General features: G+C 42.0%; 8 protein-coding genes and 1 long non-coding RNA gene across 18 annotated transcripts; 5 read left to right on the top strand and 4 right to left on the bottom strand.

Annotated features, from left to right (window-relative positions):
- Positions 1–18,437: 18,437 nt before the first annotated feature.
- On the bottom strand, positions 18,438–48,812 carry GABRA6 (gamma-aminobutyric acid type A receptor subunit alpha6). The gene is made up of 10 exons (XM_083482404.1): positions 48,638–48,812; positions 48,294–48,433; positions 47,685–47,752; positions 43,883–44,103; positions 43,694–43,776; positions 38,293–38,436; positions 37,391–37,543; positions 36,433–36,692; positions 23,755–24,018; positions 18,438–19,922 (listed from the first exon to the last, which is right to left on the bottom strand). Exons 1-10 carry the CDS (start codon positions 48,673–48,675, stop codon positions 19,872–19,874), a joined length of 1,422 nt encoding a protein of 473 aa, XP_083338530.1. The 5' UTR covers positions 48,676–48,812; the 3' UTR covers positions 18,438–19,871.
- A 60,256-nt stretch (positions 48,813–109,068) lies between these two features.
- On the top strand, positions 109,069–211,742 carry GABRB2 (gamma-aminobutyric acid type A receptor subunit beta2). 7 transcript variants are annotated; one of them, XM_083482343.1, is made up of 12 exons: positions 109,069–109,576; positions 110,568–110,781; positions 110,915–111,006; positions 112,037–112,104; positions 145,292–145,512; positions 159,615–159,697; positions 188,327–188,464; positions 190,113–190,265; positions 193,036–193,280; positions 198,946–199,056; positions 204,926–204,976; positions 208,597–211,742. In XM_083482343.1, exons 2-12 carry the CDS (start codon positions 110,705–110,707, stop codon positions 208,942–208,944), a joined length of 1,587 nt encoding a protein of 528 aa, XP_083338469.1. In that variant the 5' UTR covers positions 109,069–109,576; positions 110,568–110,704; the 3' UTR covers positions 208,945–211,742. The 7 variants fall into 7 exon arrangements, with proteins under 7 accessions (XP_083338469.1, XP_083338467.1, XP_083338471.1 ...); XM_083482341.1 differs by having other exon boundaries at positions 110,548–110,781; XM_083482342.1 differs by having other exon boundaries at positions 109,565–109,666; positions 110,548–110,781.
- Positions 203,634–521,498, top strand: SLU7 (SLU7 homolog, splicing factor). Of its 2 annotated transcripts, none has more exons than XM_083482332.1 (16): positions 203,634–203,645; positions 509,950–510,123; positions 511,470–511,623; positions 511,981–512,061; positions 512,240–512,404; positions 513,028–513,096; positions 513,943–513,990; positions 514,668–514,799; positions 515,117–515,214; positions 516,465–516,532; positions 517,471–517,610; positions 518,268–518,429; positions 519,282–519,386; positions 519,498–519,569; positions 520,354–520,464; positions 520,814–521,498. In XM_083482332.1, the coding sequence occupies exons 2-16, from the start codon at positions 509,960–509,962 to the stop codon at positions 520,991–520,993; spliced, it is 1,749 nt and encodes a 582-aa protein (XP_083338458.1). In that variant the 5' UTR covers positions 203,634–203,645; positions 509,950–509,959; the 3' UTR covers positions 520,994–521,498. The 2 variants fall into 2 exon arrangements, with proteins under 2 accessions (XP_083338458.1, XP_083338457.1); XM_083482331.1 differs by lacking the exon at positions 203,634–203,645 and adding an exon at positions 507,846–508,157.
- On the bottom strand, positions 344,768–376,098 carry LOC310696959. 2 transcript variants are annotated; one of them, XR_014520807.1, is made up of 3 exons: positions 371,393–376,098; positions 368,546–368,665; positions 344,768–345,072 (listed from the first exon to the last, which is right to left on the bottom strand). It is a non-coding gene; the product is annotated as an uncharacterized lncRNA (long non-coding RNA). The 2 variants fall into 2 exon arrangements; XR_014520808.1 differs by lacking the exon at positions 344,768–345,072 and adding an exon at positions 367,384–367,777.
- On the top strand, positions 403,424–462,513 carry ATP10B (ATPase phospholipid transporting 10B (putative)). Its single transcript, XM_083481760.1, has 21 exons — positions 403,424–404,050; positions 415,538–415,742; positions 417,391–417,476; positions 418,147–418,253; positions 431,082–431,213; positions 433,493–433,620; positions 436,951–437,203; positions 438,420–438,640; positions 440,194–440,373; positions 441,836–442,439; positions 444,602–444,708; positions 445,792–445,918; positions 449,443–449,627; positions 451,385–451,700; positions 452,593–452,669; positions 453,383–453,508; positions 455,623–455,823; positions 456,527–456,607; positions 456,695–456,799; positions 457,326–457,513; positions 461,429–462,513. Exons 1-21 carry the CDS (start codon positions 403,584–403,586, stop codon positions 461,874–461,876), a joined length of 4,344 nt encoding a protein of 1,447 aa, XP_083337886.1. The 5' UTR covers positions 403,424–403,583; the 3' UTR covers positions 461,877–462,513.
- Positions 502,854–515,150, bottom strand: PTTG1 (PTTG1 regulator of sister chromatid separation, securin). Its single transcript, XM_083483070.1, has 7 exons — positions 515,076–515,150; positions 506,682–506,715; positions 505,900–506,011; positions 505,079–505,248; positions 504,298–504,388; positions 503,292–503,441; positions 502,854–503,014 (listed from the first exon to the last, which is right to left on the bottom strand). The coding sequence occupies exons 3-7, from the start codon at positions 505,988–505,990 to the stop codon at positions 502,941–502,943; spliced, it is 576 nt and encodes a 191-aa protein (XP_083339196.1). The 5' UTR covers positions 505,991–506,011; positions 506,682–506,715; positions 515,076–515,150; the 3' UTR covers positions 502,854–502,940.
- A 3,812-nt stretch (positions 521,499–525,310) lies between the features above and the next one.
- C1QTNF2 (C1q and TNF related 2) lies at positions 525,311–537,506 on the top strand. 2 transcript variants are annotated; one of them, XM_083481239.1, is made up of 3 exons: positions 525,311–525,688; positions 533,539–533,790; positions 535,215–537,506. In XM_083481239.1, the coding sequence occupies exons 2-3, from the start codon at positions 533,547–533,549 to the stop codon at positions 535,826–535,828; spliced, it is 858 nt and encodes a 285-aa protein (XP_083337365.1). In that variant the 5' UTR covers positions 525,311–525,688; positions 533,539–533,546; the 3' UTR covers positions 535,829–537,506. The 2 variants fall into 2 exon arrangements, with proteins under 2 accessions (XP_083337365.1, XP_083337366.1); XM_083481240.1 differs by lacking the exon at positions 525,311–525,688 and adding an exon at positions 530,496–530,617.
- Positions 537,507–538,524: 1,018 nt separating this feature from the next.
- Positions 538,525–559,926, top strand: CCNJL (cyclin J like). Its single transcript, XM_083481225.1, is given in 8 exon segments — positions 538,525–538,730; positions 539,703–539,815; positions 544,780–544,791; positions 544,793–544,888; positions 551,503–551,713; positions 554,892–555,191; positions 556,215–556,374; positions 557,128–559,926. Coding segments are annotated over 8 exon segments (1,362 nt in total). The 5' UTR covers positions 538,525–538,708; the 3' UTR covers positions 557,576–559,926.
- A 3,079-nt stretch (positions 559,927–563,005) lies between these two features.
- FABP6 (fatty acid binding protein 6) lies at positions 563,006–564,982 on the bottom strand. Its single transcript, XM_083483111.1, has 4 exons — positions 564,639–564,982; positions 563,917–564,092; positions 563,680–563,769; positions 563,006–563,138 (listed from the first exon to the last, which is right to left on the bottom strand). The coding sequence occupies exons 1-4, from the start codon at positions 564,703–564,705 to the stop codon at positions 563,085–563,087; spliced, it is 387 nt and encodes a 128-aa protein (XP_083339237.1). The 5' UTR covers positions 564,706–564,982; the 3' UTR covers positions 563,006–563,084.
- Between the last annotated feature and the right edge of the window lie 11,734 nt (positions 564,983–576,716).

Genomic DNA, 576,716 nt, shown 5'->3' with positions numbered 1-576,716 from the left:
GAGGGCCGAATTAGGCCCCCAAAATGGACTTTGGACATGCCTGCTGTGGCCCAATGGGGATGGAATTATTAAGAAGAACCCAACTTATTGCAAAGGAGTTTTGATGTTGGGCTGATAATGATGCATGTAGCCCTCTGTTTCAAGGCATTCGTCCTCTGCCTCCTTCTGGCAGTCCACATCTTGCCAAATTGACTCTCTGTGACTGGCCTTGCATGATGAAGTGTCAGATGGTTGCAAGGTTTCCTTGGCATGTGCCCAGCATTCCTGATCAATTCACTTTCTTGCAATACTGCCTTGCATGGTGGCAGTAAAGTGCCAGTATCCGTTTCCAATTACATGCCTTTAGACGGCTGCAGAGACTAGTTTTTGTTCGTTGTTTACAAGGTTGTAGTAATTATTCTCAGCACAGTGGTGGCAGGTAACTTCATCTCTGTGGCTCAAAAAACTGTCTCCCACATGCACTATTTCATGAGTTATCACAGTTCCATATTTGCATGCCCATCATATTGGGAAACAGTAGCTGCAGGATTAAGCCATGCCCCTCCCGCCCCCAAGGCAGTTTTCAGCTACGCAGGAATATATGCAAACATTGGCCATGTCTGGACATCTACATTTAATGAGGACTTGCTGTAGATCCTGACTTTCAATGGGGACCTATTGTGACATGCTCTCTCACCTAAACTGCTTGAATTAGTCTGCAGTGGGGTTTTTGACCTAATATCTTACATGTGTCTACATCATGGATTCTCCCCCTACCAGACCAAATTTGGCCCACCAGATTTCCCCATTTGGCCCATGAAGCTATTTCCCCTCAAAATATGCCCAACAGCCCCACACCTGTCATGTAAAGTATGTGGCAGATACAGGCATGCCTAGAAATCAGGATTGAGCTCCCCACATATCAGCAAATGAGGCAGGAGTTCAATCCTCCTTGGAAATACCCTTAAAACATCTTTAAACCAATTGCAGATGAAGATTTGGAAAGACCTGGGAAACTAGATGTACTGTAGATCCATTTGGGGGTGGAGCTTGTTTAAAAAAATTTGAAGCACATTTTGTCTGATGTATCCCCTCAGACAGTCCCATTATTTGTTAAAAGTATAATTTTTGGGGGGCGGCGAGTTTTGAGTCTTAGATAATTTCTACTGATGCTGTGTTGTGCCACTTCCACACTGGTAAACATGACTAAATATGAAAAAAATGAATGTCCTGCGATCACATTACATACAACATAATAGATTATTTGTTTAGCCCTTAGTCAAACAAAAACAAAACAAAACTGTCTCTGGACTATACCACTTCATCCCTCAAGCAGGGGGTGCATGCAATCAAATACTGATCCATTAAAAAAACAATTCTGCTTGCAGACGCTAGTATATTAGGGTGGCGGCTAGGTTTGTACCCTTCCTGATATCTAATGTCCTGTGTGAAGGGATTTTTGTGGGCAGAGGAGCGTTCAGTCATGTGAACTCCCTGACCTCCCAGGCACAGAATTGACACCTCAGTGAGAACCGAACCCCAGTCGGTGTCATTATGCCATCATTATTTCACTAATTATGTGGACTCTTCTATTGACCTAATCATTTGCAATGACTCTAATGAGTTTTAAATCAATGCATTCAGAGTACTTAATGGTATGCACTGACACAACAGACTAACAAAAACTATGCAAATCACCAACTACTAAACTACCGTAATCATTTTCAGTGTAATATTTAAAAATATGTGGGAAGAAAGTACCACAGAAGAAATCATTATGAGAAGTACCTTAGTTTGTTTGGGGAGATTTGTGAGGGGTTTTTTTAATCACAGCTTTGCTTAAGCATTTTAAAATATGAGTTGTTATAATAAGGTTTTTACCACTTTGCCTTGTTAATGTGAGAGTTGTGCTGTGCGTAGACACAACACAGTGACTAATCTGGGAACTCTGAAGTAATTTGTATTTTTAAGTTTAAAACTGACTTTTAACACTGCCCTTAGATGCCCTTCATTATGTCATCTGTCTACTATGTCATACATCTAAAATACATTTTTCAGGGTTTGGAGTCCAGCCAGTCTGAGAAGTCAATCTTTGTCTGACTGACAGCTCGCTCAGCCTGAAGAATCAGGCCAGAACCAGTAGCTCTTTTATATGGCTAGCAAGGCCGGTCCTACCATTGCTGTGGGGCAGAGGTGGCTGTTCCTCCTAAGCTCCCTGACCATACTCTGCTGTTGAAGAGCAGACCTGGTTGTGCCACATGGCCTGTTTTGCACCCCTATAACATTCCAGTCGCCTCAGATACAATAGAGGTTTCCCATTGCCAGTACTAAAATAATATTCAACTGCCAGTCTAGACACATAACAACAACATCAACAACAATAATTTTATTATTTATACCCTGCCCATTTGGGAAGCTCATGGAATGGGCTGTGTGCCATCATAGAAGAACATAAGGTTATATTCAGTGTAGCGCTAACTCTAAGGTTCCATCAGCACAAGGATTTCTCTTGCACAACAAAATGTTCTACCCCTTTCCTCTCCCTGTGAGCCCACTAAATCTGTTCTGCGTTTCCTTACAACCCTCAGGAGCAGATTTGGAGATGGGGCACATGGAGAATAAGAGAGGACAAAGTCTCATCACACTTGTGGTAACGCCGTAAACTTTCAGCAGGAAACAGAGAGTACGATGGTGTTGATTTTCCTGGACAGCTCCTCTGCATTCAAAGTCATCAGCTATAAAGGCAAAAAGGTAAAGGTAAAGGACCCCTGGAAGGTTAAGTTCAATCAAAGATGACTATGGGGTTGCAGTGCTCATCTCACTTTCAGGCCGAGGGAGCTGGCATTTGTTCACAGACAGCTTTCCGGGTCATGTGGCCAGCATGATGAAACCGTTTCTGGCACCACGGAACACCAGAGCACACGGAAGCAACGTTTACCTTCTGACCACAGCGGTATCTATTTATCTACTTGCACTAGAATGCTTTCAAACTGCTAGGTTGGCAGGAGCTGGGGCAGAGCAATGAGAGCTCACTCCATCACGGCGATTTGAACCGCCAACCTTCTGATCGGCAAGCCCAAGAGGCTCGGTGGTTTAGACCACAGCACCACCCACATCATCAGCTATAGCATCCTTCTAGACCATGTACAAATTGGAGACTGGAAGTGCTGGTTTGTGCAGGTTCTGTTATTATCTGTGCCAAAAGACCATAGAAAGTGATGTTGGCGGGTGGATGGCTCCTCAACTCAGTGGGTTAGCATTCTTCGATGATGCTGAAAATTGCTGACCCAGTTCTGAGTTGAGCTAAGGCAATTTCCGCATCACATTTACCCAGGCTTATTATTTCTAATTGGGAGAGTAGTAAGAGTGTCAGAAGCCTTTGCTGTGCTTGTGCTTTATGTCAGGTGGGTAGGACTTCTTCCTTTTAGCTATATTGTCAGATGATTGTTTTAGTTTGTGTTTATTGCTGTTTTATTTTATTTTAATGACTTGGTTATTTTATTTTTACTGTGTAAGCCACCTTTAAGGCACTTGATTACAAAAATTACACCTAATAATAATAGTACTCTTAAGGGCTAAAATAAAAAGCTGAGAGGTACTGATATATTTTTATTTTTACATAGATTTGCCCTATGCACTGCTAAAGCCAGTTAAGAGAGATGAGAAGCAGCTGCCAGCTGATTGAATGAGGAACAGTAAATATAATTCTGGAGCAGAAGGCTAGTCAATACTTTTTATGTTGAAAAATATGCATTTTATTTTTATGGACTACAAATTTCCATCCATCCGTTCTCTATTGTAACTGAATATATGCATCAATTGTATGTTGCATTTGATGTGTATATCATTTCAGGGCTGGTTTATTTTTTCTGATTATTGGAAACTGCTTCTGCAATCAATTTCAGTTTTTATATCTTCTGCTGGGGGAAAAAAATATTCCAATATAATTTTTCTTTAACAAGGTTCTACCCAGCATGACTTCCAGCACTACTAGAAGTTTCACTCTGTTCTGACATAAAATTATTTGTTTTAATGGTCTTATCCTAGGAAGAGCTGTGCTGGGACAGCAGCCATATAAGGTTGAGTTTCAGGGTGTCTGTATTGAACTACACCACAGTGAGAATTTTAATATTATTTCTCTGCCTTTTTAAAACCTCTTTTGTTTCAGTTCCAGTCCATGAGTTCTTACTTTTCAGTTGTCCTTTCTGTTCATACTCAACAGTAACTTTTTCTGCATCTGCTCTCTTATCTTATACACATTTTAACTGCCCGTATTTTTTATACCCATCTTCCCCTAACTAGCTCCACCCTATCACTAAAGGTGGGCAAATCATTCAATTTTGATTTCTCATTTTACAGAACTTAAATTCAGTTCTCCACATTTCTGAATCAGTTTGCAGTTTTTAAAAAAGTCATCATGAAAATTCATCATTTCCCCCTAATACACAGGTGTTTGCGTGCAATTTTGCCTAAAATACACATTTTTTTCAAAGCAACGTTGCCTTAGAAAACACATTTTCACTTGTTATTTTTGCTAATATATGCATTATTATGCACACTTTACCCAAGTATGTGCATTTTGTACACATCAACTGGCTTGAGAACTGCATTGTGAAATCTGAATCATTGCAAATTTCAATGAATGGCTACGTTTTGGTTCACCTGTTGCTTCAGAAAGTGTAAGTCAAGTAAGTTCATCTTCAAATGCAAACTGAATCACATTTCTCCCCTACCCATCAAACACTCTCTTCCCAAATCTTTTCAAAATATAGTTTCCATATGTTAATAAATCTCTAAATTAACCTTCAATGTATGTATGTATGTTGTTGTTGTTTTTAATAAAGTTGTGTGTGGCAAATTCAGATAACGAGCATAAATTCCCAACCTATTTCTTTGCAAATTAAGGGAAGCAAGATAAACTCTACAAGAGATCAGTCTTGGTATATCACAGTCTTAAGAAGTGGGAAAACGATCTGTATACACAAAGCAAGTGTAATCATTACCACATGTGACCAGCTAAACCAAGTTTTGAATCTGTTCTGACAGCTAAATGGTTCTATGTAGGGCATAGAACTTTCCATCTTTGTTTGTGTTTAGTACATGACAATGAATGAAAAGTCATTGGGTACAATTCTCAACAAGCCTGATTTAGGGCTAGTTGATATTACCGTTCACTAATGACCATATTGCCGGATGCAATCATTGGATGCAATGTTGGATGCAGTCATTCAGTGGGGTCCTGCTGTTCTTTATTCCATCTCTGACTCTCCCTCCTGGACAATTGGCAGAACTGACTGGAGAATACACCAAACTAATCTCCTCTTTGCCTTCTTTGATACTGAGTCAAGTCAGTCACTTTATTTGTTTACCACTCTTCTGAATACATAAACCACGTTTGAGAAGTTTGCGCACAACAGAGCATATTCCTGCCATTGTTATATCCTCTTTCAGCAGAACCATCTCGTCACAGAAGGAAACCATTATGAACCCTTATGTACTTATCCCCCATGGACCTGGTCCAGGATGCCTAGAGAGAGTCTGAAACAAGGAATCTAAGGGATCTGTCAGAATGCTTTAATCTTATTCTTTCTCATATTTAAACGCTGGCATGGAGGTGGCATTTTTTGTCTTTGAGGGTGCCAATACTCAGTTTGGCAGAAGTATCTGGATCTAAGCCAACGGACAACCTGTCTGTAGAGAATCAGTTTAAGTGTTTGAAACTGGATATTCTGGCTTAATTGGTTTGGAGATCATATCCAAAACAGGACTGTAAAGTTGTCTGAATAACAGAGAATTTATCTTGAGTTAAAGCACTTGGAATTGATGAACAGTCTTTTCTAAGACCCCCAACTGCTGCCCTTTGGCTCCTATCATAGGGAACATGCCAGATTCAACAAGCAATCATTTACTGTGGTCCTGCTGCTCTTTATTCGATCTCTGACTTTTACAGCCTTGATGTCAAGAATTACAGCCGGAACGGAGTCACAGTCACCAGTGAGAGGAAGATGGCTGTCTTCAAGCCCATCTCCTCCTCCATCTTGTTAAAAATGGAGGAAATGTGGTGAGGTTGGTGCACACACAAGTGTATGTGACGAAAGAAAACTTGGAGCTGTTAGCAGAATTATTAAGTTAGACAATGTGTCACAGTCACACATATTTACACATGCTTCTAACAACGCAGGATTTTAGGAAGGTGTTCATTAAGGAAGTGGCAAGTCTTTTCTGGAGAGAAGAAATGTAGCAAAATAAATGCAGGGGGAGTGAACAAATCACAAGTTTAAAAATAAATGCAGGGTGTGGAGATCATGAGACTTAGTACTAGAACTGCAGTGCTAGAATTAGAATGTGAAACTTTATTTTTGCTTCTGTGATTTTTATTGATGTGGAATGAATCCTATTTACCAGCTTGTCTCAATTTCTTTGAGAAGCAGAATTGCTCTGAATGGAGCTACTAAGGAGTGCAGCGAGACCAGTTTCTTATATTTCTTTCTGCACACAAAACAGAAGGAAATTAATAATTAATCATGTGTAGTTTTCTTTAAGATGGCCCTGCTTCGGTGTTCAGTTTCTGTTTCCCTAAAGAGTTTTTTGTATGTGTTTTTTGGCCAGCATATAGGCCTTATTTTTATGCGAAAGCTGCTGCATTTGTTGTAATAGCAGGCATTTTGTCTCCCTCCCCCTCCTTCCCAAGAGGTGGAAAGCTCAAAACAGCCTTTATGAGGCCATTTTACTTTGGGGAAGAGAGGAATGAAAACTTCTGTTATAGAATTTGTTTATATCAGAATATAGAGCTGTGGTATATATTAGAGGAGTGCTTCCACACTGAACATTAACCATGGAATAGCTATGCTCTGTTCACTCATGTTCAGGGCCAGCTCTATCATTTGGCAAAATGAGGCAACTCTTCGCAGGTGGTGGACATGGGGAGGAGTCATTTTTTAAGTGCCAACCCTCCCGCCAGCCCATGCTCACTTTCCTCAACAGCCCATGTTGCTTTCCCCACACCACCCAGATTGTATATGAACCACTTGCTGTTATAAATGATGTTTGAAATAATTTCTTGTCACATTGGCAAACTCAGTACCACAGGAAATCTCCGGGATGACCTTGCCCAGAATGATTTTGACCTTCCTCAGAGTGAGAGGGAATGAGGGGATGGAGGCCAAGGCACACCCAGTGCTGCCACCATGCTTGTAGCAGTAAGGCAATTAGCAAGTAAGCAGAAAGAAAGAAAGAAAGAAAGAAAGAAAGAAAGAAAGAAAGAAAGAAAGAAAGAAAGAAAGAAGCAGTAGTGCCTGCCTCAGGTAACAGAATGTATTTTGCTGGCACTGCTCACTTTTTACATGGCACAAGTATAACATCATGACCCAAAATATTCCTGTCTCTTGCTTTCCCTAAAGTGCTTGCTTTCTTTTTCCCAGAGGTCAGAAAATCCAGCTATTTGTAACTCAATGGAATAGCGTATAATCTCCTTAGATGTAGATGGCTTATCACACTGCTTTTCTAGCCTGTATAGATTGCTCTTGCTGCTGCCATGAGTGCTGGAAGGAAGACCACTCCCTGCTGCAAGGCCCATTTCCACCTGGGTTAGGAGGCGGGACCCAGACTCACCTTGAACAGCTAAAAGAGGCTCCTGGGAGGCTGGAGGGACATTGCTGGAACAACTATTGGGTTGGGGCAACTGGCTAAAATGTTTTAAACAGTTCTAATTTTGGTTCCTCTGTTTCGTTTTTGTCAGGTTAATAAAGGTAAAGGGACCCCTGACCATTAGGTCCAGTCATAACCGACTCTGAGGTTGCGGCGCTCATCTCACTTTACTGGCCGAGGGAGCCAGCGTACAGCTTCCGGGTCATGTGGCCAGCATGACTAAGTCACTTCTGGCGAACCAGAGCAGCACATGGAAATGCCGTTTACCTTCCCTCCGGAGTGGTACCTATTTATCTACTTGCACTTTGATGTGCTTTCGAACTGTTAAGTTGGCAGGAGCAGGGACCGAGCAATGGGATCTCACCCCGTCGTAGGGATTCAAACCACCGACCTTCTGATCGGCAAGTCCTAGGCTCTGTGGTTTAACCTACAGCACCATCCGTGTCCCTTGGTGCTGGTTAAATGCTTAGTTTGGGTTGGCGGTTATTTTAATTTGAGTATAACTGTAAACTTTGTTATTGTTATTATTATTGTTGTTGGTTTCTATTGATTTATTGGTTTGTTTGTTGCTTGTATAGGATAATTTTTTTAAAGTTTGATGTTTTGTTGTGTTTTTATATATATTGTAAGCCGCCCAGAGTAGCTGGGGAAACCATTATATCAGATGAGATATAAATTTAAAAATTGTTGTTGTTGCTTTGTTGTTGTTGTCGTCGTCATCTCAGATTGCTCTTGCTATTTATTTCTCTATGGCTCTCATTTCTAGGAATGAAGTCCGTCTTTCCAAGCAACATTGCCCTTATATCTGTTTCCCCTATGCTCCCTTTAATTAAAATATGGACAATCATTATGAGGATTGTAGCTGAGGTAAGGGAAGGACTGACCCAGTTGGCTATAGGGTGTCTTGAAGCAGTGTTGATATTCCACTTACAGCTTGAAGCAAAATAGGTGCTGCTAAATCATCCACATCTGGAAGAACCTAACCACAAAAGCCACACTGGTAACCTAAAATCTTAAACCAACAGCCCAGCCAAATTCCCAATTGGCTTTCTTCTTCGGCTTTTTTTATATGCTGTACTTGGAAAAAGATGGTTTCCTACCCTCAGTGAAGTAAGTGGGTGTTGATCCCATTCTACGTTTAAAAACCACTCATCTTTCTCCATTATACGCATTATACATTGTTTCCAATCACCAATAGGTTATTGGGAGCGGAGGTAGGGGCGAGACTATGAAAGGGAGATTTTCACAACAGGTTACATAACCTTATATTGATATGGGCAGGTTTATAACTGATCACCCTTTGAAAGAGTTCACAAACAAAATTATGTTATACATTTGTGAGATATCCCAGGTGTATCACTCCCTCTAATAGCAAATTTACTGTGTCAGCAAACTAGGTTGAAGACTTGGCTGATGCCTTCCTAGACCTAGAGCAGATTACCAAACATTTAAAAAGGAGAGATATAGTAGTAATGGGAGACTTCAACTACCCCAATATATGCTGGAAGTCAAACTTTTGAAGCAGAGATTGGATGGCCATTTGTCATGGGTGCTTTAGTGGAGATCCCTGCATTACAGAGGGTTGGACCAAGGCAAGATTATTCTCGGGGTTTCTTCCAACTCTGACATTCTATGATTCTTTGATTCTATGCCAGCAGTGTGCCTGGCCCTATACAAACATAAGGTTTTAAACCAGAATTGTTTCTGAAAGGCAAATGGCAGGTTGGGGAAAAGGATGAGCCAAGGGTAATGTGCATTTACATAACTGCAAGGAAAGCCACATTTAAAATTGTAATTGCGAGGAATGCTCTTGACTTATTAGGAGTGAAAAGATCTCTCCAAAAAATTAAACAGAAGGGGTTTAAAATTGAATGCTGAAAGCAGAAACAGAAGAGACACTGCAGACATTTCAAAAGTAAGGGGCAGCAATAAAGAGAAGGATAATTTAAACATTTGTAAATTATAAGGAGCAGGAGTGGAAAGGAAAGGGACTCTAAGCAAAGTTTACAACTGCAGCCATAACAAGAAATTATCAGAGGTGTGCATTAAGGGTTCTGCAAATAAGGACAGAAAGATGAAGAAAACTGAGAAAAGGAGTAAGAAACTATTGAAAGAAAATAGGAGTACAAGCATTTGATTATAAGAGCTAGCAGAAGTAATAAATTTGGTGAAAGAAATGCATGGCTCAAGATGGCAGAAAGGGAGGCAATTGAAAAGGCAGTTGTGGTAAGAGAGGCAGGAAAGAGCTAAAGGAAGGGCCAAGGTCTCAGCCGTGGGGAAACCTAGAAAGGCAGAGATTTCAGCAATGCTCTGAAGGAAGATGTATCAGCAGGTTTGGGTTGCTGAATCAATTTGAGTAGTAAAGTAGAAAGAGCAAGGGTTTTTTACATGTTGAGTTTAAGCCTGCAGGAAGAAATCCATGCTGATAAATCTGAAAGGCAGTTCGCATTGTAGGACTAAATAACAGAGGCCAGGGCAGGAGTAGTCAGGCAAGAGCTGAGTATTTTCAGCATCCTAATGACACCTTGAGCCACAGGATGCAGTAACTGCCCAAAGAAATGTTAGCCGAGCAGGGGGTAGGCAGACAAATGGAGACTGATACAATTTAAAGACAGGAATGGAAACAGATTAAGCATCACTCACACACACACACACACACACACACACACACACACACCCAAAAAAGATTGTGCAACCAACATATTATTGTACTGTTAACATCTGTACTTAACCTAAATCAAAATGTAGCCTTTTAAAGATGTAACAACAACAACAAATTATTATTATTATTATTATTATTATTATTATTATTATTATTATTAATAATACCCCGCCCATCTGGCTGGGCTTCCCCAGCCACTCTGGGCAGCTTTCAACAAAATATTAAAATACGGCAGTCTGTCAATCATTAAAAGCTTCCCTAAACAGGGCTGCCTTCAGATGTCTTCTAAAAGTCTGGTAGTTGTTGTTCTCTTTGACATCTGGCGGGAGGAATGTAACCCCATTTTAGATACAGGAAGACTGCTTTGCCTTATTATTATTATTATTATTATTATTATTATTATTAACCCATATGTAAAACCTCTTTGGCATTGTACAAGATGTGAATATAAGATAAGACTACCAAAATGTGAAAAATAAAAATTCTTGTACCTGGGCAGGGGCAGGGGCTTGATCAAGAAGATTAATAAGTAGGTGTTCTGCAAGTCCTGGGTACAGCCTACTGGCAAGTACAGAACCCAAAAGCAAAGAGAGAGAGAATCCACAGAAAACATTCTGCTCACCTTAACTACAACCGCCATCATTGGCTGGCCATGTTGGCTGGGGTTGGTGGGATATGAAGACCAGCAGCACCTGGAAGACCACGGATGCTGCATTCCTGATGTAAAATCTACAGCTACTTCATTTATATTCTGGTTTACATCTAAGAAGCTCAAGATTTCTCCCACACATTTAATCCTCACAAGCCTTTGATGGACACTGGGCTGAGAGATGGTGACTGGCCAAAGGCAGCACAGATAAATATGGATTGTAGCCTGGCTTTCTGTAGCCCCTAGGCCAATTGTCTAAACTACTGTAGGGATAGCCAGAAGTTTTGGACTACAGCTCACATCAGCCCCTACTAGTATGGCCAATGATCAGGGATGCTGGGAGTTGTAGTCCATAATATCTGGGGTGTGCCATGTTGGCTACAGTGACCTAAGCATTGCACCACATTGCCACACAGAGCCAGTGTGGTGTAGTGGTTAAGAGCAGTAGATTCGTAATCTGGGGAACCGGGTTCGCTCTCCGCTCCTCCACATGCAGCTGCTGGGTGACCTTGGGCTAGTCACACTTCTCTGAAGTCTCTCAGCCCCACTCACCTCACAGAATTTTTGTTGTGGGGGGGGGAAGGGAAAGGAGAATGTTAGCCGCTTTGAGACTCCTTTGGGTAGTGATAAAGCGGGATATCAAATCCAAACTCTTCTTCTTCTTCTTATCATTCCCCTTCCACTAAGTAATACCACCCAAACATGATTTCAGGACACCATTGAACAACTTAACACAGCCCAGACTAGCATGTCACAATGTAAGACCTAAAAGTGCATATTGAACAGAACGGTCAAAACTTGCCATACTCCACACATCAGATGTGCAATGTACATAAATGCAACACTTGTTTCGGCTTGTGGGTTTATCATTATTAATGTTTATTATTGTTGTTGTTATTCATGTTGCAATGTTGTTGGGCGCTGCTTTTTTAACTTGGGATTTAGCATCGGCATTGAACCCTTATTAGCTAAGCCCCCATCCGATTACCCTCGTTGTCATGATCTCGATTAAAAGACACACTCAGGTGCCTGAGCAGAAGTGGAGTAATTACTCGGCTAGAATGCCTAGTCTCCATGACAACCTGGTAGAGAGAGAATAGAAACCTCTGAGAACAGAATCCCAAAACCTAGAGGCAGATGGGTTTGTAAAGGAAGAGGATAGCCCCCTGTGTTAAAAAGCTGCTAGGAGGTCAAGCCCAATAAGCAGAAGGTAGAGGCCTGTCCATTTAAGCAAACAGGAAGACATTGTTATAAGCAAGAGCTTCCTCACCCTCTGCACCTGGTAATAAGCAAATCCTAAATGAAGAAGAAGAAGAAGAAGAAGAAGAAGAAGAAGAAGAAGAAGAAGAAGAAGAAGAAGAAGAAGAAGAATTTATTATTTATACCCCACCCATCTGGCTGGGTTTCCCCAGCCACTCTGGGTGGCTCCCAACAGAATATTAAAAGCACAATAAAACATCAAACATTAAAAACTTCCCTAAACAGGGCTGCCTTCGGATGTCTTCTAAAAGTTATGTAGTTGTTTATCTCCTTGACATCTGATGGGAGGGCATGCCACAGGGCGGGTGCCACTAACACTAGTTGGAAAACTAGTTGAGGTAGGAGCGATTCCAGAAGTTACATCTGTTCCTTGTGTTATTCGCATGCAGCCTGCAGAGATTTTGCTACAACTGAGGTCAGTCAAGTGTAGCGGTTGTATATTACAGCTGTTGACAATAGGATATGTGGGGGTCTGCAAGGAGAGGAGTTTGTAAACAAAACAAGAAGTCCTCCTGCTAAACAGAGAATTTGGTGCACTCCTTTGACTCAAAGATGACTGCTGGGATGTATATGGGAAGTAAATACGATTATGCAAGGAAAAGGTAGCATGAAAGAGAAACCACAGGGCGCACTGGTAATAATAAAAACAGATTGTGCTTTCATGCACTAATGCTCCGCTTGTAGAAATGATCCAGCAACAAAAGGCCAATTCTCCTGATCCAATTGATGTGGTATGGCACAGTGTGCATTGTATGGAACTAGGTGGGAACTGGCTTTTGATAAAGCAGCCATGTGACTGCTTCAACATATGCTCAGCTGCAGATAGTTGATGGGCTACTGTGTTCTTTCAAGTTCCGCTGCTCACCTTGCCCTTCCCCCCCACAATTCCTGGGTAGAACTAAGCAAGTTTCTCTGGGTTGCCTAATCTCAATGTGGTAATTACAGACAGGAACGCTCACTTCCTTCATGCTGCTCAAATTGTTGTTGTTGATATCATTTACATTAGTCGCTTTCCTTACAAAAGTGACTCAAAGCAACTTTCAAAAACTACATAAATGAAAGATGCCTCAAATGATGGGACATTTCTTACATATCTGTCTTACCCAGGTGATACTTGATAAATTGGCCACTGCTGACCCTAACCCTCAGGATTAATAGCCTTAGCAAGAGGAAATGAGACGGAAACATGGAAGGTGCCTAAAGAAGCCAGGGTGGCTATCTAAAGAACTTTTAACTGAGTTAAGGTTAAAAAAGGATGTGTACAAAAAATGGAAAAGGGGGGAAACCACCAAAGAGGAATTCAAACAAATAGCCAGCACATGTAGACACAAAGTCAGAAAAGCTAAAGCACAGAATGAACTCAGGCTTGCTAAAGAGGTTAAAAGCAACAAAAAAGGCTTTTATGGGTATGTCCGTAGCAAAAGGAAGAACAAAGAAACAGTGGGGTCACTCAGAGGAGAAGATGGTGAAATGCAAACAGGGGACACAGAAAGGGCTGAACTCCTCTATGCCTTCTTTGCCTCAGTCTTCTCCGATAAAGAAAACAATGCCCGACCTGAAGAATTTGGAGCAAATGATTCAGCAAAGGAAACACAGCCCAGAATAACTAAGGAGATAGTACAAGAATACTTGGCTAGTTTAGATGTATTCAAGTCTCCAGGGCCAGACAAACTGCATCCAAGAGTATTAAAAGAACTGGCAGATGTGATCTCAGAACCACTGGCAGTCATCTTTGAGAATTCCTGGAGAACAGGCGAAGTCCCGGCAGACTGGAGGAGGGCAAATGTTGTCCCTATTTTCAAAAAGGGGAAAAGAGAGGACCCAAATAATTATCGCCCAGTCAGTCTGACATCAATACCAGGGAAGATTCTGGAGCAGATCATTAAGCAAACAGTCTGTGAGCACCTAGAAAGGAATGCTGTGATCACCAATAGTCAGCATGGATTTCTGAAAAATAAGTCATGTCAGACTAACCTGATCTCGTTTTTTGACAGAATTACAAGCCTGGTAGATGAAGGGAATGCAGTGGATGTAGCCTACCTTGATTTCAGCAAGGCATTCGGCAAGGTGCCCCATGATATTCTTGTAAAGAAGCTGGTAAAATGCGGTCTTGACTATGCTACCACTCAGTGGATTTGTAACTGGCTGACTGACCAAACCCAAAGGGTGCTCATCAATGGTTCCTCTTCATCCTGGAGAAGAGTGACTAGTGGGGTGCCACAGGGTTCTGTCTTGGGCCCCGTCTTATTCAACATCTTTATCAACGATTTGGATGATGGACTCAAGGGCATCCTGATCAAATTTGCAGATGACACCAAACTGGGAGGGGTGGCTAACACCCCAGAGGACAGGATCACACTTCAAAACGACCTTGACAGATTAGAGAACTGGGCCAAAACAAACAAGATGAACTTTAACAGGGAGAAATGTAAAGTATTGCACTTGGGCAAAAAAAATGAGAGGCACAAATACAAGATGGGTGACACCTGGCTTGAGAGCAAAAAAATAAGTAGGCAAAATGACATCTACTATAAGACCCACCTCTGCTGGGTGTTGCAAGTTTTGCTAGCACAAACTTGCACACATGCATTAACTGAAACCAATCCAATTAAAATATAGCACCTTTGTTTTGCTACACTTTGCCTCTCAGCAGAACTGAACAGATTCATGTGGTTGTAAAATAGTCCATTTTTATAGACAATTTTCACAGTTTAAGACAGAATTGGCATGGCTGTCTTTAAAACAAAAATAACAACCTCTCTCTGCATCCAATCTGTCTTTTGAAGTCAAGCCATTCTTTTGTAAGGGTATTCTCCTTGAGCATGGTCAGCTTAGGCCTTCCTCACACGCCAGGATGCATGTGAAACAGAGCCTGACATTTTTATTTTTATTCTTAAAGTTCCCTCTCTATTGTGTTTTATTATTAGAATCACTTATATGCCACCTTTCAGGGCACAAATCCTTTCAATGCATAAAACAATACGAAATACACTTAAAACGATATTGGCTCTTCCAGCATAAAAATATGACAGAATAAAAAAAAAAAAATTAAACCAGCAGAAATAAAATGCTCAGTGAAAAGAAAGTCCTTGGTGCCTATAGGCACCAGCTCCGAGGGACTGAGGCACTTTGAGGGCCCCAATGTTGTTTTCTTTTTGAGGGGGGCGGCCCCCTCCAGTTGCGCCAGAAGTTTGACAGTTCCCTAGGTGAGAAACCAGAGCAGGTTTATCTAGTCACTGTTGGGCCATTATTGATGGCTGCTTGTGAAGGTCATTCCGGTGTCTTGGTGGGAAGGAACATCATTAACCTGTTCAGAGAAGTTTTTAATGTTTGATGTTTTATTATGTCTTTAATACAGTGGTACCTCGAGTTACATAGGCTTCAGGTTACATACGCTTCAGGTTACATACGCTTCAGGTTACAGACTCCGCTAACCCAGAAATAGTGCTTCAGGTTAAGAACTTTGCTTCAGGATGAGAACAGAAATTGTGCTCCGGCGGCCCGGCAGCAGCAGGAGGCCTCATTAGCTAAAGTGGTGCTTCAGGTTAAGAACAGTTTCAGGTTAAGTACGGACCTCCGGAACGAATTAAGTACTTAACCTGAGGTACCACTGTAATCTGTTGGGAGCCACCCAGAGTGGCTGGAGGAACCCAGTCGGATGGGCGGCATATGAACAATACAATTATTATTATTATTATTATTATTATTATTATTATTATTATTATTATTATTATTATATTAGCTGTGCTCAGCAAACAGCTTTGAGAGGCACAAGTTGTGCAGGCCTGTTCTAGACAGAGCCTTACAGTGCAATCTTCTACATATGTATAGAGTTCAATGGGGCTTCCTCTCAGATTGCAATCTTCATCATTTTCACTCGGTGTGGAGTTCCTTGTAGCCCTTAGTCTGACATCACTATGCAGTCAATGGTGGAGTCCATAGAATCAAGGTCAACTGAAGAGGCTGAGCATGTGGTCAGATCTAAAGGTATCATACTTATGACAAGCCATTGATCTAAATATATCGCTGTCTGGTGGAGAAATGAATTGATTGTCTTCTCTTGCTGAAGATGCCAACATGTTTCATATCATATTATTCAGTGATGACAGCATTGTGTAATTAGCTTCACTCCCACACTCCCATTTCTCTCTCATTTCAGAATTATGCAGAGATTGGATTTCTCTTTCAGCCTCTGTTTAACATCATATGATGATGATACCCAAGACAGATTCTGGATTGATTGCATCAGGTGCAAACTGCCAGTAACATCTTCTGTGTAAGTTCACTGGGGAAAACTTGATTCGTGTATGAGTTTTGCAGCAGGACTCAGGAAAAATGCAACCATGCTATTTGAGTACTTTTCATATGGACTATGCATCTTCTAATCCAGGAGTGGAGAACATGTGGTTCTCTGGAAGCTGTTGGAGTCCCATCAGCCCCAGCCAGCATGGTCAGTGGTCAAGAATGATGGGACCTGTAATTCAGCAATGTCTGGAAGGCCGCAGCTTCCACATCCTTGATCTAACAAACAGAATTAACTATGTAGCCCTTCACAGATGGCTGAAATGCCTAGGGAACTGAGCTCTTGTAAGGAGGTTGCATCCACTATCCTGCCCGTAACTTCTCAGACATTGGAAGTTCTGTTGCAAACCAAACCTTTTTGTGTACAAGTTGTGTAGGCTATTTAAGATGCATCAGAGACCCTCTATTTTGGAGATTCTCCAATTATACAAATGAAACCTACACATATATTATTATAATATATAATAAATTATTATTATGACTGGTACCATAAAGTGTGCCGTGTATAATGTTTCAATTATGCTTTCCATTGGTAAAACTATAGGGCTGTCATGCAGGTTTTGTACATAAAAGTAGGGAATTCATGTGTTATCTATAATTGGGTACATTAAAAATGCTCACGATTTTTATTTAGTCTTTTGTACTGCTGTCAGAGCTTTATTTTCTTCTATTTTTAATTATTATGACAAAATACAGAAATAAATACATTCATTCTCATTCACCTCCCCCCCAAATGTAATATATCCTTAGTTATATTTTATTGTAAGAAGCTATATCACACTATTTTAAAACTGTGATTGAATATTTACAGATGTACATATAATATATATACATTACAGTTGTTAAATTAGATTCATTTTCCAAAGTGACTTTTTACTAACAATAGTAAAATAAAATAAGAGACGATTCCTTTTAAAATTCTTCTACTGTAATGTACAATAGTGCAGCATGTGGTTTCCCTTGGGGGTTGGGATATGAGAGCCCTCCCTCACTTTGCATGTAGCAGCAGAACTGTAAAAGGAAGAGGTGAGAATCACTTGCAGTTTCTCTTCCGTCATTTCCTGTACTGTACTAAAGAGCCTTTAGCCACACAGTGCTTTGAACAGAATATAGAGTACATAGAGTACATTGTGCCATTTGTCACGCTACGGACTCCCAAACTAGCATTCACTGGAAGGAAAACGAGCTGAAACAATTTGGTTAGCAAAGTTTTCTCCCATTACATTCAGGATCATAAAATCTCAGAAGCATGTCCCAAAAATGTGTGTTATAAAAGTGTTACAACAGACTGGAATACCTCCAGATAAAATAAAAGGGAGCCACTAAACTTGTTGGCAATACTTTGTATGTTATATAAAAGCACACGAAAAATACAGATGCAACTGAACAGAGAATGCCAACAATGAATGGTTCAGTTTCTTTCAAGCAATTTACACAATCATAATTGTAGATCTTTCTTCTTAAAAAAATTAATCGTTGGGGGGATGCATACAGTAGGATGAAAATGCATAGCAGAATGAAATGTGCAGCATTCATCTTTAAAATATATATATTAATCTTTTGCTAGTTCTAAGCCAAATTCTCACCTGGTGTTTATCAACAATTTCATTAATCTCAGTAGAATTATAACTTTCCCATTAGCAATAGCATGCATCTTAATCTACAGCTCACTTGAGGTGAAGCATGGGAACTTCACTGTGTTTATTTCTCCAGACTAGATGGCTCTAGACATTACAGATGGCAGGACTAAACATTACAAGGGATCTCCTTGTGTGTTACTGATCTGCAAAGGCTGTGCTTTATCCATCTTGAGGCAGACATATTCATGATTGCATCAAGAATCTTTTTCTGTGTTTTTTTGTCAAATGCACATTATGTAAAAAAACACCAACCTTTATGTGACGGCATGTGTTGGTGTATCAAGATCCTTTTTTTAAAATGTAGTCTTTTACTAATGTGCAGGAGCACATGTGCACTTCAATGCAACATTGCCCCCAAAGATGTGGGTGTCGCGTAAGGGGGAAAAGGTTCAAGTGAGCTGGAAGAACCAAAAACAATCAGCATGCTCCAGTTCTGGCTTGAGTTCTAGAAAGCTTCCTGCTTACACTGGAGTTGAAGAGGAGTAAAATCTGAAAAGGGAGAAGCAACCCACCCCTTTCAGCCCAGCACATTTGCCTGCCTGAAGCAGAGCCCCATTGGCAGTGTTGCCTCTTTGTTAAGGTCAACGCTTTAAAAAAGTCTTTTCAAATTGTTCAGATATGGATTCCTCCCCCTGATCTCTCCTACCCAGAACCTCACTTTGCAGCCTATCTTGCCCTGCTACTAGAAGGAACTGAAAGACCAGCATAAGCACCAGAAAAACCCAGCCTCCTGCTTCATAACATTAATGTGAGGTTTGATGGCACATTTTTATGGAAGAGAGCAGAAAGGGTGTTTCATCCTTATCCTGCCCAGATTCTCCCAGGAAAATGTTCCCGGTGGTTAATATTTTTTTATCCCACCTGCATTCTAAAACTTGGAGAGTGCAGGGGTTGCAAGAAGGAAAGTCTTTGTTCACTGGCTTCCACCAGCACATCAGCTTAGTTGCATCTGGCCCCAAGTTGTGCATGAACGGAAGCTTGCAGATCCTGCTCTTGTATGAATTTCATTTATTCATTTATCAAAAGTTATACATCACCTTAAAAAAATCTAAAAGACCTTGACTTAAGCAGGGTACATAAAGGATGTTAAGGTGTTACTCTGAGTCTGGTTTGCTTTGTTATAAAATGCTACCGTCCCTGGAATATTTAAACACAGCATTAGCTCATGTTTTCCCATTTAACTTGGTGGGACAAAGGCTGCAGTCCTATGCACATTTACCAGTCCTATGCACATTTACCAGGGAGTAAGCCTCACTAAATTCTGCAGGACTTACTCATGAGTAAGTGCTCATAGAATCAGGTTATAGGTCAGCTTAATTACAAGTGGGCTGGTCTGAAGTTTTTGGTTAAGTGGCAGCCTCTCACCCTGATGTTTGTGCCAGTATTATTCCACCACCATGCTATGCAATTTGATACATGGCCTAGAACAGCACCTTGTAGGGAGCAACAATTTGAGCATAAATGAATAATTAAGCCCAAGCTTCAGCCCTGAGCTATTTAGCGAACAAGCTAAAACACAAGGAATCAATAGAAGGACTTGTTCCAGTGATGCCCCTCCATGGGGTACATACTTTACATGGATTGTGCCGTCTGTGTGCCAAGAGTTCATAGTGATGTCTTCAAACACTGAAGTATTTTACATTCAGTGACCAGAGCCCCACAATTGTCTTTAGAAGCAGTCACTTAGCCCGGTGAGTCTTTTGGTCCTTTGTCACACCTGAGTTTGCAGCCATCAGTTGGTTTGATGGTCATTTCGAAGATGCATTGCAGTAGGTTCAAAAAACTGAAAGAAAAGAGTCAAAGGAAAATTCAGTAAAATACTCCCTACAGGGCAGTCAATCAGCAACACAGGTGCTATTGATTTTCATTTGTCTCAGAAGACCTAAATCAGCAACTTATTGTATGGAAGAATCGTAGCTGACGTGACTCAATAAGGCCCAATACGAAGTGTGCATGGCAATGACTCTCTAGCTATTTCTTTTCTACACATTCCCCTCCACCTGCCTAGTAACTGAAATGTAGCTCAATAAAGGCTTACATGTGAATAATTCTGAAGTTCATGCTTAAAAGTTTTAAGAACTGTGCCATTGTCCACATGCCTTGTTTTCAAAGCACATGGGGGAAATGGGTCACCTGACGTCACTGTGATGTCAGGTGAGCAACCCCACCAACCTGTCAAACATGGCCCATTATGAGTGGGGGAGACAAGAATCCAGCCCATCAGTCAGATCCAGTTCTCCACCTTGTTTATAACACACAACTTTTAATTTTATTTTTCATCTTTTTGAAACAAAGAGCAAACAAGTACGGTGGTACCTCGGGTTACAAACACCTCAGGTTACAAACACTTCGGATTACAGACTCCGCTAACCTGGAAGTAGTACCTCGGGTTAAGAATTTTACCTCAGGATGAGAACAGAAATCATGTGGTGGCGGCGGGGTGGCGGCGGGAGGCCCCATTAGCTAAAGTGGTACCTCAGGTTAAGAACAGTTTCAGGTTAAGAACGGACCTCCAGAACAAATTAAGTTCGTAACCAGAGGTACCAATGTATATGTTCCATTGTCATTGTGCTGGCATCCGTCTGCCTTGGAAGAAAATGGAGGAGCGCGCCTTTGGGGGTGAAGTCAAGCTGTTGGGAGGTTGCAGAGCCTGCTGTGGCTGTAGCGACCGATGTGGGAGAGACATGTTTTGTTGCAGCTGGGGCAGATGAAGATGTCCAGTTGTGCTGCTGCAGATGCACCATGTAGTTTCTTCTCTCTGCGTTCCTCCCAGCGGCTATTTCATTATCATTGCAAATTAGACAATATACCATAGGTATACTTATACTTTATACTTAATAATGCTCTTTGGCTGGTTGTTTCAAATAACAGTGTAAAACCCAGCTTCCTACTATTCCTGTGTCATTGGATTTCCTGGTCAACAGGGTCCATGACCCCCCCCCCCTCCCCAGCTTAATTTCCTTTTCTTTTCATCACATTAAATAATATATTCTTCCTCCTCACTGTAAGGCTTTCCCTCTCCCCCCACTTTTCCTTGTACTCATAACTTCCTGTTCTCTCAAACCATCCTTTATCTAGCCTGTTTACTCTTTTACCCATCCTATCTTTCATTTTTCCTTTTCTGAACCTTCTGTCTGCTCTTGAATTCCTCTTTCCACTCAGCCCCCAGATTGCAGCTCTGGGGCTGCAATCTCCCTGGACTCCTCTCTCTCCCGCCCAACAAAGCATACAGTTACAGTGTGACGTTTATCTTCAGCAAAAAAAAATCTTATGCTTTTCTCTCAGAAACTGTGCTGTTGATAAACATTCTGATAGTGAAATTCCCTGGCATCCTGAAAGCTCAGCTAAAGACCTGGATGAGTGGTGGCTTGAAGACTAAAATATTCATTTGTCTATTTTAAAAAATGTTTGTTTATAAACTTTTTTATTTTAGGTCCACATTTTTTTGTAGCAAATCTTCTTGGAGTGAGAGAATCTATTTGTGGCATTTCCAAAAATTAATGTTCTTTTGTCCCTAATTCTACATTCACACAGGCAGCTTCTTTAATGGAATGGAAAGGAAAATCCGTACTCCATCAATCTCTGTATTTGGCTTGTGACTGTCTGTGCTAGTTTGCAGAGTGGTAAATCCCACTGTGATTACCAGAAGTGTGTGTTTGCATTAGATAAACTATGAAATATATGGCATTCGTCCAAAGTCATGTGCGTATGATAGAGAAGCTGTGTACTGCAACATTCCATCTAAATTAATTGCAAATTGATCTTGCGTAGAAGGGGATGTCTGTCCTCTTAAAACAATGATATTAATACTTTGATTCTGCAAATTATAAACATCACCAGGCATGCTTCTGCAATTAAACATCTGTCAGGATTTCAGTGGTAAACCCATATTTCCCCATGGCAGCAAAACCTGACTTTCACAAAGTGCTGTAGTCTAAATACCTCCACTTATAATTTTACCTTGGAGATTGTGTTTTGAATTTGTCACTTTGCCCCAGATAAATTACACTTGAAGAAACACTATGTGGGATTTTTAAACCACACAACCAACCAATTACTCCTCAAATGGAATTCTTTTACTGTGCCTGAAGATCTAGGCTACCACCATACAGTTAGGAAGCAACTTATTTCCCCAGGAGTCATTATTCCTGTTTGTGGGGAAACATGATTTAGCTTCATAGATAATTTCACTGTAAGTAGATTTTCAGTTTTAAAATGACCACCCCATATCAACCAAATATATTATAATATTACATTGCCAGGTATTATTATTATTTATTCCTTGTGAACAGGGGTGTGGAGCTTGTAGGCTGTTTTCAAATATAACTGGATGCTTCCTAATGCTTTTATTATCACATATGAAGAGTCAAGTGACATCAGCAAGTTCATAGGTGATGGTAATCATATGAGGGTTCAAGGCAGCAGACTGTTCTATCCATCCTAGGGGCAGCCAGTATGATGCACTGTAGATGTTGCTGTGCTACAGCCCCCATCAATATTGACCCCTGGCCATCTTGCCTGGATGGAAGTTTGGAGACCCAACAACCTCTGAAGGGCTCTACATTGATTACCCTGATTCACCCCGTCTCCTGGTCAGATTAGCTGGTGACTCCCAAAGCAAACCACCAGGTGTTCATCTGGCTTTAACTTCTGAACAACCATTGCATTTGTATTGCCATCATTAGCCACTTTTAAGTACTGTTTGGTGGAAAGGCAAGATACAAATTTAACAAACAAATACAAAATAAACATATTGGCTTTGATCCTAAAGAAAAGTTAACTTGAGGAAGTTTACAGAAGGAAAGTTCTGTATCCCATCCCTGGCCTACAACCCCACCCCATGCCCCATTGTTCAGGAGAGGCCCCAGACCCTATAGAGAGGCTGGCAGGGGTGTTGCAGGAGAGAAGGAATGTAAAACTTTCTTATCTTAGGAGTCAAGCTATATTCTCTAGCACTCTCTGTCTGTCTGTCTGTCTCTCTTTCTCTCTCACTGTGTATACACTGCGCTGTGCAGAAGGAACTCCTGCAGGAGCCAGCTTGCCCAGTCACTTTAATATAAAAAGAAAATCCATGCTTGCACCTTCCCTTTTCATGAATTGATTTTTTCCTCTGTCAAAATGAAAAGTAAATCCCTTTTGGTCATGGCCTTGACCATGACTTTAAGATACCAACTACAGTAAGCCTGCAAGACAAAGTTCTCCACTTCCCATTTATTTACCGGTAATTCCATCCACCCAGCAGGTTTTCCTTGCTTACCAGGCTTTGGGAAGGAGGTGTGAGGGCTCTGGAAGTGTCCCAGAGGCTGGTAACGAAGGCACCTCCTCACTTACTGGGGTCTTGGAAGGTCGAGGGAGGGCTCTGGGAAGCTCTCAGGGGCCTCCCGTGACCTTCTCAGAACACAGTAAGCAGCAGTCCACTTTGTGGAGGCAGTTCCAGGGGTTCCTGACTTTGTGCAATTTGGCCTTTGGGCATGGACCCCTGGAACCAAACTCTTACAGTACTTGTATGTGGTGGGCCCATGGTATATCTATTCATTCAAAAACTTCTCCTTTAGTGTTAAATTCAGCTCAGTACAGATTTAGGTTTCATATTGCTGGAGAATACTGCTACTCACTTCCATAGTGTCCTTTGAAAGGTAAACCACCCAGTATACCAGGTTGAATCCTGCAAATGCCACTGGAAAGAGGATCCTGGAGTACTGATCTATTTTACTCGTGCCTCCAATTAGTGGTGGTGGCGGTGGTGGTGGTGGCGTAGTAACAGATGTCTGTTGACTTTGAGATGCACTATTGGACAACATGCTTGTTTCAAGGGACTGATCTGTTTGAGATGTCATAGAGTTGACTCGTTTCTTCAAGTTGCAGTTGGAGTCGGAGTGCTACAAGGAGAAATATGGTTACGACACAGTTTGCAAGAAACTCAGCTCTGTGGTTTTATTCACCATACTTAATATTTAAGAATATTAAATTCTTGTTTTCTCCTCTTCCATTTTTTAATCATTCTCCCACCCCCTAGCTCCCACTGCCTGCTCTAAAATCAACATGAAACAAACAAGCACAGAAACACTGGAAGTCATTGTTGTCACCCTTGAAGTCTATGTATCTGCATCTTATCCCTCTGATCTCCATTCTTTGTTGCAGGTTATATTTGGTGGAATGCTCTGACATGAAATGAGAAAACATCCTTATAGAAGAATCCAGAGACGACATATTTTGTTGTCTGTATGTTTTAAAAAAGGAAGCTTGGAAGAAAGCCAACAACTGTTTTATTTCTGTAGCGAACTGCACTTTCCTCTAATAAACTGTAATTTTCCAAGGACAAATTCAAACATCAAATTTTGCATTCACTTAAAAACTGAACCAAAATGGTCTCCATATGCTGTCCCCCTCTCCTATAATTTGCTAGCAACTTCTCCTTTCTGGACATGAAGAATACTCTCAATTTCCACCTCTACTGAATGCAAATTATTATATGGCTTGAGTCTTTGCTTTGTTTTCCACATCTCGCTATGGCCTGCAGCATTTACAACAGCAGTTTGGGGCTAATATGTTTAAGAGTCATTTCATGTTGTGTGTCACCCAGCAAGGATACATAATTGTGCGTGAGTGTCTGCAAGGGAGGCTTGAGGACAAACACATTTAAGAGTGGAAGAAACCAAACGGAGCCTCAACGCTCACTACTGAGGGGATACAGTCACGGATGCAAGCAGGAGAGTGAAGCTTTCGGTTCAAAGCAATGGGAGCCCCGACACTGGTTCTGGGCTAAGTGCTTTCACCTGGTTTTGCTCTGCATTGCCAAGTGTTCTTCATAAACCAGAAATGTTTTGGAAATTTTGCCAGTCTAAATTTCTCTCAAGATTCTGGATTATATGATCTTATTTCTGAAGTGAAGCCAATGCAGTCCGGCTTCTCCTTTGTCCCACTGTTGCTTTTTCAAAATTTGCAAACTGCACAGTTTGCCACAGATTTCAGTTCCTTTGGGACGTCCCCCTCTCCCTTTCTCTGTATTGATGATGTGCACATGGGCTTTACAAAACACTATTAAAAAACAGCTGTCAGCAGTTTAAGGATTACATCAAGATTTGCTTTGTTCTATGTTTTACTGATGTAGAAAGGATAGTTGTATGCTTCAATGGTCAATACAATCTGGATATGAGTGTATAGTTATTTCCATTAATATATTATCATCATCATCATTATCATCATTTCTATACTGCTTTATATTTTTAAGAAAAAAGTTCAAAGGCGTTTACAAACTACATTAAAACATGAAACAAAACAATCCAGAATAAAACATTACTGGAGAAAGTCTAATATAAAGTTAATATTCCAAGCAATATAATTAACAAGAAACAAAAATATTATCTTACCAATTTAAAAATAAAGCATTACAAAGGAAATCAACTACAAAATGCACACTTAATGCAGCAAAGTTAACTATATATATATATTGAACTTTTCATAAGAAAAACCCTCTCCCACCATGCAGCAATCAGCACTGTGTAAAGTGAGGAACAGTGGAGGAGACAGGCTGAGGGTGGAATTGAGGCACATAGGCTTTTCCTCTGCAAAACCTCCCACTTCACTAACAAACATATCTCAGAACCAGAATAATCTTCCTAGGCCTTCGCTGGCTGTGGTGCAGACTCATGGTGGCAAACTCATTACCAAACAGAGATGCAAACTTTCCCACAGGGAAAAAGAATTAACGCAACATGTTAATTGCATTAAATGTAAGCACACTTTTCAATTATTTAAATGTATGCAGATTTTTAAATTGAGACTGAAAAAGGAAAACAAAAGACCTAATGCAGCTGTCTCAGTAGCAAAAAAAAAATGGGTCTGTTCTTAGACAGGTCTCTTGCTTTCCTTAGTAACTGCCCACATCTCTACAGGGAAGACCTCTTTGTCATACGCAGGCCATGGTCATTGATAGAGAAAGCTGGCACATGATGGGATTATTACCAAGTGATCTGTTTACCTGAATTGGCCCTGGGAGAATATTGCAAAGCTTATGAAGCTCATCTCCACTGTGGTTCCCTGCCAGTGATCTGATAGTGTGATACAGTGATAGCACCAAGCGTTTCCATTGCAAAAGCAAAAGATTCATTCCGTGCTACACAGCAAATGCCACTGACAACTTAAGATGGTGTCCCTTTACCTAGTCCACTCCAACTCCATTCATCCCTGCCTGTGGAACATACTAGCAGGGGCTGATAGCACACCAAAGCACTTGCCAGGTTAGAGAAGGCTGGCTTAAGTGCTGTGCTTAAGCACTGGCTCCACAGTTACAAATTAGCCATCCAGGAGGCAACCCTGTTCTAAAATATCCACTGTATTATTGCATCTTTGGTTAGAATATTCACATAAAGAGGTACAGTGGTACCTCAGGTTAAGAACTTAATTCGTTCTGGAGGTCCGTTCTTAACCTGAAACTGTTCTTAACCTGAGGTACCACTTTAGCTAATGGGGCCTCCCACTGCCGCCGTGCGATTTCTGTTCTCATCCTGAGGCAAAGTTCTTAACCCGAGGTACTATTTCTGGGTTAGCAGAGTCTGTAACCTGAAGCGTCTGTAACCTGAAGCGTCTGTAACCTGAAGCGTCTGTAACCCAAGGTACCACTGTATATAGAACATGAGAGTCTGTCTCTCCCTCTCTATCCATACATGAAGCCTTCACACTTTTGAAAGTAGAGATGGAGCTTCTGCTACAATCTTCTTTCTCACTGCACATATATTCACTCATGCACTACAGACTGCCATAATAAAAGGAGGTACAGAGAACACAAGGATATCTTCATATCCCAGCAATCCTGAGACAAACTCCCAAAAAGCTAAGCTAAGGGGGGAGAGGGATTGGAGAGAGTTCCCATTTCAATAGCAACTGGCAGCACCTCCTAATAGAGGCCTCTTTCAGAAATGGAATGGAAATACAACATTTGGATATATGCACAGGATCCCCAGTGATGGGGATAATTGGGTGTTCTCCCATCGTATTTGATTTTCAGAAAGAGAAGATCTTCTAGTGACCTACTTTTCTGTAGACCAAACAAACTCAGTCACTCCTGCTCCCCCCCCCACCTCCCCATTCTAAAATGTCCATTTCTTGAATCATCATTCCTTCGCCACTCACATTAACCCGAATAACTGGCAGGGAAAATGCTTTGCAGAAGGTTCTAAAGTCTACATGTACATATATACGATGGGGCTCTGCCTATCAGGAACACAGATGTCTGATTTTCTATTTTCCCTCCTACACAGCAAGCCGAAGACAGATTTAAAGGGGAGATCATCCACAGATGTGTGTCACAGAAGCAGAAAGAGGGTTATCCATGTCCACTTGCACTAATCATCATAATAATCCTGCTCTATAAATGGAGTCTTTGAGCCTCTGCTTTCAGTCACAGTCACTTTCAGATTTGGCTTGAGGTGCCTTTGCTTTACCAAAGGAATGAAAGCGCTGCGGCCTGCCTGATTAGAATCCTTGTCCCTTCTGCCCGTGAACAGAGTTACACTGCATGCTAATCGCAGCACCATGTCATACACAGGTAGGCCCAGAATTCTGGGGCCTTCTTCCAGTTCTGTTTATGATGGAGGGGGGAGGGAGGAGGGTCAACAATGTCAGGATAAGCAGTAAAGCTTTGGACCAAACCCAGTCTTTCACGTTCCAGCAAAAATTCAGAATGGATATCCACTTCCATTGCAAACACTGCTCATGCCATAACAGCAACTACAGATGGTTTCTTAGTGGGAATTATTTCTAATGGATGAAAGGAAATCTCATGGACCCTGGGTCAATTCATATATTATATAAATAGTGACCCTTACTTTCATCCATGGCAGTTAAGCTGGGGTGTTAGTGTTAGTTTTAGCTGTTAAGTGTTCTCAACTTGAATTTCTATGAGATTATATATTTCTTCTTAGTATGCTAATACTTTCTCCAAGAGGGCAATAAATTTGAGCACATTTCTTAGATATGTCTGAGTGCAGATGGGGGCTTGAGGTCTTAAAATGCAGCTACTATACTTTATTGCATTGCATTCTGCTAACACTTGTACTAACTTATTTTGAGGGTATTATTTATTCACCCTGTACTTTAAAGAGGCAATTTATACCTACCATTCTATATTTCTGTGGAATACTTTCAAGGGGTATTCATATTAAAATATCACCAAATTGTGTCCGCTTTGTGCTATGGATATTTGATTCCTGCTATCAGTGCAACTTGTAGTCAGGCAGTCACATAAAATGAATACTTCTCTATGTTCCTAGATGCCATAAAAAGTTTACACCAAGACATCAATATAGTTATTATTTCTACTTTCCATATATCTGTGAATTATGTACCTTAGTGGCATCTCCAGTAAAGTTAAAAGAAATCAATTACAATAACATCAAATTGGCAGTCAGGAAATGGACCTCTCTTATTTCCTCTGTAATGTATTAGATTCAGGATATAGGTGTTTGATGTTGTAATGCTATTGTGGGGAAAAATCAGATTATTACCTTTGCTCAATATGCATGCTTCACATTTAACAAGCAGATATATCACTAGAAGAGCCTTTTGGCATAATTGCCATAGATTGCCAATAGATTTCCCATTCTTGCAGTTCTTCTTAAAAGAATAATGTACAAAAAATACAATTCCCACCTCCTAATCCATTTAACTAGCTTACGGCAAGAACAGCTTCCTGTTCCAATTGCGATGCCAGACCTCAGTTTGGGATCAAAATATATCTGCAATTTATCTCCAGTGTCTACAGGCTACCAGTTCACACTCAGCTACTCCTACTGTCCAAGATAACTCAGTAAGTAGAGCATGAGACTCTTAATCTCAGGGTTCTGGGTTCAAGCCTCATGTTGGGTAAAAGATTCCTGCATTGCAGGGGGTTGGACTACATGACCCTCATTCTCCCTTCCAATTCTATGATACTAAGAAGCTTCCTATATTTCACAAAATCTTTCTTCGTAACAGCAAATCCTCTCCTTTGGTTCATGTGACTGATCAGATCAGCTTCACAGTTTTAAAAATGGAATTCCTAGTGTGATGGCATAATATGAAATGGAGCTTCCAGCTCTTAGGCCTTGAAGTCTATCTCCATTCTCCCACCTTTAGTGGTTGGTTGGGAGGGCAGTGAGTTGTTTTCTGGCCTTTTTAGTGTTCATCTTTTAGTCAGGTGAATAGGATTTGCTTTTTTAATATCATTTAGGTATTGTGTTTTACTCCTGTTTTATACATTTTTAACGCATTTTATGCTGTTTGTGAAAAGTGACAAACAAATTTAATAAATAGAAACAGAAAATAAGGGACTGGCTAGCCTGGGTAACTATGCATTTTGGCCAATATGGAGGCTGCCATTTGCTGCACCGCCTCAGGCAGTATAATGTCACAAGACGGCACTGACATTGGACAATGCGCAATGATAGCCCTGGGATTTCCAGGGCGATAGGACCACAGGTCCTTGTGCTTCAGCAATTGTTACAACTGCAAGTACATGGATAGCTAAAGCTGATATTACCCATATTCAGTTAAACGGAAATTGCTGCAAGTGACAAATATTCCCATTAAACAGCATGAGTTCTGTGAAATTGATATCATTACAAGAACACAATCTAATCAAGCAGTCTGGAAGTTCACAAACAATGGGTGGTGGGTAATATCCTTCTTGGTCTCCAGTATTTAGTAATCAGAGGTATACAGGAATCCTATTTTTAAGGTGGTGTAGCTAATAATCATTGATAGATTATTCCTCCACAATGGTCTCAGGTCTCATACTATTAGGGGCAATCACAGTATCTTAGAAGAACGGAGTTTATATCTTGAATTATGTTGAAGATATAACTTAATTGCGTGTTGCATGAAAAAGTGTGGCCTCCTTGTGTGCACTCAGTCTGTTGGCAAACAGTTGCATTGAATGGCCTGAGCACCAGCTCTTAGAGAGGGTTAAAAGGAGAGAATCTCCCTTTACCAAATATCTGAGCAGCACTTCCCACATTGTGACAGCCACACTTGGAGATTACAACTGGTGAAAGAGAAAGCCTCTCAATAGGTAGGTCCTATCACATGGAAAGTCTCTCCATCAAGAGTGACCCCAACAATAAACCATGCCGGCAATAAAAGACTGACTAATAATATGAGAGACAATCACTTAAACGATATTATTGTTATTATTGCAACATTAATATCCCACCACACTGCTAATTTATAAAACACGTGTTGATCTTTTTCTTCTTTTATCCAGGCCTGTTCCAGAATTCTATTCAAATCTCCAGTCTAAATTAATTAAAGGACAGCCTACATTCATTTTTCTCTCTCCCTCTTATCCATTATCTGCTTCTATATTTGGGAAAGAAACTTCTGCAATTTGGTCTCTTGATGCTATTAATGTCAGTAACACTAGCAGCAGGAGATATATACAATCTTGGCAGGTAAAAAGCTTTTCCATGCGCCATTTAAAGATGCATTATCTCTTGATGTCACTGCAGTCTCATGGAAGCAACAGATCAAGATTTGCACAGACACTAGTCAACCTGATGCATCACTTGCTGGGTTTAGGGTTCCTTGTTTTAGTTGTTTTTAATGAGTTGTTATGTGTATATATACAGAGAATGTAAATACAGAATGTAAATATAGGACAAATCCAGCAATTTAAATGTAGTATACTGTCTGCTACCAGTATAACTGTAAAATGTGTGCAGCAATGCTAAGAGGAATTGAGATATTCCTTCAATGTTCTTTACTTTCACAGTTGTCCTATTTTAATATAGTCTCCTACAACTATAACACATAGCTCAGATCGAAATCGGATTGTAAGCAGAAATATCTATTGTGCAAGAATGAAATAGAAAACATTTGTTTGTTTGTTTTTGTTTTAAAAAAAATCCCTGCAAACAGGGATATATATCTCTATCTCTCTCTCTATATATAGATATAGATATAGATATAGATATAGATATAGATATAGATATAGATATAGATATAGATATAGATATAGATATAGATATAGATATAGATATAGATATAGATATAGATAGATATATATAGTTCCACCTCTCCTTTTGTAATTCACTGCTCTTGATGCCAAAACGTTTAGTCCATAGAAAGTGAATATATTCTGAATTCCCAAACGTTCTCTTGTTGGGGTTGTGACAGTGGTGCTTCTGGATAACGGGAGAGCCACCATGAAAGCTACCTGAGCTTCAAAAGTGGGATACAAAATTAAAATAACCCCCATAAATAGACCTTGCTGTACTTGACTTACAGCATTATGCATCAAAGGAGTTGATATTACTTGATACCCTTTTAGAAGATTTGGCTGGGGGCCCAAGCAAATATTTTGCCAATCACCACCATCACACATGGAGGCTCCAATACCCTTCTGCATGCATGTTGGTCATTGTTTTTCTACATAAAACTACATAATACCACATAAAAATGTTCCAATTTGAAATGTTCCTGCTTATGTGTTCTAGCCAGCCAGCCATTCCCTTATCCAGGATACTCCATTCAACTCTCCATTTCATGCAGAGCTTCGGTTCTGAAAAGTGGCACACAAATGATGCTAGTACTGTTAAGTTGCACTCCATTTGTGTGCCTACAAATTCAGAAACAGAGTCCAGCACGTCTCACTCCCAGATAAATGTGTGCAGGATCCAGCCCTAGTCATTAAAAGGGCCATCCACTCCTGTTGTCTGACATTGGTTCATGCTGCCTTTGGAAACCTTATTTTGCTCTTACGCTGTGTACCTAATAGCCAATATGATACCGACAAATCAAATGATATTTCAGTCATTTCTACCGAGCCCTTCTCAAATGTCATGACATTTTTTTAAAGCTATATAGCATTTTCTGAACGTTGGCAAGCCTATTATGTGCGCTTATTCTTACAAGTGTCTATAAGGCATTGCAATGAAAAATGCAAACATTAAGGTGCTGCCTTAGGCATACAGGCCCTGTGAACTGGGCCCTGTCAACTACAGGCACTGCCAGCTATCGTCAGCTGGCAACAGAGCTGACACCAGCTTCAGCAGGGTGGCAGGCAGGCTTTATCCCTGCTTCTTGAGCTGATCTTGAACTTGGGTAGAGGGGTTACGTTGTCACCAAAAGGCAATCTTTCCAACCACACTAATTTAAAGTGTGTGTGTGTGTGTGTGTGTGTGTGCGTGTGTTTAAAATACATAGGCATATTTATAAGCAAAATGCCAGCTCTCCCTTTTCTTTGAGCATTCCCAATGGCAATAATGGCCCTTCAAGAAACTATGGCATCCTGCTATCTCCCTAGATTCTCCAGCCAGTTGTTACTACAGTGGTACCTCGGAAGTCGAACGGAATCTGTTCTGGAAGTCCGTTTGACTTCCAAAACATTCGGAAACCAAGGCCCAGCTTCTGATTGGCTGCAGGAAGGGATGGGGGAGAGATTTGATTCAGTTTGCATTTAAAGGAGAATCTAGAAAGTTCACAAACCAAAACACAGCCATCTTTCAAAATCTGTACTTTAGCAATGCAGTTCTTCAGACAAGTAATATGTACAAAAAAGCACATGCTAGGGTCCATAACAGTGAAAAAAACATACAAGCATGTGTTATATTCCCCACCTTGCAACCAATTCCATAGGAAAACAGCATGCGAGGGAGCAATATTTAGCCTACGTTTTGTACTATCATGCTATTTTTCCAAATGCAGGTGAGGGAGATTTTGGTGGGGAAGCATTCAAACATGCAGGAAAGTCACAGTCCAGGGGAAAGCCTTATTACTGGAATGTGCTGATTGCAGAAATCAATGGAAAAACCTGGCCCCTGAGTGTGGTGCACTGACCAGAGTTCGGCTTCCTTTGCTTTTTGTGTTCTTTAAAATTGCCATTTAATAAGCAGAGACTTTCTTCCCACCTCAACATTGTGATGCAGTGAGTGGTGGAAGAAATGTCCCCTGCTACTAGTTTTCTGCATCCGTAAAGACACGGAATGTTTTGTCCCTAAAAGAGATGAACACAAGGTGCAATCTAAACCCACCTCCCTTCTCCACCGCAAGCAGATATGACTAAACAATAATATCAGTGTTAGTAAAACCTACACAGCTTGATCATCAAACACATGGCTGACCTCCTACACTTCAGCAGCCTATACAATGAATAACTGGCATGCAGGACTACCAGCAGGAGTAGAAATGAAGAGGGAAAGCAACTGGGGTAGGGAGTAGGATATATATCCTCAGCACTATCCCATTCCAAGTATCATGACTCCTCTTGGACAGAATTCATTTCTGTAGTCACGCTCCAACCCACTAGCAGTAGCTCTTAAAACACCAAAGCCTGTGTTATCCAAAGAGCAGCACCTTATTTTGGGGTGTTCTAATATCTGAAGGAGTGGAGGGTTTCCCCCTTCCTTCACTTCTCCCCCTCTGCTCAGCGCCCCTTCAGCGAAGCGGCAGGAGAAACGGAGCCCCTTCCATTTCTCCTCCTGCTTCGCTGAAAGGGTGCTGTGCAGAGGGGGGAAACTGTGCAGCACCTCTCCAGCGAAGTGAAGCCTGTGCACCGACCCCTCTCACTCTCCAGGCTTCAGGAGGCTATCTGCAAGCCTTCAGAGCTGCATTCCAGGGGCTTCAAGCGGCTTCAGCGAAAGCAACGCGAAGCCTCCGGAGTGCGGGGGGAGCTCTCCCTCTGTGCTTAGGAGGCTTCGCATTGCTATCGCTGAAGCCAAGGAGCCTGCACTCGCTCCATAGGATGCACACACATTTCCCCTTAATTTTTGAAGGGGGAAAAGTGCGTCTTATAGAGCGAAAAATACGGTAATTGAATTATGCTGTCAGCTCCATAATGTGGTCAAAGCATTGAAACTTTTTTTTCTTTCAGGGTTCCTGTACTTTGAACAGCTGTACAACTAGTAAATGTTGAACAACAGAACCTTTAATGACAGGGAAAACTTCAGCTCCTCAGTTGCTTGCCTGTCATGCAGGCGTTAATGGAACAGGAGGTACAAGTTTATTAAAGAGCATTTCTCCCTTTACTGGTAGAGCTCCTGTACCTTAGGCACCTGCATAAAATTCAACAGATGTTTTTCAGGACATGGAACAGTAGTGGTGTGGAAAAGTGTATCCATTAAGCATCTGTCCATCCAACATAAAATTGTTTAAAGGTCTGGAAATGCTTCCAGGAAAAATATACCAATCATATCATAGAATAGAATCATAAACCGATATGGAGTTCAGTATGTGGTAAAACAGCCCTTATGTTTACTTTACCACAGCAACCCACTTTAAAGGAAGTTACCCAAGGAAATAAATAAGGGGGGAACCCGTAACAGGTTATGTATGCCATCTTCCAGCTTCCTGGGGCCTGATCTAGTATGAACACAGAAAGCAGCCATCCTAAGCCAGGCCACTGACACAAGTGACAACTGAAGCCACAATCAAGTGGAGGTGCCGCAGTAAGGCATGGAAACGTGCCGTGACTCAGAAAGCACTTGCATCAGCAGGAATGATTGACAGGCAGTGGCATAGCAAGGTCAGGTGGTGCCAGGTGTGGAAAATTTCTTGTCACGCCCAACCCCACATTGAAATCTAGTTGGACTCCCAAGAGACTGCAATCTACTCACAGTATAAAAAGACTAGCTGTGATCTACCCATTGTCATTGCCAGGAGTTGTTCAGCTTTTTTTAGGGGAGGGTTGGCCAAAGTTGTTGATAGTTGTTGAGCTTTTTTGGGGGGGGTTACAGGGTTTGGGTCCTGAGTTGAGGGAGCTTCTGCTTCTCTCCTTCCCTCCACCCGCTGCTTGTTTGCCTGCCTGCCTGCCTCCTGCATGCCTCCTCTGATGACACCTGGGGCAGTCCGCCCTCACCACCCTCACCTTGTTCCTCCCCTGTTTACAGGTAACGTCAGATGGTGTCACCTCAGTGACAGGTGGGTTTGGCTTGCAAGAAATGACCTCATGGGCCATTTGGAAGGACTACCTGCACTCAGTGTTGTGAAGAGTGGTAAACAAATGGAATAAATAAGAAATGAATGAATGAATGAGCTGTTCCCATTTCCCTGATCTAGCTCATTGTTGTCTGTAGGACTATCCCAGCCCTATTGGAAGATGCCAAAGATTAAACAAAGGACTTTCTGCATAGCTAGCATATATTTTACCATTGCGCTATCGTCCTTTCCATCTATGTGGCAAGAATTTCTCAGGCCACCACTGTAGGGCTGGGAACCTGTGGCCCTCCAGGTATTTTCCCACTCAGGGTCCCATCAGTTCTAGGCTAAGTTCACCATCCCTACACTGCGGGCTCCCTGTTCAGTAAAGTTGACTGCTGACTTCCTCACTCTTCTTCCTGTACCAGATCCATGTGGAGGAAACAGGCCATAGGAGATGGCTCTGTCCCTGTGATTCTGCATAGAGGTTCAGGAGCTAAATTTTCCTTGACATGGAAAGAAGTGATGGGAAAAGCTTCACCTGCTTAATTTCTCTGTGCTGAGTTGCCAATGCAGATGAGCAGGGCTGGGTAAAAAAAAAGGTAGGAATCCCAGTGAGGAGACAGGGAAGAAAGTTAAGAAGTATCTTGGGGCCATCTAGGGAATCTCTGAACCATGAGGGCATTGAGGAATCAAAGAGGGGAGTGGGACTTTGCCCAGAAGGGTCTCTCTCACTGCTTCATCTGCCAAGCACTTCTTAAATTGCATTTCTATCATGATGGAAACACAAGATGTTTGAAATTACCAGAGCAGCAGCTTTTCCTTCTATGAAGTAAAGCCCTTTAATATCTCATGTGAGTTGGGCACTGCGAGATTCCAGCCATTCCATAACTTTTGCTGGGCTGCATCCAAGACAGCCAAGCATATGGGAAGATGCCAAGCTTCTGTAAAGTCTAATTCCTCCCCCTTTCTCTCCCCCCCCCCCGCAATGACCCACTTAAAGAATGCCAGTTACAAACTGATCCAAGAATATATGGCGTGTGCACATCCCCTTGAAGGGTATACTGCGTTGCTTTCCATGCCAGTGACACAGAAAGCGCTGGAGAAATTTGCCTGGCAATATTTCCTGCCGTGCAAACTGGATAGGCTGAAAATTAATATTCTGATAAAATGGATATGGAATACAGTCATATATATAAATACACACACACAAAATAATCCCTGCGCTTTCACTTTTAAAAGTTTGGGGAAACAACTTACTCAGCTCCTGCATTGATGATGCGATTTGATTATGCAACCTCTCCCAGACTAAGATCACTTTAATATTGTTCAATTGTTTGGCATTCACTACTTTGGCTGTCTCTTCCTATACGATGCTTATTATCAGAAATGTGAGCAATTACCGAGACTATCTCGTCCTCCGCCGGTACGGTAGCTGCTGAGAGCGCGGCTGCTAGTGCGGCTGCCCTGGCTGCCTTCTTCATTGCTCTCTGAGTCTGAAGATTGGTAAAGTAGTTGACAGCTGCAAACTCGATAAGTGCAGAGAAGACAAAGGCAAAGCACACAGCAATGAACCAATCCATGGCAGTAGCATAAGACACCTTGGGCAAAGAGTGGCGGGCGCTGATGCTCAGCGTAGTCATTGTGAGGACAGTGGTGATCCCTGCAAAATAAGGGTGACAAGGAAGCTGTTAGGCCTCTGTATGTATCCTTTTTCAGGCTTCCAAGCTCTGCACACACCAACTTCTCTTTGCGTAACTGCCATGTACCCAATAAACAGATTTAAAGCCTGAGCTAGAAGCCACAGCAAGTACTATTCATTTCCACTGGCAGGAGCAGAGAAGCGTTCCGTGGCACTCAATTCCTAAAGCTGCAGAGCTACAGGCTTGCAATGAGATCCTATGGAAGTTCATTAGAAACCATCTCCCCGGCAAGAGTTCAGTTAGATCCATGACTACACAGAAGATTCAGTGGCACTTACCCCCAGGTAAATCCTCAACACATAGTTTTCCTCTGCCACATTCTTTAATTAAAAACAATGCTAATCTCTATCGCAGTACAATACCCTGAACGAACGAAGCAACGAGCAAATGAAGGTCATGAGAAGAAAGCATGAATACCAGCCACAGTTCTTGCTGGGACAGCTTCTTTGTTGATCCAAAACACAACTTGGGACAGGATTACAGTCATAATGCAGGGGATGTATGTCTGAATGAGATAGTAGCCTATTTTCCTTTGCAGATGAAAATAGAGTACCTGAAGTGAATACTCGCCTATGAGAAACACACAAAGCAATGAAAAATGGTGGATAAATGGAATGATGCAGAGTGGTTTCGGGCAGAGATGATAGTACCAGCATACCAAAAACTGTCCTAGCTGGAACAGACTCCTTATTAATCCAGAAAGACACCTGAGAGAGGATGACTGTCATGATGCAGGGAGTATATATCTGAATCATGAAGTAGCCCATCTTCCTTTGTAAGTGGAAATAAACAGTCATTATTACGTATTCACCTGTTAGGAAACAAGTATATCAGCATTATCTTTGTCCATGTATTAGAGAATCTTGGAATGTCTTAAATAAACACATAGGGAGGGCTGTGTGTACTCATCATTAAAAAATAACAATTCTGTTATCAGGAAAAGCTGCGTTTGCAACATATTCTACCCTTTTGCATTTCCCCCGTATTTTTCAATTAATTCTGGTTTTACTTTATATTAGGGAGGCCTTGTCCACATCCCTTTGAAATGCTAGGCTTCTCAGATTTCAACAGACATTGTCCACAAACTTCCAGGCATAACTTCACAACCATATGGACTAAACAATTTTTTTCGGGGAGGCATAATGAAAGAGAGCACAGGAAGCTGAATTTTACACCCAAGACAACATTCTGTATTTCCCACGTGTTCCTGCTGTATATAAACCTTGTGAATAAAATGGTATAAAATGCTTTTGCCTAGGAAGCTTTGAGGCAAAGTGTGGATTCAGAGTCCCATAACACACCCGCTTCCTTGCCTTTGCACCTCAGCCTATAACTGCCTTCTGCATGGCAGCAAAGAGAGCTGGCCTGGAACTGGGAGGAGCCATCAGAACTCCCAGCAATAGATTCATTATCATTTATTCTCCAAAGGACTAGCACTTGGAGCAAGTGTGCCATTGCACACATAGTCAAGTCACACTGTGAGCGTGTAAAATGTATCATGTTGAAAATCTCAGTGGTCATTTTCTAATGTTGGCACTCTGCATGCAGATGTGATCTTACCTGTATTGGATTTTATCGTTTCACTAGAGACTGTTTGCCCTATAAGATCATACTGGAGGAGACTGGAAGATTCTTGTGGAATTTCCACCGAATACAATGGTCCTTTTTTCCAGGTGTAAATAATCTCACTTTTAGGATAGGCGTCTGAGTCAGGCAGGGAGAGAGAAAGAGAGAGAGGAGGGGGGTTGTCATGCGCTAATTATACTTAACTCCTAGTGCCAAAATAAGCAGCAAATCTCTTCTTTGGTAGACGCTGCTGCTGAAGCACACAGTGTGGTGTGATCTATGTTCTATGCACTGTTCCCGTTGCTGTTAGTGAACCATCACATGCTCTAGTTCAGAATGGCCAGAGAATACTGTACTTTGGCTTCTGCAGACTCTCTGTTTGTGCTAGAGGGTCTGAGTATTGAAAATGCAAGAAGTATTTCAAACTCTTCTGGTTAAAGAGACTCAGGGATTTGCTCCAGGCTTATCTCACAGTCTAGATGTATGGGGAAAATGGACACCCCCATATTCCATTTGCTGAAAGAAAAGCCAACGAGGCAAACGTTTTCTTCTTCTCCAGCACGACTCTTTAGTTTCCGTGCAACTTTCACACTTGTGGACAGGAGGTCCTAATAGCTGTGAAACGCAAGGGGTACAATGCAGGCCCGGGCACAATGCAGCCACTGGCGGAGGAAGAGGAGTGCAGGGGGAGTGCATCGTCCCTGGCAGCACGATCCCCAGGGTGCCATCGCGGCTGCTCCCCCGCCCGCGCTGGGCGTCCCATCCCCACAGGCGGCGTGTCACACCCCTGGGACGTGCGCCAGCCCCACCCCCGCTTGCTCTCCGCCCCCGGTGCCGAAGCATGAAGCTCCGCCACTGAATGCAGCTCTCCAAGCCTCTCTGCCTGGCTTCTGGAACTCTGCCCAGGCCACACCCCTCACTGACCCTGTTTTGCACCCTGAGTGTTTTTGCCAGGCTGAAATCTGCCCATGAACTCAGTTACTGCCTCTTGTTTGCCTGGATGGGGGATGCTTGAGGGTGAGTGGGTGTAGAAACTAGCCTATTCTACAAAGGTAAAATTTACATTAATTGTTCTGCCCACTTCTGCCGCTGGTCTCACTACCGCTGGCAGCTTGCCCAGAATGCAGTACGCAGTCCTCAGGCTGAAAAAGGTTCCCCTTCCTGGCACAGCATAAAATTTAAACGCACACCAGATTAGCACAGCAGCCAGTCACAACAGCATTATTATTCCCCCATCACGGTTTTATTTATTTATAATATTTCTCTTACCCGCTCTTCATTACCAGAGCAATCCCATTACCATCACATTGACATTAAAATCACGTACACGTTTAAACAACAACAGGCAGGAAAATATCCAAATTAGCACGCAACCAGCAATGTAAAATAGCAATGCAAAAAAGGCATTCAGCTGATGCCAAAAACTCAGCAGAATCAGCACCAACCACTTCTGGGAAGGGAGGGAAGTCTAGAAATAGTTTGGTGAGTTTCCTCCATAGATCTTAATTCATAGGCAGGTCAATAGAATGAAGACTCTGTCTTCAGTCAGTGCAAGCAGCTTGAACTTTGCTCAGCAGCATGTGAAAAACATCCACAGAGCTCTTTCAAGACTGGTGCAATATGTTCATGGTGGCAATCCTAGCCATGGCTGTTCCAAAGTAACTTCAAAGGCAACCTGACATTTTACATTAATCCAGTCTTGAGGTTACCAGCACATGGATCATTCTGGCCAGACTATCCAGGAAAAGCCACAGTTGCCTTAACAGCCAATGCCAGCGAAATGTATTTCTCTCCATAGAGACCACTTGTGCCTCCAATGACAGTGATGGATCTCAGAGCATCCCCCGGAATATGTGTCTGTTCCTTCAGAGGAAGTGCAGCTCTGTGGAAAACAGGTAACTTGCCCAGTTTCTGGGCCTGGGAACCAGCCACCAACCAAGTCTCCATTTTATTGGGAACCTGTCTCAGTGTTGGTGTCCATTTCAATTTTATTCTCAAGGTACCTCAGAAACTTGTCACAGCAGCTTTCTAAGTGTTCTAAAATCATATTAACAGGAATCAATCTTTAAAAATTCCCCTATGGTGGAGTATTTTAATTTCAATGTCATCTGGCAGGGTTTTTTGTATTATTATTATTATTGTTATTATTATTATTATTATTATTATTATTATTATTTCTTTTGTTACAACTGCAAATACAAAATTGAAAGAAAGAAAAATTCCCATACCACTCAGAACAACTCTGACACATAGCTATCTGAGGATGCAACAGAGATCCTTCTTTGCCACCTTCACCACCATGTGGTAGGAACAATTGTGTCCTCTAGCAAACATTATGTCATCTTCCTGCTCAGATTTGCTCTACTTGCATTCCAGCCATTGTCCAAATTGCTTCATTTTCCTAAGCCGCCTTGAAAATAAGGGAGAAGACGGGGCTCCGTGCCACTGTGATCACGTTGAATACCTGCTTCACCACACCATTCCACAGCAACAATAGGGCTCAATAAGATCACCGCCTCTGTCACAAAATCCCTTGGAGTATTCAGGAATCCATCAGATTCCATTAGTCTCTGGGTGTGGACCATCTTTATGTGTCCCCAATCCCTGCAGTGGAAACTGATGCCATCAGACCAAACCTCACCAAGGAATGGTCTGACCATGACAGTGGATTAACTTTCCTGTACACCATTTAGACATGACTGTTGTTAAGTGGAAAACAGATACAGTGGAACCTTGGTTCTTGAACTTTATCTGTTCCGGGACTCCATTCGACTCCTGAAACTGTTCGAAAACCAAGGTGCGGCTTCTGATTGGCTGCAGGAGCTTCCTGCACTCAAGCAGAAGCCACGTCAGATGTTCAGGTTCTGAAAAACATTCAAAAACCGGAACACTTACTTCCAGATTTTCAGCATTCGGGAGCTAAAATGTATGAGTACCAAGGTGTTTGACAACCAAAGTAAGACTGCAAAGAAAAAGAAACTACAAGCCCCCTGCTCCAGACTATCCTCTTTAAGTTCTGGCGCAAATACCAAATCAACGGCATGCACTGCAGCATGCTCCTTGGCGGCTGTGGTAGCCGTGAAGTCCTGAGTTGGGGTGGGTGAGGCACCAGCAGCACCCCTATTTTGCCTCCCGGGCCCACACTAGATGCAATCCCTTGAATTCTACACAGGAGTGGAACGGTCTGATGAGTAAGACAGAATCCTTATGGACCACAGTGACATCCTCCTTGCCCTGCTGTTTACCAAAGTACTCAGGTAGATAAAACTGCACCAGGTCAATTCCACCCAACTAGTCCACCCAGGTCTTGGTAATACACACCAGCTTAGCTCCCTCATCTATGACCAAATTGTGAGTGACAGATATTTTCTTAAAGACCAACTTGGCGTTAAGTAACCATACCAGAGTGGCTGAAAGGACAATCTAGGTCTTGGTGGATGGAGAAAAGACTCAAAAAGGGCACAGCTATCAACCATCTCACTCCCCCTGCTCCTCACTTTTGTTGTATATGGTCACTGTGCTTATCTTCCATATATTTATTCTTTACACAGAACTGTCGCCATTTGTACCTCTTGCATTTCATGGCCACCTGGCCCCAGTGGGTTAGTTCTGAATGAAATTGGTTGAACAGAGATCCCAATGAAATCAATCCAACAAGTTAGTCATGACTTAAGTCCCACTGATTTCAATGGGACCAACTTAGCAACTAACTAAGCACTGATCCAAGTCTATGTTTTATATATTTTTCTCCATAGGGTGGGTGGTGGATGAATGGACAGCTGTCTGCCAATTGAGACCAACATTTTAAGCATTTGATAAGATGAGTTCTAGTCCAAAATAGCTTACTCCATAATAAATCTATTAGTCTATAAAGTGCCAAAAGACACTGTCGTTTTTGTTGCAGCAGGCTAATGCCATCCCTGTGTTCTAATTTTCAAAGTAGATGAAACTTCAGGAAGTATTATACTGCAATTCCAACAAGACACATCCACCTCCCTCAGTAAATCATTAATTGTAACTATTCCTATCATGCATGATAACTAAGCAATAGTGATGATATCCAGGTTTATGCAGAAACCACTGAAGCATCTCTCCAACCCAAAAATGTTGCCCGTACGTTTTAACCTGTGGCTGAAAGAAAGGAAGCCATGGCATCCTTCACAGAGCATCTTGAAGCCTCATTCATCATGTCTTTAGGTACTCTCCCTCCTTCCACACCAGCAGGTGAGAACTTCCATATTCCTACTAGACTAGGCGACAAATATCACTTCCCTTGCCAAAGAACTGGAGAGGGAGATGTGAAACTAAGAATTAAATTCAGGAAAGATCCTTTATTTTTCCATCAACTTGAGCAAAGCACCCTGAAGCGAGACTCAAGGCAAACTTGTTTTCACATCCTAAATAAAATTCCATGAGACAGCTTTTCTAAACTTGAGATCTGAAGCATGGCATCTTTCATCCCCAGCTTCCAATTACAAGGCTTCACACAAGCTTTGATAGGTAAGTTCAGTGCACAATGGCCAAGTTTCTCTTCCACTGTTAACTCGTCCTTGTGCAGCAGACTCCTAGGCAAATAGTTTGGCTGGGAAAGAATAAAGGGTTGAGTGTGTGCCCATTTTCTCCCTTGGCACCGATTTAGCACACGGTATGAAATCTTTGACTCCCCAGATGCTGCTGGACTACAACTCCATTTTCCCTTACCATTGGCCATGCTGGCTGGGGCTGATGGGAGTTGAACAACAACATAGGTTCTACGCCTATGAGTCCTTATCTTAAAGCCTACTGACCCAAGCAGGTATCATTCTTGAGGATAGCCAAGCTTTACCAAGTGATTTTCTCTAAAAGGTTTACAGCAATGACTAAAATTGCACTCCTGGTTGTAACTTAAGATTGGAATAAGCATTTCATTCTCCTCAGCCCCTTAAATATAAAATGCTTCTTAAAGGAATAAATAAGGAAAGTGGCTGTGGGGATCAGTGTCAATTCTGATGCACCCCAGACTTACAACCACAGACACTGAAAACTTATGACTATTACTTCTTCTTCTTCTTCTTCTTCTTCTTCTTCTTCTTATTATTATTATTATTATTATTATTATTATCACTGCACCAATCATTACAAGTTACTACCAAGGCCATGTTCAGCTGAGGTAGCAAAGCACAGTCCAGGAACTCTGTAAGAAAGCATTGCTTTGAGCAGCCGACCTGGTTGCCTAGCCTAGAAGATCCTACTGCAGCAAATTATTTCATTAAGGGCCCATTTTTAAGAAACATACTAGCATTATAAGAGATTGCGCTAAAGACCCTATTTCAAGAAACAGTATATCAAGAGGCAGTATATTATGTTGCCTAAGACTTTGCTTCTACTGAAAGATAGGAACTATTTGCATACTTACAGCTCCCAAACTTCAGGGGACAAGCATGTCCATCCATAGGGAAGTTTACCAGACGCATAGGACAGTCCGCATTAATGGTAAGTCTACAAAGGAGAGCAGAATTGAGCTGAGTTAAATCACCAGCAGATTGGGGGGGGGGTGGAAATACATGTCAGAACAAAAGTACATGCCATTAGAGTGCCTACTTACCTCATGGTATAGAGGATGGTGCCGTTCTGCATTATCCTGAAAAGTTTGTTTGGAGTTGTCATATTATGAGCAATTGACTTCTTCCCGTTTCTAAAAAAGGTGTCTGGTGTCCATATTTTACTGACCATTAAATTGTTCAATCTCAGAATTTCAGTGGGCCCACCAAATTTCAACCTCTCATCAATCCACATTTGCCGAAAGAAAACATCCATGGTATATTCCTATTGAGAAAACAAGTGAGCTGAAGATCAGGACCCAGCCTCTCTAGTAACAATATATGGTTACTTAGTGGGAAGGCTTACATGCACATGTTAACCACACTCCATTCACTACTTAATCACTTTAATCCTATTATCCTTAAGCAATTCCTTAAAAAGGAGCCAGCCTATGAAAGGAAAACATATCCTATTTCATGATAAATTGCCCCCAATTAATCAGTGAATAATGGATAATTTGCTATCACAAAAACAGATATCTTGATATGTATTCATAAAACAGAATGTAATTCCTGAAACTAATGCCTTATAACAGATATGTGGTATTGATTTAGGATGACATTTCTTTTTATTTTTTAGCAGAGGTTTGGATTTAACTGGGTTGTGGTTGGGTAAAAGCTTTCCTGGAGTGAGAGCCAAGGGAGTGGGTGGGAAGAGATTTAGTGGATTTGTATAGATTTGTTTTTGAACTAATGTATAAGAAGAGGAAGAGATTCAGGAGGTTTGAAGTATAAGCAAGACAGTCAACACTGTCTGGCCCAAGGCATTTGCTACAAATGGTGCCCCTCTGCTTGCTGTGCTATTCAAACATCAGTTCCTGCCTTCTTCTATCCCCTCTCTTCACACTGATAGTACTTCCTGAACCAGGTCTCTTCCCCCTGCAGGCAGTTGTAGGATCAAGAGTGCCATGTTCACTGTAGATGAGTAGTGGGAAATCTCTAACAAGGGGGTCTAACCCAGCCCACCAAGCTTCCCCATCCAACCCCCAACCCAAACACAGCAGACACCTATAGAAATCCAATATAATGAAGAACTTGGAAGGGAGATTGGAGCCTTCAGGACAGAACACTGTGTTTTATTATTCTGGTAACGGTGCAACTTATAACCTAACTTTTGTCCTCTTGGAAACACCAGGGCTGTTGGATCATAAAGATTTTGCCTTCAAAACCCCAGTTCACATAAATAAGAATCCTAGTTTTTGGCTGCTTCTCATTCAAATTCAGGAATGCCAGAGCAAGTTGCCAGCAGGCACTGACGTACTCACTAGCTGATTTCAGACACAACACTCAAGTATGATTTAACCTAACGTGAACAAGCCTTGGGCTCATCAACTCCATTCTCCTCTGGTACAGGCACAGTTTAGTCTAACGTCCAAACCTGGGCAAACTCTGTTTAGTCTTAACTATGGTTTACTGAAAGCCAACTTTAAACCATGGTTTCTGATCCTGGTTTATTTCTTTAAACTATAATTAACAGTAACCACAGTTTGAAGTTTGGAAATTATGCTAAATTGCCATTAACTGGAAGCAAAAGTGATAGCTCCAGATATCCTCTTCAAAGCCACACCAGAAGAGGTGAGAGGAGCAGCCAAGCCCAAAGGTTGTTCGCATGACGCTTAACCAAGTTTAGCATTAGGTCTGAATACACCACTCCATGTTCCCTGTGAACATCAGACTGCACTTCTAAGTAAATAAACTGGTTATAGAAAGCTTCACTTCTGTTTTTCCCCTATAACATATCCCTGCTCATCAAAAGCCTCACCAACTTTTATGGCATTATACGGTATATTGTTTTTATTTTTTAACAATCATTTATGCCACCCATATTTGTGAGATTGTACCTCGTATTTCACTTCTCTTCTCAGCGCATTGCAATGCATTTTGTAAGAACTTTTTAAAATCCTTGGTAGGTAGAATGGACAGACAAAACCCAGGATTGAGGTTGGAAGCACCTTATTTTACCAACCAGCCTTTCGCCTATACAGTGGTACCTCAGGTTACATACGCTTCAGGTTACATACGCTTCAGGTTACAGACTCCACTAACCCAGAAATAGTGCTTCAGGTTAAGAACTTTGCTTCAGGATGAGAACAGAAATCGTGCTCTGGCGGCACGGCGGCAGCAGGAGGCCCCATTAGCTAAAGTGGTGCTTCAGGTTAAGAACAGTTTCAGGTTAAGAACGGACCTCCAGAACGAATTAAGTACTTAACCCGAGGTACCACTGTATACTCAACAATAAGTCTCAATGATGCCAGGGGGAACCACAAGCATGATTGCAGCCTTTGGATCATTGATTGTTCAGACATAATAAAAACATTCTAAGAAGATTCTAGATGCATACACACTACTGAGTTTGTAGCACAAAAATGTAGCTCCCCCCCCCCCCCCAATTTGGAATAGTTCTTGCTTGTCTTGAACATGCTGCTTTCAATTTAGAGCCTAGATCCTGCCATCTAAGGGTGGGTGTGGTTACTTAATACATGTTTGAAAATCATTGATTAAGTTGTCCATGTATTTTCCTCCCTGCACATGCCCCGGGTGAATGAAGAAGGAAGTAGGGATTGCAATCTTGGTATACACGCACCCACAATGCCATTGGGAAGGTGTGTATGTGAGGTTCCATTGCCAGGAACCACCTATATCTGTTTTCAAATGGATACACTGTTAGTAATGCAGAATCGCTCTGCAACGAGCTTCCATTTTTGGAACAAATAATGCTTCTCAGGGGCAAAAAAAAATATGCAGCAGATCTAGACTGTGTGTGGACTACAGTGGTATCTCGGTTTACAAACTTAATCCGTTCCGGAAGTCTGTTTTTAAACCGACACCATTCTTAAACCGAGGCGCGCTTTCCCTAATGAGGCCTCCTGCCACCGGTGCCCTTCCACCATTTGGATTCCGTTCTTAGACCGAGGTAAAGTTCACAAATGGGGACACTACTTTCGGTTTTGTGGAGTTCATAATCCGAATCGTTCATTAACAGGGCTGTTCTTAAACTGAGGTACCACTGTACATGCAAAAAGCAAGCACAAGGTCTCCATTGATTCTAGAATAAAATGTCATGTGTGCATAGCCAGACTCCAGAATGTCAGGGATCCTAATAATACTAGGAGGAAGTTTACAGCATCTATCAAGGGCAAGCACACAACATACTGATGAGCCCACCCCAGGTTTCATAAATGAGTGCCTGTTGCCATCTGCTCTTTCACCGAGCAAAAGGAGCACTCCCTGCCTGACGTGCATTTGGCGAAGTTTACTTCCCCTGCTCCGAGCTCTGCTGTGTATAATTCTCCGCATTGTGGTGCAAGCGGCCGCAATCTTCTTATAGCTCTGATGCCCTCTTAACCAACAAACCCTGCTTTCCACCCAGGAAGGCCAGAGAGCAGTGGGGGGAGTGAACCCAGACATTTGCATTATGATCTAAACATTTGATTTGCAAGTGTGCTTGAACACACGCACACACAGCTCTCCTCCCCTCGGAAAAAAAGATGCATGCTAAAACTGCCCCGCCTGGCCCATCGCAGTCGTGCAAAACCCTTTTCTCTGTGCAGCCCCAACGGGAAATGCACGGCCGGGTCCCTGCAAGGCAGAGATTGTCAAGAAGATTAAAGCGAGTAATCTGCTCTAATGACAGTCCACTCAGATGCCACCGTAATGAATCCTAGAAAACAGGGGCAGAGCAAACCCCCTTGCAGCCGAAGGGCTTGAGAGGCAGAGAGGCAGAAGGGGGGGGGGGCGATCTCCTTTGACACTAAGGCTCCTCTCACAGCTGGGGGGGGGTTGAGTTGCTGGTGGGGGGTGTCTTACCATTTCTACATCTGACACAGGACCGAAGCTGGTCACGTAGATGTCTGTCTTGACTTCCGTCACGGCTCCTGGGAAGCGGTTCCAGGGGGCGAAAGTTTGCGTGCGCACCGTCGAGGGGAGGAAGGAGAGAGTTCAGTGAGATGGGTGGCATTTATTCTTAGGGTGCTTCCCCCTCCCCCTCCACCAAGGGAGGAAACAACTTGTTTGCACGTAGTTAGCAAAAAGTAGGGTTTGTTTGGCTTCCCCAGATGCCCAAACAGGACTTTCTTAGAAGGGGTGTCTTGGCGATGCGATCCTGGGAGGGAGGTGGACGGGGTTGGTCTTGCCTCAGTGAAATCTCCCCCCAAGACACCCCCACCCTACAACGGCCCCAAGGTAAGGAGCAAGCCGGGTTTTTCCCCCGATTGCAGCGCGACCCCAGCGGCGCATACTGTACTCGGAAATCCGAGCCCCACAACCCAAACGCCGCGGTGTCCGATGGGGCTCCCTTGAAGGGACGTGTAGGATAGCAGCCCGCCTTGCAGGCAACTGTGGCTCGCAGGTTGCGGCTCAACGGGAGAGGTCAAACGCCGTGGGGAAAGAGGGAAGGTGTACAAGACAAGTAAGGACCTGGGCTGCCCCTGCCGCCGAACCCGGGTCGCAGCCGGTTGTCGTAGCCGTCCAGGAGCTTGTCCAGGATCCGGGAGATGTTCTCCGAGTAGAGGTCGCCCTCGTCGGCGGCGGGGTCGTCCGCCAGCACCTTGTGGAGGCTACGGAGGCAAGCACAGAGTCCCGCCGTCACCCACAGGCTTCCTTCTTGCCCCAAACCAACTCCCACCACCACCCCTATGCTCCCCCAAAAAGTTGCTTCACTTTGGATCAACAGCAAAGCAGCCCTCCCGGCCATTTGCTGTCCCGAGGTGTAGAAGAGCAAGGCTGGCCCCAACTTCTGCGCCCAAGTTTGCTTTACTTACCACGCAGTGAAGCAAATCCAAGGAAACCACCAAGCCATGCCTGCGCTCTGCCCAGCACCTGGATGCCAACCTGGTCAACTGTAGCAAATCTGAGTAGGACCCATCTTCCTTCTTCAGTTTTGTCCTCCCACTCGGCGTTTTCCTTACTACCAGTAGTATACCCGTAGACCTAATGCTCTAGAGGAGTGTGGATGGGCAGATGGACTTGGGCTGGTTCCCCCCCCCCTCTCCCTGCCAGCCCCGCCTTCCAGGGGCTCCTCTTCGCCCTGTGTGTGTGTGTGTGAGTGAGTGAGTGAGTGTGTGTGTGGTCGGTCCCTGATATTCCCCCACTGTCGTTCAGGCTCATCTGAGTGCTTCAGTTGTGGAATTACAGTATGAAGGGACGGTGCCCGGTCGGAGAGCAGTGACAATAATCGAATAAGGCATTAGGGGAGATTAAAAGAAGGAAATCCACTGCTAGTTTTGGCATGGAATTAGCAGGGACCTGTTAGGAAATCTGGAAAAGCACTGGCATCTTGCTGATAGAGATTATGTTGGAAATGGCCTCAGCTTTTATTATTTTTACGGTTCACAGAGATATTATTATGCAGCCTGCGCATCATTAGAACCCTCCCGCCCCACCTTTCTTTTTTTTTGGGGGGGGGGTGTTCCTGTAAAATTCATTTGACCAGTTTGCTCTTTTCTGCCCTTTATGACCAGGCCTTGAACGCCTCAACTAAATTTGTTAACATTTCCCTCAATAGTGCAGGCATGCCCTCAAACACATATGCATCGATTTTTGAAAGGAAGAAAGAAAAATCTCATCTCTTCTGCCTGACCCCCACCTGGGCCTAACATCATGTCATCCTGCTCTCTGTTGCCAATGCTGCTTTGTCGTGACTTGCAATTTGGTGTGTTAAAAGGTAAGAATCACTGCCAGCCCAATCCATAGCCCAGTGAAACTGAAGTGAGGTGATTTTTAAGCTGAAGGGAGCAAATCGTTTGGAATCCAAGCACTTCAATTAAACCGGACTGTGAAAAAAAGGTTTTTGTCCATTATATTTCTGGAAAGAACCAGTTGGTTAACTGGTGGCAACAAAGGTTGCAAATTAACTACTACTTGGACGTTGATATTACGCTCACTTGGGATATTGCCAAGTTGGAAAAGGTTCAGAAAAGGGCAACTAAAGTGATCAAGGGGGTTGAGAAAAGGTTGCAGTGTTCAGGATTTTTTAGTTTAGAGGAAAAGCAAGTAAGAGGTGACACGATAAGAGTTTATAAAATTATGCATGGAATGGTACCAAATAAACACAATTGCTTTAAATAAATAAATACTTTTTACAAACACCAAGCACTTAATTCCCTATGAACATCTAAGATCCCAATGTCTTCCATACTTTAGCACCTTAATGTACCTGGTTGTGCATCCAACCAAGTGTGGAGTAGTGATCAAACTATGGGACTGGAACTGAGGAGCTCCAGGTTCAAATCCTAACTCAGCCATAAAGCTCACTGGATGATGTTGGGCCAGTCATTGTCTCCCAAGCTCATCTACTTCTCAACGCTGTTGTGAAGGAGCGAAACCATGTACCCTATGTTGAGCTTCTTATGAAAGGCACAATATGAGTTTTTTAAAAACAACAGGGACCTAGTACCCCATGAGAAGGTGATGGAAGAGTTTAAGACTGCCATCACCACACAAAGCCTAGTTATTTTTGGACCCACCATCATCAACAACAGATGGTGATGCTTTCAGCTTGGGATGCCTCTCCCATACATATCCCTGTATATGCGGGCCAGTACAACTTGGGACACCAAGCACTGAACCCAGGAACTGACTCCATCTCCACATGTGCCAGCTGCTTAAGACTAGAAAAACAGGAAGTTGGACAAGTGCCTGACACTCCACAGACCTGGACTCCACAGCCTCTCACAGTCATTCTGTTTACACAATGACCACTCCCCACATCAAATGGGGGGCACCTTTTGCATGGTCGTGCACAGCCCCCCAGATCCCAGTGCAACTCCTGGTAGTTCAGGCTGGGTTCATCCTCCCCCAGGCTGGATACCTGGTCTCTGCCTACCTCAGCCAATCGCCCAATCCCACCTGGGGAGGCGTTGCCAGGGGATCGGCAGGTAAGGGGAGGAACCCCCCCTCCCCACACAACAGAAGGTGAATCTTACCTGCGAAGCGACAGTTGGCTCAATAGCTTCTCCCACCCTGCCCTCCCACAGTTAAGTCTTCTTTTACAGGTTAACTTCTTTCCCACAGGTACACAGGTGCTGCTATGTCAGGGTCGCTGTTGAAAGGCCGGAAAGGAATTTTCCTGCATTGGCAGGTTTTGCCTTTCCCATAGCAAAACATCACAACTTTGGTGGTTCCAGGCCTTGGGCAGAATCCTTTAGTCTATCTTCCTAAATTGGGGGCATGAAGCAGTGACCCACGCCCCCCTTGCAGCGGTGATCCCAGGGTTCCCCGTTAAAGGGGTCTTGAGGGGAGGCATTGGCCATACACTGAGAGGTTGTCATTGCTCTCCCCTCCAACGGCGAAATGGGGGGCGGGCTCTCTGCTTGAACATATGTTATCCAGAGCCAGTCCACACACTCTGGCTAACCCTGATGTCTCCCAGATCCCTGGCTGGGGACTGGGAAGGATAAATGCCCAGTGCCTGAGCCAAGGTCTCCCATCTGAAATTTAATAAAGTTGTGGCCAATTTTAATCCTATAGCACATTGTCTTGAGTCATTATTCCACTCAGGGGTTGCCTGGGTTTGGGGGGACTCTGCCTGTCCACGCAATAGAACCTCAGCAAAGCATCCAACCAAAGGAAACCCCTTTCCACAACCACAAATCAATATAGATGCTAGATTAGAAAACAAACAAAAAGAGATTCAAAATATTGAAATGCATGTAGCTCCAAAAAGTGCTCTTATACTCACACAGAAGTGGGGAAATGTTTTTTAAAAAACACAGAGATGGATACATACAGAGAGTTTAGTTGCACCCAAGAATGGTTTGTTATCTTGCAACTTATATGTTGTTTTGAAATGTTTAAATTCTGTTGCAAATTATATTTCTTTCTGAACTGACTGGGTTTTAGTTCAGTGCACTGTATTATACTATTTTGTACAATTCAGCCTATGACCGCTTCATTGCTGTCATTGTCGTCCAAAGTTTTTTGTGTGACAGTTAGCTTTGACTGTTGTTCCTTCAGGGACACAACAGTTTCCCTTCCTTTCTTTAATGTAACACTACTGTTATTCACCCTGAGCCATAGGGATAGAGCAAACTATATAAATCTACTAGTTTTGAAGGGATGGAACTTCAGGATTCCTCTTTCAACAATATTGCAAGCTCTTGCTAAAGCCAATTAAAAAGGCAGAGCATGTGCCTTTTGGGCCCACTGTCAGCCAGACAATTGGATCTGTGTGTATGTTTACAGCAATATTCCAAAACGTCAAAGCAATCTCATTTTTCATTATCTTTCTAAGGCTTTGAATCTGCTTCTATCCTCAAGTCCGTAAGCAAATATGCTGATGGAACTATTGACAGATGGCAATCCATGTTTGTGTCTGTGAAGATTCATTTGTTACTAAGAGCATGCTCATAGCTCAAATTTGGACTTGCTGGGATTCTTCTTCACATGTCTTCATGCTAAAAAAAACAACTCCAAATCCACAGAAACTAAACAGCTGGAGATAGGGAAGGTGAGCAGAAGAGGGGCATGTTTTTCTTCCCTCCTGAATGGAGGTAATGCCATTAGTGTGTCTTGGCAATTTTAAGAGAGAACAATATCCATGCAGTCTTGGAACTGGGATGGAAAGAGAGGTAGAGACCTGACTTGTTGTCAACAGAGACTTGTTGTCTCTGTGAGACACCAACACTATGGTGATGAGACACTTCTTGGAAATCTGATGGAATGCAGTGAGCATTCTCTCTTCTTCTCAGCCTGTATATATGTGTATCACAGAATGCCACCAGTCTCTAGTAATCTTCAGTCCAAAGAAGCCAAACCCAAGATATCAGACTATAGTTTGTAATTGTGGAGCTGTTGCACTTGCATACATATATTTTCCTGGGGAACAGGTAACACACCTCTGCATGCACAGCTTGCTTCCCAAGAAACCATTAATACACACAATTGACTGCACCTTGATCAGTATTATTTGACTTAATAGTTCAAGCTCCATAATTGTTGTTTACACAGCTCTGCAGCTTGATGTGCACTCAGGCAACTACAATGTTGGTAGAATTTGGTTTCTACAGTATGGGAGCAAAGTACTTGAATCTTGAAGCAAAGCAAGTGAAATGGGGAGCCTAGGCTACTTTTCTCAGACACCAAGGATGAAACAGGCCTCACTGTCCAGGCACTTAACAGATCAGAATGTATTGGCTGTCAATTTAATTTGGTCACAACTTTATTGAAAAACCCTCACCAGTATCTTTTGTGATTGTGTTAGGTTGAGACAGCTAGTTTTAGGCGACGAGGCTTCCCAGACCGTCTACCTTTATATGTTTTATTATAAATCTGAGCATCTTTGACATATCCCTGAGAAAAAACAAGGAGTCAGCTCTGTGGACAGAAAAAGGATGCTGTTCAAACACAAAGAACCATGCAACTGGCGGATGAGACTCCTTGTGGAGTTTGCCCCCTCGCTAAGAGTGCAGAAGCAGGGCTTTTACACCTCAGGTGCCAAAATGCCTCAAGCTACCCCTACCTCTTGTTGTCCTGCATCCTGTAAAGGTAAAGGGACCCCTGACCATTAGGTCGAGTCATGACTGACTCTGGGGCTTTGTCGCTCATCTCGCTTTATTGGCCGAGGGAGCCAGTGTACAGCTTCCGGGTCATGTGGCCAGCATGACTAAGCCGCTTCTGGCAAACCAGAGCAGCGCACAGAAACGCTGTTTACCTTCCCGCCGGAGCGGTACCTATTTATCTACTTGCACTTTGACGTGCTTTCAAACTGCTAGGTTGGCAGGAGCAGGGACCGAGCAACGGGAGCTCACCTCGTCGCGGGGATTCGAATCGCCAACTTCTGATCGGCAAGTGCTAGGCTCTGTGGTTTAACCCACAGCACCACCCGCGTCCCTTCCTGCATCCTGTAGGTACCCCCATTTGTTCAACAGTAGAACACATGCCATTTTGTTTCCTTTATCAAAGACCACATAGCTGATTATAGCATAATAGATCCAACATGGCAACCAAGTAATGGGCCTTGCTGTATTTTTTTTTTTTTTTATAAAATTTTTATTGGTTTTACAACGTTTTAAAAAGACAAACAAACAATAAAAATGACAAACAAACACGCATAGTTTCGTACATATTTTCTTATAAACCTCTTTTCTTGGACTTCCCCATACCCCCCCTCTCTGCATCCCAATGTCCATACTTCGACTAGCAACTCCCAATTATTGCTTTCAAGTCTCTGTCAACTTAGTTCTTTTCTATCTTCTAACCATATATCCCTGTACCCCCTTGTTTCTGAAAACCACGACATTTTTAACATTCATTAAGTTTATAATAGTCCTTCAGATAACTTTTAAATTTTCTCCAGTCTTCTTCCACCGTCTCTTTTCGTTGGTCACGGATTCTGCCTGTCATCTCGGCCAATGTCATATAGTCCATCACTTTCATCTGCCATTCTTCCAGAGTGGGTAAATCTTGTGTCTTCCAATACTTTGCGATGAGTATTCTTGCCGCTGTTGTAGCATACATAAATGGGCCTTGCTGTATTGTTGCTCTTCCCGTGATAACTAATTCTGCCCTCCAGCCATAACTATTGGACTTGTAATGCACTTTCTTTGTTCTAGGCCTAGCAGGCATTTTCCAGCCAATGAGTTTACAGTGCAATCCTATGTATTTTGACTTGGGGTGTTTATGAGGGGTGGAGGAGACATTTAGTTCTATTTGCACTTAAACATGAGCTTAATTCACACTTCTTGAAACAAGATGCAAAGCGAAACATAGCTAGCCTTTGACATTTACATTTCTTCAAATTCTGCAGTGCAGTTTCCAACCAAGTAATGTATACAAAAATGTAACTTGGGCAAAATGAGCATAGAAAGACCTGCATTTGTGAAGGAAACATACAAAAATCCACTGTATTAGAAGAAATTGATTGACAAAATATGTACATTAGGCAAAATTGCATTAAAATTCACCCAAAGATGTTGATTTTCATGAGGACTTTTAAGGGGGGAAATGCAAACTGATGTGAAAATGTGGAGAACTGATCTTCAGATTGAAAAAAGTAAAAAACTGAGAGAAACTGAAATTGACAGATTCATCCATTCCTGGTTGTGACATATTGAAAAATGTATAGCTTTTTAGGTGTAAATTGTTTGTACTTGTATTTATTTGTTTGAATCCCAGGGCCTAAGCCTCAGCATTTGTTTCTGTCTTATAAGAGAAATAAAATCTTTCTAATCTGGATTTGAATATGCTGCAGAAATACAGTTCAGAGTAGCCTATTTAAAATTTATTTTATTTAAACAATTAAGCTTAATTCCTCCCTCCCTGTGGATCAGGATGTGTTAATTGCATGTTGTTATGATACATTTCTTTCCTGAATAAATCAATACAGTAGTAGCCAGACGGTGTTTGATTTCAGGAATTAAAAGTAATGGTTTCATGAATTATGAATATATTTACACATAATAGTAAATTATGTTCAAATTTACTGCACATTTGAATTTTAGGAAGTGACTAACTTGTTTAATTAGCATGCTGTTGAGGGATTTTAGCATTAAAATGCAAATGTGAGAAGTCTTGAGAATGTGGGGCAGTGGTCCTCCAGAAATTGGTCTACAGCTCCCATCATCCTGAGCACAAAAGCACTCTCCCCTCTTGACTCCTGCCTCCTGCTATGGAGGTAGAACACAGCCACTGATAACCTCTACCTAAATTTATCCTTTACTTTTGAAACCTCCCTCAACTCAGGACCAGTCCAGACTTCTGGGGGCTCTTGCACACAAAGGATAATTGGCCACTTCTTCCCTCCCTGTGCTGGTCCTGGGAGCCAACCGAGAGGCGAGGTCTGAGTCCAGTCCAAGGGCAATGGTGTGGTATGGAGGCTGTCTGTCAAAGCTGTAGCTGGGTCCAAGGCCGGGAGTCGGGTGGGGTCAGGAACTCTGGCAGAAGAGCAGGACAGGATGTAGGCAGGAACAGGCTAGCAACAACGTTGCTCCTGCAACCTGGGACTGGGGCTGACTGGCTTTTATCTGCCCCGAGGCATAGGGTGGCCCCGGTCCACTGGTGACTCGCCTCTCCTGGCCTGGAGGCGAGCACTTCTCCTGCAGGAACTTAGTTCCCTCCGCCTCTCTGCCCTGAGACTCTGTAGCTCAGGAGAGGCTGGAGGGTTACTGGATCCAGAAGCAACCTCCTCTTCCCCTGACAGGGCTGAGAGTAGAGCACCTGCAAGCAATGGGTCCTCCATCATCTCAGGAGCCAGAGCAGACTCAGCTTGTGCCTGCACCTGAGGATCCAGCACAGGTGAGGACCCTTCAGGCTCAGGCCCCAGCCCCAGATCAGCTGGTTCTGGAGGCGGGGACTCCTGTGCAGGCTGGGATTCCTCAGGTTCAACCTCTGAGTCCGAATCCCAGGCCATCACACTCCCTTTCTTCCTGAAATCACATCCTCCCTTTTGGTCCAACCCTTTTAAACTAAAAGCAAGATTGGCCAATTGACCTCTATTGTCAAATAAAAACAGTACAAGCGATTTCACTAGTTGCCTTTTAATTCTTTTGTGTGAACAGGATGACTAAGAAATATAACGTAACATGCAGTCCTGTACACACAAACCCAGTGTGTACTCCTTACTCCACACTTACAAGTGTGATGTAGTGATTAGAGTGCTACAGTAGGACTTGGGTTCGAGTCCCATAACAGCCATGAAGCTGACTGAGTGATCTTGGGCCCGTCACTGTCTCGCAGCCTAATCTACCTCATAGAGTTGTTGTGACGATAACATTGGACGGAAGGAAGAACCATGCATGCTGCCTTAAGCTCCTTGGAGGAAAAGTGGGATATAATGTGATAATAAATGAACAGATAAAATCTGAGATGTATAACTAAAAGTTGTAACTTAATCCTCAACCCTGTAGAAACTTACCAGTAAGTAAGTCCCTTTGAACACATTGGGGACTGCTTCGGAGTAGGCACATATGTAGGAATAGACTGTGAGATGAACAATTAATGTGTCTGTTCAGCCTTTGGTGTTTTCATGAAGGGGTTTCAGACCAGAGACTAGAATCTCTGTGCTGGAAGAATGGAAAGCATGTGAGTCCAGCGCCATACAGACTGGCTGCTGACAAATCACTGGCGAAAACACCTTAAGAGAAACCTGTTCTACCACATTTGCCCTCCCTACAGGGGCAACTGTGGAAAGACCAGAAAATGCAAGATCATTCCTTCTAGAATCATCAGCACCCTCAGCAAGAAGGGCCAGAGAGTGTGGGGGTGCATAACAACCAACTAATCATTTGTTATTTGCATGTGACAAATTTCAATAACTCCAGTGGAAGAGTGTAACACACTTACGGTGATAAAAAGCTCATGCAGAAAAGACACCATCTGCAGCACACACCTAGAAATCTGCAGCATGCACCTTCATTCATACATTTTTAAAACCCTTGAAACAATTTTTCCCCTCAAGAGGACAGCAAAAAAAACTTTGCAAAACGACTTTTTTTTTTTTTGCTACCGTTTTCACAAAAAGTAACAGAATCTGGGAGAGTAAATTAAAGGTTATGATAAACAGCTTAAACATTTGCTTTGACAGCCACATGAAAGGAAATCTACCACATGTCCTGGTTGACAAGGAAGCCAGTTTATAGTTTTAGAATTATTATTTTTGCTTTGTATCATACTGCTAGCAAAGCATCTCATATTAATGCTTATATTTTATGTCACTTCCAATAAAAAAAAATCTGTACCATTACAATCTATATTTTTAGCTGACCGTTTAGTGGAAAATATATATTTCTTAGTTGAGAATATTTGGCCCGATGTAAATTATTATTATTAATATATATGTATGTAGTTATAGTTATAGTAATTGCTTTGTCAGTATTTATAGATTTCAGTGGGAAGATGGAGCTGGCAAGAGCTGCAAGAAGTGTGGAGAGGCAGAAGCAAACAATTATTTTCTCCCAAAAAATAAAATCACCAGATGCTATTAGACAAATCCTTATGTAAAAAAACATGGTGACATAATCCAGAGGAACTGCTCTGCTGCTACCCAACTGAAGTGAGTGCAAAGAAGAGCATTGTATGCTATCATAGCAATAATAAGTAAGTGGATTTCAACACAGCACCAAGTTGGGTATGTGTACTTAGAACAAGGTCCATTCACAGTGTGGGACATTTGCTCCCTCTCTGCCCCCACACTTCCACCACTTGCTCCGTAAACAAGTTCAAGAGTTCCCTCAACCCTCCTGAGCATGTGAGGAAAGAAGAGGAAGGAGAAAGTGTCATTGTGTGAGTGGACCTCATCTGTCAGGAATGAGCCAGCTCCCTCTGAAGGTTTGCAGCCAGCTCTCAGTGGTATCTTACAGCCAACTGCAGGAAGCAACCAGGAACAGAGAGGGTTAACTTTCATGGAGGATGAGCAGCAGAGAGAGCTAACTCCCCCACCCCTTGGAATGCAGGATGATAAGGGGAGGACTGGAGCAGGCTGGAACCCAGCCAAAGTTCTCAGGAAGTTCAATTAGGCCAAAGTTCTCAGGAAGTTCAATTAGGTGGGAACAGAGAAGGAAGTAGCCTGTCAGACCGGGAAGAAGTTTGGATCGGCTCAGGGGCAGGCTGTTAGACCAGAAACAAAACAAAAGATGTCAGAAGCAAAAGTACAGTTGCTTCTGGTCACACCGGAAGTGGACCTCAGAAGGGTCATCGTGACTGATGATGCCCGAGGCGGTCGGAGTGATCTTTTCGTTTCGCAATAAACCTCTTTTTAATTATCGACGCTTGCTGTGTTATCAAGCCAGGAACTTGGACGCATGACATCATCCCTTGGATACAACAGCATAGTTGAATTCTGCCCTTAAGTTATTATTTGTATAGTTTTGCAAGAAGATGGATCCCTGCCCTGAATTGAGTTACACCCTGAGGTCCAGAGCTTAATTTAATGCAACCTTTGAGTTCAGTCCTCAGGATTCTCTGCAGCATTTTGTTTTGCCAGCAGCTCCTCCATGGGGTATCTGTTACCACTTCTCATGCCACCAGCAGCTTCGGGCATGTCCTTCACACTTACTGTACTCCTCATGTGTCCCAGTCTCTTGTCTTGATTCCATTGATTTCACTTCCTACCCCTCTGACCAGCTACGTTCCCAGCTAACCACAAAAAGGGGTTTATCTGTGGAAAGAAGACTTCACTAATTAATTGCTGGTTGTTGCTACAGACATTTGGAAATATTTTGTCAAACATTTTGCTCATTTTGAAATGAGTCAAAAGAGGTTCTGTAAAGAACAGGGCGGTGGGACTGGGTACAACCAGTACTTAATTACTTACTCCTTGATACCATTCATCTTGTCTCCTTAGATTTATAGCAGTGATAAAAAATGCAGTCCCTAGGCTTTCTTGGGGGGGAAATAATTCCATGTAATTCAGCCTGCCTATTATAAACACCATTAACATGTCTGTGGCAGCTTTGTTCCTTAGCTTTTAGATGCTGAGGTTTTCCATTAAACCCTTTTCTCACTCTATTAGTAAACCGGAAAGCTGGCTAAGCAAGTTTTCATATTTGTATGTTGCTTTCTCAAAGCATAGGGAAGCAATCCACGTATTCTTGTTCATGTTTCATTTAGGCAAAAGTCTTGCTGAACATGAAAACTACAAGTGGCCCTGGTTTTATTTAGATGACTTGTCCTACCTGCTGAGAGATGCTGAAGTATTTTATCATACACTCACCACAATCTGTTCTATAGGTCAATTATGTAGCCTTTTTTAAAGGTAGCGCTATATAACATTCATAAAATGCTACTCTTCACTTTTCTGTCCCTGTTTTTTGGCTGCTCAGGTTAGACCTGCTGAGGTTGTGGAGTCTCCTTCCTTGGAGGTTTTTAAGAAAGGGTTGGATTATTATTATTAATTATTCAATTTATACACTGCCCTATACCAGGAGGTATCAGGGCGGTTCACAAGACCACAACATATAAAATCAAACCAAAAGCAGTAACCCAATAACCTCCCCCCCCCCAAAAAAAGCCACATTCTAAAAGGGTGTCGGATGTCAATAAGATCCACCAAATGGATGGACGTCTGTCATGGATGCTTTTGTTGAGATTGCTGCATTGCTGGAAAGAAGAACGTGTCCCAGCTAAAGAAGATTGGCAAGTTAAATTAATGGAATATGCTGAAATGGCAAAATTGACAATGGAATTAAGAGGAAGAGACGACAACAAATTTAAGGAAGAATGGAAGGACTTTACTGCATATATACAGAAGCAATGTACACAGGTTAATACATTGGCAGGGTTTTAAGATTACTTGTAATTTTATTATGAATGGAAAATAAGTAATTCAAATGGTTAAAACTTTATAATGGACATGTAATACATTGATATACTATGGAACCAAGGAAGGGAATAGGAGGGAGTCAATCTGTTTTGTTTTTGCTTTTGCTTTTATTGTTGTTTGTTTTGTTTTTGTTATTGTTGAAAATTAATAAAATGTTATTTAAAAAAGAGATTCCTGCATTGCAGGGGGTTGGACTAGATGACCCTTGGGATCCCTTCCAACTCTACAATTCTATGATTTCGTGATTAAATCAATTGACCAAAGTTAGTCATGTACTGTATATTCATTTCAGTGGGTTTGTGTATGATTAATATTGGATACAATTCTTTGTCTCCAAATTTTGGTAACATGCAGCACTAATTTGCTAGATGTATCTTAACATAAAGTTTGTTGCAATAACAGCAAATGCACAGTTCTAACAATGGCTGGCCATGAGGGAGTGGGGGAACAGGATTTTACTATTAAAGAGTTTTGCTTGAGAAACAGTACCAGTAAACTAGTGAAATTCAACACTGGAATCAGTCTCATATGCACAGCAAAAAATGTAAATCAAAGCAATGCCCCTGTTTGTGTGAAAACAGGGATTTTAAAGCAGGTTATTGTTAGTAACAGTCATTTTCTTTAAATACTATTCATTCATTTATTCATACTGCAGCAACATAGTGCATAGACCATAAGAGAAAGGCAAATCAGTTCTCCAAACAGGTCACATTCTGAGGAACCAGTTTATAATAGGAGATTTGAGATGCTTCTGGGAGCAATATGATTTACTGATTAATCTGAAGTAAAAATAATAATGTATTTTTAAATAAATCTTCACTATTTAAATCAACACTATTACAATATTTTTTATCACCCTTCTTGTGTCAACAGAACGGTCAGATGAAGAAACAGTTGAAAAAAATCTTGTGAATTTCAGGATGGTAGGAATAAGTCGTCTCTTGTTCCCACTTCCTGAAAGGTTATGCCTTCCTCTTTCTGTCCCACGGCTACCCCCAGCTTGGCAAAGCAGCTACATTGCAAATGATAGCGAGGAATAGAACAAGTTTCTATTTTCCATTTTTCCCGGAGCAGAGGTATAGCACAGGGTATTGCTTGGTATTACAAGCCAAGTCCCATGTTTGTAATGAACTGTACTTGATGTAGAAGTTATAGTTTATGTTTTCAGAATATCATTCAACCAGAGCTACCTGTTACATATAGTTTATGGATTTATGGTTCTGAAAAAATATACAGCTAGGCATAAAGAAGGGATGGCTCAAATTGTTTGGTCTGAAGTGGTATATTTTGATGCACATATATTTTGTCTATATTGTCAAATATCTCTGAGCTTTTATGAAGTATGGCCATAAGCTTTTTCCTTTGGTCAGGAGCCAGGAACAACACCATAAAACAAGACTTGATGATGAAGAAGAAGATGGCTATATTAGGCTTTTATTCTCTCCTGTTATATTTTATGTCAAAATTTATATCAAAAACTGATGGATCAAGACAGATGCCATAAAACCATGATAAGAGCCATTTTTCTTATCTTGCCGTGCTTGAAGCGAGAGTTATGTTAAAAGTTTGTTCTAGTCAAAATTAGGTGCAAATTTTCGTTTTTCAGCAATATCACTTAAAAAATTTCCCATCACAAATTAATCAGTTTCTTTTTTAAGCCACTTGATCTATGCAAGTGCACATTCTTTACAAGACTGTGTTTCCCACCCTAACTTTGTCAACTATTTTCACTCATCATAAAATCACAATAGAATGCACTGTGTTGCAATGTTTTTTTGACCAACTTGCATCAAAGAACTTATTAATCATACCGTGTTCCTTTTTCAGTTTTCCCTGCATCTGAAACCCTTAACAAACAAGTAAAAAGCCTTGAAAATTCAAGTCTTGGAAGCAGAATACATTATATAAAATAAGATAAAGAAACAAACTGTTCTGAGCACAGAGCTGGGCTTACTCACACCAGAACTGTTTTTTTTCTTTTTTTTAAGTATATGACCCACAGCTCCTAAGGAAGGACTGAGTTTGTCCAACTATGGAAATATTACAAAACATTCCTCTTTAGTAAGGTCTGCGCTGACTCATTGCAAATTGTATTTGAATTGATCCGGAGTGCAGATGATAAACTGGAACTGAAGTCTAACATTGATACTTTTATCCCATTTTATTGGGCACCTCCAGATGGGTGTTTTATTGTGGGTGTATTGTGCAATGTGTTCTTAACACAATAATAGTGCATCATTGGTAGATTTATTATGCTTTCATTTTGTTCTGTGATACTTCCCCTGTACTCCCACATAATTGCTGTTTGGAAGGACTATAGTGCAACAAAAGTGGGACAAAAATAAACCAGGAACATTGGTGGTATAAAATTTTTGCTGGATTTCTGCCAGAACTTACAGATTTGTACTGATTGGAAGTGGCACAGTGTGACCAACCCAATTTTTTGTAGGCACAAATAGTTTTGAAAGTGAGGTCACATGTGACCTCTCCAATCGCATCAAGAGAACAAAGGGGTGTCTGGAGAGAACCCATTTCTGTTATTAGGGGAGATTTAAATATTTTATTTTTATTTTATTAATAAACTGTCCTCCTACCCTTTAGAAAACTATATCACCAGTGTCAAAGCAATGATTTTTCAACATCAACTTCGTTGGACTGGTCATGTTGTGTGGATGCCTGATTATCGTCTTCCAAAGCAACTACTCTATTCCGAACTTTAAAATGGAAAGCATAATGGCTAGTGGTCAACAAAAGAGGTTTAAAGACTGTCTCAAGGCAAATTTTTAAAAATGAAGTATAAACACCAACAATTGGGAAACACTTGCCTGTGAGCTCTCCAATTGGAGAACAGCCTTTACCAAAGGTGTCACAAATTTCAAATAAAAAATATATCAAAAATACAAAAATGCATTAAGGGAAAAAATGAAATAGTAGAGTACAAACAGATCAAATTAAGAATGAACCCTTTCTTTCTTTCTTTCTTTCTTTCTTTCTTTCTTTCTTTCTTTCTTTCTCTCTCTCTAAACCTGTGAAACTAAGACAGCCTTTGTCTAAGTGGTGAAAAGATGGCCATGTAGTTTCTAGGCAAGCTGCCTTTAGTAGCACATTCTACAGCTTGGGTGCCACCACCAACAGCTGAAATTAACAGGAGCTGTGCAAGGGTTCATGTTCAATTCTCATTCATTTCAATGGAGTGTGCACAAGACATTTTCTTGGTGGATTTTGGTGCCCATATTCATGGCATGCTCCCTCGGTGACTGAAGATGTTTTAAAAAAGACTTGTTGGTACAAAATGTGAGTGATCTGAACCTTCTTCTCCTCTCTGTGAAGTGTATTTAAGAAGATGACTTTGGCAGTTCTATGTATAGACACTGCTGTGGAAAGCTCCATTAAACACACTCCAGAACCAGCGAGATGTAAAAATGCATTGAAGGAAAACTAAGTAATGACAGAACCAAAATTGGGTCTGAAAGTCAAAGAGCTGGAAAGAACTCCCTGGCATGCTCTTGCCCAGTTCATATAGCTGGCAGGGTTCTGGCACAGAGAAGCAGTGGGCATTGAGGAGGGGGGAGTTATGTACATATACTCAACCAACAGATGGAAATTGCTCGTGCATGCTGTGAAACAGGATTTGCAACACTTTGTGTTAGGAGACGATGCTGCCAAACACACAGCGTGCAAATACACACAGAGAAAGAAAGAAACTACCAAGAACAGCGTTCTGTGTGTCTTAAGCATCTGAATATACTTACATTCAACCGTACTTTTGAAAAGAAGTACATCTATATTTGTTGGTATCAGTGTGTGTAACACACACACACACACAGAGAGAGAGAGAGAGAGAGAGAGAGAGAGAGAGAGAGAGAATGTTTATTTATTATGCTAAAATCTGAATATCTGTCAGGATCAAGCCAGCAATAATCACACAAAGTAAGTGACGCTAACTCTTGATTAGAAGAAACAAGGTCTGCCCAGCAGTGCCAGACCTAATGAGCACAGCTACTCTTCTTGGTAGGTCTTGTCCCTACGAGGAAGCTATGGAGACTAAAGGTCCCCACCTTCCCACAGCTGCCTAAGTCTCCTCCTCTCCAAGGTCCTTCCCAAGCAATCTGCAGCTACGCTGACACACCTGTCTCTGCTCTTCCAGCTTCATACCTCACCTGGTCCTGGGAAACAAGTGGGGAAGGGAGCTTGTCACCGTAGGAGCAGGAGACACCAGGGCTTCTTTACAAGCCTAACTCATCTCTGCCTCTTGGCCTCCTTCCTCCCCTGCTTCCACTTCTGATTCTAGACTTCTCTCTGCCACAGACTCTCCCTGCTCATTAAGACCTGTTATCTCTTCAGGTTCGTATACCTCCTGCTCCAAATCTTCCCCCTCTGACCACTCATCATTATCCCACCACCAATCTCCTAGTTCTGAGCGTTCTTCCCTTTGGGGTTCCCCAGCTGTTGCTTCCCAGCATTCCTCGGCATTCAGCCAGTCCATGACAATATACAAATTGTACCCCATTGGAATAACCAAGACTGGGCTTGCTATTTTCTTGAAAACTATACTTTTGGCAAGCAGGTTGACATATGTTTTAAAGGTCATAGGTGACTGAAACAAGAAAATGGAACTTGATATATGTGGTTACCGCTGGGACATCTTGGGTCTAAAATTGAGAATAATGAGGGTGGCGTTTTGTCGGAAGGTAAGGAGAGACAAGCACTTTTATATGCATGGATGATTGTTACATAGGAAAAGTCAAAGCTTCAAGTGAAATTATGCAAATCTATGTCCAGCTCCAAAGTTCAGGTGAACCTAGCCTGATAATGCAAAATGTCAAGGGATGGAAATTCAATTTGGGGGTTTCTGGTAGTTTCCACAGAAAAAGCAGAGTACCAACACTCCGTTTTAGTAAAGGTCAGTACCTGGTTTAACTCAGATTGTGGGAAGAAAGACTAGCATAAATTCAAGAGTCTGAGTGGGACCGACTATTCCTGCACAGCTCACATCACTCCTCCTGCTGCTGCTTCTGGTGTTAAGATAGCTTGTGCTAAGAATGTATAAGTAAAATTTTTGCAGTTCTAATCTTGTTGTTCTGCATCAGACCTATCATATAGAGATAAAGCTGGCAGTTTGGAGAATCTCACCATTGTGGATCAATAGTTCTTTGGAGTAAATGAGTGCAAGATCTAAAATCACTCCTGTAAATGTTGGTTGAAGGGTGCATTCATAGGAAATCGGTAGCCATTCCAGCCGACCAGGCAAAATCAGAGGCATCCTTTGGAGGTCAATCCATAAATTATAGTCAAAGCCAAATTAATATTCCTTCAATACGTTAGATTTGAAAGATGACCCCAGTATTCAGCTGCTGGATGTTCAAACATGATTTCAAATATTATTTAATGTTAGTCTGTTGGTTCAGAATTGAGAGTCTCCTCTGGTGTCCTAAAGCGTGATGGCGCCGACTGCCCACGAAACCAAGCACAGTCCATGGAGCTGTACTAGGAGCTTGACAATCATTTTGCAGAAGGTGTTCATGCCAACATAGAAGTCAACTAAATGGACTTGGGCTGCAATCCTATGACCTCTTCCAGTGCATCTCAAGGGGCATAGCATACATCCTATCTCCCTCTTAACGATTGGCGAGACAGAGGCACAATGTTGGAAAGGGATATTTAGATATTGGATCCCCAGCACAGAGGAAATAACCACATATCTGGTCCTCCTAGTACCCTAGCTTTGACATCAGTAGGGCCAAAAAGGGTGGTGGATGACACTGTGTTTTCTAGGCATACTGGGGAAAAGCATGAATCCAAAAGATCCATAGCTTTCTCAATACCCTGACATGTCCCTGAACTTGGTGTAAATCTATCCTGTCAATTTCCTTCAAAACCGTTTAAAAGCAGGTAAGAGGATGGGAAAGCACCAGAGACTTTCCTTAACCTCACTGCCATCCACAGATAACAGGATATAAAATATCCCACTCAATGTATTTTTTAGGTTATTAGGACAATACAGCTTATAATAGATTTAAAACTATTTATGAATCTCTTGGTAGCAGCAACGGCAATTGTGTTCTACTGGAAGAAATACTACAATGACTGACTGGTTTTATAGGATTTGAAATATAGCCATCACAACTGTGCTTAGAAATACTATTTAATGGAACAATGGTTGCTATTTGAAATGTTTTGGAACAAAAACTTTCAAGAACAAATTAGGCTGCAAGCAGTCTTCTTTGCCATTTTTTTTAAAAGATTCGTTTTAAAACCATGTGTTTGTTTTGCTGATTCAGAAAGTCAAGCATACAATATGAACAGTAAAACTGAAATATTCATTTCATTTTGAACATTTGTGAGTATTTCCATTCAGCTTTAAGGGTGACAGTTGTGTGCCTCCTGCTGTTTCCTCTTGGCTCCCATATTGGAAAAGTTAGTTGGGCATGTTTTAACCCAGAAGTGGGCAACCCCAGGTCTAGGTGCTGAACATCTGGCTCTTGGGACTCTTCCTAGCCCCCTCACCAGCCCTGCTCTACATCCTCTTTCAGTGTTTTGGCTGGAATGTGTCCCAGAACTGTGATAAAGTCTCTTGCTTACCACACTCAAGGATGAGATGTTGTCTAGGTGCTTGTGGGTGGAGGTATAGAAACTTCTGACTTTTGTATGGATGCAGTGTAGCCTACTGTATAATTATGAGAATCACAACCATTGCTCCACACGTCTTTGCCTCTGGCTCTTCCCATCAACTGGCACCCGGCCCCTGGAAAGTTGCCCATCTTGGAACATGGCCCTTGGAACGCAGCTTTAATTTTTCAGTGACACGGCATTTTATTTATTTAGGCCGTTTCCACACCATACATTTAAAGTGCATGAGTTCCCACACCCCACAAACAAACAAACAAACAAACCCAGAACTTTGGCTTACTCCTCACAGAACTGCAATTCCCAGCCGCTTTAGCAAAATGCAGGTCCTAGGTTTCTTTGGAGGTGGTAATGTCCTTTAAGGGCAGGATTCAACTAAGTAGTTGCATGCATGGAATGAGGGCCACTCACAAAACAAGGTTCATGGGGAGAGGAGAGACTCATTCCATGCAGAGACCCTGTTCTGTGCACACATACCCCACTTAGCACTATGTTGAATTCCACCCTAAATGTCTGGCATGTGCGCAGCCTTATATGTAAATTTAAGATCCGCTTTTTCAGATGATGGAGCTCACATATAGCAACTTGCAATTAAAATGCAATAGAATAAAACCATATAAATATAGCAAAACAACGACACTAAAATAATCAACAGTGTTTAGCAAGACAGCGCAAGATCAAGAACCAGAATTTTAAGAAGCAGCAGGAAGAAGCAGTAACAAAGTAGCAAGTCAATGGTGGGGTAGACAACTTCTCACTCCCAGAATAGAACAGCCTTCATCAGACATCAGAATGTGGGAGAAGGCAGCTCCTGAAGTCCCAGTTGGAAGTGTGACAACCAGCACTTTGCATGGGGCTTGGAACACACAGCAGGAGCTAAGGAAGATCAGATAATGATCAGAGCAACGTCCTCCACAAAACAGAACCCATTTGACGCTTTAACTGAAGCATTCTGCACCAGCTGAAGCCTGCAAACATTTTTCAAAGGCAGCCTCAGGAAGAGTGTGTTGCAATATCTTTAACCTAGATGTGACCCAAGCATGGGTGGTGTGGCCAGCAAAGGGTCATCAAGGGTCTTCCACCCATTTGGTGTGCACCTGCTCAAAATGGGCAATGATGCCTTGACTTGGCAACCTATGCTCCAGCCTCTTTGTTTGGCTGCAGCAGTAGTTGGGCTGGGTGGGGTTCAGGCTGCTTTGCATCCTTCTCTTGTGAGAAAAAATGGCATTGGGGGCTCCTGTAAGGAGCCTGGGGGGGAGGCAGCCTTGCCTAAATTCTTCCCACAATTGCTAAGTTGGATCCTGGATGCTTGGCCTGCATCACATTGGGTCCAACACTGGTCAACTTCAAAGGGTACATTGGGAGGTGGAATACGGTTCCAACAGGATGGGCTGTTTGGGATGATGGCATGAACCTCACTCTGCTGCCATGACAACCCCACTTACCTGCTGTATAATCAATGAAGTTGTGGGCTCTTTTTGACCAAAACCGTCATCTAATGTGTATCCTTCCCGCTACACCCACAGGCCACAATTCTGAGACTGCCAAACAAAAGGGAATCCTCCACTGATGACACCCAGTTTGGCCTTACAGTGCTGTTGTAATTATGTATTATAACTAGATAATACATGTGACACATTTTGAACACTTGAAGGTGCTGTTCAAATCATAAGCATTATCATTGTTATCATCTCTTCTTACTCATCAAGCTTGTTTTTCATATATTTCCCACTTCCTAGGAGCACATAAAAGCTGTTATTCCATGCGGACCTACTCATTATTTCTTCTTCCCAAACCCACTTGCCTACTGTCCAAATGTGCCTGTAATTATTTTGGTGTAGCTGGATTTTGAAAGCTAGAAACTGTTATTGTTGGGGGGTTTTCCTTACGTAGGGCAACTTATTATGATAAATCTCGAGAATCTCTGTTTTAGCTGAATTATTGTTTCCAAAGATCTGTCAGAACATTATTGTGTCCTGATGCATGCTGTCATCCTTTCAGGCAGTAGGTTTTCCCTCTTGCCTAAAATAATTCTGTTCTGGGCATCAACCCAACAGTTAGATTTTTTGGATCAAATGCAATTATTTCTTCAATGACCTTCACACTTGATTCCAAAATGAGTTTTGGCCCACAACACATTTGCTAATGGATATGTTGCACCCTCTCTAAAATTTTAGCGTGTTAAGTGAGTGTGCAAAGTACACATCTTTGGGGCAGAATTCAACTAACTAATCCCATCAGAGAAAACTCACACACTCAGTAGGCTTACCCCATAACTGGAGCACCCCGACCTGTATTTAGGGGGTGGATTGGTAAAGCACATGCCTTGCATGCAAAAGATCAGAGGACCATTCCCAAGGTCTCCTGCCTGAAACCTTGGAGAGCTGTTAGACATTCCTGCACTAGATGAGTTTATGGTCTGGCTTGGGATACAGCCATTTCCTACATTAACAGCTGAGCTGTCAGGATGCTATCAGCAGCTCCCAGCTGGTTGCCCAGGAAAGTAGAAAGACAAGAAAAAGTTTCTTACTGTCCTTTTTTATTTCAATCTTTACAGAGAGAGCCCATAGAGCCCAGACTCTTGGATAATGGTGTTGTCCTGAATGAGTCTCCACACACACACACACACACACACACACACACACACACCGTCTCTCCCAATTCCTCATTTGTCATTTTCATCATCTCCTCTACGGGTACTGCTACATGCCCTCTGTCTTTGAGCTCTTTGTTCTCCTACTTTTAAGGCTAGCCGGGTTCTGGGAGATGGAGGATCTGGGGTGTTTTCTAATAACAACGTGGCAGCTGTGTGTTGTTGTTCTGGCTCTCCCATGATTTCCCAGCTTTTCCCCTCATCTGCCTATGAGCTGCTACCTCCCTCAAACCCCTGTTGTAAATCTGTAGTGTCTTCTTCCTCCTCCTCCCTGCAAGGGTCAGGGTGGGGAGGCAGTCTTCACCATTCCTCCTTTGCCCAGTCCCTGACATGAGCTTTCCAAGAAGAAAAATATTCACGTGAAAGCAAAAATTAAGAGCATCACTTATCTTTTTTTTCTTGTTCCAAGTTATCAGGATTGAAGAATGTTGCAAACCATACAAGTTAGCAGCCTCGAGCAATGTCGACAGCCAATACAACAACCACAGTTTACCCAACACAACAGCTCCTATTAAGAGTAACTCCCCAAGCACAACACTGAAAACCCAGTCCAAAAACATTCGCTTTTCTCATGAGTACTTCATCAGAGACTTTAATAAGCTACTGCAGTTCTCAAGGCACATTGTTGGCACCAGTGCTATTTATTACAAAGGACAGACTGCATATTTTGGAATAGACAATTGCCATTGCGTGTGCCAAAAAGAATTATGCAAGAAGATCAAATGGCCAGAAAAACCACGCAGAGACACAAGTATTACAGACATTGTTATGGACGCAATATCTCAGGTTGTCAGGAATGCTGGACACCATTAACAACTGATTGTTCAACATTTGAACTAGCTTTTTAAAAAAGAGAAATTGTGGAATCACATTACTTGATGGTGGTTTCAAATGGTTGGAAAGGCATCACTCATGGCTGTAGGGTGCAGCTTCTTCCAATTCTTCCAATAGTTTTATAGAGTAGGGCTTTATGTGTGGTATTATTTGTCTTTATACATGGGTGGGGGACTTGTCAAGTTTTTCTCTAGAGCCTAAACCAGGGGTGCCCAAACTTTTTTTCAAAGAGGGCGGCCAGATTTGATGAAGTGGTGAACATGCGTGAGCGCCAACCAAAGTTGTTGAGCTTTTTTTAGGATTGTTAACTGTTGAGCTTTGTTTTGGATGCAGTTGTTGACCTTTTTTAAAGATTTGACCCCAGGTAAGTAAACTGCCACAGTGGCAGGATAAAACTGACGGGGGGGGCAGATTTGGCCCCAGAAACCCAAAACGGACTTTGGACATGCCTGGTCTAGACCATTTCTAGTGTGAGGGGCTGGAAGTGGTCTGAAGTTGTGTGTGTTAGTGGAAATGGATTTCATGTCCCTGGAGTACAAGTCCAATCCTTTGTGGAACTGTGTCCTTACTGGATGGAAGTGGGGAATGCTGAGTTTTTATCCCAGGTGAGAGCTGGAGTATGAGTCACATCCAATATCGTTTCTTTGTGTGTGTCCTACTTGTTGTCCCCTGACAGTATCCTCTACTGTATGTATTCAGTTTACTAGAGGTGGGTCAGGGAAGTTGTGTGTCTTGGCTGGGACCAAGGCAGGGGATGGGAGTGGGACTGCCATCCCTATGATGGTTGGTAGGGGGAGATATAGAGGTGGTCACAGGAGTGAGGAGGAGAGCTAATTACATCAGAGGCTGTGTCCACTCTGTTTCTCCTGCCATATTTCAGAATTTGGGGGATGCCTGGTGGGTGTTGAAATCATCCACAATTTGATCATAATAAATTAAAATCATGATCTTTTTTCTTTTTAAGTCTTGCTAATCTTGTGTGGAAGATAACCACTTAACTAAAGACCAGCCTATATTTTCACCTACAGCATGGAAATTACCTTTGTCAGCAACAGAGCATATATATGAAGTCCTGCTTGGTACTGAATGGGGGGGTTGTGGAGGGACATGGAAAGAAGGGCCATTCATATTTGCACTGGGAATGAGCAATTCACTGTGCCCTTTGCCTGTGCTCCAATTCATGCAGGAATGGGCAGAACTCATTTTGTTGGCCTTTCCATCTCAGTTCAAAATATGGCCTTGGTTAAGAATTATCTGCTGCCCAGAGCATTAAAGGGAACAACAGTAGATCTCCCAAAACCACCTGAAGAATAAGAACAACACTGGATGTCTTTATTTCCTAATTGTAAAGTGGGGAGGGAAGCACAAAGATGGAGATCTGGAGGCAGCAAGCCATATAGAGAAAGAGTTCGGCCCAAACAGCAGCATAATTGCTTGCCAGCTACCAATGTATTGGTCCTCTCCCCAGACAGCTGCTGATATTTGAGTGTGAGAATGCCGGAGCAGATCCTGAATATTAACAGAGCCTGTTTACCTCAGGGGCTTAAATACCAGCTGCACACTATTCAGTTTTTTTTGCATTTGGTATATACAGAAAGCAAGGTAGTGCATCTTTAAGTTTAGTGCATCTTTAAGTGTATCTTATTATTTACCTATAGCACTTACTCCTAGAAGCTCTCAGCATGCAACAGCGGCCACACCCCAGGAATGGCTTTGACTGTCCAGCTAAACCAGGTGATGATAGCCGATGGATCTCAAACCCTTGGTAAGTTAGGGAGTTCATCTGCATGCAAAGGCAGGCTCTGGCAGATTGAGCAGCCGAGGCCAATAGTGGGTCCAACGGTCAAAAAGGTGGTTACTGCACATACTGTAGAGGGAAGTCAGGGGTAGATGGGGCTCATCAAGCTGGGAAGTTGGCCCATATAGAAGGAAAACTCTGATCCTAAGCATCTGCTGCCTTGTGGGATATCTTCAGGAGAAGAACCAGAGTGGAGTCCCTAAGATGGTTGAATGGCCTCCTTCTGTCAGCTCCAGCAGCCAAGCTGGTGCCAAACATATTGCTTTGCTTTCCTTTGGACCACATCAGCGATGTCAAGAGTGGGGTCTTGTCAACAGGGCCTCCATATACACTGGCAAGGTTTGCACACCAGGGAAGTCACTTTGGTGCTGCCAACACAGCAGTTTGACTTCACCCACGGAGACACACTCCATTGTCCCTCAAGATGGATGGATGCCAGCAACAACTCACACTTGCAAAGAAAAGAGAGAAGTCATTTCCCATATGTCAATATCCAGTTTCATTGCTGGCTGTGTTAAGTGGGAGAAGGTGACCAAATGCAAAAACAAAAAGGCTCCTGAATGAGGAACACCAATCCCACAATGAACACCTGTCTGGAAACACCTCAAGGCTAATCTAGAGATTACATGGGAGATTTGTGACAGCAGAATGATTTTCTTATCCAAAGGCAACCATGGGGGCCCCAATCTGTATTGGACCCACAGCAGTGGGGATAACAATTGCAACCTGCACTGTAGTCCTGATCCAAAGTGGGAGTTTTGCGGTTGCTTTAAGAGAACCAGATGACTTTAGGAGTTCCAGGTTTTGCATCTAGTTAAGAGCTCAAATACATGATCAAATAGGATGTTGCAGCATGGGCTGTACCCCAATGAAACACCTCCTCAAATCTATAACAATAAGTAGCTGGTATAACGTAACAGGTTTTATTTAACAGGATTTCTACTAGATCCCTGGCAGGCAGGGCCAAGCTGGCAGAAGCCCGCAAGGCTGGGTGCCCCGTGTTTCTGCCAGCAATGGAGAAGCAGCACTGGTATTGCTGATTTCATGTGAGATCTTACCCAAAATTGGCTGGTGCCAGCAACAGATGTGGCAGGGTGGGTGGTGCAAGTGATGGCATCATTAGCAAGTATGGTGATGCTGGCAGCAAGAGGGCAGGGTGGCAGGGTTCCTGCAGCAAAACTTCCAAAAATAGAAAACTGTGGGTGGGCCCTGGCCTGTACCCAAGAGGACAGCGCCCAAATAAAACACAGTCAGTTGTGGAGGGGGTTCAAATTAACAATGTGGTTCATTTAGAAATCCAGATGAAACACAACTGTTGGCCTTTTGTCATCTTGTGAAAGAGAAACAGCATTTGAAAGCCTGGGTCCTGATGAATGAGTGTTTCAGCTTTCAAGAATGTGGCTCAGAGGGAATATAGAAATTAAGTGTGACGTTTAGTCAGTTGGTGACCTGTTAAAAGTGTCTGTGTGTATTACAGTCTGCTGACACAACACATTTAGCTGGAGCTGTAACCAAAGCAGTGGTAGTGCTACAAATGACTGAATATCCAAACTCTATTTTTAAAAAAGCACTCCAGACCACAGTTCAAGCTTAGTAGCAATGTACTGCTGTTAAACTAGTGGTAACCACCCCAGTCCTAAATACATATGTGATGGGCCTGCAATTTACTGATACCATTGTGTGCTCTGACATTTCCCTGTAAATGCATTTATGTCAATTACTTATTTAATTTGTTCCTGGTCTACAGAGGCACAGAATGGCCTGTACCACTTCAAACTGTCAGCGCATGATCCCATCTTTGGTTATTGTCCATTTCCTGCGTTAAAACTGTCTGCAAATAGAAACATAGAATAGCGAGTCAAAGACTGGAATATAATATTTTCCCCAGATATACTAGTTTCTATTGCAGCCCCACCTTTTGCTAACTTGGAGGGGAATTAAAAACTGGAATCTCCCTCCAAAGTGGTATAGTCTTTTCTACTGTCATGTAGGCATCAGTCAACCAAATATCGATTTGTTATTGATTTACATCAGAGGTGGGAAAACAGTATCTCTCTATTGGGCTACATCTTCAGTTTATATATTCCTAAAATTAGAAGCTGTGGGTGAAAATCAACATAGCACTATGTGGAACATGCATGTGTGGAATGAGGTTCACTCATAAAATGGGATTTCCCCCTCCTCTCCCATGCACCCCCTAAATCTGTTCTATGGGTTCCCCCAACCTTCCGGAACAGATTTAGCAAGCATGGATTTAAACAGCCCACCATTTCTCTAAGCCAGTCTGTCAGGTGTCTCCTGCTAAACCAGGCATGGCCAAACTTGGCCCTCCAGCTGTTTTGGGACTACAACTCCCATCATCCCTAGCTAACAGGACTAGTGGTCAGGGATGATGGGAATTGTAGTCCCAAAACAGCTAGAGGGCCAAGTTTGGCCATGCCTGTGCTAAACTTATGTGCAAAAAGGGTACTTAAAGGGCCTGAGGAACAGAGACAGCTGACCAATTAACTCTGAAGCTTATCGGTCAGGAAGAGTCAGTGGTCACCCCTCCTATAAGAGGGGAGAAAACTTTATCAAGCTTAGTTGCCCCTGCAGCCTCATTCACCTCCCATTAGCAGGGGATCCTGTTGTTCTCTTTCCAACACCAGGATTCCAACTTGGACTGTCTGTAAAGTTGTCCATTGATGCTGCTTATTGGTGAGTAAACCTGAACAGCTAGTGTAGTGTGTAGTTTAGGATTAGTTCACTTGTAGAGCTCTGGTTTCTTTTGTATTCTGTTTTGACCTTCTGCCTGCTTCCCATACACACCTGATCCCTAACAAAGTTTCTTGATTTGACTGCTGGAGTGTGTGTGGTTGCCAACCTCGGGGTTTTAGAATCCCCACATGCCCAAATGCTTGGCATTCAGGCTACTGGAGGTTTAGGACCAGAGTTGTAAGTGACCAGCACACTCTTCTGAGGCCTGGGAGAGACTCAAAGAGAGCGTTGGGCTGCCTTAACACTCCATGTAACTCACAAGGGAAGCTTGAAAATTAATTGCTTACCATTTGGGTTGCAGAAATAAATAGGAGGGTGGTAGATGCAACTACTTGAGAGTAAGACCCACTGGAGCATTGCAGGGCTGTTATGTAGCAGCTGGGCAATGAAGGGGGTAGAAGCAACTCGCTTGGGCACCTCCCCCTTTGTCGCACTGGGGGGAAAGGGTGGGGAAAGTCCTTATTATTTTTGCCGGTGCAACCCTTCCACTGCATTTTTTATTTTCTGAAGACTCATGATTAAAAAACAAATATCCAGATCTTTTGACAAATGCACAGGTATCCAGTATTAACTTAGCCCCAGAAAACAATGAGCAGGCTGCATATTATTCTTCTGTACATAACGTTCAGCCTTGTCTTGATACAGAAGTAAGCAGAAGTAGAAAATAGGAGAATCATGCAAAAATTTACATTGGTTGCTACCAGAAACCAAACAAAACCCCATGATAGAACACCGTGCTGCCTATGTAACAAGATCACATTCCTGAAACACCTGCTGTGGCAATATGCAGAATCCATTTCTCAGAGCTGCTGACCTGCCTTAGCAGGCAGATATATCGGTATAACAGATACTTAATAAGAATGCATTGAAATCAATGACACTTTGTAGTTTGAAGGTAGCCCTCCCGATGTCTTTGGACCTCAGCTGCCATCAGTTCCAACTAGCTTGACCAATGGTCAGGGATAATGGGAATTCAGCAACATGTGGCAGGGAAGGCTCCACACTGGCTACGCCTGGCATGGTTTATCTTGCTTTCTTCAGGGTACAAATGAGGCTTGATTGGTAGAGCCGGTTCTTGCGAATATGGGCCAGATTCAACTAATGAGTCCCATCAGCAGCAGCCCAAACAAGGACTTCCACTACTGCAATGGGTCCTCCCTGAACTCCCTGCCCCCCATGTGCCTCCCATTGGCATGTTTGGGGAGGAGAGGAAAGCAGAAACACTTTGCGCTGACAGAAAGGTCTCCTTAGAGCTAGATTGAATTCCTCCCTCTCTTTTGCTCTGTTTTGCTTACCGAGTTGTTACTGCCAGAGGAGAAGAGGTTATACCTCCAACATTTTGTGTGACAGACTATACTGTTATTCAAGCCCAACACCAGGACCCACCATCCTTAGTCAGCTGCAGAGCCCCCCCCCCAATCCATGCAGCTGAGGCCTAGCCTGCCCCCTCCACCTTAAACTATTCTTTCTAGGCTATAGTTCCAGCATTTCATATTATAATAATAATTTATTATTTATACCCCACCCATCTGGCTGGGTTTCCAGCAGAATATTAAAACACAATGCTTCATCAAATATTAAAAGCTTCTCTAAACAGGGCTGCCTTCAGGTGTCTTCTAAAAGTCCAATAGTTGTTTATTTCTTTCGCATCTGATGGGAGGGCATTCCACAGGGCGGGCACCGCTACCAAGAAGGCCCTCTGCCTGGTTCCCTGTAACGTTGCTTCTCGCAGTGAGGGAACCACCAGAAGGCCCTCAGTGTCCGAGCAGAACAATGGGGGTGGAGACACATTTATTTCCCCCCAATGCTCCCAACATAGCTTTGCTCTAGGGCATTATGGGAAATTAAAATGGGCATCTCTGTTGAAGCACAGCACTGTTGCCACCTGCTGTTGTTACCTCCAGGAAAACCCTCTGGTGAGGGTGGAGGGGGAATACACTGAAGTAGGAGAGGGCTCCGTCAGTGGGCATTTTGTCCAATTCAGCCTCAGACCTGGAGCTGTCCCTTGGTTCTATGGTACAGATTGCTTTACAAATATGAAGTCTCACATTCAGTGTATCTGTTGAAACACCCCATGTACCAGGGGCTCAAAAGGACCCAGAAAAGATACCAGTCAGAGCTGTAAACACAGTATAGGGCAAGATGGACTATCAGTATAAGGCAGCTGCTTTGACTACAAACCTTTTATTTTCTGCTCTGTCATGCTGACAGGCATGACGGGGCTAAACCTAATTGTTTGTGACAAGGTGTCAATAGCTTATCCAGCTACAATCCAGGCATCTACTGAGGAGCAACAGCACTGGGATGAATATTTTATTCCCACAGTACAGTGGCAGGCAAAGTTTAAGGTTACCATACTGAATTCCTTAGATCTGCTCCGTAGTTTTTGACCTTAATGCTGTATCAGTGCTCAGAATATGGAAGGGTTTTCATGAACTCCACAAGTCCCACCCCTTGTCTTCCATTTTGGTCAACCATGGCTGTCACATTGCCTTCTAAAGACAGTAGCTAAGGATGCCAACTCAAATGGTAAGTGGCTCACTCTGAGCTCCTCTGCAATTTGAGTATTGTTCCTTCTCATGCTGGGTCTTGCTTTAATTACTTTAATTGGCTGCCTGTCATAATTTCTGCCTGTGTTCCTGGAAGTTTGCTACAAGTTCGCTTCTCTGAAGTCGTTACATGTGAATCCCACCAGGAGTCAATCGCAGGGACATTTGTCTGGTAATAAGAAATACAATGGGGCTTACATTTGAATAGAATTGCATTGCCCCACCTCCTGATTGACAGAACATGAAGCTGACAATGGATGGGGGAATAATTCTGGCTTTCAAGACCATGGATGCATTGATGGCATTAAAGGCTTCAGCAACCTTTCATTAATCTAACGAAGGAGCACTGTTGGTGTTTATTGACCACAATAGGACTAACAAGTAGTAGTTTTGCAAAGAAGAAAAGAAAAAGAGGAATATGGCATTGCATTTCTATAAAGTAACATGATGCAAAGTGGTCCTCTCCTAAGTCTCAGTGTGCTCTATTGGAGGAGGAAATGAGTCAGCAGAGAGAAGGCAGAAGGCCTTCTCGGTAGTAGCACCCTCTCTGTGGAACACTCTTCCTTCAGATGTCAAGGAGATAAAGAACTACATAACTTTTAGAAGACATCTGAAAGCAGCCCTGTATAAGGAGGTTTTTAATGTTTGGTATTTTAGTATGTTTTATATATGCTGTAAGCTGCCCAGAGTGGCTGGGGAAACCCAGCCAGATGGGCAGGGTATAAATAATAATAATAATAATAATAATAATAATAATAATAATAATAATAGATTAATAAAAATAATTATACCTTCCTGCCTGTGGAAAGACTAAAAATTGGCATGGCTTTTGGTCCATAATTGGGCCAATAGGAGAAAACAGTTCTATTTTTTTATACTGGTTGGAAGAAAAGTTACTGGAAGTTAAAGGGTGCTTTCTGTTGAATTTGTACTGTTGTTATTTTTTTGTAGTTTGCATTGCCTGACTAGTCCAGCTTGTTCACTACCTACTCAACCTTTATGGTTGTAACCAGTACAGAACAAAACAAAACACCTAAAGTCTCATTTCCAAAAGCTGCTATAGAGCTTTGTCAGGGAAAGTAGGAAATAGGAAACAAAACAAATATTCTTATTTTGAATCATGCCTTGTAATATTCTGCTCCTATTATTGGGAATATATCCTACCCATCAAGCTACTCTTTCTTAAAATCTCTGCTTGAAAACCACTTTTGCAATGCTGTTGAATGGCTCAGCCCAGACATTTTCAAATTGTTTTCTTCTGTTTTCTCTTATATCATCCTGAAGAATCTTGTCTTTCTCCTTAATCTTTGCCCCACCAATCTCCTCTATTTATATTGTACTTGTGGCAGTGGTGCATCTGCCACCAATTGGCTGAGTTACTGTGATGGCATTTTGCACATATATGTTTAAAAGATTTCCATCTTGCGTTATGACTGACTGAGCCGATATTTGTGCTGGCATTCACCTTCTTTATTCTGCAGTATCTAAGATCCGTCACATAAAGTATTGTTAGTTTGGGCCTCTGGCATACCCCATATTATTTTTATTTTTATGTAATGTGCTTTTATTGCCAATTGTGTGCAAAACAGAACAGAGATTGTAAGTACCTGCTACGACTTACATGTAAATTATGCTTGCTGTAGTCATACCGTTGCACTGGCTGGCAAATCCATGTTTAATCTGGTGTGCTATAGGAATATTCACCAACTAAATCAAAGACCAAAATCTTACCATGTACCCAATCTAATCTGTCAGTTGACAGAGCTACCAGTATTTGCACACTGAGGCAAGATCATCAAGGCTGCTTGAGTGCTGCAAATGGAGATAGAACTACGGTATTTGCTGAATGTTGGCAGTCCCACAACTGCAAATTAATGCAAATTAATAGTGAGTGCTGGGAAAGCCAACTTATGTGATCACTTGCCTGGTGTTTTACCACTAGTGACTGGCCTCTACAATGCAGTCACTTCAAATTGTCCATGTAGTAGGGTCTAACTTTAAATGACTGTGTTATATTGGTGCCATAGAAAGGTAAATTCCTTATTATTGCTGGATAGCACAGCCATCTTTTCTAATCCCCCCTGAGCCTGCTTGCCTGGATCAGGTTTGATTTCTGACCTAAATGGAAAGCTGAATGGAAAAGGCCACCTGTCAGATCCTGAGCATAATGGCTGGATGCCATTTGGAGTTATGTGGACCACAGCAAAAGTTCTCATTAAAAAGCAGCAGCTTTAGAGCAAGACTTGGAAGAGTACAAATGCTAACTGGCTTCTGAAATGTTCCATCAGAGAGAGCAGCAGCCTTAATTAAGGAACTAAGCAACTCACAGCACATGACAAGACTTGGAATCATGTTTGAGCCTCAGCCTGCGAGGTGCAGAAAATGAAGGGAGGGGATCAGACAGCAAGCACAAGGTTAAGAGTTATAATGAAAACCTGAGCAGCAACTGGGAAACTTTTCTGGAGATACCATAGGAAGATAGGAATCAGCCTTGTACCATTGGTCCTTCTAGCTAAGTATTGTCTACAGTGACTGACAGGCTCTTCAGGATTTCCAACAGTGTGCCCCCCCCAACCTGGAAATGCCAGGGATTGAACCTGTGACCTTTCAAACAAGATGCTCTACCTCTAAGCTATGGCCCTTACCCAAGGCTCCATTTGATACAATTGTTTGTGATTCTAATGATACTAGATATGAACCGGATAGGGCTGGGCAGTTGAGTTGGGACAAGAGCCACTTAGGGCTGAATTGCATGTGTGCAGTATGTTAGAAGTGGTGGTATAGGCAACAGTGGTGCTTTAGAGAACTGTCCGTGTGGCTTGGCTCTTGTGCCCAGCCAGTGTGGTGTAGTGGTTAGAGTGCTGGACCTTGGGAGACCAGGGTTCAAGTCCCCACTTAGCCATAGAGCTCACTGGATGACCTTGAGCCAATCACTGCCTCTCAGCGTAACCTACCTCACAGGGTTGTTGTGGGGGTTAAATGATGGGGGAGAGAACTGTGTACCTCTTTGGTGAGCAAGGTGGGATATAACAAGCTCAAGGATTAGGAGCCAAGACCAGAGGCAGCAAGGCCCCTTCCTTCTAATTCTTTTAATTCTGACTCTTCCCTATTGGTGCTGTCCACAGCCCTAGTGCTGAAATAGCCATACATATGCATTTGAGGCAGCCAGCATTCTAAAGTAATAAATATTAGTTATATATACACACAGCAATTGGGTGCAAAGGTCTGAGCTGGTAAACTTGTGGGGTGGGCTCTGTTGCTTCAGATTTCAGGTAACAAAGTGCTCCTCCATATAATAAATTAATCCCTTCACACAGAAAACTGGCGTGTCAGGGAGAACCCTTCCCCTTGACATTTAGTTTTTTGCTGGAAGGTGCCAGTGTACTCAAGCCAGGAAATTGGCTGCAAGGTCCAGATGCCTTTCTCTCTCCCCCCTCACCCCTACCAGGAGGGTGGCCAGAGTCTTGATGCACCACAGTACCCCCTACAGTGGTAGGAAGAGAAGCTGCAGCCAGTCAGCCCCAAAGGTATCAGATGAACTATGGAACTAAAATAGGCCACAGCTGGAGAGCCTGACTTCCATCCCATCTGACCACATTATCCATCTCTAGCCCTTTAGAGCCCTGTCTGCCACTCTGGAACCTGGCCCCTGGCCAGTTTGGACCATGCCATTTGTACCTGAGCCCAGATAGTAGAAATTGGTCACCTTACTCAGTGTTATCTACAATGGCTGGCAGCAGCTCTCTGTGATTTCAGATAGGGGTCTCTTCCAACCCTCTCTGGAGAGACCAAGGGATTGAACCTGGGACCTTCTGCATGCAAAGCAGGTGCTCTTCTACTAACCTACACCCCAATAGGGCTTTTTAAAAAGGGGGTCGTGCAGCAATAAAACTGCTTGCACATTTACAAAGCAAAGCAGGGTCTGGTATGGTTTCAAATTGGATGGGGAACCACCTGTTGAGATTGCTACATTGCACATGACCTTTGGGTCCCTTCCAACTCTACAATTCTATGATTCTATAAGAACATTCAATGACATCCACCTCCAGCCTAAAGTGGTACAAATCTGTCCAGCTCACAACATTGTGTACATTATGTTGCATGTGGCATTCTTACCCCAACCCTGTTCATGCTTGCCAGCATGTTAAGTTTTCTTATGGCCTAGACCATGTCCACCACTCCTCCTAGTGATAGGTTAGGGAAATAGGTTTCTTTGGGGAGTATTGAAAATGATGGTTAAGAAAGCCCAGTGCTGAAAACTGGGACCATTTTGGTAAACTTCCATACAGTTGAGCCAGAGCAGGTGTATCAGATTAGCTTTGGCCCTACTCTGTATACTATTTAAAGCAGGCCTGACTACAAGAAATTCAAAAGGAGAACCTTGGAATCAGGATGGATGGGATATGCCCGTATGGACAAATGGAGGGTGGCTGGCTTTATTATGTTGTGAGATGGATGGGTTCTGGATGCATGTGGAGCCCATGCCTCTCTCCACAGTGGAGATGGGCTGGGGATGTGCAGCTTGCTGCTCAGCACATTACACAAGAAGCATGAGTCACTTGCAGTTCCTCTGTCAGTGCCTATTATAAGCAATGTCTAAAAGCACACAGAACCTGTGCTCTTGTTTTAACACTTGCCTTTGCAGCTATCTCACCTCCAGACAGAAAAGGCAGTGTCTTTTGGACCCCACCCCCACCCACCCCCCTTAGATGCTCAGACCTACAGGTCTAAAGAAGAAAATTGACTGTGCTGGTTATCACTCTGTTAACCCCAATGATTAATTACTTAGAAGACTGGTCTAAAAATAGACCACTTGTTTTGCCTGCTCTGCGCAGGTAAAAATTAAATAGAGAAGACTTGGAATTTCTACTAGTACTCACAGGCATTTTTAATTTTATGAGGATGTTGTTCTACGTCACGTGTATTTATAAATGATCTTTACTTCCTTGAGGAAAAGGTTTACCTTGAATTAACCTAGGCATATGTTCCAGAATATATATACAGGATCTGACATCTTCACAAAGCTCATGCTGATTGCATGCATGCAATGTGCTTCATTCTAGCTAATATAATCTATTTTAGTAACTTACATTTGGGTCAATCTGTTCTCATACAAATTCTTTATAAATACGTCTCTTCCCCTCCACTACTCCCCCCTGCAGTCTGAACGGCTGACCTAAGTATTGCAAAAATAAGAGATTCGAGAACAAGTAGCTTTTAAAGAGATTCTTCTGTCCAAAATACTGTTTTATTTTTTTAAAAAAAATTAAAACATTTTATTTAAAGTATACAATTTCTAGGAAATAGTTTTTTGGCAACACTACATCTAATCAACAATCTCAAGACAGACACTTGAATTTAAACCAATTTTCTGTCTCTAAATTAATTGGGCATATATTGAATTAAAAACCCAACTCTGCTGTTTCTGATGCTTACTTGCTTTGTCTCTGTGATAGACTAAAATTATGGTCTCCCTACAAAGCTGTATAAACAGATAGCTCATTCTTCTGTCACATAATCTAGGGTAAATTACTAGAATCAAAACTGAATTCATAGTTTCCTTACAGCAAAATCCTGTGTATGTCTACTCAGAAGTAAGTCCTACTGAGTTTCAATTAGACTTAGCTCCTCGGCTAAGTGGCTATAGGACCGCAGCCTTGGTACCCAAGTCTCTTTTTATTTAGATATTTACCTGTTACATAAATAACTAAAACCCCAAGTGTGAGAAGGAGCTATGGACATTGCCAAAACTATTGCTACACAATCTTTTACTCTCCTTTCAGAGCCCCAACTGATGCCATCAGGTCATTTTCTCTGCTTTGATGCAACAGTGTGGTGTAGTGGTTAAGAGCGGTAGTCTCGTAATCCGGGGAACCGGGTTCGCGTCTCCGCTCCTCCGCATGCAGCTGCTGGGTGACCTTGGGCCAGTCACACTTCTTTGAAGTCTCTCAGCCCCACTCACCTCACAGAGTGTTTGTTGTGGGGGAGGAAGGGAAAGGAGAATGTTAGCCGCTTTGAGACTCCTTAAAGGGAGCGAAAGGCGGGATATCAAATCCAAACAGTGTGGAGCTGCTTGCACATTACTTTGTTTTTCTGGTCTCAGGACAACAAGGCCTTTTAAAACACCAGAAGGCCTGATGCATGTTCAGGAGTTGCAGCCTCTGTGACTGTCATTGGATCAGCAGTCAGAGGGGGCCCTGCAACTTTGAGGCAGAACGATGAGGGCCATGGAGCCAGTGTGAAATGTTTAGGTTTTGAATTCCAAGGCCCACCAATGTAGCATCCAGCAAAGGTGCTCTGCAGCCAGAAGGAGCAAGTCTCCTAGCTGCAGTGATCAAAAATGGCCAAGGGAGTTTCACAGACATTTTTGTGCTTTTAAATCTTGGAGTAAGAACTCATTGGCTAATGTCTCTATAGTTTCTTCTCCTCAGTAGCAAGAGATATGCAGGCTGAATTATGGAAAATTGGCCTGATGGGGGATTAAGACTGAAGTTAGCTTGTGGGGTGCTGCAGCTGCCACCATGAAGTGGGGGACTTCCTCCTGGTGAGATCTTGAGGAAAGGTGCAACAGCAACCCCTTTAAAAGGGTTTGTTACCTGTAGAAGCAGCTTCTTTCTCACATTCATGGCCTTTCCTATCCCTCCTTCCCTTGCTTTTAGAGTCTTTCACTGAGGCTTCAAGTGACCACTAATTCTAGAGGTGGAAATAAATTTTTACACTCAATCATGATTGGCCTTCAGATAAGAGGGTTGTGTTTTTGTTTTTGTTTTTGTTTTCCTTTTCCTATGTGGATAGCAGATGATTGCTGGGGATATTCTACTTCACTGTCTCAACCTGGTGGAAATGGCACTGGGTATGATGAGGAGAACCCTCATAGGGGGTCTCGAGGAGGCATTCCAGCTTCTGGTTGATCTCAGGGTGGGCCAGGCCTGTCACCCATCATCTCAGGTTACCAGTGGAATGACAGACACTGTCTCCTTTTGGCATTCCCCAGAGGGCATTCTGGGGTGGTGTATCAGGCTCCAGCTTGGGAGTCATAAGGGTTATCCAATCCTGACCCAATACCATGCCAACCCCACTTACCTTGCTGTAGTCAATAAAAAGTTATGGTCAGTTTTCTCCCACACCTGGTCATCAGTCTGCCATGCAAACAAGAACTCTAAAGCAACATAGTGCTCTAGTACATAGAAAGCTCCCTTTGGTCTGCTTAGCTCAGTATTACCTGTGTTGACCAGCAGTGGTTCTCCAGGATTTGAGAAAGCAGCATTTCGCAGCCTTACCTGGGGATGCCTTGAACTAAACCTGAAACCTTTTGCATATAAAGTGTGTGCTGTACCAATGGTCTCCAAACCTTCACCTAAGAGGAGTAAGCAGTGTGTCTAAGAACCAAACCAGATATGCGTATATATGTGTGTATATACATTTAAAAATCAGGGAATTGGAGGAGGGTGTTAGCGCTCTATACTAAAAGGAGGGCACTGGAGAGGGGAGTAAAGCTCACCCTCCTTCCCTGCCTTATCTTGCTCTGCTACTATAAACTGTTCTTCCTCAGCCCACCTCTCATAACAGAAGTGAACAGGCATGGAGGAATGGAATCAGTTCCAGTTTAGTGGTGCTCATTGAGGCCATCACTGCTTCCAGGCACTAGTCTACCAAGTGCACCACCTTTCCTGATTCAGATGGAAGAGAGAGGGGGAGGGAAGGAGGGAAATGAATGTCACCCACATATTGATGGTACTGTGCTCCAAATCCCCATATGACAGCTCCCAGCAGTTTCTTATTGGTGCCAACAAGATGGAAACTTGCAGGGCCCCATAGCACAAGTGCAGAAGTTCCCCAATGCTACTGTCTGGAAGTGACTCTGTAGACAGGAGTAGAACCACAATTGTCCCCTCCTCCAAATCCACAGAGTCACTCCAATGGTGTCTAACTCTGCAGAGACATTGACGAGAATCAACACAGTAGGACTTCCCCATCTCTCCCCAAGTAAATGTTATTAGTTATGGTGACCAAGGTGCCAAATTTTGGTGCCAAAATTAGGCCTGAAGCCATCCTGAAAAGATCCAGATAATCTCCTTCATCCAGACATGTGTGTATAAATAGAAAGAACACAAACCCTTTGAAGGAGCGCAATTTGACACATACACAACAAAACAAACATACACATACAAAACAAAACAGTGACCAGTGAGCAAGGTCCTTAATTTTTCATTAATTCCTATATACAGCTCTCACTGTTTCTGGGTCCTGCAGTCAAGGGGGGCACACTGTCAAAATGTAAAAAGGAAGTCCCATCTCCACACAATTGAATTCTCAGTCTAGTCCTTTTCTTGAAGTCTGTCAACTGAATTTCTACCTGACATCCCTCATATCATCAGTTCAAGACCCATTGTAGCCTCACATCCTGACACTGGGCAACTTTGAGCTAAATTAAACAGCACTGGAGAGTATTGAAAACATGGGTTTACAAGTGACACATTCAAAATGCAGATCAGTTGAATGGCCTTACAGGCTTCCAAGAAAACATATAAGTAAAGAAAGAATCAGTTGATCCAACTTGTTCCTACAATTTGTAGGCTCTAAATAGAAAAATGCTATGTTCTAAAAATACATTAGAGAACTGCATTTTATTAATTTTACAATCAAATTACCCACTTTCATAGCCTTACTATGTAGCTTGGAGTAAACACAAAGAGGGCTAGTATTAAATATTCAGGAATCAAATAATATTATATTTTAAATATTTAGGTGCAGGGATTTTCTGAACCCAATATGCTGCATATGCATTGGAATCTCTGTCCAACTTGGAAAACAGGCCACAGTTGGTGCTTTGTATCTCGTGCAAATATATGTTATCTCTTGCAGGTGGAATGGAGGGCCCCAAAATAAATCAATGGCTACACACATAATAGCATGCCTAACAAATGGACTGTGTACAGGTGAAGCTTTCCCATAATTGTATTTCCATACTAGAAAAGGCTTGACCTGTTGAATTTGTTCCTGCCACATGGTTGATAAAGGCAGAAGAACCCTGATCCCCATGTCAACCCTAAACGAAAACCTAGGCTGAAATCCTGTACTAGTGTACTGTAAGTTAACTATACAGTGAAGTCTTCATGTGTGTCTGGTCCTTAGCTCCTGTACAGCAGAAGACACGCCTAGGTCTCTTGGCAAAGTGTTTGCCTTTTGTGGGGGTGAGTGGGGGAATCACTAAACATCCACCCGTGCTTATTGTGCGGTATATTTGCAGAAAGTTACTACTAGGGAGTGCCTGAACTCAGACGTGCCCACCAGAGGAAAAATGCATCCTGGTTTCTAGGAAAAAAGGAAGGGCAAACAGCAGAGATTCAAAGGACACAAAAAGGAGGCAGATGCAGGAAAAGGGCACTGAAGAGAAGGAGGAAACAGCGGCTCTTTATGGATTCCTAGTGCCTGGTGTCCAAAAATCTTGCTAGTCACAGCTCTCACTTCACTCATTGGTTAAAAACGCTTAAAGGCAAGAGCGATCACACTACCTCATCTCATATAAATTGTCCTGAAGAGGATCTGAATATTTTGTGCCATAACTTTATTTCTAGGAGGGCCAGAGACTTTCTTTTAAGAAATAAATGAATGCTTGCAGCCTGCCCCCTCCAACCCCTGCTGGCTGTGGGCTTGGTGCATCAGAAAAAAGATAAGTAGAGAATCTAGGAAAACAGAGCCACAGAGTCTCTGACCGAGGGCATTTTCGTTCAAGTTGGGGAGAAGTAAAATCACCCTGATTTGCTTTGTTATTCAGGTGCGGCATAGATTGGTTGCATACCCCTTGTGTGTGTGCTAGGTGCCATGGAGACATGCTTGTTGATTTATATCACCAGTATAAATTGAATCGATTTAAAGCAAACCAACCTGCGTGGTACTTGGCTCTTTGCCGACAAGTGATTGAGAATGTTGAATTTCTCAAAGTGCTTGCATGTTACGAAAACTATTTAACATCTGAACTGAACCATTTGGGTATTGAAAAACATTGCATCCATGGGGTTGTGTGCTTTCAGAATAACAACACCAGGAAGATATATGTGTATGGAGTAAAATAAGAATAGGTGCCCCCTTTTGTCCTTGTGGGTAGCTTAATGGACCTTCTTTCAGTGTACCAGTGACATTTAAATTGTGGCGCTAATATAAGTCTACAATGCCATTCTCTAAAATTGCATGGAAACATAAATAATCCACTCCAGAGCTATTAGTTAACCACTCGAATAACAAAAGCTAATTTGTCAGGAGGCTTTGAAGGAACAGGAAGATGTAGCTGTTCCTTTCGCTGACATAACTTAGAGGGTAAATATGTCCTCTCTGGGGTTTTTTCTTTTTCTTTTGCTATTAGTGGCTCATAAGTGAAACCAGGCACAATAAAATAGTAAGTAGGGGGCAATAAATATTGGGCACATTTAGAAACCCAATTGTGGGCACCACCCATCCCACATAGCAATCACACACACACACACACATTACTGTGCAACGACACAGTTAAACATGTCATTCAATTCTGTATTTATTTTTATCAATACCTTTTAACCTTTTCAAAACATACTGTGTGTGTAGATCAATAGATAGATAGATAAACTGATAGACAGATGTTATATATATTTCATTTCTTTCACCATGTGCAATCTATGTCAGTATCTTTACCGGTTACCTAGGAAACTACTGGTAGCTGGAATTTGATTGGTTGTATTCCCAGGTTGATGATTAAAGTCGTGGGTAGTCTTGAGTGGCAAACATTTCATAGGTTGCACAAAGTAAGTTGCTCTAAACGATCCACATTTTAAAATTCTGCTATTTTGAAATAAATTACATGGTAGAATAGATCCATCGTGTGTGTGTGTGTGTGTGTGTGTGTGTGTGTGTGTGTAATATCAGAAACAGAATGACGATATATTTCTTTTGTGCTGTTCTCTGTGTTTCCTCTATACATTTTTAACTCCTTAGGCTGGGCAGTCATACTCTCATATCCTGTCTGGTTTCCTGCAGGCAGAATATAGAAATCTTTACACCTCCTAAATATTCTTTATTTGAATATGAGGCAGCAGATGGATGGAAGGATGCTTCCAAAATTCTCTACATTCAGATTTTGCTGCAGATCTAGACATTCCAAAGTCCCTTTTCTGAACCGGAGTTGATGCATTGCAAATCTTTTATTTTTGTATTTCTGGATATTCTACAGAGTATTGAAGCGTGCAGTTTGTTGCAGTCTTCAGTTCCTTTAGTCATATCGCCCTTCCTCCTTGCCAATGTGCATGCATACATTGATCAACATTGCAAGAAATCCCTCTTGATGTGATTGGGTATAACTGCATCAGGATTCTGTTTGTGCCGTGTTTTACTGATGTGCTCATGCACACATTGATAATATGCCACAAGAAAATAAATGTTAATGCAATTGAATCAAATCAGATCACGACTGCTTTTTTGTGGTGTTTCATCAGTGTGCACATGCACACATGCACATCAGTAAAGCACCACACGAAATAAATCTTAATGCAACCATACTTGCCATCACATCAAGGATGAAGGAGCAATTTCCATGTGTGTGTTGCTAAGTCAGAGGAAAGGAAAAATGCAAACGGAGGAACTGGAAACAGTGGCAAACTGGATGCTCAAATTTCAAGATTCGTTTTAGGAATTATTCTGAGCCCTGTTCAGATGTTAACCAACTACACAATTAGTATTGTTCAAGGAGAAGGCAGCATTGTGTTTGCTGGCTCTGCCTCTTCCTGTGTAATCCTGTTGCTCAGATCCTCTGCCCTCCATGCACTTGGTAACTTCAGCAGCAGAGAGCCTTTTCTATTCATGAAGCCTCCCTGTGGAATTTATTGCCTTGATTGTGAATGGTTCTCAATCGTGTCATAAGCCTCCATATTACTGGGCATTCAATTCATTGTTTCTGTTGTTTGGAATGGATCAGGTTTCCTATTCTTTCAATAACTCATTTCCCTGACTATACATTGCTACATGCCACTCTAATGGCCAGGAGTTCCAGCACTTACCCAGGGTTCAGTTTCCTTGAAATGAAGGTCAGCAGAGTCTCTGGTGTCTTTAGGATATGTTTTTATTTGCCTGGACAGGCAGAGTCCCCCCAACCCCAGGTGACCCCCGAGCGGAAAAATGTGCTATGTGCTATGGGATTAAAATTGGCCACAACTTTATTAGGTTTCAGGTGTAGGGAGACCTTGGCTCAGGCACTGGGAGTTTATCCTTCCCAGTCCCCAGCTGGGGATCTGGGAGACTTCAGGGTTATCCAGAACGTGTGGGGATTGGGCTGCTCTGGAGCACACCTGTTCAAGCAGAGCCCCCCCCCCCCCCGTTTCACCGCTGTTGGAGGGGAGAGCAATGGCAACCTCTTGGCATATGGCCAATGCCTCCCCTCAAGACCCCTTTAATGGGGAACCCTGGGATCACCACTGCAAGGGGGCATGGGTCACCACTTCACGCCCCCCCCCCCATTTAGGAAGATAGACTAAAGGATTCTGCCCAAGGCCTGAAACTGCCAAAGTTGTGACGTTTTGCTATGGGAAAGGCAAAACCTGCCAATGCAGGAAAATTCCTTTCTGGCCCTTCAACAGTGACCCTGACATAGCAGTGCCTGCGTACCTGTGGGGAAAAGGTTAACCTGCAAAAGAAGACTTCACTAAGGGAGGGCAAGGTGGGAGAAGCTCTGGAGCCAACTGACGCTTCACAGGTAAGATTTACCTTCTGTTGTGTGGGAAGGGTGGTCCCTCCCCTTACCCGGCTGTTCCCCTGGCAACACCTCCCCAGGTGGGATTGGGTGATTGGCTGAGGCAGGCGGAGACCTCCAGGTATCCAGCCTGGGGAGGATGAAGCCAGCCCGAACTACCAGGAACCGCACTGGGATCTGGGGGGCTGCGCAAGATCACACAAAAGGCGACCCCATTTGATGTGGGGAGCAGGCATTAGAACCTGAGCCTATGCTGGTGGGGCTCATAGCATTAGCACTCCAAAAGCCCACCACAAGCAAATATGTCTGTCTCCCCAGCTCTCTGACAGACAACTGTAGCAGTTAGTGAGGTGTGGGAGGAAAGACCCACTGATTTGTTCTGTGGCACAGAGCAACTTCTTTGGTTTTGCTAATTGTGGTGCTTAACTATTGAGCCAAGGTCATTGCCTTAATAAAGGAACTGGTTTGGCAAGCTTGCTCTTATATATTCTAAGAATTGGAAGGGTCTCAGGGTCTCATCCAGACAGACTCCCCCTCCCGACATGTGTGTGTCCTTGTTAGCAGGGATGTGATTTTGACAGGAGTATGGCAGTTTCCATACATCCAGCCAAAAATATACTTCCACCCTGCGTTAGTTCATTTCTTTTGTCAGATAACTACGCTTCCTACAAGCCTTTTAATCTGAGGAACAGAAGCTGATGCAACAGCAAGAAACAATTGGTGGATGATATGAGAAAGTCACCCAGAAAATGAGAAACACAGAAACTGAATACTGAGAGCTAAGCCAAATGAAGGAGAAAGTGAAATGATAGCAAATATCCAGAAAGCTCATTTTATTTCCACATGTTGCTGGCCTACAACTTCCATCAATCCCAGCCAGCATGGTCAATGGTCAGGGATGATGGGAGTTCTACTCCTACAACTAGAGGGGAAGGGAGACCAGATGACTGGCAGCAGCTCTCCACATTTCAGATAAGGACTTTCCCCATCCTACCTTGAGAAGCCAGGTCATCATTTCTTTTCTTCCCTTCCTTGCAATATTTGTTTCTGGCACTGACACTACTTTCCACTTCAGAGAGCAACACACACACACACACACACACACACACACACACACACACAATCAGTGATCAGAAGGACATTTCTAAAGGATGTATCTGCAGGTGGCATAAAGCTGCTACTGTAACCATGAGAAAAACATCAGCCCACTAAAACTATTAGAAACACTACATTAGATTAGAAAGCTTGTCTGCTCCACATCATGTAGCAGGCAGCCTGTCACTGGACTTAAATTTTGGATGGTATGTATAAAATTCTGGCTGCAGCTAGCAGTTCATCAAATATTCAAATACAGACTTTCCAAAGCACACATTTATATAAGGATTCAGTTAACCACTAAAATCATACACACAGAGACAGATACACACATATATTTAACAAAACAAAGTAATTTTTGTGTTGCAAAGCCTTTCTCATCAACCAGGTTTGTTTGTTTGTTTGTTTTAAATGCAATATCTGAATTCATGTATGTGTATATACATATGGAAGACAGAAGTGCCTGGCGTGCTCTGGTCCATGGGGTCACAAAGAGTCGGACACGACTAAACAACTAAACAACAACATATACATATGACAGGAAGTAAAGAGTCAAAGGTTCAGAAAATGGCCTTTTTGGAGCTCCACTAACAGTGCTTATGGGGAAATGATCTGAAGTTTTCTAGAACAAAGAAATCCTCTTATTTTTCAGAAGTCTTTGTTGAAGCAGGACAGAAGGGTCTGTCTCAAGAGTTATGCAAAAAAAAAAAATTAAAAAAAATTCAAAGTGAATGAAGTTCTTTGATGACGCGATTGAGGTTCTTTGACTGCAATCAGGTACACAATGGTGATGCCACAAGATAACTGAAGCTGCTGATTCAAGCACTGGTCTCCTCTTCATTGCAGAATAACTTCCTTCATCACATTATCAGCAAAAAAGGCACAGTGATTACATTCTTTGGTCCGGTTCTCCAAACTGATTTCCCAATTAAGTTTGCAGGGGTGGTGATTGTGAGAGACAAGGCCTCAGTACAGATAGAGATGATAGATAGATAGATGATAGATAGACAGACAGATAGATAGACAGAGCACAAATAAAGCATAGTAACATGTTAACAGAGAAAATGTATTAATATACATTAAAATCTTAGGAAAATAAAAAGACCTTTGCTTGGCAACAGAAGGATAAGAATAGTGGCACCAAGTAGGCTTCTTGCGAGTAGAGCATTTGACAAATGGGTTGCTACCACTGAGAAGGCTCTTTTTCTGTGATCATCACCTCCCCTACCTCTGGTGAGGGGACATCTGGAGGAAAACCTTTGAAGATGAACTCAGTATGTGAGCAGTGATTGCTACAGGTACATGGGCTTTAATTTGTATAGGGCTTGAAAGCAGGATTGGGTGACCTGGAACTGGACTACAACTCCCATCAGCCCCAACCATTGTCCATGCTGGCTGAGGCTGATGGAAATTAGTGTCCAGCTTCTGGAGAACTATAGGTTTCTTGCCTCTGAAGTTGAGCATCAACACTTTGCTCAGAAAATGGATCAGTAGCCAGAAATGTCCTTTCACTGTTCCCCCAGACCAATTCCTGAACAGCCTGGAGAAAGTATATTGAAATAAATGACATTTCTGAGCAGTTTTCAAAAACAGCCCCACATATAACATATTACAGTAGACAATCCTTTATGTTAACAGAGCATTTAGCTATGCTATTAGAAACTAAGAAATGTGAAATGTCCAGTGTGTTTCACCTTCCGCAGAGACAAGGGAATATACAGTAACTTCTTCAGATTTTTCAGATGTTATACTTATTTGCCCCTGAACAAAGGGTTGTTGTGGCCCCCTTTTTTCTGCTAGTTTAACTTGTGCCCTGTTTCAGTATGCTAAATCCCACTTTGAGTATATATTTGCATAAAAGAAGTCTATACAGTGGTACCTCAGGTTACAGACTCCGCTAACCCAGAAATAGTACCTCGGGTTAAGAACTTTGCTTCAGAATGAGAACAGAAGTTGTGCTCCAGTGGCGCGGCGGCAGCGGGAGGCTCCTTTAGCTGAAGTGGTACCTCAGGTTAAGAACAGTTTCAGGTTAAGAACGGACCTCCAGAACGAATTAGGTTCTTAACCCGAGGTACCATTGTAAATGGTAGGAAGAAACATTTGACACTATTATTTGAAGCATTGCAAGTACATCTGTAATATATTGGAATGCATCTTAAAATCACATGATGCTTGGGTTATTCGTGCTCCCTGCTGTTGGGACAGACATATCACCTTTTTTTTGAAAGTAGAGAACCTCACTAAGCTATATACCAAAAATATAGATTATACTTCCCTATTCCATGACTCAACGCAAATATTTCTCTACTCTTCCAGGTCTCCTGGGGTGGGATCAATTTCAGAGTGTCTACTTATCAACCCCAAAGTGTAATGTAATAAAAATAAATAAATAAACGAAATGGTCGTGCAAGATGTAGTCATAGAAAATCATTAGCACCAATGTGGAAATTTCTGCTGTGCTACATGACATAGCAGAAGCAGTCATATTTTCACTTTCTGCCAGGACATGCTCTGGAAATCATAGTTTGTGCAGGTAGAAAGTTGTGCCAGGAAAGTTCTCCAGGGGTTTAGATATGAACTTTGAGAGCTCACAGTACCCTTCATATGAGAGGTAAGCTTTTAAAACCCTAGACTTTTTCTACATGTTGGATTTAAAAAAATAAAATAAAAAATGAGCCAAAGAAGAATTCCCAGCTTGCCCCCATCAGCTCTTGCCTCTTCCCACAAACTCTCCCCAAAAGCTCCTTGGCAAGCAGTGGTGTTTGGAGCAGCAGCAGGTACAAGGAAAAAGGAAATAAAGGAGGCTTGCCCTTTGCCTCCCTTCTTCCATATCTTTCTGACATAGGTTAAGTCCAGTCAAAAATGACTATGGGGTGCAGCACTCATCTTACTTTTTAGGCCAAGGGAGCCAGCGTTTGTCCACAGACAGCTTTCCAGGTCATGTGGCCAGCAGGACTAAACTGCTACTGGCACATGGAAGACCATGACAGAAGCCAGAGCGCACTCTATCAGCAAGCCCAAGAGCTCAGTGGTTTAGACCACAGTGCCACCCATATCCCTCTCTTCCTGACATGCTGAGGCCTGAAAGAGGTAATAATAATAATAATAATAATAATAATAATAATAATAATAATAAATTTTATTTATATCCCGCCCTCCCCAGCCGAAGCCAGGCTCAGGGCGGCTAACAACACTAAAATAGTGCACCATTATAAAACATCATAAGAATTAATTAAAATCAAAATTGATGGCAACCATAAACTAAAGTATTGTAAAGATTGCCAAAGGAGGGAGTCAGGCTGTGCCCTAACCAAAGGCCTGGTGGAACAGCTCTGTCTTGCAGGCCCTGCGGAAAGATGTCAAGTCCTGCAGGGCCCTTGTCTCTTGTGACAGAGCGTTCCACCAGGTTGGAGCCGCAGCCGAAAAAGCCCTGGCTCTAGTTGAGGCCAGCCTAACCTCTCTGTGGCCTGGGACCTTCAAGATGTTTTTATTTGAGGACCGTAAGTTCCTCTGTGGGGCATACCAGGAGAGGCGGTCCCGTAGATACGAGGGTCCTAGGCCGTGTAGGGCTTTGAAGGTTAAAACCAGCACCTTAAACCTGATCCTGTACTCCACCGGGAGCCAGTGCAGCTGGTATAGCACCGGATGAATGTGATCCCGCAGCGAAGACCCCGTAAGGAGTCTCGCTGCGGCATTCTGCACCCGCTGGAGTTTCTGGGTCAGTCTCAAGGGCAGCCCCACGTAGAGCGAGTTACAATAATCCAGTCTGGAGGTGACCGTCGCGTGGATCACAGTGGCTAGGTCAGGGCGAGAGAGGTAAGGAGCCAACTGCTTAGCTTGGCGGAGATGAAAAAATGCCGCCTTTGTTATAGCTGCAATCTGCGCCTCCATGGAGAGGGAGGTATCGAAGATTAGTATCAAAGCCCTCCTAAGGGCTGCAGCAGATATAATTATATACAACCTCTCTCTCCACCCAGCATATGTTATTTTATTCAATTTATCTTGCAGATCCTAGTTATATGATCACTTATCTATCCACTCTTGGGCAAAAAACACCAAGGGTATATATACTTGTATATATTTTGTTCATCCTCCAAAACTTTCCTTTGGTTTCTCAGCTGTTTCAGCTGCTCCTTCTGTTCAACAATTTCATTAATGAGGTCCACAAGCTGAAAGAGGAAGTTGGATGGATCTGACCTTTGCTTAAATGGGGGCTTCTTAATGACTGTCTGAGGCAATGCCATATAAAGGCTTGGATCCTGAGATAAGTTAACTTCAGGAGGTTCATGCAATGACATTCTTCCCATCCCTTCTTTACGCTAGGAACTCCCTGCACCACAGCCCACAGTTTCCATGAGTACCCTCCTCCCCAGTGACTTCAGAAGGCTTCCAAGGGATGTAAGTGGTTGCAGCGGAAAGGAGAAGCCAAGGAATTTTTATTCTGTGAATGTGCTTAGGTTAACTTATCTTAGGATCCAGATCTATATAAGCAATTGCCTAGGATAGTCAAGGTTCTCTTCTCTTGGAAATTATATCTGTATTATTTATTGGCTGCCCCATAACAGAACAAAATTTTTTAAAAGGGTCTCTGGGTGGCTGTCAAAAGAATGCAACAAATCAAAAGTATACAACAGATTGCAACACCCCAGTATCATACATGTTCAGCACCTGTTGGGTTTACTGAGGCTTTATTAAAACTGCTGACGTGTCTGCACCAGAGCAGACATGTCAGCAGGCCATGTTGTGGGGTTTTGGATTATAAACAACGAAGCCAATGACACAGAGAAGTAAATTTAGAACGCATATGGTCTGAAAAGTAGGGAGCATTGCACAGTGGACAATGGCTTCCTATTTGCTTGCAGCTCTCAGCCGCCAGGAGGACACACATCTAGGAGGATGACTCAAAATGCTTGACTGATGGATGCATTTACTGATTATCATTTCCACACTTCTTGTCCCACTTACAATAAAATTGCTTCCACTGCAACTCTGTACCCACTTATTTGTACACTAGCCCCATTTAGCTCAAAGTAGATTTACTTCTGAAATATAAAACCACCCTGTAAAATGAGTCATTCAGAATCACATGCTCATGTTGAATTTTTTTGTGTGTATTCAGATTTATTCTTCTTTTTAAGTTCCAAGCTACTGTTTGTTTATCTTTTAACCTATTTGGGCAAGATTTCCTGTCATAAATGGGGCATTTTGGGCAATATGTCTAACTGTGCAGCCACAGTTTGTTTCCTTGCTGCTTTTATTTGCCTTTGCTGTTTACTATTTTAAGCATTTTCAATACTTGGGTATTAGGTCTGTGCAACTTGGTTAGGACAGCTCCAGCACATGCTGTGCATCCATAAGATCACAGATTCAATCACTAGCATCTTCTGTAAAGATTCTTAAACAGATGGGAGAGCCCTTGGTCCTGAGACTCAAATGGGCCTTACATGGTTCTTAACTAAAACTTTGGATTCTTATTCTGTACTACTGGATAGCTCAGGTGGTTAGAGGACAGTGCTGTTAATGCCAAGGCTGCAGGTTCAATCCCCATATGAGACAGCTGCATATTTCTGCATTGCAGACGGTTGGACAGGGTGATCCTCAGGGTCCAGTTACAGATAGGTAGCCGTGTTGGTCTGCCATAGTCAAAATAAAAAAAATCCTTCCAGTAGCACCTAGATACAGTAGTGTGTATCTGAAGAAGTGTGCATGCACACGAAAGCTCATACCAAGAACTAACTTAGTTGGTCTTTAAGGTGCTACTGGAAGGAATTTTTTTATTTTGACCTCAGGGTCCAATTCTACAATTCTATGATTTTACAGACAGGGTCTTTCTCAACAAAAAAATAAATCAACTTAAAAAAAAGCCCCTCACACTATTAAAGTTTAGTGTCACTATGCTACCTCTAAGTATGATTGCACAGAAGATGTCAAATTGAATTATATTTTGCCCAGTCTATTGTGGCTCAACCACTCTTCCTTTCTGAATCAATTCCTGTATGTTACTCTGGGCAAAGTCAAGAGTAGCCTTTCCTCTTCTGTGCTTCAGAATGAACAGTTCCAAGGAGCTTTTGTTTACTGTACTCAGAATTGTCTCTCCAAATTATGTCCCTATTTGACATCAGCTAGTCTATATTTGGTACATTGCCATACCAACAAATATTATTGTCTCTTTTCACTGGTGGTGAACAAATTGTTTAGCAGACCACTAATTTAGTTATTTATGTGCATATGTGTGTGCACACACACACGCACACACACACACACACTCTCATTTCAATTTAAATTGCAGATTTCTCAAAATACAGCTGAAGCACACCTGAACTTAAGAATGTCAGGGGAAAAGAAAAGCCCTGATGGGTCAGACCAAAGGCCCAACTGGCTCAGTATTCTGTTCCCACCATGGCCAACTAGGTAACTGCAGGAAGCCCACAAGGAAGACACAAGTTGAACAGCACTTTCCCAATTTTGTTGCCCAGAAGCGAATTGCCTCTGCTGATGGAGGTAATCCAAATTGATATCAGTATGTCACCTGCATGACATAGTAGAGGAGGCACATGAGCTGATAATGGAGATTTTGATTAAAAATCACAAAGTATTCATGAAAGTCTTCTTCTACAGTGCCCCATCTTTGGACATAAACCTCCCCTGCCTTCAGTGGATTGAGAAAAGTAACATCTGCCAAATGTATAAGCCAGTTAAGTGCATGTCACACCATTCTGATTTGTCCAAACAGGCCAGCCTTGCCATTAGGCAGAGTGAGGAAGGTGCTTCAGGCAGCTGGCTTTGGATGTCACGAAACAATAGGAATTGGTAGTTGCTTACTACTGCTCTATTTTTATTTTATTTTTTCTGGTATTTTTTTTATCTCAGGTGCCAAATTAACTTGGCCATCCTGGAGGTGGAAACACACCAGTAGGCATGCCAGACTGTCCGCACCAGTGCCTTTGCATCCACATAGGGTGATCACTCTACCTCCCTTGTTTGCATCATAACTTTCAGTGACATCCACTTACTCCCTACAATCCACCTAGAGGTGAACATTCAGAGCTCTTCTGATGAGGATATCAGAAAATGTGGTTTATTAGTTCTGAGAGAGTATTAACTCTGGACTAAGAAGATCTGGACTGAAATTCCTGCCCAGCCATAAAGCTCTATGCCCCAACCTAACATACTTAATACGATTGCTGAGAATAAAGTGAGATCACCCATACTGGCAACTCCAATATTTTTAGGATGAAAGGCATACTGCAAAAAAAATGTCACTCTTAGTCACTCTAAGAGTCCTCTTCCAGAGTTGTTCTTTCTACCTGTGATCTTCTGTGATGTAGTACAGGGGGGACTGAAGCTGTGGGACCAAATACAGACCAGAGGAATGACAACATTTTATGGACTACTAGACTAACACATGAACTCTCCTTGCTCTGGTTAGTGAATGATGTGATATATGGCCTTGATCTTCCCAGTTCCAAGCTCTGTTCTAAGTGCTATTTAAATGATAGTTCCTATTATTATTATTATTATTATTATTATTATTATTATTTAAAAAGGAGTTCCTTGTTTGTTTTCCAAGAGCTGGAATATCTGTTATGTCAAGGACTTGGTTTATTTACTTAAATATTTATAGCATCTAGCTTTTAAAAAAGAAACATACTGTAAACAGTAGCATAATATTGGGAATCAATTAACTACTACCAAACCCATACATTGGGGAAGGGGAACATGTGGCATTCCAGATGTCACTGGACTACAGCTCCCATCATGCCTGGCTATTGGCCATGCAGATTGAGGCCGATGGGAGCTAGAGTCCAAGAACACTTGGAGGTCACACATTCCTCACCTCTGCTCTACATTATACAGACCCAATTAAATACTAGCTTAAAGACATATATGTTTACTGAGTCTGCTGAATTGAACTAAAACTGTTCTCAATAGTTAACTGGATCCCTAAAAGTTGAAGCCACCTTAGAGAAGGTCCTGTACCAAATGCCTACCAGATTTTCCTCCTTTTGTGATGGAATTTTGAGCAAGGCCTCGCCCTTAGATATCATCAAGTGACTAGTGTCATATAGAGAGACAAGCTCTGTCTATTCCATACAGGATGCTAAAAAGTGTAGCCCTTCCTAAATAATTTAATTCATCCATTGTTTCAATAAAAGCCAGTCTTACTTCAGTGACAAGATAGAGAGATATAAAGCATGCAAATATATTGCTACTTAGGGGTTTGCTTTGTGGGATTTCTTTTCAGTGTCTCATGACTCAAAACCAGACCTACACACTCTTGAGTACAGTATTTCATCTCTGCTGTGACCAAGAATAAGTAAATTGCATTCTGCTTGAGGACAAATATGTCCTTTAAACAAAAGTGAAACAAAAGTGAAAAGGTCATTGTAGATTGTGCTCTTCTTTAACACAATGATAGATAGATATATGATAGAGATAGATAGATGATAGATAGAGATGATAGATGATAGATCTATAATTTAGTATTAATTTTAAAATGCCAGAAGAAAGAAGAGATGAATGAAAAAGTAAATAGTGTTGCCTCTGGAAACAAACTTTTGCTGCAATTGTTTGATAATGCAGGTGTTTACTGCCCAGTGGCTTAATTTCCACAATGCTGTTTGCTATAAAGGTTGGTGCACATGGCTGAACTGCTCCTTCATTTAAAAAACAAACATTCTTCAAAGTTACTGCCTTTTCGTTTTTTTCCCCTGAGCCCTTCATATCCAAAATAATATTCCCTTCTTGTTTTCACAGCACCAAAATCCTGTCACCAAAAACAGTTCTGATGAAAATCCAATTAAACACCTACATTTTAAATCAGTGATTACTGAATTAAGCTACTAATCAAACCCATTAATTGATTAAGGCTTTCAGGTTTACTGACTGTAGTCCCTGTTTGTCGAGCACTTTATTAACACTCCTGGCTCCACTTGAGTGATATCCATCCCACCTCTTGAGAAGATTATGCATTGGTTCAGATATTAACACATCGTAATCTCTTCTTCATGCAGTTGGATTCCAATCTTGCGATTTTGTGAGAGTTTACCAATGCACATAGGAAACCACATGTCAGGTATATACGTAAGAAGCCCAGGAAGCAGGCATGCCATGTAAGGAGGCAACAGAATACTAATGTACTTAAAATCCTATATGAAGGGAGGGGGTTGCAAGGAAAATAAAATAAAAGTGACAATTGGAGCTGACAGATTAACATTGCTTGTTTATTCCTCTGAAAAAATGAGGGATGAGGCACCATTTGAGAGATTTCAGTGAAATTCTCTGAATTATGGGGATAGACAGGTACTTTCATTTGGGATCCTGCTCGACATTTTAAACCATATCCATCTTTGCTATTATGCATCACCCAGCATCTGGGTTGCCATTTGTATCAACCAATGCATCTTCTGCCAGATTCCCATAATCCTCCCACCTCCAAAACACGGTGAAGTAAGAAAAGAAATTGACAAGATCAACCCATGGTCTGTTTAAATATGTGGCTATGCTCCTACCAAGCAAATGGAAACAAGGGTGCTGGACAAAATATGGAGGGAGGAGAGGGCTAGCAAGCTGAATGGAAAGAGGCCAAAGGAAATAGGAGAACAAGTGACAAAAGCCTAAGAAGCGAAGGATGGCTGAAGGGGGGGGTGTAGGAACAGTAAGCAATAGACAGAGAAATGCAGAACTGAATAAAGAAAACATTTCTTGATTTATAAGAACATCTAAAAAAGAATAATCAGAGCTAAGTGCTAGATTGTGAGTGTGACTCAGACTCTTATGCTGAATGTCAGGGACCAGAAAAAACTCTCTAGGGAATTAAAGTACCAGAAGTTCACTATAAGACAAGATGGAAATACAGGTCAGTCTCTTTCCTTAAAGGTGGGCGTGGGAACAACAATGTTCTTTAGTTTTTAATGAGCTGTTGTTACAATTGTGTAACAAGCACAGCAAGCATTCGGGTGTGTTCATAAACACCCTGCTGAGAGGTTTAGGATATTTCAACTGGATTTATAGCACACACTTGTCTATGAGTATGCGTTAACCCTTAATCTTATGCCCCATGTCAATCTTATGCTCATGCCATGATCTACAGAGATCTACAGATTCGCATACTCCTGTTCAAACCATAGAACAGCAACAGAAATATTGCCCATTAACCCATCATAATCACAAGCAGGGGCAGAGGAAGGGGATGCAGTGGATGCGGTCCACCCTAGGGGTCACCACTGGCGGGGGCGACAAAATGCCGGGCGGCACTCATCATGGGGCCTGCAGCATGTCCGAGCCACGTGTCTCTCCTGGGAGAGATGCAGTGGCTTCAGCTTGCACAGGCTCCACACTGCCCAAATGTTCTGCCCACTGCCTCCCCCCCCCCCAGCTGTAGGGCGGCTGAGTGGGAGGAGGCAGGCAGACTCCTGAGGCCCGGCGGTGCACCCCAGCTCTGGGCGCGCTGCCCCAGGTGCCCAAGTAACTTCCTCCGCCGCTGATCGCAAGCAATATATTTCTTTATCAAATACAGAAATTGTGTGCATTCATTGTACATACTCATACGAGCAGTCTTCAAAGTGCATTGAATTTATAACACATGCTTTGAATGGACTTTTGTGCCTTGCTGTCTTATTAAGGTATATGCTATTTAGCTCTGACAGGTCAATGGATGGGTTCTCACTACAACTGGAAAGTTTGTGACATGTGTTACATATGCAGCAAGTTTGTTAACTTACCAACAACACAACAGAATAGCATATTTGATCAAAATTGCCAAACAAGCTTTTTAAAAAACAAAAACCCATCACACAGTCTTTTAAAATGCACTACTAATACTGTATAAATCTGTGTATTAAGCTAAACTATTGTTCTAAATCTCTGGACACAAAAGGTTATGCCATAACAAACGTGTGAGCCACTAAGGTGCTACAAGTCAGCTGTTTTTACCTTTAGACAGTTAATGAAAACTTGGATCCAATACGAAACTGGATATATATTTGAAATGCCCCCCCCCCCAAAAAAAACATGGGACATAATGCAGCCCATTAGGCATGTTCTTACCTATCTACTCTTGTAGCCAATCAAGTTGTTCATAGAAACAACAAAAAATTATCTATTACTTCAAAGTAATATGAAGTTGCAATTCTATAGTCAGCCAAATATTGCCATCCTTCCCCCCTTATTATTTCACTAAAGCACCTTTATCTAATTTTGATACTTCTCCATATCTGTGCAGCACTCACATCCACCTGAATTGGCATTAATTTGCAATCATGCTCACTGAAGGCTCTGTGCACCTCACCAGCACATCAAATGTCAATAAAATCCATTAGCTTATTCTCAAGTAACACACGAGTGCAGCAACTGAGACTAGTTTTAGAAGGGTTCAGGTCACAATTTGAATTTATTCTGTAAGAACCAAAGTAGACATGACAGCACCAGACCCTTTTGTTTAATTCCAGGTCTCTCTGTATAAAAACATGTCATCCTGGGATACGTGAGGGACACAACGGTATACAATTACAAAAAAAAAAAAAGTAGAGATGCTCTAGCATTTAGCTACATAAATTCCTTACTCTCACTAAAACCAATGAAACAATATTATTATTGATACATTTCGCTGAAGTATCGGGATGTGTTCAGGCAGGCTTTGGAAGCAGTTAAAAAAACAAAAGGGGGGGGAAGATACAAATTACAAGATACAAAAGGAGGGAAGATACAAAGATACAAATTAGTTTCAGTTTAGGACAGTTTACTTGGCTTGTAGAGTAAGGATTGTATATGTGTGGTGCAACCCTATGCATTTTTACTTAGAAGTAATATTTAAGGGAAGTTGCTTGCTATGCCATGGGGGGGGGCATTTTATAGTGAAACTGTTATGCCAAGACTTCACAGCCAAATGGACAACTTTCCTGTCTTTGACAGAATCTCAACTTATAAACATCGTGATAGCTTTTGAAAAACTGTTGGCATGCTCAATAATAAGTACCACCACACTAACTGAGCCACATGATGTCAGAGGACCCACGGCCCCATGTGCAGTACAGTCTAGATATGATCAGAAGACCTTCTCATCTTGCCTCCCTTTCTTCTTCTCCCTGCTTATGGAGCTAAGATGGTAATGATTTATTGAACAGATAATTCTAGTTATCAATAAATACTTGCTCATGAGGTTACTAGCAAAGCAAGGTTAAAAATATAATACATAATAATTGAAACCAACAAATAGAAGACAACAAAAAACTTTCATGGCAATAAAGCAGTGCCCTTTCCCCCCTCCCAATATAGGCCACATGAAAATTGCTGAGGATCATTACAGACCATGTAATGATTTTTCTGCCTGCTGTGCTAGCTACTGTATGATTTTTAACTGGATATGCTGAGTGATGCTTGCTAACCACTGGTGGTCTACACCAAGCCCATGGACCTTTCAGGAAAGCCTCCCTGGGAAAACTATTTCATGGCTGGGGTGCTACTGCCAACCCTGTGCCTTCAACCCCACTGCAGTCATCTCCCTGGCAGCCACATGCCACACTTCACTTGCAAGGGGACCAAGAGCAGGGCCTCCAAAGAGGATCTTAAGTTTTGGGTACACATATATGGGAAATGGCCTTTCAGGTAATCTGGCCCCAAGTCCAATGCCAGGTCAAAGCCTGCAAGCACTCATACACTTTTAAGAATTGCAGAAGGAAAACACTGAAACAGATGGGTTTTTCCTTTTCTACTAGCCTTCCCAAGCCTGGTACCCTCCAGATGTTTTGAACTACAGCTCCCATCAGCACCAGTCAGCATAGGAATTGTGGTAAAATATACCTATAATGCACAAGTTCCCCCAATAGTTGGGGAAGACTATTCTGCACAATACTTCAAGGAACAGGGTACCAGGAGTCTGGACATGGCAATGTGCAGAAGGAGAATAGAAGGGGAAGCTAGAGACACATGGGGAAATTGTCATGCAGTGGTTTTCTGGCTCTTCCCTTGGCTAGCCAGATGCAGCAGAAGAGAGGAAGGGGGTGTTGCTAGGCAACAGCCTCATGTCTGTAGAGTCCTCCTCTCCTGTAGGTGGAGAAAGAAGGTAAGAAAGGACATGAGGCAAGTGTGACCTAGGACAACAAATGTTTTCCCTCAACCAGCTAACCTCATACCTATAGTCACATGCTAACAGCAAGTAAATCAGAGAAACATATCATTGACTGTCACCATGTCAGCTGGACCTTAATAATCAACACTCATTAATTTTTATTTTTATTTTGCCAACCAGACATTTTAGTAATAATCCAATCCATCATAAAACCCCAGCATAACCACTTAATATGTTCTGCTGTGCTTTATGATATTAGTAAGTTTTCACAGGCACTTGAAACAAAAACTTCATTTTATTATTAGTATATCCCATCACCTAGAATTCGAAACCTAAAAGAAAAGACTGTGTTTCCAAATCAGGCTAAAAAAGGAAGATTCTTTTATCTCATAAGTGCATAAAGAGAAAAGGAAACATGCATGCTCTAGTTACCCACTTTTAGAAGTCCTATAGAAGCCATTTCACTGCCCAAGAAGGCTTCCATTGCATGGGCTGTTGGCCAACCATGTGCTCCATTGGGCAGAAAAGAGAGAAAGCAGGAAAAGAACCAGAGAGAGAGAAGCTATTGCATCCATCCTTTGATAGGGAAAAGCATTCAGGATTGTGCAAAACAGAATCAACACATACCTTTGAAACGACCAATAGCTTACAAAGCCATGAGTGCAGTGGCCATAAAAAGTCAGAGAGAAGTGAAGAAGGCACAGGTTACACCAAGAACCCAAGTAAGTGAAACATACTTTTGATTGGTGACAAACTTACTAGCAGTTGAACCAGAAATTCAATGAAGGGTAGAATTTCTATCTGACAATTCTCTTGCTCAACCAGACCCTCCAGCTACTGCTGAGGTGACATATATAGGAAACCACATTCCCTTAGGATGGGCAGGTTATTGGCTGCCTCTTAAAATTGAGTTTAGGCCTTTTAAAAATAAACTAAAAGCCAATAATAACAAGCTGGCCAAACCTTAGCTTTCAAACATGGCCAATACTGACTCAGTTCATCAGAGCAAATAGGCAAGAGTATTGCCAATTAGCTTGCAAAGGAGCCGAGATGTACTGCAACATATTGCACTTTGATTTAGCCAACTCGATTCTTGAACAGCTTAATAGCAAATAAGGCTGTTGAGGAAACTTCAGTAGAGGTGAAATTGACAGGAACAAAAGCAAAGGTCACATTTGACAGTGGGAAGGAGGCATCAGTTTTTAGAAGTGGCTCCCACTCAACACAAGAGGGTTGGCAGGTCTTGTATACCACAGAAAATGAAAGAAGATTGCAATGCAAATAGAACAGAGGAAAATAAATTCTTAAGAGTCACTAATGAATTGCTGTTGCACATTTTTTAAAAGCAACTATTCCAAAGATGACAACTAAAGAGCCAGGGAAAAAAGGTTAAAATTCAAACCTGAAAGCAACTGCTGCTGAACAATTTCCACCCACCAACTGCATTTCATGGAAACTATACCAAAATGAATGCAATTGTATAGCAGGTAGCACTGGGTAGATGTCACTCAAGGTGGTTTAAAAAGTGCAGATGTATGGCAGGTAACTTGATCCTGTGGATCAAGTTCAGTGGCATAAACAATGTATCATGCTTGCTGCTGTTTATATGTCTCCTGGATGTGTCCACAACCAAAATACATGGTTGTAAGCACACCTCCCAGCTGAGCAACAAGATGGGGGGCAGGAAGGGGAACAGAGGAGGCTGAATTACTCATCTCTGTCATTTGAACATTCTGCTAAGGAGCCTGTCAGGCATCCAAGTTATTCAACCCTGGCTGCCCCTAAGCAGGGTACTTAGTCGGAAAACGTGTAAACATCTCAACCAAAGGATAGCTTCTAGTACAGCCAAGGTGCTCCCAGTTTGAAATAAAGTTTGTGCCCAACCAGCTATTTCTGCCCCCAGCTGATTGTTGACCTTCAAAAAGGTCAAAGGGAAACAGTTTACTTCCTGTCAGTTTCTCCAGCCCCATATTCATTGGGGAGACATGCATTTCTGTTAGCTGAATGGCAGGCTTCTGGAAGGCTGGGAAAGAAGATGACTTTGCTCCCCAACCACACCCCAGCTCCTTTCTTAGCTACTTCTCATATAGCCTTTGGTCAGATGGCATGGAGTTAAGGATCTCCACACAGCCTCCCCAAGGCAGGAGTTCAGATGAGTTTCAAGTTTAAAATGGATCCTGTGGGAAATATAATGGCAGAAGATTCAGTCATGTGCATAGCTCAAACTTCACAGGAGTAAACTTTGAAGCCATTTCGGAGGTACGCAAAGAGCTATGAATTTGGGAGCTCCTCCATATAGAGGATGAGGTATCTATAGAGAGTATCCATAACCAAAAAGAAGAAAGGAAGATGTAGCCTCAGAGTCAATTTGTAAAGTTCAAAATTATACCCAGGAAAAGTTGCATCAGGAATCTGTTCTGGTTGCTGTCTTCCATGGCTGCTTGTCCAATAGTCAGGAAATCCAGAACAATATTCTTAATTGTTGGTTCAGTATGCACATATGTTTTTTCTTTTTTTTAATAGATATTTATTAAAGTTTCAGAAATTATATACAAAAAACAAACAAAACACAGACAAAAAACAAGTATAATTTCAGTCCCTTATTTTCTTATGCCTTACTTCGCTGACCTCCTCCTACCTCCCCTTTCTGTATTCCAATTTCAAAATATTTATTCAGCACATATGTTTTTTTCTAGCCTCCTCCCTGCCTGAAGATAGTTGTCCCAGGGCTATTTCCTCCTTGTTCATCTTTGCCACTTTCATGCTGCTTTTCACCACTTAGCTTTTCATGCTGCTAGAAGCTGTTTCCACTGTTGTGGCATGCCAACTTTAGCCTGGACCTCTTGTTGCATGACCCTTTAACTTGGATTCCCCATTCCTGCCATCTTGGCAGAGCAACAACTCCCTTTACACATATCATTTCCCTTTCCAGCAGTATCCTTTGCAGCTTCAGAAATCCCCATAGTTCTGCAGAGTGGCAACTAGGTCACATGGATTGAGTATGTTCCGAGGCCAGCTCCTCCTCCTTGCTGTTGGAAATAACCTGCCCAGTAAAGGATCCAGGGGATTTTGAATGTTTCTCATCGTTCCTGTGGTTAGGATCCCAAATGGAAGCTGACTAGTGTGGGGTGGGGAAAAGGAGCTCCCTTGAACGCTGGCAACTGAAGGAGAGAGTCCAAGTGGCTTAGCCAGTGGAAGGTCCCTCAACGCTGTTTGGGGGCGACGGTGAATTCAGGGTGCTGTGAGCCAGCAACCGCCTCAATATGAGCACATGCTTATCTATTGCCCGCAGCTCCCCATTCATTCAAATGATGCCACATCAAATGATGTGGCTAGCTCAGTCAGTAGAGCACGAGGCTCTTAATCTCAGGGCTTGTGGGGTCCAGCCTCACACTGGGCGAAAGATTCCTGCATTGCAGAGGGTTGGACTAGTGATGGCCAAACTTGGCCCTCCGGCTGTTTTGGGACTACAATTCCCACCATCCCTGTCCACTGGTCCTGCTAGCTAGGAAGGATGGGAGTTGTAGTCACAAAACAGCTGGAGGGCCAAGTTTGGCCATGATCCTCCAGTTCTATGATTTCTATGAAGGCCATTCCAACTACTGTTTTGTTTTGTTTGGATCGCAAGGGGACTTTCTTCCAAGTAATGGGAGTTCCAGTCTCAGGTCTGCCGCCCGAAGCCATTCGCAGACTCCGGAGCGCCGCTGCCGAACGAGTTGGCGCTACTGCATTGGGCGCGTGTGTGACGGACGGACTGCGCAGGAGAGACCCCGGACTCCCTGCCTTCCCGCTCGACACTTGCGCCACCATAAGAGGCGGCTGTGGAGTCCAAATAAAAAGCCTCAGTTTAAAGCGGACTCCCCGTTCCCTCAGGCACAGGACCTGAGGTAAAATAAATGTGCTTCCCGGTGTGGAAGATGCCGAGTCTTTCTCTCTGCCGTTCTCCCACCTGAGCCCCCACCATGTTCCTCGCTGCCTACACTCCTTCCCCCTGCTTACGCCCGCCTGGGGGCACCTCTCACACACACCCCGCTATGCAGAAACGCGGGGAGTTCTCCTGCCTCACGCGGACATTTTGCGCCCCCCTTTCCGCCCGCCGCCTTGGCACTCAGCAGCGGTGGGCGGGCAGGACTGTGTTGCGCCACGCGAGGCCGCTTCTTCCCGCCTGCGGCCTCCGCTCTGGAGCAGCCCAGCGCCTCAGGTGAAGCGCCTCAGCTGAGAGAGAGAGGGAGCCGCCTCCCCTTCTCGGGCCGCGCCGCTGAGCGCTGCGGTAGCCCGTCTCCTCAGGCCGCCTCTGCGGTTGACAAGCACTGGGCAAGGCAGTGCAGCTAAACGTGCTCAACCAGAGAGCCAGGCTGCCGCCTCCACCGCCGCTCTTCTTCCCGCCACGTCCCCCCGCCATCGCCTCACGCCCGCTTCCCGCCCCTTCCCGCCAGGCCTGGGCTCCTGAAACGGGGCAGGCCTTCCCTGAGGAAAACGACCCCGCTTTGTTCATTGCGGGCAGCCGAGAGGCGCCTTGCTATTATGTCTGAAGCAGCCTGAGCTCGTGTGTGTTGTGTGTTTGTAATGGCAGTTTCGGGCTGGGGACGGCCCAGTGCGGGATAATGGCTTCCAGCCTTTCCCGAAAAGCCGTGCCTAGGCAGCCAGCAGGCAAAAGGCGGGGAGGTGGTGGAGGAGGCCCGGGCTGGAAACCCGCCTGCCGCGGTCTGTGTGTGCGGAATGACTAAACGTTTATTGAGGAGCTACCCGAGGCTCTCGGCGTCTCCTACACAAGCACCGTTCACCTCTCTCTGCCGCCGCCGCCCCCCTCCGCCTCCCGCGGCGTGGAACGCCCCCCCCTTCCGCCCCGTTCTCCTCTCCTCTCCCTGCTGTTGCTGCTGCTTCTCCTCCTTCTCCTCTCTCTCCCCTGTAGCGAATTAGAGATTTCGTGGCTTAATTGAGGAATCCAAGTGTTTCTGCCTAATTCCAACCTTCCCCGCCCCCCGCGCCTCGCTTCTCGTGCTATCCCCGGCAAGGCGAGCACTTCAGCCCCGCACCCCGCATCCGTTCAATGAAGCAGCACAGATCCACGGCGGCTCCAAGTGGGTTTTTGCAGGACGAGAAGGAGGAGGAGGAGGAGGAGGTGGCGGCGGCGGCGGAGGAGGAAAGGAGCTGGCGGCGGCGGCGGCAGCAGCAGCAGCAGCAGCAGGCATCTTTGCAAGGAAGCCTTTCGGGTCTAGCTCGGCTTCTGGGGATTTAAGTGTCACTCAAAGCATCCCCAAATCAGCTCGCTGCTCCTCTGCGCTTTCTTCGCGGGCATCGATTCGAGCCCTGAGCGGTGCATTTCTGCAATTTCCTACCAGGGAAGGTAAGGAGGCTGTGAGTGCCAAATGCACCACGGCGGCGGCGGCAGCAGCAGCAGCAGCATGGTCACTGACAGCCTAGACTTCTCGTCCGGGTAACTTCCCCTCTTGCCCTCTTTCAGCCCCCCACCCCATCCCACCCCACCTTTCCTAGGAATGGTGGTGGTGCAGTTAGGCACGGTGTGGTGGTGCATTTAGGCACGATCGCCTTCTCGCATCGCCCCATCCCTTCTATAGATGCTCGATCTCCTTAGGTGGAATAATAGTAATACAATAAAAACCGAAAAAAGAAAGACGTGGCCTTTTGTCTCAGCCTCTTTGCATGGTGCTAAGGCTCTGTAGATCCTACTTTTTACTTTTTTCCGGTGTAAAGAATCCTGAGTATCGCAGGACCCACGACGTCATCCAGCGATCCCCCGCTCTTAATTTCTGTGCCCCCAAGACCACCTCTCTCTCTCTCTCTCTCTCTCTCTCTCTCTCTCTCTCTCTCTCTCTCTTTTTTTTTTTCCAGGAGCTCAGGCAACCATCTCACCCCTACCAAGAAACTCGTCATCATCTCACATCCCCCCTTCCCCCAAATGCTATAGGCTGAGCCCTTTCCAGCCACCCATTGCTAACTCGGGCCCCCTCCCCCCCGCGATTTCACCCACCATTTGCTATTCCCAAAGAGCATAAAGTCTAGCTTTCCCCCCTCCCCCATGTGCACGCCTTGCATTCCCATTTTAACCTCTTTTTCCTTCCGTTCCTAATCCGATTTTGCACATTTCCCCATTTAAACTAGGTTGCAAAACTGCTGTAACCTGCAACTCTTGAAACTTCCTCGGTTGTTGAAGTCTGTGTTATTTTACTTAAAAGGACAACAACAAAAAACAACCTCTTAATCCTTTTGTGGATTACTCTCTTTTTTTAAATAATGCATTTCCTTCTTCCCCTTTAATTTTTTTTCTTTCCTCCTTTCCTTCTTTTTTTTGGCAAGGAAATTTGCTCCATCTCCAGCAGCAACCACTGCTCCTTTTGATGTTGTGGTACGCCGTGCGCATGCGCTCCACATTAGAATTACTGCACTGGCTAGAATAAGTTGGATCTCTTCTTCTCTTCCACTGAAGCCCTAAATCATATCAAAAGCTAAAGGGATGCTGAGAGTCCGGGAAAAGGGTTGCTTTGGAATTTGGTCGTTGCCCTTAATCATAACAGTGGTGTGTGCACAGAGGTAAGTGGCCAAAGGGTCTCTCTTTTTCGCCTTCACTTTGAATTGTACTGTATAACTGGGAGGTGCAGAATGCATCTTGCGAGATAGAGACAGGGAAAACCGCTCTCTCATGTCTTTTTACCCCTTTCTTTAGTGCTAATGATCCCAGCAATATGTCCCTGGTAAAAGAGACCGTGGATAGACTGCTGAAAGGATACGACATTCGGCTGAGGCCAGATTTCGGAGGTAATTCGATTGCTTTTGTAGAAAAGCCTGCTCCACGCTCAGGCTGTCCCTTCTCCGGAGTGTGTGTGTGTATGTGTGTGTGCGCGCACGCGTGTGTGTGTTTTCAACGTGGTGTGAGCGCTGCTCCTGCTCTGCATCTATGTTGCCATTTTCTGAAGCTCGACCCAAAGTTAAGCCAATTGTTCCCCAATTTCCCTTAGCCCGGAACGGCCGTGACACGATCCTTTAAATCTCCTCGTGTGTGTGTGTGTGTCTGTATTTGTATGTTTCTGTATCTATACACACAGTACTTGGTCTCGTGTGCGTTGATTACCTATTAACGCGTAATTAAAGCTTGGCTAATTGGCTTTATGGAGATGCAAATCTCCTAAGTTTCCCCAGCATCCGTGTCACCAAGCCTGGTGTGCTGTGCCTGTGGCCACAGTAAACATTTCTCCTTTTTTTTGAGTACAGGATGTTCGGCTAAGCGAGATGAAAATGTCATTCTGCTCCCCGTGAGCTGTGCGTTGGGGAGCAGGTTTCCGAGTCGTTTGTGCTTGTGTATGTTAAACCGGGTCCTTGGACCCTCTCTGAACGTATGTGGAAGCCGCTAGTACAGACGGCACTATGCTGTTACTGGGCTGCGAGGAGCGTGCGGTTCCGAGAGCCCCGTAAAGTCCTCCTTGAATCCCGAGTCAGCGTCCCTCTCGCTCGGCTTCGTCTGCTTGCAAGGGCTTGGCTAACCGGACTGAGCCCGTGCAGCAAGCGGGAACAGAAGCCTCTGGGTTGAAACTCACACTGCAAGTCTAGTGGGGTGTATCTCCGGCCAGCCACTTAAAGACACTTTACCCTATTATTAACACACGTGTGTGTGTGTGTGTGTGTGTGTTATATAAAGCACCCGTTGCTGACGGCGATCCTGGAAACGCTGCAAGGCAAACTCGTGGCTAAAATGAAGCCCTGCTGCCCCACCCCTTCTTCAGTCCGAATAATGCTTGCATGAATGAGTTAAATTGTGAGAGATCACAGTGCAGACCATCTTGTGTTGCAGGTCCCCCTGTGGCTGTTGGCATGAACATAGACATTGCCAGCATAGACATGGTGTCAGAAGTCAATATGGTGAGTGTTTCATTTATCTTTCGGTCCATCTCCCCCCAACCAGGTTTTACAAGGGTCTGTGGAATCAGTAACTGTGACTGCAGGTTCTGACTTTATCGCTTTTATTTCTCATTTACCACCAATGTGCACCAGCGCTCTCCAGTTAATTAGGCCATCTCTCCACCCCCCCCCCACCCCCAATTGGGTGCTTGCGTCTTCTCTACACAGATGTCAGAAAGCAGTGTGAAATAATTTCTGAAGCTATTGATTTTGGACTATTTTTATCTGAAACGTCTGAATAAGAAAAATGCTAGTAACCTGTGGTATTTTGGGGAAATCCATAGAATTACTAGAATGAGTGTTAGGAGGCCTCTTGTACAGCCACTTAAATAAAACGTTGTCCTTCAGAATAACATCTGTAAGTTTATTCCAAAAGGCTTTTAAACACTACGACTTTTAGTGTGTAAAAAGCTGGTACGATTATTATTATTTTTGACAGTCTTAGTATATAGGAGAGACCATTTCAGACATATAGTTAAGTGCTACTGAGAGACTTAGAGGAACAATAGTGGCCTCCTTTTGCTTCATGCAGGAGCGCCCCCTGCTGACATCGATTTGCACAACAGTTCAGAATATTTTAACATTTTCATCATGTATTTGGGACAGTTAAATTGTTTCAGTTACTATTGGGAGGCATGGGGATTGAGATGAATGTTGCGCACCCAAACATAAAGTTGTAATTAGGTTGATGAATGCAGTTTTTAAATGTTGCATGAACGCTTCATATAAGTTTATTGCCAGTTCTAATGTGTAGAGCTATACTATTAAATGAAATTACAGAGGGTGAAGAGATGGGTGTGTACATATGTTGGAATGGGACCTGGATCACATAAAATGTGGTCACACTTTGTCTTGCATATCTTTGGCCTTCCATTTTTAAAAATGGTTGTAGAAGCCATGTAAACACACTGAAAAGTTTGTTAGGAAGACTGCCCTATTATAGTATGCTACACTTGAGGCAAGTTTTTATTATTTTTATTTTATTAAAACAAAACTTCTTGCATAGTGATTGAGTTATCTGTAAGACTAGTTAATCTAGAGTTGCTAAAACACTTCTAAATATATATATTTATAAGATAGCCTCATCATATATCCATTACTCAGGCGGCAGACCACTAATGAAGGAAAGAAAGTAACAAGAAGCACTAGAATTAACTTCTTTTGAACTTTTGGTTTTCATTTGCAGACTGTGTTGAACCTTAACATCCATTGTGTTTGTTAAAGGATCACAGTAGCTTAGCATTGTAAAATATGGAAGACTATGCTTTAATGAGATAACCAGGCAAATTATAATGACATGAAATTGTGTCAGCTCAGTTTCATTAATTAGTGAGACCTAGAGTTCAAATAGAAAATGTTCAATTTAAATTACAGATTCCCAACCCACCCCCCACGCACTGTGTTTACATTTTTTTTAATGATTGCTTGGGATAGTTGGCTCTATTACATATTAGCATGACATGAATTAACACTCGGTGACATTGTCAGGGTGTGATACTTTTCCTTCAGAAGTTATTAATGTGTTTTTGTGATAGGCATAATCTTCCAAACTTTGAAAGAACAATTCAATTTCTAATGTATCGAGAAATGGTTGTGTAAATATTAGATCTTTGCATGTTTCATGTTCAGAGATTTTGTTGTAGTATGTCGGAACCTGATCACTGAGGCAATGCATAATTCCAATTCCTTCTTCCCAAAAGTGATCCTAAGGTATATTCTGTCTAGTGAGAGACGCTGAACTTTGAATTTAGATCACTGTCACGTGAACATATTCCAGCATGCTCCTAGTGTTTTGTCTATATGTCTAGAAATGGCAGATTATATTTTTGAAATCGGCCCACTACTTAGTAAAACTAACCTGGGTGACACATACCATGTTTTAATGCCTTTTTGGAAATATTAACATTTATTTTGTTCAAGAGACTCATACTTTACAAACCTGATCTGCAAGACTAGTGTTAAAATGAGAACCTGTTCTGATCTGAAGGCTGGAACGATTTTGTTTTGTTAAGAAGATTATGCAGTCTGTTAAGTGTCCTCCAGAAGTTTGAATGTTGAAACTTTAGTATCAGAAATGGTCTCTATATACTGATGAAGAATGAACATAATGTGAAAAACAATATTCATAGTCCTACCTAGATAATACTCTTTTTTAAAAAAAAAACCCACCTGTTTGGATAAAATGTATTTGGCCTCATAAGGCTTCTTTTAATCAGATGAAAGATAAAAAATCGGCAGTAAACTTATTTTATGAGATGGTGGATGTGTCCCTGTGCCAAGGAAAACCGAGTTTCTTCACTTTCCTGCAATGTGATCTGATTTTTTTAAAAAAAAATAGAGGTTGCAATCCTATACACACTTGCCTGAGAATAAGTCCCATTGAACTCATTGGAGCTTAATTCTGCATAGACCTGCATAGCTTGTTCTCTGACATTTTATCATAGAAGGCCTTACTGTTTCTGTGTGGGTTTTAGTCGCCATGCTGTCACTTACTTTGGCAGTGCATGAATTGATATTGTCATTATAGGTTGCTGCAGACTGAATAATCTTAACCCCTTCCTGTGATTGCAGAAAAAGGAGCATACTGTGGGTTTACAGAAAAACCTCTTTTCTCGGCTCAATTTCCTGCCTCTTTAGTCTGTACCATAGTTAAGGACTACATCAAGCCACATTAACCATGGTTTAGGCCAGTGTTTCCCAAACTTGGGTCTCCAGCTGTAGTTGGACTACAACTCACATCATCCCTAGCTAGTGGTCAGTGATGATTGGAATTGTAGTCCAAAAACAGCTGGAGCCCAAGTTTGGAAAACACTGGTTTAGACTAACTGGTGTTTGTCTCTAACCAGAATTTGAAGCTACTTTCAAATCCCAGTTAAGGTCAATCCTCAGTTAATATTAACCCTAATTGCAACTGGAGCCAACTAACAATTCCTTAAATATGGTAACAAGAACTTGAGCAGAAGAGGGGAAGGGCTGCAGGGAAGCATGTGGTACCATGGACAGCTCCTGGTCATTCACTATTGTTAAGCCTACAATCCAATGCAATACTTTGGAATAAGCCCATTGAAATTAATGGGACATGCTTCTGAGCAGATATGAGTAGCCTTGTGCTGTACAAGATTGAGTGTGTGTCCTTTTTATACTGGGCTTGTCTGGTCAAAAGCATGAGTGACAGTTTCACCAAGGTGTTTTGCTTCATTTAGAGCTTCACTTACATTTCATTGAAACTAGAGGTCTCTCACCGGCCCCCAAAGTCTAAAGTAAAATATTCAAAATGTTGTACAAGTTACTGTCTAGCACAGCTAAACCTTGGCATGTGTGACAAAACAGAAGATTTACAGCGTGATCCTTAGCATGTGAACTCAAAAGTGAGCTCCACTTTTTCCTAGCAAGTGTTTTATGTTTGCTGCCTTACACACACACACTTGCCTGCAGTAGGCCTCATTGGATGCAGTGAGAGTAAACATCCTGAGTAAACATTCATAGAACTGGGTTGTTGGCTACAAGTATCCAATTGTCAATAGTAACACCAATATTATTAAACGTTAGAAAAAATTAGCCCAGGTTTTTTGAACATACTTGTCATGTAATATCTTCAAATTGTTCATCTAGCGTTTGATCTAACGTATTGTTGGCCTTTAATTTGTCAATAAATGCTGATGCAGAACCATATCTTGAGAAGATATGAGGATTATCACACACACACACCCTCTCCTCTGCCCTCCCTCCAGTCCTGGATATATTGGTAAATAATGTACAATAACAATTCCTGATGCTGAAGTGAAGAGAGTGGAGATCTATCCAAAGCACCATATATGTATCAGTATACATATCAGTATACAATCTGAGCGACATGTGAGAGTGGCATATGAGAGCAAGCACACATTTCCAGTAAACAGGCTTGTTGACAAGGAGTGGGGGTTTTTTTTGCTTTGTTTGTTTTTTTAAAAAAAGAACTTAATTAATTTGTCGGGGTGTTGCCATTTTATTTTTGTTCCGCAATAAAAATGTGCTTTTTTTTTACTCTGGCACCGACAATCTAGTTGCCTTTCCTCACATGTGTTTCTGTTGGTGATAAATCACATTTTCCCAGCACTCAAATGGCAGTATTTCATTGCTGGGAAAATGTGGTTTCCTCTGCAGATTGGGACATATTCCAATAATTTTTGTAGTTTGAAGTTATGAATTTCTGCAAGCCATTTTGTGACCTTATTTACAGCTTTATTACTTCAAAGGCTTAGTACCCCTTCTATACCAAGCAAGTGTATTAAAAAGAGGAATGATAAAACAAATGCTGAACACCAGGAAGAACACCCCTTGCTCCACCACCTTCTTTTGAAACATGTCCCTCCCCATTTTTAAATATAGTTCATCGCAGACAGTGTGCTCCAACTCTACTACACATGCACATCACTGTTCCCACCCCACTCCATTTTTTTAAGCCTCTCTCCCTTGTGAGCTAACAGTGTACACAAGAAGGTTCAAATACGTCTTGTGCAATCCTGACAACGAAAAAGTGATTTTTTGCAGCAGTTACTCCACTGAGAATACTTTTGAATAGTTGACTTTGTACCTAGTTGTCAATAATTTATGTCTATCATTCTATCTTGAATGGCACTAGCTCTCTTGAGACTGAAAATATTACTGTTACTATTTTATAACAATATAGCCTAGCTCAGAAATTTTGTTCAGCCAAGTGCATTATCCTAGAAATGTATGTTAGGATAGATAATGTTTGCTGTTAACTATGCAGGTGGGCATCATTTATCCATAGTGCATTTCACAGCTGCGACTAAGTGAAGAGGGCTCTTGTAATATTTTGGAACTTTTTATCATCTAAGTAACTTCAGCAGGAAACAAAATTCAGAGATGAACCTGCATGCTTGAATTCAAACAATGGATTCCCATGGAATTTCTGAGCGCCCCTTCCCCACTGGATTCTGGAGCAGAAAGAACTGGGTTTCCAAATCCAGCAGGAAGTTGTGATTGGTTTGCTGGTTGCTTTTGAAGAATCTTCTTGGCTCCCACATGAACAGATTTCACTGACTGCTAAATTTAGAGACCATTGCAATGGTTTCTATCTGGAAAGTACAAATCATCATTTTCTTCTGAGGAGTCATATGAAGGGAGCTGAAGGGGAGGACTAGAATAAACAGCAAGCAGGTTAAAGCCTTTGCAGAGGCCAGGAAAGCTCCAGTGTACACATAAGATAGTCAAAGTTGAACTGATGTGTATGTATGTTTAAACTACACAACTATTTAAGATACCCAAATATAGGGAATCCATCCTCCCTTCAAAGTTCACCTGAGCTTGTGATTCATTTGCCTCAGCACCTACTGTAGTGTGCAGCTGATTTTCCTCTTCCCATGCATTCCCAAGCTTAGGTTGCAATAGCGAGGAAGAAATTAACAGTACAGAAGACTGTTGACACCAGTTGACACTCTGAAGGCCTCCAAACATGCTTGGTGCTTCTATATGCTGTGTGTCTGTACTTTCTAAATCCATTTGGCTCAATTCATTCAACCATGAGGAGTTCAAATGACATACCCCAGTAGTCTTGGTGGCAGGTTCAGAAGCCTCAATTGTATTGTTTGCCAGGAAAACTGGAAACAGTTTCCCTAGCAAACCTAGCTTAGCAGTCAAAGAGTAAGGAGAGAGGTCCTCTTGTAGTTCATGGATAGGCAATGTTTCAGGAAGCAAAGAACAGGGATAAATGGACAGTTCTCTGAAGTGGAGCAAAGGTCACTATTGGGACTTGTGCTTCTTAACCTGAAGTGAGTGTTGAGGTGGCCAAGTTTGCAGATGATACTAAATTGTTCAGGATCATTAAAAAGAGATTGTGAAGAGCTCTGAAAGGACCTCTCCAAACCTGAGTGAGTGGGTGATAAAATGGCAAATGCAATTAAATGTGAACAAGTGTAAAATGGTAAGCAGAGAAAAGAGTGGAATGGATGAACAAGTTGGCAGGGTGGTTCCCTGGGCACTTGACTTATGAGATTTCAGAGACCTCTCAGATAGTCTTTTCGCCCATTTAATTCTCTGAGAGAGTATAAAAAGATCAGATTCATTCTGAATTTGGGGTCTGTGTCACCCATTACCAGATTGAACCATTGTAAGAAAATGAGCCCCAGTGTTTCCAGAAAGAAGTGGGAAAGAAGACTGCCATGATGGGGGTTGTCTGTTGTTAGCCAGGACTATACCACTTGCCTATCAGGACTGACTCACATCCTAACTTTAATAAGGGTACCTAAGCAATTAATAACATTACAAACCCTTCTGTAGCAATTTAGAGGCTATCAAGTTTCTTTTAAATGAGCTCTCAAGCTATTTGTTGCTGCTACAAAGTTAACATGCCTATTCTGGAAACTAAATTTGCTGAAACAATTAAACTTATACATAGATGTTGATGCTCCTATTGTAATAGTTCTACTGTGGGTAGACAAAACATATTTAAACATTTTGCCCTCTCTAACATATTTGCATTAACACTTAGCCATTGGAAAAACAACACAGGAAACAAGCAAAATAACCACAAGGACTTTGGTAATAAGTACTGTAGTGTGGACACTGCACTGGTATTAATGGCTTTTACTGATTATTATAGTATTAATTATATGGTCATCGTACTGGTCTTTAATTGCATGATTGAGTGTTGGACATGACTTTAAGGCTGAAGAATCTGATATGTTTCCTGTGGTTTATGTATGCCATTATGCTGTTTGTGGTTATATGAGTAATGCAGAACAAACTGGAACAATACAGTGAGCCAATCCTTACATTAACAAAGCCAGAGTAAATTATTAAAAATTACAATTGGCTTGAAATTGGCTCTCACTAGGAAGTTGGTGCCTGCCACCTACAAACTCCTCTCTCCCAGCTGCTCCCTGTGTGCTGTGATGTCACAGAATGTTGGAATATTCAGAAATACTTTAACTGGTGAGTGGAAATTCCACTAAGAGAAATACTGACAAATAATCCAGTTTCTGTGAGCCAGATCATATCCTGTAGAAGCATAAGTGTTGTTGTTTTTTAAGTCTTCAGTGTGTGTGTGTGTGTGTGTGTGTGTGTGTGTTATGGGTTTGACTTTTTTAATACCTTTTAACACTCAGAGCAGGCAAGCCTGCCCAATGAGAGTTGGCTCTCATGGCTGAAGGGCATTTTAGAAAGACAGATGCGTTCTGGGAGTCAGGCTTATTTATGTGAATAATTTCTATCTGACATTTCTTCTGAAGAGGTCAAAGTGACTAACAACAAAACAAAAATCCAGAGACCAATTGCTTAATATAGCAGTCCACAGCCCAAATGCTTCCTAAAAGAGAAGGTTTTTTCCAACTTGCAAAAGGCTCATAAGGAGATGGTGTGATGGGTTTCCTTTGGAAGGGGAGTCTCCAGAGCTTAGGCACAGCTGTTGAAAAGGCCCCCTCCCTGGTATCAACCAAGCCCTATCTGTTTGAGAAGAGTTAACTTTTAAGTTTAAGCAGGAACTTTGAAGAGACTGTTGGACAATCATATTTCTTCTTAATAATCTAAGACACAAATTTTTGCTGATGCACCATCCCCATTGCATGAGCTGTAATTAAACCAGGAAATCTCTAAGGAGGAATCGTTTTATGTTTCATATTTATTGAGAAATCATGGTTCCGAACTTTGGAACAAGTTGAAGTTGGTTTAGGATTCTGGATTGTTTGGAAGTTGTCAACATAATCTCTCAACTGAGATGAAACTTGGTATTTAGGCATGTGCTGGAGGAAGAAGCAAAGGGATGCAGAAGCAAAAGGCTCTTTCATATTTTGGCTTAGTTTGAACTGGGCCATATTTAAATGTGAAACAATGATCAGCGCTTCCTAAGCTAGAAAATGCATACTAGAAAGCAGATGGGAAAAGGAGAAAATGGTTAGGAAATAAGTCATACAGAGATCAGTTGATGGAGAAGCTTAAAATACTTTTTAAAAAGTTCTTGAAGACTTGGAATATGTGTAATTATAGCTTTTGTTGCCACTGGAGCAAGTAGAAAGCATTTCTTACATTTCAGCTGTGTTTTTTGGTCATATAAAATTGTATGAGTTTCTATCAGGCGGATGTTTGCTCTGCCAAACTCTTTTCATAATAAGAAGCTGAGCTTGAAGTGCTGAGTGCTTTGAAAAAGCTGTCCACTTCAGTTGAAAGAGACAAACTAGGCATTAAGCTTGTTTGAAAACCTAATATAAATTCTGGGGTCTGAGAAATTTTGAAAACTCTGGCTCTTAAGCTTTATTGCCTATTAAATGTTTTATGGGAGCTTGAAAGTATGAATTATTTATTTGAGACATAGGTCCGTTCTAACCTACTTCTGTAAAACTTTGCATTTTTGCTTGTATAAAGTATTTCATGCTGTTTACTTTAGCATTAAAATATACTAAACTATTGACAGTAATATTACTGCTGTACCTCTTTCCCCGCTTTCTAAGCAGCACCTGAAGTGGTGTACAATATGCTAAAAACAATACAAAATGCCACAATAACAATTAAATTACATTTTTGAAAAAAGCCTGGAAAAATCAGCCCTAAAAGAATCATACAGTAGAAATGCCAGCAACCTGGGAGACAGTGAGATAGCAGTTCTCCCTAGGGTTAACACAGTTGCAACCACCTCTTCCATGATCTTCCCGAAATGCTCTCTGCTATCCAGGATGTTGCAGAAACTAAGATGGAGGAGGAGGATGGGAAAGGAAAAACCTTCCTTCTCTCACCACTACTGCTTCTGCAACCACTGGATAGGTCAATAAAAAAGAAGAGAGGGGTTTGTTTGTTTGTTTGTTTGTTTGTTTGTTTGTTTGTGTACAATGGTAAAAACAAGTGGGTGTTTTCCTGAACCCTTGGAAAATAATCTGAGTTTTTCCAGTGCAGTGCCCCCACAACACCTCCCCACCAATAACCCTGGATTATTTCTGAATGAATCCAAGGAGCATTTGGGACAGCATGCCCATCTGTAGTGCATGAGCCAAGAGGAGGCAGGACACTTTGCAGTCACAATACAAGTTGGGACATGGAACAGTGCTTTCTTCCTAGCAGCAGTGGCGTAGCGTGGGTTGTCAGCACCCGGGGCAAGGCAAGTAATTTGCGCCCCCTAACCCGTGGATTTGCGCACCCTAACCCTAACCCCCAGATGTTGCGCCCGGTGCAGCTGCCCCCCCTGCACCCCCCACGCTACGCCACTGCCTAGCAGTGTAACATTTAAGCGAACTCAGTATTTGAGTGGGGAAGAACTTAAAATGTGTAATGATAATGTGCCTGGTTTGTTATCCAGTGTGGTTAGTGCTATTTACGATATGCAGTTACTTCCACCCCTTTTTATTTAAGTACGTAGGGGTAGCTGGGATAAATGATTGTGGGCAATAGCGTGAAGGGAGGAGAGGTTTTATCTCTCTCCCCCCCCCCCCCCCGCTTCAGCACTAGAGCAAACTTATTTTTAATTGTGTAACAATGATTCCTTTTGCATCCTTCATTTTTATCGAGCAGCTATAATAGCTTTAGGACTAGTGGCACTATAACGTCAAGAGTAAGTTTCTCCCACTGCTCCACAGAAATAGTGGTAGGTAGTCACAGTCTGTTTTATGTAATGTAACATCAAAAATTTCCATACTGTCTAAGTGAAAGAAAGTGTATGTGGCTGAATTTAAATGTATTTGTAGTTGCACATAGTACTTCTTGCTATATTTTCTTCAATTTTTCTTATTTTCTTTAACATTTAGGGTTGTTTAGGGTTTTCATGCTGAATTTTAATGTATTTTATTTTAATCAGCATGTTGTCTAGATATTTTTTTTAATGAGTTGACTAATAAATATAATAAATAAGCATGATGTCCAGTCTCCAAAGCTGAGCACAGTAAGCAAATTAATAATAATTATTTTTTAGGGGGGAAACTGTTTTTCATCAAATCAAAAGTGAGTATGTGTTAGATAAGGTACTCATAATCATAAGAGCACTGAAGTGCAGGATTTCATTTTGATTAACTTTTTAATTGGGTTGACTTTTTGAGAACAGAATGATGCATCAACACTCGATGCATCACTTGACATTTTGGTGATGAGGCATCTATTCTGTATGTACAATGACTGAATAGCTATCTCTTTGCTGTATTGCTTTCATTTTTTAAAAAAAGAAAAGAAATCAGAAATTATCTGAAAAAAAGCATAGGGTAACATTTCTGTAATGAGAACAGAAACTTGCATTTTATCATTTTTTAATAATAATAATTAAAGAATAGTCATTATGAACTGGAATCTTTGATATTTTGTTTTTTGTTGCTTAAAGCTACATGAGGGCAAACAACTCCATCCCCTTGTGTTTAAATGCGGCTGATTGATTGTCATTTTCCAAAAGTTCTTTAAGTACAGCAGAATAGATTTTTGATTTCTCACTTAAAATATAATCAGCCTCATCACAATAATACATATTTTCCCTACAAATCTTCCAGCTTCTAGAAGCGTGAAAGAACAATGTGACGAGGGCTGCAATCCTAAACACGCTTACAAGATTGTAAGCCCTATTATTGACTAAACATGCTTAGGATTTGAAGGGATGTAGATCAGTGGTAGAGCACTTGTTTTGCAAGCAGAAGGTCCCAGATTCAGTCCCAGATTCATTTTGGACTCACAGCTGTCCATGGAGGCACAGGTTAAATCCGTGTCCAGGGCAGCTGTGTACCAGCTCCATCTGGTACGCAGGCTGAGACCCTATCCGCCTGCGGACTGCCTCGCCAGAGTGGTGCATGCTCTGGTTATCTCCCGCTTGGACTACTGCAGTGTGCTCTACGTGGGGCTACCTTTGAAGGTGACCTGGAAACTACAACTAATCCAGAATGTGGCAGCTAGACTGGTGACTGGGAGCAGCCGCCGAGACCATATAACACCGGTCTTGAAAGACCTACATTGGCTCCCAGTACGTTTCCGAGCACAATTCAAAGTGTTGGTGCTGACCTTTAAAGCCCTAAACGGCCTCGGTACAGTATATCTGAAGGAGCGTCTCCTCCCCCATCGTTCTGCCCAGACACTGAGGTCCAGCACCGAGGGCCTTCTGGCGGTTCCCTCACTGCGAGAAGCCAAGTTACAGGGAACCAGGCAGAGGGCCTTCTCGGTAGTGGCGCCCTCCCTGTGGAACGCCCTCCCACCAGATGTCAAAGAGAACAACAACCACCAGACTTTTAGAAGACATCTGAAGGCAGCCCTCTTTAGGGAAGCTTTTAATGTTTGATGTATTACAGTATTTTAATATTTTTTTGGAAGCCGCCCAGAGTGGTTGGGGAAGCCCAGCCAGATGGGCTAGGTATAAATAATAAATTATTATTATTATTATTACAGTGGTGCCTCACAAGACGAAATTAATTCATTCCGCGAGTTTTGTCGTCTTGCGATTTTTTTCGTCTTGCGAAGCACGGTGTCGGGAAAGTTTTGGAAAAGGTTCAAAAATCACCAAAGTCTTTAAAAACCTCAAAAAAGGCTACCACACCACGTTCTATGAGTTGCTCCTCGAAGTCAAGTCGCAACTGTATTAACGGTGTTAAGGAAAAGGAAACAAACTTGCAAGACGTTTCCGTCTTGCGAAACAAGCCCATAGGGAAAATCGTCTTGCAAAGCAACTCAAAAAACAAAAAACCCTTTCGTCTAGCGAGTTTTTTGTCTTGCAAGGCATTCGTCTTGCGAGGTACCACTGTATTATTATTATCCTAGGGTAACTAGCTCAGATCAGTAGGGAGAAACTGATCCCGTCTTGATCTTTATCCTGTTTTCTTCATTAATGTTCATTCTGTATGCTTTAAGGAATAAACAGGGAAGCATGATAAGGTTCTCTTATTTCCTGGTGATTTTTCTCTGTTAAATACAAGAAAAAAGTATGAAAAGGCAAAGCAGATTCTTTGTGTTCACATTAGTTTCTTGAATGCTGCAAGGTCATTGCTCTCTCCCCATCACCACCACCACCACCACCACCACTGTGTCTCCAAGTCAGTTTCTCCTGCAACTGTTCATATCAGGAAAAAAGCACACCAAGAACTCAGGACAATGTAAGTTTCAATAGTGGGAGTGGTCCCTACTCGCAAATCAATAGTCAATAGTAACAAAAACTAATCCATTCAAAAGTATGTATTCTGACAAGGATTACAAATTCAAATAGAGATTACAAACTCTAACAGAGATTACAGACTCAAACTCATAAAAATATGTATAACACAATAATTCATTACAGAATTAGAGATAAGAATTTATGAGTAGAGATAAATTCATGTTAGTCCAGATTCGTCGTGGAGGTCTTAGTTTCAATCACTGAGCAGAAGTCAGAAGTCAGTTATGGATTAGAAACCAGGACAGGGCCCTGTTTCGATTTATTCACCTTCATCAGCTAATTTTTAAAGGGTCGTGTAAGTTTGAAGACTTTCAGATAAATATATCCTGTTATTTTCTACATTTCTCAAGACCTCCATGACGAATCTGGACATGGTTTTTTGCTTTTTTCTTGGTGTATTTGTGCTTTTTTCTTGGTAAATTTAATAACTGTTCATATCAGGGCAGGGATGATTTCTCCCCATGATTTCATTCCCTAAATCAGTGATACTTTCATATGTGCACATTCTGTCATCTGTGCATTCACAAACGCGGCCTGATCATCATAATACATATTTTCACACTACAATGGAATGGCGGCTTCCATTTTTTAATCAGGTGGAAGCTGGTTTGAGGGAAAGTGCATCAAATAGCAGTATTCCTCTAAAAGCCACAGGATGCAGATTTATGTGAACCTAGCTTAAGACAAACAACAATAGGAACACACTGGAGTCACAGTAAATAGAAATATGAATAACCCTTCACTCTCTAGCGAAGATAAAACACTGCCTAGTCACAGAACCATAGTTTGGTGATACAGAACTCACAGACTTATTCCTGTGCACTTATTCTCTCCCCCCCCCCCCCTTTAGTTTTAACCGTGGCAAACATTTATCTCATCACTGATATTCTTACTAAAAATTGCCCAGATCTCCTATCATGGTTTCAAATTAGTTTTATGTTCACTGTAGTTTGGTTTTTCTTTTTCTTTTTTAAAGCACTGCAAATATAGCACTATCATTATTTCCAGGGCTGAAAAGGAAAGGGGCATATCTGTATGAGTGGGCGGTAAATGCATTTTAATGCAAGAGTTGGGCAAGATTTCAAACTGTGGCTTGGGACTATTGGGAAAGAAGGAATTGACAATAGCAACCAGAATAGAATCTGACTTTTGACTATATGTGCAACGCACAACTTTGTTATTACCAACACACTCTTTTGACAAAATAAATAAATCATGGAGGCACAAGCAGTCATGATGTGCTCTTTATCAGAGATATGACGAGTGCCGACAACTGCTGGACAGATCACACATTAATACGTTCCACGATGGCTATCAATATTATACCTCAGTGCAGGCTTCAAGGAAGGAAACCAAGGTGCAAAATGAACACTCAAGCCCTTCAATCCTATTAAGCAGGATTGCTTCCAAATGACTCTTAAAGACCATCTGCTTTCGGAGTTCCCTGATAACATTGAGGAACACTGGACCAAACTAAAAACATCCATTATTACAGCCTGTGAACAAACTATTGGATACTAAACCAATAAACACCAGGACTTGGTTTGATGAGTATGACAGTGAGATTGAACGCATTCTTGACAAGAAAAGGAAGGCTTTTCAGATCTGGCAAAGAGATAGAAACTATGCCATTATGAAAAAACCTATGCCAACACTAAGGTTGAGGTTCAAAGAAGAACCAGAGAACTAAAGAACAGCTCATGGATAAAAAAAAAAGCTCAAAAGATCCATCACTTAGCCGATACTCAGGATGCACAGAGTTTCTTTAAAGCCACAAAAACCATCTATGGGCCAATAAATCATGGCATATGCCCCCTACACTCAACAGACAGTACCACACTTCTAAAAGATAAAGAAGCCATTGCACTGCGTTGGAAAGAACATTATCAGCATCCCCTTAACCGCAGCTCCCCCATAGCTGCTGAGGTTCTCTGGGAGAGTTGTGTGAAGCTATTAACCAAATGAAAAACAACAAAGCTAGTGGACCTCATGGGAGACCTGCCAAAGTCTTCAAAGTGGGCGGAATTGAACTTACACAACAACTTCATGAAAAAATCTGGGAGAGGGAGGAGATCCCAGCAGACTTTAAGGATGTCAGAATTATCAATCTCTTTTTTTAAAAAAGGTGATAGTTCCCGCAGTCCGTTCTATCGAGGCATCTCTTTATCTCTGTATTAGCTGTGGCTGGCCAAAATCTTACAGACTCACTGTTAAGACGCTGTTCATGGAAGACAATCTTACTCAGCTACGAGTGATCACCAAAGAAAGGAGGAGGAAGAGGAGCGAACAACCATCACAGAATAAGGTTTAGGTAGTATCATATCTGTACTTTATTATGTATGCTTTTATTATTAACACATTTTAAAAGCAGTTTTAAAAGTATAGTGAAACCTTACAAAAGCATTGTCATAGGGCAGAATTCAATGTCACACTTTGTGTGAATTCAATGCACTACTCTGGGGATTCCCCACCCACGCACTCCCCACAAGCCAATTTTGGAGGGTGGACAGTTAAATCCAAAAGTATGCAAAGCCATATTTATACTGAAATTAGGCAGTTGCATTAGTTGTGCTTTGTAATGTACAAGTTACAAAGTATATTTTCTAAAATGGTCTTGTTTTGCATCATTGTGATAATATGTTTTGAGACACAAGGCAAGATAGTAAACTGTAACTTGCTAAGGGCTTGACAGCTCATGCTTATTACTCATGTATATGCTCAGCTTATATAACTAGCTGCAAACAGGATTATCCCCATTTATAAGCAATATTTGTATGTGTTCAGAAAACCTGATGGTTATGTGCACCTTTGGGATAATTTAAAATTGCCATGCTCTGTCTTCGAATTTGTTTTTATTTAATTGCCATCTTCACTGCTAACCTGCTTATAGCCTATTTTAAAGGCAAGTTCACACACAGAGAGAGATACACAAACCTCTCTTTATAAAATTGTTCTAAAATTGAACTTGGTGTCTTACCCAGTTCACTCTGAATTCTGACTGGTTGCCCAATGTAAGCTGCCACACTAAATGCTGAGACACAAACTCTGCCTGCATTTTGTTCATTTTTTGTCTCCAAACTTGCTTGTGGGCACTGGGCAATACCAACTCATCAGTATCAGTGGTTTGCATAAGTTAGTGTTGAGTTCCAAGGAAAAGGAAAAAGTTTGCCACTGCTTCTAGTCAATGTTTTATGATGGCAGATTCCCATTTAAAACTCTCTTGATTTGAGTGTGCCATTTTGTCTATGATATGATGTTTTAAAATTCTTCTAGGGCAGTTTACATAAAAATGAAATATTAATTTTGAATTAATACTTAGTTTGCATGAAGAATCATAGGCAGGTGCTGTGCTTTTCTTACTGATGGTATTCATTGTAATGATTTGGCCAACCTTTCTATCTCAGGGTAAATAAATAACGCTATTGCTACTTTCACGGAAGAGCTCACTTTTAGGATATTGATATTTAATTTGATAAAAATAAATTAAATCTTCTACCATGGTTAAAGTGTTGGGAATGGGCTACAGCTAAGGGCACCATCTCCTGGGGGTTGAGCCATGTTTGACTCTGCCCCTGACTCCCCCAATGTCCTGATGTCAGGTGCATAAAGTCAACCCCCACATTCTCCTTTGAAACCTGGTGCCTCTGGCTACAGCAGTGGTTCCCAATCATTTTGTGCCTGGGGCACATTTGGAAATCTAAGAAGCACCACAAAATAACACACACAACACCACAACCCAGGAAAAATACCTAACCTGTATCAAAACAAGCAACCTTTCCAAAAAAGAAAGCAACAATAAAAGTCATTTTTAATGAAAATTGGGAGGGGCAGTGCCCTTGCTTAGTATCAAAGTGTGCCACATTGGAAACCATAGGGCTACGCTGCTACAGAATTACTGTATGTACTGAAACATTCCTCCAAACTTCCATCTGCTAATCTTAACCATTGTCAAGTGTTGTGTCAGTACTGCTGTTCAGCACAGTTAATGCTAGATAGGTTTCCATTTTAACAAGGATTTATGATCAACTACAAACCCTAGAACGCTGGAACTTGAGATTTATGGAGAGCTGTGCTACACAATTTGATGCCTTAAACTTTGTACAATTACATCTAAGCCACTGTGTGAGTAACCAAATAATTAGTACATCATGACCCCCTATCCAGTTCAAAGCTGCTTTATATGCCACATATTAGAGGTTCATTGACTCTACAAATGATATTCCTAAAATGCTTTGGCAAATGCTGCACAATATTTTTGCAAGCAGAACATCTGTTATAAATCATCTGATAATTTTCATTCTGATCCTCCTTTTGAAAAAGGAAAGTTCCAGCCACATGTAGTAGCTTAATTCCTGTTCTGTGTCCTGGGAAGATTCTTTTAACTGCTGTTATTCCAGGCGAAAACAGGTTCTTTAACTGGCAGTATTGAGCTTGCTTCACTGAATCCGCTGTGGTAACCAGAGAGACCAGAGTCAGACCCAAAATAAAGTAAATTGGAAATACTTATTTAAATCAAAGCAGATAAATGATTTTTTTTAAAAAACAAAACTGGAGCCAGGTTACCCAAAGGATTGCCTGCCTCTTTACAGATCTGTAAGATCACTTAGAAAATCTGCAGAAATTTTACATGTGGCAACACACCCTACAGAATATCACAGGGTGTTTACCAGAAAATGGGCGTTTTCTGCAATTGTCCTTGCACTTTGGAATGCCATCCCCTTTGACTTGGTTGCTGCTAATGGCATTTTTGGAGAGAAAGTACGAGACAGGTTAAAAGATAACTCCTGGCAGAATGGCATGCGGGGTGTGCTGATGTTATGTGTGCACACACGGCTTGCTGATGTTGCGTGGCCCCAGCCCTCTCAATCATGGGGGCAAGGTGCTGCACTTGCCTACTTCCCATAAGCATTCATATTTCCTAGAAGTGATCCAATTTTTTCCCTATCTGATGTACCGTAACTTCTTCTTCCAGATCCGAGGTTCCTAATGCCTTCCTCTTTATCCTGGCTTCTTGTCAATACAACGTTATCTAGAAGTGCGTACTCACCACCACCACAGAAGTTAAACATAATATCACCTTAAACAATTTTAAATGTTATAGAAACAGTAAATGGTTTTATTTATTATTGTTTATCCAGCAGTATTTGAAATATCACTTCCAAATCATTTTCTCGCCAGCTCTCAGATTGTTGTTGTGGTGGTGGTGGTCATTTTAAAAATCACTGTTTAGGTAATTGCGTCCAAAATGAGGTTGCTGACTTTTCTGCCAATCATCTAGTGAATTTTTTGAAATTAGTGCAGGTAGGGAATGAACATCATTAGACTGAGACTTGCATTAGTGCTTGTTGATTTCTGCTCAAAAATGAAGCTGTTGAAACCTTCCTTATGTAAATTCATTTTGAATTTAGTAAGATAAATGTAGATTAATTAACTAAAGTGGAGCTATTATGTATCTGCTTATTTTCCAAAGTTTGGGGGCAAAACAATTCATTGCTGAGGAAAGCATACCTATAAGATGCGAGAATTTTTCTAACCTCTACCATTTGCCCAGCCGTTCAACACAAAATCAACATGTGCATATTAAATACCTCTCTATGATTTTAATAGTGTTTTTATAATGCTTCTATGAAGGCATAATCAGTGGAATATTCAGTTCTGTGCTCTCACAAATGAATGTTGGAAGAATTATCTATGTTGCTTACCTTGTCTATGCTGTTTACCTCTTCAGAAGAATGTGAATTGTGACAAGTATATTCTCTAGGTTATTAACTGGCCTTGTCCTTTAAAAGCTAATTAAAACAACCTTGTAACAAATGACTGTTTGCGGAGAATCATGTTATGCACTACCATGGCTTGCAAGCATTCCTTTATTTGTACTTGTGTTGTTTTTCAATCACTGCAGATGAATGAAGTGACCCAAGAACAAAAGAAATGAGCGAAGATGAATAAATCAAAACTAAAATTAGAACAAGCTAAAGGCATGCATGTTGCTCAGGGCATCATGCAGCTGACACATGATGTGATGACAGGCAGCAGATGAATTCCCATTCTGAGTCTCCAAATTTTGTTCACGACCCAAAAGTCATAAAATTCTGCCCAGTTGGTGCACTGAGGAATTCTGAATAATATGACCAAAAGGCAGTATTCTCTCCCCCTCAATATAAAAGAGACCCCAGCATGGAAGTTCTGACCTAAAATTTCATTGAATCCAATTGTATGTGTTTCAGACTGCCAGAACCAAGGTTTCCTTTCCCACTATAGGTGTTCAGATTAGCACAGCAAATTTAGGAAGATATTATGATTGACAATTACACTTTTCTGAATGGTTGTGAATATGCTGTGCATATTGTATACATTTCAGTAGTCCAGAAAAACACTATTAGTCTTCAAAGTGACACAGTATGTTTTTAAAATATTTGTTGTAACAGGCCAGAACAACTGCCCCCTGGAATAATATGGAATGCTGACAGTCCCTTTGTTAATGAAAACCATTAAATAACAGCAAGGAGAACAATCTATATATGTGATATATTTTCTTGAATCACACCACTCGTACAATGGCAGAAAGAAGGCAGCATTAGTAGCACACTGCTACATTTGCTAGTTTGAACATCAGCTGCTGGCAAGAGTCAGGATTGTTGTTTGCCAACTGATCGTAAAAGTAAACCCGGTCTCTGCTTACATCCTCTTGATCAGCTAGTAGGGATGGAAGGGTGAAAGGAGGGCATCTGTAAATGAACAGATTCAACGAGTCCTCAACAATTAAAGCAGCAGAATTGGTTTTGATTGTGAGCTCCAGGGCCTCTTGTGGCACTGAAGGACAATTGTTGGCATGCTGGTCATAGCATCTGTTGCAGTTCACAGCTAGTGTGCCCCCTTTTCTTTTGCCTGAATTCACTGGTGTCCAGTTTATGCATAATCCAGTTGACATGACTTCTCTTATTAAGGATTCCAATGCTATATTGCATATGCTCTTCTAAGGAACTGGACTTGAGAGCACTCAAGACTGCCTAGGAAAGAGGACCCAGAGGAAAGAGAGGTGGTGGTTGGAATTGCAGCAATTTATCTGAAGAGCTTAGCTTTGGAAGTATTTGGGACTCTCATCAGCAGTATAATTAAAAAGCAGTGGAGTTTAAAAGAACTTTAATCCAGCATGGAATTAGTAGGAAACTGAAGCATTCCACAACTTTGCTTGTTTAATAATTAGAGCAGCTATAAAAAGAATTGCAGACTGGCTCAATAATGGATAATTTCATTTGGACTGCATGTGTGAGAAATGATTTCCTCCTTGATATTTAGAAGCATGGCATTCTGTCTTATAACAAATACAACAGGAAATTTTTGGGATTTATTTCCACACTCCATTTCCTTAATACCTCAAATATCTTCAGAAAGGTGAAGGAAAAAGCAGGATCCATGAATTGCAAAATATTCTGTGGGATGTTTTCCAAATTAAACAGTTGACAAGTGAACCAGAAGTTAAAGAAATGAACTAATCTGAATAAAACAAGACTAAAATGAGATGCAATTACATTCTGAAAACTTCCTATAATAACATGCATAAATAATCTTGACAACTGCCTTTAACGGCTGGAAGCATCATTATTGTTGTTTTCCATTTAAGTGGCAATTCTGTATCAACTAATCTGGGAGTGAGCCTTATTGAACTCAGTGGGGTTTACTTCTGTGTAGACATACACAGAATGGCAGTATCAGTATTCTTTGACCTTTTGGCTAAACTTGTTATACTTGCTTGTTCTGGAATAACCAGTGTGTAATAAGCTGGGCATTACTGTGTTTTGATGCGCTTTGAATATTGTGATACACTGTAGAAGAAGGCTTTTCTGGAACACTATTTTAAAAGGCCACTTTTCTGTTGTGTCATGTCTCTTTCCATTATGGATAGTTGTAGTTTTTAAACTCTTTGTGGATTGTGTAAAGAAACCAAATTTGCTCCTTCTGTCTACATTGCTACAGTCTGTAACAGTTGTTAGTGAAAAATCACATTGAAATGTAATCTTGTTTGTGGAGGGGTGCTCCATTTAGCATGAAAATATTAACCATTGCCAGGCTATAGAATTGGGATTTCTAAGCTTTGGTTCATGGATCACCAATGGTTGTGTTTGCGAACATCGTTTGCAGGGTCTGTGGCATGTCGATATTAAAAATTCATATTGATATCAAATTATATTTTTATTTATTGCTTCTTTTCTTTTTTTTGTCTAGTTTTTTTATTGTACTATAGTTTAAATTTTATGAAAGGCAGATTGTAATGCAATATAAGAAATAAAAGAAGTAATAAAAACACAGCTAAAATTCTTACAGCATCTAGCACAGGGCATTGTAATTGCTACAAGAGGTTGAAAAATGGTCCACCAAGACCATTACCAATTTTCAAGTGTTCTGTGAGGGGGGAAATGGGGAACCACTTCTGTAGAATAAAGGTGTATATAGATGTTACCATGTTATGCACAGTCGATGCAAAATACCTTTCTCAATGCAGATCAGCTTTTCTCTGCAGCAGTACAACCTTCCATATACAACAAAATATCTGGCTATTTCTCCTTATGCACTTAAACCTGATTTGGCCTTTCCCAGGCATATTTGTCAACTCCTCCTCCACGTAAAGTAACACTGAATCTTGATGAAATCCTAGATCTTGTTGCTTCCCCTCCCCCTCAACTTTGACAACACCCTGATCCTGTATATGATATTTTACAGTGATCCATGCATTCCACTCAAAATAGCTAGCCCATAGTCCACCAGCACTTCCAGTTGTGAAGATTATGCATGTGCAATCAAAAATTTCTTAGATTGCTTCATATGAATGTTCTTAGGTGTATCTTTATCTAGCTGTCAACCTCCTTTTGCTGGAAACTTGGTGCCCATTAGTATTTATTGATTAAGATTGTTTTCTCTTTTTTTCCTTTTGGTGAGTTGATATTTCGGTTTATCGTTTTTATTCAAACCGCTGGTGTGTGGTTTTTTAAATAATGAAAAGGAAGTGATATACAAATTATGGATGAGTTTGTGAACAGATGTACAGTCTGCAAGAATTCAGAGAAAACTTCCCCATTGATTAGCAAGGCACTGCAGCGGTTTCCCAGCAAGAGGACCAGAAAGCTAAAATCAGACTGGTCTTAAGTGGATAGAAATGCTTGCTAACAATGCATCTCAAATTGTTTTTAGATACATTACTGTACAAAAAAAGTGAATTAATAAGGAAATTCGCAACAGTTTTCCAGACCGCATGCTTTTGAATATATTTCTGTTGCTGAGGAATTGGCTTTGTTGTGGCCAGCAAATATGCTAAGAGGTATTTAAGCTGCAGGTGGTAAATTACAGTCATTTCCAGGTGACAGGGCTCACAGTCATGTACCCAATCATTTCCCCCCCTCACTACATCCTTGTGAGAACTCAGTTTGTTTTAGTTCAAAGCTCATAAATTGTGTGCTAGCCCATTCCATTCCTGGGTTTTTTTTAGGTGTGGTGAACACTGGGCAGCAGAGCCGCTGTTGCGCATGTCAGGGTCACATGGCAGGGAGGAAGGATTTATTTCCAGTCCTTGGCTGCATGGTCACAGATTATGGCTGTAAACATGACTCAGGAGATAGAGGGGGGGGAATCAGATTCTCCCCTTATTGGATAACTCCTGCTTAGACTACTTTAATTTGGTTGATCTTGTTAATTGGTTTGTGCAGTTCCTCTAATCTGTTATAACCTATTTTGAAACTTACGTTGTATCTTGAGTTTTTTATGGTTGTGATGGCGGTAGTCAATTACTTGCTCTCTGTGGGGTAGCAATCCCCTCTAAAAGATAATTTTATCTGCTCACTTTGCTGTTTTATGTCTGATGCATTTTATTCTGTTGTATATTCATTAGAGATTTATCACTGAAAGTGATCAATATTTTAAATAAAAAACAGAGTGTAGATTTTAATAATTTATCATCCTTGTGAAAATCCTGAATCCTAGCAGGCATTATCTTTATGCCTTGTCATTAAGAAATTGAGTGATACCCAATGGTAGTCATACTCAAAATAGGTTCATTGGTAGTAGGTCTAATTTGAGTATGACTATCATTGGATATCACCCATATCATAGAAAGGGGGGAAAAATACTTTGGTAAATCTGTGATTAATCTTAAGCAAGCTTATATGTTAAAGAATTTCTAGGGCAAGTCAGCTAGCAGCACACACACACCCCTGTTAAATCATGTAATTTAAATAAATGTTACTTGTATGGCTTGGGGACAAAGCTTTCCAAATACGTGAAATGGTAATTGGGCTCATTTTCTTTTGTGCATCCAGTTGCAGGGGATCCAAGATTTTGGATCTTGATGCACTTGATTTGGACAGTTGGCTCCAAAAGAGAAAAGAAAGAAAAAAGGTTAATATTCTATGTATGTGAAAAACCAGTTAGCAATGCAAGCATAACAGCATCTTTACAAATCAGATGGATGATCCACCCACTCTGATAGCAACCTGCTTGGAAGGCTTGGAAGGGAATAACAGTACAGGTTACTAATAGAATGTGCAAGTCCATATTAGTTACTCATCAGCAGCTTCTTATTGTTCACTACTTTAACTTGGTAAAAAGTTATATTTTCCGAGCATCTTAGCTAATGAATGGCTATCTATATTTGATATTTGATATTTTGTTTTTGTTTTTTTCCCTTGGAGTTCTTCTCTGTCCAAAAAACTTGCAGTATGTAATTATGATTGCACATCAGATAAAAATAGAGGATATCCAGTGTAAAATATAATATATTAAAATAAGCCTGGCAATTATATGACTTTTTTAACTCCTAGTAATACTTCAGCAGTGCTCTTCTTGTGTTACACTGCTTCTTGGCGGTAGCAATTTTTTTCTTTTTCTTTTTGCAAATTTACTGAAGTGGGGGGGGGGGAGAGGAAATGAAAACAACAAAATGAAACCAAAACCAGCAGCTTTTATATTCACAGGACAATTAGCACAGCTTAGCACAGCAACTGGTTCCTTAAATTGGGCAACCGTAGATTGGGCTGAACTTGACCTGCCTGTTCATGCTTTCAGTGGCATCTCTGTGATAGGCGGTGCATCACTGCTTCCTCAGGTGGACAGGACAATCAGGGCAACAGTGTTTCCTGGAGAGGCAGGTGTGGATATGGTTGGTGGAATGAACCAGACTCAAGACTCTGACAACTCCAGAGATGGAGGTAGAGTCCTCATGCTGTAGGGACTGATGGGAAGATGGAACAGGGTGAGTAGAAACACTCACCCACAGCCAAGTCTCTCACCAGGCTCCTTGGGCCCTCCCAACCTGAGCCAAGACCTTCCCAGGCCACTGGATCCTGCTGCAGGGTCATCCTATCTGTCCTGTCTTGGCCAGCCCCCTGACAAGCAACTTCAGACCAAAAAGGAGCTGTCCTTGGGCAAGCCAACATCACATTACCGCAAAAGAAACTTGTGATATAATGCATTAGTCTTTTGAAAAGACACTTGGGGAATATGTCAACAAATACAACAAATTACAGATATTATTCATGGCAGTACGCTCATCTTAAGTGCGAAACCATGCTTCCCTTTTCCACATCTGGTCTTCATGCAGGCCAGATCATTGCTTGCTAGGAGACAGCTTGCAACCATTCCAAAAAAATCATAATCAATATTCTACTGCAATGTAGTTTAGATGTATTGAAATGTATTGGATTGCAATTGTTAAAGTCTAAAACTACAAATTAAACAGAAGAATTGCATTAGCAATTGAGAATGATTTTCGTTCTTTTCCTCCCACATGCACATCTTCTCCTTTCCTTCTTTCACACTGGCATAATCAATAAAATCGGGAAGGGGGATGCTGCCTTATCACTGAGAAATGGATATAGTGTGAATAATTACTTGTGGGAGACTCTCTATTTAGCCGTAAAAAGGCCCACAGCATTTCTGCACCAAATGTCAAGCACAGGCCAGTAAAACTGCCTGTGCACAAGGTAGAAATAGATTCAGAAAGACAGATGGCCTGTCAGGCCAAAGCTAGACCCATTAGGCCCAGAGGAGTGGTTGGAATCGACAAGGTTAGACCTCCAGGGTAACATCGACACCATTCTGAAAGGGTTGGTTTTTAAATTATTTTCTACATGTTTGATTCCTTAGTTCACTTCACAGAGCACCAGACGTTACACTGCTAAATAAGGAGGGAAAGAGCAGGGTACTGTGTTCTTTTGCGATTCTGGAAGGGTTAGTTGCAAGGAAAAATGTGTTTCTACATTACGAGAAGCTTATAGCGATATCGTTTTTTTCCCCCCAGGAAAAAGGCAAATGAACTGTGATTACTGCTTTTTTAGAATCAATGTGTACACAGGCAAAAATGAATTAAATTAAGAACAGTACCTGGAATGTCACAGGAGCCCACGAGAGCAGCTTAAGCAGGCAGGTTGTGACTGATTGGAGTTGCAGGACCTTGGAAAGTTCCATGCAAAGAACTTGCTCCAACAAGCTGTAGGGTTTAACTGAGATCTTCCGTTCATCTCCGCTCCCGTCCTGAAGAGTAGATGGATTTGCCTAGTTCCCTAGCTCCCTTGTGCATCATTTTTCATGCATGCATTTACTGAAAGAAATTTCCCTCATGTTCCTACCTGCATAGTGCATTGGAAAATAATTCTGAAAGGTCTGCCTGGTATATTTCTTAGTAATTAGTATTAAGCACTAATAATGAAGAATTCAATACATTTGCCCTTTTTGAATAAGGGTGATTTAGTTCCTTTTTTAAAAGCCTTCAGAACATTTCCTTTGTTTTGCCTTTACTGCTTTCTCTGTAGTGCCAGCAGTGGAATACTGCTCTTATTTAGGCATAATCAGGGCACAATTTTGTAGAGCAGGCTAAGATTAGCAAGAAAATCTGTGTTCAACATTTTAGAATCTCTGCTAGTTGTAGGAGAAGGAACGGCTACTTCTATCTTTGTGGTGTAGGGTGGGGAGGAGAGAATTTCCCAGACTTTATACGGGGAAATTTTGCATATTCACCACTTGGAAAGCCATGAAAATTGCTTTTGAGCTCTGTTCTGGTTAATGTAGTTGTTGTAGTTTAAAATCTTTGCAGATCAGGATTCAAGCAGCTTTGAGCACAACATGCACATGAAGCCCACTTTTTAACCATATATCCCTACCTTTTCTTTTCATATGATGTCCTCTTCATTTTGAAGTGAAATGTAGCTATTATTGTTGTTTGTTCTGTATTTTTACATTTTCTTTGTGTATGCTAACCCTTGACCGTAAACAAACTTGATCAACATTTTCCTTCTCTAATGTTCCCTTGCTTTTCTCTTCCCTCCCATCTTCTTTGCGCACGCACGCACACACACACACATTTATATATATACCCTGAGCCAAATAAAATACAGTAGTGCTGCAGTATGTCTTAGGTCAGGGCAACAACCCATTTGAGGACATTGATCCACCAGATGAATACCAATACTGTGCAGAAAAATATAGAAAATCATTATTCACCGTCAACTATTCAAAAGCATGTTATTTGTTTCAACTAAACATCAGGAAGAACTTTCTGATGGTAAGAGCTTCTTTGACAGTGGAGAGGACTCCCTTGGAAGGTGGTGGACTCTACTTCATTTTAAGCTGAGCTTTGGGTGGCCATTTCTCTTGGATGCATTAGTTGAGATTCCTGCGTTGCAGGGCTTTGGACAAGATGACCCCCAGGTCCTTTCCAACTCTACAGTTCTATGCATAGCTGTCAACCTACCCTTTTTTGCGGGAAATTCCTTTATTCCAGCACCGTTTCTCGCTGCTGCTTCCTGCTGCTATCCCGGATTGTTAGATATCTCGTAGACTTTCCCTGGGACAGGTGAGGCTGCTGATCCCTTATTTTCGAGGCTGCTGATCCCTTATTTTCAAATCTAAAAGTTGACAGCTATGGTTCTGTGAAAACGTGACTATATGCCACAGTTGTTGTTGTTGCTGCTGCTGTTTGTTTTAGCAAGTATATCACATTTACTTGGACTGCAGAAAAAAAGTAGATCTGGGTTACATTGCAGTGAATTCAGATTTGCCATATAGCATTTCCCTGTTTTGCAACCGCACTGCATTGCTGACTTGTTTTAGGCCAGCAATCCCCCATTAACTTTTATTGGATTTGACTTAAGTAGTAACTAGAGAAGTAGCCGTCAGCACACAGCTTTTTGGTTATTAAGGCTGAAGCTTCTGAGGAACATCCTAGCTTCAAAATAACATCCCTCGCCCGCCCCGCCCCCCGCTCTCTCTCTTCAGCTTTGCATTTGTCATTTGTTTTCTTCCCACTGGTTGTGAGACAGTTGTGTTTATTAGCTGGGCAATCAGAAGAGATGTCTTGTTATATTGTAACCCGAATCCTTAGCAAATGGATATATATTTATACAAATAAAAATGCTTGGTATTTGTTATTATACATTTGTCATAGCATACCCTTTTGCAAGCAACTCGGAAGGAAATTAGCAGCTGTAACTGCCTTTATGAAGCTGCTCCAACCATTTATGACAGAAGTGGTCTATGTTTGTTTGCTCAGCGGCGTAGGGTGAGTTGTCAGCACCCGGGGCAACGCAAGTAATTTGCGCCCCCTAACCCGGGGCAAGGCAAGTTATTTGCGCCCCCCCAACCCCTAACCTGCGAGTTGCCGCTGGCGCTGCCGCCGAAACAACGCCGCTTGCCCGGAGGAGGAGGGGGGCAGAGAGGCGAGGAAAATGCAACGGCCCAGCAGCTGCAGCAGCAGCGGCGGAGGCGGGGCTGTGAGGAGGGGCTGCCTGGCGCGTCCTCCGCGGCGAGCGCTGAGAGCCGCTGCCTGCCTTCAGCCCGGACGTGCTGCCTGCCTTCAGCCCGGAAGCGCGCACAGCTCGGCGGTTCCGCGAGACATGCGGCTCCGCTACAGCCTGCGCCCGAGGCTCTTCGGCGACTCCGGAGGCAGCGAGCGCGCCCCCCCCCAGATGTTGCGCCCGGTGCGGCCGGCCCCCCTGGCACCCCCCACGCTACGCCACTGTGTTTGCTTACTTATTTGTGTGTTCCTTCTCCAAAGCTTGAAGTTGCTTATAATGTGAATGAAAACTATATTAGAAAATACAAAATCAGTGAAACTTATTGAAAACAATGCAATAGAAATAAAATAAAATAAACTCTTATTTAAAGAAACACTTAAGAATGTATGTTTGAAATGCTGAACTGATGTCTAAAATCAATAATCAAGGTGGATATACTGTTGGTGGGTGAAAATAAAAACTCCACTTAGTTCAAAATGCGTCAGCCAGATTGCTGACCATGACCAATAATTTGTAACATATTCCACCAGTTTAAAAGCAACTGCACTGGAACCTGGTCTGCTTCTGAGCAAATATTAAAACGTTCTTCTTAATTTTTATTCCTTTAGATGGTTTGGGACCAGGATACCTAAGGGACCACCTTTTTCTGAATGAGCCTTCCCACATAGTATAATATTATCAGAGGGTCTTCTTCCTCTTCCTCTTTCCTCTCGTTGGAGATGAGGAGGGTGGAGACCTTAGATCGGATATTTGTGTTGTGGCACCTACTCCTGAGGGGCCTTTACCTGGTACGGAGTTAAATATTCTTTCAGCACCGAGTGAATACCTTTTCATTTCCCCATACTTAGTAGATTTTGAGTAGGATCCTCTCTCTTGATCTTTACAAGCATGACTGTTCATTTTGTGGGATGAGACTATATCAAAAAGATAATATTAAAAGAAATTGGTATGAGCTTTATGGAGCAAAATAAAATTTTTGAGAAAAGGCATGTGGGCACCAAATGGAACTCACTTAGCAGTTCTTACTTCCAATTTACAGCTTTTCTTCTTTTTCTTTTCGTAAATACGAGCATGCTTGTTTGCAGTGTTCAGAGCCCCACCTTTTGCAACAGGATGTCTTTAGCAGAAGGAGGTGCAGGCGTGTGAGAGAGAAGGCATGTGCCTCCTTATGGAATTGTCTCTTGATTGATGTTGATGTTTAGCAGCACATAATGATGAAGATGAATTTGTTCTTATTATAAGCTTTAACTCCAGAAGAGCACATTGTGTACTCTTTTCAACAACCTACATTTAGTTTGGCATTGTTACTTTTCTTTTGCATTTGTATTATACATATTCTAAACAACCAAGTTTTACAGTCAAACTAAATCATAAATCACTGGCTATAAAAATAGAAGTGGAAGTACTCTTCTGTTGTCATTTTTTACTGCTTGTTACCGACACAGAATCTATATATTTTCACCTTTATTGATACCTTCTATTGTACAATTAGGAGTTTAAGCATATGTATCTTTTCATAATTAAGTCCCACTGAGTGTACCTGGATTGGAGCCTAAGTGCCTATCTGCCCTTTGGGTCTTAATCTTTATAAATTATTTTTTAAAAAAAATCATGAAGAAAGGCTTCCACAAAGCCCATTGCACCGTTTGGTCTCCCAGCATTGAGTGGCCTGCAATTATTGGGTCCATGAGACTGGCAGGGAAATGGACTAGCCAGGGAGGAAGATAAATTTGGAGAGTAACATGGAAGGCCCAAGCCAAGTGTTTTTGGAAAGAAAGCAGTATATAAATAAATTGTGCTAATTAACAAAAATTAAAAGCGAGGGGAGACTCTGCCTACCAAGCTGCAAAAAACCCCACTAAAAATAAGCATAAATATAAAATGTAAATGTAAAAAATCGGGATGGGGGATATAAGGGGATATGAGAGACATGTTAGTCACCACTGCTGCAAACTCATGAACAAATTTCTCAAACCTGTACTGAGTAAAGGTCTTTATAGACACATGCACAACACCCTGGAAAGATACAACTTATCCTTTCAATGTGGCTCAGCTTCCATAGAGGCATATGCTAAAAATCCTAAGAAAAAGCACAAACCTTACCTGTGTTCATGCAGAAATAAGTTGTACAGATTTTTTTGTACGATTAGTTCCAAGTAAATGTGTTCAGGATTGCAGTTTACAGCTTTGAGAGGGCTTGGTAAAGAACAGCTATGACCAAAGGAATTTATGGAAGTGCCTTGTTTTCCTTTATATAGACTCCTCTATATATTTCCTTTTTATTTTCAAAAGGTGTTTGAGCTCACTAAAGTAACTGAACAGCTCCGTGATGTGTCTATTGAAATGTTACCCAAAATGATCTTGGCACAATATTATAACTGATATATAATAATTAGGTCAGCTTGCCTCCTTTGCTTGGCAAAGACACATCTGAGAGTAACTCAGCAATCTATCATTCTTTTTAAATATTGGCCTGTGCCAAGTTTCCTGAGGAGTCTGCAAAGTCACTTATGCAACACTCTCACATCGCAGAGCAGACCTTCTCTGGTGTACAGTTTAGATGTTCATTTATCTGTGTTAAGTACACTTGTGGCTTGTTACTGCCAAATTGGTTTTTATGCATTGTTGGGCCATCGCTTCAGCTGCCAGACATTTTAAATTGCTGCTTTATTCCTTAGCCAGTGCCTCATTTGCACCAGAGCTTGCCAAACATGTTAAATAATAAAGAGAGTGTCTCTGCACATGTTTAGAATGCTTTCGTGTGCTGATGAATAACTATAGGCTGTTACCCTTTATCTATAATTACAAGACAAGACATTTGCGAGAGGAAATAGCAGTTCTGAGGTGAACTGCTGCCAACATTTCCCCAGACTGTGCTGTTTTGATGTGTTGAAGCTGGGTGAAAGAACTCTCAGCTGAGTAACTCATTTTTTCATTGTTAGGAGGAATGATGAGTGTCTCCAAGGATATATAAGATGTTGGGGAGACACGTCCCCATCAGTATTCTATCTAATGGTTAATTAAATTAAATTAATTTTATGCTGTATCTCTTTTGTGCTCTGTTTAGAAACTGAAGTATTAAGCCGTATACAAATTATTGCAATAAATAAAATAAAATGTGGTTTAGAATACTAATCCTGTTAAGAGTGAGTGGGTGGCAGCAGTCATTGTTTTCCTTCTCTTTCAGTGATCTGTTGCCATAATCAGCCTTTTGTCTAGGTTGACTATAAATCTGTTGACTTCATATTTCAGTTTATTTCATATAAAATTTAGGGGTATCAGCAAGTTGAAATTGTTTCTTGCATGCCAAAACTTGCAGCAGGCGAAATCAGCACTGTGCAGCACATAGCTTACTGAGCATTCCTGTTTGAATTGATGGCATTTATGGTGCAAACATGAATTTACTAAGAGTAAGTGATAAATATCTCCATTGTTTAAACTGAACAGTGTCTGCGATTAAAATTTCTTTAAAAGCAACAACTCATTTTATGCTGTTAAATGTTATATAACATGGAATTTGCTCTTTAAAATATGTGCCCAAATCTACACAAAATGCTACATACATGTTAGTATTCCAAGAGAATCCAGCCTTTCCCCCCCATTAGAGAGTTCAAGTTTCTTACTCCTCATTTAGCCACAAAGGGTTTTGCTTTTGCTTTCTCTGCTAAAGGTACAAGGTTTGTAAACAATCAATGGGGTGTGTTTGTGTCTAGGATTCTCAATGTGGTGTTTCCATTCTTGATACTTTCTATTCTTTTTCTCTGGAGTGCTACCTTCTGCAGACCTCATCCACAGATAGTTTGAGCATTATTCTTAATAACTGATGACATTTGTATAACTACAGGGTAGGCAATGGTACTTCAGAATCATGCTTTGCATATTTTAAAACATGGTATGCTAATTAAGAAGCAGCTGGAATTGTTTTTGCAGTCCTGAAGGAGAAGGGATGTAAGGACACAAGACAGACAAACCAGTAGGAGAACACTTCAGTCTCCCAGGACATTCTATACAAGATATCAAAGTAGCTGTCATATTAAAAAAAAAAAAAAGAATTTCAGAAATAGACTGAAAAGAGCAGTTGCTGAATTACAACTTATTACCAAACTTAAAACCATGGAGAAACCTGGTCTGAATAGAGACATTGGATTCTTATCTCATTATACATGATAAAGCTATTTTTGGCCATCTCACCCCTTGCTTTTTCCTGTTAAGACCAATTGCAGGCATTAACAGTCATCAACAGGTTTACCACCCCTATCAGCCAATCACCCATTCCCACCACCCTTCTGAGTAATACCCCTCCCCACCCTCTCACTATATATAAAGGTCTGGTGACTTCTGTTTCAGTGTATCTGAAGAAGTGTGCATGCACATGAAAGCTCATACCAAGAACAAACTTAGTTGGTCTATAAAGTACTACTAGACATTTTTTTTTATTTATATATAAAAAATATATTTCTTAAATGGTAGAAATCGCTATAGAAGTTGTCTCATCAATGGCAGAAAATCATCTATTTATCATCTAAAGGGAAAATTTGTAAGATCAGTGGACAGTGTTTGTGCATTTTGGACTTTCTAGTGAAGGACTGATCAACTATTTATCTGCAATCTAAAGAAAAATTACAGCAATTTATGATAAAGAGATGAGAATGATTGCTAAGTCAAATAATGGTGTGTGTGTTTTTTTAAAAATATACACATATATACACAGAGAGAGAGACTGAGATGCAGTGCTGATTTATTGAAATTTACTCAATTGAAACTGTATATGCCTTTGAGTTGAGCACAAGGAAATGAATGGGGATATGCCTGAGTGTTCTGCTCTGGGCTAAAGGGAAGCTGAAGAGTGTATGCGGCAAATTCATTCCTAAGGGAGATCTCAGTACACATGCATAGGTCATCTCCTTCCGACTTCCTTTTTTACCTCTGCCAGTGACAAAAGGAAACTCTGGTGAAAAATTCTTTAATGGTCCCTGATAATAGAATATAAAAAGTGTGTTTGCTCACTCTGCAAACATTGCACTTTGGGTATTAAATTTCTGAGGGGTAGTTGAATGCTTTGGTACTTGGATTATTTATAAATATTTGCAATAAATTACTGCATGCAGTCATAGGTTGAAATTATGTCCTGCATACGTGTTGCAAAGAGCTGCAAAGAATAGCATCTGGCCTTAGATATGCTGTACTGGAGCATTTAAATATATTCAGTTACAAGTTTGGGAATGATCATGAAACCTGAAGCTAAACTGTTCCTGTCCCCACAAACAGGATAATTGAATTGCCTTGGTGTTATGTGTCTGAATGAATAAAATTATTTCAACTTCAATTAAAAGGGGGGAACAGGAAAGGAAAGTTACCGTATCTGTACCAGGTATTATACAATATGTCTTCGTGAGTATTTTGACAAGCAATTCTTGTACACTGCCAAGTTCAGGAAAGATCTTCCCTACAAGTACCTTGTTTCAGCAGGACTCTATTATTTTTATTGTTGATAATAATAATAATAATAATAATAATAATAATAATAACAATAACTGCTCTTCATTCAAAGATCACAGATTAGTAGTTCCTTCAGGCTGACAGTGCAGTTCTATACTGTCTATATGAGACCTAGATGAACGTGACAATTTGCCTAGGTTTCGGTTTTTGTCTGACCAACTGAATCTTAAGTAATTGTGTTAGCAAATACATGGTAAATCACAAACCTGTTATTTTATAATTTATACAAAACTATTAAATAGTCTTCTTGGGCACAGTACTTTGTCTTACTGCTGGATAGATGCTTTCATGAAACAATGCCTTATTTTATCACTGTTATTTCAGTTATTTATGTAAATAAAGGAATTTTATCACTGACATCTGGGAAAAGAGAACTGAAAGTACATTTCTATAGCTAACATTTTCACATTTTAATCAAGTGATGCAGATCACACTAAATAAAGTATCTTTTAATGAGCAAATGATACTTATTGGATGGTCACTTGACTATTATGATTTCAAGATTTTTGCCTGTAATGTGAGAAGATAGAATAATTAAAAGACTTTATCATGCTACTCATTGGTGAGTCCTATAACTCAAAACATTTGTGCACCTCTTATTTTACAATTTAGGAGGCAGATGTAGTTCAGACATGGATGTTTTAGGTTTCGGCCGTATTTTGGTGGTTATGCAGGAAGAACCCCTGATTTGCTTTGCATATCTCAGGTAACACAAGAAATGGTAAAACCGTTTTCAACCTATTTTCCCCTCTCTCTTCTATCATTTCAGGACTATACCTTGACAATGTACTTTCAGCAAGCATGGAGGGATAAGAGGCTTTCGTATAATGTAATACCTTTAAATCTTACACTGGACAATAGAGTAGCAGATCAGCTTTGGGTTCCCGATACCTACTTCCTGAATGATAAGAAGTCATTTGTGCATGGTGTCACTGTGAAGAACAGAATGATTCGATTACATCCTGATGGGACAGTTCTCTATGGTCTCAGGTCAGCATCTAATATTTAAAATGCCATAATTTAATATCTAAAGCTAAGATTTGTTTTTTCCTTTATTTTCCAGCATTCCATAGTTTCAGTTCCAAGTGATTTTGGACTTGCTCACCCATCTTAAGTACTTTAAGAGACTTTAAGAGATACTGAGTTTTATACAAACACATGCAACAAAGAAAGAAGAGAGGGGAGGTTTCTGGAATGCAACTTTGGTAGAGTTGATATGTGACAGAACAGTCCAGCGTTGTGCATGTTTACCTGAAAATTAGTTTCACTGAATTCAATCAGACATATTCCTTAATAAGCAGACTTAGCTGTGTAGCTTTTATTAAAGAAACACTGAACTGTGAAAAGTGGATCATATACTGTTAGTGTATGCCTTTGTGCAAAAGTCAGCTAATTTAAGCACAGACAATACAGCAGAGTTCCCCCCCCCAGAAAACATTTATCTATATGTGCTTGATTACATGTGTGTATGAAAGATACGTGCTTAACCTTTGAAAAAATGCTCTGCTTACCTTCTTGACTTTAGCTGCATTGCTGCAGCATATTTCTGAAATACTAGTTTTCCTGTACTAGTACATTGTAAACATTTAAAAGGTAAGAATGCATTTTAACATCTACATTGTACACGAGACACCACCTTATCATCTTTTAATTGTTGACCTTGTCGAGTTGCAAGTGAGTTTTCCAAACAGCTCATATCCACATCAAAATAAAGCATATTTGTAGCAACTGAGCTTCCATCAGTATAAAGATGATGAAGTTGGAAGGGCATCATAATTACAGCTGTGGTAGAATATTTCAGAGCTGTCAAGTGTTGTTTTTAAAGTCTAAGGGCCCATCTATACTTTGCTTCTCCTGTATCTAGAGGTGAGGCAGTCTCCTCTCCTCTCCTCTCCTCTCCTCTCCTCTCCTCTCCTCTCCTCTCCTCTCCTCTCCTCTCTCCCCTTTCTCTCTATGCACCCCTCCCCCTGCCAGTTTTTATTAGAGTTCCAAAAGGTTGAACTGCATGCTTCCAGTTATTATTGCCTGGATCCCCCCCCCTCATTTTCCAAATGACCCCGTCAAAAAATAAATAAATCAGTTCATACCTCTGTCCTCATTTCATCACATCTCTGCATAATCACAAAACTGGTCCTCTAAAAGATAAAAGGACCCAGTGTCTAGAGAGAGGGAAGAGGAAGTACCAATGACTCAGAAGCCCATGGTGCCCTTAAGGACTCCTCTTAAAAACATGGGAGGAGGAGCTAAAAGGAGTCCTGACAGCCTAGAATACCCTTAACCACCCCTCTTAGGAACAGTCCCTCTGAGTCCTGGCAAGCACAGATGGTGGTGGAGCAAGACAGATACACTCAGAAAAATCAGGCTAAGCACTACCCAAGAGTGGACAAAGAAACACAGGTTTTCTGGAGATGGTTCCAGGCAGGGAAATTAAAAGTGAACAAGAATGGACCCACTAAACAACAGAAGTCAGGATCAGCCCTATGTTCTCAGTTTTTGCTTTTCTATTGCAAAGCAAGTTACAAGTGGGGAACAGAGATTTGTACAGAAGACGTGGCAAGAAGTAGAATGCTTAACCCTCCCCTCACCTGCTATTTTCTATTTCAGAATCCTGACTGGGAACAATGTGGCATTGAGGGGTCATACAAAAGATGGGAAACAGCTCAGCATTTCCACCCAGATGCTGCTTATTCCCTAAAAATCCTTTACTGCAGAGAAACAACAGCCTGAATTCCCAGACTGTTGTTTGCTGCAGAATGCTTAGTTCTGTAATAAAATGCACTAATTTTAAACTCTCAAACTTTACTGCCTAAATACAAAAACTTGTCCCCTTGGAGAAAAGAAAAAAAGATGCTCACTTCTGTGTGATGTGAACTCTTTCAGAAGAGCAAGCTTATTCTTGCTTCCATGGTGTTATGGCATGTTTTAAATGATGATTCAACATTTGTCACCCATAAAATTCTAGTGGGTTTTTGGAAACTGAGCTTCTGTGGGCATTCTATGGTTTGTCTTGTAGAGTTTGAAGAAGAAGAAAACCAGGAATCTGTTTTCTAACCCACCTTTTTAAAGGCAGCAGGAGGCAAATATGTGTGATCAAGGAGGAGGGATGACTAACTTTATGCAAGAACATTAGAGAACTGATTGCTACTTTATGTGACAATTAGTTTCTCCTGAAATTTAACTTTAAAACCAGATTGCATCCTGGTAGGATTCCGTATTTGGGAGAAAATCAAAACACTTAGGCTCCATTTGCAAGCACAGTTGCTTGAGAATTAGGGTACTTCTATATGGGGGCTTAATAATGCAAATGTGTTGTTGGCCACAGGACTTCCTCTCTTTTTTAAAACTTACTTAATTTATTTCTTATAAAGTGTAAGTGTGGGGGTGGAATACGGGCTGGCATTTTTGTATCAACAATGTTGTGTGGATACCGCAAAAAAAGAAAAAGAAAAAAGTCATGCATGAGGAGCTCCCATCCCACAAGAAACACCTGTCTTGAAGCATTCCAAGTCCCATTAAACGCAGCAGGTCTGCCAGCTAAGAAAGCAAGCTTAGAATTCTGCTCTTAGTATTTATACTGGGAGGAATTCAACTTACTGCTATAGCAATTATTCTGTAAAGCAGAAGCTTTTCAGCTTGCTGGGTAAAACAATCCCACTTCTCCCCCCCCCCCCGCCACCGCCCCCCCACCTTGTGCTGTTATGGGGCTTCTCACAACACCCACAAGTCAATTGCAATGGGAACAAGGGGGGAACCCATTTGTGCTAGCAGAAGTCCTTGTGTAAACTTCTGCCACCAAAGTCCTTCTATTTGAAAAGCTCAAAGACCACATTGTGCCAAGCATGGAATGGGAAGATCAGCTTGCGTTTGTAATCATTTGCCCAACTATACCAGCTCTGTCTACAAAGAGACAAAACCTGGAGAAGTCTTCTTGCAGATTTCTCCTTGGCAGGGAGTCTAACTGAAGCTTAGAGGCAGTCTGAAGACTCCCAACATGGATGAAAGTCACAAAAGGCTTTGCTTTGAGGCTAACCAATCGAAGCCCCTTTGCAAGATAGTCTTGTTGTTCTAATGTTAGTTACAAAAGGCCACCGGGAGGAAACGGGTGGGATGGGTAGTTAGCCATATAGCTACAGTATCAATTTTCTGTATTTGTATTTCTTCTTTAATTTTCCTGAGAAAGTTGAAATGGCTTCCTTTCCCCAGTATTTTGCAACATGCCCATACAAGTATAGCATAATATATTGGAATGTTGGGACACCAGTTTCTTTGACTTTGCTGGAATGTGCCATCTGTATGAACAGATGGGAAATATGCTACAGGGCCAGAGGGAGATGTCAAAAAATCAAACCAGAAGGAAAAGAACTACATCCACTGTAAAAAAAAAAAAAAAGCAGCATTAAAACAGAATAGATGCTAGATGCTAGAATTGCCTGATTGTGGCACTAGCCACTAGAAACTATTGTTTGAAAAACAATTTATGTTCTCAGGGCTTGTAATAGCTATAGCCTTCTAGCACTCAGGTTGTGGCCTTCCTATACCTTGAAAGAATAAGGCTGCAATCCTGTACATACTGTGTTGAGTCTCAGCCCCACTGAACTCAGTCAGTCTAACTTCTGAGTAGACGTGTGGGATTACACTGCAAATATATGAACACTCATTCTTCTCCTATGAGCTATGGAAAATCTGACTTAGCATTTCTGCACAGCAGGGGGAAGAAGAGAGGGTGCACTGGAGTAGATTGAGGGAGGCTTTTGATCCGGTTACCCCAATGGACCCCTGGATGAGGGGGTTTAAGTACACTACCCCTTGGGTTTGAGTACTTGTTCTCCCTCCTACTGAGACCAAAGGAAGAGAAAATGATAAAAAACAAACAAACCCCAAAATACCAAGCACTTTGTGTTCCTGTGCTATGAGAGATGTAGAAATGCTTCTCTTCACTTTCACCATGCCATGCAAAATTTTGTACACATCTATCTTGTTGCCTTTGACTCGCCTCTTCTCTGAATTAAAAAGCCCCAAGTTATGTAGCCTTTCTTCAAAGGGCAGTTTCTTCTTCCCCTCGATCATTTTCTGAACCTTTTCCAACTCAGCAATATCCTTTTTGAGGTGGGGCAACCAAAACCATACACACTAGTCCAAATGTGGTTGCACCGCAGATTTGTATAATGGCATTGTGACATTGGCAGTTTTGCTTTCAATTCCTTTCCTAATGATCCCTAGCACAGAATTTGCCTTTTATTCCTTCTCTCAGCTTGCTGCTGTTTAACTAGTTCCTGCTCCACAAGATAACCTCTCCTTTTATTCCATGACTGCTAAGCTTACTTAGGAGCCTTTGGCGAGGTATTTTGTGGACAGCTTTGTGAAATGCTTAAGTATATTATCTCCATGCATTAGGGGGGTTAAAGAAAGGCAGCTGGTAGGGAAAAGTGCTGGTAGGGAAGGGCAGGCGATGAAGAGCCTTAGTGGGCAGCTTGTGCAAAAGCATCAGCAGGTGGAAGGGCATTGAAGGTGTTGCCTGCTGGAGGGCTTAGAGTCAGTGTACGCTCACAAGCACCACTGAAATAGTTTAAAGTTAGTATTTTTAAGCTAGGTGTGTGTGTGTGTGTGAGAGAGAGAGAGAGAGAGAGAGAGAGAGAGAGGTGTGGTTGTACGGGTATAGGGCAGTATATAAATTCAATAAAAAATACCGTAATAATAATGTTATAGTAGCTATATGAACCCTGCCTGTGCGCATAAGAGACAGGATTGGGAAGGGTAAATGCATTCCCTTGCTGTTTTGTCTCTAAAATAGGTCAGTGTTTTCTAGATTCTTAATTCCTTGAATGCTCCTTTTTAAAATTCTACTCCTCCTTTGTAATTCTTTTTTTTTAAATGTAAGCTTACATTTAAAACTTAAGACAATGTTAAATATTAACTTCTAACGTAAAACACAAATCCATAAAAGCTATAAAAACAGCAGTAGCCCTAAAATAATAAATATGATGTAGGGCAGGGGCTGCAGCTTTGTTGACCCTTAAAAGCCTGAGTGTGGCTTGCTTACTTGAATTATCTGCTCAACATGTAAGTGGCTTTTGCTTGTATTCTGGATTGTGTCATGATCTTGAGGGTTTAGTACTATATGCACTTAGTGGCAGAAGACTTGTGACTCAAAGACTTAAATAAACAGCATTTTCTGTGGGCTCTGGCCCCCAGGTGTATCCAGGGACTATACCTGTCACTGTCCTCTGCATCATGACTTGGCAGCTCTCATGCTCCTGTCTTTGGGTTTATTTTATTTCTTTCATTTTGCTGTGCTGTCTCACTTTGGGGTTTGTTGACAGTAAACCTGTGAGCAGAAGGCTTCTCGGCATTCTGCACTTTATTTGCGACTGAGGGACTGGAGGACAATGTGACTGAATTTTTCCACGGGGAAGAGAAATTCTCCAACAGTTTTTCACAGTTGGGAATCATCATGAGCAGCGGCAGTAGCACAGCTTTATTATTCTTCCCCAAGTTTTTCTTTTCTTTTGCTGCTTCTGCAGTAGCTGTGGTGTTGGCAGCTGGCCTCTGTTTTGTATTCTCCACAGTTTCCCAGACCTAGGGATGACCTTAACGTTGCACACAGGCAATTGTTCTGTCAGGGCAAGCATTTTGGCTAGCCCCCTGCCTCCCCGCTGTTTGTCTGGGAGTTTTCCTGAACTCCCCCCCCCCCAAGCCAATTTGGAAACAGGGAGAAGGAAGCTCCAGTCTGCAAGCAGGAGCCTTTGTGCAGGGCTTCTAGTGATGAATCTCATCCTGCCCAAAGTGACATACTTCCCAAGCACCCCAGGAAAAAAAGGTCACCCCCCCACACACACAGTGGCCATTTTGGGTGCTGCCATCTCTCATGCTGTGCTCTTGCACCAAATAAGTGCTTTTATCAGAGCCGTGCAAGGTCTCCCCCCCCAACCCCAACCCCAACCCCCCACTTTTGGGGGCGAGAGCAAGGGGTATGGGTCACATGACTCACCTGGGAGTATGTCCCAGAAGACACATGTTCCCGGTTTGGGGCTTGAAAACGTTGGACAGAATGTAGTGTTATTCTGAGGCAATGTAGTGGTTGGGGAAACTCAGCCAGATGGGCGGGGTATAAATAATATATTATTATTATTATTATTATTATTATTATTATTATTATTATTATTATTATTATTTAGAAGGAAATGGTGGCTGCCACAAAAAATAATGGGCTGGCTCAGGGAAACTTTTGCACATGCCCTTTTTCTTAGGGGAAGGGGGAAGGGGGAGGGAATCTTTTGGAAAATTCGAGCTTGATTGAAAAAGTTGGATGAGGAATGAAATTCTATAAACATGGCCACCTGGTAGGATTAGCTACTCAAACAGTTAAGAGGGTAGAAGGGAAGGTTGGATGGAAAGTTAAGGTTGCTAAAAGAGAGGGATGCATACTGTGGATAGAGTGGGGTACGATGAAACTTCTTGGTTAAGAGGGAAATAATTGTATATATGTTTCTAATTTTAGAGAGGCATTCATATTTCTTTAGTTAAGTAGCAAGGTGGGGGAACTGGCCAGGTTTCAAAAGAGTGGAGCGTTTGGTTTCCTTTTGGGTTTTATTGTTAGAATTTCAATGAGCTGTGCACTCAGCTGAAAAGCTATAAATGTTCCTATTCAGTTATATGGTGTGTGGATTTCTTGGAAGCAGATTGTTCTGCAATTTCAAAATGGGATAGCATTAAAATATAAATAATTGAACTACAAAATTACACTTAATGATGTGTATGGAAAAATAGGAATACTTCTATGTTGAAGCTTTTGTTGCCTTACTTATTTTTTAAATAAAATAATAATAAAGTGGGAATGAGATTAACTACATACACATAACCATTTTTTAAAAACAAGAGCTAAAGCCTCCATTCACTCCAGGTTGGGAAGCCACATTAGCACAGCTTAGAAAGTCCTTACGTCATGTAGCCAGTGCCACAGAACATTCTCTCACAAAGTCAATTCAGAAAATAGAGGATTTAGTCAGCGCTGTAGGCTTCTGTTGATAAGCTCTATCCTTTAAAAATGATCTTTTTCTTGGAGTCTTTCATTGCATCATTATCTCCCCAGTGTCTCAATATACTATCCCCATGTATATTCCAAGCAGCCATTTCTGTATTTGGATCTTGGAGTTAGTTTTATCAATGCATAAGTAGTCAGTCAGTCAGTCAAGTTTATTTCTTATAGCCAAAGGTTGCTGCAATGTATACAATGTCATTCAATAAAATATATACTAGTTTGATACAAAAACTTAAAACATTTTCACTGTCAAAACATGACCTAATCTGCACAAAGCTATAGAAACTCCTTTATATACAAATTGAAACATTAGACAATAAAATTTATAAGCTAAAATCACCACAGGGCCACTAATATATTAAAAGTAATATTAAATAATACAAGAAACAATTATGTACAAAGTTTAGTGAGAAAGATGCAGCTTGGTGTAGATGGGGTCAATTAAATTCATCTCCTTTACGGTTGATAGCTATCTTGGTTATATAATTTTTTCAAATTTTCCTGGCAGCAGTTGCAAAAAGTGCTACACGCCAGGTCACATGCTTATCTATGTCTGTGAGGAGATAAAGAATCATGTTGGAAGGATTCTGGCTAGGGGACCTTGTCATTATAGGTGTCAAAAACCGTTCTCTTGTTCATTATATAAGGGGCAATGTAAGATATAATGTGTAAGGTCCTCTAATTCAGGGCATCCCCTAATACAAACACGTTCATTTACTGGTATGCCTCTATGTCTCCCATCTCTATAGGCAGAGTTTATTGTATTTAATCGTAACTCTGTAAAAGCTTTCCAGAGTTGTACAAAAGTCAATTCATTGAAGTAAAACGTATGTTCATGGGCCTCTCTAAGTTTAAAATATAATGGGGTGAATGTAGATAGGTACGTGGAGTTTAAGTTGTTTTTAGTAGCCACTGCCCTTGTGGTCCATTTAAAAATATTTTTCTGAGAATGTAGGGAAAGTTCTTTGAGCCCGGATCCCTGAGAGGTCATATTTGCCCATCAGTTGGGCAGCATGATGTACCCAGTTTTTAAGGGGTAATCCATTCACGAGCTCAATCAGGCATTTTTTTTTTTTTTTTTTTTTTGGTAACCTAGTGTTGTCCATCTGTTGAACTCTGAACCAGTAGCAAAGGATTCTTTAATCTATTTGGCTCTCTATGCTCGACATACAAGTTTCCAGCCTAACCATGGCGGATTGCGCATCTTTGGGTAGCCAAGAGGAACTTCAGCTTGCCGCTTTAAACTTGCATTTATTGATGTTTGCTGTACTGTGGTTTTTAAGAAAGCACTCCTATAAAATACAGATTACAAAACTGTCTTTTAAAGGAGTGCTTTCTTAAAAACCATCGCACAGCAAACATCAATAAATGTACAAAGGTCACTTAAGAACCATGCAATTCCACCTCTTCCAGTGGCAGCATTTTGGAGCAATCTCTAAAAGGCACAGAGGACAGTGCTTTCCTGTAGCCATTCAAGTTGTATGTTGCTAATTTTAGTGAGGCATTAGGATTTCTTTGGGGAAAAGGCAAGTATTTGGGTAAGCAGGACATTTTTTCACCAGAACTCACTGGAACTCAGTTCCGGCACCTCTCAGGTGGACACCATTGCCATTATAAGAGAACAATGGAGGCATTCATTGTGATGTCCAGCACCTCTTTTTCTAGAAAAAATAGCACTGTGGGTTAGAATTTATTTGGGTAGGAGCTGAGGTGGGCACTATCTGTTTTCCCAGTCTGTGTTCATGTCCCTTTCTGTCCAAGCAGAATTGCAAGTTTTCCAGCTCTCCAATACTCAGATTTGGCAGCCTAGAATCTCTGTTGCCATCCTCAACCCTTCAAGCATTATTTCTCGCATAGTATGCCCCTCTTCTTGATTTGATGCAGGTGTCCCTGGATTAGCTACATTGTTTTGAATTTGAAACTGTATTCAGGATGCTGCTGCAGTTTTCCACCTCTGTCATCCTTTTCTCTCCAACCTATCTAAAATAAAGAAATCCAATTGGCTTTGTATTATTCCTAATGTGGCCCATTTTATGGCCTCTCCTTAAGATGGTCTGTCCCAGAATGAATTGCACATTCCTGCCAACATGTATAAGTCATTGTAGTTTTTTTTATAAATATATATTTTTTTCTAAATAGTGTTCAAATCTCTACTCCCCAACACTTTCCTCGGCAATTATTTTTACTATGAACAAATGTGATAGAAAGATTACACGTACAGCCACAAAATATGCAGGAAATTGAAATGTTAGGAATGTCCCCACGCTTAAGATGCCATTATTATTTTTGACCATCTTTCTTACTCTGCCTTAAAAAAATAAGGGTTTCCACCCCACAAAATTGCATTAGTTATGTTAAATGTTCTGTTTGCAATTTTTGTATATTTATTTGCTAACGGAGTGAGAGATTTCATCTGTCTCATCTGTTCACTTCTTGCCTGTTTCACCTCATTTAATTTCCTCTAAGCTTCATCTGTTCATCTGATTTTCAATACAATCTAAATCTGTCATCTACAAGATTGCTGGGACAATGTGCAGTGTCCTAGCGGTAAGGAAGATAGAAAGAACTATGGAATGGATAGTGGACAGAGGAGGCACTTTCCAATTCAAGTGAAAGCATTAGAAGTTTTTTTTATGGACTTCAGTACTGAATTGAGCAGTGGGGGGAAATTAAAGTAAAATTAGAATGTTATTAAATTAATGGTGGTGATGCTTTAAGGAGGGTAATGTATACTAAGTAATTTCCACATCAAGGTGCTATCCTTATCAAAACAGACTTAAAAAAATATTAAAGGGAGATGTAGTGGCAGCTGTTTAATGAGATCTCAAACCAATAAAATGTGTTTTATACAGGGTTTTTTCCTGTAGAATTTTTGTGCAGCGTTTACTTTAAGTCTACTTGATCACTTCAATCTGCAGAACTTGCATTTCTACAAATGTTGTTCAGTGTCCATTCTGTGTTTCCCTATAGCGTGGCAACACCTGTATTTTGGAACTTCCTGAAGGCATCACATTATTTTAGGTTTCTGAAAAGATCTTTTGGCAGGCCTATTCAGACATGTTTTATTGTGTTTCATTGTTTTGTTAGATTTCTAAACAGTTTTAAAATGTGTGTGTGTGTGTGTGCGCACGCGCTTTTATTACAGATATGTTTGTTGCCCTAGGCTTCTTTGGGAAGGAGGGCAGGATATAAATTTGATACATAGGTAGGTAGGTAGGTAGGTAGGTAGGTAACTAATAGCAGATGAGCTGGCCCAAACAGTTAGTCCTGATTTCACATAGCTCTTTGTGTAGGAAAAGAAGAAGCATGCACATCACTCAGATTTATTCAGCCATTTCTTTAAACATATGAGCCGTCTCCTAGTCTAGCTACATTTTTCTGGTTTTGACATAGGGCCATCAACTCCTACACCAGACACATCTAATGGCCCCATAACTATAGCTGTATTTGTTATTAAAATCACTCAAGTGATAGACTGTATTCTTAACTCAATTATGTGTCTGTTTCTCAGCTTTCCTCTGTGTTATGGCCAAATGCTCTGCTTTGTACTGTGGCATTCTGTGAGTTATAGAATCATAGAATCACAGCAATCCTCCTACATAGACTACAAATTGTTATTCTGCAGCTGTCTAGCTTAGAAGACCTTTTGTTTCAATGACTGGAGTCACAGTGAAATATGCCAGTCACCTGAGTGCTTATTGTGAGGTTAAAGAGTTTAAGCTTAAACCTGATAATGAAGTGACCACTTAGATACTGGTTTGTGCTGTATTTATGTAGCAGGACAGACTACAGATGGCATACAATTTTTGCATTAGCCAAAAGTTCTTTTGGTTTCAATTTCATTTTTATTTTATTTTTAGGGGGGGGGGGAGATGGCAGTGAAAGTTTGGAAGCAATAATAATAATAATAGTGTTTCCCCAGCCACTCTGGGTGGCTCACAGCACATATAAAACATAAAAAACTTTCCGATACAGGCCTGCCTAGTTTTTTATTTTAAAAAATTAAGTAACTTATTTAATAAATTCTATGAACAAATTGTACTGAGAAACACCATTTGCTGGCAGGGTGCTTAAAATAGCAGTAATCTAATTTGATGGATGAGTAAAACGATCCCATCTAACATTTATTTCCTTGAGATTAAAGTCGATAATAGTTGTATGTAGGCCAATACAATCTAGCAGAAAGAGATAGTAAAAGTGGATGTGAGCATTAAAAATGCAGAAGGCTGATGAAACAAGGCACAAGGTGAAGAAGAAGTTTGCATACACACCATATATTTAGAGTACATGGCTTCCCCCAAAGAATCCTGTGAACGTAGTTTGTTGAGGGTGCTGGGAATCGTAGCAGTGTGAGGGGTGAACTACAGTTCCTACAGTTCTTAAGAGGTAGACACAGGCAGCTACAAGCAATGCTCTATAGTTTAAGCTGAGATAAACAGACTAGCTCAAATTCAAACAGTGAACATCATGCCTGAGTAAAGATTTGAACCCAGTTTGATTCTATACATAGAGTGCAATGATGCTGTATTACACCACATCAGTGCTGGCCCAAGACATTTTGGCACCTGAGGCAGACTCCAAAATGGCGCCCCTCCTCCCTGCCAGGGAAGAAGGGATCAGGGAAGATCTACATCAGGAACAAGGCAAAGGGAAAGAAAGATTGACATTAGGGTCTGTTGCCCCAAGTGGGCTCTGCTGCCTGAGATGGCTGCCTCACTGTGGCTCATAGGCCCTGCTCCACTTGGGCGTTCATTAGAGCAGGCAAGGACAGTATATTGGATTTCTGGTATCACATGATTCTCATGGTCAATAAGATTCTGGTCATTGCTGTTAACATCTGAGCTTGCAGACTGTAATTCCTTTCTCTAACCATGAACCAAGATACAGATAGGTAGCCGTGTTGGTCTGCCATAGTCAAAATAAAAAAATTCCTTCCAGTAGCACCTTAAAGACCAACTAAGTTAGTTCTTGGTATGAGCTTTCGTGTGCATGCACACTTCTTCTTCTTCTTCAGGTATCTGAAGAAGTGTGCATGCACACGAAAGCTCATACCAAGAACTAACTTAGTTGGTCTTTAAGGTGCTACTGGAAGGAATTTTTTTACATGAACCAAGAGATATGGTGTGAAACATCATATCAACATCCCTTTTTTGCTTTATTTCATCCATGGGCACAAGCTCTTTCATTCACCTGGATTGAAAAAATCCAGAAGCAAAACAAAGCAAAGCAGAAGAATAGCAGATTGTGGCAGTATTTTTTTCCACCCCACAACCTAGACCAAGTACTTTCAAGTCCCAAATCTGTTGAAAAGTTCACATGTTGGGGAGCGGGGATTATGTCACTATAATTCAAGGTTTCTTAAAATGCCCCACTTCACCTTAATGCCCAAGTAGAAGGGAAGCTTTGAATTTATTTTATTTTTTCCACAAGGGACCTGGAAACAGAATTATCCTGAATTTCACAACAGGCAGCAAATTAAAAGAAAAGAAGAAAATACTGTTGCTAAAAGCCATAACCATTTTTCTTCAAAGCTGATCTCTCCGTGCAGGAGAGAAATTAATCACAAGGCAGTTTTGTCCTCAGATTTCCATATATTATAACTGGGTCTGCTGCCAGCCTTTCCAACTGTCACAAAGCAGGCACGCTTCCAAGAAGCAGAAGTGAACATTGGGCAGAGCTACAAGTGCACAGCTTTTGTAACTATTTCAGACACGAGAGTCACCAGAGCTTAGTCATTGCACATGGGAGACTTCTGATAAGGGTTTTAATAAAAGTATGAAATCAGGTGCAGAAAATAATTTTATACTGAAGACTGCTAATGAGGAACTCAAATCTGTCCTCTGATTGCATACCTGTTTTCTGCTGGGTGTGGTGGGTAGGAAACTCAGAACTTTAAATACTTACCTTACTCTACATATTTTGTGGACAAGTTTTCTCAGAATGTTTGCCATAAGTCTATATACTCTTTTGTGTGGAAGTGGGGATGCCAACACCCTATTAGGTGTGAATAAGGAAGTGCTGTGTTTGTGAAAAAAAATACAATTATTAGAATTTTCTATTAAAATTCAAAACCTCAGACCAAAGCTGTAGTCTTTAAGGAAAGGAAAGGAAAAGAAAAAAAGGTGGTAGAACTATGGCTTCTGTGAGAGATAAAAGGCCAAAAAAAGGGCAATTTCTCTATAGATTTGGTTGGCTGTGGCGTTTCAGCGCCGAAGGGCTACACAACTTCATGATGGGTTTCACAGAAGAGTTACTCACTCTCACTACTCCTTTCCCTTTCCCTGGCAGAACTAGCAAGAAATATTAGTCACGGACAGTTCTGCATCTTTCCAGCAGACTGCAGGATACGTGAGACATCATGCTCTTCTGAGATGGTGCTGTACAAAAAGCTCTGTCTCAATGTACTCCCTCATTCTTTGTCCCAGTATGTGAGAGGAACTGGTTCCAGAAAACTTGCTTGCTGGGTTTTTAATTCATCTGAGATTCATAAGCCTAAAGAGTGATTCACACAACCACAAGTTGTGTGACCATTTTGGGGGATGGTGGCCAGTTGTGGTGATGTTCTATAATTATCTGCACTTAGCAGGGACTATTTTTCATCCAAACTTCCTCCCCAGACCATACCTCTCACTTACCATACTGCATTCCCTCCCCAAGTGCTTTTGCCAGGCTAGAGTATGTCATTTAACTGTGATGATGCCTTTTGTTTACCTGGATTGAGGATAGAAGGGTGTGTGTGTGCATGTAGAAACCTATTTCTTTTTCATAGCTATTGTACAAAGGTAAGATAAGTGCGCCTCCCACTTTTTGCCTATGGCCCACCCACCACTGGCTTATGACCACTGGAAGTGAAATCCTGACTAAAAAAGACTAATGCCTCATAAAGCAATATAAATGGCATTCAGCTTGTTCTAAAATCAGGCAAAAATATTGATTGTTTTCTTGCAAATATGGATTGTTTTCTTGACTTTTCTTGGACCTTGAGAATCTGCCTGTATATCAAGCAGATTGAACAAAATCCACAAAAATAGCTTTTGTATGTGCTTTTTCCTAGAATTACAACAACAGCTGCATGTATGATGGATCTACGAAGATACCCCCTGGATGAACAAAACTGCACACTGGAGATAGAGAGCTGTAAGTACATTATTTTTATTTTTATTTTTTGTAAATTCTACTTACTCAAACTGATTCAGATGTTTAATGTTTCCCCCTGCACCCACATGCTACTAACCTAGTTGTCTGTGTGTCGGATGACATTTAGATCCTTGTAAACACACAAAACAAATTTAGCTCTCCAGATGGATTAGTAATTTGTGGCACAAGGATTAGAGGAACTTATTTTGTGTGTTTGATGGACAATTTTCAGCTTTTAAAGTCTCACTCAAATGTCTTTTGGAGTTCATGCGAGGAGCATGAGGATTACTATCAATTCCTTATCCTTTTCTGCTGCTGAACAGGATTGCTATTTGTTTCAGGTTTTTTAAATGAAGGGTTTAGATTGGTCATTGAAGTAGATGGTGCCTGCACCACTGTAATTAGGCTTCCCAGTGCAAAGGTGATTGCTTTATCATGTGTATTTACTTTAATTATTATTTCCTGCCTCTTTGTACTGATTCATATGTTTGATTCCTCCCCCCAGTGTTTATATTGCAAATTCTGCATTTTCTGCACAAGAGCATAAAACATTAATGATAACTGTATAAGTAAGCATTGTGTGCAGCAAGTTAGTTGACATATTCAATTGACTGGGTGTGTTTGTTGAAGCGCTCATGCAGGAGGATAAGGTGCTGGAGAGGAACTGGGATGGATTCCATTTCAGTTTGCATTTAAATGTAATCTTACGTAATTTGCACTTTTTGAAACAATAAGCGAAGTGAAATACGGCCACCCTTCAAAATTCACACTTCGCCAAATTTTGTAGTGCAATTCTTCAGCCATGCAGTGCATACAAAATGGCATAAAAACACATATATTAATGAAAACCACAAGCACAAATGTTTGTATAAGGCAAAATTGCATACAGTACAGAAATGTGTATATTAGGAGACAGTAGCATATAATGCTGATGAATTTTTCTAATATATATCACCTATTGATTGGAAAAATGAGAAACTGTGAGATTCTGAAATTGACAGATTCAAGTATCCCTAGTGCTGTGTGATCTTAATTGTAGGTGGGTGGGTGTTGTTTAGGCCTTAATACATAGCTGACAGTTTATGCCCATCCACTTCAATTCCAACCCTTCTGCATTCTAAGCACTCCTTCGTAGTTTGTTTATGAGCTGTGGTGTCATGGTTTCATGTGGCACTGAATTGATGAGTCCCTCGACTATTATTATTTTTAATTGGCCAAATGATGCTGAATCCTGCCATGAAACCAAACTTTGATGTTTTACCTACCCAATGCATTTTTCAGTATTTTACTTATCATATTTAAGGATAATTAATAATTGCTGCCTTTGCTTATTGACTATACATGTATGATTAATTATGCGTGTGTGATATATCTGGTGCTGTTTGCTAACAATGGCGCATTGTTAGCAAACAGAGAAAAACCAAACCATTGAATTATATTAGTGGAAACTGTGGCCCAGATTCATATAACCTGGTGAACTACCAGAAGCCAACTCAAGGGCTCCCACTAATGCAATGGGACTTCCCTCCTCTCTCCTCTCCCTGTGTGTCTCCTCCCCCAATCCACTTTGGAGGATCAGAAGATTCCCCCAGACCAGTTTGCAGGGAGGAGAAGAGGGTGCTTGTCCATCTGGTAAGCAGAAACGCAGGAGCTGATAGAACGATCAAAATAGCATGATGTTGAATTCCTCCCTGTGACCTGGATTTCTCAATATTCTGCGGTTGTTTCCAGTTCAGCAATAATGACCCAGAATTAGTAACAGCAACATGAAATACTATGGGAAGGCAAATTTTCCTTCCACTTATATCTGTCTGAGAAAGTACTAGCACAATTTATAAGACATATTGCCAGCTTTGTGCTTTTTTATATAGTATCAGCAGGATGGAATGCCTTACATTTCATTTAGTTTGGTGCTAAGTATATGTGTGTAAAGGGAGTGCAATATTTTCTGTGTAGGTGAATTAGGTCATAAGGCAGCCCTAAAAATGTTTCTGCAAAGATATATGAAAAACAACTGAAACGGCACTTTCAGGTACAAAAATGGCACTACAATACAGAAGAAATTAAGTAAATTATACAATTAGTTAGAGAGAAAGTATAGATGGATATAGTTTATTCCAGGGTTACACCTGGGAAGAAGTGTGTGGGCAGGTATATGGATGAATGGATTGGTTGGGTAAGTGTAGAACAAGCCATTTATTTTAAATAAAAATTAGTGCCAGTTGCTTATAACAATATAGGCATACTAGAACAAGGTAATCTGAAGGTGGGATCAGAATTCACAGCATAGGAAAATGTTTAAATTAAGGAAAAGCAAGAGTGCTTATGCACATTTGTCCTTGCTTTCAGATCCTTCAGATTGCTGGCTTAGATATACAGTAGAAATGAAATTTGCACATCATGGTAAGCCAGGGTTGCTGGCTTATCCTCATTTATTCTGCATGAGTAGCATGTATCTATTACATCCAAACCCAGAGCATGGCTTACTGCTTCCTAACAAGCCAGGATCTTTAGCCAGCCTCTTGTTGATTCATGTATCCTAACGTTAAAATGTAAAGGTAAAGGGACCCCTGACCGTTAGGTCCAGTCGCAAACAACTCTGGGGTTGTGGCGCTCATCTTGCTTTACTGGCTGAGGGAGCTGACGTACAGCTTCCGGGTCATGTGGCCAGCATGACTAAGCTGCTTCTAGTGAATTAGCGCAGCACACGGAAACGCCATTTACCTTCCCGCCGGAGGTATTACCTATTTATCTACTTGCACTGTTACGTGCTTTCAAACTACTAGGTTGGCAGGAGCAGGGACTGAGCAATGGGAGATCACCCCGTCATGGGGATTCAATCTGCTGACCTTCTGATCGGCAAGCCCTAGGCTCTGTGGTTTAGACCACAGCGCCACCCGCGTTAGGGAACAACAAATCAGCCTCCCAGTGACATAACACTTCCTGGGATGCGGCTGGATGGTGCTGTCACCAACCCAGAGCTCCCTCAACCTTGCCACTACCATGCCCATCCCCAACCTGCAGGGCAACTCCACTACCCTCCCCACCATCTTCTGCTGCTGAGCAATTTTTTGGGCTTCTTACAAATCTTCCTAGTCCCTTGGTGCCCTTATCCATTGTTTCCTCCTTTCCTCCATAGCAGCCTTGCACCAATTCCTGCCAAATGGATTGGTTCCATTTTCCTCCTCCTCCTTTCACATAAGGAGGACCCAGTTTATACCAACTGCTTCCTCCATCTTAATTTCACTCCCTGTACTATCCCAGGAACAATTTTTCTGGAGGGGGTGTAAGTGGGTTGAGGACAGTGGAAGAGGGAAAGTCTGCTTACATGAATGTTGTTGTTGTTTTAATATCCCTGGTTCCCATGCCTTCGGGCTCCCAGTCTTCCCTGCACTCTTGCCTATGTCTTCACCACTTTTCTTTTCAATATTATATAACTCAGTCCTGACTGCAGAGCCTTGGGACATGTTCTCCCAGAAAAATAGAATTGTAGTGCATGCATTGGTCTTTCCCTCCTTTTTTATTTTATTAAGTGGACAAAATCTATTTCTACGTTATCCGTCAATTCAGACTTTTCCCTTTCCACCAACATTTTTTTTTCTGTGTTCCAATATTAGCTGTGTGTTAACAAATGAGCCTCTGTGCCAGAGGCAAACAGATGTTTTTCTGCAATTCACAGAACACCGGTTTCTCTCATTAAATGTATAAATAAATAAAACAAAGAAACCCAGGTATTGCTGGATACTGGTTTTCAGATGACACCATCCATATGTAAAAGCTATGGTGTGTAGCTTGCAGATACAACCAGAAAATTATTTAAGATGATTTTGGAAACGTTCAGCTAATCATGTCCCACTCATACCATTGATTTCAGTGATGTGATGATCATTTTGAGGATAACAGTTAATTTCTTCTTCCTGTTTGTCACAATGCTGTGATCTATGTAATGAAGAGTTCTGTCTCTGAGTCATCTTTGTCTCATCCCCATTATAGTACTTAATTAAAGCACCATTAATCCTCTATATTCTTTACAACCACCATGTTATTGCTTCATGAGGGACACACATCTTTCCAGAAGCCCCTTACCCACCTCAGTGTGTGTCTTTCTGTTTTCTTGTAAGGCCAATAGGATTTGGGGGGGGGGATATTCTGAATTTTCAGAATTGCGATACTCAACTTTAATTCCCCTTTGGGTGAGTTATGGCTACTGCATTGTTCAGAATTACCACAAAGTTTTAAATGGTTTGCTTATTTTTGCTTGTACTCTATTTCCTAGGATTCTTTTACCCCCCCCCCCCCCGCACGCATACTACTTTTGTGCAATATGACTGTTTGCAGTCAAGAAATACCTGCTGTGATAAGTGAAGTTTTTCTTTAAAAAAAAAGGCTTCCCACCATTTAAACGTAGGAACTGCATATCACAAGGAAAATTGGTCAGATATTATTTGTTTATTTTCAGCATCCTTTAATCTCTCTGTGGTAAAGACTTGCCGTGGAGACAGCAGGGTGCATTTTTTAAAGCATATTGAGGAAATTGTGCCGCAGTTCTTTTTGCAAGGGGCGTGTTCACACGGTGTGGTTTTCTTTCTCCATAATTTCCAAACTACCCTGACGCAAGCTAGTAGCCTTCGCTTGTTGGTGACCTTGCTAGTTCGTACAGTGCTAAGATATGGTGTCACACAGACACATGCCTTGGCCAGCAGGTCTGGACTGTGGCAGTTCTACATTCCAGACTTGTCATCCATTTCATTAACCCTTGTAGGAGTAACTTCCATGACACAGCCCCACAATTTCACAGACTACTCAACCTGTATTGTGTGTTTGCTGAAACTGGACTAGTGGTAAAATTTTTATTCTCTCCCTCTTTTTCTGTCACTTTAAAAAAGAAATGTATTATCAAACCATAGGTGGCCATGAAAGAATAAGACAGTTGTAACAGGTACCATGCAGCTTCATTGGCTCCTGTCAGCTTCTATTGCTCACAAAGTTACTCTGCTCACAAAGTATCCTGGATAAGGTATAAGGGTGTGTTGCTGTTTGTTTGTGTTGCTGTTGTTGTTTTTTTAAAAAAGGCAGATCATTCTCGGAAGCTATAACAATGTATTTTTAGCAATAGAAAAACCAGCATAAGAACAACAACAAAATTCAACTACTAACATTTTCAAGCACTTTAACCTTCTGGAAACATGGGATCAGGTCATTTTTGCTTTCTACCATATATTATATGCTTTACGTTAGGGTGCACAGCACACTAAAAATGGTCTCAACACAATCTTTTAAATCAGTTACGCTAGGTTATTTTCAGGAGTTTAGGTTTAGTTTATCTTGGTATTAGTCATTTCTTAGTTATTCAGCATGGTCTTGAGTTCTGTCGTCTCCTCGCCTGGTACAGTAGGGTATTTTTCAGGGGTGCACATCTGCTCCCACAACAAATGTAAATAGTCATCATGTATTTTAGTCACACCATGACTCCCAGCCCCAGGATGGTTTGCTCTGAGAGGGCTACAGGTTCTTTGTCCCTGCTCTAAAGGAAGGCAAATCATGATGCAGCCAATAATTATTTACCAGAAAAGTAATCCAAAATCACAATCCAAGGGGAACAAAAGGTCAGTTGCCAGGATTTCAGTAAGGAAGTCAAAAGAGCAGCTTAAATGTGAAAGAAAGGAACAAACTGGGCTGGAGAAAGCAGCTAAATATGAAAACTTAAAGCTAGATGTGATGGAGCACAGCACAGAGAGGTATGAGGATGGAATAAATTCAAGCAATAGCTGAAAAGTGACCTAGATTTAAAAAAAAGGCCTAAAGTCAGCAGATAAGGTCCGTCCACCCCACCCCCCACCCCCCATAAAAGAAGAGAGATTGGAACCATAATGGAAAATTCACTAAAAGGAATAAGAAAGTATTTGTTTGTTAACAAATGGAGTATTACTTGTATATGGTTGTTGCTTCGTTTATAAGATTTATACTTATGTCTAGTAAAAGAAGATGTATACTTTATTTGTTGTATAAGACTGTCAATAAAGTATTTTAAAAATAAATAAATAAAAGGCCAACTAGAGACCCCCTGATCATCCAGAAAGAGTATCTCACTATGAGAAAAGGCTAAACTAGTATTTGTTTGTTTTTTTTGGGTGGGTGGCTAGCTTAGGAACAAGATAACTAGGGGAGGAGGAAGCATGACAGAAACGTACCAGATTAGCAACCATATAGGTAGTGAATAAAGAGAAACTATTTTTGTCATAATGCTAGACCTTAATTATACAATGGAACTGATTGTATGTTCAGAACGATTAAAAGCACATATTTACACAATACATGTACTGTACAGTGAATTTAGTGCTGGCATTTTAAACAAAATTAGGCAAATCCATGAAGGGCAAGACTTTGATGGGTGATGGTCATGACAGCTAAAAGTAGAATCTGTATGTTCATATGCCACATACCTTTTATTAACAAAACTAATTTCAAACTTGTGTTTAATATACTGACTTTTTCTGAAGCTGGCAAGCATAATTTCCCAGTTTAGACAAAATGGGAACCATGATTGATTGGACACTTCCTGATTTGATTGCTCACAATTGTGAAGGAAGAAGCAAATGCACGGCCACATATGCACGCTAAAAGGCTAATTTGTTTCACAGCTTACAATAGCCACAGAAATGATGATAATAAACAGCGCACTAAATAGTTTTGACTAGATACATTTTCAAATAAAACAAATAGCTTTCATTGAAAAAATAAATTTGAGAATAGTAAAATTAATTTGTGGCACGTAGAGAGCAAATGTGCATGGATAAATTCTCTGAATGGCAGTTGCCCTGGGAAGTATCTTTTCCTCTAGCAGTTGAACATGAAAGAAATTTTGAATCAAAGGCTAAGGTGCCCTCCCCCCCCCCGCATTTTCTTATACCACACATAAGATTACATGCAATCTCATTTCATTTAAAGGTTTTCTTGACAGATCCCTTCTTTTTACAGCTTTCTGCACACTCAAGGAGACTGCAGAAAAATGTTTTTCAAATGCTTTTCTTGTGTTGAAGAATACTTCCTGTTCTGCTAGAAATAGATATCCTTGTTCAGTAGAAACAGCCCCTTGGCTATCCTTTCCAAGGTATTGAACAAGCTTAAATAAGAGGTGTTTCAAACGTGTGGTGGTTGTCGCAGTTCTGTCATAAGACTGCACCACCTCAGAATGCATATAGGGGAAGGACCGTGGTTCTGCTAAGGATGTTTGCCATTTCCACACTGAGGGAGGCTGTAAGGGAAGGAGGGGCATGTCTTCAAAAAATGGTGGTTTCTCCGATGTGCATTCTAACTTGGTCCAGTGGCATGAAAAGACTGTATACAATGTGAGCATTTTAACATGTTCAGAAAGTAGCTTTTCAAACTGCAGTTGGTACTGGGATTCAGATCACAAAGTACAAAACATGTGCATATTGTGATTCTTCTTTATTGTGAAGAGTTATTTCAATGAGGTTTATACATACAGTGGTGCCCCGCAAGACGAATGCCTCGCAAGACGGAAAACTCGCTAGACGAAAGAGTTTTCCGTTTTGGAGGTGCTTCGCAAAACGAATTTCCTATGGGCTTGCTTCGCAAGACGACAATGTCTTGCGAGTTCCTGCGGGTTTTTTTTCCTTCCCCCCCTTTTTCTAAGCCGCTAAGCTGCTTATCAGCTGATCCGATCAGCAGATGCTAAGCTGCTAATAGCGCTAATCCGCTAATCCATCAATGGGCTTGCTTCGCAAGACGAAAAAACCACTAGACGAAGAGAATCACAGAACGGATTCTTTTCATCTTGCGAGGCACCACTGTATCTGACTTGCATAACATTGTCTGCAAATATGTTGTGTTTGCATATATGTACTAAAGTACTACTACTACTACTACTAATAATAATAATAATAATAATAATAGTGTCAAACCACACCTGGAATACTGTGTCCAATTCTGGGCACCACAATTTAAGAAGGATGTTGACAAGCTGGAACATGTGCAGAGGAGGGCAACCAAGATGGTCAAGGATCTGGAAACCAAGACTTATGAGGAGTAGTTGAAGAAGCTGGGTATGTTTAGCTTGGAAAAGAGGTGAATGAGAGGAGATGTGATTCCTACTTTGCAGGGGGTTGGACTAGATGACCCTTGGGTCCCCTCCAACTCTATGATTCCATGATTCTATAATATCCCTGCCTTTTCCTAAACCAGGATTCAAGGTGGCTTACAGAGTAATTAGAAACATCTAAAGAAAAGTACAGTATGAAGCATAAAAAGCCATCCTTCGGTGGAAAAAGTTTTGTTACTGCTGCTCAGTTTTATCCTTCCTTGTCTTTTGAAATGTTTTTGTTTTGTTTGATTTAAAACAAAACTGCAGTCTTATAACACTTACCTAGGAATAAGTTTCAGTAGGCTCATTGGGTCTTACTTTTGAGTGCAATCCTATACATGCCTACTCAGAAGAAAGTGTCAATGGGGTTAAGTGGGGCTTGCTCCCAGGAATGTAGGAATATTGATTTCTGTCATATTGATTTCTGGTTAAAATGTGATACTTTAGATCTGCTGTGCAACACTCATGAATGCCAAATTTCTGTTATTGCTTGTAGGCATATATAGATATGTAATGTGTTATCTTGCTGCTCTCTAAGACATTTTACAAAACAATACCTATGTTTGCATTTTGAAGAACAGAAGCATGTGGAGTCCTGTTCATTTTTCACTGTGTGAAACCGTGGAGAGAGTTAATTGTAGCCTTTGTTTCATTTGTCAAATAACTCTTCACCAAAGGTACTAGAGTCTACTCTGAACGTATCCATAAGATCAAAAATTTACTAATGTTTCTGACAGCAGTTCTTGGCACTGTGTATGTTCATTGCTGTTCATTATCTGCTCTAAAAATCTAGCACATGACATCTGCTTTTAAGAAAAATGAGGAAGTGTAATTAGTGTGCCTTGGATAGAATATCAAACAGCAAACTTTATATATTGGAGAACTGCATCAATCTTCATGAGTATAAACTGTTTTTGTTGGACTTCTGAGATTATCTAAGTAACGCATTGGCTGTCCTTTGTGTCCAGTTTAGGAGCAGAGTTAGTAAATCCATACTTAAAAATTTCAAAATAAATATATTGGGAGTTTGATTTATTGGCATCACTAGTGGCAAATGGATTATCCCAGAGTGAATGCACGCTGGTAGAGGCATTCTCCAGTTCTTTTCCAAAAAGAAAGTATTGCCTGGAGTATCTGCTGCATTTCAGAACTAATACTGGTCAATCTTTATGTCCTTAGTTGCACTGAAACATATTTTTTTTGTGGGTCTTTGTCTCATATTCCATTGTCTCATATTCACCAAGCAATACTGCACTATCATTGCATTCAACATGTCTAAGATGTTTTGTTTAACTAAATATATGATTCTTTATGATCCAGACCAGTAAACAGCATATAAGATGTTCCCGTCTTGACCCATACTAGAAAACATGCAAGTTCATGTTAGGTTAAAACAGGTATTGTTCATTCCTGTTATACTTTTTGCCTCTAGAGAAGCAGGGAGGCTGAGTACCCTAGGTACTTCTGCAAAATCTTTTAGGAAAACTGAATTGCCTCATTCATTACACATTGCTTCTGAACCAATAACTTAGCTTTGTAAATGACTGTATAAATAACCCCTACCTCCTGGCATGGGGAAATGATGAATTTCAGGCTTTGAAGATGTCCGGTTGTTATAACAGCTGCAACAAGAATTTAAACCTGCTAGAACTGAACAGCTATTTTTGTATGGAATAATGAAATCTGCTAATCATAGTATTTTCTTTTGTTGAAAGTGCTGCCAGCTCAGCTTAAAATTGCTGCAGTCCAAATTCCCACTTCTGTAACTTTGTCATCCAGTAGAATTGCATAAATGGGCTAATTTCTTACTTTGGGCAACAGGAGAAAAATATATTTTAAAAGCCGAGAAATAATTCTTTTCTCGCCATCTCTCATTGTGGCTCTAATATCCGATCACAGATTGTTTGGATTAACCTACTGTAAGCGTTATTATACTATTAGTAGTCATTTTTAAAAAAATAATAATAATCTTGTTTTTGCAATGACATGGGAGACAAAACTTGTGGTCAGGAGATGGTTAAATCAATGAACAAAGCAGCTGTGGTGAGAATGGCCTTAGGACTGCAGTGCTGGTGAAGAGGGGTCTTAGCCCTTCCCCCACCCCACTGGTGATGTTTTTGTGAATAAAATTGTCCCCCACCCCCCAAAATACTACTTGCTCTGTAGAGATACTAGCAGCTAAGGGGCATAATTTTTATCAGGTGAACAAGATTTCCAGTGCCACAGTGCTAATCTGATTGGTGGCATGCTACAGCTACTATTTTTTAAATTATGATTACATTGCTGGGAGATCTTAATCATAGATCTTGCCAGTCATGCTTAGTTTAGTCCTTATGGTCCCTATCAAGAGGATTTTCATTCAACATTTGAGAACCGTGACTAGGTGGAGGAGCTAGGAAGCAGGCTGGGTAGCACTGGCCATTCCGTCAAACAGAGTGGGAGGGCAGCTGATTCTAGATGTATTGAATGGGCAGCTAATTATTTAGTTCATAAGAGTAGTGTCTTGTATGGTGGTGCAGAGCTACTTTTCCCAACACCGGCATCTCTGCAGCTTTCCTGAATGGTGCTAGATGGAGTGGGGCAGGGCAGTGGCAAGGTCATGGCTGGCACACCACACTAGAAGCTACAGATCTATAATGATTGCACTTTTACTGCCAGCAACCAAAGAGGCACATGTGGGATTATCAGGCTCAGATTGAAAAAAAAAGTACAGAGGACCTCCTTGGTAGCAGCGCCTGCCCTGTGGAACACCTTCCCATCAGATGTCAAGGAAATAAACAACTATCTGACTTTTAGAAGACATCTGAAGGCAGCCCTGTATTGGGACATTTTTTATGTCTTATTAGGTTGTTTTTTTAAAAAATATAATATGGGTGGGGTATAAAGAAAAATTATTATTATTATATCTTAATTTGGAGAGGGGGTGTCATGTGCTGCACCACTTCGGTTGGTCCTTGGAATGGGAGTGTCAAAATCAATGAAGGTAGCAGAATGTTAGTTCAGGGAAGGCTAGAGAAGCTACTTAGGGAGTCCGCAGGGTTTCACAATTAGGCTCTTACAAGGGTGGTATTCTCTATTATACAGTGCCATCTACATGGCGTTGTCCATGCATCTACTGCAATTAGTAAGATAACATAATCACACAGGTCATTGCAACTGCTTAGTTGGCCCCTGGGTGGGAGCACTAACCTATGAGCACCTCCCAGGTGTGGCCTCACATTCTCCAGTGGCAAACATGTGGGAGATTTGCACTGCATGAGCCAACTCAAAGTGCTGGATCGTTAAGAGACCCCAGTAGTGTAAAGGAAGGCAATGTTTCATTGGATGGAAGATTATGAAATAATATAATGAAACACTAACCCACATGGAATCTTATATTTATTAGATTGGAATGACATTTGCACAGAATGAACACTTTGTGCCATCCAAACTTACTTTTGTCCTTTTCAATCAGTATTTTGTTTGTATTGCAAATACAGCATGTTCAAAGTCTGTATGAATCATGAAAATGTTGCTGCATTCTGCCATTAGAAATATTCTCATTTTCCATGCCTTAGATCTATGAAATCTGGAGTGATGAGTTAGTTTATGTCTGACAACAACAGCAGTTCATTTAAGAGAATTCAGCCAAGGCTTCATCTAACTTTTAGCAATGCTAGGGGATGCAGTTGTCATTTCCTATCAACCTAAACTATGGTAACTGATGTGAGAAAATGCCATTGCAAGTTTGCTAGAGCATATTGGCATGCAAGTTGTAACACGACTACTTCAGTAGGAAACTTTACAAGCTTTCAGAAATTACAAAATGCATATGGTGCAGTATCATGGGAATATAAACTTGGCACATACTGTCTTTCCAAATTGCTATGGCAAAGACTGTTAACTTTTTTGCTGTTGTGAATTAACAGCTCTGCTTCTCCCAGTCCTTTGGAGGATGAAAGGCTGGGCTATCTCAAAATGAATATTTATCCTGAAACATGACAAGAATAAAAAACAAAATCGTATTTTAATTTTTTGAGAATTGCCTCACATTCAGACAGTCCATCCTCAGCTGGTAATGCTCATCCTATTCATAGGAGGAGGAAGACGGAACTCAAATCCCTGTAATCTTGAGGAGCTGATTAGTGCTCTCGGTGATATTCTTTCTTCCAATTCTATGAATCTATAGCAAGGAAGATCATGCCACCATTTCAAAAACAATGGCTTTCATTATTTATTTGTTTTAAAAAATGTTTTGCTCATTTTGCTTTGAAAGTCTACCAGGACTGCTGCAGAATTGAAGGGGGAAGTCTTGCCAATTTCACATTTTTAAAGTTTTATTTGCAAGAATAGTGTGTATAAGTTGAACATGGCATAGCTACAATGCCCAGAAATTAGAAGGTATTGAATGAATGTTAAAATCAAAACTCTTACAAGGAAGACAAAGGACAAAGAAAAACTTCCACGGTTGTGGTTACAAATATGCATTTTTTAAAAAATAAGAAGTCAGTTTCTAACATAATTACTTCACTCTAGAGTTTCTGCAATCCAATTGCAGCTTCCCTTCAAGAGAAAATAGCAGAGGGGGCAGGGATGCATCAAGATTGCAGCTTGTAGGGAGTTTAATTCCCCCATCATGCTGGTCCCCCCTCCCCAAATGGCAGTTTTTTTAAAGCAAAAAGGTTACGTTAAATGCATACATGTATTTAACATAGCACCTAGTTTCTCCCTTACAGTGCAACCCAACGCATGTCTACTTGAAATTAGATCCATTGAGTTTGGTGGACTTTACTTCCATGGATAGTCTGTATAGCTTTAAACTGGTTTATACTACTAGTGCTGTCAGAGGTAATCTGCAGCCTCCTTCAGAAGTGGCCTGCATCTATTTCATAATTGAAAAAGCGTTTCCAACCCTCTGCAGAAGCCCCTTAAATCTCAGCTGTTGATGCTGATAGTGTGATAGACGGTAATGTAATGCCTCATTTGTTACCACTGATGCAGCTCCTCCAAAGAACTCTTTTTCCTGAACCTCATCAACACAGATTGCTGGATTTATAAATACAATGTGGCAAGCAATATGTTCTCCATAAGTTACATTATGAATGTTGACAATCCTGCATTCAAGCAAATACTTAGGTTTGTTTTCTATGAAACCCAGTAGCTGGTAATGTTGACATATGAGGTGGAAACAGTAAACTCCCAGTCAACAAATCCACTCTCCATTACAGAGCTTGATAAAACATATTTTATCTCTGCTTGCAATAAGTCACACACCCCCACCTTTGTCTGGCAAAGGTTTTTTAAAGTCTTCCTACTTCATAAACATGGTTGGTCCTGCTGTGGCTCAAAAAAGGCACACAAAATTTACCTTCTCTCTGGTTCTCTTTAAGCCTGTCAGGCTCATGGACATCATCCAAATGATCCCATGTTATAATGTTTTTGTTTGTTATTTAATGTATTGCATTTATATCCTACCCTCTTCTGCAAGGAGATCAGGGTGGTGTATACGGTTCTCTGTTCCTCATTTATTTCCCCATGACTCTTTGATGTAGGTTAGGCTGAGAGGCAGTTACTGGCCCAAGATCAATCAGTGAAGTTAATGGCCAAGTGGGAATTTGAACCCTGTGGTTTCTAATGTTCTAGCCTGTCGCTCTAACCACTAGATGACAAGTGTGCTCTGTGCTAAAGTCAATATTGGCTCTTCCCATGTCCCTTCAGTGTGAGATCATTTTGCAAGCACTATACCTTAGTGTCATATTTCCTTAGTGGAAGTGTTGAACAGGAGACATTTAATTAGTAAGCAGGAAACTGTTTATCTTAGACATCATACAGAATTTGAGGGAACAAGCAGGCAGCAAAGACCAGGAAGTTAAGTATCACTTTGGATGTGTTCCTCAGAATTCAGCAAATGCATGTTGAAACCATTTCCACCACATTTTAGAATATCTGTCTTCACTTTTATATTCAACATTTCGGTGACACATTTGCTCCATGGACGAGAATTAGCTATACTCCTCCTCCTTTGGTTCAGCTGAATTTTATCTTGGGCTGTTAAATGGCCAGAAGGTGTGGGCTGGCTGAATGCTTTATTATTTTATTTCAGAGTCTACTTGACCATTCTTGAAATGGACCATTGGCTAGCCTTAGGCTTTCAGGTCATGGATTCTTAAGAACACATTTCTTTAAATTTTGTAAGTCAAGCAACATAGGGCAGCTGTGTATGTTTAAATCCTTTTATTTTCCTTCAGGGATTTGGCTGATTTTTAGGACGCCTTATTTAGCCAGAAGGTATAGTAAAGCTCACTAGGGAGATTCCAGCTAGGGCTGAAAATCCGGCACAGTTTGTTCCACATGAACATAATTTAATATTTTCCAAAAAAAAAAAAGGTATGGATTTGTGAAAGTAGTGATAATGCTTTGTATTATCTGTCTCCCCCCTCTCTCACCTAAATCTGGATATACCATACACCCCATATATAAAATTGAACTCAGGAGTCTTAGCACACTTCTTCTTGACTAACTGGACCTCCAGATTTGCAAAGAGAACAACCGAGAACTCAAGAGCCAGATTCCTCAGTCTCTTGTTCTGATCACGCTATCCCATAATCTTACCCTAGTAGGGGAACCATGTGTACTGCTTTACAGATGACAGTCCCCAATGTGAAGGACTTGGGAGCTGTTCTCTTTTGGAATGAGTTTTCTGAAACGATGTGCAGTCCAAGTCTGATTTAAAGATAAAGAATCATAAGAAGGCAGAGCAGGGGCCTTGGAGCTCTGAGTCAGTGCTTAACACCTGTACAGCAGACTGAATAAGCAAGATCGCCTGGTTACAGCCTTCCTTGCTATGCTGAGATGTCAGACTCTCAAACCTTTATTGACATATGTACAATACTCCAGTAGGGTTCAATGGGGGTGAATTGCTGATTGCTGGGTGCTTGGGAACTGCAGCACAAGAGCTGCTTTCTTTAAGAATCAGCTGCATGGCCCACTTCCCCATAGGGAAGCCAGTTGCACAACAAGGTTGGATTCGCTGCCCTAACAGATTACAGGCGGTCAGTTCAACCCGGCTTTCTGCAGGGATCATCTGTGCAACTGAAACAGTCATATCCCAGCCTGGTTCACACCTCATGGCACATACAACATTAGATTTGAGGCAGGTGGCCATGGTTTGAGGGAGCCAAATTAGGAATTTTGCCAGGCCTATGGCTTGGAGATTCCCCACCCCTGCCACACACCATACAAACTATGCCTCCATTTTAAAAAAGAGACTTATTCTGGTAATGCTTACCCCTTGTATTTTTGGTGCAGGGTCCTTCATTGGATTTTCCTGCAGCTTTCTCATGCAAGAAGCCTAGGACTAATAGTCCTCAGCAAGAAAATGTTTGAAAAAGCAGAATCATGGAGAAAAAATGATATTTTTGGCTGTTTTAGCATGTGAAAACATAGAACGCTCATTATTAAACACAGTGTTTGAGCCAAACTAAATCTGATGTTAAATTCATATTTGCCTTTATATGCGTGTTTTTTAAAATGCCCACAACCATTGGAGGGGGGCGGGTCTGTTGAGCATTTGGGTTATTGCAGCAGGTGAGGAAGAGGAATATAACCCTTTCTTCTTTTGTTGGGTTCCTGACAAAAATCACTCCTTTGAAACTGCTATTTATAATGGGTGGAAATTGCTCCTTGGTATGTTCTTTAAAATGGGTTAAGTAAAGCAGCAGCTCCATCTGCTGATAGTTTCTATAACTAGTATTCAATTAACTCTAAAGTAGATTCAATGAAGCCTTTCCCCACTTTTCTAATCTCCCTCCTTCCACTAAACAAAATCCCTCTGCACCTCAATCTCCCATAGAAATGTGAACTAATTTCATTTGAAACAAAGCCTTTCCCATCTCAAAGCATTGAGAAGCCTTTTTCTTCTTCAGATATTATGGTAAAGGGACCCCTGACCATTAGGTCCAGTCACGGATGACTCTGGGGTTGTGGCGCTCATCTCGCTTTACTGGCCAAGGGAGCCGGCGTACAGCTTTCGGGTCATGTGGCCAGCATGACTAAGCCGCTTCTGGCAAGCCAGAGTAGCACACAGAAACGCCGTTTACCTTCCCGCCAGAGTGGTACCTATTTATCTACTTGCACTTTGACGTGCTTTCGAACTGCTAGGTGGGCAGGAGCTAGGACACAGCAACGGGAGCTCACCCCATCGCGGGGATTCGAACTGCCGACCTTCTGATCAGCAAGCCCTAGGCTCTGTGGTTTAGACCACAGCACCTCCACGACCCCATATAGATAGATATAGATAGATAGATAGGTAGACAGACAGACAGATAGATATGAAACATGTATTATAGGAAACCAAGCCAGAGATGCTTGTGTTATGCAACTGTTAATTACCAGCTGCACTGGCCCATAATGGTGATGCTTATGATTTGCCCCTATCTGCGTATGTTGGCAGCTCTAGGCTGTAAAAAACTAAAAGCTGTTAGGCCTGCAAATGGCCATTAAGATCCCTTCTATACTCCCTCACCTTCCCACCATAAGCTCCAGTTACATCAAATGCCGTGTTTCATGTACATCACCAGCAGCTGGAGCATAAAAGGCTATTTAAATACATGCTGCCTATTAATAAAGACTGTAATGTTTACGGCACATTGTAAAGTTTATGCAGCGGGCAGCAAGAACAACACAATGCAAAGAAATCTAGAAGATCTAAGTGATTTCTGAAAGAAGCCAGAAAACTGAATTGTGCAAAATAGAGTTAATAGAGTTAATTGGTGGTGCCATTGGTTACCAACACATTTCTGTGTATTTCAAGTTAAGAGGCCTAAATCTGCAAGGCATCATTTACTATTTTGTCGCATATGCTGATGTTTGGTAAAAGTAGTGTCAGAAAGGATGTCAACTGTCAATGCTTAGAGTATTAAAGTTTTAACAAAATGTCAGAGAAAATTGTTGGGAGAGGGGAGGGGAACCTGGTTAATCCATAGAAATCTGTCATAAAGATTGCTTTGTAAGGTTGCTTCAGCATGAATTCTGATGACATATGGGAGCTTAAAATATAATCTAATGATATATCTTCATGGGAGATGTTTATATAACATGATTGCAGCAGAACTGCCATGTCTTGTTAATTTGTTAAGATAATAAAAAGATGTTGTATTTTTGGTACAAATGTGAGGAAAGATGAAAGTAAATGCTGATGAGACCTTGAGCAATAGCATATTTCTTCAATGCACATTTGTGAAAACAGAAAGAGAATTTTTCTTATGTGCTCTGCTCTGCCAAGGACTGGCAGTTGTCTGAATGGAACCCTGCAGAGCTGTTAGATAGTCTTGGGTTATTGCTTTGAGCACTGAAGGATGGCAGACCAGAAATGGGGGATGAGCAGGTGAGAAAATAGTGTAAAATATGGCACTGAATGTCTACGTTGCAATAGAAGGTCAAATATTAGAATGGAGGGGAAATAGGTTCACAAAAATGTTTATTGGAGCCAGCAAAGATCAGAAATTGCATCACCAGGGTACTCCGGTGTGAACTTAAATGAAGAAATTTGATACCGCTCCTGGCATTTAAAATTGGAGATACTGAAACTTACAACAGATACATAAATGCATGAAAAGTGTGCTTTATGGTCTTCAGGATATGGACTGGGGGAGAACTCTGTAGTTTTCACCAACAGGAATTAAAGTCTGACCTCTAAAAAGGAAGGTCTTAGCACTACAGAGAGAGGCCAAGAAGGATAGGAAGAAACTAAAGGAGGCAGTGCTGAGTGCAGTGGCAGGGGATGTAAAAGATCTTAGCTGGGTATATAGATACTTTGCTGGGTGTCTAGATACCTTACCATGTCCATGGAGTATTCCCTAAGGCCTAGCTGATGGAATCATAATCCATTCAACTTCCAGTCCTGTGGTGGGAGCTTGGCTTGTTCTGACAAAGTGCAGCATGTGCTCCTCCTAAGCCCAAACCTTATCAGCACTAGGTTTCAGTTGCTGAGCAATGATCCAAACGTGTGTGTGTGCACGCGCATACATCCTGTTTGTGTAGGGTGGGAGGCAGGCTTGTAATAAATTAGAAGTTGCCAAAAAGGCTATTTGTCATTCTAGCAATAAGCTTTTTCCTCTTTCCAGAAAGAATTTCCTCTTCTGAAATTACGGGAGATGAAGAATGGCATAGAGATGGTGTAATATATCTCCAGAATTGATAGACAAAAATGCAAATGTGCTTATCATGAAATGCTAAAAGACAAAGTTTCAGTTGATGTATGAATCCAAGGCATTAATAACAATCCTATTTCTTAGCAATCACAGTAAGGTATATTGATCCATAGCTGGATAAACATGACAAGTTTTTGACAGGCACCCTCAAGTATTTAGGTGTGAACCTAAAACAAAGTTAGCGTATATTATGTGGACAAAAAATATATATATTCAAATATCTGGGTCCCCTGCTTCACATTACTATGTAAGCATCCAGCTGCCAGGTCTGCAGTTAAATAAATAAACACATTTTAAGAACCTCATTGCACCTTGATCTGGCCTGCCACTCATTTTGTACATGCTGAGCAAAACAAATCCAGAAGCTGACCCACTAGCTTCCCTTTCTTAGTCTGTCTTCCAGCTTGAAATATCTAAATACTTCTGGAACTGGAACTTCAAAAGTAAACCTTAGATTCCACACTTGGAAAGTAATGTTAGCAATAACCTTTAAGTGGTATAATATAAAAACAGCAGTGCAAACAATTAAATGATTTATTTATTTTTACAGAAGCTCACATGTTCCTTATGACAAGCAAAAGAACTTTATTTTTATAGTATCTAAGAGCTCAGGAATTATTGGGACTGGATAATTTAATTTGCTGAGTGAGAGTTCTGACTAGGTGTCCAAATGCTCTAGGTATGCAGTGAGCTGGAAGGAAAATGCCTTCAACACACAGACAGGTGGCATTTTCACAGCACAAATTATGCCCCAAAGGCTCTCTTGCTGGTTCAAAACTGCTGTTCAAACATTTCTTCTGAGAATATAATTTAGAAAGTGAGAACTGTTAAGCTCCAAATAATGTCTGAGAAGGAAAGCAAATGACAGCATTATTTAGTTCATTTAGATCATTTATTTATTAAATCCATTTATATATCAATCTTAGTTTTTAAAAAATTGCTGAGCAGCTCAGAATAAGAATATAAAATACACAGGTAGACAACAATACAAAATCATAATAAATAATCTCAAGCCTTTAAACAGCAAACAAGATAAAACATTCCCATAGATTGTTAAATTCATTGACCCTAAAGAGCAATCTCAGTAAGATTCAAAGGCCTGGGTAAAGAGGCATGTCTTCAGTATCCAACAGAATTGGAGTATAGGTGATGACAGACATGCCTCCAGATGCTGGGAAATCTACAGAGAGAAGGTCCTCAGCGAAGTTGCCATCCCTTAGCCTTGCTTTGGTGGTACCCTCTACTGATCTCCATGACCAGGCTGGGACATACCAGAAGAGGCACTTCATCAAGTATTTGGTCCCTGCACCATGTGCAGACCATGGAGAATAGGTAACATGCTGCACTAGCTGCCGCCTCCATGGACTCTTCAAGGAGTTAAACTCCCTTGAAGAAGCAGGTGCTGTGGGTACTTCTTCAATGAAGTTGACCCTAATCCAAAACAGGGCATCTACCTATTATCTTGACATCAAAGCAACCCACCAGTAAAGTATCATCTTGTCACAATTCATTTCGTTGTCCCCAAGAGGGGGCAATGACAATAAAGATATTATTATTATTATTATTATTATTATTATTATTATTATTATTATTATTATTATTATTATTTCAGTTTATTGGCCCTCATCCAGGCCATTAGCACCTCCAGTCCAAGTCATCTCTGCTCATACTGCGTCCAGATCAGAGCATCTGTGAATGACTACCTCCAAAGTGCCTCAGAGGAGATGCACTAGGCAAAACTAGTGTCCTGGGGGGAAAGAGAGTTGTGGGGAAGGTGGGGCCAACAAGGGTGGTGGGAGAAGACCCAAGAGAGAAGGGTCAAATAGCTAGAAAGGGGGAAAGTGGAGTAGGCAGCAGAGGGTAAGGAAGCCCCAAGTTCTGTATGGAGGAAGCAAGCAAACAAACAAACAAACACAGCATCTAACGGAGAAGAAAAGGGGGAGCTACAAAAAGGAAAGCTGGTGAAATCCATCTGAGAGCGGGAAAGGTGGTTGCAGTTGCCAATTGTATTTGGGGGGCTTCTTTTCTTATACAGTACATTCCCACAATCTGGCAGGCATTTTTCCAGTGTACAGATAAATCGGTGAAAACTTGGAACTGTGCTGAATGTGATTTTAAATGATTACTGGAAGATAAACTTCGGCTCAAGTAAATTAAGGCTGTGTCCTTTTTCTTCCTTTCTTTTTGTGACCTTAGGTGACAAAATTTAATGAAGTCTCATTAAATTATATAGCAGAGTTGGAAACCTTTATTAGCCTAAAAGCTGCATTTGCTTATAAGCAACCTTCCACTGAATGAAGAAGACAGAGGCAAAAGTGGGTTAGGCAACAGATGTGACTAGGTTGTACTGCAACCATGTAGAAGCTGGAGATTTCTGCACACACAGACCTCTCCATCCAAGAAATAGGTATTGTCAGTTCACAGACTTATTTCACCAGGCAAAAGCACTCAGGGAGGATGCAGAACACAGGTAGCGAGGGGTATAGGAAGCCTCACAAGAGGGGGTTGTGGCCTGAGGAGGGGAGCATGGCCTAGGGAAAGTACCCTAGATGGAGAGGCCTGGAGGGGCATATTTGCCTGAGTTTCCCTACTGCTGTGATGCAGTTTCACAACTCTGAGCTCTCCCTGAGAGGAGGCTTCTTATCCATTCTTGGCTAGTTCATTTTAGTCCATCATCCTGATCCAGCAAAGAGAAACCCTATGCAGACATGAGTTTCCACGCTCTACTGTGTTATGCACAGAAAAGCCTGAGATATGACAGGAAGAAAAATCATGTTCCGTAAACCCTGTAAGGTACCTGTGCCACACTATGGATTACTCTTTAGAATATGGATCACCCCAGACTATGCTCTGCTAAACTTTTTTACTTGACTAGGCACGCAGTCACATATTCTTCCTCTGAGTTCCAGCAGTATATGATCAAGTTTCCAACAGTCCCGGGTTTCTTTAGATCATGGTTTAGTATTCTCCAATCATCCCCTAAATCTGAAGCCCTCCTGTGCTAGTTTATTTCATTGTTTTATTATTAATACATTCTGCTGTCGGTACAAGACTCACATACCCAGGCATAAATGAGCCTGTGTGGTGTTCTTTGCATACAAATGTAGTGTGTCATCTTTTGCTTTGAGGCCAAGTTCCTTTTATGTATGTAAAGATATTACGATATTATTGCTGGCTTCTTTTTAATGAATATTTGCATGCAGATATCCTCCTTTTCTAGCCCAGGAGGCAAGATTATGTAACACTCATATGCATATTGACATAATTAAGAGGCTACCACTGAGAGAACTTGGAAGAGTAGGTTAACCTCTTGGAAGAATCTGCTTGCAAAATGCAGGTCTTTATAGGCTGGTACCATACAGGATCTAGAGTTGTTGCCCTGTTGTCTCTTGTCATGCTGAGACTTAGATGAACTGCTAAAGGAAGAAATCCATGTATACTATTGAAAACCATTTTGTGAACATGCATAAGAAATCCTTGTGCCCTTTCATGTTACTGCTTAGAGATACCGTACAACAGGTTACTATGTCCAGAAATGCCAAAATGGAATGTCAGAATGAATTACTTTGTTTACATCTCCTGAAAATTACTCGTAACTCAGATGGAAATTTATTTTTATTTTTAAATATGAATAGGCCATTTTTCTGAGTACCCCTCATATGGCAACCCTAATACAACTTAATTTCATAGTACAATTAAAAGCTCAATAAAAACTTCAGAGATATCTGTCATGTGAAGACTACCTGAAACAGGTAGATTTCCAAGGCTTTTGAAAACACTGTCGTGTGGTAGCCTTCCAGAAATAAGTTGTTATGAAGTTCAAGAGCTGTGAGGTCACCACAGAAAAGAACCTCCCTGAACTAACTGGTGGGCAGACTAGGAGGGCTCTGTTGTTGATTTTAACCTATGGTCAATTTGATATTAACGCTTTAGACAGTCCTTCAGATATATCAAGCCAAATTTGTTAAAAGTTTTAATTATTAAAGCTAGCACTTAGGAATGCATTGACAAACAGTGCACTTGCTGTAATGATGGTGTTACATGAGCCAACTTCCATGCCCAAGTGGTATTACATGGTTGAGCTGTCAGGACTCTGGCAGCTGTATTTTGAACTAGCTGAAGGAAAGTTCAAATGCAGCCCCAACAGAGAGCACAATACCGTAGATTACAGTACCCAGGCCACGGCATGACTAGAGCATGGATTACTGTGGCTAAGGCAGACCTCTCTCCAGGAAAGGGGAACAATTGGCATACCAGCCAAAGCTGGTGCAGATTAATGAAACACACTCATGTTACGGCACATGTGCCAAAACCCAAGTTGCGAGAATACAGTGTTGGTGAACAGAGTGGAAATTCCCCATAGGCACATTGTACATTTCCCTTTCAACAAAGGAAATTGGTAAGTTTACATTGTGGGCATTATGTTTGGGAATTATGCTTTATTCCTTGCAACTTATATTTGTGATATAACTGTAGAATAATTGAGCAAAGTAGAGCACTAATGCAATTTCACTGCCAGCATTATTGGAGTTGCCAGATGTTATTCACTTCTTCTATTCATGGTTCTAATTCACTACTACGTTAGCCTGCCAAGCAAGTGAAATGTGGGGATAAGGGTTAGATGTTACATATTAGTGTGCTTGTGTGAAAAGCTTGACTTAGTAGGTATTGTTGTGCCTCATTTCACTGGTTATGTTTCATTAATCTTTTAATTTTGTACTGAAAGCTAGAATGAAAATTTTGGGGTTTCTGGCATATCCAGGCACATACATTTTTGTTGTCTTTTCAGTGCCAAAATGGCACTGCTAAGATTGTTCATAACCATCATCTTTTGTAAATAATGCCACTTCTCTTCCCCCAACCCTCTTTTATTTATTGATTTTTGCCAAATTGGGTTTATTGTTTGTTTGTTGTTTTGATTTGACCTCTTATTTTGGATTTCAGTTTCCTTCAGAGTAGAAGTCAAAATTGTTAAACAGCCTGCAGAGACTATAAGTAGCATGTCCAGGTTTAACTGAGTACAACAGCACTTGATGATATTTTGTATGGCACAATAAGCACCTTTGATGGACCATTTCTGCATTCACATAGTATACCATAGCATCTGATATTGAGCAGGGATGGAAAGCATCCTTGGGTAGAGATTTGGATCAGGGACTACATAGCTTCGTTGCTCTGCTGCAGCAAATAATGGTGTTATCAGAACGATGAAAAGGGAATTTCAAATGGTGTTTTGAAGAGTGCTGCAGGTGCTGCAGACATTGCTAAAATTCTCTTGTTGTAGTAGCTTGATCTGGGTCATGAAGATTAGGATTGTTTTCTTTGGATTTGTGAAATAGCATAGGTTACCTGGGATAGTAGTCAGTACCGTACAGAAGAATGAATTATTATGTCCAGGTGTGAAACAGGGTGAACAAATTGTAAGCCCAGGAAGAATAGCTTGGTCAGCCCAACCTACAATTTTAATAACCAATTACCACTGAAGCAAACAAGAAAATTTTGGCACTTTTATAAACGATACATAGAATTTGCAATAAATTGCATTCTCTTCACTTTTTAGTGAAAGAGAGATGCAATGGCAGGCTGCAGGTTTCAGTATGTCTACAATCTATTCTGTAACATTCCACAAACAACTGGTGTCTGCATTTTAGATTTTGTGTGAATTTTTCACTTGAGTGATGGCATTTAGCTTTTGTGGTATATTTGTGGGAATGTTCAGGTGTCAGTGGTAAGCCTTTCAGAAAAATGAGTAATATATAAATATCAAATCTTTCTGTTCCAAAACACCAGATAATCCCAGGAAGTACAGAAGTATGTGTACGTTGCCGAATCATAAGAATACATGAAGAGCTCTGCTGGATCAGATTAAAGGCGAATCTAGCCCAACCCCTTTCTCACAGTGGCTAACCAGATGCTTATGGGCAGCTCACAGCAAGGGCATGTGGGAATAGTAGCCTCTTGCTGTTATTCCCCATCCCCAGCAACTGTGTTCAGAGGCTGGGTGCATCTGATTCTGGAAGCAGCATATGACTATGAAGACTAGTAGCCACTGATAGCCTCCATTAATTTGTCTAATCCAGGCACAGGCAAACTCGGCCCTCCAGATGTTTTGGGACTACAACTCCCATCATCCCTAGCTAACAGAACCAGTGATCAGGGATGGTGGGAGTTGTAGTCCCAAAATATCTGGAGGACCGAGTTTGCCTATGCCTGGTCTAATTTATTATTTATTAAATTGGGGGGGGGGCTGCGGGGATTATGAAGAAATGGTTAGGGGTGCCCTTAAAGAAATCCTACCACATGACTCTCGCCAATTGTATCTAAGCCATAATCCCATTTCACCTTGCTAAGGACTGTAGCTGTTGGGGGAGAGGGTCTACATCACAAAAATTAAGGGTTTCCAACCCCATCTTTCCATACTAATGATTTTTTAAGCACTCGAACAGAAACAATATGTTTCTAAACTTTTAATTTTCGCATCAAAATCTGTTATTCTGTATGTTGAATTAATTTTGCAAATTTTGATCATTTTTGGTTTACAAGTGTATGCTTTTTTATTATTTCTCAGAGATAATATTTTCCATGCGGTACGGGCCACATTTACCAGATGAGGGACTTATATTCATAGGTACAATGATATTGCAAAAGAGCAGAGCCTAGTAAGGACATACCCATATCGAATCCAGATTAACACTAGAGAGCATTTGAGGGTGTCCTTCTCTCACAGAGTGCCTGTCCCTATGACAAAACATTCCTAAATAAATTTAGTGTCAATTTCTCGTGACTGTAGGTGCTGCCCTGAGATGTGAATGTTTCAGAAATAAGACTTGTTAAATACCCTTTGCAGATGCTTTCTCAGGGATATATTAAAATTTGGGGATCCACATGTTTCAAGAAATTAGGATATTGGAAGATTCAGAGGTCTAATCATGACACCATCACCAATTATTGGGCTGTGTCTAATTTTAGGCTAGAACTGTTGTATTTATCTCCTTCATACAATTGGATCACACATGCACTAGGAGTTATGCACTTGTCCCTGGTGGTGGTGCTTCCTTACTGTTCTCAGCAAGTACATTAAAACAGTATATATATTTGTGTATCTGAAAGTACAGAAAAATCAGGTAATGGATCTTGAAATGCAATAGAGTTGGTTTTCTACAGCACATTAGTTTTTCAGTCTTTTAAGAAGCAAGTAAACATAATGTGACACAAATCCAGTGAAAATGTTACAGTCAAGCGGAACACATGTCCACCAGTTTAGAGAAGGATTAAATATAATGACCCAGTTAATCCTTAAGAAATGAATGATTCATTCACCGAATTTTGTTCAGATGAAAATTCTGCAGCCTGCGTATTAAAACAGTTCTTATTCAGACCTCTGTTGGGTGGCAATGGGGAAATCCAGTTCATTATCGATAAGAGAGAACTGATGCCTTGATAAAACCACTGTGGTTGTGTGCATGTGTTTATGTATGGCCTAATAAAAGAAGTTGGACATTGAATTTCCAACTCAATCTTCAGTCAAACATTTCCTCAGATTGAAACCATTTTCACCGATATCAGTGAAGCTAGATTCTGTATAAATGTATTTAGGATTATATTTGTATTTGATGCATTTTTTCTGTATGTTCTTCTATAACTTGCAGGACCTGTGCCCATGCTTTCTCCCCCTGCAAACCCCCCTGCTCCCACTTGCACCTCTCCCACTGCCCTCCTCCCCACCTTATGCCAGACGTGCGGCACTGTTTTGGTTCTGCGGGCTGGATCCTTATCAGGATCTGCCTTGCAGTTCAAATTCAACAACTGACATCATGCTTTGAACTCTTGAAGTTGGAATTTCAATGCACCTTCTTGTCACCTTCCTTTTAGCAGCATGTTGATGCCTGTGGTGTGTTTTGAAGCCGCCGCCCCCCCCCCCCAGTCCTTCTTCCTTCTTCTTGTGCTCTGCCTCACACATCACCTCTGCCTCCTCAACGGGTCACCTTTCTTCCTCTGCCCTCACTACCTCCTCCGCCCCAGGCTTAGACTTGCCCCATCTTCCAGTCTTTACTGTCATGTTCTCATAATTGTCATTCTACTGTAGTGTGCCATCTGTGGTCAGCCACGTAGATTGCACCATGATAACAAGGTTACACAAATATATATTAGAGATATAGTCAAAAAGCTCTGCAGGATGCAAACAAAAATTGTTTGGAGATTTTAAACAGGAAGCATAAAGAAATATTATACATGTGGTCTGTGCTCACCTTTGATGGAAACAGAATGAAAGGATGATGTCACTAATCAGTGCTTCCAGCTGCCTTTGAGAAGCAATCATATGGTTAACTCAGTAGGAAACAGCATGTTGGTGTCCGCTTTTTCCAGCGAAAGCAAAGAGTGAATGCTGCAGGCAACAAGGAACAATAGTGGAAATAAAGTTCAAGGACATCATCATGTTTGCCCCTGATTTAAGCTCCATTTTTCATGCTACCAAAATAACTTCTTCTTTTAAAAAAAATGAAAAATGTTTCCAGAGATGCTAATAGCTGCATAAGAGCATGAAAACATAAATTTTTGAAGTATGAAATATTTCTCAGGCTTCAGTATAGAATTAAGTCTGTGATAGCAATGAGGGAAGTAAAAGCAATTAAGGCTGCAGTTCTCTACCCATTCACCAGAGATTAAGTTTACTGGATTCAGTGGGGTTTACCTCTGAGCAGACATGGATAGGATTGTGCTGTAAATGGCTCAGAAGTGCCTGTAAATAGTTATTAGCACTGTATCCAAAGCTATCTGTGTGCGAGATTCCACTCACACAAGAATTCACCTTCATTTCCTCCCCCTGCCCTCCTCTACCCTGCATCTCCCCACACACTTTCAAACTCTATGGGGGGTGGGGTTGGTGGACCCATCAGGGCAGATTTTGGGAGTGCAGTGGGGGAAAGAAAGGGGGGCTCTGTTTCTAGTCTGTTTTATTTGCTTGCTTACTACGAATCACAAGAGTCTATTTCTAGGAAATCAATATGTCTTTGATTATTTCCCAAAGTATATTCATTGGATTGCGGTGGAACCTAAACTGCACTTGAGCATAACTAATTTAAATTCTTCATTTTTAGCTAAATAGCATCCCTAAATAGCTAAATAGACCCCTGTTGGGTCTGCAGGCTACAGAACTCATGAATCAGATAAGAGGAATCGGAGTCAGATCTGTATATCTAAAACTGGAGGATCATGTTGATACTCCTTTGCAGAGCCTTTGATTTTTCTCTCAATTGCCGTTTGTCATTTCCTGCATCAGTCCCCCAGTTTCTTTGCTGGTGTCATCAACAAGCTGCACAAGTGACATTCCTTTTCCATTCAGGCACTTTGCCTGCAGGGGGATGCAGTCCAGTAATGGTGAGAGGCAGTTTAGCATGATCGTTGAGCTGGTGCGGTGTTCCTGGTCACCACACACCCAGCAGTCATGAGCTCTGACTCAGAAAAGTCTGTTTAGCACATGCTGTAAGTACTGGAAAGGCAGACTTGAAGAAGCAAGTGCAGCCTCGGAGGAATGAGAAGAAATATCTCATTTGCAGCCCAACAGCCCTGCCGTAAATCTTCCTCACTTTCCATGATTACTCCCTGACATTCTTTCTAAGCACATTGAAAGAAATGTGATACGTGTTTGAAAAAAGGAGTTTTAACTTTTAAGAGTGTTTTTTTTTAAAAAAGTAGATGATTATTAGATATGTATATAATAATCAAAGCTCTAAACAGCTGCTATGGTTGTACAAACTGGGTATAAGAGGATTAAATTAGCGCAAAATAGAAATGCAGATTTCATTTTTGTTAAATCTGTCTTTCACCTGGTACTTCTGGATTCCTCTGTCAAAAATCTGAATCTGTCAGCTACTAGCTAGGCTCATCAGTTTAGGCTATAAGCTAGTAGTTATTTCTCTTATTTATTTGCCTCAGGATTTTTAACCCATTTTCCCACTCCTTCATAAGTTTTTAAAACAACAAAACAATATATCAAGTGAAAACAACAAAAGTGTGAGGTGGAATGGGGTGAGGGTAGACAGTCTTCTAGCTGCTCTCAAGGTACCATAACAAAAAAGTCCCTTTCTCTATTCTTACCAAGCTCTTTCTGATTCCTGTTCCTAAGTGGCTTCTGTTTCACTTGTCCCAGATTAAATCAAGGCCAGTTGAGATGTACAGAGTATGCATAGCAGAAGTTCTCAGTGTATTTGAACTTTGTAAATATTTATCTCGAATAAGAATAAACCGAAGTAAAATGACTGGATTATTCTTGCAGCAGATGTGCTACTGCAAGTGTTCCATGTCCTAAAGCTTTCCTCCTTTTTTTATTTACAGATGGCTACACAACAGATGATATTGAATTTTACTGGCGTGGGGGTGATAATGCAGTTACAGGAGTGCGAAAGATTGAACTGCCGCAATTCTCTATTGTGGACTATGAACTTATCACCAAGAAAGTTGCTTTCTCGACAGGTTTGTGAAGGGGTGCCACAAAGGAAATGTATCTATCTGCTTGCTGAAAAGCTTCTCATCAGTTGTTTTGGATAGTACATAATGACTAACTGCATGGATCGTATAAAGAATAAACAAATGAGCACTGAACAGGCAAACCAATACAATTTATTCTTCATTAAAATAACTGTGCCGTGTCAGGTGCACCAAACCTGCTGTCCTATGCATGCTTGCCTAGAAGTTAGTCCCATTGAACACAGTACATAAACAAACATATATAGGACTGTGGTGTACATATAATAAATACTTTTGTATTCAGCCAATGTGGGTTGTCGTTGTTTTAAAAGGGTATCAACCTTAATCGACCTGAACGAATAAACTATTTTCTATTTTCTGCAGCCACTCTCAAAGCTGATAAAAAAGCAAGCTACTTTTCCCATACACTTTCATTATTAAAATATATGGATGCCCTTTTCTTATGCCTGATGGCACCATATGGAATCATAATTTGATACTAACCCCCCCCCCTTTTTTTCAGGGCCAACCTGCCCATGAGGCGGACTGAGGCAGCTGCCTTGGATGGTGGAATCCCATGGGGTGGTGCCCTTGCCACCACCACTATGGAAGTGAGGAGAAGCAGTCACAGCTTCCAGCAAGATCTCATGCAACTCTCGTTGCTGGAGATGTTGGAAGCTGTTGTGCAAGCCCGATAAGCGAGGCTTCGGTGGGGGCAGTACATTCCTCAGATAGTGAAACAGGGTGTGCAACTCCTGATTCTGCTACACAGACTTCCAATCCTAGTTCAGTGGGGCTGGGTGTTTTTTTTGGGGGGGGTTAACTAACAAGCAACCCTCAAGAGAACAGGATGTAACTGTCCGGACTGCTAATCAAGTCTGATTGCAAATACCACTTTTGCATTTCATGGATTTGGGCAGAACAGTTGTCCCAGTTTGATTTTTCTTGGGAGCAGAGATCAGTGGTTTGAAAGTATAAGGATCAGAATTTTGCTCCTCACACAGGAGGTTTGTGTGGGAGGCCTAAACAAACCTCGGAGCCTAAACGGTTTTAAATATTGCTCTGTTTCTGGTGTTTTTACTTCTCATCCCCTTTCATTTCCCTTTTCCCAGCCCGGTCTATTCCACTGTTCGCTTATTTGGTTACACAGGGGCTATTTTGAGTTTTTACATGTTCTGGCATCACCTGCCAGGAAGATAATGATGGAGGAGCAAAATCATGCCATAAATACCCAACATGACAACTTGTTATGTTTGATTGATATGACAGCTAGTACAGTATGAATACAACTCTGCTTACCTGACTTTTGTGGCTATGAGTATATGAACCAGTTTCTGAGCCTAGCACTTCAGGTGATTTCAAAGTGACCATAGCAAGGTAGAGAAGGTCAAAAGGCAGTATTGGGTGCTGAGCTTCTGCAAAGCTTAATGGTTTTGGTGTATACACACCTGTTAGCAAAGGAGCAGTGAACCTTTGACATCTTTGTTTAGGCACAGATTAAAGAAACTGACATTTTGTTTGTTTAATAATAAATTTTATTTTTGCCTTATGGGTGTTGAATTACAATAAAAGTCTGCGGGTTGTAAACGTTAACAATGTGTTTGCAGGGCTACAGAACTTAAACTTGACCTTCTAAACATAAATTCTGTTCTAGGTTCCTATCCAAGGCTGTCGCTCAGTTTCAAACTCAAGAGAAATATTGGCTACTTCATACTTCAGACCTATATGCCTTCCATTCTGATCACTATTCTCTCTTGGGTTTCATTCTGGATCAATTATGATGCTTCAGCTGCCAGAGTGGCTTTAGGTAAGCACTTTTTGCTCAGCATATATAGAGTGCTATCCTGTTGTGCCAGCCACCCATAACAGAAGCTCCATTCCTAACATAAGCCAAATCCAATGGGTGACTTAGAATGGTGGAATTGTTGCACAGCTTAACTCTATCATTTACTTTTTGTGCTATTACGCTACTTCCCCTTGTGATATCCATCACACAACAAAGCTCACCTGTGCTGCAGCAGCTCTTCTTGCACTAATGTTACTTTGGCTCTTGCCCATTGAATGTGCTTCCTGTACTAATTTTGGAGGCTGGTCAGGTTTACATATATTTAAGCACTGAAAAGCTTTCTTTTGAACCAGTTTGGATGAAATATTTAGAGATAATTTTAAAGTGAGTAAATCAAAGTAAATACAAGTGCTTCAGCTCAGCCAGATTGTGTGATGTTTTGTGCTGTGTTCAGCATTGTTGTGTGCTACTACCTATTAAATTTACATCTAAGATTCAGAATTTGAGTCATCATAGCCCAGCTAAAACAATTTCTTCTCTGAATTAGCTTAAAATCATTGCAATTTATTGCAATCCACTGTTTACTTAATGGAGCAAACCTATATGAGGTGGGAAGTGAGGAGAAATAAAATTAGAAGAACCTATGCCCTGCCAATTCATGTGGAAAGAGTGGGGCACAGGTTTTTCCACCCCATCTCCATTGTCTCACAGAGAGGCTTATAAATCTAGATCTTACCCTGAGAGAGCAGACCTCTCTTTTCAGGGAGATCCAAAAGACCATATGGCTTAGGTCACCTTTTCAGGGACCATAGAGTTTTGCAACCTTAGCTACTTTTCTTGCATTATATTTAATCTAAAAATTACAAAATATTCTTACCTTGCTGGTAATTCCTCAGACTCTGGGGAGGGTTCAAAGCTGGACAGAAATCATATTTTGCATGCAGAAGACCCCAAGTTCAGTCTCTAGGTTCTTGTTTCACAGGGCTGGGAAAGATCCTGCCTGAACTCTGGAAAGCCTCTATGCCCATCATTATAGAGAAGTACTGAGCTAATGAACCAATGGTGCCACTTTGTATCTTTTACTACACTCCTATCTCAACATGTAGTATTGTCTTCTTAGGTAAAATTTGGGTAAGGTTGAAATAGGATTCTACTTTGCAGGAGTATGGCTTCTTCTCTTAATGAGCATTTCAAATCCCACAAGTAAAATAGTTTACCGGGCTGAATCCTGATAATACCTGTTACCATGGACTTATTTACACTGTAGTATTGCCTCTGGCTACATTGGGGTAAAAACTCCAGGCAATGCAGACAAGGAATTCCACTGCCTTCAGTCACATGCCCTTGTTGACTTGTCTTGACATTTGCCAAGGCCGTCCAGAGCTGAGTGCAACTGCACCCAACCCCAGGTCTGGACTTGAAGAGTAGCAAATAGGTTCTACATCTCTGACCATACAGCAGTAAAAGGCATTGCTTCTAGGATTTGTATCAGGCTTCACAAGTCACACGACTTGATGTCGCAGAGTCCTTTTGTGCCTGAAGAAAGCTCTGAAGCCTGAGAACATGCACAGTCTACAGTTCAGCTTAGGTCCCAAACCTAGACCCCACAATTCCTAGTTCAAACCCTCTTGTCCCTGACAGAAAAATTGACAAGTCACTTTGCTTTTATGTGGGTCTGTGAATGATGACTCTAGATTGTGTCCCAAGGCAGAATAGGAACAGCTCATGAGACACTGGCTTTGTCATGGTTTGTTTACTTTCTTTCAACTTGTGATTCATTCACCCAACAGTTATACACAAATCAGAGATTGAAAGAGTTTTTGTGTTGCCATTCCTACAAAACTAATAATGCAAACAATTCTTTTTAACCTCCTGGCGCAGTAAATCAATAAATGAGCAGCTACAACAAATGTTGCTTTGTTTTTAATATTTGGTTGGAAGCCGCCCAGAGTGGCTGGAGAAACCCAGCCAGATGCGTGGGGTATAAATCTATTATTATTATTATTATTATTAGTAGTAGTAGTAGTAGTAGTAGTAGTAGTAGTATAGTATAGTATTTATTATTATTATTATTATTATTATTATTATTATTATTATTATTATTTTGCTTCTACAAACTAATAAAGCTGGTCTTTTAAAATTAGTTTACATTAGCAAGCCTTTTGAGTTTGCTGAACCTTGCATTCCAGCTAAGGATCCAACTCTAATGCAAATTTAAACTTAAGCCTCTTCAAGTTTCCATAGCTCTTAAGAAGAAACATTACCTAAAGGAAGGTTGAATGCATTCTCTACTGTTCCCTCGATTCAAGCTAATGTATATTGCACAAGGTCTTCAAGCAAGATTTTTCTGAGAATTCAAACCAGAAGGCAACATGTACAAAAAATATTAAGTAAAACCAGCACACTGAAGAAAAAGGTGCACTTTATAACCTGTGCAATACACAAGTGGAAAGATTTCCATGGTGTTGACTTTGAGAATTCGTAGCATTTAATGGTTTTTTTGTTCATTACTGTAATAAGCATCACTACCCAAAAACCAAAAAGAAGCTAGTATGGAAAATATTTCTTCTAGTGCTACTCTAGAGTGAACTCCAGCTCCCCCTAATATTTTTATCTATATATCTATATCTATATCTATATCTATATCTATATCTATATCTATATCTATATCTATATCTATATCTATATCTATATCTATATCTATATCTATATCTATATCTATATCTATATCATATCTATATCTATATCTATACACACACACTATTTTGAATTTTTTGATGCTTCCCCCCAGGAATCACCACGGTGCTGACAATGACAACCATCAACACTCATCTCAGAGAAACTCTGCCCAAAATCCCCTACGTGAAAGCCATTGACATGTATCTGATGGGATGCTTTGTCTTCGTGTTCATGGCCCTACTGGAGTATGCATTAGTCAACTACATCTTCTTTGGCAGGGGACCACAACGCCAGAAGAAAGCAGCCGAAAAAGCTGCCAGTGCTAACAATGAGAAATTACGAATGGATGTCAATAAGGTAAGTTCCAATGGAACGTGATTAGCCTCTTACAGTTACAGCATTAGACAATTCATTTTCTTCCAAACAGAGCTTTTTTTTACATTTGATTCTTCTGCTGCACAAGTCCAGTAGGAATTTTATGGGCCGTCTTGGCTTTCACTATACAGCCTTTCCAGATGATTTTAAAAAAAACTAAGCAAAGCAAAGCAAAACAAAGCAAAACAAAACAAAACACCTTATAGTCTTATTAAATAAGCTTGAACTAACCCCAGGCCAATGTTCATAATATGATACTTCTAATAATGGATGAAGATGTAGCATTGTGGAAGAGATAAGATAGTTCATATGCCATGGAAAAAATAAATTTGTGTGTCTGTGCTCTGGACATAAACACACAAACTGAAAAAGTGCTTTTATAGAAGAGTATTTGATCTAGAGAAGGCCTTTCCTCACAGAAGGGGCAGTTTTTGCCCATGACACTTTCCAAACAGCCACTGAGCATATTTTCTAGGGGCTGAAGAAGAGAAGGGAAATCAGCAAAAATAGACTTCTCCACATCCATTAGTGGATCTTTACAAAAGATTTTATATCCACCCAAAAGAAAGAAATAGTGCATGGCTGTGATGGCTTTTTAAAAAATAATCAAAGCAATGTGAAAGTTTCATGAGATGGTGGGGGCATTAATGTATAGACAACTTTGTTAGCATTAGCTTTTTTCTATTTTCAAATTTTGATGTGCTTGTGTCCCACCCTCAACCCCAGCAAATATTTATTTGCTGCTGTTGTTTTGTAAAGTGGGCGGTTGACAGTAAAATACAATAGCAATAAACATTCAATAAATGTCACAATAAATTGGCATTTTAATAGTAAAACTGTCTAATAAGATGCACAGCACTACTAAAAGCATTAAACACATCAAAAGTGTCACAAGCTTATAGGAATTGGTGTTGCAAATTCTTTATAGAAAGTGTCGCTGATCATTCTTCTAAACAGACCCCCCCCCCCATGATTTTACATAGCATGAATTCTCTAGCTTGTTAAAAGTCTAACACAAGAGTGTAGCAGCTGAAGAAAATAACTTTTTCCCATTTAACATGGTGCTGTGCAGTGGTAAAAAAATGCAATATTCCTACATTGGAAGAAGATCCATAGATGCCTGGATCCTGAGCAACCAATTGTCACAGCTGTACACTTATTTATTATGCAAAAAACAACAACCCCAAAATCATCTAGAAAGCCCTTGAATGCCTTGGGCTTTAGATACACTGTCACTTAGTGGCATTTTCCTCTTTCTGAAGCTTGATTTACAAGATGGATTGTATTCACTATAGGCTTTGCTGTCATCTGTCAGGCAGAAGGTTTGAAGACTTTAAAAAATTCATGAGTTTTCCAGCTGTTCCTCAGAGGAACAATCCAAAATGATGGCTAAACTACGACGTGCTTGAAAGCTGTGTGATACTCTGTAACAGAACCAAAAGGGGGTATAAACTTGACAGAGAATACAGAATCAATATAAGTATACTTATATTTTTATAATGTCAGCAAAAGCATCATTTCAGCAACTATGACATGGATTTATTTGTAAAATTGCATAGATGTAAAACTTGAAATATTTCATAGGAAATCGTGTATTTATGTTTGTTTTTTTAAAGAAATCCAAATTCCATGTCGTATTTTCTCCAATGTGTGAAAACTGAGGGAGAAAGAGTTAATAACTGTTGGATTCACATGGTTCTGGGCTAGACGTTTTGGTATGTTTCTGGGGTTTTTTTTCCCTTTTATGCAAAGACTTCCCCTCATGTAGTGGAATGTCCCCTCCCTCTTCTCTGCCTGTGCATGCTTCCAAATCTGTTTTGGGATTTCCCTCAACTCTCCCAAGCAGATTGGGAAGGGGGAGCACAGGGAGAGAAGAAGAAGGGAGAGGTCTGTTGTGCAAGCAGAAATTATTGTGAATGGGGGTACTTTGTTGGATACAACCCTTCATTTCCCTGTTCCCTACCTGCAGCTTGTTACAATAATGGTACTATGGTAATTTTGCTTGACTTCTAGTTGCAAATAAACAGAGGTAAACTGCATAAAAACAGGAAGCAACCATCACAGTAGCCTTATCTTTTCATAGTGGTGCTCAAAAACAGTTTATATAACACATACACACACAAAACTGTATTGGCATGTACATGTCTGTTTTTTAAATATTTTTCGACATTTCAAATAATAAAACATGCCAAAAATGCCTGAAAGGGGGGTTGCTTACAGAGAAAACCAATGAATAAAAGGTGGGCTAAGAATTAAGTTTGGGCGCATGCAGGTTGAAAAAGAAAAGAAAATCTGTTGTTCCTCACTTGAAGTTTTTTGAAAGTTAAATAATATAATAAAATGAATAGAAATCATTAAGAGTGCAGCTGTTGACTATGTGATAATTTGTAATATGGACTGTGGTAGAAGTAAATAAGAATATGAAATGCAGTAGTATTAGATCATAAAGAAGCATCAAGAATAGATTGTGGGAAACCTCTTAAACAAAATTGTATTAATTTGGAATTAATTTGTGTAATTGGGTTAAAATTGGAAAATCAATAAAAACGATTGGCAAAAAATGATTAATTTTTGGATATTAAATATTTGCTGCCAAAATTATAATTTCAAGTTTTATTTGGGGAAATGTGGAAGCCATTCACACATAGAGCCATTTCAAATATTACATTTTCATGCAAAGGTTTGCTCTATACAAAGGTTTTCTCATTGATACTCTATATGTATCAGCTTTCCAAAGAAGAGGGAAGGGAACTCCATTTCCATACATGGTTCCTTTCTCTGTGCCTAGACTGTCTCCTTTTAGACTGTGGCTGATGGATATTCCTTACTTGCTTATTTAATATATTTCTACCTTTTGTAAATTAGACTTGGGGTGAATGATAGTACAACAAGATATCCAATGAAGATAGAAGCATAAATAAATAATAACAGAAGATGATGTATAAAAAGAGAATAGAGATGTCAAGTTTCAAGAACACAGAGCAGACCACACAAAATAAAACATGGACAGTGTGAAACGAGCATATGTAGGGCAGCAGTTCCACAATTTGAGTGCTGTGACAGAGAAGGCCATCTCTTCATTGGCCTCTTGCAGGGGCACTCAGAGGAGGGCTTCTAGGGAAGATCTGAACCAATTGTTTAGTTACCGTTGTAGAAGGTGGAACTTTGAAATATACAGGTATCAGGCTTAGGGCTGTAATGACCAAGGCCAGTATTTTGAATTGAGCCTGTAAACAAACTGGGAGCCACTGAGGATCTTTTAACATCGGCGCCTACTTGTCTCTGCTTCCAGAAGCCCATGGAAGTCAGTGTGAAGTTTCAGGTGCCAAAGGAAAATGGTTTCAGAACTTTATCTCCAGAGATGAACCAACATTTTAGATACAACCAAGTGTTCCTCCAGTGTATCATAGGGCATGACAAAACTGTTGTGATTTTTTAAATCAAAGCACCAGTTTTTGTGGTGCTATCAGTTGTCTGATGTTTCATAAAAGGTAACTTGCAACATTTCTTATTTTCTAAGAGGTCACAGTTCTCACTCTTCAGAAAACCCTTCTTGGAAACAACAGCAGCATAGCTTCATTTATTCTTTCAACAACCTTTGTGTGTAGCTTGGTGCAAGTATAAATTTCCCTAAATCCTGACAGGCCCACCTGATCTGTCTTCTCCATCTGGCCTGAATTCTCCCAACCCTTCTCTTTTCAGTACTGTAAACGGCACTCTAGTGTATAGGGCTTAAGTCAATGTGTGAGGAGGGAACAATGTCCACAAGCATACTAGTTCTGCCTGTTCATCCTCCTCATCGTCATCCTCTAAATGTTCCTCAATGGCTGTCTGCATCAGGGAGACCTGTATCTGTGGAGGTTCCTTCATGTTTTGGAACCCTCGTTTTGTTGGTTTTTAAAATGTTCAGAAGCCTCCATGAGTACAGGAGACTTCCCCACTGCCATCACAAATAGGGCAACAGCCATGAGGATGGGGCTGCAGCTAGAATGCCTGATTTATGGTTTCAAATCTCAGTTTCAAGTGTAACCATGGTTGGAATGGAAGCTATAGACAAAGGAAAAGGAAGAGGAAATCAAATAGGAGAGGAAAAGAACTGTGCATGCCAAAGTGGTGTTTCTCGAGCTCTTAAAAATTATAAAGAAGGGTATCAGTATCAGGTTTTATTGATTACTTTATTGTTAATGTTTCTAATTCACCTTCCATACCAATGAATCCCAGGGTGCTGTATAATAATAACACCAAGAAAATACCAGAAGTAAATTATAACCCATTAAACTGATAAAATCTAAAATCTAAAAGACAACGGCTAAAAAAGCAGACCAAATGCACAGGCAGACAAGAAGCCCTTAACTTGACACAGAATAAACAGTCAAGTTTTGGCCTAATACCATTCCAGATAAGCCTATCTGAATTGATGCTGTGGATCCTCTCAACAGTGTCTCCCAAAATATTTTTGTTATTTAATTTTTATAACCACAGTCAGTCCCTAACATTCCAGCTCCGTACAAAAAACAGAAAGCAATCTACTCAACATAATGATTGCCAGCACAGAAGCAAAATCTAATAGAATGTGTCCTGCTGCTCCTGTCCTAGTAATTGACAACCCTCAGACATGCTTAGTGGTAACACCTTTCTGCTTCTTGTCTATTGTCCTGAATGCAGCTGCTTGATGTTTACCCAAGTGCCGTTGTCAGGTTTTTAGCATTCCAGGGTGGGGTTTAGGGCTCAAAGGTTTGCCCATGAATCAAATATACTGTGAAATCTGTTTGTTCTGTTTCACATTCACATTCTGTTCTTACCAAGTATCTCCTTTTTGGGTATCCATGCTATAAGTATGTGAACTTTGTGTGTATATATTTGACTCTGCATCTCAATTCTTCCTTTAATTCAGTTTTGCTAGCAAAAGAAACATAAGGGTTTGCCCATATGGTGATTTCACGGCCATTTACCAAGAAAACATGCATTCATAGATCAATTATATTATATTTTACACATTAAATCTTGATCCAAAGCTGCTTCAGCTCCATTGAAGCCCCTCTTCCATTGATTTTTCATAAATTCCCTTTCTATTATGTTCTAAATGTGTAATTTGTTCAGTGCTGACACCGCACATTCAGCCTGGGAAGATAGTGTCAAGACTACCATAATGCTTGTTTTGTCAGATCAATTGGTTTTAATGGCTTTAATTGCACTTACACCTCTACTTCTGACTGAATCTCCTGCAGTTGACTGTCATGTTGTTCCTTATTCTCTTTACTTTCATCAAGCTCTCTATCCACTTAGCTCTTATAATTTACCCCCATGTGAGATCGTTTCCTCTTCTGCCATTCCATGTGACAATGTCTTTGGCTTTTTAAGAGATATATGATGTATTTGAGTCCAAAAAGCTCAAATCATTTTGGATATTTGACACAGGCATGACTAGCAAAGCCAACTATTGTTTTCTTCTGTGAAGCTCCGGTGTGTTCTGTTATCTTCTGTCTCACATTTAATTTAGAATATGGTCTGTAAATCTATCATCCAATTTCAAAGAAGTATTTAGAGTTATTTTACAACTACTATGTTAGTTCTAGCTCTGCTCACCATTCCCTAATTAGTAGAAGCCAAAAGACTTATTTAGCATATTCTCTACTTTGTCTTCCAGATCTTTTATAAAGATATAAAACAAAATGGGACCGAATTGCGATCCCTGGATCCCACTGGAAATCTCTCCCCATCTAGATGGACTGCCAGTTACGATTACTCTCTTAATACGGTTAGATAGCCAGTTTTTGATCCATTTGATTGTACTAATTGTCCAAGACATCTTATGTTGGCTTTCTAACCATAAGATATTGTATAGTGCTGTATGAAATGCTTTACTAAAACCCAGATAAAATATCCACTGTTTTCTCATCATCCATTACATTGTAAGTCACTTTGAATTCTTTTAGTAGAAAAGCAACAAAAGAATTTTTATATAAATAATCTATGTTGCAATGACAATTTATGAATTAATTTAGTAGGTTTAGCTTTAAACCATGTTGGTCTAGCCCTTTGTGAATATAGCACATACTCCATTTGTTTTATTATTATGGAGTTGACTGCTAAGGTTCTAGTATGGAGTCACGATTTTAACTTATTCCTCGTTTTAGTGGGAACTATGGCTCCTTCTAGATTATTTTAGTATTCCTTAGTTTTTCACAGATTCATTGAGGAGTGCCTGAAAGTTGAAAAGTTTATTTTTGGATGCATTTCCGTTTGTCTTTTATTTGTATGAGACTCTCTGTGTGTGTATATATGTGTGTGTGTAAGCAGTTACTTGTTTTGTGTAATCTATTTCCCAATATACTGAGGTTGAGCTTTGTTCTTCCATTTGTTGTTCCATATATATATATATATATATATATATATATATATATATATATATATATATTATACATACACATTCATACTTGAAGCCAACATGAAATCTTAATCCATAAAACTTTTCACACTGCTTGGATATCATACCATCTTGGATTTGCTTTGTTCCAGGTATTGTGCAACTCTGTTTCCTTCAGTGAGCAATATTTTTTTCTCTTCATTTTCCATGCAGAGTATGTAAATCATTTATCAATAATTTCTTAGCACTGCAATTTTTTCTGGATAGCTTCTTTGGGGCTTATGCCTATCTGAGATTTAACATTCTGAGCTTCCCTTATTTCCTGTTTTGGGATCTCTTCTCTCTTGCTACTGCTCTAACCTGTTTGATGCACCTTGCATGCTCTTATTATCTTATATGAAGATGCAACAGTAATATCAGCAGTAGTAATTTATAACAACCTAGTAAGCAACAGTATTTACATGAGAATGAAGGAGTTTTACTAAGCAGCGTTTAGTAGAAGGAGCCTAGAATTCTGTGCCAAGATTCAGTTCTTTTACATAATTGTACAGATTTGCACATGTTCTTTCTGGTTGCAAAAGTTGAAAAAGTTCAACTGCCTTTGCTACTAGCAAACTTCTTTTTAGTTTACTGCCTGAGATTTATTTGTTTTTCAAGTCTACTCACTTATAAACTCATTATTATTATTTTTGTCTAAACTTTTATCCCACAATATCTTTGTCCAATAATACACAAATAGGATCTGCTATTTTGTAGAAGTGTTCATATAGAAATCACTTCCTTTGACAATTAAATCATTTCAATATATGTTAATAAAACTTCCATTATTGATTCTATGAGGCAAACCTCTCTTCAGAATACAGTCTGAACTGATGTGGCCAGCATCTGCACTTTTAGATAAGGTATATTATGTGGACATGTTGGCTGTGATTTAAGAGTACTCTGCATATAATGATAAACTTTGGCTCAGTAGTCTCTGTATTATGTCACATATCTACGGACAGCGTGCTTGAAAACCTGGAAGCCTGTTCATTCTCTCAGAAACAACCAACTAAGGCTTACCTGGTGCCTTCATTACATATCTTTAGGAACTAGGCGCCAGTTTCTCTTTAACCAGGCCTTTGGCTGATTAACATTACAGTGGTACCTCAGTTTAAGAACAGTCCTGTTTACAAATGATTCGGTTTACGAACGCCGCAAAACCGGAAGTAGTGTCCTGGTTTGCGAACCTTACCTCGGTCTAAGAACGGAATCTGAGCAGTGGAAGGGCACCGGCAGAGGGAGGCTTCATTAGGGAAAGCACGCCTTGGTTTAATAACAGTTTCAGTTTAAGAACGGACATCTTGAATGGATTAAGTTCATAAACCAAGGTACCACTGTATATGTCCTTTTAAATGTTTTTTTGGGGGGTATCAGTTTGTGTTTTTATTTAGTATCATGTATTCTTGTATTTCTATGTTGTTTGAAAAGTGTCTCCATCTCAGGCAACTGGTTCCAGGTCATTTTGTTAAATTTCCCTAGCCAGAATAAGAGGTGGGAGAGGGGCATAATTAAGAAAGAGCAAGCCTGGGGGGACTTTAGCCAGGATTGTGTTTTAGTTTACTAGTGAAGGTAGGATTGAAGAACATGGTGAGAGAGCTTTTTTGTGTTGCTCTTGGCTCCCATTTCAGCTGTCAGTGTCATTCAGTAGTTTCATAGGTCCACGAGAAAGTGGAAAGAGAATTGCAGTATAAAGGCTACCGATTTCCTGGCCACAAAGGAGATAGAACCAGTTCTGCTCAGTACTAAATCTCCAGCTACCAATCAAGTTTGCATCCCTTTTGCACTCCCACGATGACAACAAAAAATTCAAATGAAATAAATGTAGCATAGAGCTGGTCCACTCATTACAGTTTCCACAAATATGCCAATGAAAAAGTGCAACAAGTGCAAATGTATTTGTATGATGATGCTATATCAGTGTCAGGTGGCAAACTGTGAATGACAGGGATGGGGAATTCATAAAGGAAATTTCATTTCCTTTGACATTCCAGTGCCTTTAAAAATTGAGTATTGGGAAAGTAACCCCCCCCCCAGCCAATTTCCAGGGACATCCTTTTGGAGGGTGGGGGACCCCATTGTGCTAGAGGAAGTCCTTGCACAGAGTTCCTGCTTATAGCACTCATTAGTTGAATCCTACTAAGTGTTTGCCTTTATCTTGAGTTATTCCTACTGTTTAGGATATCATGAAGCTTTGATATGCTTAAGTATCCATGACTTTCCACCATGTAAATATTTATGGTTAAGCTACAGTTCAAAACAGGAATGGAAAACCTGTAACCCTCCAGATGCTGTTAGACTCCAGCTCCTATCAGCTTCAACAAGCATGGCAAACAGTCAGGGATAATGGGCACTGCAGGGCTATAGGTTAGCCAGCTCTGGTTTAGAATGTGGTCAAAATCTATACGGCATACTTTGCAGGTTTAGAGAGTTGCCAAAATTAAAGCAGTCTGCAATAAATGACTACTTTAATCCATATTTTCCGCATTGAATTTGTATTTTTTAAAAAAGAAAGTGCCTAAAAGCAACTATTTATAACTATGCATTGCTGTTGTGTAAGAATTTTCTATAAACCAGCAGTGTGCATGCCATTGTTTTCCATCTCTCCATTAGCATTATGTAAGAATTTGCTTTGAAGGTAATGTGAGGCAGTGGTGGCAGCAGACTTTGCCTGTGGCCTCTTACAGAAAAGGTCACAAGGTAACTTCTCCATACAGTCTGTAGTGCTATTCCTGGTGACATCAGAAAAAAGGTCAAGTCAGCTGTGTAAAGCTCTCTGTCCATAGCAACAATCTCAGAATGCCATCTTTAATTTGCACAAGGACAGTGTGTATCCAGCTTCTGCTTGTTTAAGATACATCAGTTATCTTACATAATCTGAAAGCCTGCCTTCCAATTCTTTCAGAGAGCTAAATAATTAGCTTTCGCCATGACAGAAAAATTCTCAGAAAGTACTTTTTTGTTGTTGTTGTTCAAGATCTTTTTATAGAGAATAATTTCGATACAGCTATCACAAATAGAATGTTTAAATAAAGCAGTTCAGACAGTATAGAAAAGTACAACTGCATAATGCTTTGACAGAAGCAGTGGTATCATTTGGGCAAATAGTGGGTTGCAATTACACACACCTATTGGTGCACATTTGTAAACGCAGATCTAATTTCAGTCAGCTTTATTTCAGATGTTGTTAAAATTATATAGTAAATTGTACATTGATGAAACAATTTCTCAGAAAATTTATTAATCTTAAAATGGGTCAAGTGCACAAAATGAGAGGCCGGATAATCTACAGTATATTGTTGTGATAGCTGTAGAGTAGCTGGAAGAACTGACTGTTGTAGAACAACAAGGCAAGCAAACTAAAGAGTCATTTGCTGCCCTGGACTGAACTGCTTTGATCCTAAGGTTCTCTGACTGCCATTGACTGAGCAATCCATGTCCAGCATAGGCTAAATGGCCTAGTGCAGTAGGTTTAGAATAAGACTATACAGCACAGGTGAAGAAAAGGAATTGAGAAGGTAGCAGGAAAAGGAAAGCAGAAGGTTTTGACAGAAGGAGCAGTCTTAAATAAATTGAGAAAAGGGAAGGGCGGACATGGAAAAGAAGAGTAGAGTGGAGGACAGTAAGGAAGACATACTGATTTGAGTAGTAGATAGGTAGCCGTGTTGGTCTGCCATAGTCAAAATAAAAAAAATTTCTTCCAGTAGCACCTTAAAGACCAACTAAGTTAGTTCTTGGTATGAGCTTTCGTGTGCATGCACACTTCTTCAGATACACTGAAACAGAAGTTGCCAGATCCTTCTATATAGTGAGAAGGTGGGGAGGGGTGTTACTCAGAAGGGTGGTGGGAATGGGAGATAGGCCTATCTCCCATTCCCACCACCCTTCTGAGTAACACCCCTCCCCACCTTCTCACTATATAGAAGGATCTGGCAACTTCTGTTTCAGTGTATCTGAAGAAGTGTGCATGCACACGAAAGCTCATACCAAGAACTAACTTAGTTGGTCTTTAAGGTGCTACTGGAAGAAAAATTTTTTATACTGATTTGAAATGATCAGTCAGATCTTTTACTGAAGGGCTTTGTTAGGGGTGAAATGCTGAATGGATAAGACAATCCATCCAATAATTGGGCCAATTTTGACAATGTTGCATTAGTGCTCTCACACATTGTTTTCTTCGTTCCATTTGATTTTAGAATCAGAGATAATAATAAAAAAGTATGACTGTATTGACAGCTTCGTTTGTCCATGTTTTAAAAGTGAGTTGCTTGCAGGCAATGGAATTGAAGGGCTGAAAGGCTTTACTGTGTCAGTTTGATGCATGTTTGAAATAATAAATGTGCACTACAGAAGCATCTCAAGAATAAAGCTGCTTTTTAAAGCAAGAAAGCTACTAATGTAACCACTAAATAAAAACTGTCACTTTATTATATAGGTATAATTATTTTATACCTGAATAATTTGTTAGATTTGTGTGCTGCTGATATTAAAGAGTCAACACCTATAGAGAGCCATCATTTTGGAGTTTCTAGATATTGGGAATCACCTGCCATGTAGGTCTATCTGCTATTTGAGCTGGGAGGGTCAGCAATGTCCCATGCTCTGTGGTCTACATTTTGCAAGCTGATTTTAGGCCCAACAGTGAATTCTATTTTTATCACTTAATCATGTTATCATTTAAAGTGATTGTTTGATACCTCCATGATTATTATGTTCAAGTTAATATTTTGCACTATTCATCTTCTGTTTTTGTTACTTGTCCCCTTTCACATGTTTACCTATTTTCCCTGCCCTGTGGATTTTTTTTATACATAAAGTCTGTCTTGCCCTATCAATAATCCTGTTATTTGGCTGAAGAACCACATCAGCATCCAGACTTCCTTCCCCCTACCACCTTTTAAATCCCCATGTTGTTCCCCTCTCTCCTAACTAACGTTTACATGTCATCGTTCCTTTCTTGGTCAAAAATGACCAGGTTTTTGTGTGTGCGGGGGCTGTACATTTCCATTACAAATTTGTGTTGTCTACAATGTCAGGGCCAAGACAACAACAGCACCTCTAAACCAAGGATATACTTCTGCTGATTGTTGGCTCAGATTGCCCTGTGCTTTTAATTAAAGTGCATCGTTTATGATAATAGCCTATAGTACATTAATTTTTAATGAAAGCTAACAGCTGCCTTTTCTCTATGGAAACCGGTCTTGATTTTATTAACTTACAGGACAGAAGAATAATTGGCACATATCATTGTCCAGAAATGTATTCAACAAAGGTATATTTTATTGTTTTCTAATGATTCTATCCTTAGAGACTTACTAGTGAGATCTTGGACCATTAGTGGTCAATTAAAGATCCCACGGCACTTTTTGCAAGAACTGGCATCTTAATGCCAGGCTCCTGTCCAAGTTTTGGTTGTATTCTAAGTTGTCTTCTACCTTCTGAACCATTCCCACCACTCACCCACCCACTGCATAGTTTTAATTGGCTACAGCATTCTTCATTTCCTGTACTAAAATACAATGCGTTGTTTGGCGATGTTAGATAGCCACCCCATTTCGCCTGAGAGGTGATTGCACTTGTTGGTGAAGTGATGTCGCTTTCTAAAAATCTGTAAAGCGCTTTGGGATCCGTCTGGATAAAAGGCGCCCTGCAGAATTAATGTGTTTCACTGTTGTATTGTAAGCTTCTATATAGTTATAAGCATACATTTTCATTAGGGATGGGTGAACCTGCTGTATTGCAATGATGCTCTCAGTTGCCTTCCTAAAACTTCACTTCAGATCCAAAAATCAGGTCAATTTGCTTTTCATCCTTTTATCCTTTATCATAACCTTGTGCATTTCCTGTTTCGGAAATGAAAGGTAGACCAATTTCCAATGGGGAAAAGCTTGAAGACATGTGCAATCACTTTCTAACTGCTATACAGTAAATCAATTGGGAGGTTCATCCATTACTAATTTACGGCTATGTAGTAATTTCCAATGTCTCTTTGGAAAAGGTGTAGAGACCTCCAGCCTTCTCAAACTGTGGTGTTATCAGACAAGGAGTCTGATAACAGCAGAAAAACATCTGACAAGAAAAAAAGAGTAATACTAAATTGCTTATATGCTGTTTTTCTCCTAAATTCTTTGGGTGTGTGACAAGTTATTCACATTGCAGCAACCGTTAATGGCATCTCCGCAGCAGCCATAGAAGACTCCAAAGCTGGCCATTTGAGAATTTGATTTATATTTATTACCAGGCACTTTTTTCTCAGTGTTTCATACCCTCAATATTCTGTAAAGTGACCTTGTCAGAATACACCAACCCCTATTTTACATTCAAGCAAATTTATCTCTGGCCAAGTGCACAGTTCCATTTTACCTGAAGTGTGTAGAAGGCTGAAGACTGGCTTAACTTCTGAGGTCTGGACTCTGACTGGAAATGGAAAATGAAACTTTAAAATAGCTTTGCTACCCTGCTTGTGTGACTCACCCCATCCAACCAACCCACCACCCCCAGTATAGCTGTTCAGATTAACCAGTGCTCCTGTTCTTTAACCTTGGATGTAATTGAAAATGCCGTATTTGTTTTGCAGTTTTTGTGTCACAAGACTAACTTCCTTCGCTTTAAAATGATTTTTAAAGAACAACTTTATAAAGAATTTACTGTTTTCGAAACGGTGAATTCTTTAATAAAGCTTGATGCCACGAAATACATGTTGAAATATGCAATTATCCACTGTGGGGGGGGGGCGCGGAATATTCACCCCTGCCTGTTTACTCCTGTTTGGGATTGGCTGGCTGACTTCAAAATTCAGTGACGGAGTAGTAGTAATGTCTTGTAAAATGAAATGGCTATGCTTATACATACATAAATGTTTGTTATGGGACTGCAGAAATAATGTGCTGTTTGTTTCGATGGGAAGTGGTAGAGAACTTACTCCAGGCATTCTGATCAGAATTAAGTTACTTTTGTTACAGGCTAGACCGTAAACGTCTTCCAGCTCAGACATAAACTATGCAACAGGCATATTTTGTGACTGTGGAACAGATTTTCAATTGCAGTGTTCAGAAAGAAATTATATGGGGTTTCAAACAATACCCAGCTCCACATGATTTTGATAGGAAAGCAAAATTGGATCACTTTGACTAAATTACACCTTGATCTGTTGAAACCTAAATGTTCATAAATTAAGAAGCAAAGTCCCACATGGGTTTAGCATCACAACTTCAAATTTAACGTATTCAGCTTACTTCAGAATCCTTGAATTAAAACAACTTTTCAATATGATATCATGATAAACATTTAATGAGTTAAATCAGTTAATAATAATAATAATAATAATAATAATAATAATAATAATAATAAATAAATCCTCACTGGTAATCTATAAACCTTCTATAAATATGTAAAACTTTGGCTGCAGTGTTCAAACCACTCATTACACATTGCCCCTGTTGTCTGTAGCTGTTAGCAGACAAATGCAAATGTGTGAGCACGTTAGTCACCTGTAGTGTGCCTATCAGATTTGATAAGAAACAAAGTTTGAGAAACCCTTGCCTTAAATATTCTCCATAGAAAATTTTCATACATACTGTCAAACGAGAATTAAAATTCTCCAAGCCCTCTAGCAGTAGAAATTAACAGATGCAAGTGAGTGAGGACCTGTGAAATGGGGCAAGAATCCTGTAGACACACTTGAGTTCACAATCATGTAAGGAATTGCTAAAGTGAAAGAGTACAAAAATGCTGTTTATTCTGAACTATTTATATATATGTTCATGTAATGAAAATGGAATCTGTCCACCATTGGAAGTCAGCCCAATAAAACACATCACTTTATCTATTCAGACTCAAGAAAACTTGCAGGGATTATATACCCGCAGGTTCAAAATACTTTCAAATGAAAATGTAAAGAATTTACTGAATTGCTATAAAATGTGTCAACATAATATTCAGCATCAATTTAAATTTAATTGTCTGATAAGAAAACTGGTTTATAACGGCTATTAAAATTAAGGATTGGTACTTATCTCCTGTCAAGCAAAGTGGCAACTTTTTTGAGGGAAAAATTGCAGGTGGTGAAAGATTTACCTCAGAGTAACAGAGAGCTCTGCCACTTTCCTTTTGTATAGTTAATGCCAGAAACAACATGGCATTATTATTTTTTATTACAGTATACTATATAATCTCACATTTTAAAAAGTTACTAATAATACTCCAAAACCAGTGTTGAGATTTAATGTGATTATACTCTGAAATGAATGCCTGGTTAGACTTGCCTCTGAAGTACAGCCTAATGCCATGGCCAGCCTTCTGTTCTGATGAGATGCTCCAAGATGAATTGAACACTGTTATCCTGGGCATTGCAACTTGAAAGAGGTCCTAGCGCAGGTGTAAAACAGCTCATCAGCTTTCTCTCTAAACACAGAATCTAATCTTTATATCAAAATATGATATGAGAGTGATATGAGAGTTCCAAAATTGTTCCAATGGATTTCACACTGCATCCAAACAGAAGGCCTGTGATGAAGTGCAGAAGTTATACCTGATGTATCTCATCGCTGCGTCATTCTTTTGAGCTCATTCTAATTGTAAATGCTGAGAAATCTTGTCAGAACAGAACTTTTGGGCCAGCAAAGTGCAGCACTTCATGCAAACACATAGTGGCAGTGCCGCCAGTTTCCGAGATATCTGCCAGACAAACATGTGGCTACTAACAGTGCCATACAATGTCTTTGCCTGTGCTTTCAAAATACAGGACCCACAAGTAAATGTATGTATGCCACTTTAAGTTGCATACTTCCGTAGGCCAACATTGAGTTGGACTTTTTGGGTCTTGCCTGTTTGATGATTGGCTGAGTCTGACGTTTCGTTACACACTCTAAGACAACCTCTTGTGTTTTCCAGATGGATCCACATGAAAACATTTTGTTGAGCACGCTTGAAATAAAAAATGAGATGGCTGCCTCTGAAGCTGTTATAGGCCTTGGGGACCCTAGAAGCACTATGCTGGCCTATGATACCTCAAGTATTCAGTACCGGAAGGCTGGCTTACCAAGACACAGCTTTGGCCGCAATGCGCTGGAACGGCACGTGGCACAAAAGAAAAGCCGGCTAAGGAGACGTGCTTCTCAGTTGAAAATTACCATCCCTGACTTGACTGATGTAAATGCCATAGATCGATGGTCACGCATATTCTTCCCTGTTGTTTTCTCCTTCTTCAATATTGTCTATTGGCTTTACTATGTGAACTAAAACAAAATAAAGCCACACAGCTATCAAGAACTGGATTTCTCTTCAAAATCGGTTGTACAGCCAAATGTGGGACTTAGGGAAAACAAAAACAAAAACCTATTCAGGACAAAAAGTTATTTTAAAACACCTTAGTTGCTGGCCCACTCTATAATCTGTTTTGTAATGTTTGGGTTTTCTTTGCAAAATTGTGAAATATTTAAGTTACAGTACAAATGTATACAACATGACCTTTAAATATATAATAGCATTTGATATTTGGAGGCAGAATTTGAAACTTCCTCATTCTGTTGTTTCCACCCTCCTTTTAGCACTCATAAGTTTAAGCACAGAAAGAGGAAGCAAGAAAATAGGTTTGAGTTCAAAGAGCAATGTATCTCATGCCTCTCTTCACATCTGGAACGTACACAACATTACCTGGATGGAGAGAAGTGTTATACTTGCAATCCAAACCATCTTCCTGCGTTACCTGTCAAATGCATTGACTTGAAATTAAGTAGTGCCTACCGTCATACCATGCGGATGAGTATCAGAGGTTTCCCAAATAGATGGTGTTACTGATGTAGAGAAGGGAAGTTTTGGGTGAGTGAGGAGTTTGCATGAAACTTGAAAGCATTTCATTTGAAAGATAAATTGCAAAGAGTTAATGCAGCACAGTGGTTACTGTGCTGTGTGACAATGACCCTTAGAGTTGTTTGAGAGATTCCCAACTATGTGCTACAGTGTGCCATGAAGCATAATGTCTAGAAGCATTCTAAGTCTAAAGTGCCAAATGTAAGTGGGCCAGCAAGTGACTTCATAGGTGGCTTTCTCTCGGTGCTCAGTCCTTCCCTGTGGAAGAGAGAAAACAGTGGCAAATGTTTCCAAATGTAAGGGACAGGTAAAGACTATACAAATAATTGGTGTCAGTTTGCTTGTTAGTATAAACCTCTCTTACGGATTCTCAGTTGCTGTTTTGATTTGTATCTCATTTCCACATCAAATAGATGGAATAGAATCATGTCTGCTGTTTAGACAATATATATTTTAAAAGACAGACAGCTTATAAACTCATAAGAGTTGGGTTGTTTTCCTCACCCAGTTCCATTGCATTCAGTTTGAGAAGTGTTTCTTTTTAGACGCAATACTTAAGGGAGTACTGGGGGGGAAATATTTATTTTAAATAGCTGGATTCTCCAGCATCTTCTGGTGGAAGAAGCTGATTTATTTTTCTCAAAATCATGAACCATAGAAATGCCCCCGTTTTTCTTCAAGTAATTCATACTATTATATGGTCCCCGTTCCTGAAACAGTGGGACAAAATAAAGGCAAAAAGTTAAATCCACTAAGTATTGTTGAATCTTCCAGTCAGTTCTGCAGAGTTTGTTTATTTATTTATTGGTGTATCTTCTCCACCTAACTTTTTAGTAGCACTATGAGTGTTTGAGCATTTCCTCTGTAAAGAATTTTAAAATTGGGGTAACTGAGCACCCAGTGTTCATACATGATTGTTGAGAATTTTGAACATCAAGATGTATTTGTAAAAAATACTGATCACGTGACTCATGTTTTTCCATGTGCATTGGGGCTGAGTACACTTCACAAGTCAGGGCATCATCTGCCTTTTGATGTCATCCACAACTGGACTAGTCATGTTTTAAACAATCCTTGCTTAGGACATATTTTGTGACAGCTGAGCTATGCTGTATTCATGGTTTATTCTGATTTTCATTTTCTTTGTACAAACACCCATTATTATTCTAAGAAATGAAGTTTAAGGAGTGTGAAAAATATTGACCTTGTAATTAATGCACGGGATTTATAGGCCTTCAAAGAAAATACCTTTTTTTCTCACATTGGTTCAACAGGTCAGCTATAATAAAAACTACAAAATCAGTTCCTAGTACTGCACTTTAAGATATCTGGAAGTTTATAGTACAAGCCATAATATTATCTGACCTTGCCAATGAGAGGATGAAATTCTACCCACAGGGATGACAAAGCAAGTAAACAATCACCTCCATGAGGTCCTTTTTGTTATTAAGGAAAAGATGCTTCCAGGAATAGACAGACTACCCTGTTTCTGAGCTAATTAATTCTAAATACTGTGTACAGGTGTACAGACTAGATTGAGCTTTTAAAAAGTGGGGGACCATAATATCGTTGCATAAAGCAAACTTAAATACATGGTTACCTTTGAATTGAGCTAAAATATACTCTCTCACAGTTTTGTTTGGTCTATATTTCCACATAATAATCACTCCATCTTTTCAGGTTTCAGGATGCATACTAGCCAGCAATTAAGGTGTTTTCTCTTCATCTTTGTGAAATTTATGGCAAAATTACTATATAATACGGCACAGTTTTAACAATATCTTTGCAATCAATGCTCTGTAAATATGTTCTGTATATGACTGCTAGTAAGTCTAATATGCATTTTCCAAACTAAAAGAATCATGCAGCATATTTGTGTTTGCCTAAGGAATGTTATGTTTCTATATTATTGCAGTTTTAATGACTGGGAAGAAAGAACCAAGCAATGTCATTCTGAACATTTTCTGTTATCATCCCCAGGGGGAAAAGTCTTGAATAATAGCACTGAAGGAAACATCTGAGAATTTTTATATTCTAATATGGGGGTGGGATGGGACTTAGAATCTGCCAGACACAAAAGCACAATGCATAGAGAACATGAGAGTAAGTGCATATATAGATAAGACATACAATATAGATATATCTGGGGAACAAATCCCATTTAAGTTAAGGTAAAATGTACATTAACAGTGCAACTGAAATAATGGTTTAAAAAAACAAAAACAAAAAGCAAACCTGAAACTGTGTTCCAATTTCATAGTTAGCAAAGTTAATGTAAGCGAACAAAACAAAACACTAAACATTATCCAAGCAAACAACGAATATATAGACATGTATGCCAATATGTGTATATATATTCCTCTGTGTGTGTGTGCGTGTAATATACGTGATATATACACACAGACATCCTAATCCAGTGAGAGCGACCCACATGGAAATGGGTTTCTGCTTTATTGAGGTGCAGGAAGGTTGCCAAAAGGAATTTGGGGGGTGGGGAGGTGAAATTCCAAGATCTATCAAACTGTTTGTAACCCTAGCAGAGTTGTGGGATCATGGTTTCTCCCTTTATATCACATCCGCACAGTGAGAAGGAAACAGGAATGAGGAGTAAGCAAAAGCTCACGTGGACTCTGTCTTGATGATCCTGCCCCCCACTTAAGAGATGATCTGTACTGAAGGGGGTGAGATGCTTATACTGCCAGTCAGTTATGGGAAAGGAGAAGAGGGCTCACAGAGTCAAAAGCAAGCACTGCCTGCTCTTGCCTTCCTGGTGGATGATCCGGGCTGAGACTAAGACGGTGCTGCTGAGCCCTATCTTTTCTTTTCTTTTCTTTCTTTCTTTTTTGGTACGCAGGCAGGCATCCTCCCTCCTGTAGCTCTTGTGGTTGTCTGGATTTGGGCTAGACTCTTACATAGGTGTTTTAAAGGAATAAGCTAATAACAGTTTTCTTTCTATATTCAAATGATATGTGAATATTTTTTTGAGAAAGCAAATTATTAATGTAATTAAAATCTTACTATACAGGGTAACTGGGCATTTCTATATCAGCAGATCAATGCATATAATTCTTACGAAGCATTTCACAGTTTGACATTATGATAGTACTGTACCTCCTAGCATCTCAAAGTAGACTAGCTCTCACATTGCTTGCCTGTTTCTTCTCTTTTTTTAAAATAAAAACATTGTCCACTAGTAACTTTAAAAAAAAAGTCCTAATACCTAGAAGGAGCAGAAAAAATACGAAATATTTATATGGAAAAAAAGCGAAAAGGAAGGCCAGGGTACAATACTTTTAAAGTAGTGGTCATAACATTTTGCTATCTGTACATAGAACATACAAAGTGAGCAATCATAATTAAAACCGAACATGTGTAAATATTATCAGATTTCTTAACATTTTTAACTTCTAATTTGTACTTAACGTAAGGCAAAAAGCTGATTCTATTTATGGTTTAGGTTAGTGTCCTAAAATCATGTAAATATTTAAATAAGCTGTAAATGAGCAGTCAATAGAAACAGTAATTGTTCAGTGATTTTTTTAAAAAAACCAAGTACAATATTTGCAGTTCTCTAGCAGAATAATTTAAACACCCTTTTGCATAAGACTTGGATTCCAGAAAAGAATTTTAACACACAAATCTGTGGGAAGTGCAACTTTATAACAGTCAATGCACAGACCATTAGCTGGATCATTGACACAATGCAGAGAGAAATCAAGCGACTGAGAGTTTTCAGTTAGCACCCCTTCCAGTGGCTCTGATGTACATGTGCGCATGCCCTATTTGCATTAGCATCTCGTAAATACCTGCACATATTGAGTGATTGATATTTCAGCTTTCTCAACACTAAAGAGACTGGGCAGTAACTGCTGGCGCAGTGCTCCTTCTATGATTGGAGATCCATAGCCGAATTTTGTAGACATGGCAACAGAAAGATGTGCTTTGATGTTCACTTGCACTAAAGCTATGATCTTGAGAGAATAGGGCTGGTGCAACTCCATTTTAATGGGCAGCTCTGAGTTAACCCTTGAGCTAATCAGCATGCTATAAAGTAGACCCCAGGCAACATGAGGTCATGTAGTCGAATGAGCATACCTATGGGTAGAGAGAGGAGACCTGACCTATGTGTTATAATGGGCTCCTTTAAAAATTCTCTACCTTTTAGAACATAGTGGCTTTTTGCCATCATGACAGAGGAGCAAAGCTCATGTTTCCAGTTATGGGAGAATTAAAAGGCGAGCGGTCTGCACAATGGGCAATGCAGATGGACAATGCATGCTATAGTACGTGGGCTTAGAACAGAAGAACTGTGCCTGTGTGATCGTCCTCTACCAATGAGTTTACCATGGGTCTGGTGCCTCCGTACCAAACACCAAAGCAGGGTCATGCACATTTAGAGTTCCATGTGCATATCAGAACCCCACATGCTCTTTGCGTCATTCCCCTTGAGTATAAATGAAGGTCAGGCCTCTAGACATTGTTTCATGAAGGTAAATGTCTTCAGAAAGGCATATTTGTCAGTGTATAGTAGTCTCTTCCTTACCAACCTAGCCCTACTCCAACCCCCCCATGCCAAAGAATCTTTACTTTAGAAATTTATTTAAAGGGAACACTATCAAGACACTGCTTAACACCAAAGGTAAAGTTTAACAAAATGCACTAGGAAACATTTGTCTGAATTTTTGAGGAATAAATGGAATGTTAATTAATCACTACCATATTTTAGCTTATACAGATAGCATCTCTATCCATTTTAATTAATAGATACATTGGAATTCATTATCTTTGCAGGTTATATACAACACATACCTTATGTGTCAAATTATTTCTGTAAGTGCTCTGATGATGAATTTGTTATTACTATTATTTTGAAATGGTGGCAACCTTAGCTGCAGTTCGATATTAGTTGGAGAGTTAGTTTAAATTATTTTCTTAATGCTTCACGCATCTCTAAAAGTTATCTAATTCAAGTTTATCAGCATTTTATATGTTTTCATTGTTAATGCCATTTATAGGAAATTTCACACGAAAATATATTTAAGGTTCATTGTACAGTTTGAGTTAGTTAACACGGGCATTTAAAACATCCAAAAATTCTATCAAGTTGACTATGTTTTGAGTTTTCACATTTTAATTTGCATGGGTGTTTAAATGGTTCTGTTAGTACTGTCTTTGCACCGTTCTCTCTCTCTCTCTCTCTCTCTCTCTCTCTGTCTCTCTCTCTCTCTCTCTTTTTTTACTTAGTACTATTTACTTCATAATGTAGTAATCATCAGCCTTACTAATGACCTTGTAGCCTTTCTAATATGCACATAATGCACATTTTCCAATGGCTAGAAAATGCAAAATACTAGTGGATATCATTGCATCAGATTTTCATGTTTTTCTCAAAAGGACTGCTAACCTCTGGGATCATGGAGGTAGTCAAATGATGATTGTAAATTGAGTAGCACATAAGAGATATTTTCTTGAATCTAAACTTACTACAGCCAGTTTCAGCATGTAAATATATAATAATGTTGGCTAGTGTGTAATTCTTAAACTAAAAAAATATAAATAAAGAAAATGTAAAAGAATATTTGCTTTCATTATTGACTCATACCTCGCCTTTCAATATAAAATATTTCCAAGGTGCAGGTAGGTAGCTGTGTTGGTCTGACGCGGTTGAAATAAATAAATTTTAAATTGTCCCAAAAATTAGAGACCAAGTTTGTTCTGGGTATAAGCTGGGTATATGTACATGCACACTTCTTCAGATCAACTTTGTATCTGAAGAAGTGTGCATGCACACAAAAGCTTATACCCAGAACAAACTTAATTGATTTCTAAGATGCTACTGGACAATTTCTTAATTTACTCCCAAGATGGTTTACAATAAAAGTAATCTCCTCTGTGGTAGCAATATGACTATATGTAAAAGGCCAAATTGCAAACATTTCTCTTGCTGGATTTCCTCTATATACAACCTTGAGGATAGTCTCCAATTGGTGAATTTTTTACAGCTTAAATTGGGGCACAATTGAAGGTTGGATTTCATTATTTGATTCACTCTTAATCTGTCTCTCTCTTTCTCTGCCACTGACCTTATACTATTATCAGTGGGAACAAACCCATATTTTTTCCAAGCAAGTTCATTTCTCCATCTCAATGCAAAAAAGGGCCCATGAACAGTGAGAGAGAATTATGTCTGTGCCACAATTTGGAGCCAGTATCCCTGGTTTGCACCGTCCACACCAGTGCTTGGATGAGGATAGAGGTACATGCATTAGACTTCTGCAATAAAACCTTTCCAGAACACTGGTCAACTACCTACAGTTTTGCAAGGTGATCCAAGGGCTGCATTAATTTTCTTTTCTTTTTAAAAAAAATAGTTTCTAGCTGTTTGGCACAGTACCTTCCATGTTTGTTGAAAATACATCTCAAAATGCCCTGGAAGCAAAATTAAAGGATTAAAAAAATTAAAGGATGTGTTCCCAATAATTTTATTGGAATGTGAGCTAAATCTGTACCCAATGAACCCAATTTATCTCCCAATATTGTTGCCATTTACAGCCTATTTGTTTTGCTGCATAGAATTCAGTGAGAGCCCCTGGACACTAAGACACCTTCTGACGCACAGCCCTGCTTTGGTTTTAGTTTTTCAATGCTGCAAAGCTATGCCCACTATTGCACTCAGCAAGATTTACTTCTGAACAGAAATGTGTAGGATTGCACTGTTAGTGTACAAGAGGGGGAATCCTAGAGGTGGGTTTTTATATACACTTTTGTGTATAATGTTGACATAATGTCATCTATGCAAATATGAGAGCACTTACAATGAAAGAAGGCATTGCACAGAAGAGCTTACTGTCTCAACAAGCATGGGGAGTAGTCGAGAAATAGACTAGAGTCACAACACCATGCAGAGAACCCAGCCTAAATCTTGCATCGCTGTGCATCACCCCAATATAGAAGGTTTTATGAAGGCAGAAGAAGTAGCTGGTTGATATTCATAGCTGGTTTTATTTCAGTGATATCCATGTGGATATTGTGAATGGGTTCATTTGCTGACTACTGCAACTCAACTGTGAAATGACTTAGCGGTAGACACACACAAAAAAGAGAAAAGGATAAGCACATTTAAAAGGTTAAATACCATATTAAATTATAGCCCATCATGCAATATCTGAGCAGGTTTTGACTTTCATGCTAACAAAGAAAAAGTAAGCATTAAATCTAGGAAGCAGGAGAAGATAAACACAATGCAGAAAAAGCAGGGAGTTAACAAAATAAAACCATGAGTGGAAGGCAATTGGTCTTCCCACAAATGGTCATACGGGACTTCCTACAGTGCTATGTTTTCAGATTTCATGCTTCCACTTGTGTACATGATTAAATTTTCACTTTTCTATTATTATTTTTATTTATTGAATTTATATACCGCCCTACACCCACAGGTCTCAAGGTGGTTCACAGAATAAAATCAGAATATAAAACCACAAAATATATAACCAAAATAAAAACAACACATTTTAAAAGGGAATAGGATGTCTAGTGCGGCAAGTCCAGCACCAGGTATAAATTGCCTTGTCCTTTACAAGAAGCCACCTTTTGCAAATTGTACTGGTAATACAGGCTATGCCTTTGTTTTGCACCTTGCCTCCATGTTGCAAATTTTTCCAAGCAGCTTCATCTAAATTCCAGCTTTCCTAAGGGAGCTGAAACCACACAACCTATGGCGTCCTCCATATTGTTACACGTTTGGCATCTACAAAAGTGCAGCAAACCTCACCATCTTTCTTTAACTTCATTCACTGCTAAACAAAGCAGCCATCTTAACTAATGCCAATCCAGCGTAGGAGAGCTGTGACAACATTCCAATGGATGGGTGGGGATCTTGCGCTTTTAACAACTGACATAACCATCTGGTGGGCTGTAAACTCAGCCACCATCACATTCTGTAATTAAGCCAGCATCCTGCTGAATTGCAAACAAGAGATCATGAGATAAAGAGCTTCTACTTGACTCTGAAGCAATTCTGAATGGGAAGCTCTGAAGAAACACAGTTTCAGTCAAAGAGGAAAATTGTGGAGTTTTAAATAGCATAGAAACCAACCTGAACCTTGCCTATGAGAAAGAAAATTCAGCAGTGAGCTTGCACATGAAAATTCATGTTAAGATCTGCTTTGGAACAGGATTGCTGCATTTTTTCCAGATTTTTGGTGCGTTAATATTCATTTGGGTTTAAAATTAATAATAATAATATTCTTATTTTAGCATTTATATCCCACCTCTCTTCCAAGGAACTCCAGATGATATCTATGGTTCTCGCTCTCACTTTATCATCACCACAGGCTGGTGTGGGAGGCTAGGCTAAGAGAGAGAAGGGAACTGGCCCAAGACCACACAGTGAGCTCCATGCCTGATTTGAACCCTGGTCTCCCAGGTCCTAGTCCAACACCTAAACCAGTACACCACACTGGCACATTCACCACATTCCCGTTTTGGTATCAAATGGTGTCTGAAGGGGAATGAGGAAACAATATGAAAAGGAGCACAAACTTAAAAGCAGAGGCTACAAAATAGCTGTAGTATGGTGGTGTCAAAACATGCGTTTGTGTATTTAGTCACCGGCTAATAACTTACAGTTGAGGTAAGCACTCTGAATTTAGTTATCAAATCAGATCTCTCCAAGTGCAATTCCTAGAGCGCTCATCAGACCGGAACTAAACGCTAGGTGAGACAGGCAGCCGCCAGCATACAGATACACACCATATATTAAAAGCGCATCTAATGCACATTAAAAGCATGTGACTTCACCACATGAATCCTGGGAACTATGCTCGGAATCAGGAGTAACAGCTTGGCCCCATGACTTGGGTGCCTGGGGCCATGGGTACCCATGCAGCGTGCATGGCCTTGGCACCAAAATTTGTGGGTGCCTGGCCTCTTCATGGGGAATTTTGTGAGTGTTCCAGGGCCCCAAGGAGTTGGCACCTATGCTAGCAATTGGGGTGAGGTGGGAGATACAGTCAGTGGCGTAGCGTGGGTTGTCAGCACCCGGGGCAAGGCAAGTAATTTGTGCCCCCTAACCCGTGGATTTGCGCCCCCTAACCCTAACCCCCAGATGTTGCGCCCGGTGCGGCCGGCCCCCCCTGCACCCCCCATGCTACGCCACTGGATACAGTTCCCAGGATTCCCTGGGGGGAAGCCATGTGTTTTAAATGTATGGCATGAATTTGACAGCAGCAACCCCAAATCAACTCCTCCTCCCCTCTGCAATAACTAGTAAAAAACATATGTGGGACAGCCCCTCTCCCCAAATAGCAACCAAGGAAGTGAAGCAGGGTGGCAAAGCATACAGTATGGTGAGGTATTGTTAGCAGGGAAGAGAGAAGGCAGGAATGTGACTGAGGCTCCTGTTTTCAGAGGCAGCGACACATCTCTTGTGAAAGTTTGTTCCTAACTGCGCACAAATCCCTGATTTTCCAGTGGAAATACATATCTGTGAAGCTCCTGAAAGAGAACTTAATATTCATTAGCCTTCCAGAAAAAGATGCTTGAATCCCTTGCCTTTACAAGCTTTTTTTATTTGTTTTATTTTTTAACATGCGGCTAAGGAGAGAGTGCTCAGTCATGCATTTGAAAAACAAGCAGGAAAACTACTTGCATCTATCCAATTTCAGATTCAGTTAACATTTCCCCAGTATTAATCTAGGTGCAACATCAACCAACATGTCTTTTATAATTGACAACAGTTCCTTTTCTAACTACTACCATTTACGATACCTGGCTCAAATTTCATAGTACCTCAATGGACCTGCTCTGAACTTGAGATAACAGAAAAAGGCTGCTGGCACACGCCTAATGCCAAAGAAAGCTGCTAAATTTATATGCAGTAAAAATCTACGTTGCATTGCAGAGTGACCCAGTTTAACTCTGATGCGTACATGGCCCTTAAAAAAGTTTCCCCTTTTCTTCCAGCTCCCTTTTATTCTACCACTTTAAGCAGAGGATAGAAAATCTATTCTTTTTATTGCTTGGTGCATTGTGAGGTTGTCAGTGTTTTATAAGAACTGGACATACTTTCAGCTTGTTTCCTCTGCCAACCGTGAATGCAAAGGGCAATTTTCTCTGTCAGACCATGTAAAGTTTTCAGGAATATACAGACAGACAACAGCAGATTGGCTCCTACAGCTTATAAAACTATTGCTTTTTAACAGTGGCACAACGGATGATAAAAACAGACAGTAAAACAAAGGAAGATGCCTTGCTTCTATAATGCTGAGCAATATGATATTATTTCAAAGTAATGGATTTGTTTGTTTGTTTAGCAACTCAGAAAAAAGTATTCTGATTCCTCTCAAGGGCCATTGCAGCTCTCCACAGTCATGTCACCAAATTGATTATTATCACTACCAAAGTCCCCTCCCCCTGTGCCGCAATCGCCTATTCCACTGTCACTGTCGATTTGCCTGAGCAGAAGAAAAAAGTCCATGTGTTTTTAGACTCCTACTTAGAAGATCCATTTATCTGAACTGTAGAAGCTTTAAAGTAGCTCCAAGTGTTGAGGTGCTCAAAACCAGCTGCACAGGAAGCTGTTGAATATTGTTATTAGAAGACAGGATAAAATTCCATGTTAAATTATAGTGTTATTGGGGGGGGGAATACCAATTGGCTGACCCTTAACTTGCCCCTGAATGATTCCTCAATGGATGTTTCAGTACTGGATTTCTTCTCTCGGAGATAGATGATAGAGATAGATAGATAGATAGATAGATAGATAGATAGATAGATAGAGATAAATAGATAGAAGAAGAAGAAGAAGAAGAAGAGTTTGGATTTAATATCCCGCCTTTCACTCCCCTTAAGGAGTCTCAAAGCGGCTAACATTCTCCTTTCCCTTCCTCCCCCACAACAAACACTCTGTGAGGTGAGTGGGGCAGAGAGACTTCAAAGAAGTGTGACTAGCCCAAGGTCACCCAGCAGCTGCATGTGGAGGAGCGGAGACTCGAACCCGGTTTCCCAGATTATAAGACTACCGCTCTTAACCACTGCACCACACTGGCTCTCTAGATAGATAGATAGATAGATAGATAGATAGATAGATAGATGATACATAGATAGATAGATAGATAGATAGATAGATAGATAGATAGATGATAGTTATTTACAAGTTCATTCACAGAAATAATATTCTTGCAAATATTTGAATTTTATACAAGATTCTTTCGAATCCTAAGACTTCACTCCTCCCCTCCATGGGTTCTTTAAGTAACTTTTCCAACTGCATATCATAAGTACATCTAGTTAACAGTCCTCCATTATCAGTGTTGTCTTTAGCATATGTGCCGCCGGGGTGCAAGGATCCTCCCAGCACCCCCAAATTTCGTTTAGCCTTGTGAATGACAAGCACCACCACTGGCACGGCACATCTTTGGTAAATGAGCACACAAAGTCAAAAGTCTTTTAGTGAAACAGTAGGTATACATTTCGGTAGTACCTAGGTATATATGTATTTTGTTCTTCTACCTTGATCAAAATTACTATTTCATAACAGGTAGATAGTTAAGAGCTTAAGCAGCGGGTGCCTGGCACCCCGCAGAATTCAGCACCCAGGTGCCCCCCACCCCTGGGTAAAGGCGGCCCTGTCCATTATATCCAAAGTCGATGTATCATTGTAAGAGTTATTTAAAACCTGCCAAAGAGTTCAAATGTTTACAGTGGTCTTTCAAATACAATCTATATTTGTCCCATTCTCTGTTGAAGTTTTGATCCTTCTGATTTCTGATTTTCCTTGCCATCTCTGCATAGTCCAATAATTTCATCTGCCAGTCTGCCCTCGTAGGTATCTTATCATCTTTCAGCTCTGGGCAAGCAGCATCCTTGCAGCTGTTGTCGTGTACATAAACAGACTTTTCAGTTCCTTCAGTATCTCTGCACCTACAATTCATAACAAAAAAGGTTTCTGTTTTTTTAACAAAGATTATTAAATATTTTCTTCAACTCATTGTATATCATTTTGTAGAATTCCTTGATCACTTTACAATTCCACTACTTATGGTAAAAGGTGCCCTCCTTCTCCTTACATTTCCAACAAACATTGTAGCTTGTCCCGTACATTTTGGCTAATTTACTGGGGGTTACATACCAGCGGTACATCATTTTCATATAATTTTATTTCAATGTATACCACGCTGTAAATTTCAGATCCTCTCTCCATAGTTTTTCCCATGCTGCAAACTGTATATTATACCCCAAATCTTCTCTCAGTTTTCTTGTACAGTCACCCAGGCCTGAATGTTCTATTTGTGATGCTCTGTATTTGGTTACAGAATGAATTTAGTATAGTTTCTAACCTCAAAACATGGGCTGAGACGGAATAACCAAATGCATCCCTAAGACATACAATGTAAATATCACCATTGTGAATGACATTAGGGAAAATGTCAAGTGTCTGCTGGAAGAGGAGGCGACAGACTTTTAAAGAAGATTTTCCTAATTATGTCTGAATCTGCACTCTCCCTCACACGCTAAGAAAAACCAAATAAATTTTAATATGACAACAACCAAGAAATCTCCAAAAAGATCCACTGGACATCAAGAAAGTTCATGCATGACCTTAAGGTTCATAAATAATAAATGGTTTCCTTAAGCTGACTTTTGTGAAGATCTGGAGTGTTTGCATGTTAAGCCTGGAATCTGAAAAGGTTAGAGGAGTTTTCAAGCACCATTGAATCTGGTGAGGTGGTGGGGAAATGGTTATACAATTTGGTAATCCTCTCCCTGAGACTAATTTGTTAGGACAATTTGTGTCTTCTAGCATGGAAAATATTTATGCTCAGAAAGTTGAATACTCCAGAGCACATAGCAAGAAGAGCTATAAATTTAGTGGCAGAGCACACACTTTATAAATGGTGCTTTGATTCTAATGTCAGAAGCATTATGCATGCCTCTGAATACCAGCTGCAGAGAATCACAGGTGGGGAGAGTTCCACTCAGGCCCTGCTTGTGAAGACAATGAAATACTGGTATGATGTGCTCAAATCACCCAGTCCCCTTTAGCAATCTTGCACTCATATTCTGAATTATTTCAAAGGCAGGCCCATATAATCACCCAAATGTATGGATAACTGAGGCCAGGCTGCACTTGGCATACCAGCCTAAGTTGCTGAACCTCCAGCAATAAAAATGGATCAGATGGTTACCCTGATCCTTTAGGGTGAGTGCAACCCCTCTGGAACAAGCTGAATGCCACTTACCTGGGCAGATAAACCCTTCAAAAGTATCTCCATCTCCAACTGAGCAGTCCCGCCACCTCTCCCAAAAGATGTCATGTTCAAGGGTATCAGGATTCAGGAGTCATTGAGAAATCTAGGAGAATCAACAGGGTTTGCCCCTTTCCTTTTTTAAAAATAAATAAATCATTTTACTGGGTTTTTCTTTTCTTTTCTTTAACAATATCTGTAATCATTTCATTACATTCAAATTTCAATTTCCCCCTTCCCCACTGACTTCCCTCAACTTCCATCCCTGGTTTATTACATCTCATATCACATTCTGCTGTTTATATATACTTCTATATTGTCCTACTATTATGTTTCCTATTTTTTTTATAAATAAAACTTCAAATGTTTATTTAAAGTCTGCCAATGACTCTATATTTTTGTTGTTGTTTCTGTCTGCAGATATGATGTAAAAGGTTCCCATTCTTTGTCAAAATCACTATTGTCTTTTTCATGCAGTTTATCTGTTAACTTTGCCAACTCTGCATAGTTCATCAACTTCTCTTGCCATTGTTCCTTTGATGGCATTTCTCCTGGGTTTGCCCCTTTCCTGGCAAAGATTATCCCCCAGGAGACCAAGGCAGTCTCCAAAACCGGACCTGAATCCTTGATAGAAAAGGATCCATAATAAAAATAAAAAATCTACTCATACAGTGGAATAGTTGCCTCTTGAAGAGTTAGTGATCAATCTCTTTATCTAGGACAATAGACTCTATTGTCTCATAGTAAAGGTAAAGTTAAAGGGACCCCTGACCATTAGGTCCAGTCGTGACTGACTCTGGGGTTGTGGCGCTCATCTCGCTTTATTGGCCGAGGGAGCTGGCGTATAGCTTCTGGGTCATATGGCCAGCATGACTAAGCCGCTTCTGGCAAACCAGAGCAGCGCATGGAAATGTGGTTTACCTTCCCATCAGAGCGGTACCTATTTATCTACTTGCACTTTGACATGCTTTTGAACTGCTAGGTTGGCAGGAGCAGGGACCGAGCAATGGGAGCTCACCCCATCACGGGGATTCGAACCGCCGACCTTCTGATCAGCAAGTCCTAGGCTCTGTGGCTTAACCCACAGTGCCATGCGTGTCTCATACTAGTTCTCAAAACTCACTGGCATCTAATAGCCTTGTAACCTTCTAAGTTGAGTTTTCCATTTCCTTCATTTGAAACTTTCTACAAATGAAGCTGCAATATCTCCTGCGAGGGAATTACTTTACACTATTTTCTCTTTAAATTATTGGCAAATGTGTTTCCATTTTGACCTCAATGCTTTCTTGGCTGGCAAGAAGAAATATATCCTGAGGCAAGGATGAAAATCAATTTCCAGTTTTTGCCTGGGTGGAACCAATAGGTGCATTTCACTGCCATAATGTTATTTTGTTATATTAATTCACTGATCTGCTCCCCATGAAATTTTGGGTTTTTTCTTGTTGTTCTTGTTCCTAAAATGTCTTCATAGCATTATCTGCTGTGAGCAATGAGTCCTGCTCTCTTAATTGTGAGTTCATCACAAATTCAGGATGGGGAAATTTGTTGCAGCTTTTTCTGCAGTCAGATTGGTAGGTGACTGCTTGAGTAATTTCTCTTCAGGTGTTCCATTCATTTAGTCTACACCCAGGAAGGGAACAGCCAAGAGAGCATCACCACACCCTGCTCAAGGTGAGGTAATTCTGATATTGCTTTAGCAACAGTGAGCTTTGGACTGAGCCTTCCATAGCAGCAGTAGTTCTATATCAATTGTTAAGTTCTGCCCTTACTGAAAAGTGCCTCTTCAGTTAAAACGGCCCAGCACACACCAGCATTCTCACTCTGATAAAGTGGGGGAGACTCTGAATATCTTGGGTCTTCTGTAATGGTGTCCTCTGAGACAGAGGACTGCAATGTAACATCCTTGGACTAAACCAGCGGTTCTCAACCTATGGGTCCCCAGATGTTGTTGGACTACAACTCCCATCATCCCTGAGCTCTGGCCTTGCTAGCTAGGGGTGATAGGAGTTGTAGTTCAACAACATCTGGGGACCCACGTGTTGAGAAAGGCTGGATTAGAGGGACACTGGTACCCAGTGGCGTAGCGTGGGGGGTGCAGGGGGTCCGGCCGCACCGGCCGCAACAACTGGGGGTTAGGGTTAGGGGGCGCAAATCCACGGGTTAGGGGGCACAAATTACTTGCCTTGCCCCGGGTGCTGACAACCCACGCTACGCCACTGCTGGTACCACAGGTTCATCTTATACAACCTGCTTTCTGGGGCTGAGCCTTTATGCAATTCCCCCTTTTAGAGCTCTGAATCTCAGACCCTGAAGAAAATGGCAGGGCCCAGTCCCAGGGCGATGACACCACTGTCCATGCCCCTGACAACCGTACATTCAGTGGGCCAACTGAAAAGGAGCACCAACACAACTGGGAGCATAGACATCAGGTTGAACACCTACATGCATACAGCTGTGCACATGGAAGGTGCCCTTTTCCAGACATCCCACTAATTATAGGGATGTAGATGGAGTCATGGCCAGTGAGTGCAGTCCGGGTTCCCTACAAAGAGCATAAAAGCATAGAGAGAAGGACAAAAAGGTGTTATCAGAAAAATAACATTTTTTTCTTTAAGAACACTCAATTTTTCCTAAGGATTACCACTGAAATCAACGGAACTCAAATACATCTCACTTCCCCTGGATTTCGATAATCCTGTTAAGAAATTTAAAATGATGCTGTTTTAAAATCAATCTACCAACAGATGAGCCCCAACCACTCTAAACCAGTTCATATGTATCACCTCAAAGTCCTAATGCAGTGATTCCCAATTAGCTAATTACTGTGGACCCCTTGTTTTTGAAAAGCCAGGCCATTGACTTTTGAACTTTTTGATACCTCTGTGATAGTTTTTGTATTGTGAATGGTCCCACGGACCCCCTGGGTGGGTTATGCACACCTCCTTAGTCCACAGACCACCAGTTGGGTACTACTGTCCTAATGCATTTGTGTGCTGCTGTTTTAATGGTATTTTTGGTTGTTGTTTTTACATAAATCCTAATATCAGAAGGGAGGCAGGCCTTGTTTTACAAGGTGCTTCACAGTGAGGGTGACACCACTGAAAAGGCCCTGAAGCCAGTAGCAGACAGTGTGATGGGACACAAGAGCTTACCTGACCTCCCAACAGGTGAGTCACTGCCACACTGAAGCATCAGTGAGGCTGGCGTGGTACAAACGCACCAGTAGAACCAACCTGGTGCTTCTACCAGTGCGTTTGCACTGTACCACTAGCAACAGCCCACCTGCTGGGAGGTCACTTAAGCATCTCTGCCCCACCACACCATCCACTGCTGCCTGGAGCTGAAAGTTTCTGACCCGACATCAGATGGTGAAGATACCTAAACCGGACATCAGGTGCCAAGTGTATGTAAAACAGTGTAACTCTGGGCCAGATTTCAGCCGCAGGTGATAAACATGCCACTTCTTCCTCTCCTTTGCTCATTGTTATGACTCATCGTGTTTGCATGTTTGTTCCTGCTAAACCACAGGTTTTTCTCTTTCAGAACATGAGATGAATTGATATACAGGCATGCTGAGAATACCGTGTAGTTTCCAAGGAGGTGGTTGCCTAAGCAACAGATACCGCATAGCATTCGACCAAATGTCTTTCCCTCTTCTTACTATTTGAAAATTGGAACGTGTCGCATGGTTTTTATGGAAGGGAGAATGTTGGTGGCGTTGCCTTACCAATGCAAAGGTTAAGCCTAAGTGATTCTGTCTTCCCCTCTCCTCATCCAAATGCCCAACTTTAAATAAAACAACAACAACTGGGGGTGAGGAAACAGCCCATCGACATGCAGGTCACTGCCGTAACAGTTTTTAAGTGCTGCAGAACAGGATTCGTGCTGCAGGCGACATTCTCGATTTTATGCATATAGTGATGATACTGAAAGGTCAGGAAAAGGAGCTGCCAGTGTAATGTGGCTTTTTCTGGTTAATTGCCCCAGACACTTGCCTGCCTGCTTACTGGAAAAGGTGCAGCACAGCCTTTGCCAAACTGGTGCCCTCCAGATGTTTCTGACTACAACTCCCACCAGCCAAAGCCAACAAGACTGCCATAGTCCAAGCCATCTGGAGGGCATCAGGCTGGCAAAGGCTGACATGGCAATAAGGAACGGATGTTCTGGTGGGCTAAAAGGAAGAATGAGTCTTCATGTGGAACTGCCCTTGCAGGTGTGATTGGATTTCAACTCCAATCAGCTCCAGCCAGCATGGTCAATGGACAGTTTTACTGTCAAAATCCTGATCAGGACCCACAGCCTTTGCTTTTCTGGCCCTTCACAGTGTTTCCCAAACTTGGGTCTCCAGCTGTGGTTGGACTACAACTCCCATCACCCCTGAACACTGCTCCTGCTAGCTAGGGATGATGGGAGTTGTAGTCCAACAACAACCGAAGACCCAAGTTTGGGAAACAGTGACCTAAGAAGAGACAAACTCACTGATGGCATGAAAATGGAGTGAGATACCAGCATCGCTTATGCTTCAATGTAATAAGACTCATTGTGTACCTCTAAAGGAAGACATCTTAATTTGATCTCTTGCCTTGGTGTCAAAATAAATCTTCACACACTGAATCTACACAAAACTGAGACAGGGAGCGCCACTTCACACACCTGCCAGATGCACGGGCAACACACACAGTGACAGTGGGAAGTGTAGCTAATTGTCACAAATCTGAAATCCCCTCACTCCTGCTTTCAATGTAAGAAGCTGTTCATGGGAGCCCTTAATATAATATAACATAACATTGACTAAGCCTTACAGCAAGGCCTCTAGATGTTGTTGGACTACAACTTCCATCAGACCCAGCAAGCATAGCCAGGGGTGGCTGGGAATTGTAGTCCAAAGCTTCCCCACAGCTGCACAACAGCACCGATTCCTGCTCTTGCAGCTGGTAGAAATGATGCCTGCCCAATGTCAAGATTCGCTATGATTCTGCACCTCTGGGGAACTGTGAATAAAGTTCTTGAGAGATGGTCTTATTACAGGTCAAGGAGCATGTGGAACAACATAGGCAAACCTGAATCTTCTTCCGAAAGAAGAGGTGGTCTTTTATATAACATCCTGAACATGGAAAGAGAAAATGTTTCTTCTAAAGAAAGGCTTATTCGTTTAACCTAAAGAGGGCAAATGAACATTAACCTGTGTTGTGCTCCACCCCTCTTTGACAGGCATTTCAGAAAATCTGCCTCCTAGCAAATCTATTTACCGCGAACATAGCTCCAGCTTCAAATATGTCACCCTGGGGTGAAGTGATATGAAGCTGAACATGCCACAGTGCTCCGAGAGTGACGGGCTTTTGAAAATATTGTTTATCTTGGATTTCATTTTGCTTTGTTTTCCAAGGTTCTCATCAAACAGGTCAGGGTCTCTTGCTTCCCATCTTTCAGATGTGACCCTCAATGGGAATATTTTTGCTGTATCATTTGATTGTTTTCAGAGCAGCGCTTTGTTTATTTGCTTTCCTCGCCGTTGTGGACCAACTACAAGGCCATGAAGTGGCCTTCATACCTGAAGTGTTGATGGAGAGTTTTCAAAAGGACATAGCAATAGATGGTTAGTACAAGAATCAACGCGAATGTCAGGGACTGGGCAGAGGAGAAATGGTGGAGACTGCCTCCCCAATCCTGATCCTTCCAAAAGGAAGAATCCTTCTTCCAAAAAGGAAGACAGTGCAGATTTACAACAGGGGTTTGAGGGAGGTCACAGCTCAGAGGCAGATGTGGGGGGAGTTGGTAAATCTTGGGGGAGTCAGAGCATTAGAAAGCATTCCAGACCCACTATCTCCCAGAACCCTGTGAGCCTTAAAAGTAGGAGAGCAAAGAGTTCAAAGACAGAGGAGGTGATGAGGAAGTGGGAGAGATGGGTGGAGATTCTCTCAGGACAATGCCATTATCCAAGAGGCTGGGTTCTATAGCCTCTCTCTGTAAAGTTTGAAATAAAAAAGGACTGTAAGAAACTTTTCCTTGTCTTTATCCTTTCCTGGGCAACCAGCTGGGAGCTGCTGACAGCATCCTGACAGCTAACGAAAGGATAATGGAACTAACATTCACAGCTCTTTTTGCCCAGAGAGGTTCAAATTAACACCACCTGATCCTTGGTCTGCATAATGTATCAAATACTGAAAAAGCACAAGCATGCATTTGCAACTGTGTGCAGATTCACATGCCTAGGATTGGTTGAGAAGGGGGTCAGGAAGTGTAATCTCCAAGAGCAGCTGGCATGTTATGGCAATGCAGCATTCCCGCTGGCAGACTTAGGCATCATTGGAGTGAGTGGGGCATGCTTCCCAGCAACACAAGAGCAACAGGTGGCCATGGGGATTGGCTAGTGAGGTCCCCTGGTGACAAAAAGGCATGGGAAAGGACTGGGCTGGTGGCCCTGTCCTCTCTCAGCCCAGCAGGTCACTTCACATGGATGTGTGAAATTGGACAAGCACAGGCTGGGTGTGGCCTTATGATCAGCATCAACTCATTCCCTTCATTTGCTGCCCTGACGCACTTTTCTCGAGATTTTGTTCTGAGATCTTCCTGCATAATTCAGAATGAGTGCCCAGGGTTTTCTGAATCTGTTTTTGGAACCCACCCCTTTCTCTTGAGATCCTATCAACATGTTTGCTCTTTTGTCCTTGATTTTATTTTATTTTTAAGCCTGTTCCTGTTTCTTCCCTCCCTTGTTCCAAACACTTGAGAACTTGAATAATCTTCTGTGGTGGTGTAATACTTGTCATTTATTTCCAGACCTGAGCATGAATGAGGATTTTATTTTATTTTTTCACCTTTTGTTTTTGCCTTGCATCCCCCAAAATTTTCCATGTGTAAGGGTCTCTATAATGAAAGACAGTAAGTCAAGAGTAATTTGACCTTTCTGCATATCCTCTCTCTTTAAATGCAGTACAGTCCTATACATGTCTACTTAGAATTAAACCCAATTAGTTTTAATCATTCTACGGTAGTTACAAAAGGGAAGCAAGTATAGGACTGTGGCCCTTGTGACATAAAAATTTGTATAATCTTGGGAAAATATTTACATGAATTGCAAATCAAGAAAAATGTTTTTGGCAGCACTGTATATGTATGTACACACACACAGAGAGAGAGAGAGAGAGAGAGAGAGAGAGAGAGAGAGAGAGAGAGAGAGATACATGCATACATACATACATGCATGCATGCATGCATATTGATAGATTGTGGGTGTTGGTGACAGTGCAAACATTTGCCCTCTATAGCAAAACGTGTAGATCTGGCACTGCTGGTAATAAATTAAGATCCATGCTGCAATCCTTTTTCAACTTCTTACCTCCAGGTTTCTTTTTGTCATTGTTGCCATAACTACCCAACTATAATAGTATAATGCTTTGATTGTTTGCAGTTATCCACTTTCAAATACTTCTGCTTTGCCTGAAATCAGCTTCCAAAATAAATTCATTAAATATAGAAAATATTTCATTAGAATGGATTTCCCTTCTTTTCTTTTTTGATCAGACTCACAAATGGGTAAATCAAAAAGTAACAATGTCTTCATGACAGAAACAGTTTTTGCAGATGATGAAATGAACAAACTGTGTTTTTGGGGAACCATCCTCTTGTGTTCAGCTGTTATATAAGTACTTTTCAAAGATGCAGTGCATTACTGTTGGACTCCTTTTTGAATTTACCATCTTCCAGAACTATTCCCTTATCAACATAATCCTCTCTGCGATTGTATTGCTCACAATAAATTACTTCTGTTTATTCTTTTCTTTTGTTTTAGCTCAAAGTTATCCTAATCTCTCAAGAACATTTCAGGGGCACTATAACAGAGCAGGCACTCAGAGCGAGCGCTGAAGCTTTCCAAAATACTGATGAACTGAATAAGCTGCTGTTTGGGTAGAACAAATGACTGGATAACATATTTCTGTGACCTTGTCTAAGCAATCACCTTTCCAACTGCTGTTTCCTAGTTTGTGCTAGAAACATTAGCAGCAGTAAATAAGCAAAGTACTCAGTCAACTGCCCTTTCCCATTGCTGGCCTGCCCATGAGAAAGACTGTGGCAGCTGCTTCAGGTGGCAGAATCCAAGGATCATCTCCATTAGCATGCCCCTACAGCTACTGAAAGGAGAAGTGGGTGCAGCAGCTTCCAGGCTCAAGTGAGATATCTTGGGGCTCTCACATGATCACACCAGAAGCTGCAACTGTGCGATCCTAGTAAGCGAGGCTTTGGCGTGGGTGACAAGGAGGGCAGACAGTGCCTAGTTAGTATATATAGACAATAAGCCGCACCTTCATCCAGAAATTGATTTCAGGGCAGTGTGCATCATTTAAAATCTGCAACACAACATTAAAACAGCACAAAACATATTGTAAAAGTGAGAGAAATAAAACCTTTCAACCAGCTGAAAATACAATAATTTTAAATGCCTTAATTTAATTACGGGGTATCAATTTGCTCCTGAAAGCATGGTGTCACAATTGTGATGAAAGCCATGTGAATCACTACAAACTAGCCATTCAAAAGTTGGGGTGGCATTCGGGGGAGGGGGGGACAAGAACGCTGTTCCTGGAGAGAACTAATGGTGTCAATCCCAAAGAAGAAGGATAACACAGAAATGCTCTGTATCAATTATTTAATCTATGTGTGTTTTTAAAAAGAAAAATGGGAAAGAGAGAGCTCTTACAGTGTTTCAGCCATTTGGTGGTCTTATTGCAGGCACTTGCTTGACTACAGTGCAACCCTTTGCATGTCTACTCAGATATAAGCCTTGCTGGGTTCCATAGGAATTACTGCCAGCATTGCAGTCTCAACCTTGAATACAAATCATTTGCACTTATGCCCAGTGCTATGTCTCCATTCCAGAAAATCACCTTACAAAAAGTGTACCTGAGCTTTCGTTCCTTTTTCCAATTCAGGAGCGCTGTGTAATGTTCTGGAAGGAGTCCATTCTCAGCTTAACTATTATGCTCTTTCAAGAGGACGCAGGATTCTCAAAATATCCATGACTCAGAACCAGGTGGCAATGCAAAATTATTCCCTCTGTTACAACCACTAAGGTACAGAAGGAGGAGGTTACTTCTCTATAGGCTAGCAGTGAATAATTTACTTCACACAATAAAAGGGATTACGGTACTTCTCAAACCCATCAGGTCAACTGTTTCTAAATGGAAGCAAGCACACCTGGGCTCGAAACGTGTAAGAGCAGGTGCATGCTGCCTTGGCCAACCATCAGCTTTGTCACCTAAGCAATTCTTGGTCACAGAACAATTCTAATTTGATGCAGAACTAGTCATCATCTTGGTTTGATCCAAAAGTAAGAGACAATGGATAGGAATTCCCATTGGTTTCTGAAAGAGAGCTACACTAAAATGCAGAATGAATATCAACAGTTAGAATTGTGGAAGCCAGTGTGGTTTAGCAGGTAGAGGGTTGTACTAGGACCTGGTGGACCATGGTTCAAATCTGCACTCAGCCATGAAACTTACTCATCCTAACCTACCATGCAGTGGGCATTACTTGAGGAAGGAGGCAAACAATGTACTCCAACTTGGGTTCCTTGGAGAAACGGGTGGGATAAAAAATGCAGTAAATAAATTATGGGTGTGCAATTGCTTCAGATGAATCTTGAATTCATTTTTTTAAAAAAAATAATATTTATTAATTTTCCAACAAATTAAACACAACACTACAAAAAACCAAAAAATAATAATACAACAATACAATACAGTACAGTACAAAAAACACTACAAAACACTAACACATACAACTAACAAAACTAAACAAAAACCATTTAAAACACAGTCCAATTTCAATATCTTATCTTTCTTTCGCTTATTTCCACGACCTCCTCACACCTCCCTTTTTGTATTCCACTTCTATTAATTGTTTCAGCAATTCCTTTCCATCTTCCTCTGTTTTCTATCCTATAATTATCTTAACACATTCTAACCTTATTTTTCCCTTTAATACTCTATTAATCTATTTATACTTAATTCCTTATAACATTTCTACTAAAGCCATATAACTTCATAGAATCATAGAGTTGGAAGAGACCACAAGGGCCATCGAATCCAACCCCCTGCCAAGCAGGAAACACCATCAGAGCACTCCTGACATATGGTTGTCAAGCCTCTGCTTAAAGACCTCCAAAGTAGGAGACTCCACCACACTCCTTGGCAGCAAATTCCACTGTCGAACAGCTCTTACTGTCAGGAAGTTCTTCCTAATGTTTAGGTGGAATCTTCTTTCTTGTAGTTTGGATCCATTGCTCCGTGTCCACTTCTCTGGAGCAGCAGAAAACAACCTTTCTCCCTCCTCTATGTGACATCCTTTTATATATTTGAACATGGCTATCATATCACCCCTTAACCTCCTCTTCTCCAGGCTAAACATGCCCAGCTCCCTTAGCCGTTCCTCATAAGGCATCGTTTCCAGACCTTTGACCATTCTGGTTGCCCTCCTCTGGACACGTTCCAGTTTGTCAGTGTCCTTCTTGAACTGTGCTGCCCAGAACTGGACACAGTACTCCAGGTGAGGTCTGACCAGAGCAGAATACAGTGGCGCTATTACTTCCCTTGATCTAGATGCTATACTCCTATTGATGCAGCCCAGAATTGCATTGGCTTTTTTAGCTGCCGCGTCACACTGTTGGCTCATGTCAAGTTTGTGATCAACCAAGACTCCTAGATCCTTTTCACATGTACTGCTCTCAAGCCAGGTGTCACCCATCTTGTATTTGTGCCTCTCATTTTTTTTGCCCAAGTGCAATACTTTACATTTCTCCCTGTTAAAGTTCATCTTGTTTGTTTTGGCCCAGTTCTCTAATCTGTCAAGGTCGTTTTGAAGTGTGATCCTGTCCTATGGGGTGTTAGCCACCCCTCCCAGTTTGGTGTCATCTGCAAATTTGATCAGGATGCCCTTGGGTCCATCATCCAAGTCGTTGATAAAAATGTTGAATAAGACCGGGCCCAAGACAGAACCCTGTGGCACCCCACTAGTCATTCTTCTCCAGGATGAAGAGGAACCATTGATGAGCACCCTTTGGGTTCGGTCAGTCAGCCAGTTACAAATCCACTGAGTGGTAGCATAGTCAAGACCGCATTTTACCAGCTTCTTTACAAGAATATCATGGGGCACCTTGTTGAATACCTTGCTGAAATCAAGGTAGGCTACATCCACTGCGTTCCCTTCATCTACCAGGCTTGTAATTCTGTCAAAAAATGAGATCAGGTTAGTCTGACATGACTTATTTTTCAGAAATCCATGCTAACTATTGGTGACCACAGCATTCCTTTCTAGGTGCTCACAGACTGTTTGCTTAATGATCTGCTCCAGAATGTTCCCTGGTATTGATGTCAGACTGACTGGGCGATAATTATTTGGGTCCTCTCTTTCCCCCTTTTTTGAAAATAGGGACAACATTTGCCCTCCTCCAGTCTGCCGGGACTTCGCCTGTTCTCCAGGAATTCTCAAAGATGACTGCCAGTGGTTCTGAGATCACATCTGCCAGTTCTTTTAATACTCTTGGATGCAGTTCATCTGGCCCTGGAGACTTGAATACATCTAAACTAGCCAAGTATTCTTGTACTATCTCCTTAGTTATTCTGGGCTGTGTTTCCTTTGCTGAATCATTTGCTCCAAATTCTTCAGGTCGGGCATTGTTTTCTTTATCAGAGAAGACTGAGGCAAAGAAGGCATTGAGGAGTTCAGCCCTTTCTGTGTCCCCTGTTTGCATTTCACCATCTTCTCCTCTGAGTGACCCCACTGTTTCTTTGTTCTTCCTTTTGCTACGGACATACCCATAAAAGCCTTTTTTGTTGCTTTTAACCTCTCTAGCAAGCCTGAGTTCATTCTGTGCTTTAGCTTTTCTGACTTTGTGTCTACATGTGCTGGCTATTTGTTTGAATTCCTCTTTGGTGGTTTCCCCCCTTTTCCATTTTTTGTACACATCCTTTTTTAATCTTAACTCAGTTAAAAGTTCTTTAGATAGCCACCCTGGCTTCTTTAGGCACCTTCCATGTTGGAACTTCATTCCAACATTTTTCTAACATTCATTAATTTTACAGTATTTCTGTAAGTAATCTTTAAACTTTTTCCAGTCTTCTTCCACCGATTCTTCTCCCTGGTCTCGGATTCTGCCAGTCATTTCTGCCATTTCCATATAGTCCATCAACTTCATCTGCCATTCTTCTCGGGTGGGTAAACAGATGAATCTTGAATCCAGAACCAAAGTGGGTCAAACTAAAGACATTTGGGACTCACCTGAAGTGAAGGAGGGATCCTCCAAAGCAGAAGTAATACTGTGGTCCTGACTTCCAGCACCACCCTGGACGCAGGAGATAAACTGCTATGGGAGTCCATGACAGCTTCCATCCCACATCAAATAGCATCTGTAGCCAATATTCACTAGGGCTATGGTGCAGCAAGACAGACTTAAATGGCCATCTGTGAGCCACAGTCCCAATCCTGATCCTCCCTCCAGGGCTGCTATTTAGCAACAACAAAAAGCCCAGGTACTTTACATGCCTTTCGCGTATCATCTAGTTTCCCCCACAATCTCAAAATGTCTGTGTGTGGGTGTACACCATGAAGGGTGATATTGAAGCAACTGTTGGTTTTGTTATGAATACACACACCAGAAAGCTACTTGGAAGATTTCCAGTTTTGGATATATGAATTTCCTATGCCTGGACAGCTAAACAGGTGGTGCTGGGACTATTGCTAACAGAAAGTCAATTGCAGTCTAATCTGAAGAGCAGAACCTTGTCTGTGAAAGAGATGGCAGCAAATCTTCCTTTAAAAAAAACCACAGGAACTAAAATGACAAATTTATGGTTAAAGTTATTTTTGTTCCTCAGCAGATGCATCTTTGAAGGCCTTCATATTTAGCACAAAAAAATTGTGTTATTATTGTTCAAGGTGAATTTTCATAGGCAACAGCACATGGCATTGACAGAGATGTATCTTAACTGAAATGGGACCTCACACTCTGAGTTCTGCATGCCAAGAGACTGGAGATAACCTTATTATCAAAGACGTTTTCTTAAGGTTGGAAGTCATCTAACAAATGGGATCTATGAAAAGTAGCAGACAATGAACCCATCCACATTGTGATGGTCATTTTAGCTCCACTGAAATGGCTGGATATGTTGTGTTTTGCTTTTCATATACTGTGGGATTGTACCAACAGTTGTGTATGCCAGAGTTGAGTTAGGGTCTGTTTATTCATATACCAGGTCTTGCCCCAATGATCCACTGCTTAACACAACAAAAGATAGAATATAATAAAACAGAATAAATAAACCCATCATCAGTCACACCAACAAGACAGCAGAATCTCAGCGTTGGGGTGGGGGGCAGGCAATAATAAAAGAAAAGCTTCCCAAACTAAACAATGAGAGTTACTTGAGAAGAAAGCTTATCCATTGAGAATCAAAGATTATAACTATCCTGGGGTTTAGGGCAAACAAGTAATCATAAAAACAATTTTCTTGAGACTACTCTGGATTCCACTATCAAAGGGCTCTCAGATGCTTGCTGGTGTCCCTCTTGTGTTGTTCTAGCTGCCTGGTCTCCACATGCGGCAAAAAGGGAAGGCTGTTCCAAGCACCCAAGGCTAACAACTCTTTTCAGGTACTTACTAACTGCATGCTGTTGCCTGGTAGGGATGGGGGAAAGCCTCAGTAAAGAGCTTGAGGTAGAGAGCTCTACCCTTCTCAGAGCTGGCTTCAAGCAAATGTGTCCTCATCATGAAATGGTTAATTTATCAAGTGTCCTGCTAAGAAACTCCAAGTAGCTTACAAAGAGTTGCCAGGCCATCTCCCATATGGCCGGACCTGCTTAGCTTCAGCCAAACCATCACACCGTATACCTGCAGCTCCTTCTCTGGGCCGTATCACCTTACTGCCCATACAGAGACCTTAGACAAGAAAACAAATGTTAATGAGCTGCAGCTCCTGCAGTATAATTAAAACTTTGGAGCATTTTTAAAGTATGCAAGCTGACAAGTGCTACACTGTAAGCAGCTCTGCCGTTGACATTTGAGCATCTGGAATATATTCAGAGGGGAAAGGTCCCCAAGGAGATTTGCTTTTCTCCCTCTCTCTCTTTCCATCTCTCTGTAAGCATAATTCATGATGAGATTAAAATAAAGAAAGCCATGCAGCAAGCTAAAATAAATATAGCACTTGTAAGTACAAGCGAATTTCACTTACAAATGTTTGGCCGGTAATGAATGCTTGCTCTCTCTAGGCAAGGGCTTCCAAAATATATAAACAACAGAGCCTTATATAAAAATGTATGTGCTGCAGACAGTGGCTGGGCATCTGCCTTGCCTACTAATGAGGCTAAAGACACTAGAGTGAAATGCGTTGCCAGGGAAGATGTTGTTGTGCTGAGATTTCAGGGTCTAAGAGAGCTCCTCAGGAGAGGCGGGGTGGTGGAAAGGAGTGTGCAAAATAGCAGTCAAGGCTTCCAGAGGCTGGTTTGAAGTGAAATGGTCACATGGCCCATTTCAAGAAAATTACTCTTCCATCAGAGAGTGAAATAGACTCCCAGTTCAGGTCAAGGGAGAGTGCATAATGGTGTTTCAAGTGACTTGTTGATGTCTGGAAACCGCTGCTATGAACTGACACGGAGAATTTGATTCCGTTTCATTTATTCTCTGTAATTGTCACATTTTCGGCTTCTGCTAATAATTCTGAAACAGTTCCAAGAATGGAGGAATGGCTGCCTTCCCAAAGTACAGAATAAATGTCTTCAATATTAGCGGTGCTCTCCTAGGCTCTGGTGGTTACCACAGTGGCCACAGGATCCTGCCTGCCTCCTGTGCTGGTACATCTTGAAGACATGAGGCTGTCACCACCGCCTGTGTTTCACCAGAAGATCCCACGGTGGGTTACAGCAATATATAATGCTAACTGAACATAGAATAGCCAGGGGAGAACTCTGGCAATGGGAACATGGCACAAAAAGGGAGCACTTTGCCCAAACAGCCTGGCATCACAACCAAGACATTTGAAATCAGTGGGTGGGATCTGCTTAGGTCCAAGGCTGTTGTGGCTATGAAAGAAGCCCAGGACCCTCTTGGAGTGTAATGCTTTGAACCCCTCCATCACAGACTCAGGGTGTATATATGTGTAAATAAACCATACATCCTAAAGACAACACAGTCACTGCTGTGCCTCATTCCCAAAAGGAGACACAAACCCTGGATAAAGCATGCCTTGAACTCACCGGAATCTCACACTGCTTAGTGATTGGGAGTGGCATGTAAGACAAGTCTTTGTCTGGTGGTACAAGGCTGTGGCCCAGCTTTCATTCCTTTATAAAAAATCTGCAACACAGAAGAATTCCTCAGAGGAAGTCGGCACATATTGAGAACTTCCTGGCATGTCACTGTTTGGGGCTTTGGATAAAAGTATCTCTGAATACTGCCAATCTCGAAAGACATACAGATTAAGTTGTTTTATTCTGCATATCAGACAGAACAGCAGCAGCACTTTGAAATGCGGAATACTCTCTCTCCCCCTATTTTTTTTCAGAGGATGTTTCCATTTGCTTTAATTAAGTTGTCCCTGGGTACTCAGGCTTACTTTCCTAATACTTTCCTTACTGTGCCAGTAGGCTTCTTGATTTAGTGCTAGCAAAGTAATATACAACAAGCCTGTTCCATATGATTTTGGTGGTGGCATCCTGTTTGTGGGATTCAGTTCCTCTGGTGTGGTCTGTCAGTCCCACCCTTTTCTCAGCCTTTGAAAGGATAGTTAAGGGCCAAAACAGCTGAGATATGGGACATCCATGGTTTTTTGTTGTTCTTTTTAATAAAACACACACACACACACACACACACACACACACACACACACACACACTAAAGCAATTGTGGAGAGCTCCAATTCTCATTGGAACAGAAGCACTGGGAAAGAGGAAGTTTCCCATTCCCCGAATGAGTGGGGAATGCCTGGTGGCTATTAGTTCCAAGAAGGAGGAATACAAGTACAGTGGTACCTCAGGTTAAGTACTTAATTCATTCCAGAGGTCTGTTCTTAACCTGAAACTGTTCTTAACCTGAAGCACCACTTTAGCTAATGGGGCCTCCTGCTGCCGCCGCACCGCTGGACCACGATTTCTGTTCTCATCCTGAAGCAAAGTTCTTAACCTGAAGGACTATTTCTGGGTTAGCGAAGTCTGTAACCTGAAGCGTATGTAACCCGAGGTACCACTGTATACTTATCATGCAAGTGCGCTCTCTCTCTCGCTCTCTCTCTCTCTCTCTCTCTCTCTCTCTCTCTCTCACACACACACACACACAGTGTGTGTTGTGGATGTGAATACATTTGGTGACTGAGACCACTTCTGCACCTTGCACCTAGGGAATCCTGGGAAATGTAGTTTGTTACAGGTGTTGGGGACCATCGTTTGCCAAGGTCATTCGCAGAACCCTATTTCCCTCACAAAACCACAATTCCCAGAGTTCCCTGGGAAGAATGATTGATCGTTAAATCATTCTGCTCAAGTGGTATAACAGCACTTTAAATGTATAGTGCAAACAAGGCCTGAGGTCAGGAAAATGTCATGAATGGAAAGCGTGGTGTGAATGGAGAGCGTTAAATACCACCAGCCAGGACTCCGACTCCAGAGCACAAAGAGAGAACCAAATAGCTAAAGGTTAGGGTGGAAACTTCATAATGGTAAGAGCTGTTGAGCAATGGGACAGGTGGTGGGCTCTGCTTCTCTGGAGGCTGTACCAGCCACCTGTCTGCCAGGCATGCTGAAGTTGCATCCTGCACTGCACATCCTGAACTGCACAACCATTTGGACTGGGTGACCCCCAGTGTCCCTTCCAACTCTATGATTACATGAAAACATATGACTTCTTAGCTTATCTTTTTTTAAAAAATGTACACAGATGTCTGTTTCTGCCCTAAGAACTGGTTGTTAGCAGAGCTCCACTGGTTGAGCAGGGCACAGCAGGGTTGTTGTTATTTAACGCATTGTCCCTCTGTGCCGTCTAAGTGTATTCCTTCTGGTAACGTTCTTGTTTTATCTAATTGCATGTGTTGTAAACTACTATGAGAGCTCTGCTGGGGAGAAGGCTGCCAGGAATAAATAGGAACAAGTGGAATTGCACAATAATCCATAACGTTACATTAGGGGCAAAGGGATAGAACTTCATCCATCCCCTTCTCCTGCTCGCTGTTAGCTCCCACAAGCTGCAGAAGGAAATGAGTAGAGGGAGAGAAAGCCAAACCTCTGTTCACATGTACACACAAATGATGGAGAATGGGGTGGGGAGGCTGAAGACATATTTGGCAAAACACAAGTTGGAATTGGCTGTGTCTGCCAACCCAGCATCCTAGATTAATATGGATATTAGGGTAGTATTTGTGAACCTTTGAAAAATGGAGGAAAGGAATCAGGTTGTTGTTGTTGTTGTTGTTGTTGTTGTTGTTGTTGTTGTTGTTTTGTGTTTAAAAATAGTTTGTTTGACACAGCATATATTCTGAACATTCTCATAATCTTAAAAAAATAAAATAATATCATGTGCTCCAATCTCAATAAAAGGAAGGAAGACATTATATCTAAAACAATTTGAAAGGTTAAAATGTATACTTCTAGTATTCCGAACTATGTTACCCATCCCAACCCCTACTTCTCCCATGTGCCTCACTACCTGTGTGTTCAACAAAACGCCCCATACTGCGTAGCAGTTATCATTTTTCTTTTGGTCCCTTGCTACCTGCGGTTTCCATGTTAACTTTGAAAGGAATCATAGTTAGAACTCACATTTTTCTGCAAGACCGGGAGAACTCTCTGCTGCCTGGTCCTATTCTTTCATTTGTGTCCTCAGTCATCCAGAGGCAGACTACCCAAAAATAGAAAATAATTTAGACACCTTTAGCACATTGTTTAGTATTATCCTCAATTTGATGCACTGCTATTGTAAATGGAGAGGGAAGAAATCATGAATTCCAAAAGGAAGGAAAGTATAATTAGGTATGGTGCAATGTTAATTATAATATAATATGTTGCATGCACTGTAAAACTACGGTGTTTTGAATGACCCAAGCCGGAAGACTCATGATCTAACAATACATGTGCTATTATTATATTGTTCAGAAGTTCCACAACTGAGTTGTGCTCTGTTTTTCCCATAAGAAACTAGCATGTGGGTGTATGCAACGTATTATAATCCTCTCTCTACTTCTGGCAGGAGAACCATAGAGCAGAAATAGCCTCATTAAATGCAGGTTAAGAGAGACTTTTTGACAATTCCAGAGCCATTCCGTTCATTTAATGGCTATGCCATTGGCTGGCCAGCGGCACTGCTTCACAATGAAGCTAAATAGAATTAGTCATAACTTTAAAAGCTGTTGAGAATCACACTTACATTATACTAAACAGAAGTATTTCCAGCTGGTATGGCAGCTTGCAAGGCTTGTTTGGCAGCAGTATCGTGTAATCTTCCAAGAGACACAAAAAGGGAAGAGTTACTTACAATTTGGTTTATGGGTTTTTGCTACATTGCTGATAATGCAACTGCTCAGAGAAGTTAGCATAGTTAATCTGCCGCTGCCACTGCATTTAATACAAAAAACACACATCATATTTAGCACCTGGACTGGGAGCCTGGCATGACAAATGGAATGGCTCACTTTCTGCAGACGCTTCCATCAACAAGGACCACTCACAGGTGAAACTTATTACTCAGGGGGCGAGAGGCCTTTTGAGGAGCCCCTAGTACAGTTCTGACAGCACAGAAAAATTACATGTGCAGGATCACATCCTTGTTCCCTGTATTAACCAACCTGCGTAATTACCACCCCCTGTGGTATCACAATAATTAATACAGATTATATAAACCCATAAGCATGAATGGAAACAGTGGGAACTGAAAAATTATTTGCCCTTTAACTATCCTGATAATGAAGGTTTCTCAAAATCTGTTACTATTCCTAACCCACATTTAGTGATACTTCATATATCATAGAATTGCGCAGTTGGAAGATACTCCAAGCCTCATCTAGTCTACCCCTGCCATATAGATGATAGATAGATAGATAGATAGATAGATAGATAGATAGATAGATAGATAGATAGATGATTGATAGATAGATGATAGATAGATAGATAGATGATAGATAGATAGATGATAGATAGATAGATAGATAGATAGATAGATAGATAGATGATAGATAGATAGATAGATAGATAGATAGATAGATAGATAGATAGATAGATAGATAGATAGATGATAGATGATAGATAGATGATAGGTAGATAGATAGATGATAGATAGATAGATAGATAGATAGATAGATAGATAGATAGATAGATAGATATAGATAGATGATAGATAGATAGATGATAGATAGATAGATGATTGATAGATAGATAGATAGATAGATAGATGATAGATAGATAGATAGATAGATAGATAGATAGATAGATAGATATGAAGTAAAGGTAAAAAAAGGTAAAGGACCCCTGAATGGTTAAGTCCAGTCAAAGGCGACTATGGGGTGTGGTACTCACCCTGCTTCAGGTCGAGGGAGCCAGCATTTGTCCACAGACAGCTTTTCCATGTCATGTGGCCAGCATGACTAAACCGCTTCTGGCGCAACGGAACACCATGATGGAAATCAGAGTGCACAGAAACGCTGTTTACCTTCCCACTGCAGCTGTACTTATTTATCTACTTGCACTGGCATGCTTTCGAACTGCTAGGTTGGCAGGAGCTGGGACCGAGCAACAGGAGCTCACTCTGTCACAGGGATTCAAACCGCTTACCTTCCAATTGGCAAGCCCAAGAGGCTCAGTGGTTAAGACCATAGCACCACCTGCATTCCTATATTTGAAGTAAGTAGTGCAGAGTATCATACACATTCTCAAGTATCAAACATGTTCTCAGGTAATCCCAGAACATGGTAGAAGTTAGGGGCAATCACGTTTGGTTCCACAGACAGAGCTGCAGCAAGTGTTTGCAGTATAATCCTAAATGTGTCAACTCAAAAAGAGGCCCCATTGGGTTTAACAGGACATGCTACCAGGTAGCTGGGTATAGGATTGCATCTTTAGACAATCTAAACCAGGCATAGGCAAACTCCAGCCCTCCAGATGTTTGGGACTACTATTCCCATCATCCCTAGCGAACAGGACCAGTGGTCAGGGATGATGGGAATTGTAGTCCCAAGCATCTGGTAGTTTGCCTATGCCTGATCTAAACCTTGACCCACCAGTCCTGCAGACTAACCTATAAACTGGATTTCTTTTAATAAAAAGAAATTCAATTCATGTGCTTAATTAATTTCATTTATTTTTAATTTCAGTGACACGGCATAAACAGCACGGCGAACCTTCCAACTGTAGGTGTGCGTCAGCACTCGTGCCAGGCAGAAGGTCTGCTCCAGATTGCATCGCATTGTGTCATATGATGTGGGGCTGACCTGCTATTGACTAACGGCAGCCTTGTATTCCTCTGGCACCTACATATTTTATGTTGAAGTGCCTACCGCCTAATGCCACCCACCAAGGAGCGCAGCCCATATGTCTGCAGCCCTCTGGCTCTCCCACCTCACTGTTCAGGGGTGGATAACGCAGAGCGTTGCTCCCTTGGCACAGATTCTCAATGGCGTCACATCATCTGGGCTACTTGCCAAATCTGAGCATCTTCTGGAAACCTTGCTCAGCTTTCCTTATTTGGCTGGGCTTTATGCCACTGGAGTTCAAATTGGTACTTTCAGAGAAAAGTGTAACTAGGGCTACTTAAGTCCCCCGCCCCCGCCCCGCCCGCATGCACTATGTCTGTTCTTTGCACCTATGATCTGCCTCAGTCTACTTCCTGCATTATTAATTCATCATGTTTTGAGCAATTAAAATGGCTCTCAGGATGGAGAACAGGGAAGGAGGCAGGAGCTCCGGCAACCGATGCAGCCGAGCAAAAGAGGCTTGCATCTCAGAAGTGCTCAAAGCTCATTTTCAGGCAATAAGATTTGCAGTCAAAATGGGGTCAGTTGATATGATTGAGATATAATAAGGCTCTATTAACCATACGTGAAGATTTTGGCACCGTACAGAGCCGTAGGTCCCTTTCTCCTCCTGCCACTGCATAAATCATTTATGTTATCCAGGTATAATGAATATTAAATGGCCTATGGAGGAAATCATATTAACAGACTTCTTTTATTATTTGAACGACCGCTAGGAATTATGGTCAGTCACTTTAGTGAAAGATGTGTAAGACAAAATAATAAAATATGGAGATTGGAGAATAAATCATTTTGACCAGGTATGAAAGTAATAAACACACAGAAATGAAACAGCTACCACATTGACTAATGGAGCCATTCGTTTCCTGTTCCCAGAGGGTTTAATCCTTCCTTCCACAGAGAGAATGAGATTGCAAAAGCCAGTGGGTTCTAAGAGAAATATTTCTCCAGTACAGAGTAAGGCTACAATCCTGTGCTCACTTACCTGGGAGTAAGTCCCAACGCACTCAGTTGGGCTTACCTCTGCATAGACAATTTTTCCCTTTTCTTGCGAGGAATCTTATTCGAAATAAGGGAATTTCCCTTTTAAAAAGGAAAATGTTGACAGCTATGGCCTGTATTTGTTTTCTGTATTAAAATTTTTCATCTAGTCAGTCAACGGGAGTGTGAAATTAGCATGCTTGTCAACAACCCTTCTTCTGTAAACAAGTGGTTTCCTTCAAGGATCTACCTACTTTGGGCAGGGGAAAGGAGAATCCTTGATATTGCTGCCTCGGAATTAAATGGGGGGAGACATTATTTTCATAATCATCCCCTCAATGCATCACACACATCTCTTCTCTTTGCCCCACATGCCACCACCATTGTCTTCCAGCTTTGGAAAATCCCTGGAGCAATATGAAACTGATGGTATTTAAAGCACAAATATGTTATCATAAGCATTGCTGGTGGGAAGTATTGATTTGCCCCAATGAGGAGCTGTGCTTGAAACATGTGGGGCACTTACTCGCTGAGTAAAGCCTTTCAGAGCACACAAGGCCTTCTGTCACATGCCTAGTGCTGACCCTTTTTTGTCTCTCTCTTGTGTATGTGGATCAAGAATTAACAGGAGTGTGTGTATATGTGTGTGTGTGTGCACGTGTGTGTGTGTGTGTGTGTGTGTGTGTGTGTGAGAGAGAGAGAGAGAGAGAGAGAGAGAGAGAGAGAGAGAGAGAGAGATGCTTTAGAATTATGTCTCTTTCTGAATGAATGATTTATTTCAGTCATGGGCTAATAAAAGTAAGTACAGACACAAAGCAATATTTCTATAATATGATACCTAGACTGTGCTGGCTAGGAAAAATATATGTCAAATATTATTTTAGGTTCTTGATGGTCCAGCTGATTCCACTTTTTTGCTGTGAAGGCTCCTTAGCCCTTATGTGCTGGTCCCGGGGGTAAGGTACCGTGAGTGTAGCAGAGTCCACACGAAGAGGGGCGAGGTCCGATGCAGAGAGCCGGGCGGGGAACAGGAACGCTGGAACAGAAGGCGGAGCAGGTAACAGGAACGCCGGATGGTCGGGAACAGGAGGCCGAGCATGGAACAGGAGTACTGGATAGTCAGGAACAGGAAGCCGAGCAGGGATCAAGAACACAGGAAGGTCCGTAGCCAACAACGACGTTGCTCCCGCAACCTGGGGCCGGCCTGACTGGGCTTTTATCCTCTTCTAAGGTCAGGGGCGGTCCCGACCCCCAGGAGCCCCGCCTCCTCTGGCCTTAAGGCGAGCACTCCTCCTGGGGGCAACCAGTTCCCTTCGCCTCTCTGCCCTAAGCCTCTGCAGATCAGGAGAGGCTGAAGGGTTACTGGGCCCTGGAGGAGGCTCACCTGTGGCCACTGAGTCATCCAGCACCTCTGGGGCCAGAATGGTTTCACCTGGTGCCTGCTCTTGAGTTTCCTCAGCATCTAGGCCTTGCCCCAGTTCAGCCGGCCCTGGAGGCGGGGACTCCTGTGCCGGCTGGGATTCCTCCGGATCGCTCTCAGACTCGGAATCCCAGGCCATCACACCTTCACTTCTATTTACATCAGTAAATACCATCATCAGGGGGTTGATGATCAGGTGCCCATAGGCACTATGGCACCCACAAAGAGCCTCACTGGTGACCATGGGAAGGGCCCCCGACTCCGAGTTTTCTTTCTTTCTTTTAAGTTCATCTTTAGTCCTCCTAGAAAGAAAGTTATGAAGCAAAATGAACAGGCACCCTTCTAAGCAATTTCTGTGAAATGAGTCAGCCTGGCTGCTCTCCCTGATCGAGTTTTTAGCCAATGAGGGAAGTCAAAGCTGTGATGATTAAGTGAGTTGTTGGGACACCAGGCAGTATGTCCTGGGCTCTCAAAGAGGTCCTGCTGGTGTTTTGGTTTGTGAACTTTGCCTTGGAAGCAGAACGTTTCGCTTCCTGTTAAGTGTGTTCCATTTGTAAACGGAGTCCCCCACTGCTATGGGAAAGCATACCTTGGTTTAAGAACGCTTTGGTTTAAGAATGGACTTCCAGAACAGATTAGGTTCGTAAACCAAGGCACCACTGACATGCACACAATTTACAGTGCAATGGTATGCATGTCTACTTCAGAAGGCTCTTTGTGCTTAATTGGGGCTTACTCCCAATAAGTAGGTACAGGATGGCAGCCTTGGCTTTGGTTTAGGATTGGCAATGGGGAGGGGGGAAGGATTATTTTGCATTTAACTGGCTGGCACAATTTAGTTGTTATCTCTACAGTCAGGACTAGGAGGCCATAACTGACTTTGCATGGTGAGGATAAGATTGCCCCAGAAAGCTGAGGTGAAGATGGGAACAAGCAGCAATGACTGTACCCTCTTCAGTTCTGTGTTATGCCACATCCCCATAGCAGCCATGTTGTGCTTGGTCTCCAGAGCACTGTCTCAAAATCAGAAGTGTGCCCTCTGGTCCAAAAAGGCATGGCTGAAACCACATGTTCCTATAAGAAATCATGGGTTGTGGTTAGACATTTCCATGCAAAATGTTCGGTTTCTTGAAAAGACAGAGTGGAAGGGAATTTATAAAACTAATCAAATCTACATATTCTGAGCAAAATGATGGGCAGGGCAGAAATCCCATGAGTGAAGATTTCAGAACATCTAGTTTGGCTTACTTTTTTACAAGTAATGCTTTTTAGTCTTAATATATCTAACCAAAGGGGGTGTGTGCAGAGTTCCTCTCATTCAGGGGGGCTTCCCCTTCCTCTCCTCTCCCAGTGCATTCCCAAAACCTGCTCAAGAGGGTTCCTCCCAACCCACTGCAGTACGTTTTGAAGGTTTGCAGGGGAGCAAGCACTATAACAGCATTGGATACGATGTGAAGTCTACTATAAACAGCCTATTCTAATGTGAGCCATGTAGAGGCAGTGCAGAGAAATGTCCACAAAAGTCTACGTAGACACAGCTGTGACAAACGCATTCATCTCAGTGAGATAGTAGTTGGCCACGCTACATCCAATGATGTTAATCTAGCTGTCATAATGTTAAATTTATTTCATTTATCAGGGGGGGAGAGATATAAAGGCAGAATCATTTTACTGTGAATGATGCATCCACTTAGTGCTGCAAATGGGTGATACATAGAAGATTGATAGGCACTTGGAGGGCACATCTATCGAAACCACCATGTGCATTTTGCCATGGGCTTCAGAGTAGAACAAAATTCACCATATTCCTCAAAAGGTATTTGGGGAGTTTTTTCAGATGCATCTCAAAAGGCAAACCAAATTTTTCTGGAGTTAGAAAGGTCTGGTGAATTTGACTGCAATCCGAACCATGCTTACCTGGGAGTAAGTCTCAGGGAATTCAATAGGACTTACATCTGAGTAGACATGGTTAGGCCTGCAGCTTTAGTTTATGTATGCTATTATTGCATGCCGCCCCAATCTCTGAGTGGTGTGAAATTCTAGGGACTTACCCAGGGTTTGGGTTTCCTTTGGAATGAGGTGCAGTAGAGAGTGTCTTTATGATATGTGGTTTATTTGTGAGTTCAGACCCAGAAACCTCCCCCCTAAATAAATTCACAGTTGACTCAAATTTTTGGTTTGGTTTTTGGCAGAATTTAGGCCACAACTTTATTGATTACAGAAAGTGACTGGTTGCATAGGCTCTGGTTCGACTAGCTCCCTGCCATGCAGGTAGTGCTGACCCAGGGCACCAGCACAGGTCAGACAAGAGTGAACACCTGAATAAGCGGAAAGCCAGGAATGGGCTAACTCCACCACCCAAATGTCCCCCTGGACTCAGGCACGGGTACAACCCCCTCACAGGGGTTTACCAAACCAACAAGTCCCTGGATTCCTTTAACGGAACACCCTTCACATAGGGATGGCAAGAGCCTTCTCCCATCCCTATCACCTGAACCAGAGCCTATCCACAACCTTACAAGTTGTGACAACTTGCTATGCGGCAAGCGAAACCCAAATGGCACCAGCCAATCAGCCAAGTGGGGAAAATTCCTGCCATGCCCCTGTCCCAATGACAGACAACACACGATGGCATAGCAAGGTCAAGCGCAAAGCCCTAAAAGTAGGAAGAGGTGGGGGTGTGTTCCAAATGCACACACTGAAAGAGGAAGCTCTGGGTCACGTGCATGGGCATAAATAGGTCCCTCAAATCGTTTGAACTGCGCCCCATTGGCCAGCTTATACCCAGCTTTGAGGGACCTACCAATCAGGTGTTGTGGCTTACCAGTTGTACCCACCCACAACACAGGATGTCTGTTGTGCAGGTCTCACCGCAATATGTTCCCTCTTTAAGGGAGGACCTGATTTACACATATATACAATCCAAGCCTATGGTGCAGGGGTTTACATCATTAAGGGTCTTGAATCCCAGCAGAAATCAGGCAAGGCTGTGTCTCTCAGCTGCCCAGCCTACAGCTTGGCAACTTCACTTAACCCAGGCTATCACCTTCACCAGGAATCTAACCTGGCTTATCCAATAATTAGAAACCTTGATTAAATTATAACACTTGCCAGATCCAGAGGTTAGAGGAGTCTAGCACACATCTTAACATCTCAAACTTATAACAGTGCTATACTGCAAGTTCCAAACTGAACAGCTACATTCATTAACATCAGTTGGAGACCACAAATGGAAAGTAAGGTGGCAAATCAGAGGGGCAGCGAAAGATTCAGAATATTTTAAATTATATAAGAGGCAGCTCTGGCAACAACAAAAGGAAAAAATGGTGCTGCGGTACAGATGAAAATTTCATAGCTAGAAATTGACAGTAATTTAGAGCTTTTGCACAATCCTGGAGTAATTTGGGGACACAGTGTTATTTCCAATATTCCTCAAACAGTATGAAAAGTGCTGTTCTTTAAAGGAGAATGGCCAAGAAAAATGCAGACTTTTTCACATCCTTAGCTGTGGGCTGGATAGAATGCCACAAGCTTGCCTAAGATTAAACAGATGGAGGAAGATGGAGGTAAAAAGTGGACCACAAAGTTAATTGGTGGAGGTCGCTAACGAAAACCATCACTTCTTTTATTCACATCTCAGGGGAATATAGAAAATGAGCTAAGGGGGGCTTCCTTGGCTAATACTTCATGCCTGTGTCCTTGGGAAGCAAATGTCCTGCTGGATATTTCTCTGTAATGGGATGGATTCCAAGCTAGTGGCTAAACAAAAACTGTCCATGTGCACACTCCACGGGACTGAAATGCCCTCACACCGGCCAGATGGTTACTCTATGATGTAAACATATCCATTGTAGCGCTGCCAGCTTATCAGCATTTTATTCTAGAAACACCCTGGCCCTAAACATATTTACATGGATGCGGGCATTTAATTAATCTTGGATAAGAAAAAAAATTGCCTAATACATAGTGAGGCATATATCACTATCAAATCAAGAGAACATGCCAACTTTAGGGGACGTTTTGGGGGAGAATGATATGAAACAGGATTTTGTTCCAAGCATGTGTTTATTTGCATTAATTTATTCAAAACAGTTCTAAGCCAACTTTCTGAGTAGAACTTTCACAAGGTGGCTTGCATTATTAAAATTCAAAAATATAAGAGTAATTCAAATGTGTAAAATACAACATAATTTTTATTTTAAAAAGCATCCCTACTGCTTAACGAAATGGTAATACAGTCATACCTCTGTTTTCGAACAGAATGCATTCTGGAAGTCCGTTTGACTTCCGAAACATTCGAAAACCAAGGCGTGGCTTCCTGTTGGCTCCCGATTGTGCAAGAATGCTGGAAATAATAGCAGAAGCCACATCACATGTTCAGCTTCCATAAAAAGTTCCAAAACCAGAACACTCACTTCTGAGTTTCAATTGTTCAGGAGCCGAAACGTATGAGTACCAAGGCATTCAACAACCAAGGTACGACTGTACTAAAAAAAGCCACTCAATCCAAAATATAAAAACACAATTTCTTCAGTTCATTTTTATTTTTTTAAAAAATAGTACACTAAATGATGATGATGCTTTGGCCACCTGAAACAAATAGGTCTTCAGGTTTTTCTAAAAAGACTGGAGAGGTCACTGTCTGGAGGTCAGCTGGCAATGAATTCTAGAGCTGTGGTGCTGCAATGGAAAAGGTCTTCTCCCCTGTGCTTACCAATTTAGGACCATATTAGCAAGTTTGTTGGAGATCCTCTTTCTATGGCACATTGGGAACACATATAGCGTTTTGAACCTTTAAAAGATACTTGGAAGAGTGTGAAGACTGGCGGAAGATGCTTCCATGTGAAAGTGCCTGTGGGAATGTGTGAGACTAGCTCTGCCCCTTTGGATGAGGTTGCAGTGATCCTGAGCCAATGTACTGTCAGTTGCCTCTGAAGGATGGCAGTTCATCAGCCAAACGTGTACCAATACTACAATGGGAACCCCGGTTGGATCATGTTCCCGCATTGGAAACTCTTCATAGATGAACTACCAATCATGTGTCACCTTGGGAGCATTGCCAGGATGAGAGCAATCTAGGGGATGGAGCTAGCCCTTCATTTTTCTACAGGCACCTTCATATTTTCTGTGGCAAAATTCTGAAGACAGAAGTTTATATGGTGACAGAAGCTTCTGCGGTGACCTAAAGGTTTGTAACCAATTTGCCATGTAAATTGGTTTAGTCAATCTAAACAGCTTACATTGTCTAACCATTTTTCTTTTATAGATCCAACCACAAACAACCATCTCATGGTGGGCTATAATTTTCGAATAAGCTCTGAAAAGTAAGGGATTCTTATTTGGCTGGGCTTCTTCCTATGTTTAAATGCATTTTTTAAAGTGATGCTTAAATGGATGTGTTTCCTTTACCTGGAAAGCAGTCAAGCAACAACAAAATGACTACAATATTCATTTGATCTAAACATAGCTCATCATCACTTTTGTCAATGCATTAACAAAATTCAGAAGTGATACAATCCAGGCTACATTTCTAATATCACTTGTGAAAACGTTCGCAAGCTTGGGTCTAGCTGCTTATGCCCCAGCCTGCAAATTGAGGATAAGATGAATACGTTTTACCTTCACTGCTGCGGGCAGTAGACTTCTGGGTAGCAGTTACCCCCATTGTTCAGCCCAGACAATGAGATCCAGCGCCGAGGACCTTCTGGCAGTTCCCTCATTGTGAGAAGTGAGGTTACAGGGAACCAGACAGAGGGCCTTCTCGGTAGTGGCGCCCGCCCTGTGGAACGCCCTCCCACCAGATGTCAAGGAAATAAGCAACCATCCTATTTTTAAAAGACATCTGAAGGCAGCCCTGTTTAGGGAAGTTTTAAATATTTAATGCTGTATTGTTTTTAACACTCGATTGGGAGCCGCCCAGAGTGGCTGGGGAAACTCAGCCAGATGGGCAGGGTATAAATAAATTATTATTATTATTATTATTATTATTATTATTATTATTATTATTATTAACTACAGGAGGGGAGAGTGCTGTTGCTCTCAGGTCCTGCTTGCTGGTTTCCCACAGCCATCTGGCTGGCCACTGTGAGAACAGGATGGCGGACTAGATGAGCCATTGGCCTGACCCAGCAGGCTCTTATGTTCTCATGTTAAACCCAGGGAAGCCACTGCCAGCCAGTATAGTCAATACTTAGTTAGATGAACTGATGGTCTGACTCCATATAAGGCCACTTCCTTCTTTCTTTCCTAGAAGGAAAATCATGGAAGGTACACTCTGGAGCTGATGGCCAAGGAGAGTACTTTGATGTGTGATCTGATATATATGCTATTACTTTGTTGTTGTTTAGTCGTTTAGTCGTGTCCGACTCTTCGTGACCCCATGGACCAGAGCACGCCAGGCACTCCTGTCTTCCACTGCCTCCCGCAGTTTGGTCAAACTCATGTTCATAGCTTTGAGAACACTGTCCAACCATCTTGTCCTCTGTCGTCCGCTTCTCCTTGTGCCCTCCATCTTTCCCAACATCAGGGTCTTTTCCAGGGAGTCTTCTCTTCTCATGTGGTGGCCAAAGTATTGGAGCCTCAGCTTCACAATCTGTTTTCCTTAAGAATGGATAGGTTTGATCTTCTTGCAGTCCATGGGACTCTCAAGAGTCTCCTCCAGCACCATAATTCAAAAGCATCAATTCTTCGGCGGTCAGCCTTCTTTATGGTCCAGCTCTCACTTCCATACATCACTACTGGGAAAACCATAGCTTTAACTATACGGACCTTTGTTGGCAAGGTGATGTCTCTGCTTTTTAAGATGCTGTCAAGGTTTGTCATTGCCATTTGATGTGTGATCTGATATATATGCTATTACTAGATTCTACTAAACAAGATGGAATGCTTTGCAAACTGCAACACTCTTTTTATATTCTGGGATCATTTTATTCTTTCCATTTTTGTCTGTAGCATACTGTGTACGGGATTAAAAAAAAGGATTGAAGATCACTAACAAGGCTTAATTTATCCATCACCATATTCTCTCTTTAATAAACACACAAACTGTCCTGATAAAGATAGGCAAATGTTGTGTTGCTGGAGAAATAGATTTGGGGGGGGGGTTGTTTTGTACCTCTAATCTTCATCCCTGCAGGAGGACTACTAATAATAGCTTTGCTCTTTGGAGCTTAATTAAGAAAAAGTTTAAAATTTTCTTATTGGCATTCATACAATTGAGTGTATTTAGTAAAACTCCATATGTGCACTGACAGAAACGTTCAATGCTGGCAATCCAATCAAAACTAATAAAGAAGGGTGGAATACAGATTTATTTTTTCATCAGAGTGCAGTAGTATTGTGAAGGCATTAACGATCAGTCTTTTTGTTTGTCTTAAGACTATTTCAGTTAAACGTGTGTGGTATGGGCTAGTCATATTAATGAAGGTGATCAAAACAGAATGATAATACTGATGGGTAGGAGATTAATAGACCATTCAAACTGGTGGCTCTCAAGGTTGTGGCTAACATGGTTCTTGGTCTTTGTTGTCTCAGTGTAGCATTCTATTCCTTTTCTATTCTGATTCTGCCTTCTGCAGCCTCCCAGTTTGGTGTCATTAACAGTGGCGTAGCGTGGGGGGTGCAGGGGGGGGCCGGCCGCACCGGGCGCAACATCTGGGGGTTAGGGTTAGGGGGCGCAAATCCATGGGTTAGGGGGCGCAAATTACTTGCCTTGCCCCGGGTGCTGACAACCCACGCTATGCCACTGGTCATTAAAAAAGAAATATTGTCCTACTGCACAGTGCTATGCGTGTTTATGTAGGAGTAAGTACCACTGACTTCAACAGGGTTTTCTTCCAAATAAGCTTGCATGGGATTACAATATATGAGTATCATTGGTAAAATTCAAAATGCTGGTGCTTACTTTAAAGACCTACAGGACATTCAGCCCCAGAACCCCTCCTTCATTGCCTGGTGCAGATTCTGTTTCACCTCTGATGAGCCAAAACTCTCTCCACACCACCCAACTTTGCCACAGAAAACACCAAAATGCTGCTTTCAATTACAGTATGGTGGATAGAATAAATGGCACCAGTAAGGTAATGAATAATCAAATGAATAATAAATTCTGTGTTTATTTATAATCCCTCTGTCTGTCCCTGTCTATAAAGTATTAATTTTTTAAAAAAACAAATGTGCCATCATCTTGTTTAGCAGTTTTAAAAATGGAATGTTGCTACGTTAATGCATGCTGCTGCTGCCCTTTAAATTTCGTCAGTGTCTAGGAAGCTAAAATTGCCCATTTTCCCACTTGCATTTCATGCAAAAAAAAAAAAAAATCCTCAGGAGACTTCATCAAGGTAGAAAAAGCAGTGCTGTGCAATCATCAATCCTCTCTGTTTATCCCCTGAGTCGGCAGAATCTTCTCAAAGAACAAGTGGAATGATATGCTAATATCACATTAGCTTCTTCATTATGCAGTTTGCTTGATTCTCTTTGATTAATAGGAGTATTGTTAGAAACTGGGGGAAATTCACTACTCTGTGCTCAGGCAATGAAAACAGAGTTTCTGGAGAAACAGACATCACACATTCATCTTATTTATAGTTGCTAGATTCCCTAAAGATAACGTGCATAATGGATAGGATCAAGTAAAAGCTAAAAACTGCCTGAGCCTATATTTTGATCAGAAGTTGAAAATGCAATATGGCTGAGAGGAAAAATCATAGGCAGGTATCTTTCTCCCAACTGCTATGTTAGCTTTGGCAATCGAGGATAAGCTATCCATATGCAAATGGTGAGCGTCTGTCTCCTTTTCATTGCTGTCTTTCATCTTGATGCTGAAGAAGCACAAATTAATTACTGTACAGGAATCAAGGGCTGTGATTTAAGTAGCCATGGGTAAATAATTAATTGATACAAATCTATTATTTCATCTGTTATCTAATTATAAATTTGCAGAGACCACTTCCAATAGGAGGGGAAATAACTATGTCAGCTCCAGGGTGGTTTGTTTGTTTGTTTGTTTGTTTGTTTGTTTGTTTGTTTGTTTGTTTTGCCCTTTTCTGGGGTGTGGAGCTGTGGTTTCAAGGTCTCCCCTGAGCCACCCTCAGCACATGCTGAGACCTCCATCTCCATGGCAAAGCAGGAGGCCCAAAGCACTCTACAGGGTTCTGTCTTGGGCCCGGTCTTATTCAACATCTTTATCAACGACTTGGATGATGGACTCAAGGGCATCCTGATCAAATTTGCAGATGACACCAAACTGGGAGGGGTGGCTAACACCCCAGAGGACAGGATCACACTTCAAAATGACCTTGACAGATTAGAGAACTGGGCCAAAACAAACAAGATGAACTTTAACAGGGAGAAATGTAAAGTATTGCACTTGGGCAAAAAAAAATGAGAGGCACAAATACAAGATGGGTGACACCTGGCTTGAGAGCAGTACATGTGAAAAGGATCTAGGAGTCTTGGTTGACCACAAACTTGACATGAGCCAACAGTGTGACGCGGCAGCTAAAAAAGCCAATGCAATTCTGGGCTGCATCAATAGGAGTATAGCATCTAGATCAAGGGAAGTAATAGTGCCACTGTATTCTGCTCTGGTCAGACCTCACCTGGAGTACTGTGTCCAGTTCTGGGCACCACAGTTCAAGAAGGACACTGACAAACTGGAACGTGTCCAGAGGAGGGCAACCAAAATGGTCAAAGGCCTGGAAACGATGCCTTATGAGGAACGGCTAAGGGAGCTGGGCATGTTTAGCCTGGAGAAGAGGAGGTTAAGGGGTGATATGATAGCCATGTTCAAATATATAAAAGGATGTCACATAGAGGAGGGAGAAAGGTTGTTTTCTGCTGCTCCAGAGAAGCGGACACGGAGCAATGGATCCAAACTACAAGAAAGAAGATTCCACCTAAACATTAGGAAGAACTTCCTGGCAGTAAGAGCAGTTCGACAGAGGAATTGGCTGCCAAGGAGTGTGGTGGAGTCTCCTTCTTTGGAGGTCTTTAAGCAGAGGCTTGACAACCATATGTCAGGAGTGCTCTGATGGTGTTTCCTGCTTGGCAGGGGGTTGGACTCGATGGCCCTTGTGGTCTCTTCCAACTCTATGATTCTATGATTCTATGATTCTATGATTCTATGATTCTATGATTCTACAGCCTCTCTTACAGCCATTGCTTACTAACAGCCATTGCTTTTCACAAAACCAGTGGTCTATTTCTAGAAAAAGAGGTGACAGAACTCACCATCAATGCCTCTCTTGTTCTCTTAGAATGGCAATAGCGCCCACCTGAGAGGTGCCAGAACTGAGTTCCGGTGAGTTCCAGCTGAAAAAAGCCCTTCCAAAAACCCACATAGAATCATAGAGTTGGAAGGGACCACAAGGGTCATCTAGTCTAAACCCCTACCTTGCTCGGACCCACAACCCTGAAATTCAGAGTCTCACGCTCTACCGACTGAACTAGCTAGGCACATTGCATAAAATGGCACATAAAATGCCACATGTAAGGTTATGATACCGGAAACACATTAGGAAGAAGATCCAAAACAAAAGCAAGCTCACCCAAAGGAGCAAAATCTCTCCTAAAATTCAGGGAAGAATATTTAAATATCTGTCATTAGTAGCTATCCATGCATAGGTCAAATAATCTTCATGTTACACCCATCTATTCACATGATATTTGATATGCTTTATGAAAAGACCACAATGAGATGATGAATTTAATAGAATCTGGGAAATGTGAGTAGGTAAAGAATTAATTAAGAACAAAATCGTAGGTGGGTTCATTAATTTTTATGATATCAAGGACAAAAGTGTTGCTGCTTATTTAAATCATTTGATAATTGCTGAATAAATGATCTTGCAGCTATTTTTTATCTGACTGCTGGAAGGTAAACTGTGGAGAGTAAACAATCTAGTGAGTCTTGCTGCCATAGTTATTTCCATTAAATGTGTTATTTTCTTACCTCTGCTCACATGAGATAGCTCTGCAAATTGGGTGAATGGCTATTAAAATAGCAAAAGCAGTTCAATGGAAGAAAGTGTGAAGCAATGCATACTGAGGCAAATCAATAAATAAATCCTAACCTCACAAACACATTGATGGGGTTTGTACTGGTTGTTATTAACCAGGAAAGGGATCTTAGGGCTGTGGCAAAGGAGGAAGACTCCATGTTAGGTATCAAAAAGAAAATTCCCATTATCATCATGTAGTTATACAAATCTGTGGTGTAACCACATTTGGAATACTGTGCCCAGTTTTGGTTACCACATGTCAAACAGGATTTTATAGAACTGCAATAGGTGAATCACAATGATCAAAGCAACTGCCCTACAAGGAAAGGTTAGTGTTTGGGGCTGTTTAGTTTCTGAGAGGGATGTGGATAAAGGGAACGTGATATAGCTGTACAAAATTATCCCTGGCTTATAAAAGTGGATTGATTTCTCCCCTGTCATAGTACTAGGATCTGAGGTTATTTAAAGGTAAAGGTAAAGGGACCCCTGACCATTAGGTCCAGTCGTGACCAACTCTGGGGTTGCGGCGCTCATCTCGCTTTATTGGCCAAGGGAGCTTCCGGGTCATGTGGCCAGCATGACTAAGCCACTTATGGCGAACCAGAGCAGTGCACGGAAACGCCGTTTACCTTCCCGTCGGAGCGGTACCTATTTATCTACTTGCACTTCAACGTGCTTTCGAACTGCTAGGTTGGGAGGAGCTAGGACCGAACAACAGGAGCTCACCCCGAAGGTGAATGGTGGAGATTCAGGATAGATAAAAGGCAGTACTTATTCAAAACAGTGCATAATTAAATTCTCCCTCACGCACATACATGTTAATGTGTGTGCACACTCTTGCACACACATGCACAAATGGTGTCTCTTGCACACACAGAGGGGGGGACATGCAGAGAGGGTCATTGGTGTGTGTCTTGCATGCACACACATAATTTTGCACAGGCATTTGTGTGTGTGTGTGCATGCACACACACAAACACAGAGAGAAATGGACATGTGAGGAGGATTGCAATCTCTGCACAGCTATTTCCCCATTTAAACCACACATCTAGCTCACCAAACAGCTGTTTGGTGAGCTGGGCATGCAGTTTTTAATGGATTCAGGAAAAGATGGGTGGGGTTTTGCAGGGCTTGGTGGGCCACAGGGCCTGTATGTGGGTTGCAGAAACTGTTCCAGAACCCTTTCCTACAAACTACACATAATTCACGGCAAAGTGATTAACGTCAATATATGACATCTAGGCAGTGTTTAAAAGGAAGTTGGTTTGCACAGTTCATGTGACAATGCATTTGTGAAAATAAATGTCTTTTCAGGAAAGAGATCCCTTTGGGGACAAAAAGATTTTAAAAAAACCACCACTGTTTACATTGTAGCATCAATGTGATGCTCACTGGTGAAGCAGTAAAAGAGTAAATTGAGCATTCAAGATTACGAAGCAATCCAAACTGTAAGGTGTGAAAAACTCTATACTTCTTTAAATCTGCTTCTTCTTTTTTATCAAACTGTAAATGCTTGAAAACAACTGCTTTGAATTGCATTCCGCTCTGGAGTCTCTGTTTTAGAATTGTGCCGCTATGTTTAGTAATATACAATTAAGAAATAACAACTTGACAGTGAAGGAAAGTACTGGTTATTAATTTAACCTTTGCACAGTACAAAACAGTCACAATGTTTTCCTTTATTTTAATCTCCATCCAAACAAGCATCCTACGAAATTCCTTGTAGGTGATATATTAATACGTTTTCCAGCATAACATAGATTTAAATTAAATTGAATGTTCCCCTGGCGACGGGAAGGGTGAGGTGGTGGAATGGTGGAACAAATGGACACAACAACCTACTGGAATGGAAAATTGGCCATGACTTTATTGATTACAGATGTAGGTAGGTTCTGGCTTAAGCATTGGGTGTGTATCCTGCATCAGCCTTCTGCCTGATGGCTGAAGTTTTCAACAGGCCCCTTTTCTGGGGTACTCTGAGATATTACACATGCTCGAGGGCGGGACTGATGCACCAACTCTCCACACTGCTGGAAATAGACTAAGGGTTCACTCAGTGCTCTGCCGACTGCATTGTCAGCTCCAGGTGCAGCTGACCTAAATATTCCAGAAACAGACCAGACTGAAGACTTGTTCAATCCGGTCTGCTGCCAAGGCCCTGCCCCCCCCCCGCCCCCCATGGCCTCTATTGGCCATTTCAAATTTAAACTCTAAGCGGGCAAATATTGTTATTTGCCATGAGACCAAAACAAACAGCCAGCCATGAGGAAGGGGGGATTGCCCTGGAGAGCCAGCTATCACCCAAACCCAAATTCTGGGTCAGCAAGCTTTCTGCTAACTTTATATCATTTCCTCCCTGTGCTCTGTTGCCTTTATATTTGCCTATTTCGAATTGGAAGCTCCACCCTGATTATGAAGCTCTAAGGCAGTGTAGGTAGATTGAGGGCGCTACATAAATAAGAGACGGGTAAGACTCCTATCTTAGCTATCCAGAGGATATTCGGCATGATGCAACAAGGTAGCAGGAATGTGGGGAGGAGAGAGGCAGGAGGGAGGCAGGAGGGTTCCTTATTTGTCCATCCACTTTTCCTCCCTTGCTTTCTGAAGCTGCCCCATTGCTTTCATTTTCCTGCAGATACCCTTTCCCTCTTCTCCTCACACAAACTCACATTAACCAAACATCAGGATATAGCATACCAATTAAAAAGCATTTTACTGACATGTTGAGTCGCTCAGTGTGGGTGTATCTTAATATTCTTCCAATGCGACTACACCATAACACAGGCACATAAGGTGATCTTTGACATTTTGTATCTCTCCATTTACATAATGTGTCCATAATAAAAATGCATTCTATCAAAACAAACATCTATCACGGTGGTCTTGTGATGCTTTGTGAATTCACACGCCTCCATGTGCATGTTTCTGCTCATGTGGGTTTTATCTGCATAATATTATGTCTTTGAGGCTTTACCCATATAGCCAATAGCAAGCTGGGGGAGAGATTTTCGATGGAAGGGATGCTTAAGGAAGAGTAGAGTATTTTACCTGGGCCATTTGGGGGGGAGGTGAATCTGCAAGCATTGTAAAGGCAATGGCCCCTGAAGCTGTAGAGCGGGATAGAAGCAAACTTTGGTCAAGAAGACGCTTACTTGTAGCTTAAAAGCAGGCCCAAATGTCTGCAGAAATGTGTCTGCCTGAACTCTGCTGGATTGTGAGAAACAGAAGGGTTGGCAATGCTTGAGTCGAGCTGAGGTCATATCCCTATGCAAAGAAGATACAAGGTGTGAAACTCCCCACAGCCAGCAGTGCTGGGCAGCCCTGTGCTGGAACATGAGATCATGACCTCAGTGCTAAAACTCATTTTGCTTTAATTTTATTTATTCTTTCTTGGCTCCAAGTTCTGCTTGTTTGGACGCCCTTGCAGCCCAGTTGCCTCCCGCCCTTTGCTTGGAGATAACAACAGGTTTCCTGATTTGAGCTTGTCCTTTCTTCAGTTTTTGGAACTTCTCTTAGCTGTTTACTCTGAGCCTGCATTTGAGGGCCCGGATGTTTGGTTCATGAACAGTTTTGAATAGATTCTGTTTTTAGAAGGTTTTGTTTTCCTTCAGATCCTTTGATTTTTACCATCTGCTTATTCCTTTGTGAGACTCAAACTACACTATTTCAATTATAAACATTTCCCCTCTATTTTTACCTGAACTATTTCCCATTTGGAAATGCACTCTCTTTAACAATATTGATATGCCTTTCAGTGACTCTTGAAAGTGAAGACTTCTCAAAAAAAAATCCCAAATCTGTGATAATTAAAAGGTGGACTGTGTATTACTGACAGTAATATATTCATATTAACTATGCAATCTCAGTATCTCACTGTTGAAAAGTCACAAAGAAATCTGTATTATTGGTGGAGTGACACAATCAATAACCTTTTTTGATTATCGTTTTCCCACCCAAATTTTAAATAATATGCTGTATAATGGAATAACACATTATTTAGGATATGAAAGGATTTCATACCCTGTTGCCACATACATTCCCTGAATGTTTCCATTTTTCAGCAGAATGACAGTTTGATAAATGTGTTTGCATGATGTTGTTCTTCATGTTCCTGACTAGTGATAATGAGGCTCTGTTCAGGCCTTCACACTTACCTCTGAATGTTTTTGGGAAAACTGCTGTATAAAATGACTTCAGACAAGATCATTATTAAAGACTCACAGTGTGATTTCCCCAAACCAGTTTAAAATGCCAGGGTTTAAATCATTTCGGAGGCAGATTGAGGGGAGCGAACCCAGTTCAGTCACACTCGGAGCTCTGCAACTCTTGCATTGAATGAAAGGTGAGAGGTGGGAGAGAATTTGGCTGTTGCACAGGGTGCCACTGAAATTTGAGACCCCAAGGTCCCCCACTGATCAGTTGAGTTCTGAGGAATTCCCGTTAGATTGTTGTAGAGAAATCAGCTAAGAGTCTTTGTGACAACCTTAAAGACTAACAAGCTTTTGTGGCCAACAGTCTATATCATCAGATGCATGAACTGTGCAGTCACTGAGAATAAATCACTTTAGGAGAAGTGATGTAAAGGGGACATTCTTTAAAATCTGCCTGGAAATGCAAACATAAAAATATAACAAATCAAAGTATGGATGAGGCAGACTGAGGGCTACATGCTGCCTTCATCCAGTGTTGTTGTTTTTTAATCCCCCTGTTACATGGAGGTGGCCATGATTTTCTCTCTCGCTACAGTTCCCCCTGAGAGCAATGGACTGTCATCAAATCCTCTCCCTGCCAGGGGGACTTGCTCTATTCTATTCAAAGCACGCAGCAGAAAGAAGCTCACATGCCAGCTGCACCAGCCTGTGAGCAGCAGGACAGCTTCTGGAGCTTTGTAAAATAATAATGAAAAAGCAATGTACAGCATTGCTGCTCTCGAGTCACCTCACGACGAGATCTTCTGTGGGTTCTAAAGAGGACTGAAAGGAATCGTGAGTCAATCCAGGTCATGTTCCACCTGGATCAAAGTAGGCAAGTCTGATGGGGAATCCAGGTTTTGCAGATTTTTCCTCCATCCCTAGGTGACACTAAAGCTGGATCAAGGTGAAAAAGTATGGTTGGAATTGATCCGAGTGGATAAACTCTGAATCATTGTCAATAATCACATTGTGTAAATGAGGTAGGGGGGGTGCTGCGGCACTTAGCTGCTGCTTGAAGGCTTCTCACCAACATCTGATTGGCCACTGTGAGAACAGGATGCTGGACTAATGGGGCATTGGCCTGATCCTGCAACCCCCTCTTATGTACCAACATTACCAGCACTTCTTTGCTTTGCTTTGGCTTTCACTGTGAACTTTCCTACCCACCCCCCCACCCCACCCCCACACACACACAATAACCAAATCATAAGCAGCAAAACAGAGGCGGAGCATCTTCCAGAGATGGCTGTACTTTCTGTGGTTGAATTGTTCTACGTTTGGCCTTCTGCCTCAAGAGCAATCCCTGGGGTGCTCTAATTGCTAAGAAATGTGTTGCTTGTTGTCTTCTTACTTAAGAATGCGGTTTGCCTTACTCTTTCATCGCTCATTAGGACTCAGAAGCAGACATTTAACAGCACAATTATCACTCCTCATTCACAAAGCATTTAATGGCTCTCCGTGCAGCCTCTGTGCTCTGATTAAAGGGGCGCTTTGGTGCACCTTTGCGCAGCGTACATGGGCCATTATGCAGCTGTGCTTCTTAAACAAACCTCTGACTCTGGGAGATGAAGGACTTGTTCAGTGCTGTTCTACCCTGAACGAAATTCGCTCAGCTGCTTTGGAAGGATTGGAATTGCAACAGCATGCTGGAAGAAGTCTTGGGATTCAAACCAGCTATAAAACCTTCTTGGAGGAAGATGGAAAATATAGCCAAACCAAAAGATACCTATGGCAGAAAATGGCCACAATGCCTGCTCCTCATCTCAGCTGTGCTTGTACACTCTTCAGGTACCCACTGTCTTCCACTCTCCTCATTCTGCCCTTTCTTTGTGCCCCTCCAAAGCTCCAGGTCTGTACCTAGAACAGCATTTCAACAGGTATAAGCAGGTCTGACATCAGCCTCTCTTGACCCTCACTGAACATCCAGACCTTCTGGTGAGCTGGAAGGGAACATCACTGTATCTTGGGCAATGACACCACACCTCTCTGCTACATTTCATTCTTGCTCTGTCCCTAATATTGCCACAGCAACCAGAAAATTGCAACATTGGCTGATTGCAAGTGGCCCCTAAAATAATCTTTTCGGGCCCTTCTTCAGGTGGTCCTGCCAAAGGACGTGAGATGGGTGGCTACGAAACGGAGGTCCCTTTCACTGGTGGCTTCCTGTTTGTGGAGTGTCCTCCAACAGTGAGAGGGAAGAAAGGGGGAAGGGGGAGGGGAAGCTGCTCCTTCCCCCTTCTCTCTATTGTCACTCATACTGGGCAGGGCTCCTACTCAGCTGCACTAACAATGATACAACTGCCATTTTGGGCCGGCCAAGCTCAACAGGAAAAAAGGCATCCTGATTGATGTCCAAATAGGACAGGAGACACTTTTGTCCAAAAAGAAGGCAATCACATTTTTCTAGGAATGACCTTACCTATAAGTTACCTTGCCATAAGATGGGATTTACTGTATTTTTCACTCTATAAGACGCACCAGACCATAAGACGCATCTAGTTTTTGGAGGAGGAAAACAAGAAAAAAAATATTCTGAATCTCAGAAGCCAGAACAACAAGAGGGATCGCTGAGCAGAGAAAGCAGCAATCCCTCTTGCTGTTCTGGCTCCTGGGATAGCTGCGCAGCCTGCATTCACTCCATAAGACGCACACACATTTCCCCTTACTTTTTAGGAAGGAAAAAGTGAGTCCTATAGAGCAAAAAATACGGTAAGTAGCAAGCCCCACCAGCAGAAGCTTGTGTGTGGGTGCTTCCTTCCTTTCTCCCTGGAAACCCCAAATTTTTAGGAGAACCCGAGGAACAGCAGGAAGGGGAGGAGAACACCAGTCACTCCATACCAAGCAAGCAGAAGTGCTTGTGTAACACAGGAATCTGCATGGAGCTATGCTGAATCCCTCCCATAGTCTTTCCCACTATGGTGAGATGTATTTCTGTTTAACATATATTAATTATTCTAAATTTTCATGTATAAGACACATAAATTAGCCCTTGTGCATTATATGCAAATTGCCACTCCTTTCTGCCCTCTTTTCTGATGCTTTGTTTTCTCATTTTTAGGCAATGCCCCCCCATATAAGACATATCCTATATACTGTGGTACCTTGAGTTACAAATGCCTCACGTTACAAACACTTTAGGTTACAAACTTCGCTAACCTGGAATATTTACCTCAAGTTGAGAACTTTGCCCCAGGATGAGAACAGAAATCGTGTGCTGGTGGTGCTCCAGCAGCAAGAGGCCCCATTAGTGAAAGCACGCCTCTAGTTAAGAACAGTTTCAGCTTAAGAACAGACCTCCGGAACAAATTAAGTTCGTAACTAGAGGTACCACTGTAATATGATCCTTCTGCACATACAATGTGGCTCACCCCCGCGGTCGGAAGGGATGCATTTAGACCTGCCCAGCACAACATTAATCGTATCAATCCTACTAAGAGTCATTTCCTCTTCCCATTTTTATTCTCATCAGCTTTTCATAAGCAGCGGCAGCTGTGGGGGTAATGAACTAGCCTGCTTTGCCCTGTCAAGCAAACCATTCTAAAGCCCAACTACTTCTAACTGCTGAGTTCTGATACATGCAACAGTGCCTCACAGCTTGGTTTCCATGTTCCCTGGGATTTTGTTAGAAGTATAATTCATCAGCAGTGCAAATCTGGCCTGGAAATCGGCAAGACAATGAGCATACGCAGGATTACATGAGGCTAGATGCATTTCTTATTTTTATTTGGCATGGTGTTTTTTTTAAAAAAATAATTATACTGTAATGACCTATGACTAGGACATTAATAAAAGGTCTGTCGTGTGGGCAGGTGGGTGGTGCTGTGGTCTAAACCACTGAGCCTCTTGGACCTGCCAATCAGAAGGTCAGCAGTTCAAATCCCTGTGACAGGGTGAGCTCCCATTGCTCTGCCCCAGCTCCTGCCAGCCTAGCAGTTCAAAAGCACACCAGTGCAAGTACGTAAATAAATTAGTTAAGAACTGTTGTGGTGGGAAGGTAAATTGAGTTTCCATGAGCCCTGGCATCTGTCACGGTGTCCTGTTGCGCCAGGAGTGGTTTAGTCCTGCTGGCCATATGACCCAGAAAGCTGTCTGTGGACAAACACCGGCTTCCTCGGCCTGAAAGCGAGATGAGCGCCGCAACCCCATAGTCGCCTTTGACTGGACTTAACTGTTTAGGGCTCCTTTACCTTTTCCCTTTACACACACACAATGTACCTTTGCAAAAAGAGATTCTGTAGAGGGACTAGTGTGAGAAAGTGATTCTGTTTGGTACAGGATATTATTAATCAAGATAGCACTTTTCGCTGTAGCAAATGCTATACAATTTTCAACTCAAATTTCATCCCATTTCATCAGAGCAGCTCTGTGAGATAGATTAGGATGGCAGGGAGCGGGTGACTTCTCCGCAACACTCCAGTGAGCTTCACAGCTGTGCAGGCATTTGCACCTGGGCAAGTCAGTGAAGAGCCAATGTTCAGATCAGTAGCAGACAGAGATGGTGTGGCAGCAGTGCTCACCTGATCTCTGCAGCCATATCACTGCTGCTTCCTGGGAGGTAGGGGAGCAGCATGGATTTAGTGAAAATGTCCCAGTGGAGCTATCCCAATGCTCCTTCTGCTGGATATTCACTGTGCCAAACTCATGGGATGAATTAAGGTGAGCACCCTTAGCTACGTTTGAGGGTAATGGCTGCTTCCTGAGGCTTGCCACTTAGGGCTAAGGGACCCATGGGCAAAATACACAATGCTAATCTTGGTTACCTGAGTGGAGTTGTGGGCCCTTGGTAGGAGGATATTGGGAAAGGTTCCTTATGCACCTGAATGATGGAGCTTAAAGGGAAGAGCAGGGATAATTTCTGCCATTTTCATTCAGCAGGAGCTTTTCTCACCTGATATACATAAGCCTGAATCGGATAGCTTCCTGCACTGCCACCACGCTCTGCAAAACTTTATTGTAAATTACCGTAACAAAATGTGGCCAGCTATTTGTGCATTGCCTCACTGTTCCCAGCTTGGTTTCACATCGTAACTCATGTAAATAACCTAGATTCCAATATGCAAAAGCCATTGATCGCTGCCAATTTTATAATGATTTTTGTTATTGCGCTAATTGTATCTCCGTCAATTTCCCTCTGTATAAAAACATTCACGGTTGTTTGTTGTTAGCTTCATCTGTTTGGTAAATAATGATCCTGGAGTTAATTGTTTTTAGGTTGTTATTCCTTTCTTTAATTATCATTGTTGTTTTATTGTGTCGGGTAACCTTTTGTCTTATATTTTATATTGATCTGCTGTCATGTGCTTGATGTGCACTTTGTGTTGCTGCTGAAGCTATAAGAAAGAAAACACGAAGAGAGAGAAAAGTTTGCAGTTGCAATTGCCACATGGAGGCCCACTTGCAACAGTCTCTGCGTGAAAGCTGCTATGGCCATAACATGTAGACAGGCTCACAGCATAGCGTGGCCCATCATGAGAGATCCCGTGACACCACCAGTCATTTCCAAGGATGAGAGGCTTCACATATCCGGATGATCTGCTTGACAAGCTGTTTTATGTGGTATGGCTGCCATGTGCAATACGTATCACATGGAATCCGATGCTGGAGACCTCCAAAAGATAACAATGCTATGAGACTGGCAATTATACAAATTATTGGAGTGATCAATGGCTATTTGACATGACTGGTGTATATTGCCTCCAGAATCAGAGAGGGCATGCCTAGCCTGAATGCCAGTCACTGGGGAACAGCAGTGGGATATTGCTTTGGAATGCCCTTCCCTCTGCCATATGTGAAGAAGTATCAGTTGCTTCAGCCATCTTGTGAAGGCTTTCCCTGACCTATAGGAATGGGCCCTGTTTTACATGTTAGAAATTTCTGACTTTCTGTTTTATTCATTTTTCTTTTGGGGATTGTTGTTGTTTTACCACTGGTTTATTGGTTTTAGGTTGTATTTTCGTGCTTGCTTTGATGACATGTTGTTTGTTTTTTAGACTGTCAGAGATTTTTGACATATTAAGACTTTTAAATAAAATAATATGAATGTCCTGCTTGTGGGATCATGTAACCAGCCCTTGGTCTGATCCAACCGAACTTTTCAACTGCTGTAAGGTAAAGGTAAAAGGTTCCTTGGACAGTTAAGTCCACTCGAATTTGACTGTGGGGTGTGGCGGTCATCTCCGCTTTCAGGCTGAGGGAGCCAGCATTTGTCCGCTAGCAGCTTTCCAATGTGACCAGCATGACTAAACCACTTCTGGCACAACAGAACTAGAGTGCTAGAGCGCACGGAAACAATGTTTCCCTTCCTGCCGCAACACTATCTACTTGCGCTGGTATGTTTTTGAACTGCTAGATTGGCAGGAGCTGGGATAGAGCAATGGGAACTCACACCATTGCACAGATTTGAACTTCCAACTTTATGATCGGCAAGCCCAAGGTTCTTGGTGGTTTAGACCACAGCGCCACCCGCATCCCATTGTGCCTGACCAGTCTACAATCTCTAGGACTGCTTGCCTGTCAGGCTGACATTGCCAGAATGTATCCACAGCCCCACTTTGTGCTTTCCACTCTGCCAACCTTGTCCTTTAAAGCAGAGCTTTCAAGGTTTCATCATCCTGTACTTTAAATAAAGGTAAGTCTTTTGTTTGCTCTTATCTGAACATGAGTTGTGCTTTCAATTTTGTCCCAATAATCACCACAAGAGGGATGAATACATTTTTATGCCAGCCGTGTTGCTGCTGTTTACCCGTCCATCTGATATTTGCCTGTTGCTCTTGTGCTTCATCTTTCTTGATTTATAGTCAGAAGGCATGCTAAAATAAGAGTCATTTGTACTACACAGCAGTACCAATGCAGTGCTAGAAAAATGCTCAGGATGAATGACTTGAAGGGCACACAGATGATTTCTTTTCCTGCTGACTTTGCTTCTTTGCTGAAAATCCCTGGATGTGATTACAGTTTGAGGAGAGAGGGAGGTCCTGTCTGCTTCAGAGAAATTTCTGGATTGTTATGGCCACTGTATACTAAAAAAACAGAAAGGGGGGAGGAGATGTAAGACAAGGAATAGTGTCCAAGGATAACACAGCACATATGCTGCTACTGTTTGGTGCTGTCATGATTTATTTCATTTTATTTAATATAGGATTTTTATCCTGCCCTTCAACCAATTCCCACGCTATTTAATCCATCAACCAATCCCCCCTCCACTGAATGCCCATGGCATTCATTGATATCTTCATCAGAGTAACTGGAATAATACAGCTCACATTCATCTTTTTCCTCTTCAGGCTGAAGGAGTGCTCAGACCCTATTTCATGGGTAGGAAAACTAAGACCCGGGGGGCCGGATCCGGCCCAATCACCTTCTAAATCCAGCCTGTGAACGGTCCGGGAATCTGTGTTTTTACATGAGTACAATGTGCCCTTTTATTTAAAATGAAACTTTGGGTTATTTGTGGGGCATAGGAATTCATTCAATTCCCCCCAAAAAATATAGTCCAGCCCCCCCCCATAAGGTCTGATAGACAGTGGACTGGCCCCCTGCTGAAAAAGTTTGCTGACCCCTGCATTTGTTACCCATCCCTCCCTGTGAGCCAGTGTGGGGCAGTGGCCTTACGTACTGAACAACTCAGATTTCTTTAGACAATGAAACCAAAAGAGTAATTTTAATCAATTCATTTCTCAGCTTTATTTTATAAGGTTGAAATTAGACTACGTTAGGGCCGCCCCAAAATAGATATAAACATAATGGGCCATCTTTAAAGGTTGCGTTTTAAAACTTCTGTTTGATATGCATATATTAGGGATGGTTGAATCGATCACAGCCTGCCCTGTCCTGCTTCCATAGGTGGATGTGAATGTGTGTCCTTCCTCATTCCTGTGTGGATTTTGAAGGACAATTCCAGGGAAGTCCTTTTGTGACATAAAAAGTCACAAAAACTTGCACCAATGAGGTATACCTATGAGGTGAATGGAATATTTTTTCTCTCTCTCTCTCTTTCTTGTTTTAACACTTTTAAGCTGCTTGGAGCAGTTTCAAAGTGTGGCAACTCTTCTGCACAGGGTATTGTACAAAAAGGTATTGCATGTCGAGACCCCGCAGCCACCCCCTCGTTGGAAATAACTCACACAAGGACATGGATATTAGGTTTATGTTATTGAGCAAATTTTGGCCACAACTTTATTGAAATTACAGAATGTGAGCAGTATTGGCTTAGGCATTGATGGGACCTGGCTATATCTGACTCCTGCCCATTGTACAGGAAGTCCAGTAAGGGTAAGCCACCGGTAGGGGGAGCCCTGTCGATGCAAACCAACTCAAGCTCCCCCTGGCGTTCCCATCGGGGGTTGTGTCAAGGCCTTAGCCCCCCAACTGGGCTTCAGACTAGAACAACACCCCCAGGTTCCTTTAACAGAATACCCTTAAGCATGGAGGGGCAGGTGATGCAGCACTTCTTCTGCACAGGGTATTGTACAAAAAGGTATTGTACATAAAATAAAAAGATTCCTGCCCCCATGTCAGACTGGTAGAGCTTAGAGGCAGAAGGCAATGTGCTCAGTGTTGATCTAGCTCCTCCCAAGGAGAACTAAGCCCAACAGAACATCCTACTCTATGGTCTTAATCCCTTCATTCCTTAATTAGACTTGGTTATATGGGGCTGGTTATCCCACAAAGTTTCCCCTTGTTATATCCAAGGTGGGTCGTTGTAATGCACATAACAGAGTGTGGAAACTTCAGTTAATCTGAGACAACTTCTTCCACTGGTATCTAATGTGAGGTGCTTTGATCACATTGCCTGAGGGCTCTTTCGGTCACACTGGCTCCCAGTTTGCTAGCAGGCTCAATATACAGTACCACGGTACCTTTAAGGCCCTAAAAGTGGTCCAAGTCAGGGGCTTCTTCCTTCGGTCCTCCATTCAACAACTGATGCTCTAGTGAACATCCCGTTGCCATTTCAAATTCAGTGGTTTGGCTGCAAGGCCAAAACCCTTATGGGGTTGTGGAATGCTTATTCAGGGGTGGCTCGTACAGCAACCCTGTGGCTCAGTTATCAGCAAGCAGCTGAAACATGGCTTTTAGAGAAAGCTTTAGGATCTAACCAATTTAATTTGTAGCAGTTGCTGTTCATTTTTCTTTGGGTTATTTTAGAGCCCTCCCCCTGACTCTCATATCATTAACATTTTAAAACTGTGTTTAAAATTTACAATGTAAACTGCCTTGAGAGCTTTTGACAGAAAGGCAGGGTATAAATTTGTATAGCAAATAGATATGTAAAAATATTCACTTGTAAGGCTCTCCTTGATGAAGCAAACCTTTATCCTAATGAGAACTGAGTCAAACAGTCGTTTCAGGAGTTACTGCTGAATTGCTTTACAACATTCTGGCTACAATGAGCAATAAGAGTTATCAATGAGATGAGAGCTGATCTGCCATCTAACAGCATCTTAAATCAACATTTCCCTCTGAAAGGACTGCAAGGTTCCTTACTATATTGGAAAATTGTGCACTCCTCAACAGCCACTATTATCCAGGGGAAAGGAAGGGAATGGAGCTATGTAGGTCAGCATCAGAATTGTTAAGGTTCAGCTGAAAAGTTCACTCAAAACTATGCCCGAATCACTAGGAGGATGCAGAGATGGCCTGGCCTCCTCAACTTCTGTGACCCCATCCCTTAGCTACTGTTTTTTATGGGGTACATTCACAGAAATGTGCCAGGATATTAGCTTTTCAAGTTTTATAAATAAGTGCCATTTTTCCCCCGGAGCCCTAGGTTGCCAGTTACCACCTAGAGCTGATTAAGCCACTTCAGCCCTCAAATTGTTGAGGGTTCAATTCAGGTTTCCTACAATAGTAATTGGCACTGAAGGAGAGTCTTTGTGTTCCTTTTCTATTTGTATTAATAAATACATATTTGCTCCAATAACACATTTTTTTTTCACATAACACATGTGTATACATCTAAAAATTAATTGACTGTGAATTGACCAACAAAATTGTAAGTAACTTTCTGTTGGTTAGAACGTGGTGCTGATAATACCAAGGTGGCAGCTTCGGTCCCCGTATGGGACAGCTGCATATTCCTGCATTGCAGGGGGCTGGACTAGATAATCCTCAGGGTCCCTTCCAATATGACAGTCACATTATTCTGTGAAACCTTGGATGATAAATTGAGAATTTATCAAACTTCAGATAAACCTTTAACTTGGAATGTTGGAACCAACATTCTTCCAGTTTTGTTTGGTTTTGTTTGTAAACAAAAAACCCATCATCCCACTTTGTGAATTAAACTGATAACATTTACCCAAAATTCATCATGGGCTTGCTTTGAGTCAGTGTCTTTTCTTAATACAATTATTCCCTTGACTTATTTACCTCTTCGAATTCTTCGTTATTTCTCATGAACCATTCCCATTTTGCTACAGTTTTCTTTTCTTAAAAACAAAACAAAACGAATTCTGTTCCTTTTTTGGAGATGAATTGTGGGTAGCCATTCTTAGCAATTCCAGAAAAAACACCGACATCTTTATTGTGATGTCTGCCACAAGTGAATATGCATTCTGTCCGAGTCAAAGTTGTTGGAGTACGTATAAAACAGTCAGCTGGGGGACAAAAGCACTGGGGAAATAAGTTGAAGACTTAAATCAGGATGGAGGAATTAGCTGTCTGCAAACTGTCAGTCAAAAGGCACAGTCTGAAGGCACCGCAGCAGCCGTGAGCATTAAAGAAACACTTAACTCTGGGCAGTGATGAGATTCTGGTTCTATTCGGGTCATGTGAGCAACTCTCCTTCTTTTGTTCTGCAGCAGTAATCACCTTTCTTGTTCAGGCTCCATAGGTGAGGAGCACCTGTGATACTGAATAGAGACATTTCAAAGTGTGGAGAGCTGCAGTAAATAGATTTCACATTCCAAGGGCACTGAAGAACAGTGAAGTGTGAGTGCAGTGCAATAGTGGAATCTCTTTGCATGTGCTCCCTGGGAACTCATGGAAGTTGTGTCTACCGTATGTTTCATGAATTTAACTTTTCTCTCAGCCTTTTTTTCCTGCCCTTTCTTCCCTTCACCTCCTGCTTTTGGAAAACTTGCTAAAACAGCCCCCAAAGTGCTTTGATCTGCAGGGACAAATGCATCTTCCATGGTTTCCCTTGGAAAAATTCTGCAGTGCAAGATTAATTCTGTAGCTACAATTAACCATGGGGCGGGGGGGGGGGATGCCATGTTTTTAAAGCATTTTGCTGCCGTGTTTGGCTTGCTGTATGAATGGCGTTGCGGTGTTAAGATCCAGAGTCTGCAAAGTTTTGTTTTATTGGACTGGGTTCAGCTAAACAGTTGTGCTAGTGGGAGGCAGTGCAACGAGTCCTGCTCCAATGGGGCTTTTCCTCTCTTCTCCTTGCATGCCCAACATCATTTTCTGTTGGGAAAAAATCGTAATAGCATGATGTTGAATTCCTCCCATTCTTTCTTTGAATTTTTGTGTGCTGCCGTGGGCACATAATGACATGCCATCAAAAATAATTTACTCCAATCTTTTTATGCAATGGAAATTATTTTGCCTGAAGTGTTGGGTGTAACCCAACAGCTTGTATACATCTTTCAACTACCAGCTGGGCCAATAAAAGCTGCTGTCACCTCACTGATTTCTATGTTTCTGTTTCTGTAGGACATGCTTGACCTCCAGCATCTCAATCTAGATAAATGTTGCAACATGTGGCTGAAATATTTTTGGTTCTCTATAAATCACCTGTCACATTATCTGTATCTTGGCTTCTTGTGCACCAGCAACAGTTATTTAAGACATTGTTACTGACACTGGTTGATGTGATGATGAAGTTCAGTATCTGCCTGGTGACTCTAATAACTTTAAGTCTATGGAGGTGTCACTATGAGTGATACGGCATACAGTTACTCACAGCCCTTTCAGGGATGCAACCAAAGAGTGGGATTCTGCCAACTGCAGAATTTGAGAGCACCACAATAAGGAAATCCAAGCCGGTGGCAGCAGAGAGGCTGCAGCAACAACTGGAGTGCATTACACTAAGGTACAGAGGGTGTCAGCAAATAGGATTCTGTGGCTGTGCAGCCCCAAGCTTAAAGGAATTGCTAAACCAGGTCTAGGGTAGCTCTAAGCTTCCCATGCTAGGAACAGTGATTCAACCCTTAGCGTTTTAGCCAGTAATCCAGCAGTAATTCAGCAATCCCCTCTTTGAAGCATTCTGCAGGAGTTCAGCTCTACAATCTTGTCTCCCCTGCATTTTCTCCTCTCCCTAGCCCAATCTGCCACTTCTGCTCTCCAGGAGTCATTTTTGCTTGCAGAGAACCTTGTTCTTGGTTGGCTGGCCTGCACCTTTCCATCCATCAGCTTATACCAACAGTAGTATAATCAACAAAAGTTGTTGGCCAAACAAAATTTTCAATCTGGGTGCCATACGCCCAGGTTTTCCCAGAAGCCATTTTTGAAGGACCAGTCCTGGCGATGTCCATGAATTTCCAGACATGTGGCGGCCCTCACCAACAGTTACTACAAAGTACAACTCTAACCAGCCTGCAAATGAGTGTGTCATGCTGAGTTCAGACATTACGTTTTCTCTCCACTTTCCACTTCCAGCCACTTGGTGGAGTGTATTCTTTTCTCTACAGCTTTACACGGGCAACTGACATTTTGGCAACCTTCAGAGGTAATCTTTAAGAAGAGAGTGCAGCAGAAGTGAGTGATAACTTTGTAACAATCTGTACATACGTACAGGTTGAGCAGGTTGTTGTAGGGTTGAATAAGCAAAGTACATAGATACTGCTACATTCTATTCAGAGCAGCACCAAGAGAGTTGTCCCAAAATTCAGACAAATCTTAGGCCAAATTTCCCACCTGTCTGCCTGCTTTCAGCTCCCTTGGCATTCTCTCCCTCAATGAGTCTGATTTCAGCTCATATCTCAGCAAATGGATGTAACTTAAGGTGCATTCCAGCTTCTTGGTACAAAGAATCAAAATGCCTCTTGGTGCCCATTATAGTAGCCCTAATATTCCAAAGTGCCACCCCTTCCTTTTGCATAATGAAACCATGTGGCTCATTCCATTGCTCTCGCCACAACAGGAAATGAGAACTTGGAACTGCATCTTTCAACTGCTGTGCAAACACAGTGTCACAAACTGTGCATGCAAATATACTGACATTGCAGAGATGCTAAAGGAGAAGATTGCAGACAGGCACTCTGGTGCAGGATTGCGGCAGCAATGAAGCATTTCAAATCAATGTTTGGTTTTGACTGCAATCTTACCTGTCAATCTAAAAACTACTTACTTGGAAATAAGTTCCATGGGAATTGAGGATGCAGCAATAGGTGTCTTTGGCACCTTTAACTGGAAATGAATTTAGTTAAAATCAATGGACCTTACAAATAAATGTGTTTAGTCTCCAGGCATAAGGATAACAGAAAGTTGCACATATTTCTGTGCTTCATTTTTTTATATTCTTCTTCTTTGGTGATTACTCATAGCCACTCATAGCCGAGTAAGATTGTCTTCCATAAGCACAGTTTTAACAATGAGTCCGTAAGTGACTGTGGAGACCAATTCTGGATCCACATATACTTCCACAGTGGGGACATTGGTTTCTGGGCGGGAATTGATCACGGTGTGGATTTGCCAAGCATGCCTTCCTCTTAGCATATTTCTCCCTTGCGTCCTGAGTTTGAGTGTCTTCAAAGCCCATGACACCTTTGGTAAAGGCTGTTCTCCAACTGGAGCACTTGCAGGCCAGTGTTTTCCAGTTGTCAGTGTTTATACTACATTTTTTTTAGATTTGCCTTGAAACAGTCTTTAAACCTCTTTTGTTGACCACCAGCATTACACTTTCCATTTTTAAGTTCGAAATAGAGTAGTTGCTTTGGAAGACGATCATTAGGCATTCACACAATATGACCAGTCCAACGAAGTTTATGTTGAAGAATCATTGCTTCAACACTGGTGATCTTTGCTTTTTCCAGTACACTGATATTAGTTCTCCTGTCTTCCCAAGTGATGTGTAAAATTTTTCAGAGACACCGTTGATGGAATCTTTCGAGGAGTTGGAGATGGCGTTCATAGGTGGGCCATGTTTCACAAGCATATAGTAAAGTTGGTAGTAAATAGCTTTGTAAACAAGCATTTTGGTTTCCCTGTGAATGTCCCGGTCCTCAAACATTCTGTGCTTCAATTGGGAGAAAGCCACACTCGCAGAGCTCAGGCGATGCTGGATTTCGGCATTTGGGTTGGGTTTTTGGAAGACGCCTGTGTGTGAATTTGTTTTATGTGTGTAGATTAGAACTTGAAGGGTCCTCTTTGTATTCTTCTCCAAATGAGAAAAGATTGTGTGTGTTTTATGGTTCTTTGGACTGCAGATAAAATGAAGCATACTTTTCTCACTGTAGAGTTTGACAGCCAGGCCCTTCTAACCTCTATCTGCCATAGCAGACCTCAACAGGATCAGCAGAATGCATCTTTTTAAAAATTGCAGAAGAATGCAGCGACCTTTCCTTTACACTCCCCTTTCTCAAACTCTGAAGCTCATGTAGGCCCTGACAAGTCTTAACTGTCCAGGGGTCCTTTACCTTTACCTTTAGTGTTATGCCACACTAAAAGATTAACTGCAAGTGCAGAATGAACAGTACACAACTTGTGCCAGTTCCATAGTACAATCTTTTTATTCCAATGGAACCTATGCCAAAATAACGCATATGGGTTCAGGCATTGACCTTAAAGTTCTTACTTGTAATTGGGTTCTGAATTGAAGTTGTTCATCAGTGGAATAACAAAGGAAGAATCATTTGCACTGTCTTAAGTGTTCTTGAATGGCAACCTTAAATTTGTTTCCTTTTTGTGTGCAAGAAAAATGTCCCAGTGTAAGAATGAACCCAAAGTGTTTTAAAGGCCAGTACCACAGTGTACTTTGTCATTTGATTCAAACAGTCCGAATAGAGTCAAATATGCAAATTATGTACTTATTTTAGGTCAGGTAAAAGCAATAGAGCAATTTAACTTAACGCTCTCCATCCAAAGTCCCGTGCACACACTTGCAGTACACCTCAGGCGAACTTCCTCATTTACTCAGTGGAGGGCTGGCTCTGAGCATCACCTTGGTCTTGCAGAGCTGTTCCCTTTACTGAAATGAATAGAGAAACCATAGTGGGCAAAGTTGCTCTGTGTGTACATCAGAGCTTCCACACTTACATTTGGTAACTGTGGTGTTCATTATAACACACACACACACACACAAACACACGCACGCACATCAGATATGTTTATGAATGCTGAAGTATTATTTTTATTTTGAGATCTCTGCCAGAATGAAGTCATTTATTGACCAATGTGATTAACTATGCCAATTATATCCACTCCTTGGAACTTGTTAAATAATTATTTAGTGTCTCCTCTTTCTGAGTAATCAATTATGTTGGTAATTCCCAAAATGAAGAATGAATATGATCTTGATGACTGCTTGCTGTTTCACTCAACATAAAACATCTTGATTCTTTACACTCCATTGAATCCAAACCTTGAGAAAATGAGGCATGTTGATACTTAATGCATAAAATACATCCAGAAGCTGCAAAGCCTCAATAGTTAGGAAATGGAAGGAAGCATCGGGTGACGATTTAGATCAGACACGTACAAAAAGAGGTGTTGTTCTGCATTTGATTTTGTTTCTGAAACTTGGCTGTGCCTTGAATTTCTGTTTTAAAATGGTGCTTCTTTCTGAAGCCGATCTATCAGCTTGATCAAAAGGAGGGAGGAAGCAATTACAGCTCAGCATTTCTAATAAGGTGGCTAACGGCTGAGTTCCCATTAAGTTTTTAAGCTCTCATTTGAGATGACTGGGAGGTATGAACATCACCTTTCTAAGTGGGAGTTCATGCTATATTGTTTACAGTAGCATCAGCATGGCCTTTTTTGCAGTACATACAGAGTGCCGAATCACCATTTTAAGGACAAAACAAACAAACAAAAATACACTAGAAGTCAATATTCCAGCAGAGGTACAAACAGTATTTGCTCCTTGGCTACTTGCCCTCCAGAAGAAATTGGAGCACTGCATGGGAGCCTGCCCTTTTTGGGCCATGGATCGTAGGGAAGGCAGTGAGAAGAAGCTGGTTCATCAGTGACCCTGGTGGGTAATTGGGCATCTTCTCTTGTTTTTCTTGAAAACACTGTGCCTTTGCATAAACTGGATGCGGAGGAGAGTAGAGATAGCATTACGGCAAAATTTGGCTGCAAGGGAGATTTAAAAGGAATCTGAGCTGCCCAGGACCACCTCACTCCATCTCTGCCTTCAACTTCAGGTCTTTATCAACTTAATTTTTTCCATCTTTTCCTGCTTCCAGTGGTGCCTGTCCAATTGTCTTCTGGAAGCTTGCAAGCGGAAAATGAAGGCAACAATCCTCTCCTTGTCCTCCAGAATCTGGCCTGTTGCTTCTGAGCATGAATGTTCCATTTAGCTATTATGGCTGAATAGGTGTGGGTTCTGTGGATGCAACTTTGCATGGGTGGAACTGAAGGAGGGTGTTGTCGGATGTGTGTTGTTGGAAGTGCCTTATAGCCCTGGGAGACGTAAGCATCATCTTTTTTTGAAGGCATGATCTGTCCTTCAGCAGCACTTGTTATAGATGTGCCATATTTCCCTTAGAAAGTGGAACTAGATATAAAGGAGCTCTCTCTGCCTCTCTCTCTGACAAAATCACCCCTTGTGCTCTAAATAGCATCTTTTTCTGAAGTGGCAAATTTGTACCATTCATCACCTTTGCACCTGACTGGATGACCTATACATAAAATATCAGAGGAGGGTGATAATGGGATCCAGGGAGCGCAGACTGACACCAGTGACTCAGGCTTTGCTTTGAGGGCTTTGCTTATAAGGTTTATCTGCCTCAATCTGGAGATTATCAGTGTAACAGATTTGCTGTCCAAATAAATTAGTCTAGGTTACAGAATTGGGTGATTGACAAAGCTCCAAATGCATCATTGCTTTACCTGCTATCTATCAAATCTTACCTGAAATATGAACCCCCTCTAATGCTCAGAACGATATATTAAAAAATCATGTTTGATTAAACCTGTCAGTAGGAAATAACTCTGATTTAATAGAATTGTTGCTTGAACACAGTGAATTTGACAGGTATAAAGGAAGGAACTACAGACCCTCTTTCCATTCCACAAAGTTTCTCCAATTACCTAGCAACACTGTCAAATTAGTGGAACAATTTGTTTAGCTACATGTACACGACGTGTCAGAGCGTCATAAAGACAGGTGAGGGACCGCAGCTCATCTATAATGCACATGGCTTTACATCAGGGGTGGGTAACCTATGTGCCCCACTTAGGTGTTTTTGGACTACAACTCCCATCAGCCCCAACCACCATGGTCAATGGACAGGGAGGGTGGGAGTTGGAGTCAAATGACATATGTAGGGTCACAGGTTATTCATCTCTGCTCTAAATTTATCAGGTCCCTTGGCATTTCCTTTTTTAAAAAGGTTGAAGGTGATAGGAAAAACTCCTCTGTCTAAGTCCCTGGGCTAGACAGGCAAATACTGTAGTCTTTTAAAAATCTATAACTCACTATCCTTCCATGTGTGTGTGTCAGTGCTGGATTTACGTATAAGCTAAACAAGCTATAGCTTAGGGGCCCACTCTCTTGGGGGCCCCAAAAAAATTTAAAAGGAAAAAACTGGATGTACATTTCCAAATAACAAATAAAATAAAACCTACATACAGCAACAGTGTTTTGTGTTGTGTAGGCTCCTATTTTTTATGTGCAAATGGTTTTAGATACCTGTTGGGTCCATAGATTACCACGCAGCATATATTCAACACAAAAAACAGTGACAATTTGTTGTTGACAAAGGACAGCTGGACATATAAAGGGCCCAATTACCTTCAGTAGCTTAGGGCCTCATCAAACCTAAATCCGGCCCTGGTGTGTGTAATGATAAAACAAAACCACCACCACCACCCCAAATCTGTAGCAAGAATTTCCTGTTTCATGGCCTTACCTTGCATTCCAGAATCATATAAGCTTTCTATGATTCCCACAGGGAACTCAATCATGCAGCCAGTCCTGGCAGAAAGCAAGCATGGACATACCACCCATTGGCTGAAAAGTCAGCTGCATGACTGAGCTTCCCATTGGGAATCTGATCAAGAAACCCATCCCTCCAAAAAGCAGCTTTGCCAGCCCGATGCTTAGTGCTTGGGAAACATGAAGAATAGGTGGTTGTTGGGCATTTAGCCCTGAACACGGCACGGCCAAAGCCCCATGCACTGCAGTTCCCAAGTGACCAACAACCTGTTGACTGTTGGACACCTGGGTAAGAAACCTGGCAACCCACCTATTGATTATCTGGCATCATATCAGGTGATTGGCATGTGAGTCGCCCTGCCCTAATTTTCTTTTTAAATAAATAAATAAAAGAACCCACGTGCCCATAAATTTGCTGATGCTGACATCTGGCAAAAGAAAGAAAACAGCTGACCTGCCTCTTATCAGAATGTTGGCAACACTGGCTTTAATCTGCCGCATAGTTATGTGTCCTTCAACTGATTGAAAGGGGGATGCATAACTCCACACTTGATTGCGACCATTGACGAGCCTCCCGCCCCACACTATAGGCCCTTAAGACCTGCCGATTTCAATGAAAACGCAAGTGTGCACAGCTGTTGGGCTGGACAGCAGCCACAGCAAGTCAGTTCTGGAGCTGGGAATAAGCTTTTAGCGTTGCGATCAAATCTCCTCCAGTTGTTATTTGGCAATCGTGAAAGGGGACGTGAGCTGAGCAGACAGGAGGTTCCTGGCTCCGCCGTGAAGGGCTGTAACAATGAAGAGGTAATCAAATTGGGCCCACGGTGTCTTGGTTCACTCAGCTGTGAAGGATTAAGTATGTCTCTGAGGGAACAGACATGTCATAAAGTATACAATGTCGGAGAGATTCCGGTGACATTTGGCTGGATGCTGTGAGAATTATGTGTCTCTAAATCGTTGACTGCTCCAGAAAAATAGGGGGGGTGAATGCACCCAAGTATTTTGTGCCGACTGACCCCAAACTGAAAATAAAGAGAGCTGGCATGTCATGGTGAATGGAGGTTTATGTTTCTCATTTATATAGGGTTTCTGGATGACATATCACAGCTCTGTCTACTCTCATTATTGAACTGCTGTATCCTCACTCAGCTCTACAAGGTACCTGCTTTCATGACTTTGACACTGCAAAATACTTGGCAAGTCTTGCTCTCTCGAATACAAGAACTGTCCTGCTAAAATTGGCATCCAGAAACCTGTGTCAGGTATCATGTTGCCTGCTGGAAAGGTGATTCTGCCCCTTGGTGCTCCTCAGGCTAAGAAGCATGAAGCTCATTTAGGTTAAATCCTCTAAGACCCTCTGAAATCAACCTGACTAGCACCTCAAAATCTCTGTGTGGCTGTAGGCCTAACCTTCGTCATGGGGATGCTGCTCAACATCACATCCTCCTGCCAAGTTTTATGTTGCTGTCCAGACCAATATGCCGAGAGGCTTTTATTATGCAGATCTGCCTCATCGTCACACATGTGGCCATGCTGCTGCTGTCTTTGGCTCCCAAGCAAATGACCTAAGAGCATGGCTGCACAAGAGCGAACAGGAGGAAGCTGTTCTGTGTAGAGAGATCTCTAAATGCCAGAGTGGGAACAAAGAGATCACCTTGGGGGTTGCATTTTCAGCACTATACCCATAGTATGGGCTAACATGTGCTCCAGTTTTTAAGGGTATCTGTTTTGAAATGGGTGAAGTAGAATTTACTTCCAAGTAAAGGTGCTTACAGCTGTTGCCTTGTATGGGTTCAATCCATTCTGCCTAACTTGTTTGTGAATTAGAGCCAAGGTTGTCATTCGTATCTAACGTGCAGTGTGTCGCCTTACACACACACACACACACAGAGAGAGAGAGAGAGAGAGAGAGAGAGAGAGAGAGAGAGAGAGACTTTTCAGTTTTCCTCTTCCAGGCTCAGTCTGCTCAGATGCAATGTCACCTGAAGAGCAATGGACCCAACTGAGCCATGTTCCATTAGGTGGGAATCACAGTCACCAGAATTGCAGCTGGCAATTTCCCACAGACCATGCTCAGATTGCTTGGGATCATGATAATATACTTTCATGTGTGTTCAGTTCTGTCTGCCATCACCATTCATCATGCCCAGGGTGTCCTGTGTTTCTCTCTCACTTGCTGCTAGGTTTCCAGGCACAGTCCACGAAGCTTCATGTCTGAGCACTTTTGATGATGATGTCATTGTTGTTGTTACTCCGGAGCTTTCCCTTTGAAAACCCACTCTTTAAAACTCAATTGGAGCAAATGTCATTCCACAGAAAACCCAAATGGGTGTTTGCTCCAATTCAGCTTTAAGGATCAGGTTTTCATGAGGAAAGCTCAAGGCAGCAACAACAAAAAGCTCAGACACAGAGTGTTAAAGTGTGGGCCTCTGCCTGGAAAGAGTGGAGCAAAAGGAAGTGTGGATAATCCCCACCACTCCCTTCTAAAATTTATACTTCCACCAGGTAAAACAGAAGTTAGATATTGCTATTGCCAGGTGGGAACACTGAACATTCTCAAGAAAAAGGTGTGTTCTCCCACCCTTGCCCTATAGTGCTGAAGAAAACAAAAATTACATTATATTACAAAGGCACACTCTTACCCATATATATCCTAGAAACATAGGAAGTTGCCAAGCTCCCCAATGCCTTGCCCCTCTCCCTTCCCTTTCAGAAACTGGCAATGATGTGTGGCGTTGGAAAACCTGGTCAGCAAGGCCACTCCACCTGTGCCATCCCACCAGCCATATCTGACCTTATACCAGGTTCCACTGTTTGTCTGTCTAAGTCAGCATTGACTGCAAGGAGTCAAGAGGAGTTACTTTCCATTACCTGAGATATCAAGGAGTGAACCTGGGAGTTTTGGCATGCAAAGCATGTGTTCTGCCACTCAGCTGTGGGTCCTCCTCCCACTACTGAGTCCTTCTTTCCTTTCCCCAAGTGAATGGTACATAGTTTTCCTCTTATTCATTTTCACTGGTCTTGGCCTTTCTGGAGACTGTGCTTGATTCCATGGGTAGCAAGATACAGCTTGTGGCGAAGTCCTATCACGTCAGTCCAGACCACTATCCCAATAAGCAGCAATCATGGAAATAGATGATTTGGGTTGTTTGCAAACATTAACTAACAGCAGCTCTCGAGCTGGGCCCTGTCTCCTCTCCCCCCAATTATTTCAGGTGTTACACATTTGCTGACAGCATGGATTTAAAGAGGAGGCAATTAGCAAATGTTCAAATCCACACCTGCTCAGTAACTCACAAACTGGTCTGGCACCCAGGAGTCTGACATCCTTTTTATTTTTGTCACAGTCTGGAAGATTTTCAAACAGCTGTTGGATGCTCACTGTACTTTCAATCTGGCTGGATATGGCCACAAAATTCACATGTGAAACTTCCAGTTTCACTTCCGGCAATTAAACTTCATACGGGGCAAAGATTTATGGAGGAAACAGCAGACCACCCAATGAAGGCAAGAAAAGGGTAGTGCACACTGACAAATATCACCCAAGCTTCCAAGTCCTTCAAGAGCATGAGTGATTAATGCCCATATCACTACATTTGTTCACTACAAAACATATTTAGGATACAACATGGCTTCCAGTTCACCACTTGCCCCATCAGCACCCTAGCACATCACTTCTCCCAAGAGCCTTGCATAATCACACTGGTAGTAAAGGCAACTGGGTCTAGAGTAGGGACATCAGTCAATACTGGTGCAGTGGTGCAACATACTTAGTAAAATCATGATACAAGGGCAATGCTACAGGACTGTGACTGCACATCCTGCACATTATTCTCTAACCCTGAGGCACCAAACTAAGCTGAACAGGATGCCACCCAAGTAGCCTTGCACAGGTATGAGTGTGCTCTTTCCACCTTGTATTGGTTCACCCAGAAATCTCACTCCCTGCACCAGTACAAAGAACTTGGGTATCCTGCTACGTCAGTGCAGCTTAAATGCACAGATCTGCAGAACAGCTTAGGCAGGACCTAAGTGAGTGAAGACAGAGCATGATACGGGATGAATATAGGAGCAGTTGGGCTGCTTCCCATTGGCCACTTCCTTCATGGCCACTGCTCTTTGCTGTCTCCAGCACTCTTGTTTTTTCAGCTAAGTTAGTGATGGCACTGACTGCCAAAGCTGCAACCTGGGATTGAATTTATAGCCCAGTTGTGGACCAGAGGAGATAGAGCTCTACCTCTGTTTCATGCCACGAGCTCCATGCTTCGCAACCAAGCCTGCTGATTGGTTCCTGGAATGGGAACAACCCAGGACATCAGCCAATGCTAGCCAATGAGGTAGCTAGCACTAGTCCATCGTGCCAGGAGCACAAGAGAGTCCCAATACATAATGGTCATGAGTCAGGACTAATAAACTTCTATTGCATCTCAAATCTTGCAGCATCTTCCTTCTCAGGTACACTACAAAAACATAGGAAGAGGTTCCCAAAACACAGAAAACACATGTCACTGCAGGTTTTCTTTGAATTTCTCACTATCCGTGTGGCAAAACAGCCATGTGCAAAGACCCCTATACAAACAGTCCTCCAGTCCTCACAATATCACAAGCCCAGGGTAATGGGAGTGGAGTAGAGACAGAGAGCTTCTCTTTGTATGCTGGTCAACGAAGAAAAACCCATGAAGCTCTGGGCAGAAAGGTAAAAATGCCCAGTTACTTGTTTATACTCTCATTTGCTGGTGCAGCAGCTGGCAGGATCAAGCCACTGGCATTTGGAAGAGGAATGAAACCCTGCCAAACAACTTTTATCTATGCACAGCAGATCAAGCATTTTACAGGGTCAAAAGTACCCTTTTTCTTTGTCAGCAGATGAATGTTGCCTTTAACCTAACCAATCTTGCATGCTATATGCTTTCCTGATAGCCTCGTATGCTCATTAGCACAGAATTGATTCTCTGCCCTGGCCTCTGTTACTCAATCACTTGTCTCAGTTATCTCAGAAGAGCAGGCAATCATTGTCACTGGAAGGGTCAGTCTTTACTCCTTTGCAAATTTAAGAAGCCTAACTCTTTGGGGGAGAGCTTGTGACTGTTAAGTGAGCCATGCAACAAAGCCCAAGATTCCGCTGGCTGGTCAACAGAATGACACCTTTTCTGTTGTTTCAAGACAGTACTAAAAAGAAGCCTTTATAGATCTATGCATCTTTAAAAATAAAAAGGAGGGGGAGGCAGAGCTTCAGAAGCTTATAAGCATTCCACATTTTTAACTGAAAAAGATGGAGTTGTAGTCCATTTAGGCTGGCCTCAACCAGAGCTGTGGCCCTGATCTGGTGGAACACTCTTGTCACAAAAGACTAGGGCCCTGCGGGACTTGACATCTTTCCGCAGGGCTTTGGTAATCCTCACAGAACTCTAGCCCAATGGTTGCCATTAATTTGATTTTAAAATGATTTTAAAATGAATTGATTTTAGAATGCAGTGTTACTTTTATTGTTGTTAGCCGCTCTGAGCCCGGCTTCGGCTGGGGAGGGTGGGATATAAATAATATTTTATTTTATTTATTTTATTTTATTTTATTTTATTTTATTATTATCTGTGCATGGCCCACCTTCTGTTTCCATGATCTTTCATGCCACTGTTTACACATATAATTGTGGCATTGCATCTCACTCTTGGGAAAGATGTGGGACTCACCCAAAGGGAGCATATGTATTGCATGCACAAATCTATCCACACCCTGCTAAAAGATGAGCACCACAAAAGAGGCCAGAATCATAGCAAGGTACAATGAAAATTAATAGCCAAAAACTGACAAGGATGGTGCCTGGTGTGCTTTCTTGGGCAAAGCACTCCACAAATGGGGAGCCAGATAGTCGGATGTGCATGCTTCCTCCTTCTAGGGTGTTCAGCTGTGCTGTGTTTACCATTCTACCCGTTATTCACTGTGCTACAGTGTCTGCCAAAAACATAGCAGAATATAGAGAAATGAGAATATTGTTACTTAGGATTTTAAAATGTCAATTCTTGGAGCAGCCTTAGATACTCTTAGTCATACAGAAACAGGAAATGCAGTGCTGCTTCCTGTTTTTATTATTAAATGAGATACTATATTATTTTTCCCAGGAAAGCTGCGAAAGCTCCCCTTTTGAACATTTTGGAAGAAGTCCAAAAGCAGGAAGTGCAGCTCCGGGCACTTGTTAGAATGTCTGAAGCAAGAGTTGGAATGACAGTTTTACAGCCTCTCTGCTTAAACAAGCCCAGGGAAAAGGTGCTTGCCATCCTCTTTCACTGCACATCAGTTTTCTCCGCTAATCTTCTAAACTACATTTGCTTTTATTCTTTTTGACTTGAGCTAATGAGATGAAAATAGCTTCAGAATGTATCATTTCTTTTCCAATTCCACATAGTTTCAAATCTTTTATTAGACAATGATGGCCTTCAGACCACTCTTGCAAAGGCATTTTATTCTCTTAATTTTGTCTGTGAGCAGATAACGCATCTGGTGTCACTCACCAAAACACAGCGCAGAGATGACGAGCGTTTAATTAGTTCTTGGGGTGTGCGTCAAATGGAAAGGACCCTTCCTTTGGATGAAAGCACTTACCTTCTAGAAGCTGTCAGCCGGAAGTTCAAGAGAGTGTATTATTTAGTACCCATTGAAAGGTCTCTTATCTGGGTAAACAGATCAATGGACAAAAAAGAACAAGAATCAAGGTGGGAGAAGTACAAAGTGGGAAAAGTGCTGAACATTATGTGCTATTTTAGCCCATTTGGCATTTTTTTTATTTACACACATGTAAGATTTCTTACCCGCTCTTCACCATAAGTTACCCAGGGCAGCTACAACAGTGGGCCCCATAAAACAAAATGCCTTAAGGCCAGGGTAATGAAGTGCATCTACAGCAGGGGTAGGCAACCTAAGATCCGGGGGCCGGATGCGGCCCATTCGCCTTCTCAAGCCAGCCCGCGGACGATCCGGGAATCAGCGTGTTTTTACATGAGTAGAATGTGCGCTTTTATTTAAAATGCATCTCTGGGTTATTTGTGGGGCATAGGAATTCATAGGAAGACAGGAGTGCCTGGCGTGCTCTGGTCCATGGGGTCACGAAGAGTCAGACACGACTAAACGACTAAACAACAACAACAGGAATTCATTCCTTTTTATTTTTCAAAATATAGTCCGTCCGCCCCCCCCCCCAAGGTCTGAGGGACGGTGGAGCGGCCCATGGCTGAAAAAGGTTGTCAATCCCTGATCTACAGCATCCAGGGAAAGGGAAAGATGCTAGACACACCTCTGCGGAAGGGAGGTTTCACAATTTAGGAGCTGTCACAGAGAAACCCCTCTTCTGAGCCACCATTTCTCTCACTTCTGGGGGTGGTGAAATGAGTATATATCCTAGATCAGGGGTCTGCAACCTTTAAGACAAAAAGAGCTACTTGGACCCGTTTCCGAAGGGGGAAAAAACCTGGGAGCCACAAAACCATTGTGACATTTAAAGCATGCGCGCCGCTGCCCTCTGATCTGACAGTGGGCGGGAAGGTGACGTTGGGACGGTGCGTGACTAACGCACGCACCGCCCCCATGCGACGTCACAGGCAGTACAGCGCCCGCCACAGTGGGGAGTGTCGGGGCACACAATGCGCCTCCTCCCCTCGCTAGTATCCGCCCTGGAGCCGCGGCAAAGGTGTAAAAGAGCCACATGCGGCTCCGGAGCCGCAGGTTGCAGACCCCTGTCCTAGATCTAAGGAATCATCATACAAACATTGGTTATTACGTATACCTTAAGAGGTGACCAGGTACACCTACTAAGGTTAGCAGCTACATTCCCCCCCCCCCTACAGTGCATACTATTTGTGGCATATGCAGACATGGTGCACACAATTCTTCTGTTGCTCAGGGGTAATTTATATGAGTGGAACTTCTGCTGCCATAAGTTCTGCCGGCTTCCTATACTTAGGACACTCTGCTGGTGTTTGCATATTCAGCAACACTGCCACACATTCCACTTAAAACCACCAGCTCATTTTACAACCTGAAACTGCAAAAATAAACTTCAAGTAAATTACTCTCCCTCACCTGGCTTTAATACACATCCTATAACCTGGTATTACTTTTTTTACAGCAAATGATTTAGAAGATGCCACTTTCTTTCTTTCTCTCTAGGGAATCTGATCTTGCAAGAAACATTCTTGACTTGAGTGTGGAATAAACTTGTAAAAGTGCTGTTTTTGCATATCAAAGCAACCAAATGGGCACATCCGGGGTGAAGGCATTATTCAAATGAATAAATAAATAAATATCCATCAGGCTGCACTAATTCTTGTTCTGCAAGCTTACTTGGTAATGAGTCTCATTCAGTTCAATGGCACTTGCTCCTAGGCAAGTGTTTAGAGGATTACAAATTTAGGCCACAGACATTCACTGATTGGATACAAGTGCTTGCTCTTTGCTACAGGTCCAGCTGACCAGGATTGTTTATTAGTGTGCATTTAGACTTCAAAGAGGCCATAATGTTTCACTGACTGCATGAAGCTTCTCTGAACCCCGGGCTATTGAAAGCGATGCAAAGGTTGCAGGTGGTGAAATTCTGCTCTTCATTCTGTGTTCCAGATCTGCGACTTGAAAAGTCATAACATAAGATGATGATGATAGCCACTGCTTCTTGTCAAAGTTAATTTCTGTATGCAAAATACTCCCGGGTGGGGGGATTGCATGTTGGAGAGTCATGGGGAATACCATATGTTATTATGATTCTTCAGCAAGTAATTGTGAGGTCAAGCTTCATGTCACTCATGAAGCTACAATGTCACTACAATGTTCCAGATTCGTCCTGCTCCTCAAATTATTGAAAAGGCACAGCTGTCTGGAAAAAAGAAAAGAAATGCAGCACACAGTGATCGTATGACCACATTATCTGAAGAAGTCAACTAATGGAAAAGTCAGAAAGAAACAGGCCTCCAGAAAATGAATGAAGTTTTTGTGCTTTTTAAAATCAGAATAGAGAAGCCAAAATGGTTTAAAAATAACCCTGTCTGATGGGCAAGAGTGGATTTCAGAGGTAAAAGAAGATAACAAATAATGGGGATGCTAAATACTACATAAATATTTACTAAATTGAGACAAGAACTTGACAGGAATGATATGAATAATCCTATATAATATGATTTAGGATGCAGGAAAAAAATTACGAGAATAGATGGGCCTGGATCTGCTCTTTTTAAACTTACAGAATAATATTTTAAATGATTTGTGTGTAGCACAGCAAGCTGTTTAAATACATTGTAATCCCTGTGCTTGCCTCTCAAATCTACTTTGGTAGAGGGAAAGCAGCATCTTGAGTAATTTTAATTGCAAATCCTGGATTTCACAGTCATTGAACATACAGGAACATATTGTCCCCCTGTCATTGAATGTGGGGAATGGTTTTGCCTTTGAGGGAATGGAGTATGAGGCTTGGGGTGAGGCATTCCAGACTGTGCAGCAGCTTTCCCAGTGAGAGACCAAAGTTGGCATGCCTACATTTGGCATCTGTGCCACGCCCCATCCTTTAATAAGTGTAGAGGAGTTGTAGTAGCAAGAGATTCACACCCGGTTGCTTTGAGAGAGTCTCAGAATTTAGTCTGGTCAGCAAATTGTTAATATTTTTAGATGAATCTGATGGCTCATTTTGTTGAGATTTTGGAGCAAGAGAGAAATTGGGGTGGGGGGGAACCATGCAGATAAGCTTGACATCAAGATTTTCAGAAAATTTCAGAAAATCAAATTCTTAGTCAGCTCGCTATGATTCTGTGATATTCTCTCTCTTGACAATTCCATCTTTGCTAATATTGCTTTTTCTTTTTCTTTTTCTTTTTACAATTCTCAATACCATATGGGGATTTATCATTGGATAATCATCAGCCAAGTGAAATAAGCCATTGGTATAACTTTTTGGCATTCCATTTGTGTGTATCATTGTTTGTAACATGAAATCTTCACTGAAGATTGAGATATTGGAGTGAATTTTGGTATGAATATTCAGGACAAATGTATACCTTTCATATTCAAATACCATTTGGTGTTGGAATGCTATCTCAAATCCTGTCTTAAAGAAAGAAATTGGGATGGAAATTAAGTTATCAAACACAAGTCTTTGAAAGACTGGACCTTTTTTGGGTTTTTACAAGGAGACTTTTCTCACCCAAACAATAGTGTTTGTAGAATGCACCAGAGAACCTCAAAGTACATGCATTTAATAAACCAGAGGAACATAAAGAATTTGCAGTCTCAGTGCTATTCATCATGGAAGCCTTTTAACTAATCATCCATGACAATCCTGCAATAAAATATTATGTTAATGTTGGGAAATGAGATTGATATAAAAGCAGCTCTTCGATGGTAAGTGTTGCATTAAAAAAAAATAATCCTGATTCCTTGAAAACTAAGTACATTGGCTTCCCATTGCCCAGGAACAGAAACTCTTCAATAGCACTGCAAACCTTCCAATCCTAAAACTTTGTGTGGACTTCCATGAAAGTTAAGAAAGAGGAAACTTTCTGATGCACAGGGAATTACTAAAATGGTAGCAGGATGCAGTTGATTCAGAAGTCAGACAACTCACCCACCAACTTGAGATTGCATCTGTGAACACTGACTAGTTGTATACACAAATCTAGGCCAACACATTCAGTGCCAGAGATTGATGGTGATGGCAGAGCCCTGAAAGAGCAATCCTCCCGGATTAACAATGCTACCCCTCCCACCCAACCCACAGTCTGCAACTGGTGGAGGATAGAGAAACCTGGGGGTGGCATCTCATGCAGGGAGACTACTTCACCTTCACACACCCAGGTCTCTGTCACACAAGCCAGGTCAACCCCCAGTGAGATAAAAAAAAGTCTTGCATGGTGGCGGTTTTATTGCCTATAGACCTGGCATTGTACAACACCAATGACAGAGGAGGGTAATCCCTGCTCACCTTCGTCCCTCGGGATGGGGCATAGATTGGAAGGGGTTCAAGTATCACCACATCTCAAAACCCTTTGCCTGTAGTATCTACACCCGCAGCCATACCTCCCTTGCCCTTCAACGGTGGTGATCCCAAACCCTGTGTTGGCATCCTCTATAAAGGAATCATATCCCCTCACTAAGTCATCCCTGGACCAGGTCTCCTGAATCAGAAGGGTACAATGCTGAGATATAAAATCAGCAGGACAAACATCCCCAATAGGTGTAGCCCATCCCGCCGCACCCCAGGCAAGGAGGGCGACCCCATAGTGGCTCGCTAGCTGTCAATCCCTCCCTCCCTCATAGGATGGCTGAGGGGCTATTAACTCTTTCTGAGCCTTTGGGAGTATTAAAGAGGCATATGCTGTAAAATGGGGATCACTAGCCAGCAAAGAGCCAGCTTCATGCTCAGGAACTCCACCCGTCCTATCTTGCCAGGGATGTAATAGGGAAGAACGGTCGTCCTCGTTGATTTTGGGAGTGTTGAGCAAAGGTCCAGATATAACCTGGGTGTTTAGTTTCAAGAGTCTATCAGCCTCTTCCATTTTTATTTGTCAATGAACCTGACAATGTGTCATGGCTCAGCCCAGTTTCATGTAAGCTGATGTGGTGCTTTCTGAGCATCAAGTCTTCCCAGAAGCCTCAGTCTAAGATGGTGTCCTAAAGCCTAAACTAACCCCCTTATGACCCAAGGATTGCTGCCACTTCCTGACAGAAACTATGGTTGAGGGAAGAGACATGCTTTGTTTTTCATTTCTTCTCATTATCCTGATAACTGTCATTCAGCACTGTTTTCATACATTATCTTGACTTTCAGGTCCACTGTTCAGATCTGAAATAAATTTAAAGAACCAGACAGAGAAGAATATGGTTGAACACAGAGTTGAATGTATATTCATTCAGAAAACTGTTCCCCCCAATTCTCGAATATGCCATTGATTTCTCAACACTTCCTGATTCATTGCTGAATGTGTGAGCTGGCTGTATTAGAAATCATGATGATAAGGTCAATGATATGGGAGTGCTATTTGTGTGTCTGATCTGGGATGGCAAATCACCAAGTGATACCGATACATGTGGTATGGAGGTTACATGTCAGATTTAGGCCTTGGACCAAAGCGATCTCAGTTCAGTTCCCTAGCCAGTGTGAAGCTTCTTGGCTGACTTTGAACCACTTCCTGTCAGCTGAATATTACATCACAGGTCTGTTGTGATAATAAAATGTGTGGAAGAGAACAGAGAACCTTGTGCTTTGTCTCTGAATTCCTTGGAAGAAAGGCAGGATAAAAATGTAATCAATCAATTAATGCTACAGCTATCAAGTTATGAACATATATGCGTGAAATGGCTCTTTGTTCTGTTCATTCTGCCCATTCCTATTTTGTGCATTTATTTAACTACCATGGCAATACTCACATACTTTTGGTGACATTTAGCTGGTTCATATAAAGGTATTACCTTACTGTGATATGCAGAGGAGGGGTTGCTAATGGACTAATGAATGTGGCAACCTACATCTTTTGCACTGAAGTACCATTTCTGAGGTAATGGTACTTCGGGACCAAATGGTACTGCCAGGACGCGGGTGGCACTGTGGGTTAAACCACAGAGCCTAGGGCTTGCCGATCAGAAGGTCAGCAGTTTGAATCCCCGCGACGGGGTGAGCTCCCGTTGCCCGGTCCCTGCTCCTGCCAACCTAGCAGTTCGAAAGCATGTCAAAGTGCAAGTAGATAAATAGGTACCGCTCCGGCGGGAAGGTAAACGGCATTTCCATGAGCTGCTCTAGTTCGCCAGAAGCAGCTTAGTCATGCTGGCCACATGACCTGGAAGCTGTACGCCAGCTCCCTCGGCCAATAAAGCGAGATGAGCGCCGCAACCCCAGAGTCGGCCACGACTGGATCAAATGTTATGGGGTCCCTTTACCTTTACCTTTACCATTTCTGAGTTCTTCCCAAACAAATGTATGATGGTCGTTTGATGCATAATAAAGAAAAAGTCACATCTCATAGGATGTGCCTTTAATTGATTATTATTTTTTAGTATTGTCTATAACAAGCTAACTGAGCATGGCAAACCAAAGCTAATTTGTCCTTTTGACATTCGATGCAATTTCTGACAATGTAGCACTTCTGAAAGTATCAGTGTTTGACATCTTGCACTTAACTTGCATTATTCCTGTTTGTAAATTTGCTAACAATAGCATAGAACTTCTGTTAGCTATGGAAAATATGCACAATAAAGAAAGAGAATTAAATATATACAAATACTATTCTATTATACTAAAAATAGTATCTATATTATTATAATATAAAATATCAACATCATGAAAATTTTACAAAAACATAGAGAATCCCAGCAAACAAGGAATAATATGTGCCACCAGCTGCAGATCACTCAATTATGAATGTTTCTCAAGTTCATGCAACTGATTGATGACATTTATCAAATTCCAGCTTGAATCAATAAGTACTAGTGTGTGTCGCCCCGCCCCGCCCTGCAATGGCTTTAGGATAGGTGCAATTCTTCAGACTTGCTTTGTCACTCTTTATAATGAATTGCTTCTTATTACCAACTTAGCTGCTTTTCAGAAAGATTGTATCTTATATAGAAGCAGAGTTGGTATGTTATTTAGAATGACACATTTAAAGAATTGCACTTTTCCTACTTATTATTGATTCAAACTAGAATCTGATTAAGAATTTTTGCCAAAGAATCAGAAGCAATCCATCAATTGCATGAACGTGAGAAAGATTCATCACTGAAACAGACTTTCACTCTTAGTCAGTGGTTACTAATATTGTTACCCAAGGATACTGTATGTGTTTGTAACGTTTTCATATTGTTGGTTTTTATGTTAGTATATATGCTATTTGTACACATTTGAGTCCATTTATTTATTCTTCACATTGTTGCAAAGAGTACCATTGTTCTGCTTATCTTTAGATATAAAGTCCTTGAAAATAACCATACTGTTGTTGCAATTCCGTTTCTCTTGGTTTCTCCTTTTTTTCAATCTTATGTTTCATTGAGCATTCTTCTGGATCAGTGTGTGGTTATTTTGATTACTGCCCGTTTAATAATAGACACATTTTTTTCAATAAATTTCCCCTGGTATACACATCACTGCAAGCAATTTCTTCTAATATAATGCATGTCCGTATGTTTTTTCCACAAATATATGCATTTTCATGCACACTTTTTCTTGAAGTTGTGTAATACTTTAAGTAGTGCACACTGGTGAGAGCCAGTGTGGTGTAGTGGTTAAGAGTGGTGGACTCGTAATCTGGTGAACCGGGTTCGATTCCCCGCTCCTCCACATGCAGCTGCTGGGTGACCTTGGGCTAGTCACACTTCTTTGAAGTCTCTCAGCCCCACTCACCTCAGAGAGTGTTTGTTGTGGGGGAGGAAGGGAAAGGAGAATGTTAGCCGCTTTGAGACTCCTTCAGGTAGTGATAAAGAGGGATATCAAATCCAAAACTGGGTAGGCTCACATTCAAAATGTGAACTTAACTTACTTTCTCCAACATTCCTATATGAGAATCAAGGTCAGGCATAGGCAAACTCACCCTCCAGATGTTTTGGGACTACAACTCCCATCATCCCTAGCTAACAGGACCAGTGGTCAGGGATGATGGGAGTTGTAGTCCCAAAACATCTGGAGGGCCGAGTTTGCCTATGCCTGATCAAGGTCTTACAAACATACCCTTATTTTCATTCACTTGTGAAATGTTGGAAGGTACATCCCAGATGCAGATGCACGCCTGGGATGGAGAAGTTCAAGGAGGAAGGGAGGCTGGCACTGTGTGGTGCTCCTGCTGGTGGGTCTACACAGCACCAGCCCTCCTTGCTACCTTGCCCCTCCCATTCTTCCTCCCAGTTAGCAGCAAAAACATCCGTCTCAGGAGGCCAGCTGTATGCTGCTGTCTCTCCCTACTGGCTACTCCCTACTAGTCCTGCCTAGTACACAGATCTAGGCAGCACTAGTTGCTTATAATGACAAATGCACAGAACTAGACTCCATGTGAGTCAGTCAGAAATAGAAGTAATATCAAGTTCATATCTGGTTTGAAACACAGGGGAAGAGGATAATTCCTCTCACTCTTAAGCAGCACTCCTGACACCCGGCCTGTGAAACAATTCATTCCCCGTGGATCAGTGGATTGCATTTGTGACATAAACAAAGCTCTCACAATGTGATGGGAACCAAACTCTCCACAGCTCCTAGTTAGCCTCTCCCTCTGAGAGCCTCTTGATGCCTTTTCTAAACAACAATAACTGAAGCCTCTCAAACAGCTCTGTGTCACAGGGAATTCTTGTACCAGATTCACTGTACAGTATTCTGGTCTCTCTGGGCGTGTGCTTTATGCCCATACCCAAGTCCTTGCCAAATTAAGAAAAGAAAAGAATATTCCACCCTCCTTCTCGAAATGAAAATAGAAGTAGCTAAATAGTACAGGAAGTAGCAGCACTGGCATCTCTCTCTCTCTCTCTCTCTCTCTCTCTCTCTCTCTCTCTCTCTCTTTCTCTCTCTCAATAAGATCTAAGTTGCACGCCATTCTTCATCTTTTTAAAAAATGTATCATTCATGAAAGATACTAATTACTCTGCAAACTGAAGCTTGGCTGACTGGCTGCTCATACATTACTTTGTGTAAGAGTGCTTCTGGCAGGGCTTCTGCTCTCTCTGATAGCTAGGGAAATAAATAAAAATGAAGACAATTTTTATAAAGCAGCAATTAGCTTTGGTTCAATGTAGGCCTAAGATAGTCCAGTGGGAGTTCTTCATATTCTAGCAGAGATTGTTATCATTAGCACGCCCTGTTCATAGGCTGATGCACCGCAGTGCTGCTGTTGTTCTGCTATTATTATTATTACATGAGCAGCTAGGGTTTAACTCAGTAGGGGGGGATCTAATTGTGCAATTTAATGTATTCTATTTACCATCCTTTACTGCAGCTTTAATCATATCAAGTGGTGGTGGTATTTAAATAATAATAATGAATGGTTTTGGTTTCGTGTGTGCCATTCTGATCACACAAATCTTTTTATAACCATGAAATATTAAAGGTGCCAAATATATACACGTTTACTTGGGAGTAAGCCCTATTTAGATACTTGCTTCTAAGCAGGGATGGGGGTCAAATTCAATTCAGTTCACATTTAAAGGCAAATCTTTAAAATCTGCACTTTCCAAAGCAATATGCAAACCAAAGCATGGCCATCCTTCAAAATTCAAATTTTACGATGCAGTCCTCACACCAAACAATGTTTACATAAATGTGTGTATTGGAGGACAATGTGTACAAAAATGCATACATTTGTTAAAACAGCATTCGAAATGCATTATATTGTAATAAATTGGTTGCAAAAATGTGTACATTGGTCACAACTGCCAATGAAAACATGTTTAATAGGAGAAATTCACACTAAAATGCTGAATAATTTTCATGATTTTAATAACCCACAAATGGCTGCAGAAATGTGGAGTTTTGAATTTAAGACTGGGAAAATGAGAAACAAAAAGAGCCAAAATAGTTAATGCCTTCCATTGCTACTTTTAAGTCAACACACATAGGATTGCATTATATCAGTTTTTAAAATATCTGATGAGAACTACCAGTAGTTGGTTAATTTACAGATTTTTGAGCAGCAGTTCCAACACTTAAGGACATTTTTGACTGAAGGAGAAATGTTTCAGACTGGTAATGTATTGGTAATGTGATGGATTATCTCCTGTGGGCAAAGACCAGCTGCTTGTATTGATGAAATTACATATTTTAAGGATCATAATTACTGTTGACTGGTATTATGGATATGGTCACAGCATGACATTACAGAAACAAAAATATTCACCCCCTCTCCTGTCTTGCTTTTTTATTTCTTTCCTGTCAAGAAGACATATAACGCCTGTTTTAACACAGCTGTATTGGTTGCCAGTTCATTGCCAGGCCCAATATTAGTGCACAAATTAGTTTAAAGTCTTAAATGACTTCGGGTCTCACCTATCTGAAAGACTGCCTCCTTCACTACAGACCCAGTTTGTAGTTCCACCACCTACAGAAGCTTGGGTGCTGGTGGCTCAGGGTACGGCATTTTCTGTGGCAGCCCCTAAGTTGTGGAATTGCCTCACCACAGAGGTGTGCCTGGCACCTTCACTGTACAATGTTTATTGTTTGTTGAAGATGCACCTCTTTACCCTGATCTTTGACACTTTATGCATACGTTTTTAGGGCCCATCTTATTTCTGTATTTTGTAATTTGTTTTATACTGTTTTGACTTTTTTATTGTAAATTGTTGTGACCCATCCAGGAAGCCTAAGGGTGAAAGATAGGTAAATAATAATAATGTTAACAAGCAGCAGCACCAACAACAAATGAGCAGAAGGCCATGTGATTTAGCCTTTGCGTACAGTGAAATCTGAAGGAGCTATGTCCAAATAGCCAGTCATACATCCAGTCTATGATTAAATCACAATTCCTCTATACCAGGATTGGGGAACTTGTGGCTCTCCACATGTCAGTGGACTGACTGCAGCTATAATTATCACTAACCAATGGCCACAGATTTGCTACAATGATTAATAATTGCTGTAAAGATTAATAGGTAAAGATTCTCAGTTGCAACACAAACTACGAAGTGCATCTACAGTAGGGAGGATCTTCTTCTGAACACTTTACAACTCTTTTCCAGTGAATTGTTCTGGCTGCCTGTTAATGATCACATTCAATTCAGCATTTCAGTTTAATAGACAAAAGATGAGGTTGGCTTACAGTCCCTGCTGTGAGTCTGTCACCATTAGAGCAGGCTCGTTTCCTGTATAAAGATTTCCTGTGCTGAGAAACTAGAACCATCTCCATACCTGGCCTTATTATCTCTTGTGGCTGGAACTCCTTCTCAGCTTCATTGTTCTCTCTTCCCTCAAATCCTCCTTCAAGATTCACTCTTTCTATTAACCCACAAATAGGATGGTCTCTAAACCCATAGCCCATAATGACGGTGGCCATGTGTCCTACTTTACATTCCTCTAGTTGAAGCACTGTTTGGTCCGCATCACTGCACACTGCACACTTTGAACCACATGGCTCTCTCTCAGGCAAGCCTCAGAAACAACCACAGGCCAGAAATTACCACAAGGAGCCATCAAGTGATTTGAAAGAGGCCACTCCACCCATAGTCCTCATTCCTTTACTGCTTACATTTTTATCCCACTCTTTTCCCATAGAACTTGGGGTGGTATCCATGTCTCCACTGTCCCATTTTATTGTCACAAGAATCCTGTGAAGGGATTAAGCTAAGAGCCTGGGCCAAATGCATCCAGTGTGGTTCATGGACAAGTCTGTGATTAAAGCCTGGGTGTTGTTGGTCCTAGTCCCAAAACTCTCACCATGACACTACACTGGCTCCCCAGCTAAAATGAAGCCCTAGTTACTCCAGCTGCATTTGTTCACATCAGTTCCTAGTTCTTCTTTCCCTCTATTCCCTATTATTTGTTACATTCACCTCTCCATTCCCTCCTCCTTCTATTGATATCTTCCGTATTTGGCCTGATTTCATTCACTAGCTCATCAGGTAAAACAAAGAGAGATGATTTGACATATATTCACCATCTCCCACATATATTATATGGGGCTGACATTTTTAAAAAGCAGCAACACCACTTTCTGGGGTGGGCAAAATGTGAAACTTCAACATGCAGCCCAAAATGCAACGTAACATTTCATTGAGGTCACTGGCTCGATTTAAAGCTTGTAGTGTTTTTCAACATGCTTGATATCTTCATGTCGGGAAAAGGTTAGAAGTGTCATGCAGAGACTGCAAAGGAAAAGTTATATTCACCTTGGCTGACAGAGTTGAAAACAGATTGCATGTTGAGACAGACGATCAAATAAAGAAAGCCAGTAACCCCATTTGTACTAAGTGTCGCTTACAGAACACTGCAAGTTGCCCAGAAGGTGTGAGGCTGGGAAAAGACAGGAACCTAAAAGGCTGCAGCTGGACAAATGAAATTGATTTGAATTGTTCTTTTAACCCCTTGTCAATAGAAAAAAAAAATACTGTATATATATATATATATATATATATATATATATATATATATATGCTTTCGTAGATTTTCACGGGTACAGGAATGCAGGTTTTGGTGTCCTCGGGTGTCTTCCCGTGTAAAAGTTGGGGTGTCTAGGCGACGTTTCGACGAGGTCTCACTCGTCATCTTCAGGCTGGTGCTTTCGGCTTCTTGTTACTGGAACAGAGCAGGATCTCAGTGTTTGAGTTCCTATACTCAATACTATTTATAGGAACTCAAACACTGAGATCCTGCTCTGTTCCAGTAACAAGAAGCCGAAAGCACCAGCCTGAAGATGACGAGTGAGACCTCGTCGAAACGTCGCCTAGACACCCCAACTTTTACACGGGAAGACACCCGAGGACACCAAAACCTGCATATATATATATATATATATATATATATATATATATATATATATATTACTGTATGTTTTGGATAAACATTCTCAAACCTTTTATTGATAATTATCAGCTAAATAGTTTGAGGATCTATACAACTATGTAATATGCAGAAAACAGCATTTTTAGAGAAATCAAAGACTGGAACTGAGGGAAGTTGGGGGGGTTCTGTGGGGGGAGGGAGAAAAAAAGGGGAAATAAGGATGATATGTTTCTGGATAATATGTTTTGTTTTAGTTTTGAATAAAAAAGTAATTTTAAAAAATAAAGGGGGAAAAATGCTGTATAAATCCAGTCTGGGGGTCAAGCATACCCCAAGAATGCCAAGAGATGGTATTAAGCCTGTTCCCACTTCAAATAAATCATCGTCGTCATCTTCACTACAAACTTTCATTTTTCAACAAAACAATATAGGTGCAAAGAGATCACTAAGGTAAATAATATGCACAATGTAAAGTAGACAACACCCAGAAGAATGGGAGGTATTAATTGATCCCACAGATTTATATTTTGTTTGCTTGCTTGTTTTCTCATTTATATCATACAGGGTGGTTGACAAAAGCATAAGAAATTGACTGTGGTATCATTCTAGGTCATCTCTTTTTGTTGGGACTTGGCAGCATGAGAAGGTGATGCTGAGGGACTTTTGTTCTGCCCACCAGCTAGTGATATCTGGTGCCTCAAGCTCTTCAACATCTATGTGTAACAGCTAGAAGTCATCATCCAGAGATTTGGACTGATGTGTCATCAATATGTTTACTGAATGCAGATTTTTTTAGAAGAACTCCCAGCCCTACCAAAGTAATGTGGTGAATCAGGGACTGGCAGCAGTGAAACTGACTGAAACAGGCTATATTCCCTATATTTCCTTTTTCTATTCAGCGCTGGAGAGCTCACCTACTGGTATATACTATGGGGTGATATGCAGTCTAGAGTCATTTTTAATGTTACAACAGGGGATTAGAAACGAGTAATAATAAATACAAAAACTAATGTTCACCAGCAACACCCTAAACAGCAAGTTCAGACCCACGATTTCCCCTTGTTAAATTCATGAATGTCTAGTTGTAGGCTAACAAAATGCAGATTTGGGGATTAGTGACATATCTTTTGAAAACCGACGTCACCATTTATTATTTATAAAAGTGCCAAATACGTACTAGATGGTATAAAAAAACAGAAAACACAAGACATGGCCAATAGGCTCACAATCTAGAAAATATCATTAATGTTGATGCTTTGGGCTTTTATTAATTTTGTATAATATTTTTAAACTCATTAATTTTGGTTGGATTTCATCCAAAGTTTGCCACTCTGTGAGAGAACAGCACAAGCAACAGCCTCATATCCCAAGCCTATAATCCTCTAAATAAGAAAGTGGCTTGTATGATCCGAGGCTGCTTGCCAAGAGGTGGCACTGCAAGTAGAGTTGCAATTGACTTTCCATACGAATGGGAAGGTTCCACTTTTCCTCACCCCACACCTTAGCCTCTTTTCTGTTGCCTGTCACCCCTTTCCAAAGCAGAAAGAAGCCAAGCATCAGATCTGTCAGCATATAAATTAGTCCTTGACATCGTGACTGCGATTAATGACATTTCCGCGCACGTGGAGGGAAATGTCTCTGAAACCTGAAATGCAAATGTATGATAGAATTTGTCATCTTATCTATTAAAGAACCTGATGATGTTTTAACAGGAAAGAGGGGCATGAACTTGGCCATCTGCTGTATCTGGCAATAAAGCAAATGCAGCTAAAGCAGCGTCAGGTGGAAAAGCTACAGGAGCTGTTCTAAGGTCACAACTTGGATAATTATAGAAAGCAGAACTGGGAAGTTATTTACTCTACTTTCAAGTATCACTAAATCATCAGCAAAATGTCCCTGTCCTAAAATTTGTGGCAGTAGTTGCAGGGCACATTAATCTCTGTTGTGATGCAAAGGCATCAACTATGGTGTTATACTGGCCTTGAAAGGGCCACTCTTGGTACATATGTTTGCTATTGAAATCCTGATTTCTTGTTCTATCCCTACCTAGGAAGCTGATAATAAACAAATAGTGATCACTCTTTGATAAGCAATGAACTCTGTCAACTATGAGCAATCACCCCAAACCCTTTCAGTCAAATTGTTCAATAGCCATCAAAACACCCCCACAACCAGACATCATAAAAACTATCAGGGGGCACTCAATTTTTAACTAAATTGGCCTCATCCTATGATATCCAATAGAAGTGGTTAGAGCAGTGGTTTGGTGGCACTGCAGCTGTCTCCGTGCGAGGAAGCCTGGATAAGTAGTATGGGTAATCCACATATTTACACAAGCGTGGTGTAGGTCCACAAACTAGCTTACAATGCCTTTCGCATGAGCAAAAGGCAGTCAGCGCAATACCACTAAGTGCTTTGCAGCACCTTGCAGTACCAGGATGATCATAAAGCTGAGTAATTCCTTATTATTCTTACAAACATGTTGAAATAATCACAGTAACAGTTCAAATAGTTATGTTCAGGATAGCCCCTGCATTGATAAACTAGTTGCCATGAAGTGGCAGGATTTCCGGGGTTGGGGGGAGAGGAAGAGGATCCTGGGCAAGCTGGGAATGGGGAAGGAGAGGTTGGTGTAAGAAATACTCATGGGCTGGTGGAGAATGACTAGGGGATGGGATCAGTGCACAGGAACCAGAGCAGCAGGACCCATCACCAGAGCCAGAGTAGCCACTGTGTCCATGGACATGGAAGGCTCTGAGGTGTAAGGAGCAGCAGGAAAGGATGCTCTAGGACAGGCATCTCCAAACTTGGCCCTCCAGATGTTTTAGGACTACAACTCCCATCATCCCTAGCTAACAGGACCAATGGTCAGGGATGATGGGAATTGTAGTCCCAAAACATCTGGAGAGCCGAGTCTGGGGTTGCCTGCTCTAGGAGGGTGAGGCAGGCAAGGGTCCATAGCCCAGCTCCCTAGCTGGCCAGCTGGGGCTCACTAGCTCTGATAGGTGTGTGATTCCTCAGCTGAAATAGGCTCAGGACAGATGAGGGTCATGTGCCTCATCAAGCCCAGATGTTGCAATCAGCATGCAAAGCATAAGAGGGAAGCATTGCTGAGGGGTTGTGTCTGCTCAACTTCTCACGTTGATTGGACCATGGCTTGGATGGTCCAGGAAGCTCTTTGGGATTGTGTGTGTGCAGAACTGACCTCCAGGTGCCCTGACCCTGTATTAGCTTCAGAGGTGGGAACCTGGCCTGACTGAACTTTGGACATTGAACCTGTTGGCCTGCTGGACTGCATGCTAGCATCTCCCATGGGATCATGCACTCCGAGGGACTTGCTGCCCAGTGCCCCATGGTTCAGGACACTAATTAAAACATGAAGTTGGATAGAAAGGTATCTGGATTAAGTGTACAGGTGGTGTTGTTGTTGCTGCTGTTATTAATTATCTGCCCTTCATGCGAAGGTCCTAGAGTGGGTTACAAAAACTAAAAATTAATATTAAAAACGGTTTTTTAAAACTTTCAATCACAGAAATAGGGTGGTTCCTAAAAATGCACATCTTAAGTGAAAAGCCATGGTAAAGAGGTGCATCTTCACTGCATTTAGCAAATTCATATTGGAGCCTCTGTTTGAAGTTGCAGTGTTTAAGAATAGTCACTTTAGGATCGGTAACGAAGTGTCCTACGAAACTGAAATGTCCCCTTACTAGTTTCTGATTACCTCCCTTTCTGGTGTCATGTTAGTGTCTATTCTTTTTGTGTAGAGATCCACCGGTTTGTCCTATGCAGCATGCAAACCAGCATGGCTGAGAAATGATAGCACACACCATAGTGGAAGATGAGCATTGGAATAAAGCCTTGATATTGTGGCTGATATTACTGGGTCCTACAACAGTGTTGTCTGGAACAGAATGGAGGCAGAGTTAGCCTATGAGTCCATTGCAGGGTCTATTGGTACAAGCAAGTAGCCATGTCAAGTTAGAGGACTGTCTGTGAGCCAGGGTAGTCCTACCACCTAAAGCCCGTGAAAGAGAATAATCCTTGTCCAGGACAGACTGCAAATTATTGATGATACACCAAATTGTTTGAGCTGGGAAGTATACATGACAACTTGAGGGGGTCTGTCTTATGGTAGATTATTCCTGGATTCCAGTCTGGCTTTTCCCCATGGCTCTCCAGATAATATGCAGCTTTTTGTGGGTCACATACCTTGCTGTCTCAAATTACCTTCCTTGCCACTGGATTGGCCTAATTATACAAGACTATTCTGTATATATAACTTGACCTGTGCTTGTTCAACTTGCCCCATGCATCTTTTGTACTGCTTACCTTTTCATCTCCATCTGGAAGTGCAAGCAGACAGTTGGCATCCCAGCAGACACCAGCTCAACTATTAGTTATCTGGCAAGCATCAATATCTGTTCATGTACTTCCACTGACCAACATGGTGCTTTTGCTCTATTTTCCCTCTGTGCACTTTGCCAAGTTGCCCTTGGCTTTTGGTTGGTGACACAAAGGGATCCTTTGGCTTTTGAACCAAGCTGGCATGATATGTTCTTGACGACTAGCAAATACAGGGGCAGAACTGTTCTCAAGTGTTACTTCATTCTCTCAGTCTGGAAGACATCTAGTCCTATAGCCCTGTATGAAGAATATTTAGGCTAAAGGGAAATATGTGAATACCACACCACCATCTGGCAGCTCTGTTATTTTGAGCACTGGTGTTGTTGTTTTTAAATAACTGTATAGATCTGTTACTTTTGCCCCCAGAATGTAATGCAAAAACAAATGCCTTTTGCTGACAGTTCTTTCTCAAAGGCATGAGATGACTGCCAGAAGTTTCTGAAAAGCATTTGCCTTTAAGGTGGCATCATCTAACTTGAGTCTGTATTCTCGTCCCTTTAAAAATAAAATAAAAAATATCCTCTTCTTTAGGATATTGCAGTTAGAAAGCACATTGAACCTTAGCTACTGCTGCCAATAGTTTGCTGACATTCAAAACCCAACTGCAGCTTTTCTCAGCTTCTCTCCCCCCACCTCTCCCCGTCTCCCCCCTCTCTCCCTGCTCTAAGATTCAGCAGTGCATGGGGCGTCGCATATGCTGCTTAGTTCTGAGGCTGGCTTGTGTGCTGATTTGAGAAGGGAAAATATGCTGATATCCTATGGGACAAAGCTGCATAAATCCTTTTTAACAACAAAGCCCTGGGATGTGTTAAGGCAAGCAAGCTGTGGTTTTGGGGTTTTTTTACATATGCAGCATTTTGATACAGTAGCCCTTGTTCGTGCTTGATGGCAAAAGAAGGAACTGAGCTTGCAGCACAGGCCTGTGAAGGGAGAATCTGATATTTATCCTAATTTGTTGTTTCACAGGCTCTCACTTCTGTTCATTGCCGGTCTTGAAACTTTGTCTCTTCTTGCTCCTTAGCTTCCCCCCAGATAATATTCATGGCTGTCAGAACAGTAGTCTACTCTGTGCCTTGAAATTCCTGCAAGGTGAGGAGACATTCAATATGTGCTGAGCAAAACAGTGATGGGGAAACTATATGGCAAGCGTTTCCTTCCCTAACAACTTCAGACGGCAATCCTTCCACCTTGAATGACCTTGAGCACAGACTTTTGTTGCCTTCCTCTGCAGCAAGGGTAGCCAATCTCCACTGCTGAAGGCAACACTGATTGCCACTTGTTGGGACGCACAAGTGGATAGAGTTCTTTTGCTCCCCATAAGCCTTGGTTGGCCACTGTGAAAACAGGAGACTGGGGTGGATGTGCTTTTGGCCTGCTCTTCTCATGAGCTGTGGCCAGCATAGTCAGTGGCAAGGGATGAAGGGCGTTGTAGTCCACAACATCTGAAGGGCCACAGGTTACTCACGGTAGCAGCCAGTGGGTCAGAGAGAGGTAGGGCTGAGCTGGCTTTCTCATGTTGGAGTCACTGCCAGTTTTTGAGAGGAGGAGATGGAAGGTTGAGGTAGCATGAAGGTTAGGATGGTGTAGGCACAGCAGCAGTAGCAACAGTCTGCACTACACCACCCTGACCTCCCCACCACTTTGCCTCTCTCCCATTCTCAGTGACTGGCAGCAATCCTGGCATTAGGAGGCAGGTAGGCATAATGGGCCCACGTTCTCCTGACCCACTGATTGCTACTTGTTCCTCATTCTTGCTCTGTCCATGCAATGACCCAACCTGTTCCTATCTCTCTGCCCTCCCTTCCGCCTGTAGTTGATTTAAAACAGATTGTATTTTATTTGCAATTCAATGAACAACTTGCATAAAATTAAATCTGTTTTCCTCTGGAGTGTAGAAGTTCTTCTAGGAATTGCTTTAATTTATGAATTAGTCAGGAGAACACCTGTTTAGGTTCATCATAGTTTTAGCATGAAAAATACAGATTAAAACTTTTCATGGAATGTTAATTTTTCCCTCTCATCAAGCTGTGAAAATTAGGTTGAGAGACACAAAAGGGGGGAATCCATATATCAATGGGTGTTAATCAGATGATACTTTCAGTATCACTTACAGAAATGACAGTGACACTGATTAAGGGAACCTTAATGCCAGAATGGGTGCCATCCAGGTTTCCTCACACAGAGATAGCTGCAGTGGCTCAAAAACACCAGAGGTTTTACTAGGTGTAGGGGGAAATGGTAGAAGGAATAACGGGCTAAAGGACTTGTGGCTCGTCTACTGTCAGAAATATAGCATTTCTTGAGTACAGCAAGGAGGAGGGTCACCTGAACCCCCTATGGTTCTCTATAGTTGAACATAGCAGAGCAAGGCCTGTAATTTCTTTTGCAACCACAGAAGCAAAATATGTGCATTGTGGTGTTTTTAATGCTGTTATAAATGTTATTATTAACAACAACAGCATAACATAAAATACAGAGCAGAGGAAAAAAGCTGTACAGCCCCAGATCATATTTAAGATGCCTTGAAGGCAATAGAGTCTCGTCTTTCTCCTGCAAGCAAAATTCTACAACCCATGGTACATCATTAGGCTGTGGCATTTAAAGCAACTTGTGGCACAAAAACTGGAAAGAAAGTAGCATGGTTCCATGCACTGGCAGAGGAAGAGGAGTGCGGGGGAGTGCACCGCCCCCGGCAGCACAATCCCGGCAGGGTGCCATCACGGCTGGCCCCCCTGCCCACGCTGGGTGCCACGCCCCTGTGAGCGGCATGCCCCATCCCCAGGATACACACCAGCCCCTCCCCACCTGCTCTCCGCCCCCCCCCCCCATGCCGGAGCATGAAGCTCCGCCACTGGTTCCATGATATATCCACCCCAAATTGCTTCTGCAAGAAACTATGGAATACATCTGAGAAGAAAAGAAAAAGGAAAGCTGCATAAGGTTTGAAGATGGACTGAAGAATTTACAGTAGGCAAGATGTCCAGCAAGATTCACTCCACAAGTCTTGTCTGAGCACTCTGCCAAATGGGGCTTTATTAAATGCTTATTAAGTTTATACCCCTCACCTTCCTCCAGAAGAGTCCAGGGCAACAAACATGTCAATCCTAAAACAATTCATTTAAAACTTCTAAAACAGTTTCAAATTCCTCATTTGTGCTGTGATCTTTCTTGGAATCGAGAAGTGATTTCCTACTGTTTTAAGCAATCACCACCTCTCAAACTGATAACTGCAAACTTGCCAAGGACAGAACGTTCAACCATCAAACGCCTCGGTAAACAGGAATGTTTTAAAAACGTTCCCCAAAAGTTAATAGATTGATGCACCTCACTAGGGAGGGTGTAGCAGAAATGTGGGGCCTCCACTGAAAAGGTCCTGTCACAAGTGTCATGGCTCACCACCAACCAGGCAACTCTCAATGTTTGCATCACCAGCAGGGCCTCCCTACACTTTCAACTGTATATGGAATCAATTCTGCTTCTAAACTTTTGCATGGTGCAATGCTCTGCAGTACTAATGTACTTCGTATAGTATAGCCCAGCCTTTCTCAACCTGGTGCTCCCTAAACATTTTGGACCACAAGCCCCATCAGTCCTAGGCAGCCTGGCTAATGGCCAGGAATTATGGGAGTTGTGGTCCAAAACACATATAGGGCACTAAGTAGAAGGCTGGTGTAGCCCCTACTTTGTGGAGAGACAGAGCCTCATTGACTGAGGTCTACACAGCAATAAGGTCACACATGTAAAACACAAGAGAAGAGCAAAACATTGTGCCTGATCTCTAGATAATCTTTGCATGGCAAAATGCAGAGAATGGATATTAGAGTGGTAGACTCTCTGCAGTAAATGAGAGTGCTAATGAGCAGTTTAGTTCCAATCCTTGGGGATATGCCAGAGCCCCGAGAAAAATATATTGTGTAGCAAAATTTCAAAATAAACAGCCTCAATCATTGTCAGTCAGCTCTTGTGTTATCAGCTTAAGCAGCCCTTCCACCCTTTTCTCTGCAGGGAAGAAAGCATTGCGGCAAGAACATCATGTCCCCTTTTGCACTCCAGGTTTGGCTAGGTGTCTCTTGTCTCTAGTATCAGAACACCAGCAAGCAGCATTCAAGCTTTCTTGTCTGATGCTTGTGCAAACAACCGTGGTTCCCAGTCAGATGATGGTGCCAGCTGCCTTTCAGCATTGCCATGGAAATTTTTAGAAAACAGGCATAATGGCATGTGCTTCTCCCATCCCTGTCTCAAAATGAAATATGCAGTCCCATGTGATTTGGTCACCTCCCTCGATCTATATGGAGATTCTCCTGCCTTTATGCAGACAGTGTTTGCGGTTTTGCTTTCATTGTGGATTTCCAGGAGGAGAGATGGCAGCACCTTTGTTCTCTTGAAAGTCTGTAAGCACACAAATCAACTCAGATCACTTATATAACCTTCAGTGGATAACATTTACCAGCAAAATGCTGGTGGTTCTTCCTAAAGATCAGTTTAGAAACCAACTAAATACACTAGAAAACTAATTCTCTGCAATACATATAAAAACATATATGCTATCTTGTTATTTTCTTTGTATTGCTCTGTAAACTTCCTGGCTGGATATTGGGATATATACCGTATTTTTCGCTCTATAAGACGCACCAGACCACAAGACGCACCTAGTTTTTGGAGGAGGAAAACAAGAAAAAAATATTCTGAATCTCAGAAGCCAGAACAGCAAGAGGGGCCGCTGTGCAGCGAAAGCAGCAATCCCTCTTGCTGTTCTGGCTTCTGAGATAGCTGCGCAGCCTGCATTCGCTCCACAAGACGCACACACATTTCCCCTTTCTTTTTAGGAGGGAAAAAGTGAGTCTTATAGAGCAAGGAATATGGTAGATGTTGCAGATGAACGACAAAGAAATTGCCCACAGAACTGCATGACCAGGACCAGATCATTCTCTGGCTCAAGGGAGAGCCAAACCAGCTGAAGTTAGCTACATATGTGCAAGCCCAAATTTTGGTGGCCCCAAATGGATCACCTCCATTTTGCACCCCCTAGGCTCAGCAAGCTGGGGGGGGGACCTAAACCTGACACTGTCACTGCCAGAGACCCAAGGGGACTCTGCTGATTCCCTTCTTCCACCTTCCCACCAGCCCCTCAACAGGCACAAATAAGACAGGGGGCCACTAAGTAGAGGCCGGGGGTTTGGCTTTCTTGCTGTGAATAAAGAAACACTAACCAAAGGAACACAAGTGAACAGCAGAGAACCTGCACAAGCAACGCTGACACAAAACCCTACATATATTAAGTAAAATCGAAACATCGCCACCCTTCTCCCCCCCCACCTCTTTCCCCCTTTTCTTCCTAATGTCTCAACAAATGAAACTGATTTGTAAAAATGTTACATGGGGAAAAAATGAGAGAGAGACATTGCACACTTTTGTTAATCAAGAAAATCTTTAATAAACAAAGAATAAGGAAACACTATTTTGCCCCCTTACTACATGACCACCCTCCAAAGTCAGTATTAAGGTGCTACCTCTCTGACTGGTGTTTTACAAACCAACTGCTTTTCTTTAGAAGTTCAGCTACTTTGATATGCCCTGACTAGTTAGTTTGCATATATGTAAATCAATTAGTCTGTGCACATTTGCAGATGTATATTTCCTTTTTTATTTTTTATTAATTTACTAATGCATCTGGTAGACTCTCATCCATGAAAGCTTATGCCATAATCAGTGGGTTTGTCTTCAAGCCCTTTGTTGTTTTTGCTGCAAGACTCTAAAGGGGCTGCCCTTTTGGAAGTTGTTTTTTCATGGTGATCCTTTTCCTTGTTTCATCTTTCCCAGTGAGACATTATATTAGAACACATATGCCTCCTCCCTGCCAAATGGCTTGCTTGCTACCTATTACGGCACCGTAAACCCACAAAACAATAACAAAATTGTATTGGCTGCAATTCATGAATTGAATTATCATAAATGTTTTCCCAGTAAATGGAGAGCACAATTCAGAACAAGCTCAATGCAATGACCATAAGCCAGTTCCTTTTAAAATGCTGTAGAAACATTAGTTAATCCAGACAGCATTTTTCAAATGCTTTTCACCCACAAATAAGACTGCAAAATCTGCAAAGTTGTGCCAAAATGCTCTTTGCTGCAAGATTCTTGGGTCCGCCTGCACATGAACTGGTAAGTTAATCCGTTGTATTGTAAATGAGATTCCGCTCTTTGTTTGCAGAATGAGTGGCGTGGAGGAGCCACCCAGTGTGCAACACACTTGTCATAATCGTCCTGACCCTCAGAACAAGTCCAGAATTGGCAGGACTGGGACTAGGACAAGACACCTTATAGCGTGGCTTCATCCCTCAGAAGATGACAGGCAAAATCTGACAACAGAATGTAAGTGGCTGTGGCTAAAGCAGAAGCTAGCATTTCATTTTAGCATGCCTCATGGATGGTTCTTTTCTTCTAGCTACCCGATACCTGGGGAAGTGAGAAAGGGGGACAAGGGAACCAATTCTTTCTTCTGCTCTTCAGGATATTATTAGAGTGTATTTGCTAGCTAGGCAGGTTTTCATTGTGTTAGCAGGAACAGAGGACTCCCACACTGACCTCTGTGACAGCAATCTCGTTTAAAAAAACAAAAACAGCCCACCAAACCATACCCATTCCTCCTTCACTCATTATGTAGTCAGCCAGACAACTGGAGCTGAAAAGACAATCTTGGTCTCTGTATAGCTTGGGATGGGTTTCAATTCCATGCTAGCCTGCACAACTTGGTTTTAAGAGGTAAGCAAGAGTCACTATTTCCAAGGCAACTTTGTACCTTCATTTCTGTGGAGGGATGGAGTGAAAAAGAGCCTGTATTTGGGCAATATAGTGATCTGGAAATATATAAGATAGATGAATGAATAACTATAGGTAAGCAACCAAACCCCCACCAGTAAATACTTGCTGGCCTTGGTAACATATGAAAAATTCAATTCAGTTGAGGGGACGGGGGTCTTCCACTTTTCCTTCTCTCGTCTTGCCTTCTCTTTCTGGTCCTGCTCAGTTCTGCTACAACTTGCTTCTCCTTGTCTCCTGATTAGTAGGAAGCTGGCATACAAAGTGTGAAAGTGGGCCGGCAGTGAATGGGTCTGATGGTTTGAGGAGGTCACGGTTGCACCGGGACTGTTGCTGTTTACTGAATTTTTGCAAAGTGAACAAAATTTTTGCAAAGTGAACAAAAGAATTTTTGCAAAGGGAACAGAAATGGATGGGATATCTATGTATGTAGGGGAGGAGATGTGGAGAATGGGGAAGTGGGAATAGTTTGTTTTTATATAGAAAATAAGTATTTAATAAAATATTAACCACAAAACCAGCTTCCTGTTGGAAATCACAGACAAAAATACAGACCTTCATATTATGAATGATGAATAGCAACATATTTGAATAGCTTTGCTTTCTCTTGCTCCAAACAGATGTTTATACAACTTGCTTCTCCTTGTCTCCTAATTAGTAGGAAGCTGGCATGGGCCGGCAGTGAATGGTTCTGAGGGTGAGAGGAGGTCATGGTAGCACGGTTCATATTATATTATTGTGTGTTTATTTTGTTCATCTGAGTATTTAAATCCAACCTTTCAGTCCTGACTTCTCTTAAACATCAAAAAATCTCAAACACCCATAAACCCTTAATAAACAATAATCCCGTGGGGAGAGCACCAAAAACAGCAGCATTAAATCAATCAAGGGAAATACAGATTAAATGCAATATTTGTTAGAGGCCCAAATCAGACTTTTTACAAAGATATACGGTACAAGACTACACATGAAGCAACTCCTATTTAATTCAATGGGGCTTATTGCCAGGCAAGTAGGCTTACAATTGCAGCCATAGTCTAGTGGGATGGTTTAGCTTACATTATATATGCTGCTCTATTATTGATCTTCTGTGATAGTTTATGACTGAATTGCATGCAGAATGTGGATTTTTTTAAACTTTGAAAATAGATAAAGGCACAGAGTTAAGTTCTCCTCACCCGTGCATAGCTATCAGTTCCCCCTTCCACACTTTTCAGAGCTGACTTTTTAAAATAGTTAACATTAACACATTGTTTTAGTGGTGTAGCTAGTATTGTCGCCAGTCTTGTAAATGCTTCGACGTATATTGAAATGGCAACACACCATCTCATCATGGTGACAGTAAATTTATTTTTGAAGATTTTGTTCAGGGTGGATTGAAACACTTGTTTCAACCCATTTAAGTGAAAATAACAGAAAGTATCTCTGTCAGTGAATAGGGTAGGGATGCTTGGGGTAGAGATCAATGTCAGTTATTACTGATGACGCAGGGGGAGAAAACCATACTAAAGCCATAGGTTTGATGGTATGATGAGGAACAGAGCTTCAAACAAATCTGTCCTTGCAAAATTCCTTGCCGCATATCATCCCTCTTGAAAACCCAAACACTCTCTAGAAATTCTGTCTCTGTAGTAGGAACATAAGAATCCGTCTTATAATGAGACAAACCAATCTACAAAACAGGCTTCCCACAGTTACCTCCTCACACCTTGTGCAATCGTTGAGCATTGTGCCTGTTTCTTCCTGCTATATTTGGTACTAGTTTGATGCAATTTGTTTCTTAAATTAGATTTAATGATGATGCTTCAAGCAGTTCCCTTGGAATGAAATTAATATCGGTGCTGCTATTTATTTATTTTTAACAAGCATCTCTGTGAGGTAGACAGATAATATTTGTTTTGTTATTAGTTTTTTGAAGCCTATCCTATTGGTCAGGATTGGGCTGGCATCAGCACCCAAAATGGCTAGCAAAGTGCTGGGGTCCATGGGCTCCACAGGGACTGCCACAGCTAATGCCAGGATCGATTTATTAAAAAAGGGTGGCAGAGTGACCTCCCCTCCCCTTTAAGTACTTTCACTGAAAGGAGTGTTTGAGTTGTTCTTGCTCCCTTCTAATCAACCCTCTTTTTGTAGAAGCACCACTTAGCTCCTGAACATGATAAAAGTCCAACCCCAACCCCTAATAAGTGGAGTTTCATAGAAGACTGGTTCAGACCATCAATCATTTTATTTCACAGCCTGACTCCCTCCTTTGGCGATCTTCACAGAACTCTAGCCCAATGGTTGCCATCAATTTGATTTGAATTAATTTTATAATGAAATTATTTTAGAATGTTGTATTATTTTATTGTTGTTAGCCGCCCTGAGCCCGGCTTCGGCTGGGGAGGGTGGGATATAAATAAAATTATTATTATTATTATTATTATTATTATTATTATTATTATTATTATTGTTACTGTTACTGTTACTGTTACTATTATATGCCACCTTCCCAAAGCCCAAACCATGCTCAAGGAGGCCCATATAGTATTATTCCCATCCTTCTCACAAAATGGCGCAAGGGTATACAAATTTCCCCCCTCCTTGCCTCACCATCACTCTGGACACTTTGAGTACTTGGGTCAAGTAAAATGTCTTCCTTTTCTAATGTGACTATTGTGGTAAAATGATTATTTTTCTGAGTGGGTTGCACAATACAGCTCCTTGCCAAGGGCACGAGGGAGCCTGGGTATGCCTCTGGGTGATGGCCATAAACTTGAATGGCTTTAAAAGAAGATTGGATGGCTATGCCCTGTCTGCACAGCTGAAGGCAACAATGCTTCTGAATACTAGTTGCTGGAAACCACAGAATGGGAGATGGCTCTTGTGTTCATGTCCTGCTTCCCACAGGCATTTGGCCAATGTGAGAACAGGATGATGGACTAGATGGGCCATTGGCATCATCATCATCATCACTTTTAATTTGTATACAGTGGTACCTCGGGTTACAGACGCTTCAGGTTACAGGCGCTTCAGGTTACAGGCTCTGCTAACCCAGAAATAGTACCTCAGGTTAAGAACTTTGCTTCAGGATGAGAACAGAAATCGTGCAGCAGCAGCGGGAGTCCCCATTAGCTAAAGTGGTGCTTCAGGTTAAGAACAGTTTCAGGTTAAGAATGGACCTCCAGAATGAATTAAGTTCTTAACCTGAGGTACCACTGTACCGTCTTTCTATCTTACAATACTCAAGGCAGTTTACAAGCTGAAGAAACAAAGAAAGTACACCTTATAACAACCGAATGCAATACAAAAATGTGTTAATAAAACGTAACTTTAAAATAAGCAACCTACTTCAAATTAGGTAACATTCAACAACCATTAGAATATCAGCATATAAAAATTAAACAGAAATCTACACTTGACAATTACAAGAAATAATTTCTAAACTACAATCAATAAAACAACGTCAAGCCACAGTTCATAAAATAATACAATGCAAATTGAGAAGCAGAGACTGGAGGGTGGGGCAAGGCAGGTGGAAAGAGGCCTTGCCTGATGAGGTCTCTCCCCTCACAGTTCTTCCTCCAGGTACAGCTCCCTTTTGAGGACTCCTAGGGCAGGAGGGAGGGGCAAGGCAGGTGGAAAGATGATCCAGCAGGCTATTACAGTATTATGTTCATAAGTTCTTTATTTCATCTTGGAAGTGGACAATGAGGGTACAGGGTGGTATACAAATAATGATGATTTTTAAAAGTTTAGATTCTTTTATATCAGGGCTAAAAGATACATATCAGCTTTTTTATATATAAACCCCTGGGGAAAAACACTCTCCTCAGTGGAAACATGCTCATCATGATGGTGTTGCTGTCTAGCTGAACAGGAAGTGGAATTCCAGCAGTTATTTCCCATGTGAAACAGAAGTGAGATGCCATCAAGGCCTATCTAGAAATGGTTTGCTGCCAAAATTAGTCGGGCTGTACCCTGATTGCCTCAGCTTCTTAAGCAGATGTTCCTATTTCTGACATCTTTTGATCATGTTTCCGTATGTTTGTTACTGTCGCAGAAACCTTATGCCTGCACTCTGCAAGCTCTTATTGTCACTTGTTTCACCCCACCTTTTTGTGGTACAAGCTGTATAAGTAATTTAAATCACCTCCTGGCAAAATTGTTGTTACTTAAAAAGAGAATAGCAAGCAAGTGGGAGGTAAAGTCAGATAAAGAGCGACCTCCAGAGATTTATGATGAATCTATGCTAAGGCAGGAGAAGGCTGTGCACAGAAGTCAACGCTTTGTAACAAGGCAAATAAGGTGTCCTAATTAGTTAAATAGATGATAGTGTAAATCACCCAAGAAAATCAATGGGGAGGACAAATGGATTTTAGGAAGCTAAGTCACTGAACAGTTAAATGGTGGAAGTAAATACTTAAAAGTGGAGCAAATAATTGAATACCCTTGACATTTTTGTTGCCTCCAAATTCTTCCTAAAGATCAACATGATCTTTGTCTCAGTTACACAAAAAGTAAGTATTCTGTAATCCACATATAAGTTTGAAAAGCTGTCCTGATAACAAAGGAACCACATTATTATAAATGTATCATGTGTATGTTTGTGTTTGTGTGACAAACATATATATATTGCTGCAATGAATTCACCACCAACTTTGTAGTCCCAATTGCTGGAGTCCAGAATAAATATTTTTATTGAGTGTTCACCCTGATTTGTTTGCACATGGTTTGCAGAGTGGTTATCTACTGTTGACAGTGCTTCCATTCTGATTTGTTTGCAAGGATGATGTTTTTTTAAACAGTTGCTATAGCAGGTGGCACTGTGGGTTAAACCACAGAGCCTAGGGCTTGCTGATCAGAAGGTTGGTGGTTCGAATCCCTGCGACAGGGTGAGCTCCCGTTGCTCGGTCCCAGCTCCTGCCAACCTAGCAGTTCAAAAGCACTTCAAAGTACTAGTAGATAAATAGGTACCTCCCTGTGGGAAGGTAAACGGCATTTCCGTGCGCTGCTCTGGTTTGCCAGAAGCTGCTTAGTCATGCTGGACACATGACCCGGAAGCTGTACGCCGGCTCCCTCGGCCAATAAAGCGAGATGAGCGTCGCAACCCCAGAGTCAGTCACGACTGGACCTAATGGTCAGGGGTCCCTTTACCTTTTTATCTTACACCATCCAGTGCACTTTTTCCGCACCTTCCTTACTTCAAAAAGTCTGTGGTTGGGGGCCTAGGTTGAAGTAAGTCTGTTCCACAAGAGCTCCAGATCTGCTCTAATTTGCCACTATGAGTGATGGACTACATGGAATTGGTGGAAATGACTGGCAGAATCCGAGACCAGGGGGAAGAGTCGGTGGAAGAAGACTGGAAAAAGTTTAAAGACTATTTACAGAAATACTGTAAAATTAATGAATGTTAGAAAAATGTTGGAATGAAGTTATATGGCTTTAGTAGAAATGTTACAAGGAATTAAGTATAAATAGATTAATAGAGCTTTAAAGGGAAAAATATGGTTAGAATGTGTTAAGACAATTATAGGATAGAAAACAGAGGAAGATGGAAAGGAATTGCTGAAACAATTAACAGAAGTGGAATACAAAAAGGGAGGTGTGAGGAGGTCGAGGAAATAAGGGAAAGAAAGTTAAGATGTTGAAATTGGATTGTGTTTTAAATGGTTTTTGTTTTGTTTTGTTTTGTTTTGTTTTGTTTTGTTTTGTTTTGTTTGTTGTTGTTTTTTGTATTGTATTGTATGTTTTGTTTTTTTTGGTGTTTTGTAGTGTTGTGTTTAATTTGTTGGAAAACTAATAAATATTATTTTTTAAAAAATAAAAATAATAATTTGCCACTATGAGATTTAATCCCACCCGTAAAATAGTCTGGAAGTGGCCTTATGCTTGGTTATGGGATATATAACTTAGCTATTGGGATATAATACCTTTGCACTGTTTTGGGGTTGCTTTTATCCTAAAAATAAATACCTCAAAACAGAACCTAATGCTTGCTGGCTGCTAGATTATAACTATGCAAGCGTGTTAGCATAGCCACTGGACCTGTTACCTGCTAGGAGATGCCTTATCTGAAACTAATTAATTTAATTAAATCTAAGATTAGCCCCCTTGGAGATCTTACTGCAGCTAAATTTGAGAACACAAAGCTGTCCAGATTCCTGAGGTCAAGAGATCATTCATCTCCCATAAGGTTTCCACTGTTCCCCTCCACGTTGATGACATTGGCTATGCTGCAGGCCTCCCTTCAGCAGAAAAAGAGGGTTGCCCTGTTCTCCCTCCTGTGTCGTTTTAATATGCTGATACAGCAGACATGTTTTTAATGAGCATTCTTGTAATTAATTCATCCTAATCTGTTATGAACAATGAGCAATCTTGCAATTAACTGAATTGGATACTCAAGTAATTAGCCAATGTGACAAATAACCAAAGTAAAGTTAATTTAAAAAAACAAAACAAATATTTTAATTATAGTACACAATTTCATTCAGGGTCACTATAAATGCTTAAACCTATTATCCAAAGAGATTTTGGATTGTTATGCCTTGTGTATATATATGTTTTTTAAAGTAAAAAAACCAAATATTTATTGACTTTTATTAGAGATACATGTCAAGAAGTACAATTGGTGCAATGGGGAAAACAATGTCTCAAACAAATAAGCCTAAAACAGAATACAAGCATGTTGTACTATATCAAAGAATCACAGAATTGTAGAGTTGGGAGGGACTCCAAGGGTCATCTAGTCCAACCCCCTGCAATGCAGAAATTCATGACAGATGGCCATCCAACTTGGGCTTAAAACCTCCAAGGAAGGAAAGGCCGCCACCTTCTGAGGGAGCCTGTTTCACTATTGAACAGCTGCTGAATTTTACCATCAGGACTTTCTTTTCCAGCTGGAGCTCACTGGAACTCAGTTCTGGCACCTCTCAGGTGGGTGCCCTTGTCATTCTAAGAGAACAAGGGAGAAGTTCATGGTGAGTTCTGGCACCTCTTTTTCTAGAAAAATAGCACTTTATTATATCATATTAGTATAATATACTGCATTATTATATGGTACTTTTATTGTCTCATGGGAGTCTGTTCCACTGTCAAACAGCTCTTACTGTCAGAAAGGTCTTCCTGATGTTTAGTCCGAATCTCCTTTCTTGTAACTTGAAGCCATTGGTTTGAGTCCTACCCTCCAGAGGAGGAGAAAACAAGCTTGCTCCATTGTCCATGTGACAACCCTTTAGCTATTTGAAAATGGCTATCATATCTCCTCTCAGTTTCCTGTTATCCAGGCTAAACATACCCAACTCCCTCAACCACTCTTCATATATATTTCATGTAAGAAAGTTACTAGTCTAGTAAACAGAATAAATTTCTAGCTGCAACGAATGCTGGCGATATGTCAAACTGACATACTGGCCATGCCTTCTCCTATGTGAGGGTATGTGACGGAAGTGAGGAGAGAGATAAAATCTAACCTTCCTGCCTCTCTTATCTGCAGAGGTGAACAACCTTTAAAGCTTGAAAAGAGTTGAATCCAGTTCTTATATTCTGCAGCTAATCTATATCCCTCAATAACATTTCAAAGGGCACGATCCTGTAACACAGGATAAAGAAGAGTGGCCCTACCATCAGATGTGATGTCCTTGGTGCCTGAGGGGGAGAATGGAAGACTATCTGAGATGTGGATTGCAACTGTGGAAGAAGTCTTGTCACACTTGTTTGCAACCATTCCTGAGTGTTTTGAAATAGAAGGTGTGGATTGGATGTTGTAACGTTCTACCTTCCAGATGTTGTCAGACTCCAGGTCCTAGCCACCTCCACTAACATGTTCAATGGACAGGACTGGGAGGGGTGGCTAACACCCCAGAGGACAGGATCACACTTCAAAACGACCTTGACAGATTAGAGAACTGGGCCAAAACAAACAAGATGAACTTTAACAGGGAGAAATGTAAAGTATTGCACTTGGGCAAAAAAAATGAGAGGCACAAATACAAGATGGGGGACACCTGGCTTGAGAGCAGTACATGTGAAAAGGATCTAGGAGTCTTGGTTGACCATAAACGTGACATGAGCCAACAGTGTGACGTGGCAGCTAAAAAAGCCAATGCAATTCTGGGCTGCATCAATAGGAGTTGTCAGGGGTTTAGGAGCAGAGGCAAGGGCAAGGGAGGAAACAGAGAGTGAAGGGGAGGAGGCAGAAGAAAAGATGAGTGATGACGACGACCCGAGATCTCCGAGTCTTTCCAGTGAATCAGAGGATTCACAGAAAGGAGCACCAGTGGCCAGGGCAAGGGGGGAGTCTAGGGGGGCACCCCAGGAAGATAGAGCCAGAGGGGACTCAGAGGAGAGCAGTTGGAAATCGGGACCAGCGTCACCGCCAGAGAGCAGGGAAGAGGAAAGGAGCCAGGGGGCAAGCGCTGGCAGCTCACCACAGGAGGGAGGGCACGAGTCAGGAGTGGCCACACCTCCATCGGGGAGCGAAGAAACGGTTAAGCGGAAAGTGGAAGGTTGGGCGCGCGCGCCAAGTTCAAATGCAGAGGAAGGTGACGCAGTAAGCAGCCCGGAAAGGGAGCCAGGTCCTAAAGCCCGGCGCAAGGAGACAGGAGGGTCCGGGGGGTCAGCGTCAGAAGAATCCCGGAAGGAAGAGACCCCGGGGGGTAGAGGGACCCAGAGGAGGACAGTCAGGCGGAAAAGGTGGAGCCGGGCTAGGATATTAAGTTGGTGCACACGGGGCGGAGACTCAGACGGAGCCTCGCCGATCTAGCTACTAGACGTAGAGTTGCGCGCAGCAGCGTGAGAATGGAAACTGTAACTCAATAAAGACTTTTACTTAATGATCGCTGGCTAGCGTGATCCTCTGTGAGCTAGGATCTTCAAGCAGCTCTGACAGTAGGCTCCGTCTCATAATTGTGGGCATCTACAGCCTCGAGGAGGGGAGAGAAGCAGGTGCCTACTAGCGAGCTCACGAACGGCAGCCGACATGACGGCTGAGCAGCAGATAGAGGAACTCAGAAAAGCAGTGTCACAACTGAATGCCGAGGCTCTCGCATCCAGGAAGAGAGAGGAGGAGGCAGCTGCCGCCTGCAGGGATCTCCAGGTCAGGTTAGACGTGCTGACAAAGCAGACACCCAGGCAGGAGGGAATTGGGTTGGCGAGACGAACAGGCGGTCTGGTCTCTCACTTCGATGGGAACCTGCAACAGTATCCCAACTTTAGAGCAGACGTACTGTGCGCACTGCAACTGCTGAATAAAGACTTTAGAGATGAGCAAGAGAAAGTGGGATTCATCATGTCCCATTTGCATGGGGATGCTAAAGCATGGCTGCGCAATTTATGGAGAGATAAGGATCCGGCGCTCCAAAATGCGGATGCCTTTATTAAAGCGATGGATGGGTGTTTTTTATCAAGCATTGACGTGGATCTTGCCCGGAAGGAGGTGCATGGACTAAGGCAAGGGAGGGCCAGCGTGAGGCAGTACCATGCCTGCTTTTTCGCTTTGGTCAGTGCCCTGGAATGGGACAGAGATTCGGCCCCTGTAAGAGACCTCTTTTGGGAGGGGCTGCACAGCTCGATTAAAGATGAGATCGCGAGGGGGGAGAGACCCCGGACCACCCAGGAGGTCGTTCAGAGGGCACTGGCAGTGGGGGTGCGGCTGGAAGACCGTCCGTGGAGCAGGGACGAAGGGCGTGGAGGGCGCGAACCAGCCAGGGGCTCCTCCTTCCTTCCCAGAGAAGCAGCGCGTGCGCAATCCACGCCTCCGCCAGGAGGAGGAGTGGAACCTATGGAGGTTGGAGGTGCAAGGGCTCAGTCAGCAACCAGAGCCCTAGCACCGGCAGCAGTGAAAGCGAAGCCTCCTAGAGGGAACAGGAAGTGTTACGTCTGTGAGGAGCCAGGGCATATGGCGAAAGAGTGTCCCCAGAGGCTCCACAAGCTCACTGCAGCCTCAGCAATGGTGACTGCAGCAACGCAGCAAGGAGGACCACAGCAGGGAAACGACGCAGTCTGGCTGGAGGAAGAGGCCCTGGGGCCCAGCCAGACGTGTTAGTGACGCAGTCCCCAGAGTTTTTACAGCCCGTGAAGCCCCTCCCGCCCAAACCAGTAGTGCGGCTCACCGCATCTCTCCAGCTGCCCAATGGAATCACCATGGACGTGCCAATCACAGTTGACTCGGGCAGCAATGCGGACTTTATAGGGCAGGACTTTGTCGACAAACACGCTATACAGTTGCTACCGGCCACACTGCCCCTGCAGGTTGTCACGGTGGATGGCAGGGAGCTGCTAGGGGGGCAAGTGGTGAAGCAGACGCCACCGATGGCGATGCGACTTGGGAATCACAAAGAAATCATCAGCTTCAATGTCACTCAACTATCGGATACGCCCATTGTATTGGGAATGAGTTGGCTGGACAAGCACAGCCCAACGCTGGCTTGGTACCAGAGGCAGCTGATCTTCGGCTCTTCCTTTTGTGCTGAACACTGCATCGTGCCCCGGCAGGAAGGAGAGGAAGAGGAGTCACAGCTGCTGCTAGGCACGCTGCAAGCGATTCCCCACAAGTACGCAGAATTTTTGGAAGTTTTCTGCGAGAAGGAGGCAGACAGGCTACCCCCTCACAGACCATATGACTGCAAAATTGACCTGCTGCCGGGGGCGGCGCTGCCTAAAGGGAAACTGTATTCCATGTCAGAGGACGAACTGCAGGAACTCAAAGAGTTCATAGATAATAATTTGGAGCGCGGTTTCATCCGAGAGTCCAAGGCAGCGGGGGGCAGTCCTGTATTCTTTGTTAAAAAGCGAGACACACCCCAAAAAAGACTGGTAGTGGACTATCGCATTTTAAACAATGGGACCAAGCCATCGGACTTCCCCATGCCCCGAATCGACGACCTCCTCGCAAAGGTACGCAAGGGAAAAGTGTTCACCAAGTTAGACCTGCGAGGGGCGTACAACCTCATTCGCATGCGGGAGGGAGATGAGTGGAAGACGGCCATGTTCACGCCACTGGGTACCTACGAATATAGAGTTATGCCTTTTGGATTGCAAAATGGCTCCCACGTTTTTCAAGCTTTCATGCATCACGTGTTGGCGGGACTTCTCTACAAGACGTGCGTCTGTTTCTTAGATGACATCCTGATCTTTTCGGAATCGCAGCAGGAGCATGACGGACACGTCAAGGAAGTGCTGAGCAGGCTAAAGCAGCATAGGCTCTACGCCAAGCTGGAGAAGTGCCAATTTGACGTGACGGAGGTGGATTTTCTGGGCTACAAGTTGTCTGACAAGGGGCTCGCCATGGACAGTGCCAAGGTTCGAGCGGTATTGGACTGGAAGAGTCTGCGCAACCGGAAGGAGGTCCAACGGTTTGTCGGCTTTGCGAACTTCTATCGCAAGTTTATCAAGGGCTTCGCTATGCAGACAGCGGCCATCACAGACACGCTTAGCTCCAAGAAAAAGAAGTTCGTTTGGACAGAGCAGGCGGAGCAGTCCTTTCAGGCACTCAAGCGTCTCTTCGCGTCGGAAGAGCAGCTGCTTCACGTCAACCCCAGCAGGCCGATGAGGGTGGAGACAGACGCCTCGGACAGAGCCGTGGGGGCGGTCCTGCTGCAAAAGGACCCGCAGGGGGTGTGGCGACCGGGAGCGTTTTACTCCAGGAAGCTCAGCAAGTCCGAGCAGAACTACACCATCTGGGACAGGGAGTTGCTGGCCATTCATGCAGCGTTCAAAGCGTGGAGGCACTTCCTGATCGGCGCCAAGCACACGGTGCAGGTTTGCACGGACCACAAGAATCTGGAGCACTGGCGCACGGCACAGTTCCTAAACCAGAGGCAGATACGTTGGGCTGAGTTCTTTGCGAACTTCGACTTCCGCATAGAGTATGTCCCGGGGGACACCAACATCATGGCGGACGCTCTCTCCCATAAGCCGCAGTATCTGGAGGACGCAACGCCAGCAGCCGCCATGCACATCTTCGCACCAACAGTGTGGGCGTGCGCCGCGGCAACCGTGGACCTGGAGGCGGTGCGACGAGCGTTGCAGGATGACTCCTTCGCGCAAACAAAGATGGCAGAGGTGCAAAGGGGCAAGGCAGCGGCCGACGGTTTCCAGCTACGAGATGGTTTGCTCATCCGTAAAGGGGCCATCTACGTGCCGGGAGACGACCTTCGCGCCAAGGTGCTGCAGCAGATGCACGACGCGCCCACTACCGGGCACTTCGGCAAGGAGAAGATGGTGGAATTAGTAGCCAGGGATTTCTGGTGGCCTGGAATGAGAGGGGAGGTCGCAGACTACGTGGCGAGGTGTGACACCTGCCAGAGGGCCAAGCCAGTGCACAGACCACCGGCCGGACTGTTGGAACCGCTGCAAACTCCGGTCGAACCTTGGGAAAGGGTGGCCCTGGACTTTGTCACGGATCTGCCCAGCTCGAGGGGCAAGACGGCAGTGCTGGTGGTGGTGGACCTGTTTTCCAAGATGGCACATTTCATTCCGTGTGCTAAGGTGGCCACGGCGGAGCAAACCGACAAACTGTTCATAGACCACGTGTTCAAGGTTCACGGTCTGCCACGGTCTATTCTGTCCGACCGGGGGCGGCAGTTCATCTCGAATTTCTGGCAGAAGCTGATGGGCTTCCTGAACGTCAAGATCAACCTGGCGTCGGCGAGACACCCGCAGACCAACGGGCAAGCGGAGCGGGTCAATGCCATCATGCAGCAGTACCTGAGATGTTATGCAAATCAACAGCCTGTGACGTGGGTGGATTACCTGCCGCTTGCCGAGTTCGCCTACAACAACACGAAGCACGTGTCCACGGGGGTCACGCCGTTCTTCGCCAACAACGGGAGGCACCCCAGAACCTTCCCGGGACTGGAAAGAATGGGGGAGGGGGAGCCGCAGACAGCAGATGCGTTCGCGTCGGAGCTGCAGGAAGTCCACGATCAGCTGAGGCGCCACCTGGAGCTGGCCAAGCACGCATACAAGGTACAAGCGGACAAACACAGAAGGGTTGGCGAAGAGCTCCGCGTGGGAGACTGGGTCTGGTTAGCAGCCCACGCAGTCCCGGCCAGGTCGTTGGCCAAGAAGAAGCTAGGGCATAAACAACTGGGGCCCTACCAAGTCGAAGAGCAGGTCAACCCGGTAGCTTTCAGACTGGCACTTCCGGAGGGTTCCAGAATGCATCCGGTATTCCACAGATCGGTGCTCACTCCCTACAAGGCACCGCACAGGTTCCAGGAACCCGGAACGGAGCCGAGTCCGGTCAGAGACAGAACAGGGCACGCGGGAGTGGCACAGAAGGAGCGCATCAACGAAGTCACGGAGATTTTGGACTCCAGATGGGGGGAAGAGGGGGTAGAATACTTTCTCGCCAAGGAGGGCACCCCGGCCAGTGCGAACAGCTGGGTGCCGGGCTACGCCTTGGACGAACCTCTGCTCAAAGACGAGTTTCATGCCCTCTTCCCACATAGACCTATGCCAGCAGACTTTTTCGACGACTGGCTTTTCACGCCCACGCTTTCGGCCAGCACGTTCCGGGGGTTCGACTCGGACGAGGACCCGACACGAGACGTCCGTTCCCCGGAGGGGTCACCCTCGGGATCTGCATCAGAACCCTCGTATTGGTGGGACGATAGGCCAGAGGAGCAGTTCCGCAGAAAGTGGCTGGAATGCTCAGGACGAGCAACGCCGCCAGGAGGAAGTGAGGGAGAGACGGACATGGACATTTTCGGGGACGACCCTGGTTTCGAGCACGGCGGCACAGAGATGGAAGCGGAGGTGACCGTCGTCGACGAGAGCAGGGAGGAAGACCCGGGAGACTTCAGATGGAGACCCGCCACGGGAAGCGAACGATATCCGACGTTCGTCCCTTTGCAACAGCAGCACCCAGCTCCAGCACCGGAAGGAGGGGAGGGGGGAATGGGGGGCTTCGAGGGGGGGATGGATGTCAGGGGTTTAGGAGCAGAGGCAAGGGCAAGGGAGGAAACAGAGAGCGAAGGGGAGGAGGCAGAAGAAAAGATGAGTGATGACGACGACCCGAGATCTCCGAGTCTTTCCAGTGAATCAGAGGATTCACAGAAAGGAGCACCAGTGGCCAGGGCAAGGGGGGAGTCTAGGGGGGCACCCCAGGAAGATAGAGCCAGAGGGGACTCAGAGGAGAGCAGTTGGAAATCGGGACCAGCGTCACCGCCAGAGAGCAGGGAAGAGGAAAGGAGCCAGGGGGCAAGCGCTGGCAGCTCACCACAGGAGGGAGGGCACGAGTCAGGAGTGGCCACACCTCCATCGGGGAGCGAAGAAACGGTTAAGCGGAAAGTGGAAGGTTGGGCGCGCGCGCCAAGTTCAAATGCAGAGGAAGGTGACGCAGTAAGCAGCCCGGAAAGGGAGCCAGGTCCTAAAGCCCGGCGCAAGGAGACAGGAGGGTCCGGGGGGTCAGCGTCAGAAGAATCCCGGAAGGAAGAGACCCCGGGGGGTAGAGGGACCCAGAGGAGGACAGTCAGGCGGAAAAGGTGGAGCCGGGCTAGGATATTAAGTTGGTGCACACGGGGCGGAGACTCAGACGGAGCCTCGCCGATCTAGCTACTAGACGTAGAGTTGCGCGCAGCAGCGTGAGAATGGAAACTGTAACTCAATAAAGACTTTTACTTAATGATCGCTGGCTAGCGTGATCCTCTGTGAGCTAGGATCTTCAAGCAGCTCTGACAGGAGTATAGCATCTAGATCAAGGGAAGTAATAGTGCCACTGTATTCTGCTCTGGTCAGACCTCACCTGGAGTACTGTGTCCAGTTCTGGGCACCACAATTCAAGAAGGACACTGACAAACTGGAACGTGTCCAGAGGAGGGCAACCAAAATGGTCAAAGGCCTGGAAACGATGCCTTATGAGGAACGGCTAAGGGAGCTGGGCATGTTTAGCCTGGAGAAGAGGAGGTTAAGGGGTGATATGATAGCCATGTTCAAATATATAAAAGGATGTCACATAGAGGAGGGAGAAAGGTTGTTTTCTGCTGCTCCAGAGAAGCGGACACGGAGCAATGGATCCAAACTACAAGAAAGAAGATTCCACCTAAACATTAGGAAGAACTTCCTGACAGTAAGAGCTGTTCGACAGTGGAATTTGCTGCCAAGGAGTGTGGTGGAGCCTCCTTCTTTGGAGGTCTTTAAGCATAGGCTTGACAACCATATGTCAGGAGTGCTCTGATGGTGTTTCCTGCTTGGCAGGGGGTTGGACTCGATGGCCCTTGTGGTCTCTTCCAACTCTATGATTCTATGATTCTATGAATGATGGGAGTTAGAGTCCAACAACATACAGAGTCTGCAATATTTGTTACCATTTTTATACTGCATAGCTTAGAATACTAGTTGATAACATAGACATTGTGGCATTGGTAAGCCAATAAAGGTATGTATTAGTTGATCATCAATTATATTTCACCTGTAGATTCACAACTTCTTTGACTGATGTGTTCCTCAGAGAATTTTCACTTCTGTTTCATTTTTCCTTCCACTACAATACTCAGTATTGGTGTTATACCGAAATTTATTTTACTATTTCCTGATTTTATATTTTTTTCTTTCCCTCCATAATTTTTCTTTAGTATTATCCATTAATCAAATACAATATATCTGGTCTCTTTAAGTCACTGGTCAGCCTGGCAAATATATCAGCATTTTTGAAATTGCTGACAGTATTAAGATGTCACCAAGTTCAGTGGGATGCAAGCAGCCTAACCATATGTGCAAGGGTGTGTGGGTGGGTGGGTGGGTGGGTGTGGGTGGGTGAACAATGTATGTATATTTAAAATGTCTCTAAATGCTGCTGGTTGTAACTAAGCCCTTGAATTGTGGTGTTCTGCTTTCTTCATTGTATTCAACAAAGTTCTTCCTGGCGTCTTGCTGTCTTGAACCTAAGAGCAAAACACACTGATGGAAATAAATACTGAAATGGTCTGAACTCAGAGCAGATCCCAGTGGCACCTCACTTGTTCCAATATGACAGCAAATCATTAATAACTATTTTCTGGCTATGACTTTTCAGCCCATTGAAAGGTAGTTAGAACAAACAGTGTTTTCCTTTGGCCCAAGCACTGAAGGTTGTTAAAGTAGGCCATGTGTAGAGACAGGATTAAGGAACATTTCTTTCATGGTCCATTTCTCCATTGTTGGGTCTGGATTTTGGAAAACAATGAGAACCAAATTTCAAGGGCACCATTTTCAGTTTCGGTAAGAATGGGGAAATAGATTTTGATACAGCAGGGCTCTGATTCAGCAAGACTTTACCAGCTGCTAAATGCATTCAAGGTTCACTTGCAAAACAGCAGTGTTTTTTAAAAACATATGTAGTCATTTTTTTCCTATATATCAGAATAATTATAGTAGATTTATACAGTGCTATTGTTCTAGAAAAAGAGATGCCAGAACTCACCATGAACACCTCCCTTGTTCTCTTATAATGGCAATGGTACCCACCTGAGAGGTGCCAGAGCTGAGTGTCAGTGAGTTCCAGCTGTAAAAAAAGCCCTGGTCTTATCAACACAAGGCACACAGTGTCTAAGAGTCTGTATCTAGATATGTGCCTTCGGTATGCATATATAGTAAATGTATATATGTAGAGTGCAGTCCAAACCCCTTGGCCATCAGCAGTAGGCCTTAATGGAGAAGAATACCCACCTTGACATTCACAACCCTGCCACTCACACTGGTCTATGTCAGAAGGCAATAGGGATATGCCAGCTTCTAGGCTGGTGCAGCAAAGATACCTGGATCAGACCCAATGCCATCATGTGGTTGCAGCAGGGCCAGTTCAGAGTCCAGTAGATCCTGTGCCAACTTACGTAACTATACCCCTAACCCCCTTTTTTTAAAAAAAATGAGAATTCCTTCTGGCTGCTGCTGGCAAGAACTCCACCAGCAGTGTCTTCCTACCATGTGCCACATTAGAGCACGCCTTGGGGGTGAAGCTCCCCCAGGAATACCTGCATGTGACAAAAAAAACACCCCTCCAGAATGGAAGATCAGGAGTTTAGATTACTCTGCCCATTGTTAATAGTTGTTCAGTGTGTAGAATCACCTTTTCAGTATAAGCTTCCTTTGTGGGGAGCAGTTGTCCTCTGTCAGTGGCCATAGGAAACAATCAGTTCTCTTCCCTCAGCAATCCTTTTTTCCCCAAGTTATATTTGAGGAGCTAGGAAATGTTAATCAAGTCCTGGAGAGCCAACTTGAACCTAGATACCAGGTGGAGCCAAGGTCTGCACACTAGATGGATCTTGAAGTCTAGAGTTGACATCATTATTAACATTCCACTTATGCTGTTGATAATGAGATGCTGGTATGTGCTTGCTAACCTGGCCCTATGTGTAATTTAAATTGGCTTCCAACATGGAAATATGTGAAGCTTAAGTGATTAGAAGCCGGCTAGAGTTTCAGCACTATTTGCCTCCGTGTGCCAATGCTGTGCTCAGCTTAGTTAATGAGCTGCCCATTTTGCCTACGGTGATAACATCCTTTGCATGGCTTGTTGTTGTTTTCTCTGCAAGTGAATTTTGCCTGAAATCCTTCCTGTGCTGAATTCCATAAAGCAGGCGAAGTTTTGCAAATAGTGAAGTGCCTCTGGACATTACTCCATCAGACAGCTCTAAATCGCACTCTAAAGAATCTACAGCTGAACAAAGACACAGCTGGAACAGAAGTCAGAAAGATATGTTTAGTGCTGAAGGATGGCACAACTCATCTTGCATGCCAAGGTCCCATGACCCGCAGTTCCCTAGTGGATAATAAACACACAGACACAAGTATTTAGGTTTCTGGGTTCAAATAGGCCATAACTTTACTGATTACAGATATGAGCAGCTTGGCTTAGGCACTGGGTGAAGCCAGGCTGTATTTCGCCTCCTGCCCATCTGCAGGGAGTCCACCTAAGGGTAGACCACCAATAGGGGGAGCCCTATGACTTACATGAAATAGGGGCACCCCAAGGAATCCCTGTTAGAGTCATGGCATGGCCGTAGCCCACATCCAGGCATCGGACAGGATCCACACCGCTGGATCCCTTTAACAGGATACCCTTAATGAGGAGGGGCAGACGGGGGCTACAACATCCCCTCCATTCAAACAAAGGTTTACCCAATGCCTAACCCAGGCTTCCTCCAACTCTGCCCTCCAGATGTTTTTGGCCTACAACTCCCATGATCCCTAGCTAGCAGAACCAGTGGTCAGGGATGATGGGAACTGTAGTCTCAAAACATCTGGAGGGCCGAGTTTGAGGAAGCCTGGCCTAACCTCACCAAGTTGTGGTGGTTGCTACAAGGTAGGCAAAAACCAAACGGCTGGTGCCAGTTTTCCAAGTGGAAAAAGTCCCTACCCGGCCCCAACAATATGGCAGCCTACGTTTGTCGATAGCAAGGTTGGGTCAACGCGGCCAGGATGGCAATGAGGGCGGCGTCAATCCCCGTACCCTACCAGATCACTTCAGAAGACCGGATGCCTGGCCGCAACACCACCCACCAGAAACGTGAGCAGATGTAGTCTCGACTCATGGGTTGTCTTTGCAATGGGGGTGGGGATCAGAATATAAGGTCGATGCTATGCTCCTCAGCTCTCTGCTGGTGGCACACAATAATTTGATTTGAACTAATTTTAGGGGTATATACGACTGCATCCAATTCAGTTCATGATTCAGCCTTTTTTACTTTTCCATTTTTTTGGTTCACTATTGCTTTTATCTTTTGTTATCTTTTTGTTTTTTACTATAAAATTGCTGCTGAGACTTTGAATAATGTGCTAATAATAAATCATGTCAATAGTTGCTAAGTTTGTGTTGTTAGTATTATTTTGGAAGAATGCAAAGGGATGGGCCATGAAAATCAAGGCTTTGTGCGTGCATAGGAAAGGAATACAACAAGAGAAATGAAAAACACCAGTACAAGCATCAATGTTTTTCTCTTTTCTTTTCCTTTCCTTTCCTTTTTTAATATTTCCTGCTCTCTTCCTCTCAACATGGATGCTAGTAATGTTGAATTTCATTGGGTGCTCCATATGAATGCCAAATTCTTGCAGTGCTTTCTCCTCAAAAAAGGGAGGAAAGCTCATACAATAAGTGCACCCAATGGGGTACCTGAGTAATATGTAATATTATCTCTGTAATGGAGGTGAGGCATAAACACACATTTCCACCACCACATGGTCAGTCATTGTCACTGAAGGCATCTGAAGCAGGCCTGTTTCCTCGCAAGCTGAACTCACTCTGATCTGCACTCTGAATGATTATGAACAATTGGCCTGGAGGGGTTTTTGTCACAGTGTAGGTTTTCCTCCGTTGGGGAGCTGCTCTAATGTGCTTGTCCACATGGCAGGGAGCTACTGCTGCTGGTATTCCTGCCAGAGCAGGCAGAGGGAAACGCCAAAATGTTTCATAGGGGAAAGGGAGTTGGATTGGCACAGGATCTGCTAATAGCATTTGTAGCTATTTTGTCATAGGGAATAAACAGGGGCAATTGTGCTGGAAAGTAGACATTCACTCTTGCCTTCTTTGAAGAAAGTGGGTGAGAATGCCAGTGCTGGGGTATTTTTGCAACCTAGGCAAGGCTAACTATTTGCGTGCGTGCACACACACACACAAATTGCCATCTTCAATTTTCAAAATAAGATGTCTTGTAGAAATGGTGAAATTATTCAAGATATAAAATGATAGTTAAATATTATCAGAAATGTATCTGGTACAGTGGTGCCCTGCAAGACGAATGCCTCGCAAGACGAAAAACTCGCTAGACGAAAGGGTTTTGCGTTTTTTGAGCTGCTTCGCAAGACGAATTTCCCTATGGGCTTGCTTCGTCTTGCGTTTTTTGCAAGTTTGTTTCCTTTTTCTTAATGCAGTTGCGACTTGACTTCGAGGAGTTAATGCAGTTGCGACTTGACTTCGAGGAGCAACTCATAGAACGCGGTGTGGTAGCCTTTTTTGAGGTTTTTGGTGATTTTTGAAGCTTTTCCAAAACTTTTCCGACACCGTGCTTCGCAAGACGAAAAATTCGCTAGACGAAAAAACTCGCGGAATGAATTAATTTCGTCTTGCGAGGCACCACTGTATAACAAAAGCTAATCTGTATAAAATGGTGCCTCTCAAAGGTCAGTACAGTGCTCCTCTGAAGTCTGCACTGTAGGTGGTTGCTAGCTGGTCTCATGATACCACTGGACCTGCGCAGTTAGCAGCTGAAAGTGCCATTTCAGACTGCCTGGGAAAAGAAAATATATGATAAAATATCAAGTGGAAGAAGGAGATGGGAAACTTCTCTTGGAATTGTGAACTGTGTACTCTAGGGTTGGATGTGTGTTGGGGGAGAGTTCCCCTTGTCTTGCACAAGAATATGTCAGATAAGTTTTATTTCCTTCTGTGGTAAAGCAAAGTTAACTTTTTTTTTCCCCCACCCACCAGTGTTCTGTCTTGATAGACAGGCTTCTGAGGAGCGAGCCAATGCTTTCCAATGCTAACAGTGCTTTTTTCAACAGAATTATGAAGATTACAGCTACCCTGTTAGAACCATGTGAAAATAATTAACCCTAATATACGTGTGGAAAATGGCAATATGGACATGGTTGAGCGAAAATCACTTTGAAACCTTTTTGTTTTCAAATAAAAGGAGTTTTGAAATTCCATTTAAATATTGAATTTAGATATGCTGAAAACTGGAAATTGCAATTGCCCTCTACTGCCACCGTTATTATTTCCTCCCTAACTGTTTCTCCTTTGTCAGAGGTACTGATTTTATGAGCTCATTAATTTTGCTGTGCTAATGCACTTTCCTTATCTTCTAATTAGCCACGACTCTCCTTCTGGCATATTTATGATGTTCTCACCTCTTCACATTTTTGTCTTGCCATATTCAGAAAGATGCCCACCGCAGTAATCAGTACAGTTGGGCACCCTCATATTCCTTCAGCTGTCCCCACTGTGCCTCCTAACATTCACAATTCTTTTTATTTATCTTTTTTTAAAAAAGATTGGGACTCTGGATCACGTAAAGTAAGAAATAGGTTTTCATATCTGGAATAAAGAGAGCAAAATCGAATCTGTGTTGTGGATTGTAATTCATTGCTTAAACACTAATTCTGGTTGCTGTGTGTGTGTGTGTGTGTGTGTAAAGCTTCACAAGTTTGCACAAGCCTGACCCTTCACATTCTCAGCACAAACTTGAGTGAAGGAAAATGAGGCTGGCTAGTGATGCACCCATCATTATGACAGCCTGTCTCTCCCACACAAATTATGAAGCAGTAACTGTTCTGGGTATAGTCAGGCAGCAACACAAACACCCCTCCTGCCCTGGGCTGAATTTAAGTATTTATGAGAGCCCCCAGGCTAAGCCAGCACACTGCAAGTCACAAGACACTCATTCTGCCTGGTATATGTTACAAGGAATTTCCAAAATGCAAAGGCTGTTGGCAGTCACAAGGGAATGTTGACAGTCCTGCAACCGTTCTGGTGAATGTCCAGAATTATGACATTACATTTGTGAATGGCAACCACTGCTGACAACTGCAGTGCTCATTAGCCTACCTCCACATTTTCAAATATTCACTGGACATGTGAGGGCTTGTCAACCATTCTTCTAAAAGAACAATGGCCAATGCAAAAGATAGGATTTCTGGTGAGGAAGTGATTGAGGACTGCCATGATGAACATTCTTCATTATGTACTCACCAATTTCTTTTAGGAAACTTGTCCTTGCTCTATTTAATTTATTTACCTGTTCTCTTGATTGATCCAGCACATCAAGCCTGTGGGTTTGTTTTGCTTAAATTGGTTAAACAGGTGAAAGAAGCCAAGGGGTGAGAAACACTTTTAGCCCATGGCAACCTAGTGAGGAGGATCAGGGCACGGCTGCTGCCTGTGGTGAAGAAGCAAATAGGATCTCTGCTCCTCAGCCCATGTGCATGGTAATGTTATTCCCCTTCTATTTGCTTGCTTGTTTATAAAAGTATTTATATACTGCCAACTCATGTACAATGTTAAGGCAGTGTACAACATACAGTAGAAAACTCCATAAAAACAATGCAAAATAATCATTACAATTACTGACATCTTTGGTGTCTGGGTCCAAAAAATCCCATTAGTGTCTCTCCCCCTCCCTGGGAGTAAAACACAACAAGAATTTATTAAATAACTAATTTGCTGCGCTTTATGACACTTATAATCAGCTGCCTGAGGCAGCCTCCTCATTCTAACTAATGTTAGAACCAACCCTGCTATGAGCAGTATTTAAAAAGAGTAAGCAGAAGGGAGAATTATGGTGGGTTGCAAGACAAAGAGGAAGCCATGGTTATGCATGTATGTATGTATGTATGTATTCATTCATTCATGGTTCTTATATCTTGTCTCTTCCTCCAATCTAGAGCTGAGGGTAGCTAACTATCAATACATTAACAAACATAACACATTGTTTAAACCAAAAGGCATAATAGCAACAATTCATCAGTAAATAATATCAATAAAACCACAACCCAAAAGTGTTTATCCCATTATAGGCAAAGGTAAAGGACCCCTGGATGGTGAAGTCCGGTCAAAGGTGACTATGGGGTTGCGGCGCTCATCTCGCTTTCAGGCCAAGGGAGCTGGTGTTTGTCCACAGACAATTTTCGAGGTCATGTGGCCAGCATGACTAAACTGCTACTGGTGCATGGAAGACTGTGACAAGTGCCAGAGCACATGGAAACGCCATTTACCTTTCCACCAAAGCGGTACCTATTTATCTACTTGCACTGGCATGCTTTCGAACTGCTAGGTTGGCAGGAGCTGGGACAGAGCAATGGGAGCTCACCCCGTCGCGGGGATTCGAACCGCCAACCTTCCAATTAGCAAGCCCAAGAGGCTCATTGGTTTAGACCACAGCGCCACCCAAGTTATCCCATTATACAAATACCTGGCTGTGGTATAAAAAACATCTACAGCCTCCTCGTAAAAACAGTATTCCTTACCGCCATCTCCATCCCTCAGCCCAGACACATTGTCTCAAGCAAACAGCTGGGACTTCAAAGTGTAGTACTTGATAAACAACAGTTTAACTAATCTGTAATGCTAGACCAATGAGAATACAACAAATAGAATAATCAGCTAATGGTAGAGCAGTAAAAATGCAATAGATATAAAAATGATTGTCAACTAATAGAAAACAAAAATGAGCAACATTCCACTTTACCCTTCCCCTTCCATCTACCTCAGATGGTCATCTTTAAATACAGATAAGCCAAACACAGTACCAGCATCATAATTATTTTGATGGGTACCAACATAATAAAGATCTAATTATAGAATTATGGAATTGTTGAGTTGGGACCACAAGGATCATCTAGTCCAACCCCCTGCAATCCTGGAATCTTTCACACAATGTGGCTCTCAAACCCACGACCCTGAGATTAAAAGTATTCTATTCTATTCTTTCCATAAAGTCAGCTTAAAATGGAACTTCTGCTGTATTTGTGGAAACTAAACCACTATGTCTACCCACTAGTGCACAATTTGGTTGTTCTGTGATGTGACTGGAATTGCAAAGTTGTAAATTCACACAATTCACTCTTAAATGGTAAAGGAACGTCTATTCAATAAAGACAGCACATTATTTCTGCATCATTATGTATCACGCATGTGTGCTGGCGGTCACTAATGTGGCACCCACAGACACCAGTGTGTCAGGCAGTATCTCCTTTGGCACCCATGAAAAGTCTCAGTAAATATACCCTCAAAAATCTAGGTGTGACCTAGATGAAAGTTGAGTTTCTTAAAAAGATACATTTTGCTCCTGCTCCTGCTTAGATTACAGTGGTGCCTCGCAAGACGAAAAGAATCCGTTCTGTGATTCTCTTCGTCTAGCGGTTTTTTCGTCTTGCAAAGCAAGCCCATTGACGGATTAGCGGATTAGCGCTATTAGCGGCTTTTAGCGGATTATCTGCTGATCGGATCAGCTGATAAGCGGCTTAGCGGCTTAGAAAAAGGGGGAGGAAAGGGGAAAAAACCCTGCAGGAACTCGCAAGGCATTGTCGTCGTGGGAAGCAAGCCCATAGGAGATTTGTTTTGCGAAGCACCTCCAAAACGGAAAACTCTTTCGTCTAGCGAGTTTTCCGTCTTGCGAGGCATTCGTCTTGCGGGGCACCACTGTAAAACCATGTAGAGTTTTGCCATTGTAGATTGCATCCTGTGTCCTTTTATGAGCAGGTGAACTGGTAACATCTTTCTGTTACATACTTTCTATAGTTTGTCCTCTCTGGGATCTTATTTAATTCTTTGTTATTATTTTTTCCCTTTTGTACTGAAGAACATGTAATTTTGAAGTTTAAAGAAAACTTGATTGTTGTTATTTCTGCCCCTGGAAATGTTAACAGTTAAAAACTTTCTCCCCAATGGATCCATACGAAGTTGCTTGTTTCAGACCAAACTCTTGCTGTCTCTAAGCCATTTTTATTTACCCAGCATTAATTCCAGTCATCTTTTAGGCCCTAATAGCATTTTCCAGAGCTCTGTTACCTGGGCAGGCAGGAATTGTATTTTAACAGGTTATAAATTGGAATCAATATGCTTCTGACTGGAGTTTATCTGAGTTGACTTTATTCTACAAGCAACTATAATTGCCTACAAAGTAATTTCTAGCTTTCTTGTTCATTTATGTGTATTGGCAAGGGCCAGGTAAGCATTCAGGCTGTGTGCGGAAGTCACATTAATCAAATACTTTACTGAGTTGTTCTTTATAGTCAGATGTTTTCACTTACAAATGTTACCTTCACAATAAGCTTCATACAATCACTAGGGATGCAATCATTTCATACAATCATCAAGGCTCAGAAAGGCAACTCAACACGGATCCTTTTGTGTGGAGGGAAAAGTAGGAAAGATAAGTATGGCTCCTGAAATAAAGCCATCTTCCATTATTAGAGTGGGTGGGTGTACACAAAGCAGAATTTGTTGTCTCTAGAGTGGGTTGTAGGTATGGATGTTGGCATCCCATCCTACACCAAAGCACTTTTCTTTCCCCTTCTCTAGACACTGAACATCCTGCCAAAATATTTATGAAACATTTCACACAGAGGGCCACCATGTGCTATTTGGACAGGTGGTTGTGTGGGAATAGAAGGTCAGCAATGAGCTGACATTTTGTGTTCTGTGCATGCATGTACACACGGGAGCATCAGAATCAAAATGCACCTGCCTACTCTCTGCCCTGCGGAGAGCTTATTTCTGGAAACTGGAAGTCCCTGTGATGTGCATTTGGTCACATCCACACCATACATGTAAAGCATATTTCTACCACTTTAACAATCCTGGCTCCCTACCTGAGAGCCATGGGGACTGATGTTTATCCCCTCACAGAGCTACAATTCCCAGAACGCTTAACAAATTATAGTTCCCATGATTATTTGGAGGAAGGCATGTGCTTTAAACGCGTGAACTGTTTTAATTTCTGCAACAGATAATTTTATGTTGTTTTTTATTATTTTATGACAAGTGCATTTTAACTATTTATTGCTGTAAGCCACACTGAAAACACCGTAAGCAAACAAGCAAGCAGCTAATTGATTGAGGATATGGCTGCAATAGCTACTAATATGGCTGCAATAGCTACTAGCCATGAAGGCTATGCACAGCCTCCAGTGACAGAGGCCATCTGAATTCCACAACATGAGCAGAGGAGTGTTATTGTGCCCATGTCCTGCTCTTGGGTTTCCTATAAGTTTATGGTTGACCCCTGTGAGAATGGGCCTTTGGTCTGAACTCGCAAAGCTCTTTTTATGTTATTCTAAAAATTTAAAAAAATTAGCTCACTGCTTTATGAAGCAGTGTTTGCTCTGGGACAAAAACTGACTCCTGATGAAATTGAAAAAAATGCTAGCATAGCAGGGGAAGAAGACAGAGGGATGTATTTTAAAAGTATAAGCATGGTAGGATTTTTCTTTTAAAGAATTCTGAAGAAAGGGAGATGGAAACATATTGTCGCATGGAACCCCAGTCTCCAAGTGGTGTGAGATTCCGGGAGTTCCAGACACTTATCCAATGTCCATGTTTCCTTTTGGGAATGAGGCACAGTGGCGACCATGGTGTCTTTATGACATATAGTTTATTCACACATATATACAACCTGAGGCTACAGTGGAGGAGTCTTGTTCCTCCCATAGCTGCAGCCTTGGATTCAAACAGAATCTACCATTGTGCTTGACCCTCTCTCCAGCTTTCTGCCTTTATCAGCCTGCAACCATTTTCCCTCTAAGTCACATCACAGCCAACTCAAAAACTCTCCCTCAGACTCTGCTTTTGTCTTCTAAATAACTCTGAGTTGAGGAAGGGGGCCCTCCCATTTGCCATCTAGCACAGAGCCCCCCCCCCTTTGGCTTTCCTAATGGCTCATCGCCTTCCTTTTGTTGTCCTAATTTCCTCATCAGGAAACTGGCCTGGCTTATATTTTAACATTTGCTGAATCCAGAGGTTCAGTGTCTGGAACCCAGAAACCCCTACCACCACAGGGGACTCTGAAACTCACAAGGGAGATTGGCACCCACAAACTCAACCACAAATCAGGAGGCTGGGATTTTAAAGCCCACCAACGGAGTGCCAAATACATTGCTGCAGGTCAAGCAGAGGAGCAAGGAGGAGAAGAGCTCATTTTGGGGTCGCTTGCTGCTCAGGGCTGGAAAGAGGAGAGATGTAAAAACTTGGAAGCTGCAGCCTATTCATCTTCTCCCCAAGACAGCTCATGGGCACTCTGCCATTTATAGCATGTGTAGTAGCCCAGAACTTTGTGAAGCAGCAACAAACTGAAAAACAAACCACTCAACCACTCTAGAAAATGTCAGAGCAGCTACATCATGGCTGCATTCCCAGTCTTTGTTTCCATCAGGTTTATTGTCACAATGGCCAAATTGGCAAATAGAAGATGTGGTCCTGTGTGGATAAATGTAGAATTTGGCACCAAGTGGACTGGTCTCTTCAGCATGGAGCTAGTTCACAATTGTGCCACTCAGGCTTTGTGAACCATGTCAGAGTCACAACAGTAAATTGTCCTATAGCCAGGTTCCCCCAGCACATTGTGTATCCATTTTGCCTTCCCCATCCTCTAAATGTGGGCTGGCTTTCATAGAGAGAACACCGCATCAGGCAATGCAATAGTAACATAAGCTCCTCATGCCTCAAGCTTGGCTGTCTTTGGCTTCCACATGTGTCAGTTGAGCCCAGCAGTTCTGAAATTCATGGGGCTGGCTAACTGCATTGTGTGAAATCGTGAAGCTGGCTTGTTGAACTGTGGGTTTATGGGGGCTTCCAGGTAGGGACTCAGTACTGCAAACAGGTCATTCAGTGATCACAAATGGGTCATTGGCAACAGTTAAAAAGTAAATAAACCATCCTGTCAGAATTGTTTCCAAAAAGGGTAAATTCAGCTACAATGAGGGTAGGGTGACAGAATATGGGCTGGCATTCTGGTGCCAATGACATCATGTGGACTCTGTGGAAAATTTGCATGTTGGAGCAGCTCCTGCCCTACAAAAAGCCCCCTTCTGGAAGCACCCCAAGGCACATCCAGACAGCAGTCTTCTCACATTCCATTTTCTTTATCTGCTGTCTTCATACATTCTCTATGCACAAGTACTTCTTTCTTTAAGGCTTTTACTTTTTAATGAATGCTACATTTCTTCAATTCATGAAGAAATGAATATGCTACAGTTCAAACCCCAATGCAGATCATGTGTGTGTGCTTAAAAATAAAGAAAGGGGGGTCGAGAACCTAGCTGGGATCATGAAATAGCTTTTGATAAAAGGACATTAGCTCAGCTCACACAACAGCTGTATGGACGAGGGCCAGGGTGCACCAGGCTGTGCAATGTGGAGAAGTGGTAACCATTTCCTTGATCACAGTTGCATTTTGCCCACTTACTTAGAAGTCAGTTGGTGGATCTGGAAATGTTCCATTTAGATATTCCTTTAACATATTCAAGCATTCACAAAGGCAAACATTCTTTATCTGTACCACAAAAATGTGATATTGCATTCCGATATGTAAAGCAAGTCTTTATCTCCTAACGTTCTTTTTAGCGTCAAGTTCCCTCCACTCTCAAGAAATGTGCCAAAGGACAGGGTGGGGCACATGGTCACTTTATCTCTCTGGCAATTCCAGTTTGTCCAGCTACTAGGGGAATAAACTCCATTACGTATCTTCTGACTTTGCCAATACACTGATTTTTTCCCCCTTTGTCAATCAGTAAGCTGGGGCTTTGGTGCTGGAAGCCGTGCTGCCTGGTTCATATTCAACCTTTTGGAAAATCTATGTTGTGATCGACACAGAGATATGACACTGGGAAACTTCCAGTATATGAGATTGCCAGAGAAGAGATTGGTCAATTGGGTAAGTAATTCTTTTCCAGCTCTAGCCTCACAATTATAATAAACATATTTTTGTTCTTTTCTGTTTGGAGTCTGAACTCTCCAGTACTTAGGTTTGAGTTAAACTCTTGTCTTTGCATGTAAAGTTCAGTAGATTGTCTTACATAGCTGTGGGCTATTGAGTCAAAGCTTGGGCTGGGGTGGGGTTGCTAATAGCCCAGAATGATTGATTCATGTTTTTCTCAATGGAAGCTAATAATTAGGAGATATTTGGAAATTTTCTAAATGCTAGCCATTAGAGCATTGAGAAGGTGGTCTTCCTTCCCTTTTACAACTGAGGGTAAGGGCTGATGTAAACTCTGTGTGTGTAGAAATGGCAGTTTTGAGACAGAGAGAGAAAGAGAAGCGAAAAAGAGAAGGAATAAGTAAAAAAAAATCTGGAAGAACCATGCCTCTCTGGGTTTGAGAAGCAGTGACTTGTGAAGAGTATGTCTCCTGCATGCCTCCTTTACCTGCGTCCTAGATGTGTTTGTGAATGGACTACAGAAACTTGTCACAGGAAGTTAGATCCCAAGTAGTGGTGACCCAAAGCTTCTCTCCACTTGGGGGAGTGCAGAGCATGTAACAATTTGTATTTTTCCACCTGTTGACTTTCATTGCAGATTGGAAGAACTTGATAGTTTGTGGAATTATTTAAAAAATAGATTCAGAAGACCATCTTGTATCCAAAATCATTGATTAATTGCTCCTAGAACATATCCGTTCTGTGACCCATGCTAAGGCTGTGAGAAGATTAAAGAAGTGTTTTGGTGTGGTACCATCGAAGAGAAAGTGATAGCAATATTGACTCATGTACTTACTCTGTGGTGTTTGCTTTTCTCATGGCTTTTCCCCACTTGCTGGCAAACTAGATCTGCCAGAGGCACCCTTGCCAGCCAGCAAAAGTAAAGGAGCACTGAGACAGACTGCAGTGCGGAGCATCTGTTTGTGTTGTGGTCCAATACAGAGAGCACACTGTCCCTTAATACATACACAGGAAGCGATGTGCATTCAATTTCTCTTCCCCAATTAGTCCCTCTATGCTTTGGTCTCTGATCAAATTATATTCCTGGTTTCTTTTCTGGAAATCTGGATGGTGTGAAATGCAGAACCTTATGTCTCTTGGCCCCTGACATTTTCACAGACAAAGGCCACCAACGAGCATTTCTGCAAATTTAAGTTTTCATCACTCTTAGAAAGGAAGGCACCTTGCAGAACACACACAGCAGATGGAAAGAAACAGCCCCTTCAGCTTCTTATTCTGAGCATGCAATCCAGAAAGTTCAGAGAGGCCATATTGCTGCTTTCCTTTTCTGAGGTTTGGGGAGACAGTGCTCTTGGAGCCTTTCCCTTCCCCCCCCTTCCCATAGCTTTCTTATACCCTTTCACACAATTGACCTTAAACTCTCTATGCCCATGGGCATCCTTGACAAAAGTGAGAGACTAATACGAGAGAATATGAAGCCATTAATTGGGGTGGGGGTTAATAGAAACCCCCACTTTCCCTGCCTTCTCCCAATGGTCTCAATCAAATTTTCCATCTTTTGACCTTTAGGACTTGCTCTTTATTTGAGATTCCTGAATGTATTTAAAGGGAACTTTAGCAAATCCTCTGCACAGTCAAAACACCCAGTAGCTGTACTGCCTCTAACAGTGGAGGGTAGCCATCAGGGTTAAAATATCCTTATATCCTTCCTTGTCCTCCATGAATTTGTCTATCCCCTTTTAAAGCCATCTAAACATCCTTTGGCAGTGACTTGAATAAATTAACTAGGCAGAAAAATTCCGCAACAGAATCCTAGCTCCTGGGGAGCAACAGCAGGAGACAGCTATTGCGTTCATGCCTGGCTTGTGGGTTTCCTGGATGCATCTGGCTGATTACTAAATTGCTCACATTTAACTACAGAGGGACTAACGGGAGCCTCTGCTAATGGGAGCCTTTTGTTTTTATTTATATTTTCACTTGTGCTTGCGCTCCTTGTCCAAGGTTGCCCACGCACTGACACTTAACAAGAAAAGACAATGAGGAACTGGGTCTTGAATCTTAATTCTGACCTTACTGATTGTGCAGCAGGATACAATTTGTTAAAAATATAAATTAGCTCTCACTGTGTAAATTTCACCACTTTCTAATCTTTCTCTCTAATTTCTGTATTGATTGGAATTAATTGCTATTCATGGAGTCACAAGCTCTTGCCTATGACCTTCTAATGATGCTCTCTACTACTTGATGTGAATTTTAACTGCGAGCTGCTTTTCAGCTTTAATTTGCAGCCTAGAAGTGAAGTTTCCATTATCAAAAGCAGTGCGGTTCAAAGCTTCGTTTTACATGGCTCAAAAATATAGCATGGCTTGTATTCATGTTTAAATCAATGGCAAAGCTTGCTAGGTTTTCCCTGTTCTGTGATATGGCAGCTTATGATGTACGAGATATAGTTCCTTGGGGGGGGTCTTACTTTCCTGTATAGTCCACACTTAGCTATCATGGTTAGTAGCCACTGAAGCGTCAGGAGTACAATCCTATACTATCTGCCTTGCATGCAGAAGGTCCCTGGTTCAATCCCTGGCATTTCCAGGTAGGGCTAGGAATGCCCCTTGTCTGAAATCTTGGAAAGCCACTGCTAGGCAGTATATAATACAGTATATATACTAGGCAGTATATAATACTGAATCAGGAGAACCAATGGTCTGATTTGGCACCTGGGTTCCTGTGTATATTCACTGGGTATAGCATGGCAGCCTCATCCTCCATGAATTTATCGAGCCCTTTTTAAAGCCGTTTCAATGAGAGGCCCTCAACATATATTGCATCTAAGTTAACTACCACCTTCGATGACTTTAAAAGAGGCTTCGACAAATTCATGGAGGAGAAAACTATCAATGACCATGAGTCCTGATGGCTATTTTTACTTCCAGTGTTGCTGTGCTCATGTCTTGCTTGCAGGCTTCCCATAGGGATCTGGTTGGCCACTGTGAAAATAGGATCCTGGACTAGATGGGTTGTTCTTATGTTCTCAACAGTGCATTCCATATCCAGTATATATTGTGCAAAATCTTTCTTTTGTATATACCTCACCACGCAGGGGCTAGCAAGATAAGAGAGAAAGCTCTGTCTGCTATCTCCACACCATTAGTAACTTCATCTGTCTTTATCATGTCACCACGAACTACCCTTCCTCCAAAAGGAGTATAGGAACCACCTAACCTGAAACGACACAGTTTGCTTTCATTATGTGGAGCTGAAGTATTTTTAGCCAGCTGAATCCATATGGGTAAAATCCACTGCTGCCATTCCACAAGACATCTGCTACCACCAGAGAAGGGGAGGTAACTTTTTATTATTTCCCCTACCCCTGGCAGCCTCCTGCACTTCCTCCCCAAAATCCACTTCTGCACGTTGAGGGAATGCTTCAAAATAATGTGGAAGGTGGTAGAGGAGAAAGACAAAATCTACAAAAAAGGCCTTCCTTTTATTTATTTTCTTTCTTCTGTTATGCAACCAAGGTGGCATATATGAGGTTCCCAGGGGGTCTCCAGTTCAGGAGCTTACCACACTCAGACCTTCTTGCTTTCACCAAAGTGGTAGCCTCATTTGCCTTCAGACAATAGTCTAGGTCTAAGACAACTGTTTTCTTAGCACATGCCTCTGCTGAATCAACACCGGATTTCACCTTATGAGACTTTGCTGCGACATGTTTCTTAGTTAATTTGACTTTTAATGTTCATTGAGGGATGCCTGTTAACTTTCTAGCCTTCCTTTCTTGGATGCATCCATTTTCATGAGTTATAGGAAATTAGCTGGTGACATGATAACTATTTAAGCGGAGCAGCAGAACAAATCACACCTGGTTTTTTCTACTGCTTTAACAGTAAATGCAAATGTATAGTTATGCATCATTCATTTCTCTACCCATCCATATCATTGGAATGGAAGCTCCTTTTTGTCAGCGTTGTTGATTTGTGCTTTTCTGCTGTGAACAGGTATATTAAGATCTTGTTGAAATAAAACCAAATTTTGCAAGTATGTGCATATTCTCATCTGCCCAGCTACTGAATCTTTGAAATAAATCAGAAAAAAGATAAAAGCATCAACAAGATTTCAAGAATTTTAATTTATAACACAGATATCTAAAAGATAATGAGTGCAATTCATGCAACACTTCCTTCTGGCAATGTTCATTAGCCAAGTGAAGTGAGAGTCTCGATTTAATTTGACCATGTGGCATTCTTTTTCTGCTTGTTAGTAGCATGTTAACATCATTGAACATTCAGAAACTGGGTGAAGTTTTGTGCATCTGAAGTTTGAATGTCAGCTCAACTCCTGCATCTGCCACAAGCCTCAAACACAGCAGAAGCTAGGAAGGAAAATCAGCATTCTGCCCAAAAGTTTTGTTCCTCCCTCCTTCTTTTTCATTCTTAAATCCTGTTGGGTATTAATAGAATAAACTCAACCTGTGCTCTAGTTAGCTGGAAAACAAGAAACCCCATCTCTCATATTTCCTTAGCGTGCTTTTCATAGCTAATTTTCTGTGTAAGGAAGCAAACAGCTGTGAAACCTAAGGGCATAGGGCAGCTTCACACGCTATGCATTAAGCACTATATTGCTAAGCCAGATGCATGAGAAATGGAAGGAGAGGCCCATCAGGAAAGTCCCCTTGCTCTCCCCTGCCCTGTCCCCCTTTAAACACTGAAGCCAATTCTTCAGCCTATATTACAGTGGTACCTCGGGTTACAGACACTTCAGGTTACAGGCGCTTCAGGTTACAGACTCAGCTAACCCAGAAATAGTACCTCGGGTTAAGAACTTTGCTTCAGGATGAGAACAGAAATTGGGCGGAGGCATTGGGAGGCCCTATTAGTTAAAGTGGTACCTCAGGTTAAGAACTGTTTCAGGTTAAAAACGGACCTCCAGAATGAATTAAGTTCTTAACCTGAGGTACAACTGTATTCCTGAATAATATCTAAAACAAGCCCTGTACTGAGATGCAATAGAAAAATTATTTCATTCCCATGGCAATATATCACCAGAGTTATTGCCTTGACATCTGCTGGGAGGGCATTCCACAGGGCAGGTGCCACTACCAAGAAGGCCCTCTGCCTGGTTGCCTGTAACTTGGCTTCTCACAGCGAGGGAACCGCCAGAAGACCCTCGGCTCAGGACCTCAGTGTCCCGGCTGGACAATGGGGGTGGAGATTCTGCTTCAGGTATACAGGACCAAGGCCATTTAGGGCTTTAAAGCTCAGCACCAACACTTTGAATTGTGCTCGGAAGTGTACAGTCTAATATGCAATCAGGTCCAGCAACCACAAACTCATAACAATACATTGCTGGAAACCACAGAAGTGGGAAGTGCTGTTGACCTCAGATCCTGCTTCTAGACTTCCCTTTAGGCATCTGGTTGACCACTGTGAGGAAAAGGTTCTGGGCTAGCTGAGTGCCTGGCCTGATCCAGCAGGGCTCTTCGTGTGTGCTTCCTGAGTAAAAACAGAAAACCAGAACTCCTCCTCTTCCCCCCTCCCCAACATTTTGTTTCATTTGCTAATATGAGCCAAACAACAGCCAGTGCTGACAAGCACAACAAACAGCAGACAAAGATATTTAATTAAAGGGATTCCAGATGCAATGAAACACTGAGTTGCTCCTTTGTTCTCTGAATACATTTTGAATGCCTGTGGTGATGCTCCCTATTCGACAAAACCTTCACCCTGCCCAGTTCCACAGAATGCTTGCTTTCGGCATAGTAACCAGAGAGATTTTATGGGAGATAAATGTGTCTAAGTCCCTTTGCAACCTGCATTTGTCTACATGGTAGAGAACAGTGAGCAAAGATAATGCTCAAGGTGTATTATTACAACAACAACAACAACAACAACAACAACAACAACAACAACAACAACAACAACACTTAGCCTTTTTATGGTGCTTTACATCACATTCATTATCTAGTTGTGATTTTCACAAGCTTGCAAAGTAAATGAGTATTTTTATCCCCCATATTGCAGAGGAGAGAACTGAGGCTGGGAAATTTCAGCCACTTGGTGAATTCATATCAGAAGCAAAATTTGAACCAGGGTTTTCCGTATTCCTAGTTCAAACTACAGTCCCACTTTCACTTACAGGGCCAGCATCACACTTCATGGGCTCTGGGCATAGTGCCACTGATGTCCCCTCCAACCAGGGCAGGGCTCCTGCTTGCCACCATGCACAGGAGCAGGAGCAAGCCCCTCTCTCTAGGCCACCCCATCCAAAATGCACTCCAACCTGCTTACTACTGTGCAAAGGGACAGCATCACTGCCATTTCTCCTTCCCTTGGCCACCACTCATCACCCTGCCCACCAGAGTTCTTTCGGTGCTGGTTGGGTGATGCTGCCAATGGGAGCTTGGCTCCCATCCATGGTGGCTGCCCACCATATTTAGTTACTAGTAGGACTATAGAGCTAGTAAAACGGTAGCTGGGACTAGGATTATTGTGTGTGTGTGTGTGTGTGTGTGTGTGTGTGTGTACACACACACACACACACACACACACACACAGTGGTACCTCAGATTAAGAACTTAATTCGTTCCGTAGGTCTGTTCTTAACCTGAAGCACCACTTTAGCTAATGGGGCCTCCCGCTGCCACTGCGCTGCCGGAGCACAATTTCTCATAGAATCATAGAATCATAGAGTTGGAAGAGACCACAAGGGCCATCGAGTCCAACCCCCTGCCAAGCAGGAAACACCATTTCTGTTCTCATCCTGAAGCAAAGTTCTTAACCCGAGGTACTATTTCGGGGTTAGTGGAGTCTGTAACCTGAAGCATATGTAACCTGAAGTGTATGTAACCACAGGTACCACTGTGGGTGGGTGGGTGTAAGTTTTACATTGCAAATTTAAATTCAAACATTAATCATCATCATCATCATTTAGCATTCCCTGAATCCTTTGACTCCCCTCCACCCTTCCATGGTTTCCATTTTCAATCTTTTCCCACTGCTTCACTTATTTGCTATATTTTTCTTAAATAATCCACTTTTACCTTAGTTTTTAATACACTACAAGTTCCTCTCTTCCTGGTTTCTGATTTTCCCAGTCAATTTCGCCATTTTGTCCATCATCTTCATCAGCCATTTGTCTCTGGTCGGGACTTTATCTTCTTTCCATCTCTGGGCCATTCTATAGAAGGTCTGTAGGCCAGGAAAGTGCATTTTGGATAATCAAGCAAGGTGGGTGGCCACCACAGATAGAATCTGAAAAGAAACAGGCTGGCAGGGGAGTGGCTCTGAACCCCTGAGACCCTCTGCCAGTGCCTGAACTAGCCAAACACTGGTGCAAGGCCTGGTCACTTCAATATCCTCCGATTCAGAGGGACTTACTTCTGACTGAGGAGGCATGAATAGGTTTGTACAGTCAGTTTGTCTGAGGGTGCCTTTAATTTTGCCTTCCAAAGTAGCAAACAAAGCATGGTGCTGAAAGTTTCATTGTTGAAGGATGTTTTACTTCTGCTTGGAAATGTTTGCTTGTTGCCACTGAAACTAACCCTTGCTAGTCATAAATATTAGCTCTTAAAGTTATGTGTTCTGCCTTGTGATGGGGGGGAGGTCTGGAATTGTTGATGTAAGTTATTAAAAATGTCCACAGATGGAAGGCTTCATGAATAGATGGGATCTTAACCTTAAGACATTGAATTAATGCAGTCAGGTTTGCTATAAGATCCCTGATCATTAACAAATGAACTGTTCTATTACCTTTCTAATCAAGCAAGCCAGAGATATTGTTTTCTCTGTAGATGTTAGTATAATTACCCTTAATGACATCTACTAAATTTTCATTAATTTGAATAGGCTTTTTCTTTTCCACCACAAATGCAGAAGTTCATGTGCATTTTCTCTGCCCTACTTTAAACTGTTTCTATCTAAATTTGGTGCATATTAGAATTGACAATTGCCCGGATCCAGCAATAAAGATCCAAGTCCAAGAAAGATCTTTCTTTCATTTCATTTCCTCCTTTCTTCCTTTCTTCCTTTCTTCCTTTCTTCCTTTCTTCCTTTCTTCCTTTCTTCCTTTCTTCCTTTCTTCCTTTCTTCCTTTCTTCCTTTCTTTCTGTCTGTCCGTCCTTCTGTCTTTCTTTCTTTCACATTCTCTGATCAACCATTTTATAGATGTCAGTGCTGTTGTTTATGTTCCACTGACAGCAATGCTATTTATCTTTACTCAGAGGTGGAGTTTACACCCTACAAAAATTATTTAGGATTACAGCCTAAACTGTCATCTTAGTGGCTGGAAACAAGGAGCAGTTCCCCTCAGATTCTTATAGACCAGCTGCTAGACTGTACTGAATCCCACTGATCTGTTTGGATTGAATCTTTTGATACAAATGAGGATGTTCATATAGGGCCACTGGCTGTTGTGCATGACTAGCTGCCCACAGCAAAACTGGATCAAATGCCCCTTTCTCCTTTTTTAATTAAATACCAACGGTCTAGATGCCTCTTAAAAGGCATATTCTCATAAAATGACCCTCAGTTTTGTTTACTCCCCTTTACATTTAGATCTACACCATAGTTTTCACAGCACATGTGCAGTTTCTAAAGAACTCACCTCCAAATTTAGCAACAAGTGAAGAATTGTCCGTGATTCTTTGAGGAAAGGATTGTGCTTTGAATGTGCTTTGAAGGTATATTGTGTAAAGGTAAAGGGTAAAGGGACCCCTGACCATTATGTCCAGTCGTGGCCAACTCTGGGGTTGCGGTGCTCATCTCGCTTTATTGGCCAAGGGAGCCGGCGTACAGCTTCCAGGTCATGTGGCCAGGATGACTAAGCTGCTTCTGGAGAACCAGAGCAGTGCACGGAAACACCGTTTACCTTGCAGCCAGAGCGGTACCTATTTATCTACTTGCACTAGTGTGCTTTCGAACTGCTAGGTTGGCAGGAGCTAGTTGATTAGACAGACGTAAATTGAACTCAGCTTGGGTTGGATCCAGAGGAACTTCCTCCATCAAAGGATCCACACTGTTGCTAGTCTGATGAGATTTGCATACGAATTTGCCATTTCATTCTCAATCCATTCTGGCCAGATTGAAAAGAGATCAGGGGAGACTGTGTTTCAAATTGGGGTTGTTGTTTTTTAAGCCTGTTTAAAGTGGGTTTGAATGCATCTTGCTGTGTGACAATAATAGTTTTTAAAATGGTACCTTGCTCTTGCAGCCACTGGGCAAAAGAGCAAGTTCTGCCAGTTTGAATTAAGGCAATTGTACTTTAAGGAGTGGCAGGGACAGAGGCATCTGTGACTGACTGCCCCAGGAGTCCTTCAAAGAGAACAAGGGAAGTATATTGTTTGGACCAAGCACAGCAACATCCTAAAAGCAAAACCAAGCACAAAGCCCAACTTGGTAGCCAAATTAATCTCAAGAAGGAATCCCCAAAGCAAAATTGCCAGTGTGTCAATTCAAAAGGGTGTGTCAGACTAGTCTTGGGGGGGGGTTGCTGTCCAGCAGATGACTTTTTGTTTCATAGTCATTCTTTTGATCATGCATTTGTTATAACAGCTTCTGTCATCTGCGGTTCTGAATCCATCAGTGTAGCACAGGGAAATCTGTCTCTTGCCAAGTCCTATGAACACACCATGTTTCTTGGCTACCTTGAGGGTTGAGACGGGGAGGGCAAGGGGAATGGATCTTGCATTAAATCACTCTCTCTAGTCGTTAGCATCTGTCAACACTTGCCCATAGCTGGTAATAAATAACCTGCTAACATAGTGCTTCCTTTGTCAAGGATTTGTCTTAGTTAGCTTCTAGGCTGTGCTTATGCCAGCTGTCACTGAATTAAGAAGCAATAGCTTGGCCTAAATAGACTGGCAATTGGTACATGCCAGGGAAACAATATTTAGAAAGTTGCATTTATTTATTTTTCTTTTGCACAACTGCTAACCTCTTCTAACTTACTGGCAGTGCTTCTCAAGGTCACAAGAGGGCAAGGGCCGCAAGCCAAAGACCACCTTAGACTAGACAATCCAACAAGAGCAGAGCAGGTTACAGGCAGACTTCATGGGGCATAGTCCCACATTTTGGATTACCGTATTTTGAAGTGTAGTGCAAGCCATTTAAATCCAGGATTTATGAGAATAATCTGCACAGGAAGGTTGGGCAGTGAGGTTCTGCTCCATGCTTGGAAGAGAACAACAAATGTAGAGGCCTCTAGGCCAGGCATAGGCAAACTCGGCCCTCCAGATGTTTTGGGACTACAACTCCCATCATCCCTGACCACTGGTCCTGTTAGCTAGGGATGGTGGGAGTTGTAGTCCCAAAACATCTGTAGGGCCGAGTTTGCCTATGCCTGCTCTAGGCCATGTGGCATGCCTAATATATCTCAGCCTCCAGACTCATCCAAGTTAAGAATGTATATTGGGGAGGGGAGAGAGAGAGAGAGAGAGAGAGAGAGAGAGAGAGAGAGAGAAAGGTTGATAGGCCAATTTAATTCCAACTTTTACAGCAGGTTTGGGAAACCTTTGACCCTCCAGATGTTGCTGAACAACAGTTCCCATCATCCCTGGCCACTGGGCCATATTTGGTGGGGCTGAGAGAAGTTGTGGTTCAACAACCTCTGGAGGGGCAAAGGTCCTTTGCTTCAGGGACAGTCTACCTTCAGGTCATGTCAGAGCTGCTTCCTATCAATATGAGCTGGCCACTCCAGAAGGTTTTACCCTGGAAATTTTTGAGGGAGCCCAAAAGATATTCAGAAAAGGTTGAGAGAGTGTTGATTATTTTAGGTACTCCAGTAGCTGCTCCGATACCATAAATATTGCTTTCTCTGCATTAACGAAGTCCATATCTTGTCAAAAAGAGCATAACAGCTGCAAGTCATGAGTTCTATTAGTGAAGCTGGTCAAATAATATAGAAAAATCATTGGGTGTTTGTATATAGCATATGGCTGTTTTGAAAGGGAATAATGGGATTCTTGAAAATGTTATCAGGTTTTTATTAGTATAGTGCAAGCGCAAGAGAATATTTATTCATTCTCCATGTATTTATAAGTGACATTTAACTACTCCTTGGTGATTCCTTTCCTGAGGGAACAAAATACAGTTTCATGCATACTGTGGCTTTGTCTGTCCTTGCTGAAATACCAACACTCTAATGGCTCATTGTCAATAATGCTGTTGAGAGAATCGCACAATATATCTTCCTAGCAGCATATTTCCTGTATTGTTGGAGAATCCGGTGATGACCCAGGTGTTGTTGCCTGCCCTCCTGAAATGTAAAACTGGAACTGAAAGAAATGGAAAGGCATAGACGTGTTGAAAAGGTCAATTCGAATTTGGAAACTGATGCATGCTTTGGGGGGTTTTCATGTTATTACATTCAGCTCAGGGGTAAATTCATTGCACTATAGTATAATCTTTCAAAGTTAGGACTGTGCTGTTTTTATTAAACAGTGTGTCACTTGAAAATTTCTGGAGGACTTATATTTGGTGCAGATAAATCCACCAGACAGTCTTGTTTAATCTTGCTCCTTTCTTGAACCGCTGGCATATTACTTTTATAGCATGTGAAAGACAGTTTGTCCTCTACTGTCAAGTGAGCTTGATATAATAACACAGAATTGTGAAAAAATTCAATAAAATATGGCACTTTCCTTTGAGAATATCTATGCTCGTGTGCAAACTGGTTTTTCTATCCTTCTTGAAAACAGTGTTGAGTTTTTAACCAGCTTCTCAGCATGAGTGTTACTCTAATTTTGTGAGATGGGATACTCAGCTGGCTGAACTACTTTTTAATTATAGCATTGTTTTACGTGGTGAAACTACCATTCTACCATGTTGTTTGCATTATATTCCAGTGTAGCTATTTAAACATGGTTTTAGTGGTGGCAGGGTTGGGCTGCATAGCCAAAATGAGGCTGCTAACCTGTACCCACTTATATGGGAATAAGCTTATGGAATGCACTGGTGTCACTTGAGTAAATATGGATAATATTAATATGGATAATATAAATCAGTAGGCACAGTTCTACAGATCTTTATTGCCATGCATTGCAAAATCTGTTTTTGTCTTTACAGCTTCCTAGCAGCTTCTGGCGTTTGTGTGTATCCTTATCTACTATTAATATATCACTGATAAGAATATAAGATAAGAACCTGCTGAATCAGACCCAATGGCCCTTCTAATACAGCAGGCATATCCAACTTTCAAGAGTCTGAGATCTACTCCCACTATAAAAAAACTGGCAGTGATCTAACAAAGTTCTTGAGCTTTTTTTGGAGGGGGTTGGGGGAGGGTCCCGCAATCTACCATGGACACCTCACCTAACAATAGATCACAATATACCTGTTGGACATCCTTTTCTCAATAGATGCCAAAAAACAGAATCTGAGCACAAAAGCTGGGAATCCCCATGTGATTCCAAGCAAGTGGAATACTGCCTTTGACAGCAGAAGTGGAACATAGCCTTCATAGCTAGTAGCCATCAATAGCCTCCATGGAAAGCCCTTTAGACTTGATGGGATTATTTCTGTTGACAGCTGAGACCAGGCAAACTGTAGTAGGTTTGTCTGTTAATGCTTCTGTCACTCAAGATGAGATCTACCATCCATTGCTAACCATAATTCTAATCAGGTAAGTTGATTGAAAGGGAGCTGCAGAACCTACTCTTAAACCTGAAATACTGGAGGAAACTTTTAAAAAAACCAGTTTCTTTTCTTTTTTTCAAAAATAAGAATGTATTGGGGGAGAAATACTATTTAGAACCAGCATTCAAATACTGTTGTGGGTTTGCGGAGGGTGAGATCCCCCTAAATACCTGGATGCCAGATCTTCTCCATAATTCCTTGATTTAGTAAAAGTTTGACTTAATCAAGGTTTGATTACAGTTTGATTACACTTTGCCAAACATGGAAACCCCCTGGATTTAACTATGCTAATGAGCCAACCCAGCTCAGAGGACAAAGGCTGATGATGGCTCATCAAGGAAACCATCAGAGGGCAAGACTGCCAGGCTAGGGGGAGTGGCGACCCCAGAGGTGAAAGCCAGGTTTAGAGTTTCAACGTTGAATGATGTAGGCTAGTGAGAGGTCCTTGGAGTCGGTAAGCAGTGAGAACAAGAAGAAAGGGCAGAACTCCATGTGAGTGGGGATGACAGGCTGGAACTAAGAGGCACAGAGGGTGGCTTTTTGGTGTCCACTGAATCCAATGCTGCCCTTAAGAGAGAAGCCAGACCCTCATAAGAGCTGAATGCAATCCCGCCGTCTAAGTGCAGGTTCTATATATGTGTAAATAAAGCCATATATCATAAAGACACCACAGTCTCCACTGTGCCTCATTGTCTCAAAAGGGAACACAGACCATGGCAAGTGTGCCTGCAGCTCCTGGAATCTCGCACCACCTGTGGAGATTGGGGAAGTCTGGAGCACTACCAATTGCCCTGCCAGCAGAAAGAGAACAAGGAGAGAGCCCATCTAGCCTCTCTCAGGAGGGAGGGGATTCCTCAATATGGGAGCAGCCACAGAAAGGGCTCACACGCAAGCATCACATTTACAATAAACCAAAGGCTTTGCACAGATAAGTGTTTGAAGTGCTTGTCTGTTCAGAGTCATGTGTTCCTGCTGCTGCTGCTGCAGTATATTTGAAGCAGAGAAAACACAGACTTCCCCCTGCCCCGCAACAAACAAACAATGCTTTTGAGAAATATTGAACTGAACTCCTACCAGAGCAAAAGGACAGAAGAGTTTATTAAATTGTTAGCTTCCCTGGAGCATAAAAAACACATTTTTTGTCCCATTTTTAGGTGTTTCATTTTTAGTTTGGTGCTGTTAGATATATTCTTCCTTCATATATATATTTTAGGTACTTGATGCCATATTTTTAAATAAAAAGCAACCTGATAATTTTGTTTCATATTCTTTCAGTACTGCTTATCAGTATGTGGCGTGAGAAAGTGTTACACTTTATAGTCACTATCCAATTTCTTATGTGTGTCCTTCATATACCGTATTTTTAGTGCCCCCCCAAAAGGATTTTTTTCCCAAAATGTATTGGGCCTGGAATGAATTTCATTTCAAGCACCTGGAGTTGTTGGGTTCGGCAGGGAGGGAGCAGTCGCTTTCCCATATAAACCCTTTGAATATTGTAATGCTAAAAATGCTACATGTATCACACACACAAAAAGAGAACAGAGAGTTGCATCAAGTATGAATATGTGCTAGTTTTCATCTATAAATACCAGTAATTATTTTAATTTAAATAGGGGGGGAGGAATCTCACCATAGTGGGGAAGGCTATTGACAGACAGCTTCAAGGCAACCAGGGTGCCAACTCATGAGAGCTGAGCCCTTTGGGGGGGCATTTTTGGGAGAGGGAACCCCTCCCCCAGTCCCAAAAATTCAGAGGGCAAAGGAAGTCAAGCATGGAGCTTCAAAACGACCTTGACAGATTAGAGAACTGGGCAAAAACAAACAAGATGAATTTTAACAGGGAGAAATGTAAAGTATTGCACTTGGGCAAAAAAAATGAGAGGCACAAATACAAGATGGGGGACACCTGGCTTGAGAGCAGTACATGTGAAAAGGATCTAGGAGTCTTGGTTGACCACAAACTTGTCATGAGCCAACAGTGTGACGCGGCAGCTAAAAAAGCCAGTGCAATTCTGGGCTGCATCAATAGGAGTATAGCATCTAGATCAAGGGAAGTAATAGTGCCACTGTATTCTGCTCTGGTCAGACCTCACCTGGAGTACTGTGTCCAGTTCTGGGCACCACAATTCAAGAAGGACACTGACAAACTGGAACGTGTCCAGAGGAGGGCAACCAAAATGGTCAAAGGTCTGGAAACAATGCCTTATGAGGAACAACTAAGGGAGCTGGGCATGTTTAGCCTGGAGAAGAGGAGGTTAAGGGGTGATATGATAGCCATGTTCAAATATATAAAAGGATGTCACATAGAGGAGGGAGAAAGGTTGTTTTCTGCTGCTCCAGAGAAGCGGACACGGAGCAATGGAGCCAAACTACAAGAAAGAAGATTCCACCTAAACATTAGGAAGAACTTCCTGACAGTAAGAGCTGTTCGACAGTGGAATTTGCTGCCAAGGAGTGTGGTGGAGTCTCCTTCTTTGGTGGTCTTTAAGCAGAGGCTTGACAACCATGAGTCGGGAGTGCTCTGGTGGTGTTTCCTGCTTGGCAGGGGGTTGGACTTGATGGTCCTTGTGGTCTCTTCCAACTCTATGATTCTATGATTCTATGATTCTATGATTCTATGATTCTATGATTCTATGATTCTATGATTCTATGATTCTATGATTCTATGAGTGTAGCTTGGCTTCAGTGGCCAGCTCCTTCTCCTCCTCCTCCTCCTCATCCTGCCACAGAGGGGGTCAAAGCAGCCCCCTGCCAGTAGCAGTGGCAGGACAAGGAGCCACCGGTCATTGAAGCTGTGCAGCTGCTGCACTTGGCTCCATTCCAGCTTTTTCCAACGTCCTAACATCACACACAGCATCACACATGCAAGTTGTCGTCATTGTCCTCATCACCATTACTAGATAACGCTTCTGAAGGCAGCTGATTTGCCCTCTTAGGACTGGACTGGAGCGTCTCCTCCCCCATCGTTCTGCCCGGACACTGAGGTCCAGCTCCGAGGGCCTTCTGGCGGTTCCCTCACTGTGAGAGGCCAAGTTACAGGGAACCAGGCAGAGTGCCTTCTCGGTAGTGGCGCCCGCCCTGTGGAACGCCCTCCCATCAGATGACAAAGCGATAAACATCTACCTGACATTCAGAAGACATCTGAAGGCAGCCCTGTTCAGGGACATTTTTAATATGTGACATTTTAGTGTATCTTCATCTTTGTTGGAAGCCGCCCAGAGTGGCTGGGGAAACCCAGCCAGATGGGCGGGGTACAAATAATAAATTATTATTATTATTATTATTATTATTATTATTATTATTATTAGTCTGCTGTCTTGATTCAAAATGGCATCCAATTACATCTGAAACACAGATGAAACCCTGCTCCTTGATCTCAAGAACCACTGCGCAAAATTTGGTTGTGATATTTTAAAAGGCATCTGAATGCATAGCAAACAGCTTTCCAAAATGCATATACAGTGGTACACTTCAGGTTACATACGCTTCAGATTACAGACTCCGCTAACCCAGAAATATTACCTTGGGTTAAGAACTTTGCTTCAGGACAGTGGAGTAGCGTGGGTTGTCAGCACCCGGGGCAAGGCAAGTAATTTGCGCCCCGTAACCCGATAGTCCCTCACTCTCTCTCTGCACCGCACCGCACGCCTGGCACCCCCCCCCCCAGTGGGCAGCGACCCGGCAGCTTGGATCGGATTCGCACAGCCAGCACTGCAGTGAGAGAGAGTGAGTGAGCCAGGTAGGGGCAGAGAGTTGTGAGTCCGAGAGCGCCCCCCCCCCAGATGTTGCGCCCGGTGCGGCCGGCCCCCCCTGCACCCCCTACGCTACGCCACTGCTTCAGGATGAGAAGAGAAATCCTGTGGCGGTGGTGCAGTGGCAGCAGCAGCAGGAGGCCCCTTTAGCTCAAGTGGTGCTTCAGGTTAAGAACAGTTTCAGGTTAAGAATGGACCTCTGGAACGAATTAAGTACGTAACCAGAGGTACCACTGTATAGTGTGTGCAAACATTTTTGCTCATCTGTTTTGTTGCCTGTCATGTTACAAAATTGCATGTGGTTGGCATGGCTCCAACTCTTCATATATCTTAAGTAATTAATGTCCATTAAATTAAATTATATGGTTCCTACAGGTTAGCGTTCCAATCTCACACCTACAAAATTAAAAAGAAAACATATCTAAGTAGGAGGACCCCCCCCCCCGTTATCTCAGGATCACTGATGTGGGCACAGGCTTTGGTGCTCTTATATTTGTGTTTTTGCTTTGCACTCACAACTGCAGTCTTCCTAAAGCAGTCTGCAGTTTAAATGCTGGATATTTGAAAATAATATTTGCTCAAATTCTGCTTCATAGATTCCTGCTTAAACTGAAGCCCAGTGCTAACCACAAGAGGACAGAGCAGTGGATAGCAAGGGTAAAGAAAATAGTTTTTTAAAAAAATTAGACAGATTTTTGCTTGTCAGAAAAACTCTCTTAAAAAGGAGAGAAGCTGTAAGCAGTGTCCCAAAGGGGTAGCCCTTGGACATCAGAAATGTCTAATATATGTGCATGTCTGGCAGGAAGACCAAATTGGTTAGTTGCTGAAGAAACTACATCTGAGAATGCAGAGATCACAAAACAAACAAGAAAGGAGATGTGAAATGAAGAGTAGGTGAGATGTGGTATTCCCAGGGAATTTAAGGAAAACAATGTTGCATAGACAAAAAAGAGTTATCCAGTTAAAGTTAAATGGAATTGTGAGATGCCTGGCTGTGAGCATTATGGTTTAGCCACGTAAAGAAGCAATGAACAGAAACGTCACATAGAAATCAGATTGATTGTTTTGTTTATTGTTTATAAAAGGTTTTGTGTAATACCGTACCATAGAATATCAGGGTGGTATATTTATAAAGCATAAAGCACCGGGGGGGATTACAAATAATCATTAAGGGGCAGGAATACTAAGACTGTATATGGAACAGCAAAATGAACAGTGTTGTATAATGGTTAGAGTGTCAGACTGGGACCTGAGAGACCAGGGGTCAAATCCCCACTCAGCTATGAAAGCTCACTGAGTGACCCTGGGCCAGTCACTGCCCCTAATCCCAATTTCTCTCATGGGGGTTGTAGCAGGGATTAATTTTGAGTGGGGGGTGGGGGAGACCAGTTATGCCACCTTGAGCTCCTTGTGGGAAAAGGTGGGGTATAAATGCAGGAAATAAATAAGAACTTAAGGGTGCCCTGCTATATCAAGCCAGGGTCCCATTGAGTTCAGCATCCTGTTCCCACAATGGCCAGCCTTGGGATGTCCATGGGAAGCTTGCAAGCAGACCCTGAGCACTTCCCAGAAGCAATACTGCCTCTGACTGGGGAGGCAAACGTGGAGGAAATTGTCCTTGAGGGTTCAAGTACAGAGGTTCACACCAAATTCCCAGTCACTCAGACTTTATTCAGTAATGCATGGTGGGACAGAGCCCAAAGAGTCCATGAGCCAAATATTATAGAAGGGCAAGTATTGTCTGTGCTGTTTCACTGAGCTCTTCTTTACACTGGGTCACCTCCAGCCAACATGCATTCCTGTCCAGTGTCATCTCAGGCTAGTTGCTTCCAAATGAAACAATACGGCAGTCAGTGTACAGGAGGCTCCATTGCCCAGCCTACTATTACTCAGGGGCCTTGTTATGCTTCTCAGAATCATAAAGCAGCACACTGCCAGGTGAGGACTCCCAGGAAATCATCCTTTGCTAAAAGCAAGTATTTTGTTTTCACTGTTAGTAAAGTTATGTTTCATTGCCCCACTGAGAAGCCAACTGTCTTGCAAAGCAGACTTCTTGCTTTGGGATGTTTGGGTTGACTGGCCAATAATAATAATAAAGTCTTTTCTCCAGATTGAAACATTGTGTGTTGGACTGGGACATCCCCAGGGTCCTTTCCAACTTAGTCATTCTGGGTAAGTGTCTGCTAAAGCGGTAAACTAGTTGGGCAGGAACTTACCTTTAAAGCCCTGGGTCAAGACCTGGCCAGTCTTTTAAGATGTGAGAAAAGACCATTGAGTAACCCTGATGCTCTGGTGATATATTGCCATGGGAAAGAAATAATTTTTCTATTGCTTCTCAGTACAGGACTTGTTTTAGACATTACCCAGGAATACAGTGGTACCTCAGGTTAAGAACTTAATTCGTTCTGGAAGTCCGTTCTTAACCTGAAACTGTTCTTAACCTGAGGTACCACTTTAACTAATGGGGCCTCCTGCTGCCGCCGCACGATTTCTGTTCTCATCCTGAAGCAAAGTTCTTAACCCGAGGTACTATTTCTGGGATAGTGGAGTCTGTAACCTGAAGCATCTGTAACCTGAAGCATCTGTAACCCGAGGTACCACTGTACTGGCTGAATGATGCTGATGTCATGTGGCAACATGCCAATAAATCCTATAAAATCAGCAACTGTACAACTGTAAATGCTCAGTGTGGAAAGCCTCAAAGGAGCCCAGCCTGTTCCTGCCATTTTCTACTCTGACAGCATGGTGGGGTGGACTCACACCTCACTGGGGGCCACTGCAGTAGGCTCCTCTGCATTTGAGGATGGCAATGTAACATCATCAGGCCGGAAGGCCACTGGCATTGTAGGCTTGTCTTGTGGGAACACTTCTGGGGCTGGCCTTGTGTTCCCTTCTCCCTCAGAGTTCTAGATCTCATCCTCTGAAGAAGAGGAATCTGACTTCAGGGTCATGGCACTGAGGTAGTAAATCTGTGTCTGGGTGGTGCCATTTCAGACAGCAGCTTTTTGATGCTTTTCCATATGGAAAAGTTCCCTCCACATTCAAAATTATACCGTGAGGAGAAGAATTCTAGCCCAGACTTTACCCTAACCTGCTCGATTTCAAAATTGTTTTAACTGATGTTAACACTGCATTTTTACATGGTTGTAACCTGCCTTGGGACCTAATGTTGAAGGACAAGTAAGAAATTAACAACATATGCAGAGATTCATTATTATTATTATTATTATTATTAGGGTCCAATCATATATGTAGTGTGGAGCAGGTTAGCCAAATACAGGCTTATACCTCGGAGAGAAGAAGGCAGTGGTGGCTGCTGCTCAAGGCAACCAACCTTAGAGAGCCAGTGTGGTGTAGTGGTTGAGAGCGGTAGTCTTGTAATCTGGGGAACCGGGTTCTCGTCTCCACTCCTCCACATGCAGCTGCTGGGTGACCTTGGGCCAGTCACACTTCTGTGAAGTCTCTCAGCCCCACTCACTTCACAGAGTGTTTGTTGTGGGGGAGGAAGGGAAAGGAGAATGTTAGCCGCTTTGAGACTCCTTAAAGGGAGTGAAAGGCGGGATATCAAATCCAAACTCTTCTTCTTCAACCGGCAGAGCCAGGCTCAGTGACAGAGTTAGTCATTCCAGTTTTCTCCTCACCCTCCTCCCTGCTGAGTACTAGGACGGCAACACTGAGACTGAAGGAGGAGGAAGCTTTCAACCATTGCCAGTGCCTGGGTTGGTTGTAAGAAGGCAGGCAGGTGGGGCTGGCTAATGCTGGTGAGGCAGTGCTCCTAACAGGCTAGCCTCTGCATGTCAACATGCAGACCTCCTAAAGGACAGCACTAGAGAAATCTCTGTCTTTCCCTCTGTACATCCAGTTACAATAAATATGATGAAAATGAATGTCCACAGGTACTCCCCAAATGGAAAGTGTTGTGTAAGTGGAGTAAAATGAAGCCCCATCCCCTAACCAGAGATAGAGAAAGCAAGAGAAAGACTTAGATTTGAATATACATATATATAATTTGTAACTAGGCTATATGCCATGGAGGACAATGGGGAACATTGCATACAAAGTATGAATATAAAAGGGGTTAATAGGTTGTTTTTATTTTGATTGTGTATTTTGTGGTTTTATATTTTGATTTTATTCTGTGAACTGCCCTGAGACATCCAGGTATAGAGAGAGATATAAATTCAAATAATAATAATAATCTTTGTATGCAATCTGTTAATAACAAAAACTGAAGTAATTCTGTCAGAACCACTCTAGTCCATCAACCCATGAAGAAAAGCTGATAATAATAAAACAGCCTTGCATTCCTTTTAGAGCTGAACAGAACACTTTGATCCCTGTAGTTTCCCCCCCCCCCCTTTGAACTTTTTTTTTTTTTTTGGAAAAAGCAGTGATTTTGTAATATTATTGATGTCTGGTTTGAAGAGAAACTTAAATGTGGCCTTTTTAGCATGACACAGCTAGGAATGGGGGTGGGTAGGGGAGTCCAAAGCAAAACACTACAAAAAAACTTACAGGTAAGCCACAACCCCAAGCATGAAACCAAACTGCCCCCTACTGTACATTTCATATTCTGGCTCTTCACGTTGTCGAGAACAGTCTCTGAAGTGCAGTGAGAGAAAGACTAGCAAAGAGAAAACCTGAAGCCGCAATTCTGGAGCAAAGAATAAATGTGTAAGGTGCCTTATATAGCTGTGACTGCTGTCTTGAAGGAGGCACTTTAGAATAACCCCTATCTTACATTCAGGATAGCAAAAAGATTTAAATAAATACAGTCACTCTATTCCCCTCCCTATATGTTATGAACCCCAAAGAACAAAAAATATTTCCTTAAAGCAGTGATCTTTCTGCAGTTTGTCTATGGAGTGTCCCAGGTGCATATAAATGACTATTTTTGCTATTGCTCTGCAAGACTTTTTCTGTCATTGCTTCTTGAGGGACAGGTGTTCAGCTGGTCAAAATGGATGTACCTTGTTATAAAGGCTGCAGCAAAAGATATGGCTGTGGATTTACAGGTATCCTGTGTGTGTAGTCTGTGATCAGTTTAAACACTGACTGATGTCGGATGTGTAAGGTAGAGCGAAAGGAAAGTTCACAGTGAGAGAAAAATAAATTTGACAAAATATGATTCATCCCTATTCACTTTCTGGAGTAAATTCTCGTGGCCTTCAAGGTGAGAATTGGGCTCCCAGATCCATGTAATTAGTTAACGAAAAACAAGATACTGTCTGCTATGTATTTAAGCCCCGGTCTAGTTTGGTGTTTATATAACCTGGTGGAGTGCCATGATTGGCTGCAGCACTGATGGAAATGCTAATTTCCACTGAGGCTCCCTTTATTAATTAATTTGCCTTACAGCTAATGATATTGCTGAGTTTTGGAACTGGGAAAGAGGAGGTTTCATACCCTCCCACCCAACTTCAGAAATAAGCAGCTTTTTATGAACCGTCAAAATCATTTGAATTTTGGCTCAGCTCATGAATAAGCTCGTTATTCTAAACTATATCTTCCCCCAATTCTGTTTGCTTAGAATATATGCTCGAGAGGCAGGGGACATGAAGGGAAAGGCTGAGTTTGCATTAGACTAAAGGGATTACAGGAATATTACAGTAACTGATCCATCCCTGAGAATTGTCATTGGCCAGCGTCTCTAGGTCCCTGATGAAGGTACAAGAAGTAGCCCAGAGAGAGAGAGAGAGAGAGAGAGAGAGAGCGCTACTGGAAGGTACCTTTGGCCAGAAGAAATGGGGGTTGGGTGAGAAGGCTTCCAGACTATGTCAAAAAAAGCGAAGGGAGGTCTTGCAAACAGGAGAGACTTCTGCACACCCAGCTTTTCTTCTCTCCCCATAAGTTTAGGAAAGAGGAAAACTTTTTCTGCAAGGAAGGCTAAGGACACAGAGAATTGGCAGGGAAGCATTTGCCCCAGGCCAGGTCATCCTGAGGTGTTGGAGAACTTTCAGCAAAAGTCCTTGAGATATTTCTACCTTGCACCAGGCAGTGTTGAAATGCATTTGCCTAAGGAAACTTATGAGGTTGCTTTCTCCTCTTGTAATGTTTTTTGACAGCTCAGATGTATTTTCTTCCTTTACATTTAAATGCCATGTAAACTGTGATTTCCTTCTATATTCAATTCTATTTTTCCTTTGCATATTGTGCCTTGGATTTTTTAAAGCACTGCTTACCATAGCTGTGCATTTAAATCTAGGTGCTTTGGCAGCTTCCTGCATTTTTTGTAGGCTTTTGAACCTTTAGTTTTGGGAACTGCTGAAGAAGCCGCCACCACATGCTACCCTGCCCTGACCCCAAAGTATTCTGTTGATCACTGGAACTTACTTTGAAGGGCTCAATTTAATTCTGCGTGAGCAGCCTTCTCCTCACATATCCCTAGTTTGTATATTGGAGGGCAGGGGATTCATTTCAGCCCTTGATGCAGAGTATTTTGTTTTTCTTTCCAGCAAGAGTTGGGTGAATTTAGTTTGTAACTTGCCAAAGTCTAATTAAATGAGGATGCTCATCCCTGTTTGGATGTTGCATCATTTGCCCTGGAAATCTTCAGATTAATCCCCTCCGTGTTCAAGGTTCACTCAGCTGTAAACAAAGGCCCCATGAGCTATATTCAGAAGCACTCTCATCTTTATGATTTCACATCTTCCAGAGCTGAGTCCAACAAGTTTTGGGGGACAGCCTTGAGATGCCCAGAATTAAATTAAGCCCTAAGGAAAACCACCACTGCATATATTAGAAGTTACTGTTTATCTTTCTCCTCCACGGTTCAGAAAAATTAGCCTTGATAACTGGATTGTTAGGGTCCTTAGAGAACAGTTCTCCATCTTAAAATTTTGGATCTTCACTACAGTGAAACTTATGGATGTAGGCAAAGCATTTAGATTTTGTCTGACTCTCAACTGGGGGGGAAATCACTTTGGATGGATCTGTGCCCTGCCTTTGAACTGTTTCCTTCTAATTATTTGTGAAATCAAAATTAAAATTTATTGTTTTGAATAAAAAAGGAACCCAATTAATAAAAATTACAATTAGGACTGTATCCAGTGCAAGGCCAGAGGATACCAATGAGATCAATAAACATCACTAACTTACATCCTTTAATTTTATTCTGAGTAGAAGTCTGTTGGATACAACCCACTGATAATTTACTGTGATATTCCTTGTGCCTGCAACTGAGCATATGGGTCTGCCTCTCTCTTATATCTTTGGAAAGCTGATGCATGTGTTTTGGAAACCAGAAAACTGGAAGGGACCCACTCAAAGCCCCTTCTTGTCATACACATCATAATCTGATGTATTTCATAATCTATTGTATCTTCATATATTTTATTACACTCTTAGCAAAATGATTATAGTTCAGTAACAGAGTGTATGCTTTTTGTGCAAAAGGTCTTGGGCTCAAACTCCGGTCTTTCCTGCCAGGACTGAGAGAGACCTTGCCCTGGGGATTCACTGCCAGACAATACTGAACTCAGTGGCGTAGCGTGGGGGGTGCAGGGGGGGCCAGCCGCACCGGGCGCAACATCTGGGGGGGCGCTCGCACTCGCAGCTCTCTAACTCGAGTGCTAAAATCCACGGGTTAGGGGGCGCAAATTACTTGCCTTGCCCCGGGTGCTGACAACCCACGCTACGCCACTGACTGAACTAGATGGACTGGCCCAGCTTACTATGTTCCTAATGCTTGACTTTCTTCAGTCTCCAAGAGAAGGTTACATCTATGTAAGATAGGTTCTAAAAGTGCCTAATTTTCCTTTGTAAATCCTTTGCTTCACTCTCTGTGTATGGTGTCATGAGTGGTGGCCAACCATACTAAAAGTTGGAGGAGGGGCCTGTGGAGCATTTAAGGACTCACTTTGACCAACTGGCAACATACATTGAGGATAAAGCCACTTGACTTTGGAGTGATATTGACTCTGCAGTTGTTGCGATTCCAGGTTAATTATCCAATGCTGGAGACATGGATGTGTTATGGGACAGGCTTCAGCTTGTACAGTCAGCTGGTGTGGGCAAGGGGCTGGTAGTTATATACTTTTCCACGTGGCCACCTTGATCTCTATCTCTCCTGGCTTATTAAATTTAGCAGAGAGGGATTGACTGCTTCCTCACTGTGTGAGTGTGTGAGAGAGAGGGAGGAGTATTGGTCAGAAGTCATGACAAAAGACCCATCAAATAAGTGCATAATGTTAGCATTTCAGCATCCACGTCATTCAATTACCCACCTGTTATGAATGGGGGTGGTAATTTTGTAATGTTGGAAAGGATTTGTGTTTTCAAAACTCTATCTCTTTTGATACTGCAGTTAGGGAAATGGCACTAAATTTGACTCATAATTGAGCTCTTGGAAAAAGAGTTTGCTGATGAATCTAGCAGAGGCATCTTTTTAAAAAGCCCATCTGCATTTGGTTTTAATAATGCAGTCATATTGCCGCTACTCTCTTTTTAACCGTACTGCCTAAAGTGGTTGCACAAGATAATTAGATTAACAGGCTGATGTTTGCATCCCTGTGGCTTTGAAAAGGCATCAGCACAGTTTCCCACAAGACAGGATTTGGTTAGTACATTTCGGTTAGAGAACATGAGACCTGTAATCAGAAGGAGAGAGTGTTTGTCATAGGATTTTCACTAAATATTGTCCTACTTGTAGTGCTGGCAGAACCTTGAACTTTATCTTAATATTACACGGAGTCAAAACATAATGAGATTTGATGTCTTAAATTACCAAAGTTATCATTTCGTCATTTGTATCAAAGACCAAGACATTACTGTTTAAACAGCACCTTTCCACTGTAGCCACTGAGCCAAAAAGTTGTAAATTAAAAGGCTTCTGTGCTGACAATCTAGAAGGACATAGGCTTCAACAATCTAAGGATTTGGCAACAAAGAGGCTGGCCCAAAGACTTATCCTTAACTTCAGAGCCCTTCCTGCAAGGACACTACATAACAGAGGGTATATAACAAAAGTAGCAGAAGAAGAAATAATCCTGATGAATAAATTGCTATACTAAAGTGGCCTTCTGTTGCACAACTCTAAATGATGCCACTTTGTTTCATGCATTATGTGGTACATTAAGAGAAGAAACCTGGGAGCAATTCTGAGGAGCTGTACCAAGAGAATGGAGCCCATCTGGCAGTCCTTCCTCTTGACCCCGACTCACTTGACTTTGACTGAGTACTGCCCCAGGAGTAGCAGTCTGCAACAGTTCAACAGAGCTGGGGCTACAAGCATACATCAATCACTGAGTCCAAATGGAAAAAACCCCCAATAAAATCCAAGTTTAAAACCATCAGATTTACCAAAAACATCCAAGTATCAATGGCTATTAACCACTATGGCTATGTTCTACCTCCTTCCACTGTCAGAGGCAGTATGAATACTGATTGTTGGGAATCACAGGTGAGGAAAGTGCTGCTGCACTCAGGTCTTGCCTGCAAGCTTCCCATGAGCATCAGGTTGGCCACTGTGAGGACAGAATGCTAGACTAGACTTTGGCCTGACCCAGCAGGGTTAATCTGATGTTCTTCTCCATAAGCCAATAAAATCACAATGACAGTATGTTTTGGGTAATAATAATCATGGGTTGTGGTTGCAGTTGTGAAACTTCTCAAAAGCTTTCACAGGCTTCCTAAATTTTGGAAGGGTTCTAAGTAGCTGCAGCCCCCCAGGAAGAGAATCGCAAAAGCATAGTGCCACAATAATAGCACTTCCTTGTCAGATGTTCATCTGGGTAACGTGGCATTATCTGTGCCCACTTCTTCCCACAAGCTTTAGTTTCCAAACAATTTAAGAGCAGCTCCATTTTGAAATAACTGATCCAAGTGGTTACAAAGTACAAGTTACACTTAAGGTTCTCAGTCTGTCATTTAACTCTGAGCTGATAGTTGACCTATCTGTTGGGAGGGACAGAGCTGAGGATATCAAAAGTAGTTCCTACCAAAATGAAACGTCTAAGAAACATGTATACTGTGTCACTGGGAGAGGAAAATACTCCAAGCATCTGTTGAGAAGAAGATAGAAGCACTCTCCAGCAGTACAGAAGAAGGAAGAAACTGCAAGCCCAGTAACTTGAAGAACAGATAAACATCAAAAACAAACAAGTTTTCAAACAAGGGAGTTTCAAACAAGGAAGAGTATAAAGGGTATTTTTAAGAGCCAGAGAGATAATTTAAGAGTCAGTTTAGAAAAAACAGGGAGAGAAGGAAGTGTTGTGATGGAAGGAGAGGGAAGACAGTCAAAAGCAAGTCAGCATTCATATCTGTTACTTGTAATGTAAATATGGGAGGAAGCCAGATTTTCCCCTTAGTTGAAATATATGTTACAACTCCAGTCTTTTCACACCATGTTTGTGTGCAGCCATAAACAATTTGAATAACAAAAGACTATTGGACCATGGGGTATTTTAAAAAGTACCTATCAAGATAATTACAGGTGTTGCTTAGGGCTTCCTCCACCCTTTGCAGGAACGGCCTGTGCTTTAAAGCTCCATGTCCATTTTTGTTTGTTTTGTTTTTGTTACAGAGCTTTCCCTGTGAAAACCTGCTCTTTAAAGCTGGATCGGAGCAAATAGCAGTCCGCAGAAAGCTTGAATTGCTGTTGGTTGCTCTTCAGCTTTAAAGAGTAGGTTTTTGTGGGGAAAGCTTGAGGGCAAAGAGAGAGAGAGAGCTTGGACTTAGAGCTTTAAATTGCAGACCTGTGCCTGGAAAAAGCAGGGAAACAGGTAAATGTGGTTGAGCCCTTAGTATCTCTGGCTCTCATTTTAAACAGTGGAATGGGTGCCCTGCATATTGCACACAATATCTTTTAAGTGGAAGAAGAAGAGAGATTATACAGATTACCCTAACTCTCACACTCTCTAAATTAAAGCTTCATAGCAATGAATTGTCTTCATCTATTCCTGGTTTGTGCATTTGCTTCCATTTTGTTTCAGAACTTACATTGTTTCATACTTAGCATTCTACGGCAATCTGTAGAGAGCTGAAGAAATGTTGTGTAACATTTCAAAATCAGTATTCCAGCCAGGTATCCAGGAACACTGAAATATAATTTTCTGAATTCTGACCAGCTAGGAATTTCTGAGTGCAAAACTACTATCATAAGCATACAGATTACAAGCCTGTCTAGTCCTTTTATCCTGCATCAAATGATACTGAGAAAATGGCATGGGGACTCTTGAAAAGCATATAGCAAAGGGGAAACCATGTCAAAAGGTTGCAATAGAAAGAGCTTGCCATTTTAATTCATTTTAAATGGAACACTGAATAGACTTTGCTTTCTGATAGCCTATAGATCTGCCTCAAAGACTTTTCTTACTCCAAGGCATTGTATGCAGTACCTTTTAACACAGCATTGCAAGTATTTTTGCAAAGTCATTCCAATGTTTCTCTCCAACTTCCCATTCTCCTTTCTCCCTTTCCCCCTCCCATGTTCCAGAATTTGGAAGTTCCGGGAGCCTAGGCCTGATAAAAATTAGGTCCAGTCGTGGCCAACTCTGGGGTTGCGGTGCTCATCTCACTTTATTGGCCAAGGGAGCCGGCATACAGCTTCCGTGTCATGTGGCCAGCATGACTAAGCCGCTTCTGGCGAACCATAGCAGCGCACGGAAACACCGTTTATCTTCCCGCCGGAGCGGTCCCTATTTATCTACTTGCACTTTGACGTGCTTTCGAACTGCTAGGTTGGCATGAGCAGGGACCAAGCAACGGGAGCTCACCCCCGTCGCTGGGATTTGAACCACCGACCTTCTGATCGGCAAGTCCTAGGCTCTGTGGTTTAACCCACAGCACCACCTGCGTCCCTAAAAATTACAGATATGCAAAATAAAGACTTTTCCTAACCAAATACCTATGATAAGCCCACACGCAGGACTGTAATCCAACTTGTTATTCCAGGCAACTGGTATTCAGAGACCTACAGTCTCCAACAGTGAGGGTAGAACATAGTCTTTGTGACTGGTAGCCACTGGTAGCCTTTTTCTCCACCAAAGTGAGCAGATGTGCAGCAACAGCTGCTCTCATTCTCCAACCCTACCCTCTTTTGACTCTTTAAAGCCAGCAGGGGCTGTTGGGATAGCCTGTGGGCGCTGCTTACAGCCATAATACACTCCATTTGTCTCTGCAGTGATGCTTTTAACGTTTGGTGATTCGTGACCTGTATGATTTTATACAGGTACTGTAGAATTAGAAAGTCAAATCAGCAGTGCATCTTAACGTTGCTTTTTTGCATTAGGGACATCGAAAGCAAAGTTTGCCATTTCAAGAGGAGTGTGTAATGATGTAAATTGTTGAGCGATCTGCATAATATACATTATGTTCAGGTTCACTGGCAAAAGGCAATATGTGGTTCTTTAGGACTGCATGCTATCTTGGAGATCCAGTTTTTGTACCATTTGTACACAGTTAGGTGACTTATCTATACCAAGACAAGACTAGACTAGGGCTGTTTCCCAGTTCACATCCACACCCACACCCGAACCAATTCAATTATTTTTCTTCACTAAGGGTTATCTACTGGCTAGCAAGCACTAAACCTCCGTTCTTCTGCCTGCCCTAGACTTTGATACATCCAACAAGCACCAGCAATTGGTGCACAGAATAAATATATGTTGTAGCCATTTTAGGATTGCCAGGGCTTAATTAAGTACAATTTGGGATTTGCAGAGCTCATACTGTCCAACATTTCTATGATTAAAATAGGGACATCCCATTTCATAATGATAATTTTACTATTTGTACCCCACATATATTACTGGGTTGCCCCAGCCACTCTCTCTCTCTCTATATATATATATAATTTTAAAAACTTCCCCATACAGGATTTCCTTCAGACGGCTTAGGAGTCGGATAACCCCCATACCCTCCAACATTTCTCCAATAAAAATAGGAAAGTCCTAAGGAAAAACAGGACATTCCGGGATCAAATCAGAAACCAGAACAGCATCTCTAAATCAGGTACATCCCTGGAAAATATGGACACTTGGAGGGTCTGAGAGCTCAGTGTTTGACCTGAAGTTTCACAGTCTCAGATTCTTCTTAGGAGAAGGAGTCTCAAAGTGAAGGGCAAGAATTAAGGGGGGCAGCTTTTTGCCATTTACTGTGCCAGGCAGTTTTTCATATTCATCAGGCTGCAGCCAGAGTTACCAGGCACAGCCATGCTCCCTCTCAGCCAGGTGCCACCCTCTGCTGTCACTTGGATCAGCTCCATCCCAAGAGGTTCCACTCCTTTGGTTTCCTGGCATGAATCAGTAGCTCCCTGCTTCACACAGCATCCCCGGGTCTGAGCCTCAGGTGATGACCTGACAACCCTAATACTGCTGGAGGGTACAGGGATACGTTAACTTGTGTTGGCTTATAAAGCATTTCCACAACCCACTGAGCTTGTTGTCACACCAATGCCATTAGCTTGTTCAGCTTCAGTACAGTTATTTCCACTGGTAGGAGCAAATAAATAACTCTTCAGAGTGTCCCATAGGAACTGCATGGATTTCTGCGGTGAGGCAGAGAAAATATTGCTGTGGGCATAAAGAACACAAGAGAGTCACTTACAGTAAAAGTGAAAGAGTATAATAAAGTTTTGCAGGCTGTGTTACAAGGCCAAAAGATAAAGAAAAGTAATAAACTTCAAATTAAACAATGAGCTGTAATGGTTCCACACAGGAGTAGCTGCTCTGATGGAAAAGGAAGCTGCCTAGCAGACATCTTGCATGCAGCGGTGTTCCTGGTTCTCATTTCCTTCTCTATTAAATTAAGCCAACAAAAAAACTTCTGTACAGTTTGATGTGCAGCTGTAGTTCATCTTTTCACCATTAACAATATTGGCTAAGATACAATCAACAATGATTATGAGTAACTAGATTAGAGGTACCATTGATCTAATTCAGAATGCGGGACCTGCTTTAATTCTATTTGTGTTTACTGTTGGATAATTTCAAACTTATTTGATGCTGAAATGTTTTGTTTGAATGAGTTCTGAACCACAAGTGTGTGTGTGTGTGTGTGTGTGTGTGTGAGAGAGAGAGAGAGAGAGAGAGAGAGAGAGAGAGAGAGAGAGAGATGTGACCATCACCACAACACAGAATTAAAAGTGCATATTCATTTGTGATCATCCTAAATCAGTTTATTGAAATGTGATACTGAAGGCAAACCACAAATCTGTGCCTAGTAAAGGACAGAGATGGACATAATGCATCAGATCTGGAATCTGAATATGAAGGCAATATCTGGTTATAATTTAATGAAAGTAAACACAAGCGTGTGTAGCTATACATTTATAAGCTTACCATGTAATTTTACCTTCCAAATGTTGGTTCCTGTTGTTTTATCTTCGGCTGAAGCACTTCTCCAGATACAACTCTTGGGGAAGCTGATTTGGTGTTGGTGACCTGCCTGTGCAATGCTATCTGTAAAGAGATGCACTCAGTTACCTACAGTTCCCAGACATTTGAATTTCTATAATGCCGAAGACTGCAATCCTAACTCCACTTACCTGAGAACAAGCCCCTTTGAATTTAACTGGACTTATTTCTGAATAAGTACCCAAGCCTGGACCCGGAAGTGTCTCTGGACAGTGCTGGACCCCGGCCTCTTAAGTGAGATGGGCGCACAACCCTAGAGTCGGACACGACTGGCCCGTACGGGCAGGGGTACCTTTACCTTATTTCTGAATAAACATGGTCAAGATTCCATTGTGAGACTACTGTGCATTTTTAGCTGGAGACTAATATTATTTTTAATACTATGGATTTATTGTGTATTTTAGTGTTATGTTGTTCATTCCTCTGGAATCTATTGGATGAAGGGCTGTATGGAAATGATTGATTGATGATACAGATAGATAGATAGATAGATAGATAGATAGATAGATAGATAGATAGATAGGTAGATGATAGAGATAGATAGATGATAGATAGATAGATAGATAGATAGATAGATAGATAGATAGATAGATAGACAGACAGATATTAAGAGCAACCATCACCATTCCAGCTGCAGTAGGGCGAGACCCAGGAGCTTATAAAGTAATAGTAGGTAAAGAGGAAAATAATGGTTGCATTGTTTATCAAATGTTTGTAAATGTAGGCAATGACTACATGGAGAAGCAGAAAGAAAGGAGGGGGGGAATGTGGTCCAGAATAGTCCACTCCTTAACCCCCTTTTCTTCAGTGATCCACTGGTTCCACAGTGAATCTTCAGTTCCACAAACTCTCGATTGGAGGATTGTAATATAAACGCTACACACATTTTCAAGGCAGGCACAGCCTATATTTACACAAACTATAAAGCAGTATAATTTTTGCAGCTAGTTTATCCAATCTTTGATGTAAAAAGAATTAATTTCTCTTTTTATGGATCTTTTTAATGTATCTTTGCACTTGGAAAATAACTGCTTCCACTTTTGTGTACTTCAAAAAGTACCCATTCTTAGAATAACATTCTTTTTTTAAAAAAACAAAAACCCTCCACAAATTTTTAATCTGATATTGACATCTGGCATAGCCTGACATGGTGCATTTCCTCATCTGTGGACTGTTTGGTGTAGATGTAGCCCATGGTATCTAGAGACTACTGCAGATGGAGTATGAAATCATTTAATTTCAGGTTCTGGTTCTGCAGAATTTGTCAAGGATAAAACTACTGGAGAAATCTTAACACCATGCACATTTCCAGGTTTTTCAAGCTGTTCACTCTATAAATTACATTTCACCCCTTTTAAAGGTTCCAGTTAATTGACTTAAGAAAGATGGAGAAAACAAACTTGACAATATTATTTGAAGCTTTGAGTAGGCAGTTATGGAAAATTACATTAAAAGCATAATTGATCTTTTCCAGGAATATCCAGGGCTGCAATCCTATACACACCTGGGAGCACTGAATTGAAGTTGCACTGAATTCAGTGTGTCTTACAGTACTTCTGAATAGATATGCATAGGATTGTAGATTACTTTGAAGGGCTCCATTAGCATATCATAAGATGATCTAGTCTTTGCTAGAATATGATTTGTACATGAATCATGCATCTACCTAGTACTTTTGAGTAGGAGAAGACATTAATTGGATGTTCAGTCATTTGAATAACCTTGTTTACGTAGCCATTCCTTTGGTATTTTTCACTCTGTAATTTTAATAATGTTAGAAGCTGGTTTCCTTTCACACTTTCTCTTTCAATACAAGCAGCTCTGGCACAAAATTCTAAAGTTTTGTGTCAACTTGAACTTTAAAATTAGAAACTTTTCAAATGTTCTTTCTATGATTAAGGTATACACTGGTGATTATTAGATGAGGTTCTTTTCATTCCCTGTGAAATATGATACCTACATTGCACGGCACATAAATTTGAAATGTCTGTCTTTGCTTTTTTGACCATATTACTGGTAGGCAAAACTGCAAACAAGTACAGTGGTACCTCGGGTTAAGTACATAATTCGTTCCGGATGTCTGTTCTTAACCTGAAACTGTTCTTAACCTGAAGCACCACTTTAGCCAATGGGGCCTCCTGCTACCACCACACTGCCGGAGCCCAATTTCTGTTCTTATCCTGAAGCAAAGTTCTTAACCTGAAGCACTATTTCTGGGTTAGTGGAGTGTGTAACCTGAAGCGTATGTAACCTGAGGTACCACTGTAGTATGAGTGGTTCAAAGATGTTTCCAGTGCCATGTGTGAAAATGCATGTAGGCTACAATTCTAAGGACACCTATCTGGAAGTAAAGTCCATTGAACACATTGGAATTTCAGAATAAACACTCTTAGTATTGCTTTGCAGATCTCATTAAGTAAGGATGGTCACATGCCTATATTTTCAGGCCATTCTTAAGTGTGGTCAGATCTACTGAAATCCAGGCTTGGGTCCCATGAAATCAACAAAACACCCTTAAGCATGCTTGACTCTATATTGGATTGTGGCCATACCTACGGTAGTCTGCCTTCTGCCCTCAAACCTCCCTCAAACTATGAGAGTTATAAGTGAGTCTTAGTGAAGTTTAAAGGGCAGAAGGTAGGAGGTAGGGCTCAGCGATATCTGGTTTTCAACACAGTGATATCAGCAGCTAAACGCCGTAATACTGATGCCGATATATCCCAATGTCCAGAATGTATCTTGACTGCAAGACTTGGTGGCTATGTTAATTACCCAGGTTCAGAGGTAGAATGGCACTGAATACTAGCTTCTTGGAGCAACAAGAGAAGTGGACTGCTGCCATCACATCCTGTTTGTGGGCTTCACTGAGGAATCTGGTTGGCCACTGTAGGAAACAGGATGTTAGACTACTAGATGGACTGTTTCACTGATCCAGAAAAGCTCTTCTGAAAGTAGACACTGCATAGTCCTGGATCTATCTATCTGCAATGGAAGAGAAGTGCAGGTGTTAGAAATTGTTCTCAATTTCTTATTACACAAACCTGAACATCATTTTTAAGTGTTATGAAATAAAGGTCTCTGGCCTTCTTTAGCACCTATAAATAAAACTGTATCAGAGGCCACCAGTCCAAGTCACCCTCATTTATCTTACAAATCCCAGAAGGTCTCCACAGCACAGTGTTAAAGTGAAGTGATAATTAATGCAAAGAAAAATGTCAGTTCCGTGGATTAGGCAATGAATGTGCAATTGTCAAAACATTATGTTGTGCAACGGAGGACAATCAGTTCCTCTGTTGCCTCAGGCTAGTCCAAGCTCAAGTAAACAGCACACTGTAACAAGCAGACATTAATAAATGATAAAATGCATGGGATCTCTCTTGGAAGTGCAGAGCACACATAGCAACTCAATGCAGTGCTCTCTTCCTCCGCCCTGGTTTTCGCAGATTCTCTGTCTCTGTTGATACCAATGGTCAGTTCATTGAACTTTTTATCAACTATCTATTCAAGAGCCAGGAATGGCTAAAAGCATACAGAAAAGGGAAATTAGTCTGATTAGTCTGAGAAAATTCACAAGGAATATCTCAGAGAACTTAATGTTTTGATTGGTTGGCGTTGTTTCTGACCCTTCTTGACTTCCCTAAACAATTTTAAAACCACCCTATAAGTCACAGGACTGAGAATTGTTTTAAGATGTTACATTTCAGTTGAATTGCCAAACTAAAATACTAATACAGTGGCACCTTGGGTTACATATGCTTCAGGTTACATACACTTCAGGTTACAGACTCCGCTAACCTAGAAATATTACCTTGGGTTAAGAACTTTGCTTCAGGATGAGAACAGAAATTGTGCTCCAGTGGCACGACAACAGCAGGAGGCCCCATTAGCTAAAGTAGTGCTTCAGGTTAAGAACAGTTTCAGGTTAAGAACGGACCTCCGGAACAAATTAAGTACTTAACTGGAGGTACTACTGTAGTTAAAATAAATGTATTTCAGGTATTAAATATCACTTTATTGCTCAAAAGTATATTGCAAAAAATATATGTGTAGACAAATTTTCCACGTCTCTGATAATAAAGAGCTGGATGCTAAAACAGAACACTAGGCAGAAATAAGAGGTGTGTACTATAGCCAAACAGACATATGGTATGCTGCAATGAATTGACATAGGCACCCTATCCAAGGCAAAAGGAAACACTGTGAAAGAGTGAAAGTGATAAACATAAAGTATCCAGCCACCTCCACTAATAGTCCAGTTCTTTGAACCTGGGGCAACATACAACATTAAAAACTTCTAATACAATGAAATCTAGTCTAAAATTACTAAAATCCAGTAAAATCTCATCTAAGGAGCTGCAGCAATCACAAGTGTACTATATAAGAAAGGACAATGCCCCAACAATAAAAAGTCATGGCCTATAAAACTGCTCAATAAAACAGTACGCCAAAGTCTCAGGTCCCTTAATACAGGGCCAGCTCTGCAGTGCAATAGCACAAAGCAATTTGCTTCAGGCAGCACCATGAAGAGGTGATAGATGAAGGAGGAATTTGTGTCAGGCGCAGCAAGATGTTTTAATGTCCTGGTCCTAGCAGGGTTCCACTTCAGGCAGCAAAATGCCTTGGGCCAGGATTGCATTAATGTCACTGAATACCCCCTGTCCCAGTTGCCAACCTGCCAACTAGTCTGCAGTAGTTACCAACTGGTGGCTAATGCACCTTTTCTTGAGTTGTAGGGGAGCAGCGGCATCCATTCTTGGATGAAACTGGTTATCTAGACCCATTTCAGTCTGGACCCAAACTTGGCTTTGGGGCTGAATAATCCTTCATCGCCCTGATACACCATTATCAGGTGAGGGCAAGGAGAGTGAGACCCTATTTCTCCTACTTGACTTCTACATGGCTTTCAATACCATTGGCCATGGTATCATCCTTGACCAGCTCTGAGGGATGGGAACCAGGGGCACTGCTTTACTGTAGTGCCAGTCCTGCCTGCAGAGTCAGTTCCAGAGCTTGGAATTAGGAGAATGTTCTTTGGGCCTCTGGCGATTGTGTTATGGGGTGCCACATGGAGGTGTTTGTTGCCAGTGCTATTTAAGATCTACATGAAGCAGTTGGGATCAGTTGTAAAGTGTCATCAATGTGCTGCTGACACACAGCTCTGTTTCTTTGTTATAGTACATTTTGAGGAAAACAGTTGATTTTGGACCTAAATTGTGTAACATTTAGATATCTGTTGTAGTGGAGTTTTAGGTATTCAATGTTAGGTTTCTTTAACACTCCTACAGAATAGTAAATGAATTCAGGAACTGCATTCATGGCTGATGTTGCTTAGCAGGAAAAAAAGAATGATGGATATAGGTTGTTCTAGGTCATACTGTAAAGCTTCCTATCTTTGTTCTTGTAAAGTGTATTAAATTGAAGTTAGAGCAAAGGTTGTTAGCCCCTTTCAGCACTAAATAAAAATTAAGAAAGACGTTATGTTTGTTAATCACCATTTAAGATTTGATTCTTGTTTTCTCTACAAATAATCAGCCGATAAATGATGTAATGTTGATATAATAATATGAACACCTTGATAAGTTACACTGCTCCCTTTTCTAATGAATTGAAAATGGATTGCATTATTTCATTGTGGGGGGAAATTAGTACTTCATAGAAAAGCTGTCTATAAATATTCCTTCCAGCAGAAGAACTTCCAGTAGTGATGAATTCAGGTAAAAGCTTAATGTAGATGAATGGTTTCCTTAGAATTAGCCAGGTGAGTCTGCATGAAAGCAGATGCACATCATTCATGCTAATTACTTGCCAGGGTTTCTTTCCTTTCACATCAGCATTCTCAGCCAGGCCTAGTGGCACCAGCTATGCATTTTTAAAAAAGAAAAAAAAGAAAAACCCTTATTGTACACTAATTCGATTTGCTAGGTGGAACTCTCGAAAAAGACAAAGGGTTTATCTCTACGAAAGATGAGCTAAGCAGTACCTGAACAAACTGCGGCATGTGTGCACATTTGTCTTTCTCACATCCAGGCCTGCTGCCTACTTCCTATCGTCCACACATACTCAATGTGCTGCATCATGAGGTAAACTTCCAGAAAATGTTGTTCTAGAGAGGTTATGTGGCCTAGGTTTTTCCAGTGTAGGACTTTGTCTAACAGAAGTAAGGGCCAAACTTCACAGGAGGCTCTGTTGTATGCAGTACGTCTTTGTTTTACAAAAACGCAGCCTTGGGGCTTGCAAACTGGAACAGATCATTGGAGGCCAAAGATTTTTGCAGCCCTTTCCTCCTCATGCCATTATTCTGCTAACTTCACTGTTCAGCTGCTTTTTTTGCCAGACAGTGGAAATTGCACAACTACCCATTGATTTTCCCTTTAAGGGGCGAAAAGCAACAGGGTGTCTGTGTAATTTTTAGCAGGAAAAAATAGCATGCGGGGAAGGGGTTAGACTTTCTTTGCCATCCTGGTTTTCTGTGCAGTCTTTGCAGCTGTATTTTGTGAGACCCTCTCCAACAATAAGGGCAAATTTTGTACCACTTGAGTCTCACATATAGTTTGGCCATAAGTGCCTGTCAGCTCATTGTTCTCATGCATGTTCCATGAATGGCACAGAGGGGAGGGGAGACGTGTTTCTATGAGGAGCTTTTCATCACCTAACAGCAGGTATCTGGGTGGCCTCTGCTGGTTGCAAAATTCTGGTGCCTGGTTTGATCCATCAAAGCAGTTCCTGTCTTTTCTGTTTTCAAAATATTTAGGATACTTTTCCTTCCTAAAGCTTCCAAACATTAAAGAAAAAGTACTTTCCAAACAAAAAGGCAAAATTACTTGTGTGTGTGTACATTGGGTGAATAAGCTGTGTCATTTGCTGTTGCCATGGTGACAGGAATCGTAGCTTTACCTATCTGACTCCATAACCATTAGTAAAGCACAAATTACTTCTGTCTTTGGATCCAATAGCAATGCATTTGCCATATTGGCCAAAAATCCATTTGAGATCTTAATGTTCTGTGATCCAGAACAAAACAAGCTGGGTGCTTAAACCAGAAATACGCCACCTAAGCAGCCTTCATTCAAATATGGAATTAAAAGTGTTATCTCCTAGTTGCTATTCAGATGAGAATCTGATTATATCCCAGATGCTCCTTTCATTAGAAATGATGTCAAGTGCTTCTATTTCAGAGCTATCGGAAGCATAAAAAATGGAGATCAGATTTAGATTTGTCAAACTCACGATGCCAAGATCCTTTCTTAACACTGTGAAAGTCACATTCAAAATTTGCAGGAGGCTGTGCCCCTTTTTCTTGCTTTTATGTTATGATTCCTGGTTCACATGCCATTTCTTATAATTTTTATACATTGTGGGGGGAGAGGGGAGAAAGAGAATCTTTTCTGCAGAAAACAAGGGGGGAATATCTGTGAAAACTCCTGTAATTTGTATCTTTGGCCTCTAAAACAATTGTAAGGGCTGTTTGCTACCTTAGCATTTAGGAAAATGGATGAAAGAGGTAAAGGATTAGTTCAGACATAACAATCTGGCTCTAATAAGCAATAGTTTTTACTAGGGATGGCTGAATCTATTATTTTTCGGTTTCTCTGGGTCTCTTATTTTTCCTGGTTTGTGGTCAATATCTTAAATTAGTTTCCCAGTTTGAATGGGAAAGGGCGGTTTAAGAAACCCTTAGCAGGAGAGGAAGGGAGGAAGGAGCATATACAAGCCCAACACTTGTTCTTATTTTATCAGACCAAAATCTTCATTTCTTGAACTGGGCCTAAGTAAAATTAAGTAGAATTGATGGAGCCATAAGAATACTTGCATGTGCTAGATGCCAACAGCCCTTGTAGCAAATTCTAACTCACATCGCTCTTACTAATGACTCTTACCACAGAGTTGGTTGGTTGTACTGCAGGAATATGATGGTCTCATTGTGTGCCCAAGCAAAGACCCCCCCGACCCTGAGAGACCACCAGAAGCAATAATGACTCGTGACAATGTGTTATGGGATTAAAACTGGCCACAACTTTATTAAACCTTTCAGATGTAGGAAGACCTTGGCTTAGGCATTGGGCATGTATCCCTCCCAGCCCCCCAGTCGGGGAACTGGGGCTCCTCAGGGTGAATGGGATAGGGGAGGGTGCACTGCAAGATGCTTGTGTATGCAGGCAGCCCACCTCATATCCCCGCAACGCAGGGGAGTTCACTGACAACCTTTCAGTGCATGGCCAGGGACTCCCTTTTCACCAACCCCTTTAAGAGGGAACCCTGGAATCACCGCCACAGGGGGAGGTGAGTCACCACTTCACGCCCCCCCCCCCCCCATTTAGGGAAGATAGACTAAAGGATTCCACCCAAGGCCTAAAACCATCAAAGTTGTGACAATTGCTACGGGGAAGGTAAAACCTGCAGAGCAGGGAAATTCCTTCCCTACTCTTCAACAGCAACCATCAAAAGACTGCAACAATGCCCACTGAAAAGGAAGGAAAATGGTTAGCCTGCAATGAAGCATTAGACAAAGGGAGGGTGGGTGGGTGAAGCTCCAGAGCCAAGTGCATGCTTGCTGCCAGCTCCGCCTCCTATTTAAGCATCTCGAGCGGACCAATGGGAAACCTGCCCATTCGCAGTCCATTTGGCTGGCCCCACCTCCAACAAGACACTGATAGATTAAACTGGGGTTTGGCGGGAACCCCAACAGCTGGTGACAGGGAGGTGGGCCAGCCCAACCAGCTGGTGAGTCCCACGTGGCCCAGGGGGGTGCTGCATGCAGTTCTGCAAAGGTCACCCACAATGGGAGGCATGAGAACTCATACTTACAGGAGCATCAAGGCATATCAAAATACTCATCAAAACTCATGCATCAAAACTCATGACATGGTTTCATTGTGTTTTGCATCCCTCCCACAAGAAGCAATGTATGAGATGGCAGAGTAGAGAAATGTGAATCTAAATGACTTCACAACACACTTTTTACTGCATGCACATTGTGGGGAAGAGAAGGTTGCAGTAGGATGACAAAATCCTGTATCCCATGGCTTACAAGTTTTCAAGTTGCATCAAACTGACAGGTATGGTCATGGCAGATTGGAGCTGGTGAGCTTTCTGATAAAATCAAAGACTCTAGCAAGACAAGCCCTTTTAAATAAAGCTACCAGCCCCTTGGGCAGCATTCAGCTATGTTTTACTCAGAGTAAACCTAATGAAATTAATGGACCTAACTTAATCATGCTCATTAATTTTAGTTGGTCTGCCACCCAAAATTTCTAGAGACTAGTCTACAAATGAATGTTCTGTCCACAGTTTTGAAGGTAAACAAAGCATAAGCTCCTGAAAATATTTTCTGACAAATGTTCCTGAATGATATCCTGTTGAAATCTCAAACTGAACACAGCAAAGACAGAGTTCTTAAGCTTTCCTTTCAGACTGTTGTCTTTTTTCACATCTCGTCACTGCTGGAAATTCTGTTATCTCTCCAAGCTACCAGCATGGAGTCGATCATATTGACCACTCCCTTTCCCAAAAGGATAAGAAGGCAACTAGAAAACTTTAAAAAAACAAAACTTGCAAAGATACATACAAAATAGAGAATAAAAAGCTTAAGGAAACAAGAGTGACAGCAGAGAAGCTGAACTTTATTCCTGCATACCCATATATTTTCTCAGATGGAGGGCCATGTTCCTATCTGGGAAATCGTCAAGAGACCACATGTCAATAGTGGGTGGAGGAAGAATCAAAAGTGGCCAGAGCAATAAATATAAATTTTACCTTCGTTCATTAGCCTAGTTTCTACAGAGACTTACACACTTCTCTCTATCCTTCACCCAAGCAGTCAACAGCCATGATCAGAGCAGGGAGGAGTGTGGCTTGACAGAGCCTCAGTGACTGGATAAAAAGGCTCAGAGGACCACATTTGGCCCCCAGGTATTAATTTCCCCACCCATGAGATATACACTTAATCTAGGAGCTTCAGTGAACTCAGTGGGGCTTACTTCTGAGTAGGCATAGACTTGCACTGGCATTTTAAAAACTTTTATTGGCATTGTTGTTAGCTGCAGAAAATGGTTATGAATCCCAGTCTAAAGAGCTATTAGAAACCATCAGTAGAAGGTACTTCAGAGACAAATGGAAACTTAATGCTGATATATTGCTAAGACTGCATGGACACTTTGCTGAAACAATCAGAATGAAACAATCTACCTCGGGCAGCACCAGGTGGGTGGGGAGGTTAATGAAGACAGGAATTGGTGTCCGAATGGTGCCACTGGGCTTTTCAAAAGTGCCACTCCTAGATGGGTACAGAGGACAATTTGGCCTTTCCTGCAAACAGTATTCTCCTGAGAATTAACTTTCTCTGGCAACAATTGTACCTCTAACTACTGCAGCCAATTAGGCGTAAAGAAGAGTCCTGAGGCAGAAATGCCATATATGCTCACACCAATCTTAGGTTCATGACTCCTCTTGCTAAGGAAGCTAGCGTCTTCATACTAATCCAACAGGCAGTAACCCTCCAAGATCACAGGCAGAAGTCCATTCCATTTTTCTGATCTGAAGTCCTTTCACTGGAGATTAGACTTGGGACTTTGCGTATATAAAGCCAATTCTTTACTACAAAGCTATGAAGAGTACTACACCTCCCCTTGCTGCTTCTCTTCCTCTGGCTTCCCCCTAAATAGGGATGGAGAAGACCTCAGTTCAGTTCACATTTAAATATGAATTTACCTAATATGTGAACCAAAACACAGCCATCCTTTGAAAGTTGCACTTCTCTGAATGTTGAGATGCAGTTCTCCTGTAAAGTAATGTGTAAAAAAACTAGGGTAAAGTGCTCATAGGAGGACTTACCATATTTTTTGCACCATAACACTCACTTTTTTCCTCCTAGAAAGTAAGGGGAAATGTCTGTGAGTGCTATGGGTGGCATGCCTACGGATTTTCCTCCTCTAAAAACTATGTGCGTGTTATGGTCGGGTGCGTGTTATAGAGCGAAAAATACGGTAGTTGAATACAACCCTTGGGGCAGCAAGAAATCTGGCCTATCATTCTTTTAATTTCATACCACTGGAGTAACCAGGTATAGTGAGGTTCAACAAATCCTATAACTTTGAAATTCTGGCCTCTAATATCAAGTTTCTCCAAGCTCCAGACAAACCCAGTGCTGCTTTCAGACATAATCAAAAATGTCAGTTAACAATTCTCATTTTCAGTTACAAGGACTAAAAGAACAGAGTGTCTCTAGTTCATGATAGAAGTTGGTTTACAACACACAGTGAATTATCAAGTGACCCAAATTGTGACATCTTGATTGGAAAATGCTTCTATTTTAAGATATCTGTATGAAATGCTATGGAGTGGGGGGGAAGGACTCAGCCAGGGACTTTGAACAGGCATCTCCTACAACAAAGGAGACCCATAACACCCCCTCCACATAGCAAGGTAGTCAGAGTATGCATCTCACTATAGACCATATATCTATTCCCTTCAGATGAGATCCAGAAAAGGGAACCCCCCCAAAAAAAAAAAATCATTTGTGCTTTCTTCTTTGTCCCTGATAGAATTTCTGAAGCCACATGCTTCTGGCAATTTCATAACTTCCTTCGGTGCTTCCCTATTAATAGTTCCATTTCATACATCATTAGTCTGAAGCCTTTAAAATAACAAAAAGTTATTTCCAAGGCTCCTCACTGTTCAGCTTTTTCTCACTGCCTGTATTTTCTCTGTAGATCTAAGCAGAGCTTTATTTCAGCCAATAAGCATTGCAGCCCATTTATTTAACCATGGTCAGCCTGGGATATGTAAAGAGACAATAAGCACCTGTAAAATACGCCTCCTTCACTGCTGAACAGCCTTCATTCATACATCTGAAATTAGAAGATGAGATGCCAAGATCTAAATATTTGTATTTACACTGTACTTAAGCTGCAACCAGATCTAAGCAGTGATTGTCCCCTAGACCAGCCTTCTTCAACCTTGGGTCTCTAGGTGTTTGTTGTTGGACTACAACTTCCATCATCTCTGCCCACTGGTAAGCTGGATGGATATTATAGGAGTTGTAGTCCAGCAACAATAGCTCTGCCCTGGGCTACCAGACAGTGGCAGTAGTAGTATAACCAGTTGTTGCTGCCGAGCAGCAACTGAAGAGGACCAATCCCATCCTGGTGGGTTTGGAAGCAGACCCTGGTGAGGTCAGCTCCATTCCATGCAAGCACACATCCTTGCCTTCAGTAGCTGCTAAACAGCAAAAGCCATTTATTGCAGTCACATCACCTTTCTAGCAGCTGTTACGACTGCATAGTTCAAATCTCCTCCCCCCCCCTTTAAAAAGGCTCAAAAACCAAAATTATTTCAAGGTTTTGGTCTCTGTCCCAAGTTTACAGCTCTTGGTTTTGCAATTAGCGTTTATTCATTATGAAATTCACTGCTTGCTGGCTGGTGTTCCCTTAACGTTAAGAATCGGCAGCGCATTGAGAAAGACTGCCATATCTTATTTGTTTTGACATCCTTGGCAGCCCAGGAAGTGCTGCGTGGGGCACATTCCTAGGAATGAAAAGGAGCTGCTGTTCTATTTCCATGGCGAAACATAACCATGAAACAGACGCACAGAGAGCTGAAGACACCGGGCTGATGCTTACAAGCTTACCTACGGTGACGAGGCCTCTTTGTAGCCAAGCCGCAAGAATTATGTTGCAGATCCTTGTTATCTGCTCCTAATTTAAGCCAGGTTTGCAAGGCTTATGCAACTTTCCTTAATACCTTTCCACACAAAGCTCTCTTGTAAATAATGTATTTCAAGCAGAGATGCCCTGGAAATTAGCAAGTGGAGTGTTGAAGATTTGGAAATGGTGTTCTCTGGCAGGTAATCTCCTAGATGGGATTTACCAATGACCAGAGGGGAAAGGTTTCTGCCTGGAAAATGACAAACAGTGTGACTTGAATAATTCATTCCCGCAGTCCTGCAAAATAGGGCCTGTCCCTTGCTCACTGCCAGCCAAGCAGCGGCTATCTGTTTATACTGTTGCTATACCTACATGGACTTCTATTGACATATAAACATTTTCTCCCTATTTCCTTCACCCTTCCTTGTGTTTACTAAAGGGATAGGTCCCTGAACAACAGGTGGTGGCCAGCACACACATGCAGCAACTCTGAAAGCAGAGCTCTGTGCTTTTATGTCAAATATTAGTGCTCTTGTAGAAACAGCTCAAGAGATCAAGAGTCATTAATCATTAGCAGAACCCGTCTCCATGGGGATGTATTGTAATTGGAACTGTGTCAGCTTCCAATGCAGTTGTGTAACAACATATGGCCTGGCTTCACTGACATCTGCTGTTGCTAAGCCTCGTTTGTTGACAATCGAGGTCACACCATCCACCAGTTACCTGTCTTCAACAACACCTGACCACAGGTTGTGCTTTTATTTTCTTTCTTTTTTTCTTGGCCATAGCAGATGCGCTAGCAGCTCTTAACCCCTGCTTACTTCTTTGCCCTGTTTCCTGGAGTGTGCTACTAGCAACAGGCAACAGAAGCAGACAAATTACAGCCAGCAGGAGGTATAGCAGTGACACAGCTCTGGTGTTAGACATGGGCATCAGATTACAGGATTCTGTGTCAACAGCAGAGGCAGCAAGCTTTGGGAATATAATCATGTTCTGAGGAGAAAGGTGACAGGATAGCAGGGTTTCACAGCAGCCAAGCAGATATGGGCCACTTAGCTAAACAGAAGCTTAAACTGAAAACCAGGCCTGGCCTCAGCAAACATATGCTCCCTTTACATCTTCCCAAGAAGCTCACTGTTGCAACATCTCCTTGTCTCATTCCACTTTTTCAATAAGGAAGCAAACTCACCTATTTGGCCTTTGCACTTCTTGCAAAGTCTACCATTAACTCTGAGTGATGTAAGCATCAAGGCTACCAAGTGGCAAATCAAGGAAGCAGCATTCTCCCAGAGAAAGGCTGGTCCCGTGCAAAAGAGGATAGGCCTCCCATGCCTTTAATGGTCTTCTAGATAAGGAAATTTCAGCAGCTATAACTTGACAAACTACACCTGCTGAAATTCCCACTTTGACACAGCTATTGAAGGTGCACCAGCCCTGTGCTTTTCGGCATCTGTCCGTCCTATCAGAGACTATACTTTCGTGTCTCTCATTCTCTTTCAGTTTTACTACAGATTATGCATGTAATATGCATTGTTTCTTAATAATCATTTTTTAATTAAACGTTTTCAGCATAAAATACAACAAAAGCCCATTTCTATAGACCCCAGATGACATCTGATTTCCAGACTTATTGCTGTCACAAAATGCTTGTCCTGGAGACACGGGTGCTCATGAATTCACAGGCAATACTGTACAATGCAAAATATTGCCATTACTCTGACAATGCTGAGCTCTGTATGTCTTTCCCCATAAATCCTGACATCTCTGCAATTGCCCTGCTGAAATGTCTGAAGGTGCATCAGTAATATTCAGTAGGCCATTCCAGGATGTTTGACTTGATAAGGGTAAAGAACTGGCAAGAAGGAGGTCCACTTTATCCTTCCTTGTATCCCTGGAAGAACAGGAGGTACAAGTGCAGGTAAAAGCCCAGGAAAGAACACAGGTCTAGCCTACAGCCATGTGTTAAAACCATCTAGGTAATGAACATGGTTTCAGGATGTGTTCTCCAGCTGCACAGTTTTCACGGTTTCCCAATGCCAAACCTGGTATAATCCATATATGGTACTTGATTCATTTATATGGTTATCTAAATAGGTCTCTCCATCTTTTGCAGCATGTTCATTATACAGCAGTGTGCTGAATAGAGCAGAAGCAGTGGAGTGTCTAAGCAAACAGATTCAGGTCTGGAAGAATGATCCACTTGGGGACTTGGTTTTTTCCACACATAGTCTACTGTTACTAGACTGATGCAAATGAATTATAAAAAGATGCTAAGAACAGTTCCCTCCACACACACATTATCATCTAAATAGTAATGAAAATGGAGTCCCCATCCCAACATAAACAGATAATTAAAAGAATGTTGTCAAGGCTGACAAGTTCAAAATGTGTGTAACCCTAAAACCCTGATAAAAGAAAGTAACATTTTCTGGGATGAAGGCTACAGCCATGTTAATACATTGTTCTCTTTTCCAGGCTAGCAGTATTGTTATTTTAGGGGGAAATCATGTACATGGGATATGATTATGCACGTACAAGAAGTCAGGATTCTGTTACCATACAGACATACAGAACAGATCCCTCCCCCCCCCTTCATACTATATGTTTTAATGCTTTCTTTATCAATTGTGTGTGTGTGTGTGTGTGTGTGTGTGTTTTCTAAACTATGGTGCCAGCAGTAATTCTCTACAAACTACCATAACCGTGGAAACCCAATGAACCAACTATTTGTGTCATATTTTCTGGTGCAAAAGTAAAAAATATATTAAAAAATCCTATGTGCTCCAGGTGCTGCAATAAAAACCCAAGTAACTAGGCTGATTACGTGTCTCCGCATTTCATCACTCTGTACAATGCGCCTCTGCCCTCTTTTGGTCAAATATGTTTTACATCCTCCTTCCCCAGCGTTCTCTCAACTAAATTTGTCAGTACAACAGAGTCGAAGTCATTTGCCACAGTGAACTCATCAAGCTTTTGAAAACATTATTGCAATATAATTGCCTTTATCTTACGTATATTGTTACAATTGCTATACCAAACACACTGCAAAACCGGAAAGCGGAGGTTTTAAGTGATAAAACCATGAGTGATCTTCATTCCCTGTAATAGCAAAATGGGCAGCTCTAGCCCTGTGCTGGTTGCTTTGGGAGCAAAGCAGAGCCATCCGCAAACAGCATGAAAGATAATGAATATCCAGGAGACCCGAAATTAGGCTGGAAACATTTCTGTTCCTTTTGGAAAGGAAGAAATACAGTTCACAAGGTTTGGCACTCAATGGTATTCTTCTCTCTCTCTCCTCCACCAGCTGCATTCTTCCCCTGATGAATGCATATGATTCTTCATATGATGGGAAGAGTGGAGAGATGCTGTCTTTCTCTGCCTCCTCTGTCAACATCCCTGTCAGCCAGCCCCACCAGCCTCCACAAATTGGTAGGCAAATGTCTGCAGCAGGAAGCCTGTTGTACATTGAGAACCCACCGCAATGTGATTTACATAGAATCATGTGTGATCAGGAGCCTAGATTGCTTAAAGCCTCCAAGAGGACATCAGCCTGCCCATTGCAGACATTAGCCCTTCAAGACAAGGGAGAGCTGGAAGGGGTGGGACTGGGCAGCACATCTGCACTCTTCCTCATGCTGGTCTAACCACATGGGGAAATTGCATGTTACCTATTCATAGATGGACAGCATTTGAACCATATCCTTATACTGGAAGAAAGCATTCAGGTTCAAACATGGAACAGAAGCCTCTGTCCCTGCAATGGCTTTCTCATTCATTTCGCTGGGGGTGGGAGATCTACAATAACATTGCTTTGCACCCATGGGTGAATCTGCTGCCTCGACTGAAAGAATGAGGTGGCCTGCACATGCAACACCTCCACTTGTACGTGGCTTAGATTGAAAGTTTGCCACCTGGTTATCACAAATTATGCAGGATTATGATGTCTGGCTGGCACGCAGGCCATGAAGCTATCCAAACAGTAGAGAAGCCTGCCAGAAGTATAGCCACAAGCCAAGCATATAATTCAAGCATTAACACCACTGAGAAAGTTTGTGAATATGCCATTTGCAAAGAGCAAAACAGAAATGTATCGAGGAGGACAAAGTAAAACTGACCGCATTTAAACTCTCTTCCAAAAGCTGCCAGATTTGAATCCTGCCTGCAACATTTGGATGTTAAGAGTTTTCCTTGGTCATAATGTGCAGCAGTTACACAACCTGCCCCTAACCCTTAGTCCTGCCTCATTTCTGTTTATAGACACTTGGTTTCCCACCTTGCTGCTACTCTGGTGCCATCCTACCTTTATTTCATTTCCAGCCAATCCAGGCCCACATAGTTGATGTGATGACAATACAGTGCCACATAGCCAATCAGATTTGGATGCAGAGTAACATCATGCAGAGGGAAATCATATGGGAGGGAGGGGCGAGAAATGGCCCTGTCCCTGTTCTAAAAGGTCAGCCCTCTCTGTTTTGGAGCAGCTGACCCAAAGGTGCTTTGTGTCTTAGAGCTGCTCACTTGCACTCCCTTTTGCAATGGGACATAAAAGTTTTACACATTAGGAACTCTTCAAAACCAAAAGCACCCCCTCCATCCTCATTTCAGCTCAACTCTAACTGAAATTGACTTTTCATCTGTAATGGAAACTGCTTTTCACTTTCAGAAGCTACAACTGTGTGTAATCTCAAGAACATCTCAATATAATGGAGTGAACTGAAGAAGAAGGAAAAACAATTCTGTCCCCAGAGTTGATAGGAAAAGGTAATCATTTGGTTTACATTTTCTGCGGATTTCATGACTCCTGTCCCCCCTAAAGGTGACCAGGAAAAATTACCTTAGGTGGGAGCAGAGGCTTGGCTATGGCTTTATTTGATCCTTTTCTTGCCCATTTTGTAGCTGCAGCCTGCAAATTCTTTAGTCAGGAACCTTCCACTTAAGCTTGTTCCACAAGCAGCCTTTAGATCCAGTGTCAAACCAGCAGCAGCATCCCAAGGGACCAGGAGACAACTCAGGCTGACTTGCATCCTCATTTGGTCCTGGTCTGGTCACTCAAGTGGGGAGGATGCTTATTCCAGGCCAGGTAGACAGTTGCCAGATGACCCACACCTTCCATTCTCAAATTTTAGTGCTGTATTACTATTGAATGTGCCCACAATACACCCCCCCCAAAAAAATAACCCCAACTAAAGCAAGCAACAATATTTTTTAATCAAATTTTGTAGCATATCCTTAGAAGCAGGCTCTCTGGATATGCCAAAATATGCTTCTTGGATGAGCATGCATTATTTAATATAAGCCTGGCAAAGAGAACAGCCCATGGCTGCTTCTCCTCCTATATTATTGCCCGTGTTCTTGTTCTCCGTGAGCATGGGATGTGGTAGCTGCAGCGAAACAGCATGAGCAGAAGGTTTCAGATGGCCTGTGATGTGTGAAGAGTACTGATTCCAAGCGTCTCTGGTTGAAAGGTCTAATTCAGTTGGCACAAATGCTCATCTTTAGCTGTGTATCTGGAAGCAGAAGCCTGTCTATTAGCCAAAAGCACTGATGTGAATGCTGATGAGAAATGAGAGGGGAAAGTACTCTGTCAGCCTGCTGGAGCCCTTACAGCTGCATGAGCATCCCTCGGGGTCTTCTTACTGAGAGGCGTGTGCACGGGAGAATCATGGAAAGTCAACCTATTGGCATCTTTATTGTTGATGCTACGGGGCTTTTTGTATTTAGTGGTGGTAAAGGTTAGTGCCTTCCTTAATGAATAAACTTCAGCAGGAGTATTGTTTAGAAATGCATATTTACATTTATCAAATCCAGGATTGAAAATAAAAGAAGAGCTATCAAGTCAGGTCAAGTCAAGGACCATTGGTTTGCCAACTGTAGACAGTCAGTGTGGAAACAGACTATCTCTTGTTGTGCGTTCCTTCCCACCATCTGTTACTCTGATCAGGGAGTTCACAGCTGATAGTCATTGACATGCACATCCTTCTTCTTTTATTCAGTTTTTAAAATCTGAAGTATTTTTTTAAACAATACAATACAATACAATAAAAAAACTCATGTTCTGAAACATTTTGTCAGGGGTGAATGCAAGTGTTCACTTCCTCTGCTCATCTAACCCTTCCCCACACAACTGCAGCTCCCACCCTTGAATATCTTTCCATTGTCCCAAGACCCCAAACTTCAAGATGCCCAAATCATATAAGACTTTCTTAACTACATTAACAAATAGATTAAAAGAGCATAACGAAATAAAAAGCAGTGAGGGGAGGGAGACAGGGAGGAGTTCTTTCCTTAAAGTCATTGACAACTTTCCCAGCTAATCAGATATTCCACATGCCTTTTCAATCCCCAGACAGGTCAAGAAAGCATTACCACATAGATTTTCTCTTTTTATATGTCACTTTCTCATTGGCTGCAGGGGTCAATAGGTCATGAGATCAGCAATCTCTATCTGGTTGCATCCAGGCCTTCCACTTTTGTGGGGTCATCCTCTTGACAACAGCACTCCATTTGAAACCAGGCTACTTTATTCTTGCTAAGTCCTTATATCTGAGGGATGATGTAGCTCATAATATTGCAGTAGAATTGAAGACTGCACATATATGAAGATAGACCTATCCTTGACTTTCTTTACTGTAGTTATGAGTGAGATCACTGATGCCTGAACCCACAACAGATGAGGCGAACGCAGGCACATACTGGGACTAAGGTCAGTTTGAGGCCATCATGCACCCATGACTAGTTGTACACCTCAGCTGCAGCCCTCTCTGGTCACCCCAGGTCTCCACAATTAGAGGTTACAATGAGTTCAAACTGAGTCCTGTTTAGAAGAATGAATTATGAACTTTATGATACTTGGAACAAGGATCCCACTGGCGTTCAAGAAACTGGTGAGACAGGGCAGATATAAAATCTTGGTCCCCGGATGTTGCTAGTGAAACACCCCCTTCAGTCCAGCTCCTAGTCTTGTGCTCTACTTCTGACTCCCTGGCTGGATAGTTCCCCTCCTCCTTCAATAACCCTGCCTTTGATCTTCTCATTGCTGTGCTGGACAGCTCCCAGGCCACACTGGCAAGACAGAAAATCTCAGGTTGCTTCCAGACAACCTGCTTTTGAGCATTCATCATGATTTGTTTGCACAATTCTGTGGACAGATTATCTGCAACACTAGTTGTTTACTGAACATCTATGCTGATTTCTTTTCAGGGAGGCTACACAATGTTGCATCAAGCAGTTGTTATCTCACATTTTCCAGTACATTTTCCCCATCATTTTCCTTACTGCAAAATGTCCAAGAGCGGTTGAAGTGATTGTGTTGCACAAATTTAATTGTGCAAACTGAATTTGCTGGAATATGATTCAATCTCACACACAAAATAGCAACAGTCGAGAAGCACCCTCAGTCAAGCAGCTCCGTGTTGGCAGGAATGAAACATCTGTCTTGGAAAAACCATCTAGGTTAGTGGCCTACAGCATATGTCACATCACAGCATTTTTATAATTTCTTCTCTTGGGTGCTTCTTTTTCATACTCAGTTATGAAACTCAGAAACAGACTGGATGATAATGGCAAGATGTGTTCCCAATATTCAGTCCCAGCTGCTGGCCTATAAGCTATGATGTGAACTAATTACAATCTTCGAAGGAAGCTCCATGTGCAGTGCAGTGCAGTAGTCTAACCTGGAGGTTAGCAGGACCTGGATGACTGTAGTCTGGTTAACCATATTAATTGCTCCTTTCAGTTATTTATGAGGGTTAATCTACCCAACCATTTTTTGAAAAGCACCTTTTTGAAATGTCTGCAGTGACAGCCCTAGATCAGATCCCATAGAGTCATACATACCATTCTGTTGATATATATGCTTTGTCTCTTTCTTGAGGTTTGGGTAAGGTTTTTTGGGGGGGGAATGTGAAAAGTAAAATAAAAAGCGCACCCCTCATCTTTTGAAGGAGACAGAGATAAGGAGGGAAATGCAAGGGACATAGCAGGCCCTACCTATAGAGAATAGTCTTGATATCCCATGTGAAAAGCTTTTGCAATCCTTTGTAAAGTACATTATTTCATTATTTAATGGGAGTAAGTGCCATTAAACACTTCTGAATAATCATGGACAGGGTTGCTCTGCATTTTATGGAAAGTTACAGTGAATTAAAAATAGAAATTCATACACTCTTCAAACTAGGACAGCCTTACAACACCATAACAAAATGCACATAGTTGGATTCTTGAAGCATGTAAAAACAGAATGGAGGCCCATAGAATGAGTAGTGCAACTAGATTGGCAGAATGGCTATTGCACAATTTATTTAAATTCCGGCATCTGTGACCAAATATCCATATTGACTTTTATTCCAGTTACATGTAAAGCTTGTAGGCATGGATAAAAGGGGGCATAATTTGTATGTTGGGAAGGTTCTCTGTTGTCTAAGATGTCCTTTTTGGTATGGTTTGCTATGTTTTTTGGATCCAGAGCACCATCTTCCGTTATGTTACACATTGAAACAAGGAACACCCTGTAGCATCCCCTGCAGCGAACTTTGAAGTTCAGTGGTTTACAAACGTGGAAATGCTTACCACAGCAAAAGCAGAAATATACAGAGGTGACTTTGGATTGGTATGAATTATTCTCACAACCTTATGGCCATGTTTTCTTTAGTCCTGCTATATCTGTCTGCAGTGAGGGAACTAGTTATTTCAACTGAGGCAAAATGGCCCCAAACAATGCTGTTTGCAGGCTGCAAGCCACCAACTTCTGTTATCTGTGGCAATTCTTTGGGGGCATTCTTGTGGTGGGGAAGTAGCAATATCTTGAGTAAGTTTCTTCACAACCCCAACCATGGTGCTTTAATAAAAAACAAATAAACCATTGGCCAGATGTCCCCAACTTTTCAGAGCCATGGATACAGCTGGAATTTTCAAAAGTGCCATGAGCACTACCACAAAATGGCTGCCATGGGAGACACCCCCAGTCACAATTATTTGGGAGTATCCGCTGCTTGCTTACACTCTGTGTATGTGTGTTTCTTGAACACTAAAAGGAAGAGAGGCAAGCCAGAAGGAAGAAAAACACACAGGGCTGGGAAAACAAATACTGACTCCCCAGGAAGAGTGGGAAAAGCCACCACCCCCAAGAGGAGGGGGGGAACATTGGAGAAGGATGATGAACATAAACAGAAGACAGTGGGGAACTTACCGATCCACCCCTTGAGGGCAGGGGAAAACAAAAACATATAAAGAAACTCAGAGAGAAGAGTAGGAAATAAAGCAAGCAAAGGCTTCACAGGGGCTGGGGGAGGCTTTCATATGAGTACTTCATTGGGGACATCAACCCTAGGCCTTCTCTCTTCACCTGCCCACATGTTATTGGCCCAATCTGCACTATGTATTTAAAACAGTATCATAGCACTTGAAACAGAATCAGACCAGAATCCTGGGAACTGCAGTTTGTTAAGGATGCTGAGAGTTGATTGTTGTTGTTGTTTAGTCGTTTAGTCGTGTCCGACTCTTCATGACCCCATGGACCAGAGCACGCCAGGCACTCCTGTCTTCCACTGCCTCCCGCAGTTTGGTCAGACTCATGTTTATAGCTTCGAGAACACTGTCCAACCATCTCGTCCTCTGTTGTCCGCTTCTCCTTGTGCCCTCCATCTTTCCCAACATCAGGGTCTTTTCCAGGGAGTCTTCTCTTCTCATGAGGTGGCCAAAGTATTGGAGCCTCAGCTTCACGATCTGTTCTTCCAGTGAGCACTCAGGGCTAATTTCCTTAAGAATGGATGCGTTTGATCTTCTTGCAGTCCATGGGACTCTCAAGAGTCTCCTCCAGCACCATAATTCAAAAACATCAATTCTTCGGCAATCAGCCTTCTTTATGGTCCAGCTTTCACTTCCATACATCACTACTGGGAAAACCATGGCTTTAACTATACGGACCTTTGTTGGCAAGGTGATGTCTCTGCTTTTTAAGATTCCCCTCACAGAGCTACAATTCTCAAAGTTCCCTGGAAAGAGGGATTGATTGTTAAGGCACTCTGGCACCTTCCGTGCCAGCAAGACTGAACTACTAAATGTGCTTTACTGTTTTAGGATACAGGTATAAAGTGAATAAAAGACACTTCTCCGCTTGACACGCTGCTCTCATGAGCATCTCACCAAGCTGATATCTGACAATTTCTATCAGTACATTATATGACCGTGGGAGGCCCATTTGCATCTTCGTCTAAGGTGTGTGCAGCTGGCCCATCCTTGTTATGCTATTGACAGTTCGCCCTGCTCTGTTGTAATTACTGCAACAGTAACAATGGAAGTGGCATGGATTTTCCTTTTTGTCTTCATTTATCTGTATGAATTAAATGTATTACACAGTCTTGGAAAGCCCACCTTGCATTTCTATCTAGTTGTGTGCCCAACTGACCCAACCTAGTTCTGCTGATAACTTGCCCTACTCTGTTGTAATTTATGCGCTGTGGTCTAAACCACTGAGCCTAGGGCTTGCCGATCAGAAGGTTGGCGATTCGAATCCCTGCAACGAGGTGAGCTCCCATTGCTCGGTCCCTGCTCCTGCCAACCTAGCAGTTTGAAAGCATGTCAAAGTGCCAGTAGATAAATAGGTACCACTCCAGCGGGAAGGTAAACAGCGTTTCCGTGCACTGCTCTGGTTCACCAGAAGCAGCTTAGTCATGCTGGCCACATGACCCAGAAGCTGTCTGCAGACAAACACCAGCTCCCTCGGCCTATAGAGCAAGATGAGCGCCGCAACCCCAGAGTCGTCCGCAACTGGACCTAATGGTCAGGGTACCTTTACCTTTACCTTTAACTGTGAAAATGGGCATGGGTTTACATAATCATCCATTTATTCATGTGCCACTTTCTCCCCAGATTGTGCCCAAGGCAGCTTATAACATGCCAAACTTAAAACCACACACACACACCTGGCAATAGTACTTTAAATCGAAGCCTAGGGAAAATATGCAAGTTTGTTGTGCAGTGATGTACTGTGAGAAATGGGGAGAGGAATGTGTCCTATTTCTGACCTGAAAACAAGACTTGGGTGAATTTCAAGCCTTGGAGCCTTTGGGGAAACTGTTTATGGATGTTTAGAATAAATAAAATCCCTCCTAGATCAGGATCTGTTTGCACCACAGCCTCACTGCCACAGTTTCTAAAGCTACCCCTGAGGGTACATTTTCTTTATGTCTGTCATCAAATAAAACTAGGGAAGTAATGTATTTAGAAACAAAGCTGGGGAGTCATTAATAAGGCTCTAGGTTACAAGGAACTCTTTATGGTTCTTTCTCTATTTGGATTGATGGGGACATTGCTTGAGAGCCATTTTTCTTCCGCATCAATTTCCTTCCCTTGGTGTGAATGATTGTTTGTCTGCTGACAGCTGGCAGTGTGATCAGCACACAAACTGTTCATAAATGTAACTGCTTTCAAGAGAGCTATTTGTACAGGCGGGAAAGCTTGACGTCTAATAGAAGAAACTAGTAGGCAGGGTATTTAGATTGTAAAATAAATCCGTAGCTGGTTAGAGATTGGCTGTAGCTTAGAATGGCTCACTCCCCTATTAGAAGCAGAAACTGTGTGTGTTGTTTTGGCTTGGTTTGTTGGTGAGGAGCTTCTTCCTTGATACATTGGTAGTCTGTGCACCATCTCCCACTTCAGGTGCCAGATGATATTCCATGATAGTTATACTCAGAGTGGACCCATTGAAATTTATGGGCATTAATTTCAGTGGATCTATTTTTGTTAAGTTGTGGGTGAACATATCAGACGACACAGCGGTTCTTCAAACAGCTCTTGTTTATTCACAGGCCAGAACAGAACTGAACTGAAGGGTTCAGCCAGCCTGCTTATATAGAGCTCCACTAGAATGCAACAGTAACCATTTTCTGTAACTATCCAATCACTGAACGTCACTTTCAATCCCTTATTTGCATATGTGGACCTCAGTGAAAACTATCTACAGTATCCCCCTGCTGGCCCAGGGTGAGAACTTCAGTACATAACAATTTTGACTATGCTTAACACTGAAGATCAACATAGGAAAGCAAAACTCCAAATTCTGTTTCTGGGCAATCCATTTTCTGTGCATGCGCACTTGTGTGTGCGCACACACAAAGTGAAATTCCATGGCTCACAATAATTATGCAAACTGAGCCTATAATGAACCCTTTTGTTTTCTTTAGCTGTTAGTGGGAAAGAGAAAGGGGCTGTATGGAGCAATAAAGTATTTTCTTCAGAGCCACACGCTGGATATAGACAAGCTACAGGTCTGTATAAGTGTTTGCAAGCAATATTCCCTGTTGAGTATGAATAGAATCGTAACACCTAAAAATGGCCCATTTAATAGGTGGCTACAATAATTCCCAATTGAGTGTTGTGTATGTTGGGCAGGCTATAATGAATAGGTGTGCGAGTTTCAGTCATGTGACAACAAGTGCAGCAAAAGTCATAAATGAAACACGATTGGTGAAACACACCTTTGACTGCTGGAGAGGATGGGACATTTTAAAACTCTTTATTTGAGAAGCACGTTCTTACTGAGGCATGTTTGTTGAGGCAGTTTATCTCAGCCAAATATCATATAAAGGCAGCTTTGCACTTTATATGGTGTACGCTCAAGCTTTTAAAGTGTGCTCCTAAAATGTAAAAACATGTCCTTCCAAGGACATGTATCATAATGGCAGGCAATAGCACTGCTTTTCTTACCTCCCATGGTGAGGGTGGTGCTCTGACTGGAGAGTTACCTCAGCTTTGTGACAGGTGAGAGAAAGGTTAAGCCTCTCTTCCTCGTGTGCTGTGTTCCCAATGAAAATTGCCACTACATCCTTAGTATTATGGCAGTTGGTTTAAGTTTTTCTATTGTGCTTGTAAGTCTCTTTGAGTGAATTGCCATAATAATGATAACAATCAGTGCTTTTCTTCTAGAAAAAGAACGGTGCAGTCAAACCTCTGTTCCCAAACACTTCCGTTATCATACGTTTCGGCTCCCGAACGCCAAAAACCCAGAAGTAAATGTTTTTGAACATTCTTTGGAAGCTGAACATCCGATGCAGCTTCTGCTTGAGCGAGGAAGCTCTTGCAACCAATCAGAAGCTGTGCCTCAGTTGCTGAACATTTTGGAAGCCAAACGGGCTTCCGGAACAGATTACGTTTGACAACCGAGGTTTGACTGTACATTGGGTACCCCCTAGAAAAAAGCACTGAGAATAATAACATTAACGGGAACAAACACTTCCTGAGACACATTTAACATAACATACAGTTAGACCCCTAGCTGTATCAGAGACACCAATAATAGTTCACCAATGGTTTTGCAAATCCCAGTTTATATTTTACACACGGCAGACACAGGCAACTTAACAGCCTGGAAATCATATCTGTTACAATGGATGTGCCACCCACTTCTCCACACTAGTCTGGTTATTTCCACCCCATCTTATAACGTACCCTTCATTATAATTTGTGACCTAAATTAAAGCAGTTACTCTAACAGAGGCTTTTCCAGGGCCTTGGACCATTAATATTTCCTCAGGCCTCTGAAAATGCCTTGCATAAAACATTCTGATCTCAGTTGTCTCCTTTGCATCACTTTAGCTGGAAGCTTTGTGATGATACCTACTTGTGAAAGGGTCTCTTCCGACTGAACACTTTGGGATGCAAGTAATTTTGTCAGGATGAAAATTCACTGAAAACAATTTCAGAACAAGGTGAGTTAAGACTGTAATAACATTATCTAATTGAAAATCCCTTTAAGGCCTTTGAGACCATATTATAATAACCTGGCTGATTAATTTATAGGCAGCAGAGATTTGGAACATAGAGCACAGCTGGACACTGGCCAGTCTGATGTGGTCAAAATCAGCTAATGAGAGAGTTTCAGTCTGGTAACTGAGATACTTAATGAAAGTGGGATGTGAAAATGGAAATTAATTACTTCTTGTAGTTAAAAGGACAATCTTTGAAGCTAGTATACCTATGGCAGGCAACTTAGTGTGACACTTCACAAATCAAACAACGCAGAAGAGGAATTTTAGAAAACTAAAATTCATTAACACTTTAAACCAGCACTTTAAAAAAAGTAAGTTTTTTAACTATTTTAAACTGTGTGCTAAATTACTGTCCTGGGACCTTAGGATGAAGGGCAGGTAATAAAACATCATCAACAACAACATAACGGAACAAGTGTTTTTATTTTTCCTTGTGGTCTCCTTTTAGGTATACTATATAACATCCAACAAGGAGGTACTTCTTGAATCCTCTGAAGAGTTATTGTTTAGCTCTTGCTTTGCTTGTTTGCTATCTAAATAAAATTGTAGGGAATGTATATGAAGGCTGGCTAATTATTTCATTGGAATTTGACTCCAAGGTGCCAAGGTTAACTCCAGTGCCAAGGTTAACACCCTCTTCTTACAAAACCCGTTGCAAGTACTCCTGAGTACAGGTAGAGCTGGATTTCATCAGAGAAGCAGATTGGTATCTGGTCTTCAAAACTTGCCGACTATTTATAGCCCTTGTTTCCTTTGGGGCTCTTCCACAGCTCCATTGGCCCCGCCGCTTTTCCCTGGGCAAACTGGCAGTTTACCACTGAACAGATCAAACAGCAATCAGGTTTTCTGTGCATTGCCGTTTGTTCCAATTTAGTGACAAAGAGCGTGCTTTTCGGGGGAAAGCTGTGCGGCAAATGCAATACTACTCGGACTCATGACTAGAAAGCATAGGACAAGCAGAAAAGACCCCTACTCTCTAGCCATGGAAGAAGCGAAAGTATGGATGAACCAGGGCTGGATTTAGGTTTGATGAAGCCCTAAGCTACTGAAGGTAATGGGGCCCATTATATGTCCTTTGTCAACAACAAATTGTCACTGTTTTTTGTGTTGAATATATGTCATATGGTAATTTATGGACCAAATAGGTATCTAAAGCCATTTGCACATAAAAAATAAGTATTTTATCAAAGTAATTGTTGAACTGAAATACAGTTAAGATGAAGTATATTGGGGGGGGGGCAAGAGAGTGGGGCCCTAGGCTATAGTTTGTTTAGCTTATACGTAAATCCAGCACTGGGATGAACCCTACGTCAGAGCTACCTCCAAAGTTGCAGTTCTTCCAGCCAGGGGTCTAGGAAGAGGGGTGCAGGGGATGCTGTCTGTCCCGGGTGTCATCCTTGAGGGAGGGTGACAAAATGGCACTTACCGCCTGTAGCGCGCCCGAGCCACGCATCTCTCCTGGGAGAGACATGGTGGCTCGGACCCCCACACTACCCAAAACAGCAGGTTTCGGATTGCTCACTGGTTCGATTTTTTAATGATAAGTAATATACAAATTTGTATAAATAAATAATTTGTATGTATGAATGAATGAATTTGTATAAGTAAATAAAAAAATGCAGTGCTCTGTTGAACATCTATCATGCCAATCATCCATCCTTGGTCAATACACATCTGCACAACCGTATTTGACAAGACTAGGTTTATCACATGATTATCTGAACTTGTTGCTGCTCTGTTTGTTTCAGGTGAACGAAAACCACAGAATTACAATTAGTCCATGCATTCTCACTTTTTTGGTTAGGGACTTTTAACGAAGACACCAGGGCCTGGAGGCAGAAGTGGAAGCAAATGGGAAGAATACAAATGTCATTAATAGGTCAAACCAAGAACCCATATAATCCAGAACTCTTATTTTCAACAGTGACCATTCACAAACAAGGATAGTTTGTTGTTGTTGTTTACTCATTTAGTCGTGTCCGACTCTTCAGGAACCCATGGACCAGAACACGCCAGGCACTCTTGTCTTCCACTGCCTCCCGCAGTTTGGTCAAATTCATGTTGGTAGCTTCAAGAACACTGTCCAACCATCTCGTCCTCTGTCGTCCCCTTCTCCTTGTGCCCTCAATCTTTTCCAGGGAGTCTTCTGTTCTCAGGAGGTGGCCAAAGTATTAGAGCCTCAGCTTCACGAGGGATGGTTGGTGCCTCTAAATTATAAGGACCAATCCACCCTTTTACCTCCTTACCAATTAATTTCTCCTTTAATTACATTTGCTTCAGAAGTTCATTCCTCCCCCTCCCCCTCCCCCTGGGAAAAAAAGCATAAATTCTCTCGAACTCTCAGCTACTTAATTGCCATCTCTGATTTTTTCCCAACAAGAGAGACAAGTCCAGGTTTTCATGATCATTTCAGCTTCCTCTCACTCCCCTTCTTTCAGTTTTATTTATTTAACTAGACATATTTATTAAACACTTAATAAAAATTCTAACTTGTGTACAGAAAATAATATAATGCAATTATCAGTAAGACAGATAAAATCAACAAAAGTTTAAAGACAAGCATAAATAACTATGACTGGGAAGGCTTGCTGAAGTAAAAAAGGAAGTCTTTAGCAAGATTCTAAAACAGTTTGATGAGAGGTCCTGCCTAATGTTATTATTCCACATAAATGAACCATCTCAATTTTTCACTCAGTTCAATGGCATGCCTAGCCAGCTTTTCCTGTCTTCCTTTGCCATTATTATTATTATTATTAGTAGTAGTAGTAGTAGTAGTACACTGCTCATCTGACTGGGTTGCCCTTCAGTTCAGACGCATCTCAGTATTTTTGGCCAGCTCTGCCTCCAGCTTAAGGAGGTGGGGAAACAAGAATGTGTAATTTAAAATGCAAAACACTGATTTATTTCGCTTGGATGTGCATCCTGATATTTTCACTGCTTTTATTGGTCTTTCTCAAGACAGCAGGCTGCCTGCACTTTGTGCAGCCTGACTAAGCACCTCAAACTGCTCATAGGGAGAGCATGAAGGTGATGGCTATCCTCTCTGATTCAGTTTCCCACTTCCAGTACTACCTCCCCAAACATGAATGTTCCATTGGGTTATAATGAGTAGTAGCCACTCCTGGCAATAACATAATAGCAGGAAGCAATGAAACGGCACCAAGTCTTCAGAACTGGTGGTAATAGTGATTTCAGACCCTTTCATTTCCACATTCAGCGTAGCAGTTTTTTAAGGAGCAGACTACAATTTCTCAGGGGAGAAAAACATAACCTCCGCCACCACTTTGTGACCAAGGGGGCAGTGTGTTGGGAGGCTCAGACACTTCACAGTGACCAGAGGAAGACCTCGAGCACACCACGGCCCCCATGGGCACCAGGTTGGCAACCTCTGGCTTACATGATGTAGAGGTTAAAGGACATGCATTTGCTTGCAGTTTCAATGCTTTTTTGGCACATAAGTCATTTTGTAAGTGACTTCAGTGCTTAAACTGAAGTAGATATTTAAATTATTATTTTAGAATTAGACCATTAGCTAGATTCTAGAATTGCTTGCTGCGTTGCACTTTCTTCTAGGTCTTTTCCCCTCCACAAGTTGTGATCACTTCCAGCACTGAGGAAGCATGCAGTTTATTAGACTTTGATCTAATAAACAACTATATGCATATTTCATTCCACAGCATGCCAGATATCCTTTCCCCTGGTTTTCATGTTGTAACATTTCGACATCTGCTGTGACTCAGTTTACTGTATGTTGGCATCACCTTCCCACTCTGTTTGTGTGAAATGATCTCTGTATGAATATTGCAAAAACCCCTGTATGCATTTTAACAACAAAACTGTGGTTTATTCCAAACAGTTAAACAGTTTGTTCTTTCTCTTCTCAAAGTATTTTTATTGTACTTGTTAGCCTATGCAATTTGTTCTGGAAACACAATATTTGAAATTCAGGCAGCCAGTGCATTAACTTGAGATGTTCATTTGCTGCCCTTAAGCTTCACTAGCAAGAAATGCATTTGCTCCCAAACTGGAATTGGTTTTCAGCCCTTGTTATGTGTTTTTCTTTCAGGCAATTCCATAGGTGAAAATGGCTCTGTCAGTAGACTCTGCTTGGTATCGCTGGCAGTCTCGGTGGTCCGTAGAAGAGGTCTCCCAGACTCAGTTGGAATCAGCACCTCTTTTGTCAGCTGACAAAGAGAGGCAGAAATACGTCTTGGACAAATGGAGAGTTGTATTTCCCAGTAATGAGAGATTTCAAAAGGAATCAGAGAAAGTCTGTCGTGTTTATTCTGGAAATGGGATACGGACCACCAAGTACACTTTGCTGACTTTTATACCTCAAAATCTCTTCGAGCAGTTTCACAGGTATTTCTATACACACCACAACTATATAGATAAAAAGGTTTTGCATATATTTCCAGGGATGGAAAGGCATTCAGAAGAAATGCTAGAACGGTAAAGCAAAGCAAAAAGTGTTAGATGGGGTAGTTTGATTTAAAAAGTCTAACCTACAGTAGTTAAATCTGAAAACTCAATCAGTGTAGTGTACTGTAGAATTTAACAGAAAACATTCCAATTCTCATAGGGTACAGCCAGGTTAGCTTGGGGAAAAATACACAAAATATACCATATTTGATACAGCCAAACACCTACAACATTAAAAACAACAGAGTCCCATGGCAACTTAAAACCCCATATTTCATATGGGAAAAACCCATATTTCATGGCTGCCATGATAACTAAGAGACTAACCCAATACATTAAGGTAAAGGTACCCCTGACTGTTAGGTCCAGTCGTGGACAACTCTGGGGTTGTGGCACTCATCTCACTTTAGTGGCCGAGGGAGCTGGCGTATAGCTTTCAGGTCATGTGGCCAGGATGACTTAGCTGCTATTGGAGAACCAGAGCAGCGCACGGAAACGCTGTTTACCTTCCTGCCAGAGTAGTACCTATTTATCTACTTGCACTGTGTGCTTTCGAACTGCTAGGTTGGCAGGAGCAGGGACCGAGCAACGGGAGCTCACCCCGTCACGGGGATTCAAACATCTGACCTTCTGATCGGCAAGCCCTAGGCTCTGTGGTTTAACGCACAGCACCACCTATACTAGCCCACATATACTTCAGATCATGGTCTCAACTTGATTTTCTATTTCGATTGAACAAGGAGTGGCCTCGTATGAGGCATTAAGTATCTCCTTTGTCCTTGGCAGAGCATTCTTTAGTGAAGCCCAGCAGCTTGCAACCCTTGAGGGGGTGAGCATCTCAAGAAGCTGATTGATCCAAGTAGTGCAGGGGTCAACAAACTTTTTCAGCAGGGGGCCGGTCCACTGTCCCTCAAACCTTGTGGGGAGCTGGACAATTTGTTTTTTTTTGGGGGGGGGGAATGAACCAATTCCTATGCCCCGCAAATAACCCAGAGATGCATTTTAAATAAAAGCACACATTCTACTCATGTAAAAACACTAGGCAGGCCCCACAAATAACTCAGAGATGCATTATAAATAAAAGGACACATTCTACTCATGTAAAAACACACTGATTCCCAGACCATCTGTGGGCCGGATTTAGAAGGCAATTGGGCCAGATCCGTCCCCCAAGCCTTAGTTTGCCTACCCATTGAATTAGGGTTTCATACTTTTCCTGTTGTTGTTAACTACCCAAAAAGAACCAAATTAAGAAGTGGAAATCAAGTGTAAAATTATCAATCTCTTTTAATAGGATACAATTTTTTTTAGGCTGGCCAATGTCTATTTCCTGTTCTTGGTGATCATCAACTGGTTCCCACAGCTAGAAGTCTTCCACAGGGAGATTACAATGCTACCTTTGGTTGCTGTGCTTTTAGTTATCGCAATTAAAGATGGTGCTGAAGATTTTAAGAGATACAGGTTTGATCAGCAAATCAATTCTTCCAAGACTAAAGCATACAATAGGTAAGCCTTCTTCTGCTTCATTAACTAATACTCCAGATCTCCATTCCAGTGCTCCGTTCCAGCCTTTTCAGTACTGGCCCTGACTTGGTGGAACGCTCTGTCACAAGAGACTAGGGACTTGACACAAGAGACAGGGCCTGCAAGACAGAGCTGTTCCGCCTGGCCTTTGGTTTGAACTCAGTCTGACCCTTATGTTTTCCCTCCCCTTACGGTTTTGATCCATGGGCTACTTTTAAAATGAGGCTGCATTTTAAATTGCATTTTAACCTGTATTTTAAATTGGTGTGTGTTTTTTTCCTATTATGACTTTACTGTAATTTTACTGGTGTTAGTTGCCCTGAGCCCGGCTCTGGCTGGGGAGGGCAGGGTATAAATATTTTTTTTATTACTATTATTAATATTAATATTAATATTATTACAATTAAATAACCGGCAATCATATTCTGTAGTAGGTGATTTCTGCTTTAAAATTCATGCTGAAATCCTCTTCTGGCTCTAGATGGCATCTTAAATATTTATTTTGGCAAACATATTAGAAAACCATTCTTGTGTTATGCTGGGATTACTTGAATTCCTGCCAGACTGCAAGGACCAGTCTGCATGCTTCTGCAGGAGACACATATCTCTACATAGCTGTGTGTTTTTGTTGCTGTTGACGAAAGGGATATGTAACTTCCAACGCACCTAGTGCCCACCAGGAATGTTCTTGTGCTCCTGCTTGCAGGAGGAATCTGCTTGGCCACTGTGAGAACAGGATGCTGGACTAGATGAACCATCATTCTGATCCAACAGGCTCTTCTTACATTCTTATGGCCATACAAAACACTTAGGCACCGGGGAGGAATGCTATTTCCTAGGGTCTCTGATGCCTGTAACATCATCCCAGCATTCTAGCAAGTGGCACTTTGCATTTTAATGAGACATTACCTAATTCGCACTTTGTGAACCAAAATGCAAACAGAAATGCTGCTATCCTTCAAAATTAATACTTTTTCTGAATTTTGTGATGAAGTTATCCAGACAAAGAATGGGTGGTAGTCAACTATGTTTTACTCAGAATAAACCCACTGAAATTAATGGATGTAACGTAACCTTTCTCATTAATTTCAATGGATCTAATTTAAGTAAATCTGCACTGAGTACCACCCATTGTGCATCTGTTAGAAGAAAATGTGCATAAAAGCACACATATTAGTGAAAGTAGCGCACACAAAAATGCTTTTTATCAGGGGAAATGGCTTGCAAAACTGTATCTTAGGCAAAATTGCATATGGAAATCTGTTTATTAGGAGAAAATTGCAATGAAAGGCTGGTGAATTTTCATGAGGATCTCTTTTAAAAACCACAAATTGCTATGGAAACGTGGTAAACTGAATTTAAGATTGGAAAAAATGAGAAACTTAACTGAGACCCAAACTTGACAGTTTCGTCCATCCCTCCTCACAGTGTGGGGTTAGAAGACTTTCAGGAGGGTATTTGGGTTTTGCTGCATTCCCAAATATGTAATTGAGACTTGGGCTCAGAATTAACTAAGCTACTATATTTTGTTTTAAATGGATTTTCTGATCCCAATTCAAATCAAGCCACGTGGTATTTGCTTGTCACTAGATCCGCATATGTTTTTACAACTGCCAATGGGCACTGAGGAAGTGGAAACCTCTTTGTGGGGACTCCTTAAGAAGTTTTGGGCTGTAACTGGAACAGTCCTGTAACTGGAAGTGTGCCTCACATCAATAACTAAGGAAGGAGGCATCAAGTTGTATTGTTCTATGTCTTGGGGGGGGGGATCTTTTACAAGTGCTACAGTGCTTTGGCCCCTGCCCTCCTAACACCACACCACAGAAAGTTATTCATAAAATAAAGATGCAACCTGTTTTCAGCAGCTCTGTATTCAACTCCTCTTTCTCCTTTCCACTTCCTGGTCCAGACCCAACTGGACTATTTTATTTTTGGCTACAAGAAGGAAGCAGAATGCAAAGGAATAACATTTCCAGAGGCTGGGAATCCTCATGGTGACAAGAAATACAATATATTAAGAAAAGTAAACACAAATATGCAAATGTTCTTTTTTTGTGCAAATAATGCAGGCTGTGGAATTCATCTTTGGTCTGTGTGTAGTTTAGTTTTGTTGCATAGAATTTCTTTGTGCAGAAATTTGATTGATTTTGAGCCCTGTATGCATGTGCACACACACACACACACACACACACACACAGCATTTAATATATATTAAACCTGTGATATCAAGAATATGTCCCAAATATTCAAATAAGAGACAAATAGGCTGAAACATTGTCTGCTGTTCACAGTGAGATTCAGGAAGTTTCTATACAAGTGTATATCTGAGGAACAAAGTCCTCATTCATCACTACAAAGAGCAAGCACTAGGACCCAGGATCACTCACTTGGATGACTGGAAAACCGGTTTATAGGAGGCTGATACCTGTGTGCATTTGTGACGTAGGTGTTCCAGCAGGTGTTGACTAAAAGCAAGTGAAAGCAATCACTTTAGTTAAACTCAGACCGGCACTTTGCCGTACAGCGAACCTACTTAAAGACTGAAGCTTAAATTTTCAGAAACCTGTGCAAGAAAGTGTGGCTTTTAAGGGGCAGGAAGATGTCAAGGAAATGTGCCCTATAAAATTCCTGAGGGACATCTTTCGGTTCAGAAGACCATGCTGCCAGAATGCTGCTTCTGATTCTGAGAATGAGGAGCCTGAAGTGAGAAGGACGAGGAGAAAAAAGAAAGAAGAAGCAAAAAGAGTCGTCGTTTCTAACTTGCCCTTTGAAGACACGTGGAAAGAAAACCCAAACAGACATTATGTGGGCAACAGGATCAAGACCACAAGATACACCCTTCTGTCCTTCATCCCTAAAAACCTGTATGAACAATTTCATCGATTTGCTAATTTATATTTTGTGGGCATTGCAGTACTCAATTTTGTGCCAGTGGTCAATGCATTTGAACCTGGCGTATCTGTGATCCCAGTCTGTGTTATCATGGCCATCACAGCTATCAAAGACGCTTGGGAGGACTTTCGGAGATTCAAACTGGACAGAGAGATCAATAGCATGGGCTGTCTGGTATACAAAAGGTAAATAAGTCATTGGATTCAATTTGGGGAATGCTTCAGAAACATGCATTGAAATATTAGATTAAAAGGCGTATTTGTCTTTTTGTTTAAGTGACTATTTGCGGGTCGTTATTGTGGGTGGATTCTGTAACACAATAATAGTGTGTTAGTGATGTGTTTATGCTGCTTAATTAGTTCAACAATGCTTTACCAATAATATAGCAAAAGTGGGACAAAAAAATGCCCAGAATGTTTGTGGTATCAAAAGTTATGGAATTTCAGCAGGAAGTTATAGGTTATGTACCCTGACTGGAAATGAAGCAGTATGACCCAATACTTTTGCTGGTACAAACAGTATTGAAATTGGGACCACTCCAATAGCATGATCAGCATAATTTACCATGAATGCACAATAGAAACTATATCTGGAGGGGACTGAAATGTCCCCCTGCACACTCAGACTTTTGCCGGAGAATTGTTGGCTAAAAATTGACCTGTGATTCAGAAACACAAACAACATTTCTAGTTTCAAAATAACTTGTTCTTCTTAAGTATTTCTAGCCTGGAGAAGAGGAGGTTAAGGGGTGATATGATAGCCATGTTCAAATATATAAAAGGATGTCACATAGAGGAGGGAGAAAGGTTGTTTTCTGCTGCTCCAGAGAAGCGGACACGGAGCAATGGATCCAAACTACAAGAAAGAAGATTCCACCTAAACATTAGGAAGAACTTCCTGACAGTAAGAGCTGTTCGACAGTGGAATTTGCTGCCAAGGAGTGTGGTGGAGTCTCCTTCTTTGGAGGTCTTTAAGCAGAGGCTTGACAACCATATGTCAGGAGTGCTCTGATGGTGTTTCCTGCTTGGCAGGGGGTTGGACTCGATGGCCCTTGTGGTCTCTTCCAACTCTATGATTCTATGATTCTATGATTCTATGATTCTATGATTCTAGTGTTAGTAAAAGCAGTGCATTCAGTGAAAGGGGGCAAATTCAGAGACTGCCTGACAACAACGTGTTTCCTGGTTTCTGTGCATGATTGCTTTGTAAAATTCTAGTAATCTCATCTCTTACTTTAGGTAAAAGGGGAGAATTGTTGTTTTCATAGGGTGCTACAACCTTACACCTCAACCTTTTGAAAAATAATATTGTTAATGGTGTAGGACGTATTGGAAAAATCTGAGTTGCTGAAATTGTTGTCAACCACATCAGAGCAGGGATTTTTTTGTAGTTCATTTCCTGGTTTCTTGGTCTCTTCATTTCTTTTATTGTACTATTCCAAAGGTAACATGAGTGGAAGCTAAGCCATGCTTAGGCCAGGAAGGCCTTATGCTCAAATGTATGCTTCTCTACCTCCCCTTATGTGCTCCAGTTTTCTCCCTCACTTCCTGGTGCTTTATAACCAGAGCAAGGGCAGTATCCAACAATTGCATTCTGTCATTGCAATGATTTCTGCATTGTAGCTTCCTCCCTTCTCCTTTCCTGCTCCAGGGATTTAGGGTACACACAATGGGAGGAGAGAGGGGAAAGTTCCATTGTACGAGTAGAAATCCTTGCAATGACGGAATGTGTTGCCTACCCTTAAATTGGATACAATCCTTTTTCAATACATCCAAATAGGGCAAATGATATTTAATGCCCAAAACAATTTGCCTCCATACAGAACTGGAAACCGCACTGTGAACTGGGTTTCCCATTCTGGCTTGGAAGTGAACAATGGTTTACAGTAACCTAATTTGCCAACTTCAGACCAAATAACAAACCATGCTTATTGCAAATCAAGAAGTGAGTGAGAGAAGTGTCTCTTTTATGCCAGAGATCTACATTATCCATCACCACATTAGAACTCCATCAGAAATATGAAAACAGAACTGTCTTCCAATTTCTGTAAGAAATTCTGTTCTCTCGCATCTTCAAGTTACTAAAAGATTAAGGAAGATTGCATCTCAAATTTGTCCCACCTACAAGGATAGTACAACTTCAGCTTAGATTGGCTCAAAACAAGCATGAATGATCTCGAGCTATTTGCCCTGCAAGAATTTTCTGCTGTGTATCCAGTGTCTGATTGTGGCACAGTGTGGTCAGGATTAAGTGGGAAGATCTGTCTTTAGAACTGGTCAGTCTGATATCTTGTGAACGGTAGGAGGCAATGCTCCCTATCAAACATGAGGGCAAAAAGAAAAAGATAAAATTAAACACTTTCCATGTGCATTAGAAATTTGAGCATAGTTTCTATGGTAAGGTATGAAACTTAAGGTAAAGGGACCCCTGACCATTAGGTCCAGTCGTGACCGACTCTGGGGTTGCGGCGTTCATCTCGCTTTATTGGCCGAGGGAGCCGGCGTACAGCTTCCAGGTCATGTGGCCAGCATGACTAAGCCACTTCTGGTGAACCAGAGCAGCGCATGGAAATGCCGTTTACCTTCCCGCCGGAGCGGTACCTATTTATCTACTTGCACTTTGACGTGCTTTCAAACTGCTAGGTTGGCAGGAGCAGGGACCGAGCAATTGGATCTCACCCCGTCGCGGGGATTCGAACCGCCAACCTTCTGATCGGCAAGTCCTAGGCTCTGTGGTTTAACCCACAGCACCACCCGCATCCCTCGTATGAAACTTAAGAGGCCTTTATTTGATGTGCTGTGTGATTCTTAGTGACTGAGGAGTATCATTCTCCTCTGGAAAACTACACTGAAGCATTTATTGCACATGTCTGGATTGATTGCCCTTCAATTACCTCTTTTTTATAAAAAAAAATCTAGGCCTACCTGCATAACAATAGAAGAGGACTATAGTCTTCTATAGGGCTATGCACTGGGTTCAGGCAAGGGCTAATGCCTGGGCAGAATCAAGGTGATTCTAGGGAGTCTGGGTGTTGCTCAGGTTGGGTTGAGACACCCAGAGAAATGCAAAATTCCATCTTGTCCCCCTTGCTACTTAACATCTGTCTGAAGCTGCTGGGAGCTGCCATCATGAGATTTGGAGTAAAGAGACATCAGTATGCAGGTGACCCCAGCTCTTTCTCTCTGTTCCATTGGAATTGGGAAATGTGGTTGAGCTGTTAGACCAGTACTCAGAGGCAGTGAAAAGACAGAAGTGTTATGCATCCCAAATTCTCATGTTCAGGAGGTGGCGAGATGGCCTTTTCTGAATGAGGTAGCAGTTCCCTGGAAGGAAGAAGATGCAGCTTGAATTCAACACTGTTACAGGAGACTCAGATTGCTTCAGGGGCTAGAAGTTCTTTTTTCCCCCACCTCTGGTTGGTTCACCATCTGCAGCCCCATTTGGACAGAAATGACTTAACCACTGGACTCCATACTTGAGTAACTTCCACATTGGGTTGTTGCAGTGTCCACTATGTGGTGCTACCCTTCTTCACTATACAGTTTTCATTGAATGTTGAAGACACACCTTTTTATTCCGTATGTTCACACCTAAGATGTATATTTTAGGACCCACTCGATTTTTGTAATTGTAAACTGCTGTTAAACCATTTTTAAATATTGTATTTTATATTCTGGCAATCCACCTTGGGACCTCAGAGTGAAGCACAGCTAAATAGCAAAAACACTATTTTGGAGGCAGAAACGGAGTCCCTTTAAAGTTAACCTAGCCACATGGGAGCCATTTTCCCATTACTGTGGTTTGGGTAACATTTGAATAACTCATCCTGGGTGGACAAGGGCCAATAGTGTGCTTCTTCTACCCTAAATGAATTGATAGCTCCCCTCTCCTAGCACCGCACACAAATCTTATGTTTAGGACTCTGTTTTTGGCACCTGCTGTGCATGTGGTTGGGCCATGGAGAGTAATTCCACTCAGCTAGGGTAGCATTTAAGGGGCCTGATAGCCATACAAAGGAAATGGGGGCTTATTGTGTGGTATATCAGCCTCAGCAATTTCAGTACATAAGAGGCGATTGGGCTTGTATGTAACTAGTTAACACACCTTCCTTCTAGAACCCCTCTTCCTTTCATTCCCAATTTCTTTATTTGTACTCTACTCAAGAATTTTCTGACTCCCCCGATTTTTCAACTCTTGTTCCTTTCAACCATTTCTTGCAAGGGGGAAATACAGTGGTACCTCGGGTTAAGTACTTAATTCGTTCCAGAGGTCCGTTCTTAACCTGAAACTGTTCTTAACCTGAAGACCACTTTAGCTAATGGGGCCTCCTGCTGCCGCCGCACCACTGGAGCACGATTTCTGTTCTTATCCTGAAGCAAAGTTCTTAATCTGAAGCACTATTTCTGGGTTAGTGGAGTCTGTAACCTGAAGCTTATGTAACCTGAAGCGTATGTAACCCGAGGTACCACTGTAAAGGTCTGGATCTTTCCCTTTGCGGAAATCACACCGCTTATTTTATAGCATAAATTGGTTTGCATTTTATTTGTTCTTCCTTATATCTATATTCCTTTTGTTTGTATAACAAAGAAGGCTAAGAAACATATTCTGACCTTTGATCACCGAACGCCAAAGTGGCACTGGTGCTTGAAAAAGAAAGAAGGAACAGGGGAGGGCAACTTCCGTGTATGATCCTGACGGCACTTCGTGACCTTGCAGCTTCGGTAGGTCACTGTAGGATGCTTTTCTGCAAGACACCCTCTCCTTGAAGGCCCTAGTGTATCAAAAGCCCACTCCACAGCAACTTGGGCCAGGGCTTTCAGTGTGGCTGCCCCTGTTTTTGTGGGACAGCGTTCCTGTTGAGATGCAACAGGTGTTCACTGTTTTTAATTTCTGGAAATAATTAAAGGCATCTTTGGTTCAACAGCCTTTTTCTACTGGAGGACAGGGAGGGAGAGAGTAGGTCTCTGCCTTGGTTGTTTATATGTGTAGGGTGGGATTTAGCATCACGCTATGACAAACACTTCGAATGTACAAGCATTTTAACTTGCCATGTGAAATGATACCGCCTCTCTTTCTCCCACACACTGTTCCAGGGATTCTCCTGCCCCACCCAAGCCAATTTCAGGGTGTGCACGGGGGAAGGACAGGGAAGAAAGTCTCATTGCACAAGCAGCTGTTTTTCTGCAGGGTTTCTGCTAATGAGGCTCTCTGGTGAATCATAGAATCATAGAGTTGGAAGGGCCCTTGTGGATTATTTAGTCCCACCAATGCTTTTTAAATCTATCTTGATTTTTATGTTGCTTTAAAACCTATTTTAGTTGTTTTTATTGCATTGTTATAAATGCCTTGAGACTTCAGTGAAAGTTGATTCATAGATTGATATTAATAAGAGAACAAGAGTATATCAGAAAGGCCTCTTTTGTCTTTCATCAGCTAACACGGCTCTACAAAATCCTCCCTCCCCCCAGAAAAAATAATAATATTGAGACTTTGTCCTCAAGAAAGCTATTTGCCTTCCCAGCTGAACTGTATCCTGGGATTATCATTTAAGCAATAGTCATTTTTATGTGGTGCAGTTTTCCTGGTTTTCTTGAAAAACAGCTACTTCAGGGCTATGCCCCTGTACCACTTTTCAAACTAACTTAATATAAATTGCAAATTGAATGGTATCAATATATACTGAGGCAGTTTTATGAATGCACACTGTGTATCTTATGGGGCATATTTGTAATGCTGTGCGTTGTACCGATTTGCAGCTGTTGCCTGAGGAAAAGTTGCTGCAAGTTGTCTGGACTTGCTTTTAAAATCTCTCAGTGCTTTAGGTTCTCTCTCTCTCTCTCTCTCTCTCTCTGTGTGTGTGTGTGTGTGTGTGTGTGTGTGATCATAGATAGAGATGAGTGCTTTCTGTGCAGCACACTGACTTGGGTGAAGAAGTGATCTTTCATTGGGTTTTGTTTTTTCTTTCCAACAGTGAGGTGAGTTAGGCTGACATGATGTGTTAACCTGAAGCCAATATGTGCAGTCAATGGAAGCAGGGAGTGATTGTGTGCTTGAGAGAAACAGAAATGAATGTGTGCTTGAAGCTCATTTGGTGGTCTAGAGCAAGTCACTGGCCCAGCTCAGACATGGCATACTAATAAACCATCCTCTTTTAAACCAAAAATAAGTGATGTTTTGCACACTTCTTTCCTTCTTGTACACACCATAATAGAACACTTCTAGGCTGTGTTAAAGTACTGTATAGGAAACTACACAAATGTGGTTGTACTGTTTTATTGTTGTTAGCCGCCCTGAGCCCGGCTTCGGCTGGGGAGGGCGGGATATAAATTATTATTATTATTATTATTATTATTATTATTATTATTATTATTATTACTTTCTGACTACAAACAAGGATATTAAGCAAGGTTCTGAGCCATGTTTTTTATCCTGGGGTAGCATGGGTTAGATTCTGGCTCAGGGTTCCCCAAGGACCTGCTCTACGGGGAGCTGGCTTCCAGCACCTGGCCAGTTGGCAAACCAACTCTGTGTTACAAAGATGTCTGCAAACATGACATGAAAGTTGGCAACATCATGTGGGAATCCCTTGCAGACAACCACAGTGCCTGGAGTCAGGCAGTCAAGTCATGTATCCATAACAGTGTCCAGAGGAGGAATGACTACTGGGAGGAGTGAAGAGAGAAGAAATGTCATGCTGCATCTGCAGGAACACATCTGGATGCTTTCATCTGCCCCAGATGCAACAAAACATGTCTCACCTGCATCAGTCTCTACAGCCACAGCAGGCACTGCAACCTTCCAACAGCTTGACCTCACCCACAGAGGTGCATTCCTCCATTGACTCCCAAGACGGATGCCAGCACCCATTCACAGAAAGTCAATTTACCCAGCTCCGTATTTGCATGCCTTTTAATCTCTTGGGAGGGCATGAGGCTCCCTCACAGCACCACCGAACGGTGGCTTCTGCGTCACAGAATGAAACAGCTGTGAGTCACCAAAGCCTCCACTCCTAAACCATTCCCAACAGATGCCCATCCGTTCTGGAAACATCTCATGAAGTTTCACCCTGTCAGACATTATGCTGGAGGCACAAGGCTATGCACCCCAACCCATCTGTTCCTGACTTCGCTGCATTAAATGGCAAGGTCTGAAGGGGCCTTGAAAGCACATTCCCTTGAACTGCTGACAAGCCTTGGTGAGCTCTGGAAAGCTCTGTGATCAGGGTTCCTGAACGCAGGAAGGAACCCTGTGAGCAAGTTCGGTGGTGGAGGGGCAGAGACAGAACACACAGGCCCTTGCATCTGGCATGCTCTTGGACAAATGAACGGCTCGTCTGTTTCATTGCAGAGCTGCTCCAACGGGATTTATTCTAATGTTTAACCTCAAGCATTGGCTTGTCAGCAGGAAGCATCTCCAGCATGGTGAGCTATTTTGGCTCACGCTCCAAGCTTGTAGCTAGTTTTTACAGCACTGCCACTCCAAGTGTGAGGCAAGTCGTCACAGGGCACTAGGAGTTGCTTTGGAGAAGAGTGTCTCGCTCTCCTGATCTCTTGATCATCTTCACTGGTCTGAGCGACTTGCACAGCACGGTTTCCATTGAGCAATGGCTAACCAGAGCTGAGTCCTAAAGGGAGCAGGTACTTCACATAATGATAATAACAGACACGCTGTGACATTCAAATCACTCCAGGCGATGAATTAATTTAGCTGTTTTCATTTATCAGCAAGAGAGCCTCATGCTTCTTCTTTCCCTGGCAGAAAAGCAGGTGGAAATAATGCACTGTTCCCCAGACAGAGGCAGCAGGTGCCTCTTTCATCAAGAACTGTGACACACCCTCTGCTTCTATTGCTGTGCCTAAAGTGGGTCAGAGAAAATCCTCCCTCCCCACAACCAACTCTCGACAGACAATGTTTAAACATGCTTCTGTATAAGATATTCCCCTCCCTATTTTCATGATTAAAATACTTTTGAAAACCTCATTTTGAACGTCTGACATTGCTCTCAGCACAGCAGGAAAGAACTGTATTGGCACAACAGCACAATGTAGGAGTTGTGCATTGGTGCTGGCAGACGGGTGCAGCCAGTGTATGGAATCCAGATCTCAAGGCAGCCTACTTGGCCCTGCAGTTTCCACCCATTGTGTTTATTACCCACCTGGAATAAGGTGACAGTGAGTTCAGGAGACCACATTCACATGCCCACAAGGTCTACTGTAATGGGAATGAGCTTCTAAGGGATCCAACCTTTTTTTGAGAGAGAGAGAGGTGAATACATGGCTCTGTGTTGTGAATCTAATTGGGTTCTGGAGCAAACTTGGAGTTCCCTTTATTCTTAAACCCAGGTTTGTTTGTTTCTTTGTTTATTATTTGTGGTGTGGTGTAGTTGTTAAGACCGGTAGTCTCATAATGTGGTGAACCGGGTTTGCGTCTCCGCTCCTCCACATGCAGCTGCTGGGTGACCTTGGGCTAGTCACATTTCTTTGAAGTCTCTCAGCCCCACTCACCTCACAGAGTGTCTGTTGTGGGGGAGGAAGGGAAAGGAGAATGTTAGCCACTTAGAGACTCCTTAGGGTAGTGATAAAGCAGGATATCAAATCCAAACTCTTTTTCTTCTTCTGTCTTTATTTATACATACCCCACCCATCTGGCTGGGTTTCCCCAGCCACTCTGGGCGGCTCCCAACAGAATATTAAAAACACAGTAAAACATCAAACATTAAAAACTTCCCTAAACAGGGCTGCCTTCAGATGTCTTCTAAAAGTCAGATAGTTGTTTATTTCCTTGACATCTGGCGGAAGGGCATTCCACTGGGCGGGCACCACTACCAAGAAGGCCCCCTGCCTGGATCCCTGTAACCTCGCAGTGAGGGAACCACCAGAAGGCCCTCAGAACTGGTCTCTAGGATAAGATCTGAGAAATCCCTGCTGTGCAAAATTACTCACAGCCAGTGGTAGAAGTGAAAGACAAGATCTGGCCAGCAGACCAGATGTGAAACTCCCCTGTGCTCTGCAGACCACTTTTGCAGATGGGCACATCCACCCACTTGTCAGTTCCCTGATATCACCATGATCTCAGGTGCTGGAGATTCCTCACTTGTGTGAATTCAAGCTACATCTGTGAAGGAAGACACTGTACAGCTCAAGCCGTGGCTGTCAAAGAGCAGGGAGCACACTTAACAGTTCTTCCTTTTAGTCACAGATTGACATTTCAACCCATGGTTCGGACTTTCCCACACCAGGTGAAGGTGTGTGGGTTTGTTCCTTTGGTGGAGGGGAAGAGCAGGATAGAAATGTAATCATAAATAAAATGACAGTAAATAGATTGGGTCTGGCAAGTCTAATTAGGAGATTCCCCACCCCTGGTGTGGAGAGAACACTGAGTTAGATGGACCAATCATCTAACTCGATACAAGGCAGCTTCCTATATTCCTGTGTTCCTCTGCCTCTATGGGAGGAATTTACTACTACATAAGCAAACTCTCATTCAACAGGATGTCGCCTTCCTCTGCTCCTTGCTGCAGCCCCCATGCACCCCAAAAATCTGCCCTTGAACCAGATTTTGAGGGCACACGGGGAGGCTGCAGGGGGGAAGAAGGGAAAGTAGAGTCCCGTTCAGTCAGTTCCTTTGCACCCAGGCAACTTGCTTTGAATGCAACACTTTGCTGTCATTACTGTATCCAGGACTTTCAAGTAAGCCAAGCAAAGTGGAAACATTTTTCTTCCCGAAGTGCAATACTTCACATTTGTCTTCATTGTATCGATTGCAGGCTAACTCTCCTATTTATCAAGATCATTTGAGTCTCTAATCCTATCTTTTAAAGCATTTACGATCCTTCATCACAGTTCTGTTTTCCAAACAAATACGCATTTTGTTCTCTGTCCATGTTCTTGATGGAAATATTGATTCAGTGCAATCTATTCCCTTTTCAGCGGACGTCAGAGTCATAACCACTATGTCTGTGATCACCAACTTTAATTTATTTCCTGTTACAAATTCCCAGCTTAGGGACATAGATTGTGAACAAGTTCTGAACACAAAATGGAAGATTAAAGAAAGAGACCAGGCAGCGGAGAAAGATACCTGCCACAGTACCTCTAAAATACCTCAGAATTGTTTGAAAACTTGGTGGCTTTTAGGCAGTACTAAGTAGCTGTTCCAATCACCCCATAGCTGTTTGGGTAACCAAGGGAGAGGCTCTGCAGAAGCCTTTTTCACATGAATCAATTCCTAGCAGGTAGCAGATAACCTATCCATTCTTAAGGAAATCAGCCCTGAGTACTCACTGGAAGGACAGAGCCTGAAGCTGAGGCTCCAATACTTTGGCCACCTCATGAGAAGAGAAGACTCCCTGGAAAAGACCCTGATGTTGGGAAAGATTGAGGGCACAAGGAGAAGGGGACGACAGAGGATGAGATGGTTGGACAGTGTTCTCGAAGCTACCAACATGAGTTTGACCAAACTGCAGGAGGCAGTAGAAGACAGGATGCCTGGCGTGCTCTGGTCCATGCGGTCATGAAGAGTCGGACACGACTAAATGATTAAACAACAACAATTGCGAATCTACGAAGACTTCTACAGTGCATCATTGTTGGGGGTGCCTTTGAAGGCTACTCAGAAGCTTCACTTGCTTGAAAACACAACAGCCAAATAATTGACTAGGATTAAACATATGGAATCTACCGGTATCTTGTTGGTATTAAACATCTTCCCTGGTTTCTTATATGCTTCCAAGTACAATTGAAAGTGCTGGCATTGACCTGTAAAGTTATCTAAAGCTGAATATCAGAATATCCCAAAGGCTGGTGTACCCATACAAATCTGCCCATTCATTAAAATAATCATCAATGGCCCTTCAGGGATTAGTCAAGTAGCGACATGAAAGAGAGATTTTTCTGTTGCACTTATGGAACAATTATGCAACACCCTCCTCAGAGGTGCTCATCTATCACCTGCTATCATGAATTTTGGCCAAATAATTCAAGAGTTTTAAAAACAAATATACATTATTGTACTTATTATATGTCTGTGATCAATAAGTAAAACATTTGGCTTCAACTAGGGATGGGTAAATATGCCAATTTCAGTTTCCCTCAGTTTGTCATTTTCCTAATGTTAAATTCAGTTCTCATTTCTGCAGCAATTAAAAAAAAATCTTAATGAAAATTCATCACCCTTCACCATAAAGTTCCAGGACAAAAAGGACATAAAATTACAGCAATTTAAAAACACAATATTAAAAGGTGTTCATAAAATCACAGTCACAAGGAGGTACATACATTTTTTTTGTATGTAATTTTAACTAACATGCACATTTTTGCACTCAATTTCCCCTAACAAAGTGAATTGTTGCATGTTAGTTTCACTAGTATATGTAAAGATATGCACACTTTCCCCTAGGAGGTGCGTTTTGGTACATACCGGAGGCCTGCATCATAAAATTCAGAGATATGCAAATTTCAAGGGATATTTATACTTCAGTTCACATACTGTTCTGAGAAATGTCAGCTACAAAATTTCTCATAAAAATGCAAATAAAAATAAAAATGAATTTGTTCCTCATCCCGTTTGAACCACTTCACCAGCCACTCCTGTACCACAAAGAAAAGAGATGCTCTGTGACTTTGATGGACCTGTCACAGGCCATTCAGCTGTGGTGTCTTTTCTCATAACAGGAAGAAAAAAGCCTACATTGAGACGTGCTGGGAAGAGGTACGAGTGGGAGACTTTGTGCAGCTGCAATGTAATGAGACCGTCCCTGCGGACATCCTGCTGCTCCACACCTCTGATCAGAAGGGGATCTGTCACTTAGAGACATCAAATCTTGATGGGGAGACGAACCTTAAGCAAAGACAAGTTGTGAAAGGATTCTTTAATCAGGTATGCCTGGAAGCTACTTTTGCTACTTGTCTTCCCTCTGTTCTTTTAGTAGTACCTCGGTATGCAAAGAATTTTAAGACAGAAGCACACAACTGTCCAGCTGGAGGGAACCTTTAGCAGGATAACTTCTGGCAAACCCATTTGGCAAAACGTGCTTTGATTAGCTTACACAAGACCATTTCCACAACTGCCACCATGTTGGCTTCAGGTGCAAGATCAAATGTGACTCGGAGCTCCTGTGTGGCAAAGTGGTCTGAAGAGATGTCGTGTGAACCAGCCTCAAGCCTTTGGTACTGAATTACTGTGTTTGGAAGGCAGGGCAGAGAGATGACACTATTCTAACACTATAGTAATCCTATATATAATATACACTGGTAGGTGCCTCTCCAAAACTATATAACTACAGCAGTGAGAGTGCCTTAATCCAGGCTGGCACAGCCAGTGGAATGCCAGCCATTTTGTGTGGCACTTAACAAATCCCTCATTGATGCAGGCAAGAAGCATGGCAGAGCAGTGAAACAAAGGTGGGCCAAGCAGATATAAAATCAGCAGGTTTACACTGTAATGCAAAAAGAAATGGTCTTCTATTTCGGGAGATCAGAATCACATAGTAACTCAAAGAGATAAAGGAAAGAGGCTTTCAAAATCTGAGAGGGAGACAACATTTGATTGTTCTGAAAATGAAATTTAGACATGCTGGGGAATGGAAACTCAAGCTGGTAAGGTTAAGGTGTCCAAATCTTAGAAATCTGGCCCAATTCAATGTGCTAGTAAAAAGGTAAAGGTAAAGGTAAAGGGACCCCTGACCATTAGATCCAGTCGCGGACGACTCTGGGGTTGCAGCACTCATCTCGCTTTATTGGCCGAGGGAGCCGGCGTACAGCTTCCAGGTCATGTGGCCAGCATGACTAAGCCGCTTCTGGCGAACCAGAGCAGCGCACGGAAACGCCGTTTACCTTCCCACCGGAGCAGTACCTATTTATCTACTTGCACTTTGACGTGCTTTCGAACTGCTAGGTTGGCAGGAGCAGGGACCGAGCAATGGGAGCTCACCCCGTTGCGGCGATTCGAACCGTCGACCTTCTGATCATCAAGTCCTAGGCTCTGTGGTTTAACCCACAATGCCACCCACATCCCTAATGTGCTAGTACTAGCATATAAAGTGCTAAATAGTTTGGACCTGAGTACTTTTCCCAATATCAGCCATCTCAGACCTTATGTTTGGCAGGTGAGGCCTTGTTGGTGGTGTTCATGCATTCAGAATCACATTATTTTCTTTGCTACTCATTCTTTAAGGAAGATAGTTGTGTGTGCAGCCACAAATACATTTGATGCTACTTTTTACAACACTGTATAATTGATGTCTAAGCAATGTTTTTATATAGAAATACACACACATAAATACATAGGCCTGAAAACACACATACATTATAACTGGGTTCAAAATTAGAACACATTTCAACCTGACAGGTTAATAACAAATATTGGGCTCACTGTAAATTACGGTGTTGAGTGGCAGTTGTTTCTGATGTAAATTTAAATGCTTGATGTTCCTTTTTCACTACGCAGCTTGTTATTCTTTCAGAAATAGTGCACTGATTTGCTCCTGACATAACAGGAACTCACTGTGGGTTTGGTTTTGTTGCAGAATGCTGAATTTGACCCAGAACTTTTCCAAAGCACAATTGTTTGCGAAAAACCCAACAACCATCTCAACCGATTTAAAGGCTATGTGTAAGTACTGCAATGTTTATCCCTACATTCATAGATGTCTCAGACAAACTACATTTGTACCTACCTATCTATAACCCGGAAGTGTCTGCGGACAGCGCTGGCTCCCGGCCTATAGAGTGAGATGAGCACACAACCCTAGAGTCTGGCAAGACTGGCCCGTACGGGCAGGGGTACCTTTACCTTTATCTATAACCTGCACAGCTGGCACTGTTGCACAACAGAAAGCAGAAGGAACCTCCCAAGATCTTCATACACTGAGCATAAAGAGTGCTCTGCAGAACCGCTCTTTGGTGACTCTGATGTGGACCTTGGGCAGAGTATCTGTAATGTAGATACTCTGCCCTTGGGCTCTGGTTTGAAGCCACAGCATGGCCTTGAAACAGGGTGGCTAACTTGAGGTCAGATGTTTGGGGATTCTGTTAACCTTGACCAGCATACCAATGGTCCAGGAATGATGGGAGCTGGGGGTCCAGCAACATATGATGGGCCACAGGTTAGTCACCCCTGGTTTAGAAATGTGATATATTTGTGTGTAAGACTGAAGTCCAGTACATGGTTACCTAGAAATAAGTCTTGTTGAACTCACCAGGGCTTATTTTTTTAGTAGATATGTGTGGGATTGCACTGTAAGAGCCAAGAAATAAATGGAAAATCCTTTTCTTCCTTGTAGGGAACAGCCTGACCTCACACGAATTGGTTTTAACAATGAAAGTCTCCTTCTTCGTGGATGCACAGTGAGGAACACAGAGGTTACAATAGGAATTGTTGTCTATGCAGGTAATGTTTTTCCCCACGTAGTTGCTGAGAGAGTGCTTTTAAGTCTATTCAGCCCAGAAATATGATTTGTTCCTTTGTCCCAACAGTCATCCATGCAACCTGAAATTTGTTTTGCACTCGCAGAGTCTCATCTAATCAAGGTAGCAATGCTAGATAAACTAACTTAGGAGTAAGTCTGACTGCATTTCATGGAACTTGCTTCTGAGTAGACATGTAGGAATGCACTATAAGTATGCCCAACAACAACAACAACTGCATATATAAACTGTTATAAACTTCATATTTGAAGGATCTACCTTTTTTAATCAGTGGGATTAATGATTTGATTTGAAATGCCATGCAGTAGAGTCATAGATTTGGCATTCCCAGTCCTCCCTTAGACCTATGTCTATATAGCATATTAGTGTTAACCCTCATTTGTTTGCCATTGGGGTTTACCATTGTAAATGGTAGGGAGGTCAAGAGTGGCTTTGGCTAAACTTGTTGCTTTATGAAAGGTCAGTTTATGGGGATAAAATGTGCATCAGTGAAACTATTTGGCTGCCATACCCGTGAGTATGCTTAGATACAGATTTGTACTCTAATTGTGTTTTGTATTTTCTTCTTACACAAAGACACCCTGGGAACTTTTATAAAAGAGAGGGGAATTAAATAAAAAGGTTATACAGTATTTGAGCAATACCTAACCAGGAACAGCCACAAACAGTCAGAAGGGAGACAAACATGTCTTGTCCCACTTGGTAATCCAGAATGGGTACCCAGAGAAGCTACTTACAAAGAGAACTGAATCCACTGTGAAGAAAGCACTTTTATAATAGAGAGCAAGAACCTGGTTCCCTCCAGATGTTGATGGACAACAACTGGTCATTGACTGTACTGGCTGCAGCTGTTGAGTGAGAGTTGGAGTCAAACAACATCTGGAAGGCTTCAGGTTGCCTTTCCCTTTTTTAGGTTTTCCAGGGCTCCAAGACTTTTCAATCTACTGCTCTGTCCTGTGCCCTCTTGTCTGGAAGTATTGCTGAAAACAATGCAACTTGCTCTGAGTAAACATCTTCATGACTGGGAATGTCAGCATGTTACCCAACTGCATGCCCTTGGACATCCATGAAAAAAGAAAGTTGCAGCTGTGGTTGTGATCCTGATCAAGACTGTCATTCCAACCCTCCGCGACGGTGAAGAATTACCCCGACCCTCCGCACCTACCTTCCTTGTGGTTTTCCTTTAGCTCTACCAGTTTGTGTCCCTTAGTCGGTTGCCATTTTATTCGGACAATAAAAAGGACATAGCGCGCAAGCCCGGCTGTACGAGACGAAACAGCCTGCCTCTGAGGGCAGAGACTCGGCTAGCAGACGCTCGGCTGGACCCGCTCGAATCTGGTCTTTTTTTTGAAAGTCGATTTTGAAGGGCTTTTTTTCTGCCTTGTTTTTGCTTTTGGACTGATTTTGCGTCGTGGAGCCGACCTTTCTCCTGATGCCTGCGCCCCCCTTTTGGAACTGGAAGCCGACCTTTTCCCCTTAGAATTCGAACTTTCCCACCCCCCGTGAGGAGCCTACTTAGACTCTGGCGAGCAACTCCGAAACCCCTTGGACCGCTGCCCCCGTGTTTGTCCGGTGGCTCCCCCTCTATCCTCCCTCCCCCCCTCTTTCCTTATATCCTCACATCCTCCGCTTCATTGACATCACTGACCCCCTGATCTCTGACCGCACGTAAGGTATCATTAATAGGATCGGAGCCTGCATTTATGCGGGAATAGACTAAGCTAAATAAGTGGTGGAGAACCAAAGAGAAATCTCCGTGCTACCTGCCCTAACCGGATTTAATTATTTTTTATTGCTCTCTTACCGCTCTTATGTTATCCTTTTCCCTCTTTCTCTAATATTTTGGTATTAGGTAGATGTAAAGATCTATAGATTAGAGGGGAAAGTTTTTCTATACTGTGCAAGGGAGCAACTGTGTACTGAGTGTGAAAACAGACGGGATAGTAGCATACTGATTTAAAAGACAACGGAGATATTACATAGAGAGGGAGGAGAAATAAGTCTGAGAACACAGGAAGAGTGTGCTGATTGAATCAGGGGGCAGGTTATAATCCTCCCCGGTGACAACCAAAATATCCAAGAGTGTGTGTTATTCTGTAGGGAAAATTACAAAACCCTCTAAGTTAATTTATAGTGAGAGGAGGGGAGGGAAATAGGGAAATAGGTAAATAGGCAGATGGCGGGGAGGGACGGGAAGAAGTCTGCGGGAACACCAATGGACAGGAGAACCTCAAGGCAAGAGGAAATAAAAGATCTAGATGCACTATGGTTGAAAATAAAGGAGGAATTCAGACAAAATGAAACACGCATAGAAAAAAAGTTAGAAGAAATGCAGGAATCCTTTGACAAAAAGATCGAAGTTGTCACAGGAGAACTTTCAAATAAGATAAAAGATCTTACAGTTAGAACAAAATCTTTAGAAGAAATAAACAAAAAAGTGCAGAAAGATTTGAGAGACCAGAGGAAGGAAGTTGAAAAAGCCAAAGGAAACTTTGGGGAACTGAGCAAAACTCAAGATCAGGTCTTAGATAATTTAGCCTTGATGGAGATGAAACAAAAGCAGTTAAATTTAAAATTTAGAGGAATAGGGGAAGAAAGAGAGGAAGACATAAAGGGGAAAATGATTAAAGAACTTGCGACGTGGCTTGCACTGAAAGAAGAAGAGGTCGCGCAAATGATAGAAAATGCTTTTAGAATAAAAATAAGACCGAAACAAAACAGATTGAAAAAAGCTCCAGGGGACTGTCTAGTGATTTTCAAATCGATAGAAATGAGAAACATGATTCTGAGAGAAAGTTACCAGAGGAAATTGGTAATTGACGGAAAACCAATTATTATTTTTAAAGAAATTCCAGTTAGACTCCTCCGAAAAAGAGAGGGCTACAAACAAATAGTTGGTATCTTAAGGAAAAATGGTATACAACACAGATGGGAATTCCCAGAAGGGATCTCCTTCTTTTACAAAACGAAAAGATTTAAAATAACGGAAAATCAGGAAGTCAGTAAATTCCTACGTAGATACGGAAAAGATCACGGGGGGTGGGAGAAAGACGTGGAGAGAAGGAGGGAGAGAGAGAGGAAAGAGGGGAGGCGAGCCTGAGGGGGGGACCAGAGAGGGAAGGAGGAGCAGAAGGTGGGGAGGAGGGGGAGGAGGGGGAGGAGGGGGAGGAAGGGGAGGAGGAAGAAACCGAAGAGCAAATAGAAGAAGAACCCAACCGAATTTAAACCGGTAAAACCTAGACTGGGAATTTACTGACTTACTAGCAGAAAAAAATGACAAGGAATCTTAAAATCGTGTCTTGGAATGTAAATGGTTTGAACGAAAAAGCTAAACGGAATAAAATTGCGAATGTGTTGAAAAAGAAAAAAATGGATGTAATCTGTATCCAAGAAACTCATGTAGCTAAAAAGCATAAACATATTTTAACAAACAAGTATTTGGGTACGGAATTTATAAACTCTACGGAGGAGGAAAAAAAAGGAGTGGCAATATATGTGAAGGAAAAATGGGAACCAAAAATTATATACAAAGATGAGGAGGGGAGGATACTAGGGGTTCAAATCAACTTCCAGGGAGAAAAGATTAATGTAGTTAATATATACGCTCCAAATACAAATAGACCTGAGTTTTTTAAGAAATTGGAACAAGCCCTAACAGACTTAGATGACAACAAGACGATACTATTGGGAGACTTCAACGCGGTGCCAGTACCAGAAATTGACAGACAAACTGAAAACAGAAAACGAAATCAAGGAAAGTTACCGAAATCTTTCCAAGATCTGGAAGAAAACCTAGACTTAATAGACATATGGAGACATCTGCACCCAACAGAAAAACAGTTCACCTTTTTTTCAGAAGTGCATAAAAGCTGGGGCAGGATAGATCAGATCTGGACCTCGAGAACACTCACCCTAAGAGCAACAAGTTGTGAAATCCACCCAAGAACATTCTCAGACCATAATCTGATAACTTTAGAAATTAAAGGTGCAACACAGGGAAGCTTCAGATGGAGACTAAATGAATATCTATTAGAAAATGATGAGATCATCGAAAAGGCCAAAATTACCCTAAAAGAGTACTTTGACTTGAATCTGAACACAGGAACAAACATAGAAGTGGTATGGGACGCCAGTAAGGCGGTAGTAAGAGGCTTATTTATTCAGCAAAATAACTATATGAGGAAGATAAGACAGCAGAAGAAGGAAGAAATACTTAAGCAACTAAGAGAGCATGAGAAAAAACTAATAGATCACCCGACGGACGAGCAAAGCATTCGAACAATAAAAATCCTACAAACACAATTTTCGATGCTGACGAGTCAAGAAATTGAATGGAAAATCAAACAAATGAAGCAAAGATATTTCGAGTCAGCGAACAAAATAGGGAAATTCTTGGCCTGGCAACTGAGAAAAAGACAGAAGCAGAATACGATAAACAAAATAAAGGTAGAGGAAGATCTGATAGTAGACCCAATAAGAATACAAAAGAAGTTTCTCGAGTTTTATGAGGAATTATACAAGAAAGGGGAAGAGGATACAACACAAATAGACAGATATTTGAAGAGACATAAAGGGAAGACCATTACAGAGGAAGAAAGACTCCAACTAAACAAGCCCATAAGTATAGAAGAGGTCCAGAATGCCATAAAAAAAATGAAAATAGGGAAAGCGCCAGGCCCGGATGGTCTCTCGGCTAAATATTATAAAGTCTTAGGAAGTCAATTATTACCGACGCTTTGTGATACCATGAATAATATCTTGAGGGGAGGAATAATACCTGAGTCGTGGAGGGAAGCCTTCATAACATTAATTCCAAAACCGGATACAGATAAAATGCATATTAAAAACTACAGGCCAATATCTTTATTGAACAACGATTATAAAATATATGCCGACATTATGGCAAACAGATTAAAAAAATGCCTGATACATCTAATACACAAAGACCAAGCAGGCTTCTTACCGAATAGATTCCTGAAAGACAATGTGAGACACACCATAAATTTAATTGAATATCTGGAAATTAACAATGATATACCAGCGGCTTTGATTTTTATAGACGCAGAAAAAGCGTTCGACAATGTCTCTTGGTCGTTTTTGCTAAAGACCATGGAAGAAGCGGGAATAGAGGGAGAATTTCTGAAAGGAATACAGGCAATATACTCAAAGCAAACGGCCAAACTGGTGATAAACAACACTCTTACAGATACATTCCAAATTGAAAAAGGAACCAGGCAAGGCTGTCCCCTCTCCCCGCTTCTATTCATTATAGTATTAGAAGTCCTGGCAAACATAATAAGATCAACATCTGACATTCGAGGAATCAAAATAGGATCAAGGGAGTATAAATTAAAAGCCTACGCAGACGACCTGATGTTATCTTTAGAAGAACCGCAAAGGAGCATCGAGAAGGCGCTGGAAATATTAGAAGAATATGGCAGACTAGCAGGATTCAAATTGAACAAATCAAAGACCAAGATATTAACAAAGAATTTGAGAAATGAGACAAAAGAAAAATTAGAGAGACAACATGGAATTGAAGTAACCAAGAAAATAAAATATCTAGGTATTTGGCTCACACCCAAAAATATAAATTTAATTGAAGATAATTATACAACGACCTGGAATAAAGTTAAAAAAGACCTGGATGTCTGGAACAGAGTAAACCTTTCGTGGCTCGGCAGGATGGAGGCAATAAAAATGAATATCCTACCTAAGATGTTGTTCCTTTTCCAAAATATTCCAGTTATTAGAGGGACTAAAATATTCAAAGATTGGCAGAAAGTCCTCTCAAGGTTTATATGGCAGGGAAGGAGGCCAAGGATTAGATACAAACTACTTACAGATCGAAAAGAGAGAGGAGGATTGGCGGTACCCAACCTAAGATTGTATTATGAAGCGGCCTGTCTATGCTGGGTGAAAGATTGGATAACTCTGGAAAATAAGGATTTACTGGAACTCGAGGGGGTGGAAAACAGGTTTGGCTGGCATGCCTACCTCTGGTTAAGTAAAGGGAAAGTACATAAGAGCTTCTCGAACCACATTATCAGAGGTCCGATATATGAAGTCTGGGAAAGAAACAGAAAACTGTTAGAACCCAAAACACCCTGGTGGTTGTCCCCAACAGATATTTTATCACTTAAGAAAACAAATTTGGATGAACAAAGCTTAACATATGAAGATCTACTGACAAGTTCCCATGAAGGTTGGAAATTAAGACCGTACGAGGAGTTGAAAGAAAAGTTGAAGGGTTGGCTACATTACCATCAAATCAATGCAAGATGGACGGAAGACAAGAAAGTAGGAATGAGTGAAAAGAAATCAAAATTCCAAATTGAAATAATTGAAAGTAAATCTAAGTTACTATCTAAAATGTATAATATTTTATTAGAACATGACACAAAAGATGTAGAAATTAAAGAAGTTACGGTAAAGTGGGCAAGAGACTTAGGATATAATATAGAACATGAGAAATGGTTAAAATTATGGAACGAGGGAATAAAATTTACAGCAAGTGCGGCAATTAGAGAAAACTTAGAAAAAATGATATACAGATGGTATTTAACCCCAGAAAAACTAAATAGGATGTATAAGACCGGTAACAGGGCCTGCTGGAAATGCAAAACAAATGAAGGGAACTTCATACATATGTGGTGGACATGTGAGGGAATAAAAAAATTCTGGAATCAGATATATGATGAATTAAAAAAGATATTTAGACTCACATTTCCCAAAAAACCAGAGGCCTTTTTACTAGGGATGGTGGGAAAAGAAATACCGGAAAAAGATAAAACCCTGTTCCAATATGCAACAGCCGCGGCTAGAATGCTAATTGCTCAAAATTGGAAAAATCCAACTTTACCAACGGTGAAAGATTGGCAACTGAAACTTTACGGCTTTATAGAAATGGCAAAAATGACGCAAAGAATTAGAAATCAAAAAAATACAAAGTTAAAAGAAGATTGGAATAAATTTATGGTATACATTGAAGGTAATCTTAGTAACTTACCAACTACAGTAGGTCTGACCTAAATCTTCCAATGTTATAAACTAAAAACCTACACCAGCTGTATGACGAAATCATTAAAGATAGAAATCCGAAATCAGGAGGGAAGGAAGTTGTTATTAGCAAATTGTCTGTATGTACTCTTTTTTCTTTCTTTCTTTTTTTACTTTTCTAATTTCTCTTGTTTTCTTTTTTTCTTATTTAATGTTTTTTTTAATGTGTAGTGGATGTGTTTTTCTCTTGGATGTATGTGATGAAGAAAACTTAATAAAAAGCATTTAAAAAAAAAAAAAGACTGTCATTCCAAAAAGAGAGCCTTTTGAACTAACTTCCTTCCCCTGCTATGCCTGTTTCAATGACAGCTCCTGACTTTAGGACTGTGCCTTTAGGAATACTGGGGAGGACCTAAAGGCACATTTTAGGAATATTCATTCCTAATAAATCCCTCTGCAAAACTGTCTATTTGCATCGGAGACCTTTGATGCTGGGACTGTCACTTGATATCTTGTTCACACACAGCTCCACAGCGGCCATGCTCAGAGCAAGGGAAAGCAGGGAACTCGGAAATCACCATGAGGGGTACAGAATAAAGTCTGGTTTCCCTTTCATGTTTCGTGGTTAGAACTTCAAATACCCGTCCACTGAAATTGGAGCAATTTGATTCTAATTTAGTACACATTTTCTTTTTGGGCCTGCTGTTTTGTTGGTACTTCAGATTCACTTCAAGAAGAGCTAAGTAACATTAAAATTACTCACTGCTGGATCTGACATATTGGGCTTTCTTTATGTTCACACAGAAAGTGCACTAGCAGCTTCTCATTAAGTCAATTTGGTTGCTGTGAAATAGTCAAACATACTTAAAAATCAGTCGGCCATCTAATTAGATTCTAACACTTTTAAGTACTTTGTCTCTTCTAACCTCAAGTAGCTGTTCATTGTGAATACAGTGTATGTTTCTACAGTGTTCAGACACTGACACAAAATCCCTTTCTTTGCTGACTTCAGTCATACTTTGGGTTACAGACGCTTCAGGGTGCGTTTTTTGGGGTTATGGACTGCCAAAACCTGGAAGTACCAGAATGGGTTACTTCAGGTTTCAGTGGTCGCGCATGTGCAAAAGCGCCGAATCACGACCCGCATGTGCGCAGACGCGCTGCTGCGGGTTGCGGACGCTGCGGGTTGCGAACATGCATCCCGCACAGATCACATTTGCAACCCGAGTGTCCACCATATAAGGAAGTGACTCAAAAGGAAATATCCTACACCAGGGGTCTGCAACCCGCGGCTCCAGAGCCGCATGTGGCTCTTTTACACCTTTGCCGCGGCTCCGAGGCGGATACTAGCGAGGGGAGGAGGCGCATTGTGCGCCCCAAGACTCCCCACTGTGGCGGGCGCTGTACTGGCTGTGACGTTGCATGGGGGCGGTGCGTGCGTTAGTCACGCACCGTCCCGACGGCACCTTCCCGCCCGCTGTCAGATCGCGGCTCCAGAGATATATTTGTTTTAAATGTCGCAATGGTTTTGCAGCTCCCAGGTTTTTTTTCCTTCGGAAATGGGTCCAAGTGGCTCTTTTTGTCTTAAAGGTTGCAGACCCCTGTCCTACACTAATAACAGTAATAGTTATAGCAGGTTATAGTAAAGCGTGTTCTCCTTCATGGAGAGCACGTGTTGCGGTGGGGGCCGCCAGGACACTCCAAAGTTGGGGGCGGGCTAACTGATCGTTGGCCACTGATGCGATTGGGGCTTCCCTTGTTGTTGGGAAGAAATTAATGTTGCCATTTATTGATTGACAGCCAGAAATGCTAAAACTCCTTGCACGAGGTTAGGGCTTCCTCTTTTCGCCCGTGCAGCGGATTGCCCGTCCCTCCCTCCCTAGAATAGGGTTGTTCGCTTTGACCTTGCTATGTCTGTCATGGGGTCGTCTGCTTTGGAGCGGGAGCCTGGTAGGAGTTTTGTCCATCTGGCTGATTGGCTGGGGCCATTTGGTTTTTGCCTACTGCATAGCAAATCGTCACAACTTGTAAGGTTGCGGTTAGGCATTGGTTTATGGTTTGGTTGGTTGAGGGGCATGGATTGGCTGTGCCTGCCCCTCTAATGCTGCTGCTGCAAGGGATTCCGTTAAAGGAATTGGGGGCTCACTATTGCTTGTCCACTCTGTCAAGGGGGCTCGGGCCATAGCAATGAGCTCCTGGTTGCATTTGGGGTGAGGGCAGATTCCCTGCTCCGCGTAACCCCCAAGTGTATTCCCCCATTCTGACTTTCGCATTGTGCGGAATGTCAGTCTGTCCCCCATGGTGGGGGCAGATAGTCACAACCAATGCCTAAGCAACCACTCACAAATTTGTATTTTAATAAAGTTGTGGCCAAAATTATGCCAAAAACCTTAAACAAAAAATTCTGTGTGATGTGTGAGTTATTGGGGTAGACCTGGGGACCTCGACATGCAATAGTAATGGTTGCACAAGCTTACCACTCCCCCAAACAGTGTATTCAAGTAATACTTCCAGGAGGTGGATTGGTTGTCAAATGTATTTCACTGAGTAACATGCTCGAGGGAGCTCTATATGAACACCCACATCATATTGTAGTATTAGGAAACTGTGCTGACTTTAAAGTAAGGTATCTCTAGACTTTAGTGTAGAACTGGGTGGAACATAACAGTTGTCTTGCTGGATCAGATCCCACAGCAACCAGATGGGCCTCAGGAGCTCACAAGCAGAGCATGATGGAGAAAAGCATCATCTGTGGCATGTTCCCTGCACCTGTTAAACAGAGATTTACTGCTTCAAAGTGCAGAGTTTCCTTTTAACTGTTAGGGATAATAGCAATTGATAGATTGATCCTATATGTGTCTAATTCCTTAGAGCTAGGTAAGGTGGTGAGCATCATAACATATTCTGGCAATGAATCGCATAAGTTAATGATATAATGTGTGAGGAGCGACTTCCTTTTAATGCACAGAACCTCTGGGAACGACAGTGGGGAGAAAGACAATTCCTCTCTGTTCATTATAAAGGGTTGCTGGGATAAAGCTCTGCTTTCCCCTGGTGGATTCTTCCTCAGCAAGGCATCTACCCTAGAAACAATATTAGCCTTAGGTTGTGTACAAACATATACATGCCCATCCCAGGTTTTTTTTCCTTCAGCTGTTCTACAGCAGCTTCTCCACACAGGTGGACATCTTACCCTTTTTTATTCTTAGAGAGCTGAATGTACATTTATTCAATCAACAGCCCAGCCCTATGCATGTTTACTTGAAGATTAGTCCTGCTGTTTTCTATGGGACTGCTTCCCTGGTAAGTGGGTTTAGGACTACTGCCTAAATATTTTTAAAACATTGAAAAGGGGCTTCAGGGAGGAGTGTGTAGGTGAGTTTCTTGACACTGGTTTCCTCTGGATTCTCTTGTAAATGGCAGAACTGGTCAACATGCAGTGTGTGCTTCAATAGTGGGAGTGCCACTCAAACTATGTACAACTCAAAATACACTTAGTGATGTTTTACACCAATTTACCTAGGACAGGCACTAGACTAAGATTCTTGTAAGTTCACCAAACCCCCTCAATCCTTTTTTAAAGATTTGTATTTTGTTGGTTACTTTCCAAGTACTAATTTGTTCTAATAAGGAGGACAGTTTTAATGGTAAGTGAATATATTGTTCCACGCCTCCCCAGCTGAGTAGCTGCACAAGATTCCAGGGGTTGCAGGCATGCTGCTCGGGGTTAATACTTCCTTTGGGAATGAGGCACAATAGATGCTACAGTGTCATTTTGTTATATGCTTTATTTACACATATGTGCAACCTGAGCCTATGTGCCAGCTTATAGCAGCAACAATGAGCCCAGCACCATCCTTTCTCTGATGCCTATTTTGCACTGCAGGGCACAACCCAGCTAATGCTTCCTGATTACACCATTCCCAACTCTAACCCCATAGCCTCTCAGTTTTCGTTTTCTATCTGGGAGGAGAGGGAAGTCTCACATTTGCATTCTCACACCTATTTCCTTTGATCCTGTGTTGTGCCAACACCTAATCCTTTGATGCCTGAACTTTCTAAGTGTTTATGCCCACCAGGCAGTCACCTCACAAAGAGGTGACTTTATTACCTGTCTGACAATTTATTATTGTCTGTCTTTATTAACCATTGTTCCTTTGGCTAAGATTACAATGTCCAATACACAACACAGGAAGTGTGCCTAGGTTCATTAACTCTTCACATATGCTCATTCCAGGGGATTAACAGTGGCTAACTCACATTTTAAATACACATGAGCCTGGTTATTACCAGTCCTAACATACCAGTTTTAATTAAATCATTAAACCCAAGCATTTAGCACCCACAGATCTATAGAAATATTGTTACAGCACCTAGACAAGGTTTCCTTTTATTAGGTAGATTGCTGCTTTATTGCCCAGAATAGCGAGCTGATGGGAGCCAATGGCCGTTAGCATCCCCTCACTTGCTGTGCCTGGATGCAATATGCACCAGAAATTTGGGGAGGTAACACAGAGACCCCAGCTACAGGGAGGGGATGCTATAACCAAGTATGAATGTAAAGAATGTTATAAGAAAAAAGCTGCTCCTTTATCCCTTATGGGTATCCAAGAGCCCATACAGAGTCCTCATGTAGGTTTCTGTCGGTAGGAGAAAATAACAGAGCCAACCAGAGAGTATTGAGAAGCAAAGCAGCTATCTTTATTAAACTGTTGCAACTCCCCCCACGCAGGGATGGAGGAGAGGAACCCAAAACCCAGAACACTGGTGTGCAAGCTCTTATATAGACTTTTGAAACTGCCTACCCTTTAGCTCTAAGGGACGTAGGTGGTGCTTTGGGTTAAACCACAGAGCCTAGAACTTGCTGATCAGAAGGTCAGCGATTCGAATCCCCGTGACGGGGTGAGCTCCCGTTGCTCGGTCCCAGCTCCTGCCAACCTAGCAGTTCAAAGGCACGTCAAAGTGCAAGTAGATAAACAGGTACTGCTCCAGCTAGAAGGTAAACGGCATTTCCGTGTGCTGCTCTGGTTCGCCAGAAGTAGCTTAGTCATGCCGGCACATGACCCGGAAGCTGTACGCCGGCTCCCTCGGCCAGTAAAGCGAGATGAGCGCCGCAACCCCAGAGTCAGCCACGACTGGACCTAATGGTCAGGGGTCCCTTTACCTTTTATCCTATAGCTCAAGACCACCCCCCAAAACATCATACATACATCACAGAAAGAGGTGGTCCCCAGCAGAAATTTAAGTGTATTGCCAGGACACCTGATAATGCCTTATCTGATTGCCTTATCTGGGTAGCCTGGCCATTCCTTTGAGATGGTAAATACTTAGTTCCTGAATCTCTTACGCATATTGATAGTGTGCTCAGCTTAACAAATACTTGCCAGACTGTATTTACAGGGAGGTGTAAACCCTACAGTCCAAAGACAATTGGAAAGCTTTTCCCATTTCCTTCCTCCTTGCAGAGAAATATTTGAGGTCAATTTGGCAGAGTCAAAATGGCTTCAGGATTGTTACTATTTCAGACACGTGGTTTATATACTTATGTATGTGTTTGCCTTGTACATTTATGAACATTTATTTTTTATATATAAGACCTTGGAATTCCTATAACAAGAAAAAGAAGGTTTCAGTTTACAACTTCAGATCATAAAGTCCTTTTTACGGATCATTTATATTTGATGTGAGACTTAATGTTGTGTACATGAATTTATCTAAAGTCTAGCATTCAACCATTCTTAAGATAATAAAGTCATATGACTGTTCCTTCCTCTTCTTCTTTTTCTTGAAGGCCCTGAAACAAAAGCCATGTTAAACAACAGAGGTCCTCGTTATAAACGCAGCAAAATAGAACAACGTCTGAATATTGATATATTCTTTTGCGTGGGGCTGCTCTTCATCATGTGTCTCACTGGAGCACTAGGTATGAAGTAATGATGGAAACTTTGTTCCTGCATTTCAAGAAGCCTTTGCAATAGGGATGTGCTTCACTGCTAAAATTAATAGCTTATTTTTGGTGGGCTTCCTAGATTGCTGCTGAGAGAACCAATTGCTTTCAATATGTAGCAGGGAAAAGGATTGCTTTGTAGCAATTTTACGATAATCCTGTCCTACTGCGACCACGATTTGCTGGGGTGTCAAACTCTGATGAAAACAAGTCTATTGAGCCTTCCACAAATAAATATTTGGCAGGGCATGTAAAGGTTCCTGTAATTGTATCCTGGTTTCTAAGTGGCAATACACAAGTGAGTTACAAAACACTGCACTATGCGTTGCAAGGTTTCATAGTGAGTTTCTTTTTCCCAGCATAGAGTGCCCTGGAGAAATCTGGCATGACATGGCAGTAAGCCAGTCAATTAACCAGACTAGTACTGAAGGACCCAGAAGTGAAGAATCCTCTTCAGCTGAACAACAGCACAGATTTAATTATTATATTTTACTGTTGGTACTTCAGCTCAAAATGAGTTTCTTGACTTAACTGACATTGCAACTTGATCGGTTTTCCGGGTGGATGGTGGATGTTCATCAGAAAAAGGAAAGAGGTTCAGGCCAGGTGGGATGAAAATGCAGAAACCTTTACAAGCCTATTCAGAAACAGGGACAGCTCAAGTTATGCTGGAGCCCTAAGCTACGTTAAATTTAAGAGGCCCCATAGCATTACCAAAAGATGTGTATTATTCTAACAGAAAGGGAAATGAAAATAGAAATAATATTTTTTTTATATTTGCAAATATCCTGGTACCTAGTCAAGGATGCAACTAAAAATTGACACTAACAAAAGCACTGATCTTGCAATAGGCCTGGTTTTTTAACCAATTGTATGCAACGTGAAATAAAGTGACTCTTTCTATTTAGAGGCCCTTCATAAGATGAAGGCCCTAAACTGTAACTTTGTTAGCTTGCATATAAATAAATCCAGGCATGCTCAGAAGTACAACGCATTGCATTCAATGAGGCTCACTCCCAGTTAAATGGGCATTGGATTGCACCCTTGCTTGTCAAAGATATTAACATGAATTAGCATTGCTCTCTGAAGCTTCATCCCACCAGAAGTTCACCAGATCTTCTTGCTCAGCTTTGCTCAGCTTTTCAGACGTACCTTTTGGTTACTAGAGAACAAGAGCAGCTTTGCCTTCTTTTTTCTTTTTTTTTTAAATCAAAATGTTGATAATGTTTAATTTTGGGGGTTTTAATATTGCATTTTAATACAAAGATATTTACTATATTTTGACCTGTTATGAGGACTTTGGTCAAAAAGCAAGCTGTAGGTCTATTTAAAAAAGTAGACATATGAATCACCTATTAATTTCAGACAAAATCCAGTTTCCCAACATTTATTTTCTGAATATTTTAAAATCAGAAAGAATACCTTGTTCGATGCTGGCATTGGAAGGGACCTTAAAGGCTGACTAGTCCAGTCCCCTGCTCCATGCAGGAAATACACTGCTACATCATCCCTGATAGTTTGTCTGACAGCACTCATAATAATAATAATAATTTATTATTTATACCCCACCCATCTGGCTGGGTTTCCCCAGTAAAAATGTCAAAGTTCCCTAGAGTGTAAATCCTTGTTTGAGCCATGAAATAAAGATAGTATGAACAATTCTAGGGAGTGAACAATAGTTTCTATAATTATTGCAGAAAGTTACTTAGGGCAGAACATTTCCACCATAAGTGGAAGTAAGTGCCTTTTGTAGCAGAAGTTCTCCAACAGTTGGGACTGTAGGTTGTTAGGTTGTGTGGCAGTTCTATACCATCTATGTATTGTCTTAAGAGAAGTCTCACTAACTGGTACAGAGACAGATTTAAATTATTTCTGAGACCATAACCCAGACCACACAGAATCCACTATGATTATCCATAAGTCTTCCTCCCAGTTACTTTTCAAACCTGACAAAGACTCCAACTGTGTATTTAGAAGAATTGCAAATAGCCCAAGGTGGTATCTAGAGGATGATCTACAAAGCAATGCAAATCTACACACACACAAAGCAACCCAGCCACACCCACATTAAACTACTGTACTGCAGATTTAAATGGTCCAGCTTCTTATATGCATTCTTATTTTACTTCTGTGTGATTGCTGCTAAAGTTTGTGTTCCTACTTAACAGGTAGTATGTGAATTGAGTAATCGCCGTTGTTCCCAGTGTGCACTTTTCCAGGTTTATTCTTCTAAAGTAGTTTGTATTTTTATGCAGGTCATGGCATTTGGAACGGGCACTTCTTAGAATACCCCTTATTTGTCATTCCTGATATAAATGGCAGCTATCTCGCTCCAGCTCTTGCGGGTTTCTACATGTTCCTGACAATGATAATCCTCTTACAGGTGGGAAAATATTTATTGCTAATGAGGAAATAGGTTTAAGACTGAGGATTAAGTCTGATTGAAATTGGGTTGGAGGCAAGGGTGCTTTCTTCCAAGTAATTGATAAGCTTATGCTGTAAACTGTGTAAATTCTACTCATGTAAAAACACCAGGCAGGCCCCACAAATAACCCAGAGATGCATATTAAATAAAAGGACACATTCTACTCATGTAAAAACACGTTGATTCCAAGACCGTCCGCGGGCCAGATTTAGAAGGCGATTGGGCCGGATCCAGCCCCCAGGCCTTAATTTGCCTACCCATGTACCAGCCCATCTCACTGTAAGCATCGCTGAAGTAATCATATGAAGCACTTTGAGCATGCAAAAGTACTATATAAATTCTCTGTTACTTTTCCAGCAGACAGAACATTATTAGGGACTGAGAGGAATGTTTCGGTGTTAGCATTAATCCTCCCAGCCGCATCCTACAAAATTACTGCAGGACTTTAGAACATTGCTGTAGACTATTTGGCTTCTCCTTGTTTATAGGAAATATTCTTCCTGTCTCCCTTTATATACTAGAAACCTAATATATAAAACAAATGACCCAACCAGACATTGCTTTGGGAGCCCCATGATCAGGTATCCTGTGTTGCTACTTTTTCAAAAGGCTGAAGTAGTGTATGCGGGTGGGGAGAATCAGATCACAGCTGCCCCGCCAAAAGAGGAGGATGTTGTTTTTACCTTTTCTACTATAGCCTTTTCTCCGTGCAGATCACACCATCACTGAGCTGCTATTTGCTTTGTGGAGCAAAACATGCAGGTTTATGTGGGTAACGTTGTAAACAAAATCTGCCCTTTTTCTCTTATGAGGTATCCAAGAGCCCGTATAGAGTCCTTACATGGGTTTCCTATTGGTAGGAGAAAATAACAGAGGTCACCCAGAGAATATTGAGAAACAAAGAAGCTAGTAAGCCTGATCATTATTGTTCTCCTGCAACAACGTGCTCCCCTCACACACAGGAAAGGAGGAGGACCCAGAACCAAGGTGTGCCTGCCCTTATATAGACATTTTAAATTCCCTGCCCTGGAGCTCCAGACCACCCCCCACAAACATCATACCTACATCACAGAAAAGGTGGTCTACAACAGAAATTTGAATGTTGTTGCTTTCCCTGTCTGTCCGGTTTTCTGATAATGCCTTACCTGATTGCCTTTCCTGGTAGTCTGCCCATTCCTTTGAAAAGGTGATTACTAAATTCCTGTAATAAGGAAGGTTTTTTTCACCTCCTCCTTCCTTGCAGAGAAGCATTTGGTCAGCTTGGGAGTCAAAATGGTTTTAGGACTGTCTACCTGTGCTGCTTCAGACATGTGGCTTATATTTATTTGCTTGGTTTATTTATGAACATTTATTATATATCTAAGAACTTAAAATTCTTATTTCAGTAGCAGTAGCTTCTGCCCTTTGGAGAAGATACAGCTCCAGGGACCAAATCTGGACTGGAGAGAAAGCATAAAAGGAAAGGCCAGATGTCCCATTTACACTAGGACTTATCAGGAGGTCTCTCACCACAGCTCCTCTCAGCCCATTTAAAGCTTTTAGATAAATACAACACTGGTCCTGAAGGTTGGAGGAGTTTCCATAGTGGCATTTGATATGGTGCTGGGGCAGAAACCAGAAAGAGGAAATGTAGGGTTGCCATATTCCCCAAATGAAAATCAGGAAATATTCTTTTTTTTAAAAAAATAGCCCTACTTGCCATACGTCCAAGTTTCCCCAGACATTTTGTTGATTTAGCGAAAATCTGCCTGGATCCCATCCCGATTTCTAGGATGGCAGCCCTAAAGGTTAGTGTTAGGGTGCTCACACACATGTGTAGAGGAGCTCATTTAATCCATTATGCTAATAGTCTTCTTTTGGTTTTCAGTAGCAAGTTAACTCACCTCAGCTGTTAAAGGTGCAGGAGCCCTGTCCTCCATTTTATCTTTTCAACTAATTGATACTTCAACCAACAAAGTTCAACAAAACCGGCTAACGAAAAGAATAAATAATTCTCATGACACTAAATAATAACACTGAATATCAGTATCGGTGTAGGGATAAAAAGATAAATTGGGATTGAGATGTGTCCAGGTAGTGATATTTGAGGCCCATGTGAGAGATAAGAAAAAGACATTTATTTTCCATTTTATTGTAGTAGCTGATGGAATGTAAATAAATAAATAAATAAATAAATATGGTTATGAATGACAAACAACCTTCTGAGCTGTTTTTAAAACTCCAAAGGGAAGCTATATTTTACATTAGAAATGTAACTGTGCCCATTCAGCAAGGGCGGGGAGGGAGAGAGGACATATTTTGTTTTTCATAACAAATACGAGCAATGTAAGCTTGTCCTTACAGACTGTGTTTAAGATGATTATTAGCTTTCCAGAAGATACCTCTGGGAGTTTGACCTCATATACAGTTAATATGTCTGTGTATCATTACCACATGAATACTGCATGTCTATTTCCTAGATTTATAGGTCACCCCATAGCAAAAAACTCTCCAAATTAGGAAGATGTAAAGGCTGTAGCAAAATTTGAAACATCTAGAAAAACAAACATGTACTTTCCTGGTGTTCAAGGGCATGAAAGTAGGCACCAAGTAGGCACCAAGTAGGTTTCCCAGAGGAGGGCATTCCACCACTGGGTAGCCACTCCTGAAAAGCCTCTTTCACTCATTACCAGGTGCCACACCTCACATGTTCCTCTGACAAGTCAATAGGTTTATTGTTCTAGTTGACGGTCATGACACATTCCTCTCATGACAATCTCTGGGTACATGTCGAAAGAGGCAATCCTTCAGATGTTGTGGTCCCAAACTGTGAAGGGTTCTGAAGGCCGAAGCCAGGCTTTTGAAGTGGGCCTGGAAACAGACTGAAGACTAATCCACACTTCTTGTCCCGTACCTAGAAAGAACAAGTCTGAGCAGTTGTCTCCTTCTCCCACTCCTTTCCAAGGAAAAGCCAACTCCTTGTCCCACTCCTTTCCAAGGAAAAGCCAACTGCTACACTCTTGTATGGAAAAAAATTCTGGCTGTGGCTGACTTCTGTTGCATAGTCATGCATCCTTGTCCTGTAGTATGAATCTCTTGGCAGTACATCACTCCTCTATAAAGGTGGAAAGTTATTTGGTTCTCAGTAGCAGTTCATTTCAATGTCCAAATCTCTTTTGTTCTTTTTGCTGTCAACTTTTATCTACTGGGTTTTTTAGTTAGTTCCCTCCAGGAAGTCTTGTTAGAGCAGCCAGCATGAAATCTTGCTTCCAACGAATTTCTAACATTCTGGGCAATGTTCTCTTTCAGATTTTGATCCCCATTTCCCTCTATGTATCCATTGAACTAGTCAAGCTAGGTCAAGTCTTCTTGATTCATAATGATATCGACCTGTACAATGAAGAGCTAGACTTACCCATACAGTGTCGAGCACTAAATATCACTGAAGACCTGGGGCAAATTCAGTACATATTCTCTGACAAAACAGGGACCCTGACGGAGAATAAGATGGTGTTTCGACGTTGTACAATTGATGGGAGAGAATTCTCACATCAGGAAAATGGTAAGACGTGTACTGTCTCTATAACCCTGGGCTACATTGAATGTGAAACATGGTCTTTCTGCCATATAATCTGGAAGTTGCTTTGGAAGACAAATGATCTTAGCTTCCTTCCCTCTTTAAAAGCCATGTTTAGCACATACAGATGTAAAGAAAGTTTATGAGATCCAGTGTGTTGTAGTGGTTAAGAGCAGTAGACTCGTAATCTGGTGACCGGGTTCGCGTCTCCGCTCTTCCACATGCAGCTGCTGGGTGACCTTGGGCTAGTCACACTTCTCTGAAGTCTCTCAGCCCCGCTCACCTCACAGAGTGTTTGTTGTGGGGGAGGAAGGGAAAGGAGAATGTTAGCCGCTTTGAGATTCCTTCGGGTAGTGGTAAAGCAGGATATCAAATCCAAACTACTCCTCCTCCTGAGCAGCTTTACCTGTATCCCGCAGCAGTCACTGAGGAGGTGGGAGATGTAGACTGCACAACCAGGCCATTTGAAGGGGATTTGTGCCGCCCCCCCCCCCTGTCTGCAGGTAGGGAGGCTGGGTCACATAGTACAGCCATCTGGCAGCAGAGGAGCCTCCGGCAATTGGAACCTTTGTGACCCATTTCTTCAACTCCCACCTTCCCCTTTGCCCACTCTCCAGCTATATGCAGGGCTATGTAGGGGTACGAGTACTAGATAGCCCTGTTCCCAACCTGAATTTTATGCATGAAATAAGTGGGTGAAGCAAGCCCAGGATGCCAGAGACAAAGGTGCTTAGGCTGTTGTGTGTTTCCTTGTTTCATTGAGATCCTTGCTTTATTTATTATATATCCTGCTTTTATTCCAAGCAGCTCAATATGGCATACATTCTTCTCCCCCTCACCTTTTTCTCCTTCCAACAATCCTGTGAGGGAGGTGAGGCTAGGAGCTGGTGATGGGTCCAAGGTTCACATCTGAGTGGGGATTTGCATCCTCGTCTACCAGATCCAAGTCCAACTCTTCAACCACTACACTACATTGACCTGGGCTAAGAGCTCTGCTTGTGCACTGCTCCTACACATTATGCTCATGCACATGCTGACACTCTGCACTTTGTCCTCCATTGGTGAGGACAGAATCATGGCCTTGCAACCTTCAGGGGGTCTGGTTTGAGGAGGTCTGCATGAAGTTGGACAGAAGTATTGTCTGAGAGTCCCTTCAAATAATGATGGTGGTAATGCAGCACATTTATTTTATCTCTTATAGCCAAGAGACTTGAAACGTACAAGGAGTTGGATTCAGATACTGAAGACTGCGTGAAACATTTGAGTCTACCTCCAAACAATAGTGGAGAAATTCTCAGGCAGAACAGCACTGCTAAGCCCTTGAGGAGGTGGCAGAGTGCTCGGGCTCGGTTTCAGGGACACACAAGGCAGAGATCTCTGGGTGGCATCTCTCAGTCTCAAGTGGCATTTAGCAGTACCATTGTAAGTAAGACCTTTTGCTTCTTTTAATTATAAAGTCTTTAGGAATAGATCAGAACAAATGGCAATCTGGAGAAAACTGGTATTGCCTTTTGTTCCAATTGAGCGCCTAAAGAGCAGTTTCCCCAGCGGAGAAGCAGCAAGACAAAAGGAAGTGTGAATAAGCCCTAAGCTCCAGCTAAAATACACACACGACAACAACAGACTAAATATTTTTAAAGCATAACAGCAGTAACAAGTTTTCCTTTGTAGTGTGTGGTTCTTTTTTTAAAAAAATGCACACTAGCGGGCTGCGTTCAAATGTTCGTCATGGTTTCTATAAATACTAAGCAAAACATTGATTCATGCTAAAAGACACCATGTTCATACCCCCCCCAAAGGTTCGTGCAGTACAGTTTATGGGTTTTGCTTACGAAATGTCAGGTTTCCTAGCGCTATGTGCAAGGCATAAAAAGTGGTAGCCTCAGGTAGAATGACAAATGGAAGAATTTAACACTGCTGAGAAGATGCAGTAGTTCCTGACTAAAGGTCAGTACAACATCTCCTGCAAACACCTGCCTCTTAAGCCTATTGCCAAGAAATCTGATAAGCGGCAAAAGAGCACATCTGATGTTGAGGTTTTAATAGAAAGCGTTTGCACTAGCAGCTGTCAAAGGAATCACCAAAATTAAATCCAGACTTTTTAAAAGAAAAACTTTGAGGCAACAGTCCTGATCCAGATGCTTGTGGGCAGATCTGCACAGGCAATTGTGGCCCCCTCTTTCTCACTTAGCCATAAGAGATTTTCAAAGCTCCCTTGTGTTGGGGATTGAAAAAGTGAGAGAAATTACCCTTGCATGCATTCAAACTGAACTCTCCTGTGCTTGCTCAAAGGAGCTTCCCAAATTGGCCACAATCCACAAGTCAAGTCCTGCTTATGTCCACCTTGGTTGACAGGGATGCCAGTCTCCACTGCTGTAGTTCCCCTTCTGGCCCTAGTACTTATAAGGTCTTCTGCCAGGCCAGGGGTCAGTGTCATCAGACATCTGCTAACGTTTTGACACACCAAGGCTGACAGGACCTTCTAGCTGTCACAGCCAGATGAGTGGCAGTGAGGCACCAGTGATGCTGCCAGCAACCCTAACCAGAGGGAGGCACCAGCGTCAGGCAGCAAAGGCTGGGATATGGTAAAGAGAAGCAAATTTTTGACTTTATATGCACCATTCAACCTGCCCTGAACCCCCTAAGGTAGCCTGTGCTGCCCTCAGGTGTGGTGGAGGATGCCATGAGACTGAAAGCTGGTCTGGACATCCTCTGTAGGGAATTGGGGAGGGGGCATCTTATCCTTTGCCTCAGGTGGCAAAAAGCCTTGGGTGGGCCATGGGCTTAACTTCCTTCTCACAATCCCTGCCATTTCTCTGACTCTTTAGTACCCGCTGGTTTTGAAGCTGATAATAACACTGTGATTCTGTACGCGCAATGTTCTTTGAAACTCTAGAACACCCAGCAGAAGGTTGTTTTTCGCACAATCCTAACAATGTGAAGATTTTTTTTTAACTGAGTAACGTGTATTCCAGGAGAAGGACGTGACCCCAGATAACAGGCTGCTGATGAAAGTGAGAAATGCATCGTGCCAGATTGAACCTTTGACACCATTTATGTTTGCAAAGACCACCTCCTCCATCACAGACTTTTTTCTTGCTCTGACCCTCTGCAACACTGTTGTGGTCTCCACAGCAACCGATCCAAGACAAAGGGTAATCTCTCACTTTAACGTCTCTTTTAGGAAATGAGTTGAATTTAATAAAAGACTTGAGAGCTTTATGATGACAACTTACTTGGGGAGGTAAAAAAAAAGTCTGCTTTTGGGGGAAAGGTAAAAAAAAAAAGTCTGCTTAAGGGTAGGGGGGTTTCTCCTTTAGTCTGCAATAATTCTGCAGAATCCTCGCTCTGTCTCCCTTCGTATTTCCTGCCTAACAATTTATCCTCATGTCCCTTCTCTAAAGTCTCTAAAGACTTCTCTAAAGTCTCTCAGCCCCACTCACCTCACAGAGTGTTTGTTGTGGGGGAGGAAGGGAAAGGAGAATGTTAGCCGCTTTGAGACTCCTTAAAGGGAGTGAAAGGCGGGATATCAAATCCAAACTCTTCTTCTTCTTCTTCCCTAAGGAATATGCTAATTTGAAAGTGAAATAGTATTCCCCTATATTTCTTGATTATGGCTGCAAACATCAATTGATTAATTGGCATGATTAAATGATAAAAGCCTTAATTGCAGCTTCTAAATGCATTCCAGTTCATCAGGGTAGTTGCTTCCTTTGTAAAACAGATTTTTTTTTTTATGAGCTTCTGAAAAAAAACACTCTTGCTTGAGCCAAGGCGTATGGAGCTCAACCTCCTCCTCCTCCATATGACCCCAGTGCCACCCACTTGTTTCCATGCCTTGCAAAAGGAGGTTCTGAATGTTATGAATAAGCCATAGATACCCATTCGAAGGGTATGTTATGTTTTAAATTATGCCTGAAAGGCACAGGGTGGGTGGGTGGATAAACATAACTCAGAAATCACTAGTTTAAACACACATCCCTAGGACTTTCAGCAGGGTCCCCTAAGCCTCAGTGTTACCTTTGGAGACTGGGGGCTGCCATGAGGATAACAGGAAGGGAACGTCAGCTTCCTCCAGCCTCATCACACACTCCAAGCTCAGAATCCAGCCCAATAAATGGGAGCCTTTTGCCTCTTTTCTTTTCTTAAATTCTTTGTGAACACATAATGGAAGAATAGCTGTCGCCTTCATTTAGGATCACCAGAAAAAGCACTGTTAATATATGCAAATTGATTAATTAACTGAGTAACTAGTTAAAAGTGAGGTAATTCACTGATTTGAAATAGCTTGGTTGACAGCCTTGTTTTTGTATACGGCAGGGTTCTCAAAGGTACATGTTGCTGTTTAATTATCTCTGTACCTTTGCTCTTTGTAAATTGTTTCAATCTTCATCTCCTTCTCTGATACTAAGAATATAAACCAAACAAACAAAACCCCTCTTAAATCTAGATGCTCCCTTAAGGAGCCCCTCATTGTACCTAGAGACATCACCTGATGCATACATCTTTGTCGTATGGTGATAGCAGTGTTCTACTGGTTAGAAAATGCCCCCCCCCCTTGTGTTGTAGTACATAATTTCAGCTATAATTAATCCTGATTCCCTCTTTTCTTTCAAGGTTACCATTCCGTCACCGATGAAACCATCAGCACTATCCCTGGAGAAAATTCACCAGCTGTTCCAGCGTCTAAAGCTGGCAAGCCTCAGCCAGTCTCTTTCATCAGCTCAGTCAAATTCAGACTTAGGAGAGAGTTTGACTACAGAAACCACCAGAGTCTGTGCTGACTCCGAAACAAAAGATTATTTTTCTTCTCAAAGCTGTTCCACTTTAGCAGATGATTACAGTTTTAGAAGAGATTCAGTCACTGAGAAAGACACCTTTGGGGACAGCGATCCCATTCCAGCGGAGATCTGTGGGGCGGCTTACCAGGGAGCTTCCCAAGTAGAGTTTTGTTATGAGGCTGAAAGCCCAGATGAAGCTGCTCTTGTCCATGCAGCCCGGGCTTACCAGTTTACATTAGTGTCCAGGACTGCTGAACAAGTGACTGTGAGGCTGCCAGAGGGCACCCTCCTGACCTTTGACCTCTTGTTCACTTTGGGATTTGACTCCAACAGAAAAAGAATGTCGGTGGTGGTGAGGCATCCCCATACTGGCGAGATAATTGTCTACACCAAAGGGGCTGACTCTGTCATAATGGACTTATTGGAAGAACCTTCCAGAGGTAATTTTTTGCATTTGCCAAGAAACTATCTATTGAGAATGTGTAGCCTAGGTTGCATGAAATATAGATCCTGTCTACAAAACTACAATGTAAGTAAAAGTGTTAACCATGCAAGCCATAGTGCAGAGAGAGCATGAGTAGGCAAACTAAGGCCCGGGGACCGGATCTGGCCCAATCGCCTTCTAAATCTGGCCCGCAGACGGTCCGAGAATCAGCTTGTTTTTACATGAGTAGAATGTGTCCTTTTATTTAAAATGCATCTCTGGGTTATTTGTGGGGCATAGGAATTCGTTCATTATTATTTTTTCAAAGTACAGTCCAGCCCCCCACAATGTCTGAGGGACAGTGGACTGGCCCCCTGCTGAAAAAGTTTGCTGACCCCTGTATAACATGTAGAGCAGCCTAATTGGGAAGCCAAAATGAATAGGCTTTATGAGATCTGCAATAATACCACAATTATCTTGCACACTGTGATGCTCTAACTATTGGGCCAGATAGGCAGTGACATCCAGACTTGCCGTTGCCTTGCAGCTCCCCCCTGGGGAAACCAGTTCTTTACTGCTGCACTGGAACAAATGTCAATTGGGTTTTCTTCAGATTGACTTTCACTCCAGATTGGGTTTTCTCCAGATTGACTTATTAGTAAACAGCGGGTTTTCCTGGGGAAATCAGTGGGGCAAGGGCAGAGCTGCTTGGATCCATGCCTAGAAAGCATGGACAAGTGAAAAACTACTCAGACCCATGCTTTCTAGTGATGGGACAAGCAGAAGTTTGGACAAGTCCTATGTAGCAGTGAGATGTCAACTATAGTGGTCCCAGGCTAGAGAAAAGCAAGTGCACTAAAGTCCCTCTACAATTAAGTGCTGAAAGGGTGATTTCAATAGGACTTAATGCTGCATTATATGGAATCATAGAATTGTAGTGTGGGAAGGATCCTGAGGGATCTCCCTGGAGCCTGCTCCAGCTCTTAGCCTTACCTTTCCCCCTATGATTCATACGGGTTGTAAGATAGAAATTGGGTGCTTGGGTCGACCAGGTTTTCGTGGACTACAACTCCCATCGTCCCTGACCATTGGCCATGCTGGCTGGGGCTGATGGGATTTGGAGTCTGACAACATATGGAGTGTTATATCCCTGCTGTAATACTTGCTTATTTTAAAGTTTCACAAGTTCTGTGTACCTGCTTATCCAGTCATTCATTGCTTTTTTTATTTACAAAAACAGGAAAAGAGTTTTTGTTATATTGTTCCAGGAGCTGAGGTGAAAAAAGCTTCTTTTTAGCATTATAGATGCCAGCAAATCAGTGTCAATCAATGACCATTTCTGCTGCGATAGATAGATAGATGATAGATAGATAGATAGATAGATAGATGATAGATGATAGATAGATAGATAGATAGATAGATAGATAGATAGATAGATGATAGATAGATAGATAGATAGATAGATGATAGATGATAGATGATAGATAATAGATAGATAGATAGATAGATAGATGATAGATAGATAGATAGATAGATAGATAGATAGATAGATGATAGATAGATAGATGATGATGATAGATAGATAGATGATAGATAGATAGATAGATAGATGATAGATAGATAGATAGATAGATAGATAGATAGATAGATAGATGATAGATAGATGATAGATAGATGATAGATAGATGATAGATAGATAGATATAGATAGATAGATATAGATAGATGATAGATAGATGATAGATAGATAGATAGATGATAGATAGACAGACAGACAGATAGATAGATAGATAGATGATGATAGATAGATAGATAGATAGATAGATAGATAGATAGATAGATAGATATAGATAGATAGATAGATAGATATAGATAGATATAGATAGATGATAGATAGATAGATAGATAGATAGATAGATAGATAGATAGATAGATAGATATGTCTTCTAAGAACTCGGTCCTAAGAGGAAAGTGATATCTGGTTCAGCACAGTAGGGGGGCTTCTAAAGCAGCTCTGCTGCTCTGACAATACATGACATTTATGCACCAGAGACAACACACTTCACATTTATGGGCTTGGAAGAGATCCTTGTAATATTAACATGCTTTTACAGGTGTGAGATGGTGATTTGGCATAATCTGTAACTGGAATAAGCATCAATCTGCTTGTGTTTCACAGCTAACCTAGCCATGGAAAAGAAAATAAGAAAAGTCAGAGATCAAACACAGAAACATTTAGATTTCTATGCACAAGATGGCCTGAGAACTCTATGCATCGCTAAGAAGGTAAGCAAAAAAAATTTTTTTTCCTTCGTCTGAACAATCTTACTAAAAGGGGCAATACTCTAAAGAACCAATGCTCTGCTGCTGCTCTTCTTATGACTCTTTCCAGACTGCTTTTTAGAAATCCCTAATCAAATAAATATTCTCTTTCATGTAGCTTTCTGTACTCCTCCTATGCTGATTAATCATGATATAAATGGCCTGAAACCTGCAGCTTCTTTCTGCTTTATTAGAGTAGCAGTGAAGAATTCCCATCACCGCTTGTGTAAGCATTCCAAGGCTGCTCCAAAGATCATCATTTGTGGATTATGGTCTGGAGCCAATGAGCTGGAAGAAGGGAAGGGTTGTTTAGGTTTTAATGTTCCTATTAACATTTCACATTATCTTGAAATGGGTGTTTGGTGGGGGGAGGAGAAGCTGCTCATCATGACACAGAAGTCAGTTTGCATCTCATTCTTAGAATTATTTCAGGCATTGCGTTAAACCATGATTTGCAGTAACTATAGTTCAGACTTGAAACCATTATTTGCATTCCCAACATAGTCCCACAAGTCTGTACAGCTTCCTTTTTCTCCCACACTGTCTAGATGCCAGAACAACATCCCAAGCCACAGTGGCGTAGCGTGGGGGGTGCAGGGGGGCGGCCACACCAGGCGCAACATCTGGGGGTTAGGGGTAGGGGGCGCAAATTACTTGCCTTGCCCCGGGTGCTGACAACCCACGCTACGCCACTGCCAAGCCAAATAAGTCTCATTGTGTTCAGTGGGGCCAACATCCAGATGGATATAGGATTGCAATTTACTCACTGAGGCACACTTCTTAGTAAACATGCTGAGTTTAATGAGATTTACTCCCAAGGAAATGTGCTTGAACCTTAAACTGCAATCCTATATCATGTTGCTTGTTGGTTGTGGTGCTTTGTGGCACTGCACCCTGGTTCAGCCAATCCAGAACACTCCGGTCTATTGACTAAGCTAAATGTCAGATAGAAACATTTGTGTTTGAAACATTTACTTCAAACAATCCAACACACTGCAGGAACCTAATGTCTTTGCCATCTGTAATTGTGAGCATGTGTTGTACTAGGTCCTGAGTGAAGATGACTTTCAGATATGGGCCAACTTTCGTCGTGAGGCAGAAACAGCTATTGACAACAGAGATGAGCTACTCATGCAGACAGCACAACATCTGGAGACGAAACTCACATTACTAGGTAACTTTTAAGACAATTCATTACACAGTAAAGTGTAATGATATATCCTTGGCAACTTAAAGGGATGAATTGCCTGTATCCAATCATAAGCACATTTACTTGGAAGTGAGTCACAATTTAAAAACTAGCCTCAGCCTTTGAAATGATGTTAACATTGCAGTCTATGACAAATTTCATCTTTAATATCTTCCTGCATAGTTTTGCAAATTAAATAAGGCAGGTGTGGAAAACCTGTTGCCCTCACGATGTTACTGGATGCCAACTCCCATCAGCCCAACCAGTGTAGCCAATGGTCAGGGATGATGGGAGTTATAACCAAGCAATACAGTGGTACCTCGGGTTACATACGCTTCAGGTTACATACGCTTCAGGTTACAGACTCCGCTAACCCAGAAATAGTACCTCAGGTTAAGAACTTTGCTTCAGGATGAGAACAAAAATCGCACGGCGGCAGCAGCGGGAGGCCCCATTAGCTAAAGTGGTGCTTCGGGTTAAGAACAGTTTCAGGTTAAGAACAGATCTCTGGAACGAATTAAGTATGTAACCAGAGGTACCACTGTATCTGGAAGGCCACTGGTTCCCCAACCCAGATATAACAACATACAAAGCACACCTATACTTATGTATGTAGATAGAAACAGTATCTACAAGCTTAACAGTGAGTTCATGATGTGAAATATATGCTTGATCCATGAATACATTATCTTGCCTATAAGCAAAACCGCAATCATCTTCGGTGAAACTTCTGTCCTATTTCAATCACCGTTCTGCTGTTTTGAGCTAGAGTTTTGAAAGGATGCAATAGCATTTCCTACAAACTCAGTTAAGATCATCTTATCTGATCCATTTCCACTGTATATGTATGCATGTTGTATACATTTAAACACATACAGTTGCAGAGTCTTATCTTACACTGTAAGTTTTTTCCTCAGTTATGCATTGTAAAATTAGAACATTTTGTGTGCTTTGCAGAAGTAATTTATTACTTTAAGTGTAATGTACAAAGTGAGGTTCACAGAACTTACCTGCCTACAGTTCTAAGTGATGTTGCTGGTCAGAGCCAGCCCTATCATTAGGCAGAGCAAAGTAGCTACTTCAGGCAGCAGGGGATAGGGATGGGGAGCAGCAGCAATATGTTGGAGAACAGAGCAGTGTGCGCCATGTGGCCTGCAGTACAACACACACCCCAGCCTGTTGTCCACAGGTGCAGTAGAGGATGTCGTCCCAACTACCAGTCCCATCAGTTTCTCTGCATAGGGTTGGAGAAGGGAGTCCACTTGTCATCTGCCTCAGGTAGCAAAATGTCTTGGACTGACCCTGCTGCTGGAGCTTCTTCCTTCTCCACTTCTATGCAATGTATGAACTAGAAAATGTAGTCTATGTGCCACTGGAACAGAGAGTATTCTAAGCAGAGCTTTAGAGTTATAAATAACCACATCCTTTAGAAGTACAGTTAATGACGTAGTTTAACTACCAAAAATTTGTTAGTTTGCTTTAAGTCAGCAGTAGCCAGTCTTCTGGGTCATTGTGCCCCAAATGCCCACAGCATGAAACAGTGTCATTTGAGTGCATGCTACAGTGCATATGTGCTGCACACCATGCCTTGATGCCTTGAAGCCAGTGTGGTGTAGTGGTTAAGAGCGGTAGACTCGTAATCTGGGGAACCGGGTTCTATTCCCTGTTCCTCCACATGCAGCTGCTGGGTGACCTTGGGCTAGTCGCACTTCTCTGAAGTCTCTCAGCCCCACTCACCTCACAGAGTGTTGTGGGGGAGGAAGGGAAAGGAGAATGTTAGCCGCTTTGAGACTCCTTTGGGTAGTGATAAAGCGGGATATCAAATCCAAACTCTTCTTTGTCTCTGTTCTACAGAAACAAGAATTTAGGAAGCATTACATTATCAGAAAAACAAGTAGTAGTACAGACCAGACAATGCAAGGCCCTTGCGCCTGTATAAATCTCTACTGCCTCTGCCACCTTTTAGCCATCCATGCTCTAAGCAATAATTTGCTTTTTAATATTCAATATTTATTGTATTGATTTCCATTCCTGACCTCAGGCAAACATACAAATTGTGGCAATATTCACTCAGATTTCTATTTCCAGAAGAACTCTCAGATTTCCCTGGCTAGATGATGTCTTCAGGAAAGGGCAGCTTCATTTAGAGTTAAGTTAGTTGTAATAAAGCACATGAAAATGTCAGACCTATCTCAGCTCTCATTTATCACTGCAAATAATCTAATACTGACCTCTGGCAGAAGAGATGCTATTACTCTCTCAGTCATTAATTACCTTTAGCATTCATTTTGTCTCTTACCTTAGTTTTTGAGCATCTCAAGCAAAGAAATGTAATATAACCTCCCTACTTTCTTTAATGTGACAAGGAGCTGATCTGTTTAGTGAATTAAAAGGGTCAATGTTCAGTTCAGTTTTGTATCTTTCTTGTGATGCTATGGCATCTTTGAAGACATAGGTTATGATCTGGTGATTATGAGCAGGTGAAAAAAACAAAAAGATTACTACCTGCGCAGTTCTGTGCACTGATGCTTAAGTGCTGGCACAAATTATGAGTATAATGAGTGAATCTAAACTTAGTTCTGCACACAGAGCAGATTCTCTATTTTCCTCGCATGCAAAGGCTATTGTAGGAACAAATTAACTAACTCTGCATGCTAAAACCTGTTCCCAGAAACAGAGAAGGATCACTGCTCCCAATTGGCTCAACAATGCCTACCTTTTGAAGAAGGTCCTGGGAACCACTCAGTACTGAGACCAGGGTTGCCCCGCTCTGGTCAGTTCCAATACCAACTGTTGTAGGCTACAGTCTTCTAGGGTTTCTCAAAATTTTACCTCTTTGTCATGGCTAGAACACATACGTTGACATTCTGTGTGAGGGTAGTTGAAGTCTCCCATTTCTACAATGTCTCCTGTTTTGGATGCTTTCTTGATTTTGTTCTTCATCTCAAGATCTCCCTGAGCATTTTGATCAGGGGGGTGATAGCACATCCCCAGTACTGAATTACTCTTGGGGCCTGGTATCACCACCCACTCTGCCCCTTTGAGGATTTCTAGCCCTGAAGAACCTTTGAGGGAAAATGCAGCAGAAAAACTGCATGAACTTACTTTCCTACGTCTTTTCAGTTACTTTTCCTTTATCTTTTATAGCAACTGTTGCAATAGGTGAATAAATGGACAGGTTTGTAACAGTGCCATGTACAGTGGTACCTCAGGTTACATATGCTTCAGGTTACATACGCTTCAGGTTACAGACTCCACTAACCCAGAAATAGTGCTTCAGGTTAAGAACTTTGTTTCAAAATAAGAACAGAAATCGTGCTCCGGTGGCGCGGCAGCAGCAGGAGGCCCCATTAGCTAAAGTGGTGCTTCAGGTTAAGAACAGTTTCAGGTTAAGAACAGATCTCCGGAACAAATTAAGTACTTAACCCGAGGTACCACTGTAGTTTGTATGCAAAGTACACTCTGCACGCTCAGTCAAAGCTTGGTTCCCCATTCTTCCTTTTCGCCAGGAGCAACTGGTATTGAAGATCGGCTGCAAGATGGAGTGCCTGATACCATTGCTGCTTTCAGAGAGGCAGGGATCCAGACTTGGGTGCTGACTGGAGATAAGCAGGAAACAGCAGTCAACATTGCATATTCTTGCAAACTTCTGGACCAAAGAGACACAGTCTTTACCATTAATACTGAAAGTAAGGTGAGTCCAAATGGCCTGCAAGGGACTCTGTGACGACTTCTTTAATGATCTGCCATGCAAGCTTCCTTCATCTTCAATGCAGCATTAAAGTGAAAAACATGGGTCAAACTGTTATTTGGGGGGAAAATGATCCTTTTGAAGCTGCACTATGCTGTATTATCAGAATTCAGGAAGATCTTATAGGCATGGAAGACAAACATTTGGCTTTAATATTTCACACTTATTTGGCAGTTTTCAAAAAGCCTTGTCTCCAAATAGCATTGAGGTTTTGCTAGCTAGAAGGCTTGCTGTCTGTTCCTTGCTAGATTTGTATACAAAATAAGTAACTGTCCTATGAAATAAGAGCGTGTGGCAAGCCTACTTGCTAGATAACATTTCACTGGCAACACTTAAACTGGAAATGTTGCCTTTACCCTGTTCCAATCAATTCATTCCTGCAGGGGATGCGTATGGCAAGCCTGCACAACTAGGGACCCACCAAGTCAAATGTAGCCCAGCAGCCAAATCTGATGGACCAACAACAACCCAGGTTTGTGCTGTCTGCCTTTTACTGCAGAAATCTGGGGATGGGGGTATCAAGCACCTGTGGGCTTGGCATCCCCCATGTGACCGGCACCTGTTGCTTGGCTGGTCACATGTTGTATAGTTCAGGGCAGAGCTATCATTGGTGCTGAAAACTCAATTTCTGACTTGATCAAAGTTCCCAGACTAATTTGCAGACCAAAACATGCTTACCCTTCAGATTTTACTCTTATCCAGTAGGTGCAGTACACTTCTCAACTTTAAAAGCATACCAAATGTATTTAAAATGTAGTTTGTGATAAAATACATTTAGAAATGTGAGATGAAATGTTTATTTAAATACCATGTAGGGATAAAATGCATATTGAAATGTGTGTTTACTAGCTTTTAGGGAGATTTAAAACACAGAGAAAGGCAGATGAATGTGGAAGCAGGACAGAGCAGACATGAATGAATGAATTCATCCAAAATTAACCCAGACCAGAATTAGAGTGATCCATCTATTTCTAGTACTGGGATTGGGCCCCTAAACAAGGAATGTACTGATATGGGATCTTTATCACCTAATACTTGAGCACCAATTCCAGCGACTCAGTTTAATCATCAGACCGTAAAGCAGCTATGCTACTACATTTATATACAGTAGAATGGTCTATTCAGATACATGCAATGATATCGGTTTGAATGCATTTGCTATCAACTTACTAAAATTACTTCTATGTATTCCCTGAGGATAGCATATCCTATGAACAATAAATGAACAAGGCAATTCTCAAATTGTAAAGCAAGGGCCTTTGCAGCTGTTTAATTTATATTTTTGATTAGAGAGTCACCTTAATGGAAATCTGTATTTTTCATTATTATTTTTAAATGGTGCTTTATGTTTTATGGAAGTAGATAAATATTTAAATAAATAAGCTAATAATTTGTATAATACAAATTAGCTACAAATTATGGATGCATTGATAAGTCATGACTTAGTTAAGTTCAAAAAGGGTATTAGAAGTAAATTGAAATTATCATTACCAAATGTTTAATAAAGTGACGTTGGAAGGCTTTGGTAAGTCAACACTTGGTTTAGATTCACCAGTCTTTGGGATACGCAAACAAAATGAAAGGCTGTGGGCTTTTTTTTAAAAAAAAAAAAAAGGTTAGCACAAAACTTTCTAATAATGGAACAAGTCCTGCTTATAGTGCAATGGAGAATACAACTTAACACAACTCTCTTTTCATAGGAAACCTGTGAATCACTGTTGGATATTACATTGGAAGAAGTGAAGAAGGCACAAAGCATTCAAGGGATATCTTGGACTGTTTTTGGCATCAAGCTGCCATTTTCTATGTCCACCACTGTGACTGCAGATCCTGCAATTGGTCTGGTGGTTGATGGAAGAACTCTGAATACCATTTTCCAGGGACAACTTGAGCATAAGTTTCTGGAACTAGCCAAGTACAGCCGTTCAGTTTTATGCTGCCGGTGTACCCCCTTGCAGAAGAGCATGGTGGTCAAACTTGTACGGGGTCAGCTGAAAGTTATGACGTTAGCAATAGGTGAGTAGTTGCCATTTGAGCATCATGATCTCATGACTTGGCTGCTATTTAGCTTGAAATGTGAATGCTAAAGCCATCTCGTATCCTACACCAGAGGGGCAAATATGTCCATTTACTCAGAGGAACCAGTGGCACATTATGTACTAACTTGCATCCATCACAGATCTAACACCATCACAGATCTAACACCAACTGTTAAATATCGCCTCATCTACCATCATGCACATTTATTGTCAATAGCAGCTGTTTGCATGTCTAAGCACAAGTTGTCAAGTGATGTGCATGTGTAAATCAGCCTTCAGCAATACCAGATTGTTTGAAATGTGATGTCAGGTGTGAGTGTAAAGTGGCTTACTCGTAATATTTAACTGATCACAGCTCTGAGGTATTGTTGTAACACAACAACTTTATAGAGGCATTTTAGCCAAGTTCCAAAGAATTGAGGAACTCGACTCATGAGCTCAAGAGGCTTTATATGGTTAATTTACTCAGGCAGTAGACCCCAAGCCATTTGACAAGGTGCATTTGAAGCCAAACAGAGTTTTAAAAGCAGCTAGTGACATGCCTTTGCAGTGAGGGGGGCACCCAGCTGTTCAAAAGGGGATGAGTCAATAATTCCACCAGGCTGAAACAAGCCTCTTGCGTGAACCCAAGTTGCCTTCTTAACCATTTGACATCAAGGGTGGTATTCAACACAAGTATTACCACTTGTGCAATGGGGTGCCCTCCCCTTCTCCTCACCTTGAACCCAGAACAAATTTAGCAGAAGAACATGCATTTATGCAAGAAGAAATCCTTGCAGATGGAACCTGCAACTCTATGCTATGTTGAATATAGCCCTTTGCATTGACTTACAATTTGTTTCTACTATTGCTGTTTCCCACTTTTTTAGGTGATGGTGCCAATGATGTAAGTATGATTCAGGCAGCTAATGTTGGAATCGGTATTTCAGGACAAGAAGGGATGCAGGTATACATAATAACTGAAGTGTATTCCTTTGTCGTTGGCAGCTACTGCTGGGGCATTTGTCATCAGCGTTCAGAATTTATAGAAGGGTGTATTCTGTGTATAACATGAACGTAAGCTATCATTATGGCTATCTGACATAATATGCTAATAAACCAAGGTGAAATGTCCTGTCTTAACAATTAATCAAAGTGATTATGTGCTTGCCTTGACTTAATATATCGCTGTCCCTCATGCTAATGTCCAAGGCTAGAAACAGTTCCCTGCCTCGCTTGCTATCCTAATAATGCAGAGAAGTGATGCTGAGTCACTGGAAACCCAGAGGCAGGTTGCGATTTAAACCTCACCATGTCCGGCAGCCTCCACACAGGATTCCACTGCCTGTAGAAAACTGCTGAATTAAATAGTAATCCTTGAGCACTTTCCCCAAGTGTCTAGTACTTCAGGCTATCTCATCCAAAATTGCTCCTATCCTCTTACTGGAATAGGATCATCTTCTATGTGATTACGTTCTTGTGACAGACTTGGAAAGGCAAGCGCTTGCAGTTTCATAACGAAACCATAGCCAGTTTTGAAATCAAGCCAAGCTTGAAACATTTTGCACTTCCTCCCAGTCATTGCTTTTGCCCAGCTGGTTGGTGTTTGCCTGTCTTTGGTTTGTTTTGGGGTCAGATAAAGTGGAGGAAATAAATCTTTTCTTTTCATTTCTGTTTCAGGCTGTCATGGCCAGTGATTTTGCCATATCTCAATTCAAGCACTTGAAGAAGTTGCTTCTAGTTCATGGGCATTGGTGCTATTCCCGCTTAGGCAAGCTGGTGATATACTTTTTCTATAAAAATGTGGTAAGTTTCAGACATCTTCCGTTGCCTCTGTGCCAGCTGCAAATGCTTTCTTCTCATAGCCACAGATGATGATGACAATGAAGGTTCATATTTGTACTGATTAAGGATCCATGCCAGGCAGCTTACAAGCTCCAAAAATACCATACAGAACATTCCATTTAAAAATCACATTCAGAGCCTGAAATGATGAATAACCATCCAATAAAAAGGCACAATAAAAACAGATTGGCCCTTAAGTTGACTACAGAGACTTGTTCCCATTTTTTCCTCAAAAGCTGAGAAGGAGTCACTTCTAAGTCATAATCCCCTATCTTAAATAATAATGATTTAAGGGGAAAAAATGTTCTGACAACCATAGGTATCATCCTGGCTGTGTTTCTGCATACAGAATAGTAAATTATAACTACTCGGAATGGGACTTGGCTCTGTATTAGGCTGAAAAGCCTGCCAATACACTTAATTTGATGAGAGCCACATGCTAGCAATTAGCAACAACAGTAATCAGCTTTACCAACATAATGGGAAAGCACTGTTGAATACACATACACATACACATACACATACACACACTACACACCTCCATTTTCAAGTCATGTATTTCCATTAGGGAGGTAACATGAAACATCATACTTTTTAGAGATTCAAAGCTCAGGTTTGAGAAGGAGTGGAAGAGAAGCAAGTCTTCCATGGGAACTATCAGAGCTGTATCACCTTAATAAACTCCTTTCACGAGTCTTCCCTTCCCATCATTTTCTTTTCAAAAGCCTGCATTCCCCCTCCTCTCATCCACCGTGGATTCCATTTTCCCTTTTGATACTATTTTACTATGTATTGTTTTTCTGTGCTGTCTTGAATATACAGTGAAGATTGTGTCTAATGCAGTCCCACCCACCTTATTCAAATGACCTGGTGGTAGGTATTACATGAACTCACCCTCCTCTACTAGATATCCCATTCCTGTGAACAGGAATATGTCGGCTGGAACAGCAATATTTGGGTTGTAGTTTGCCTACTTTGCCAACAAGATCCATAAGGGTTGTTTCTTTTGCGCTGGGATCTTTCTACCTGCAGTTTGGTCTCTCACACACTATATATTCTCTCTTTTTTCCCATTTTCTCACTTCTGTATTCTATTCAAAAAGGTGTTGAACATGTTTAAACTGAAGAGCTGTTCCAAGAGCAGAGTTTAAATTTGTGAAAACAACCTTTGAATAGCAAATAAATGGTTCCTGGCCATCAGCACATAAGGCTAACTGCATACAGTGGAACCTGGGGTTAAGAACTTAATTTGTTCTGAAGGTCCATTCTTAACCTGAAACTGTTCTTAACCTGAGGTGCTACTTTGGCTAATGGGGCCCCCCGCTGCCACCACGCCGCTGCCATGTGATTTCTGTTCTCACTCTGAAGCTAAGTTCTTAACCCAAGGTACTATTTCTGGGTTAGCGGAGTCTGTAACCTGAAGCATCTGTAACATGAGGTACCACTGTACAGATGTTTGCTACTAAGAAAACAACCCACCCCAAGACCCACTTGCTGGAGGCCGTTAGGTTGGTGCAGGGGGTGCATTGTCCCTGGAGCTTCAGGAGAAAGTGGGTGTGCTAGTGCAAAAGGTTCTCAAACCTTTTACCCACCAGCTGCTTCCCCGTTCTAAATTTCCCCAGCAGCAATTTCTGTCTATGGTAGTCCAAAACCTAGCGCAAACACACTTTTAGAAGTTCATGGTAGGAATAGCAACTTGGGGACGATTTAGAGAGAAGAAAAAGGAGGCAATAATATCATACAGAAATATCAGTCAAGCACCCTTTCCCTCACTTTTATTTAAATTCCCCACTGCCAATGCTGCATTTCTCTTTTAAAAATAATTTCAGAGCTCAGTTGTAGTTAGCTTCTCAGACTGATCAAAAACCTGATTAAGATCAAATACTTGGATTTTTTGAAGTCATTTGGACTGAATTGCCTTAAATCAAAGTACTTAAGCATTAACTGAGTCACAGCGCAGGCTGTAACGTGTTCTAGGAGCTTATCATCTGTACACATGTAAGAAAGTGTGCGTGGAAATATCTTGAATAACACAAACAGCTAATGTATTTTGCCTTTTAAACATTTTCCCACCAGACCTACGTCAACCTGCTGTTCTGGTACCAGTTCTTCTGTGCATTCTCTGGAGCCGCCATGATAGACTACTGGCAAATGATCTTCTTCAACTTGTTTTTCACTTCTGTGCCACCAATACTTTCCGGAGTCCTGGATAAAGATGTTTCCGCAGGAACTCTGCTGAGCTTGCCTGGTCTTTATAAGAGCGGACAAAACTCAGAGGTACACCTTTCTTGCTCAAGGAAGCCTCACAAGTCCCTGTAGTTTTTCACATATCCTTCAACACAGTGGGTGAAAAAGCAGTTTGGGGAAGGCAGTTTTAAGGTGGGGAGGGTTAAGCAGCCTCCCTCTGTGCAGTCTTACTCCACCTAAACCGTAATGTACAACTTGAACTTTGGCTACAGTCTACAGTCACTTCAGGTGACTTCTCTTGCACTGGGAAAAGAAATGCAGTGAGATCTAAATATGTGAAGAATAAGAATTTTCAGAAGCATTTTAGAAAACATAATGTTCTGTACCCTATTCTCCGGTTTTATAAAGTATCTCAATAGGATTCTGTTTTATTCTGAACCTTTAGGTTATTTATTATTTTTCATGTGCATGGTACTATTTGTATTGAAAGTTATTTACCATCCATATCTCATTTATCCTCACAATTGCCCCTTTGTACATAAATTGGGGGATTGTGACTTGCTGAAGGCCATCCCACGCAGTTTATGCCTGAATGGGTGCTTTTACAGCCCAGTGCTGTAAAAGGAAAGCTTTCAGTTATTCTCCTCCGTGATGGCTTCCCCAAGGAGGGGGAAACTGGAGAGTATTGACTCTCTTTTTTCACAGAGGACTCAACTGCCACATTAAATACAAAACAAACAACAACCTCTGACTGAAAATCAAGTGTTTCTCTTTGTGTTATGATTTGCTGCAGGTTTACAAGCCTCTGACGTTCTGGGTTGCCATTTTGGAATCTTTTTATCAGAGCCTTATCTGCTTCTTTGTCCCTTATCTGGTAAGTATTTAAGGCACTCTCTAAGCAGCTCTTAATGAAACAAAAATTGTGTCAGTCAATAAGCCTACAACTATTTCTGTTTTCCAGGCATATCTTGATTCCGATATTGACATTTTCCGCTTTGGAACAACAATCAATACAGTCGCTCTCCTTACTATTCTGTTTCACCAAGCTTTAGAAATTCAAACATGGGTATGTAGATAAACCCTTCAGTAACTATTATAGCTTCCTGATTGCCTGCTTTTAGAAATGATTATCATAACTTATGTACCCTGTGCTAGCTTGTTCTGCATCCCTTTTAAGATTTGGCTAGTCTCCAAAATAATAAACATGCTATTGTGATTAACAAAACAGAGAGCAGGATTTAGCTAAGGAGTCCCATCAATGGAAGCCCTGTGAAAGGGCTTCCACTTGCACAATGGAGTTGTCCTTGTTTCGGAAGCTGAAATGTTTTGCCACATAAATGAAATGATAAATGAATGAAATAAATGAAATGAAATGAAAAATATTCTAGTTTGTTAATCGCATATATATATATATATATATATATACACACATATACATATACATATACATATATATATATATATATATATATATATATATGCGCGCACATCTATATCTGGCTGCTTCTGCATGAACATCCTGTTTCTGCATGAACATCCTGGTGACCAAACTTGCTGCCATAATGGTTACTTTCCTCACATCTTGTCCACAGACTCTGTCCCATGGAATTACAATCACTGTGAGCATTCTTCTGTACTTCATTTTCTCAACCATCTACAATGCCACATGTGTCGTCTGCAACCCTCCCACCAATCCCTACTGGATTATGGAGTTTGAGATGTCGCAGGCGAGCTTTTATTTCATATGCATCATTACTCCAGTCATAGCACTTCTTCCAAGGTTTGAACATATGCTTCTTTTTGTACCTGTTGGGTAGAATACCATGTCCTGGTCAGCTACAACCTAGTTCCTGGGTAATGGTGGGAAGGGGCTTTAAGAATGGATTCCAACAGACTTAGTCTGCTGTTTCTTGTCTCCCCATCACCTGCTGTGCCTCTGATCAGCTACTTTCTTCTGATTTCTGATGGTCTCTGGAAGAGAGGCTTAAAATCCTTGACAGCCTGTTAGCTTTCGTGCTGTCACAACCTCTTTCTGGAGTTTGGGAGGCATCAAGTCTGTGTACCTTGGCTGGAACATAAAGGCTTTGTGGTTGTGCTGTGTAATGGAGTTCTTTGAGAGGCAACCTTTGAGCATTTCAAAGCAGAGGGGGAAACTGCTTTTCTGGTGCTTTCCTCTTCAGCACTCGAATATGGATCTAGTTAACTGTCAGGTCTCAAAACTTTTTCCCAGCTGTCAACAAGGCCTTGGAACAACTACAAATTTACAGTGTTTGCTTCACCACCACTGCTATACAGAGAGAGAAAAGGAGACAGAGAAAGCAAAGCATGTAGAAGCAGAATCTTCTGCTCATTTGATTTGGAAATCTTGTTCTTCATCTATCCTACTTTATTCACTCACTATAAACACATATTGATTTGAGGGCAGATTCAGAAGGAGAACATTAAAGCTTGTTTCCATAGCATTCTGCTCCTTTGGTTTTCGTTTTCTCTTAAAAAAGAAATCGGCTCCTCTGTTGTGAAATAATTATTCAGGCTGGAGTTTCACAAGGGTCCCTGCAGTCTGAAGGTTAAAAAGCTGCCATACATTAACCGTGTGAGCCCTGCCACAGTTGTATGTCAGCGATGCACTCCCAAGTGCCACCTGTATGAGGATGGAATTTAGAGCAAATGGCTGCATTCAGACATACGTAATCATAAACATTGGTACAGTCTTACTTGAATGAGCTTGAGCAAGCCTTGGACTGCCATACTCCAGCAGACCATGAGGAGATCGGAAGTTTTTAATTTAAAAAAAAACCAACTAACCACAGTTTGTCATTATGTTTAAATCTGAACAAACAGTGGTTTATGGAATTGACTTATTTCAGTAACTGTATATAAATCTATGATTGACTGCAGTTTAGGGTTCACTAAGTCCAGGTCCCCATTTATGTTAGGAAGCTCTCTTTGTCCCTACCATAGGAGCAGGGGTGAAAACATGCTGGTAGCCACAGCAACAGAGGTTTCCTGGTGTGGTGCATGTCATCTTCTCTCTTGGGAGAGGAGCTAGATTCAGGCAGCCCATAGCACTAAACTGCAGTTAACAAGAATTGGAAGTGAAGACTTCTAACCTCCTCTTCACGGCTGCACCAAAGAGGGTAAGGACTGTGTCACTAAAGGACAAGGCTCATTAATGCAATAATGAACCATAGGTTATCACCAGATCCAGCTTCAGTCAATGAATGTATACAAAGATCTTACCAGGGACTTTGGCATGATCCATCTTTGCAACCTGTCATGTCCCCATGTAATGAGGAAATGTGATGTTACCACATACCACCCTGATCTTAAGCAGGAACTAGATAGCAACCCCTGACCTGGGAGTCCCTCCTTTTATTTGATTCTCACTACAGCAGACTAGGGGTTGTAAGGGATCAGAACTCTATGATCACTTCCCAAGGGGAAAATAGGAGGAAGAAGATCAGGCATGGTGGGCTTTTCTCACATTCAAATCTCCTATGAAGTGGAGCAGGGAGAGATGAGAACTGAACTCTAGTTCTCAGGAGCTTGGCAGGATGGAGTTATTCTACTCCCTCTGTGTAGAGCTGGACTGTGTCCCACTTTGGCTTTGAACTTTCTGTACCTAGTTATTCTTACACTAGTGGCTATCAGGCAAACCAAGAAGGGATTGCAATAAGGCTAGAAGCCATGTGAGCAGAGGGTGCTAAATTCTCTCCCATGGGGAGTTTACAATCTAAACAAGCCAAGTCAAGGCAGAATCTGAGAACTATTTTAGGAATTGATTTTTACACAGATCAGCCAGCCACATGCGTGTAAGCAAATGATGTTACATTCCTAAAAGGATTTAGCTCTGCCCACAGGCCTGGTCAATCTGTGCTGAAAACTAGTTCATAAGGCTGTTAGCACCATACGATGATTTACAAATATGACCCAGAGCTGCAAAACTAATAAGCATTGTCACTTTCTGCTTAGCTTGCTGGTGTTGAACGACGGTGCCAAAACAAGATACAACCTGTACTTTTTCCTGCTGCTCACTACACGGAAAGGAAAGAAAAAAGATATTCCCACTCAAATAATTACCTCTACCCAAAAATGGCCCCCTGGAATCAGTCACCAGTTTGTTTATTTCTTTTGACATATTTATAGCCCACTTGCTTCCTAAGATCTCACGGTAGGGAACCACAACACTTCATTTAAAACTAGAATCAATTAATCAAAAATAAAAATAACATCAAATAACATTTCAGTTACAGCCAATCATAAAGCAACAGAAATGTCCCTAAAAAGCCCAAGCTGGACCTCAATATTTTCTAAAGGCTTGAATGTTTTACACTGGCACTGATTTTTTTTTGGGGGGGGGAGAGTAGATGTCAGCTGAATTTCAGAGGGGAAGGCGCCCCACAACCTGGGCACTACCACACAGAAGTCCCTTTCTCACATCCCCTTATACTGTGTGAGGTGAGACACTGTTGTAAAATTTTAACATCCAAGTGGGATTACATAGGGAGAGGTCTCCTTCAGATATTTAGGTTCAAAGCATAATCAAAAGCAGTGGTTTACTGACACTCTTTGCTCTAAGAAACACCACTTCCAGGAGGCTTTTGGATGAGGGGGAACTATAACTGCAGTATTTTATGAATAGTTGGGTGTTGCCATTTTTATTGTGCATTGTACTGATAAAATTGTTTCTTAAGTTTTTGTGTTGCTTATGTTATTTTTAAGTTGCAAACCACCCTGCGGCCTTTTGACTAAGGACAGTAGATCCATTTCTTAATGACTAATTAAATAAATTGTTTCCAAACCGTAGCACTCTGCCTTGTCAGGATTCAGTCTCATTTCCTGGGCCCTCATCCAGCCCATCAAAGCTACCTTAGTGCACACCATTTCTAGCTAGACCACAGAGACCCATAGAGAAATGCAGCAGGTGTACTAGCTCCTGACCCTTGCCCCACAGCCCTCTTCCATGCAATATGCACAGGGCAGCCCCACAGTATCCTTGCCCCCTTCTCTCCTTTGCAACCCCCTCCCTCCAACAAAAGGACTTTCCTATCTTCAAACCTGTCTCTAACAACTCTCTATATATATATTATTTGTCACTCATATAGCCTGCCTTTCCTCCAAAGTCTATAAAGCAGTGTACATGGTTTCTCCTCCCGTGCAATCAAGTGAGATGGGTCAGGCTGAAAGAAAGTGACTGGCCTAAAAGCACATCATGGCTGATATGACCCTCCTACAAATTCCAAGCCCACGGCTGGCCTATCAGTGTTATAAGGTCACTGTAACAAGCAGATTGTCTTCATAAATGATTACCCAAGAGCATTACAGTGGTACCTCAGGTTACATATGCTTCAGGTTACATACGCTTCAGGTTACAGACTCCACTAACCCAGAAATAGTGCTTCAGGTTAAGAACTTTGCTTCAGGATGAGAACAGAAATCGGGCTCTGGCGGCGCGGCGGCAGCAGGAGGCCCCATTAGCTAAAGTGGTGCTTCAGGTTAAGAACAGTTTCAGGTTAAGTACGGACCTCCAGAACGAATTAAGTACTTAACCTGAGGTACCACTATATACTACCTCATCAGATATCTACAGAATAGGAGAACCAGGATGAGTGAAAGCTTGTTTTTATGAGGCTACAACTCAAGTTGTTTGTTTGTTTGTTTGTTTGTTTGTTTGTTTGTTTGTTTGTTTGTTTAGGTATCTTATCTTGGCTCTTCAGGGAACTTTTGAGGTATCGCCCATTGTGAAAGCACAACACTTGGATAAGCTCCCTAAAGAACAACAGGACTGGGAAATAAAGAAATGGAAATTGAGGGAACAAGGCCAAGGTGTTTGCAATGATGAGCCTGAAGGACCTATTGCAAACATGGGTGTGTCCTCACCTGACATTGCAGCAGAGCGCACATTTCAAGGTCTCTGTCCTCCAGAACAAGAAGCCCTCAGGAACCAGGCATCGAACAGAGGAGGCAATGACTACACCAAATGGTGGGGTGGGGAAGAGGATGTGGCTGCCGGTTTCCTGTCAGCAGATGCATCTCCTGGGCAAAGTATACCAGCAAAGCCCTTTTCTGGCCTCCTGATCAATGGCGCTGAAAATTCCAGTCAAAGGAGCCACCGGCGGTCTGTGAGTGCATTGACTCTTTGAAAGAGCTTGAGTTTTTGATTAAAAGAAATTGAAATTGCTTCTCTGCACATCCTCCACCTCCCACATGGTGAGCAAAGGTAGCAGAGGGAAGATAGAATTTCTATTTATATTAAATGGCAATGCCTTGTGGAAAGAGAGACCTAAAGTATAATTTCACCAGCCTGGCGGAACAGTGTGTTTTATCTTCACAATGTGCTGTTCCTCCGGTATGTGCAAGTGAACTTACTGTGAGGAAGAGAAGTTCCAAACAACTTGGAGAAATATTATGCAAGAATCCCTTCGTCAATGTGAAATGCACTATTTCCTTGGAAACGGACAGTATAACCTGAGGAGAACTATTTTGCTTTATCCAATAATGAGCCCCTTCTGTCTTCTGAATCTGACCCTAAACATGTCACTCTGAGCCTCCTGCTGATTGGCAGCTACATGGCTGCAATACAGTTTTGATCCATTTTGCCACTACTATAGAATTGTTTCCTAGGAATTTCTCCAGATTACAGCACTTTATGGTAAAACAATCAGTTTTAAAGACCAGAATGAAATAAGTCAACAGTGCTGAATTCATCAACCTGGGCATTTTGCAATTCAACATTCAAAACCATGTGTAAAAGTATTTTATAAAATGTTTTTATAAGTGTGTGTGTGTGTAGTGCATTACTAATTGAACAGATATATGTCTGGTTATTTGTGTAACCAACTCCCTAATCCCTAGCACACTTACTTTGATGTAAGGTCCATTGGTTTCAAATGAATTATTTCCCAAAAGAGACCACATCAGACCACGTGAGGGTTGGCACTAGGAATGAGTGTGTTTATTCCACTCCTCTTCAATTGCAGTTTTCAGTATCTTCCAAATATGGACACACCACATTTCTTGTCTTCAGATGTTGTAGGGAGGAGAGAGGATCCAATGAGGATATGTGTGCTATCTCCACCCCCTTCTGCAGCCATTTTTCTCATCTTCCAATTTGAGAAAAGTACTGTACTTTTCCATCTATAAGACGCCTCCATGTATAAGATGCCCCCTATTTTGGGGGACTCAGATTTAAGAAAATGTAGGGAGATGGCCCAGAGTTCTTGAGCTTTTTGGGGAGAGGCTTACCCAGGGTTATTGAGCTTTTTTTAGGGGGGGGATTGCCTAAAATTGCTCACACACATGCATCGCTAAATCCACCTCCCATCTGTCCCATCGCCGGCAGAAGCTACCAATCGCCCGCCCAACTGCTGGAGTGTCAGCCAATCAACACCATCCATTGATGCAGCAACCAATAACACGCACAATAGCCACTGACAACATCGGCAGCAACCAATCAAACATCCACCCTATGCACTGCCCATGTATAAGACAACTCCCACTTTTTGGCATGATTTTTAAAGAAAAGAACATAGTCTTATACATGGAAAAGTACAGTAGCTACCTGCATCAGGGAGCCTTTTGTGTCTGTGTGGGCTCCCCATGCGTTTTAGAACCCTGGGAAATACAAGTTCTATAATGTGTGGGCAGCCTCTACAGATACACAAAGCTCCCTGCTACAGACAGGTCACCTTTCATGCATTGGAAGGTGACAAAAATGGCAAAAGAAGGATTGGCGTTAGCATGCTTACCCTCCCATATTGATTGTCACCACTTTGGAATGCCTGAAGGAGAGCTAAGGCATTCTAAGGAGTGCCAACAAAACACTGCAACCGCCCCAGAAACTGACTGACATTATTGGGATAATGATTTCTAAAGCACTGCTTGCACTTAAAATGCTATGGAAATGTATTGTTTTCAACAGAGGCATCATCGGCGTCCAACTTGCCTGCATTCCTTTAGCATCTCCCTAATTCAGAAACCCAATTCATTCAATTAAGAGGCACAAAATAAACCCGTTGGCTTTATTTATTTACAAAGAGAAGATGCAAAAGCTGCACAATGAGAAACAGCCAGGAACACACACACCCCATAGCCTCTCTAACATTTTAAATGTTAGTAAATGTTAGTAAAATGGAGCCACAGCCTTTAAGTGGCCCCCTTTGTCACTGGTGTAAGATCTGTTTAGTTCAGGCACCGGCTATTCCGTAACTGGGCCACCCAATGAAATTGCTGCTCACCTTTTGCCTAGATTTTCTCAAAGCATAATGCCTTTAAAATTAATAGCGCATCGCACCACAGAGAGTTGAAAACCTGCAGGTTTGCTAAGCCAGAAAACATGAAGGCAACATCTCCTGAAAGAAGAGATGAGCTCAACATGTCATTAACTCTCGGGACCAGAAGCAGTAGCTGTCCTAAGTTGAATAAGAAGACAAGAACCACCCAGCGTCTTTGGAGGGGGATTTGAGATAAAGTTGGCCAAATATTAACATGGGAGCATATTACATACTATAAATGAATGCATGTGTCACCTATTGTTGGACAGTTGTGCTACCTGATCTCCTGCATAGTTTGTATTTATTGGGTTATAGCACCAGCTCAAATCACACAGTTTCGAGCTATGACGATAGCACGTAAAACACAATGTGACTAGATGCTTGCAAGCATGATAATGGTAACAGGTTTAAATGGAACAGCAACAGTTTGCTTCAGAAAGTGTGGCAGGCAAGAACACCAAAAATGCTGACCATTTGAGGTTACTTTCGTACTGCTTAGGAATGGAATTCACTGCCTTTGTCAGCTTCTCAGCATCTCAAGTGTTACCTTAGAGTTCCTCAAGTAATGCTTGCTTTTACTTGAGGAGGGAGGGATACAGGAAAATTCAGTTTGGTTCCTGTGTTGATTCAAACCAGCCAACTGGCAGGTCCCAAAACTGCAGATGATCAGAAATATAGGTGTGCTTTGCAATTCATGCTTCTCCAAATCTTGTGATGGACTTCTGCAAAAAATATTAAAAAACCTAAATGTGCACAAATTTTGCGTATTAGGGGAAGTGTGTACAGAAATGCATATATTTTTAACAATGCATAATTTGTGAAAAGAGAAACCAAAATGCATTATAATGAGGAAAACTGCTTACATAGATATGCATAAATGTTAAAATCCAATTCATATATACATATTAGGAGAAAATGACATAAAATGCTAATTTTTCATGGTTTTTTTTTAATTTATGAATTGTATCTGCTTCCCTTAGAGCAGAATTTGAGGGTGCATTGGGGGCCGGTGTGTCCTAATCTGACACTCTAGTCCAGGGGTCAGGAACCTCGGGTCAGAGGGGGTCAGATATGACCCTTCTTGTTTCTCTTTGTGTTCCCTGAGCCCCTGTAGCCTTGACACCACACTGGCTTCTGCATAAATTATAGCATTTGCTTTGAATCTGCAGCTTTAGGAAGTCTTTAAAAAAAAAAAAAAACACCACTAAGCATGTACAATACAGTCGTGAAAATACCCAGAAACTTGGCTATCAAGCATAAATATGTAATGCTGGCACTGAGCAATGCATACATATTTAATGCTAGCACGGAGCAATTTAGCTATTTTCTGTCCTGTATGCTCCTGAAAGCGAGAATAAAAGTTGGTGGTTTCTTATCAGTTGAAACATCTTTTTCAAGCTGTGATAACATGAATACGGGCATGAAATTTTTGGCTACTAATTTTTCACTTTTGTTAACAGGCTCAAAAGCAGAGACGTGAAATAATGCCGTAAACAGTAGCATACATTGAGGCTTCGATCCTAGACAGGCATACCTGAGAATAAGTCACATTGGATTCAGTTGGACTAACTTTTGAGTAGACATATCTAAGACTCCAGTGCCATTGTCAGCTTTCCAAGTCTAGCTACCTTTTGTAGTACTTAAGCAGAAAACAAACATCCCACATGAAAAAGAAGCTTAGATGTTGAAGAGTTAAAATGTGCAGTTATGAGCGAGCAAAGTTTTGGCTTTGCCTAGTTTACAGTATGCTCCATCTTTTCACTTTCAAATATGCAGCTTTCCCTAAAACTTAAAAGACTCCAGAATGATGGGACTCAGCATTTTCCACAATGAAACTGGAGTGGGGGGTGCTTGCTTTTGTAGGAGCATTCCCTGCTGTGCTGAATGAGCTCAAAGAAAAATGTTCTGTGCTGCCAGTAAGGGATATGGACCTGGCGTTTTGGGACATCAAGCAACTATCCACCTGTTTCCAGTCCATGTCTCCATCACATCCATTCTTCCATGTATCTAACAAAGGCAAAAAGCCCTGGTAATTCTGTTAGCAGTCATGCTAATTAATGAATCAACCTAATGACAACAGGAAAGGATCCAAGTAGCACTTTTGTGCTTCTAAAGGACCCTGTTTATTTAAAATAGAGCAATCAGGTCTGTGGTTGTAAAGGCTAGCAAGTCATCTTTGTTTAAACCTTTGCCACCAGTTCTTTTGAAGTTCCCTTTTAAAGCAAGGGGGGAGTGTATAATAGCAGACAATACTAAAATATTCGCTGTCAGACATTTTCCACCCCTAGACCAAGTCCTGGACATTCAATCCACTTCTTGGGAAATGGACGCCTCACAAAGTTGTACTCAGAGTTAAAAAGATTTGAGGAAGAAAGAGCACTGGTCTCATTTAAGGCACTTCACAAATGTATGGGAAAGATAATCTCCACTTTGGCCTGATGTCACATGTGGCACTGTGGTGAATTGTTGGACAGCATGCAGAAAACAGTGCCCAGGAACCACAATTCCCCAAGACTACCTGGTCCAAATGTACCTTTTGTTTTCAGATAGTATAAGGTGGGCAGATGGGTACAAAAGTCCTAAAACTACTCCATGCTAATCTGAAGCCTGCAGTTCTATATGCATTTACATGGAGGTAAGCCACAGTGAACCCAATCGACTTACTTCTGAGTAAACAATAGCAGTGTGCTGCACATTACTCCTCTCCTGGCTTGCAGGAGATCCTGAAGGCAACATAAGTCATCTTGGGGGGGCAGAGGGGGTGAAGAGAACTGCACTGTGAAATTCAGAGAAGTGTGGGTTTCAAAGGATAGCTGTGTTTTGGTTCTTGTATCATTTTGGTAAGTGGGAATTCTGTAGGTTTGCCTTTAAATGTCATCTGAATTGAATTTCTCCCCCATTCCTAGGGGGAAGGGTGAAAAAGAGGTCACTCCTGCACCTTTAACAGTTGGGCATAACATATAAATACAGCAGGCGTAGCTAGTCACATAAGCCACATCTGATGAAATCCCCTCTTCTACAGATATGGTGGCCTCTTTTTTACCTGGCCCTCCTGTTTCCCAGAGAGAACAGAGAAGGAAATAATAAAATTGTAGAGTTGGAGGGGACCCCAAGGGTCATCTAGTCCAACCACCTGCAATGCAGGAATCTCTTCTCCCATCCAATTTGAAACCAGACCAGACCCTGCTTAGCTTTGCAGATGTGCTAGCAGTTTTATTGCTGCACCACTAGATCAAAGCCCGTGTCAGCAACTGGTCCATAACACAGCTTCGTTCAGACACCCTACGTTGACCACAGTGCTCATTTGCATTCCATATATCACAGGTCCTTAGCAAGTAACCTTTATCATGCCACACACCTCACTCCAGAGCACCCCCAGACGCAATCCAGTATTCATGTAGTTTGTGCATGGGCTGCACCACCAACATCAGCACCATGCGTACATCAAATCCATCTTGGGCTGCCTTCAAGAGATTGCTAGGCCAGGCCAATGGGCACTCAGCTTCAGAAAACCACTTCTGCCCCTGGTAGATCAGCATATTGTCAGAATTAAAGACCAGGAAATACTATGCACACTATATATATTTTTTTAAAAAAATACAACAGACACTTTCAATCATAATTTGATAATTCAGAGGAGGAGAAAATGTAGGTTTTGGAAATTTCTACCCAACAGAGAATAGTTCTGCCTCAAGAGCTGCCTATAATCAGACACCAAGACAGAAATCATAATGATTCACCTTCTGCCACATTGCTCCTCTTAAGAGATCTGATGAAACCTTCCTCCCCCCCAAAAAACTAAAGATGAAGGTGGCTATATGTAACAGTGCCACCTAGTGGCATCACTATTTCTGAGAAGGCTCACACAGTGAACAAGATCAAATACCAGCAGCCGCTCTGGACAACTACCACAAAAACCTCACAACAAGGAGAATAGCAGCTCTCTCTTTTTCAGACTGGTATTCAAAATGTAACAGGCAGGCTTTTGAGTTATATTTTACTATTCCTCAGGCTGGATGCTCAGCAAAAGAACAACAAGGAGGAAACACAGATGTTTCTGAGAGCTGGGGCTTCTAAAAGCCGGTTTATCTAGTGAGCAGAGTTGCAAAGCCTTGGAGTGCAAGCCAAAGACTTGCAGTCTTGGGGTGCTTTCAGATGTGAGGCTTAAAGTGCTTCTTGCTTCAAACTGGTCTATAACACAACTTCGTTCGCACACCCTACGTTGACCACAGTGCTCATTTGCATTCCATATATCACAGCTCCTTTCCTTCCACATTAATACTGATCAAGCATTCGCATAAATAACGTGAGCAAAGTCCAAAGGCAATTTACAGATACGAAACATAGCATTCTAAGCCCCCCTTTGCACATGCCTCTTGTATAGGAGCAGCTTGCCAATGGCCGCCTAGACACTGCTGGACTTAAAGCTCACATCTTCCCTGTCCACTGGCCCTGCCGGCTAGGTTGATGAGAACTATGGTCCAGCAACATTTAGAGGACCAGAGGAAAGCCACTGCTGCCCTAATAATATGGCTGTTGCCACGTCTAGAGCTGCTCCTAGCCAATGGTGTGCACACAAAGCCATCTACCTGTAGGCTATGCTTCCTGCAGCATTGTGATGGACCAGGCAATTGCAGATATGCAGCTTCTGGGAGCAGTAGGAATGACACACACCGGATAATACTGTGTTGAGTGAAATCAGGCTGCAGCTTCATTGATGATGATGATGATGATGATGATGATGATTTAATATTTATACCCCACCCATCTGGCTGGGTTTCCCCAGCCACTTTGGGCACCTTCCAACAGAAGCTGTATCATTAAAATACAATAGTCTATTAAGCATTAAAAGCACTAAAATACAATAGTCTATTAAGCATTAAAAGCTTCCCTAAACAGGGCTGCCTTCAGATGTCTTCTAAAAGTCTGGTAGTTGTTTTTCTCTTTGACATCTGGTGGGAGGACATTCCACAGGGCGGGTGCCACTACCAAGAAGGCCCTCTGCCTGGTTCCCTGTAATTTGGCTTCTAGCAGCAAGGGAACCTCCAGAAGGCCCTTGGCGCTGGACCTCAGTGTCCGGGCAAAACAGTGGGGGTGGAGTCGCTCCTTCAGGTATACTGGAACAAGGCTGTTTAGGGCTTTAAAGGTCAGCACCAACACTTTGAATTGTGCTCAGAAACGTACTGGGAGCCAGTGTAGGTCTTTCAAGACCGGTGTTATGAGGTCTCAGAAGCCGCTCCCAGTCACCAGTCTAGCTGCCGCTAGTAAGTGGCTTTGGCATGGCAATAGGGTGGAAGACTTCTACGTGCACCTGTAGCAGCATGGGAGTTGCCATGGAGAAAGCCAGAAGTGAGGCATGCAGAGAGGAGGACTAAGACAGCATTGCTAAGCAGGCTTAACAGGATGCAATAATTCTGTAGGACATACTCCCAAGTAAACATCTTTCAGAATAAGCCGGTGGCAATTAGGTCAGTGCAAAGCCGTGTGCTCAGATTTCGAGCAGTTGAACAAAACAAAACCCCGACACAAAGCCATTGCGGAGAATCTCTTCCCTGTGAAAACACAAACAACAGCAGCAAGGCATGTCTAGAATACCCAATTTGCCTTTTGTCAATGTTTGCATTCTGCTTGTGCAGTCTCCTTCAAGAAAACAATTTGAATCTAAGGTGTTGCCACTTTCAACCCAATTAATACAAATGTGTTGCTCTCCGAGTAATGACATGGTTGTTGACCTCTGCCGCTGTATCCCCACCGTGGTTTCCCCCTTCTGCTCACATTTTGCACAGCCATCATTTACCATCTCATAGGTTTTCCTTCTGAGCCTCCTACTAACGGGGTTGTTTCTAAACCAGAACCGACAGCTGCCAGCCCACTTTGCAAGTGCTCAGTGCAAGGCTATAATCAAGATATCTTCAGCAAAGAGTTGTTTAAAGATGTTTATCATTGTTCTAAAGAGTGTTAAGACAATAAACCAGTCAATTCAGACTAATGGCCAGGTGTACTCTAAGCATTCAAAGGCTCATAAATATTGATTTGTAGATCCAAGTGTCATGGCTGCCAGCTGCTATGCCGACAGTAATTGAAACACTGTAAATATTTATGCTCAGACTTTTTCCTTTTTGAGATATTGGATATATAGTAACATGAATAATTCTGTATTCCACTGTAAATGCTTCCTAACCTATTGATTTGGCAATCTGGTGATAGACAGGGAAATGTAGAGAACCAGTTCAAGAAAGCCATGTATGGTTTTTACAGCTTTTGCTAGCACCACTGCAAGAACCCACCACAAAGTCTGACAAATCCCCCTTAAATCCCACTACATCTGCTACCATTATTCTGTTTTGCACGGAATCTGGCAGCAGCCCTTATGACGATTAGTAAAAGCTTGTGCGCAAAATTACACAGCTGCATGCACCCTAATACATCAGTTACCAATAGCATGCTCAAGTTCTGTGAGCCTGACCCAAGCCATGGGTCAGATGTTGAGCACCCCAGCCACACAAAGGCACGATCCAAGACCAGGAAAATGAACTGGTTATTTCCCATTTAGTATTCAAAGAAGAGGGTTTGTTTTCTTCATACCTCAAATCTGCTTATCCCTTCTTCTTTTTCTTCCCCCTTAAATATCCCCATGGTAAGAAAGAACTTATTTGCTATTAGATTCTCTGTGCGAAATTTACTGTGAAATTGTCAGTGTCCAATTTCACATAAACATTTCCACTACAAAATGTCATGAAACTGTAAAGGAAGAGTTGTCACTGAGAATGGCTTAGGGTGCCTCTAGGCACTGTAGTCTTTGCAGGATTGTCCTGCATGTTCCCATGCAAAGGCATGATGTTCAGTCCACACACAATGGAGATGGGGATAGCTTTGGTGTAAACGGGATAGTCTGGTCTGCATGATCTGTGCTCCAGGCACAAACTGGGAGTTCTCAGCAGGGGCAGACAAATTCATCCAATCCTTGCCCATGTCCCTTTTGCACATTTTTACTCCTATAATTCCATTCCAACATTCATTTGTGAAATAATTTTCATTCTCCCGAAACAACATATTCTAAAATGTGTATTTTGATACATATAAACTGCTGGGAATTGCACTGCAGCATTAGAAGTGCAAAAATCCAGTGGACAGCCAAGTTCTAATCTGCACTTTAACATGAGAAGTGCAACTCAGGTCATTTCTTATTGAACATAAGAAGACGTGATGTTTTTGAAACGACAGATTTTAACCAATCTCTGGGGCAATTGAAACACTATCAATGTTACCTTTTGGAGGTAATAACCTACTTCATCAGATGCAAGTCATCAGTATTAGAAGAGCCCTGCTGGATCAGGCCCGAGGTCCATGTAGATCAGCATCCTGTTACCCACAGTGACTAACCAAGTAAGTGCCTAAGGGAAATTCAAAAGCAGGGCTAGAGAGCAGCAGCTGTCTCCCACAAGTTAAACATGAGAGAGAACTTTGCTAAGCGTTAGAATATTCAGTAGATGAAAGCTTCTTCCTTGAAAGTTTTCAAAAGCAAGTTGTCTAGCACCTTCTTTGAAGCACCTAAGTCACTTGCTTCAAACCATAGGACCCCTTGCCCTAAGGGCGGGGAATTAATAATATGAGTGAATGGGAAGGTCACTTCCATTTCTATGATGCCCGTGTGAAATCTGATGCTGCATAAGGGTTCTAGGGCCATAGTGTGTGCATAGAAGAGGGGAAATTTGTTTGGAAGGCTAAAAAATGGTGAGTAAAGGGAGAAAGGACAGAAATGGATAGAGAGACCTTTTCTCCTCTTCTCAAAATTCCAAAACCCAGAGTCATCCATTGAAACCAAAGGTTGGAAAAGTCAAGACAGGACCACTTCACACAGCACATTGTTAAACTATGGGATTTGCTGAAACAAGACGCAGTAATGGTCAGGATAAGGCTATCAGTGGCTATTCTCCATGTTGACTGTGGTTTGCCTGCACTGTGGTTGGAGGCCCAGTTGCTGGGAATCACCAGTAGCAATCATCAGGTTCTTGTTGCAAACTTCCCAAAGGCACCTGGTTGGCTACTGTGAATGCAGGAGGCTGAAGCAGATGGGCCTTTGGACCGATTCAGTTGGACTGTTTCTAGGTTTATGCATATGCATGTCTTGTGTTTATATTCATCAGTGATGCTGTGAGCAGTGCTCAGTAAGTGTCTCTGACACTCAAATAACCGTATTCCAGACAGCAGCCCACGTCACCATGGCCCACCTGCACTTGTGCCAGGCCTAGATATGTGGATAAATAATAGGAATAACAATTATGTATTGATGTTCAAATTGCTGAGAAGAGACTACATCCTAAACCAGAAAGGCTTCTCAAAGGTGCTGGATCTTGTGCAACTCATGTGCTACAGCAGCTGCACACCTGCCAGGCAGATAATATTTTTGAGTGGTGAACTTCGACCTGCTGAGTCTGTGTCTCTGTTACATCGTGTTGTGTTTTATTTATTTGTTTTATTGAATTTATATACCACCCTATACCCAGAGGTCTCAGGGCCATTCAGAGATGGTTGTTTTTATTGCAAGATTGTAAATTTCAACTATTGTAAACTTCCCTGAGTAATATATAGACATTAGAAGGACATGCTAGAAGTATAGGAACAAATTAAAATACTTTCTCCTATAAACAGACCTCATGGAAATCACCCACTTTAGCTTTCATTAAAGCAAATGTCTTAACTTCACTTTTTAAAAATTAGCACTGCTTCGTAATTAATAATTTGGGTAAGGATTTTAGCCAAGCACGCAGGTGCAATGTGTTAGAGAAAGCTCTGTTAAGAATAGACCACAGGTCACAGTGTCACTTCCCGCATGGAGCAGTATTCCCTCTGGGACTGTCTACCTAAATGATGCAGACCATTTATTAAAACAACTATCATAAGCCCTCAGCCCTTTGGAAGTGCTCCACTGCACCTGCTCTGAGGTTTACAAACTGTGTGTTTCTGGGAAGCTTGAAATGTATACTTCTGAAACTCCCACTCTTCCCGCCCTCCACCAACACACCCCATTAGAGTTGTCCCACATCTCACATTACAATGGCCTCTCACTGTGTGCTGATAATATATTGGTTTATGGGTACTTAAGGTGCTAAAGGGTTTTGCTATTAAGCTGCCCACCTCCTTAAGATGGATAAAATGTTTGCATTAGTAAATAACCTTGCTCTGTGTACTGCGGTAGAAGGAGCTGTCTTTCTGTTACATAATTTGCTGTCATTCAAAAAGCTTGCAGTCAGCGTCATCTGCAAAATTGGTCCCCTAAAAAGCATCACTTTCCACACTTTGGATCTCTTCCTATTTAGTCTAGCAATCCAGGAAATATAGCTTCTCCCTTCAAACTGTAAAACAAAGTATCTTGCCATCATTGAGTGACTTCATTTTCCTCCCCTTTCTTCCACAATAAACCACAGTTTACCACAGAGCTTTTTATCTGCACACCCAGAAGGATATGCCTCTGTTCAGATTGCAGATTTAGGCAGACAATCATTTTTGATAGGAAAGGAATTTGATTTACTCTGTAAATATGTTTTAGGAGGTTACGAAACCTGGCTGGGGAGGGGTTTGCGTTTCAGCCTTTTGTTTTAATTCATGCAGCGATATGATTTGATTTTTGTATTCCATGTGTTTGGGAAATCAAATGTAAGATGAGAGAATGGAAGGTGGATGAAATTTGCATGAATGCATTTAACTAATTGCTAAAATCAGGGGAACAAAAAGGGTACATGAAGATTTCCCCCCAGAGTTAGAGCATAATCTCATTTTTATCCACCTTATTACTCTGAAATACTGGGCTCTAAAGGGACACTCTCTAAGTCTGAAGTGATATTAAATCATTATGCAGTGTTGCTGCACTATGTATGAATTTTTAAACTGCATTTCTGATTCTAGGTGGCTGAAAGCTGGTGTACTTTACTAACCAATCAGTGCAGTGCAAATGTTGTGGTTATCAGATCAGCAGTAACCATGCACGTCTTGTCTATTTTTGAGGTTCTTCAGTCAACTGGGCCAGGCCAGGGGGAGAGGGCTATACCTGTTTCAGTAACATTCAGAACTATCAATGAGCCAAAGGCTTGAAAAAACCAATAATCTCTGGGAAATCACTAAGGAGGTTGCTTAGGAATGCTTATGAATGCCAGCTGCTGGAAGCCACAGGAGGGGACAGGGCTCCTGTCCTCGTGTCCTGCTTGCAAGTGTCCCACAGGCTGGCCACTGTGAGAACAGGATGCTGAACCAGATGGCATAACCACCGATTATTCAGGGCCAAAGAACAGGTTTGTGTCAAGGGAATTGTGCTGTGTTTATCAAAGGCTGTAAGATGCATTGAGCACGTCTTTAGAGGCATGTAAAAAATTAATAAATCCATAAATGCAGGTAACAAAATTCCAGCAGTCACTTTAATTGACTGTTTCAGCAACAGGTGATTTGGAGAAGGGTGGTTGCTGCTTACTGAAGTCCTCCCCCTCATAAACTGTTTTTTTCCCTCTTAAAGCCCCCATGCCACTCCAAGTTGCTCAGAGCTCCAACTGTGTGTTTGTGAGGGCCTATCTGAAGCATGACGGGGAGGGAGAGGCTGAAACTATATTCTCTTTGCTAGTACACATTTGCCATCTCAGCTGCAAAATTGGGATTAAGCCAAGCTCAAACCACAACGGAGGGACTGCAGCAAGCCTCCTTTTTATATTACATCTTGCCTTCCCTGGTAGACGAATATATGTCAGTCAAGATAGCTCCTATTTTCTCCCATTATATGACTGCTGCAGTGGTTAAGCGACAACTGGATAAACAGAAACCATCTCCAGGAACCAGAGAGATTGGGTTACATAACCTTTTTATTTATTTAGAATGATATCAAAGTTGTTTCTTATCATTCCTCAGGTACATTGTGCTCAGGAATAAATTAAACTGACAATCCAACAAAGAGGAATCGGGAGTTTTTTTCCTCCCTTGGCTAATTTTCTCCCTATATATTCTCACTCTATTATTAGGGAAAATAACAAGCTTAGGAAAGTCAGGATAATTCTGCATTCTGCAGCCGCTGTTGCTAGGAAGCACAGTCCAAGTGGTCCATCTATCGGTCTCTCAAGGCTATGACAAGACAAAGTCAAAAGTACAATTAGGCCTTCTTTACATAATCACTCGCTGATGTTGACAAATATAGTGACAGCTGTGCCCTTTTAGGGTAAGATTTGTGCAGAAATCAAAATCATGTAAATGAATTTCCCCGCTTCTGTTTCTCTGCTGTTACATTACTAGGCATGAAGCACTGATGAGAAGACGGCAGCCCTAGGCCTGGGCAATTAGTATGTTCTGAGACTGACTGGTAAGCAGCTCTTGAGATTACAGCTGCAGATGGCCCTGCTGTAGCTGATGCATGGGCCATAAAATCTGCCAACATTTCTATCACTGGCCGCTCTCTACAGATTCCCAAGCATGCAAATTGTGAATTGTGGCATGTCACAGTTTCACTCCTCTTCAGTCAAGTGCATGTCAAACAAATATCAGTAAGGCTGATGGGTACAAAGGGAAAGGAAGGTGTTTCACCCAGTTCACACAGCACACTATGTCAATGAGATCTGTATTTGACATGGGGAGCCACTTAGATCCTGTTAAGTATAATTGTTTAATTGACACTGAAATGGGGAACGCCTAAATGTGTTAGTACTGAAGGCTTTAACGTGGGGAAATTCCACTGAAGTACTGAGTGGTCTCTGAACTTGATGGGTTGATAATTAACTATTGTTGTTCTGCTAGCTAACACATGAGTGTTTAACCTAATATCTGGTAACAAATGTATTTGGTTGCAAAACTCTTTGTTCCCAGGCCCACTACTTCCTTTTCTGGTTGTACTTGTAACTACTTCCAGTCCCCACACCCATTGTATGCACGTAGCCTTGATGCGGAAGAAATCCCCAGCAATATCAGCAGTACTTACTTGCAAGTAAATGTGCTTAAGACTGGAATCAAGGACATTGAAAGCTGCAGAGTTAATTCTCATGGCAACTAAAAGGCACTAAGGCTGCCTTAACATTTAATGTTTATTATTATAAATTTCCCATTCCCTACACATTAATTGCCTAATAAAAAATTTAAAAGTGTGCCAATGTTTGTTCTGCATGTGTTAAGGTCCAGGAGTAAGACAAATGGAGCATTAAGACAATGCTGATGTAAAAGCAATATGGGAAATTGCTATTTCAAATAGCCTTTTTCCTCCCCAAGAGGGACATTAGATTCCTGGCTCTGAAGACAGTCCCATTGTATTTGCAATTAACAGTTTAACACAAAGTTATGTAGTGATTGGCTAAAGAAACGTATAGACCTGAGATGTTCAGTTGATTTCTCATGGACTTATTCAATTCGGGCTGTAAGCCAGAGGGAAGTGTGGTTTGTCGCCTTGTACAACGCTGGCTCACTTCCGTGTATCCCCTTGTGAGTTTGAGATGTACGAGCCCTTTCCCTCCAGTGATGTGTTTCTCTCTCACGTGAACCATGGCTCCTTCTTTAACACCTCATAATGCATTTACAATACGCTCTACAATACACACACAAACCATAGCTGTCAACGTTTCCCTTTTTTTAAGGAAATTCCCTTATTCCAAATAGGATTCCTCGCAAGAAAAGGGAAAAGTTGACAGCTATGACACAAACATGGGGCGCGGGTGGCACTGTGGGTAAAACCTCAGTGACTAGGGCTTGCCGATCACATGGTCGGCGGTTCGAATCCCCGCGGCAGGGTGTGCTCCCGTCTTTCGGTCCCAGCTCCTGCCCACCTAGCAGTTCGAAAGCACCCCTAAGTGCAAGTAGATAAATAGGTACCGCTCCAGCGGGAAGGTAAATGGTGTTTCCATGTGCTGCACTGGTGCTGGCTCGCCAGAGCAGCTTTGTCACGCTGGCCACGTGACCCAGAAGTGTCTCCGGACAGCGCTGGCCCCCGGCCTCTTAAGTGAGATGGGCGCACAACCCTAGAGTCGGACACGACTGGCCCGTACGGGCAGGGGTACCTTTACCTTTTTATGACACAAACACACTCTCTTCCCTTGTGTCACTGCTTGTATATTGTATATTGGCTTTTTACTGTGACCTGAAGTAATTTCATTGCACTGAAGTTGCCTATAATAAGAGGGGAAAGTCAGGACCAACCTAGGACAATTTACTGCCAAAGATGCATTCCACTGACAGAAGCCAACCAGATCAGCCATTGAATCTCACTTTAATGACTGTGATGAGGCAGTACCCTCCAACACACCCAGCTTTGGGAGGTCCTGATGACACACAACGCCTTACCACTGTTCTCTGCCACCCCACCCCTCAGTAGCCACCTCACTCTGCCTAACGGTAGGACCGACCCTATGAAGAATTCACAATTTTTGTAGGGTTTCAAGGTAATGCTCTCTGCCTGCTGCGCCTTCAACATCTCTCTACATTTTGGTGGATTTGTGCTCTCCTCAGAAGCTGCCTTCCTTTCCTTGTGTCTAACCATCCCCTTCTAAAGCGATCTATGCCAATGGACAATCATTCCAACTTGAGGCAGTGAGCTCCTTTAGTGAATTCTGTGAAGTTCCTTCCTTCTTTTTTCTCCCCAGAATCTATGGCTGCCCAGTTTCAGCTAATGACCCAGAGTTCTTAATAAGATCAGAATCTGAAGTACAGGAAGCTAGCAACTTATGCAGGCATTATGTGCCAGAGATTGAACCTAAAGCCAAAATTGTGTGTAGTCAACCCAACATATTGGGTTCAATAGCAGGTGGGATTGCCAAAGCCATTTTCCCCGGAACCTCATACCTTTTCTGTCCCCTTTTTATTCATTAAAAAAAAAATACAAATGCCACTTGCCTAAAATTCACACAAATTAAATGTGTGTAAGTTGCAGATTTACAATACCACAAAAATATTAATGGTAATTTCAGGGGGGAAACAATGTGATCCACTTTCAGCTCTGCCTTCCCATGACTGAGGGAGAAAGTTTTAATTGCAGAACAGGATACACTTCTACGTTCATTACGTCCCCTACTCAGTGGAGCTTCATGCCTCTTTCAGGTGCTAAGCCTGTTCTGCTAATGCAATAGATACTCCCATAGTAAACGTATTTGTCTGGAAGGAAGCCCTGTCTTTCAGATCATTTTCTTTGGGTTTTTAACCCTTGTCTGCTTGTGGGGTTATTTTTTTCCTTTAAGTTCAACTAACTGAGGAGAAATTTTAAATTTGCATGTATTTAAATGAAGAAGTTTCAATTAATTCCCCTTTACAAATTTAAAACAGCCATCTTTTTGTCTCCTTGGGAAGAATGGCATCCTTAGGACAGCATCTTTCTCAGATTCCTACTTCATAAAATTTATTTGAGGCTTTAATTTCAAATGGGAAATACTTTTGTTCAGCAAAATACTTGTTGAAAGTATAAATGTCAGATAAGAATCTATTCTCGTTATTCTTCATTAAGTGAAATACATGCTTTTTTCTCTTCCTTTTGCTTACTGCCATATATTATAAGGATTAATAGTCCAGTGATATTTCTTTTGTGCCACAAATTAGTTAACTGGGTTCAGCAGAAGAAAAATAATGTTCAAATACCGGCAATGACATGCACTTCAGCTTTTGCATTCGTTCAATTATCTGAGCATGGAACAAAATGTCTATGAAAACACTCTTTTTTTCTTTCAATATGTGCTTAGGAAGTTGAGGAAAACAAAAGGGTAACTCATTAGACAAGATTTGTGGTTCTAAGCATTTTTTTCTTAGAAATGTTTCATTGATTTCAGTGAGACTTGCTCCTGAGTTCATGCACACAGGATCACAATTTTGGCATTCAAAATGACAAATGAAGAACATAGGATGTCTGGCCAAGCATGCTAAAGTTCAACTGAAACCAGAAGTGTTTAACAATCTGGAGCTTTGTACTTTACAGGAAGTGTTGAAAATGGGGGCACAAGTGACTTATGCAACATCCCATAAGAGAATCACACAACTATGCCATGGGGAGATGTCAACTAGCTTGTCTCTAGCTGCCATACCAGATGTGTGAACTATGCGCACACTTAATTTGTGCAACTCCCCCCAGTGGAGATCCATAAGCTGCTGTTTCGGTTGTTTACCACTGCAAACACAGATAGAGGTACATGTCATAAAAACATAAAGGTAAAGGGACCGCTGACCATTAGGTCCAGTCGTGGCCGACTCCGGGGTTGCGGCGCTCATCTTGCTTTATTGGCCAAGGGAGCCAGCATACAGCTTCCGGGTCATCTGGCCAGCATGACTAAGCCGCTTCTGGCAAACCAGAGCAGCACATGGAAATGCCATTTACCTTCCCACCAGAGTAGTACCTATTTATCTACTTGCACTTTGACGTGCTTTTGAACTGCTAGGTTGGCAAGAGCAGGGACCGAGCAACGGGAGCTCACCCTGTCGCAGGGATTCGAACCGCCGACCTTCTGATTGGCAAGCCCTAGGCTCTGTGGTTTAACCCACAGCGCCACCTGTGTCCCCATAAAAACATAGGAAGAGCTTAACTCCAAAGGCCTATCTAGTCCAGTATTCTCTGACAACTGCAGTATGCAACTACATCTGGATAAAGCCATTACAGTACTCTATAAGCAAAATCCATCCACCATTTTCAAAGGAAAACATTTTAGCCCTCTAGGGTAGCACATATTCACACAATCCAGTAGCCCCTTCTCCAGTTGTTGACAACGAAGAGGCTTTAGAAGAAAAACAAAACAAAAATCTTTAGCAAAGAAGGGAGGGGCAGGAAAAGCTTCCTGACCCTGATGGATCATTACTGAGGACTAAGAGTAAAACTCATTATATTTTATTCTTCATAAAACTTATCCAGCTTGGTTGAAAATTAATTAAATTAGATTGCCTCTGGTGAGTTTACCTCAGCTAATATTACACTAATTCAGGAGAAGATATATTTAAGGAGAAAATATGAAGCAGTCATCCTAGGATTATTTTGATTTGCTTAAATTCCTATCAAATAGTAGTTTGCAGCCTGCACTGTGGAAATTAAATACTCTGTGTTGAATAAGTCTCTGAAATCAAATTGATGCTCCTTACTGCACTCCTGAAACAGGGTTCCTCCACTCATCCCTTCCTTATCCTTACCTCTTAGTTACATGAATTCCACTGTCATCTCCAGGACAAAGAACTTGTACGGACACTTATAGCCCCCAAACTTCTCATGGATGAGTTAGAAATTCCTTAAGTAATGTTTCTAGCGGAAGTGCTGACGCAGGCATGGATTACTCTGCAAAGGTAAAGTAAAGGGCCTTGAGAAAGTCTGGCTCTGCATGACTGATCAGTCTCTTTAGGGACCACCTGCCCACGTATCTGACAATACTCATCCAGGAAAGCGCTTGGCTTGCCTTGGTGCTGTGCATGTCAATGAATTCAGAAGTAAACAAATCGGTGCCTCAAAGTAGCATCCTATTATGCACTGGCACATCATTTTGCATTGGAACAAGACCTGCATTTTATAATAGGTATCAATATCGCCTTTGGGCTTGCGCTGTGAGAGGGAAAGCTCCAGCAAAAATTAAAGAAACTGTCATTGTTTTTTAAGGATTTGAGCAAAAGGCCTTTCCTACTGTGCTATGCTACCAGAAAACATTTGCTGCTAAAACTAAATAATTATGACAGAAATCAATTTGTGGTGAGGGTAGAGTGAATAAAATATTAAGCCACAATTATTCACCACAGTTGCCGTAAAAGTACATCACTTTGTTATTTAATTTTGCAAAACATTTCTTACCCAAGCATCCTTAGAGCATTGCCAATATGCTTTTGAAGTCGCTGCAGTATCACAGAATAACAGGAAGCCTAGCAGGAAGGAGGAGAAATCATTTGCCCTCTGGGCAAGCTGAAGGAATGCTGAAGTGGACTGCACCACTTCAAATTGTTGAAGGGGCCTACATCTTTTTTATTGCTTCCCTACACTGAAAACTCCCTGCAAATAAAAGGTACGTCATCCTCCTTCTGAGGTTGTTTGTTGACCTCTGGTCCCCACCCTGCACTCAGCTCTTACCTGTGGCTCCTATAAGCTGTCAGCATGCAACAGCAGCCACACCCTGAGAACAACTTCATTGGCCAGCTAAACCAGGTGAAGGTAGCCAATGGGTCTCAAACCCTCAGTAAGAACTTGTCCAGCTTGTGTGAAGGCAAGCTCCAGTGGATTGTGCAGACGAGACCAATAGTGGATCCAAAGGTCAATAAGGCGGTTTCTGCACGTGCTGTAGAGGGAAGTGAGGGGCAGATGAGATTTGTCAACCTGTGAAGGTAGCCCATCTAGGAGAATGAAAACTCTGGTCTTAAACCTCTACTACCTTGCAGGATATCTTATGGAGAATAAAAGGTTAAGGAGTAAGCCCTTCACAAATCCAGAGTGGAGTCCCTCAGGCACCTTCTGGCAACTCCTGCAGCCAAGTTGGTGCTAAACATATTGCTCTGGTTTCCTTTGGACCATATGAGTGAGGCCAAAATGGTGGTCTTGTCATCTGAGCAGCCCAGGACCTCCATACACACTGGCCAGGCTTACACTCCGGGGAGGTTACTTCAATGCTGCTATAACACAGTGGTTTGACTTCTCCTCCAGAGGCAAACTCCATTATCTCTCAAGACAGATGGATGCCAACAAGAAGGCTTTGGGGGCCTTTGAAGGGTGTAGAAACTTTTTACATTTTTTTGGAAAAACTGCTCTGCAAGTCAGTGGGTGCTTCTTTCCAGCAGCATTTTGTTGGGCAGCTGCGGTACAAAAACTTAAATTGAATGCTGGTCTGAAATGTACCAGGAGGAGTGGTTTTACCAGAACTACAGCGTTCTACAGGCAACCTGCAACCAGAAAGGAAGGGCAACGGGACAACTTCAAAACATATGGAAGGCAGCGCTGGCTGCCGTTTTTGAGAAGCAAACATATTGTAACAAGATTAATTGAGTCATGTATTCGGAAGCCAAAAGGGACAAATTTCATTATCTGACCTCCTGCAAAACACAAGCCAAAGAATTTAATCCTATACAAAGCAATATGTTCCTTTCCCCCAGGTGGATCATTTCCATTCCGTCGCCAAATTACATGGGTCTGAACTGTATACCTCTACAACCTCTCTTCCCCCACAACACTGGCGCTCACTGCAGCACTAAAAACACACTAGTATTTGCAAAGGGAACTTGGGGGCCAAGGAAGGATGAACACTGCATTTCTTCCAGCTCTTAATTAAAATGGGGATATAGGAAACGGAGCAAGAAAATTGGGGTCAGAGGAGGTAGCAAGGATTGCAGGTGCAAGTAGAATGCAAAAGGGGATTTGAATGTAGAGCTGGAGGGAAGAGCCTGAGGCTGCAAAATTGGCGGCGAACAACGTATTTGAAAACATGCATAGCCTAATGTCAAATGTTTAACTGTTTGGTGAGAAATTCTATAGTACTGGCAGTACTAAGAATTGTAATACACTGAATAATTAAATTACTTTTATTTTAGAGAGGGAGGAGTATTTCATGTCAGCTCATTAATTATGGGTTTCATTTTACTTAACTGTCCAGCTGTGTTTTAATTGTTCATTCTGTTAACTTCAGCATTTTTCTCCATCCCTTCATCCTTCTAGCAAAATATATGAATTACTAGTTTTTTAGAGTAGTTGTAATATTGCTGGCATACATGTCCTATAGTGAATTTCCCCTCAGAAGGGCATGTGATCATAGAGAAGAGGAATTACTAACAACTAGAGAAATGGCCACTGATATTGACCTCATCCTGCTTCATATCATAACCTGGTGCTGGTACCACCAGCTGAAGGAATAGTGGGTCTTGTTGTCTAGTGTTGGCATTCCCTAGGGTTGAGTTGATGCAGAATGTGATGTCAGCCTTCCATCAAAGGCTTGTGCATCAACATGTGAACTATCTCCACTAAAGTGTGTTTGGTGTAAGACAATGGGTTGCATCCAATTTTAGTCCTACCCAGAGGAGATTCATTGAAAATAATGGACATGAGTAACTTAGGTCCATTAATTTCAGTGGGGCTACTCTGAGTATAACTTAGTTGGCAACAACCCAATGTGACTGCGGCATTTCACACAGGCTGTCATTTGATGTTGTGGTTTTTGAAGGGTGGTTTTCCATGACAGCACCTTTTGATTCCAAAGAATCAATTCTTTCATTTCAAATCAAAACCTTTCCTTAATCGGCCCACACAACATGGCTAGAGACAGCTCTACAATCAAGGAATTCTTGTTTATCTGTTGCACCAAGTTCTCTATTTTCAGTTGGTTCCAGTTCAAAATCAGCCCCTTGGCACCCTCATTTATCTCCTGCCTTTGAGCATCATGTAGAAAGGCATCGTGGTTACCTTTCTTTGCTTTTTGCCTTTTTCATTCAACATCATTGTTACACAATAACTGCTGTCACATTTCCTTAATAAAATCTGTATTAAAGAGCAAAGATTTCCATGGGGCAAGTCTAAATCTAAGTATAATTTTATGGTCATATATTGCTCTAATTCAGCTCCAACATAAAAAGACTTTCCCTTTTGAACTTGGCAGGAAACAAGCAGCTAAACCAGTGAGTACTCTGCACTGAAAATATTAAAGAGATTATGAAACTGAACGGAGTGAAATCCAAATTGGGCCAATCTTTTAATCAAGATAAGACATTCAAAGTCCAGCAGTTGCCCTCATTCCATAATTTTATTGGGGTGCCACAGATGCCACAGATGAGAGCAGCCCTGGAACATAAGAGGCACACAAAAATTATGAGAGTACAACCAATATCTACTAATTTCTTGGATCAAAAATGCCTGCGTATTACAGTCAGGCTGCCCATAATACCCATCATGGGAATGTTGACAAAAACAGCAAGGCCATGAGGAACTCTTCTACCCCTCTCTGCTGTAATATCTAGGATAGCCTTTCTCAACCTTGGGTCCCCAGGTGTTGTTGGACTACAACTCCCATCATCCCTAGCTAGCAGGACCAGTGGTCAGGGATGATAGGAGTTGTAGTCCAACAACATCTGTGGGCCCAAGGCTGAGAAAGGCTGGTCTAGGAGGAGCACCTGACATAGCATCATCACATGGATATCTCAGTGAGGATGAAGCAGAGGCCGCAACATATGCCCCATGATGGGTATGGTATGTGTGGCCTGGCTCATAAAAGTTTATAATGATGAGAAGTGTGGCACTTATTCTACACAGGGCTTCTCAAAAGACTAAAATAAGCATGCCTGAATTTGTTCTTTGTGAATTCTGGTACAAATGAACCCGATCAAGTTACTAGATATAACCCATGAAACATTAAATTACTTAGGAGATCTCTAAACAATGGGAGGAATTCAGCATAGTTCTATGGCAATCATTCTGTCATCACAAGCATTTCTGATCCCACTGAGTCCAACAATAACTATCCATCTTGTGTGTAACTTTTCATATTTAAAATTTATGCTGCAATCTGAACCCCACTTACTTGGGAGTAAGCCCCAGTGAATTCAATTGCAATTCTTCTGGGTAGACATGGTGAAGACCACACTCAATACGTATATGTTTTTACATCATTGTATTCTTGCTTTTTAAATTTCTTTATCCCTTCCCTTCATTTCCATCCCTGCCTTTTTGTATTCCCTTCCTGCCTTCTGAATTTCTCTGGGTCTCCTTTCCTCTGTCTTTCTCTCATCCTACCCTTTTCCCCATCCCTCCTCTTCTTGCCCTCTCTCCTTCCTTCCCCCACTTGTCTCTGCTTCCTACAAGAATGATTATCGATGACCTTGACACTACTGCTGGAGACAACTTGTAATTAATTGCTTCTGACTGGGGATGAACTGTGGTGATTGCTATTGAATGACTGTGGAGATTCATCCGAATTAATCCTGACCAGAAATGAACTATCATGATTGGTCCAGACTTCCTGAAGAAGTAAATGTATTTGTTCTGAATTGCTGCTGATTGCGGATTTCATACCATGTGGGGATGCTGGAGGAAAATGTTATTTCCTTTACCTTCTTTTTCCTTCCCCCACCCTCAGCCCTACCTTCTTCTCCCTCTATCCTACACAAAAGGGCATAATCCAAAATTAAATACACAGTTTCACAAACGGAGTTGGCTATGACTGGTCCATACCTCTGTGAATTCAGCATCAATCCTTGAAGTTCTTAATTACCAAAGAGTTGCTTTGCATGGGCATTCCAAAGGTCCAATGTAATTTGCCCTCTGTTTCTTTGCCCCACCTTCCCATCACTGGCATCCCTCCCCTCCATTGGAAATGAACATCACAGAACAGCCAGAGGAGCAGGGGACATGGATGGGGAGGAACTTTTAATTAAGTAGGAGAAGCAACCAGAAGGAGCACAACTGAGAATCAAGAAAGGATTGGTATTCCAGGCTCCTGCATATCAGAATTCACTCTTTGAAAGGAAAAGTGAGAGAGTGTCAGGAGCTGGAGTCAGGTTTAGGTCAGCAATAAAACAATAAAAACCCAATGTCAGTGAAGGCAATTTTTCATTCAAAGAAACAAAACAGCTTAGTCCTAGTGGTCACACCAACGCTTCCCAGTAGGTCTTGCCCCAATGAAGTAGTAGCAAGGACTATAAGTTCCTGTCTTCCCATCACTCTCTAAGGCTCTTCCCCTGGTTCCTTCCCCAGCAACCTAAGGTGTCATCTCCTGCCTCTTGTTGCTCCACCCTCTCCATTTCTCAGCATGTATGGAGAGATGCTTGTTGCAGAGGAGAGGGAAACTGCCTTGACTCTTCAGCAGCCTGCCTCATCACTGCCTCTTGGCCTCCAGCCTCCTCTTTGGCCTCTGAGCCTGGACTGACTCTGCCCCAGCCTCTTTCTGCTCACTAAATCCAGTTCCCTCTTCAGCTTCTGACACAGCTCCTTCTCCCAGTCTGATCCCTCTTCTCCCTCTGACCATTCATTGTCACCCCACCACCAGTCCCCTGGCTCTGAGTCTCCTTCCCCTGGGGGTTCTCTTGGGGAATCCCCAGCTGGTGCCTCCTCAGCATCCAGCCACTCCATGACAGATGGTTGCTACTAATGTACGCCGTGTGGATGGTTCCCTGGAAAATTTGACTTGAACAGCCTCCAACTCACATTGAAGCTTGGTGTGGCGTGGATAAGGCCCCTCTCCCACTCTTTTCCTTTAAACTGAATAGTCTTATATGGGGTGGTATCCAATGGGTGTCCCTTCACTGGCAGATGGGGGAGACACATTTCAGCTGTTCCCCTTCCCTCCCAAATCTCCTCCAAAAGATTGGGAGACCCAGCACGTCAGATTTGAGAGCATTGGGGACTGCAGCGTGTTGTTGTTAAGTCATTTAGTCATTTAGTCATGTCCGACTATTCGTGACCCCATGGACCAGAGCACGCCAGGCACTCCTGTCTTCCACGGCCTCCCGCAGTTTGGTCAAAGACTGCAGGGTAGAAGAGGAATTGTCCAAAATTGCCTCTTTCCCTGTTCTACTGACAGATCCCTTTCTTCACAGGATGGAACCAACTGGTAGCTACACACTAAATGTGTAACAAAATGTGGGGGCCGGGGTCACCTTAAAGTGCTACAGTACAATTCACTGGTACAGTTTAGAAGAAAATAAAACAAGTGAATATCAATATACTTCATTTAATCATATAACTAAACATTCATGCCTTCTACATCATTTATATCCAGTTACGTTGTCAGTTATTTCTATATGATCTAGTAGTTGGGGACAAATATTCCAATTTCTAACCTCTTATTCTGCTTTCTCTGTATGTAATAATGGTTTTAAAGGACTTATAATTCCTTTCAATTTATTTTCTCAGATATGATTTATTACATACCTTTCTTTTTCCATTACTGAAGTACAAGGCTGTTTGCTCTGATTAATAAATGTGCTGTTATTTTCAGTTTCTGGCTTGGTACCAATAGTTATTGAATTATCTAAGAATCAATCATTTCAGATCCATTGATACTAGGATGCCCTTTATCTCTGGGATTTTAACTGCAGCTTGTCTCCAGTACTGGGGAATCACCAGGAAAATTTCAACACCTACTTCATAGAAAATCAATCTTTTAAAAGTTAAAAAGAAACCATTTGTTATTGAGTACTTTAACCCATGCTGCAGAAAGCTCTTTGAAAGAAAGAGGCATGCAATATTCACAAAGCATCTCTTGCTGGAAGTGATTCTAAATCCAGAAAAAACCCAAATGGTAACTTTTTGATCATCATCAAAGAGCTTACTGTATTAACCAAAGGCCATAACAGTTTCATTACAATGTGCCAAACTGCAAATCATAACATACAGCATACAACAATTACATAATACAAAGCATCAACTGTTTAAAGAAAGGGCAGCAGAGTTCAAAAGTATCCACTGCTAACTCATATCCAGCGTAATTTCCTCTGAATCTCCAGTGCAACTTGTTGCGATTTTGTCCATCTCTCTCTTTCTTATCGTTCTTGCAGCAAGACCATAAAGCCCCACTCTATGTGTTATCTGTTAGCATCACTCTAAAGGAGTATTGGAGTTTTGAGAGCTTTGGGTGAGGCTCTTCGTGCCTCAGGTCCTGTGGTGACCATGTTGGAGATGAAGGAATCTCTTACAAGTCTCAAAATATATTAGCATTTGGTCCTCGACTTGTAAGACCTGAAACCCTTGGTGCATAATGCAAAAGAAAGTAACCTGCTTGGCAGGGGGTTGGACTCGATGGCCCTTGTGGTCTCTTCCAACTCTATGATTCTATGATTCTATGATTCTAACTGACATCAAGTCTACCAACTCCTGGACTCATTTTCTTCTGGCTGGGAGCTGTCTCAAAATAAAGATGAGAGGAAGAAAAACACAGGTCTTCCATCTTCACCATATTCTCTGGGTTGCCTCTTACAATTAATTCTCCTGTTGAACTTCAAGCAAGGGGGGGGGCAGTGAGACACTCCTTTCGGCTTGGCTCCAGGCAAAGCAGCAGCTGTCTCCCTTTAAAACTGATTAACGATTTTTGGCTCCGTGGAGAATAAAACAACACTAAAATGGTCCTTGCCCCCAATAAATTTGGTAGCTGCTGAGCCAGCAACAGTATTAAATATCAAGGGTCTAGACACTAAAAAAAAAGAAAAACAAACAAACCTCAATTAAAACCATTAAAAGAGACTGCGGAGCTCAGCCAAGAAGAACCTTTCTCACCGCCATCTTAACAGGAAGTCACTTTTTACTCTTCTTCCTCCACTATTACTTCTTTTATCTATGCAAGTTTTTTTATCAGAGTATTTGTCAGAGTATTGTGAGGGATGATGGGAGTTGTAGTCCAAAACATTTGGAAGGTACGGTATTGGCTTCCCCAGGACTAAAGGGAATGGATTATTTCCTTACTGAACTTGTTCACTGAATCAATTACCATGTTATGGAAAGCCACCACAAGGTCCTTCCCTCCTACACAAAATATTGCTAACAAATTAAGACAGGTCTTCCAGTTGTTGATTACTGCCCTACTTACCACCTCATAGAACAGAAAACAGTGTAGTTTTTCATTCATGTTACGTGTGTGTGTGCATGTACGTGTGTGCGCATAAAGGGGTCAAGACAGGTAATCGTCAATAAAAATAAAACAGCTTCAATTCAGAATAAATGGGAAGCCTTACTGAGATCAAGTTGTGGCAAGATTAGATGCCTTTCTAAGCCAAAGGAGAAAAGGCCAAAGTGTTTGATTTTCTCAAGCAAATCTGTTGATGCTGCATTGAGAAAGCACAGGCAAAAGCTTCAATTCATTGCCTGTCACTTCAACTTTTTATAGTGCTTCCAAGACAAATAAATGGATCAACTGGACCTTGAGAAATTCAAAAAGGTAAATAGACCATTTTAGAATGTGTCCATATAAATCACCAATTAAATTGAATCAGCTGAAACTTGCTGCATCTGTCAAGATTAAAAACGTGTTGGCAAGGGAAAGAAGAAACTCACTCATTCGTGAGAAGGGCATTATTTGTGATACAATTCAGAAGTACATACATAGCAATATGTGGCTTTCTTGTAGATAGTTTTTCCCCCCTCTCTGCAGAGGCCCCGCTTCAGTGAATATTGATGTGATCAACATGTTTCGTGGAGTGGGGCAAGTACATGGGGTGGGGCAGTGGAGATAGTAGGGTAATTTTTTAAAAAAATATTTATCAAATTTGACTCCTCCTCTTTCTCCTGAAGGAACCCAGGCTGGTTACAGGTTACTACTTTTGTCTTGAAATACAGTTCCTTCTCCTTATTAATTCAGCTTAATAAAATAGAAAAATGGAAATAAAGAAGGTGAAGGATTTGTACATCTGCTTTTTAAGGAAGGAGAACCGGAAGGCTACATCCGATTGAGGGAAAGAACCACCAACCAGCAGACTCTTTTCACCATAACAAGTAGCCATTTTAGTTCAGCATCTCTACTTCTGACAAATAGCCTTTTAATTGTGTGTGGGCAGTTGTAGCTTTTATTTCCCCCAAATGTGTGCATGTAAAAAACAAACAAACCACTTATTGGTTTACAGTGGTACTTTGGGTTAAGTACTTAATTTGTTCCGGAGGTCCGTTCTTAATCTGAAACTGTTCTTAACCTGAAGCACCACTTTAGCTATTGGGGCCCGCCTCCTGCTGCCGCCGCACCGCTGGACACGATTTCTGTTCTCATCCTGAAGCAAAGTTCTTAACCCAAGGTACTATTTCTGACTTAGCGGAGTCTGTAACCTGAAGCGTATCTAACCCGAGGTACCACTGTATTTAAAATACGACCAAAGTACTAGCTTGTTAGGTAGGTTTGTGACAGGGCTGTAGTCTTTGAGAGGGGGGAATAACATGTCCTCCATGTACCAGGTAATGTTCTTGTTTGACTTCTAATGGCTCTTTTTACCTTGTACACTTTCTAAAATTAGCTTTGCTAATGAAAAGTGTTGCCCTTTATTTCTGCTCTCCACCTCACAAGAGGAGATGGTTATAAAAACAGCTAGATTTTATACCTTTCCAAATGTTGTTGGACTACATCTCCCATCATCCCTGACCATGCTGGCTGCGACATGGCCAACAACATACTGAGGGCCTCAGACTCCTCATCTGTGTTGCAGAACATTGAGGGGGAAGGGATAATCCCTGCTGACACTGTAGTACATCCCACATAAATCTTAGCCCTTAAATATTCTCCCCACACCATTCCTGAAGTGTCTCAGAGAAACAGATGACACCACAGGACTTTCACAACTCCAGACCAGAAACTGAGTCTATTCCACAGCTAGAGAGCCGATTTGTTTTTTTGAAACAGCAGGCATATTCCAATCCATTTTTTCAGGAACCTAAGGCCTGCTTCATGCAGGATGCTTTTCCTACCCAGGTGTGCACAGGTATAGGGGTTAAAAACCACCAAGTGCACCATTGCCATTTATAAGGATCACATGCATATATGCATGTGCTGAGAATCCACTGTCAGTTGTGGCTTTCCCATACATGATGAACTTATATCAAAATAAATAACTGACTTTTCTCTGTCCTTGGAGTGGGGTGGGGGGATCTTGCGTGCTGTAACTCCTACTGTTAACAACATGCTACAAAATATCTACATTTTGTAAGATAGTTCTATCCCAGGGCGGAAAAGCAGTGAATGATGTGATTCATTTTCAACTTGCTTAATAGACTCCTTGCCATGTGCGTCTCAGTATTCTCATCCTCCTCTATTATTCTCTCCCCCCCCCCCACCTTAAATTAATATTAAGGAACTGGACAGGCAGCCCTGAATACTAAAATGCTCTAATTATCTACTGACAGCAGAAAGGGAGAGAGAGATAGAGACAGAGAAAGAAACTACCGCTTCTCTTCCATTTCCCTTCAGGAAAGAACCCCTCGGCAAGTCCATCTTTCTCCGTATCTGTCCAGTGTGGCAGTAACATCACTGCCAGAATTAAAATGGTTGCCTTTGTATGTTTTGTTTCCTTGGGGTCAGTATCTAATCGCTACAGCTTCTGCTGCAAGCTCTCCAGCCACCAAATGATAATGAATTCCTGCTAATCTATCTCATGAGGGCTGAGCTGGCACCAGCACCCTAGAGGCAAGTGGTCCTGCATCTTATTACTGAGCTGAAAAGCCCCCCTATGTCTCTGGATAGATTGCTGCCAGTGACTTGCTTTTGCTTTTGCAATCTACCGCAGTATTCCTCCATTCCTTTCTGTTAAAGTGAAGCCCCGGCAACAGGGGCTGCTACAACCACAACAAAATGTGTGTGTGTGTGTGTTTGTGTGTGTGTTTCTGTATTGGGAGGGAAGGAGGAAATCCCATGACTGCTTCTTGCTTTTACAGCTTTGGTGTTTGTTCTGTTATACCTGAATATCAGCAGTTCAAAAAGAGAGACGGAGGTTATGAATTTTAATTACCTCAGAATCCTGTGCTTGGCTACCTAGGTCATTTTACATTTAGGTGCAAGTAAGTGAGGGTCTCAGCCTCTCACACGACTGTCTCTGGTTAGGGCTTGAGGCATTCCAGAATAGAAATGTTCTTTCAGATTTGCAGCCGGGGCAATTGGCTCTTTCCCCCGTCTCCACACCCCCTCTCCCCTCAAAACATAATGGGAAGTTTGAGCTAAAAAGCTAGTCTGAGGGCTGGATTTTCTAGGATCCTATAAGCAGTTAGGGCAGGCTTCCTCAAACTCGGCCCTCCGGGGGGGGGGGGTTTGGCCTACAACTCCCATGATCCCTAGCTATCAGCACCAGTGGTCAGGGATGATGGGAATTGTAGTCTCAAAACATCTAGAGGGCCGAGTTTGAGGAAGCCTGAGTCAGGGGGTTCCATCAGGCCAATTTCCTCCCAACTATTTTGACATTCCATGGTTCAACTGTGCTCACATTTGCTAGACTGACACAGTGTGCCCAAACCCCACTTCCATTTCTCATAGTCCAGCCTCTGACCATCAGTAACCAAGTGGATTACATTGCAAAGCTAATTGCAAGCCACCCTCTCAGTCTTCCCTGGCTGCAATATGGGGATAATGAACTGTATTGACTTTGGAAGGGGGAAATCACATGAAATAATACCAGAGTTAGAAAATGATGGATTGATGGTAATAATAATCTATGGGCATTTTCAAATAGGAAAAACCTATAGAAAAGTCCAAGAACATCCTTCTGGAATTCTTCAGCTCTCAGTTCCACACCAGGGAAGACTAAAAATTACAGTACTTGTGAATCCAGAACCTCCCTCTAAAGATAATGAAATGAGTTACTCTAGGGGTTTTTTTTCCCTTGTGTATTCCATAGGTCCTGAAAAGCTTCAGAAATTCAGACAGTCAGGGGAGTGGGGACATATTTTTATTTGTGTAAGTGCATTGTCCTGTGCACCTAGGGAATCCTAAGCATGTCCAAATCTTAGGTTGGTGTCCAAGAACGCTTGGCATGCTTCCACATGGATGTAGACTACCTGAGTTTGCTATTAAAGGGAATCACTATAATATTTTTGCACATTTCTTTTGAGAAGCAGCGCCAGAGGATTCAAAACTATAAATCAGTGACTCTTGGCACTGTTGTGATTTCACCCCCATTTATATTAAATCACATTAAGGTGTCAGGAAATCTTGCTGCCTCTGGCTCAGGCTACAATACTTGGTGCTTTGGGACCTCAGCTAGAAAGATCCTTAGATTGTCCACTATCTAGAATTTAAAACAAGACTGGTGACAATCCAAGCAAATGAGCACATCTAGTGGCTATCACATCTGTATCCCCAGAAATCAGCCCATCTTAACCTAAAAGACATAAAGCCAGAGAGTGGCAGCTTCTTAGAATATATATTTGTCAAAGCATTTACTTCACAGTAATGGCATTTACCACTGAGCAGGCATGTTTAGGAGCCTACCCTACTAAGAAGCTCTCTGTCCCTGCCCCCCAAGAGTGCTGGGCCTCTCTTTAAGCCCCTGCAGTGATGAGGCACATCTGCCAGAGCCAATAGCTTGTACAGTGGGACCTCGGGTTAAAAACTTAATTCGTTCTGGAGGTCCATTCTTAACCTGAAACTGTTCTTAACCTGAAGCACCACTTTAGCTAATGGGGCCTCCCACTGCTGCCACATCACCACCACACGATTTCTGTTCTCATCCTGAAGCAAAGTTCTTAACCTGAGGTACTATTTCTGGGTTAGCAGAGTCTGTAACCTGAAGCATCTGTAACCTGAAGTGTCTGTAACCCGAGGTATCACTGTATTGAGATTGCAAGGACTTTGCACTGTCCAAACCGTTCCTGAGGTTGGGACTTACTTTTGTGTAAACATACACTGACAAAGGCTGTAATCATAATCCCACTTATCTGGGAGTGACACCCTCCCCCCCATTATTTCGATGGGACTTTTCTCTGAGTATACAAGTTCAGGATTGTGCTGCACACACCATACACATTAATTAGACAATAGTTATTCATCGTGATCAGGGGCAGACCTACATTTTGGGGGCCCTGAAACTGGAACTGTCAAGGGGAGGGGAGGCTTTGCAACCAGCAATGAGGTCTGGGTAACCAGTGTTATCTTCTTCAACGTTGGGGTTGTTCCATGACAGATCACCACACCCAAGGTTTGACAGCCAGTAGCACAGATGCTGTAAAGACCCCAACATTTTCAGCAATTTTAAAGTCACTCAGCTATACAAAGATCTCAGTGACAAAATCTCCAACTACGTATAATTCTGCTCCAAAATGCATGTCCTCTTAATTCACTCTGGGTTGGTTGGTTGGTTGGTTGGTTGCTTCACAACTACTAAGCTCTGTTTACAGATAGGTAGCCGTGTTGGTCTGCCATAGTCAAAATAAAAAAATCCTTCCAGTAGCACCTTTAAGACCAACTAAGTTAGTTCTTGGTATTTCACTTGTGTATCTGAAGAAGTGTGCTTGCACACGAAAGCTCATACCAAGAACTAACTTAGTTGGTCTTAAAGGTGCTACTGGAAGGATTTTTTTATTTTGACTAAGCTCTGTGAGAGCCTTATTTTAAAAACAGGTGCCTGCAATGAGGGTTTGTATCCAGGATATACAGTTTATGATTTTGAAGCACTGGCCTATATGAACTATTCTGAAAAGGCTGCTATCCAGCTTTCTGCCTCTCCATCATTACTTGTCTTTACTTGAAGTAGATCCCGGTGATAAACTGCAGGCTGTTTTCTGTTACATGTCTGCTCTCTAGAGGATTAAAATGTCACTGCCTTCCACGGCAGTCAAAAAGCTATACAGTGGTACCTTGGGTTACATACACTTCAGGTTACATACGCTTCAGGTTACAGACTTCGCTAACCCAGAAATAGTGCTTCAGGTTAAGAACTTTGCTTCAGGATGAGAACAGAAATCGTGCTCTGGCGGCGCGGCAACAGCAGGAGGCCCCATTAGCTAAAGTGGTGCTTCAGGTTAAGAACAGTTTCAGGTTAAGAACGGACCTCTGGAATGAATTAAGAACTTAACCTGAGGTACCACTGTATTATGGAAAACATATGGTTACATATAACTTAGGAAATGCTTCAAAGATGGTATCATATAATGAAATCATTAACAAGATGCAACAACAACCATCCTCATCTTTTTTTCAATATTTGCAACTCAGTACTATTGTTTATCCCTTAATTATCAAATACAGTTCATTAAGAGGACTTACCAAATTTGAACTGTCGATGTTGAAGGAATACCCAACACACGTGTGAAGCAAAATTCATAACATTATTGTGAATCGAGAGAATTTGCCCAATTTCTATCAGTCCAAATGGGGAAAAGAACAAGGTCAGAAAGTATCAATAAATATACATAGATGGACATGGCTGAATGTACCACAGAATATGTCTAGTGTAAACCTTGATTTTTAAATGGTATCTAATGCCAAAACTTTTTAATCGTACTATACACAAAATGGCAAATACTTTTGTTGGAGATGTGAGATGTCTAATGCCAATCTCTTACATATATTTTAGAACTGTCCTAAAATAAGAAATCTTATTAAAAAAATTAAAAACATCACAGATCCTACTTTGCTAACATATTCATTGATCCTTTTATTTGGTTGTAACAGATGCAGTGCCAACAGGAGATAAAGTGATAGTACTTAATAACTGCAGTCCATATAACCATCCTTTATAACTGGAATAAAAGTTGTCCTCCAACCATGGAAGACTCCCAAATTAATGTTTGGGACATGGCCTGTATGGGTAAGACAGATCTATGAATCTTTTACTGAAAAGCGGGTACTGGTGCAATAAGACTTGAGAAAACTCAGGTGCAAGTGTTTTGTTAGGAAGATTTACAATTTTTAATTTTGAACTATGGCTGGTGAAATATTAGGAATTCTTACCTCTTCAACTAGATGTATCAAATTTTTCAAGTTTCTTTTCTTCTTTCCTTAAAATGGTTGGCATAAAACTAAATACAGTGGTACCTCGGGTTAAGAACTTAATTCGTTCTGGAGGTCTGTTCTTAACCTGAAGCACCACTTTAGCTAATGGAGCCTCTCGCTGCCCCCACGCCGCCAGAGCACAATTTCTGTTCTCATCCTGAAGCAAAGTTCTTAACCCGAGGTACTATTTCTGGGTTAGCAGAGTCTGTAACCTGAAGCGTCTGTAACCTGAAGCATCTGTAACCCGAGGTACCACTGTAAATGCTTTGAAATAAATCAATAATCTTTTCTGAGCCCTTCAACAAGCTTCACCTTCACCAAGGATGAAAAGGACTGCAGGGTTGGAGAGGAGGAAAATCATTGATTTAATCAAGCAAGCACAACCTGAACACCAGAGAACGTCTCCTGGCATTCAGAAGCGTTACTTTGACTATGGAGGTAGAACATAGCCATCATGACTAACAGCCATTGCTGGCCCTCTCGTCCATTAATTTGTCTAATCCTCTTTGGAAGCCATCTTCCAAAGTTGGTTGGCCATCCCTGCCTCCTGTGGGAGCAAATTTCATCGTTTAACCATGAAGAAGGGCTTTCTCCTACCTGTCCTGAATCTTCCAACATTCAGCTTCATTGGAAGACCATGAGTTCCAGTGTTAGGAGAGTGTGACAAACGTCTAGCGAAGACAAGCGCTTGCGTTGTTTGACTTTATAATTTAAGAAACTTGATTTGAGGGTTACTACTGTACAAGCTGAACCCTAACACAGCTTCAGTGATATTCGAAACAGCTTTTCTAATCACCCTTAAAATGTACGGGGGCCAAGACATTTCTTATTTTACTTGCGCTACAAATTGAAAATGCAGAATTCTGTTGCCACTTGCATTGTTTTCACAAAGAGCTCAGGGAACAGGCTAGGACAAAGTTTGGAACTTTTCAATCAAGTGATCGACAAATAACTTCAGGAGGACTATGAATGCATTTTTGAGAAAATAATAGTTTTTGCTGCTGAGCAATGACCCAGAATATGCTCTCACCGCACAACGACTAAGCAAAGAGAAGGCATTTGGTATTCATGTGACAGAAGGTAAAACCTCCATCTGCGGCAACTTATGAAAACTTCCTTCTCTAAAATACGTTTCAGCATTCAAGGACACCCTTTGTCCTTGGCACTCTACCTCTTTAGTGTCTTATACAAATAGGCTTCCTATAACGGATCCAAAAATACCATAAGCACACTCCTTGTACTTGTCCTTGGGAATAGTTTTCTCCCCACTCCGACCCACCCCACCCCCCCCCCCGTTGATCTGAAACTAAGGGTACACAGCAACACCTAAGTTTATTTGCAATACTCCACCTAATTTCCTTTGGTTCCATCCATATTCTCCAGGTGCACCTGCCTTGGCTGGCCTTGTGAAAGTGCAGGCAGTTCTCTGGGCTCCCCCTCTCCTGCCCATGTAATCTTTTTCCATCTGCCACCCTTCACCATTGTCAAAGTGGTTTATTATATTGGAAGGGCTGTGGGAAACTTGGTTTATTTATTCATGTTTGGTGGGAATGCCCCCATGTTTTTTAAAAAAAAAATGGAATACAGAATTCTCCATTATATCTGCCATTACAGGCCAATCCCTTTCTCCAAATCCTTAGTCTTGCTGTCTTTGGACACTGACTTAGGTTCCACCCTGCAACACAGAGAACTAGTAAGCTTTTTACTGACCACCGCACAATTAGCAATAGCTCAACAGTGGAAGAACCAGACTGAAATACCCCTGAGCACATAGGAAAATAGTATCTGGGATACAGCAATGTCCGAGCATCTTACCAGATACAGGATGGCAATTAAAGGCATGATAAATAAAGACACCTTCCAATAAATGTGGACCTTTTTCTTTCACTATGTTAATGACCAAAATCAAGACCTCTTTATACCAACCACTCAATATTCTCAGTGGAGAGGTTACATTATGTTTGAATGTTGAATGTGCAAGTGTATGTCTAGAGACAGTGGATAAAACAAACACCATTAGATGTACTGCTGGATAAGTGTTTGGTGGTTCTTGTATTTGTATTTGTTTAAAAACAGATAAAAAAATTGTAAAAAAGAGAGAGAGAGAAAAGGAAGTACTAGGGTTTTAAAAACAGAAAGCAAGTTGGAAAGAGAAGACCTTAAAAGACACTCTTTTACAAACTATTGAAGATACACTTACACACTAATTATCACTGTGTGCATGGGTACATGGAAAGAGGAGTAGATGCAATATTTTTTGCTGCTCAATGAGCACTGCTTCCGTTCATGTTCACACCTCCATGGTACTTGGTTCCACATAGTACATCTTCCGGTTAGCTTTTGGGATTTGCAAATGAATAAGAGGCCTCTCACAGCATTCTCCAGAGTTTTATGAGTGGCTTGTCAGTTGGCATGAGCAGAAAAAAGGGGGTGAATTAAGATGCCTTGCTGTCTCCAGTCTAAATGTGCATCTAGAGTCGGATAGATGCTTGTTGATGTCTCTTCCACCTCTGAGCACATTCCTCTTCTCCTCTGTCCTTTCAATAGTTTCTTTACCAAAAGATTGTTCTGCTTCATTTGCTAACATGAAGAAAACCAATACAATACCACCTCGCTTTTACAGGAGTCTGGTGGCAGCACAGCTCACTCAACAGGGTGTGAAATTATAATCTACTTTCCTAAAGACATTTCCCTACCTGCCACACCATCCTATTTTCCACCAGTTATTTAGAATTTACAGCTTTGAGGTGTTATTGTACTGGAAATAAGAATCCCGGAGGGACAACTGCCTTCATAAGCAAATCATCATATACAATGGAATGGTTTTACATATCAATATATTAAAAGGAAAGCATTGCAGAGCAGGTAAGTCAAGGGTCTGAAGGCTGTTCATTCATCCTCAAGTATTCTTTGATAATACATTGTATAGTAAGTTAACTTAATGGCCCCAAAGCTAAGTTAATGATGTGTTAAATTTTAAGCACTTTCTTTGTCATTGTACATCTGAACACTTAACAAAGTTATCATTATGAACTTAATTTCCAGATTTCCAAAGAAACTAACCCCACACTTCTAGTGAACACAGCATATGAGATGTTTTAATTGAAATTAATTTTAACTAATCAGCATTAAAATGGCTCTTTTATAACATCATTTGAAGTTCAGACACTAGTCAATGAATTCAGATTTGGAGTCATCAGTTAGCAAATTACAGTGACCTTGAAATGGCGTCATGACAGTCAATACAGAATAAGTTCTCGTTACAAAGGTATGCATTTTTTTGTATAGGGCAATGCAATTGGAATTTTTTTGTATCATATCGGGACCGAAAGCCCAGGCTCAAGCCCATAATCTATTACAGTACCTGATACCTTCAAGTTCAAAGCAAAGCAGCATAATGTTGCAGAGCAAATCTCCTCTCTCCTAGCCATACTTTATTTCACTTCTGTACTATACTGTATGTATCCACATATCATTAACCCAAGCACTGAAACAAGTTAGGATACTTTAAAAAGCCTTTGCACCTGCAGTTAAAAACCTGTGGGTCAAAAGCACTCCATTAACACTGACCATTATTACCATATTTTGTGCTATTAAAGTGACAGATTCCGGCTGCAATCCTACGCATGCCCACTTAACTTACCAAGGAGAAAGCCCTCCCCCCCCCCGATAAACAGATGGAATTTGCTTCTTAGTAAACATGTTTAGGACTACACTGTTAGTATGCCTCATCTGACGCTCTCAAAAATGTACTTTGTCATCATGTTATAAACTGTCACGGCAATAATTACCTGTTTGGCTCTGTTCTAGAACCTAGAGATGAAACCTATAGAAAATTGTGGTTTAACTACTTTGGGTAAGAAGTTTCAGGTATCTTCGCTAGATATCAGAACATGCTTTGGGGAAATGCATGAGGGTTTAAGGAAAAAACGAGTTCACTCTAACACTAACACATTATTGCCACCTGGCTGCACAGCTTAAAAGTTTATTACCTAGATCACGTTAAGTACATTCAATTATGGTGCCCATTTCTGAATAACAGAAGTGATAAAGAGTGTGTGACCTTGACTATTTGATAAGCTTTGCAGAAGATTTGGATGTGTGCATGAGCCCTCAACCCAGGTGCAATGGGAATGCCCTCCAACTGTATGATTATATGGGTCAAGCAATCAGATTGAGGTTTCTTTAAAGGGGATTATACCCTAATAGAACCCCCATTAATCCAATATTTACATAAATATTCTCCTCCATTGTCAGCTATATCATTTGTGCCAGCTTCAGCCGAGCACCTGTTGGCATTTCATGTTCATTTATCTGATTTCTTACCCACTTATATTCCCTTATATTCATTGGAGTTCTGGAAACTAGCCGTCCCGTTCTGTACCCCATACATGCCATTATTACTCCTGTCCCAAATAAACTAACCCCACTAGCTGCAACCTATGGCTATAAACCGTATTACAGAAAACAATGTTTAAAAGTATAGCCTTTCCTTTCATGTAACTCCCTTTATCTGCTGCAGGCAGGAGACAGAACTCCTGCAGCTAGAAGTGGATTTCCATTCTCATTGACTCCATCATTTGTATTCTCCCACAGGAATCACAAATTAAGAATGCTCAGTACAAACATATTCATGAACAGCTGCTTTAGTATACACCTGTATGGGCTGTTCAGGTAGATAACACTTTAACAGAACAGGGGAATCTAAGTCATGTCTGTACTACTAGTCAAGGTTGATAACCTGCATTCACTGTTACAAGCAGGGGTAGATGAATGTATCTGAAACCATCTTTGCTGTAATTCCTACAAGACCTGCTCCCTGCTTTGCAGGCCCAGGCCCAGACTGACTCCCACTACAAAAGCTGCTACTGTTGCAAGGAACAGAGACTATCTTACCTGCAGGACCAGCTGCCTAGAGACTACTGATGTGGGCGTTTAGTTTCTGTTGGGGTCAAGACTGAATTTTAGAGGTGATTAATTTTTGCTGTTACAGTGGTACCTCGGGTTAAGTACTTAATTCATTCCAGAGGTCCATACTTAACGTGAAACTGTTCTTAACCTGAAGCACCACTTTAGCTAATGGGGCCTCCTGCTGCTGCCGTGCCGCCGGAGCACAATTTCTGTTCTCATCCTGAAGCAAAGTTCTTAACCTGAAGCACTATTTCTGGGTTAGCAGAGTCTGTAACCTGAAGCGTATGTAACCCGAGGTACCGCTGTATTGGTATTGTTTCTGTATCTATTGTTAGACTTTGCTATGATCATTTTCTGAATTATTTGAGGACAGTTTAATTTTTTGGTATATTTATTGAGATGTTTTCATTTATTGTTTATGACCACTTAACTTTTGTTATATTTTTGTAATTATCCACATCTGCACAGACAGCATGGTTTAACTATGGAAAGGGAGCATACAAATGAACAATGATGACATTAACTTATCCCATTTCCACAATACATATTTTTGATCACTATCAGAAACAGACAGAACTGGGGTGCTTGTTTTACTCTGATGTTATCTCTCTAAATGAAACCAGTGACCTCAAGTTTTCAGTACAGACAAGGAAAATAGCCCCTGTACAACCCAACTCAGCTAAGATTAACTTCATCCCATTAACATTAAAAACACACAGCCCTTTGAAATATGTGGTACATCAAGATAGCCACACGATGGTACTGTGTAGCTGTCAGAGGAACTACTGAGACCATTTGTAGAACAGATTGCAGCTTGCTGTAAAAAATAATAACAGTGACCTGAATTGCGAATGCTGGGAGTGCTTGTTCCAATTCTGCCTTCTGCGAATACTTCATTTGACATCTTGGCCAGCCACATATTCACAAAGTGAAATACCTGAGGAATGCTAAACCATCGACAGGAAACCTGGGGCCCTCCAGACATCGGGCTCCGATTGCCATCAACTCAGCCTACAATCAGAAATGCTAGCTTTGGTCTAGCAATATCTAGAAGGCCATAGATTCCCCAACATAAGCAGCCACCATTTTCCTGTCAAGACTGTGAGAGATTCCTTTTCCCAAGGCACTTGCAACAAAACTTCCCGCCCATATCCTGAGGGGAAGTTACCATAATTGCTAGCTCTTTTATAGTTTAGCCACCCATTTTGCAGTGAAGCTGACCCAACAATTGCTCTGGGTGCAAGTGTCATCCCAGCCTTCTTAAGCCTATTCCTTTGCACTCTGGATGGAGGAGTTGGGTTTGTGAGGAAATTCCTTTGCACCGACTATATGCTACAGAAAATGTTTGACCAAAGGAGACAGCAGTGCAGAAGGCCCTATGTGAAGTGGGGGCGGGGGGAGGAATAATTGTCATTAGCTCTGCTTGACTACTTCCAAGACTTAAAGAGGTCTCCTATGATAGCACTTCCATGCAAATAAATGAGCAAATGCTTTAAAAAGCTTTCTTTAGACAGAATCTTCCTGCACCCCATCCTAGGGTGGGAGAGAGGAAGGACGACAAAGCAGAAGAGAAATAAGCCTGGTGCAGAAACCAGCCATACTTACTAGGAAGACCTATGGATTAAAATAGCTTATTTACAAGTAGACCAAGGACTGTAACTTGATATAGCCTTTCTCAACTTTGGATCCCAAGATGAGGTTGGACTACAACTCCTCTCATCTCTAGCTAGCAGGACCAGTGGTCAGGGATGGTGGGAACTATAGGCTGACATTTAAGGAACAAAGGTTGAGAAAGGCTGCCCTAAAATTTTCATCCCAACGTTAACCGGACTTGATTCAAGTGCACCAAGTACTTTCCTGAAACTAGCTTTCACTTAATATGCTACAAAGGTTATTCGACTGCCGTTCCTTATTTTAAAAAGGAGAAAGCCTCTTCATCATTTCAATGGGTTGTTGAAGGAAGGTCATATTGCTATCCTTGAAAACTCTCCTCGCTGAAATTTCCAGATGATAAGTGGTTAATTATTTAAACAGACATTTCCCAGGAGATGCTGGTTATGCTGTTCTATCCCCCTGCCTGAATGGAGATAAGTATGGTGTTGGAAGGCTTTTGTAAAATCAAGGTAGGCAGATCCAAAATTGCTTTTGCTTCCCATAGCACCTGAGCACCTGTCAAATCACAGAAGTGGCGTGTACATGATTTGGTCATTCTACAGTAGCCAACATCAACGCTCCTTTAGAACAAAGTCCAGGCCACACCGCTGATCAGAATTGCATGTCCCACCTCATTGCTAGCCTCCTTCCAGTCTGGGTACAGCACCATGTCTGAACTTCAGAGTTGTCCATTTCACTGAACTGGACTACCAAACAGATCCACATTCAGGTGAGCAAAAGGCATGAAGCAGACATAGCAACAAGCCACCAGATGACTGAGACTGCAAGACCAACCATGTTTAGGAGCCTCCTTCACAACCCTATTTGTAATTTTCTCCTTTTGTCAAGGAAAGCAGTCTGGAGTCCTAATCTTAACTGCATTGACTAGCTTTGCCCAACCTTCTGGTTTCTGGCAAGTTTTACTTCGTTTTGTTAAGTCAGTTCATTCAAAGTCGTCTTGCGATTTTAATCCAAGTCCTTTATTATGAAAATTAATACAGCTTGCTCAAAATTCAGCTTAAAAAGAGATAAGCCTGTTTACATATTATAAGGGAGGGGGAAGATCAATTACTATTTCATCCAAAGTTGCCAGGAAGTCTTGAGTGGACTGCCGGGTATCTGAAAGATTTAAAAAGCCAGTTAACATCAAGTCAGATACATTCAAATTTTAATATTTTCATTTCTAATGTTCATGGTTACATTTCTAATCTCCATTTTTTCCAGTGCCCCTTTTACCCTAGTCACCCAAATGTTAGGCAGTTGTTGCTGGACAACCACCAAGTTGCTTTTCAATTCTTTCTGTGTTTGCTCTGTTCCAACCAAGTATTGCCCCTTACAATGTAGCATTACAGCCACTCACTTTACTGGATGCAAATCACTTTTTTTTTTTACTTACCATAGCCCCATGAAATGGAAGGCTCTTTTGCAGGTACAGAGATTGTGCTTGCAAATCTATCAGAGGCATTTTCAAATACCATCAGAGGAACTCCAGTCAGGGGCATGTGGCTCAGCCTGTGCTCTTCAGGAACTTCAAAACTCTCAAAGTCTGTTTGGAAAGAACAACAGTGGTTAGCACTGCCCCTGAGCATCACTCTCCATTACTTGTTAGAGGAGTGGGGCAGTGACATAATTCACTCAGCTAGCAGGGTTTACACTGCTATTGAGTAGCACACAAAGAGCATAAATAAAATACAGTGGTGCCTCGCAAGACGAAATTAATCCGTTCCGCGAGTCTCTTCGTCTAGCGGTTTTTTCGTCTTGCGAAGCAACCCTATTAGCGGCTTAGCGGATTAGCGCTATTAGCGGTTTAGCGGCTATTAAAGGCTTAGCAGCTAAAAGGCTATTAGCGGCTTAGCGGCTTAGAAAAAGGGTGGGGAGTGGAAAAAAATTGGAACACTCGCAAGACGTTTTCGTCTTGCGAAGCAAGCCCATAGGGAAATTTGCCTTGCGAAGCAGCTCAAAAACGGAAAACCCTTTCGTCTAGCGGGTTTTCCGTCTTGCGAGGCATTCGTCTTGCGGGGCACCACTGTACCTAAGACTGATTTTTCTATTCAGTTTTCCTCAACTTATTTATCCGTTATGCCTGGCAACTTCTAGAACAGTAATCCTGCAACTTACATGTATTTAATGTGTGACCATTCAGTTTAACATGCTTAACTGATGTTGATGATGATATTAAAAATAATGATGATGATGATGATAGGACAGGCACCTGGGGGGAAAGTCTTTGGCAATCCCCCTACCAATGAACCCAATACATTTTGACATTACACAATTTTGCCTTCAGGTGCGATCCACGGAACATAACCCCAGCATGCGTTGCAGCTTACGGTATAGAAGCTCAGTCAATCAATCACCCCCACTATCCCAAGGAAACCAAAATAATCCTTGGCAGGCATTACCTAAAGGATCATAGGAAAAGAGGTTCTCCTTTTCTGGATAGTCTTCAGGAACCATGCTGCTGCTTTCAACTCTGTTTGCAGTTTCAGTAGCCTTAAATGAGGATAACCAGAAAAAGTGGTTACAACAAAGTCTTACAGCAGCCAGACTAGAGATTTCTCCCGTTAATATGCTGAATCTTTGCTTCCCACTGGTGAACCATGGACCACAGCTTGGGAATCACCTAAATCCTGTTTATTATAACACCATGACTTCTTGTTCCCAACTCCTTAACCAAGGAGGAATTAGAAAAAAGGCTGCCTCCCCATTTCTTCCCTTTCCCAGAGGCTTCCCTTATCTTCACTTAGAAATCCCCTTTCAGGTGCCACCCTGGTTTTTGTTGTGACCAGATTTTCCAGTGTTCTTAGCTTTAATCATCCTTGTGAATGGATTCTTCCTTCATGAGCTAGAGAGAAAACTGGTCTCTATGTACACACAACTCTCTTATTCCTGCTATGTGCCAGTCATCCCCCTATTTCATACCCACCAATGTACTACTTTTCTGGAATAAAAGTTTTACACAAGATGAAAGCTTTAGTTACTCAAGAAGCCAGTTTAAGGTGAGCTGATCATTATCACTTGCTGAAATTTTGACAGATTGGCACACATCTATGATCTTTTCTATTCAGCTTGCCTAAGCTGCAGCTCTGATTGTTTTGCTTATATCTGGGACAGTTCTCCAGCCTAGGAATAATTCTGTTTTGAGAATCAAATGTAGTCCTATGGAGTATTAGCTCTACTAACCTTTTTCGTAGAAGACTTTTTTCCTTTTGGGAAGTTACTCTTTGTTGTTGTTAAAGGCCTATTCAAATTTCCTAGAACCTTCCTGACAGACTGGGATGTTGCTGGATTTACATTAGCTGTCCTTCCAACAAGTGGAGTCTTGGGGCAAGACCTTTCAGCAAAACTCTTTGCTATGGAAGAAAATCAAGTCAGCCAACATGCTTGAGACCCAAAGTACCAAAACTTCTTCATTCAAGGGCACCACAGACAAAACAAGCCAGAACGTACATTTATCATGTTATATGAACCCAAGATTGTTGTTTGTCTCTCTCCAAACAAGCCAAGAGCAGTAAACCAAGGTTTGTTCTTAGCTTATAACTCTTGGTTCATTTGGAGATAAGCAAGTGCAGGTTCAGGTGACATGACAAACCAGGCCCTCGTTTGTTTCATCCAAAATGCAGCAGGAATGCCCCAGGAGATTCTGAGTGTGCTGCTTGTTCACATTAAACCATGGTTAATGTGACAGGCAAGACAAGCAAATCAAGCCAGTGCAGCTAAGAATACTCCATGAGGCAGAATAAAGGAGAAGCCACTTAGTTCTCATTTTTCCTTCCTCCTGGCATCCTGTCCTTCCACAAAGATTCATCATCCGGTACCTCTAAGCTGAGCTGACCTGTTATCATTGCTGCCTCCAAAAAAAGGAGGAGAAAGCTCTAAAAAGTTGATATTAAGCATTCTGAATTATTAATTCAAGTTCATCAGCATCTTTAATGTAGCTTTGGTTTAAAATAGGTATTTCCGTTCATTTATACCAGTTTAAATTCACATGAATACAAACTTACATGGTGCAGATACCAATTGCATCCGACCCTTAGAAGAAGCAACCGTGCCAATTTCATCATTCTCTTTTTCTATGTAAATTTGTGTCGCCATCACTTTGACATCCAAGGATTGCTAGAATAGATATATACATTATTATGTGCAGATAACTGTTAAACACTAGACAGAACTCAAATTGCAGACAAAAACTACTCACTAAAGCAGTTTAGAAAAATACATGGTGGCGGTGACAAAACAGTCTTTTTTTAAAAAAAAAAACTTTTTCAAAGTGTCTATTTACAGAGGACTACATTCTGAAGTTAAGAACAACAGTGAACTATTGCTGCCTACTCAGAAGTAGGTCCCACCGAGTTCAATTGGTCTTATTCTCAGATAAATGCTTAAAAGAATTGTAGCCTAAAATTGCAGGCTTTGACACATATACTAAAGCAATACTTTCCATGCTACCACATACTCTTGAGTGCCAGTGTTGAATGCCAGACATTAGCATTATAGCAGTGTAACCCAAAAAGTAACAGCAAAAAAGGGAGGGGGACCCTACAAAGTGTATTCCCACCCACATTGTTCTCCATCATTTTAATGCAGTCTCACTAACTTGCCTGACCATGTGCAGGAGTACTCAGCAATAAGGCACACAGAACTCCAGGAAACCTACTGACTGTCCATCTTAAGTACAGTCAGGACTGGAGTCTTAGGTTGCCCTAGACCTGATTGATTTAACTAGTGTTTCTAACTCTTAGGAAAAGAACACCAAAAAGCCAACTTCTCTTTTAGCATTACTTACCTGCCTATAGAATAGACCAAAGGAAACAAAGAACCTGACAGCAATAAGAAAAAAATTAATTTAGTCCAAGCAAAAAGGATACAGAATTTTAGAAAAGCAACACAACTTGTTACTAAACATAAAACCAGCACACTTGAATTAGAATCGATAGAGATGAGACATTAGGAAGCAATGACAAAAAGGGAAACAAAAATTTAGGGCAAACAAGCTTTTAAACCTCGCATCCACCCGTTGCCAAACAATTGATAACACGCACACTAAAAGCGATACACCACTAACGAGCTCTGCTTTGCGCACCGGTCACTTTTAAATCATCACCCTCCTTCCCCATTGGTCGTTACTCCCCGCGTGAGCCGCTGCTGATTGCTACCTCGGTAAACCAATGGCGGAGGAGAGGAGGCGGGGCTTCACGCTTTCCCGGCTCGTTAAAGAACCCACGACGAGGCAAAGGGACAGCAGATGAGGTGTGCTAGTTGGAGGTGCGTGTAACTGTATTTCCTATGGGAGCAGTGCACAGTGGGAGTTCATTCCCAGCTACGTATGCGTGGGATCAGACTGCAAAACTCTAAAGTCACCCTTGCTCGCTGCACTCGGCGGAGTCAGACAGGATGTCCCGGAGTGCAACACTTTCGGAGTATAAATAATAAATTGTTGTTGTTACTATCACCATTATTACTATTTATTTTATTATTATTATTATTGGCGGCGGAGAAGGCAGCCCTGTCGATCTGCTGCAACAAAAACAAAGAGGGCGTCCCCCGCCCGGGCTTGCAATGCTAGTCCTAATCCTTTTCCGGAGTCTCATTGTACTGGGATTTACTCACAAATCAGTGGGTAGCCATATAAAGATTGAAGCCAGCCACAATGCTTAAGGCATGAGTCCCATCTAGTGCAAGGAAGCTCATGCATACAGTCACTGAAACAGCCCTGCCCAGGAGGACTGCTTTGCTCTAGTTGGGGTTCCTCCTACTGCCCTTACAGGACTGCAGCCTTTAGCTCAGTGTTTACTAAGCTTGGTTCTCCAGCTGTTTTTGGACTACAATTCCCATCATCCCTAGCTAGCAAGACCAGTGGTCAGGTGTGATGGGAATTGGTAGTCCGAAAACAGGTTGAGCCCCAAGGTTGGGAAACACTGTATGACTTAGCTACTCCAGAGGAGGTTGCCGGACCAAAACCCCTCGTTGGCTGGCTTTCGACCCTCGGGGCTCTAATTAAGACGCGCACCGAAAACAAAGCGCCCTGGAGTCATAGTGGGACTGAACCCCGAGTAAATGCACGTGGGAATCGGGCTGCCATGGTAGGACCGGGCGGGGGACGCCGAGAGGCCTTTGGAATCAGGGCGGTGCTCCTTTAAGAGGAAGGCGGATGGAGCGGCGCGCTGCATTGTGGGAAGCGGAAGCAAAGCGGAAGTGAGGCCTGCTCGGTGCCGAGAATCCTGTGGCGTAGAAACGGCAGCTGTCGGGGCTGGCAGCTTCGGTAAGGCTGGGTTTTGTGGCTGCCCTGGGAGTGTTACCCGGCGGAGGAGACTTTACTTCCCCCATAGGACAGCAGAGACCGGCTCCAATTTCTTGAAAGTAGTGCTTATTTATACGGAGCACGTATTCGGGATATTGTGTCTCCCTGGGCGTTTAAAATCCCGGGAGCCTCCGTGGTGGCTGCTGTGTCTCCTCGTTCCTTTGGGTTTCGGTGCATTGTTTTCACACAGAGGAGTAAACAAAGGCCCGCTAAGGCCTCACGTCAGGACCTTCTCTGGAGGTTTATTTGGTTTACCTGTTTCAGCTACGTATTTGTCGCGGGAAACACAAGAGGGTCGTAAAAAGGACTTTTTGTGCTTCTTTTCGGCTTCTTGAAGTCCTTGTGGTTGGGGGCGGGGGTTAAAACTGGGGCCGACCGTATAGTGAGCTCCTGCTCTAGAATACCGCCCTTCTCCCCCACTTACAGCACCTCTCCGTTAAACGCACAATTCCAGTTGCCAGGCTGATTGATCAGTACATTAACTGTGCTTGAAATTATTTGCTTGCTTCCAGTTGCTTAGATCAGATAGATGTTCTTTTGCTATGATGCATAGCTGTCAACTTTTCCCTTTTCTTGCGAGGAATCCTATTCGGAATAAGGGAATTTCCCTTTAAAAAAGGGGAAAACGTTGACAGCTGTGTATGATGGCTAAGCAGGTCATAGTTGAGGTGTTCTCATTAAACTGTTACTAATGAGAGGGAGGGGAACCCACATAAACATAGTTACGTACTGCTATGACTAATAATGCTAACTCGTTGAGAATGGTTCATAAAGATATAAACATCGGTGGCTAAATCCTGTTAGAGGAGTCTTCTAGGGCAGTGTTTCCCAACCTTTTTTGGGCAAAGGCACACTTGTTTGATGAAAAAAATCTCGAGGCACACCACCATTACAGCCCCGTGACGTCAGCGTGCAGCGTCACGCCGGGAGGGACGCACGAAAGTGTAAGTTTCAATTTTTTCCCCTCCCCCTTGCCGGGGAACCTCCAAGCTTTGGGGGTGGGGGGGGAGGAGGCAGCAAAGCGAGGCACGAAGGAGAGCGCGGCTTGGCTGAGTGAGCTTTGGCAGGGGCAGGGAATGAGAGCCGCGAGGCGGGTGCTGCGGATGGAGGCGCTGCCCGCCGAGCTCGCAGGCAGCCAGGCAGGCAGACGGCGAGAGCCCCGCGCTGGGCGGCCTCTCCTCGCCACCACCGCCCCGCCTCTCGCCGCCCGACTCGCCCGCCTCCCTCCAGGCAACATCTCGCGGCACACCAGGCAACATCTCGCGGCACACTAGTGTGCCGCGGAACAGTGGTTGGGAAACACTGTTCTAGGGATCTATGCAGCCACAGAAGGAATGGAGAAAATAGCTGGGAGGCTTATAACTCACAAAACATCAGATAGGCTAGCTAGCTTTTGGTTTCACGTTCGCCTAATTTATAGGAAGTGGTAACTTATCTCTGCATGTTACGGTTTTTGAATCATTTCTTGGATTCATGGCGAGCTTGTTCATTATCCCACTAATCCCAGCTGCTTCTGTTTCTGTTATCATCTCTCAGAGAGAGAATGGTGTTATATTTCATATGGTAGCTACTTTTTCTGATGGCTGTGGCCTGGCCCCAAATGCTACAAGCACATCGGTGAAGGGTCAGTGGGAGAATTATTACATGCAAAATACTGATTATAGTTAACAGTTTGAGATTATTCATAAGGACATGTATTAAAACAGTGTTTGATCTGTTTCTGTGGCTGATAAACCAACATTATTATTTGTAGGTAAAAGATCATGGAATCTGGTAGTATGGAAACAATAGCTGCTAACCCTCCTGGAGGGTCAAATGGCTTAGAAGAGCCTAAGAAGATGACCAGGGAGGACTGGAGGAAGAAAAAGGAATTGGAAGAACAGAGAAAACTGGGCAATGCACCAGCAGAAGTAGATGAAGAGGGAAAGTAAGTCTTGTGTATCCCTTCATATCTGCTAGCAGTTCCCTTGTATTTCCTTCAAAGTTGCACTTCTTTTATGACTTTTTGTTGTTTTATTTTTTTGAAGTTAGAAGGTATGTACCTTGAAGGAATTTCTTTCATCTTGCTTGAATTTCTATAGCCAGTGGGTAATGAAATGAATGAACTGAAATGTATGGTTTATTCCTGCCTTCAGCCTGTCTAGTCTTTTCCTAACCTTTCCAGAGTGGGGCAGGCAATTGGAAGGGATTGAAATCTTGAAATGTGAGGTTTTAAAAAGCTCAGTGCTCGGAATACTGATCTGGGAGGGGAAAAGACTCGTACTTCCTATATAACACGGTATCCTTTTACAGTACAGTGGTACCTCTGGATGCGAACGGGATCCATTCCGGAGCCCCGTTCACATCCTGAGTAGAATGTATGCTTGTGACGTCATTTTGAGTGTCTGCGCATGCGCAAGTGGCAAAACCCAGAGGTAACACGGAGCATAACCTGAAAACGCTCAACCTGAAGCATATTTAACCCGAGGTATGACTGTATTGTTAAGACAATCGAACATGGTTTTGACCCTCCATTGACTCATGGACCCTTATGGAGAAACACTTTGATTGCCTTTATTGGAACATCTAAAACATGCTACCATCTGCCGCTATTTTCTCTCTTATCTGCACAGTGGCTAAGCTCTGTTTACCTTGTGTGGGTATGTTTTGATACAGTGGTACCTCGGGTTACAAACACTTCGGGTTACGGACTCTGCTAACCTGGAAGTAGTGCCTCGGGTTAAGAACTTTGCCCCAGGATGAGAACAGAAATCGCGCAGCGGCAGCAGCGGGAGGCTCCATTAGCTAAAGTGGTGACCTCCGGAATGAATTAAGTTTGTAACCAGAGGTACCACTGTACTTGAAATTAACAATCTATTTTTTGAAGTATTATTAAAAGCACTGAATTGGGGATCCTGTTGTCATCCCTTCTGTGGGTCTGAGTCTATGTACTTGGAGGCATGTCTCAATTGAGTTCAGCTGGGTGTCAGGTTCCATGGTAGGGAAAAGGCAGCATATAAATGTCAGAGCAGAATATAAATAAATAATGAAATGATCCTAACAGTTTCCACTTAGATGTCTTCTTGATCTCTATCTCTACATGGGAACCCTTATAGACTTAAGGTCCATCTTACCTGGTCACAAAGCATTCACAACATTATTTTGTGGATATCTGTAACATTTAGATGTTCAACAATGCAACCATAACACAACCATATTTATTCAGAAGTAATTCCCAGTATGTTCAATGGGGCTTACTCCCACTTCAATGTGTGTTTTTTCTATTTATTACAGAGACATCAACCCTCATATTCCTCAGTACATTTCCTCAGTCCCATGGTATATAGATCCTTCAAAAAGGCCTACACTAAAGCATCAGAGACCTCAGCCAGAGAAGCAACAAGAATTTACATTTCTAGGGGAATGGTATAAGCGAGGAGTCAAAGAGGTAGGTCGCCATGATGGGAATGCTGGCACTCTAGAATGTGAATAAATCCTAATCAGTTTGCGGTCCTTTATTTCTTATTACTGGCATCCAAAAGATTGAGTTCAGTGATAGTTTGTCATCTTTCTGAGTATCAGATGTTGTGGGATAGTTTTACACTACTTGACTTGCAGGGGTACACTTCAAGCTAAGGTTCAAGTTCTCTGCAATTATCATTACAGATAAAATTAATTGTATTGTATTGTAGGTCTGTTTCTTTTGCAGTCAAATGGGGCCAACTATATTCTGATCAAGGCTGAGCGGAGGGAAGTAGGTGTGCTGTTGATAGGAAGTTTTCATTTGTTTTTGTTTTTTGCTCAGAATTCTCATGCAACCAAGTACCGCAAGGGAGCATGTGAGAACTGTGGTGCCCTTACACACAAGAAGAAAGATTGCTTAGAGGTAAGCACTATTATTATTTTTACATGAAATTGGATAAAATTAACTGTGAATCTTGCTAACATCCTGAAAAATTAATTTCTCCAAGCTCTCTGATACAAAAAATTAATAATAATGTGGCCAGTTCCTTTCTGAAGAACAGGAGCAATGCTAAGGTTGTGATCTAATTCCTTCCCTGCAGAGACCTAGAAAGGTTGGAGCCAAATTCACAGGAACCAACATTGCACCAGATGAGCACATGCAACCACAGCTGATGTTTGACTATGATGGAAAAAGAGACCGTTGGAATGGCTATAATCCAGAGGAGCATATGAAGATTGTAGAAGAATACGCCAAGGTTGATTTAGTAAGTAGGGTGGTGTGTTTTTTTCTTTTTAAAAGATTCTGACAGTCTCTTGGGAAGTTGTGGCATATATCAATGTTAAAATAGGGCACTTTTTAATCTAGAGGAGAATTAACTTGCACACTAACTTAAATACCAGTAGAAATGTTTAAGGTAAGGTGCATGAAAAGCTGCCTTTTACTCAGCCAGACCATTGAGCCAAGAGTGACTTTCGAACAATGCATTTTGTCCAGTGCTGCTGTTTCGCTCATGCAGCATATGTCAGCTTGTGCAAGAAAATGTCCACTTCCTCTTCTTCCTGCAGACCACTGTAGCTCTTCAAAATCTTTCCAAATTGTTGGGGGGCTCTCTGGAACAGATTTTGGGGGTACACGAGGGGAAGAGGAAGTTCTGTTGAGCATGCAGAACACCACTCACAAAGCAATGGATAATTCCCACTTGTCATCTCTGGTGAGAAGAACTTCTGCTTGCTAAGGGTTAGTAAGGGGATTGTTCATACTGAATTTTAGTACCAAACTAGACAGATTTAATTTTAATTAAACAAGATCGATGTTTGCATGATGAATGAAGTGGTTGTGGAAACTTTCAGACCAATGTGAGAAGTAATCCTGCTTTCATTTTAACAGGCTAAACGCTCACTGAAAGTGCAGAAGCTCCAGGAGGAGCTGGCTTCAGGAAAGCTGACGGAGCAAGTGGTAAGTGAACTGAAAACATTAGTTGTTATTGTTGTTTAGTCGTGTCCAGCTCTTTGTGACCCCATGGACCAGAGCATGCCAGGCACTCCTGTCTTCCACTGCTTCCGGCAGTTTGGTCAAACTCATGCTGGTAGCAAAACATTAGTACCCTGGTGTTTTATCACAAGGGATGTGTGTCCCCCTTTCTCACATGTCACCTCTGCTATTAAAGTTAAAGGTATAGGATGATGCTGAGGGCACAAATAAGCACTAAGGATAAAGGGACCCCTGACCATTAGGTCCAGTCGTGGCCGACTCTGGGGTTGCGGCACTCATCTCGCTTTATTGGCCGAGGGAGCTAGCATACAGCTTCCGGCTCATGTGGCCAGCATGACAGCTGCTTCTGGCGAACCAGAGCAGCGCATGGAAACGCCGTTTACCTTCCCGCCGGAGCAATACCTATTTATCTACTTGCACTTTTGACATGCTTTTGAACTGCTAGGTTGGCAGGAGCAGGGACCGAGCAACAGAAGCTCACCCCGTCGCGCTAGATCAGGCTTAAATCTACCTTAAGTGTAAAGCTTTTGCTATGAACAAACCAACAGGAGTGCTTACTCATTTGGGCGTGCCCTTCATTTTGCAGAAGATACTGAATTTCTTCACTAGGTGGCAGTATAAACCATACTTTTAATATTAAAGCTTCTTTTGAGCTGGGAGGAAACCAGAGCCATTTCAGGGTATTTTCTTTCAACTTCCTCAATAAAGTTAATTTCAGTCTTACACTTTTAAAAAAATATTTTGTAATTTAAAACTAAAATGCAAAATGGAGCTTATATACTGTGCTAATGCTACTTTTCCTTGCCGCAGAACTCCCCGCGACATAGATGGGGAGAAGAGGAACCAAATTCACAAACGGTAAAGAATATTTCAAAAAACTCACAAGATACAGGAGAGAGAATTGTTTTTTCACAGAAAATGGCTTGGTGTACTATGAGATGGGCAACTGGATCATGCTAAAGGACCAAATCTAGAACTGAACCTACCTCTGTGGGCCATTTTGATAGGTGCTTGGACCCACCCACCTATTAATCACCTACCATCATATATGATGGACCAGAAACTATTACTGTTAAAAGGAAAAGTGAAAAATTGGGGGAGGGGTCCACCTCTTTTCTCACCCCAACCAGGTACCTCTAATAATCAGCATCACTTTATGAAAATAAGGGAGGTTGTTGTTTTATTTAAGCATTTTTGCATAGAGACAACAAAATTATTCAGCTGCCCTTTCAGCTCTCTGTGCTGCTTGAGTAGCATGGACCAACTAGAGGGATGTTTTGCATCTATTTCTGGATCTAAGTGACCTGTCCTGCAAGGATGAAATAGACTTTGGCAAATCTAACCTCACTTAGATCCTAATAAATTAAAACATATATGACTCTTATAAAATTGGTTTTTTTATTTTATTTACAGAGCACTAATAAAATTGTGTGAATTTTTTAAATAGTTTAAAGGTCTTTGCATTTTAGATTAATTGTGCAAATGAGTTCTACACCTATTGCTCTTTCGAATAATACATCTTGCTATGTTTTCAGGAAAGAGATCATAACAGTGAAGATGAAGATGAAGACAAATATGCAGATGACATTGATATGCCTGGACAGAATTTTGACTCCAAAAGGCGTATTACAGTCCGAAACCTGCGTATTCGGGAGGATATCGCTAAAGTAAGCAAATTCACATTAAGCCTTGTCATTGTGTAGCTGCTGTCTGTGTTTTACTGGTGGATTAAGAAAAGTACACAACATTCTTCTTGCCTTCATCAAGCTTTATTAATTAATATATGCAACCAATAGTCTCCTTTCGATTTCTCATCCTTAACTGAAAATTAATTGCTTAGTGACATTAAGAAATCCATTTAACTTAAAATAAAATGAGGATTTGATTAGCTGCATAGATGAGTTGGCATTAAGAGATCTTCAAGGGATGGTTGGCTCTGTTACCTGCACTGAAGCTTCAAGTCTGTATTCTCGTGTCTTTTCAGTACTTGCGGAATCTTGATCCCAATTCTGCATACTATGATCCTAAAACCAGAGCAATGAGAGAGAATCCATATGCCAATGCCGGAAAGAATCCAGATGAGTAAGTTTGAAATTAACTCGCTTGGATAATTTACATGTCTTGTGCATCCTTTCAAACAATAATATTTGGGTACCGGTGAAACCCATACATGACAGTAGAAAAGCTTTCATTAGTAGTAATTTGATACTGGGGGTTTCGTGGGTGGCATCCAAAACCTCGTGAATGGACCTCCCTTTTCCCTATCTGCCAGAAGCTTCCCAAACCAGGTTTTAGGGCATGCAAGGGGGGGTGAATCTGTTCTAGCAACAATATCCATTCCACTGGTGAAGAAACACTTGGATTTCACCCATGGAAAGAAATTGGATTTGACATGTCCATTGCACCTAATCATTTGGTTGAAATTAATTATTCTGTTGAAGAAAGATTAGTCCCTCTTTATTTAGTAGAATAACTTAAATGCTGCACAGACATTCACATATCCATGTGCTATCCCACTAGGGGCAAGTGCTCTTGAGCTTCTGGGGGGACTGATACCCAAAAGCTTATCTCTCTTTCATCCAAGCTTTACTTTGTGCTGGAGTAAGGAGTAAATAAAAAATTATCTGAGTCTCTGAAGCTGCTTGTTATCGTAGCCAAGCTTGAGATGAGACCATGCTTTCCTTTCAAGCCTTCTGTATATAGCCAGAGGGTTCAGTGATAGACATGGTTTTCTCTTTTGAGTTGCAGTTTGGGGAAAGTAAAAGAGCTGAAATCTCTTGTGTGGTTTGTTATCTACAGCTCAGGACTGGTGACAGAAACTCCTGCCTCTAAGACCCACAGCACAGTTGGGATGACTTTCATGGGGATGGGAGAGGGTTGGTGGTGAGCATAAATAGAGGCTGGCTTGTAAGTCACCAACAAATGTGGGCCCCAGATGCTGTGTAAGAAAGCTCTGTTGCAGGAGGGTAGCAGTACATTCCTTTCTTGTGTGTGGTTTTAATCTGAAAGTTGTTTCTCATACTGCATTTTGATAATGGATAATTGCTCTGATTACAAGCATATTGCCTGAAAAGCTGATGCATGCAGTTGAGTCTCCTCAGAGACGCAAGAAGCAGGCTGGATTTTACAGATCTATGGCAGAACTCATCACTTGTGTTGCTTTTGGGGGTGGTGCAGGGACTTGTGTTGCTTATTGAAGCACATCTTTGCAAACATGGGAATGGCTCCTTTCAATGAAAGTGTCCTAACAAAGAAGAAAGAACTCATATTGTAATGTAAAACCACTCATACTTCCTGTGCATCCTGGTTACTTACAAGGTCTTTCCTTCCAGGGTCAGTTACGCAGGTGACAACTTCGTTCGTTACACGGGGGCTACCATTTCTATGGCGCAAACTCAGCGTAAGTACTGAATCTGCCAGTCATGTTTTCTTCAGTTGTACCACCTACTACTACTTAATGAAACCTGCTTTTGGCAGTGGAAGGAACTATTCTCAGTTTAATCTTCAGGGGAGTTTCAATTTTGGGCAAATAGAGGGAAAGGGTCCTTATTCAGAGGAAACCGTCCCCCTCAAAAAAAAAAATTTTAGAGAAATATTGGGGTTTTTCAATGTTCCCCCTTGCATACCTCCCCTTGCCCTCAAAAAAAGGAAAACAAACTGCTAAGGGGTGCATTTGTGCCTCCATACTGCCAAAGGAACACTGGCTGCAGAGAGCATCATGCAGTTGTGAGTTCTCTTAGGCTTCTGAGGCCAGGAGTTAGGCTGAAAGGAAGTAGCTGTTTGTTTGTTTGTTTGTTTGTTTGCTTGCTTGCTTGCTTGCTTGCTTGCTTGCTTGCTTGCTTGCTTGCTCGCTCACTTCCCTTCAGCATGGGGTATAAAATGGGGGAGGGCCTGCAGTGATGCAGGTGTCCTCCAAGCCCAATGTCCCCTTTGTATCCTTAGATAATTCTCCAAGGCAGCTCTCTTTCCTCTGCTCCTTGGAAACCATGAACCCTCTGCTCAAAGCAAGTGGGTTCCAGGCTAACTTAAGCAGATGGACAGTGATGTTGTGGGCTGTTCTTGAAGCTGGCTCAGTAGAGCCAAGCCTAGAGAGTTCATGGCAGCTGTTCCTAGAACTGGCTCTGTGAAGCTGAGAATAATTCATGGGAGTAGAAGGGAAGAGTAAAAACAGAAAGAACCTTACCCTTTGCCTTGTCTTCCTTTACCCCCACTTCCCCAAATATGAACCAAAATTATTTGGTTCATATTGAGAGCAAAACCAGTTTATACCCTGAAGTTAGTATATATATATCAGCAAGTAGTTATTGCAAACATTCTCTCTCCTTAATTCCTTAAAAGTGTTTGCCTGGGAAGCCTATGAAAAAGGCTCTGAAGTTCATCTTCAGGCAGATCCTACAAAACTTGAACTCTTGTATAAGTCCTTCAAAGTGAAAAAAGAAGACTTCAAGGAGCAGCAGAAAGAAACCATCCTGGAGAAGGTAAATCAGCCTCATATATAAGCACCAGACTAGTAGCTGTTGACAATCAGAAATGCAGCAAGCAAGATTTACTGAATTACATATTTTGAACAGAACCGTGGGCCAATTTGTAAGGTTTTATAAATTTGTAAGGTTTTATAAATAAAAAAACCCCTTCATTTAAGCCCCTTAAAAGAATGCAACACACAACAAGGAGTAAATAGGTTCACAAACCAATTGATTTTTGAGGTGGAAATAGATTTATAGTCTAACCTTGCTGTGCATTTGCTTTAAAAAAATTACTGCTAGAATTTTATGCAGTTTTGCTTGTGTTGGTGTGTTCTATTCTACTGAAGAGAAATTTGAAAATGCTTTCAATACACATGCACCTGAACTCTTTTAAAAGAGCACAGTGGACAGGCGATGACCATTTTGCGCACGTACAATTGATGCACAACCGCCGACACGCGGGTCATTTTAATGGCAGGACAGGGGCAGGACAGGCTTCTGTGTGCTCTACTGACCAGAAACACAACCCCGTGCAAATTGGGTTGCCTGTATATAAGTATAGTGTTTCCTGTAATATCCAGATAGGGATTCTTGATTAGTAAAATACTGTATAGTTAAACTGTAGATAATCCTTTGCTAAAGATTTTTCCAAACTTTATTTCTTAACAGTACGGGGGACAAGAACATCTGGATGCCCCACCGCCTGAGTTACTGCTTGCTCAGACGGAAGATTACGTGGAATATTCTAGACATGGAACAGTTATTAAAGGCCAAGAGAAGGCTGTTGCTCGTTCTAAATATGAGGAAGATGTAACTATCAACAACCACACAGTAAGTAACCAAGAACAGGAAACCTTACTAAAAATAAGGCTACACTTTATATTTTTGAATAAGGGTTCTACTGCTCAGAATTAATTCTGAGCTGTGCTCCCCTTCAGCTGCAAGCAGCCAAATTCTGGCCTGCATGCAGTTCATAGGTATGAGTTGAGTTCTCCTGTGCTTCCATAGTCACTACTCCACTGTAAAGCAGTTGGTTTTAAAAGTTACTTATTACAATGATTCCTTTGCAGGGAGAAGCAATAAAAGCTGCCTTCCCTCCTTCCGCTTATTGTGGGCAGAAGGAACCTTCCTTGAACATAGGGTGACATCTAGATCCAGCCCCATCGTTTCACTTTGCAAATATTTGACTTGGAAACTTAAAAAATCAGTTTTCAAAATTTGCAGATACTGTACATCTGTTCAGGGCACAGTTCAGCAAAAATGAAGCACTTTATGTCCCATTTTGGCAGCAGAATTATGCATATATTCAGAAACTCAGTCAAGTAAACTAAAACATCAAAAGGGCTGAACTCTGGGTTGCCCCAGATGTTGCAACCTTTCCTCATAGGGCAGTTGCTCTAACCCTTGGTCCAGCAGCCTTTTCTCACAGTGGCCAACCAGATGCCTCTGGAAAGCCAACAAGCCGGACCAGAGTACAACAAATCCTTCCTAAGTTGAAGATTTGACTTTAATAGATGTTTAATAAATCCTCTAAGTAGATTTCATGATTTCAGGGAAAGTAATATTTCTCAAAAAGTTTAGTTGTATCCTGAACAACATTTCTATAATTCTGTAACTTTACATCAGCACAAGCAATGGTGGTAAAAGTAACTGATTTTACTTTTCATTTTATTCCCCCTGCAGTGCATTTGGGGTTCCTATTGGAAAGAAGGCAAATGGGGATACAAGTGCTGCTACTCATTTGTAAAGTATTCGTATTGCACCGGAGAAGCTGGAAGAGAAATTGCTGTAAGAACTGGCCTAAGAAATAAATTTTCCACTTCTAAGTTTTAAAAAAGCAGGCTAACACATGCTTCTCCTGTTGAATTTTATTTTCTCTCCTATTTTCTCTCTCTACAGAACGCTGATGAGGAATTGCCCATTGAAGTGCCTGAGGAAGAGTACGTGACCAAACAAAGAACTCTAGTGGAGGTAGGTTGTCTTTTTCTCCTGCCTGCTTCCCTTTACAAAAGAAAAGAAAACCCTATTGGTGTGTCAAGAGGAAGAGAGATAATTTTAGTTTGTAGAGCAGGAATGGGGAACTGCATCCAGCCAGCAGGCCAGATCTCCATGCCGACTGCAGGTCACCTGCCATCACTAGGTGAAGTTGTTTTTCTTTGCAGACAAACTTGAACTCAAATCAGGCTGCAAAGAAAGGTCACTGCAGCCAAAACCAGCTGGGGTTGTAGTCAGTGCCAATCAGCTAAGTGACGCTGATTAAAACCTCTGCTTTTGGCAGGAATCAGTTGCGCTGGGGAGCTCAAATCAGGAGTTCTTTAATGACACTAATCTCAGCAGAGCTTGTATTTGGCATCAAATTTTAAAGGTGCCAAATGCAAGTCCTGCTTAGCAAGAAACAATTGGCAGCGCCCTTTAATCATTCCTTTGCAGCTGTGTCTTTACTTGCTCCACACCTGGTGTTACATACATCTGGTGTGCAGCAGATGGATGTGGTTTAAGGGAAACTGCCCCATGGGCCCAATTAAACCCCCGCCAGGCCTAATTTGGCTTGTGGGCCGGAAGTTCCCCACTACTGATATAGAGGAATAGTTCTCTTTAACTGCAAGATCCGCCTAGTGGTTATTCAAAATAAGAAAGCACAGCCCATGTAACATTTCATCCTTCAAAGTCTCAAAAAGTCCCTAGGTTCGTTTACTGCAAGTTGTTATACGTGGGGCTGCCTCCGAATACTATTGCTTTTTTCCACCCTCTGCAGATGCATCAGGAAAAACAAAAAGAGGAGAAGAAGAAAAAGAAGAAAAAGCACAAGAAGAGTACAGGTTCTGATAGTGAAGAAGATAGAAAGAAACAGGAAAAATTAAAGAAGGTATGCTTGAAATAAGAATAATCTGCCAGCTGCATTTTTCTTGCTTATTAGTAATTTTAAAACCGATGGATTCCTTTTGTTAGCAGATGTAAAGTGCTGAATACAACTTGGTGACTTTTAGGCATACTCTTTTGGGTGAATACTTGTGACGGTGTTTAGACCAGGAGCCAACAGCTGGAATCCCATGGGCTAAACCTACATTATGCCACATGATCACCTTAATGCTGCAGACAATTTCTCTCCATCCCTGCCTATCATTAAAGAAACCTCACTCCCTGTATTGGATCTTGCTGACTTCTGTAAACTCATATTGTCACACAGTTATGGATTGTGTTTTGTTTTCCTTTAGGCACTGAATGCTGAAGAAGCCCGTCTCCTTCACGTGAAAGAAATAATGCAATTAGATGAGAGAAAGAGGCCGTATAACAGCATGTATGAGAGCCGAGAACCAACAGAGGAAGAAATGGAAGCTTATCGAATGAAGCGCCAGCGGCCAGATGATCCTATGGCCTCGTTTCTGGGGCAGTAACTTTTATGAAAGAACTTGCAAGCCCACAGGACTTGGGTGTTGTTTTTATATTTGATCACCAAGTAGAACACCTGCCAGTTTTCTGTATTGTATTGTGTATGTGTATATAGATACGGCATATAAATATGGCAATGTTACAACTGAAAAAAGAGAGTGTACAGTTTACATCTTGAGTTTCCTTTGTAAATGGAAATGTTTTGTCAGCCATAACCTGCTGGTTGCAGTTATGATGCCCAGTGGGTTTATTAATTCAAAAAGGCAACGTTCTTCTCTCTCAGAATGTGTCATATCCCCAAACCAAAAATAGCAGGAGTCACTATTTCTTCTGTTTGAAGGGAACAAGAGTTTGGTACTTTCCGCTTGGCAAATACACAGTTGTAACCTACTTTTATGTATAAATTAACTCAGTAAAGTTGGGGGGGGGTATTCTTATCAGAAGTTAACAGAATTCTACTCTTGTGAAGCCATTCGTCTGGTTAAAATCTCAGACAGCTTCTCGGCAGAATTGGCTGAAATTTCCAAGTATCTCGTGTGTCTTAAAAGTGTTGCTCTGGGAGTTAGCTATCAGAACATCTTCCCCAATTGCTCTGCATTCATCATCTAAAGTACCAGATCCTTTTCTTTCCTCCCACTCTCTGTGCTTGCATGCTGGAAGCACTGAATTGTGCTCACAGTTGTCAGCAATAGCTGTGGCATATAATGTTAAATGCTCATTTTTTAGCACAGGTGAGTTGGATTCTAAGTGTAATAGATAACGAACCAGATATCTTCCTTTTCTGGCATCCTTGGGACACCGCTAGGCTTTTGAATACCCTATCCCAAACCATTAGGATAGAGGCATAACTTCATGAACCAGAGTCTGCTTCTTCAGATGCATGAAGTATTGCCCTCAGTTGGAAGATAAATGTACACCTGTAGGCATGGAGGTAGACCATCTTGAAGGAGGGTGCAGTCTGTGTCTGTTCTTCATAGCACTCAGATTAAGAGAGTAGCAACTTCCCCTCACAATGTCACACATTAATGTAATAGTGGGACAGGAATCCCCAGTGAATAGAATCCCTAAATGAATAGAATCATATTTGCTGATAAACTAGAATTTAACATAGAACTGTCGTTTTGGAAGGGACCCAAACCCCTGCAATGCAGGAATCTCAACTGAAGCATCCATGTCAGATGGCCATCCAAACTCTGCTTAAAAACCTCCTGCTTCTATAACCTAAGGGGAACCATTCCATAACTTCATACTCAAGTCTCCTCCTGAAGTTATTTGTTGTCCAATAATAGTTATTGTTCTGGTCAATAGTCGGGTGTCCTGGAAGATTTAAGTGTCCCCTAGTAACCTGGCATTTTAATGAGGCACTTAGACAATCTCTATGGTTTAGGCAGAAGAATGGCTATGTTTTCCTATGATGATAGCAGAGGGGCATTGTTGGCAGATGCTAGATACATTTCATTGGCAAATATGCCCTAGTGATGTAGCTGTTGGGTCTTGGAAAAGGGAAACAATTCAGTTTCCAACCTTCTGGTTTTGAAGTGCTCCTTTGCTTTTTCCATTTTGAATTGGCATTTCTAAGACTTGGTTCCTCCCAAGGCCTGAGAATACTGGACATACTTCCTAAAATGTCAGTAGTTTCTTTTATTGAAATTAGATGTGAATCAACCCTGATAACTCAGGGAGGAAAAAATTGAAGGAAAATTGTCATTTACATGAAAGCTAACAGCACTAATTCTTACCAGGTTTGAAGGGGAATCAAACTTTGATCTAGAGTTCTTTTGTATCCCAAAATGACAGCCGTTCACAATGAAAAGCAGGCTGGCCTTAATCATACTTGCTTAGTTTGTGTATTTCTGTGTCCAGTAGAATTTGCATTTTGATGCAGTTAATGTGCAACACTGTTATTGCCTTCATACTGCCAGCCTGCTCACTGGAGGGCCAATCCCCCAACCACCAAAACCCCATCTCCAGTTCCTCCCGATGTTTCTGTCTTTCCCTTGTGGCTCAAGTAGCAGCCCTTTTCCATCTTTTCTGTGCTCATTCTCTAGAACTGGACATCCAACCCGCTCTATCCCAAACTCAGTCCCTTGTGCAATCATTCCTCACGGTTTGCCATGCTATTGAAGTCTGCTTATCACTGCCACTGCCAAAACTTTGACTCACATACTATTATTTCATCTTCTGTTGCCCTTATTACTGTAAGTCCCCTTTAATGTCCCTGTCCAACAGGAGAATTAATTTAAGGCTCAGCTGCTTTGTGCAACCTTAAAGAAGACACAGTAGCCACAGGGCGAGAACCCATGTTGTCTTATGGGAAAACCCTCTCCCTCGTTTACACACAATTCTGCCTCTTACAGTTCTGTTCATGAATGTAAATTTATTTAGTTAAAATTGCCTTGCCCGTTGTGCTCCAGTGAAGCTTGCTAAAATTTTGCAATGTCAAAATGAGACTGCAAGCTTTAAGAAGCAGGTTCTATTTTTTTGGCTATGAAAAAGTGCCTGTGGAAGACTCACATTGCCTGAAGTGTTGTTTTAATACATACTAAATAGGTCACAATATAATTTCCTTCTCTCGTGATTCTATGATTTTATATATGTACTGCACAACATCTTGGTGCATGATGTTATCTGCAAAAGTGAACTAGCATTAGGTAGAAAACATGAGCCAAGCCTCTTCAAATGTTGGACCCTGCACAACCTGAATTATTTTGATAGGCTTGGTTGATGTTTCTTTTAGATCCTGGTATTGCTGCTTTTCGTTTATTTGATGCCTAGGGGAAAATTTCTTTAAAAGGCTTTTGGCTGTACTAATAGACAATCTCAATAGACCAGCTAAAATCTATCCTGATGAAAGCAAATGTAGTCTAAGCTTAGCATTTTGTTTTTCTAATAAGACATGGTTTATAGTATATTCTCTCTAGGGATGTTGCACAAACACTCCCAGACTTCACAAGAGGGATGGGCCAGCACAATATGTACAGTTTTCCAGTAACTAACAAATATAGCCTGGATTTTATGGACATTGGAGCAAAGGGGACTTTGAGACTGGGCCAGTTGGATCACACAAAAAAGGTGGAAACCTTATTCCCAGGATCAGAAAGGATCAATTCAATACCCTTTGCGTCATCTGCACAAAGCAGTTGCTGGTACCTGGATAAAAGGCATCACTAGTCTAAGGTGGGAGAGGATGCAACTGCAACCAGGTTGCACAAACTACAAAGACGCATGCATGTGCAAAACCAAGGGTGGGACGATGTCATTCACATTCACCATTAGAATTTAAAACATAACAGAAAAAGCAGGCAAGATAGCATGTGTGGATGGTACATGGAGTTCAATCTATTACCTACAGAAGAAAGTTCTGTCCCCAAGGGACATAAACTTCCTTTACCAAAGAATGTGTCTTATGCTGTTACCTTGCATACTATTTCCAGGCTGCTAGGTCAAATTTAAAGTGCGGTGAGCACAGCACAACTTATTAAAAGCAACAGCGGCAAGAATCCTTTTAGCCCAAAAATGGAAACAGCAAGAAGTACCAACGAAAGAAGAGTGGCAGATGAAAATGATGGACTTTGTGGAATTGGCGAAGCTGACAGGAAAAATCCAAAACCAGCATGATCAAGTATTCCAAAAGGACTGAAGTAAATATATACGATATTTGAAAGATTACTGTAAGCAATTAACATCACTAGCAGGGTTGTCTGAAGACTTGTAATGAAAATTTTTCTCCCTTTTTATATTTACTTAAAGCTTTTCACAATTGGAAAACACAGGAAATGCAATGATATATTATAAAGATTAACTTTGAAAGCCATGAAGCGGGAGGGTAGTCACCGGGCTCTAAAGAGCCAAAGGGACAAAAAGTGGATAACAATGATGTGGTTGTATATTATTTTGTCCACATGGAGGATTTTTAGCAGCGCCCACTCATTGTTCTCCCCCTGCCAGCTACATTGCCTTGCCTGCTTCAGAAGGTGCATCATCGGTTAGGTCAATTTTCACTCACTTTTCACAGGAGAAAGAATGGGAATTCCATTTTAAAACTCCCTGTGTGGACGCACCCATGTACATGCCATATGAGAGGAACTGTAAGCAGACTCTTGGCCAAAGCCTGGCTGAGATTTGATTGGACTGCTGCCTGAAGCCAGATAAAATAGCTGTCGGCAGCCAGATTCTGCCTGCCAGCCCAGCATGTTCTGGAGAGTCTCGTGTTGCTTTTAGGTGACCTTACACAAGTCACTCTTGTGTCTGTGGGTGATAACACACAACTCCTGGCCCCCTTTAGAGTTTCTGAGCTTCCGCAGAGCGGGGCTTTTTCCTTTCTTCTTCTCAAGTATCCGGAGCCTTCCAAGCATTTAGCCACATGTGTGCAACGTTTTCTCCCCTGTCTCACGTGACACGAGGCAGAAGCTCAAACATTACACAATAATCAAAATATGCCTCTGGCAAAGCTGAGCCAAAAAGCTGAAGCCGCTGCAAGAAAGTGGGAATGCAAATGAAAGAAACCCATTTTTACTAACGTCGAGCAAGGCATTTGAGAATGCAAAATTGCGAGCCCTTCGTTTAAAGGAAAGGTTTTGCAAGAATAGCTAGGAATCCCACGAAGCTGGACAACTATGCTCTGCGGTGAAACATCTGTTTGAGATTCTTCAGCTTTCCTACTGGATGTCAGGATCTTTTTCTGGAAGACATTTGTGCTCGTGAGTACTATTTTTATTTATTAATATGTTTTCTAAAGAAGACATAGCAGCTTGATCCAGGGCTGCAATCCTAATCCCAGTTTCCTGGGAGTAAACCACAATGAATTCAGTACGACTTACTTCTTAGTAGGTATGGTTAGGCTTGCACTGTGAATCCTACTCGCACACTTATTCTCAGGAAAGTGTGCACAGGATTGCAGCCCTGCAGCCCCCATACATGTTTACTCAAAAGTCAATCCCCTCGGGTTTCATGAGGGCACTGTCACAGGTTTAACAGTGCGTAGGATGGCAGTCTTCGAACGGTTAATTCCTTGCAGACTGGACGGAACTCCTTAATCGAGCCAATTGCAAGTTTAAAAGAAGAATGCACTGGGGAAAACGCTGTGTTTAATTTATGAGAGTTGTCTGTCTGTTCAACCCTTGTAAAACTTTCCTCTTTCGCACAGAAACTTTGCAATAGGAAGAGTCCCAGGGAATCGTTATGCTGGTTCAATAACAGTTAAGCTCCAACTTCTGAAACTGGGGGGGGGGGGGGAGAGAGAGGAGCCAAGTTCATTCCTGGTATCGTTCTCTTCTCTCTTGTTGAACTCCACACCAGACAATTACTACCCTTTTAGACTTGAAGACTCCACGCTACCTTAACGTGTTGTGTCAGGAGTGCCAACCTGAATAAAATATTGTAGGGGCCCAGGTAAGACCCGCCCCGCATAACTGATCACATAATGTGGTGCATGCACACCATTTAAATGGCAATGCCCATCAGCTTGGGGGGACAGCCCCCTAAAATAGTTTATTGGGGGGCCAAAGCCCCCGCAGCCGCTAGGATATGGCTCATATGTGTCATGTCACTGGGTTCTGATCAGAGGATGTGCTGTTTTTATACTAACCTCCTAGCCCTGTTTCTCCTGGAGACCCCCCACAATTTTACCCCCCCCCAAATTCCAACAGTTTAGAAGCTGTAGCCTCACAGATTTGGCCTGAAGTGGCAATTACCACATAACCTTCAAGCATGACTTTGGGACATAGGCCTTTTGCCTTTGGAGGTCAAATTAAAGTTTCTAATGGGATCAGACTGCTCCCCTTATCTACCAAACAAAAGCTCAGGTGAAGGCAAAAAAAACAAAAACCCTCCCATCTTTCCAAATAGCTTCAAATCAATAATAGCAATTCAATTTCTTAGTACCCCTTCACCATTAGGTTCCGTTGTGGGTCACAACATTAGAAAGATACAAGATTAAAATGAGTTTAAACTATTTAATGTCAAGAAATGGCTGGATTCATATTCAGTTGTCAAAGGATAGAATAAAGATGGGCATCAAATCCTACAGTCTACAACGGAATCCAGCTTTTTCCCCCTAATACAGTATCGCAGGGTGAGATTTCACCAACACCTTCCTTTCAACAAACAGGACTTGAGAAAATCAAAAGACAATAACAACAACAATAACTAATGGGACTTGTTACATTTCACAAGTCAATTCCTGTTCTTAGATCCTGCAGATTACCCCTCCCTCAGACAACTCTCCATTGGCAAGCTAGCTGGAACCTAACAAAAATGTAGACTTGGGCCGCAGTGCCATACCTACTTGCTGCCACTTTTGTTGAACTCAGGCTATGTACACATTAGTGGCTGAAAACACAGTGAGGTGGTTTCCCACTGCTGCGTTTCAAGTTTCATTTGCACATTGCAAATGGGGATGGAGATGGATGTCTCCACTCAACTCCCATTACCAGCTTGGTTTCCCCATGCCTGCAACCCCCCTGAAAGTGGCTTTGTGTTTTCAAATCAGATGGAAGGTGGTTTGAAGGAAAAACAACCTACATATATTTCTCAAGAAACATTTTGCCTCACAACAACCTGTAAAGTAGGCCAGGCTGAGAGATAGTGACTGGAGCAGAGGCTCATGCCTCAGTAGGATTCCCTGTGCCTTGTCCGGCACTCTAAGCACAACACTGATGAGTCAACAAATAAATTATATCTGCGCTACTTTTGTTTTCGTGGTTTTTATTTCTTTGGAGGGTGGCTTTTATGGTTCATGTCGCAAATGTAGTTGGACGGAGCTTTGTTTTCTTTTTATTGTCAGCTGCCTTGAGCAACTTTACATTGTAAAAGACAGGATATAAATATTTATAGAGCAACAGTGTCTGAAAAGGGAACTATAAAATAGCCCTTTTTAGTAAGAAAGATGGCAAATGTAGATGAACATCCCTATACAGGTTCCAGGGCTGAATCACCCCTGCTGTTACCCAAATTCAGTCCTGGAGATCCTAGGCTGAAAATTAAACCTTGGGAAGTTATCCAAAGAGCTGCATAGTTTTTGTGGGGTGGTCTGTTATTGGAAGGGGTGTCTCAGATGTGGGTGAGTCTCTGTAGAGTATTTAATTTCTTCAGCAATCAAGGATCCATTTTAGCTCTGCTGATTGTAAACACTCTACAGAGTAGAAGGAGTTATGGTCTCCACACAGATGATGGGAACCCACACAATGGAAAAAAAATATGACTCCCCCCCTCCCCATCCAATATGATTTATTCCCACCCCCTCAATGACTTCCTGTATTTCTAGTTCTTTGCTTGAGGCATCATATGGATGTGATGTTAGCCTGTTCAAAGATTCAGCTGCCTTCTGCTGAGCCAGGACACTGGTTAATCTTCCTCTGTATTTCCCCCTCCCAAAAAAATAAAAACCCTATTCAGTTAAGGGGATCCTTCTCAGGGGCCTAGCCTAGGTCCTGGGATCTTCATGATATGGTGCTAGTTTTGGCAACAAAAAACGTTTATTACACGGTCCCTCAAAAAACTGCAGTTTTCAAGTGATCGATAGAGGGGCATGGGGAGGTTAGAAAGTTGTTGGATTACAGTGTTAGAGCTCAGATATATAAACTAGGTGTCAAATGGCTCCTTAAACCAAGGTTACAATTGCGAATGTCTAGTTGCTATTTTGGGGCAATGATTTTTAAAATGATTCTCAGTTAAACCTCTGGCTAATTCAGATGACAACCTTGAGCTCAGTTAAGAGCCTTGAGAATTTAAAGAAGAAAAGTCACTTGATCCAGGGACAGTCCACAAATATACTGGCCTGTTCTGACCCCTTTTTCTTAATGGTGACTGCTCCTGCTCAGGCTGCACAGAAAAACCATTTGGGTTCCAGAAATTCATTTCAATTGTACAGATAAAACATAACTGATAGAATTCTACAGGGTGGGGTATTAGTGTGCGAAAACAGCCCAGATCCAACAATCCCCAGGCATGCACCTCCAGATGGTGGGGTTAACAGGCGCCAGCCTAGCACCCAGGCACCTTCACTTGGTTGCAAGCAGTCAAAAGCCAGGTACAAAATGTGCCTGATGCCTGGCTAATTGCAAACACCACTGGATTAGACCCTTCTTGCTTTGGAAAGAAAGAGTGTCTTATATGTAAGCTGGAAATCACACTGTGCATGAGAATTAAACATCTTACAAGTCTGTATCTCAAAGGCTGATAAGCTCCAGAGGCGACTGGATCAAAAGCCAGTCCTTTTCTTGGACAGAACCCCTCTGCAGCAAAAAATAAAATAAAATAGGAAGGAAGAAGGAAGTGCATTCTTCCCACTGTTGTAAGAAAAAACTGCTCCCCTTCCCTTATGGGGTATTCCAGAGCCCGTATACCTTAAGTAGGTTCCCTATCGGTAGGAGAAAATAACAGAGGCCAACCAGAGTATATTGAGAAGCACAGCAGCTAGTAAGCCTGATCTTTATTCAAGGAACTGTTACAACAGGGTTCCCACTCCCCACACGCAGGAGGGAGGAGAACCCTGAACAATGGTCCGCAAGCCCTTATCTAGACTTTTGAAATTGCCCACCCTGTAGCCCAATACCACCCCCTAGAACATCATACATACATCACATTTCTGTGTGCTCTGGTTTCCGTCACGCCGGAAGCGGTTTAGTCATGCTGGCCACATGACCCGGAAAGCTGTCTGTGGACAAACGCCGGCTCCCTCAGCCTGAAAGCGAGATGAGAGCCGCTACCCCATAGTCGCCTTTGATTGGACTTTACCGCCTGGAGTCCTTTACCTTTACCTTTTACCACATATATCAAAGAAGGAGGCAATCTACAGCACAAATCCTGCCTGCCAGGATACCTGATAAAGGTCACTGATTATATTACCTGGGCAGTCTGGCAATTCTTTTGCGATGGTTAATACTTTTGTTCCTGAATCCAGGTCACAGGCTCACCCTATGCATACACAAATATGCCCTTAAGGCAGGATTTGCAAGCAAAAAAGACAATGGGAAGGCTTTCCCCATTTGCCTCCCTTCCTGCAGGGGAATATTTGAGGTCATTGGGAGAGTCAAAATGGCTTCAGGGTTGCTCTCCCATACTATTTCAGACACATGGCTCATATATTTAGATATGTGTGCATTTATGAATATTTATTCTATATTTGAGACCTTAAAATTCTTATAACACCACCTTCCGTGCTTTACATTCTATCCAGCAAAAGTGGCTGGCCTTTAGATTCAGTGATGGCTCCTCGGCTCCCTTCTGCTTTGCTGTTTCTCAACTGCTGGATTTCTCCGCCTAAGAAGCAAAGTTATAAATGCTGATATTACCACTGGTGGAGTGGAAGCAACATATATTTATTCTGGCTTCTCAGTGCTTTAAAAATTAAGTCTGCCTGGAGGCTACAGTCCTTGACCTGGAAATTCTGACTGTAAAACTCAGATGTGTGTGTGGATTGGCTGTCATTGCTTAATGCTGTCATTCCCCGTGACGGGGAAATACTTTGCAGATGTCCAGACCCATTCACTTCTCATTACTCTCCTTTTTTTACGGATCAAGCTCTGGCAGGTTTTATGTCTGAGGCCCCAGTTGTGACCCCTCCATCCCTCTGGCTAACAAAAGGGGCATAAGAATTTGATGAAGTTTATACATCTGGTTTTGAAAAGGTACAAGGGGACCAATAGGCACCAGCTTGTGTATTTCAGACATCAAGTATTACAGTACAGTGGTACCTCAGGTTAAGTACTTAATTCATTCCGGAAGTCCATTCTTAACCTGAAACTGTTCTTAACCTGAGGCACCACTTTACCTAATGGGGCCTCCTGCTGCTGCCGCGCCGCCGGAGCCCGATTTCTGTTCTCATCCTGAAGCAAAGTTCTTAACCTGAGGTAATATTTCTGGATTAGCGGAGTCTGTAACCTGAAGCGTATGTAACCTGAAGAGTACATAACCTGAGGTACCACTGTACTACAATAATTGTGCAGTATTAATGGAGCAATACACCAGTAACTGCTCAGTATGTGCAAAGCAGTTGGAAAAAGAGGGAAATGGGGGGGGGGGCTTTTCAGAAATTAGCCCCACCCCCAGCCTGCTTTTGCATGCTCTTAATCCCTAAATAACATTAATTTGTAACACATTTCTCCAGCAAGTGATTTGAAATGAGAAGATTCATGGCAAAGGATTCAGTGTGTGTTTCATTCCCGCCCCTCCAATAAGCCACGCACACACAATTTCTTCCCTACCAACCCAGATCTAAGGATAGGCTTGGGAAGTGATGGCAGTCTTATTTTTTATGTTCTGTTACTGGAATTTATACTCCTCCCATCTCTACAGCTCAGAGCAGGAAATGACACCAATTCATATACAGTGGTACCTCGGGTTAAGTATTTAATTCATTCTGGAGGTCCGTTCTTAACCTGAAACGGTTCTTAACCTGAGGTACCACTTTAGCTAATGGGGCCTCTCGCTGCTGCTGCGCCGCCGCAGCACTATTTCTGTTCTCATCCTGAAGCAAAGTTCTTAACCCGAGGTACTATTTCTGGGTTAGCGGAGTCTGTAACCTGAAGCGTATGTAACCTGAAGCGTACATAACCCGAGGTACCACTGTATATCACACAAACACTCTTACATACAGTCAGGATAAAAAGAAAGTACACCCTGTTTGAATTCTGTGGCTTTACATATCAGGGCATAATAACAATCATCCATCTCTCAGCAGGTCTTAAAATTAGGTAAATGCAATCTCAGATAATTGACGACACATGGCATATTACACTGTGTCGTGGTTTATTTAACAGAAATAAAGCCAAAATCACATAGTACCCTGTTCCATGACTTAACCCCGTTTAAGAGCAGAGTTTTATTAATGAATTGCCTTTACCTTTCAAATGCATCTAAGATGCTGCATAGTCACGGTTTTCTCTTCATTCCCCGTGAAGGCAAGTCACTTATTTCTCCTATTTTGTAGTTTATGTCCGTTTCCTGAAGCTGAGATTATGATGATAGTAGTCTTAATGGCAATTTCAGTAATGCAATAATGCTTAGTGTTTACATCACAGTCAAGAGTCCTCAAAGGACTCCATATTAATTATCTCCAGTAATCCTCTTACAGCAAATGGGAACTGATGCTTGCCTAAAGCAACCTATGTAGTTCATATGTCTAAGGAGGACTTGACATAGCTGTCAACCTTCCCTTTTTTTGTGGGAAATTTCCTTATTCCAGCGCCGTTTCCTGCTGCTTCCCGCTGCTATCCTTGATTGTTAGATATCCCGCAGTCTGTCCCTGGGACTGGTGAGGCTGCTGATCCCTAATTTTTGAGGCTACTGATCCCTTATTTTCAAATCTGAAAGTTGACAGCTATGGGACTTGATTGGCAGTTAGCATCTTGGCAGTAGTTAAGAGCTGCCCAGGAATTTGGCAGTGAAGGAAGGAAACAGATAAAAAGAGCTGAACGTCAGCTTCCTGGCTCACACCAGCTTCCTCTACTTCAGGTGTGACCTGTTTAAAGCTATTTATTTTGCCCATGGCCGTGCTACAAATTCAAAAGGACGATCCACTAACCCACTCGAATTCAAAAGCGCTTCTAGTTAACTTCATCTTCCTCATGCTGCAAACTCTCAAAATCCAAACAGCATCAGAAGGGCAACGTGACACCAGAAAGAACTAGGCGGGGATTTTGGCAGTCTGAGGAGAGGATGAATAAAAAGCTAAATGACAAGTTTCTCATTAAACCAGAGAGAATTTGCACACAAGGCTTCACAAAGGCTTTGGCGTGTTAGGGCAGGCCACCTGTTGACTGGATATTGCTAACCCAGCCTTGGGTCTTTATTCCAGTGTGGCTGGCTCCCAGCACGACATCAGCCTCTGTGGCATTGCAGAAGATTCTAGAATCCTCTTGAGAAAGATCAGGTTTATAAGCTGTATGAGTGTTAGGAGAATGCATGACAGAAAATAATATGGCATCAGTAATTCAGCTATAAGAGACATGAGTAAGCGATGTATAAGATAATGATGATATTTGAGATAATATTATGTTTAAGATAATTGGTTTAATATATGATAAAAATATTGATAATTGGGGACATAATATCCGAGAACAATTAAGATGATTTGAAATAAGGTAATAAATTGCTGTTTATAATTGTATGATTGAGAACGCAGGAAAAGGTGATGTGAGGAAGTCCAAGGTCTATGGAAATATGATTTATGGACAAATTGATTTTATGCATTTTTCCCCCTTTCTTTTCTTTTCTTCTTTTTATTTTGTAAATCTTTTCTATTTCTTCCTGTGATGGCATTATGTATGTTTGTTAACCTTTGTTTTGTTTAAAATCTGCAATAAATATTTTATAAAAAAAAAAAGAGAAAGATCAGGTTCATGTGCTGTGCCTAGCAGAACTGTGGCACCAAAGCAACTCTGCCATCATCTGATTGTATGCTCTAGTCAGCCCTTTCCCATCAAGAGCTCTTTGGACATGGACCCTGGGATGCATATGGATTTGAACTCTGTCTGCTCTGAACCTTGTGGCGCTTTTGTGTGCCTGCTGCAATACAAGCCCATAACTGTCTGCCTTTAATTTCTTACAGGCGTCACCATGATCTCCCTGGTTCTGTTTGTCTGGATTGTGCCCTGCGTGGCCAGTCAGCTTGTCAGCAGCTTTGCGAAAGCAGAAAGCCAGAAAGGTTCCAAGCAGGTCATCTGCAGCGTGCCAGGACCACAAGGCCCTCCTGGTGTGCCTGGAGCTCCAGGTTCCCCCGGGACGATGGGAAGGATGGGTTTCCCAGGAAAAGATGGACAAGATGGAAAGGACGGGGAGAAAGGGGAGACAGGGGAGGAAGGTAAGAGACTACTGCTCCCTTTTAAAGCTCAGTCTGTCGCAATAGGAAATGACACAAAGCAGGAGCATCCAAATGGGTCAGTCCCAACGCAGTCCCAGTTGGGTGTCTACCTGCCCTTATTAATGGTGTACTGTTAAATTTTGAAGTGCAGGTACTTTTCATGACACTCCTAATAGCCACGTCCCTTCTAAACCAAATGGTGCAACAAACAAAACTGGACTTTTTACCAGTGCAGCAGACATTTGGATTTTTGGAGATCTTATTGTTTGAAAACTATGATGGGTCTCTTTTCTTTAGTCATGAGGCTTGAGTTTCTCACGAGACTCTTGGAGAAACCAGGCACCCAAATGACACAGGTGCTAATATCTCGCATAGTCTGAGCAAGGATGATGCTATAAGATGTCAAAATAAAAAAATTCCTTCCAGTTGCACCTTAAAGACCAACTAAGTTAGTTCTTGGTATGAGCTTTCGTGTGCATGGGCACACTTCTTCAGATACACTGAAACAGAAGTTGCCAGATCCTTCTATATAGTGAGAAGGTGGGGAGGGGTATTACTCAGAAGGGTGGTGGGAATGGGTGATTGGCAGATAGCTGAGATGAGCCTCATACCAAGAACTAACTTAGTTGGTCTTTAAGGTGCTACTGGAAGGAATTTTTTTATTTTGACTATGGCAGACCAACACGGCTACCTATCTGTAACTGGAGCTATAAGATGTGTCATTGTCTCTGAAAAATGGAACAACAGCATTATTATTATTATTATTATTATTATTATTATTATTATTATTATCCAAGTGATTAGCCACAGTATTAAAACTGTGAAAGAGAATTATGGGGCAAAGAATTACGGGAATTATGTTTCTGCCTTCAAACAGGAGTCAGCGCTCCATCTTTTTCTGTTAAAAATAGTGGCGTGTTTCCAACATTTCTGCTCAGCTCACACAGCAGACTTCCACATGTGCGACAGATTTCCCCCTCCTCTCCCCTGTAGCCCCTCACCTGCCCTCAAAATCTGCTACAGAGGGTTGAAGGACACCCCCCCCCCACACACACACAGCAGATTGGGGGTGGCACAGGGAGAGGAGGGAGAAATTGAAGTTGGTGAGCATGAGCGGAACTTGTTTTGTGCAGGGTTGGATTCAAACCACGTTTTTAAAAGTCCAGAACCTATTTTGTGTGTGTGTGTTATCATGTATACTAATATTCCAGGCTCAGATACTGACACTTTAAAGCAGTGAAAGTAGCTAAATGCTGCCCTGCCCCCCCACCCAATACAGACAGAATCTGTTATTGAAAGGAATTCCTATTGCACATCCTGGACCGCAGCTATTGCACCTGCACGTAGCAATGTCTTGGAAACACCCTAAAACTCCAGTGGCAGCTAAGTGTCCAGTTACTTACGGAAGTCCATTTCTCTCCTAGGTCCACAAGGCAAGACAGGAAATCCCGGCAAGCCAGGGCCAAAGGGAAAGGTGGGAGCCATCGGGAAAGCTGGTCCTCGTGGTCCAAAGGGCCTGAAGGGGAACCCCGGGAAAAGTGGAGGTGTGGGGAAGAAAGGCCCCAAAGGAGCCCTCGGGGACCCTGGGATGCCAGGCCCCTGCAGCTGTGGGGCAAACAAAGCCAAATCCGCCTTCTCTGTTGCAGTGACCAAAAGCTACCCGAGAGAGAGGCTGCCCATCAAATTTGACAAGATCCTCATGAACGAAGGTGCAAACTACAACAGTTCCAGCGGGAAATTTGTGTGCAGCATCCCCGGCATCTACTACTTCACTTACGACATCACTTTGGCCAATAAACACTTGGCCATTGGGCTGGTGCACAACGGGCAGTACAGAATAAAAACGTTCGATGCCAATACCGGGAACCACGACATAGCTTCTGGATCGACTATCCTGTCCTTGAAGCAGGATGATGAGGTCTGGCTGCAGATATTCTACTCAGAACAGAACGGACTCTTTTATGACCCTTACTGGACAGACAGCATTTTCACTGGCTTTCTGATCTATCCTGACCAGGAATATCTCAATGAAATATAAAGGGAAGACTGTCGACAACAGCAACACCAGCCAACTCTAACAGGGAGTCGGACATGGAAAATGAGAGCTGCAATAATGTACATTCATCTTTGAAATAGTCCCATCTTTGCAGAAACAGTCTTAACCTGGACTGTGTCCCAGAGGCACTGCTATCATGTTTATAGATGATAAGCCCAGGGTAGCCAACATGGTGAGCACATGTTGATGAACTACAACTCCAAACATCTCTGAACATTGGCTAAATTGACCAGGGCTGATGGGAGTTGGAGTCCAACAGAGTCTGGTAGGCACCATGTTGCCTACCTCAATCTAAACCTTGGTGTTTCTTTGTGTCAGACTGTGGGTCCCCTTAAAGAATCAGCCTATCTTATAAATTCTGAGCAGTCAGATTTTTCATCAGTTGTGGCCAGTCGCCATTGCAATATAATTCCCCCCAAACCCAGTAAGGCAATCCAAGTATATGTTGAAACATATCCATTTACAAAATGACAAATTATAAAAACTTTAAAATTGTAATGCCTCCTCCCCAAATCATTTAGATCAGTGTTTCCCAAACTTTTTCAAAAATGAAAGACCCAATTTTGCTTATCTGTCCCAATAATCTGCATGTACCCTGAAACCTGTCAGGCACAGCCCCTCCTTTGGCTAATCTAATCAAGTCTCTTGTTCTCCATCTTAAATCAATGCAAACTCAGATGATAACATCACTGGGTTTTTCTAAAACACCTTTTGTTTTGCTCAGAATCTATCCTGATGAAGTGTTCTGGAGAACTCCCAAAAGGTTGCCCACAACTGTGACATTTGAGAATGATCACAGTTCTCCGCCTAATGAGACACTAAGAAACCCCCAAAGGCAAACGAAAAAGGAATAATTTATAAAGAAAGATGTAGATGACCACATTATTTTAACAGCGGGAAAAAGATTATGATATTCAAAATCAGGAGCTCAACACTGAAGTGTCTTCAAGAGATCACAACACAGAATGATCAGAATATTATTTTCCCTGAATCTTTTTGTGTCCCATAATTTTGCCCTCACAGCTACTGCAAATCTCAGCTGAAGTTAGTTAGGTATGGTGGAGTGTTGGATTAAGGCGAAGGAAACTCGGGTTCAAATCCCCCCTTAGCTCACTTGGTAACTTTGAGCCCATCACTATCTCTCAGCCAAACCTATCTCACAGGGTTGTTGTGAGGATAAAATGGAGGAAGGGCAGAAGCATGTGTGCTGCTTTGAAATCCTTGGAGGGGAGGCAATATTGTTAATGAATAATAAATAATTGGTAAAGGAAAGAAGATATAGAAACCGACATGTATCAGCCACTTGAGGCTTTAATGTTGTATGTATACTGCCACCTAGTGACTACCATCTTCATTGCAAAAGGTGCTGCCTGAACAATACAATGTTGCAACCAAGCACTGGTGTTTTCACAAGTACCGTAAATAAAAGTGCCTTTTAACATGCTCACTGCACATACAAGCAAACGATGCCATGCAGTTTTAAATGTACAGAAATCCAGGTATGTTTTTTACAATCAGCTGAGGGTGGGTGGCTTTCCATTTGCATTTTCAACCCTTAGGAACGTTTTGTCGGTGCTTCCCGATACGGACCTTACATAACAAATGAATAATAAAAATCCATTTTTGTGTGTGTGTGCACTTCCAGGAGGTGAACAAGAAATGTTGCCATGTGTTTTTCCAGTTGTCAATATTCACTGCTCTTCCACACCATTGATCAGTTTATCAGAATGTAGCAGAGCTACACCTCAGTCAATTTCCCCCCAACCTTTTCTGTACTGGGCATATTCATTTCTGTACCCGTACCTGCAAGTGCGCAAGAGAAAACATTTACCAGCCTTAGATACCATGTTTCACCATGGGCAAAATGGGGACTTATTTTCTTGATGGGAAGCAGTATCTATTTCCATTTGTTTTTTTGGTTAAATACTGAGCTCTTCTACAAGACTTGTTAGAGAACTGTGCAAGAAGAGGTTCTTGTGCTAGACTTCCACATTAGAATACTTCTTTTAAAAATCCATTGTATGCACTGATCCTACAACAGACTGCAAAAAGTGACACCCAATATTGTTTTTGTACTACTTCATTGGTGGTCTGTTCCACTGAATTGGGGAGGGACAGGGACATCCTCTTCCACACAGCTAGAGGGGCCGTGATTATCTTTACAGTGGAAGAAGTATCACATGCAATCAAGTGAGAATCAGCTTGAGCAATGGTGACATTGTAGATATTTATGGGTGATAATATGGCCTAGACTGCTTTAACAAATGCTTCTTCTAATCAGAACAGTGAATCTTCTTCAATGCACTGCTTCCAGTTTAGATTATGCACCACTGAATTCACTAGGATTCATTTCTGAGGACATACGGTTAGGATTGCAGCTTTACATCCCAAAATAAGGAATTCTGTGCTCATGATGCATATTCATATGCCCTGACTAACCTCAGCAAGCGAGGAGTGCATGTTAAATTTTATTCTCTTCCTCCTATATCCTTCAAGTATGTTGGACAGCCTTAACACTTGGGGGAAAGGCTGAGTAGTCATAGCACATCCATACTTGGAGTGAAGACTCTGCTGCTGATGCCATACCTTTAAGCTATGGTAAAGACTTCCACTGGGTATTCCGAGATTCTGATGTTTTGACAGTTGGGCAGCTGTTAAAGAGAGTTCTCAGAGATCCACTCAGAAGGAAGTTCATCCTTTTTTTACAGATCTCATATACCTGGTAATTATTTTAAGACTTTTATCTTCTCCAATAAATTCATGTGAGGTGGTTCTCTTACAATATAGTTACAACCAATGACTACGCTAAGAAAGATCACCTCTGTAAACTAGCTACTTGTAGGGACACCACTGGAGCTTGTTATGCCAGGAGCCAACCTTGCAGGTAAATTTGCCTCTGGGAGGGGGGTACCTTAGTGAGGCTCTAGAAATGGGGAAGGCAATCTGCAGCCCTTGGATTAATTTCACAAAGGTGGAGGAAACCCAGTAAGAAAGAAACTCTTTTAGGTCCATCCCCCCAAAAAATGCTGCTCTTCTGTCCATTTAAATCAGGGATGGGGAAACCTGTGGCCTTTCAGAGGTCACTATGCTCCAACTCCTATGAGTCCCAGGCAGCATAGCCAATGGTTAAGAATGATGGGTGTTGTAGTCTGGCAACATCTGGAAGGACACAGGTCCCCCACCCCTGACTTAAACTGTTTTAGGGTATTGCGATTTATAAAATTAATATTATTATATAGTAGTAAGGTTGAACACAAGGGACGCGCTGTGGGTTAAACCACAGAGCCTAGGACTTGCCGATCAGAAGGTCGGCAGTTTGAATCCCCACGACGGGGTAAGCTGCCATTGCTCAGTCCCAGCTCCTGCCAACCTAGCAGTTTGAAAGCACATCAAAGTGCAAGTAGATAAATAGGTACCGCTCCAGCGGGAAGGTAAACGGCGTTTCCGTGTGCTGCTCTGGTTTGCCAGAAGCTACTTAGTCATGCTGGCCACATGACCCGGAAGCCGTATGCTGGCTCCTTCAGCCAATAAAGCGAGATGAGCGCAGCAATCCCAGAGTCGGCCACGACTGGACCTAATGGTCAGGGGTCCCTTTACCTTTAAGGTTGAACACACCTAGCAATATGCTGATTATTTCTTAAATTAAGCATCTGCTGGTAGGCGGTAAGAAAAAATAAGAATAGAAAGCTTTAGTAAGAATAAAAAGTGAGTTTTTAAATGTTTTAATTTTGTAAACTGTTGCCTTTCCCATGTTGTGAGCCCCAAAATCAGATTTCCTGCAGCCAGGATACTTACTGCCAGTTCCTGCCCACATGTCTCACAGTGACATAACATAGCCATTATGTGCCTTCCACAGGTCAAAGAAAGCAAAGTACTTTTAAATCTCCACTTCCATGCCACCAGATATGGGAGCTGAAGTTTGCAAGACTCTGGAACGTGTCTATAGCTGAATACGATAATAAACCAAGGGTGAGTGGCCATGGAGGTTTGTATCTCATTATCTTGCTGGGTTTGTAAACACGTTACAAGGATGCTTCACTTTTCAGCCTTTCCACCATTCATCTCAACTCTTGGTTCAGCATGACTCTACCCAAAGATGTGCCTTACACTCTGGAAACTAATAACATGTGATTTCAGAAATAATTTGTTTTCATCTGTGTGTATATGGCATTGGAATTGTGGAAAGGCAGACATAAACTTCTAGCTCTGCATTTTATAAGTGACAAGCAATACATTACTCCAGTTTCAGTATAAATGTAAAGTTTGATGTTGCTGTGAACACTAGAAGCACCACCAGATTCTGCGTTCCACTCAGCTGGCACTTTTGTTTACTTGGCAACGAGGTCTTGGATAAGTAAACGCTACTCTCCAGATTCTGATTCTAGAATTCTAGGATTACCATCGTGGCCTGTTCTCTAATTTGTTATATTTTCTTCTCAAGCATGACACCTAGGTAGGCTCTTAAGAAACATGAGAAATTCCCTAAGTGTTGATTGGTGTGCAGTTTTATTCCAAATTGCTCTAGGTTTTACGTGTCTAATCTGCCATAAGCAAGGAAGTAAACTAGAAGGCTGGTCTCAAAATTTGTAATCCCCTGAGCTATTGCATCTCATCCTTCTAATCCCTAATCCCACCCACTTCTGTGAGCCAGGACAACTATCAGTGCCCAAATCCTTCTAGTATTCCTCACCAAGAGAGATATCACACATTCGGTTTCATTCCTCTCAATCTTTCCCCATCCTTGCTTCAGCTATGCAATATCCCACCTGTTCAGGGTCCTCAGTTCCTCGGCAGCTGGAAAGCAGGTGGGAGTTTACCACATGATGGCTGTCCCTTCAGGCAGAGAAGTACGGCATTATGATTCTTCCCTGCAGACTCTTATCCATCACCAGGATCAGCAAACATTATTTCCCCCCTTGTACACCTAAGTCCAGGTTGCTTCCTCCCAGCAGGTACTATCTTCACAAGTAACTTAATACTAGTCCTATTTACTATTATCAGGAACTGTCTGCTTTGCCCTTGCTACAGCTGGCCTAGAAACAAGAATTTAGCAGCATTTGTAGAATGGCATCCTCATTCTGGGGGGAAGCTTTCCTTTCTGCAACCTTTGCTCCTCACATTGAAAGCAAAACGAGGCCTGCCACCAAGAAAAGAAACGTTGGCAAAGGTTGATCAGGGCCAGTGTGTGTGCACGCACATTCATCACGACAGTTTTTTAAATAAAAAATGCAATTATTTCTCAAGTAGCCATATTTCTGCCATTAAATATAAATAAATCAGAGAAGGTGTTGCTTTGGGCAATCGATCTCCCCCCACCTCATTTATTCCATATGTAAAGAAGCAAAAATAGTGATTTGCTGCACAAAATGTATGTGAGGGCAAATCAGTTTGCAAAACTCAGAGTGCTTTATAAACTAGGATAGGATTCACAGCAGAAACACTCTTTCTGTGCTTGGTTTTCAGATACCCAAAACAACCTTGTTAAAATCTTTAGTGGCAGTGAGGTCAAACAGTAACAAATTGAGGTACCAGTCAATGAAGCAACTGCTCACATCATTGTATCAATTGCTGATGAATTCCATCATCTGAGCATGCAAATTATGAATGGGACGGAGAACCTTTTGTTGTCCCTTGTGCCAGTGGCGTAGCTAGGGATTTTGCTGCCCAAGGCAACCACTGAGTTTGCTGCCCCTCTTCTTTGCTTTACTTGCAATACCCCTTTTATGTTTTTTTTTCTCTTGTTTCAACCACATACAAATACTACAAAAAGTCAAAACAGCGCGACATATAGGGAAATAAAACACTGTTTATTTTTTAAGTAAAACCTTAATTCCAACATTTCTAAAATGTTTAGTATGGCAAGATTTCTTAAATACAACATACTCATTGTAGATCTTAGGTAATTCTTAATCAATTTTAATTTAGAAAAACTCCTCTCACAACTAGCAACACTTACAGCAACAGTGAGGAAAATTTGCAACAGTATTACTCTATTTGGAACTAAATTCCCAAGACTGTATTTTAGAATAAACTGCAAAAGTTCAAGGGGTCCGTCACTGACCTTCCACGTCTCTGTTTTGTCTCGTGAGGCAACAAGAGAAACAAAACTCTGAAGTCTTTTTCTCTCAGCGAGGAACTCTTCCCTATTAATGTCATAGTCATGATCATTATTTAGTTGACATTCATATCATTCAAAAAAGTCAATGGAGTAAGAAAGGCATATTTTTCAGCAAGTTCATGAAGCTGTTGAGATCTCTTGATGACTTCCTAGATCACTCTGTTCAGTGAAAGAAACAGTTCTGTCTTCAACTCAGTTTCATATGACAATTTAGCATAATCTTGTGGTTCTTCACCTGCCAACAGTTTCTTCCTTCTACACTGACAATCCATGACTATCCCCAGATCATCACAAATTTATTTTGCGTAAGCTACTGAATTGTTAACTAATTTGTCTCTATTTTCAGTTTAAAATGCTTTTAAAGCCTTGAGCTTCATGCCACGTTGTTGTACTGTATATTCAGTCCTTTGGTTTGGAGGTAGACCTGTGTGTTGTTAGGTTCTAGAAGGATGGATTCCTAAAGGCCAAGAAAGCACAGGAAGGAAAACAATTGAAAAGTATCAGGCAGCATGCCATCATCTGACCTGGTACTTTCTTCTTCACCAGTTGAATGCACTTCTACAGCATTTAGTATTTGTGAGTAGTTCTTTTTTACAACACTCACAGCATCTCCCTGTGCACTCCACTGCGTTTCTACTACACGCATGACACTTTTGACCGGTGACTGAAGTCTTGGTGTGGCTTTGCCTTTTCCTATTTTTGTCTTAGAAGGAGGGGCCATCTCTCTATGGCAGAATACCTGCTTTACATGCAGAAGGACCAAATTTAAATCTGGCATTTTCTCTGGCTTGGAAGCCTCCCACCTAAAACCTGGCACAGCAGCTTTTAAAATGATAAGTGATTACATTGGGCTCAGTGCTTTCACATCCAAGTCCAGCTTTCCCAACATCTGATAACAGATAAATTGCTATTGTTATTACCTGCCCTTGGCCCTAAGGTCCTAGGATGGGTTTCGTGAATTAAAACACTATGTAAAAACAGTTTAAAAGGACCTGTTGCATGGATCGACAGTGCAAACTTAAACCGTGTCTACTCAGAAATAAGTCCTGTTGAATTAAAATGAGGCTTGTTCCCAGGTAAGAAGGACTAGAATTTGCTTCCTTAATACGGCAAGTAAATGTGTTGGGGCCAGCATTACATTCTCCTTTAAATGCAGCTTATCATTATTACGTATTGGGGAAGGGAGGAATCGCGCAAGCCCAGCTGAGCTTTGAACTAGGCCAGTTTTGGAGGGTTGGGGCACGATCCCACTTACAGCGGTGGGAGACGAGCACCCATTACGGCAAGAGCCTCTTCCCTCGGACTACAACCGAGTCGGTCCTACACCCGTTAGTGCCTCCAATGTGATCGGACCCCTTGCCTGGATTAGTTCGCTTTGAATGAAGCTGCGGTTTGGGCGCCTCTTGAAATTGCCCCGCAGGAGAAGCGGACCAGCAGCAGCAGCAGGGCCGAGAGGGCCGGGACAGGGGAGATGGGCTCGGGCGGCGGTAGCCTTGGCGTTGGTTTCAGAGGAAGTCCACGGGCGGACAGACGAATGAATGAATGAGCGAGCGAGCGAGCGGGTCTCCCCCGCGCGAAAAGGAGCGCGGGAAGGCTGCTATACGCAAAGAAGCGATAGGGCTCCGAGGTGTGCGCGCGCGTGCGCAGTGCGGCGCCGGCGTGTAATCTCCCCCTCCTCCTCCTGGGATCTTCCATCCAGAGCAGGATCTGCGGGGGGAGGGAGGGACGGAGGGAGGAGGAGAGAAGCGGCTAAAGGGCGGGGAGATCACCTTCTCGCTCTCCACCAGCTACACCGCGGGGAGCGAGAGGGGGGGGCGGATATGCATCTCACCTCCGCCCTTCCCGCCAGACTCTAAGTTCAACACTGGGGAACTGGCGGCGGCGGGGGGGGGGCGCGCGCAGAGAGATAAGTTTAAATGCTCCCCCTTCTGCCTGGGCTGCAGTATTTTTCCAGCAAGAAATAGCTGGGTGCCGGGTAGGACAAAGGCTGGGGATCCCGGTTTGGAGGGCGAAGAGAGGCAAAAAGGTAAGCGCTGCGTGGGCGGGCGCCGTCTTCGCAGTTTGTGGGGAGTTGCGGACTGCGGGGGGGGAGGAGGAGTGTCGTGCAACTTGCAGTTATGGCTCTTTTTAATTAAAAGTAGCCTGCCTTTAAACAAAGAAGTTGTGCAGTTATGAGTGCTCTAGCAGACCGGGAGTGGGGGTGGCCGAGAGGGAAGAGAGAGAGAGGCTTGTTCCCAAATCTTTGGAGGTAGTCAAGGTAACAGCCTTGGCGAGATCTCTGCAAAGAAGTGATCGCGGCGAGGAGGTAGTAGATCTCTCAGGTACTCTCCCTTCGGATGGGCTGGTGCACATGGAAGCGTCCTTGGCGGCTTTTCTGCAAAAGGAAAGGGCGCGGGGAGGGGGAGGGACCCGTCTTGCAGGTAAGGCAGACCTGTGGCCGCCGAGATTTCTTGGGCGACTGTGGCCGCATGGAAATCTGCAATTGTGGGGACGCTTTAATAAAGTGGGGAGAAAACCCGGGTGTTTGATAGAAGTTCGGTGGACAGAATTGGACCCCGGTAGAAAACGTGGATGTAATTGCCCTTTCCCCTTGCCCTCTCTCTTTGGGCGGGGGGAGGCGAGGAAGGTGAAGGATGTTACAACTAAAAGGTCTCAGCCAAAAGAACTTAGTAACAGCCAGATCCAATGCAGCGACATGTGCCCTGAAGCCTGTTGATTTCCGTAGGATGGGGCTGTTGGGCTACAACGCATAAACAACTTGACTAGGTAGAAAATGTTGGTTAATCTGGTTCACTGTTTATTTCTCCCTACCTAGGTATTGCCTTTCCCCCCAGACCAGGTTTTGGATGGGAAGTCTAAAGATGGAAGAGCCATGGTGGAAAGGAGACCTTGCAGCAGAGATTCATCAGACTTTAAGGCTGAAGGTCAGTTAGCCTCCCTGTCTCTGCACGCTTACCTGCTCTGCCCTTGCTGTGTCTAAAACTTTTTTCCGTGGTGGTTGATTCTTACACTGAAAGACTGCCGTCCTCAATGCACTTTGAATGGGAGCAAGTTAGAAGTACATTGCACCTTACACACTGTAAGGAAATGTGTATAGGTTGCTTTGTATGGAAGAAATATACTGAATAGGTTCCCCACCCCCCTTCTAGAGTCTAGAAGAAAGCAATATGTAATTACTCTGGACTCCATGATGGTGTTGATTCATATCCTGCTGCCATGTAGTGTGCTGTTGGAAAACAAAACAAAAAAAAATCTTAAATTGATACATTCAACCAAATTAATTATCAAGGTGGATGAGAGCCTGTATTGCATGCTAAAAAAGTTGGCTCATTGTCTTCAACTCTCTTGCAAAAGCTGGTAAGAAGTCACTGTAGATTGAAGAGGGAGTGAATAGATAGTTTAAAGCAGGAGACTGAGTGCGCCAGTCCTAAAGGCAGTTATTTGGATGCAAATCTCGTTGGAGTCTATGGGAATTGTTTGCAAGAAAATGTGTGGTTAGGATCAGCAGCTTTTATGGAAAAGAGTGTGGTGAGGGCCATATGAAAGCAACTTTTCACTGGGGACTTGATTAGGACACATTCATGCTAAGAGGGATATGTGTGAAAGGGATATTGCCTTGCAAATGGGTCAGGGAGTTGAGATAAAGCTGACAGTATAGGTTTGTCCTGAATGAGCCCCTTCCCTGAGCGTATTCAGTGATGCACCTTTCTGAGCTCCTAGAGGATGAAATATATACATTTACAAGGAAATGTCTCTCAACTGTGTTAAATTCCTTATTAGTTCTGGTGAAAATCCTTGCTTTAATATTGCGGGTGCTGTGCACCTGTGCTGGTCTGCAGTGGTTACTGCGGTGCTGTTCCTTGCAAGCCTTCTCAGGTTCCTGTCCTCCACTATACCTAGCTTTTTGTCCTGTCCCTCCTCCGTGAGAGATGTTTCCTCTGTCTGGGGGTTTGTTCCCATGTCTTGGCAAAGGCAGTGTTTTTGGAGGGAGGACCTTGAACAGGTGTCAAGCATGACTTGGGAGAAATGTGTCTTACTTAGGTTCATGTTCCTGCTATTTGCAAGTATGGAGGGGGTGTCTGCATGTCGAGTGTTGCGTCTCAAATTAACCAAAAGCCTTGTGGCACTTGAAAGACTTAACAAAATTTATTATGGCGTTAGCTTTTGTCAGCTACAGCCTGCTTCACTAGATGTATGATGCATCATCCTGAGTTGACAGGTGTATATGCACATGGAAAGAAAGGAAGGAAGGAAGGAAGGAAGGAAGGAAGGGGGAGAGAAAGGGGTTAGCCATGAAGTTAGAGGGAAATGGAGATGTTGGAAATACAGGTGGTGATAATTATGTTAAAGTGTGGACATATGTAAAATTTTTAGTGATCTTTCACAAAGCATTGCTGAGGATAACATACACATTCTGGTATGGGTAAGCCTTGAAGCATGAGAGTAATCTAAGAAATTGTCATGGACACAATGGAAGCTCTTTTCACAAAAGGAACACTAGTAATTCTCAGAACCTTCCACCAGCCCACACAAAGCAGGCAATAGCAATAGGCTGCAGGGCATATATTTCTCACCCCCTCTTACACCTTCCTTTGGCTTGTATTTTTCCATTGTTCATTGTGTTCTTTGGTTACAATTGGAATATGTCAAAGTGAATATACTTGCTCAAGGTGAAATTTACACAGGAAAAGTAACTTGAATTGTGTGTTTTCTTTGGAAAGAAAATTATGTATAGCTTTGTCTTTGTGTGTAATTTATATATATAGCTGAGTGAAATGCCACAATAGATGGTTGCCCTGGGTCCTTTTAAATCCTGGGAAACAATGAGCAAATGTCACGATTTCATTATAATTTGATATTATCATTTGGCACACCTGTCCCTTCTCAACAGTAGATAGTTTGGATGGTTTGCCAAGAGCAGGGGTCAGCAACCTTTTTCAGCCATGGGCAGGTCTGCCGTCCCTCAGACCATGTGGTGGGCTGGAGTATATTTTTTGGGGGAAATGAACGAATTCTTGTGCCTCACAAATAACCCAGAGATGCACTTTAAATAAAAGGACGCATTCTACTCATGTAAAAACACGGTGCTTCCTGGACCGGATTGAGAAGGTGATTGGGCCATATCTGCCCACAGGCCTTAGGTTGCCTACCCCTGTCCAGTAGCAACAAAAGCCCTTGAGTGTCTCAGCTAGCCAGAGAAAAATTCTTATCCAAGGGTTGGTTCACTTGTGTTTCCCACATGGCATACACACACGGCAGAGAGCTGCCAGCCCATTGAAAGAGAGTATCCTGCACTAGGAATTGGTACTGTATGTGTATTATAAGACACACACACATTCTAATTTTTAACCTGTACACAACAAAAATACCACTTGTGAATTTGCCCCAAGGCTTGAAGGAGAGAGTTATGTAATACTTGATTGTCTTTAACCTGCTACTTTTTATATATACCATACTTTTCCATGTATGACGAGGTTTTTTTACTCTAAAATAATGTAAAAAACAACAAGTGGGGGTTGTCTTATACATGAATAGTGGGTAGGGGTGACGGGTGATTGGTTGCAGCCACGAGCTGCAGGTTGTCTTTGGTGTGTGATTGGTTGTTGTTTCAAGGGCTGCTTTGGATTGGCTGCCGCCGCGGCACTTGTGCTTGCGATTTCCTTCCGCTGTTGGCGATTGGGCAGCCGCTTGTTGCAGATTTGAGCAATTGTCAGCGAGCGACATGAGCGATTGTAACCGTTGGGTTATTTACTGCACTCCCCCCCCCCCAAAAAAACACAACAACTTTGTGCCATTTTCTTATACACGGGGGCGTGTTATACATGGAAAAATACGGTATATGCAGGATATATCATCTTAGTTTTGTATATGTAACCCTTTCTGACACCAAACAAGAGGATGGAGGCATATGTTACTGGGGGAGAAATCTGTTTGTTTTTCAAAAAACAGTAACAACCACACACTTATTTACAATAATGAATGAGATACAGTAAAACAATGGAGTCCAGCAGCTCTTCTGGATTTTGAAAAAAGAATCCCATCTCCATTATTCTTCAACTCTAGCCTTGTTCAAGCATTAAGTTTCTGTCACATAAGGAGGGCAGTGGTTCTCTTCCCCCCCCCCATGGACCACTTGAAAATTGCTGAAGGCCTCGCTTAATGATATTTCTGTCTGCTGTAGCAATTGTAATGAGCTTAGCTAGGCGCTGGAGGATTTCTAATGGTCTTTTTCTTGCCACTTGTGTTATATATTAATTATATTCCATGGGTTCAAAATGCAATACGAAAATATACAGTGCAAGTAATAAAAGAAGCAAGAAAAATTACAAATTAAAAAAATCCTTATCAGCATTTAATGTGGTGGTTGTGTCATTTCCTGTCTTCAACCCAAATCCATAAATATGGTATGGATCAGCTGAATGAAACTCATTGATTGGAAACAGTTTGTGAACCCCTGGACTTGTGGTCATGGCGCTATGTCCTTCCGCACTGGAGTGGCAAAATGGAGTGGAGTGGCAAAATGTCTGGTTCCTAAATTGCACGAGGAACCTCTGCAAGTACAGTTTTAGGCATGTGTACGGCAGCAGCAACAGACTAGGGGTTGGGGACAGGCAACTCTTCCTCCTGTCATCGCAGGAGGGAGAGGGACTCCACGCCTGTTTCAGGGTCTATCAAGGCATGGCAACAGCCTGGGCTGAGTTTCACAAAACTTTGAAGCGAGTAGGGATTGGTAAGGTTGACATTGGAAATTAATCCTTCAAAAGCCACCAGGTAAGTGGACTGATGACTGGAGACATCAGAAGGCAAACAAAACAATGTTTTCAAGTGGCAGCAGTCTGGGGGATCAAAACTTGTTCATATACACGTGCAATGTGTAGGGCATTCAGTTCATTTGTATGTGCTTTTAAGCCTGCTTTTGTGCCTTATGCTTTATTGTACAGTAAACACAAATCTTTTTCCAGTAACCCACAAGCAGTGTCGGCTTTAAATAACGCAATATATTTATGTAGGATGCCTTCTTTTACCCAAATTACCATGCCCCACTACTGCCCAAGATTTTTCTGAAAAAAAGTTGTACCCAACCCTACTCCACATCGTACAATTTGGAACAAATTGTAGGCCATACACCATTTGACATATGGCTCCTTGCTTGCGTTTGCAAAATTAAGTTCACATCCTCAAATAGAAAGGAACATAAATGGATTGCTGGCTCCCCAAATGTACTGTGCTTCTGAATGTAACTTTAGAGAGGGATCGACTCCTTGGAAATTTTGGAAGTGGGAAAGACAGTATTGTTGCTGTTGTTTAATATTCCAAGCAAATGTTCCAAGACACACTTCTGACTAGAAATATTGCTCTGAAATTGATTCTTAGGCATATTTCACTGTATTTGGCAAAGGATGACGTCCTTCCATGTCAGCTTGTTGTGCAACAAACTTACTCTTGCGCTGCTGGGCTTTTCCTCCTCCCCTTCACTCAGCACCAGATCTCCTCTTGAAGATTTGGCAGCCCTTCAGAGCAGATGTGGGCAGCAGAGGGAGGGAAATCTGTGTTGTGTTCCCTGGCACAGTTGGTGTTGGATAGTGCCTACAGTATTTATTGAGTGTCCAGCAGATGATGTGATGGTGTCCATTCTGCTGAGATGAGAAACCTGTGGCCCTCCTGATGTTGGACTACACATCCCATCATCAGCTCCCATCATCCCTGACTGCTAGTCATGCTGGCTGGGGCTGCTGGGAGTTGGTTGTCCAACATAATCTGGAGGACTTCCCCAGCCCTGTCCTACTGGCTTCACATGACATTGGTTCTCATTTAGAAATTCCAAAGGTGTGTGAAGGAGTGATGGCAGAATGATGCCCAGTCCTGTACCAAATGGCGTGTCAGTACAGGTGGCGGCCATTTTGTGTGCGTTCAGTTGATGTGTGATCTCGGATGCACAGGTCATTTTGGAAAGAGAATGTATGCACATGGCTTCTATGTTGTGGTGCATTGTCGGCCTACTTACCTAAGCTGCTTACAAAGCCATCAGGTGCAGCATGCCTCTTGTTGAATCTACTGTAATTATACTCTTATACGGTAAATATTTATTGTAAATGAAGAGTTGTGTCCATGGGGTGGGGTGTAAAGGTGGTGTTTTGAGAGCTGTACAGTGAGCATTGTAGAATTCCTTGCTAGCTAGAAGACGGGGTGCTTTGGTTTTAGGCAACTTTTCTGGAAAGCTGGATCTCCATCCCTGCCTGGGATGTTTTTAAAACCTTCATCTGGAATCTGCTGAGGTCAAATGAGATGTTGCCTCTTGGAACAAGACATCTAATAATTGTTATGTTAGCTTGTGAATGGGCCTTGTGTCTAAACAGACAGATAAGCATGTTTGCCTGAGGAAATGGGTCCTCTTCACCTTCACATAAATATTTACAGTGCCGTACTTTTATGCAAGAGGTCTTATCTTGCAGTTGGTTAAGAAGTAATTCATGAACTGGCTTAACCTTTTAAAAACTAATTTCATCCCATTTTCATACTTTTAATACAGTGGACCTGTAAGTGGGCTTCAACTTTAAACTTCTTGTCTGGGCTGCAATTTCATTTTATGCAGTTTGATTAAATAGTGCCCAAAAATGACTATGTAAGTCATTGAAAAGTTATTGACTTGTTCTGAACCCGTAAATGGGTGATTTCTAAATTCTTTACTTGGGAGAGCCAACAATGGAAGATAAACTTTTCTTTTGAATTTGCCTTTGGACTCCAACCTTCTGCTGAATTTGCCTCTAGGCCAAACAAGACCTGAAGCCAACTCCTTGAGTGCCTAAATTAACATGTCTTAAGTTTTCTAGTGTAAGTAGCAGCTGTTGGGGCCCTTAGCAGGATTGAGATGTTTAATCCAAAACACACACACACAGGGGGGGGGTCGCTTTTCCCAGGTCTAATAGGTGTGACACAGTTGTTAATGAAAAATTAATTGTACACCTGTATGATTGGTTTTAACTATGCTTTGAATATTGTATTTTTTGTATTTTATCTTTGTATTGAACACTGCTTTGGTGACCTCAGGCTGTCAAGCAGTTTATACAGTTGTACAATAAATAAAATAATAGCTCCCCTTAAAAACTAACAATTATTGTGGCAGTCCATGAAAGGTTATACCATCATAAATGCGTTGGTCTTCAATGGGCGCAGCAGTCTGTTTGTTTCTTTATAAATAATGTTGGTTCCTGGTCTTGAACCCTGTGGGAGGAGATTTCTAGCTGATGGTGGATTGTTGTTGTTGTTTAGTGTGGCTCTCCCCCTGCCCATTGCCTGATTCTCAGGAGTATGAATAGTTGTCGCAAGTTGCATTGTCTTTCAAAAACAGGTTGGATATTCATCCAGAACAAGAGCTGGGTTGCTTTTTATTGCGTTAGTTGCTAAGCACTTGCCAGAACAGGTGGTGGATGGTGATCTGTGGATTTTGGCTTCTGAAATGGATATTCATGTTAATACCCCTTCTCTCTCGCTCTCTCTGTCTCTCTTTCTTTCCTCCCCCTCCTTTGTGTTGCCGTAGGAGCTGAAGCTGCCTGTGTACAAGGCCCATTCTCCGCAAATCGGGATGCGGCGCTATTTTGCTGACCTCTTGGCCATCCTCAGCAGCCGCTGCCAGCTCTGCCCCACAGCCCGACACCTTGCTGTGTACTTGCTGGATCTCTTTATGGACCGCTATGATGTTGCTGTCAAACAGCTCTATGTCATCTCGATTGCCTGCCTCCTACTTGCAAGTGAGTAAGCTTGCCTGTTAATGCACACATCCTATTGCGGTTATTACTTATCCGTGGGGGGAACAAGTAAGCTGTTTATCGGTTAATTGCCCTAAGCTGATGAAAACATTTTTACTTCAATTCATTAATTTTAGGTTGTTTATTTTGAGCAGGTACCATCTAAAGCATTTTTGAAACCATGGAACAGGAAAAGACTATTGGTCCCTTCCCAGAGGAGTATGATATAGTTGACTATTGCTCTTTGCAGTTTCTGTTGCTTTTAGAACAGAGTATCAACAACTTTGCCTAGAATTTCCTGCAGCGATGTACTTCTTTTTTGCTCGTATGGGGAGGAGCCTTAAGTTTCAAGCTGTGCTTAAGGGAAAAGGGATTCTCAGCTGTTACAGAGAGTAACAGGTTCATTTTTATGCCCTTTAAATGAGGCCATGGGTGATGCTTTTCCTTCAGATCACCCCTTGCATTACTGTATTATTCAGAGCCTGTGGGGCCCATCACATTAACATTTAAACATTACTCGATAATTGTGGATTGAGCCCATGGAAAGGGGTTCCTGTTACATTTAGAGGGCACCTTTGACCCCTGCCATATTATATTCATGGAGAGCAGATACTGTGCAGGTTCATTCTCAAACTGCAGCCCTTTCTATGTACAGTGGTGCCCTGCAAGACGAATGCCTCGCAAGACGAAAAACTCACTAGACGAAAGGGTTTTGCAGTTTTTGAGCTGCTTCGCAAGACGAATTTCCCTATGGGCTTGCTTCGCAAGACGAAAACGTATTGCGTTTTTTGCAAGTTTGTTTCCTTTTTCTTAACACCGTTAATACAGTTGCGACTTGACTTCGAGGAGCAACTCATAGAACGCGGTGTGGTAGCCTTTTTTGAGGTTTTTGGTGATTTTTGAAGCTTTCCCAAAACTATTCCGACACCGTGCTTCGCAAGACGAAAAATTCGCTAGACGAAAAAACTCACGGAACGAATTAATTTCGTCTTGCGAGGCACCACTGTACTTACCTAGTGATCCATCCTGAGCTATATCCTCCTAGAATCCCTTTAGTTTTTGGCCACTTTAGAAAAACATAGTTGTCAGCCTTGCAGAGAGACACGTGTCCTAATAACCCAAAGCTTTATACAAGGGAGGAAATGCAGGTGGGTAACTTTGGAACCAACCCTTAGAGTAGCCTTCCACGATGTGGTGCCCTGTGCATGGTCCTCTCTGACCACTGGCCATGCTAGTTGAGGCTGATGGTGGATTGGTGTCCAACTTTGACAGAGGTCCAAGAGCAAGTTAGAGAAGGCTTGTTTAGAGCCTCTCAAGTCTCTTTTTAAAGATAGACAGGATCTACTTTTTGCCAACCTCATGCTTGCATAGCTTGTCCTTTTAGCATGTTGTATATATGACCTTGAGCCAGACATCCTGGAGAGTGAAGTCAAATGGGCCTTAGAAAGCACTGCTAATAACAAGGCCAGTGGAAGTGATGATATTCCAGCTGAACTATTTAAAATTTTAAATGATGATGCTGTCAAGGTGCTACACTCAATATGCCAGCAAATTTGGAAAACTCAGCAGTGGCCAGAGGATTGGAGAAGATCAATCTACATCCCAATCCCAAAGAAGGGCAGTGCCAAAGAATGCTCCAACTGCCACACAATTGCACTCATTTCACACACTAGCAAGGTTATGCTTAAAATTCTACAAGGCAGGCTTAAGCAGTATGTGGACTGAGAACTCCCAGAAGTGCAAGCTGGATTTCGAAGGGGTTGAGGAACCAGAGATCAAATTGCAAACATGCGCTGGATTATGGAGAAAGCTAGAGAGTTCCAGAAAGACATCTACTTCTGCTTCATTGACTATGCAAAAGCCTTTGACTGTGTCGATCACAGCAAACTGTGGCAAGTTCTTAAAGAAATGGGAGTGCCTGATCACCTCATCTGTCTCCTGAGAAATCTCTATGTGGGACAAGAAGCTACAGTTAGAACTGGATATGGAACAACTGATTGGTTCAAAAATGGGAAAGGAGTACGGCAAGGCTGTATATTGTCTCCCTGCTTATTTAACTTATATGCAGAATTCATCATGCGAAAGGCTGAGCTGGATGAATCCCAAGCCGCAATTAAGATCGCCGGAAGAAATATCAACCACCTCAGATATGCAGATGACACAACCTTGATGGCAGAAAGTGAAGAGGAATTAAAGAACCTTTTAATGAGGGTCCTTGATGAGGGTGGCCACAGTGTTTTCAGAAGCATCCAGATTCCAAGGGAGCAATCTAGAAAGGAGATAAGGAAGTGGTTGTAAAACTACAAAAGCAGCAGAAGCTGTTCAGTGTCTTACGGCTGCTACCCTTCCTCAGTCCATTGTGTGGCCTTTGTATTCCACTCTGGCAAAAAGGCGGGGCAAGGGAGAAAACTTTTCTACTGCATGTTATCTTAAATCCTGCTAGGCTGGAAAAATATTGATGGCAAATAAAAGAAACTAGTCAGACTGGAGGGAAAAGGATTCTTGGAATTTGTTAAAGTAGAGACTGGACTGGGTTCTTCCAAGGCCTATAAATTTAAATATTGAGCAGTGCCTGTTGGAAGGGTTGGGATAGTTGTTTAAATCGCACTTTCCTATTAGTAATAGTTGACATAAAATAAAAGTGTATAATCAGATAACCGGATTGAAGATAATGTGTATTTTCCTCCTTTTTCTTTGAAGTGTGGGCCAACATTTTTCCATATGTGCTGGTCTTGGTTATGTACTATATTTCATCTTTATGTAAAATAATACATTGCTTTCACACATTGTGAGCAGCTCTAGTTTTCTTCCATGTTGACTCATCAGTGAAAGTGGACTGCATGCTTTTCCAAAGCTCCCATAATTTTATACTCTGTACTATTTGTGTTTGACTAGAGCAGGCATAGGCAAACTCGTCCCTCCAGATGTTTTTGGACTACAGTTCCCATCATCCCTAGCTTACAGGACCAGTGGTCAGGGATGATGGGAGTTGTAGTCCCAAAACATCTGGAGGGCCGAGTTTGCCTATGCCTGGACTAGGGTTTATCTCATGTGGTGGCAACGACTGGCTGGTGAATCTCTGAATTCTGGGTTTTTCAGCATTGGCTTCTAGCTGAGTTCAGGAGAATCTAGATGGAGAGAATGCCTTGATCTCAAGTGGCTTGTTCTTTCTTTCCAATAGGCAAGTTTGAAGAGAAGGAGGACAAGGTGCCCAAACTGGACCAGCTGAACAGCTTTGCTTACATGTGTAGCCTTAACCTGGCGCTAACCAAGAAAGACCTGCTGAAGATGGAACTTCTGCTCCTGGAAACTTTTAACTGGAATCTCTGTCTGCCAACCCCGGCGCATTACATCGATTACTACCTCTTTGCCTCCGTTAGCGAGAGCGATCTGCACAATGGCTGGCCTATCACGTCCGTGACCAAAGTCAGAGCTTTCATGGAGAAATATTCTCACTATTTCCTAGAAGTCTCGCTGCAAGGTAATTTCTTGGTCCAGAAGCCCAAAACACATGTCTGCCTTGCAGTAGCCTTTATCAGGATTATAGCAGTCCTCGGATATGGAGAAACATTGTGTTTAATGCAAATGCCACCAAAATATTTGCCTCACCTTAGAAAAGGCATGAAATCAAAGCTCAGGCTTTGGCAAAGGGAATTCTTGCTCTTTGAGGCCTTGTTTTGGGGTTAGGCATACTCTGGACCAAGCTAACCCACAGCTTGTTTTAATATATGGGGGCTGGGTAGAGGCTGTCACAAGTAGAATTCCACTCTCAGGATTCTCCTGTTGAAGGAAAGGTGGAAATGTGATTTTCATCCATTTTCCCTTTACCCCGCAGCTCTATAGGAGTTGGTTGTTGTCTTTTTGTGGAAGAAGTGTGATTTCAACCCTATGTTTGCCACTGCTTACCTCAGAGCAAAGACGCCAACCTTTGCTTCTTGAACTTGGGATGGTAAGCTTTTGCCACCCCACGAGGAAGAAGCAAGTTTGAGAACCACTAAAAGCCACATTTCCTCAATTTTGCCCCTAAGCCAGTGCAAAATATAAAAACGAAATATGCAATATTTGGATCTTAAAGCCAGGCAGTACTTGGCATGTAGTACTGCATGTTTGTCTGGAAGTAAAGCCCACGGAGTTTAATGGCGTTTTCTTTCCAGTATGATTGCAGTCTTAAACGGTCTATAAAGTCTGAGATCAGATGGCAACAATCTGTCAGATGCTGGGTTAAGAGCGCCCTTCGAAGCCTGAGTTACTGCCCATAATAAAAGTTTCACTGTGCACACAAAGAGACTACAGTAGATTTAGTGGCATTGCTTGCAAGAAATGCTGACCTAAGTTGACTTGCTCTCTCTTGAGCCAAAGCCGTCATTGTGGTGTCTTAGTCTCCAGCCAGAAGTCTTATACATCACATTAGCCTGCTGCCAGACTTGCTGGAAGAAGTTGACAAAGTCTTGCCATTTATGGATGGAGGGGCTTGGGCCTAATTTTGAAATTCCTTTTCTTCCAGATCATGCTTTTCTCTCATTTCGGCCTTCTCTGGTTGCTGCTGCTTGTGTGGGAGCCTCGCGCATCTGTCTTGAGGTTTCTCCTTCTTGGACTGCACAGCTCCAGCTGTTAACTTGTTATTCCTGGGAGCATCTTGCTCCATGTATCGAACTCATGCTTATGTAAGTTTTGAATAAAAACAGCCACCTGATGAACATTGTTTTATTTATGTGTTAGTTTTTTCAGGTGACTAATACATCAAATTATCTATGCGGACAGAATTTCAAACATTAACATCTACCTGGTGTGACTCTTGACACCATGTTGATTGCAAACATGTAGCGTCCCCAGTGCCCTAGCTATTTACAGTTGACATAGCTGCCTGCCTTATTAATAATACTCATGCAAAGATCCAAAAAGCCTCAGTGGTAGAGCTGGTAAGCCCACTGGGAAACCTTGTTCCCTTTCTGTACAGATGAGCGCAGTTATTTATGACATGGCTAAATTTGGTGGCCCATTCCTTTTCTTTAAAAGGTCTGGTACACACATCCAGACCCTGGTCTACAAATTTCTCATTGCTGGTCTAGGACATAAGATGGCAAATGGTATTTTGGTGTCTGTAACTTTATTGTAAATACTATAATTTTCAGTGCGGCTTTTGTAAACATGATTCTAAAACATTCCATGCCTGCCAAATGGCCTGGCGCATTCCCAGACATAGGTGTAGAGCAGTGTTTCCCAAACTTGGGTCTCCAGCTGTTTTTGAACTACAACTCCCATCATTCCTGACAACTGGTCCTGCTAGCTAGGGATGATGGGAGTTGTAGTCCCCCAAAACCCCCAGCAATTGCTAGTTACTTACCTGTGACATTTTATTTTTCTGTTTCAAAACCCTGGCCTTTAAGCTTGTGTGTGATTTTATTTTTATCTAACAGAGCTCATGATAAGGACATCAAAGAAGCCAACAAGGAAAAGGACCGTGTGAAGCTGTTGCAGCAGCAGCAGCAAGTTGTGGAAAGCCTCACCCTTCAAACCCCGACTCAAGTTCTCTTTCAGCAATCGCGTTATCATCCCCTGGCTCAGCATTCGGCTGTCGTTCCGCAGTTCCACTCCCCAATACAGGATCTGTGCTCGGCTTACCGGGACTCTTTACAAGCTCCTCGACTGAGTGGCCTTGCCTCGGGCCACCATAGCGATTCCCTGCATTCCTACTCCACCCTGCAGGCCAGCTTTCAGCCTGTTTTGCAAACAGTGTCCATTCAAGGGCCTATCACCATGCAGGTAGCCATTTCAACGGAGCCCAGGCACTGCCTCGCTCTGACCTATGGCAGTAGCTATTTTAGCGGGCATCATTCTTACACAACAGGTTGTTTTGATGGATGAGCACCTGCAGAGGAAGGGGGTGAGACAGGACCAGTACGTCTTGGAAGGAAAACATTGGTGATATGTAAACTGAATTGCACCTGCCACCATAGAAAGGAGCTCAATGGAGCAACTACTTGCCAATAGCTTGGACAAAAACAAATCCCTCCTTGATTTTTTCTTTTTTCTTTTTAACATTTAAAACATGGGTGCCTTTCCTGCAGAAGCAAGATTTTTCTGAGAAGAAATGCAAAAATATACCTCGAAATTCATGATGCTACTTTTGCAAGAGTGACTTACTGAAATTGGGGTGCCTCCATAGAAGGGGTGCCAACGAACTTGAAATAAATAACACTGTAATTAAAAACAGTACTCTGAAAAGCAGAAACCTGGAGAAACTTCTGGCCATCAGATATACTTGTATGATGGCTCTCCCGTGAACACAGCTCATAACACTGGAGCCTTTTGTTGACACTAACAAGGCTTATATTTCCTTGATACCTCTGAAACTGTCACTGGAATTTTTTAAATGAATGTTCCTTGCTGTGCTTTGACTGGAATTTTCACAGAACAAGACTTTAAACTTGGAACACAAGTCAAACCACTTTTGCCTTAATTTGTCTGGTGAGGCATCAGTAGACAAAACACCACTTGGGCCTCAAGTTTGTCGTATTTTTCTTAAAATGTAATCTTAACTTTACCTCTAAAATATTTAAGATGCTGCTGCCTTAAGTAACTAAAAGATCATTTTGTGGGAAAACATGGTTTACAACTTATGTCAGGGATTAATGTTTACTTGAAAACAATTCATTGTCAAAATGTTCTTAATATTGCAGGAATCGCTGCCTTTTAGTGTGGTATGTTTGGTCTTGCCGTTTGAGTTAATTATCTAAATATGGACAAATGTGTGTGGAAGGAGTTGATTTTCTTTTTAAAGGGATCCATGAGTAAGGGAACCTGAGGTAACCTTGGAAACTGGTCAGTCTTAAAAGCTGCAGTCCTTGAACCAGAGTTGAGGCTGTTCGTTTACAGCCTGCGAAGACATTAAGCTACCGTTTACTTTAAGCAAAGGCCTACTGATAATTTTTTAAAAATCACAATGTCACTTAATAGAGACACCGTTTTAGCTCTTGTACATACAAAGGCTTATTCTCTCTCCCCCTCTCTTCCCCCATTACTTGAGAGTGGAGCCACACGTGGTGGAGAAAGCAAAGGATTCTGAAGCCTGTGTTTTACTGTGTAAACCAAATCCTGAGCTGTAAGTGAGGCACTTGCGGGGACATAAAACAGCGAGCTGCTGCTTACCCCACCTACCAGTTCCCCCATGCAAATGCTACTCCGAAGCCATTTAAATTTCTTCCCCATTTCCTAAGAGGTACCAAAATCAAAAGTGAAGCCTGTCTGATGGGAAAACAGCTGATGTCGAGGCAGGTGTAGAGGGAACACTCAATTGATATGTGACAAGTACTCAACCCAGCCACTTAGATTTTATTCCTGTTCCCACACTCCACATTTGCAGTACCTCTGCAAATGCAGATTTGGGAACGGAGGGTTTGCCAGATTAACATGATGTTTTGCCTTAAGTCCCATTGATTCATTGCAGTTTAGTTCCACTTAGCTGTACTTCAGGATCATGAACTTAACTATACTGGTGCGATTAAGCTTCCTGCAGGATTTCTGTGGGTTTGGTTTTTCGAAGATTCCTGGTAGAATATGAAGTGCTCACTTGATATTCAGCTGTTTGTCCTGTTAGTCACTGAAAGCCAGTATTGTTTGTGAAAAGGGTTCTCAGGATTGCAATACAGACTATGTGCAATATATTGCTTTTATTCTGTCTAGAGTCCAGTGTGTGTGTGTGTGTGTGTGTGTGTGTGTGTGTGTGCTATGGTAGGATGTTCGTCATTCTGCTTTTTAAGTTATATAATTTTTAGAAAAATAGTTCGTGAGAGGGTTGAGTTGGATTTTAGAGTGCAGAATTGTGTTTCCCCTTTTCAGAGGAAGTATGTTGGTTGGGGACTGATGTCTCTAAAGTATACTGTAGTCTGGGCATGTCACACTTTAAGCAAAATGAAAGTAGATGTTGTGTTCCCTTTTTGTTACAGATTTAAATGAAAAGTGTTTATGCAAAAAATTAGAATAGTATCCGGAAGTTTTCTTTTTGTATTTATATACGACTTGGTATCTACAATATTTTGTGTGTTGTAAGCAAATTTTAACCACCTAATTGTGTAAATACTACTGAGGGAGCTCTGGTTGTAGAATCCAATGTGTTCATTTTATTAGCCTTGCAGAGAAGCCTCCCCCGCCCCCATTTGACATTTGTAAGTATCTCCATCTTACAGTAGGTTATTCAATAAACACAGTGCGAAATACTGATGTGCGTGTCCGCTTCTTGTATACTCCTATGAAGAAGGGTCTACCCACACTATTTGTGCCCTCGGGTCATTCGTTTTACTAATGGAACTGTGAAATACTTCAATAATCATTAAAGTTCTTCTCAGTATTTGCAGGTGAACGTGATGTTTTCCTAGTATATGATGCTTTACTATTTCATTGGCTCTTAATATGCTTAGAACTGCAGCAGTGGATCACACACATTTATCCTAACTCGTTTCAGCCTCCCGTTAGCTCAGCATTGCAGTTAGATCTAGAGTTGCCGGACTTCATTCAAGTCATTTATGAAAGAAGTAACAAGGAAATGGGACTTGCTGCAATATGGTACAAGGCTTTGGAAGAAAAACCTCAGGAAACCATGTCTGCCGCTGCTTCCCTTTCGGACGTGTACATTTCCCGCCCCCCTTGTAAAAACCCATCATGCTGCTATTGGCATGATGATTATCGTATGATAAACTCATTTCTTGGTTCGCTGCAATTTGTGATGGCAAACCTAAATTCATGATAGCATAGTGGTTTCATTTAACTATAGTTGCACATGGCAGTTACGTATGACTTGAGAAACCTGTTTGTGGAATGATTGCTCTGAGTTCTGCGTACATCCTTTGCATAGACTGATGGCAGGATTCCTCAAGGGCCTCTTCCGATGAAGCTCCCGCCTATTAATTGTTGAAGTGTATGAGAGCCTTGGATCTGTGTGCATGTTCCTAGCCCCTGTCAACTCTACTGCCAATGTTAACCAAATGGTTGGCAAGGTACCGTAATGTAGAATTTCACACTGGGCAGCCAACTCATTACGGAAGGTGATTATATATGTAGGGTTAGGGGAGACTGTTCAAATATTGGTGGGATCAGCTGGCATAGGTCTTGCTGTCTATATGCAATGTGCCCTTTGTCATGACAGGAAGTCAGAACAGCGTATATTTTTTACGACAGCTTAAGACACTTAAAGTGGAGCTCAGCTCAGCAACTTGGGAAACATGAATGGGAAGAGCAATGTGTCTCATTTACTGACTACTTTTAGCTTGCCACATGTGCAGAAGGCACTTGGAGTGGCACTTGTTGATCATCCCCTCTGTGTCCCTGAAAATGTAACTCCAGAGGATTTGGGGTTCCCCAAAGTGGGCTTGTGGCAGAGCAGGAAGCAGGGAATACACTACTCTTCTCTTGCCTTCCATTTGCAAGCTGTTTGGCTCTAAGCCCTCTTCTGTGCTATGTCTAAAAAGAGCCCCTGAATGAGCAACTGCTTTCTCGGTGGCTTGTGACAAACTAAATTCAAAGCTGTGTGACTTCTAGAGCGATGGACACTTGGAAGTTGAACATAATTCAGTATCTTGGAACACTCGGCTGTCATGGATTTTAAAATCAGTTACTCTTAATATTGTAATTGTCTACCTTGCAAAGTTGCAAATGCGATTTGAAAGTGTGATGATACATGATGAATTATCACATGCTGGCCATCTTTTATTGCATGCACACAAATATAAAATGCACTGTTTAAAGACTCAGAAATGGGACTCTGAGATATTTTTAACTGAATGAATAGCTACACATAAGAAAATCTAGTGATGTGAAGTATTTATTTTTAAACCACCCATTCTAAAATTAATGCTGAAATGAGTTGCGAATACCATTGTTTGGGGAAGTTTTTAATGTTTAATGCTGTATTGCGTTTTTAATATTCAGTTGGGAGCCACCCAGAGTGGCTGGGGAAATCCAGCTGATGAGCGGGGTATAAATAAATTATTATCATCATCAGAGTGGATACTTGATGTAAAAAGATGGGACCTTCTTTCCAATAGAGAAAATATCACTGCTGACTTTTTCTGGCATAGAAGTTGAAGGCTTCTAGGCAAATGCTAACCAAACTCCTTTTTGGCTTTCAAGTTACTCGTATTGAATTGGTGAAGTCCTAGGAAAAGAAGTTCAAATAATATTTTCATCCTCGGTTGCTTTATAATGCCAGGCAGTAGAGATAGTAGATCCAAATTAAATAAAGTGTGCCTTAAACCTTAGTCTTTTTGGCTCAGTTGGCCTCAAATTCTGAATAAATTTGTCTCGGTGCCCTTCTGCAGACTGTTTTTCTATTGTACTCATTAGGAAGCTTCCCTTTGGCTGGATGGTGTCTAGACAGTGAGAGCCAGACAAAGGTACTTATTTCTTGTCTGAAATTCAGTGCCATTTCCAAGGAAGGGTAAATTGGTGTGGGTGGGAGGAGGGGTAGCAGCTGTGTAAAGGTGCAGCAGAGCAAACATCTGTGCTTAAGTTTGGGGGGATGAAAGTTCAACCCCTGATTTCAGATGGAAATGTGGCATCATCTCCCATCAGTCAGCAAGCAGGAGCCTTAAAGGATTTGTGCATTGTGAGCTCTGACTTTGGAACACATGCTCGGGCCTGGTTGCTAAGTGACTGTGCAAGATCAAGCCCCAACACATGGCTTCCCTGTAATGGAGAGCGCAGCATTTGAACATGTGTTCTCTTGTTTTTTCCTCCCTGAGAGCTTAAAGAACAGTAGAATATTGTTGCCTGATCCTTCTAACTAATGAGCTTATCTCTTGTTCAAGGAATTGTGTTTGCCATTTGGGAAGAAACAAGCCAAATAAATTCAGCACATGCAAAATGCAAACATTTGTGAGTGCTCCAAGAAGCCAGGAGCCCAGTAACAAAAATATGAAGTTGTCCTTGCAGTAATTAAAGGAGGTTTTACATCACATGGAAGGCTGGATCATAGGGTATCAACATACTACTTTTTTCTTGGGGTTGCAACCATTACCCAGTGTGGAAATGTCCCCTGTTTGGTGGTGTTGCCCTGGATAGCAACACTGAGAGTTGCTTTGTATGTCATAGAATTATAAATAATATCTTCTTTAACACATTATAAAAAATAAGACACGTAATGCTATCAGGTGAAAGTGGCAATTAGCCCTACGCTATGCACTGTTGGAAAGTTTAAAATTCTAGCAAAGTAGGAACATAGGAATATTTAGACCCATTCTGCCTATTGCACTTGTTTCCAATCAATAAACAAATGCAGAAATAAACAAAGTTCTTAAGTTCGTTACTTTATATTGGGGTTTTTTATTGCTCACTTTTCAATTATCAGTAAGGCCACAATTATTCCTCCTCCAACGGCTTCTTAGACCAGTCTCTTGCTGATTCTTTTGAAAGTTTCATCGCCAATTGTAGAAATCTGCAGTAAAGGATAAAGCAAACATTGCTAATGAAGCTGGAAGTTGGGATTGAAAATATAGCTGTTAACATCCTGGAATGCTTTGCGAATTCCCTTCTTTACAGTTGCTAATGATTCAGGAGTACTGTGCCATGAATTTAAGGGAGGAGGGGAGACACAAAAGAGGAAACTTCCAATTCACAATTTTAAAAAAATCATTAATGTAGCCCAAAGAGATTTTTTCTTCTTCTAGAGGGCACTATTGAACAACAATTTCAACCTAGTGTGTCTCTGCAACACTGCTTGCAAAGTACTGTGTTTCCTCCCCCCCTGTTAAACTTTCAAATGCTTCATAGTAGTGAGTTAGTTTTAGAATTATTTTGTATTTTGAATTGATCAATTCACGTACCCAGTACGTGGGTATTGGTGGCCATTAAAATAATCATGCCTTCCGTCCATTCTTCTGCTAACATTTTGCTTTAAGGCTGTAAACACCATTTTACAAAATTGGGGGGGAGGGCATCACACATTTGATCTTCAAGGAAAGTTTTTAGGAAATTACCTCAACTAGTTTTCCCCCAGCAATCTCTGCTGTATGATGATAATTAGGGAAGTCAGCAACCACTTTTCCACCTTCCATTTTAACAGTTGTCTGCAACAGATTTACATACATTAGTTGCCGCCTTGGCTGAATACAATTAAGGATTTCATTTCAATAAAGTGTTGCTGGTGTGCCAATGTAGCCACACCACTTTGAATCCCAGCTAGTCCTTTGAAAGCAGTAGCTACAATCATTTACCTTGAATTTTTTACCACCCATTGTCTCCATTTCGGATTCCTTGCCAATAACAAACTTATTAGTCATGGAATGCCCGCTTGGGTAAATCTGGGACCAGGTGAATTCATCTCCATTCTGTACCACTTCAGTAACAATCTTGAAATTTTTCCCTTTTTCAATTGTGTCGGCAGGAAAACCTAGCCCAATGAAAAGACAACGTTAATGTAAACCACCTCCAATGTATTTGTTTAAAAGCATTTCTAAACTGCTGTGGTATACAGATTTTCTAAGAGGCGTACAAAAATACAAACACAAAAAGAGTGATATAAAAACCAAAAGATTAATAAAAGAATGCAGGAATCTGAGTTGCAATGTCATTCTATCAAGCAGAATACCACTGCATGGCAATCTGCCATAATGCAGTGGTTTTTATTCTGCTTGCCAAATAATGCTGTGTAACTCTGAAAGACTGCAGAGTTTCACCAGGAGATCCCAACTGAAGATGCCATCAGTGAGGCTCTCTTTTCTGAAACCAGCAGCTGACAATCCAAGCAATTCTCTAAGTCAGCTTTCCATAACCTGGTACCCTCCAAATGATTTGGATTGCATCTCCCATTGCCTCTGACTACTGGCTGTGCCACCAGGAGAACTGATGGAAGCTGAAATCCAAAACAACTGCAGGGCAGCCAGTTGGGGAATACTGATCTGAGTGCAGCAAACGAAAAGTCTTAATAGATACATACCCATGCGCTTCATAAAACTCTCATAGTTTTCCTCACTTTCCACTTCGTATTTGCCGGAGAAAGCCATGCTGTAGTCTGTGGCACAGGAAGGAGGCTTGCAGAGGAGGGTGTTTGTGGTTTGGCTTGGTAGGTTCGGGGACTGAAAACCCCTGCCTTATAAAGCTTTCTTAGCTCAGGTTATCCACCCTAAATGCATTGCACTTCTCCATCATACCATCTAATGAGGAAGTTTGTTTTTTTACAACAGGAGGGTAATTTTGTATGAATCACTTAACACTGGTGTCATTGACCCTTACGAAAGGCCCTATTCCAATTCTGGCATGTCTCTTTTTACCAAAGACTTTTCCCAAAGTTCAGGGTGATAGATAGATGAAATAGATATAGATATAGCTATAGATATAGATTATAGATATAGATGATATAGATATAGATATAGATATAGATATAGATATAGATATAGATATAGATATATTGTTACCCTACAAAGGGGGTCTGGTAATATACCGATCCACTTTAGCCAAATAAAGACAGCCGAGTCGTGGAAAAGGTTCATATTTGTTGCAGGCTGCAGCAAGAATAAATGATCCAGAGGAGTTTTCCAAATTCTGGACCCCAAAGACAACATTCAAGACACTTGTATAACAATTACGTGCGTGATCACCTCATACACGATCCTTTCCAGCAATATGATGGGATAACTGAATGCATGGACAGCTTGTGGGCCCCTGAAACCTATTTCATTGGTCAGAACAGCCTGCTCCTAATTGCTATGGCAACAGGTATCTTTAAGCAAAGTTCATACAAAATGTTGCTTTTTTTGCTATCTGCTACATGAAGACTTGTCTGGGTCAGGAAAATTTATTGTTCTCCTGGCTTTGATGCCAGCCCTCTGTCTGCTGCTGAAGGCCAGCGAGCTCTTGGCATGCTTTACTAACCTGATAAGATGAAGCGAGAGGCCCATGGTGGGTGCTATCCCAACAAAAGACAAGAATGCAGCTTCTTTCATAGGTGTGTGGGGGGGTGTCTCTATAGGCCTCTATAGGAAGGTGGGAAACAATCTCCCCTCCCCGCCATAGCTGAATTCCTTTTAGTGAAAGTGGTTGAGGCCCAAGATGCCCAATGAAGAGGACCAAAACACACCCACACACAAATGCATTACACACATACTCATTTTCAATATCCCTCTCTCCCCTTGCACTTCTCAATTTGGCTTTTTCACTGTGGAAAAGGACACAAAGTGAGCTGGCCATACAGGAAGATTAAACTCCCACTTCCAAGAGCTGACAGAGGAGGTGAATGAACTCGAAGCGTGCTCTTTCCCAGTTTGTGCTGAACTTGCAACCTTGCTTTTCTAGCAATAATGCCAACGGCCTTGAAAAACTTCATCTCATCCAGCAGGTGAAGAAAAGCTACAGAACTGCAGGGAACCAGGTGGCGGTGCATCTGGGCTCTCATGTTTATGTATGGCTCGACTCGCTCTGCAGAAATCGTATTACAGCATTCCACTTCTCCATCATTCCATGTACAGAAGCCATGGCAACTGAATCTTATTTCAATGCAGGCACTGGGAAAGTATCCTGTACCGCACCTGAAGGCAAGAGATTAGTTAGGAGGCTGCAGGTCAGTTTGTATTACACAACTCTGCTTTTCCACCAAACAGTACAGTCAAGAGCTGCTGCTTCTACAGTTGCTGCCCAAGATGGCGGCTTCCTTCTGACTAATGGTAGGGTTGGCCTTTTCTACCAGCACTGGTCTTCACACTGAGAAGCCTCTGATAATTTCAAACCTAGGAACCCCAGTGTTCCTCAGGTCACAGTCTGAAAGCCACTGCCTCATAGCGCCATTTGCCTGACTTCTAAATTTCAGTTCAGATGTGTGAAAGACTTGTGCAACTAGCTACCAGCTCAAAATAGTCAGAAGGAGTCTTCAAAATATGCTGTTATAACTCCATGAGAAAAGAATGTAGACTTCTTTGGTTTTCATTAATCATCCTTAATGAGAACATGGAACATTTCATATACAGTGGTACCTCGGGTTAAGAACTTAATTCATTCTTAACCTGAAACTGTCCTTAACCTGAAGCACCACTTTTGCTAATGGGGCCACCTGCTGCCACTACGCAGCCGCTGCACAATTTCTGTTCTCATCCTGAAGCAATGTTCTTAACCCGAGGTAATATTTCTGGGTTAGCGGAGTCTGTAACCTGAAGCGTATGTAACCTGAGGTACCACTGTAGTTGTTAAAGATTAACAGAAGTGGAAAAGGGTTGAGTAAGGTTCTTTTCACTAAAGGGCTGTACATTCTTGTTCTGTCATAAATAAGAAATGGCAGTTATCTCTCCTCCTCTTTGTTATCAAGGTTATTATTTTATGACTTGATTATCTCTTTACACTTTTATTTTCTCATGCATATAGATGCGAATTTAATCTCCACTGTAATCTTACCCATATTCAACTATTTATGAGAGAAGGCTTTAGGATTCTCAGGGAGTTTTTGCCATCTTTAGAAGGACAGATAATTTATGGCAAGAAAATAGTCTATTTGTTCAACATATAGCTGGGTAACATCTGCTAATTGAAGCAGCCTTGAAAGGTAGGGGGAATAGGCAAAAGAATTGTGTGTGAAACTTAACCACCTTGATAGATGGTATTGGAAAGATACTCTGGAGTCTTTTTGAAGACACTGATTCCTTCTGCTTCAACTTTCAAGGCTGCCTAGCTGGCTCAGTCTTTTCCCTGCGGCCTTCGAGTGCAGGCATGGATGTTTTCATGTGGCTTATGTTTTCAAATTGAATCAAAGCTGTTTTGGGGGAAAACACATCAAAATGCAGTACTTCTTAAGATTAATGTGGCTAACGCAGATTAGGGCTAATGCCATGTCTGCACAGAGTCACAAACTGGCAGTGGAAGTGCACTCGGCGCAGAGCAAATGGGTGTAGCTCTGTAAAACTGTTTTCCACCACTATGCTCATATAGATTTTTAGGTCACTCAATACTTTTCAATATGAGCAATACTGTGCTCATATAGATTTTTATTTCGCTCAATACGCTCAATACCGTACCACAGTATCATTTTAAGAACTACTGTACAAGACTCTCTGCCATTTTATTCTATCTTCAGAGGGCCTTCTTTGCAGTTTGTGCCCCAGCCCCCTAACCACTGGTGTGCACAGACAGCAGGTGACTTAGATACACATCCAACTCTATTGGTATGCAAATGCCTTTCTAGGCCTGGCTCAGAATATTCCACACAGTGTTTTGCCTTCCACTTGTCCACTGTAGACCTGGCTGATGGGAGATGTAGCAGGCTGATCTCAGTCACTCTGACACTCGCACCCAGGAGCTCCCTCTTGCACAAAGCCTGGCCGCTTACTGACCTATCTCTAACCTACTACAGTGGTACCTCGGGTTAAGTACTTAATTCGTTCCGGAGGTCTGTACTTAACCTGAAACTGTTCTTAACCTGAAGCACCAATTTAGGTAATGGGGCCTTCTACTGCCGCCGCGCTGCCAGAGCACGATTTCTGTTCTCATCCTGAAGCAAAGTTCTTAACCTGAAGCACTATTTCTGGGTTAGCGGAGTCTGTAACCTGAAGCGTATGTGTTAAGTTGTAGGTGAACATATCAGACGACACAGCGATTCTTCAAACAGCTCTTGTTTATTCACAGGCCAGGACAGAACTGAACTGGAGGGTTCAGTCAGCCTGCTTATATAGAGCTCCAGTACAATGTAACTGTAACAATTTTCTAAAACTATCCAATCACTGAACGTCACTTTTGATCCCTTATTTGCATAGCTATCTACAGTATCCCCCTGCTGACCCAGGGTGAGAACTTCAGTACATAACAGCATGTAACCTGAAGCGTCTGTAACCCAAGGTACCACTGTATTTCTAGAAAAGGTTGTTGAATGAGCACTCACTCTGCATCTTCAGGCGCATCTGGATTCTGTCAGCTTTCTAAGCCCTGTCCAGGCATTTTCAATTTAGAGTAAACCAAACACATGAAAGGGGCAGGGGAGCAAGTGCACTAGCTCTGTTGCCATTCCTGTCACCATCCAAGACTTAAATTGTAATGCCTGAAGAAGACTGATGTCCTTTCCAATCAAGCTTTCACTCAGTGTACGGCACTGACATTGCAATTGGCCTCAGTCGCTGCTCTTTGCCAAGAAGTTGACAAAGGAAGTTGTACTCTGTTGTCCCTACTAGATTTTGCAGGAGTCATTGACAGCATTGACCATAAAGCGCTAGCGTCACATGTGTAGCGACTGATGTTCCTGGGTGAGCCTTTGAGAAGTTTTTACAGGGAATCCCAGAAGATAGCTAATGTGAGTTTGCTCAGTGTTCTCCCTCCACAATCACCCTGGCAAGGACTTCTCTGTGGTATTTTGCAGGATTCCACCACCATTCCTCTCTTGATAACTTATAATTGCTGTAAGGCAAAACAGTACTAGTGGAGGAACCAATGATCCTTTCACGTGGCCTCTTATGGTGGGCTCTTAGTGCTGTACATGCACACAAGTTTTGCTCAGCATATGCACAACGTCAACCTCATCAAAATATTATTTTTCCTTTCAATTTGGATTTGGTGTTTCTGCAGAAAGTGTGATACGTTAGAAAAGCAAACATTCAAATGGTAAATCCAGATTGGGGGTGGGAGGGAGATGTCAAGTGGACACTGTGCAAAACCTGTATGAGTGAGCGGTATTGAATCCACCAGGAGATGCTGTGTGGAAGCACTCCAAGACGCAGAGCTAGCAGAGACAACAGCTGAAAGCTGCTTATTCATCCTGCTTCATCCTCAGATTACCAAAGTGTCCAGATGTTTTCCATATGGCTTTCTGCAAATGGCATTCAACATCCTTCTGATGAGGCAAAGATACGTCACAGAAAGCTAATATGAATCCTAAAACAAACAGTTTTGTAGAGCTTAAAAGTGCTACCACATAAATGACATGGATGCTCTATTCCACAACAATACTGCGCTCAGGATGCAATCTTAGCTACACATACCTGCGAGTAAGTCCCATTGAACTTAAAGGGGCTGGCTTGTGAGTAGACACATATACAGTGGTACCTCAGGTTACGTACTTAATTCGTTCCGGAGGTCCGTTCTTAAACTGAAACTGTTCTTAACCTGAAGCACCACTTTAGCTAATGGGGCCTCCTGCTGCCACTGTGCCGCCGGAGCCCGATTTCTGTTCTTATCCTGAAGCAAAGTTCTTAACCTGAAGCACTATTTCTGGGTTAGCGGAGTGTGTAACCTGAAGCATATGTAACCCGAGGTACCACTGTATAGGAGTGTGCTATTAATAGAATAACAGAGGAGTACTCTAAGTACTGAGTTGTTGTTGTATCTTGTCTACCCTGTTTCATCTTATGAGCAAGCAGGAGAAACAGGAACACAACTCAGAAACCCAAGTCACAGGTACCTGCTGTTCTAACCCCACAGGTGTTTTTATTTCATAGATACAGCTCCATGTCCATTTCAAGTCCATTGTATGGTTTAGTATCTTTCAGAAGTGAAATGTCACTTCCAACTATGATGCAATGCAGGTTTTGAGGATGCTGTCTCCCCCAGCCCACTTTATTGCACCATCTTTAAGGATGGCAATTACATGTAGATAGCGAAGCCTTTCTAAGACAAACCTTGATTGCTGCTTTGGGGTTAGTTACTCTGCCTATAAAAGCTTCTGTTGTTCCCCCTCTAGTTTGGATTGCACTTCCCAAAGACACTTCCTCTCCTCCCTTCTGAATGGTTCACTACCCTTAACCCCTGTAATACACTCGAAGGAGGGGTCATCCAGGGCAGACAACTGTCTTAATGGAGCAGACTGGTCTTTTTCTGCCAAGAAAAGCCAGGATAAAAGGAGAACTATGTCAAAACAACAGCAGTTTGCACAGCAGAATAAATATGTGCTTACAGACCTAAATACAATGTGCCAAGTGCTAAAACACTCAGGTGAATTATTACTCTCAGTAGGTGAAAATGTAATTTTACAAAGCCCATGTTGCTTTTTCTTCCTCTAGTTGAACAATGCTTGTTTTCCCTCCTGCTAATGGATATCTATCTGTTTCAAGGAACTGTGTGTTTGCACATATTTTACAAGCATGGATGCATGTCGTAAATCCCTATGCAATGATGCCATTTCATGTTCCTTTCTCTGTTACCAGTTCTTATTTTATGTAGCTCTACTGCCCAACCTACTCTTTACAGTGACATCTGTTTGAGAAAAGGAAATGCTTCTTCACACTACATGGTGACAGCAGTGTTTGGTGCATTAACATGCAAGAATGCTGTTGCAGTCAATCAGCATTCGTTGCTCTTTGATGTCGTAGTTTATTTGTTAGAGCAGCTCCTGGTGGAACTTTGTTTAGACTGGCAAGAACCCCAAGAGAAAGGTATGGCTCCCTTTAACATTAGTTCAGTATATGTTGATTGATCATAGAATCATAACATTGCAGTGCTGGAAGGGAACTCAAGATTCAACCCCCTGCAATGTGGTGTTATCAATTGTGGGAGGGAAAAAGAAGAAGAAGTAGTAGAAGTGGAAGGAAGGACTGCCCTAAATCCTAAAAATTAATAAATGCTACGTTTTAGTCCAGTTCTCCTATATGTTAAGGTCCCATTGAAACATGATTCTATCTTTGGTGGTATTAGCTGCCCCTCCCAGCTTGGTGTCATCTGCAAATCTGTCCAGCAGACCCTCAATTCCTTCATCCGAGATATTTATAAAGATGTTGAACAACACAAGGCCCAGGACAGAACCCCCCCAGGTCCCAATTGTAACTATTTTCCAGGATGACAGGGAACCGTTTGTAAGCGCTGTTTGGGTTTTTTCAGCAAGTGAACCCAAAGCAGCCTGCTGTGTAAATAAAAGGGTGTAGTATCAGAGCATTTCTGCATGATCTTTTTTGAAAAGAAAGAATTTTTAATTGATGGCCTGCATGTGTTTTGCCCAGATAGTGCCCCTCTCATGGGCCTACTGTATTTTCTGGAAAGTCAAAGCACTATGCTTTGTACTGTGGAAATGCAAAATTTATTTTTAAAAATTCATTTATAGCCTTTATAACAGCTTGTGACACTGGGGAGAAGTTAACCTTTCTGCAAAATCCCAGTCAGACATATATTTGCTCCAACAGCTGTGCCATTTTGAGAATTTAAATGAGACATGGATGGTGGGAACTGGGAAACCTTACTTGGAAAGCTAGGTTTTGTGTTGTAGCTGTTCAGCCTACAAATCACTAATATAAATGACAACAGCTATACTCAAAATAAAAAAAATTCTTCCAGTAGCACCTTAAAGACCAACTAAGTTACTTCTTGGTATGAGCTTTCGTGTGCATGCACACTTCTTCAGATACACTCAGATACACTTCTTCTTCAGATACACTTCTTCTGTGTATCTGAAGAAGTGTGCATGCACACGAAAGCTCATACCAAGAAGTAACTTAGTTGGTCTTTAAGGTGCTACTGGAAGGAATTTTTTTATTTTGACTATGGCAGACCAACACGGCTACCTATCCGTAACAGCTATACTGTATCTCTATTTCCAGTAGAGGGCATAGTGGTATACCGTATTTACTAGAGTCTAATGCGCCATCAAATCTAATGCACACATCAGTTTTCAGAACCTTGAAACCAAAAAAAGTATTTGCTGGCAAATGTAAACGTGCCATCAAATCTAATGCACACCTTAATTTTCGCAACGTAATTTGACCAAAAAAAGGTGAGCATTAGAGTTGAGTAAATATGGTTATAGACGAAGTTTTTCTTTTTCTTTTTTGGGATTTTAAAAAAAGTTTAATCACTCTCATTTATTAAGTTAAAAAACACCAATTGAAACCAATGATCAGACATTTCATCAAGGATGACGCATTTCCTCCATCACAAACTCAAATTTGGTAGCAATTTTTTAAAAGGATCTTGACTTTCTTTTTTTTTAAAGGGAGTTAGGGAATTGCAAGATGTGGAAGAAAGACACTGTTATAAGAATTCAAAGGTCTCAAATATAAATTAAATGTTCATAAATGTACAAAGCAAACACATACATAAGTACCGTATTTTTTGCACCATAACACTCACTTTTTTCCTCCTAGAAAGTAAGGGGAAATGTCTGTGCGTGTTATGGAGCGAATGCCTGTGGGTAGCGGGGGGGATCTGCTGCAGTCATGAGCAGAGGATCCATGGTTCCCCTTCCTTCCCTCCTCCGTGGTTACAAAGCATGGATCCACATGGATCCTCAGAATTTTTGCATTGGGCTACTCCAAACTCACTGTCAGATCACATGTCTGTGGCCACAGCATGAACCACAAAAATCATATATCCACTATTTCGTTTAGAATATTTTTTTTCTTGTTTTCCTCCTCTAAAAACTACGTGCGTGTTATGGTCGGGTGCGTGTTATACAGCGAAAAATACGGTATATAAACCAGGTGTCTGAAATAGTGTGGGAGAGCAAGCCTGAAACCATTTTGACTCTCGCAAATTGACCTAAAATATTTCTCTGCAAAGAAGAAGGAAATGGGAAAGCCTTCCCATTGTCTTGTTTCTTGCAAATCCTGTCTTAAGGACATATTTGTGTATGAATAGGGTGACCCTGCAACCTGGATTCAGGAACTAAAGTATTAACCAACCCACACACCCACACACAAAATGCCCAGACTGCCCAGGTATTGAAATCAGTGACCATTGTCAGGTATCCTGGCAGGCAGGATTTCTGCTCAAGACCGCCTCCTTCTGTTATGTATGTATGATGTTTTAAGGAGTGGTCTTGGGCTACAGGGTGGGCAATTTCAAAAGTCTAGGTGAGGGCTTGCGGACCATTGTTCAGGGTCCTCCCTCCTGTGTGTGGGGAGTGGGGACTGTGTTGCAACAGTTCCTTGAATAAAGATCAGGCTTACTAGCTGCTTTGCTTCTCAATATACTCTGGTTGGCCTCTGTTTTCTCCTACCGATAGGGAACCCACTTAAGGACTCTATATGGGCTCCGGAATACCCCATAAAGGGAAAGGGAGCAGTTTTTCTTATAACAATATATAAGTACAGTATATAGTGGTGGCTGGTGCCCATTGGGACTGGTGGAGCAGTGGGCAGCAAGTCTAACGGTAGGTGGAGCCAAAGCCAATGACAAGCAGAGCCAAGCAATTCTGGATTTTGGCTCCATCTTCCTGCCTGCTGAGGACTAAGGAGGAGGAAAGTGAGAAGCAGTGCCATCCCCTTGACTGGTTGTAAGTAGGAAATAATGTAGGCAGACAGATGCTGGCTGAGGGCACACTGAGGTTGGTGGGGCAGCAGCCCATCAATATTCTCTGGTTGGCTTATGTTATATTCTCCTACTGATAGGAGACCCACTTAAGGACTCTTGGGGTAAGGGGAAAGGAGCAGTTTTTTCTTATAACAACACATTCAGAGTGGGCCAAAGACCCCCAAGAGATCCCACTCTGACATTTGGTAGATCTGCTCTCTCTCCTAGGGTTTCTTGCTAGCCTAAGAGGGGGAATGAGGTGCAGGGGTGGCAGCCCCAGCACAGGGAGAGAAGGTGCATCTGAGGATGGGCTGGGCGTGTCAGGGGACCACGGTGATCCAGCCGAGGATGAGGAGGGAACCACCATAGGGCACTGCCCTGTTCAGGACCGGGTCCCCTGTCACCGCGTGGTAATACAGGGTGCCAGAGATCAGCCACAGGGACAGGTTGCTGCCAGCCATCATGGGATAGCGCCAGTGGGGCACAGCCAAGAGTGCCAGTCTGTGGAGGAAGTGGTATTTGTTGGCCATCTCATTAAGAAGTCATCTCAGTCACTTTGACAGAAACCATGAGGCCATGGCGCTGTGGTCTAAACCACTGAGCCTCTCGGGCTTGCCGATCAGGAGGTCGGCGGTTCGAATCCCCACGAGGGGGTGAGCTCCCATTGCTTGGTCCTAGCTCCTGCCCACCTAGCAGTTCGAAAGCATGTCAAAGTGCAAGTAGATAAATAGGTACCGCTCCGGCAGGAAGGTAAACGGCATTTTTGTGCGCTGCTCTGGTTTCACCAGAAGCGGCTTAGTCTTGCTGGCCACATGACCCGGAAGCTGTCTGCGGACAAATGCCGGCTCCCTCGGCCTGTAGAGCGAGATGAGTGCCGCAACCCCAGAGTTGTCCGCGACTGGACCTAACAGTCAGGAGTACCTTTACTTTTACCTATGAGGCCAGTAGGTGGTTGCCCCGACTCAGAGCCATTGGAAAAAGACCCTGGCACCTGCTGGGTCCAGCTGCTGCTTGGGAACTGAGGCTCACTGCTGGGTCTAGAAGAAGAACCTTCAAACTGTGAGCCTGATCTTTGCAGTGAAGCGCAACCCCAGCAAGATTTCTCCAGCTAACTGGCCCAACAAGTACCCTGCTAATATCAGCTTTCTTATCAAGATTAATTTTCTGTTTATTTGCCACCATCCAGTGCATTGTTATGGCTGCCACTTAGGGACATCCGCGTTTCGCCCAGATTTAAAGAAAATAAGAAGATAGGGATGGTGCTGTAAGAAATATGTCACGACTACTGTACCAGTGATTTCATGCAGAGGTTAAAAACAGCAATAACAAACACGTGGAAGGCAAAATGGAACCCTGAGATAGCTCCCAGGGCAGTCTCTGTGAGGAGGAAGAGAACCCTCTCACCACTGTACCATAGAGCAGAGGACCATAGAGCCTTACACTGAGTCAAACATCTAGCTCACTATGGTCTAGGCTACCAGTGGCTTTCCAGGGTTTCAGGGAGGGAGTCTCCCCCATACCCGCCCGGAGATGCCATGAATTCGAAGCTTTGGGCACTTGTATGCATTCAAGTGCTCATGTATGCATTCAGCAATTAAAATAAGCGTGTGCTCTGTGAAATGGTGCCACCTGGTGGGAAAGCACAAAAACTGAATGGCAAGCTTTAAACGCAGGCTTTCTTTCCCCCATTCTATCTAAAATTCGAAGTAACCGTTTGGGATCACTGCTTCAGTGTGATTACTCTGGCTTCCTGTACATGCTCTTGGCTCCGAGAACCAATAGTGAACTACAAAGCTGAAGGCCTTTATGTGCATTTTCATACAATTTAGAAGCTTAGGCTGCAGTTCTCCATATAGTAAACCCTACACATAAATGCACTTTAATCAATGACACACACTTGTTATGTGGTGCAGGATTTCAGATGAGACTCAGTCCACACAACAGGCAATTTTAAGAGTACCATGCATAGGGTGGCAGGAGCCTGCATGTCTAGATTGCCATTTTGGCCATGGTTAATGCCCTTTGGTAGATCCCTTGCCTCCAGTCCTAACTAAAAATAGGACACACTTTACTAATTTCTTTTTATGCTTGCTTCATGTCCCCATCTCTCTGATGAAATTAAGTAAATGGTTAGCTAGGATTGGACGGTTCTTTACCCCTGGCCTCAGTTTGGCTCTTGAGACAAATGTCCAGCTTTCTAACTACATTGATCCAGATTGATAAGGACTTAGGAAGATAGATAAGGGCTTATGAAGACATGTGGTGGGGAACTTTTGGCCCTCCAGTTGTTGTTGAATTACAGCTCCCACCATCCCCGGGCCATCGGCCCTACTCGCTAGGGCTGATAGGCTGTAGCTCAGAAACATCTGGAGGGTCAAATGTTCCCCACACCTGCCTTAAGAGATATATGAGCACAGATCTGTGTACCGCAATCTGCCTTTATTTTATTCTTTTTTTAAAAAAAAGGAAGGAAGGAAGGAAGGAAGGAAGGAAGGAAGGAAGGAAGGAAGGAAGGAAGGAAGGAAGGTCTGAATAAACCACAAGAGTTGCAAGTACTGGCTCCTGCTCTCTTGTTATAGGAGCCAGAGAGGATGGCTTCTCCGTGGTATCCAGAGTCGAATAGAAGATGGGTAATTAAATAATAAAAAGGAATGAATGATAATGATGGCGCTATAATGAGTGCCTGGTGAAATGAACAGCTGAAGCTGGCTCTGAGATGAGTTCTTTCTACCCACACAGAGAGGAGTCTGAGCTGGGGTTTGGTAGTGTGGAGGGCAGCCAACGCTGGGAAGCCAGGAAGAGGAGCCTTTTGTGTACAACGTCAGGCTCCCTC

Source organism: Podarcis liolepis, assembly GCF_965112155.1.
Source record: "Podarcis liolepis genome assembly, chromosome: 2".
Taxonomy (NCBI): Eukaryota; Metazoa; Chordata; class Lepidosauria; order Squamata; family Lacertidae; genus Podarcis; species Podarcis liolepis.
Note: the sequence above shows the minus strand (reverse complement) of the source record. Positions and strands in the feature narration are given on the sequence as shown.

Coding starts and splice junctions, on each gene's coding strand:
- GABRA6 (XM_083482404.1), bottom strand. CDS start 48,675: ATGGCTTGGTGGTTTCCTTGGATTTGCTTCACTGCGTG. Junction 43,777..43,882: donor ACCATCCTCTATACCATGAG/GTAAGTAGGCAC, acceptor TCTCCTTTGTAG/ACTTACCATTAATGCGGACT. Junction 38,437..43,693: donor TCCCCTGAAGTTTGGGAGCT/GTAAGTATGCAA, acceptor TGCCTGACTCAG/ACGCCTATCCTAAAAGTGAG.
- GABRB2 (XM_083482343.1), top strand. CDS start 110,705: ATGCTGAGAGTCCGGGAAAAGGGTTGCTTTGGAATTTGGTCGTTGCCC. Junction 159,698..188,326: donor CACACTGGAGATAGAGAGCT/GTAAGTACATTA, acceptor TTTTATTTACAG/ATGGCTACACAACAGATGAT. Junction 199,057..204,925: donor ACGATTACTCTCTTAATACG/GTTAGATAGCCA, acceptor ATTAACTTACAG/GACAGAAGAATAATTGGCAC.
- ATP10B (XM_083481760.1), top strand. CDS start 403,584: ATGTGCCCTATAAAATTCCTGAGGGACATCTTTCGGTTCAGAAGACCA. Junction 449,628..451,384: donor CCATTAATACTGAAAGTAAG/GTGAGTCCAAAT, acceptor CTCTTTTCATAG/GAAACCTGTGAATCACTGTT. Junction 456,608..456,694: donor GCTTCTTTGTCCCTTATCTG/GTAAGTATTTAA, acceptor TCTGTTTTCCAG/GCATATCTTGATTCCGATAT.
- PTTG1 (XM_083483070.1), bottom strand. CDS start 505,990: ATGGCGACACAAATTTACATAGAAAAAGAGAATGATGAAATTGGCACG. Junction 505,249..505,899: donor GCAATTGGTATCTGCACCAT/GTAAGTTTGTAT, acceptor TTTCTTCCATAG/CAAAGAGTTTTGCTGAAAGG. Junction 503,015..503,291: donor TTCCATTTCATGGGGCTATG/GTAAGTAAAAAA, acceptor TAAATCTTTCAG/ATACCCGGCAGTCCACTCAA.
- SLU7 (XM_083482332.1), top strand. CDS start 509,960: ATGGAATCTGGTAGTATGGAAACAATAGCTGCTAACCCTCCTGGAGGG. Junction 512,405..513,027: donor AATACGCCAAGGTTGATTTA/GTAAGTAGGGTG, acceptor TCATTTTAACAG/GCTAAACGCTCACTGAAAGT. Junction 517,611..518,267: donor AAGAAACCATCCTGGAGAAG/GTAAATCAGCCT, acceptor ATTTCTTAACAG/TACGGGGGACAAGAACATCT.
- C1QTNF2 (XM_083481239.1), top strand. CDS start 533,547: ATGATCTCCCTGGTTCTGTTTGTCTGGATTGTGCCCTGCGTGGCCAGT. Junction 533,791..535,214: donor AGGGGAGACAGGGGAGGAAG/GTAAGAGACTAC, acceptor TTTCTCTCCTAG/GTCCACAAGGCAAGACAGGA.
- FABP6 (XM_083483111.1), bottom strand. CDS start 564,705: ATGGCTTTCTCCGGCAAATACGAAGTGGAAAGTGAGGAAAACTATGAG. Junction 564,093..564,638: donor GAGTTTTATGAAGCGCATGG/GTATGTATCTAT, acceptor TCATTGGGCTAG/GTTTTCCTGCCGACACAATT. Junction 563,770..563,916: donor TGGGTGGTAAAAAATTCAAG/GTAAATGATTGT, acceptor AATCTGTTGCAG/ACAACTGTTAAAATGGAAGG.